A 576,716-nucleotide genomic window follows, 5' to 3' on the forward strand; every position below is an offset into this window, starting at 1 on the left:
GATGATATAGTTAAAGGGACACAATAGTCACCAAAACAACTTTAGCTTTATGAACCATTTAGATCATTTTGATTTTTGTCCATGCAGCCCTATCCACACCTCCCCTGTGTACAGTTCCCTCCCTGACGACACTTTGTTTGGGCTGACAAAAGTTAAGATGATTAGGTATGGAGCTCATGCAATATGGTCCTCTCCAGACAGTGAGTGGTAGAAAATCATAGCACCAAAACTCCCTCCCAAAACACAAAACTCCCCCACAATCCATATATCCCTGCATAGCTCACCCCCTTAGTCACCCACTGTCCAAAGAGAGCACTGATTCTTCGTATGGTGTCCAATCACCATCCAAATAAAAGTTTGAAGTTCAATGTATAGTTCCATGCAACCAGTCTGACGTTCCGCACCTCACCATACTCTTTACCATGGTGATACCACAACTGGTTGGCCCGCATTGTGGGTGATTGGGTAGGCTGTATCTGTTAGGGTAGGGGCAAGACCTCAGGGATTTGAGAATAGTCCTATTTGGGTACTTGTATAGTGTTCTCTGCCAGGGTCCATAGTCTGTGAGAAGGAGGCTGGCATCCAAACCTTACTTAAAATCCCAGAAATGGAGGCATCTATTGCAAAAGTATCAAACATTTAAAATTCTATGCATATTTAAAACTGATATATTTGAAAATTGTTCTGCCAGTACTTTGTCAAAACTAATTTCTAATCTCCTAGGATTTCTATTACATGAGATAAGTAACTGTGGTAATTGAATTGCAATTCTTCTATTGAATTTTGTAGTAAAAGTACTACTCAGTTATCAGAGATGAACTTATCTGTAGTAATAGAATAGATGTTTAATTTCATACAAAGCTGAGCAACCAGTCAGGAAGCAGCGGTGTGGTGCAGGTTGGGAAATATAAGTTCTAAACACAAGAGACAAGTAATAAAGTGGAAAGATATTAGTAAAAATATCTTGAAAACTGATAAACCGCTATATTAAATGCAGAGTGAATTCTGTAAGCTCTGTTGAATAATTTATTTTATCTTAGGTGACAGATTGCTTTAATTTGAAATTGAGCTCTGATTATAGACACTGACTTTCAGCCGATTGTCAGGCACTGACTATCATGTTTTGTCAGTCTGGTATGAAAATTCTCTCTTGGCGCTAAATGAATAGTCAAAGTATTCCAGACTATTCAACAATTACAGTATATGCAGAACATAACTCACATACAAGTCAGGACAGTGACTATTTTATTTCTGTGAACCAACAACACAGGTTATTTCTCTGACACTCTCTACTCCCCTTCACCACAAAAAAAAAAAAATAATACAAATTTTGTTACTGAATATGCTCTCAGCCACATTCTCCAAAATCAGTCCTTGTTGGCGAACTTCCATTTTGTTTGTAATATGGGTGCAAATGAGTAAAATACTAAAATGTCCCTTTGCCAGAGATACTCGCTCACAAATACTAGTGTACTTATGCATCTATAAACATGTCCCCTCCATGTCTTACCAGTTTTATATCAATAAATAATATGAGTTATGTCAAAATATCTTCTCATTCTATCTATATTTTCTTGTTATACCCTTAAAGGTGAGAAATATCCAATGCATGATTTTCTACAATTTTTTTTCATTTTATAGTTAGGATAAGTCATGTTAAATGCATTAAATTAAAATTAACATATTACATATTCTCCATTGAATGTTTATTTACAGCTGCTAATTGCAGTATAACATTTTGTTTAACTAGAATATATGGCTGAGTGTTCACAATCAATTCTAGTCTCCCAAAACTTTCTGCGAGAGAGCTTCCATTAATTTACAAGAGGCATATTTTTCTTGGATCAGTCCTCCAGGTTCGTCTGTATTTGTATATGCACAAGCTGGTGTGTGTTTACTGCTAGCATGTCTTTCTCTTTTGAGAGAAACACGGGGTACATGGAGATAAGTTGCAAGAGTTTCCTTTATAAGAAATAATTACCAGGTAAATTCTTTAACTTTCTCATGTCAGGAACTAAGCTCAGCTATGTATTGGCTGTGATTATGTCATCTGTTAGGAACTGTCTAGTCTCTAATATAATTTTCACCTGTTATAGAGTGGGAAGAGAAGAAAATGAAAAACAAAATATTTTTGCATAATAATAAACCACTTAAGGACCACATAACAGTCTATGCCGATATGCAGTGCAGGGCTTTAATGCCCAATGACAACATAAACTATCATGCATGGGGTTAAATCCCTGCTGGTAACAAGGACCCCTATTTATCTTTCGATTCCTTGGTGTCCCGTCTGTCAGGTGGGGCCACAGTTAGCGGCCCCAAAGTGACAGATGAGCTATGAGCAATGCTCAACATGAGCGCTACTCATATCCCTTTAATTAATACCGCTGAGTGATTTTACTCCGCCACGGTATTTCAAACATTGCCTCCAGCCTGCAGAGTTAATACAAAGGTTACACCAGATATCTTACAATACCAGATGTCCACTCTATCAATTGGGGCCCTAGACTAACAGGAGGGGTATGAGCAGCCCAAAATAAATCTCTGGTGGCTGGCCAGCACTTGCTAGCTAGCCACCACTTTAAATAGTTGTAGCGGAGCTCAGTACTCAATCAGGGCATCTCAACTTGTCTCCCTCATTTTCTTTGCAGAATACCTAGATTGGTTATAGTAGCTCTATCGCACTACCCAAACATTAGTCAAGACTTGATGAAGGGTGAAACATATATGCTTCATTGTAAAAAAACACATTTATCTCTACACAGCCCTTCCTGACACCATCAAGTCTGAGGCTAATATGTTAAGGTTGGGAGCTAACTCAATCTCCCACCCACTGTGTCCTCTGGTTCCTGGCATGTGGTGCTCCTGCTCCCTCTTACTGCATCAGACCCCAATAACCAATATACCCCCGGACTACCCACTCCTCCAGACACCCTTTGCCCATATACCACTCGGTTCAAGGTTTAGCCGACCATGGCTGAGTTTCTATCCAATGAACAGCTCCATGTGGCTGGTGTAATGGAGCTGCAATTTTGAGACCAGATATCTCTGCAAAAATCCTCTTGAGCTTGAACAAAGCGCTGCTTAGTGAATATAGCCCATTGCCCCAGTAACTGGACAACACACAGTTCTGGGAACACAACTGTTATTAAGCCAAACTTGGCCTTTTATGCACAGACCCTGGCATGAGGTTTCCATTGTTTGTACACAGTGCCCGCCAAGGCATCTCTTTGTCCGTGAAATAATTGAATTACTAACCAGTAAACTTATTATCCCCCAACTACAGAGAGTCAAACATAAAATCTGAAACAAAAAAACACCCCAAAACACAGTTAAAACACACAGGAACCCCACATGTCATTCATCCCCGGATAGCTCTTGTCCAAGCGCCCAAGTTGGCCAAATAACACCCGGATCCATAAGGAATAATTTTTTGACCAGTCACACATGTGGGCATAGCCCAAAATAGATCCAGAGCAAAAGTGGTTTTGTCCAGTTAAATATCGGGAATCCCTGTGGTCAAATAAATGGGTGCTCCCCCTGGCTCTTAGGGAGCGATTGTTCCTCATAGTCCATAGTACCTTCCCTCCAATTACCACTCTCCTGGCATGTTGGTAAGTGGGGTAAAACTGTGAAACAAATAGACAAGGGACTGCATGGTCAAATGGCCGAAAATAGTTTCCGGGAGTTCGCGGCTAAGTACCACTGTGAGCGTTGGGAAGAATAAAATTGGCCAGGGAGCATACTTTCAGTAATACATTTGGTAGAAGGAAGGTACCAAACCAGTGGGAACACAGTTTGTATAGGGAAATCAAAGGGAGATACGGGCAACCGAACGGGGATAGGACAAGGTCCGCCACAGCTGGCTTGATCCCTGGTTGTGGCCCATACTATGGCAATTCTGCTACCAGGTGGCATGGCATCTTGGGTGTTCTGCTAGGCTGTTTATGTTAGGTAAGGGGGAGGCCACAGGGTTGTGAAAATAGTCTTTTTAAACCATGTTTAAAGATACTTTGTAACAATAGTTAAAAATAAAATGAATGAATACAGTAAATAAATAAAAGCCTATGGGTTCAATTAATGTGAAGTCTTCATTCTTGTAAGTTGTCTTGTCATCAGTCCCATATAAAGGCCAAATTAAAATCTATGATATCAGATGCAACAAAAAAAAAAGAAATAAAAATGTTTTGCAAAAAAAAAACGTAATGCGATAACATTAATCCTTCTCCTCCCCTTAGGGGCTCACTGTAGGCAGCTCTCATAGCGGGAAAGGCTTTCTAAAACTGTGAACTGCCCCAGTTACCCTGCAATGTGTATAACTGTCCTGACATCCGTTTTGTGTGTTTTCCTTATCTTGATCCTGTGGTTCCTTTGTTGTGTTTGTAGAACTACCTTTAAGAGTACCGCCACGAGCAGGACTCCGTTCCCCTCCCGAACGGGTACAACCATGAAATCCCATTTAGAATTTGGTTTTAGAACGTAAGCACCTAATAGGTGTCAAAACCGCAAACCACAAGGGAAGTGTGGGCACGTGCCTCTCCTGGGTGGCAGCCCGTTTGTTAGATGAACGCCATCCAAGGGGAACATTTGTGGATTCCTTCCCATCTCGGTTGGTTCCCGAACGAGGACCTCCCCGGCACCCATTGGAATGTTCACACCAATCAACTAGAACGCTGGCAACACGCAACATAGCATGAAACCGCAAAGGAAGTATTTAATGAGTGCTTCACCTGGGTGGCCGCCATTCGTACAGGAGACGCCTCGCCCTGCCTGGTTCCACACAGGGACCCCACGAATGGTTACTGTTCATGGCGGTTACCATTCTGGGGGTCCTTGAGATTGGTGGGGACATCCTTTGTGGACAATGGCAGAGGTTGGCGTGCTCTCTGTTACTGGGAGACAAAGAGGCTGGAAGTTTCCCACGCTGCGACCCCCAGGTTCAGAGACTTCTGGGAAGAAGACCCCGGGTAAGGGGAGGGCCCTGGGAGGGGACACTAAGTGGCAGGAACAGGGGACAAAGAGACTGGGGGTCCGGTTACATTATACGACCCCTTGGCGGGGGAGGACCCTGGGAGGGGACATTGTCTTCATTTGTGTTCCACCCCTTGCATGGGCAAAGTATAAAGCCGCGTATGGCCAATGAAGTTGTTGTTGTACCCCCTGGACTGTGTGTTGTCCAGTTACTGGGAGGAAATGGGTCTGTTCATTTATTAATAGCGGAGGTAACCAGCCAGGACCACCCCAAGATCCCATTTAGAATGTTTAGTTAGAACGTTCACATCTTGCTAACAAGGTGTGAAAAACGCAAAACGCAAGGGAAGCCTCAGCGCGTGTCGCCCCTGGGTGTCTACCCATTCGTTAGACAAACGTCTCCCATGGGGAGCATTTGTGGATTGCTTCTCGTCTCTTTTGGTTCCCGAACGAGGCCCTGCCCAGTGACCTTTGGACTGGTCGCACCAATCAATTAGAACGTTGGTAACTTGCAACATAAGTGTGAAACCGCAAGGGAAGTAATTAATAAGTGCTTCCCTGGGTGGCCGCTGTTCATATAGACGAGCAGCGGCCAGGGGGAGCATTCGTGTCCCGAAAGAGGACACTTCCCTTGCCTGATTTTGCCTAGGGACCCTGCAAATGGAGGCTGTTCAGGACGATTACCATTCTCGGGGTCCTTGAGATTGGTGGGGACATTCCACTGGAACAATGGCAATTTGGCGGGCTTTTTGTGGCTTGGAGTCACAGAGGCTGGAAGCTATCCCGTGCTGGGGCTCCCAGGAACAGAGGATCCTGGGAAGAAGACCCTCCAGCCACTGAAAGTGGGAAGCCCTGCATTTGGGTGGCGGGAACTGGGGACAAGGGACAGGAGTGGTGGGAAAAAGGGACAAAGGGAATGGGGTCCAGTTCCGTTATATGACCCCTGGGAGGGGACATTGTCTGGATGAGTGATCCACCCCTTGCATGGGGAAAGAATAATGCCAAGTGTGGCCAATAAAGTTGTTGTTATACCCCTGTAACTGTGTGTCCTCCAGTTCTGTTTTAACTGAGGTAACCAATCGGGTTACCCTTGGTCCGCTATACATGCTGCTTGGAGTGTCCATCTAAATTTGACCTAAATATAATCTACTTTCTCATGGAATATATTCAAACTAAGACAAAATATTTATAAAACAGCTAACTAATGCCAAAAGAAGATTTTACACCATAACCTGCTGGCTTTAAATAACAAGCTAACTAATGATTGGAGAATATTTTACAGCTTAACCACCAAGCTTTAAAATATTTGTCAAGAAACTGCTGGCTATATATTCTTAATTCCTAAATTCACAGGCAATTTATTTGAACACATTTTATATTGGTGTATTATTTATAAACGTTCATAATTTCAGGTATTAAGACCATTATTAAATAATGCATGTTTTTGGTGTGCTCCCATATAATATATCCTATATTTAGGCTGAATAACTCTGCCAAGTATCCCTTCTCTCCTTGTACAGAATAGCCAAAGTGATTATATCTTGTCCCTCTCTCCTGGGACAAAATAGCTATAGTGATTATAGCTTGTACCAAACATCAGCCAAAGCTTGATGAGGGATGAAACAGGTATATCTTTATTGTGTGACAACTGTCTTTGTATAGCACAGTGCCCAACAGGGGTCATAAAAAAAAAAAAACAATATGTTGCATATCTGGGTGCCTTGATGCCTGGGACATAGCTCATGGCTGATCATTTTCATTAATATATACCGTATATACTCGAGTATAAGCCGAGTTTTTCAGCCCATTTTTTGGGCTGAAAAACCCCAACTCGGCTTATACTCGAGTCAAGGTCTGTATTATGGCAATTTGCATTGCCATAATACAGACCGGGGGAGAGGGGGGCTGGCAGAGAGCGTTACTTACCTGTTCTGCAGCTCCTGTCAGCTCTCTCCTCCTCTGCGTGTCCGGTCAGCACCTCGGTCAGCTCCCAGTGTAAATCTCGCGAGAGCCGCGGCTCTCGCGAGACTTACAGTGTGAGCTGATAGAAGGAGCTGCACGGACGGCGCAGAGGAGGAGAGAGCTGACAGGAGCTGCAGAACAGGTAAGTAACGCTCTCTGCCAGCCCCCCTCTCCCCCCCACTGAACTGCCACTGGACCACCAGGGAAGGAGAGCCCCCCTCCCTGCCATGTATCAAGCAGGGAGGGGGGACGAAAAATAAATAAAATAAATAATAATAAAAAAAAATAATAATAAAAAAATAATAATAATAAAAAAACGGGATATAAGGACCACTGTGTGTGGGGGGGGGGGGTATAAGGACCACTATGGGAGGGAGGGGGGGGATAAGGACCACTATGGGAGGGAGGGGGGGGGGATAAGGACCACTATGGGAGGGAGGGGGGGGATAAGGACCACTATGGGAGGGAGGGGGGGGGATAAGGACCACTATGGGAGGGAGGGGGGGTATAAGGACCACTATGGGAGGGAGGGGGGGTATAAGGACCGCTATGGGAGGGAGGGGGGGATAAGGACCACTATGGGAGGGAGGGGGGGGATAAGGACCACTATGGGAGGGAGGGGGGGGATAAGGACCACTATGGGAGGGAGGGGGGGGGGATAAGGACCACTATGGAAGGGAGGGGGGGGATAAGGACCACTATCGGAGGGAGGGGGTGGGATAAGGACCACTATGGGAGGGAGGGGGGGAGAAAAGGAACACTATGGGAGGGAGGGGGGGATAACGACCACTATGGGAGGGAGGGGGGATAAGGACCACTAGGGGAGGAGGAGGGGAGGTCAGGACATATGGGGGGGGGGGGGGCAAATATCCTTGCACCGGCCCTGCACACACTGCATTCATACACTGCATTCATACACACACTGCATTCATACACACACTGCACTCATACACACACACTGCATTCATACACACACACGCTGCACTCATACACTTGCTGCACTCATACACACACACGCTGCACTCATACACACACACGCTGCACTCATACGCACACACTGCATTCTTTATACACACACTGTAAATAAATATTCAATTAATATATTTTTTTTAGGATCTACTGTAATTTTATTTAGAAATTTACCAGTAGCTGCTGCATTTCCCACCCTAGTCTTATACTCGAGTCAATAAGTTTTCCCAGTTTTTTGGGGAAAAATTAGGGGCCTCGGCTTATATTCGGGTCGGCTTATACTCGAGTATATACGGTAGTTATTTATTTTCTACTTAAAGCTCTTTTGGTGTGCACACACTCTTTGTATTTGTGCATACTTTTTACAAAAGTGGATAGGGACTGCCAGGTAATCACTTGCCATATTTCCAGTGAGCTTGCAAACAGGCAACATTTTTCAGTCCTTAGGATCTGCCTTGTGCAAGGCACACTACCTCTAGAAGTCCTGTAGGTAGTCGTCAATGTCCTTATCCACTTCTAGGAACTGCCTCACTGCTTGTTAAGGCAGCTTCATCTTGCTCCTTCCAGCCTCGTGGCCAGACTGCCAGTATTTGAGCTCAGCCATCTGGTACCAATGATCTATTTCTCAAATTGTGATCATGTTGATCATGTTGATCAGCTCTGGTGAGGGTTTAATGCGGTATAACAAGAGCCTCCTCTATAACCTCATTTGAATGGCCAGAACTGCCATTGCTGTTGCAGTCATGTTCTACAAGGTCAGAGATCAGCTCACTTTTTCTTCTTGCTTCAGGCCTTGAGTAGATCCTTCAGTGTATTTCATTTTAGTTGCCAGTAAACCTGCTCCATACACGGCTCAGCACGTTGCTGAAACAGGGGACAAGTATCATCTCCTTCTGGACTGCTGGCTTTAAAACACAAAATTACATTTCCATTTGATGACCTACAATGACCTTACCATCTTCCAGGACCTCAACCATTCTGCATTTCAATTGAGATTCTCACTGAATGAATTAAAGAAAAAGTCCTTGTACTCTGGCATCACATACCAATGGGGTATGCCTTGATCCCTCCTTGTCAATAAATTTGAACATATGCAATTCAAACATACATAAATATTGGTGAAACAATATTCTGCAAACAATGGGGCATACAACAATTTTCTCACTTATTTAATATTTTTAAAAATATTTTAATATTTTGACATTTTATATATATATTTTATATATGTTATATATTTTTTCAAAAATATATTTTAAAAGTGTATCCAATAATATTAAATAATTTGAAAAGCTTATCTAAAAATATGTACTTGAGACCACATATTGGGGATTCAGCCTTCCACTAGCCATATTTCAGAAGTTGATCATGTTACTGCTCCTTACTCCCTGGAAGAAGAAGATGCTACCCTCTCAGGTCTCTGGATTGCCAAGTGGACTGCACATGTTATCTCTCAAGTGTATACTATACATTAGGGATAGGCAAACTTCATCCCTTGAATATGTTTGACTACATCTCCCCTGATGCTATGCCAGCATTATGGCTGTAAGAGGATTATGGGATATGTAGTCCACAACATCTAGAGTGCCAAATGTTGCCTACCCCTGCAGTATCTACTTTTGAGCTTTATGTTTCACTCTACGCTTACATTAGAGTTATATGCTATCATGTTGTTTCTCTACATGTTAACCCTCCACATGTCTCTGTTTAGTAAGCATTATGCATGTAGGCATTATGCATGTAGATAGTCTATTGTTTTTGCCTTCTCTTAATACATGAGACGACCTAGTTTGGGACATTCAGATTTTCTGCATGGATCAGGCTTGAGTAACAACTTTATCTCTGCTCTTAAGCAGCTTCCATGCATTTTCAACATTATTTGCTTTATAGATTTCTCTTTAAGTTTGACATATAGGAGCTCTGGATAGCTTAAGGGTTACTTATTAGTCCTTGACATTAATAAAATTGGTATTTATCTTGCGTTATTGATAAATTGATATTTGATGTACAAATTCCTCATAGTTTATTATTGTACTTTTGCCAACAAACATAAAAAAGGGGAAGAAATTAAAAAGGTATGACACTAGCCAAATATTGCATGCCCTTGGGTACTTCTCAACAGTTTTTCTTTTTTATATCTTTAGTTTTCTTGTGCCGAAAAATGAAAAAAAAAACATGCATACAATGCCACAACAGCGTATATATGCATTTCACTATTATTAGTAGAATGGCATGAGTTAGAGTTGCACATTTTTAAAGTATAAGACAAGCTTATGCATATTACGTCAGTAAATGAGAAAATAGAAGTAGTAGGCATGTCAAGTTAAGTATGCAGACAGGCTAGTAAATCACAAAATCAATACACAATCACAAAAAGGTATGAAATAGGAACATGCTTGGGCTATATAATACACTAAGGGAATTTTAACCATTGAGACTGATGTCACAGCCATATTAGTGCACTCTGATAGATGGGAGTTAAGGTAAGAGAACACTTAAATAGCATATCAAAAGAAAAAGAATCAAAATTGAAAATTAAGGAAATGAGCAATATTTAGACGACATGCCTATTCGCCCCAGAGGGTCACCAATCAGCCAATACCTCAGTTCTGAAAGTACTGAATGCCTGTAGCAAGGTATCTGAAGGCCGCCTTGACACAGGGTCGAAAGATCTCCCTCTCTCACCCCAGGCTGTTAGGCAGACAAGCATCACTATGCCATGGACCTGGTGGCTCTCAAAGTCCAAGGCCTCTTTGAAGGCCCCAGTCATGCTGTGGGCATACTTCTGCTGGTGTCAGCAATGCATTTGGGTCGAGCCCCTGTTGATCTTCAGCCCGGTGGGCCAACAGTGGGATATTCAAATGCATGAACGGGCTGTGGGGTCAAGCTTCTGGCATGCACATGCCTTTCCCAGCAATTTTCTCCATTTCCACTCCTAAGCAGCTGGGCCTCACTTGTTAGGGCGTGGTTCGTCCAGGCTTTCGGGAGTCAGGGACTCAGCTGCCGCTGTGATCCTCTCTGCATGCTGGTAAAGTGAGTGCCACAGTCGCTCAAATGCATGGGCAATGTGATCCTCGCAAGATGCCCCCACTGTGAGGGGAGATATTGCTGCGTGCAGCCTCTTGGTGGCCATTTTAGAGCACGTGCGGAGGGAACTCAGCTTTGTGAGACTTGTCAGATGGCTGTGTACAGACCAGGATATCCCCCACTGGTCCGGGGTGTGGGGGGAAATGGGGCTCCGAGTATTCTACGGCGAGTCGTGCTCACTGGGTCTGAAAGTCGACTGCTTTTTGAGGTTCTGAAAGACAGAGCTCCAGGAAAACACGTCCATGTTGAGTGTCAGGCCCTGCCCCATTGGTTTGTTTTTTTAAGTGTGACATTTAAAGATTTAAAGGAGGACCAGATATTTACAGGCTTGGCAATATAATAGGTACATGTGTGATCAACAGAAGGAAACATAAACTGCTGCCCATAATAAATTATTCTGTTTTTCCTTTATCAAACACACCGGTAAATAGCAACTGGTAGAGTATGATTGAATATTTGTCATTTTCTGGTTATTGATTTCTCTTCTGTACAACTGTTTTATTCCAACATTATAGACCACAGGTGGGAAGACAACATGATGCTATTTATAGGTGTTTTAATTCAATGGTGTGAGTGGAATGACAGCTATATTTACTGGGTGCTTATGCCAGTGTCTGGAATGAGGACAACATACAGAAACGTAGTAAATGAACTCAGATGGTCACAAAGATTATTCCGTTACCTAACTTTATACAGATGGATTAATGACAAAGATGGAATGTCTGCTTTTAAACATTTGCTCACCTTTTATTATGCTCTCACTATCTATTTTCACTGTCTTCAACAAATAATTAGTTTTAGAAATTCAACATACTCTGTCAAACAGACACATAGCTATCTAGTTTCAGTCTGTACAAGTTTGATGAATGTTGGACAATTGAACTATTCTTACTATTTTAAACTCTAGGTATATGTTTTAACATCAGTAGCTTGTCTTTATGATTAACTATGATTGTTAAAAGGTGTAATGGCTATAGATTTGGAGATTCATTTTGGGCTGAACTGTAATTTGACCGAATTCGGACAAATTGAGTGATCAACTGAAACTCCAAATTCTGGAGAAAAAGGCAAGTACATTTTATTTTTATATATTTATCGGTGTGTTCCTCAGATGCACGTATATTTTATTGAATCTGTGAATAAATTATAAACATAAAAATATATTCTGTCCAAACACAAGGCTAAGATATTGGAATATCTAAGGTTTGTGGGTAATATTTTCCTTATCTGACATGGAACAGTTGATAAATTGTGCCAGATGGTGAATTAGGTCAGTCACTTCCTGTTATTTTTGGCTGCCACGTGGAATGACTCATGTATCCAATTTTTTTAAGTCACTGTTTACAAAATACATTCAAATTCAGATACTCATTATATCAGAAACAAACAGATTGCAACACCTTTCTTATGGCCTCTAGTTTCCTCCCACAACATTTTAAAGACTCTCTCCCTGTGTAACGGATCCCCTATACTACAAGTGAGTATAGCCATTGTGATTCTCCCATCTCCCAAGCGAAGCAGTGATTAGAGCTCCTGGCTACCCAAACATCAGCCGAGACTTGATGAAGGGTACAACAAGATCTATTTATTGAAGGCCAGATACACGGGATTTATGCACAGATCCCCACAGGGGGTCTCCATCCACAGTAAGGTAAAACATAAGCCTGCCACGGCATCGCTGTGTCTGGGAGATAATGGTATCTCCCAGATCCAGGATGCTGACACACAAAACCCACACAATACGCATAGTACAATAATGCATTACCCCACATATTCCTGAACAGCTCCTGGTCCCAGCTTGGATCCCTGAAAATTTTAGGGGGATTGGATGTACAGAGTTCGAGAAGTCGTCAAACAAAGTCTGGGCTTGAGGCTCTGTACATACTCGAAAATAGTTCCATAACAATCCACAGAAAGGGTGCAAACACGTAGCAGCCAATCAGTGTTCAGGAAGGGGTAGAGGTTACAAGGTATGCCCTTTACCTCGCGCTGATCAATCCGGGGAAAGGGCACAAACCAGGTTTGCATGCAGCGACCAATCAGAAGCCAGGGAGGGGAGGTGTTTTGCCTGGTCAATCATGAGAAAGGGCACAAAACCAATTTGAATGGTAGCGCTTCTCCCTGGGTCGGCATGGTCTTCCAGGCAGCCACAGGGGCTCTGTGGCTGTGAAGCCACCTACTAGTTCCAGAGTGTCGGATAGGAGTCGTCCCTCTCCCAGGTGGATGTCTCCACGTGGGTAGCACCAGGGAGAGTGCTCTTTGGGGTAGGAAAACAGGTAGCTGGGACACAGGCATTAACTGATGGTGAGAACAAGCGGTATATTATCTTTTGGGGGAACACGGGATGTTACCTGTGTGACACAGTTTATTACATGGCTACATGGGGGACACTGTTTGTTACACCCTGTATCCCAATTGTTGAGGGTTCTTAGGTACAACAATGTTTCCGCGCTAAGCACTCTGTGGAAACGGCACTGACCAAAGTATCCAATGATCTACTCGCTGCAAAATCTCGTGGTCACTACTCTATCCTAATTCTCCTTGACTTGTCTGCGGCTTTTGACACTGTTGATCATCAACAACTTCTTCTCATCCTCCGCAATATCGGTATACAAGATATTGCTCTCTCCTGCTGCTCCTCCTACCTCTGCCAGGGCTCTTTCAGTGGTTCTTTCTTTGCCTCTGCTTTTTCTCCACAACTCCTCTCTGTTGATGTCCCCCAAGGTTCAGTCCTTGGTCCCCTACTGTTCTCCATCTATACTGCCTCCCTTGGTAAACTCATTAGCTCCTTTGGCTTCCTTTATCATTTCTATGCAGATGACACGCAAATCTACCTGTCCTCTCCTGATCTCTCCCCGTCCCTCTTGACTAGTGTCTCTGACTGCCTCTCTGCTGTTTCTAACTGGATGGCTGCCCACTTCCTTAAACTAAACTTGACCAAAACTGAAATTCTGGTCTTTCCTCCCTCAAGTGTTGTTACTCCTGTGTCCAGGCTCGCTGCCTAGGTGTTCTCTTTGACTCCGACCTCTCCTTCAAGCCTCATGTTTAATCTATCGCCAAATCCTGTCATTTCCATCTCAAAAACATTGTGCGCATCTGCCCCTACTTAACGCCAGATGCAACTAAGGTGTTGGTCCATTCCACTGTCCTTTCTCGCCTTGACTACTGTAATCCGCTTCTCAGTGGTCTTACGTGCTCCCAACTTGCGCCGTTACAGTCCATAATGAATGCGGCGGCGAGGCTCATCTTCCTGTCCGCCCGCACCTCCCATGCCTCACCCTTCTGTCAGTCCCTACATTGGCTTCCTATAAAATATAGAGCTCAATTTAAAATTCTGGTTCTTGCTTTCAAATCTCTACATAATGCTGCTCCCACCTATCTATCCTCCCTTATACACAAGTATGTCCCGTCTAGACCCTTGCGATCTGCTGAAGACTTACGTCTATCTTATGTCCGTACTTCCACCTCTGATGCTCGCCTTCAAGATTTCTCGAGGGCTGCACCGTTCCTGTGGAACTTGCTTCCCTCCTCCATTAGATGCTCACCCAGTCTCCACTCCTTCAGAAAATCGTTGAAAACTCACTTCTTCATAAAAGCGTATCAATTAAACCGTTAATAGCTCCCGACTGATTCCTATTCTGCAACTGTCACTAGTCTAATACTATCCTTACCTTTTTGTAACATTTTACCCCACTCCCTCTAGCATGTAAGCTCATTGAGCAGGGCCCTCAACCCCTCTGTTCCTGTGTGTCCAACTTGTCTGGGTATAACTACATGTCTGTTCGTCCAGCCATTGTAAAGTACTGTGGAATTTGACGGCGCTATATAAATCATAATAATAATAATAATAATAATGTACCTGAGACTCGGGATATACAATTGCAAGATATGTGGAACAGGTTCCTTGCCCAAGGATATCATCTTCAAGTACTAGCAGCAGCAAAAACTAAAGTCATAGCATTATGGTCCCTGGAGACCCAAGAGGATGCAACTGAAGTTAACCCCTTAAGGATTGAGCCAAATGTACACATTTTGATCAAAATAAAACATAAACAAAACTTGGAATTTGACTATATGTCTGTTCAACCGTAATTCACCTCTTTCATATTAAGTGCACCCACACGTATTATATATCATTTTATTCAGGAGAAATAGGTCTTTCATTTAACATCAAATATTTAGCTATGCAACATAATTTAACATGAATAAAATATTTTAAAAAAAATTAGAAATAAAGACATTTTATTTTTTTAGTTCTGCATGACATTTTAACTGTGAATGTCATAATACTGTTTGCTTTTACTGCAATAAAATACACATATTTGTATTCAGCGATGTCTCGCATGTAAAACAGTAACCACTATGTACAGGTTTTATGGTGTTTTGGGAGAAGTTACAGGGTCAAATATAGCATGTTACATTTTTCAGTTTTTTCACATTGAAATTCGCCAGATTGGTTACGTTGCCTTTGAGACCGTATGGTAGCCCAGGAATGAGAATGATGGCATCACATTTGAAATAGTAGACAACCCAAGGTATTGCAAATGGGGTATGTCCAGTCTTTTTAGTACCCACAAACACTGGCCAAAGTTAGCGTTAATATTTGTTTGTGTGTGAAAAATGCAAAAAATGAATTTGAACGCCATTTTTGGCCATTGTTTGTGACCAAGTGGCTACTAAAAAAGACTGAACATACCCTATTTGCAATACCTTGGGTTGTCTATGTTACGGACCGTTTCAGCAGACAAGGGGTTAAAATCTGTTTAGGCGATATGCCCCTTTCTGAGAGACAGGCACTGCTACTGCAGAACACCAAACTCCCGAACTGGATACAAAATAGCACTACAAACTGGAACCTCATGAATAACTGCTAGCAGATGAACAGGAAAAGCAGACATCAGCTTAAACTCCTAGCAATCAATCTCTAACAGCATACAGTGAATCCGCCCAAGAACGAGACAAGGCTCCGTGTTGAGGGTCAAGCAGTGGTCTGAGGCTGGCACTCCCAGACTGGTTTTTATTACAGTTGTTGAGAATACAGGACCGCCCACAGGGAGGGACAAAACAACCAATCAATCTGTACAATACACACAGACACTCCCACACAAAATCCTCCCCTCTTCCTGTAATGGGATTACTGAACACAATGGGTAATCTCATTATCACAGGCAGAAGAATACAGTTTTATGAAACATATCACAGGGACCCCAAAACATGCAATAACCTCATATAAAGTATATCCTCAGAACCAGGGGATCTGGGCGAACCACATATCCAAAATTCACCCAGATCCATTCAGTAGTTTGGAAGATACAGTTTAATGCAGATTCCGCAGAACATATACAGATTATATAAAAAATAATTACTGTATAATGTGTCTCCTGTTGTATAGTTTAAAACTACTGCACGATGTCGTTGTGTACCAAATACCGGCGAGATGGCACCGTGTAGAAAAGTCACAACAATGTCTGTGAGTTAAAATGGCCGCCATCCATTGTTCTCACCATGTGCTTCATCCATTGTTCTCACCATGTGCCTCTGATACATGAAATGGTGGCCACCCAGTAACTCCACAGTATGTCCCCAGATGGTTTTTAAAGGGCCAGCAGCAGCACCATGCAAATCCAATATGCCCAAATATTGTACTTGAAGGGCCAAATATCCCAGGGGCCATAGTCAGCAGGTAGGAGGCGGGCAAACAGGCTTCTCCAATGCCCAGTGGTGAGGTCGGTTTCGCCACAGTCTACTTCTGCAAATGGTATGTCATCATGGGGGTAATTATCATTCCTGGGCTACCATACAGTCTCAAAGGCAACGTAACCAATCTGGCGAATTTCAATGTGAAAAAAACTGAAACACAAGCCTTATATTTGACTCTATAACTTTTGAAAACACCATAAAACCTATACATGAGGGGTACTGTTATACTCAGGAGACTTTGCAAAACACAAATATTAGTGTTTCAAAACCGTAAAATGTATAACAACAATTATATGTTCAGTGTAAGTGTCGTTTGTGTGTGAAAAATGCCAAAAACTTCACTTTCACTAATTATATCATCCTTGTAATACATTTTACTGTTTTGAAACACTAATATTTGTGTTCAGTGAAGTCTTATGAGTAAAACAGTACCCCTCATGTACAGGTTTTATGGTGTCTTGGAAAGTTACAGGGTTAAATATAGTACTAGCACATTAAATTCTCTTAACATTCTGCCTGGGTTATCAGACAGATCCCGCAAATTGTAATTAATAAACGTAAGTATATATATATATGTATATATTTATATCATTTTTCAAAAGTATTTTTATTTATATATAGGTATATATATAGTGATATATACATATATATTCATGTATATCAATTTGAAAAGGATAGCACTCTCAGGACTCCAATATAAAATTTAACTTTTAATTATTAAAGTAAAAAAATCAACGTTTCAGTCTGCTATTCACAGACTTTCATCAGGACTAATACATGCAAAGCCAAATACACACATATATGCAGATATGAGAACAAGCTATTAACTTACCCACCACCGGAATAAACTCCTATTCCCTGTCTGCCCGGTCCGAAAAACGCGCGGGTTCCGCCGTCAGTCACGTGTGCGTGCGTGACGTCATCACGTGGCGTCGGCGTCATTACCACGTCACGTGATCGGCCGGAATGCAGCTTGATTGGGAGAATGTTGCTATGCGACCAAATCGTCCATAGCAACTAAAATCACATAAAATAAAAGTAAACACAGCTCAAGGGACATCTATATAATGTATACAATAGGTATAACCCAAAAAGAATATGCCCAATCTAATGCACTATCAAAATGTAATACATATAAAGCCATTGATGGAATATAGAGAAATGCAGAGGCAGAGCAGGCATATAAATCAATCTGACAGAGAAGCAGAACAGGCATATAAGTCAAAACAGAGAGGAACTAGAAACCAAAGAATATAATAGATACTGTACATGAAGACCAGAAAGAGTATGTCATGTGCACAAATTATGGGCATTGCACAGTAGCTAATAATGCCAACTATAAACAATAAAAAATCTATGTGTCTTATAACAAAATATGTTAGAGCACAATGTTAAGAAAAATAGCCACTATCACTACTAGGGATGTATCCCAAGTGATAAGCACAGCAGTCAAATCAGCGAAGTATATGGGTGAGTGCCTGTCCCCCAGGGTGGGCAATAATACCCGTACTTCAAACTCGCCGTTACACAGAATAGACTTGGAGATAAACACAAATAGCTCCTGGTATTGAACACCTCAAAATTGAATGGAACTATTGCGTGAACACACAGAGTATTGTAATTCCAAAAAAGAACTCTATTTTAGGACAGGGATTTCTTTAAGTCCAAATCCACTGATTGCTCTATCATGTCTGCTCAATTTAAGAAAAAGAGTACATTTGACCCCATGCCCAACCAGGCTTCTATTAAGACGTTTCTATGCTCAGTGCACAAAGAATCATCTGACCATCTGAAAGAAAATTCTCCACATCACTCCAATTGCACAAAAAAAGACCGAGCAATGATCAAGTCACTGGCTAGTGACAAGACCATCGTCATTAGACCAGCTGACAAGGGTGGCGGTATTGTTATTCAAAATTATTCTGATTACCGCTCTGAAATTTTGGAACAACTTTCTGATCAATCGACCTATTACAAGCTGCCAAATGACCCTACAGAGCAAGTAATTTGTCTGATTGAAGCTTGCTTACTGCGAGGCTTGCACTCCAATTATATTTCTATGGAACTATTTTCATATTTGCAGTCAACAGCACCTAGAACCCCAGTGTTATATACACTGCCCAAAGTGCACAAGAACAAAGAGATACCTCCTGGACGCCCCATTGTATCTGCAATAGGGGGCGTATTGGAACCATTGGCAAAATGGTTGGACTATCTATTTAAAGAAACCATAGAACATCTCCCTTCGTGCATCAAAGATACTCCGAGCTTTATCAAGCGATTGTCTGAGATGGTGTTACCCTCTGAATCTACAGTCCTAGTGACTTGTGACGTGAAAAGCTTGTATGCAGTAATACCGCACCAAGAAGGGATTGAGGCAATGAGATCTATTTTAGCTACGTCCACATACTACGCTGGTCCTCCAATAGAATTTACGTTGGAACTATTGGACATTGTACTGTCCTAAAACTATTTCAGATTCGAATCTGAGTGGTATAGACAGATTGCAGGAACATCCATGGGTGCTGCAATGGCACCCATGTATGCAAATGGTTACATGTTTAACTTTGAGACCAACTACATCTTGGAACCCTACAAAGACCGGATCCTGCTGTACGTCTGCTATATCGACGACATCTTCATATTAATCAGGGGGGACACAATGGAGGTTGAACAGATGATTGTACAGATCAACTCATGTACGTCCAACATAGAACTCACAGCAGTGGTTGATGCATCTTTCTGGATGTCAGAGTAACACGTATGGACTCCAGCCTAGCTTATACACTATACTCCAAACCCACGGATCGGAACACGCTACTACAGGCAAGCAGCTTCCATCCTACAGCATTAAAAAATTCACTGCCTTACTCACAATTCCTCCGAGTGCTAAGAAACAATTCCAACTTTAACAAAGCTCAAGAACAACTTAAAATCATGTGGAATAAATTTCAGGAGCGTGGATATAGTAACTGTGTGTTACAAAAAGCTCTCAATAGATGCCTTACAACTACTGATATTTCATCATCCACGGCACAGCCCAAGAGATTGGTCTTCCCTACTACATATACTACATCGTCATTAAAATTTAGGGACATCATCCACGACAACTGGAGAATATTAAAGAATGATGTTAATCTACCGGCCATTTTCCAACAACCACCCATGATCTGTTACAAAAGGAATAAAAACCTGAAGGATCTACTAGTAAAGACAGATCCTACACACTGTTACTTGAAGGAGAAAGCGGCACAGAATCTGGGTTGTTACCGTTGCCTTGGATGTGTAACCTGCGGACATATGATCCCAGGTAAAACATTCACCCATCCACACACAGGCACTAGTTATCGTATACAACATCGTCTAACGTGCACAAGTGACTTTGTAGTCTATAAGTTGATGTGTCCTTGTGGGTTAACCTACATCGGAAAGACCGATCTACCCTTGAGAGAAAGAATCCGTAACCATAGATCGAGCATCAGGACGGCATACAGGTATAACAAATCCGAACTACCTGTTGCCAAACACTTCCTTGAATCTGGACACACTCTTATATCCATGAAATTGATGGCTATCGATCATGTTCCCATGCCTAGAAGGGGAGGTGACCGCAAAAAGATGCTCTTGCAGAGAGAGCTGTATTGGATCAGGACATTACAAACTGTCCACCCGAATGGATTGAATGAGAAGTATTCCTTGTCTGCTTTTCTATGATATGCTTACCCTGACACTAGCTGTTGTGGGAGTTTGGTACCCATCCAATGGGTTTAGGCACCATCTCTATGGCTCAGCGTGTTGTGTGGTAGAAGTCACTTGTATGGCCCATTTCATCATATTGTATTATCTGAGGATATTATGGTAACATAGACTCTATGCTTAATATGACTCTTTCCTGCATATTTAGTAGTCCTGTGTAGTTCTAGTACACCGCTATATCGTGTAGGATATTAGTTGGTTACATTGGTGATTGTATTTTCACGGTACATATTTTTCTTTGTTCTCATGTGCACCCATTTACCCTGCGGATGCAGAGTGGGGATAGCGATGCCCACCCTGGGGGATAGGCATACACCCTAACTCTCCTGCAGGTTAGGGTAATTCTCGTTTCTTTGGTAGGTCCGTACATGTACCTGTGTTGTATACAGTATTAATCTTTAGTGGGAGATTGATATCTTCCCTGTCCTAAAATAGAGTTCTTTTTTGGAATTACAATACTCTGTGTGTTCACGCAATAGTTCCATTCAATTTTAGGTGTTCAATACCAGGAGCTATTTGTGTTTATCTCCAAGTCTATTCTGTGTAACGGCGAGTTTGAAGTACGGGTAGTATTGCCCACCCTGGGGGACAGGCACTCACCCATATACTTCGCTGATTTGACTGCTGTGCTTATCACTTGGGATACATCCCTAGTAGTGATAGTGGCTCTTTTTCTTAACATTGTGCTCTAACATATTTTGTTATAAGACACATAGATTTTTTATTGTTTATAGTTGGCATTATTAGCTACTGTGCAATGCCCATAATTTGTGCACATGACATACTCTTTCTGGTCTTCATGTACAGTATCTATTATATTCTTTGGTTTCTAGTTCCTCTCTGTTTTGACTTATATGCCTGTTCTGCTTCTCTGTCAGATTGATTTATATGCCTGCTCTGCCTCTGCATTTCTCTATATTCCATCAATGGCTTTATATGTATTACATTTTGATAGTGCATTAGATTGGGCATATTCTTTTTGGGTTATACCCATTGTATACATTACATAGATGTCCCTTGAGCTGTGTTTACTTTTATTTTATGTGATTTTAGTTGCTATGGACGCTTTGGTCGCATAGCAACATTCTCCCAATCAAGCTGCATTCCGGCCGATCACGTGACGCGGTAATGACGCCGACGCCACGTGATGACGTCACGTACGCACATGTGATTGATGGCGGAACCCGCGCGTTTTTCGGACCGGGCAGACAGGGAGTAGGAGTTTATTCCGGTGGTGGGTAAGTTAATTGCTTGTTCTCATATCTGTATATATGTGTGTATATGGCTTTACATGTATTAGTCCTGATGAAAGTCTGTGAATAGCAGACTGAAACGTCGATTTTTTACTTTAATAATTTAATAATTAAAAGTAAAATTTTATATTGGAGTCCTGAGAGTGCTATCCTTTTCAAATTGATCTACATTTTGCTTGACAAGCAACGGGCAAGTACTTTTTCTATTATATGGAGTGCAAGATTTTTTTCTATTTTTATATTCATGTATATATATATATATATATATATATATTTCATATATACATATTAATATCAAAAAACTGTAAGAATGAAATTACACATAAATAATTTTATTATTTATTTTGTATTACTTTTTATTTTAAATTTTTAACGTATATATATATATTATATTATATATATATAATTATACTTATAAATATATATATTGAATTAATTTCATTCTATGTGTATTTTGATATTAATATATATATATATATATATATATATATATATATATATATATATATATATATATATATATATATATATATATATATATCTATCAATATGTTATGGTGGGGGAAAATTGTGATTGAAAACCCCTTCCACCTGAAGTCTGTAGATAGTTAATACAATGTTAAACAAAAATCTGCACACCAGTCAAGCCATAAGACTTGCTTTTCCCACAGAAATCCCAAATCTGCAGTGATGTTACAACCGCAAAGGATTCTGGGTGGGCATATTACAAAATAGTTTAACAAAGGATCACATTTTTGCTGCATTCCATTTTAAACATGGATTCCTTTTAATCTGTGTTTGCAGTATACAACTGCTTGGAACACAATAAATATTATTGTATATATATATATATATATATATATATATATATAAAAATATTATTATTATTATTATGATATTTATAGAGCGCCGTCAAATTCCGCAGTGCTTAACAATGGGTGGACAAACAGACATGTAGTTGTAACCAGACAAGTTAGACACACAGGAACAGAGGGGTTGAGGGCCCTGCTCAATGAGCTTACATGCTAGAAGGAGTGGGGTAAAATGACACAAAAAGGTAAGGATAGTATTAAACTAGTGACAGTTGCAGAAGAGGAATCAGTTGGGAGCTATTAATTGATACGCTTTTATGAAGAAGTGTGTTTTTAACGATTTTTTGAAGGAGTGGAGACTGGGTTAGCATCGAACGGAGGAGGGAAGCGAGTTCCACAGGAACGATATGTATTAATATTAAAATACACTTGGACAGGGATTTAATTAGGGTGGTACACAATGTATATATTGTGTTCTGATGAGGATATGAGGTTTAACCACAGATAACATAATGTAATATAATGACACACGGGTTTGATATAATTTTTTTTTTTATGTATATTGTTTATATTTTTGTATGGTGCTAAATATGATATATGGTGTGTAATGGTGTCACCATAGAACAATTTAATTATTACGGTCGACTCATCGACGGTGGTGCACAATGTATATATTGTGCTTTCGATGAGGATATGTGGCTTATCCACAGATATTTTGATAAAACAGAATATACCTACACACTGAGATGCTAGGATCTTACAAATCTATATCAATGGATACTGTTCCGCGGTGATGATCATAACATAGTATATCTAATAGCTCTATTATAGAATAACCTGATCTATGGTTATGGCTTAAATTTGGGGAGAAACCATCTAAGGATATCTGGCCTATCCACAGATAACATCATCTAATATAATGACACATGGGTTTGATATACATTTTTTTTTTTCACTATTATTACTATCACTATTCACTATTTTTAAGAAGTGCAAGGTTTTGCCTAACCACTTCCGAGTGGCAGGTGTAAACGGACAATCTAGCACTAGGTGTCCGTACACTATGCCACTCGGATGTATAGCGGCACAAAATAATGGCTGATACGTATTGTGCTTATCTTGTTTGAAATTAATTGAAACAATCGGAATTTTGTCCACTTGGGACACTAGACGAGGTTATTTTTTTTTATTCTCTATCTATTAGAAATAGCATGATCCAATGAGGCTGCCTTTTTTCCTTCTTTTTTTTTTTTTTTTTTCCTTTCCCCTTGCCTCTCGATGGGTTGCCCCTCTTGGTGTAGTGCTACTACACTGTTTCCGTGGATCTCTATTGTAATCCGAAATCTACGGGTTAAAAAAGAGAAAAAAGAACTATGTTCTTTTTAAGTTTGTTTTATGTTGTGTATTGACGCTGAATCTACTACGAATCCATTCGGCGAGACTAGGCGCAATATGTTTGTTGTTGTGTTCTTCTATGGGTGTTCTTTTTTTGTCCTTTTTTTTTAGAGCATACGATATCCTTGATAAAGTTATTTTATTTAATGATACTAAAGCTTTTTTGCCTCCAGATATCGGGGCTTCGAATAGTATAATATATGTGCAATCTCCGATAACTCTAGATGCTTAGGTTTTTATCGCTGAATGTCCAGGGCATGAATACTAATAAAAAAAAGGAGAAGACTATATAATACTCTTAATGAGCATAATGTGCAGGTGGCATTCTTACAAGAAACTCATTGGCTTAAAGATATCAAACAAAGATGGGGAGGGCATAAATACTCTAATATTGTCCACGCCTCACTAAGAGATAACAAAAAAAGAGGTGTTGCAGTTGTGTTTAATTGTAATATAGATTTGGAAATTAAATATACTGAATTAGATCCAAAAGCTAGATCCATAATTATTGTTTGCATTATTGATAAAGTGACTTACACTCTTGTTAATGTCTATCTCCCGAATGTTGATCCTATGACTAAATTTGCGACCATAATGGATCGAGTCGATAAAGTATCCAAGGGACATCTAATTATAGCGGGGGATTTTAACTGCGTATGGGATCCTAAAATGGATAAGACGCATATCTCTAAAAAACTTTGTGATAAAAGAACTATTAAACAGGCTAAAAGACTTTACAATATTTCTAAACAATATAATATCCATGATATATGGAGACTAATACATCCCACTGATAAAGACTATTCTCACCAATCATGTGTGCATGGTACGTATGCACGCATTGATTTTTGTCTCCTTGATGCAAATTCGATATCTTTGTGCAACTCAATTGAAATCAGAGAGAGTCTATGGTCAGACCACAGCCTCATACTAATGGATCTTGGAAATAAATCCCCTATGGCCCGTACTACATGGAGACTAAATGATGCTCTTCTTAATGACGCAAAGAATAAAAAGGAATTAATTCAATTATTAAATAATTTTTGGCTAGAAAATAGTTCCTCTGATACAACATCGGCAAATAATTGGTGTACACACAAAGCCGTTATGCGTGGCTACTTAATTAAATTAGCCCATAAAATGAGGGTCCTCAATGGTAAGACCCTGACCGATTTATACATCGAGTTTTATAATATATCTAAACTTAATAAACAGAAGCCATCTATAGTATTAAAAACCAAGCTAAACACTTTAAAAAAACAGATTAATTTGAAGGTTGAACAAAAAATCTAATTAAATATTCACACACTAAAATTAAATAATTATTATACTGGAAACAGGGCAAATAAAAATTTGACAAAAAGACTGCAAAATCATTACGCAAAAAATAGAGTCGAACAATTGACAGATGGACAAAAGATCTATTCGACACCTTCTGCAATTGGGGAGAGATTTAATCAATTTTATCAGGATCTATACAATCTCAAACTGTCTCCTAATTTAAACGATATTCAAAATTATCTAGCCTGTACCCAGATTCCTAAAGTTACATCGCAAGATCTAATAATTTTAAATAGGACCATTTCGGTGGACGAAGTCAAATTGCAAATAAATAGACTTCCTACTAACAAAACTCCGGGACCAGATGGCTTTACGAATATGTATTATAAACAGATGCAGCCTCTATTAATTAATCCCTTAACAGAAATGTTCAATCAAATAGCCCTAAATAAATCTTTTCCATCCGAACTGTTGCAGGCGAATATTATCCCAATATTGAAACAAAATAAATTAAGTTCTGATCCCGGTAATTATAGACCCATAGCGCTAATCAACACAGATATGAAGCTATATGCGGCAATAATTGCCGACAGAATTAAGAAAATTATTTCGTCACTGATTCACCCTGATCAAATTGGATTTGTCCCAGGCAGGTTAGCGTCCAACAATACCAGGAGAATAATTGACATTATAGATTGGGCCAATAGAAATGAGCTTCCCCTCCTGACCCTGTCATTAGATGCCGAGAAAGCATTTGACAGGGTCGGGTGGGGCTATCTTAGTGAAGCCCTTAAGGCTTTTGGCCTTACGGGCTGGATACACAACGCCATTATGGCTCTCTACTCTTCTCCTTCTGCCAGAACTGTGGGTCCGAACATCACAGCAGGGTGGTTTGCACTCAAAAATGGTACGCGACAGGGATGCCCGCTTTCTCCTCTGTTGTATATCTTGTCTATTGAGCCATTGGCTATTAACATTAGGAACAATGCATTAATACAAGGTGTACAAACCAACTCGTTGAATGCTAAAATATCTCTCTATGCGGATGACGCGTTACTTACGCTGTCAGCTCCTGAGCCGTCTTTAACATTTTTAATGTTTGAGATCGACAGATACTCTGCTATCTCAAATTTCAAGCTAAATATAAATAAATCTACGGCAATGTTTATGAACTTGAATAATGAGATAATAAATAGTTTAGCCCTAAGCTATAAATTTATATGGACCAATTCACAAATAAACTATCTGGGATTAGTTATAACATCTAAAGTGTCAGAAATAATGGAGCGGAATATTGCGATTCTTATGAGAAATATGAACCTCAAACTTAGAAAATGGAGAAATTTAGAAAATTCCTGGCAAGGAAAAATAAACATCATTAATTCGTATATTTTGCCTAAATGGCTATATTTGTTTTCCATGATTCCGCTTGGGGTTCCCAGACCTTGGTTGGCGATGATCCAAACATACTTCAACAATTTTATCTGGAATAACAAAAAACCAGGAATTGCCCAAAAGATCTTAACCAAAAAATTGACAAATGGAGGCCTACATTTCCCTAGTATTCTTTATAGTTATCACGCTAGCATTATTAGGCATATATATTTCCTTCAGGACCCTAAACAGGTCTTGGAACCATGGTACATTATGGAGGCTGAAGTGGCCTATGTGGACAAATTACAATATTTGATGTGGACAGTTACAAGTAACAATTTAATAAATTCGCCTATAAACAATTCAGCGATACTATCCCAAATATTAGAAGAGTGGATACTAATTAAAAAAAAATTAGGCCTAATAAATATGATACCTAAGACATGTGCCCTGGATATATTGCAACTACTTATACAAGACTTTTCGTTAAAGAACTGGGTCAATGCGGATAAATTAAGAATTGCAGAAATTATGCAGGGGGACACTATTCTACCTTTCCAGAATATTATTGATACTTTGCATATCCCACGCAGAGAAATTTTTATTTATCTCCGCATAAAAAACTTTATTCATAAAAATGTGATTAAATCATCTTCCATTTTTGTTAAAAAGTTAGAAGTCATATTTAATTCCCAATCTATTAATAAGATTATGTCTGTTGCCGCATCAATGCTCGAAGCTCTTAAGGAGTCTCCCCATAGCTTGATTAGGACGTGGGAACAAGAACTAGAACTGCAAATTTCTTTGGATGACTGGAACGTCTCTTTGAGCCTGGTGAATAAATATATTCACTGTTTGAACCTGTCTGAATGCCACTTTAAAGTCCTCTATAGATGGTACTATACTCCGGCTAGATTAGCGAGAATGTACCATAATTCTGACCCAACTTGCTGGAGATGTGGTACTCATCCAGGTACTTATATACATATTTGGTGGGCTTGCCCAGCTGTTAAGTATCTATGGTCTTGGGCCTTTAACATTTTCACAACTGTGACGACTAATAGAATTATGGAAAATGCTGCTTCTGCTCTTTTACATCTAAATTTGTCATTTGATTTAAAAAAAGACATTTGTTTTGCTATTCATTGTTTAGTCGCTGTCAAAATTATTATAGCGAGACAATGGAAATCATCTAAGCCGTATAACAAACGTTTATTGATTGATCAGGTCTTGTTCCAAATATCTATGGAACACGAGATGATCAACAATGAGAATTCGAAGAAAAAACAATGGTATGGTGATTGGTTGCAGAAATATAAGATATTATTTTGCCCCTCTAATCGGCTTTCTTAATTACACCACTATTTGAAATTTAGCAGTTGGTATATGGAAAGAGATTAATATAGATAAGAGACGATAGAATACACATAACCGAGTATTGAAATTAATTGATCTTGTGCTCTAGATTTGGTGTGGGGGTTTATTGTTTGTGTTTTTGTTTCCTCTTTGTAATTTTTTTTCTTTTTTTTCTTTTTTTTTTTTTTTCTCTCTGTGTTTGTAGACCATGTTTGTATGTGATATATACTGAGCTACAATTGATCACAAGACAAATCTCGAAGATATATAATTTAATGGAACGATATTGGATTTTGTATTTGTCTGTTAAACAAAATGTGAGACCAGTATATTGTTGTATATGTAAAGGAAAAAAAAGGAAAATTTCTCTAATAAAAATTATATTGAAGAAAAAAAAAAAAAAAAAAAGAAAAAAAAAAAAAAGAAATACACTTGGACAGGGAATGTGTATGTATGTGTAAGTGTGTGTATATATATATATATATATATGAAAAAATATGTAGCTTGGCACTCACCCTGTCTCAATTACGTAGTTTTTGATGCCTTGGTGCTATCCCACGTTAGTAGATATAAATGAAGCAATAAGAGATGCACTCTTAATAAATGATCAATAGGTATTTATTTCCCAAAATCGGTTTACATCATCAGATCGACGTTTCGACCCTACAGGGTCTTCCTCAAGATCAATGTAAACACATAAATATAACAAATATATAATAAAACAAGTAATGTAATGCTTGTAGTGTTATAACATTTGTAGTCTCCAAATTTTGTATAGATTGTTTAACAAAAATCAGTTATTTTCCAACCTCTTCAACCACAATTACCATCCAATCTAGAGAGCATTTATTGGATATAAGCATCCATCTTACAGAATTCTGGGTTCTGCCTCCCTATCGTGGGGGCATTCCTGACTCTGAAACCTCTGGGTATTCTCTTAGCACGGTAGTAATCCGAAATAAATACTCCGTGGAGATCCAAATCAATTTCACGTTTTTTTAATTTTAATAGATCATTGTATAGATCTTGTACAGTGTTTGTATGCAATAATTCTTGTGAGGTTTGTGGCCATAAGATAGCATTAGCTTGCTCATCAGAAATAGACAAAGTTTCAGCAGATTCCAATAATGCCCCTGCTTTGGACAAAAAATCTTCCATTGTATAAAAAAAGAGGAAGTCTTAAGGGTAACTCTGGTTCACTAGTTAGCAGACTTGCAATGAGGGGGTGCTCAAGTAGGTGTAACGAGCACCAATAATATATGTGAAAAAATATGTAGCTTGGCACTCACCCTGTCTCAATTACGTAGTTTTTGATGCCTTGGTGCTATCCCACGTTAGTAGATATAAATGAAGCAATAAGAGATGCACTCTCCGGTCTTAATAAATGATCAATAGGTATTTATTTCCCAAAAACGGTTTACATCATCAGATCGACGTTTCGACCCTACAGGGTCTTCCTCAAGATCAATGTAACCACATAAATATAACAAATATATAATAAAACAAGTAATGTACTCACCAATAGTGACTGAGCTACCTCACCCCCTCCGTGTATACCCAGAAGTGAACTTGCGATCACGTGACCACGTGACATGCCGTGATTCGTGCGTGCTGACGTGCTAGTTAGTTGCTAAGGAACCAGTGAAATAAATGATTACAACGCAAGTGTGTCTAGCCGGAGACATAGGGAGATATATGAATAAGTGTGAACTATGTATAGAGTAGGAATAGCTACTGATATGTCATAAGCTATATAAGTTGATATGTTAGGTGATATTAAGTGATATTTACAAAAGTGAAATAGTGTGTGCAAACACGAAGTAAATTAAAAAAATAAAGAAAGAAAGTGAAAAAAGTGCAGAAAAGTAGTATTAATCTCCTATGAGAAATATGCATCATCCTACCTATAAAATATTAATCATTAAAAATCATATTCAACATATCTAGTAATACAAAGGAAAACTGGCAAAATTCTAACGTTATATATGCAAGGAAGACTGTAAATAACATAGTGATGTACAGCAGTGTTTTAGGACTCTAAAGGTTAATCCACTCTATCAGATTGTAGAGGGAGCTGGAAGACAAGTAAAAGCTATCTACAAGTGTATATGTATTTATATATATAAAGCCCTGAGGGTCTAATAAAGGCTATATCTGGCAATTAAAGTATATAAGTATAAATATATACAAATATACTAAATACAAAATTATAGAATTATAGAATTAACTATGGGCTAGAAAAACATCAGAAATAGGCATACATCCAAGACCAGGGCCATTAAAGATACGGGCTAAATATCCCAAAAATAAGGGATATATTTATATATGAAATACCTATAGCAAAATGCTGACTGCAAAGATATTATTTCACACACACACAAGGATACTCTCTGCATCGATTTGTATATGTGACAGTGTGCATGTATTGCAACTCTATTTTTTTAACTTTTTTGTTAGGGGGCCTCATGTTTGAGTCTCGCCTTAGGCCTCATTAAGTCTAGAGCCGCCTCTGCACCATCGCATTTGCTGGCGTGGGATCGTCGGCAAGCAGGTAAGTCCCCTGGACAGGGGGACGTACTTTGCCGCTCGCCGGCTTTTAGAGCCGGGTCTCCAAGGACGGCATAGCACGCCCGCCATCCTTAAGGAGTTAATTGTACCCAGCATATAAATATTTTTTTACCCTTAACATTCCACACTGGTACGAGGAAGATCAGACAATCCATTCACAAGCAAGAAAGTGGGGTAATGAAAGTGGGACAGAAGGGTCACAACAAACAGAACCCAGTGGAGCGCTAATCTAAATTGCTGAACTCACCCTTGTATAAAGGGGTATACAGGACGAGAAAATATGATTCAGAGCCTGGCAGAGATAGGCTCAGATCATAAGCGCAGGGGTATTTTAAAGCAAATACCAAGCTTCTTCAATAGCTTTGTAGAAATCCTCAAAGAAAGGGAGAGAAAGGGAACAATGGACCAAAGTCCTAGTGTATTATCTTCAACCCACTATGTCAGTAAAACAGGTACAAGTGCTTGCTCACCTTTCAGAGAGCCAATCCAAACTGGGCTCTCAGTGTGATAAGTGATGTGCCTTTAAGAGGGCACTGCTCTTCTTTGTTAAGCAGGAGAATAGATGCAGGACGTAGGCTCATGTAGACAATCTAAAATTTATTTGTAGTTAAACACTTACATAAAATGCAAAATAAAAGTCCCATAAAACAATGGTGTAGAGATGAGTCCTCGTCCGAGACGCGTTTCGCCTTATAAAAAGGCTTTTTCAATCGGTATCCTGCTTGTAAAATCCCGCCGGTTTAAATAGCCCGAAAATCTTTCCCCATTGGTGCTTGTTGCCTTCCGGATCAACCAATGAAGAGAGGGGTGTGTTCGTCATCTGTTGTGAGTGTTCATAATTGCGGAAGTGACGTATCGTACTTGCCGCAACGTCACTTCCGTTTTGTTCGTAGCCACCATTTTCGTTATTGGCAATTAGCATTTACATGCCCAATGTTCAATACACAATGTGGACATAAAGAAAAAGGAAAAAGGGGGGGGGGTCAATGTAATGTATTAGCTTCATGGACATTATGAATAGAAGGAGAAAATCGAAAGAGAGACAGAAAATCTCACTTCCAAATGTACCCAAAACAAAATTATATCATATCATTCCAACAAACAGTATTCTCTGTATGGGGCAACTTTCCCTATTAACCCCATGTATAAGGTACATGGATATATACAGGAGTTGTCATTATCGTTTATTTCCTTAAAGAGATACACATCTAATCATTGATTTTACAAAATCTAGAGATAAACTCAAATTCATGTAGTCTATATATAACAATTTACCACATCAGCCCGATACATGGGGTACATAAGTGTAAAACTTGATCTTTAATAAAGTTGTTGCTTTTAAAGGGGTACATGACCAATTTTTTATATAAAAATGCATAGATAGACTAAATTACAAGCATTTTGTTTGTTCACAGTGGAAGACGTGTGCCAAGGCTGAGAGGAAAAAAGATAAGATTAAATTATAAAAAATGACAAAGTTCAAAATCATAATTAAGACCTCTAGGATGTAGAGTGTCTAGTTGAAAAATCCATTTCATCTCAGCCTTGCCCATTTTTTTCACCAAATCATCGCCTCTCCAATCTGTGACAACTTTCTGAATGCCCATAAATAGCATACCTTTTGGATCACTGTTATGTATATTCTTAAAATGGAGCGATACGCTATGCTTCGCAAATCCATTTTTTACATTTCTAACATGCTCCTGTATCCTCACCTGCAAAGGGCGTATAGTCCGCCCAATATACAGGAGGCCACACGGGCACTTCAGCATGTAAATTACCCTTTTGGTGTGACAAGTAATGACATCCTTTATTTTATAATTCCTATTGGGGTTATTGGGATCAGAAAATTCCCTAATTGTTCTTTTATGATTATTGGTATTCTTACAGGCCCCACAAACTCCGCATCCATAGAAGCCTTTAGACTCGTTGAAGGGGTTCAAAGCTTTAGTTTTAGTCGAATTATTATTGGAAAGGCTATTTCTTAAATTGGATACTCCCCTGTAAATAATTTTAGGCCGTTCTGGTAAGAGGGTATTTAGTGTCTCGTCGTTTTTAAGAATAGGCCAATGTTTATAAATTGCCTTTTTGACTTGTTTACTCTGAACATTAAAATCACAGATAAAGGCCAGTTCCTTATCTGCAGAGGTGGTCGGTTTCACCTTATACTGAAGACGGGTTTCTCTCGCTCTAAGGCTTATCTCATCATGAGCGTTATTGAGTAGTTGGTCATTGTAGCCCTTATCTGAGAAATCCGTCATAACTTTTTTTAGCCTGTTTGTGAAACATGGCAATGTCAGTGCAATTACGTCTTATTCTAAGCAGTTGCGCCTTTGGTGCATTAAGTAGCCAGGGTGAGTAGTGGTAACTGGTGTCATCGATGTAACTATTTACATCGACCTTTTTAAAGAAGGTGCTGGTCTTGATGGTGTTATTCTCAATAAAGATGTTAAGATCGAGAAATTCGACTGAATTTTTACTGCTGTTTCTGGTGAGTTTAATGACCCAATCGTTGTTTTCAATATGTGAGAAAAAAACATCTAGGGATTCACTACTACCCTTCCAAACGAAAAAGATGTCGTCAATATAGCGATGATAGGACACCAGGCCTGCACCCCATCTACTATCGCCAAAGATGAAAATCTGTTCCCAGTATGACATGAACAAATTGGCGTAGCTGGGTGCAAACCTGGTGCCCATCGCCGTGCCACAGACTTGCAGATAGAATGTCTCGTTGAACCAGAAGTAATTATTGTGCAGGATCCAATTTATTCCCTCCAAAATAAAATCAATCTGGGACTGGGGGAAAAGTTCAGATTTTTCAAGAAAGAATTTGGTCGCTTCACATCCTTTGTTGTGTTGTATGATAGTATATAATGAATTAACGTCGGCTGTAACCAGCCAACATTCATCATCCCATACAATATCTTTAAGGACCTGAAGGACATTAATGGTGTCTCTCAGATAGCCTGTACAGTTCTTCACTATGGGCTGTAGGCATTGGTCTATATACTGGGAAAGCCTACTAGATATGGATCCAATCCCTGAGATAATTGGACGCCCTGGGGGCTTGGTGATGTGTTTGTGGATCTTCGGCAAATAATAGAAGACTGGGATCCTGGGATGATGGATACTTAAAAACTCTGCTTCCTTTTTGTTCAAAATGCCCTCTAGCTTGCCTTTGTCTATCAATCTGGTATAGCTGGCCTTAATTTCGCTAGTCGGGTCTTTGTTTAAAATGGTGTACGTTGTGATATCTCCCAGTAGTCTATTGGATTCTTCAATGTAGTCGCTCTTCTCAATAAGGGCGATCCCCCCCCCCCCTTATCAGCTGGTTTAATAACCAATGTGTCGTCATTCTTAAATTTCTTTAAGCTATCTCTCTCTTGAAAGGTGAGATTGTATTCATTTTTACCAATAGGTTTAATGCGTCTAATGTCTTTCATAACCATTTTCTCAAATGTTGCCATCTCGTTAGAGATGCAAAACCTGGGAAAGAAATGGGATTTGTCTTTAAGCTCGGTATGCACAAATTCGTCATTACCCTCACTTATCGTAGATCTTAATGGTGGTTTCTTATGAAAAAATTTCTTCAAACACATTTTTCTCTTAAACCTATTTAGGTCCAGATAGGTACTGAATTTATCTAATGTCCTAGTTGGGGCGAACTTAAGGCCTTTTTCAAGTAGTGACTGCTGTGATTTTGAAAGTACTCTATCTGTGAGGTTGAAAATACAATTTTTAATTATTTTTTGTCTCTTTTCCTCTGTTGTAGAGACATTCCTCCTCTAGTTCCCCTTCTTCTATGGATCTCCTCCTCTTTCCTAATGGGGAACATTTGTATCTTTCCCTCTCCTGAAGTTCCCAAAAATCCTCTTGCCTTGGTGAACGATCTAAATGCGAAAATCTGTTGTATGAAAGGACATTGTCCTCCACTTTTCTCTTAGATCTATTGGAATCTGATTGGTGGTTATCAAAATGTACAGCCTGTTTTTTCCGTCTATACATGTCCCCTACATATGAATGGTAATTTCTTTTGTTGTTAGGAGAGATATAGTCTCTTCTACTGCGACTATGGTTTTCCCTTGGTGGGTGACTTGATCTATTTATTGTTTTTGTTTGAGATTCTTTATAAATAAAGGTGTCTCTATTGGAGTGTCTCCTGGCAGGGGGGCCTTTATAGGTGTTTAGGTGGTAAGTAGTATTTCTGTCCGAAATATTTCTTTTTGGATATCTTGTTTTTTGAAAATCATTTTGATTATATTTGGAATATGTTCTGACTCTATTGTTGGCATAGTCATTTTTGTCTCTCAAATATTTCCTCTTTTTGACTTCAATTACAGTTTTTTCCATTTTGTCTACATTTTTTCTTATATCCTCCGTAATGGAGGTATATTCCTCTGAGGAGGTATTATTAATTAGATAATTCTGTAATTCATTTATCTTATTATCTAATTTTGCCAGATTGTGTCGGCGTCTTTCGATAATTAGATCCATTAGTCCAAAGGTAAAACTCTCTAATTTATTATTCCACTCGGTCATAAAGTCTTCTTCCTCTTGGTCAAAGGAAGGATCCTTTGAAAACCGTAGGCCTCTCGGTGTAATTTTTTCCCTGTTATATTTCTCAAGGGTTGCGATTTCCCACTTATTTTTAATCTCTTTTCCTAATGTTTTCTCTAGCATAAATCTGCACTACACTATATTTGAAGCGCCTATAAAGCACGGTTTATTTGTTATTACTTATCTGTTGTTTATTTACCTCTGTACCTGTGCAGGCTGCTATTTGTAAGATGTCGCTGTTTGAAAATAGAAACAGATGTAGCAAAAACATTGATGCCTTGTTTAATGATGAAGAACTAGACACCTTTAATACTAACCAATAGTGATGTACCGAACTGTCCGCCGGCGAACAGTTCCCCGCGAAATTAGCGTGTTCGCGTTCGCCGCGGCGGGCGGACACATGCGCAGTTCGATCCGCCCCCTATTCGTCATCATTGGGCAAACTTTGACCCTGTGCCTCTCAGTCAGCAGACACATTCCAGCCAATCAGCAGCACTCCCTACCTTCCACACCCTCCAACCTCCCTCCCAGCATCCATTTTCTATTCATTCGGAAGATGCATGCTTAGTGAGAGGAGGGAAAGTTTAGCTGCTGCTGATTTGATAGGGAAATTGATAGCTAGGCTAGGGTATTCAGTGTCCACTACAATCCTGAAGGACTCATCTGATCTCTGCTGTAAGGACAGCACCCCAAAAAGCCATTTTTAGGGCTAGAACATCAGGGCTAGCTGCTTTTTTTTTTTTTTTTCCTGTGTAATGTAATTGCAGGTGCCTGCCTGCCAGCTTCTGTGTGAGGTTCACATTGGATACTGTGCCTACTTGCCCAGTGACACCACTCATATCTGTTTTAACAATAGGTTAAGCTTTACATTTAAAATAAAAAAAAAATTTCACTGTAATAGAAGAGCAGTTGCCTGCCTGCCAGCTTCTGTGTGAGGTTCACATTGGATACTGTGCCCACTTGCCCAGTGCCACCACTCATATCTGTTTTAACAATTGGTTAAGCTCTAGATTTAAAATAAATATTTTTTTTCACTGTAATAGAAGAGCAGTTGCCTGCCTGCCAGCTTCTGTGTGAGGTTCACATTGGATACTGTGCCCACTTGCCCAGTGCCACCACTCATATCTGTTTTAACAATTGGTTAAGCTTTACATTTAAAATAAAAAAATTTTTTTCACTGTAATAGAAGAGCAGTTAGTTGTCTGCAAGCGTCTGTGTTTCAGGCCTACTTCAGCGTGTGCTCTGCAGACCTGTGCCAGCGTGCTTTGACAGTTGCCACTCATATCTGGTGTCTCTTTAGCGTGCTTTTACAAAGAAAAAAGGTTTCCAGTGTAAGCTAATAGCAGACAGTCAGTGTCCTTCAAGCGGCTCTGTCAGGCCTTCCTTCAGCGTGTGCCCTGCACAACCCTGCCAGCGTACTTTGACAGTTGACACTCATATCTGGTGTCTCTATAGCGTGCTTTTACAACCAAAATTTGTTTTTCACTGTTATAGATTGAATAGCAGTTACTTGTCTTCAAGCGGGTGTCTCAGGCCTACAGTGTGTGCTCTGCAGAACTGTTCCAGTGCACATTGCCAATCATATCTGGTGTCTCTATAGCGTGCTTTTAAAACCAAAATTTGTTTTTCACTGTTATAGATTGAATAGCAGTTACTTGTCTTCAAGCGGGTGTCTCAGGCCTACAGTGTGTGCTCTGCAGAACTGTTCCAGTGCACATTGCCAATCATATCTGGTGTCTCTATAGCGTGCTTTTAAAACCCAAATTTGTTTTTCACTGTTATAGATTGAATAGCAGTTACTTGTCTTCAAGCGGGTGTCTCAGGCCTGCAGTGTGTGCTCTGCAGAACTGTTCCAGTGCACATTGCCAATCATATCTGGTGTCTCTATAGCGTGCTTTTAAAACCAAAATTTGTTTTTCACTGTTATAGATTGAATAGCAGTTACTTGTCTTCAAGCGGCTCTGTCAGTCCTTCCTTCAGCGTGTGCTCTGCAGAACTGTTCCAGTGCACATTGCCAATCATATCTGGTCTCACAGTAGCTTGCACGCATAGTACCACTAATCCCCCAAAAAATGACAGGCAGAGGCAGGCCACCCCGCAGGGGCCGTCGTGGTCGTGGTGCTGTGATTCCCTTTTGCCCTAGAATAATGCCCAGTTTTCAGAAGCCACGTACCCTGAACTTGAAAAGTTCTGAGGACTTAGTTGACTGGCTAACACAGGACACCCAATCTTGTACAGCCTCCGCTTGGAACCTTGACGCACCATCCTCCTCCAGCTTAGCTTCAGGCACCTCTCAAGATAGCACTCACCCGCCTGCCGCCACCACCAAAACTAGCACCACAGCCGCTTTACTTGGTATGTCAGAGGAGTTATTCACACACCCGTTTGAAGAAATGAGTGATGCGCAACCATTATTGCTAGAGGATGTAGATAACAGGGATATGTCTCAGGCAGGCAGCATTAAACACATGGAGCTACGGTGTGATGATGATGATGTTGTACCCGCTGCTGCTTCCTTTTCTGAGTTGTCAGATACAAGCGAAGCGGTTGATGATGACGATGCGTCCATGGATGTCACGTGGGTGCCCGCTCGGCAAGAAGAAGAACAGGGTGAAAGTTCAGATGGGGAGACAGAGAGGAGGAGGAGACGAGTTGGAAGCAGGGGGGGGTCGTCGCAAGGAGCTAGTGGCACAGTCAGACAGCATGCATCGGCACCCGGGGTCAGCCCGACAGCACCCCAATCAACGCATGCTGTGTCCACCACCAGAATGCCGTCATTGCAGAGCTCAGCATTGTGGCATTTTTTTTGTGTGTCTGCCTCTGACAACAGCGATGCCATTTGCAACCTGTGCCAAAGGAAACTGAGTCGTGGGAGGTCCAACACCCACCTAGGTACAACTGCTTTGCGTAGGCACATGATCTCACATCACAAACGCCTATGGGATCAACACATGAGTACAAGCAGCACGCCTACTCTAAGCCGCCATCCTCCTCCTGGTCCAGCATCTTCAGCCACGTCAACCACTGCTGTCCTTCTTGCCCCCTCTCAACCATCCGCCACTCCGTCTCCCGCCTTGAGCAGTTCCCGCTCATCTGCCCATAGTCATGTGTCTGTCAAGGACATGTTTGAGCGTACGAAGCCAATGTCACCAAGTCACCCCCTTGTCCAGCGTCTGACAGCTGGCTTGTCCGAACTATTAGCCCGCCAGCTTTTACCATACAATCTGGTTGAGTCTGAGGCGTTCAAAAAATTTGTAGCTATTGGGACACCGCACTGGAAGGTACCCGGCCGGAATTTCTTTTCACAAAAGGCAATCCCCCAACTTGTACTCGATTGTGCAAAAGGAAGTCATGGCATGTCTGGCACACAGTGTTGGGGCAAGGGTCCATCTGACCACTGATACCTGGTCTGCAAAGCATGGTCAGGGCAGGTATATCACCTACACTGCGCATTGGGTAAACCTGCTGACGGCTGACAAGCAAGGAATGCGTGGCATTGCAGAGGAGTTGGTGACACCGCCACGAATTGCAGGCAGTCCTGCTGCCACCTCCTCTACTCCTCCTACTCCATCCTCTTCCATAACCTCCTCGGCTGAGTCCTCTTGTGCCGCTGCTTCTTGCTCCACATCAACGGCACCCCCCCAGCTCCCCAGGTACTATTCCACATCCCGGATACGGCAGTGTCACGCCGTCTTGGGTTTGACTTGCTTGAAAGCAGAGAGTCACACCAGACAAGCACTCCTGTCCGCCCTGAACGCACAGGTGGAAAAGTGGCTGACTCCGCAGCAACTGGATATCGGCAAAGTGGTGTGTAACAACGGAAAAAATTTGATAGCGGCATTGAAGTTGGGCAAGTTGACACATGTGCCGTGCATGGCACATGTGTGTAATCTGATCGTACAACGCTTTGTGCATAAGTACACAGGCTTACAGGACGTCCTGAAGCAGGCCAGGAAGGTGTGTGGCCATTTCAGGCGTTCCTACACGGCCATGGCTCACTTTGCCGATATCCAGCGGCGAAACAACATGCCAGTGAGGCGCTTGATTTGCGACAGCCCTACACGTTGGAATTCAACACTCCTAATGTTCGACCGCCTGCTCCAACAAGAAAAAGCTGTTAATGAATATTTGTATGACCAGGGTGCTAGGACAGCGTCTGGGGAGCTGGGAATTTTTTTGCCACGTTACTGGACGCTCATGCGCAATGCCTGTAGGCTCATGCGTCCTTTTGAGGAGGTGACAAACCTAGTCAGTCGCAGTTGTGTGTGTGCGTGTGTATGGCTGTCTGCCTGTGTGTGTGTGTGTGACAGGGTGAAGATTTCTTGCACATGGGTGTGACAGGGTGAAGATTTCTTGCACAGGGCGCCCAAAGGCCTAAGGCTGGCGCATGGGTCAGTGGCTCTGCACCAGATTTCCCTCCAATTGATCAAAGTTAAAGGATTTCAAGTGGACTGATTACAATTACAGGGCCTCTAAAGAGTCCTGTATTGTTATTTGTCGTCACTACCTTCCCGCGTCGGGAGTGGGTCATTTGCGCCCCTGCTGCCTTCCTTGCATGTGGTAGCTGTTTGTCAGGGATTTGTCAATCCATATCTGCCAAGTGACCCTATGTATGGTAATCAGTCTCTGTGGACAGGGAACAGTCTCTATTCTGCTCTGTGTCAGTGTGTATCAGGGGTTTTGAGGACAGGTGTCAATCCATATCTGCCAAGTGACCCTATGTAGGGGGAACAGTATCTATTCTGCTCTGTGTCAGTGTGTATCAGGGATCATTAGGATAGGTGTCAATCCATATCTGCCAAGTGACCCTATGTAGGGGAACAGTCCCTATTCTGCTCTGTGTCAGTGTGTATCAGGGGTTTTGAGGACAGGTGTCAATCCATATCTGCCAAGTGACCCTATGTAGGGGGAACAGTCCCTATTCTGCTCTGTGTCAGTGTGTATCAGGGGTTTTGAGGACAGGTGTCAATCCATATCTGCCATGTGACCCTATGTAGGGGGAACAGTCTCTATTCTGCTCTGTGTCAGTGTGTATCAGGGGTTTTGAGGACAGGTGTCAATCCATATCTGCCAAGTGACCCTATGTAGGGGGAACAGTCTCTATTCTGCTCTGTGTCAGTGTGTATCAGGGATCATTAGGATAGGTGTCAATCCATATCTGCCAAGTGACCCTATGTAGGGGGAACAGTCCCTATTCTGCTCTGTGTCAGTGTGTTTCAGGGGTTTTGAGGACAGGTGTCAATCCATATCTGCCAAGTGACCCTATGTAGGGGGAACAGTCCCTATTCTGCTCTGTGTCAGTGTGTATCAGGGGTTTTGAGGACAGGTGTCAATCCATATCTGCCAAGTGATCCTATGTAGGGGGAACAGTCCCTATTCTGCTCTGTGTCAGTGTGTATCAGGGGTTTTGAGGACAGGTGTCAATCCATATCTGCCAAGTGACCCTATGTAGGGGGAACAGTCTCTATTCTGCTCTGTGTCAGTGTGTATCAGGGGTTTTGAGGACAGGTGTCAATCCATATCTGCCAAGTGACCCTATGTAGGGGGAACAGTCCCTATTCTGCTCTGTGTCAGTGTGTATCAGGGGTTTTGAGGACAGGTGTCAATCCATATCTGCCAAGTGACCCTATGTAGGGGGAACAGTCCCTATTCTGCTCTGTGTCAGTGTGTATCAGGGGTTTTGAGGACAGGTGTCAATCCATATCTGCCAAGTGACCCTATGTAGGGGGAACAGTCCCTATTCTGCTCTGTGTCAGTGTGTATCAGGGGTTTTGAGGACAGGTGTCAATCCATATCTGCCAAGTGACCCTATGTAGGGGGAACAGTCTCTATTCTGCTCTGTGTCAGTGTGTATCAGGGATCATTAGGATAGGTGTCAATCCATATCTGCCAAGTGACCCTATGTAGGGGGAACAGTCCCTATTCTGCTCTGTATCAGTGTGTATCAGGGGTTTTGAGGACAGGTGTCAATCCATATCTGCCAAGTGACCCTATGTAGGGGGAACAGTCCCTATTCTGCTCTGTGTCAGTGTGTATCAGGGGTTTTGAGGACAGGTGTCAATCCATATCTGCCAAGTGACCCTATGTAGGGGGAACAGTCTCTATTCTGCTCTGTGTCAGTGTGTATCAGGGATCATTAGGATAGGTGTCAATCCATATCTGCCAAGTGACCCTATGTAGGGGGAACAATCCCTATTCTGCTCTGTGTCAGTGTGTATCAGGGGTTTTGAGGACAGGTGTCAATCCATATCTGCCAAGTGACCCTATGTAGGGGGAACAGTCCCTATTCTGCTCTGTGTCAGTGTGTATCAGGGGTTTTGAGGACAGGTGTCAATCCATATCTGCCAAGTGACCCTATGTAGGGGGAACAGTCCCTATTCTGCTCTGTGTCCGTGTGTATCAGGGGTTTTGAGGACAGGTGTCAATCCATATCTGCCAAGTGACCCTATGTAGGGGGAACAGTCTCTATTCTGCTCTGTGTCAGTGTGTATCAGGGGTTTTGAGGACAGGTGTCAATCCATATCTGCCAAGTGACCCTATGTAGGGGGAACAGTCCCTATTCTGCTCTGTGTCAGTGTGTATCAGGGGTTTTGAGGACAGGTGTCAATCCATATCTGCCAAGTGACCCTATGTAGGGGGAACAGTCTCTATTCTGCTCTGTGTCAGTGTGTATCAGGGGTTTTGAGGACAGGTGTCAATCCATATCTGCCAAGTGACCCTATGTAGGGGGAACAGTCCCTATTCTGCTCTGTGTCAGTGTGTATCAGGGGTTTTGAGGACAGGTGTCAATCCATATCTGCCAAGTGACCCTATGTAGGGGGAACAGTCCCTATTCTGCTCTGTGTCAGTGTGTATCAGGGGTTTTGAGGACAGGTGTCAATCCATATCTGCCAAGTGACCCTATGTAGGGGGAACAGTCCCTATTCTGCTCTGTGTCAGTGTGTATCAGGGGTTTTGAGGACAGGTGTCAATCCATATCTGCCAAGTGACCCTATGTAGGGGGAACAGTCTCTATTCTGCTCTGTGTCAGTGTGTATCAGGGATCATTAGGATAGGTGTCAATCCATATCTGCCAAGTGACCCTATGGAGGGGGAACAGTCCCTATTCTGCTCTGTGTCAGTGTGTATCAGGGGTTTTGAGGACAGGTGTCAATCCATATCTGCCAAGTGACCCTATGTAGGGGGAACAGTCCCTATTCTGCTCTGTGTCAGTGTGTATCAGGGGTTTTGAGGACAGGTGTCAATCCATATCTGCCAAGTGACCCTATGTAGGGGGAACAGTCTCTATTCTGCTCTGTGTCAGTGTGTATCAGGGATCATTAGGATAGGTGTCAATCCATATCTGCCAAGTGACCCTATGTAGGGGGAACAATCCCTATTCTGCTCTGTGTCAGTGTGTATCAGGGGTTTTGAGGACAGGTGTCAATCCATATCTGCCAAGTGACCCTATGTAGGGGGAACAGTCCCTATTCTGCTCTGTGTCAGTGTGTATCAGGGGTTTTGAGGACAGGTGTCAATCCATATCTGCCAAGTGACCCTATGTAGGGGGAACAGTCCCTATTCTGCTCTGTGTCCGTGTGTATCAGGGGTTTTGAGGACAGGTGTCAATCCATATCTGCCAAGTGACCCTATGTAGGGGGAACAGTCTCTATTCTGCTCTGTGTCAGTGTGTATCAGGGATCATTAGGATAGGTGTCAATCCATATCTGCCAAGTGACCCTATGTAGGGGGAACAGTCCCTATTCTGCTTTGTGTCAGTGTGTATCAGGGGTTTTGAGGACAGGTGTCAATCCATATCTGCCAAGTGACCCTATGTAGGGGGAACAGTCTCTATTCTGCTCTGTGTCAGTGTGTATCAGGGCTGGGCTTTGAGGACAGGTGTCAATGTTAGGTGATTTCTGCCCTTTATGGATTAAAAGCAGACTCTGCATCAACTGTGCAATTTTCCATGGGAGTTTTGCCATGGATCCCCCTCTGGCATGCCACAGTCCAGGTGTTAGACCCCTTGAAACAACTTTTCCATCACTATTGTGGCCAGAAAGATTCCCTGTTGTTTTTAAAATTCGCCTGCCCATTGAACGGTGAACGCGAACTTCCGCAAATGTTCGCGAACCGAAAATTTCGGGTTCGCGACAACACTAGCGTCCAATTATCTCAGGGATTGGATCCATATCTAGTAGGCTTTCCCAGTATATAGACCAATGCCTACAGCCCATAGTGAAGAACTGTACAGGCTATCTGAGAGACACCATTAATGTCCTTCAGGTCCTTAAAGATATTGTATGGGATGATGAATGTTGGCTGGTTACAGCCGACGTTAATTCATTATATACTGTCATACAACACAACAAAGGATGTGAAGCGACCAAATTCTTTCTTGAAAAATCTGAACTTTTCCCCCAGTCCCAGATTGATTTTATTTTGGAGGGAATAAATTGGATCCTGCACAATAATTACTTCTGGTTCAACGAGACATTCTATCTGCAAGTCTGTGGCACGACGATGGGCACCAGGTTTGCACCCAGCTACGCCAATTTGTTCATGTCATACTGGGAACAGATTTTCATCTTTGGCGATAGTAGATGGGGTGCAGCCCTGGTGTCCTATCATCGCTATATTGACGACATCTTTTTCGTTTGGAAGGGTAGTAGTGAATCCCTAGATGTTTTTTTCTCACATATTGAAAACAACGATTGGGGGATTAAACTCACCAGAAACAGCAGTAAAAATTCAGTCGAATTTCTCGATCTTAACATCTTTATTGAGAATAACACCATCAAGACCAGCACCTTCTTTAAAAAGGTCGATGTAAATAGTTACATCGATGGCACCAGTTGCCACTACTCACCCTGGCTACTTAATGCACCAAAGGCACAACTGCTTAGAATAAGACGTAATTGCACTGACATTGCCATGTTTCACAAACAGGCTAAAAAAAGTTATGACGGATTTCTCAGATAAGGGCTACAATGACCAACTACTCAATAACGCTCATGATGAGATAAGCCTTAGAGAGAGAGAAACCCTTCTTCAGTATAAGGTGAAACCGACCACCTCTGCAGATAAGGAACTGGCCTTTATCTGTGATTTTAATGTTCAGAGTAAACAAGTCAAAAAGGCAATTTATAAACATTGGCCTATTCTTAAAAACGACGAGACACTAAATACCCTCTTACCAGAACGGCCTAAAATTATTTACAGGGGAGTATCCAATTTAAGAAATAGCCTTTCCAATAATAATTCGACTAAAACTAAAGCTTTGAACCCCTTCAACGAGTCTAAAGGCTTCTATGGATGCGGAGTTTGTGGGGCCTGTAAGAATACCAATAATCATAAAAGAACAATTAGGGAATTTTCTGATCCCAATAACCCCAATAGGAATTATAAAATAAAGGATGTCATTACTTGTCACACCAAAAGGGTAATTTACATGCTGAAGTGCCCATGTGGCCTCCTGTATATTGGGCGGACTATACGCCCTTTGCAGGTGAGGATACAGGAGCATGTTAGAAATGTAAAAAATGGATTTGCGAAGCATAGCGTATCGCTCCATTTTAAGAATATACATAACAGTGATCCAAAAGGTATGCTATTTATGGGCATTCAGAAAGTTGTCACAGATTGGAGAGGCGATGATTTGGTGACAAAAATGGGCAAGGCTGAGATGAAATGGATTTTTCAACTAGACACTCTACATCCTAGAGGTCTTAATTATGATTTTGAACTTTGTCATTTTTTATAATTTTATCTTATCTTTTTTCCTCTCAGCCTTGGCACACGTCTTCCACTGTGAACAAACAAAATGCTTGTAATTTAGTCTATCTATGCATTTTTATATAAAAAATTGGTCATGTACCCCTTTAAAAGCAACAACTTTATTAAAGATCAAGTTTTACACTTATGTACCCCATGTATCGGGCTGATGGGGTAAATTGTTATATATAGACTACATGAATTTGAGTTTATCTCTAGATTTTGTAAAATCAATGATTAGATGTGTATCTCTTTAAGGAAATAAACGATAATGACAACTCCTGTATATATCCATGTACCTTATACATGGGGTTAATAGGGAAAGTTGCCCCATACAGAGAATACTGTTTGTTGGAATGATATGATATAATTTTGTTTTGGGTACATTTGGAAGTGAGATTTTCTGTCTCTCTTTCGATTTTCTCCTTCTATTCATAATGTCCATGAAGCTAATACATTACATTGACCCCCCCCCCACTTTTTCCTTTTTCTTTATGTCCACATTGTGTATTGAACATTGGGCATGTAAATGCTAATTGCCAATAACGAAAATGGTGGCTACGAACAAAACGGAAGTGACGTTGCGGCAAGTACGATACGTCACTTCCGCAATTATGAACACTCACAACAGATGACGAACACACCCCTCTCTTCATTGGTTGATCCGGAAGGCAACAAGCACCAATGGGGAAAGATTTTCGGGCTATTTAAACCGGCGGGATTTTACAAGCAGGATACCGATTGAAAAAGCCTTTTTATAAGGCGAAACGCGTCTCGGACGAGGACTCATCTCTACACCATTGTTTTATGGGACTTTTATTTTGCATTTTATGTAAGTGTTTAACTACAAATAAATTTTAGATTGTCTACATGAGCCTACGTCCTGCATCTATTCTCCTGCTTAACAAAGAAGAGCAGTGCCCTCTTAAAGGCACATCACTTATCACACTGAGAGCCCAGTTTGGATTGGCTCTCTGAAAGGTGAGCAAGCACTTGTACCTGTTTTACTGACATAGTGGGTTGAAGATAATACACTAGGACTTTGGTCCATTGTTCCCTTTCTCTCCCTTTCTTTGAGGATTTCTACAAAGCTATTGAAGAAGCTTAGTATTTGCTTTAAAATACCCCTGCGCTTATGATCTGAGCCTATCTCTGCCAGGCTCTGAATCATATTTTCTCGTCCTGTATACCCCTTTATATAAGGGTGAGTTCAGCAATTTAGATTAGCGCTCCACTGGGTTCTGTTTGTTGTGACCCTTCTGTCCCACTTTCATTACCCCACTTTCTTGCATGCTATTGTGTTAAGGTTTGGAGGTACCTACACGTGTGATGTAGAATTATTAAAAATCTTTATTGAACTTGTATTGAATTATTGTACTAACTCCATTTTAACTGCATACTGTGAATCCTCCATTTTGTCCTCCTAACCTGACTTCTTCAATCCTCCATTTTGTCCTCATAACCTAACTTGTTCATTTTAAAACTACATTACATGACAGAATTTCCCAGCACATCTAATACAATAGACAAAGACTGTATTCTCTATAAAGACATGATTAACTCAGGAACTGCTGACTTTACTGACTTTCCCCTAACCTGCAACATAGTATAATTTGAAGGCCACGAGAACACAGTAGTAATGAAATGTTCTATTCATAAGAGACCTTGCACCTGGACATGAGGCCTGATATCACTGACTGTGTAAAATGACGCTCAAGCCCCCCTTTCCACCGAGTAAACCTCATGCTGGGAAAGATGGCGCCTGAGCCTTCTGTCCACACCCTTGCCCAGAACAATACCACCTCCCGGTGGGAGGACACCTAGCTGGTCACTCAAACCCCTGAGCCAATTAATAATATTGGTGGGTGGACACGAAGTTAGTCACATAATGTTTAATCCAATCAATGATGTTTATTAGTTATTATCTGATATTCAATGATGATGTCATTTTGCTTTTAAAAAGATCTGCACAACTGTTTTCCAACCAGATTGTATTAAATTTTCTGAAGTGCTTTTAACCTGAACTCCATGTGTCAGTGTGAGCTTACTTCTGCGTATACGCAATTTAATCATCTCAGATTTGGACAGGAACAGATAGACATTTAAACATATTTGTTTATTTCTAAATTAATCTACATCAATTTGGCGCCCAACGTGGGGCATCGGGCTATGTCTGGCCGGTGAGCCGTCCTAAGGAAGATGCTGTTGGACGGGGGAATCCTGGGGGTAGGAAGGGAGACTGATCACCTCCAAGTACACGGTAGAGACTTCTGCAGAGCCACCGGTATGTTCCAGCCCCTTTGATTGACCCGTCCACGTGTCTGTGACTGCTTCCCGGGAGGACATCAAAGACAGGTAATATCTTGCCCGGTGTCTCGTTACTCATTTGTTTACCTGCATTTTAGTCTATCTGTTGCCTGGGTGTGTTTGAATTGTTTGCCTGTTTCCCCATTTTGAGATAAAGGGGGGGTGGACCTGCAGGGGATTTGCCTGGGGTTCTGTCTTGCTTGTTTTCCCCTTTTTGGGATAAAGGGGGGGTGGACCTGAGGGGATTTGCCTGGGTCTTCAGTGTGTCTGTCTATCTGTTTGTATTTTACCCCTTTTGGGATAAAGGGGGGTGGACCTGTGGATTCGTTCCTGGGGGTCTTCTGTTGCCTGTTTTACCTCTTTTAGGAACCACGGTGCTGTGGTTGTAAGGAAAAAGGGGGGTTGACCTGTGGATGTGTTCCTGGGGGTCTTCTGTTGCCTGTTTACTTCTTTTAGGAGCCTCGTGGCTGTGGCTGTAAGGAAAAAGAAGTTTGTGGAACTGTGGGATCTGTGTAGAATCATAGTTTCCTGTGATCCAATTTTGTGTCACTTTGATAGCCTAGCTAGCTTCACTGTGCGCGTTCGGACTATCCAGCTCTAGTTGAGTTGGGGACGTCCTGACCCGGACCATCCAGCTCTAGTTGAGTTGGGGACGTCCTGACCCGGACCCTTCGGCTCTAGTTGAGCTGAAGGTCCACTGATTATTTAATTGTGGTAGGAGACTTAGCCTTGTGGCAGGGGACTTTGTTTCCTGGGGGAATTCAGGCAGGCATTGCTTGTTTTTCGCATCACGTGGTAGTGAGACTTATAAAGTGGGTTTTATAGGGGCACTACGGGAGTGAGGATAGACGTGGCCACATTCTTGTGGACTGCAGAGTAGAGGGAGGCTGACGGAACTCGGACCGGTGTCAGTTGTTTTTCGTGGCCGCTGGTAGTGAGACTTATGAAAGTCGTTCTCCGAGCGGGGACACTACGAGGTTGAGGGAGGTGACTTTGGAGTAAGCACACGAGTAAAGGAAAGGAATTATTGTTGATTTTATTTGAACTGTAATGCATGCACTGTATTTCAATTGTATTGTTGTCTTGTCTGTTTAATTAGGAGTCTCATGAACTCCTGTGTCTGTCTCTAAGGATTTTTCCTTGCCTTTTCCCTTTTCTATACTTCCTATATTATTATTCTATCCTCTCCTATTTCTATTGTGAGAGAAGTGATTGGTCACACACTTCTCACCTCCAATTAGTGACTAGTCTACGTTTTGGGAAGACGCACTGGGGGGGGACCCACCCCTCTCGAGTGTCAGTCCACCATTGTAGACACTGTTTAAAACCTTTTCCCCCTATATCTGGGACGCCTGTATAGGAGGGGAATGGAACAGGGTTAGAAAAGCCCAATAAGGGCTGGCTAGCGCGTGTGATCTAGTTGAAGATAGAGATTGCTAAAGTGTGTAAAATTGCTGTGCCTTCATGTGGTAGATAACTAACAGAGAAGAAAGCAAGCTTACTGGTACAGAGTAACAATGCTATTCAGCAGGAAGGTAGGGTTGAGGAAGAACTAGATCACAAAGGGTTAAGAATGTATGTATATTATAATAATTGTTTTTGTATTTTGTGTTAGCCATTACCCTGGTAGAGGGTGGGGGTTTTGTATTGAGTTTCACTGAAGAGTATTAAATGTTGTGTTTTTGTGTCTCTTTGCTTGCAATAATTGTAACGTAACTGTCCTTCCAGCGCTGACATGGTTAAAAAAACTTCATGCTGGCTCTCTCCTTGCCTTCTGTGAGACGCGAGGGGGGAGAGGGAGGGGTGACATTCCTGGTTTTTCAGTTCTGCGTTCAGTAAAATTATTCAGAAACTAATAAGATTTAGCAATGGAACAAAGTATTTTCTCCAAGACTGTTGTATAAGATAAGGAGTCAGGGATGTAGCTCAATGTTTATTACGAAGTTTAGGAAAGTGAATCTGATGCAGGAATAGAGAATTATTTGGACGAGTTAAAAATGTAAAGGCAAGTGTGATTTGTTGCATTGCTATGCAATGTGGATAGAGGGAATATGCAAAGTTGTTAAGCTAGATTGTGAAGAGGAAAAGTGATTAATGGCTGTAGGTATATTGTTTGCATTCCGTGAGTTTATTTATTTATTTTATTTATTTATTTATTTTCCGCCCGTGTATTGTGTCATGCTCATCCTATCTTAAAGACATGCTGTCTTCCTTAATTCCCATATATTATGAACAAAAAGGTTACGGTTACTAGAATTATCCTACTATTAGTTTCCCTATATCAGGAAAGTGTCTGTGACAAGTAATGGTTAATATGTAGATAGAATATATATGTCTATCGTTTCACGTATAAGTAACAAGTGTGTTTTAGCTTTGTGTACAAAGATTGATAACATGCTGAAAGAAGGGTTATCTTAAAGAACATTTACTAAAAGAAAGTTCTAATAAACCAAGATTTCTTGAACAAATGAATAAGCCAAGTTTAAAGACTGACTAACATAATTTTTGTTGTAAGCCCAGATATTTTATTATTGCATATGCATAGGAATTGAGACTTTGGGCATTATAGTATATTAATTCTAGATCTGTTACTAGCAGCAAGTGCTTAGCCTTATGCCTATCCCACGCATGCTTAAAACACTTCTACTGAGTTAACCTCTACCACTCCAGTTGGAAGGCTATTCCATGCATCCACTACCCTCTCAGTAATGTAATACTTCCTGATATTATTTTTAAACCTTGGTCCCTCTATTTTTGAGACTATGTCCTCTTGTTATGGTAGTTTTCCTTCTTTTAAATATAGTCTCCACTTTTACTGTGTTGTTTCCCTTTATGTATTTAAAAATGCTTTTATCATATTTCCCCTGTCTCGTCTTTTCACCAAGCTATACCTGTCAAGATCCTTTAACCTTTCCTGGTGAATTTTACCCTGCAATCCATGAACCAGTTTAGTAGCCCTTCTTTGAACTCTCTCTAAGGTATCCATATCCTTCTGAAGATATGGTCTCCAGTACTGTATCCAGTACTCTGCACTTCCCTCTTCCTACTGCTAATACCTCTCCCTATGCAACCAAGCATTCTGCTAGCATTCCCTGCTGCTCTATTACATTGTACATTGTCATTAACAGCCAGAAACTGGAGTACAAGAAGTGTGAATTAATGTATAGCCATTTATAAGCTTAACAAAATCTCCATTATCTTTTCCATTTATTTTGCAGAAGGCAATGTTATTTGTCTATTTTGTATGTTTTAAAAATACATTATCAGTAAAGAGTAGAATAAATTTTATCCCATTTACGAGACATAAAATTGTGATAATGTATATTTGTGATATAAGTAGAAATTACATTTTGAGATGTTAGATATAAATTATTAAATTAAGAACGAGAGTCAGGGATAGCGTCTGTCTCCGCGGGCACAAGACCCCGTGTGGAGAAGTGGTGGGCAAGCCATCATGGGCCACCCATGGGAGTGAAACGTTCGAGGCTTGTGGAGACGAGATGAGCATGTTAGCCTTTTATTATTTTTCTCTAGGGAAAGCTTAGGGCCAGTTAAAAGTTGTTGTACATGGGCTATTTGCAGCCTCCATTGCATTTCTACCTAGTCTTGATTTCTGATGTCTCCTCCATTGCTACATCACCTGTCTGCTCCCTTACCTGCCCACCCCCGCTTATTCCTCCCACCGATCCCTCCCCTTCATCTGCAGTCCCCCACTTTCCCCTACTGCCCCTCCCTCTACTCCACCTTCTCCTCCTCCTTCTTCCTGCTCTTACTCCTCCCTCCTCTTCCTACTCCTCCCTCTACTCCACCTTCTCCTCTCTCCTCCTACTTCTCCTCTTCTCCTCCTCCTACTCCTCCCTCTACTCCACCTTCTCCTCTCTCCTCCTACTTCTCCTCTACTCCTCCTCCTACTCCTCCCTCTACTCCACCTTCTCCTCTCTCCTCCTACTTCTCCTCTACTCCTCCTCCTACTCCTCCCTCTACTCCACTTTCTCCTCCTCCTACTCCTTCTTCCTGCTCTTACTCCTCCTTCTTCTTCTTCCTACTCCTCCCTCTACTCCACTTTCTCCTCCTACTCCTCCCTCTACTCCACCTTCTCCTCTCTCCTCCTACTTCCCCTCTACTCCTCCTCCTACTCCTCCCTCTACTCCACTTTCTCCTTCCACTCCACCTTCTCCTCTCTCCTCCTACTTCTCCTCTATTCCTCCTCCTCCTCCTCCTACTCCTTCCTCTTCTCCTTCTCCTACTCCACCTTCTTCCCTCTCACTCTATCCACTACTCATTCTTCCATCTCCCCACCACCATATCTATATCCCTTATATGCTTCCTCCCTTCTTATTCCTTACCAATTTCCTCCACCCATAGACAACTCTGCCTCTACCTGACGACATTATATTTTTGAAGAGATGTTGCTCTGGCCACTCTTCCGCCACTTCCCAGGGGGGAATACCACACTAACGAAAAATTATTCAGACATGAAAGAATTGTTTTGGGCACTCTCAAGGAAATAGTGCGGCCCTGACCCAGATTCCCATGGAAGTAAGGGAGGTGGCTGTCCCTCATGTTTTTTCTTCACTAAGTCCCCAGAAATCTCATGAAAGGAACTTGACTCATTAGAACAAAACATGAACATTCAATTTACAAATCTCTACAGAGGGGGGTCAGCAAGAGAACAGTGAATAGAAAGACAAAGTAGCTTTACCAGATCCTGACTCCACTCTGTTTGCGGATAAAGAGGAAAGGTACCATACTGGATTTGCTGTTGCTACAGAAGATCAGGTACGTCAAGCACCTTCACTTTCCTCACTCACATCTGCTCAAGACGCTGAATTGACAGCCTTCTCAGTGGCATACAAAATGCCTGAAGGAAGACATGCCAATATCTACACTGACTCAAGACATGCCCTGGGTGCAGCACATTATTTTGGATCAATCTGGAAGATAAGAAGCACCACTCAGCTGACTAAAAGCTGCCAACCAAGCCACAAGTGCACCAAGGGAAGTGGACAGAATGGTGTCCGCTAAAGAAACTTCCATACTCACCATGTAGATCCTACCTACAGATCTCAAGCTTCTGAAAGAATGACAAGCAGCTACTGACCCTGAAGAAATACAAAGCTGGAAAAACAGAAAGGGGCAACCCTTGAAGACGGGCTGTACTCCAACGCTCTTAAGCTCTGTTTACCCAAAAACATGTACTGGGCAGTGAGCCCATGGAACTTTATACCTATCCAAGACCCTCATGAACTCTTTGATCTCTAAAATACCCCTAAGCACCTAGCTAACTCTCAATATCCCTTTCAAGAATCCAGATGACAAAGAGCTACTGGGTCAAATATGCACTAGTTATCATAGACATTTTGTCAGGATGGCCAGAAGCCTAGCCGGTCATCAATGTGACAACCAAGACCATATACCCAATAGTGCATTGTGAAAGTTGCAGAGATCACTCAGTGGATTCATTGTTCCAGATTCAAGACTCTCTCTGCAACATGAGAAGTGACATTTGTTGATTTTGACACACTTTTGACTCTAAAGAAAAAAAATGACTTGTTAAATAAAAAGATACCAGCAAGTAGGTGTTTGATGGCCATAATAATGCCTGACCACCTGCCATCGATGGAAAGCCGAGGACCCCAAAAGGAGACCTCGTGAAGCTGAAGGGATCCAAATGCCAAGATTCCTCAGGATTATTTGCCCATCCTGAGTTTGTGGTGATATTAATATTGACTAAATGATCCGAGTCCACCTACGCTGATGTAGCGTGGGACAGGTTTAATACTACACCCTAGCCAAGGTTATTATGTCAATACACATAATACATGACAAGGTACTCTTGACACACCACATTCATGCTTCAGAACATAAAAAGGAGCACCCCTCTAAAGGGAAAGTTTGATTGATATATATATATATATATATTGATGCCATAGGTGTGCCAAGGGGGGTACCAGATGATTTTGCAGTAAAAGGAAAGTTTGAGTCCATTTTCCCAACCGTCACTGCTAATAATAATAATAATATTTTGATTTGCATTTATTATACCTATTGCAACCAACAACGTTTACCTGTCACCATGACTACTTGTGCCTATATTCCAGATAACACAAGTCCATATGGTAATGTAAGCTTGTCTATTTATGATGTCCCTCTGAAGAACTAAGAAGACTTTAAGAACCGTTACTTCATAGGGTTTCTGTGCCTTGGGTTAACACGTCTTCCTGATACTAACTTAATAAAGTTTTTATCTCTTAGAATATTAACATTTCATAGGGGGGACTGATGTAGAATTATTAAAAATCTTTATTGAACTTGTATTGAATTATTGTACTAACTCCATTTTAACTGCATACTGTGAATCCTCCATTTTGTCCTCCTAACCTGACTTCTTCAATCCTCCATTTTGTCCTCATAACCTAACTTGTTCATTTTAAAACTACATTACATGACAGAATTTCCCAGCACATCTAATACAATAGACAAAGACTGTATTCTCTATAAAGACATGATTAACTCAGGAACTGCTGACTTTACTGACTTTCCCCTAACCTGCAACATAGTATAATTTGAAGGCCACGAGAACACAGTAGTAATGAAATGTTCTATTCATAAGAGACCTTGCACCTGGACATGAGGCCTGATATCACTGACTGTGTAAAATGACGCTCAAGCCCCCCTTTCCACCGAGTAAACCTCATGCTGGGAAAGATGGCGCCTGAGCCTTCTGTCCACACCCTTGCCCAGAACAATACCACCTCCCGGTGGGAGGACACCTAGCTGGTCACTCAAACCCCTGAGCCAATTAATAATATTGGTGGGTGGACACGAAGTTAGTCACATAATGTTTAATCCAATCAATGATGTTTATTAGTTATTATCTGATATTCAATGATGATGTCATTTTGCTTTTAAAAAGATCTGCACAACTGTTTTCCAACCAGATTGTATTAAATTTTCTGAAGTGCTTTTAACCTGAACTCCATGTGTCAGTGTGAGCTTACTTCTGCGTATACGCAATTTAATCATCTCAGATTTGGACAGGAACAGATAGACATTTAAACATATTTGTTTATTTCTAAATTAATCTACATCACGTGTGTGAGCTGCTTAGTGGAATTAGGTTCTTCACTACACTATATTTGAAGCGCCTATAAAGCACGGTTTATTTGTTATTACTAATCCATTCACAAGCATTGGGATATTCTAAGTTCTAATAAAAATTTACCACCTCCTCAAAAATACTCTATTGTGAGTTACAAGAGGGACAAAAATCGTCTGCATCTGTTAGTACAGAGTGATTCAGTTCACTGCTACAAAAAAACATGTAGAACGGCAAAGAAAGGATGTTTCAAATATAGTGGCTGCGTTACATGCAGCCACATGATTAGTGGGTTCACATTTGCACATCCACAGAGTGTTAAACAGATCCCTATACAACAACACATTACATATGACACTAGTCATGTTATTTATATGATCACTTGTCCCTCTGGACTTTGGTACATCGGATAGACCGACCTCACACTTAGAGATTGTATTAGAGGACACCACTTAGATATCATCACTGTATTTCAGGATCAATGCACTGACAAACCTATTGCGAAACATTTTCTGGCTGCTCAACATCGCCTTCCTACACAAAGATATATATGATATAAATATGATATATTATTACAACTTGAGGCCTATTGCATTTACCATTTGGACACATTGGCCTTTAGGGGCTGAATGAAATTATCATTATCATGATCGTGTATATATGCATTGTCACAGTTGATCACAGTTCATGTCATGTCACGTTCATTCTCACACTTATGTTTCACATCTACATTCTTTACTTGCACACACTGATCCCCTTTTACACTGTGGTTGCACTGGGTTCTGCTAATTCTGTTTTTTTATTTTCTCCTCCATGTATGTTGTGCACGAGTGGTGCAGTTATTCTCTTTACTTTTGTTTACCCGTCACTTAGAAGCCACTTACTCAAGCTCGATCACGTCATCACATATGTGTCGTCATGTCACATGGGTCGTCCATGCACTTCCGGGTTTATCTTGGTCTGAGGTCTGTCTTCACAGTATTGGTGAGTTTCTTTACTAATTTTGTATATATTTATGCACTTGTTTTTTATGTGGTGGTCTTGAGAAAGTCTTGGCTCAAAACGTTGATCATAGCACAGCTGAATTGAAGCACAGATGTAATTTTTGCATATCACATTCAACAATTGCATTATTTGGAAGCCATGTGAGTGCATCCTCTGCCTTATTTATATATTTTAAATGTCTGAAATGAAAGTGCTGAGCTTGTTGATAAATATTTGTCATCGGCAACATAAAAAACACCTGCCTAATATACTGTAGGTCCCCCTCCTGCTTCCAAACAGCTTGGATGCATCAAGGCATGGACTCCACTAGACCTCTAAATGTGCCCTGTGGTATATAGCATCAAGGCATTAGTAACAGATTCTTGGAGTCCAGAAAGTTGCAGCACATCCGACAGTTGCTCAATTGGATTTAGATCTGGGAAATTTGGAGGCCAAGGCAACACCTTAAACTCTTTCTCATGCTCCTCAAAGCATTCCTGAACAATTTTTGCAGTGTGACAAGATGTATTATCCTACTGAAATAGGCCTGTTAGGACACTGTATAGTAGATGAAGCCCACAATGCAGAAAAGGGCCTTAAGTACAAAATCAGGTTTGTAGTACAAAATGGTCAAAGAAAGAATAGTCAGAAAAGCCAAAATTCAGATCTGATGGCACATGATCGTAGTTGGGGATCAAGCAAGGGTCAAATACCAAGAATACAACAGAACAGGCACTGAAGGTATGAACTCAACAGGAGCACAGTATAACTTAGCAATGAGTCTAGGAGCAGTGGATTTTAAACAGGGAAAAGAGACATGTCCATTTGCTTTAACTCTGCCTCCTAAATACACCCCATTGATAGTCCTGCTCTCTGTACCTTTAAGAAGGTGTTGCTTCAGAGCACATGCTCCATAGGTCTCGGCTGTTGCTCCGCCCCTCTGTCATGAGGGAGTGGAGAGGGCTGACTCTGATTGACAGTTAAGTGCCTGGGATGCAGCAACGCCTGCCCCTTGAGGATTGTGGCTAGTTGGCAGTGGTGAATGGATAGCTGCATAGTGCAGGTGGACACACTCCAAAGTGGCGCTTCAATGAAGAGAGAGAAAGATGCAGTTTGATACTGTGAGGTAAGAGGAAGAGGAGCGAGGGCCTGACAACACTATAGCCATGACAGGGTTTATGTGGTCTGCAACATTCCCAAAGTAACATCTACATGAATGCCAGGACCCAAGGTTTTTCAGTAGAACATTACCCAGATCATAACACTGCCTCAACTGGCCAGTTTTCTTCCAATAGTGCTTCATGCTGCCATGTCTTCCCCAGGTAGATGATGCACACGCATCCAGGCCATTCCCTTTGATCTTAAAGAAAATGGGATTATTCAGACCAGGCAACCTTCTTCCATTGCTACATTGTCCACTTCTGAAGTTCACAACCCCATTGAAGGCACTCTTAGCGGTAGACTGGGGTTATCATGTGCAGCCCCACACACAGCAAACTGAGATGCACTGTGTGTTCTGCCACCATTATATCATGGCCTGTTAGACATTTTTTCAGCAATTTGAGCTACAGTAGCTTTGCTCTGTAATTGGACCAGACGTGCTAGCATCTTCTCTTCGTGTGTATCAGTGAGCCTTGGGTGCTTATGACCCTGAACCAGTTTAGGACATCCATCTAGCATCTTGCAAATCCTCTTAGGAGAGCATTGAGTTATTGAATTACCGTAGGTACCCTCCTTCACTGAAGTTTGAGGAGGTGAAGAGGGTTCCAGCACTGATGGTCCTTGTCACTGGAGTCGGATAAGTGGAAAAAAGGGGGGGCACAGCAGCATATGGACACTCCAGTTTTGCATTTCTACCACTATTTCTACCACAAGGCTTCATCAGAAAAGTATGGGAGTTTCTGTCACACAACCCTTAAAATCATATTATACAACCGTTGCTAAGGTCTTAATAGTATTTCTGCAATACGGGCCAGAAATAATTTATAATTAGTATTAGCAAAGATTTTCACATTAATCTTGACCAACCATTCTTAATTATTTATCTATCTCATTGCCTAATGTGTGTGATTTCCACTTAATTAATCTTTTTTCCCCCTATGTTTAATACCTACATTAACTGGGTCCAAAATGTTTTGTTCTCCATTTGGTAATTGATATTTAATTTTCTTAAGCAATAGTGAGTTACGTAGGATGTTATACATCTTGTTGTGATGTTTTATGTTACACCAAATGCTCATTTATAAAATGTTTAAAAAGATCTACATCATTCACAAAGTTTAATGAATAGTGGACTACTGTTTAATGCACTTTGTCCAATGGGAGATATGTAATTTGTCTAATAGGAGATCTGTAAGTGTCCATGTAATTTAATCCATGCATTCTGCCAACATAGATACAGATTGTGATTTAATTATGGTCCATTAACACTTCTGCCCTGCACTAAGCTGAAGTCCAACACACCTGTACATTGTGTGACACTGAATTCTTTTCTTGGGGTAAAGTGATGCCCATCCAGGTATTTGTACGTATACTGATAGGCATCGTGAAAGAAATAAAAATTATATTCTGGTACTTGCATTTTTAAAGTTATACATTTGCAGGCACATTAAAGGACCACTATAGTGCCAGGAAAACAACCTTGTTTTCCTGGCACTATAGTGCCCTTAGGGTCCCCCCACCCTCATGGCCCCCCTCCCGCCAGACTGAAGGGGGAGGAAGGGGTTAAAATCTTACCTTTCTCCAGAGCCGGGCTCCCTCGGCACTGGGGACTCTCCTCCTTTGGACGCCATTGGCTGAATGCGCATGCGTGGCAAGAGCCGCGTGCGCATTCAGCCAGTCCATAGGAAAGCATTCTCAATGCTTTCCTATGGACGCTGGCGTCTTCTTACTGTGAAAGTCACAGTGAGAAGCGCGGACGCGCCTCGAGCGGCTGTCAATGAGACAGACACTAGCGGCTGCATTAACCCATATGTAAACATAGCAGTTTCTCTGAAACTGCTATGTTTAAAGCAGGCAGGATTAACCCTAGATGGACCTGGCACCAAGACCACTTCATTAAGCTGAAGTGGTCTGGGTGCCTATAGTGGTCCTTTAACCAGTACAATGTTTAAAATAGGAGGAAAAGGAAAAAAACAACCGTACAATCTTTATATATAGCTAACACCATCACAGAGACCAACAATCTCATGTATGCCACAGAATTAGTGATCCTCCAAAGGATGTGACTACAAGGTCAGGTTTAGAGAGAAACTATTCCTACCATTGATATTAAGACTGGAAGCCAAGAAAAAGTGAGCATTTACGTTAGTAACCTGGATCAACTTCACAAAGGTGGAAAGATCAAGAAAAGATCCATGTTCTTAAGGAAATACAATAGTAAGCCCATACCAGAGGCTCTGGAAACAGCTAAGCAATGGCTTACAGCACTGGCAACCAGACCAAGCAGATACATCAGAGAAGCAGAGTTAAGAGAATAAATGCCTTTTTTACCAAAACAAACATCCAATGTGTATTGGATGTGGCTCACATTACAAAATCCTACCAGAGGTTGGAAAATGCAGGACTGGAAGACAGCACTAATCCTAGAAGCACAGGAACAGGCACTAAGCATAAAGTCAATAGAAGCAGGAGTTCACTACACCAAGTGGGACCTAACTGTGTAGAGAGTACTCCGAGACAATAAAGCACATAGTAGCCAGATGCAAGATGCTAGCAGGAACAGCATGAGAGGAACAATCACGATGTTAAGATAGTGTACTAAAATTTCAGCATAGAATATGGTCTGGGCCTGCATATGTCCAGATGGGAGAAACAATAATGAGTATTTGAGAATGACATCTACAGATCTAGGATCTACAGATCTAGACAGACAAGCAAGTACTGGCTAACAAACCTGTCTTAGTTTTAGACAAAGAATGGAAGACTGCAAGATTGCACTGGTGGTGGATATGGCCAGGGCCGGCACAAGCAGCCGCCTTAGGGCGCCAGAGCAGGGGGGCACGAAAATCCAAATCCCCTGCATCTGGCTGGGGACTCGGATTTTTCAACTCACCTTACTCTTCCTGCAGCCGGTGGATTTGGCTGGCCTTTCCTGATGATGTCAGGAGGAGGGGACGTGACTTTCACTGCTTTTCTCCCAGGACTGCTGGGTAGTCTGGGAGAAGAGAAGAGGAAGTCACGCCTCCTCCTCCTGACATCATCAGGAGAAGCCAGCCAACTTCACTGACTGCAGACTGCAGGCTCCAGATCCTGTCCCACCCCTCCCTGGCCCAAGGTAAGCCTCAGGGAGGGGGGTGAATACACTTTAGTTTTTTATTTGTCCCCCTTCCTCAGCCCTTGCCCCTCTTCCGCAGCCTCTGTCCCTCTTCTGCAGCCTCTGTCCCTCTTCCTCAGCCTCTGTACCTCTTCCTCAGCCCCTGTCCCCCTCCTTAGCCCCTGTCCCCTTACTCAGCCCCTGTCCCTCTTCCCCAGCCCCTGTCCCCCTTACTCAGCCCTGCCCCCCTTTTAACCATGCCCCCTTCCTCAGCCTTGTCCCTTTCCTCAGCCCTGTCCCCTTCCTCAGCCCCTGTTCCCCTACTCAGCCCCTGTCCTCTTACTCAGCCCATGTCCCTCCTCCTCAGCCCCTGTCCCTCCTCCTCAGCCCCTGTCCCTTTTTATCAGCCACTGTACCCTTACACAGCCCCTGTCCCTCTTCCCCAGCCCCTGTCCCTCTTCCCCAGCCCCTGTCCCCCTCCTCAGCCCCTGTCCCTCCTCCTCAGCCCCTGTCCCTTTTTATCACCCACTGTCCCCTTACTCAGCCCCTGTCCCTCTTCCCCAGCCCCTGTCCCTTTTTATCACCCACTGTCCCCTTACTCAGCTCCTGTCCCTCTTCCCCAGCCCCTGTCCCTTTTTATCACCCACTGTCCCCTTACTCAGCCCATGTCCCTCCTCCTCAGCCCCTGTCCCTTTTTATCACCCACTGTCCCCTTCCTCAGCCCCTGTCCCTCTTCCTCAGCCCCTGTTCCTTTTTATCACCCACTGTCCCCTTACTCAGCCCCTGTCCCTCTTCCCCAGCCCCGGTTTCCCTCCTCAGCCCCTGTCCCCCTCCTCAGCCCCTGTCCCTCTTCCTTAGCTCTGCCCCCTTACTCAGCCCTCTCCCCTTACTCATCCCCTGTCCCCCTTCCAATCCATTTGGCTAAGAGCAAATGATTTTCCTGCAATATAAGCAACCTATCCTGAGATATGTTCATGGAAGTGTCATTCATGGTGATATAATTATGTAGGTATATTTTTTGATCCTCAATACCACAGGATTTTTTATTTTTTTTTCGGAAATTATGACCATTTAACCTTCTCTAATAGTTACATCTAGGAAAATGATGTTCCTTTTTTATGATATCACTATTTAAAATATAATAAAAGTATTTGTGAAAATGTGACTCCCTATTGCCTGACTGCATTTGTAATTAGGTATGGGTTGTATGGTGGTATGGGTGAACAATAAGGACACCTTTTGACTATTTTTCCGGTAATAGAATCTATGCCACATTTATTATAGTATTGTTTAGGATAAAGACAGTTAACTCTGTTATGATTTGTTCTTTCACTAGCTAGTAGATGATCACAGCAGATTACATGCACCAGGATGAAATGAAATGTACATCCGTAAGAGCCATAGTCTGATGCATTATTAATTGGTCTACTGACTATCCCATGAGGTTATTATGTGTAATATCTGCTCATAAAGCCTCCCATGTATATTTAGAATGTGAAAACAATAAATGAGTCTTAGGAGATGTAGATGATTAGGGAATACCCAACATGTTCCCTACACTGCACAGTTATGAAGATAAAAGGCTAACTTACCTAATTTGCCTTAGTGATTATTTATCAATGACTGCACATAATTATTCATACCCCCAACACTAAAGGATATCCCTTTGTTTGTTAATGATACAATAAATAACTAGTGGTTTCTGCAGATAAAACTCTGCATTAATAAGTTCCATTGACAATTATAAACACATACATTTGACATAGGGGTTATAACAACATGCTCCAAATGATGTCCCAGGTGTCAAGAGAATAAATAATGAAATATATAGCAATTCTCGTTTTAAGTAATTACATGATGAATTTAACCTATGCAAATAAACTCACACAGCTCTGAGCAGAAACCTGCTTTAGGTTTGTTAAGTGCCAGGAAGCCCCTGTGGGGTTAATTATTTTCCAATGCGTGTTATAGAGCAGTCTTGGGAAAATGAAACTAGACATAGATAACTTCAATGTAATTTCTTTAAATGGACACCTTAAAACTAGAATAAATTAAGCTTCAAATATATACATTAGCAGTCTGTAGTAGTTTGCCTTCTTTAGAGTCCACAGCATAAACAAGTGCACAAAAGGATGAACATAATGTGTATGAGTTTTTTAAACCAATATCACTATGTAACTATATAGTCAAATCATAGGCCGAGGTCAGGGACGTAGAGGGGATCATGAAGACCCTTGAAAATACCGAATAGGCAAGGGTCAAAACTGGTATAGTCATACAAGAGAATACGTGCACTCTGGAGAACCATGACAGTGCACTCTATAGCCTGAAAAATCCAGTTATGTAGGCAATAACTACCAAGCATGGAGCCTGTATCTAAATCACAGGCGATGGTGTTGTGACTTCTCTGGTCATGTTAGGAAAAAGATAAGAGAGAGGCAGAGCAGAAGCTAACAACAGCATCAACATTAGACCAGGAGTATTTACCTCCAAGGATTCTCCAAATGAATTCTTTCTCAAAAACAAAAGGCCTGAAACTTTAGCATTTAGCAAATATAAAATCCATTACACATTCAGGTGTGTTAACAGAAAATACATATTATTCTCATTATCCTCTCTAAATGACCTTGTGCTTGCTACATTTTATTTTGCTTTCGATATAAGTGCTCTGTGTCCTAATGGGTCAATTAAAGCTGATTAGGTTTCTACTTGGGCTTGCGTGTGGATCATCATTTTTTTTCTATTTTTTCTTGTGTAAGTCTTCCATCCTTGACCCACTATTCAGAACCAAACTATGGGTCAAGTCATTAAAACAGCTCTTATCTCTTTGTTAGAGACACATTGTATAGAGGTGTTTGTGTGATGTTGCCTTCATGCTGTGTTTATTCAGCCCATTTTGTGCATCTTGTTACTTGTTGAGATCACCTGAAATATAATCTTCTTCAATCAATTCTTCTTTTGACACTTTTACTTACCAATGATTAAATATTTATACCCCAGCTGCTTTTTCCAGTCTAGGTTTAAAGTCAAGGCTGTGAAGAGGATTAATCACACACTCCCATGTGAATTTATCATCACTGCAGTGTTAGCAGGATAGAGGATATGATTATATGAAAAGTTTAGCCTTGTACAAGATGACAGAAAAAATGCATATTTATCTTGAAGATTGTTTTCGCTGTATCAAACAGTAAATTACCTGTTGTAATGTTTCTCTAAGGTGAAAAACTATTAATTTAATGTGGGGTATTTTATTAAGGGGTATGATCCTTTACTTAGTGTTTGGTGGAAATAAAGGCGGTATATGTAGTCTAGTCATGTACAAAAATTACTTAGGACCGGTTTTGCAGAATCAAATTCCTGTCAATCAATTAGCCAATTGTCAGGCTTACTAATTGATCCAACACATAGAATTGTATCACACCTAGGACTAAAAGGTAACGTCTTACCGGGCCTTAGAAAGGCCGGACTCAACTTACCAAAAAATAGTCAGTATACTTGCTGAGGTCGGGGACACAGAATGGGGCACAACAATCAGGGAAAGCCAAAAGTCAGGGATACCAGAATACAGCCAAGTCAAAACTAAGCCAAAGTCAGAAACCAGAAATAAATGCTCAGAAACACGCTCTCGGACAACCACTAAGGGAAACCATGACAGGGCAATGAGAAGTAAAAATGCATTTAAATAAGACCTTTACAGATCTAATTGGCCGAAATTAGCGGCCTTTGACCCCAGAATGTGCACACTCGTCTCCCGCGTGATGTCACACGCATGCCGACGTCGTCATCAACGTGGACGGGCGTGGGCCTATAATTTGGCGTGGATCCGCAGTGGACGGCGTCTATCAACATGTTGAAGAAGTTAGATACACTGACGCATGGCCGCTGAACGTGGATACCGTAAGGTGAGGATGAATATGTTACACAAATAGATTCTGAATTATTTTACCTTTGTTCTACCTGTAGAGCTAGGATTGATTTAGATATTCTAAATCAATTTGTTTTGGTATTGATTGACAGAAATGTTATTCAGACAAGTATTTTTTTGCACAATTCTGATGTCAGCATGTTTTTTTTTATAATATTTGCATTGAATACAAAATGTTTTTAAAATTTTTGGTAATGATTGTGGCTTTGGTTACATAGCAGGCACGTAACAAGCAACATATCTTCAAGTAGCACTCTTTTGCCAAACTGGACATTGCCAGCTTATGTATGGTTCAAGTAGAGTAAAATCCACAGTTAGTTCTCTAGATATCCAAAATGACTCTAGCATAATAATGTATTATCAGAGAAATGTAGGTTTATTGGTGGAAAACCATGTTCAATGAAGGTCTGAAAAACTGATACTTTTTGTACTTGGTCTTGCAAAACATACCAGCATTTCCCTGAGGAAAACATTGTTTGTAACAGAATATTCCATTATCTTGGTACTTGAAGAGGACTACGGGTTTTGGAAAGGCAGGTATACATAGGCCATTCGGACACCCCCACCCCCATGCTGCAGCTATATCTCTCTGTTTTCCCATAGTTTGTATTATTTTGCATTATTATGTGGCTTGTTCTTCACATCATGCACGCTCTTTATATTTTTATGGTTTTCACCACATGATTATGATTAGGCAGCAAAGCCTAAAAATAAAGTTGAGTATGTTCTTTTTTAACTGTGTGTCCTGTGTCTAATTTGTTCAGAGACTCCCAGTAACAGAGTCTTTGGACTTGTTGGCTGGCTGCATGATCACTGTAGCATGGGACAAAATCAAGAGACCTAGGCCTGAGAGCCTCAAGTGCCATTATAAAGGCAAGAGCTCTTCACAGTGCAGGCAGAGGTGTGGATACCTTTAAATGTATTTTGCTTAGATTGTGGTCTTTACGGCAGCACTACTTCTTATAAATGCATGTTCTGGGTGTGCTCCCAAATCCCATTTTTTCTGAGGTGTAGATCCCTGCCTGGTAGGGAGAGTTGCAGAGAAATAGGCAGAGCAGACAATACCTGCCTGGGAGGAGAGAGCTGCAACCTGGTTGGGTGGAAGAGCTTTGAAGAGACCCCAGTCAAGCTTGGCGACTGGCTATGATGCGTTCCATGGTCCCTGAAGCCGGCTAGGAAGCAGACATGGCAGACGTACTTGGTTGGAGTACGGCAGCTCCATCACTAAGTTGTCCTATGGCTTTTTTGGTTACTGTTTAAAGGTCAGTAGGTGGTGTACTAGAATCTCTGTATGTGATTATTTAAGGGCACAAGTAGCAACATTTAGTATGGATTTAAATTTCTTAGTTGTCACATAGAACTTTATGCAAACTGCATCCTCGATTTAATGTAATTATTTTGAATCGGCATTAGAAATTATTCTATTCGGTTATAAAAAAATATTTAGAAATTATATATCTACAGAAGTCACTACTAAGTCTAAATGAATTTTTGTATATAAATCATTTTAACCCCCTAAGGACCAAACGTCTGGAATAAAAGGGAATCATGACATGTCAGGTATGTCATGTGTCCTTAAGGGGTTAAAAGTTTTTTCTAACAGTTTGGAATAATTTCTAATGATGATTAAAACAAACTAAATCAAGGCCTAAGTTTTACGCTGGGTAAAGATTGATTATGGCAACATCATGCAGGAAGACTTTGTAATATGGGTTGGTGTTCATGGGCCACCCATGTACGTGGAGAATTAGAAACAGAAGGACCAAGGAAACAATTGTATGTTCTAAGGGTTGGCATTAGCACTTGATCTTTCAGTGTTCATTCTCAAGGATGAATTTGTAGGAACTGTAGACATAATAGATAGATAAATAATAGATAGATAATTACATGTGATATAAGAATTGCATATAATGTATTTGTGACAGATCCATCTGTGTAAACTAGTTTTGCTTGTTCATCTGTTTTGCCTCCCTTCGTGGAATTGCCTGTCCGTATGCCCCTGTTCGTTTGTTACAGAATATTCCGAACAAAACTACCGAACGGATGGCCACCCGGGAGAGAAGTGTGCTGCTGGTTAACCTCTTGGCCCCAATTAGAACGTTGTGGTTAACCGCAGACACCTCTTCATTCTAACCATATGCAGGGTGGTCGTCGTTCGTATGCCAACCACGAGGCGGCGGACACTTTAAACACGCACAAGACCAGCGGTGTTCGACGAAAATCTCATGGAACTATAAACGGACACTTTACCTACCGAACACCGGTGAAACTACCGATCGCCCTTCTTTTTCGTCAAGGCATACGAACACCGGGAGTTTGGATAATACGAATGGACTTAACCCAGATAGCCATCCCATGGAGTCAATCATATACCGAAAGACATGTGAAAGACTTTGACTCCATGGCGATTGAACTGTGCGCATTGGATCTGAGCGCTATTCGGTAGTAATATGCACTCAAATCCAGGCTATCTGGGGATACGTTGCACAAATCCAATGTATTCGGTATATGTATAGTTATATATTTTTATGTGTTTTTACTGTATCGTGTAAAATGGTGGTTTGCCTCTATCCCTGGAGATAACTGGATTTCTTCCCAATTATCTCCAGGATAGAGAGGAGGGATTTACTTGTGTAAAGGGGAGTGTTTAAACCTGGGCCACTGTGATTGGCTACTGTACAATATATGTCCCAGTCTTCCATCTGGTCCCCTAGGGGAGTGTCCACCAGGTGGGAGACCTGGTAAATACCGGGCAGGTAGCCCTCATTAACCCCCTAAGGACCAAACTTCTGGAATAAAAGGGAATCATGACATGTCACACATGTCATGTGTCCTTAAGGGGTTAAACAGATTCCTGTTTTACTCTCAAGACGGAGCTTGGTCTCGTGTTTGGGGGGATTGCTACTTGGAAAGATTTATTCCGCCTGTTTTAGCCGTGGAAGGAGTTCGGCTGATTTTGTGTTCGTGGATTTACCGCATTCCCTTGCACTCCGTTCGGGAGTTTGGCGGTCTGCTGTATAGAGCCTGTGTCTCTGGAAAGGGGGAATATCGGCTAAACGGCGGTTTCATCCATTTAAGCTGTGAGTGTCTTAACAGTATTGAACTATTGCCATGCTTAGTTACTGTAGCTGTCAGAACAGAAGAAAAATGCAAGTTCATTTAACATGCACAAGTAATAGTGATTCTGTAATGTGCATCCTGGGCAGATGAACAGTGGAAATAAAAGACTGTAAAAATAAGTACTCTGGCTTATTCTGAGCATGTAGGGCCTAGTAGGGAGCCGTACAGAGATCTGAGATCTATAAAACAAGTCAGATATCCCAGGGTCCATAGTCAGAGATGTGCAAGGTATGCCATCAGAAAGATTTGATTATGTCATTTCGGACTTCAAATATAGCCATATTCCTAGTTTTCACTTACATGTTATATAATTGTGCTTCCCCTTCTAAATCCCAAATCAAGTTTAGCTTTGGGGAGTTGGGGTCAAGGCTGGGTTTTTTCAGAATTGGGGTTACAGTTGCATGTTTGCTGGGTGAGGGAAATGTGCCAGAGGAAAGGGAGAGATTGAAAAGTTTAGTGAGAGGAAGAGCAAGAGAGGGAGACAAAGTGTGGATGAGATACGAAGGAATAGGATCGAGGGAACAGGTGGTGGGGCGGGAGGACCGAAGCAGAGCAGAAACCTCTTCTGCTGTAGCAGGTTTGAATGAGTGTACAATGGTGGAGGGAGTGGGGTTGGGTGATGTATTGGTAGGGGAAGGAGAGAAATTAGCGATCTCTTCTCTGATTGTTGAATGCTTGCTACAGAGACATCAGTGGAACCTTGGGGTGATGGGCAACTTGTTTGGAGTTCTATAACCCTCTGATATGTAGTCATTGAGAAGCTATTAGAAAGAACAGGAAAGGTAAGCAAGGCTTACAATAAAAAAACCAAAACAAAAAAAAAACACCATATTAGAGAAGACGTAGGATTTAAAAAAAGATGTTATGACAAACATTTCAGCATGGGATAAATCAAATGAAATCAAGGTGTTCAGTAATAAAAATATCAAAGATTCACACGTTACCTTGTATTACAAAAGCTATAACAGATGCATACAAGTTCTCACACTTATATCTGGGAAAATGAAATTGGTGTGACTCCTCTTTTACTGTCAGTAATTAAAGAGACACTCCACTGCCCGAATAATATTATTAATAATATATGTAGATGTTGTAAAGAACTCACCCCAAGAGACTACAAACCACTACCTTCCACTTTGTTCACATACCCCCTGGTATGTGTGTATCACCCAGTGCTTCTTTTGTCATGCCCACAGAAAGCACACAGACAGTCAGGGTATGCAGACACAGGCAGCAGGAGCTACCTGTGTTCACCCTGGAACTCCAGCTCGGCCACGTTCAGTGCTTCATTTAGGTCACTTTGCCCCCTGGTTTTCCACTACTTCCCTATGGCCTAGGAAGGAGCTCTTTGGACGCAGGCAGAACCTCATCTGCCGTGAATAACTAGAACTTCCGCTAAATCACTGGTAAATGGACACAAACGCCTGGAATTAATATTCAGCCAGAACTCTCCTAGCAGTCGGCTAAAACTTTAACCTGGTGGTGTTAGGACAATATCCCATGGATCCAAGCCCAATTTTCCCAGAATGGGTGCTTTGATTGGACCTTTCCAGAGATGTATGACACATGGGGGTACAATTCGGTTTTATGTATGTTTTAGGGGGTTTTCTGTATTGCACTCTCTATCTTGGAGATAATTAATTAGGGATGACTCAATTATCTCCCAGATACAGAGGCGTCTGGGCAGACTTACCATTTATTGAATGGAGACTCCATGCTGGGGGTCTGTGTATATAAACCTGTGTGTTTTCCCCTGTTGCTTTACCCTTAATCAAGTCTCAACTGATGTTTGGGTACATGAGGGCTATAATCACTACTTGCCGTGCGGAATCTGGGAGAGAGTTTTGACGGACGTACCACTCCATATATATATATATATATATATATATATATATATATATATATATATATAAACATGCAATTAATTATGCATTTTTTTATTGGGGACATATCTAAAAACATTTTGCAAAAGTTTAAGTTCTCTTGTCTGCTGCCTTTGCAAGCCCTCCCTTCATGGCCAGACTGGGAAAGAAATTTGTCACAGGCAGTTTTTAACCACAGCGGCCCACTGAAAATGGCCAGATAGGGTGTGTTTTGTCATCCCCAATGACATGCACGCCCCATCTCAAAGTGAGCATGTTGTCTGCCCTCTTCTAGGGCAGACAATGCGCAGAGCTCTGCTGAAGAGCTCTAGCATGAGAAAAAAAAGGCCCTTATTTGTTAAGTACAGTGCAAGCAAATTTTATAACATGCGTTGTGTTTGCTTGAAACTTGTCTCAGGGGTTTCCATAAATGCGACAACCACAGGTTAGACAGCAGGGTGACAACAAACAGCGCGCCATCCTCCCCAGCTGGACTTCCTTATAAAGCTTCTCCCTAACCACTTCAGGAAATTCAAAAAACGACTTCAGATTACGACAACATTGCATAGACTCCCTATCCCGAAACGAAACCCTCCAGGAAATTCACGCTCAACAACATCTGTCCTGTTTAGCCATGGCCGTATTGTGGAAATGCTCACCGAGTTTCTGCCCTAGAGAAGTGTGTGGTGCACCATGCAATGCTGCACCACCGGCAGCCCCACTCTTCCCTTTTTTAAAACATTGGTGGAGTCCATGAGCGCCACCGCAGCCAGAGAATCCGTGCTTGTATTTTCAATCGGCTCTCCACTTGCACTGGCCCTCATTAACCTCCCTGGCGGTATTATTATGTCAGGAATTTTGTACCAAAAGCGGTACCATTTTTTTGCATGGAAATTTGGTGTTATTTATTGTAGGCCAGTAATTACTTTCTTAAACCTGACCAAAAGTACTCTCAGATGTGATAAAGTTCAAAAAAATAAAATCATGAATTATAATCTAATAAATAATATACCGGTTCCCATTTTCTGTTCCTGGAAAACTTGCTATGCAGAGTAGCTGATTGCTGCTCGTTGTAGCGATTTGTCTCCGTGACAATCTTTTCAATGACGTCATCTGTGAGAAATAATTTTAGGTATGCCAAAGGATCATTGTGCTCAACGTCTACCTTCATCCCAGGTGATCCAGTAAACGGAAATCTTGGCGGCGGTACCTCATCCATACCGCAATCAATAAGGCACCAAGTGCGCACATCACTGAGCTCGGGTGCAGAATCGTCGCTGTCGCCACTTCTCTTGTCACTGTCAGAGTCGGATGACGAATCTTGCCACGAGTCGCTATCGCAGTCGCTCAATTCTGCGAGGGGCTCTGTGTCGCTGCCGCTGTCACTCATCTGATCCAAACCCGCTTTGGAGATGCTAAAGTGACGCTTTGATGCCATGGTAAAAAATTTATTTTATGGGCAGAAATTACAGCAAAAAGGGCAGGCAGGGCAGTGTAGGATGATCAAATTTCAAATCTGAGGTGATACTGTGTCAAATCTGAGGTGATACAATGTAATCTGACAGGATTTCACTGTATCACCTAACTTTATGTGTGTGTGTCACTTTTATGCTTGAAACATTTGAATTACCCGCCCAGTTCCGCCCCCATGAGCCTCTGCGGCTCACAGAGACGGAACCAGGAAGTCAGATGGAGGCATCCGCCGGGGCTCTCACCGGCAATCACAGCGCGGGGACATCGCTGGATCGCAAGGAGAAGGTAAGGAGACTCCGCTGCCAGCTCTGTTATCTACCCCGAGCGTGACTCGGGGTTACCGCTTCTGGCAGCGAAAATGAACCCCGAGTCACGCTCGGGAATACCGCTAGCCTGGTTAAGGAGGGAGTTCTAAATAAAAAAACATCCAGCTATAAACTATAACCATACAACAAGAAATTCTTATGAAAACAATATTTTGTTTGTCCTCTCCTAGGGATTATTTTGTCTCAAGGCTATCTGACACATGAAGATCAGAACCTGAGTGTTTTTTATTCTTATTAGGGGCTCAGGGCCCAGTTCTCAAAGACATGATAAGAACGTGAGTGTTATGCACTATGGCTCATGATGGAATACTGTAACCTCCTAAAGTTTCCTAATCTAAGTTTAGAACTATAATAAACTGCAGAATATTTTTGTGAGTCTATTAGAAATACCAGGGACTCATTACATGATGTACTGAGTAACAAAAAAGTAATAGCAATTCATTCTGTTTGGAAATTGTAGTAGGAGCAGATATGACTGGACCCTTGGATACCAGACCTGTTCCTGTGTGCCATCTGCCCATCTCCACGTGCACACAAGACCTTTAGGAGTCATTAATTATTCTATTTAAACTGCTACTTGACTAGAAGCACTGTTAACATGGACTAAGCTCTGTAGTGAAGTCAATCCTTATACATTTTATAGACACTATACATAGTTACATGTAGTACAGAGTAATACAAGTTTATTGGAAAAACACAGGACACATACATTTCGTGACACAGAAATCACACAAAAAGCCCTAGAAGGCCTGCATCCTATTGAAGGCGAGCATCAGAGGTGGGAGTACGAACAGAAGATAGACATAAGTCTTCGGCAGAGCGTAGGGGCTTAGACGGGACATACTTGTATATTAGGGAAGGTAGGTGGGAGCAGCATTATGTAGAGATTTGAAAGAACCAGAATTTTAAATTGAGTCCTATATCTCACGGGAAGCCAATGTAGGGACTGACAGAGGGGTGAGGCATTTTTATAATTGAACTGAAAAAAATGCCATTGAAATACATAAATACATTGGTTGTATGGCATGGGGTATTGTATGAACTGGTATATTGCAAACATTTCAATAAAAGTTTCACAATCATTAATGAGCATATATTATTATTATTATCATTGGTATTTATATAGCGCCAACTTATTGCTTTACAATATTAATGTGAAAGGGGGAAATTTAGCAATAATGAGACAATTACAAAATGTTGTAAAAACAGTAAGTAATGACGACCCTGCTAAGATGAGCTTACAATCTAGAGGAGTGGAGTATAAAGACACAATAGGAAGGACAACAAGGAGGCCTGCAAACAACAAGGTGGAAAAGTAGCAGAACTGGAGGTCAGAGTAGAGTGTGACTCTATAGGAGAGAGACATTTTTGTGAAATATAAGTTACTCTGAAATGCCATAAGCATTTCTGAAAAGATGGGTTTTAAGGGACTTGTTAAACAATTTAAGACTAGGGGAGAGTCTGATCAGGGTAGGCAGGCTGTTCCAAAGAAAATGAGCCACCTGTGAAAAGTCCTGCAAGCACGAGTTAGGAGTTAGGGTTGAATAATGGATAGGAGAAGGTTACCGGCAGAGAAGAGAGACCGAGAGGGAGCAAACCTATGAATCAGTGAAGAAATGTAACATGGGCTACAGTTGTTTAGAGCTTTTTAGGTATGGATTAGTATTGATACCTATAGGATACATGAAGTCAGTGTAAGGATCGGCAGAGGAGCAAGGTATGAGAGGAGCGACAAGAGAGTAAGATCAGCCAGGCAGCATTCATTACAGATTGGAGCAGGACACTAAGGCTTTTGGGGAGACCACTTAGGAGAGAATTACAGTAATCCATGCAAGAAATTACCAGAGCATGAACAAGCTCCTTGGCAGCATCCTGCGTAAGAAAGTATCAGTTCCGGGCAATGTTTTTAAGGTTGAATTGACAGGTTTTAGCAATAGTCTGGACATGATGTGCAAAGGTGAGGCCAAGATCAAAGATAACATCAAGACAGAGAGCTTGCAAGGACAGGCTGATGAAGGTACCATCAACTTGCATGGAAAGAGGAGGATCAGTATTATAAGAAGGGAAAATAAGCTCTGTTTTAGAGAGATTTAGAGAGATTTTCAGAAAGCAGAAGGACATGCAGTCAGAGTTTGAAGAAAGGCAAGCGATGACAAATTGTGGGACAGCGTGGAAGAAATCAGGGGAGGAAAGATATATCTGGGTACATTTGCTAGCGGAATCCAAAGGAATTAATGAGTTTGCCAAGAGAGGCAGTATAAAGAGAGAACATAAGGGGACCAAGGACAGAGCCAATGGAGACAGGACAAGGTGAGGAAGTGTCACTGGAAAAGGAGACACGGAATGAACATTGGGAGAGATAGGAGAACCATGAGAGGACAGTGTCACAGAGACCGAGGAATTGAAGAGTTTGGAGGACATGATCAACAGTGTCAAATGTGGCGATAGGTCAAGAAGAATTAGAATGTAGTTGTGGTCTTTGGATTTAGCTATGAGTAGGTCATTTGTAACTTTAGTCAGAGCAGTCTTAGTAGAGTACAGTGGGTGTGACTCAGATTGAAGAGGGTCGAGGAGAGAGTTGGAATTGAGGAAGCAAGCAAAACGTGTAAAGACAAGTCTTTCAAGAAGCATTGAGTAAAACGGAGCAGGGAAAAAGGACTATAGTTGGAAAGGGAAGACGGTTCAAGAGATGATTTTTTTAGGATGGGTATGACATGGGTATGACATGTTTAAGGGGAGTAAGACAACACCAGAAGAAATATAGCAGTTGAAGATAGAGTTAAAGGACGGGATCAAGCAGACAAGTGGTGGGACGAGAGTAGAGGAGAAAATCAGCCACCTTCTATTTACTATCTGGGGAGAAGGCATAATGCAGTGGTAGTCAACCTTTTTCTACCTATCGCCCACTAATGCATCTTTCTTGATGGAAAAATGTCCTTACCGCCCACCAGTTTTCGCGCAAGTGCAGAATATTTTTTAGAAAGGAGGGTGTTTTTTTTTAAAAATAACCCTGTCACTTCCACACTCTCCCCACTGTCACCTGGCACCCCGACTGGGTACCTCCATTTAAGGATGCTCCTAGCGCTTACAGAGGGCTCCAAGTGCTCTGCCAGACACCACAACCACCGTAGCCCCCACGAACCGCCGCAGCTTGGTTGGGGTCTCGCCGTCTCCTACCCACCCTGGACCTACGACAAGGCTCCAGGTTCCAGTGGGTGAACCTCTCCTCCAAGAGAGTGAAGCAGGAACAAGCTCTTAAAAGAGCTTAGTAGTGATTAGCTAAGGGAGTATGCAGAGCATAGCAATCCCTTGTAGTGATATAGCAATTCCCCCAATAAGAGACAGGACTCTAGATTGAGGGTGACGTAGAACTCTGGTTTAATGACACACACTCTGCTTTTATGCAATTCTCCCATGCAAGGGAGACGCCCACAGACAATTATACATTAGCCAATCACACAATGGTTACATCCCACCGATTCCCTCCCCTTAGCCTGAGAGGTAACCCAATTATCCGTACAGTTTAAAACATACTTTTTACCCAACTTTCATAACTCTAAAACTATACATCCAATCTTCATAATTACATATTCAAACCCAGCACACTTTACTTACAAACATATCCAAAATTCAACCAATTCCATCCAGGGGTTAAAGAGTTAGCTGGAAGTCCTTTATGACCGACCGCAAGCACATTTTCCTGCCCAAAACAGTTCCATAGATTTGGGCTGTGCGGTCGGTCAATTTCACTCTGAAAAAATGACTAAGTCCCATTCGAACGTGCATTCGAATCTTCGAACGGGGCTTAGTCTCTGTGGCTGAAAACTCAGTGCAGGAGAAGGTAAGGGTCAGCAGTGTTCGTTGAAATGTGTAGCCGATTTCAGTTCCATGGATTGGGCTACACATACCGCTGACCTTGTTCGAATGAAAAAAGATGGCCACCGCCACGTGTTCGTTTGTCGATTGGCGGCCACTTTGACTACTTCGGCACTTCAGCTGTATCCGAAGTGCCAATTTAAAGTTGCAACACTGCTCCAAAGTAATTAAAGGGCCAGAAACAGCGTTATAAAAATCCATTATGCCCAAATACAGTTCTTAAAGGGTCAGTAACAGTATAATATTAGTCCATAAGCCCCAACTCAGTTCTTTAAAGGGCAATACATCCCAGGGCCATAGTCACAGGGCAGCAGGCTGGCAAACAGGCCCCTCAAAAAAACAGTGGTGAGGTTACTTTCATCACATAATTGTTTAGCAAGGGTTAGTTCTGCACTGTACGAATGCAAGATGAATTTATAACTGAAAAAGTCTGACAAGATATGAGACTTCCTCCAGCAGCATTTAGCTGAACGGGAGCATCTCTGTATGTAGTAGGTTGACTTACTGTGCAACGGTTGGAAGCGTGTATTTTTTTGAGGTGCATATTTGGAGCGGGGCTGTAGCGTCCAGGGCAGGGGTGAGGGTAGCGTTATATGAGGAGATAGACAGAGAGGGACAGGAGAAGGTAGAGATAGATAAGAGTTCAGAACGGACATCAGCTGAGAGTTGCTGGAGGTCAAGAGAATTTAGGTTCTTTCTGAGTTGAGGGGGGTTAGGCTAAGGATGCTGTGAGAGGGGGCTATCAAGAACAAATTATAAGAGGTGGTGATCTGAGAGAGGAAATTGAGTAAAAGAAGACAGGCATATTTTAGCACTTTAGTGCTATAATTAACTAGGCATTATTAATATATTAAAAAGAAGACAGGCATATTTTAGCACTTTAGTGCTATAATTAACTAGGCATTATTAATATATTAAACAAAAAAAAAACTTAACTCATTATTAAACTTTTTAAACAGTTAATATTCAACTCTGAGTGGCTGGGCAATAGAAAGGAAGGCATTTGAAAACAGGAAAGAATAGGACGTTGTTGTTAGATGGGAGTTCATAGATGGCTCTTTTTGTAAGTAGGAGACTTTTCTATTACTGCTATTTTCACAACTTACCATATATACTCGAGTATAAGCCGACCCGAATATAAGCCGAGGCCCCTAATTTTACCCCAAAAAACTGGGAAAACGTATTGACTCGAGTATAAGACTAGGGTGGGAAATGCAGCAGCTACTGGTAAATTTCTAAATAAAATTAGATCCTAAAAAAATTATATTAATTGAATATTTATTTACAGTGTGTGTATATAATGAATGCAGTGTGTGCGTATGAGTGCAGTGTGCGTATGAGTGCAGTGTGCGTATGAGTGCAGTGTGCGTATGAGTGCAGTGCGCGTATGAGTGCAGTGCGCGTATGAGTGCAGTGCGTGTATGAGTGCAGTGCGTGAGTGCAGTGTGTGTGTGTATGAGTGCAGTGTGTGAGTGCAGTGCGTGTATGAATGCAGTGTGTGAGTGCAGTGTGTGTGTATGAGTGCAGTGTGTGTGTGTATGAGTGCAGTGTGTGTGCGTATATATTAATTGAATATTTATTTTCAGTGTGTGTATATAATGAATGCAGTGTGTATGAGTGTGGTGCGTGTATGAGTGCAGTGTGCGTATGAGTGCAGTGTGTGTGTGTGTGTATGAGTGCAGTGTGAGTGCAGTGTGTGTGTGTGAATGCAGTGTGTGTGCGTATATATTAATTGAATATTTATTTCCAGTGTGTGTATATAATGAATGCAGTGTGTGTGTATGAGTGCAGTGTGTATAAGTGCAGTGTGTGTGTGAGTGCAGTGTGTGTATGAATGCAGTGTGTGAATGCAGTGTGTGTGAGTGCAGTGTGTGTGTATATGAATGAAGTGTGAGTGTGTGATGCAGTGTGTGATGCAGTGTGTGTTTGTGTATGTGTTGGTGGGGGTGGGCATTTGATATATTATTAATTATTATTTATTTTTATTTTTTTTATATTATTTTTTTATTATTATTATTATTTATTATTTAATTATTATTAATTTTTTTTTTATTATCTTTTTTTTTCGTCCCCCCTCCCTGCTTGCTAGCTGGCCAGGGAGGGGGGCTCTTTCCCTGGTGGTCCAGTGGCATTGGCAGTTCAGTGGGGGGAGAGGGGGGCTGGCAGAGCTGTACTTACCTTTCCTGCAGCTCCTGTCAGCTCTCTCCTCCTCCGCGCGGTCTGTGCAGCTCCCTCTGTCAGCTCCCAGTGTAAGTCTCGCGAGAGCCGCGGCTCTCGCGAGACTTACAGTGGGAGCTGACCGAGGTGCTGAACGGACGGCGCGGAGGAGGAGAGAGCTGACAGGAGCTGCAGGACAGGTAAGTACAGCTCTGCCAGCCCCTCTCTCCCCCAGTCTGTATTATGGCAATGCAAATTGCCATAATACAGACAGTGACTCGAGTATAAGCCGAGTTGGGGTTTTTCAGCACAAAAAATGTGCTGAAAAACTCGGCTTATACTCGAGTATATACGGTATGTTGAAATTTGCTTATTGTATATATTTGTATACAAAACAGGTTAGTGCTTTCCAGCTAGTATTATATAGTATTATTGTACATTAAAAACACATATATTAGTACTAAGGCATGCATGATCATGCAAAAACAAAGTGAATTCACAATAAATTTAAAATTCTATACCAAAACTGAAAAAAATATTTGGCTTGGAGAATGCATTTTTTATTTCTGACTGGACTGTGCATTAGGCATTTGCCTAGTGTGTCATATTTAAGGAGACAATTTACTGACTTATGGGCTGTTACAGCAATTGAAAAGATCTCACCAACATTCTACATTCTGCTGTATAGGTTGTGTATGTGACGGATCGCCTGGCACCCCACCCGGGTACCTCCGTCTATCGCTGCTTCCTAGTACTTGCGAGTACCATAATCACTTTACTGGAACACCACAACCACTGTAAACCCCACGAACCGCCACAGCTTCCAGCCTTCCACCCACCCTGGACCCAAGACCAGGATCCAGCTTCCAGTGGGTAGACCTCTCCTAGTCCAGAGAGCGTAGCAGGAACAGCTCTTAGAAGAGCTAAGGATTATACTCAGGGGAGTATTGTGATATAGCAATCCCCAGAGTGTATGTAGTTCTCCAATCCCCCCAAACATGAGCCAAGACTTCATGAAGGGTTAAAGCATTCTGTTTAAATGAAGCCACAGCTGGCCTTTTATGCAAGTCCCCAAGCAAGGTGTACGTCCACATGGACCTTGTTGGGGACAGGGACATTAAGCTTACAAACCAATCAGAACAGTAATTAAATGTATGACACTCCCATAACAAGCATACAATCCCTCCCCTCTGCCTGTGAGATATTTGAGTCATATACTGTATTAACACATATGTTACAAAAACATATGTTTCATCCCTGATAGCCCTGATCTGGGTGAACAACATATCCAAAAATCACACAGATCAGTTCAGGGATTCAGGAATTTCCTGGAAGTTTTATTTTTGATCGACCGTGCACACGGTGCCAAGCCTAAAACATTTCCAGAGAATTAGGGCTAACGGTCGGTCTCTCTGTCTGGAGTACAAAAGTACATACTTCACATGAACAGAGCCTTTTAAAGTGCATTGGGCAAGGTATATTGCAGGGCCCATAGTCCTGAGGCAAGAGGATGGCCAGAAGGCCCCTCCAAGAACCAGTGACGAGGTTACTTTCATCACAGTGTATAACAGTGGAGAAGTAACAAATTAGAAGTCTAATTTCCATCATATTGATTATCCTGATGCACACATTTGTTTTTTTAATTTTGTGAATTAATGTTCAGTTATTCAACACGTCAATGCTGGCCTTCATGCACATATTTACACATTTAAAATAAAGAATCATAATGCACCCTACCTTTAATCAGTCACACTACTCTTGCATCAACATCAGCAAACAAATACTGTAGAACCAACTTAATAAAGGACTCATTGGATGAAGAAAATATGTGTCATTTAATGGGTCAAATAAGGGTAGCAGAAATTACATTCAATCAGGGCACATGTCTAGTTCTGATAACTTCAATGTATTGCGTCCATTATTGGTGTCATTAGCTTTTGTAACCTCTAAGAATTTTTTTACTATCTTACTCAACAGTTTTTGGGCATCAACTTTCTGAATGTGACATGTTCAGTCATTATCAATGGTTAATGAGAATGTGTAGATATTCAGTATAGAAAAGAAATAATAATAAAAAAAAAAAAAATAGGTTCTCAGCCTAAGCTAAGGTTGGGGAGATACGAGTATCTATTACAGTAAAAGCAAAATAATTATCTTTCTGAAAAAAAAGATGCACTCACTTGATAATGGCAATAAGAATAAGGTTTGTAATCCAGAACATACATCCTTTCGGATAAGTAAAAGTCCTGGAACATCTGTTGTGAGTTAGGAAATGTAATGTAATGTTTATCAATATGCAATAACACTAACAACAATTTACATAGCAAGTATCCTCGAATTGAAATACCTCATACACAGATGTTAGAATTACTAAATTAAATGATAATTATTTAACTGACCTCTAAAAGTTGAGTCAGCAGCAGCCAAGTTTCCATCCCTGATGTTTGAAAAGATATGGTCATTGCAATTTGGCAACATATCTGTATCTCAATGTAGGTAGACTGGAATTCAAGGCATGAAAATGATACCATTGTCCTTTGTGTAATATGTTTTTTATGATATCATAATTTTATACTCTTTGCATTACCTATTGCAAATTGTGACCAACAACTCTTAAAGGATCACTATAGGGTCAGGAATGTAAACATGTATTCCTGACCCTATAGTGAAAACCCACCATTTAGGTGGCTTGCGCCCCCCCCTCCCCCTTAGCCCCCTCAGAATGGGTTAAAACTCACCTTATTTTCAGCTCTCCACGGGTCCGCTGGCGCTGGTGAAAGCACTGGAATGGCTAAAATCGGCAAGGGGTGGGGCCAATCAGCACCTCCTCATAGAGATGCATTGAATCAATGCAGAGCGTGGGGACGCTGAACGGCAGGGCTGCTTACTGTGCAGCCCTGAGCCTGGAAGCCCCTCCAGTGCCCATCTGTGGAGTGGCCACTTAGGGGTGTCCCTAGGGGCAATGTAAACACTGCCTTTTCTCTGAAAAGGCAGTGTTTACATGGAAATGCCTGTAGTTGTTCTGGTGACTATAGTGTCCCTTTAAGAATTAAGATCAAAGGCCACTTCAAACCTGGATAAAAGAAATTACCAAAGATCCTCCAAATCTGGGTAAAACAGGCATTCAAATTCCTTTAAATATTCATGACTCACATGTTAGGAAAATCATTGATCTAAGTCAGATTTGGAATCATTTGGATGAAGCTAATATTGTAAAACTCTTGTTTCTAGATTTTTCACAACTAAAAAAAAAGTTATGCTTTGAAAGTTCCAGACGATGTTATTTATTCTCTTGTCAATTGCAAACTCTGTAAAAAAAATTGCTTTAGGCTTGGCAGACACTTTTTCATAATAGAATGGTTCATTTTATAGCCAGAGGCCTGTTGTTGAAGATAATTACTTTTAGTTCAGTCAAACATCGCACAAAGATTTCATAAGAAACATCATGAAAGTCAACAAAAGTGTTCTCGCACCAGGACAGTGGCGTACATACCGGGGTCGCGGCTGCGACCGGGCCCGGCCCACCAGGGGGCCCGGCCGCCCTGCGACCCAGGTATGTACTCACTGGGCCAGCCTCTTCTCCTGGGGGGCCCAGGAGCCGGCCACCTCCGGGCCCCCCGAGGCTGGCCCTGCTGTCACCCGGCGGGCAGTCAGGCTGGCGGGCGCGCGAGGGAGCACTCTCCCCTGAGTGCTTCCTCTTCAGCTCCCTCGCGCACCGCACTGAAACCGGAGCCGGAAGATGACGTCATCTTCCGGCTCCGGCATCAGTACGCGGCGCGCGAGGGAGCTGAAGAGGAAGCACTCAGGGGAGAGTGTTCCCTCGCGTGCCCGCCAGCCTGACTGCCCGCGGGGGGACACCACTGGACCCCAGGGAATCCCCTCAGCTCTCCCACAGGTAAGGAGGCTGGGGGGATTAAAAAAAAAAAAAAAACGTGTGTGTGTATGTTAGTGAGTGTGTGTTAGTGTGTGAGTGTGTTAGTGTGAGTGTATGTTAGTGAGTGTATGTTAGTGAGTGTATGTTAGTGAGTGTGTGTTAGTGTGTGAGTGCGTTAGTGTGTGTTTGTGTGTGTGTGTGTGTGTGTGTGTGTGTGTGTGTTAGTGTGTGTTAGTGTGAGTGTGTGTTAGTGAGTGTGTTAGTGTGAGTGTGTGTTAGTGTGTTAGTGTGTTAGTGTGTGAGTGTGTGAGTGTGTTAGTGTATGTTAGTGAGTGTATGTTAGTGAGTGTATGTTAGTGAGTGTATGTTAGTGAGTGTATGTTAGTGTGTGTGTATGTTAGTGTGTGTGTATGTTAGTGTGTGTGTATGTTAGTGTGAGTGTGTGTTAGTGAGTGTGTGTTAGTGAGTGTGTGTTAGTGTGTGAGTGTGTGTTAGTGTTAGTGAGTGTGTGTGTGAGCGTGTGTTAGAGTGTGTGTTAGTGTTAGTATTAGAGTGTGTGTGTGTTAGTATTAGAGTGTGTGTGTGTTAGTGTGTGTGTGTGTGTTAGAGTGTGTGTCTGTGTGCGTCTGTTAGTGAGTGTGTATGTATGTTTGTCACTGAGTGTGTGTCTGTCAGTTAATCTGTGCGTGTGTGTCTTAAGCACTTACCTTTCTCCAGCGCCGGACTCCCTTGGCGCTGGGGATCTCTCCGCCCCGATCCGCCTCTCAGCTCCGAATGCGCATGCGTGGCAAGAGCCACGCGCGCATTCAAACCGCCCATAGGAAAGCATTACTCAATGCTTTCCTATGGACGTTCAGCGTCTTCTCACTGTGATTTTCACAGTGAGAATCGCAGAAAATCCTCTAGCGGCTGTCAATGAGACAGCCTCTAGAGGCTGGATTAACCCTCAGTGAAACATAGCAGTTTCTCTGAAACTGCTATGTTTTCAGCTGCAGGGTTAAAACTAGAGAGACCTGGCACCCAGACCACTTCATTGAGCTGATGTGATCTGGGTGTCTGTAGTGGTCCTTTAAGTGTATGTGTTTATGCATGCACTGGCGTACATAACGTGGTCGCAGGGGTCGCAGCCCTGCGACCAGGTGCCCATCGCCATGTGTTGCGGCCCCAGCCCGCGCAGAGTAAGCGCGCGCGGGGGGGGGGGCCCACGGATCAGTTTTCGCACCGGGGCCCCATGGGTTGTGTGTACGCCACTGCACCAGGATGTACCATGGGGGTCCCAAGTGCAAAATATTTAGCTGGATTCCATATTCCTTCACACATATACATCACTAAATCTAGGAGTATTAGAACTTTGTACATCTCAACTAAAGAAAAACTGAGGCAAATAGAACCTTTCGGATCTTTTTGAACCTTTAGGTTGCTCTAATGCAAAGAATGTATAGAACAAATAAAATGAGTGCTCATTGTGTTGTCACCATGGTAACCAACAATATTATTCTGTTGAATCTATACATTATTGAACAGTAGTTTCCTACCCTAGTAGACCCTACTAGCTTTGCCTAGATATATTTATTTTATTGCAATTAATGAGAGTTATAAGGCAACATTGACTTGCCCTAGACCTGGGATTGTTCATTAAGTGTCATGCTCTTTCAAGGGTTAAAGGGACACTCTACTACCCAAATAAAAATTACTTTTTAGTAGTTATACCTCCAATGAAAACATGGATGAATTTAATGATATATTTAAAACAGCTCGTAAACCTGCATATCTTGTCTGAATCTTTTGTAAGCATTTCCCTTCTATCCATGGGCGTCCGCAGGGGGTGGCAAGGGGTGGCACTTGCCCCCCTCCCTCCCCCCCCCCCCTGGATTTTTCAGTTTGTTCTGCTATTTTTCGTGTGAGATTTAAAATGAACTCCAGTAGGTGGCGCTGTGTATGGAGAGAGACAGGGATAGGAAGCTGCATCTTATCCCTGCTTCTCTCTGCTGATTGAAACCGCAGGGGAGCAACACATGCAGCCAGAGATAGCCTACAGATTAGGTAAGTGAGGGATGAGGGGGCAGCCTACAGATTAGGTAAGTGAGGGATGAGGGGGCAGCCTACAGATTAGGTAAGTGAGGGATGAGGGGGCAGCCTATAGATTAGGGGAGTGAGGCATGGGGGGATAGCTTACAGATTAGGGGAGTGAGGCATGGGGGGGCAGCCTATAGATTAGGGGAGTGAGGCATGGGGGGGCAGCCTATAGATTAGGGGAGTGAGGCATGGGGGCAACCTATAGATTAGGGGAGTGAGGCATGGGGGGCAGCCTATAGATTAGGGGAGTGAGGCATGGGGGAGCAGCCTATAGATTAGGGGAGTGAGGCATGGGGGGCAGTCTATAGATAAGGGGAGTGATGCATGGGGGGGCAGCCCATAGATTAGGGGAGTGGGGCATGGGGGGGAAGCCTAAATGAATTGTCAGCAAGGAGCAGGAAGGTAAAGTAAGAGAAGGAGCAGAAAAGAGAAGAAACAGAAATGAGCAGGGATTAGGGGAGTGAGGTACAGGGGGGGAGGGGGAGAGGTGCAGGCTAGATAAATTGTCAGCAAGGAGCAGGAAGGTAAAGTAAGAGAGCAGAAAGGAGAAGAAACAGAAATGAGCAGGATGGGTCTGCAAGGAGGAGGGGCAGAAAGGAGCAGGACGGGTCTGTAAGGAGCAGGGGCAGCAAGGAGAAGGAAGGGTCTGCAAGGAGCACAAAGGTAAAGGAGCAGAAAGAATCAGAAGGAGCACAAAGGTAAAGTAGGAGAAGGAGCAGAAAGAGAAAGCAAGGAGCACAAAGGTAAAGTAGAAAAAGGAGCAGAAATGGTCTGCAAGGAGCAGAAAGGAATCAGAATGAGAAAGGAGCAGAAGGGTGAGCACAATAAGCAGAAAGTAGCAGAAAGGTAAAGGAGCAGAAGGAGCCACGGATAGAAGACGGTGTCAGAAGAAAAAGAAGACTGTCAAATGAAGGATAAGAAAAGGAGATTGGAGCAGGAAGGACAAGTGAAGTGAACCCACCACTTTATTCTGGACACCACATCATAAGGCGTTGGTACCTGGGCCTGGCAGGGAAACTCTGGACCTTTTCATCTCCTCAGGTAAAAATAAATATCAGTGTTAATGTGTTTACTGAGTGTCAGGAAGCACAGAGGGCCGCTGGGGAGGGGTGTTGCTGATTGGCTAGAGCGGTCAGCTGGCACTCTAAGCCAATCATTAGCTCCCCATTCACAAAAAGTAAAAAAAAATTATGAACCGGGAACTAGCGTTTGGCTTAGAGCGTCAACTGTCCACTCTAGCCAATCAGCGGCACCCATGCCTGACGTCAATCTGCACTTCCTGACACTCCGTTTCAGATGCTGAATACCACTGAGCGACCTGGAGCTGGAGGAAGCCTTTGGGGTTAAACTATTTGAGAGCGGTTTAACCCCTTAAAGGAAAGAGAGCACCCAGGGGCTTCCTGGCATCATAGCATTTTCATTTAGATGAAGTTGTTATGGTGACCATAATGTTCCTTTAATTTGCTTAAAGGAACACTATAGTGTCAGGAATACAAACATGTATTCCTGACACCATAGTTGTGAAAACGCTATTCACCCTGGCTTTATATGATAATGACTATGCTCCTCCCCTTCATGACACTGTCAAAAAGGGGCCAAGCATGGATGTCATTACAATTATGCCCCCCCTGGAAAAATTCCTGTGGACGCCCATGCTTCTAGCCCAAACTTTCTGTGGATATCCAGCTCAATTTTGCAAGGTAGGTGCTCTGAGCAATTGCTGCCTCTTGACTTTAGCTCCACAAAGGAAGTAACAGGTACAATTATCTGATTGACAACCAGAGGGGTGTAACAAGATTAATTCATAAAACTACCGATTTGTAAAATTAAAAAATAGGACACATTCTTCACACATAAAGACCTTAAACAAGCTGAAGTGCTTTAGGGGTCTGGAGTTTATGATGACCAACAGACCCACATCATCTTCAGCTTTCCATTACTGTCAAAGTTTGGACAAATTCTTACTATGTGCAAGTATAGTTTAGGCATTACCAATGTGGCTACAGAGCAGGCATGCTATGGGTACTGGGGAGATTCACAGTTTTCTCCTAAAATAGTTTGTCCAACATACATGAAATAGCACCCAGAGACTCATAGTACCATATCAACTTTAAGGAGATATAGTGGTTCTGATGCTTAGTAAAACAGGGCTTGGAATTCATACCCCTTCTCTGTGCCACCAGATGCCTCCAAGAGCTACTAAATGCATCTAGTAACTCAGCATTACTTTCCTATCAGACTGAACTCCTTCATTGGTATTTGAGCGTCCTCAGCTAGCCACTGGATGACATAATGCATAGCTGTCCTAATCCGATACCCAAATACTAGACAACAGTGAGTTTGGCATTGGAACATCAAAGTATGATACGCTCCTCTCCCTGGAACACACATTGCCGCTGGGGAGTGAGACTGGTTGTCTCCAATTCCTGTAACATACTCTGCCGCTGGGGAGTAAGACCGGTTGTCTCCACTCCCAATAACTCACACTGCCACCGGGGAGGAAGGATGATACACTTCTCTTGCTGGAACATACTCTGCTGCTGGGGAGTGAGACCGGTTGTCTCTTTTCCCAATAACTCACTTGGCCGCTGGGGGCTGAGACCAACTGTCTCCATTCCCAATAACTTGCACTGCCGCTGGGAGGAAGGACGATACGCTTCTCTCTCTGGAACATACTCTGCCGCTGGGGAGTGAGACTGGTTGTCTCTTCTCCCTGCACCACACTGCCACTGGGGAGTGAGACCGGTTGTCTCCACTCCCAATAACTCACACTGCTGCTGGGGAGTGAGACCGGTTGTCCCTTCTCCCTGAAACCCACACTTGTGCTGGGGATGAGGATAACACCCTCCTCTACCTGGGACGCAAACTGCTGCTGGTGTAGGGGTATCCCCCACCATGCCAACTCGCTTGCCAGCTCTGCTTTGTGTTGCAAACTGCTATTTCTAACTGGCCCTTTAAATGATAAATTGCCCTGTTTCCCTGGATTGTGGAGAAGCCTATTTGCCAGCCTCCTCCCGCATGACTATGGCCCTGGGAGATTGGGCCCTTTAAAAACAGTATTCGGCCATACCAGAGTGTATGTCACTCATTCTGGCCCTTTAAATCCTGTGGGGAAGGATTGGTACTTTTTATATGGCACTTCGGATGCAGTCGAAGTGCCGAAGTTGTTGAAGTCGTGGAAGTGGCCGCCATTTGACAAAGGAACACGTGGCGGTGGCCATTTTAATTTAGTCGAACGCGGTCAGCGGTGTATGCTAAAGAATCTATGGAACTAAAATCGGCTACGCAAATACACGAACACCGCTGACCCTTACCGTTGCCTCCACTTCGACGCTTCGGTTAAAGTCGAAGTACGTTCGACAATTCGAACACCCTGTTACAATGGGCTATTTGCATGAACGTTCGTGCATTCGAAGGGGCCGGTTTTCTGCAGGAAATTGACCAACCGCACAGCCCAAATCTATGGAACTGTTTTGGGCAGGAAAATCTGCTTGCAGTCGGTCATAAAGGACTTCCACGTAACTTTTTAAACACTGGAGGGATTTGTATGATTTTTTAGAGTGTTTATATTTAAAGTATGCTGAGTTCAAATATGTGATTGTTATGTAGATTGGATGTATGGTTTTAAAGTTACAGGGTATGTGTAAAAACTGTATTTTTAATGTCTGTGATAATTATGTTAATCCCTTGTGTAACATAATTATATCACAGGCAGAGGGGAGGATTTTGTGTGTAATTGCTGGGAGTGTTTTCGGTAATGTACGTGTATGATTGGTTGTTTTGTAACACCCTGTGGGTGGTCCTATCTAAGCGGATCCTGCATAAAAGAAGGTTCTTTTGGTGCCAATAAATCAGAATGACTTGTCCCTCTAACTTGCAGCCTCGACTCATGCTTGTAGGGAACAGCTATAATCACTTCAGGGATTGCTATGCTCTGCATGCTCCCTTTTAGACATGTGCAATTCGTTTTGGTCCGAATTAAAATTCGGCCGAATTTCAGGTAATTCGGACATTCGGGTGCTTCCGAATGTCCGAATAGTTGAATTGCCGAAGTGCCGAATTGCTAAAGTCCCGAAGTGCCGAAATTACAGAGTTTCCAAAGTGTAGTAGTGCCGAAGTGCTGAAGTTTCGAAGTTGCCGAAGTTCCGAGGTTTCAAAGTGCGGAAGTTCTGAAGTGCCGAAGCACAGTATTGCCTAAGTACGAATATACTTACCCAGTGAAAGAAAAAGAATGTTACACTGTATACAATTTCAAATAAAAAGTATACAAATATAGACAGGATTCAGCTGTAAGCATTTGCAACACTTACAACAATCAAGTAAAATACATTCATATAAAATGTAAGTTACTTGGCCAGTCAGTGTAATGACAGGGATGAATAAGTAGATAACTCCCTAATTCCCACGGTATTAGGGAGCTATCTACTAAAAGGCTGAAAGACCTAAATTGGTCTTTCAGCCAAATTTACTAATACTAAGTAAAGATTACTTAGAATTAGTAAATTATGCCCCTACTCGCCATGCCGCGAGCAGGGGCATGTCTATTAAACAGTGAGCAGTCTGTGGCTGCTCACTGTTAAAAAAAAAAAAAAAGGGTCCCCCCTCCCTGAGCGGGTGGGGGCCCTAAAGTAAAAAAAGGGGGGAGGACCTAAAGATTACTTAGAATTAGTAAATTATGCCCCTACTCACCATGCCACGAGCAGGGGCATGTCTATTAAACAGTGAGCAGTCTGTGGCTGCTCACTGTTAAAAAAAAAAAAAGAAAGGGTCCCCCCTCCCTGAGCGGGTGGGGGCCCTAAAGTAAAAAAAGGGGGGAGGACCTATTGTCCCCCTGAGCGGTGGGTGGGGGCCCTAAATAAAAATTGGGGGAGGAACTAATGTCCTCCCCCCTGGCCCCCACCCATGAACGGTGGGTGGGGGCCCTAAACAAGAATAAGGGGGGTGGACCTAATGTCCTTAGATTATATGGCACCATGTGATGAAGACAAGAGCAGGAACATTGCACATTTCTCACCAGATTAATAATCTTTCACACCCTGTCCATGAAAGGAATAAGCACCACATTGTTGAGTATTCCTTTGTTACTATCGGTCAAGTAAATAACCTTTTGTTTTTGTTTTTTTTCTGCTTCTTTTTCTTCAAAGAGGGGAGCAAATAATTTAAAAAGTACCTAGTTTCTTTATTCCTTTTTCAACTTCCTCCTTAATCTTCACAATGCACAATTCATTAACCTTTATTCTAATTTAGTAAAGATTCATCTTGATTTACGGATAACAATTAGAGCAATGTATTGATAATATGTTAGGAAACATTTATCTTTCAAACGGTTTGCAGTGATCACACACACAGAAATACATTTAGACAACAACAAACAGCAGACCAAGTAATGTTATTTGTATTGTTTTTTCCATGATGTCTATCATACACATAAAAACAACATTAAATCACATGCCATAAAGCCTATTTTGATTTAACAAATGTTTATTTTGAGCTATATTTAAAGTTTATCCATACTAATACACCTTGTGAACGTAACACATTGTGACAGTATATTAATCATCCAAGTGGCATTTTTGGGAGGTTGGAGGTTAAAGGAAAGCATTGATATGAGAAGTTGGTTGAGATTGGTATTCTTTTTAATTATGTATATGCAGTATTCAAAGTGTTAATAGAAAAAAAATTATCTGTTTGAAAAGCAAACATTAGCCTATAAACAGCAAGTTTAATTTAACAAAACAGTTGTGGGTTGTTTTGATGTACAGTATGTGGGATTAAATAAAAGACAACATGTTTACCCATCTGTTTTATTTTACGAAGGTGTGCACCTGGGTAAAAGGCATTATTTACTTGACAAATGTGGAATGTTTTGAAACTAAAAGGTTAACTGTAGAACTCTTATAACGAGTCATATATACTTAATACTTAAGTAGACATTCAGATTAGCATGGAAAACAGACTGCTATTGCTAAAGTGGGGCTCTAAGCAAAACAATTTATGAAGATTACCTCTATCTATCCATGGGTTGATCTTTTGGTTTGAGGGCCACACTACTAGGCTCTATAGTTGCAATTTGTGCTAAGTTAGTAGAAGTACATAAATTATATTTTCTAGATCCAGAATCGGTAATTACTAGGTTATACAGGGTAAGACAGGAGCAACAACACATAGCAGTATAAAAACAAGAACAAAAACTCAGGGGACAGGAGGCCAGTGATGGAACCATAATTGAGGAACAAATGATTGGAAATACAAGTCAGGAGCATCCAAACTGTTAATATCCTGTGTAAAATCAGGAATGTTTTCAAGACATATACATAAAAGAAAATAATGATAAAAGAAAAAGAAAACAAGGAAGCTAGATTTATGTACTTTATATAAGGTTAAGCATTAGAGCATAGGTACCATAACATTTGACAAAAAAAGAAAATTCTTATTTTTTGAGGGTTTTTGAGGGAACCTCATATTTATAGGTTGTAGCCTTACACTTATTCTAGCTTCAAATTGACCATATAGCGCTGATCCAACATCTATCCGTTTGACCACAACATCTGAGAAGATTAACTACAAAGTGCCAAAAGTACGTGTGCTTGCTGGGTAGAATACACATTGATATTGTGTATTAGAAGCAACCAATGCCTCTTCCAGTCCACAGAGGAAAGATGTGAAGCATAAGAATATACATATTAAGGAACAGCGCACACACATTTTTATTTTTTATTTTATAGGGTACCGTATATACTCGAGTATAAGCCGACCCGAATATAAGCCGAGGCCCCTAATTTTACCCCAAAAAAATGGGAAAACGTATTGACTCGAGTATAAGACTAGGGTGGGAAATGCAGCAGCTACTAGTAAATTTCTAAATAAAATTAGATCCTAAAAAAATTATATTTATTGAATATTTATTTACAGTGTGTGTATATAATGAATTCAGTGTGTGTGTATGAGTGCAGTGTGTGTGTATGAAGGCAGTGTGTGTATGAGTGCAGTGTGTGTATGAATGCAGTGTGTGTGTATGAATGCAGTGTGTGTGTATGAATGCAGTGTGTGTGTATGAGTGCAGTGTGTGTATGAATGCAGTGTGTGTGAATGAATGCAGTGTGAGTGATGCAGGGTGTGTTTGTGTATGTGTTGCATAGCCTTGGTGGGGGGTGGCCATTTTTATAAAAAAAAATTAATTTATTATTTTAATAATTTTGTTTGTTATATTATTATTTTTTATTTTATTATTATTTTTTAAATATTATTATTTTATTTTATTATTATTTATATTTTTTTTCGTCCCCCCTCCCTGCTTGATACATGGCAGGGAGGGGGGCTCTCACTCCTTGGTGGTCCAGTGGTGTGCACTGTGTAGGAGCGTTGCCACGGTAACCCCTGACCCCGCGGCTCTCGCGAGACTTACACTGGGACTTGCAGAGGGAGTTGACCGGACCAGCGCAGAGGAGAAGGGAGCTGACAGGAGCTACAGGAGTGGTAAGTAAACGCTTCCTGCCAGCCCCCAACAGCCCCTTGTCTGTATTATGGCAATGTAAGTTGCCATAATACAGACCTTGACTCGAGTAGAAGTCGAGTTGGGGTTTTTCAGCACAAAAAAGCACAAAAAAAAATACTCGAGTAAATACTGTAACTTAAAATCACCTAGCTTAGCAAACAAATATAGGGATTCAATTACACAATATGGCCAAATTGTATTAGGCATACCACTATGTCAGTCTATCTCAATATCTGTGGGCCCTACACTAAGTTTAACACATTAGAACATTTTTTGTGTGTGTGTGCACTCTGTTCCTTAATTGATATTGTATACACTTTGGTCTTTACGGCCGCACCGCTACTGAAAAATGCATGTTCTAGGTGTGCCCCTCTGTTCCCCATTTTTTCTATGAGCCTAAGAATGTGGAATGAAATCTGTATTCCACAAATTGTTCCCACTAGAAGGTTCTCACTCAACTACAAGTTCAAAGGAAAGGATAGAAACGGGAATAAAGGAACATAACACATAACAAAAATACATATTACACAAAGCATACAGTATTTATCATAAATAGAGGCATGTCTATGATAATATATTTTTCTTATGCATCTTATAGTATTCAATTTCTGAACTCCGGTAAACAGCTTTGTTTTCATTTCTTTGTAACAGAAAAGTTAATAAAGCCTTGTAAATACACACGTTGAGTCCTTGTGGTATTGCGAAAGCTTGACTTGGCTGATTCTTATTGTGAATAGTAGGCTAGATTGTCTAATAAGTACTTGAACTAAGATATCTGAATGGGATAACTGACATGGTAACTATAGCATACTTCCCAGCATCGACCTTCCATTTCAGTATTGGAACACTGATTGGCATCACTAAATGAAGGCATAACCACCCGAAGAACTGGCAGAACAGCCTGTTGTTAAATGTACACCAGACTACCTTTCAATCACATAGGCCAGCCCATCGAGAGCAGAGCAAGCAGGGAGCACTGTAGTGCCCTTAGTGTCCTTGGTCTAGCAGGCTCCATGAAGGGCAGATGATGTTACAGTATTCCGACTCTTTGCAAAGCCCTAGTGAATTTAGTCTAGTGCAAGTAAGTATAATAAAGCACTCATAATATGCTTTTTGGAACAGTTCCATGGTGTCCTCGAATGAAGGCCACCAGGGAACAAACCAAGAACAGCGAAACAGCATCTGAAAATCTGGACTGTCCCACAAAACGGGGACAATTTGGAAGCCTGCAACAGATCACACTTCAAAAAGTTGAAAGTAACACATCCAATTCAAAGCAGAGACAATAACGATCAGGTTTCAATCTACACTGAACAAGCGATATATGTGACAGAAACAAGTAATAGATTTCATTGGACTGTCAATTAGGATTGAAAAAGGGACAACTGTGAGGTTACAATAATAGTGGTTTGTTAAAGGTCAAGGATTATCAAGAACTTCAGTGAAAAAAAAAACATTTGCAAGAACTAACAATTGAGAAATAATAATTACAAAAGTTGCATGTACCCCTTAGTGTATTATATTTTCTATGACAAATAGACTTTAGGCCTGGTTACTCTTTCCATGTAGAAAAATGTTAGAAATAGAGCACTTTTAACTGTGTTGCTGGTATCTCTTTGTAGTAAGGGAAAACAAACAGTTAAACGATAAGAAGACACTTGTTTGTTTAGTGATTAAATTTATTGAAATTTCATATAGCATTGTCCATGAATGAGGAAATAGAGAGACTGAATCTCCCATAATAAATTGCTTTGCTTATTTCTTTCTGATACAAACATTCCATCATTGTCTCCTTAGGAAAATATTAGAAGTGGAAATTAAAAATGCATATGAAAATGACAGAGGAGGCTGGAAGACAGTCTTCTAGTAAATTCAATCTTTAAATTCATCGCTAGCTATATGCAGTAGATTATAGGGAAAAAATGGAGCGCATACACAGTATGTACTCACATCATAATAAATCATAGCGTTTTCATACGCAATGTTTGACATAAGCAATATTGCAGATCAGTTCTTCCAGAAACAATTGCTTCCTGTTGTGAAGAGCTGGTAATCTAATTTAAAGTTAAGGAGTATGGAAATATAATGAGGACTTCTCTTTTAATCTTTTGAATGCCAGGATTGAGTCATTTGATGCAAAAGAGATAAATGACTTGGAAAAAAAAAAGATTATCTACATCTATGAAAAATGAACCAAAATCTCCCAGTTTCATTTTTTGCTATGGCCCCACCACCTTAAATCTCATGTGTTGGATTTATACTTATGAATAATTGGACAACTAAATTTTTTATACATAAAAAAGAACACATTCCCCCAGAGCATATACTGCAGAATATAGTTCTTGAGAAAACACTACTACATAATGATGTCTTCCGTTGACTATTTACACTACTTCAACCACAAGCATTAACACTGTAGGTACAGTCCATGCACTCATGATCTTTGTGGAAATCATTCTGTTTCTCAATGTGAGGAACGGAGCCTTCATATGGTATCTTTTCTCATATCTTCAGGATTTCCGCTTGTTTACCCTTAAAGATGAGAAATTCTGTATTGACTGCTATTTTTTTAATGTGAAAAAAGACAAAACAATTCAAACATTATATTATGAACGCTGCGTCTCTTGGTTAGGCTCTTAGTATGCGGAGGACTCGTGCAACAGGATAAACACCTAGGGGACAAGAAATAGTCAATAATGGCACAAAGCCAGAGTATGAGGTGTATATTTAAAATGATAATTCCAAGGAAGGATCAGTCCAAAGCAGAAAGTTAAGTCCAGGCAGGACTGGACAGGTTACGGGTCAGGAAACACAGGAAAAAAAATCAAACACTTGAAATAGTCTGAGAACCACACACTGGAGAGCTCACAAGAGAATTAAGCAATTACTGATTTAAATAGGAAAGTGGGCAGAATTACATAGGTTGCTTCCCATTTATTGCCTTCTTTCACCCATACTAAAGTGTATGCCCCTAGCGTGGTGTAAGCAGTGATAGTAATTTGGGGATGGGCAGGTGGTAATGCTTTTTGACACAAGAATTCAAATCCCTATCTTTGTGTCAACAGAAATACCCCTGATACTATAGGATTGTGACGAACACCCCTTTGCCTGGATGTTCGCCACAGGCTCCTGGAGGAGTGTGGAGGCTAGCCTCCTGCCCACTGACTATGGGCCATGCTAAGAGGCCTATAAAACACCTCTGAGCTTATTGACCCTTGTTAACCTCTCCTGACACTTCAATCAGTGCGGGTTCTAATTTGCGGCTGGGTGGCCGCCGTTCATATGCACAAAAGCATGGGAACTGTGTTGGCGGCCATCTTGTTCGCGAGAATGCAGGCAGCGGTGTTTGGGCATCGATCGCGTGGAACTAAAATCGGACACAAACTCCCGAACACTGCTGAACTCCTGCTTCTTCCCCATACATGTCAGGAGAGAGCCATTCCGTAGGTTTGTTCGTATGAACCATTCAAACAAATGCTACCAACAAGCCAGAGTGTGCATTCTGTGTTTCTTTCGCCTGGAACTCCTGAAGTTAACCGGCAAAAGCACAAAACGCCTTGGAACTGTTTTGGGCATAGGACCATGTGTGCGACTGGTCAGAATTTCCACACGGTGGCATTTCGGCTGTGTTTGTGGGATCTGAGTGCTTTTCGGATATGTTGAGCACTCAGATCCAGGCTATCCGGGAATGTATAAACTGTGGGGGTTCCTATGTGGGAAATATGTATTTTTGTGCGTTTTTCACATTTTGTCATTTTCTGCTGAGTCATGGTGACATTGCATTTTTTGGTTGTATTTATAGGAGTGTCGAGGGAGTGTTTGTTGTGTCTCTGTACTGAATAAAAGTGGACCATTGAGCCTGGATTAAACACATTAGTTTCTACCCGTCATCAAGTCTAGGCTGATGTTTGGGGAATTGGGAGCTATAATCACTGCTTCACTTGGGATTTGGGAGAACTACAGCGGATATACTCAGTCGGAGTATAGGGGATCCATTACAATATATATATATATATATATATATATATATAGAGAGAGAGAGAGAGAGAGAGAGAGAGAGAGAGAAGAGGATGCATCCTTTTTCCAGGTTTGCACTGCTGTACTAAGTTTAGGAGCATGTTAGACCACTGAGAAGCAGATTGCAGTACTCAAGGTGAGATAGGACAGTGGCATGGACCAGCACCTTAGCTGCATCTCGCGTTAATTAGGGGTGGATGCACGCAATGTATTTGAGATGGAAGTGGCAGGATTTGGCGATCGATTGGACATGAGGGGTGAAGGAGCAGTCGGAGTGAAAGAGAACACATAGGCAATGAGCCTGCGTGGTGGGGCTGATGGAAGTGTCACGGCTGTAAAAGTAGCACAAGATATAGCCCTCCTTTCAGCAGGGTTAGAGGTCACGCAGACGTGCGTGTGCAGCCACACAAAAAATGCACACGCACGTTCTGGAGTCAGGTGACCCCTGTCCACCAATGAATGAATAGGAAGGGCTATATAAGCCCATTTCTTTATTTGTTCCTTGCCCCATCGTGGTTTCCACTTCTTTGGTTATAATATTCTGATTATCTGTATTTCTGGGATCCCTGACCCTTTGGCTTTGTCTTCTTCTTTTTGCTCCTGTCTGTGCCCCTGACTTCGGCTTGCTTCTGACTATTCTTTATACATTAAGCCCAACCATTCTAAGGACCGGTAATACGTTTTTCTAGTTGACTTGATTCTGCATGTTGGGCCACAGCCCTCTCCTGACAGGTAGCACCATTAACGTGGAGGGAGACAGAAACAGGAGTAGCAACGCTTGAGGGAGGAAAGATCAGAAGTTCTGTTTTGGACAAGTTGAGCTTAAGAAAGTGGGCAGCCATCCAATTAAAAATAGCAGAGAGACAGTCAGAGACACTAGTCAAGAGGAGCTGGGAGAGATCAGGGGAGGACAGATAGATTTGTGTGTCATCTGCATAGAAGTGATATTGAAAGCCAAAGGAGGTATATATATATATATATATATATATATATATATATATAGGACAAAGTCTATTGCCACTGCAGGAAGTATGTCAATAGAACAATGATGTACCCTTCTAGAAGGAAGTCTTATCACTCCTTTTATCGAAGGCACCATTTAAAGAGTTGATAGACTGATTGCAAAATCACCTCCGAGTTGTGTTTCATATGGGTATCCATAATGGTGTGCAAGGCAATACTGGTGCTTGGGGAACTCAAACAGTGGCATACACAATGTCCAGAATACAAGAAGATGGTAATTGGAATCAATCAGACAATCAGATAATAGGGTAATCCTATGAAAGTCAGGATAGTACTAGTATGACCAGGAACATGGGAGAGGAAACAAGGTCAAAGCTCACAGATTCAGTGTTACCATCCCCAAGGAATACCCATACTGGCAATGCTTCACAAACACTGGACAGGATTATAAAGGACAGCCAACTGGAATTTGAATGTATACAGGTTTTTTTTTTAGTATTGTGAGTAGATAAACATAAAGAAATGGCTAAAAAAGAATATCTATAAATCATCTGCTTTAGCCAAAATTGACCATTACAAATAATTAAATATTCTTGACATGCCAATGTAAAAAAAAAGAGATCTAGATTTAGAGATTTTCGTCTGAATCAGATTCCTTTTATTCCACACGCAAATGAATTACTATATCCGGGATTTACCCGTGGAGTAAAATTAATTGAGTAAGACTCTACAGATAAATCTTGGGCAGATTGAATTGTTTGGGTCTGTAGTAAAATAAATTTGATACCCTTTAATCAATTTTTTGCACAAGGAACATCAACTGTAGGGAAATTATTTTACAGAGTTTCAGATAATTATAGTGTTTATTGATCAGCTAACTTAATTTTTATGCCAGCAAGTATCAATGGCAATGTGATGGAACTATGAGATATATCAGGAGAAGTAGAAGTATATGTTAGATGGTTGGTCAACCTTTGGCACTCCAGATGTTTTGAAGTACATCTCCCTTGATGCTTTGCCAGCAATTATGGGAGATGTAGTCCAAACCATCTGGAGTTCCAAAGGTGGCCCAGCCCTGTAATATATACTTCCACTTCTCTCCTCAGTTGCTTAAGGAGGCTTGTTTGATGAGCCTTGCAGTCTTATTGGGGTTTTCATACAGGTATTGTATGACTTCCTTAACCCCTTAACCCCTTAAGGACCAAACTTCTGGAATAAAAGGGAATCATGACATGTCACACATATCATGTGTCCTTAAGGGGTTAAGGACACATGACATGTGTGACATGTCATGATTACCTTTTATTCCAGAAGTTTGGTCCTTAAGGGGTTAAAGGAATCCCAGCTGCTGTGTAATATTATTATTAGATTATTACTATGTTAATTTACTTCAGGATTATCATGATACCGGAGAAACTGACGGAAGCAAAGCACAGAGAGATGGACACAGGTTTCTTCAGGAAGGAAGAGATTCTTTATTGGATCACCGATCGGGACTCAGAGGGACTAGCGTCACCAAAATACCACAAGTTCTGAGCCCCGGACAATAGTGCAGGCTGCTTATATAGGCACATAACTCCTCCCATATTAAGCTCCACCCGCACATTCTCTTGACCAATCAATACAAATAAGAATTAACTTCCTGCTTGACCGCATGGCTTGTCCAGCACAATGGAGGAGGGGGAATACTACATCCTGTATTCTTGCACATGCTCTGTACACTACTGATCGTATCTTGCCTCGTGCAACCAACTGATCGATACGTCAGCATATGCACGTACACATGCCACGTGGTAATCTCGGCCGACTAAATTTATTTTTTTTCCGAGATTCCACCACATTCCCCCCTTTGATGCCTCTTGATATTTCACAATTACTTGAGGCATCACTTAACCTTAGTTTGCATACACCGCAAGTTACCTTGAACCAGACCAGACTTAACTTATGATGTGAATCTTCAACACTCATCTTCCTGCATTGGTTCTCCCTGATCTAGAGCCTCATATTTATAAATTGCCATTATCTGTGCAGCAGCCTTCCTCTCTGCTATATTTTCTATCAGGCTTTGCACAGACCTAACTACTAAGGGTATAAGACACGGCAGGAGTAGACACAACATTAAAATCAGTAGGACTCCACCTACCACTGCCTTAAGCCCTCCAAACCACTCATACCAGCTACCAAACCAACTACTTGGATTATACCCTTTCCATACCTGAGTAGGCACATGCGCTAGTTTAACCATATGGCTAGTAAGCTCAGCTATTGCTTGCCCTTCGTCATCTATTTGAAGACAGCAATTGCTCAGGTTAAACTTCCCACATACACCTCCCTCTACTGCCAAAAGGTATTCCAAGGCTAATCTATTTTGGTAGACTGCTGTCCTCATCCTGGTATTATGCTTCGCTAGAAGATTGAGCGCTTGTGATGTTTCATTAGTAATAATCTCAACCACCGCCTGTAATCTTATAATACGGTTGAGCATATAAATAGGGGTTCTATAACCAAAGGTACCATCTTCTGCCCACGTGGCTGGCCCATAACAATCTATGATACGCTGGGGAGGCCATTCATCATCTTCCCAGGCGCCTATCTCTATGGGTCCCCTTTTCTTCCTATGATTCACATCATACACTTTAACACCTAAAGTCTCACCTGTTTCAATAGGTAACAAGAAGAAGGATGGTTTGAGCATACCCAACACACATGCCCCTTCCCAGTCCTGTGGCAACTCCGAATAGGCTTTCTTACCACAGATCCAGTACAAATTTGCTGGGGCTCTCCAGGTAGATGTGATGGATAAATCAAACCACACATCCTTTAAATTGGCGTATCTAGCAAACGGGTTAGGTGGTTCTGAGACATTTGAAGCCGACCACCAAGTTGTATTCTTTGTATCATCATCATAAGCTTTTTGCCCTAGACAAGTTAATTCTCCTACAGAAGTATTATACATTATTCCTTTCCTTGCTATGCAAACATAACCTATGATGGAGGTCTTTAATCTCCACTCAGATTTACCTCTAACACTCATATGATAATCGGCTTGTGTAGATATTAATTGGTCAACTGCCTCAGAACCGGACATTACCTCCTTTGCTTCCCAAGGCCATTGGTCTCCCATGTTAGTACCTCCACACACATAGCAGTTGGTAACATTAAGACTACCGGCAATACTTTCAGCTAAATCAATGAACAGGTTTTTAGCATTATGGGGGATCTTATTATCTATGCTCATCTCTTCATAAAAGGAATGGTATACTTGATGAGTTTGGGAGGATACCGTATCAGTCTCTATCCCTATAAACAATACTGTCCCAGGATCTAAACCCGTCCCGTATATTTGAAACCCAAATAAATTGCCATATTTGTCTAAGAACTTATCGGGGTTATTTATAAGTATATGGATGGGATTACATTCCATAGACTTACAATATGGGCTGGTAGGCAACTTAGTCACTATCATGTCTTTGTCTACTGTCTGTCCCCAAGTCGCCCACCCCACACAAGACCAATATGGGCAAAAGTTATAGTCTTTATTTGGGCATCTAGGACTCACATATTTATTTTTACTACTGGGACAAATATATTTATCATTAGACCCATACGTCCTCTCCCATCTAAGATCCCCACATACATTCCACGGCTTTCTACCACTTGATATCGCCTTACACGCATCAAATAGCAGAACACCCGAAGAATGTACGGATTCTAACACCGTCTTATTAATTAGGGTCCCCTGAGGATCTCCATTCCTGAGAGTCAACCAAATTGTACGGGGTTGATACTCTGGACTGAAGCACTTAGGTTCTCCTACTCCTAAATGGCACACACTATAGTCTATATTTAGGTATCTACATCTCGATACATCTCCTTTACACTCGTATTGTGAATGCCAAATTAGGGTTTGGGAAATATGGTTACCTGTTCTTGTAGTCTTAATGCATACCTCACAGCTAGGAGTGTCGGTACCTCTACCTTCCTGAATATAAAAATACACATAAATAAACACTATCATCAATACATCTTTCGCCGTCATCCTCAGTCTTCGTCCGTGCGAAGGCACCTCAGCTTCCAGGATGTAAGGGCTGCAGGGAATGGAGTTCTGCTCGTCTTCACAGGAGTCCCTTCGAGACTTTCCCTGGCTTATAAACTATACGTCGGTGGGCGGACAGGCTTTATTATGGCCTTCTCACTCACGCACCAAATCCCAAAAATAATAAAATTTGTAATCCACAATAATTCCTCGTTACTCCGACTGAGTCGTGCGTTTTAACCGGATCTTGCAGGGATTCTCTGGATCTGCTGTAACTTGCCAAGAATCGACTGCTGCTGGTTTAACCCTGAAGTGATGTATCCACGGAGTCACTTCGGCTACTTTTATTGCTGTAGGGGTAGACAAAAGAACAACATAAGGACCTCTCCACTTGGGCCCTAACGGTACATTATTCCACTCTTTAATCCACACTTGATCTCCTGGATGATAACTATGAACTGGGGGATAAATATTCACAGGTAATCTATCTTGTACCCATTTCTGTACCTCCTCCATAGTCTTACCCAACTCTACAACCTGCTGCCGGGTAATTCCTTCTCCCAACTGACTCAAGTCCCCCCTTAAGTTGCCAAGTACGGGAGGTGGTCGCCCATACATGATTTCAAAAGGAGAGAGACCCATCCTTCTGGTAGGGGTACTGCGGATTCGCAATAAAGCTATGGGTAAGAGAACGTTCCACTTAAGTTGGGTTTCCTGACACATTTTAGCCAACTGATTCTTAATAGTTCTATTCATTCTCTCTACCTTACCAGAACTCTGGGGTCTATATGCTGTATGAAGCCTCCACTTTATACCAAGCATATGAGTCAGTTGTTGTAGGCACTGATGAACAAAAGCTGGACCATTGTCCGATCCTATAGAACAGGGTAGTCCATATCGGGGTATTATTTCTCGTAGCAGGAATCTCACAACTTCTCCTGCTTTCTCTGTACGAGTAGGACATGCTTCTACCCAGCCTGAATAGGTGCACACAATTACCAGCAGGTAACGATGTCCACCCGATTTAGGCATCACTGTAAAGTCAATTTGTAAATCGGACATGGGGAGTCCCCCCATAAACTGGACTCCTGGTGGCTTTACTGGTCCTTGTCTTGCATTATTTTTAGCACACGTTACACATCTTCGTACAATGGCCTGAGTCAAGTTGGACAATCTTGGTATGTAGAAATGTTTTCTGAGAGATTCTTCTGTGGTGTCTCTCCCAGAATGTGTCCCGTTGTGATAATTTTGGACAATTTCTACCGCTAGTGATGCTGGTATGACTATTCTTCCATCTTCTAGCTGATACCACTTGTTCTCCAAATACTTTCCTGGTTCAGTCTTTAACCACTCCTCTTCTTGAGCTGTATAAACTGGAGTCCATTGGGACAGTGGAGTTGGTATAAGAGCAGCTATATGCCCCACATATTCCTGTCTTCCTGATTCAGCAGCACGCTTAGCTGCACTATCTGCCATCCGATTTCCTTTGGTTACATCACCATCTCCTCTCAGATGCGCTCGACAATGTATGATACCGACTTCTTTCGGCTCCCACACTGCTTCCAATAGTTGTAGGATTTCAGCTGCGTACTTGATTTCTTTGCCTTCTGAATTCAGTAGTCCTCTTTCTTTATACAAAGCTCCGTGGGCATGAGTGGTTAAAAACGCATACTTGGAGTCCGTGTAGATGTTCACTCTTAAACCTTCAGCCAATTGTAACGCTCGTGTCAGTGCTATCAATTCTGCCTTTTGTGCTGATGTTCCTTTCGCCAGTGGCCGAGCTTCTATCACCTTGTCTATTGTTGTTACTGCATATCCTGCATAGCGGATCCCTTCTTTCACATAACTACTGCCGTCGGTATAATATTGAACATCGGGGTTCTGGATGGGAAAATCACGAAGATCTGGTCTACTTGAGAATACTTCATCCATTACTTCCAAACAATCATGTTGACTTTCAGTAGGTTGTGGCAAAAGGGTAGCTGGATTTAAGGTGTTTACAGTCTCTAAATGCACTCTTGGGTTTTCACACAACATTGCTTGATACTTGGTCATACGGCTGTTACTAAACCAATGATTTCCTTTGTAATCCAACAACGTCTGTACTGCATGTGGGACTCGTACATAAAGTTCTTGACCCAGAGTGAGTTTATCGGCTTCAGCTACTAGCAGGGCGGCTGCAGCTACGGCTCTTAGACAAGGTGGAAGTCCGCTGGCCACTGCATCCAATTGCTTAGACATGTAGGCAACAGGTCTTTGCCATGATCCCAAGTACTGTGTCAATACTCCCACAGCCATTCTTCTTTGCTCATGTACATACAGGTAGAATGGTCGTGTGTGATCAGGTAGACCTAATGCTGGGGCACTCATCAAAGCCTTCTTCACATCTTCAAATGCCGTTTGCTGTTCTTGGGTCCATAAGAAGGGGTCGTGCTCTGTACCTTTGATAGCTGCGTACAGAGGTTTTGCCAGTATCGCGTAGCTGGGAATCCATATCCTACAGAAGCCTGCTGCCCCCAAGAATTCTCGCACTTGTCTTCTATTCTTGGGTATCGGTATTTGGCACACAGCTTCTTTTCTCTCTGGCCCCATAATCCTTTGACCTTCAGAGATATGGAATCCCAGATATTTGACAGTTGGCAAACACAACTGAGCCTTCTTTCTAGACACCTTGTATCCTGCCTTCCAGAGAATGTGTAGTAGATCGTGCGTTGCTTGCTGACAGATTTCTTTTGTAACTGCTGCTATCAACAAGTCATCTACATACTGTAACAATACACACTCTCCTGGGATGGACTCGAAATCCAGTAGATCTTGACTTAGAGCTGAACCAAATAGGGTAGGTGAATTTTTAAACCCTTGGGGCAGTCTTGTCCAAGTCATTTGGCGTTTTGAGCCCGTTACAGCGTTCTCCCATTGGAAAGCGAAAATACATTGACTTTCTGCAGCAATTCGGAGGCAAAAGAAGGCATCTTTGAGGTCTAAGACTGTAAAGTAAGTAGCCCCGCCTGGAATTAAAGCAAGCAGGTTATATGGATTGGGTACAACTGGATGTATACTAACAACCGCATCATTGACTGCTCTCAAGTCCTGCACAGGTCGATACTCATCTGTACCGGGCTTTTGAACAGGCAGCAATGGGGTGTTCCAGGGGGAAGTACAGAATTTTAGGATACCATACCGTATGAACTTATCCAGATAAGATTGGATGTTCTTCTTAGCCTTCTGCGGGATGTGATATTGTCTTAGGCTCACTGGATAAACCCCAAGTTTTAGTTCAATTTTAATAGGTGGAATATTGCGGGCCAGTCCTGGTGGGTTGTTCTCTGCCCAAACTCCTGGTATGTTGAATAATGACTCATCACTCCTAGGGTTTTGGCTAGTCAACGCTGTATAAAGTCGCCACTCTTCTTCCTTTGGTACGGATAATGTCATAATACCTGAAGGTCCATTAAACTTTAAGGATGTTGTTCCATTTGGTAGGAACGTAATCTGCGCTTGTAATTTTGATAGCATATCACGTCCCAGCAATTGGACTGGACATTCAGGCATATAAAGGAATTGATGTTTTACTACGTGGCCTCCCAATGTACAGAGTCGACTTTTAAGAACCGGTTTTTCAGCACTTCTTCCAGTTGCTCCTATTACAGTAATAGTCCTTCCAGATGGAGGAGCAACTAGATTAGTCACCACTGAATGTTCAGCACCAGTGTCGATCATGAACGCACTCCTTTTTCCCCCTATTGATACATCGACCATAGGCTCCGCTCGACCAAGGGGGATGGAGCCCGGTCGGTATCAATAGTCCTCCATGACCGTGTCAGCCAATCCTACAAAGTCCCTGCCTTCTCTATCGCGGGACCTTTGCGCTGCTGGGATATACCTATCTTCCCTAACACTTCCTCTGTTCCCATTACTCCCTCTATTACCATTACTCCCTCCGGGGCCTCCTCTGCCTCTCGCTCTGCCTCTAAAGTTTCCATAACCTGTCCTAGGTCTGTCTCTCTCACACTGTTCTCTTCGAGGACACTCATTTCTCCAATGCCCTTCTTCCCTACAGTATGCGCACTGATTTCTACTTAGAGGTTCCTCATTCCACTTACTATCGCCTCTATCTGGGCCCCGTCTATCTACGCCTGCGATCGCTACCGCTAGCATGTCTGCCTTTCTACGCATCTTACGCTCTTCCTCTTTCTTACTTTCTGTTTCCCTATTCATGTATACCTTATTCGCTACCTCCATTAGTTGGGTGATGGACATACCTGCAAACCCTTCTAACTTCTGTAGCTTACGCTTAATATCTCCATAAGCTTGGCTGACAAAGGCGGAGTTCACCATTCGGGAATTATCTGCGTCTTCCGGATTAAAGGGGGTATACAAGCGGTATGCCTCCAATAATCGGTCATAAAAGACACTGGGCGCTTCATCACTTTTCTGAATCACCTCAACTGTCTTCGACATATTAATGGCTTTCTTTCCTCCTGCTTTCATGCCAGCAATTATAGCGTCTCTATAGGCTCTGAGTTGAACCATATCAGCCCCATTTACATTCCAATCGGGATCGGTGTTGGGATAATGTGTTGCGGCCCATGCTGATGGATTGGCTTGGTTTAAAGTACGGGCTTTATCCTCTAGTGCTTTAATGGCCGCTTGATTAATTCTTGTCCTTTCCTCATTGTTGAATAAAGTCATTAATAACTGCTGGCAATCAGCCCATGTCGGGTTATGTGTCTGTACTATTGAGGTGAACAGATCAGTCATAGCTTGTGGTTTCTCAGTATACGAGGAATTGTGGGTCTTCCAATTTAAGAGATCGGTTGTCGTGAACGGGACATATACAAAGACTGGGTCAGCATGTGCCATTTGGCCTGCGGCATCTATATAGGCTGACCCAGGATTCAGACGAAGAGGCATCTGATAGTGTTTTAATTGTTGGGCACCGGTCAGTTGTCGGGTCTGTATGGGGCTACGTGGAGGGGCGTCAGTCATAGGTTCCAGTCGGGGAGAAATAGGGTATGGGGATGTGGGAGCTTGGTTTTGGGAAAAGGTTGTAAATAAAACACTTCGAGTCGAGCTAGAAGAAGCTTGACCGGAAGTCTGAAGTGGCGCCAAATCAGGATATTCGGATTTAATGGGGGTTGGTTCTGATTCCGGAAGGGGAGATTTAGTACGAGAGGGGGTGGATTCTGTACTGGAGGAGGAAGCGGAAGTGGATGAGGGTAATGAGGGAAGGGTTGCAGGACTTCCTGCATTTGCGTCACTTCCTCTTAACGGAAAGTAAGGGGGCGGCAAAGGGATCTCGGACTCAGGGGGCGTGTCCAAAATGGGCCTAACACCAGTCCTAGTGGACAAACAAGTCCTAGCTACCATGAGGCGACATTGCTCCTCGTGGCATGTCTGAAGCCATTTTGGCGAGTCATTTACGGCCTGTCTCCAACAATCAATATAAGGAAACTGGCCGTAAAGTTCAGGCCTACCCGATACAGCCACGTGTAAGCGCTGTACCAGAGTTGGATCCAAACTGCCCGTGGCGGCCATGCCGCAACCAAAGTAGGCCACTCCCTTGTACACAAAGTGACCAAACGTACAGGAGACATTTTAACCCCAAAATCACATGTCTTGAATCCCTTTTTAAAATTCTTCACCATACAACCTAAGGGATCCGGAATCGTTGACTGCGACGCGCCCATACTTATCAATGGAACGTCGTTGACAACGAATACTATGCACGCGTACTATTCAACAGTCACACCCGTTTCCTCTGGCAACAGCACCACGTGGTACGGTTACCAAGTGAAACGTATACAATAACACAATATACACTCAGGGAATTCCCGTACACACACAGCTGTTACACCAGTCACTAGATAATCAATATTATGCCCTTTGGCGAAACTATACAGTCACCCACGCTATAATTCTCTATATATGAATTACCCGTCTATAACACACCCCAGTAACATCGTCTTTTACAAATAGCGGTTACAGTACGGTTAGCATAGGTCAAAGCACAAGTTAAGGTCACAATACAATTATTAGTGGTTATGGTGTTAAACATGCAATGGACGACAATGATTAGTACTTATATACAGTGTCAGTAAATATACAGGGTTATGGTACCGTGCACTATAATACAGCAACACACTATTAACACTCTCGCTAGACGGCTGAGCTCGCGCTATCTAACAAGATATACACTTTACTAAACAATCTTTATCACATTTACAATTCCCAACTAAACTATTGGCCAGTACCTTGAATGGACTACCTAAAAACAATCTACATACGTTTTGGTTAGCCACACTGCCCAAGCACCACATATAGCGAGCTAGAGGACCGAATTTACACAGACGCCTCTTAGTCGATTACTATCAAAAATCTAGTGGGTTCCAAATTTACACGCCTTCCCACTTAGCCAAGATAGGTTGAGAGCTAGCGAACCGAATTTACACAGACGCCGCTTAGTCTCCCGGTCCCTCCGACCTAGCGAACAAAATATACACCCTAGAACGCTAGTCTAGATAAGACACCGGTGTCCGGCTAGGGCTATTTACACCAGAGCCCCGCCTGACTAACAAAATCAAACGGTCTGACTAAAGAGCGTTCGATCGAGCGGTGCGCCTTCGCTCCTTCCCTCCTACAGAGGGGGCAGATTCCATACACAAATAACCCCTTATGGGCCTACCGCACAATCGGTATACCCCTAGTGGGTCTGCCGTCTAAAACAGCAGTTGTCTTACCTCCTCGTTCCTGAACCTGAGTTCACACTCATCGACGGGGACACCCCAGCACTTCTCACGTAGAGGCCGATGATCTCCTGGACAACAGACCAGTGGCGCCGAGACGAAGGGAGGTCCACGCAGAGGTTCAGGGGTGCAGCCGTAGAGAACGTGGGCAAAGATAGACCATCTCACGCCTCTGCCTCTCAGCTACCGTTGAACGATGAGCTTCCCGGCCAATGCACCAAATGATACCGGAGAAACTGACGGAAGCAAAGCACAGAGAGATGGACACAGGTTTCTTCAGGAAGGAAGAGATTCTTTATTGGATCACCGATCGGGACTCAGAGGGACTAGCGTCACCAAAATACCACAAGTTCTGAGCCCCGGACAATAGTGCAGGCTCCTTATATAGGCACATAACTCCTCCCATATTAAGCTCCACCCGCACATTCTCTTGACCAATCAATACAAATAAGAATTAACTTCCTGCTTGACCGCATGGCTTGTCCAGCACAATGGAGGAGGGGGAATACTACATCCTGTATTCTTGCACATGCTCCGTACACTACTGATCGTATCTTGCCTCGTGCAACCAACTGATCGATACGTCAGCATATGCACGTACACATGCCACGTGGTAATCTCGGCCTACTAAATTTATTTTTTTTCCGAGATTCCACCACAATCATAACAGAGTAAGGGTTTACTGAATAGCAATTTTCCCTTAAACTTCAGTGGAGGAATTTCTATGTAGTAAGCAAAGTAAACTATTCCAGATTTATAGATCTTTTTCTTCTAAATTACAAGGAAATCAATTGCTATTGTTATGAGACTTGCAATTTCCCATCAGTTCTCGACAAAGCTTCTAATAAACAGTGTCTGCTTATCTGTGTTTCCTTTGAGACTATTTGAGGTATCTATTACTTTCTTAATATAGAAAATGAAAACTTCTGGCTAAACATGTTTTTGTTTTGTTCTTTAATTACTGAAATGGTAGCAAACTGTAGCGGTTATGGTGCTCAGAGTCACCTTTTAATGTCTCCAACGGGACAAAAAATTAAAAGGGAAGCAGAGGTCAAAAATGTGACTGTCTCTGGCCTTTTACTAACAGTTGATGAGTATGCAGTATGGGCCTAACACAGCAGGAATCCTATTTCCGTGATACATTGTGAGGTATTATTAACATGATATTGCTCGGTTAGGTTTATTTATTATTTTGCATACTTGTTAATTTTGAGGGTGCAACCTGACATTTTGTAATAAAAGGGTTAAAAAAAAACTTGCTTACAATAACACCACTGATTTTACTCTCATATTCAAATAATTTATTCGGCAGCCTTGATGCTTAAAAATACTATAAATCAAACCCATTTTCCTGCAGAGTGTATGATGTTTTAATGAACTGCCCCATCTGTTTAGTTCTTTTTTGTACTAGCAAAGATGATTCAAGCAAAGAAAGGGAATAACAAGATTTCTGGGAGATTTTAAAATATCTGACCTTAGATGACAGATTATATGGAGAAACATAACAGGGTTTAGAGATAAACGGTAAGCTACTTGTAACACTGCTAAAGGTTAAGATCAGGGGCGGGCTGGGCCAGGGGGCAGGGAGGCAATTGCCCCCCAGGCCGCCCGAAATTATTTTAGGACCGGCCGCGGCGGGCCGGCCCTTTAAATGCTGCAGCCGCCGAGCGCTCTGTAAAGAGCGCTCAGACGGCTGCAGCTGATTTTCCCTCCCTCACCTCCACTGTAGGTGGCCGAGCTGCACTCCGGTCCGCGGTCCCGGCCGAAGTGATGGGAAGGTGCACACTGAGTGTGCACTTCCTGTCAGTCCGGCCGGGTACAGGAAACAGAAACTCCTGTTCCGCGCGGAACAGGAGTTTCTGTTTCCTGTACCCGGCCGGACTGACAGGAAGGTGCACACTGAGCACCTTCCTATCACTCCGGCCGGGACCGCGGACTGGAGTGCAGCTCGGCCACCTACAGGGGAGGGGGTAAGAAGCAGGGGAGGGGGTAAGAAGAAGGGGAGGGGGTAAGAAGAAGGGGGGGGGGAGGGAGAAGGGGGGGAGGGAGAGTAAAAAGAGGGGAGGGGGAGAGTAAAAAGAGGGGAGGGGGGAGAGTAAAAAGAGGGGGGGAGAGTAAAAGAGGGGAGGGGGGAGAGAAAAAAGAGGGGGGGAGAGTAAGAAGAGGGGAGGGGGGAGAGTAAAAAGAGTGGAGGGGGGGAGTAAAAAGAGGGGAGGGGGAGTAAAAAGAGGGGGGGAGTAAAAAGAGGGGAGGGGGGAGTAAAAAGAGGGGAGGGGTGAGAATAAAAAGAGGGGGGAGAGTAAGAAGAGGGGAGGGGGGAGAGTAAAAAGAGGGGAGGGGGAGTAAAAAGAGGGGGGGAGTAAAAAGAGGGGAGGGGGGAGTAAAAAGAGGGGAGGGGTGAGAATAAAAAGAGGGGGGAGAGTAAGAAGAGGGGAGGGGGGAGAGTAAGAAGAGGGGGGGAGAGTAAGAAGAGGGGGGGGAGAGTAAGAAGAGGGGAGGGGCGGAGAGTAAGAAGAAGGGGAGGGGGGAGGAAGAAGAGGGGAGGGGGGAGGAAGAAGAGGGGGGAGGAAGAAGAGGGAAGAGAGGGAGTAAGAAGAGGGGAGGGGGGATAATAAGAGGGGGAAGTAAGAAGGAGGGGAGATAAGAAAAAGAGGGGGGTAAGAAGAAGAAGGGGGAGTAAGAACAAGAGTGGGGAGTAATTAGAAGAAGGGGGAGGAAGAAGAGGGGGGAGTAAGAAGAAGAGGGGGAGTAAGAAGAAGAGGGGGGAGTAAGAAGAAGAAGGGGGTAAGAAGAAGAAGGGGGTAAGAAGAAGAATGGGGTAAGAAGAAGAAGGAAGGGGTAAGAAGAAGAAGGAGGGGGTAAGAAGAAGAAGAGGGGGTAAGAAGAAGTAGGAGGGTTAAGAAGAAGAAGGGGGTAAGAAGAAGGGGGTAAGAAGAACAACGGGGGGAGTAAGAAGAACACAGGGAGGAGGGGGTAAGAAGAACACAGGGGGGGTGAGAACACACAGAGGGAGGAGTGAGAAGAACACAGGGAGGGTGGAGGGGGGGTGAGAAGAGCACAGGGAGGGTGGGTGAGTGTGAGAAGAGACCGCTAGGGGAGGGTGGGGGAGAGGAGAGACCACTAAGGGGCAGGGGAGAGCTCTAAGGGACAGAAGGGACAGCTCTATAGGACAGGGGGCAAGACAGGGAGCTCTTTAACACTACGCGCGCACACACACACACACACACACACACAATGCATCCCTATACATACACAGAAACACACAATGCACCCCTATACATACACAGAAACACACAATGCATCCCTATACATACACAGAAACAGAACATGCTTCCCTTACACACAGAGAAACAAATGCATCCATTACACACACACACAAATGAACCCTTACACACAAAGACAATGCATCATTTGCACACATACAAAGAAACATACAATGCAAACCCTTACACACACATGCAAACACACACACTGTTTTTCTTACATACACACAGAAACACAATGCATCTCTTACACTCAATGCACACACATACAGACACACACCTTGCATCCCTTATGCATACAAACACAGATTCACACAATGCATCCCCCACACACAACCAGAAACACATAATACATCCCTTATACACAAATACACACTGCTTCCACTACACACAAACACACTGCATCACCTGCACAAACTGGTATCCCTATACACTACATACCATAAGCACACATATTAGATAACACATAACACATCCCCTACACACTCCACTCCCTGTGAGCGAGCTCATGGGTGGGTGGAACATATAAGTGGACTTATGAGTGGGCCTTATGGGCATACCCGCCGTCAGGCCCTGGGGCCCAGACCTTGAGCTGTGTAAGAGGCCCCCCAAAAATGGAGCTGCTTCCAATTCTCCCAGAACGTTGAATTTTGTGACCACAGTTGCAAACAGCCTCCAGAGGTCCTGTTCTACACCAGACCAGTGGAGCCAAACTGCAGCCCATCATCATCCTCATCTAATTGTAAGTAGGCAATCTAGTATATTATTAGTGACACTAATCTATAATTTACCTCACATTAAAGGGACACTATAGCTTAATGAAGTGATTCTGGTGTCTATAGCTGGTCCCTGCAGGCTTTTTAATGTAAACACACACTGTGTGCAGCACTGGCGTTAGTTCATATGGCAGATCATATGGGTGGGGCATTGTGATGTCACATGGGGGGGGGGGGCGGCAAATTTATATTTTGTCTAGGGCGGCAAAAATCCTTGCACCGGCTCTGATCCTGGGCAGGTGCACCAGTCTACTGGTGACCCACAGGAGGGGAGTTCACTAATTGCACTGCACTCTCCTCCTGCCCAGACCCGTCTTGACCGCAGTGCAAGTGCCCTCTGCCCTCTGCCCCTAATTTACAGTGGCTCACACTCACAACAAGCAGTGCCTGGAGCCCTTTGCAGAGACGGAAACAAAGAGGTTCTGCGGCAGCTGGCCGTCCTGCAAGCATTACATTAAACAGCTGTTCCCCATGCAGCCACAGGTGGCGTTGTGCTGGGAGACTGTGATTACTCTTCACTTCCTCCCAGCCTACAGAGCAGCGCATGGGGGAGAGAGGAGGAGGCATGATTTAATCTTGAATAAATCCTCTAAGCAAACCTTTATAAATTTGGGGGGATCAGCTCTGTTTCCACAGTTTATTGGTGTTTACTCTGATGTCTGTATTAATATTGAGGGATGTCTAAGTAGTAACGTTAGTGTGTGTCAGCAAGGCCAGCCGTTGGGGTGGGCAAGCTGTGCGGTCACGCAGAGTGCCATGACAACAGAGGCACCCGGCGGCCAACACAGCTCACAAGTTGGGTACACCAGCATATTTAATTTAAACGATTCGCTGGTGGTCCACTGGTGCGCACCAGCAGTAGGTACAGTCAGATCATATCCTCTCCCTCGTGTTTCCGGCGCTCAGTTAGTGAGTCAGAGCAAAGGCTCAGAGATTCTCAGCCTGTGCTCTGACAACATTGAAAGTCAGAGCCGTGAAGGAGCTACTGATTAGCATAACATCAATATCCGTTATAAAACCAGGAAAAGGTGGGCATGGATGGTGAACTGATTTGGTGGTGCAATGGGCCACTTGACTGGTTTTTCCCCCCAGGCCTAAGGCTGCCAGCCCTCCCCTGGTTAAGATGTAGGGAGAGATTTTACTTGTATGTACGTAGTGGGGAATTACGATACCACATAACATAGATAACCCCAATAAAAAATAAAAAAACAGTAACGACAGACAACTTAGTATGGATGAACAGGCCACAGCATTTATTAAAACATAAATAAATTACTGCATGACATATCCATAACTTTATTTATTAAACTCTTCTTTCTGTTAGAAATAAATAATCATAAATTAACATATATACATATAACAACAAAACGTGCTATGCAGAGACCCAACCGTCCTTGCCAATAAACATCCAGTGGTTCCTAATCACCACTTCCTCTCACCTCCCCCCTCGTCATAAAAAAGCCTTCCAATGCCCGCCATCAGCCGACCTTATCCACGCTCGATGGGCACGATACCTCAGGCAACCTAATGTTTAACCTTTTAAGCAGGGGAGGTTGAGACCTGAAAAACATAAAAACTTAGTCCATCCTTAGACATAACCCCTCAAACTTGATTGGCAAGGACATACCCCCGCCACCAGACCCGCTGCTTTACCCCTAAATCAGCGGGGAACCCCACCAAAACCTCCCATGGCCTGTTCCACAGCTTCTTGAAGGGCGAGATTGAAAAGGTTGAGCCCGACCTCCGTTAGGTGCACCCCGTCCCCCCCAAAAAAATGAGCCACCTCCCGCTTAAATACCCTGTGGCGGACGGGGATCCCCCAAACCCCCAAAACAAACCGGGAAACCCGCCTGTTGAGCTTCCGTCTGCAACCCTCCATCGCACTCTGGCTCCTGGCGCCACGCCAGTAGTTACGGGCAATGACCTCAGACCACACCAGGCGCACCCCGGGGAACAAATTCATAATGCGGGCTAGGTCTCGCCTCACCGCCGAAATCAAGTCCCAAATGGGCACCACGCCCAGGTCATTCCCCCCTAGGTTGATCACCAGGACACTCGGCACCCCCAGCAGATGGGGCAACTGCGCTAACTCGGGTAGGAGCCGGGACCACCTCATACCCCTTGCCCCGAGCCATCGTACCTCTGCTTCGGAAGGCGTGAAACCCAACCTTTCGCCTCCAGGCCGCATCGCCGCACGCTGCCCAGCCCAGTAAACATAGGAGTGCCCGATGATCCAGATCCTGGGGGGAAACAAAACTGCGGAGAGAAATCATGTCAATAAACCGGCCGGACGAACATAGGAAACATAACGTCTCGAGTCCCACCTACCAATCCTTTGAACTACCTGCGCCGGCATGCCAAGCCTAGAGGCCTCGGTAGCCGCCCCAATACGGTACGAATGGCCCCCAAACTCCCTGCTATCCAATCCCACAGCCTCCAGCCCCAAACGAAAAACTCTAATAAACTGGAAATGGGAAAGGAAACTACCATCCCCGTGCACCAGGAGTGGCAACGTGGGGGAAGGGCGCAGAGCACAATATTCCCCAAAGGACCAAACAGGACAGATGCCGGAACCTGGCACGGACCCCAACCGGACCCACTTACCCCTCCCCAAGACATCCGTCTTAGAGCGGCGAATCCTGAACGAGATCCGGTCAGCGGTACATGAAACGTCCCCAAACAGCACCCCCCACTTGCTGCCGGCTGGGGCACACCAGATCCCCAATCCGCATAGCCCCAAAAAATGCCAAGGAAAAGGCTAGGCGAAAGAGCCGAACCTCAAATTCCGAATGGCACACCCTGTGCAACGCCTCACACAAAGTAGTTAGGAGCGTGCCCGAGACAGGACGCCTCGAGTCTCGCGTAGACACCCGCCCCCGCCTCAAACCTTTCAGCGCCGGGCGTATGAGGAACGCTTTGGTAGCGTCGTCCCAAACCCGCAACTTAAACAGGAAGCTGAGTCCCGCTAAGCGCGCCGAAACGGCCGAGGGAGACAACCCCGCAGCCTCCCAATCCCTAAAGAGAAGAACCAAACCCTGCAGGCGAGCGGAGGAGTCCCCGAAACCCCCCTGGGACCTCTCCCACCCGTCCCATTCCCTCCAGACCTTGTTATAGCGGTCCCACGTGGCCGCAGCCACCGACCCACGGACCAGCTCCATTAGTCGGTCAGACCCAAGGATCACATCTCCATCGGACACGGGACACCCACCAATTCGGCCTGCGGAGCCACTGCCCGAAACACGTCCCACTGTGAATGAGAGAGAGCATCGGCCATCACATTACGAACACCCGGGATATGCACCGCCCTACAACATACATTCAGCTCTAGACAGCGCAGAACTAGGCGAACAAATGAACAAATAGGTGAACAAATGGAGGTCCGCGTTAGAGACCTCCGGGGCCTGCCAGTAGGACCTCCCATTATAGGAAGCCAAAAAGGAATCCCAAACGGCTAAGTCAGCCCGCAAGGGCCGGGTAAGCCGGATAAAATGCCGCGGGTGAACGACCCCTGACGTTGCAGCCGCCAGGCGCCGATTAAAGATGCGCCCCATAGGCAGGATTCTACAGGCAAAATTGAACTTCCCCAGCAGAGACTGCAGGCAGCGCAGCTGTATCTTATGCCGCCCCAAGGCCCGGGACACCGCCAGGTGCAGGTCCACCACCTTATCCTGCGGCAGCCGACATTCCCCCGCCATTGAATCAATCTCGATGCCCAGAAAGCTCAGACACGTGACCGGACCCACCGTCTTGTCGTGAGCCAACGGGACTCCGAAGCGCTGAAACACTTCCCCGAGAACCCGCAGCAGGAGGGCACAGATGTGTGATCCCGCTGGACCCACACACAGGAAATCGTTGAGGTAGTGCAGGAGGGAGGAGACCCCAGCTTCCCTCCGTACCACCCATTCTAGAAAAGTGCTAAAGCACTTAAAATAGAAACAGGACAGCTAGCAACCCATAGGGAGGCACATGTCCACAAAAAACTGATCCTCAAAGGCGCACCCCAAAAGATGATGGCACTCCGGATGCACCGGGAGCAGCCGGAAAGCGGATTCCACATCCGCCTTAGCCAGCAACGCCCCCGGGCCCGCCGCCCTAACCATGCAAACTGCCGCATCGAAGGAAGCATAGGAGACCCTACAAAGCTCAGCGGAAATGTCGTCATTCACTGAACCCCCTCGAGGGTACGACAAATGGTGAATCAGACGATACTTCCCGGGATCCTTCTTAGGCACCACACCCAAAGGAGAAACCCGCAGATTAGCCATCGGTGGGGAGGAGAAAGGGCCGGCCATCCGCCCCAATGAGACATCCTTATCCAATTTCTCCCATACCACCTGAGGGAAAGCCTGCACCGATTTGAGGTTGCGTACTGAGAGCAGCGGAGGGCGCTCATAGAACGGGATCCAAAACCCCTGCTCAAACCCCTCCACCATGAGCCGCGCCGCGGCCCGATTCCTATAAAGGTCGAGCCACTGGCGCATCGCGTTTATGAGGACCGGAGTCGTCGCCCTTAGCCCCCATGTCCCCTTTCTCACCCGCTTTTCCCCGCTTGAAACAGCGAGAGGCGGAATGGGCTCCGCCGCAGCCGGAGCACTCGTGCTTAAACCGGCAGGAAGACCCCCATTTACAGTGACTGTCGTTAAATCTCCAACAACAGCCAGACCTTGGACCTGAGGCCGATGAGGAGGAAGGCGCGCCCCCACTGCCCCCCCCCAAGAAAGGATGAAAAGGCGCCTTGTTGAGGGGCTGGCCGAGTCATGATGGAAAGCCAGAGGCCGATATCCATCTGATCCCAGGACAGCGAAGGACGCAATGCCAGCCGCTGTCAAAACTGCTCGTCGTATCTCCACCAACCCAGCCCCCCATAGGTGCGACAAGCGTTCCAGATCGTATCCTGATAACAGAACAGCGCGGAGCACTTGTGGGGAAACTTTTCCCCAACCATGCTGGCTAAAATAGAGAACGCCCGAATCCAGTTCCCAAAGGTCTTGGGAATTTTGCGGAAACTCTACTTCTCCCTATCCTTTTCTGACTCCTTACTGTCCTTGTCAGCCACGGGAGGAGCTTCCTCCAGTGGCAGGAGAGTAAATATCTACACAAATTCCCCTTTGCAAAGTTTCTCCTTCGTTTCCTGCTTCAAGTGCAAGCCCAGAGGGCCAGACCAGCACATGTAAGCCGCACCCCGCGCCACGTCCAGGACCCCCCCTTCGAGACCAGCATCAACCGAGGCGGCGCCCACACCGGCCACCGTGGGTGCTGGGGAACCCAGGGGCACCATACCGCCCCCCATCCCGAGAAGAGGCCCAGGAGGGGGAGAAGCCTAAGCAGTAGGAGGGAGCAGGGCCGGGGACCAAGCCAACCGGAGTTGACTGTCCACCGAAGCGCCCCCACTAACCGTCATCCCACCCTCCCATTGATCAAAAAAAAAACTAAGACCCGAGAGGAACCCTCCCCACCTGGGACTCGCAGCGCCAGAAGCGGAGGGAACAAAGTACTTACCGGTCGCAGACTGGCGATCCAAGCTCGGCGCTGCGCTCACGGAAGGCAAAGAATCAGCATTTCCAGCAGCCGCAGAAGACATCAGCTGTGTTCCAGGTGCCACCTGCTGGATGGATCCATGAACTGCAGCAGTATCCTGTAAATAAAAGCAGCAGAGCAGACGTGAGCCCATGCCCCTGAGGAGATGGCCGAGGTAAGTGACCTGCAGGGGGGGAGGGGGCCCAGACAAGGCAGAGGGGGGGAGGACAATAGAGAGGAGGAAGCCAAAGGGGGAAGAAAGAAGATGGGGAGGGGGGAAAGGAACAGAGGGGGGGAGACAGGAATAGCAGGGCAGACCCACCAGAAAAGGGGGGGAGGGACAGAGGACACTGGAAAGGCGGAAGGGGGACCAGGGGGCCCAGCCAAGGCTAAGCTGGGACCCCTGGAACCAGAAAGAAAGGAGACAGGGGAAGGAGGGGGACAGGGGAGACTGAGCCCTGGGAGCCTTCCTCACTGTCAGAGAGATGGGCAAGGGGACCCCCCTGTCCCCCAACGGCGGTACCACGGTACCCCGCGTGGCCCGCGAGGGCCCACTCACCGCCCTACCCCCCTGCCGGCCGCAGGGGGACCTGGACCGCTGCCGGGCGGCCACCCGCCGCCCGGAGGACTTGATCCGCCACCCACCGCCCCCGGCCCGCGATCCTCCAACGGCGGCCCGGGCGGATGGTGAAGATGGGGGAGGAAGAGTAGGCCGCGCGGCAGCCGCATCAGTAGGCCGCGCGGCCGTTGCAGGCCGCATCCCCGGCCTGGTAGTAGCCGGCCGGGCGGCTGAGGATGGTGCAGGCCGCACGGAGGTGGCAGGCCTCGTGGCTGAAGGCCGTGCCACCCGCACGGCTGCAGTAGGCCGCAGATGCCGGCCTCCAGTAGTAGGTTCTGGCGAGGCCTCGGGCCCGGGCTCCTGCTCCTCAACCGGCCCGAGGAGTGGTGTCAGGAGACAGCCTGGCAGGCGGACGGGAACGCCTGCCAGTGCTGGTGTGGCCCCCAGGGGCAGGGACCGCATGGGGGGCAGAAGGGGAGACCGCAGGGGGTGCTCCAGGGGAGGGTAGGCCACGGGGGGTGCCCACACCGGCAGCCCTACCTCCACTAATGCGTTGAAATTGCTCCCTCAGTTGCTGGCCACCATACAGCGCAGCAGCCGCCCTGAGGGACGACAGGATCGCCTCAATATCCATCACCTCAAGCTGTGTCAATCTGCAGGCCCAGGCAAACAGGAGCTGGAGGACAGGAAGCTGTTTGCTGGCCCGTAACCCAAGTGGCACTCAAGCTGTTTGCTGGCCCGTAACCCAAGTGGCACTGAGGTAAGACCTCCCCTACACTAACTTACATTAAGCCTAACCCCTCCCATGCACACTTCCCAAGTCCCTCCCCTGTATCTATCCCCACACTCCTACATGTGCCCTTGTCCGCTTAGCTGCGCTATCTCCCCAGGGCCTAAACAAAGTGACTTAAATTTAAATAGAATATACGTTATAAACATGTAAACATCAAAGCCAGGTCACTCGTTCAAATAGCTAAAGTAGCAAAAAAGCAAAAAGAATGATATTCACTATATTAGCAGAATTTAAAAGGACGAAGAGGACCAATAGCTCTAGCTAAGTAGAATTAACAAGTGCCCTCCACACACACACACCTTGTAGTTATTATGCCTCTTCCTGTCGGGTCCAATATATATCAGGTAGTTGCTGCAATCACCGCATGGTACAAAATTCACTTATAATCTAGAACTCCAGAAGGGAGTACAAGTTGGCTATGCATATGTCACACCCTGACGTTTTTGTCTAGAGCAGGCTTCCCCAAACTCCGGCCTTCCAGATGTTGCTGAACTACAACTCCCATGATGCTCAGCCTAACTATTTCATTCATAGATTCATGGGAGTTGTAGTTCAGCAACATCTGGAGGGCCGGAGTTTGGGGAAGCCTGGTCTAGAGATACAAAGAAGTCTCCTTTGGAACTGCCTAGCAGCATGGTAACATTCTTACCTTGCACTCCGTTTGAATTAAGCTAATGCTCTTTTGAACATTATTGATTTTTACAACACTCCTTAACCTTTCCTGCTTCCACACACACTGTGACCTCCTACTCATTATTCAAATCCTACATTGTCAATTTCCTCCATTTAATCAAATCTCACAGGACAGATTTGAAGGGGCAGAGAAAATAATAGGCTTGGGTATTCATTTTCAGAAGAATTGTAATTCAGACAAAAATCTGCTCATTTAACCATTTCTCCAAATGCAGAATCTCCGAATGGTACAATGGAAGAGGGAACTAATCATGTAATGAATTAAATTCTTCCATGCACGATTCGTTCATTAGTTGAGTCTTGTAAACTAATTAAATTGGTACTCTTATGTGGAATTACCATATTTAAGTGTACCAAATTGGCGTGCTGTTGTTTTAAGTAGATCGCTCCCTATTTATTATTTTTTTTACAATTGGTAGTTTTTTTTTTTTAAATTTAGATTTTATTGTTTTTGAAAACATGAGGGGGTACAGAAGTAAAAAGGGAATGTTATTGGGGGACACATTGTTTCAACATTGTATTCGATCTTCACATCCATGTAATATTTACAACGGCTGAGGTCATACAGGGTGAAGTATTACAGCATACATCATATATAGCATATATTGAGTCGATTCGCGACCATAGGTTGGTTTAGTGCTGATTACTCTTCTGTATGTGCTGTACAGGGGATCGACCTTAGCTCTGGCCGTGGGTGTGTTTGGTTGAAATAGTCGGTTGAGTATCCTTATGAGCTGTGAAGTTCTCGGTATTTCATTGTGTTGCGTTAGCTTGGGTTCAAGCTGTGTATTGAGGATTGCTAGCACATTCCTGGACTAATGAGTAAGCTGGTGTGTAGGTGGGAACTACCTTAGGGGGGTAGGAACTTGGCGAGGGGATGAGGAGGATGGTAGGTAGTCCAGGGTGGACAAGGGAGGGGTGGTGGGGGGTGAGAGTACTGTCAGAGCATAGAGCAGTAATAGTATATGGGTCGCGTCAGTTAGAGGTGGGGATTGTCTAGTTTGTGGCCATACCGTCTGTTTTAGGGTTTATCCTTGTGTTCCTCCTGTGTCATCTCTCTCTCCTTCCCAGTCCCCCCAATTTAGGTCAAACGTTAGTTTCTTTTGTGGAGAGGTTATAGCCATCCTTTCGTAGACTTTGTATTGGGTGAGTTTAATTTGGAGTTGGGCTAGGGATGGGCATATCTGCGATTTCCAATGCAGCGCTAGTAGGTTTCTTGCTGCCAAGATAGTGAGTGCTGTAATTTGTTTCTGTGCTAGAGTGAGGTGCGGTGGGAGCAGGAGAAGGAGACATGAAGACCTCGATAGTCGGAATGTAGGGATGTGGAGTTGGTCTAGTGTCTGGGAAACGGCAGTCCAGAGCGGTCGGATGCCGACGCACGACCACCACAAATGCTCTAGTGTGCCTACAGAGGCCCCACACCTCCAGCAGGTGTCGGGCGTGTTGGGGTATATGCGGTGCAGTTTCTGCGGTGTCATGTACCAGCGGTAGAGGAGTTTTTTATGGGCCTCAATGTGCGTATAGCACTTTGTCCACTTGGAGAGATTATTGAGTGCGCTTAGCCAGTCGCTTTCTGTCAGCACCGTCCCGCAGTCTGTCTCCCAATGGTGTTTGTGGGGATGCGCTGTGGTGGTTGAGAGTTCCTGCCATGCTTTGTAGCAGATAGCAAGTGATTTGGGTTTTGTGGGTGCTGTCCAGCATCTGTTTAGGAGTAGGTGAGAGGTAAGTCTGTCTGCGTCAGGTGTTGGAGGTGGTGTAGGTGCATGTACCTGCAACGCACTTTTTATTTGTAGGTAAGAAAAAGTAGCCCTACTGGGAAGTGTCCATTGCTCCTGTAGAATCGGGAACGGTATCACTCCCTTGGTATCTAGGAGTTGTGAGATTTTTGTCACTCCCGCCATAGTCCAGTCTCTGAGGGGGATGTCGGGTATTATCATCTTTAACACAGAGAGTGGAGATTTGATGTGTAATGTATCTTTGTGTCCTAAAGTGTCCATAAAAGTGTCCCATATGGAAATGGTAAGCTGTGTGGTCGGGAAAAGGTCAGTGCGTTTGGTCCTAAACTTCCTTGGTGTCCATAAGTAGTCGGTGAGAGATGTGGTTGGGAATTGTGTTCTCTCCATGTCCACCCATTGAAGAGTGCCCGGGGGGGCATGTAGGAGTATACTTGTGGATAGAATCGCTGCCATGTGATATTGCTGCAGATTAGGGAGGCCCACTCCTCCGAGTCGCGGGGCGGTCTGGAGGAGTGCCAGGGATACTCGGGGTCTCTTCCCCTGCCAGATGTAGGTGCCACATAATTTTTGTAAGGCTTTACAGAATTGGGGAGTGATCCCTAAAGGTATCATCCTGAAGATATAGAGTATCCATGGGAGGATCATCATTTTGTAAGAGTTTATCCTGCCTAACCATGAGAGTTTGGTGTGCTTCCATTTATTCATTTCTACTTTGCATAGTGTTAGCAGGGGCTTGTAATTTAGTTGGGAGATGGCAGAGATCGTGGGTGCTATTTTTATTCCTAGATACGTTATAGAATGTTGTTTCCAGTCGAACTGGTAGGAGGTCTGTAATGTGTCTAACAGGGGCTTTGGTATGTTTATTGGTAGGGCTTGAGTTTTGTCTTGGTTTAGACGGTAATAAGAGACATCGCCAAATTCCTTTAGTAGATTTAGCAGGGGCGCGAGAGATCGTTTGGGGTCCGATAGGGCTATAAAGATATCATCAGCAAACAGCGCTAGGCTGTATATTTTGTTGTGGATATTAACTCCTGGTATCTCGGGGTGTGTTCTGATCTTTTGGGCCAGGGGTTCTAAGGCGAGTATGTATAAGAGGGGCGAGAGGGGGCATCCCTGACGGGTGCCATTGGTGATGGAGAAAGTAGTTGAGAGGAACCCTCCATGTGACACCTTTGCTGCCGGGTGATTGTACAGAGCCATTATGCTATTTATAATGGGTATTGGGAAATTGAATCGCTCCAAGACTTTAGCCATGTAAGCCCAGTGTAAGCGATCAAAGGCCTTCTCCGCGTCTAGGGCGAGGAGGAGGCCAGTTGATCTTTTGGACTCCAGTGCGGAGATCATATTTAAGATTTTCCTGGTGTTGTCCGAGCCCTGGCGTCCCCTGACGAACCCAGATTGGTCATTGTGAACTATCTTATGAAGGAGGGGTGCTATTCGATTACTGAGTAGCTTCGCATAGAGCTTGGCGTCTCCATTCAGAAGGGATATAGGCCGAAATTTTTTACAATACGTGGGGGGTTTACCAGGTTTGGGAAGGGTAGAGATATGAGCTAACAGCATTTCCTTCGGGAGTGCGCCTGTTTCAGCGCATTTATTAACTAATTGAAGGAACAGTGGTGCTATAATAGGTGAGAAAGTTTTGTAATATTCGTTGGATAAACCATCAGGACCTGGTGACTTGTGCGCTGGGAGTTGGGAGATTGCGTTTGTTAGTTCATCTAGAGAGAAGGGTTTTGTCAGGGGCGCCAGGTCTTCTTCTGTCAGTTGGGGTAGGTCTAAGTCTTTTAGAAATTCGTCTATTTTGTCTGGGGTTGGTTCAGTCACCTTGGGATCTTGTTTGAGATTATATAGTTTGCCGTAGTAATGGGCGAATTGGTCCACAATGTCTTGGGGGTTCGTCACCTTTTTACCTTTAGAAACATTAAGGAAGGCGATGCTGGAGGCGACATTTCTTTTTTTTAGTTGTGATGCTAGAATTGCACCTGCTTTATTACCGTTCATGAAAAAGTTGTGTTTAAGTTTCCTAAGTTGGTATGTGGTTTTGGCTAGCTCGATGTTGTGTAGTTTGCTTTGGAGAGCGAGAAGTTTTGATTTTGTGTTTGGGTGTGGGTCTCGTTTGTTGGCGTGAGTCAGGGTGCGTATTTCGTCTAATAGGTTGGTATATTCAGCTATTCTTCGTTTTTTAGCATAGCTCGCATGTTTTATGAAACAGCCCCTTATAACCGCTTTGTGGGCTAACCAAATCTGTTCAATAGTGGAATCAGCGGTCATGTTTTCCTTAATATAGTTTTGGAGATCTTCCGTTATCTGGGATGTTATGGACGGGTCTGTTAGAAGGGACTCGTTAAGTCTCCAGGAGCCGGATCCCTTATTAGGAAACGCTTCTTTAACGCTGAGCGTGATGGGAGCGTGGTCTGACCACGTCATTACCCCAATCGTTGCTCCTTCTATCTGGGTCATTGATGTGGCAGGTATAAGGAATCGATCTATCCTAGAATAACTGTTGTGGGCCGCTGTGTAGCATGTGTGGTCTATGTCAGTTGGGTGTAAGATGCGCCATGGGTCTACCATGTGAGCTGATTGTAGCGTGGAGCATACTTTTGTGGTTAGTGTGTTTTTGTGTCTGAGTGTGCTACTCTTGAGTTGGGCAGTAGAAGAAGAGTCCAGTTTACTGTCTAGTAGACAATTCATGTCGCCTCCAATGATCACATCCCCATGTTTGTACATATCAGTTAAGGCTAAAATCATCTGTAAAAACTCATTTTGATTGTCATTAGGGCTGTACATATTGATTAAAGTATACGGTGCATTATTCAACATACATTGTAAAATCAAATATCGACCTTTTTTATCGCTAATTTTCCTGATTAAGGAGAATGCCACATCTTTGCTAATCAATGTAGATACCCTTCTTTTCTTAGCCGAATAACATGTGTGGAAATCATGGGGATACCATCTAGAGTTAAATTTGGGCCGAACCTTCCACTGAAAGTGGGTCTCTTGAAAAAATGCAATCTGGGCCCCGCATTTCTTCGCTTCTTGGAGGGCTAGTCTCCGCTTATTAGGGGAGTTAAGCCCCTTAACATTTAGGGACATGAGCTTAATCCCCATCTGGCCGTCTTGGGGGGTGCTGTATCAAGGGTTTGTTCATCGACATTGTGAGCCTAGGTGGCCTGAGAATCATGAAATCTGGTATAACCATTACTCTGAACTTGCACAGTACTCTCTGAGGGAGGGTAGTGTAGAGGGGAGGGGGAAAACAGGGGGGCAAACTATATACAATATTCCGTAAGTCACCATTTGGTGGCATATGTTGCCTAGAGCAACGGAGAGAGTGGGCTACAAGAGCCGTGGGGGTGTATCACACGAAGTGTGGTACTTGGATCTCTGTATAGAGGAGATCAGTAATAACGTGGGTCGAGCGTAGTGCATCGCTCGCCCGGTGCGGCTAGGCCGTGGCCTACTGTTAAACCCTTAGTAGGTATCGGGGGTAAACTGCAATGGTAACATAAGCATAAACATGTGGAACCTGTATGTTAAGTCCATAGGAGGAAGCGAAGCGACGGTGGGTCTGGGCCTTCAGGTCGGTGATTGGTCCCGGTCCGCGTGTGCTTGGGAGGCCCTGTGAATTCGCGACCAGTCTTTGGAAATCGTTTTTGGTGCTTGGGCCGTTGCTTGCTTTTTCCGCGGGCTGGTAGTCAGTAGGGGCACATTCCATTCTTGAAGCGCCTTTTGGCCCTCCTCTGGGGTCGTGATGGATCTGTCCACACCGTTTCTTTTAATTAGCAATTTTGTGGGGAAGCCCCACTTGTAGAAGATATTTGCATTTCTCAGCGCCTCTGTAATTGGTGCAAAGGTGCGGCGTTTGAGCATGGTTGCTGAGGAGAGATCCGTGAAGAGCCTGATGTCTTTATGTCGTTCTGGCCAGTTGTCCCTGTTTCTTGACGTCTGCATGATTCTGTCTTTGACAGTAAAATGATGCACTCTAGTGATCGTGTCTCTCGCTGTGTTTGGCGGAAGGTGTTTGGGCTTGGGTAGCCTGTGGGTCCTGTCCAGGATTAGATCAAATTCGGACAGGGAAGGGATCAGGGCTTTAAATAAATCCTTGACATACCTAGGTAGATCTTGCTGTGAAATGGTCTCTGGTATGCCCCTTATACGGATATTGTTCCGCCTGCTCCTGTCTTCCTGGTCAGCCACTTTTTCTTCTAGAGATTTTAGTTTGCGCTCCAGGTCTGTATAGGCCTCCGCTATAGAATTATGTGCTTCCACCAGCTCTTCAGTCTTGTCCTCTAGGCGGGTAGTGCGCTCCCCCATGCTGTGTATGTCTGCCCTGATATCCGCTGTCATTTGTTGAATATCAGCTTTAAATGAGGTTTTGAGTTCTTGCATTATGAGCCTGATAGAGGCGTTTGTCGCTGGGCTGCTGAGCTCCGACATACAGTCTCCTGTGTCAGTGCCATGTGCAGGCGAGTGCTGTCTGTCGGCGCCATCTTGGATTTTTGGCTCCGCGGTTTGCGGTCGTTCTAAGTGCGGATTGAGGGTCTTTTGCTTGAATTTTTTAGATGCCATCAGTAGCTGTGGCGTTTACCTGCCGGGATGTCGGTTTTACCGCTCGTTTCGAGGGTTATTTTCGCTGTGGAGGCCGGTTTGATGCCGCTAACCGGGAGAGATAACAAGCACACGGACACCCGTGAAAAAAATATATAATAAAAAACTTAGCTGATAGGTACACTGCTTCCCAGGGTTATCTCCCAGCTGATAACCGTATAACAGAACTGTGTAATTGATGGGCTATTTTGGGTATCTGCTAGTATACCTATAAAGAAGGACAAAACATAGTGCAAATATTGCTACAAAACTATTTAAAACTTTCAGTGGTTAATATGCACTCACATATTCCAGGCAAATTAAGCGTGTTATGGGTGCCTCCCCTTGATGGAAATGGGGGGTTTTTGTCTTTTGATTTTCCCTCCTCCAGTGATAGCCAATATGGGATCCAGGTCAGCCAAAGATTCCAAGGAAACAGCAACCAAAACGGAATACTCCAAAGGCAATTTATTCACTTACAAGGATTTTAAGAGGGTGTACAAAAAATGAAATAAAATAATAAAAACAAATATAGATAAAAGGTATTGGTCCTACGCGTTTCGTCCTTACACAAAACAGGACTTCCTCAGGGACCTCTTTCAACAATTATCCAGTAATAGGTACATCAAGTAAAAACAGCACCCTAACAAGCTAACACATAAAACATCTTATATAGGGCTAATCCCTTAAAGTCATTGGTGGAATAGTGGGTGTCTTCTTATCTTCCAGCTCTAATTCGTCCACTTTTTTTCTCTCAGGTGTGTCCACTTCGCCGAGAATGGAAAAAAGCCGGGTCAGTTAAGGTGTTTTATCACTTCCGCGTACGTCATACGTTGCGCGTGTGTCACGTGGTGAAATACCTCGTCATGTGATCACTATGCGTTCCACACTCGGGAAAAAAAACATGGCCGTGCGTTCCACCATGTAATAACGGACTGGGATATCAATTGAAGCCTGACAGTAATATACAAATGGCTGAAAGGAGAAGACTATTAGAAAAGATACAAGTATTCATTTTAACATAAAAGAATATTGAAAACTATAATAATGAGATGTCCTCCAACATATTTTAATCGATTGATTTGCTAACACACCATAACCATGAATGAAAAAACTCCCCATCCGAGTTAGTCATTCATTATATTCATTTAAGTTTTGCAATAATCAGTACTGATATTTAATACATTAATAAATTTATATAGTGACAATGACAATTTATAAGATATTGGCATAACCAGCTAAACCAATATAGTGACTTTAGATGATTAATCATCTCTCAATTGCAAATCCACAAAAAGTATAAAGTGACATGAATAAATTAAATATTCAAATTACATATCCATATTGCGTAAAATATATAAAAAAAATTATATTTTTTTTTTTTTTTTGTGAAAAGATTGTACATTCAAATAAGGTTCAAATTGAATTAGAGTGTTACACAATACACATTATTATATGTCCTAATTACGGGACCGATGTTTGGTCTTCTATTGACTATCACCTTTCGTTATTATTTATCTGAAAACCTTTTTGAACGCTGTGTATATCCCTCAATTAATTCAAAAAACAGACAATGTCCATATCCACATTTAGTCCCTTTGGGCTTAGGGTACGTAATCTGTGGATCCAGTACGATTCCCTTTGTGCCAAACGTTTTTCTTTGTTACCCCCTCTCCAATGGGGTTGAATTTGTTCTATCCCTATGCAATGCAAACTCTTCAAACAGAAAGAAGGGCAGCTGTTGCAATGAAGCGGGACTGAGTGGGTGTCTAATCTTTTCTTTATATTGTTAATGTGTTCTAAAAATCTAACTTTCAGACATCTCTTTGTGCGGCCCACATATTGACTCCCACATGGGCACTGAAGTAGATACACCACATAGTTTGAACGACAACCAATCTCTGATTTTATGGGATACTGATTCCCTGTCGTGAAACTGCTATAGGATGTAGCCCTGTCCGTATTTACTTGTGAACAAGCTTTGCAGTTTTTACAACCCCTGAAGCCTTTTGTCCCCTTTTTCGTTTTTTTAGAGGCATTTTTGAGGGCATAGCTTGGTGCTAGTAGGTTCTTAAGGTTTTGTTGCTTCCTATAGATGATCTTGGGCCTTTTAGATAAATGTTCCCCCAGAATAGGATCCTCTAGCAGGATCGGCCAATATTTATGTAGACTCCTTTTAATTTTTGGGTGATCTATATTGTATTGCGTAAAAAAGGCTTGTTTAAAATCTTCTCCTTTTTTCTTATTGCTAGGGCCATCGACCAAAAGATCATTTCTACTTTTTTTAGACATACCATAAATTTCCCTCTTTATCTGTTTTTGATTATAGCCTTTTTTGATAAATTTTTCGGCTACATGTTGGGCCTGTGACTGGAAATCCTCAATGTGCGTACAGTTTCTTCTTACCCGGGTCAATTGTCCCTTGGTAATTCCCTTTAACCAAGGTTGATGGTGACAACTACGTTTATGTACGTAGCTGTTCCCATCAGTTGGCTTGAAGAAACATTTTGTTTTAATATCATTCCCTTCACAAAAAAGAGTTAAATCCAAGAAATGTATTTCTCTACGGTCCCAAACTGGAGAAAATTTTAAATTATATTCATTCGCATTTAGATGGTTTACAAATTTCGTGAACTCAGAATTCGACCACCTCCAAATGATAATAATGTCATCGATATATCGCCGCCATAGGACCAGATTCGCCACCCAGTCATGCCCCAGACGCACGCAGAGGTCCTCCCACCTGCGCATGTATATGTTGGCATAACTGGGGGCGAACCTGGTTCCCATGGCGGTTCCTACCAACTGTAAATAAAAGGATTGATCAAAGAAAAAATAATTGTGTTCCAATATAAACTGGATACCCCACAAAATAAAGGATCTGAGACCAAGAGTCATATCTTTATCCTGATATAAGTAGAAGGCAACTGCCTCTAACCCGAGATTATGGCTAATGACCGTATACAACGAGGTCACATCCATCCGGGAGAGCTCTGCCTCTGCACGTCTGCTCACATGCGTGGTCAGGACACGCCCCCCACAATTGGTAGTTTTTATTGTTTTTTGGGGGAAAAATAGCCTCATAACAAAAATTAAAGATAACAGGGATATAGAAAAGAAAAGGGTATGAGTTAAATATGGTACAACATATTCATCTCAGTAGATTTTGTCAGTACAGAAGGTTTTTCAAGGACATTGCATTAGTAACAGTATACAATCACTGTAATACAGAAATTTGCTTTGTAAATTCCCCGTTTTGGGAGATTCAGCCTGCCTGAATCCCTTATGGACACAGAACCCGTGTTGTAAACGATATTTAATTGCTTAGTGGGATTTGGTACCCAGGGGAGATGAGTGGCTATTCATTTAATGTGACCCTACTACATTCATTTTATATTTGCATAAACCTAATATTTTTGGAGTTGGGAACTACACACTAGGTTGAAAACCAGAATGCACTGTGTGGCACTCCTCTAAAAATACTGGGCCCCAATATTTCACGGTTTTGTTTTGTATGGAGGTTGAGAAGTATAGTGGTCATCCTCCATTGCTATATCCGTAAAATATATCCCAGTGTTAGCATCAACAATATTATTTTCACGTTACTGATAAGTATTGTTTGCATTGCTTGTCTCGGTTGCAGCACTACCGGTAAAACAGAAAGGAATCACAAGAAGGTAAAGTGGGAGAAGAAGAAAGGAGAAGAAACAGAAATTAGCAGGAAGGGGCAGCAGGGAGCAGAAAGGAGAAGAAACAGAAATTAGCAGGAAGGGACATCAAAGAGCAGAAAGGGTCAGCAATGCTCTGGAAAGGGCAGAAGGAGCACAAAGATAAAATAGGAGAAGGAGCAGAAAGGAACAGAAATGAGCAAGAAGAGGCAGCAATTAGCAGGAATGGGCAGCAAGAAGCATGCAGGGGCAGGAAGGGGCAGCAAGGGGCAACAAGGAACAGGAAGGGTCTGCAAGGGGCAGCAAGAAGCAGGAAGGGGCAGCAAGGAGCAAGAAGGGTCTGCAAGGAGCAGAAAGGGGCAGGAAGGGACAGAAGGAGCACAAAGGTAAAGTAACAGAAAGAATCAGAAGAAGCACAAAGGTAAAGTAGGAGAAGGAGCAGAAAGGGGAAAGCAAGGAGCTGGAAGGGGAAGAAGGAGCGCAAAGGTAAAGTACGAGAAGGAGCAGTAAGGAATAGAAATTAGCAGGAGGGGTCAGCAAGGAGCAGAAAGCCTCTGCAAGGAGCAGAAAGGGGCAGCAGGAGCAGAAATAGACAGAAGGAGCACAAAGGTAAAGGAGCAGAAAAATCAGAAGAAGCACAAAGGTAAAGTAGGAGAATAAGCTGAATACCACTGAGCAACCTGGAGATCTGGAGATGGAAGAATATTTTGGGGTTAAACCATTTGAGAGCGGTTTAACCCCTTAAAGGAAAAGGAGCTCCCATAGGCCTCCTGGCACCATAGCATTTTCATTTAGATGAAGTTGTTATGATGACCAGAATGTTCCTTTAATTTGATTAAAGGAACACTATATTGTCAGGATTACAAACATGTATTCCTGATACCAAAGTTGTGAAAACGCTATTCACCCTGGCTTCATGTGATAATGACTATGCCCCTCCCGTTCATGACACTGTCAAAAAGGGTCCAAGCATGTATGTCATTACAATTATGCGGTCCCCGTGTAAATAGGTAGTGGTAGGTTGGTGGGGAAAGTTCTTCTCTAGGTGCCATAGTTTGTCAGCTCCACAAATGTACCCTTCCACAGTAGACTTTAATAGCTAAGATTCACCATTTTTGTTACATAGACATCTTATTTATCCCATGTTTTTTTCCCAGAATTGTTTAATTTTATAACTTGTATCATCATGAGTGTCACCCTGTCCTCATATCATTCGTTCATATTTACTGGATTGTGTTATTTGTTGTTTCTACTCTATTGGGGTGGTACTTTCAGTGTTGCCCAGTTACGTGCTAAACTCGCTGGTGCTTCTCTGGTTTAGATATATGGGTAAATAGTTGAAGAGAATATAGCTGTCTGGTGTGTCTGGCAGTTGCTCCCCTGTATATTAGTGATGTCGCAAACATAACATTTTCGGTTTGCGAACGGCGAACATGAACTTCCGCAAATGTTCGCAAACGGGCGAACCGGGCGAACCACCATAGACTTCAATGGGCAGGCGAATTTTTGTGATGGAAAAGTTGTTTCAAGGGGACTAACACCTGGACTGTGGCATGCCGGAGGGGGATCCATGGCAAAACTCCCATGGAAAATTACATAGTTGATGCAGAGTCTGGTTTTAATCCATAAAGGGCATAAATCACCTAACATTCCAAAATTGTTTGGAATAACGTGCTTTAAAACATCAGGTATGATGTTGTATCGATCAGGTAGTGTAAGGGTTATGCCCGCTTCACAGTGACAGACCAAACTCCCCGTTTAACGCACCGCAAACAACCGCAAACAGTCCATAAACATATACATAGGCAAGAAAAGGAAAATAAAAGGACAGAGCGTAAACCGGACCGTAGGATGGCCGGACTAATATGCTAGAGACAGAGACTGGTCAAAGGGAAAGCCGAGGTCAAGGAAGGCAGAAAATACACAATACCGTTTACACAAGCCAAGTCAGGGAAACCAGAATTCAGAATAACCAGGGAAAAGCCAAGATCAGGATACCAGGAAATCAGATTCACAATGATACAGCACTCTCAGGAAACCAGGAACAGGAAACCACGACAGGACAAGGTACTGGGGTGATCTAGGGATTTAAATATCACGCGGCGGGCCGGCAGCCACGACACCCTGTTACGTCCCCCTCATCAGGCCTTTTTTAGACGAATGTATCGCCAATTGTCAGTCCCTGCGGGATCCATCCCTCATTCATCTTAATAAAGGTGAGGTAATCTAGACTTTTTTGACCTAGGCAACTTCTCTTCTCAGTGACAATACCTCCTGCTGCACTGAAGGTCCTTTCTGACAGGACACTTGAAGCGGGGCAGGCCAGAAGTTCTATCGCAAATTGGGATAGCTCAGGCCACAGGTCAAGCCTGCACACCCAGTAGTCAAGGGGTTCATCGCTCCTCAGATATCTGCAGTTAAGGCGAGGTAGTCTGCTGCCTGTCAGTCGAGTCGTTCTCTGAGGGTGGACCCCGAAGGGCTGTGGCGATGCGTAGGACTTTAAAAGCTCTGCATGTCCTCCATCAACAACACGTCTGTAAAGAGTCCTGTCCTTGCTGGCGTGGTCGTGGGAGGAGGAGGATTACTTTCACCTCTTCCCCTGTTAGATTCCCGTTGTGCTGTGACATCACCCTTATACGCTGTGTAAAGCATACTTTTTAATTTATTTTGGAACTGCTGCATCCTTTCCGACTTGCGGTAATTCGGTAACATTTCAGGCACTTTCTGCTTATACCGGGGGTCTAGTAGCGTGGACACCCAGTACAGGTCGTTCTCCTTCAGCCTTTTTATACAAGGGTCCCTCAACAGGCACGACAGCATGGAAGACCCCATTTGCACAAGGCTGGATGCCGAGTTACTCATGTCCCATTCCTCATCCTCAGTGATCTCACTGAAGGTATGTTCTTCCCCCCAGCCACGTACAACACCACGGGTACCAGATAGGTGACAACGAGCACCCTGGGATGCCTGTTGTGGTTGGTCTTCCTCCTCCTCCTCAAAGCCACATTCCTCCTCTGACTCCTCTTCCTCACAATCCTCTTCCAGTGTTGCCGCAGGTCCAGCAAGCGATGCTGATAAGGCTGTTTCTGGTGGTGATGGTGACCACAACTCTTCCTCTTCACGCTCATCTACGGCCTGATCCAGCACTCTTCGCAGGGCACGCTCCAGGAAGAAAACAAATGGTATGATGTCGCTGATGTTGCCTTCGGTGCAACTGACTAGGTTTGTCACCTCCTCAAAAGGACGCATGAGCCTACAGGCATTGCGCATGAGCGTCCAGTAACGTGGCAAAAAAATTCCCAGCTCCGCAGAGGCTGTCCTAGCACCCCGGTCATAAACATACTTGTTAACGGCTTTTTCTTGTTGGAGCAGGCGGTCGAACATTAGGAGTGTTGAATTCCAACGTGTCGTGCTGTCGCAAATCAAGCGCCTCACTGGCATGTTGTTTCGCCGCTGGATATCAGAAAAGTGCGCCATGGCCGTGTAGGAACGCCTGAAGTGGCCACACACCTTCCTGGCCTGCTTCAGGACGTCCTGTAAGCCTGGGTACTTAAGCACAAAGCATTGTACGATCAGATTACACACATGTGCCATGCACGGCACATGTGTCAACTTGCCCAAATTCAATGCCGTCAACAAATTTCTTTCGTTGTCACAAACCACTTTGCCGACTGATGTTCTAGCCCTAAAAAGGGCTTTTTGGGGTGCTGTCCTTACAGCAGAGATCCGATGAGTCCTTCAGGACTGTAGTGGACACTGAATACACTAGCCTAGCTATCAATTTCCCTATCAAATCAGCAGCAGCTACACTGTCCCTCCTCTCACTAAGAATGCAGCTTCACAATGAATGTAAAATGGATGCTGTCCAGGAGGTGGGAGGGTCTGGGAGGGAGGGTCTGCTGCTGATTGACTGGAATGTGTCTGCTGACTGTGAGGTACAGGGTCAAAGTTTACTCAATGATGACGAATAGGGGCGGACCGAACAGCGCATATGTTCGCCGTCCGTGGTGAACGCAAACAAGCGATGTTCGCCAGGAACTATTCGCCAGCGAACAGTTCGGGACATCACTACTCATTACTAGTGACTTTCTCACCCTCAGTCTGTATGTTTAATTCAGAGTTAAGATCACATGAAACGGATGCTGGCCTAGCAATAGTGGTTGCCACTTGCTGTGAAAGGTCCAGCTCACATTATCACATTAGAGGTGGGTAGCTATTTGACATTTGGTCACCCAGGAATGTGAAATGAACTACTTCTACTCACTGGACTGCAAGATGCAAATGTCTCCCATTGTTGATGATGATATTAACATTTCCTTCCTCATGTATCAGAGAAAACAGATTATACAGTGTGGTCACTGCAGTGCAAAAACAATAATCAAAATTACATAATGCAGTATAAAACCTAAGGCTCAATCACCAGGGGCAAGAAAAGGCAAGAAAACTAGAATCTACATAATTCACAAATTTTACGGCAGGACAGGAGGCTTCATATTTGCTTTACCTTCTTTACTGAAACCTCCAGCAGCAAAGAAACAGTTAACAGAACTTTTCAAAACAACCAATCAGAACAAAGCAACAGTAGTATAAAACCCGTAGGCAGGCTCTTCCACCCCCTCTTTCTTTGCTGCTGCCTCCAGGTGAGCACTCACCAACTCAGAGTTGTCTCTGCTCTGGGTTGTTTTTTATCCTACATGCTGCTTGTTTATATAAACAGTCTATTTAATCAGTCTGTTTGCTAGGTTTATTTAGGCAGCTTAATTGCTGGATTTATTTAGGCAGGGTTCTTGCTGAATTTATTTTAACAGTTTGTTTGCTGTGTTTTTCTAGGCAGTCTATTGCTGGGTTTATCTAGGCAGTCTATTGCTGTGTTTATCTTGCAGTCTATTGCTGGGTTTGGCTAGGCAGTTTATTCTGTGTTATTTCCTATACCACTTCATGCTATGTAGCTGCTGTATCACTTGTTAACATCTGTTGCTGTATTTAGGCTATTTTTCTGATATATTCTGGATACTGCTCATTGATTTCTTGTTCTTCTGGGTTACTTTATGCAGTTTTTCTCACTCTGCTGTATGGATAATGGGTGTCCCTGCTTTGATGCTTTGGCTCTGCCTGTAATCTGTTTCCCCTCCCCGGGTTCCCCTGCTGGGCTTTGTCGCCCATACCCTTTCTCCCTTATTCCCCACCTGCTCCCCGCGGCCCCTGGCTGCTTGCTGAGCAGCTTTCTCAACCGTGGCAGTGCTGCGCGATCACCACGCGGTAGGCCGCGCGATCACCACTCGGTAGGCCGCGCGATCACCACGCGGTAGGTCGCGCGATCACCACGCGGTAGGCCGCGCTAGTTTTTTGCACCCGTGGCAGCCATTTTGTTGGAGCCGCAGCGGCCATTTTTTTGGAGCCGCATGGGCTCCGTGCGTTGCGAACAGCCCGGTCTCACCCACTGAGCTGCCCTGCTGCCTGCTGGCCATGTGGCCAGCCTCCCCTCTCCCTACTTACTGTGCCTGTCTCACATGCTGCATATGTAACAGATCCTGGATAGCAGGACCTGTCCCAGGCACTCTCACAGCTCACAACTGCAGCTTACTATGATGTCTGATGCAATGTGACTATGTTCTCTATCTTAGCAGTAGACTTGTCATGCTTTTTTTACTAATTACATGTGAATCTCAGATTTAAAGGGGCATGTTGCTGCTCAAATAAAAATCATTGTTTAAAAAATCATTGTTTAACATGACTATGCCACATGTGATATATGCTAATCAAGTCTTTCTCTTAAGGTTCAGTCATTTCTCATAAAAATTAAATGGCCTGTTTTTCAGCACCTAGCTCCCCTGCCTAGGATTTGCTGCCCTGCCTGCAAGGGACTTACATTTTTCTACTATACATACACTTCAAAAGTGTATCCTAATATAATACCTGAGTGGTCTGTAGATGTGAGTCAGCTTCTAGCTGTATGGACCCTTCTATCCCTCAGAGAGGCTAACCGGCCCCACATACAGCCCTGTTATTACTGGGGGTGACCCCCTCCCCCCCCGTCCATATTTCTGGGGGTCTACCCGCTACTGGACCATAATAATAGATGTCTGACACCATTGTGGGCTGGGTGACCCCCTTCCTCTGGCAACATGGCTACCAATGAGTACCCTGCTGGCTCTACGGTGTCCTGTAGGATTAATGCTGAGGGTGACCCCCTCCTGCTTCCTACACTAATGCAATGTCCTGTTATTATCATACCGAGGGGGAACCCCTCCTACAGTCTGCACTGCTGGACCTGCAGCGTCCAGGTATACCCATAAAAGAGGGTACCCCTCCCACTGATTGAGCTACTGTTCTTACGGTGCCCTGCTATACGCAGATACTGAGGGTGACCCCCTCCTGTTGACTATTCTGCTGGACCTACAGGGTCCCGTTATAACCATAATGAGGGTGACCCCCTCTTGCTGACTGCACTACTTGGTGTACAGACCTCTATGATACCACACTGAGGGTGACCCCCTCTTACCTACAGCTCTGCTGGATCTTCAATGCCCAGTTATGGTTATACGAGGGTGACCCCCTCCTGCTGTCTGCACTGCTAGACCGGCAATGTCTGGTTACTTTATTATACGGCTAACCACTACGGCACTACAGTGTCCGATTATATTCAGACTGAGGGTGACCCCCTCCCCTGCTGGCCTATACCGCATGGTATGCTTGTGCTTGTTGGGTGACCCGCTCTTGCACGCTGGGTGACCCCCAGCTAGCCGCACCAGGTATCACTCCGACAGTGTTACCTCTATGGCAGTTATGCAATCACGACTGAAGGACAAATCTCCCGTACCCAGAAGGTCACTTGGCCTGTCCTCATGCCACCCCGCTGACCTCACTGCCAGAAAACATCGGTACCCTACAGGGGACACTCCACCGGCCATCCTAGACGCTACACCAAGCACCCCTGGTACGTGTTGGCTAACGGATGGATTCATCAAGAGGATCAGTCTTCATGACGGAATCCGGAAAGGACCCTGCAAACACATGATACAGGGTTTGCACTCTATCTGGGACTAACCACTGGATGTCGACGACACGCGGACACAGATGTTTCCTTGGGACAAACGGCGCGTTACAGCTTGGAAAGCGAAAAATACTAAATTCCCTTTGGGAATGGACCGATATGACTTATAGGTATCGCCTAGTTGGTTTCTACCCCTGAGAACCGCAAAACGGCCCTTGTCCGAGCTGGACATCAAACTGATGGATTTGGCATCCAAGTGCTGGGTCTGCTCTCCGCAGTTACCCTCACGTACAAATTGAGCCGACACGTCTCTATTCATAGGGTTCCCCTTAACTAGCCCCAGAGGTCTCTCGGACCGTGCCCGGACTCAGGATCAAGGTTGCAGAACCTTGGACCGTTTCATGAGCAATACGCATGACCAAAAGAGGCGTCCATTCTGACTCATTCCGAAGTTGCCATGCTGGGCGAAGGGTGCGGCGGAGTGGACTCCCGCCCCATCCCCACGCTACATGCTCCCAATGCATATGTCGCCTGTGGACACTTTGAGACAGAGGGCACTCATCCCCTCAGAGAGCTGCTCGGCATGGATGATTGGTTCTCTCCCTCAACTGGACATGAGAGAAACCCACATGGATTTTGCCATCAACATGTCCATATTGAATCTGACTCACTCCCAGTCAACCCAGTTTCTGGTATTTCATAGAATATTTGGTCCAGGCGGTGCTCCGCCTCCCGAGGACCAAGATGTCCGTCTTCAAGGAAAATGCCAGGCATATGCTCTGCAACCCGCGGGTCTCACATTTCGGGGCCCAACCAGGTTGATTGAACAGTTGTTATTCGCCATCGAGGCCATACCTCCAGGATCCGGTACTATCAGCCGCTCCAACATGACGCTTTCTCGGGTCTTCGGCCTGGTACGACCGAATCATGTGACCTTCGGACGAAGATCATCTAAAACTTAATTGATGACTCCGACATAGGGGGACCTGGCCTACCTAGGAGTTTCGAAGCCCAACCAACTTCGGCCTGGACTCTGGAGTCCGAAGGAGGGACCTCTTCACACCAACTGCATGGAACTACCTGCAGGTTTGTTCAACATTTAAAGCTTTCCCAGGGGAAGTAGTACTTCTCGCTACCTTCCGGCGTGGACTTATCACTGGTTGCCCACTTTGGACTGCAGTCGGATCTCACGTAGGATCGCTATCATTGGCTGACCTTGAGAGTTCCTCTGGGACACTTTTGGTTCGGGGTGCTGTCACCTCAACAACTTTGGAAGCCGTTGGGTCTCTTCTGCATTTTCTCTACACCGCTGCTTGGTTTAGGGAATGGGTTTTTCCATTCTCCTTTTATTTCAGTCCTCTATCTCATATTGCTTCTGGTTCTACTATTTGGGCGTTAAAATTGCAAATATGAAGCCTCCAGTCCTGCCATAAAATTAGGGATTATTCTAGCCTCGGTGAGGGAATAATCTAAATTTTATTAAAGACAGGAGGCGAATATTTCCCCCCCCCCCTTTTTTTACGTTCCCTCCCTGGATTTGGGTCTTATAATTAATTGGGGATATTGTTATGTTTTGTGAATGCATTGTTTAACATAATAAAGGTTATTTCTATTCGGTGATGATTGTCTGTGTGCATTTTTATTCATCATGTTTGTGTTGTAATTATGTTTCGTCAATGACTTTTAGTTTAGGTACATACTAGATACTAGGTCTTCATAAGATCTGTAGACTTTGTTTATTCATCAGGTATTATGATGTGCAAGTGATATTGTATGGATATGACATCTTGCCGATTGTTTCTCTGGATGTGTCTGCTACATGGTGGATTTGTTGGTTTCCTTGCTCTCCTGCTCGACCTCATCAAAGAAAGAGGAAGTGGAAGAGCCTGCTTAGGGGTTTTATACTACTGTTGTTTTGTTCTGATTGGTTGTTTTGAAAAGTTCTGTTAACTGTTTCTTTGCTGCTGGAGGTTTCAGTAAAGAAGGTAAAGCAAATATTCGCCTCCTGTCTTTAATAAAATTTAGATTATTCCCTCACCGAGGCTAGAATAATCCCTAATTGGCAGAAAGGGGATCCTTTATGAAACCCACATTTAATGAAGAGCACATCAAACAGGCATTTCGATACTCCTGTCCTTTTTTAAGGTGCCAATGCCTACCCTGGAGGATATTTATACATTGAAAAAGGGTCCGGAGTCCCGAAACATCTGTTTGATGTGCTCTTCATTAAATGTGTGTTTCACAAGTGTGCCCTATCTACTAGATTATGCATGGTTTATCAGTGGGAGTGTGGGTACTCTCCCTGTTGCAGGCACCGGTCTCCCTGCTCCATTGTGGCTCTACCGAATGGTGTAATACAGAGCACAGGATGTAAACAGACTATGTCCTGTGTTGCACAGCATAATTTTCAGCTTAAAGGACAAGAAAACTCTAATTCTACTTTGGAAGCAGCAAGACCGGTGTATACTGCAGTAAAAGCACTATACTTCACTCTACTCCAAAAATTGGCCAAATGCTACTACACCACCAAATATACCCTGACAAATTATAATAAATAAATACACAAAAAGGTAACATTTTCACTCACTAGGGTTAGGTTTCTACTTACCTGCAGCCGAAGGTTGAGTGCACATTTTGAACCCTGCTTGACCTCTTATTCCATTAAGGGATATGTATGGCTTAATGAGAGCTATATTCCTTTGATTCAACTATAATATCCACGTTTGCCTAAATTTGCTTCTTACTAAATTCAGATTTTAGTAAGGAACGCTAAAGGCATCAAAGGAATAACAAATAAGAATTTAGATGCAGCAATACATCAGCAATTACATGTCAAACATTTTTGATGTGATGCATGGAGTTGATTTAAGGGCATTAATTATATACATTACACACAATTAAATCACTTTGTTAAACTGAGTGAGATTTAATTGGATGCCGTATGAAATGCCACTAAAATGGCCTTTTAATGTGAATATCCCATTACTGTGCAGTGAAAGGCTATAGTTAGGTTTAGTAAAGGATAAAATGAAATATAACTTTTTTTTTAAATGAGTTAATGTTTTATATACACTGCCTTCATAACATTTGCTGGAACAGATGGGTCTAAATAGGCTCAGAGAAGATGGGTTTCCATGACAACAAGGCTTAAGCATCATTAAAGACCAGGGGCTGTACTGCCTTCCACCTCCAATGTGTGAGGTGGGGGGTATGGGGTCTGAGTCTGTGGCACAGGTTGGTGTAAAGCCTTGTCGTGCATATCATAAAATGTACAAGATATTTTATGTTTATCCATATTTGGTATTGATAACATTAAACTATTTCTGATTATGCTATATTTGTAATATTTATTTTGTATCAGTTAATTTTGTTAACACATGACATACAGATGTCCATGTCACTTTTTCTTTTTTTCTCCTGCTAAAAATATCTTACATGTGTTTGTTGGTCAAGCATTATGAATGAATAGGAAAAACAAAATGTACACCGTGCACAGAGTGCCTACCCACAGGTTCTACTCTCAACATCTCCAGAGCCATATAATAAAAAAAATAACGGCTCATTCATTCACAATTTTGTTTGTTTCGTAATTCAGCCATATGGCAACTCGAAATTTAAAGAGATCATATTTAGAAAAATGTTGGGGAAAAAAGTGGAGACTAGAAAAATTCTGCAGTGGTAACTATATCATGTCTGAACTTTTAGGAAGTAACAATGACAAAATGAACAACTTAAGTTAATATGAAATATAATATAAAAGAACTAGAGTATGAACTCTGCTCTTGTCTGTAGCATTAATACTTAGGTATATATAGCACCACCGGTCCAGCTCCTTCATTGAAAATTGTCTCTCAAGAACCAAAAGTGATTAAATTATTAAAATGTAAGCTTTTTAAAAAAAATTTAAAAAAACAAATGTGATCACCTCTAATCTCATTTGAATCAAATGTCTTTACCGGTCCTAACTATAAAAAAGTTTTTTTCATAACATCTTCCATATAGATAGTAAGTGCAAAGTGTCATAATTTATGTGTCGTTATTTCTAGTGAAAAAGCAATCTCATTTCTATTAATAGGAATGCCATTAAATGCATTAAGGATGATGTACAAATTTCAATATATAAATATTAAAAAATATTAATTTTCATATAAAGATATTTCATATCAATAAGTTTAGCAAAAAGTATAAAAAGAAAATATCTATGTGAGAGCACCTAACTTGATTTAGCTCTCAAAGTGCGTTTAAGTATTTAAAAGGGTACTTCAGCTGATCACATAGAGTACTAACATAGATGTGACAGAGCTCCCGTACTCCTACTGAGTATCTCCACCAGGTCAGCTTCCGATCTGCTACTGTAGTGCTTCAAACACAGTTGCTGAAGCTTGACTGAGGTCTCTGAGGACGTTTTCCACTAGACCAGGCTGCAGCTCTCTTCTTCCAGGCAGATATCATCCCCCTCCACCTTTACCTCTTCTGTTCCTCTCCCAGGCAGATATTGACACTTCTGCCTATACAGTCTCCAACTTGTGCCTTTACATAGGCATGTGTGGCTCTCAGGCTAGCGCTTTCTTAACTTGTCCTGGGGATCAGGGACCAGTGCAGCCAGCCAACAGGTCCTAAAACATAGTTTCTGGGATCCATGAACAAACTAGGCAGGACACACAGTTCTCAGTGGAACTATCACACAATACTTCACTTACATTCAGGACTAACATCTATCCACATCACATTACATTTATGGTGACACTCTCAATTACATGCACAACCCACCGTCATATGTGTAATACAGGCATGCAATTTAACAACTAACATTAATATACACCCTACACCTATAATGGGAGCAGGGTGACTTAGACATAAACGTCTCTGAAATCACAAGAGGTGTCAGACATACACAAACAAACAGTTCCATAACCGCAAACCCAATCATACATAATCCAAGCCCAATGTGTATCAAATGTGGTAAAAATTGAGGCCAACAATTGCTAAAATAGTTGCCAGAGAGAAGGGCACAGTTTATATGGTCCCAGTGATGGTGACCACTGTCACAATAGACAAATACAAATAATTCTAAACTGGAATAGACACTTAGCTTAGTTTCTTAGTTAATTTGCAATGTTGCAAAGACTTCTTTAACTCCATTAGATTTGCACAAGCTCTTTTTTCATTCACAGAAAGCAAACCTTTTTGTACTGGGCCCTTGCTACTTTGGCACCAGAACAACTGGGGAAGCCCAGGGACTGTCAGAGTCTTAAAAAAAAAAAAACAGTCGGAGGAGCATCTCCTGAATCTCTTTGTGCATTTCCATTCTAACGGCCTCAGGGATACGGTAGGGGGGCTAGGGTGGGCCAACTTAGAGTACCCATGCTCATTAGAGAACACAGCTTGTTTGGTCTCTTGTGGCTGCTGAATTTGGGCCTTCTTACATGATCCTAGCTGTACCTTGTCAAAGGATCCTGCTTTGTCAGCCTCTCCTAGGAAGTCAGGCAGGGGAAGTTTTTCTAAATCATTGGAAGAAGGGGCTCAGATGGCCGCTACATCCTCCTCTCGTTGCCTGTAGGACTTAAGCATCTTCAAATGGAACATGCATTTACCCTTTCATCTGAACTCTTGGGCACTACATAGGTAATCTCACACTTTTGTACAACCTCTTTGTAGGGGCCCTGCCAGACTACCTACAGCTTGTCATAGTGGACCGGTTTAAGTATGAGAACCAGGAGCGCTGGCGACTTTGAGTATCTTGGAGGTTCTCTCTCACAGCCCTGGTCAGATCCTTCAGATGGACTCATTGCTCGAGCATGTATGATATGATAGAGGAGCTCTTTCATGATGCCCACTTCCACTACTCCTGAATCAACAGCCCAATTTAGATCTAACAGGGCAGTGGAATAACAGTGTACTGCCCCCCCCCCCCCAGCCATGCGCAGCTCCACAGATCTCCCAATGTTCTCTGCATCCCAAACCAGATGTTGTTTCACCAGTGTTGGTGTGGCTCCCTTATCTCTTAAACTTGCTGGCGCAATAATGTGCTTATGTATCCAATTCTTCTCCTAGCCTTTATTTCTATGCATGTGTTGGCCCCTAGTGAAATGTTTAGTCTGCACACCACGTAATCCAAATTTGCTGACACCCTAATGTGCTTCTGTCTCAAATCCTTCTCCTATCCCTTATCTATATGTATGTGTTGGCCCCTTGTGGAATATTTAGTCTGTGCACCATATAAGTCTCAACTGTTTCTCATCGTGGTGAGGATCTCCAGCAACTACTCTTTTCATTAAGGGGTAACTTATGTTTGGGATATTAGGAGCTTTGTATGGTCTGGTAAGTGGTTGTATGGGCTTTGTCTGGGGAGCTACATAATCCATTCATTCATAATGCATTCTACATAATTCATTGCCTTCTAGATCTCTGTAAATAGCTATTCCTGTAGCAATACTTTCTCACCTCATACATATCTCTTTATTGGACTCCTGCTCTAATTCTTCAATTTCTGCCAGCAAAGAGGTCACCTAATGTATTTCCTGTTTCACCCAGGCCACTGAGATATCAGAACATGGAGGATTTTATTTGCTCTGGCACAGTTAGTAGAAACCTTAATCACAAGATAACAGTGAAATCCTCCATATCTGCTCTATCCCAGTTAGTCACATTCAAACCATCCACACACCCCATGAATTTTAAATGATAAATTGCATCTTTAATTGTAATGAATGAGGGTCAGGGGCTTAAGTCTATGTGTGAATGGAACACATTACACACATTTCATAGGTTCAAAGTTAACTGCCCATACCAACATCTTCTGACCATATGATAGCTCTTTCATGATGCCCACTTCCACTACTCTTGAATCAGCAGCCCAATTTAGATCTACCAGGGCAGTGGACTAACCGTATACTGCCCCCCAGATAAACTCACAAAAACCATTGAGCTAAAGATTCATACACTCTGCTTATAATTTATTTATTTATAAAATATTTTACCAGGAAAGATACATTGAGATTTCTCTCGTTTTCAAGTATGTCCAAATTAAATTCAAGAAACTTGATTTGTGTGTATCCTGGATCAATTTTTTAACCTCACTTAGCAGCACAATCTCACATGTTTTTCTTGCACGATCCCAGTGTAACTTCCTCTCCCTTTCTTGGATGGTAAGAGCCTCTAATTAAGAAGAAATTCTTTATTTAATTCACTTCCATTCTCACCACCTGTATTCAATCTACTTTTCACCACCACATTTTATTTCTAACTGCTTTGCTTTTGCTTCAAATGATTTTAAACATGATTAGGTCAAAACCTGTTTTCCTGAACTACATGCAGTTCTTTTCCAAGTTAACCGTTTCCTTCTTTTCCAAGTTAACCCTTTCGTTCTGTACAGCATTCATGATAATCTACCTAGTTTTGCTTGCAGCCATTCTCTTACATTTACTATAAATGACGAGGTAAAATCCTGCCGTCAACGTCATTTGAATATATTTTTTTAATATGAAAAAAATATTTGATTTCAAAGAAAAAAAAGTATTTATGTTTGTGAGGGTGAATAATTTGTTTTAACTCTCACAACTAATAAATCGGTATTTAAAAAGGTATTCCAGCGATCACATAGAGTATTAACATGTGAAGGCATGCATATATTGATTTTATAAAATGGTTTAATTAGACAAAGATGGAACAATGTTCCATTGGATTAGACACCGCTTCTTTCGATCTCTTAGCTTTGCTCTTCTCTTCATTCATAGAAATAAAGTCATGTGTTCCTTCCTCTTTTTAAATCGGAGACCTTTCATCCTCTCTGTCCCAGTATGAAGTGTCCTGTTCCATACATATAACTGTCCCTTTTGTTATTCAATAAGCAGAGTGTGGTTCTCAACTGCAGCTTTTGATAAACAAAGAGGGGGTAGAGTGAGTTTCTTCTGCACCTTGTTATCTCTGATAACTGATTATTATAGGCATTAAATATATTTACTACTTGTTAAAATTCACTTTGTACTAGTACCATGCCTTTCCATTTACCTCCGCTACTTGTTATGTTATTCAGTGTTGCTAGTTTCAGAACTATTGATACTCAGTGATGGAGTTTTAATCCATTCTTCAACCTTTTTCACATTTAATCAATCAATTAATTTTGCCCAATGCACCTGTCTAAAATATTTTTTTTATTCATTACAGGGCTTCATCCAAATCACTCATGCTCTTGATCATTAGGTTCTGCCTTGAGTACTGCAAACATTTCTAACATCTTTCTATTTCACACAGATTACCAGGGGCAGATTGAGAGCAGGGGTAATGCTGGATTTTGTGACACAATCATCCGCACAAACTAACATATCCAAATTTACAAATACACTTTAACTGACAAATACTAAAACATATTTAGGCATACAGTGTCTGCAGTGATACTTACACTACAGTTGTGCATACAGATGTGGCTGAATTGTGAATCAGTGATTTGGTGCCTAATACAAACATGTATAACTGACCGTAACGTGTTAAAACCACCATCTTGCCCCAGCCCCCCAAAATATAGCAAAATCTTATTTTTATTCCAGCATGCTGCTGCTGCATATCAGAGACAGAGCCAGCACAAGCCAAACACAGCCCTGGCTAATCAGCATCTCCTCATATAAATGCTTTGAATCAATGTATCTCTATGAGGAAAGATCAGTGACTGCACACAGTGCAGCACTGCCCGATGAAGCACCTCTAGTAGTCAGTGGAGGTATCCCTGGGCTGTAATATAAACACTGCATTTTCTCTGAAAATACAGTGTTACTGCAAAAAGCCTGAAGGGAATGATTCTACTCACCAGAACAAATTCAATAAGCTGTAGCTCTAATGGTGACTCTAGCGTCCCTTTAAAGAAATATGTATCTGTAGATTTGATACCTCCAGAAAGACAACAGAAATGAAAGCTTATGCTTACCTGATTCAACCATTGAGCACATATTACGTTCTTTTTGCAATCTTACTTTCTTATGGAAATTTTCAAAATTGTGATTCATCAGTTTTCTACTCTTTTTGTCACGCTCAAAGAAAATATCACAATGCAAATGATTATAATAACAGAGCTGTCATTGCCTGCTCATGGCAATATAAGTTGAATGCAAAGGGAATAAAGGTGAATTCTGTGTCGTTGTTAATAGATATGTCCTGATCGTTGGTTAGGTCACTAGTAAAGTGGAGTGTGAAGTTTGATTAATCAGAAATATGACCATTGGTAGTGCCATTAGTAATTAAAGCTTACTCAAACAGGACAAGATTCCCGATAGAGTTGAGTGGACACCTTCCAACTGACCACCAATCAGATTGATGGAACCTTTCTTTGTTACTTTGTAAAATACTATATTATCACAAAAATTATATCTGCTTTAAAAAGTATCTGTGGCTGCAATGTATGCTTTTTACCTACAACTGGAGGTCATATTTAATATTTGTGAAAAATTATAATTAACTTTTTTCTTTTACATGTCTTATTTTTCCTTTTTTTTTTTTATTCAACTTATTCTGCTTTAGTTGATTTTCTATATTCCTTTCTTATGCCTTCTGTGACAAAAGAGACTCTGGTGTGTCACATGGCACAAGAGGCAGAACCTCTCCCTTCCAGCTGGTACAAAAAAAAAGATTGCAATACAGACTGTCCTGCTGAGATATCTGCCTGGCCGATTTAAAATAGCTCTCTGTTGTCAGGATGGACATGCACCAAAGGGGAAGGGAACTGCAACAATTAATACAGTTCTATATTGTGTGCTCATTGTTTAAAAACCCTGATTCCATTAAAATAAAGTTATTTGCTGTTGTTTGCACCAAAAAGAAGCTTGTTTTGTCTTTTCCTTGAGGTCTTACAGGTATATTGCTGGTTATTGTCCTCTACAGAGCACATAGTATAGCGATCAGCTATGCAAATTAATACAAGTACCATGGACGATATTAAGCCTGAACTGTTGCGCCTTTAGTAACAGAGACGCCAGGGCAATATCATCACAAAACCCTGTAACTTAATGATTATATTCCCCCACTTTCCTATATTTAATTTTTTTTCTTCATGCTAGTTCTCAATATGTGGTCACAGCCATGTTGTTGTCTTCTGTCCACAATATCTGCTATTTGCCCTTCTTTAGGATTGCTTTTACAGATGTATTGTGGGATCAGCGGATTGTGTTATTATCTACTGAAACACAACCTATTTAAGCTTCATCCACTGTGAAGTTTTTTTTCATCTTGACTGTTATACAAAAGGAAAATTAGTGCCTACATTTACTTGTGCATTTTATGAAAATTAGAGCAATCAGGAAAAAATAAACTCAGAGAGAAAAAAATTCACAGAGAGGGAGTTATACAGAAGCATACTCAATAAAGTTTATTTTTGATGACTGAGCTGTTTTGACAAAACATAACTCATCTTCTGTCTATTGTCACTAACATGCCCTAGCCTAGACCAACAGATAAGAGGGAGATGGCTTCTTGACTATAGAGGACAGCTTTAAATTTAAAGAGCTTTTTGACTACCAACCCATTTATTAAATAGGACTTTAAAAAGAAAAATCACCAAGTTATGGCATGACAGTATGAGTGTTTATAAAATGGAACAAATTGCACTATGTTAATGTTATTTTACTAAGCTCCCATATTTCATTTTGTATTCCATCTTTATGTGTTATATCATTTGAGTGCAACAACTGAAATATTTTTCCTTGGCAACACAACAAGGTTGAACTTCATCCAAAATTCATTATTGACAATATAAATTAAATTCTGGCCAATATTTTGTATAGTGGGATCTGAAGCCAATCACTCTTACATGTTCAGGTGTTACACTGGTGATACAGTAATCTTTGAAGTGAACCTGCCATGTTAGGTTTACTTTGAGTACTAAATGTTCCTTAAGCAATATATATAGACGAGAAAGGATATATATATATATATTATCATAAAGATAAATTATACATTTCATTGCTTATGGAGTTTTTCTTAAAGCAGGTATATATTCTCCAGTTATGTTGTGATTGCCATAACACTGGAATTATGGGCATTATATACCTTCCTCCAAGAGTTATTTTTTGTTTAGTTTTTTAAATATGGTCCCCAAATCCATCACATCAAAACACAGGTTACATAACCAGCACATCAGCATGTGTATATGCATCCAGAGTGGCACCCATCACTCAAGTCCTACATTAGTCTGACAAAGAGCCCAACAAACTCACTAAAGCAATATTATCAGCAGCTGTAACACGTTATCTGGTAGCTGTAAAGGACAGCAGGAGAACCACCTATTTGACCATTCTCTTGCTATTCACCTTTCAACCAATCCTTGGCATAAATATGATACTGACAGCATAGACTGAATTACAAGTGAGGTGTGGGGCAATCTGTTATATATATTTAAAAGACAACTTAGACATATACTAGCAATTCTGTTAGGACAGTACATATTCAGTTTACTGCTCTTTCTTTCATGTGACGAAAACTTGGGTAGACAATGATAGATCATTTCAATAAAAACAGTGGCTGGTGTATTTATTTTTTTTTTTTCGCCTTTATTGTCCTAATGGTGATTTTACTAAGCATTTAAATAGAGATAGAAATGTAAGAGTGGGATAGTAAAAAAAACAAAAAAACATTTAATCTAAAATAATTGACAAATTTACTAGATTTATCTAGAGTCCATCTTTACATGTTCTCATTAATGGATAGTAACATTATTTCTATAACTCAATATACATTCACCTGTATTCCAGTGGTACTCTCGATCTTTAATCCAATATAAATTTATTGACTCTGCATGTTTCTATACTTGATTTCATAAACCGGGTGTGACCTAAAGGTCTTAATCCACTAATCAATGACATTCTTAATTAGAGTGATTACTGAGAATTATGATTATATCCAACAGAGAGGGAATCTATAGATTGGTTATTACCCTGTAAGTAGGCCAAGCCCCGAATAGAGATGATTTGAAGGAAGAAAGTATAATAAGACATATTACTGGCCGTTAGAATGTCCATGCTTAATGGAAAGCCTCATAGAAGATTAATGAAAAAGCAACCAATAAAAGGTCATGATAATCTAGTCAAAGTCAGAAAGCAAAATGTATACAAAAAAGATAATACACTTGTTTAAGGGCTATTGATAAACATTAAAAGGCATTTAAATATTGTTGATGTGGTTGGTATTAGACTTGTGCATTTGTTTTTTTTGCCAAATTGCTATTTGTCTGAATTTAAGCTAATCGTCAGGTCATCCAAATTCCATAACACTGAAGAGCCTTATGGATGTAAAACCAAACAAATGACTCATGCAATGGTCCATCATGTTTATTTTATTCATGATTTGGATTTTCATCCACGGTGCCAAATAAAGAGATGATTAATGGGAAAATAGAAGACTACTGGCTAGGCTATAGATATTAAATACTGATTGTCTTCACAGATCAAGTAGAAAGCAACCAATGGAGGAGTTAAACAAACCCTCTATATTTATATAGTATACATTTTACTTTTCCTCACTTGGTGTGTGAATGAAAATGTGCCTCTTAATGTACTGCAAAATATTTATTATATATATTTAGCAGTACACTAATTGCCCTTTTTTGCGCTACTTTGATTCATTCAAATCTTTTTTTCCCAAACAACGTTATTCAGATGAGATGAACTGCCCCATAGATAACTTTTATCCACTTAATGTTTTTCCAACCAAATTTTTTTCGTTGTGCCCATGTCTGTCTACTACTGCATATAAGCAGCACTTGACACCTGTGCTGTTGAGACGAAACTCCAAAACTCTGGAATAAAAATAAGGGCCTGGTTTTCAGCTCAACCTGCCTAGGTTCTGGCTGTGTGATTGTAAAGAAATGCATTGCTTTGACATGGAATTAAGATGTTTGACAGAACCTGGGATCTCCTAGTTGGAGCACAAAAAAAATGGTATCAGATGTGAACAATTTCTTTACAGGATCTGCCATACTTCAGCTGACTAGAACACCATAGATTGTTGATGGCATCTTGCAGGGCCAGATTAACATAGGGGCTGATGGAGCTGCAGCTCCAGGACCAGGCCCATGGAATAGGCCCATTAAAAAAAAATAATATATATATATATTTTTTTTTTTTTTTTTTTTTTACAACCACTACTCTTAGGTTTGCAACCTGACTGGTATTTTAAGGCACAGCCGATATTTGAGGCTGCCTGGCTGTGATGGTATTGCAGTAATACCGGCAATACAAATGCAAATATTTTTCTGCAGATATTACTCTGCAATACTAGCACTGGCCAGTAGGGTATGGAAAGAGGCAGGGATAGAAAGTTACAGCAATTACACTTTTGGCGCAATTTTTAAATTAACATAGCCCTATTTAAACAACCACTGCCAGGTTACTACTTTTATCCCATTCTGAAGAAGCCACTTATGGTGAAACGCGTTTATGGTTATTAATTCTGTATTTTATTGTGTATTTTAGATCAATAAAAGTTTTTTGGCTACTTTATTGTACCAATCCTCTTTTTATTGCACTCTCTATGCACTTTAAACTTTTTTTACCTATTCCTGGCATTTTAACCTTTCCTGGTTACTTTTACTTCCACTGGCAATTTTAAAGTTCCAGTACTCCAAGAAATCCTAGGTGGGGATCATACCACCAGCGCCTATCCATAGAGCAGTACCTCTGCTCTATCTTTGTGAGTATTATTTATTTCCTCTACTACTCTCTTAACCTATCACAATTGAGAGCACTATTGCTGCTTTTTATTTTTCTATATTGGAGCCTTGGATCACCAGACGGTGCTGACGGACGTATTGCCGCTACAAATCCTATAAGCGGGGATTATACCGCTGTACGCTATCCACACCAGAGCTGGCCATAGCTCCTTCAAATGTGAGTTTTTTTTTACCTCTTCTTATCTGCACACTGAACCACATCAAAATTGAGAGCACTATTGTCGCTTTCTGTCTTTATTTTCCGAGTTCTGGACTACCAGACAGTGCTGACGGAGACCCCCTCCCTACAGATCCCATAAGTGGGGATTATACCGCTGTACGCAATCCACACCAGAGATGGCCATAGCTCTCTTGAATGTGAGTTCTCTACATTTTGTTACCTATCACACCCTGAACTTTCATACTATACCATTAGTCGCCTCTACCTCTCTTGTATTTCCATATATGGAACGGTCTACACTAGACGCATCCACAGAGGAACTCTATCAAGTATCCTAGACCATCTATTGGCACCCTAGCAATACTTTACTGGACTATCTACCCTTATTTGGCGCAGCCCTTCCATATCTTTTTGTATCTCCCTGCCTCTCTACTGACTGATCCACGGGGGAGCAGCTACACAGCACAGAGAGTCCAGACAACAGCTCCCAGCCTGCAGAGACAGACTACAGCTCAGGTAAGTGAAGGATGGGGGGTGTTACGGATATCTTACACTCCAGCTAAGTGTGTCCGTGCAGCATCTCACAAAATCCAAGTAAAGCAGAAGGTGTAGTGAACTATAGCTTTTAATCCCCCAAACATGAGCCAAGACTTCATGAAGGGGTAAAACGAGCTGTTTATTGATGGCCACAGCTCGGCCTTATATGCAGGTCCTCCAGCAAGGGTTACTCCCACAGGGATCTTATGGAGGACTGGAACACAAAATACAGTAACCAATAGACATGTGCAATTCGTTTCGGTCCGAATTAAAATTCGGCCGAATTTCAGGTAATTCGGACATTCGGGTGCTTCGGAATGTCCGAATAGTTGAATTGCTGAAGTGCCGAATTGCCGAAGTCCCGAAGTGCAGAAATTACCGAATTTCCGAAGTGTAGTAGTGCTGAAGTGCCGAATTGCTGAAGTGCGGATTCTGAGGTGTCAAAGTGCCGAAGTTCCGAAGTTCCGAAGTTCCGAAGCACAGTATTGCCTAAGTACGAATATACTTACCCAGTGAAAGAAGAAGAATGTTACACTGTATACAATTTTAAATAAAAGGTATACAAACATTTGCATTTGCAACACTTACAACAATCAAGTAACATACATTCATATAAAATGTAAGTTACTTGGCCAGTCAGTGTAATGACAGGAATGAATAAGTAGATAACTCCCTAATTCCCACGGTATTAGGGAGCTATCTACTAAAAGGCTGAAAGACCTAAATTGGTCTTTCAGCCAAATTTACTAATATTAAGTAAAGATTACTTAGTATTAGTGAATTATGCCCCTACTCACTATATAGTTTATAGTTTAAAAGCCCCCACTCGCACGTCGCGGGTGGGGGCTCAGGAGGGGGGACCTTTACAGTGAGCGGTGGGTGGGGGCCCTAAAGTAAAAAAAGGGGGGAGGACATATTGTCCTAAATAGAAATTGGGGGACCTAATGTCCTCCCCCCTGGCCCCCACCCCTGAGCGGTGGGTGGGGGCCCTAAACAAGAATAAGGGGGGACACCTAATGTCCTCCCCCCTGGCCCCCACCTCTGAGTGGTGGGTGGGGACCCTAAATACAAATTGGGGGGACCTAATGTCCTCCCCCCGGTTCCCACCCCTGAGCGGTGGGTGGGGGCCCTAAACACAAATTGGGGGGGACCTAATGTCCTCCCCCCTGGTCCCCACCCCTGAGCGGTGGGTGGGGGCCCTAAACAAAAATAAGGGGGGGGACCTAATGTCCTCCCCCATGGCCCCCACCCCTGAGTGGTGGGTGGGGGCCCTAAACACAAATTGGGGGGGACCTAATGTCCTCCCCCTGGCCCCCACCCCTGAGCGGTGGGTGGGGGCCCTAAATACAAATTGGGGGGACCTAATGTCCTCCCCCCTGGCCCCCAACCCTGAGCGGTGGGTGGGGGCCCTAAACAAAAATAAGGGGGGGACCTAAAGTTCAGAAGTGCCGAAGTTCCGAAGTGTTCAAGTGGCGAATTGCCAAAGTCCCGAATTGATGAAGTCCCGAATTTCAGAATGCCGAACCAAGCCGAATATTTTCCCAATGCACATGCTTAGTAACCAATCATTTTACAATGCAGTATCAAACACACCCACACAAACAGTGAAATCCCTCCTCTTTATCCTGGAAGCAAACTCAATTATCTCCAGGTAGAGAAAATATTTTCATTCTACACTGTAACAAAAAATACATTAAAATCAATAACTTATATTTTACCGAACGGAACCCACACATTTGTCATATCCCCAGATAGCTTGGGTCTGAATGCTCAATATAGCCGAACAGCCCTCAGATCCCACAAACACAGTCAAATCGACATGGAGCTAAAGAGTCTGTTCATCGACTGCTCGCTAGAAATATGTCCAAAATTAGCTCCATGGATTGAGCTACCTGGGGTCGGTCTCATTCGTGTGTTGAAGGTACCGGATGGCACGGCGTTTGTGTAAATAGAAATGAACAAGGTGGAAGTTAGATAGTCCCAGCGGTGTTCGTGTGAATTTGTGGCCAAAAATAGTTCCACGCGGTCGACGACCAAACACCGCTGGGCGTTCGTCAGTTTAAAATGGCCGCCGCCACATGTTCATTCAAACGAACGGCGACCACCCAGCCATTTGTCAAATAGCTGTGGGGAACCGCAGCTTCTGGTCGGTTAATGAGCTGCACACTCCCATTGCTGGTGGTCTGGCTGTTCGGTAGTTTGTTCGGTTTTTAAGAAAAAAACAAAATAGCGATAACTACACGAACAGCAGTCAAAAGTCTTGGCATTCACAAAACAGGGGATTTGTAACAGGGGAAAGTGACACATGGGGACACTGAGACACTAAGGGACACATGCCTATGTCCACAAGTGTCCCCATGTCTCCCAGTGTCCCCTAGTCTCCCAGTGTCCCCTAGTCTCCCAGTGTCTGTGTTCCCATGTCTCTGTGTCTCTAGTGTCTGTGACCCCATTTCTCCCAGTGTCCCCAAATGTATGTGTCCCCATGTCTGCTAGTGTCCCCATGTCTGTATCCACAAGTGCCCCCATGTCTCCCAGTGTCCCCAAGTGTCTGTGTCCCCAGGTCTCTCAGTGTCCTAATGTCTCGCTGTGTCCCCATGTCTCTCAATGTCCCCTAGTATCCTAGTGACACGGGACACAATGAGACATAGGGACACTGGGAGAAATGGGGACACAGACACTGGAAGACTAGGGGACTGGGCGACATGGGGACACTGACACTTTGGGTATGTTCACCCCATTTGGCAGTTCTGGTGACGTAATTTGCATCAGTGGCCCACCCTTTTACCCCACCAATTGACTTCCTGCTTCACTGGACACTGCTGTTAGGGGGTATGGATTTACTTGAAAGATGAAAGCATAAATTAGAGAGAGTTTAGCATAGAGTATGTGTTTTCTTATAGCTGCATCCAATGAGTTTCCGTCCAACACCAATTCCATCAGATACATGACGCTTAAGAGGTATGACTGTTTTAGTGTTTTTGGTCGATATATTCTGTAATTAGGCCCCATCATAATTGTCAGCACAAGGCCCACTGGGCTCTTAATCTGGCCCTGGCATCTTGACAATGTCAGTGATATACCATTCTAATGCATTTACCTAGCAGCCTTTCCAGATATACAACCTTTTGCTGAGACTCATCGTAGAGTTACCCTTAGTACTTCAGCTGAGCATGACTCTATATGTGTACTGGAGATACCGGTCATAGAGGTAGAATTTTACAGTGACTAATTCTTTCCCTGTATGCCCTGTGTGGGGTTTGCTTTAATACTCCACTGTGCCTGGGGAACAAGGTTTAGACAGTACCAGAAAGGAAAAAAAAAAAATTTGACTTTGCTATTTGGTTTAAGGAACACTCTGCACCATAAAAACTACATTACACTGCAGAGGTTATGGTGTCAGGAATGCCCTTGTTCCCCATTTCATACCTCCAAAGTGTCCGTGTTTAGAAGGTACAGTCCCTATTTTGGGTCCAAATCCCAATGTCCTTCTTTTCTATCTTAATGTCTTTCTTTTTTAGTATCTCCATATTGTTGGTGTGTCTGAGTGTATAACAGAGCTACACAGCAATATTACAGTAATGTGTCTTTAAGCTACAATTTATGTGTTTAGAAATCAGTCTGTGTAAATGATAAACATTGTTCTTGTTTTAAATTACACTATAGTTGCATAAATTATTATTGGTAAGTCACCTACAATTTCTCAGAACAGCTCTGTCCATGGTCACACCTCAACTCACATCCCTAAACTTAAAGGGCACTATCATCACCAAAATAACTACTCCTTAATGTAGTTGTTCTGGTGAGAATAGATAGTCCCTTTAGGCATTTTCATGTAAAACTGCCTATTACATTGCCACCTAGAGACACCTCCAGTGGCCACTCCTCAGATGGCCACTGGTGGTGCTTCCTGGGGTTGTGCTACACAGTGTGCAGCTCTACTGTTCAGCATCTCTACGCTCTTCATGTAGATGCTGAACCTTCCTTAACTACTTAAAGGACCACTCTAGGCACCCAGACCACTTCAGCTTAATGAAGTGGTCTGGGTGCCAGGTCCTTCTAGGGTTAACTAATTTTTTTATAAACATAGCAGTTTCAGAGAAACTGCTATGTTTATCAATTAGTTAAGCCTTCCCCTATTTCCTCTAGTGGCTGTCTCACTGACAGCCGCTAGAGGCGCTTGCGTGATTCTCACTGTGAAAATCACAGTGAGAGCATGCAAGCGTCCATAGGAAAGCATTATGAATGCTTTCCTATGTGACCGGCTGAATGCGCGCGCAGCTCTTGCCGCGCGTGCGCATTCAGCCGACGGGGAGGAACGGAGGCGGAGAGGAGGAGGAGAGCTCCCCGCCCAGCGCTGGAAAAAGGTAAGTTTTTACCCCTTTCCCCTTTCCAGAGCCGGGCGGGAGGGGGTCCCTGAGGGTGGGGGCACCCTCAGGGCACTCTAGTGCCAGGAAAACGAGTATGTTTTCCTGGCACTAGAGTGGTCCTTTAAGGACACATGACATGTGTGACATGTCACGATTCCCTTTTATTCCAGAAGTTTGGTCCTTAAGGGGTTAATAGAGATGCATTGATTCAATGTGTCTCTATGAGGGGACTACTAATTATGCTACATAGTTTTCTCCTGTTATACAGCATATGTAAGTGATTTTTTTCAATGTGTGCTTTAATTTGAGTTGCATATCGACCAGGACACCTGTTTCCTATTAATAATTATAACAGAAATATTTGTTATAATTAGCTAATCAGCAATATGTAACTATATTCAATCTAAATGTCTGATTGGTATGGTGCAGATGGCATTTTTCACCAATGAATTTATGTCTTTATGGTAATAATACCTTAACACAGCGTTCATTAGCAACTCACACACACTTCCACAGTTCCATTAGGAACTCATACACACGCCTGTGATGTAAACAGTAAAAGCATGTCTACTGAAATATAAAAAAATAAATAAAACTGTTTAAAGATATTGATGTTTAAAATAATAACAGTTTGCAATGACAGCAGGGGATGCTTCCCTCCAGCCTGCTGTTTGGCTGCGGAGTTTATTCAAAGCACGTACATGAAGCTTTCGCTCTGTAAATGACAGCTTCAATTATATTGTAATCTACAGCACAGCCCTGGGAAATTATACATGACTTGTAATGCATTGTCACTCCTCTAATAACAAAGGGTTAACCCATGATGGACATTGGAGGCGAAAAACCTACTTGGAATTCATGGATTGACATTGCAGAGTCGTAATAAAAGCATACCAGCTGGAGAAATGCCATTTAGACAAACATCCTTGATTTAGCAATACAGGTGTTGAAAACAAGAGGAAAAAAAAAAACGAAAACGCGGTCTGCATTTTAAAGAAATAAATATATAACTGCAGATCTCTCCTTTCAGAAATAAAGGTCAACTGAAATAATGAAAAATCTGGGCCAAAAGGGGCAAATGGGCAGGATGTTTTGATTGTGGCAAATCTGATCAAATTATTAGTTGTGCCTTTTGTTGCACGTGATGAAATGTCAGTCTGAAACACGTTGTAGGACTTTGAAATATGGCAGAATACGGGATTTGCCACTAGAGCAGCCTGTTGATGTATTGTTCTGTGCTGGATCCTTCCCATTTGGAGGTGCAGAAAGTGACCTGAATCACAAACCATTAAAATGTATTCCTGGCTAATCCGTGGCAGCAACCAGAAGCCCTTAACGGACCAACTATTTAAAGGAGCACTATAGGGTCAGGAACACAACCATGTATTCCTATAGTGTTCCTATAGTGTTAAACCCACCATTAAGGTGGCTTGCCCCCCCCCCCCTCCCTTAGCCTCCTTAAAAGTGAATAAAACTCACCTTATTTCCAGCGCTGCGCGGGTCCACCGGCACTGGCCCCGCCTCCTTGGTGACATCATCACAGTTGCCAATTTTTAACCACTCCAATGCTTTCCCATGGGAAAATCAGACCCACGGGAAAAGCATTAGATTGGTTAAAATCGGCAAGGGGGCAGGGTCAAATTCCATTTTGGCCAATCAGCACCTCCTCATAGAGATGCATTGAATGAATGCATCTCTACGAGGAAAATTCAGCGTCCCCATCAGAGCGTGGAGACGCTGAATGGCAGTGCTGCCTACTGTGCAGCACTGAGCCAGGAAGTACCTACACTGGCCATCTGAGGAGTGGCCACTTGGAGGTGTCCCTAGGGGCAATGTAAACGCTAACTTTTCTCTTAAAAGGCAGTGCTTGCATTAAAATGCAAGGCAATGATTATACTCACCAGAACAACTACATTAAGCTGTAGTATTTCTGGTGACTGTAGTGTCCCTATAATATGAAGGGAAAATGTATTTAAGTGTCCTGCTCCTGTGTACTAAAATACTGCAAAAAAGAACAATCACAATGGAAAACGGTGTAATGATGACTTCTCTCGTTTTACATTTTTGCACCATTTTTTAGTACAGAAGACTTTGAAATACCAGTGAAATGCCTAGCAGAAAGATGTTCTAAGTGCAAATTAGTTAAACAAACATTAACTAAATAATGAATGCTACTCATAAATAAAGTTCCAGAAATAAGAGTCCCAGGAAGGTCTGGGCTGTGCTTGAGAGGCACTTCTGGCTGAACATCAAAAGGATTTGTATTTCTTCAATAAATGGTGATCAGCCTGACCAAAATACATACATATTTCATGGCCAAATTTTGACTAGCAAGCAGTTAATTAATTCTATTAAAAATGCAATGAATTTATGACTAATGACCAAAAAGGAACTTAACATAAATGCCCACCCTACAACACCGACCACCGCCTGCTAGCCTGCCCCAATAATGAGAGTTAACCCCTTAAGGACACATGACGGAAATATTCCGTCATGATTCCCTTTTATTCCTGAAGTTGTGTATATATTGTGAGGCTGGTCCCCACCACTGTCACTCCCACAGACTGACAGTTCTCACTTTAGTAAATAACCCTGCCAGTGTTAGCACTATAAAAAATATGGTAGTGACGAATGGCACACTGTCTGCATTCCTCCAACTGTCTCAATTTTGGGATGCTGTCCCACTGTCCTGCTTTAGATCCTTGGTGTCCTGCATCTGGTGACACCAGGGAATTGGCTCACACTGTGCAGAGGGCAGTAGGACCTTGCAGGGAGTGCTTCGGCAGCGCTCTCTGCGTGTTTCTGATATCTGGGTGCCGGCCAGGTGGCCTGTCAGCTGGTGGACCCACCCCTTTTTTGGACTGCTTTATCTACGTTTTGGTCGAGATTACCCACTTTCAAGGTGGCCCGCCTATAGTAAGTGTAGCAGACCACAGGTAACCCGGCAGGTTACCTACGCTAATTCCCTTCCCGTCAGTCCCTCCCCTTCCCTCCCGTCAGTCGTTCCGGACCCACTTAGCAGACACAGAGACCCATTTACCCCCAGTAACTGGACTTAGTTCTGGAGGAACAACACAATTTTATTTTCCACACTCTGCTTTATACATAACCCCATGCAAGGGGTTTCACACTCTTATGTTGCGAGTGTTTATTTATTATTTATTATTGCCATTTATATAGCGCCAACAGATTCCGTAGCGCTTTACAATATTATGAGAGGGGGAATTTAACTATAAATAGGACAATTACAAATAAACTTACAGGAACAATAGGTTGAAGAGGACCCTGCTCAAACGAGCTTACATTCTATAGGAGGTGGGGTGTAAAACACATTAGGACAGGAATTTACAATCAAATAAGGTGGGCTGCCCTTTAGGAGAGGGCAAGAGACAGGTATGTGAGGTAAGGGTTAGTCTTGGAGGCCATAAGCTTTCCTAAAGAGATGGGTTTTAAGGCACTTCTTAAAAGATGCAAGACTAGGGGAGAGTCTGATGGCGGTAGGCAGGCTATTCCATAGGAAGGGAGCCGCCCGCGAGAAGTCCTGCAAGCGCGAGTTGGCCGTACGAGTGCGGACAATGGACAGGAGGTGGTCAAGGGCAGAACGGAGAGACCGAGAAGGGACATACCTATGGATCTGTGAGGAGATATAAGAGGGGCTAGAGTTGTTCAGTGCTTTATAGGTGTGAGTTAGTACCTTGAATTGACTCCTATAGCATACAGGAAGCCAATGTAAGGACTGGCAGAGGGGTGAGGTGTGAGAGAAACGACTAGAGAGGAAAATCAATCTAGCAGCAGCATTCATTACGGACTGTAAGGGTGCAGTACGGCTATTGGGAAGACCAATCAGGAGAGGGTTACAATAATCCATGCGGGAAATTACTAGAGCATGGACAAGCTCCTTGGTAGTATCTGGTGCAAGAAAGGGGCGGATGCGGGCTATGTTTTTAAGATGGAATCTACAGGATTTGGCAACATGCTGGATGTAAGGCTCAAAGGTGAGACCAGAGTCAAGTATGACGCCAAGACAGCGCGCTTGCAAGGATGGACTGATGTTGGTACCACAAACTTGGAGGGAGAGCGAAAGAGGAGGATCAGTATTAGGAGGAGGAAAGACAAGGAGCTCAGTTTTTGAGAGATTGAGTTTCAGAAAGCGGGAGGACATCCAGTCAGAGATGGAAGAAAGGCAAGCAGTGACACGTTGCAGGACGGCAGGGGAGAGGTCCGGGGAGGAGAAATATAGCTGGGTGTCATCAGCGTACAGGTGGTAGTGAAATCCAAAAGAGGTAATAAGTTTGCCAAGAGAGGCAGTATAAAGAGAAAATAGAAGGGGACCAAGGACGGAGCCTTGGGAAACTCCAACTGAGACAGGGCAAGGGGAGGAGGTATCATTAGAAAAGGAGACACTGAATGAGCGTTGGGAGAGATAAGAGGAAAACCATGAGAGGACAGAGTCACAGAGACCAAGCGATTGAAGAGTTTGAAGAAGGAGAGCATGATCAACGGTGTAAAAGGCCGCTGAGAGGTCAAGAAGAATTAGTATGGAGTAGTGGCCTTTGGATTTAGCTGCGATTAGGTCGTTAGTAACTTTGATAAGGGCAGTCTCTGTAGAGTGGAGAGGGCGGAAGCCAGATTGAAGGGGGTCAAGGAGAGAGTTGGAATTGAGAAAATGAGACACACGGGTAAAGACAAGTCTTTCCAGAAGCTTTGAGGAAAAAGGGAGCAGGGATATGGGACGGTAGTTAGAGGGGGTGGATGGGTCGAGGGATGGTTTTTTTAGTATAGGTACTACAGTGGCATGTTTAAGGTCAGCAGGGACGATGCCAGAAGAGAGCGAGCAGTTGAAGATGTGTGTTAGAGAAGGCACGAGACAAGTGGAGAGAGATCTAATAAGGTGAGATGGGACAGGATCGAGCGGGCAAGTGGTGGGGCGAGAGGAGCAAAGAAGAGCAGCCACCTCTTGGTCAGTAGCTAGGGAGAATGTCTGAAGGGTAGGAAAGGCATGATCTATGTGTGATTGAGAAACAGAAAGGCAAGGAGGGGAGAATTCTTTCCTTAGCTGTTCAATCTTGTCAGTGAAGTAACATGCAAAGTTATCAGCAGTAAGGTTAGTTTTGGGGGTGGCCACAGCAGGGCGAAGAAGAGAATTAAAGGTGTGAAAGAGACGCCTGGGGTTGCGGGAACATGAACTAATGAGAGCGGAAAAATAGGACTGTTTGGCAAGGGCAAGGGCTGCACTGTATGAACACAATATGAATCTATAATGGAGAAAGTCTGATTGTGTACGAGACTTCCTCCAGGAGCGTTCAGCACAACGGGAGCATCTTTGCAGGTAGCGCGTTGATTTAGTATGCCATGGTTGGGGGCGGGTCCTCCTCGAGGTGCTTGTTTGGAGTGGCGCTGCAGTGTTCAAGGCAGATGTAAGAGTAGAGTTATATATGGAGATGGCCTGTGAAGGACAGGAGAGGGAAGGGATGGACAGCAGTTGTGAATCAATGTCAGCTGACAACTGTTGGAGATCAAGAGAATTAAGGTCCCTCCTGAGTTGAGGGGGGTTAGGCTGAGGTTTTTGGGTGAGGGGGTATGTGAGAGCAAATGATAAGAGGTGGTGATCAGAGAGTGGATATGGAGTGTTGCAGATATTAGATACTGTACATGCATAAGTGAAGATTAGGTCAAGGGTATTGCCAGCTACATGGGTGGGAGAATTTGCCCACTGCGATAGCCCGAGGGAGGAAGTAATTGAAAGTAGTTTAGTGGCTGCAGAGGTCAAAGGTGGGTCTATAGGAATATTGAAGTCCCCGAGAATTAGGGATGGAATGTTAGAAGAGAGGAAATAGGGTAGCCAGGCAGCAAAGTGGTCAAGGAAGAGAAGAGGGGAACCAGGGGGACGGTAAATAACAGCAATGTTAGCAGAGAAGGGTTTGAAAAGGCGAATTGAGTGTATTTCAAATGATGGGAAAGAGAGAGAAGGGGGGGTGGGAAGAGGTTTAAAAGAGCAGTGAGGGGAGAGGAGAAACCCAACACCACCACCTTTACATTCAGAGTTTCTTGGGTTGTGGGTAAGTTGGAGACCACCGAAGGACAAAGATGCAGGGGTGGCAGTTAATGTTCTAATTGATTGGTGGGAACATTCCAATGGGGCACCGGGGAGGTCTTTGTTCAGGAATCGAATGTAGGAAGGTAGGAAGCAATTCACGAATGCTCGCCCTCGATGGCGTTCGTCTATATAAAAGGGCGGCCACCCGGGGGTTTGACACTTGCAGTTTTGACACTATGTCAGGGTGCTAACGTTCTAATGGATGTTCTAACAAGCATTATAAATGGGCCATTGGAGTGGTCCCCGTTCGGGAGGTGAATGGATTCCCTTTGTGGAAGCACTCCTGGAAGTTCTTAATACTGGACTCTGGAATTGCTTTGGATAAGCTAGATAACAAAAGATGCCACTCAAGAAATTTTGACAAACTTCTTTTTAATAGTGTAAATGCCATGTCCAGCCACACGAGGCATAAGATCTCTATACGTGACATACACCAACACAATTAACCATTTCAGTTCTGACTTCCGTAATGGAAAGCAGCTCTCTGACATGGTCCATTGTGCTGTTCTCTAGTAGTCACACCAGACAGAGAGAAATGCAATGTGCAATGGAGCACACGGTAAAACATAGTACAGGCCTGTGGACTCCTGCTTCAATCTGGATTTATAATAAGAAATTCAAATACACTATTTATTCATAGATGAAAATGTAATAGCATGTAATTATCACAATACCCACCTAATCTGGTCTGCTTTGCATGTTCACTACTTACATAGTTAATCAGATTGCATAGGTCAAGAGATTCAGATTGTTCAAAAACCTTTATTTGTTCCATACTGGTTGATGCAGGAGAAGAAAAAGAACTATTTGATGTTTCACCTAGAGGGATAAAAAAAATTCTACTAGACTCCAGAGGTAATCAGATTTTTCTCCTGGCCAACATTACGTACATGAACCTAATGATAATAATCCTGCATCTATAAAGACATCTAATACATTTTAACTTAATCCAATTTACATTTTTAATATATGTAATTTTACAAGTGTAAACCACATCTACTCCAGGCTTGGGCTGACTTGCGTAAATCCTCTTTTTGTATGCTTCTTTTTTATATGGAGAAAATATGCGTTATTAAAAATAAACTGGAACATAGTATTAGTAGAAGTAGTAGTATTACCTCAGTAATTTGCTGTGCTATCAAAATCTTGTGAGATCATTCTCATGCACACTAAATGACAATGTGCAGGAAAGCCACATGTGCCTTCATTGACTTCAACAACGACTCATAAGTCATTATAGGCACTGTAGGGAGCAATGGGTAAGTGGGGTGGGGTGAGGGGACGCAAATCATTTTGGCAATGCAGTGTCTTGCAACTCTTGTGGCAAAGTCTCAAAACAGAAGTTTTAAGGTGGATTTCACCAGGGTGGCAATTCAACAATGCCAAGATTGGCTACGGGACAAAGCAAACACCCACCAGCTCACACATAAGTTTAAAAACGGCACATATTCAGAATGACCGGATTTTGGAAATGAAAAAAAAAAAGCGACATCCGCTAGTTTCATGCCCCTCTGTGTCTTTGTGTCCCCTCCCCCAGTCCTTCTGTGTATCTCTTTCTTCCCGCAGCCCCTCTGTGTCTCTATGTCTACCCAGAGCCCCTATGGATGTCTCCCCTCTATCCCATATTGTCCCGTTTGCCCCTTCTATAGCGCATCTGTCTATTGTGCCCCATCCTCAGCCACTCTGTATCCCTTTGTCCCCAAAGCCCCTCTATCTGTCCCACCAGCCCTTCTGTCTTTTACCACCCTGCCCCTCTGTGTCTCTTTGTGCCCCAGCCCCTCTCTCTTTTGTCCCTTCCCCAGCTCCCCTGTGCCTTGTTGTCCCCTCCCAATCCCTCTGTGTATCTTTGTCTCCTTCAGTCCCTCTGTGGATCTCTTTCTCTCCCAGCCCCTTTTATGTCTCTCTCTCTTTCCTTCAAATTCTCTCTGTGCCTGTTTGTGTCTCACCCTAATCCATGTCTGTCTCTTTTGCACTCCCAGCCTCTGTCTATCTCTTTTGCCCCCACAGTTCCTTTCTGTCTCTTCTGCCCCCCAGTCCCTGTCTGTCTCATTTGTCACCCAGCCCCTCTCTTGTCTCTTTTGCCCCCCATGGCCTGTCTGTGTATTTTGCCCTCAAGCTCCTATGTGTATATTTTGCACCCCCCCCCCCAGCCCCTGTATGTCTCTTTTGTCCCCTTTGAGGTCTCTCCCCCCACCGTGCCAGCTCACCTCCCTTATGTAGCGTGGCCGATCCATGAACCACAGTAGAGGAGCTTCTGTAACCTCTACCCAGTCTGACAGGAAGCAGTTTGGCGCTCTCTCTGAACAATTCCTGTGAGACCGGGTAGAGGTTACAGAAGCTCCTCTACTGCAGTTTGCTGCTCGGCCACTCTACATGCTGCGACTGGCAGGAGGGGAGTGCTGTGCTGTGTGCTCCCCTCCTGCCGGTTATACCGATCATATATACCAAGGCAGCCGCCTGTGCTGCTTTTTGGTAGAGCTGGGCCAACTGGGACATTTATGCACCCCAAGAAGGTTTCACAGTACGCTGGGAACAATTGATGAAAACTGGGACTATGCCATTAAACCGGGATGTCTTGTAACTCTGCACATTTGGAAAAATTTCCTGTAACGGACCGTTTCACTTACAAGAGGAAAAAACCCAGTTTAGGCGATATCCCCCTTTCCCATAGACCAGCAGCTACTGCAAGCACCAATCTCCCGGACTGCAAACTGTACAAATCTTCCAACTCCCGAACTGGAAACACACGAACCCTGGAATTAGCCGAACAGGAAAAGCATACAATCCGCTTACACTCCTGGCAGTCAGCATACAATCCAATTCCCCCAAAAACGAGACGACACATCGGTTTGAGGGTCAAGCAGAATCTCAGGTCTGGAACACCCAGCCTGGTTTTTATTACGGTTGTGCACATATAGGACACACCCAGGGGGAGGCATAAAACAACCAATGAAGCAACAGTACAACCCACACATCCCCTCCCCTCAGATAAGCAATTAACATAATTATTACATACAGTAAAAATACAGTTTCCACACATACTCTGTAACCTTAAAACCATACATCACATTCACATAAAAATACATATCCACAATCAATCCATTCAGGGGAACAACATATTAAAAATTGACATGAATCAGACCAGGGGTTCAAAAGTTAGTAAAAGTATATTTTGGGCCCTGGCTGGCAGCATGGCAAAATCTGGCTCAAACAGTAAAAGTAAAACATCCCCACAATGCATCATGGCTTCCTCCCTTCTGCCCTGGAGATAATTGGAGAAGTAATCCAATTATCTCCCAGGTCAAAGACAAAACTCCATTACACATGTGGGGACCTAAATACAGGATATGTTTTAAAATATATAAAGTTACTTTTTATACATTAAACACAGACATGTAACATATCCCCAGATAGCTCAGGTCTGCGTGCACATTATTAGGTGAATGGCACGCAGACCACACAAATACAGTTGAATTGCCATGGAGCCAAAGTCTTTCCCATAGTCTTTCATTATATGAATAGGCTCCACGGCATAGCTATCTGGGGGTATCACTGCTCACACAGGGCAAGTACCGAATGGCCCCACTGTGTTTAAAGGGCCAGAATGAGTGACATGCACTCTGTTAGGGCCGAATACGTTTTGTAAAAGGGCCCAATCTCCCAGGGCCATAGTCCAAAGGCAAGAGGCGGGCAAGCAGCCCCCTCCAAGGACACGTGGCAAGGTCGGTTTCGCCACACTTCTCCCCTTTACCCCCCAGACTAACAGGGTATCTGACCTCCTGCCGGTCAGTGCCCTGGTTAGTCCAGCAACCCACCCACGAAGCACAAACAGCAGTACCTCCCACCCACAATAAATGTTTACTCCACCTGGATAAAGTAGCAGCTTGTCCAGGTTCAGGTTCCTCACCACGGCTGTGCGGGGAGCTGGTAGACTGCCTTGGTGGGTTGCTGAGTGGGCAGAGACCAGCGGTACTCTGCCCTGGTGCCAGCGCTACCACTGAAGTAGCCTGATGGGAGCCTGGTTGTGGGAGGGGGAGAACGACCGTCTCCCCTCTGGGTACACAGCTCTGGGGCTGGGGGACAGGACCGACCGTCCCTACCCCTTGGGCTGTAAGTGCAGAGACTACGGTCCCATCTGCACAGTTGCGGGGCTCAACACCTCTCCTTGGTGGGTTAGGCTGCCGCTGGAGAGAGGGTGTAACAAGCTCCTCTCTCTGGACTGTCAACTGCCGCTAGGGAGAGGGGTTAACAGGCTCCTCTCCCTGACACTCTCTCTGCTGGTGGAGGGGGGGACCAGCTGTCTCCCCTTTCATTATTTTGTCCTGCTGCTGGGGTGTGAGACTGACAGTCTCTGCTCCCTGCAGGACACACTGCCGCTGGGGAGGAAGGACGACACCTTCAGCTCCCTGGGGTACACACTGTCGCTGGGGAGGAAGGATTGCACCCTCAGCTCCCTGGGGTACATACTGCTGCCGGGGAGGAAGGATTGCACCCTCAGCTCCCTGGGGTACACACTGCCGCTGGGGAGGAAGGACGACACCTTCGGCTCCCTGGGTTACACACTGCCGCTGGGGAGGACGGACGACACCATCAGCTCCCTGGGGTACACACTGCCGCTGGGGAGGAAGGACGGCACCTTCAGCTCCCTGGGATACACAGTGCCGCTGGGGAGGAAGGATTGCACCTTCAGCTCCCTGGGGTACACACTGCCGCTGGGGAGGAAGGACGGCACCTTCAGCTCCCTGGGATACACACTGCCGCTGGGGAGGAAGGACGGCACCTTCAGCTCCCTGGGATACACACTGCCGCTGGGGAGGAAGGATTGCACCTTCAGCTCCCTGGGGTACACACTGCCGCTGGGGAGGAAGGACGACACCTTCAGCTCCCTGGGATACACACTGCCGCTGGGGAGGAAGGACGGCACCTTCTGCTCCCTGGGACACACACTGCCGCTGGGGAGGAAGGATTGCACCTTCAGCTCCCTGGGGTACACACTGCCGCTGGGGAGGAAGGACGACACCTTCAGCTCCCTGGGATACACACTGCCGCTGGGGAGGAAGGACAGCACCTTCAGCTCCCCGGGATACACACTGCTGCGGGGGAGGAAGGATTGCACCTTCAGCTCCCTGGGGTACACACTGCCGCTGGGGAGGAAGGACGGCACCTTCTGCTCCCTGGGAAACACACTGCCGCTCGGAGGAAGGACGGCACCTTCAGCTCCCTGGGATACACACTGCCGCTGGGGAGGAAGGATTGCACCTTCAGCTCCCTGCGACACACACTGCCGCTGGGGAGGAAGGACGGCACCTTCAGCTCCCTGAGATACAATCTGCCGCTGGGGAGGAAGGACGGCACCTTTAGCTCCCTGGGACTTACTCTGCCGCTGGGGAGGAAGGACAGCACCTTTAGCTCCCTGGGTTACACACTGCCGCCTCAGGGGAAGACGGCTAACCTCCTCAGATGCAGCCTCTACTCTGCTGCTGTAACACTCTTTCCGCTGAGCATACTCTCCGTCCATCCTTGATTTTCGCTTAGCCATGACCTGGTTCCAGAGCCCCTGGAATATCTCCATGGATACATAACCCCCATACTGGGCCACTCGCTGCCTCACCTCGGCCAGCCCATAATCTTTAGCATCAGAGCCTTCCATACTTGTCTGCTCCAAGTCGCTGGATACCTCTGCTGCCAGGGTTGCTGCACGAGTGCTAATGTTGCCCTCAATTTGTAACTCCAAGGAATTGGTGTTGTCTGTAGCTGTCCTTCTGGCTGTAGGAACGATCCCGCCGCTTGCCACCAATTGTAACGGACCGTTTCACTTACAAGAGGATAAAACCCAGTTTAGGCGATATCCCCCTTTCCCATAGACCAGCAGCTACTGCAAGCACCAATCTCCCGGACTGCAAACTGTACAAATCTTCCAACTCCCGAACTGGAAACACACGAACCCTGGAATCAGCCGAACAGGAAAAGCATACAATCCGCTTACACTCCTGGCAGTCAGCATACAATCCAATTCCCCCCAAAACAAGACGACACATCGGTTTGAGGGTCAAGCAGAATCTCAGGTCTGGAACACCCAGCCTGGTTTTTATTACGGTTGTGCACATATAGGACACACCCAGGGGGAGGCATAAAACAACCAATGAAGCAACAGTACAACCCACACATCCCCTCCCCTCAGATAAGCAATTAACATAATTATTACATACAGTAAAAATACAGTTTCCACACATACTCTGTAACCTTAAAACCATACATCACATTCACATAAAAATACATATCCACAATCAATCCATTCAGGGGAACAACATATTAAAAATTGGCATGAATCAGACCAGGGGTTCAAAAGTTAGTAAAAGTATCTTTTGGGCCCTGGCTGGCAGCATGGCAAAATCTGGCTCAAACAGTAAAAGTAAAACATCCCCACAATGCATCATGGCTTCCTCCCTTCTCCCCTGGAGATAATTGGAGAAGTAATCCAATTATCTCCCAGGTCAAAGACAAAACTCCATTACACATGTGGGGACCTAAATACAGGATATGTTTTAAAATATATAAAGTTACTTTTTATACATTAAACACAGACATGTAACATATCCCCAGATAGCTCAGGTCTGCGTGCACATTATTAGGTGAATGGCACGCAGACCACACAAATACAGTTTAATTGCCATGGAGCCAAAGTCTTTCCCATAGTCTTTCATTATATGAATAGGCTCCACGGCATAGCTATCTGGGGGTATCACTGCTCACACAGGGCAAGTACCGAATGGCCCCATTGTGTTTAAAGGGCCAGAATGAGTGACATGCACTCTGTTAGGGCCAAATACGTTTTGTAAAAGGGCCCAATCTCCCAGGGCCATAGTCCAAAGGCAAGAGGCGGGCAAGCAGCCCCCTCCAAGGACACGTGGCGAGGTCGGTTTCGCCACATTTCCCATTAGCTCCGCCATCCTTAAATAAAGAGGTGAGTGATCAGGATAAGTGTAATGGAACTTGACAGAGTCCAAGTGCCACCTTAAAGTCACACTGTAGGTAACGTAATTGCTTCACCTCATTGAAGTGCTTATGGTGTCTAGAGTCCTCTGGTGCCGTCCTTCCATCCAGCGTTAAACAGTTTTTAATGTTTTAATACTAAATAAAAGCATTCCATCCCCAATGTGCTGCTAGAGCTAATGAGGAAGAATTAGCCTAAGCAGCTATGGGCGCTGTGATTGACTGAAAGTGTCAGCTGACTGGTTCAGCCTATCACAGCACTCAAAGCTGGTATGAATTGGTATGGCATTCACTAGGGGCTATGGGCATACAGGGACCCTTATTCAGTGTAATGATTTACGATTAAATCGAGGGACATACCAGGGAACTCTAGTCACAATAACCAAATCAATTTGATGAAAACGTTACAGCGCCTATAGTATCCCTTTAAGCCCTTTAAACCAAATATATTTTATTGTAGCTGGCTATCTTTTTCACATAGCTTGTAAAACTATTACTGTTCAGCAAGAACATTGAAACATCAGTATAGACACCTGTCACTGTAGTAAACTGTATCACCGTCCAGTATTCCCTTTTTCCCAATAGTAGAATAATCCCAATAATCCACAGGAATAAATATCGCTGGTATCGCCAAATAATCCACACATGAGCCAAAGCTTAATGCTGGAACAAGACTGATTTACTGGAAGCAACAGGCATTCAATTTATACAATAACAGACTCCTCCTCTGGGCAAGGCTAGATAATTGAGTTTCAGCAACATACTAAACTCAATTATTTGCTGGCCAGAAACATTACAATTATTAACATTTTTAGAAAATTACTGCATAACATAAAAATATATAAACCACATCCCTGGGTAGCTAAGGATATTGAGAGTCACATATCTAAATTTCACGAAAATCCGTTTGGGAGTTTCCGAGTCACATCGTGTGGAAGTTTGACCAGCTCGCCATGTGGTGGTATCCGATTTAGAGTTCCATGAAATCAGTAGCAAGAGCCGGTCTCCGTTCGCGCATAATTACACAAAAACTAACATAGGTATGTTGCAGCTTGTTACATGAGAATGCTCACCTTGTTCGGTTGATTAAAACTCCCGAATGCCTGTTTGATACTTTGAATGGAAAAGAGTCAGCCGGGACTTCCATAATGACCAGACGTGCGTGTGATTGCCATGCCGAAAACAGTTCCAGGCAATTCACGGGTAAGTCCCGCTGACTGCATTTGGGAGATTTAAGATGGCCGCCATCCTTTGCTCTCGCCACGTGTTCGTATGCCGAATGGCGGCCACCTAGAAGCACTCAATTAAGTTGCGGTTTTTCGTGTGATTACTCGATGTTCCAAATTCTGATTGCTACCCAGGGTGGTCTCCGTTAGGTAGAACGAATAAATTTCCCAAACACATAGTTAAAACGAAAAGTCCAAAAGTAGTTAAACAGCAGGGAGAGGACATAACCGAATGAACACAGGTGAATACAGGAAAATCCTTTACAACACCTATGTTAAATCATTAATTTTTTGTAAAATAAAAAATTGCTTAGTTATATATATATTAAAAAGTGATGTCAGATATTGTAGCTTAAATAGGCCTAAATTGCATTCTACTGATTTCTACCAATTCAATTCTATCCTCTCCAGTGACAGTGTTTAATTTTGCCTATAGAAACCGCATGTTTTAACATATGCTTCACGAGGAGTATAATTGTTATATAAAGGCAGCCCCCCCTCCACACTTTCCTTGGTTCCTAAAGTATATGTCTTGCTTTCAGTAGACAATTCTCTTTTTTTTTTTTTTTTTTTAATTCTTTATTTTTCTTGTGCAGATGATGACAACAAGCAAGTAGAGCCACAACAGCATCCACAAGCATAGTTATTGCAGTTTACATTGTGGCAGATTAGTCGGCACATTTTTTGTATAAAGTTGACAGGCTAATAGAAACGCTTACATAACATGTTACAATAATTAAGCCTTTAACAAAGCTAGTCACGTTTAAGGAGTGTGTAGAGAAATTTAACATCATTCATTACCGAACGCTTTTGATTGAAAGAGTATTAACATAACGTATTTAACTCAAGAAATGCGTAGCTAGCTTATAAACATATAATGATAGAGTTGAACATTTGCTTGGCTTATAAGGAAGAAGCACAAATTTATGAATAGTGTAGTGCAAGCTGAATAAAGGCTAAGTACGATTAATGTAGTGGGTCACGTTGAGGTCAGCGAGTAAAACATAATGCATATATATTGGTACTTAAGTGTGAGAGAGTTCGCTTAGCTATGCAGGAGTAAACTCTGTGATCGCCCTGGACAAGGGCTTAGTGTGGGTATGCAGTCTGGTGAAGTTATACAATGGGTTCAGGTGAATGGATATGTCACATTTTGTGGTAGTTGTGCACTACGTGCTACTGTTGGCTTGTAGAAGCTCAACAGTGTGAAGCTGTCCGTTAGTTAATCGTTGTGTGCCTAGAGTGGGTTGCGTGTGTGTCCAGCAGGGAAAGATATCAGGTTTAAGATCCGCACGTTATGCCTGATCAGGTAGGGCAAACGGGGAGCCATTAAAGGTGACGTGTTGACTGCCTGTGGATTTAAAGGCACAGGCTTATTTAGGGCATTATCTGTTGCATGCGGGTTAATAGCAGAGGTAACGGCTAATTCAAAGGGCAAAACAGATTTTAAACATTTTAGATGGACTGGGCTAATACATTTTGTGGTTAGATACAGTAGGCTTGTTACTCATTGGGCGTCAGGAGGGAGATTGCCTGGTGAAACAAAGTTTTATCTACAGTCCAGCACGTCTTTAAACTGCCATATGGCAATAAAATAAGATGTTGGGTACACATGTCTGCACAATTAGGACATGCGTGGGAGAAACACGCTGAGTATGTGCACTGGTTAGCTCCACACTTTTAAGTAAGGGACAGGATAATGATAGTGATATACGGGCACAGTGTTTAGATTAACTTGGTAGGGAGCTAAGTAAGATATCATTACACTGTGCAGTGCTGGTCTGTTATTCAGGTGCATGTCTGCTGAACACATGAGGATATTTAGCCTTTACATAGCTGCGAAATATATAGGCATGCAATAGCTCGGGAGCAAAGCAAGAAAATAAAAAATAAAATAAAAAATAAAAAATAAATTTAAAAAAAAAAAAAAAAAAAAAAAAAAAAAGAGAAAAAACAACACTACTATGAATATGAATAAACTGCGCTCAGAAATTCGATGTTGATTGCTAATCTCAAATCATAGATAAATATAGAACCATGTACATCATACAGTGTCCCGGAATTGGGGCCGACATGGGTGTAGTCCGCTTCTGGAGCAAACCCGATACCAGTACAGTCCGTTGGCTGCAGCATGGGCGGTAAGTTGGGTCGTCACGACCATCCACAGAGATCTATTCCCAGAGAGAGAGTCTGTGTCCGGTTGGCTGGAACGAGTCGTGGTCTCTTGGTGGCTGCGTCGGGACCCAGCAATGGGTGGGATAACAATCCGGTAGGTGATCTATTAAGTCCCAGAGATTTTAAGTTGCTTGATAGAGGTTGGTGGTGGGGCCCAGTGTAGTCAGGTGGGGGCAACGTCGGAGAGAAGGTGAAGGCGCCTCAGTTCGGTTTATGTGGTAACTGCGGCGTATGTAACTGGTGTAAGGTTTCGGGGTACAAATGGGGCGCTGCCCGCTGGATTCCAACTGTGGGTCGGTGTGGTGGAGGTTGCGGGGCCCGTCTGGAGGAGTGAGTCCCTTGTGAGGCCCAGGGTCTGTAGTAGTTCCGCTGCGTCTAGCGGGTCATGGATCTTGTGGGTTATCTCCCCGTGCTGTACATGGAGTGAGTTGGGGGTCCGCCAGCGATATGGAATATTTTGCTGCTGAAGCGTAATGGTGAGGGGTCGGAGTGACCTACGCCACGCCAAGGTGCCCCCTGACAGGTCTCCATAGAAAGTCAGCTTCCTATTCTCGAATTGCAGGGGGGTCTTTCCCCGGAGGGCGGTAAGGACCGACGCTCTGTCCGCTCCGTTACGAAAGGTAAGGATGGTGTCCCTTGTGGCTGAGGTAGGGGCTTTGGCTGATTTTGGGACTCTGAATATAGTTATGGGCTCAATAGGTGCAGTAGTACCTGGAGGCAGTATGCTGGTCAGAAGGCGTTTGACCGTGCGCGGAACTTCTGTCTCCGGTAGCTCTTCTGGCAGCCCCCTGACCTTGATATTGAATCGCCTCTTCGCGTCCTCCTGGGCATCTAGGCGCCGTTCCAGCAGCGCATTCTTGCGGTGCAGTTCCCGCAGGTCACTTTGCAGGGTAGCGATGGTGCTCTTGTGTTCCTGAGAGGAGGCCTCTAGCACAGAGATGCGGCCTGTCAGACCTCGCAGTTCGCCCCTTAAGGCCGTGACATCCGTGAGGATATTGCTTTGCAGGTCTGCCAGGAGGGCCTTGAGCACCCCCGTGGTCACCAGGTCGGCATCAGGGTCTTTTCTTACGTTGCTGGAGGGTTGCTTTGGTTTCGGGTCTGAAGGTGGGAGGTATTCCTCCTCTGCTTCCTCAGAATAATCGTCCGAGAGGTCCAAGCAGCCACCGTGGAGCGCCGCCATATTGGCTTCACTCGGGCCACATGCTCTCCTCCACATTTCCCCGATCGTGAGCCCCGGGGTTGTTACATCTGCCGCCTTCTTCTTATGCTTGCGTCCCATTTGGCTTGTGGGGTACTTGCTGACAAGGAGCGGTGGTGATCTTGGCGTTGATTAGGCGAGATTTCTCCGATTTTGTCGCGGAGCTCCAGAGTAGTGCGTCCGATCACCTCGAGTCGCCGACCGGAAGCCGACAATTCTCTTTTTGAAGCAGAAGCTGAAGGTGGAATGAGCAGCTGCAGGTTTTATATGTAGCATTAATTATTTTATTTAACTTTTTTATATACTTAGAGAAGTTCTGTCATTAAATATTATGAGCTATTATCCCTTAAACAGATTTTGCAGTCCTGTGGCTGGGACAGTCAGGGAACTGACTCGAGTGTTAATTTTGGATGTGGGGGCAGAACATTGTCAAAAGTGTTGGAATCAGGGCTCGAGTCCTGCAGGAACGCGTAGGAACGGCGTTCCTGTACTTTTTCCACAGCAGGAACGCCGTTCCCATTACTAGTCCTGCAGGACCCAGGGCTGGCACAAGTTGCTGTCAGAGCAGGGGGGAGGACAAATCCGAATCCCCTGCCTCTGACTGGGGACTCGGATTTCTAAACTCACCTCTCCCCCTGCAGTCAGTGGAGTCGTCCGGCCTCTCCTGATGATGTCAGTAGGAGGGGGCGTGACTTTCTCTGCTCTTCTCACAGGACCGCTGGGGAGCAGAGGAAGCCACGCCCCCTCCTCCTGACATCATCAGGAGAGGCCGGCTTACTCCACTGACTGCAGGCTGCAGGTTCCAGATCCTGTCCCACCCCTCCTGGCCCAAGGTAAGCCTCAGGGAGGGGGGGAAGGCACTTTAGGTTGTTTTTTTTTGTTTTTTTTTATCCCTTTCCTCAGTCCCTGTCCCCCTCCCAGTCCCTGTCCCCCTAGTTAAGGCCCTGTCCCCCCTCCTCAGTCCCTGTCCCCCTATTTAAGGCTCTGTCCCCCTCCTCAGTTCCTGCCCCCCTCCTCAGTCCCTGTCCCCCTATTTAAGGCCCTGTCCCCCCTCCTCAGTCCCTGTCCCCCTATTTAAGGCCCTGTCCCCCCTCCTCAGTTCCTGCCCCCCTCCTCAGTCCCTGTCCCCTATTTAAGGCCCTGTCCCCCCTCCTCAGTCCCTGTCCCCCTATTTAAGGCCCAGTCCCCCCTCCTCAGTTCCTGCCCCCCTCCTTAGTCCCTTTCCCCAGTCCCTGTCCCCCTCCTCAAGCCCTATCCCCTTACTCAGTCCCTGTCCCCCTCCTCAGGCCTGTCCCTTTCCTGAGTCCCTGTCCCCCTATTTAAGGTCCTGTCCCCCCTCCTCAGTCCCTGTCCCCCTATTTAAGGCTCTGTCCCCCTTCCTCAGTCCCTGTCCCCCTATTTGAGGCCCTGTCCCCCCTCCTCAGTCCCTGTCCCCCTATTTGAGGCTCTGTCCCCCCTCCTCAGTCCCTGTCCCCCTATTTAAGGCCCTGTCCCCCCTCCTCAGTCCCTGTCCCCCTATTTGAGGCCCTGTCCCCCCTCCTCAGTCCCTGTCTCCCTCAGTCCTTTTCCCCAGTCCATGCCCCTCTCCTCAAGCCCTATCCCCTTACTCAGTCCCTGTCCCCCTCCTCAGGCCCTGCCCCCATCCTCAGGCCTGTCCCTTTCCTGAGGCCCTGTTCCCCTTCCTCAGTTCCTGCCCCCCTTCCTCAGTTCCTGCCCCCCTCCTCAGGCCCTGTCTCCCTCCTCAGGCTCTGTCTCCCTCCTCAGGCCCTGTCCCCCTTCCTCAGGCCCTGTCCCCCTTCCTCAGGCCCTGTCCCCCTTCCTCAGTCCCTGTCCCTTTCCTCAGGCCCTGTCCCTTTCCTCAGTCCCTGTCCCCCTCCTCAGTCCCTGTCCCCCTCCTCAGTCCCTGTCCCCCTCCTCAGTCCCTGTCCCCCTCCTCAGTCCCTGTCCCCCTCCTCAGTCCCTGTCTCCCTCCTCAGTCCCTGTCTCCCTCCTCAGTCCCTGTCTCCATCCTCAGTCCCTGTCTCCCTCCTCAGTCCCTGTCTCCCTCCTCAGTCCCTGTCCCCCTCCTAAGTCCCTTTCCCGAGTCCCTGTCCTCCTATTTAAGGCCCTGTCCCGTTACTCAGTCCCGGTCTCCCTCCTCAGTCCCTGCCCCCCTCCTCAAGCCCTGTCTCCCTCCTCAGTCCTTGCCCCCCACCTCAGTCCCTGTCCCTTTCCTCAGTCTCTGTCCCCCTCCTCAAGCCCTGTACCCTTACTCAGTCCCTGTCTCCCTCCTCAGTCCCTGTCTTCTTACTCAGGCCCTGTCCCCCTCCTCAGCCCCTGCTCCCTTCATCAGCCCCTGCCCCCCTCCTCAGCCTCTGTCCCCCCTCCTCAGCCCATGGCCCCTTCCTCAGACCATGCCCCCCCCCCTCCTCCTAAGCTCCTGTCCCTCTTCCTCAGCCCTGCCACCTTACTCAGCCCATGGCCCCTTCCTCAACCCATGCCCCCCCCCTCCTCCTAAGCTCCTGTCCCTTTTCCACAGCACTGTCACCTTACTTAGCCCCTGTCCCCCTCCTCAGCCCCTGTCCCCCTCCTCAGCCCCTGTCCACCTTACTCAGCCCCTGTCCACCTTACTCAGCCCAGTGCTCTTACTCAGCCCCTGCATACGAGCATCAGCCCCTGTCCCCCTCCTCAGTCCCTGCCCCTCTTCTTCAACCCTGCCCCTCTTCCTCAGCCCCTGTCCCTCTTCCTCAGCCCCTGTCCCTCTTCCTCAGCCCCTGTCCCTTTCCTCAGCCCCTGTCCCTTTACTCAGCCCCTGTCCCTTTCCTCAGCCCCTGTCCCTTTCCTCAGCCCCTGTCCCTTTCCTCAGCCCCTGTCCCCCTCCTCAGCCCCTCAGTTCCTGTCCCTTTCCTCAGCCCCTCAGTTTCTGTCCCTTTCCTCAGCCCCTATCCCTTACCTCAGCCCATGTCCCCTTCCTCAGCCCAGTGCTCTTACTCAGCCCCTGCATACGAGCATCAGCCCCTGTCCCCCTCCTCAGTCCCTGCCCCTCTTCTTCAACCCTGCCCCTCTTCCTCAGCCCCTGTCCCTCTTCCTCAGCCCCTGTCCCTCTTCCTCAGCCCCTGTCCCTCTTCCTCAGCCCCTGTCCCTTTACTCAGCCCCTGTCCCTTTCCTCAGCCCCTGTCCCTTTCCTCAGCCCCTGTCCCTTTCCTCAGCCCCTGTCCCCCTCCTCAGCCCCTCAGTTCCTGTCCCTTTCCTCAGCCCCTCAGTTTCTGTCCCTTTCCTCAGCCCCTATCCCTTACCTCAGCCCATGTCCCCTTCCTCAGCCCATGCCCCCCACCCCCCCCCCCCCACCCTCCTAAGCTCCTGTCCCTCTTCCTCAGCTCCTGTCCCCCTCCTCAGCCCCGTGCCCTTACTCAGCCCCTGCATACAAGCGTATAATTTTTTGGGGGGGAGGGGGCGGGGAGTGGATCTGGGGTGAGTTCCTGCACTTTTTTACCCAGGACTTGACCCCTGGTTGGAATGTTTCATAAGGAGTTAAGAGATTGGTAGATAGTGGAGCAAGGTTCTATAGGTGTCACAGTTAGCTATAAAATGTTGATAGCAGAACCAAGACATGCCAATGTCAGTGAGTTTGTTAAGTGCAGCAGCCTACAAAAACGCACAGCTCTATCTATCGCTACTACTAGTGTCTTTCCGGAGGTTTGGCTATTTAGGGCAATAAATCCCCCTCTTTGCATATACAAAGTTTGGTAAGATGAAGAAGGATTTTAAGGTTTGAAGAGAATTATTAAAAAAAATATATAATGTTAGATCTCTTTATTACAGTTAATTAAGATCTACAGTTTTTTTTTATTTAAGTTGTTTGATTACTTTGGTTTTGGTAGCAACTGGATGTACAAATGGAGTGCTTTTGAATGATCTAAAATGGGTCATCTCTAGGCTTCTTAGAATGTAACTGTATTCAAACAGTTCATAATTGTGGTTTCTGTTTGAATGTTGGGTAAACAGCTGGGCCAAAAAATCTATTTGTTTTGCTGTTCTTATCTTTCAGTAGTAAATGCTAGTTGCTTGTTAATCTATTAAAGAATTTGATAATGTTATGTTTCTGATAAAAACAGGATAAAACTTACCAGGAAAGGTTAAAGGATCTTAACATGTATAGCTTGGTGGAAAGACGAGACAGGGGGGATATGATAGAAACATTTAAATACATAAAGGGAATCAACACAGTAAAAGAGGGACTATATTTAAAAGAAGAAAAACTACCACAACCAGAGGACATAGTCTAAAATTAGAAGGACAAAGGTTTAAAAATAATATCAGGAAGTATTACTTTACTGAGAGGGTAGTGGATGCATGGAATAGCCTTCCAGCTGAAGTGGTAGAGGTTAACACAGTAAAGGAGTTTAAGCATGCGTGGGATAGGCATAAGGCTATAACTATAACTATAAGATAATGCCAGGGACTAATGAAAGTATTTAGAAAACTGGGCAGACTAGATGGGCCGAATGGTTCTTATCTGCCGTCACATTCTATGTTTCTATGTTTCTATGTTTCTATGATTTAACATATGAATTGAGGCTGTTTATATTCCTGGAATAAAAAATTTAGTTTCTGAAGCTCGCTCTTGATTTCCGTTTGCCAGGTTCAAGAGTCTAGCACTGAAGCGGAAAAGTACAATGTGGTTTTCCCAGAATCCCTTTAGAGGTTATTCTTGGACAAGCTGGTAATATCTTAATTAAGGCTTGAGTTCCAGCAACCTGGCCCAGCTGTGTCTCAGTATGCAATGAGTGATTTCTCATTAATTATGAGATATGTATTTTGTTCAACCAACATTTGATCACTCATGTGGCCCAAATTTGGGCTTTTGTGGTTTATATCTGGTTGCCAAGGTTGCGTAAGCAAGAGTGGAGGACTCTAGAAGTTACTAAAAAGAAGATTAATCTAATGGTGTCTAATCTGATATTTTTATTTAACAGATAAAACATTTTTAAGATGTTGAGGCTTGCGAGTGGTGAGGAAGCCTTGTTTAGTTCAAACTCACTTCATCTTTCTTCAACTGGCATTGGTATTTTCAAACACAAAATTAAGTCCTTTGCTCAACTTCCCACTACTCTTGGGTAGCAATGACTATAGTACACATCAGCCACAATACATAGAATAACCCCCTGCCCCTCAACCCCCCCCCCCCCAAAAAAAAAAGTTACCTGTGCAGTATCCCAAATCTCTATGCACAACTGATTTTTTAGTAAAATTTCAATGGACGTTAAAATGTAAGCTCACCTGCTACGCCAAGGCAAACCTCTCATGAATATATTCAATGTTGGTTTTCAAAAGATGGTTAAAATGGCTGTGGTGTAGTTGGTGGCCAAATTCGGGATTTCTTCTCCCCTTTCATTTCACTGAAGGCTAAGATTGTCTTCTTTATATTTTAGAGATGATTGACTCTGGAATGAATTGTTAGTGCGAAGGTAGTCAGGCTAAATTTATGGCTGACTTGCTGTGAGTTATTCTTTATGCATTTTGCTTAGCTATGTTTTGCTAAGTAATTTAAGTTACTATTGAGTATTTAGGATGAACCCTAATTAAAATTGCACAAAATCCCCTTGGCAAATGTTATTTCTAATGTCATATACTTGTGTCTTGAGACTATATTTTAAAACTCTAGGCATCATAACCTCTTTGGACGTTGCCTGTACTTTTTTGTAAGGATTTAAAAAAAAAAAACAGCATACAAACAAACAAAAACATATTCTTCTCTTAAATAAACTGTTTGTTTTATCTAACATTTGGTTAGTTCTTCACCTGAAAGATCTTTGTATTGACTTTTGTGGTGGATATACTTGATTATACTTGCGTATGGTAATCATATCCCCACTGAGGTGCCTTTTCTTCAACGCAAGCAGAACCGATGTAGAAACAAAACATATTCTCTGTGCTGAATTTTTGCATATCTTATAAGAGGAGCCGTCAATGCCTCAATTTTAGCACATAACCTATTAGCTAACTAAAAGTTTCTGCTACCAGTTGTCCGAATTTTCATTTGACATTTTTTATAGTTTATTTTATTTTAATTAAAATGCTTTGCCGGAGGTATTTACATTTGTTAACTTTTTCATTGCTGTAAACATGGCTCATTTGCACATACAGTAATGCTTTATTGCACATGCTCAGATAAAACATTTCTCTGTTTAATACCCAAGAGTACACAAAGGTAAGTCTGTTTTTTTTTTTTTACTTACCTCCACTGTTAAGTAATAAAGAGCCATACTATCACTGGAACTGGAAGTGACAGTTCCTCTTTGCTGAATTATGCCTAGTTCCTTGTTTCTGTGCACATTTCATATATCTGTATTGGTTCTTACCAAAAATGTATAATAGCAACAGCTGCGACCCCTGAGACCGCGGTGCCTGCCTGCTAAGTAACGGAGGTCCGGCCCATGTGGTATAACCGCCGGGGCCGCATTGAAGGGGCTCATCGGGTGGCCCTGAGATGACATCAGAGCTGGGAGGAAGTGACTGCCCAGCAATCAGAGAGAGACGTGCGGGAGGAAGCAGAGGAGGGAGTCAGGGTGGGTACTCCCATCAGCCTGATCCACCAATGGACCACAGGGAAGTCACCCTCCTGCATCTAAAAGGTAGGAAACAAGATGGTGACTAAAACATTTTGTATATGTATGTGTCTGTATGTATGTGTCTATGTGTGTGTTTGTGTTTGTATGTGTCTGTGTGTCTGCAGGTATATCTGTTTGTCTGCATGTGTGTGTGTGTGTCAGGACGTATGGGAGGGGGTGCATAGACGTATGGAGAGGTGGTGGGGGTAGATGTATGGGGGGCCCCAAGGCAATTTTAGCCCCGGAGTCCAGTGGTTTCTAGTTACTAGTGTGTGCAGAGTGGCTGGCTGTGTGCAGTATAACCTGATTCAGCACAAAAGATCATTAACTGGAGGATCTGATAAAACAGTGGGTCATTATGAGGTGGAGTAAAAGGAGCCTGGGGGACTTTCCGGTATTGAATTAAACTGGTGGTAGGGGGTTATTTATTAAATTAGGGGAGGGTTGTTAGGAAGGGCAGTGTATTGAATTGGAGGAACAAGTGTATTGAATTTGGGGAGAAAGGGAGGGAGGGCAATGCATTGAACTGGGGGAGCAGGGGAGGGAGGGCAATGTACTGAATTGGGGGAGCAGGGGAGGGAGGGCAATGTATTGAATTGGGGGAGCAGGGGAGGGAAGGCAATGTATTGAATTGGGGAAGCATGGGAGGGAGGACAGTGTATTGAATTGGGGAAGCATGGGAGGGAGGGCAATGTATTGAATTGGGGAAGCGGGGGTGGGAGGGCAGTGTATTAAATTGGGGTACCAGGAGAGGGAGAGTAGTGTATTAAATTGGGGAGGAGGGAGGTGTGTTAAATTAGGGGAGGAGGAAAGGACAGTGTATTAAATTGGGGGAGGGGAAGGAGGGCAGTGTATAAAATTGGGGGAGGAGGGGAGTGTATTAAATTAGGGGAGGGGGGAAGAAAGGCAGTGTATTAAATTGTGGAGGAGGGGTTTGTATTAAATTAGGGGAGGGAGAAAGAAGGACAGTGTATTTGTAACGGATCGACAGGCACCCCGACTGGGTACCTCCATTGAAGGATGCTCCTAGCGCTTCTTGAGGGCTCCAAGCACTCTAGCAGACACCACAACCACCGAACCGGAGAAGCATATGAATGCTCTCAAACAAACGAATGCTGTAAAACGCTGAGCAGGAAAAGCATACAATCAGCTTACACTCCTGGCAATCAGCATACAATCCGATTCCCCCAATAACGAGATGACACTTCGTTTTGAGGGTCAAGCAGAACTTAACTATACTGGCACATACAGCCTCTTTTATTCACAATCCACAAACATAGTACTGCCCACAGGGTTTTGAAATACAACCAATCAATCCGTACAATACACACAGACACTCCCACACAAAATCCTCCCCTCTGCCTGTGATATGATTACTGAACACAATGGTTAATATAATTATCACAGGCAGAAAAATACAGTTTTTACAAAATATTAATAACTTCCAAAATATACATGACATTCACATACAACAAACATTTTCAGAATCAGCATGCTTGAAATATACACATACTCAAAGATCAGGGCAATCGGTTCAGGGGTTAAAAAGTTAAGGGAAAGTCTTATTTGACCGACCACAAGCACATTTTCATGCCCAAAACAGTTCCAGAGAATCAGGCTGTGCGGTCGGTCTATTTCCCATGTTAAAGTCAGTTCAAACAGACGAACGACAACCATTCAAATTGTCGAACTGTCGAATGAACTGTCGAACGGCGTTCGAACTGTCGAATGCATTGAAGTCTGGAGAAGGTAAAACTTCAGCTGAATTAAAGATGGCGCTGCCACGTGTTCGTTTGTATGAACTGCAGCCTGGGAGGTAAATTGCCTGCACACTTCCACTTCTCGGTGGTCTGCCTGTGTGGTACTTGGTTCAGTAAGCCCCATTTGAACCAAGTGGGAGAAAGCCAGGAACACAGTATATTAACAGTCTGGGGGACACTGGGGACAAAGTCTTAAAGGAGCATTGTCCCAAATAAGTCTGGGGACACTGGGGACACCGTCTTAAAGGGGCATTGTTCCCAAAAGTCACAGTATGTCCCCAGATGGTTCTTAAAGGGCCAGCAGCAGCATAATAAAATACAATATGCCCGAATACTGTATTTAAAGGGCCAAATCTCCCAGGGGCCATGGTCAGCAGGCAGGAGGCGGGCAAACAGGCTTCTCCAATGCCCAGTGGAGAGATTGGTTTCGCCACAGTATTAAATTGGGGGAGGAGGGGAGTGTATTAAATTAGGGGAGGGAGAAAGAAGGACAGTGTAATTGGGGAGGAGGGGAGGGAGGGCAGTGTATTGAATTTAGGGGAGGAAGAGAGGCAGGGCAGTGTATGAAATTCGGGGAGATGGGGAGTGTATTAAATTGGGGGTAGGGAGTGGGGGAGTGTAAATAATTAGGGGCAAGAAGGGGGAAGAAGGGCAGTGTATTAAATATGGTGTGCTAATTGTCTTTAAACTCATAAATATGTTTTATTTTTTTTGTTTTTATTTGCTCTTTTTAATTTTATCATTTGTTTCCCTCTACAGCCTGAACCCTTATGCCCCCCTACACAACAGCCCCATAAATACATACTAAAGACCCTTATACACACACAGCAGCCCTAATAAACACACTAAAATCCATACACATAAACATTAGATTCATGTTTATGCACTCTACAGCCCCTAGATGCATAAACACCCTCTGGACACACACTACACCACATAAACAATCACATGCATTACACCCTCTAGACTCACAAACGCTCTCTATAGCCCCTAGATTCACACACTAATGCTCATATACAAACACAAACTGCCCTGAAACACAAACTACCCTGTTCACACAAACAACAGACCCTATACATAAAAATACACATTACAGCTCCTGTAACACGCTACAGCCCCAAGATACACCCCCCACACACACACGCACAAGTCTCGATACACATACATGCACACTACACCCTCTAGAAGTACTATAAATACATACACATGCTTTCTCTCTCTCTACAACTGCTAGACAGACACACACACACACACACAATATCTACAGACCCTAGACGCACACACTTTATATCCAGTGGAAACATATATACACTACAGTCCCTAGCCACACATACTACACCAGAGACTCCTTTATACACACGAACACTCACACACACACAAACACCACAAACAGTCACTTCTATGCACACGCCATCTCACAATCAGCCTCCAACCACATACAGGGCCACAGAGAGCCTCCCCACACATGTACAACACCCTTTACTGGCCACACCCCACTTTTGTCCTCTGTTATCCCTCTTGTAGGGACACCAGAGACAAGTCACCAGCAATTGCAGAGATGTGCTGTGTAAAATAAACACAGGGCATTGATGCCAGTGCTCTTCAGCAGGGCTCTGTGCATGAAATGCCCTGGAGGAACAGCAGACTAGCATACTCACTTTGAGGTGGCATGCATGTCATTATTGATTACATGAAACACCCACTTTCTGTCCAAGCCCCCTCCAACTTGGCCGCTCTGCCTTTAAATTCCCGGGCTGATTTTTTTTTCCCAGTCCGGCCCTGTCATTTTTGTGTGCCATTATTTGAGTTATATAGTTTTATTAAGAAGAGTTAAGTGTGTTGCGCATATATTGTAGGAGATACAGACAACATTATATATGTAGGAGGCAGGACGTACTTGAAAACCAGAGTAATCTGAATGTACCTTTCCTGGTTAAATACTTTGTTATTAATTATTATTATTCCTTCCAGGCTACTTCCTGGTTCAGTTAGCTTATTTGTACTGAGCTCAACAAGAGGACATCGTCTTAAATTAGAGGGACAGAGGTTTAAAAATAATATCAGGAAGTATTACTTTACTGAGAAGGTAGTGGATGCATGGAATAGCCTTCCAGCTGAAGTGGTAGAGGTTAACACAGTAAAGGAGTTTAAGCATGCGTGGGATAGGCATAAGGCTATACTAACTATAAGATAAGGCCAGGGACTAATGAAAGTATTTAGAAAATTGGGCAGACTAGATGGGCCGAATGGTTCTTATCTGCAATCATATTCTAGGTTTCTATTAGACATGTGCAATTCGTTTCGGTCCGAATAAAAATTCGGCCGAATTTCAGGTTATTCGGACATTCGGGTGCTCCGAATGTCTGAATAGTTGAATTGGCGAAGTGCCGAATTGCTGAAGTCCTGAAGTGCCAAAATTACCGAAATTCCGAAGTGTAGTAGTGCCGAAGTGCCGAATTTCTGAAGTGCCGAAGTTCCAAAGTTGCCGAAGTTGCAGAAGTTCCGAGGTGTCAAAGTGCGAAGTGCCGAAGTTCCGAAGCACAGTATTGCCTAAGTACGAATATACTTACCCAGTGAAAGAAGAAGAATGTTACACTGTATAAAATTTCAAATAAAAAGTATACAAACATAGCCAGGATTCAGCTGTAAGCATTTGCAACACTTCAATCAAGTAACATACATTCATATAAAATGTAAGTTACTTGGCCAATCAGTGTAATGACAGGAATGAATAAGTAGATAACTCCCTAATTCCCACGGTATTAGGGAGCTATCTACTAAAAGGCTGAAAGACCTGAATTCAGCCAAATTTACTAATACGAAGTAAAGCTTACTTAGTATTAATAAATTATGCCCCTACTCGCTATACCGCGAGTAGGGGCATGTCTATTAAACAGTGAGCAGCCTGTGGCTGCTCACTGTTAAAAAAAACAAAAAAATTAAAAAAGGGTCCCCCCTCCCTGAGCGGGTGGGGGCCCTAATGTAAAAAAAGGGGGGAAGACCTATTGTCCTCCCCACCGGCCCCCACCCCTGAGCGGTGGGTGGGGGCCCTAAATAAAAATTGGGGGGGAACCTAATGTCCTCCCCCCTGGCCCCCACCCCTGAGTGGTGGGTGGTGACCCTAAACAAGAATGGGGGTGACCTAATGTCCTTCCCCCTGACCCCCACCCCTGAGCGGTGGGTGGGGGCCCTAAATACAAATTGGGGGGGACCTAATGTCCTCACCCCTGGCCCCCACCCCTGAGCGGTGGGTGGGGGCCCTAAACAAGAATAAGGGGGGACCTAATGTCCTACCCCTGGCCCCCACCCCTGAACGGTGGGTGGGGGCCCTAAATACAAATTGGGGAGGAGGACCTAATGCCCTGCCCCCTGTCCCCCACCCCTGAGCGGTGGGTGGGGGCCCTAATTACAAATTGGGGGGACACCTAATGTCCTCCCCCCTGGCCCCCACCCCTGAGCGGTGGGTGGGGGCCATAAACAAAAATAAGGGGGGGACCTAATGTCCTCCCCCTTGGCCCCCACCCCTGAGCGGTGGGTGGGGCCCTAAACAAAATTAAGGGGGGGACCTAATGTCCTTCCCCCCTGGCCCCCACCCCTGAGCGGTGGGTGGGGGCCCTAAATACAAATTGGGGGGGGGACCTAATGTCCTCCCACTCCCTGGCCCCCACCCCTGAGCGGCGGGTGGGGGCCCTAAATACATATTTAACCCCCCTCCCCAAGTGACTAGGGGTCCAAAAAACCCTAGTCACCCCCTCCCAAGAAAAAATAAACGCCTACCTACCCCCCTCACCCTAAAAATAATGAGGGGGGACCGTTAACTAAATACTTGTAAAAATAAATAAAAATAAACTTACCATTCAATGTTTTCTTTCTTCTAAAATCTTCTTTTTTCAGCCCCAAAAAAGGGCAAATAAAAATCCATAATAACCAATGTAATTAAAAAAAAAAAAAACAAGCGCAAAAAAAAGAATCCATCTTCACCCGGCGAGGGCTCCGCGCAGACTGAGCTCTGCAGGGCGGGGGAAGGCTTTTAAAGCCTTGCCACGCCCTGCAATTAGGCTCAGAGCACTCTGATTGGTGGGTTTAAGCCATCCAATCAGAATGCTCTGACAGGTAAATGAAGAGACTGACAGGTAAGTCTCTACATTTACCTGTCACAGCACTCTGATTGGTTGGTTTGAAATCCACCAATCAGAGTGCTCTGTGTCATTTTACACAGCGTGGGAAAGTTCTTTGGAATTTTCCCACGCTGTGTAATTTGAATCATAACTCTCTGATTGGTTACTTAATCCACCAATCAGAGAGTTATGAGTGAAATTACACAGCGTGGGAAAATTCCAAAGAACTTTCCCACGCTGTGTAAAATGACACAGAGCACTCTGATTGGTGGATTTCAAACCAACCAATCAGAGTGCAGTGACAGGTAAATGTAGAGACTTACCTGTCAGTCTCTTCATTTACCTGTCAGAGCATTCTGATTGCATGGCTTAAACCCACCAATCAGAGTGCTCTGAGCCTAATTGCAGGGCGGGGCAAGGCTGTATAAGCCTTCCCCGCTCTGCAGAGCTCAGTCTGCGCGGAGCCCTCGCTGGGTGAAGATGGATTTTTTTTTTGCGCTCGTTTTTTTTTTTAATTGTGTCAGTTATTATGGATATTTATTTGCCCTTTTTCGGGGCTGAAAAAAGAAGATTTTAGAAGAAAGAAAACATTGAATGGTAAGTTTATTTTTATTTATTTTTACAGGTATTTAGTTAACAGTCCCCCCTCATTATTTTTAGGGTGAGGGGGGTAGGTAGGAGTTTATTTTTTTTGGGAGGGGGTGACTAGGGGTTTGGGGACCCCTAGTCACCTGGGGGGAAGGGGGGTTAAATTTTCATTTAGGGCCCCCACCCACCGCTCAGGGGTGGGGGCCAGGGAGAGGACATTAGGTCCCCCCCTTATTCTTGTTTAGGGCCCCCACCCACCGTTCAGAGGTAGGGGCCAGGTGGGAGGACAATAGGTCCCCCCATTTGTATTTAGGGCCCCCACCCGCCGCTCAGGGGTGGGGGCCAGGGGGGAGGTCATTAGGTCCCCCCATTTGTATTTAGGGCCCCACCCGCCGCTCAGGTGTGGGGGCCAGGGGGAGGACATTAGGTCCCCCCCCATTTGTATTTAGGGCCCCCACCCATCGCTCAGGGGTGGGGGCCAGGGGGGAGGCCACAGGCTGCTCACTGTTTAATAGACATGTCCCTACTCTCGGTATAGCGAGTAGGGTCATAATTTACTAATACTAAGTAATTTTTACTTAGTATTAGTAAATTTGGCTGAAAGACCAATTTAGGTCTTTCAGCCTTTTGGTAGGTAACTCCCTAATACCGTGGGAATTAGGGAGTTATCTACCAAGCGGCTGCAACAAAAGTCCAGAAATGCCGTAGTTCTGAAGTTGCTGAAGTTCCGAAGTTGCCAAAGTTCAGACTTTGCCGAAGTGCCGAAGTTCCGAAGAGGCGAAGTACCGAAGTGGTCAAGTGCCGAAGTTGCCGAATTGCCAAAGTCCTGAATTGATGAAGTCCCGAATTTCGGAATGCCGATCCGAGCCGAATATTTTCCCCATGCACATGCCTAGTTTCTATGCTTCTCAAGAGGCAACAATTGCCCGGAGCACCTGCCCTGCAAATACTTGTCAGTGAACTACGTTGGGAAAATACATTGGGAAATATCTACTGAACATTGATCTTTATTTATTTTGTATTTGGGTACTAGAGTATTCCTATAAGACTTAAAGCAGAACTTTTAACTTTAAGTTAACTACAAATTGTATTATTTGTTTTTATTTACTACTTAATGACACATTGTAAATCTGGTTGTTGTGCCCCAGTCAAAGCATTCCATGTAACTTAAAGGACCACTCCACAGTCATAAACCACTTTAGCTTGCTGAAGGGCTTTATGTGATTAGACCTTGTCATTGTAATTGAAGGTTATAAAAGTGATAGTTTCTGTTTGAAATTCCCACTTTTATAAATAATTGCAGGAACACCTCTACGACTATCAAACAGACAGCCAGAGAGGTTTTCTTTTGCTTTTGTTAGCTCCATCAAGCTAATGGAAGTGGCAAGCGCACACTACTAAATCATGCCTGCATTATCCCCAAGTAAAAGTGGGCCTATCAGATCATGCTTATTTTAACTCTACGCGGACTCTGCCTGTGGACTCCTTGGATGGCAGACAGAGAGGCCTTGGGTTGACAGCTGAGCACAAGACTGTGTGACTCAACGGGAGAGGCTTCTCAATGAAAAGCCTTTGATTGGTTGTTGATCTGGGGGAAAAGCAGCTTTTGCATCCTGATTGTAAATATATCCACAATAAAAAATTTCAGAAATAAATGCATTCATGTTTTCTTGGAAAAGTGGTATATCTGCTATTGACATAATGACCTTAATGCACGTGTACTTACATTTTTCTGTAGATGCCCCATCTCACATGAGCACACCCAGAACATGATGGGATAATGATGTCATCTTGAACACATACGTGTTGAGGCAAGCATGCATGTTATTAACTTCTGCTTATATACTCGCCCAAGTTAGTGCACTAGAAGCGTGCACTGGGATGATTTATACCCGTAATAGCACTGTGATAGGCTGAATGTGTGACACTCTCAGCCTATCCCAGCCATTGTTGCTCAGACTAATGCCCAAGCAGCACAGAGAGGAGGTGTTGCTGGGCACCCTTGTTTAGCATTAACATAAACATTAACAACGGTTTAATGTTGAATGGAAAACAGTGCAAGGGTACTCCAGAAACTATACCCACTTTAATGAGTTCAAGCAATTATGATGTCTACAGTGTCCCTTTGAGTGGTTCTTAGAACTTAAGATATCCTCATGTCCTTAATGTGCACCTTATATAAAGCAAAAGACATGGTACATTTATATATAGATCTTCCATGCCATGGCTTTAGATGATGGGAGAACATTTTAATATTATAGAACAACTCTTGTCTAGAACAGTAACCGTTCAATATAGCACACATATCCCTTCTTAAGTTATTAATTCTGTCGGAATCCTGTTTTGTTGATTGGCTAAATCATGGATGCAATTATAGAAGGTTCTGATACCTCCGAGACTTTTTACTTAAGTTATTTTTTTATTTTTTTTGTTGAGAGGGAGGAAATTACCATTAATTCTTTCCTTGGGTGCTTTCCTATCATGCACAAATGAATGCACATGAGGTCATTAATAGGAGAGGGGGGAAATAGCAATAATATCATTTAAATACTCCTGTTCACTGCCCAACAATGCACCCCTGTGCCATGATATTAAATCTGTCTACAAATTACTCCAAAAATAACAACCATTTAGCAGCATTAAAAAGATTGTGTTTAATTACCCTAAATCTCTATTTCTGAAGGAGCTGAGAAATGAGTTTCCTGATGTGCTTTACTTACATCATTATGTCTGCATTTAAAGGGACACTCAAAACACCTAAAGCACTTTAGCTTGCTGAATTGCTTAATGTGTGATAAGTGTGTCCTCTTTTTTGATTTGTAAACATTAACCTTGTTGTAAAAATTAACCTTGTTACACCTCTTTGGATGTCAATCAGACAACTGGTCCGGTTACTTCCTGATAGTTTATCTCAGTCAAGCTAAACTCAAGAAGTAGCAATTGCTTAGACTACTTGCCTAGCAGAAACCTCTCATTAAGGTGTATTGGGAAGTCTGTGATTGAATAAACATAGAAATTGTGGGCTGGAGAAGGAGGAGAGGGCTTGCAAAGGCTGCAGGCAGAGAGCAATCCACTTATTATATGTGCATTAGAAGGCTAAGTGTGGTATATCTTGGAAATTCTGAATTAGGAGGAGGAGTGAAGGATGTAACCTGATATAATTCAGAAAAACATGAAATATAGGTTTCCTTATGTCTGTATAAAGTAGAAGGAACTGAGACGTATGTGCTATAATGCCTGTCTAGAAGACAATGGATGACACTGAATAAGTATTACAAAATTATTTTAGATCTAGATCTTTGTTCTTTAAAAAGTAAAACTAATTAATAAAAAAAGAGAAAGACTACTGAAATGGTCAATGTCAAATACTGTCTTTATTTGCCACCAGAAAAAAAGTATATTTGATACCATGCTCACTCAACCACGTGAAAGTCTTTTTGTGTTCTGTGCGTTTCATAGAAATAACTGACATTATCAGACTGTAAAAAGAAGGAAACCCATAAAGAACAAAAGTATGTGGAATGATCATCCTATACAGTCAACATTATTCTCCAGAAGTCTTTATCACATGAAACAGTGTGACATTGTACAGAACTTGATGACCATTATTCCATGTGTATAGGACTCTCTCTCGTGGGTTGTAGTCCAGCATGGATATGTGTGAATACTGATTATGAAATGGGATATCTGTATACTCATAAGTAGACGAATTTGTGTAGTAAGCGAAATAGATTTTGGCTCCCGCCAAATGAGAATTGGTGACGTAAAGGGTCCCACATATCATAAAGGACTCTCCAGCGCTGCGTTTCGGGTAACCGGTGTCCCAGGTCTGAAGGATCTCAAGAGTTATAGGATCTATCTTGCTGACTACAATGTTGCCTGCATTCTGATTGGTTGTGTAGACTGCCCAGAGACCATTTTCATCCACCATGAAGTCAATGTCAGAGAAGCCACCCCAGGAATAAGGAAAGGTGTTGTTGTAGCCGGCGTTGTTAAGGCTTCTCTGCACCGAGACACTTCGTGATCGAAAATGATACTTCACCACAATGTTGCTCTGGTACTTGTTGTAGTAAAGGGACCCATTATATACCACGTGGCCTGTACCAGCCCATGGATGCGGAAGAAGGTGCTGAACAAAATTCTGACCTTTGATGAAATCATTGAGGCTTCGATATTCTAAGACTCTGCGCCCCTTGTAGTAGCCATCCATGTACCACACCTGGAATAAAGGAGAAAAGTTCCTATTAATACCATTTAGTAAATTGCATTGCTCAGTATCCTTCTTTATTCTCCATTGTCTTAATGGAATAAATACCCTTTATGCAGCAGCAAAATACTAAACAAGTCTGAAACAGATATATATATATACGTGCTGTTGACAGTAGTGGGATATGGGTATAGCTCATTATATGGACCTACTTGGATAGTCATAGAACACCAATAACATATTGCAACAAGTGGGAGAATTAAACTGTACAGATATAATTACATTTAAAGAGAAAATATTCTTGACAGCAAAACATTAAAATGGAGAATCCCTTTTTCTCCTTATATTAGGGTTTACTGTTCCCATTCCAGTTTAATTCAGTACTCTAAAAGGGTCTACTAACTATACAATGAACTGACAACTTCCTTTAGGTCAAAATCAGGGATGTATCTATTGCGAGGCAAACAAGGCATTTGCCTTGGGTGGCAATTTCCAGGGGGCGGCAAAAAACGCCTTCCCCAAATGCCCAGGCTAATGCCTTGTTTGCCTTGTTTTATGGGGGCCCAAGATCTGGCCGGCGGTCGACCTTTAGGCCCCCCCGGGGTAGGCAGCCAGTTGTCTCCCAGGCAGTAATGCCAGAAGCCGGAATATGACGGCAGTCCGGCTCCTGGCATCACTCTGTGGCACGCAAGATCAAAGCTCCCTCGCTGCACGTCCGGCCGCCTTCCTGGCCAGCAGCCCCACTAGACCCCCGGTGAAAAATCCACCCAGCTATCTCAAAAGTAGGGAATCTGGGTGGATTTAAATTTAGAAAAAATAATAATAATTGTGAGTGTTGGGGGGAAATGTGTATGTTTGTCAATGAATGTGACTGTGTGTGTGTGTCAGTGAATGTGAGGAAGTGAGTGAGTGTGTGTGTCAGTGAATGTGAGTGAGTGTGTGTCAGTGAATGTGAGTGAGTGTATGTGTGTCAGTGAATTTGAGTGAGTGTACGTCAGTGAATTTGAGTGTGTGTGTGTCTGTCAGTGAGTGTGTGTTTCAGTGAATGTGTGTGTCTGTCTGTCAGTAAGTGTCTGTGAGTGTGTGTGCCCAGTGAATGTGTGTGTGTGAGTGATAGTGTGTGTCTGTCAGTAAGTGTATGCATCTGTCTGTGACTGTTTGCATCTGTCAATGTGTGTTTTTTATTCATCAGCTGGGTTTTATACATTAAAAAGTAAGTGCTTACGTGCAAATACTCTTAGAACAAAAATAGCAAGGGAATACAGATAAGACATAGGAATGAGCGCCATGTATACATAACAAATAAGTTTCTGTTGAGCTTACAAAGACAGGCAAACAAGGAAGAACATGACCTCTGGAGGAAACAAGATGCAGAACCTGATGATGACCAAATGTGGAGGAAAGGTAAAAGACTGTGTTTGCCACGAGTATTGTACCCCATGATGGCCCAGATTGCCCATGGACCTACACATCTATCCAAGATGCACATGAACAGCTTAGTAAACACCCATTGGGTAGCACCCGGATTTACTGTTGTAGCAGCTAAACACACCCAAGCTTGCGTGATTTGTGCTAGAAACAATCCAGGACAGGCTGTCAAAACACCGAGTAAGCACACACCAAGGCCACTTTACCCGTTTCAAAGACTGCAGATAGACTATATTCAACTACCTAAGGTAGGAGGAGTGTATGAATATGTGTTGGTGTGCATTGATCTCTTTTCAGGTTGGCCAGAGGCCTACCCAGTGTCGAAAGCCACAACAAAGATAACAGCGAGTAAGCTTCTGAAGGAACTGGTATGTAGATATGGAGTACCTGAAGTGATTGAAAGTGACAGAGGTAGCCATTTCACTGGGGAAATAATGCAAGAAATTATGAAAGCCTTAGGGATCAGTCAGGCCTTCCACACCCCTTATCACCCCCAGAGTAGTGGGAAAGTAGAAAGGGCAAATGGCACCTTAAAGAACAAGATTGCAAAAGCCATGCAAGACACAGGGAAGCCCTGGACTGAATGCCTTCCCCTAGCACTCTTTTCTATGAGATTCACCCCCAATTCCAGACATGGCCTATCCCCTTTTGAGATCCTGTTTGGATGTGCCCCAAAGACAGGCCTCTATTTTCCCCAAACCCTCCAGATGCAGCATGGTAGTATGACTGCCTATGTTCAGGCCCTACACCAAAGATTAGACAAGGTGCATAAACAAGTCTTTGATTCTATTCCAGATCCAGACTCTGACTCTGCAACTCACAAACTGCAGCCTGGTGATTGGGTGGTGATAAAGAGGCATGTGAGGAAAGGACTTGAACCACGCTTTGACGGTCCATTCCAAGTGCTCTTGACTACGGCTACCTCGGTAAAACTAGAAGGAAAAGCCACGTGGATACACGCCAGTCACTGTAAACAAGTCACTCCGACTGATCCACCAACATGAAGCTGTTCATATCCTTTACCATATTATGCTCTGTTCAGATATGCTACTCTGACTTGAGACCAGAAAATAATAATGCATGGCAGGAAAATATATGGTTGCAGATAGCAAAGGCTTTCAATTTAACCTCCTTTTGCCTCAACCCTCTCCTGAGTACTGAAAACGCCATAGAATCTTGTCTTATAGCTGTCCCCACACCAATCTCACTGTTGAGGAAGTACCTACATACCCATAGACCCCATAAATCTCTACAACTATATTCTTATGCCTTCAAACCACTGGTAGGCATGCCCCCCCTATCCCTGAAGACAATTAATGTGACAGGCGCTGAACTATGTTGGTCTTTTTCATGTAATTGTTCAAGAGACCCTAATACTGAATCCCTGTTTTGCCCCACATGGTGGAAAAATACCACGAATTGTAGAGCCCTGAGCACCACTATGAATTGTACCAAAACTCACCAAGTTATGAGTTACCACTACAATGTCTATCTTCCTAAAGGATGGACTTTCTCCTGTGGAAATATTACTTATGCTTATGTCCCAGGTAACATTACAGGAGGTCCCTGTGCAATTTCTCGACTAACCATGACCATGTTTTCCAAATCTGACCTGATCACTAAAACCACCCAGCTACACAAACTGCTGAGAGACAGGAGAGATGTTAAAAACACCCTTACTTCTGATTGTAACTCTGAAATCACTCTCTTATCCAAAGCCGAATACTCTGCCCTAGCGTACACCTTGGTAGGAGTCCCAGGCTTAGCACTGTATAATACCCGAGTAGTTAATGCTGTAGCCTGTTCCCTTGCAAAAGGTTTAAATGCCACTTCACAGGCCCTAGAAGAGCTACTTATGGACAACCAGGCAAATAAGAAGGCAATCCTTGAGAATAGAGCAGCCATTGACTACTTACTAATGAAACATGACTTAGGATGTGAAGCTATTGAAGGTATGTGCTGTTTTAACCTATCTGACCATGGCACTATGATCCATAAACATATAAAAGATTTACATGACTTAGTACAGGATATCAAACAAGATAACGGCTTCTTTGAGGATTGGGATTGGACATTTGGGCTAGGAACATGGTTGACTTTACTAATTAAGAATTTTTTTTACTTTTTGCTATTAGCTATATTTGTCATTATGGCTATTTTTCTAACCTTTAGATTTTTTTCATGTCTACTAATCTCTCTATGTAAAAGCAAACCTACTGTTGGTCGTACCTTAACTTACATTCCAGCTCCGACTTCGGAAAGGTTTTATGATGTTACCTCGCCTAACAAATGAAAGAACTCTCCTCTGCTGATTCTGGTGGTCGCTCAGTCCAAGGGAACCGTGGTGAAGCAATAAATGAAAGTCCCACAGGCTTTGGCTAGCAGGCCTGGATATACCTTGGACATTTGGGTGACCCTTGGATCAAAAGAGGGAATTGTGATAGAATTTATCTTGATTCCAAGGCTCCAGCTTATAGGTGTCATATAATGATATCCTATATTAAAATTGGCTAACTTGGAATTAGGATTGATTGCTTGATGCTTGAACAACACTTAAGACCATATATGTCTAAGTCCCGGGAGCAGAGAGCCCCCACCCAAGATGTCTCTACTCTAATCTTGTTGTTCTCTCTTACCCAGAAACTTATTTGTTATGTATACATGGCGCTCATTCCTATGTCTTATCTGTATTCCCTTGCTATTTTTGTTCTAAGAGTATTTGCACGTAAGCACTTACTTTTTAATGTATAAAACCCAGCTGATGAATAAAGATAAGACATAGGAATGAGCGCCATGTATACATAACAAATACGTTTCTGGGTAAGAGAGAACAACAAGATTAGAGTAGAGACATCTTGGGTGGGGGCTCTCTGCTCCCGGGACTTAGACATATATGGTCTTAAGTGTTGTTCAAGCATCAAGCAATCAATCCTAATTCCAAGTTAGCCAATTTTAATATAGGATATCATTATATGACACCTATAAGCTTGAGCCTTGGAATCAAGATAAATTCTATCACAGTGCCCGAGATCTGTCAAGCATAGGGCAGCACCATTTCAGAATACACCACTGGTCAAAATAGCAGAATTTATAACGCATCTAGTTATGAGGGTTTGTTTTCAGTTCAGTTATTTAACCTTAGTCTTTATAGCAGTATTGCACTATTTGGAGAGATTCAAATTGAGTCCAAATACGGTAATATTGTTAGATAATCTTTTCAAATATTTTAACATTATACAAAATATTCAAATTTTGTAATTTTGGTATATTGATATATATATTTTAAGTATGATACGTTTTTAACAAATGAATATCTTAAAAATTTTTTTTTTAGAAGTTTACCTAGAAATATGAAATAATTTGGAAAGCTTATCCAACAATATTAAATCAAGGCCTTAGGCTTCAATTTAATATTATTGGTTAGACTTTCCAATGGATTTAATATTTTCGAATAAACTTTTCAATTATTTTTGAACATATTTTAAATACTAAAACATATATCATACATAAAAAATATAGCTATATATAAAAAAAATCAGAACATTAAAATATTTTTCATACTATTAAATAATTTTACGTTTATTCGAAAATAATAAATCAACAATATTACATTGATACCATAGGCCTTGATTTAATAAACTTTTTAAATGATTTAATAATATTAGAAAAATGTTTCAAATGATTTGTCCACAGAAGTCATCATTATCAATCAAATTCTCCAGAAGAGGTTCAACTACATCAGGAATATGGTAATAAATAACCCATAAATTTATACAACAATAAAACATTAGCTTGAAATTTGACGCTATAACAAAACAAAAAAGAGAAATAATAAACAAACAGAATTAAGAAAGCTGGGAAAAATCTGCTTTAAAATGACATACAACCATTTCAAACCAATCAATTCTGTTATATATAGTGTAAAAGTTGGTCAGGAATCGTTAGCAGCGAGTATCAATAAATATATACTTGAATTAGTAAGAGTATTAATACCACTTAAGAATCATTGCTTTGTCATCGAGGATAGATGGCTGTACTGCTAAGAATGAGCAATTCCACAGTCAATATTGCACTTAGCCTTAATGGGATTTCCACCAATATTCAATATCGCTATCATTTACAATGCAGGATTTTGCTGTTTGGGATCAATGGTGTTACACCCGCACTCATGACTGATGACATTCTGCCTCAGAATGAATTGTATTACAAGTGGCAATCAATAGTGTTACCGCTTAGAACTGATAGTGCCATCACTTACAATGGATTGGGTTACTGATGAAAATCAATAGTGTTACACAGGTATTTAGCAGCAAGAGTATTAGCACTCAGATTAAAAGAGGTAATTGTTACACAGCATGCAAGTGATCTAAACACGTAGATTTAATAAGATACAAGGACAAGATCACAGAGCACCAAATATGTGATTATTATGATGTAGTGAGATGCTTGTGGGTTAAAATTGTGCAGAGATGGAAAAAGGGCAGAAGGGAAGCTGGCAGAACTGGGGGCTTTAAAAAAATACAAATAACAAATAAATCTAGAATAAAGATGAATGAAAGAGATACAGATTTTACTCATGTGAGTGTTTGCCTTTATCACTCAAAGGGGTTAAAGTTAATAGGAAAGACTGTTTATTTTATTTTTTTAATTATGTTTGATTATTTCAATATAACTTTGGAGTTTTAGAATGTCTGACCTGACTTTTGCAGAGGTCTTGTTCTGAGATATATTATTTAGGTCAAGGTATCAAGGGTCCTCTTTTAAATCACGTGCACTTTTTATTTAAACCAGCCTGTTAAATTTGTGGACATATTGGGTTAATATTAAAGAGATGATACACTGTTGTAAACAAAAATACATAATTCATTGTGACACTACCCTATTTATAGAGTCAAAGGGATATTCCTGTTACAGAAAACAATGAACATCCCCCAAAAAACACTATTTTCATCATCCTTAATCTTTAACCTACCCAAGCGCCTAGTATGCCAATCACACAGTTGTGATAGCACCCTTGTGAAGACCTGGGAGAGACTCAGAAGTCCAAGCTGGCCACGTGGGACTTCATGTCAGATAGGAACTCAACAATAGCTGACAAAATCTATAATAATGTGATTATTGAACAACATAAGGGCAATCAGGGAACTATTTGGATTAGGGTAGACAGCTTGTTTCTGTTGGTTCCACGTTTTGGGAGGTGGTTTTAAGGGTCTGATTCCAGGGCACTCTGTATGGAAGAGACTAAGTGTGAGGTAGCATGCTTTTAGCCCAGACACAGTGGCACCTTGGTAGGATTAGTTTTTTTGTTGGTAATCACCCCCTTGAAGGTGAATTCACATTCTGGACTGTAACAGATACCCTGTTATTGGCTGGCCCTCAGATTTGTAACTCTGTAACAATTGAAATCGCAACCCTTTCACTCTATTCATACGAATTGCAAAACGAATAACCCTCTTAACTTGTTCGTATAACCGAACAAATTGTCGTACGAGTGACCACCCAGACCAGTCGTGTGCCGCCAATTGACTCATTGACTCTGTGCCAAACCGCAACTTCAATGTTCTAAGTGGTTCACTGGGTTACTGTGATTCATATGCACGAGCACGTAGCGACGCCCATCTTGTTTTGTTGAACGTGTCCACCGGGATTTGGTCGTAGAGTGTCTGGAAATATTTTCTGACACTCGAACTTCCGAACAATGCTGAGACTTCTAGGACCACTAATATTTGTACACATTCATACGAAAGGAGCGGCGTTCGGTAAAAGCAAGGCACGAACGAGGCGGCACACGACCATCAAAATCATGAACACTGATTGGGATGTTTGTTCGGTATTTTAAACATACGAAAAGGGACCGGCTGCACAAGCTGAATGCATGAAACTATTTTGGGCAGGAGCCTCGTGTGCAGCCGAGCAGAAATGGAACTTCCATCTATCTCCCGAACCCCTGAACCAATTTGCATTATTTTTTTATATGTTGGTCTCCTAATTATGCCCGTTCAGAAAATATGGGAATTGGATGTATAATTTTAATGTTTTGAAAAATGTTTAAAAAGTTAATTTGTTCGCTTGGAGATAATTGAGTTGATACAGTAATTAACTCAATTATCTCCCAAGCAGAGGGGAGGAATTTACAGTAATGAATGTGAGTGTTTAACTTTGTGAGTGTAAACTATTGGTTGTTGAATTTATTTTTCGGTGCCCCACAAGGTCCACATGGGTGGTAACCTTTTGGGAAAAGTTCCATTAAAGGCCAGCCTGGCACATTAAACCTTCCGATCTTCTTAACCCTGAATACGGAGCCCCGTCTCGTTATTGTAGGGAAACTGCATCCAGCTAATCACTCGCTCTTGTAAGAGCTCTGCTATTTTCTCTCTCTACACTGGTTCAGCTGATGGGACATCTGGAACACACTACAGCACAGCCTCTTGCTAGGACAAAGGATGTCTCCAACGGCATACACCCCTCTGACACACTGGGTAGCCGTTACATGGACTATATCAATATGTGTGTATTTTCCCAATAAAGAACACTTGGTTTCACCCTTCATAAAGTCTCAGCTAATGTTTAGATGATCTTCTATGATCACTATGGGTATTCTGGGGTACAGCAATAGGAAGCTAGCAGAGATATACAAGCTGAGTACAACTCCAAGAACCACAACAATTTCAGCTTAATGAAGTGGTTTTGGTTCATAGACATTCCCCTGCATTCTAACTACTCAATTCACTCCAATTTATGAGTTAAATCACCACGTTTATGTAGCCCTAGCTACAACCACCCTGCATGTGATCTACACAGCCTCCCTACAAATTTCCTGCAAATAGAGATCTAATGTTGACATTTTCTGTATTGCACAGTGTTTAATTTAGAATGTAATATCTCCTACACTGTTAATAGCCTGCTAAATAGAAAAGGCATTTATTTAAATGGTAGAAAACTGAGCAGTGAAACTGCAGAGCCATGATCTAAACTGCTTCTTTAAAGTAAACACTATAGAGTTGGTAACGTCAGCTAAACATTAGCTGAGACTTTATAAAGGAAAATGTTTGTTTATTGAGAAACACTATAGAGTTGGGAACATAAATGTGCAATCATAACTCTGTACTGCTTTGGTAGCCACCCACCTAAAAAAGGTAGATTACTTATTTTTTCTCCCTTGCATTTCTGGGCTCCATCCTGCCATCCACTTCCTTCACTGATATCGATATCAATGATCTCAGCTAATCGAATGCTTTCTCATAGGAAAGCTTTGCAAGACTATTGCAAGTACAAGGCAAAACACAATGCTGTGCCAATCAGAAGGTCTCTATGAGACCATCTGATTGAAATAGAGTTTTACTCTGTTATTTTGTTGATAGTGCCTCTAGTTGTTGTCTAGAGTCATTTAAAACTTGCAATTAAAACATTGCCACTATGCAGAAAGGCAATGTTGCACATGCAGTGTTAAAACAGGAGGACATGGCACCCAGGCCACTTCATTGAGATAAAATGGTCCGGTTGCCTATAGAGTCCTTTTAAAACCCCTTAAGGACACATGACATGTGTGACATGCCATGATTCCATTTTATTCCAGAAGTTTGGTCCTTAAGGGGTTAAGCTAAATTGTTTAGCTAATTATAAAACTGTTATACAAGTGATTAAAAGTTATGCATTTATTGTTTTTATTATATAAATGTTAAATTAATGGTTCATCTAGCACTGCTGGTGTCCCCACTGTTTTCCAGTTACAGGAGCTGCTTAAGGGTAAGTGGAACCCCATAAATTGACACTAAGCCTCTCAACCTTAGAGCCAAAAGAATAATATATATATATATATATACATATTGTAAAGAAATCATTATGCATGTATATGTATATAGTATTTTACATAATTCAGTGATTTTATTAATTATTAATTAGGGAACCTGAAACTTTCCAAAACTCTACAAAACCTGTACATGGAGTGTACTGTTGTACTCTTCTAGACATTGCTTAACACAAATATTAGGATATTAGGGATTTAGAGCAGTGAATTTATCATGACAATCAGTGAAAGCAAAGTTTTTATGTAAAAAATGCAAAAACCCAAATATGAACACTACATTTGGAAAGGGTTTGTGACTACTAAAAAAGCCTGACATACCCCATTTTGAATACAATGGGTTATGTATTTTGTAAATGATATGCCATGATGGGAGGATCTTCATTCCCAATAAAACCTGTGCGTGGGAGGTACTGTTGTATGCGTAAGACATTACAGAACACAATTATGCAGATTTTATTGGAATAAAAACTAACAGCACTATGACATCCTGCTTAATTTCTCACACTTTTTTTTTAGATTGTATTTATTCATTTTAAATTAAGTTTCATACATAAATATTTTATGTGTAATGAAAGACCTATTTCTCCTGAACAAAATGATATATAACAAGTATGGGTGCACTTATAAAAGAGGTAAACCTTATAATTGTATCTCTATCATTAACTTATGCCTATTGACAAGATACAGAAATTCATATTCTCTCAGTAGACATCTTGAACACATGGTCGAAATCTGCCTGGGCATACTATTGACCAAAGATGTCAAAGTTCTTTCTTTCCATGGACATATTCTGTTCAGACACTCAGACAGATCTCACAGCAGGAGTCAGGTAATATTTCATGAAATCCTTTGTTTTGCTCCTCAAGGACCTTCCTGTCCAGAACAAGGCCTGTTGTTAAAAATATGAGTAGTTTATTTGTGTACGGATAGTAACATAGACTTCAATTAACCCTTACCGTCCCATGTCCCATGTCTTAGGTCTAATTTATACACTATGAGGATCCATTCTCCTCTTCTGATGATAAGCCTCTGACGAATTCTAACCAACATTTAACACTACATTTAGGGTTATTTACTAAATACACTAAATTCTGGTTAGAATTTAAATAGAATTTCACGTGAATTTCAAATTTAAGGCCAGAGTAGCTGAACTGAAATCCTAATTGACTTCGAGATTTTTTCCAGGTCAGCTATTTTGACCTTAAATTTTAAATTCATTTTTAATTCATTTTGAATTCTCACTTTAGTAGTAACCATATTAATTTCTATTAATTTAAATAAAGGACTTGTATCTTAAAAGTAAAATCTTTTATCTTTCTGCTTAAATTAAAATTACTATGAAAAGAATAAACACAAGTGTAATTTGTTTAAAAAAAAAAAAAAAAAAGAGAAAGTGAGAGTATATAAGTGTAATTAGGTAAATGTAAATAACGAGTTCTAGAGCTACAATGCGTACATTTTTAAACCCTAATGTTTCTAACCGTCATTACAAGTAGGATCAGGGGAACTTAATGGCTGTAGAATATTTAATAATTCATTTCTGTATGATACTTCAGAATGTTTCGCGCTACTAAGGCAAGCGCACAGTGTAATTATGTATGTTACAAATTGTTTCTGAGAACGTAATCTGTTCTAAGAGCGTACATGTGGTTTACAACAGCAAAGAACAGAGGAGTCATGACATCAATTGGCATGTAAAATTGTAAGGCTTAACATTGAACTGCATATAAATCAGATCTAGAGTTTGATGTCTGTTGGCTCATGTGAAAATTCCACAGCAGTAGTAGAGAAAACAAAGTGTTTATTTAAAGGGACACTATAGTAACCTGAACAACTTTAGCTTAATGAAGCAGTTTTGGTGTATAGAACATGCCCCTGCAGCCTCACTGCTCAATCCTTTGCCATTTAGGAGTTAAATCCCTTTGTTTATGAACCCTAGTCACACCTCCCTGCATGTGACTTGCACAGCCTTCCATAAAAACTTCCTGTAAAGAGAGCCCTATTTAGGCTTTCTTTATTGCAAGTTCTGTTTAATTAAGATTTTCTTATCCCCTGCTATGTTAATAGCTTGCTAGACCCTGCAAGAGCCTCCTGTATGTGATTAATGTTCAATTTAGAGATTGAGATACAATTATTTAAGGTACCGTATATACTCGAGTATAAGCCGAGTTTTTCAGCCCATTTTTTGGGCTGAAAAACCCCAACTCGGCTTATACTCGAGTCAAGGTCTGTATTATGTCAATTTACATTGCCATAATACAGACTGGGGGAGAGGGGGGCTGGCAGAGCTGTAACTTACCTGTTCTGCAGCTCCTGTCAGCTCTCTCCTCCTCCGCGCCGTCCGTTCAGCACCTCGGTCAGCTCCCAGTGTAAATCTCGCGAGAGCCGCGGCTCTCGCGAGACTTACAGTGTGAGCTGATAGAAGGAGCTGCACGGACGGCGCGGAGGAGGAGAGAGCTGACAGGAGCTGCAGAACAGGTAAGTTACAGCTCTGCCAGCCCCCCACTGAACTGCCACTGGACCACCAGGGAAGGAGAGCCCCCCTCCCTGCCATGTATCAAGCAGGGAGGGGGGACGAAAAATAAATAAAAATATAAATAAAATAAGAAATAATAATAAAAAATAATAATAATAATAAAAAAAATAATAATAAAAAAAGGGGGTATAAGGACCACTGTGGGAAGGGGGCGGGGTATAAGGACCACTATGGGAGGGAGGGGGTGGGATAAGGACCACTATGGGAGGGAGGGGGGGTATAAGGACCGCTATGGGAGGGAGGGGGGGATAAGGACCACAATGGGAGGGAGGGGGGGGATAAGGACCACTATGGAAGGGAGGGGGGATAAGGACCACTATCGGAGGGAGGGGGTGGGATAAGGACCACTATGGGAGGGAGGGGGGGAGAAAAGGAACACTATGGGAGGGAGGGGGGGAGAAAAGGAACACTATGGGAGGGAGGGGGGGATAAGGACCACTATGGGAGGGAGGGAGGGGGGGATAAGGACCACTATGGGAGGGAGGGGGATAAGGACCACTATGGGAGGGAGGGGGGGATAAGGACCACTATGGGAGGGAGGGGGGATAAGGACCACTAGGGGAGGGGAGGGGGAAGTAAGCACCACTAGGGGAGGGGAGGGGGAAGTAAGGACCACTAGGGGAGGGGAGGGTAAGGACCACTAGGGGAGGGGTGAGTCAGGACCACTGGGGGAGGGGGGTGAAGGAACACGGGGGTGGGGAGGTAAGGACCACTGAGGGAGGAGGAGGGGAGGTCAGGACATATGGGGGGGGCAAATATCCTTGCACCGGCCCTGCACACACTGCATTCATACACTGCATTCATACACACACTGCACTCATACACACACACACTGCACTCATACACACACACTGCATTCATACACACACACACTGCACTCATACACACACACACTGCACTCATACACACACACGCTGCACTCATACACACACACGCTGCACTCATACACACACACGCTGCACTCATACACACACACGCTGCACTCATACACACACACGCTGCACTCATACACACGCTGCACTCATACACACACTGCACTCATACACACACTGCACTCATACACACACGCTGCACTCATACACACACACGCTGCACTCATACACACACACGCTGCACTCATACGCACACACTGCATTCATTATACACACACTGTAAATAAATATTCAATTAATATATTTTTTTTAGGATCTAATTTTATTTAGAAATTTACCAGTAGCTGCTGCATTTCCCACCCTAGTCTTATACTCGAGTCAATAAGTTTTCCCAGTTTTTTTGGGAAAAATTAGGGGCCTCGGCTTATATTCGGGTCGGCTTATACTCGAGTATATACGGTAAATTACATCTGTTTGAAAGTGAAACCAGTTTTTTTTCATGCAGGCTCTGTCAATCATAGCCAGAGGAGGTGTGGCTAGGGCTGCATAAACAGAAACAAAGTGATTTAACTCCTAAATGACAGTGAATTGAGCAGTGAAATTGCAGGGAATGATCTATACACTAAAACTGCTTTATTTAGCTAAAGTAATTGAGGTGACTATATTGTTCCTTTAAAACAATAGGGGGTTATATGTAACAATGCAGCAGGAAAGAGGGAAAGGTTACATAGTACAATAGGATTAACGATAGCAGAGGTTATAGGGAGTCATATTCAGGGCTGGACTGGCCCACCGGGATACCAGGAAAGCATGTCTGCTTACAACAAATTCGCTCTTTTGTTTATTTTGAAGCCCTATGAGTGCTTTCTTTCACGTTTGAGTGATAGTTTTTTAGTTTTAAGGCTTTTTTTCCCTGCTTCCATATCTGCACACTATGATGGCGAGATGCATTATGGGGCTGGTATAGAATATTTTTCCAGGGCTGCTTTTCATTCTCAGTCTGGCCCTGGTCATATGAGTTATACAGAGAGTTTATATTGAGTGATAGAAGGATATATGTGGGCATGTTATGAAGAACAAAATAGGTTGTATTGAATAGTATATAGGAGTTTGTGCAAAGAGACAAAGCTGAAGGCTTATTGCCATAATTGTAGTAGAAGCAGAGCTGGCAAGCAGAATTTTTTTTCATTTAGCATTTTGTTTTACACTGTCTTTATGGTATTTAACATCTGTATTTTACCTACTGTCACTCGTTTCAATGCTCTGCATGGACTGTTTTGCAAATTGTGTCAAGAAAATGGTGTGTATCTGATTTCATTGCCAGAACAACTACATGATAACATATAGTTATAGTTAGTGTCTGTACGATTCACCTGTAAAAATTGAAAGATTTTAACTTTTTTTTTTTTTTTTAAGAATTGGGTTGAATAGGTTTAAAAAAAAATCTTGCCTTTTTCATTAATATATGATTTTATTTATAAAATAAGCCTGCTTGGGTTAAAGGGAATGTATGCTGTTAAATTCAAAGTGCCAGAGTCCACGAATAATCCCCCAATCGTCTGAGGGTGGGCCTGGTTAAAGTGTCATGACAGATATTGGTTTGCAGTTTTCTATCTATCTGGTGTGACTCATACCCCTGTTTGGAGAGCACACACTTGCTTTCCAATACATGTTAAAAGTATCCAACACTTTATGGTAGGTAAATAAAACGTATCTGTTCTCTCTCACTATTATCAGATTGCCTGTTCACAGCTCCTGCGATAAATCATTCTGCTTTTTCTCTCCATGATGCTGCTCTCACACAGAGCCTGCCCCTCCTTCCTCCTTCCCCTTAGAGGTATTGCTTTCCCTTAGGCTGAAAGCAAGCATGAGAGACACTCAGATGAGAGTTTCCCTGATAAAAGAACACAGCCTTCTTATCTCTGGCCAATCAGCATGGAATGAATTGACTGAATTTTTAGAGAAATTGAGATATTTGCTAGCAATCCTGCAAGAACAGTGTATGAATGAAAATTGACTCTATCGTTTACAATTAAGTTGTATTTGTCATTACAAGGTATCCCATTAAATAAGTCAACTGCATGGTTTTTAAATTCATCTTTTTCATGTGGTAAACATAAATGTGGAGACTTCCCACACTAAACAGAATGTACAATCTATAATCTCAATTTATTTCTAGCACTCGTCATTCCAGTTTACACTATAAACAGGAAAGGGTTAAGCAGATTTTTCCCACAGAAATCCACAAATGAGGAATAACATGCCAGAAAATATTAAATCTGTCACTATTTCAAAATCTCTGACAAGATCTGCTTCTTTGTATCTTCAATCCAAATCACTTGCAATGACTATAAATGATTAATTGTGCATATCCCATGTTAAATGTCTATCAGTGTATTCTACACACGCTCAGTAATGTTATAAAAAATATTAAATTTTTCTTCCTGGTAAAACATTTCCGATAACAATTTTTTGAGGATTGGCAAATGTCATCTTTCAAACTAAATTTGTCTATTTGAGATTTTTGGTAATTTATTCGTTAATGTTTAGTATTGTCTTCCCCATTTCTTTTCAGTTTCCCCTTTTCATCTATCCTTTTCACTATCCTTTTCACTTATTTATCAATCCACGATTAAAGAACCATAATACCATATATACTAGAGTATAAGCCGAGTTTTTCGGCACATTTTTTGTGCTGAAAAAGCCCCACTCGGCTTATACTCGAGTCAGTGTCTGTATTATGGCAACTTACATTGCCATAATACAGACCAGGACCGCCGGGTTCATTACAAGCCCGGCGGTCCTGTTGGGGGCTGGCAGGAAGCATTTACTTACCTTTACAGTAGCTTCTGTCAGCTCCGTGCAGCTCCCCTGTTCAGCTCACAGTGTAAGCCTCAAGAGATCCGCGGCCGTCAGAGCGTTGCCATGGATTACCGTGGCAACGCTCCACACGGCACGCAGACCACGAGGCTTACACTGTGAGCTGAACAGGGGAGCTGACCGGAGCTGTTGTAAAGGTAAGTAAACGCTTCCTGCCAGCCCCCCCACTGCATAGCCCATCCACTGGACCACCAGGGATTGCTATAGCCCCTTCTCCCTGGTCAAGTATTAAGCAGGGAGGGGGGACAAAAAAATTATAATTTCATTTTATAATATTAAAATAAAAAATAAATAAAATAATATTAAAATAATATAAAATATTATTACAATATTAATATATTAATATTTAATAGGAATTCATATTAAAAAAATGCCCTCCCCCTCACCCAGTTTACACACACTACACAAACACACACACACATTCTGCATTCACACAAACACACACTCTGCATTATATACACACACTCATACAAACACACACTCTGCATTATACACACACACACTGCATTCATACAAACACAAACTCTGCATTATATACACACTCATACAAACACACACTCTGCATTATATACACACACACTGCATTCATACAAACACAAACTCTGCATTATATACACACTCATACAAACACACACTCTGCACTATATACATACACACTGCATTCATACAAACACACACTGCATTATATACACACACCAATTCTGCATTCATTATATACAGACACTACACACAAACACTCTGCATTCATTATATACACACTACACACAAACACTCTGCATTCATTATATACACACACTACACAAACACACACACACACTGCATTAATTATATACACACACTGTAAATAAATATTCAATTAATGTAATTTTATTGGGATCGAATTTCATTTAGAAATTAACCAGTAGCTGCTGCATTTCCCACCCTAGTCTTATACTCGAGTCAATAAGTTTTCCCAGTTTTTTATATTGACTGCATCACATTGGATTATAAAGTATAACACATGTAGATGGATATAATAAGAACCTAGTGTCACACACTACATCACATTCTATAGTGACTCCCTTATTAGTGGGAGTAGATCACCTTCCTTTGATTAGATTAATTGTTGAGAATATCTGATTATATTTCACAATACTTGAGTTTCAACAAGGATAAAGTGATTCTTTCACATTGCAAGAATTTATCACACTGTATGACTATGAACAGTCTATCACATATTTTTCGTTTTGTAACTATTAATTATTAGTTCTATTGATATTGCTTTTCTTTATATGGAGGTAGCAGCTTCCCGTGATGTTTTTTTATCTGATTCAGTTTAAATCCTACCGCCGAGCGAAGGGCTGATGCAGAAATGAATCCGGAAGTAAACGCGCATGCGCCCGACGTCTCCATAGCAATGGAGGACGCGGGGAACCAGGAAGTAAGCTGAGCGCGCGATTAGAAACACGGAAGCATCCTGCACCCGCCCAGACGCTCGACGGATAGGTTGATTGATCTCTAACACATCTGAACCGTGAGTTTACATGATTGCTACTCTTATTTAAACCAGATTGTTTGTATGTGTATCTGTATTCTGTCCTGATGAAAGTTCCCCAGTGGAACTGAAACGTCGACCTCTGGAATAAAGACTAAATTTCTTTTTTTCGTGTAAATCCTGGGAGTGCTGATTTTTTCTTACGAGTCAATAAGTTTTCCCAGTTTTTTGTGGTAAAATTAGGGGCCCTCGGCTTATATTCGGGTTGACTTATACACGAGTATATACGGTAGATCCTGTGCCTGTGATTGCTAAGGGTCTTTGGAATTGACCTCTCAGATATTCGTCAATTGTGATAAGACTGTAAGCAAATTTATTGTTAAAAAATCAGTTATGGCAATTGGATAGCAATGATAGGCTGTATCTCCTACCAGTTCTAACCGCATGATAAATGTATGGAATCAGTAGACAGGCAGTTTTTGGGTGCTGAAAGTGCCCTGTTTGTTTAGCTAGGATACTTAGTCATTAACGTTTCAGGACTAGCTCTCTTTCCTATGTTTAAAATTGTAGATTGTAGGGGGGCGTGGCTAAGGCACGGACGAAGCTGGACGTGTAAGAGACTAGCTCCGTCGGACCGGGTACCTTAACAGCTTGTATCCACAGCATTAGACCGGAAAAAACGGCTGCCTCCACGGCTAAACACCGGCAGACCGCGATGTCGTCCAAACCAGCCAGAAAGCAGAGGCAGAAAGCCGCGAATCTGCAGATCTCGGCCCTCTCATCATCGAGCAAGCTGCTCCAAGATGGCGCCGACGTGGCGCACTCACCAGCATCTGAATCAGAGGCAAGTGATGTCACTTCGGTATCTCGCCTCCAACACATTCCCCAAGTTGAAGGGGACATTAGGATCCTGTTGTCAGACCTCAAACACACTATGAGAGCTGACTTCCAAAAATTAGCTGCTGATATTAAAAGAGATGTGCAGGCTATTGGGGACCGCACGGCCCATTTGGAAAACAAGATGGAGGAGGTCATAGAAGCACATAATTCCCTGGCTGACGCCTACTCCACATTTCAGTCTCAAATCCAACAGTTGGAGACAAAAGTGGTGGATTTAGAAGATAGAGCCCGCAGAAACAACATCCGCCTGCGCGGCATTTCTGAGGAGGTTAAACAACCGGAGTTAAGAGGTTATGTCACCCAACTCTTTCAGGCACTACTACCAGAGGCTTCTGAGCAGGAGTTACAGCTAGATAGAGTACACAGGCTGATGAAGCCCAGGGGCCTGCCAGCGGCAGTGCCCAGAGACATCATCGTAAGGGTGCATTTCTATACGACAAAAGAGAGGCTGATGATGGCGGCGCGAGACGCGCGGAACCTAGGAGAACGCTTCAAGGACATACAGCTATACACCGACTTGTCACCAGCGACGATGGCTAAACGAAGAGCTTTTGGCCCTATCACCAAGGCACTCAGAGAGGCGTCCATACAGTATAAATGGGGCTTCCCGACACGCCTCATCGCACGGAGAAATGGAGTGGAGAGGGTGTTTCTCAACCCAGAAGACGGGAGGAACGGGCTAACACAGTGGAACATTCCTTTGCCGCAACCAGAGTCGGCGGAAAAGAACACCCAAGCCCATCCATCCCGAGTAGCTGGAGACTGGCACAGGATTGACGCAGCTAAGTGAACGGCACACTTATATTGTCACGGCACAGACACTTATATTGTCATTAGTTCTTTCCATCTCTTTTAAATGAGAGGGAAGGTGTTTTGGAGGCCGGATCCCGTAAATGTAAAATGGGATGCAGGTAGAAATCACATAATGGGATGAGACGTTAAACTAAACACACTAAAAAGAAAAAGAAAAAAAAAAAAAAAGGAATAAAAAAAAAAAAAAAAGAATAATAATAACCAAAAACAACAAAAAAAAAAAAAAAAAAAAAAAAAAACAACAAAAAAAAAAAAAAACTATAATAAAAAAAATAAATAAATAAAGGTAAAAATAATAATAATAATAATAAAAAAAAAAATACACGGGAAAATAACCGGGCATGTTTGACATATTCCCATAAGTTAACACGGTTAAAGATATATAAGTATAAATGGACATAGAAGGTAAGCCGAAATATGTAGGGAGCGAGTCAGCGATACATAAGTCAGGTCCTTTCATTATCTCGACTTGGAGACTTCCATCTCTGACTCGGTCTAAGGTTAAATCCATGGATAGGGAAGGTCCCCTATGACATGTTGTATCCAACAGATGGTACCACCCGATACTTCACCCCCCAGTGGCCCAAGCCAGGCCACTCAGACGTATACAGTATACGTCACCAATTCTGATTGCCTACCGTGTGCTTGTCACGTGGTTTTCAGGCAACTGTATATATGTTTGTTCTGTTATTTTGTTCTTCAGTTCTTAAATCTTACTGTTTTTTTCTTTGTCTTGATTGAGGGAATCATAGTACGGACACATAAAGAGGCTTGCACTCAGAGCCCCAGGGAGATGGTAACTGACAGGGGGACTAAGTTAAAGGAGTATGAATTGCCATTCAGCAATACTAGACAGCATATTAGGTTGTATGTAATATAATGGTGCTGACGTTTCTGTCATTGAACACTAAAGGACTCAACTCCCCAAATAAAAGGAGACTGGCACTATTGGAAGCGAAAAGGGCTAAAGCCCAAATTGTATTCTTCCAAGAAACCCATTTCCAGTGGGGTAAAAGACCCAAATTTAATTCCCCTCTATATCCCCTAGACTTTCACTCCTGCTTCTCTAAAAAGAAGCGGGGGGTGTCGATCCTTATCGGGAAAGATGTGGCGTTTGAACTAGTAAAAAAACGCACAGACAAACAGGGAAGATATTTAATTATACAATGTTTGCTGAATAACGCCCCATACACCTTAATTAACGTTTATGGCCCTCATACAGCACAAACCACATTTCTCCTTACTATTTTCAATGCACTGGACGAAGGCAGACTAGGGGATGTAGTAATAGGAGGGGACACGAATTTCATCTTAGATACTCAACTGGATACATCCTCTTCACACACAGTGAAGGCATCTACTGAGATAGGCAGAAAAACAAACTCGGGGCACCTCAATCAACTTCTATTAGAGCAGAATTTTATAGACCCATGGAGGGTGACACATCCGCAAGAAAAGGATTTCACATTTCACTCAGTGGCTCATAACTCGTACTCCCGAATAGACCGATTTTTGATACCTACCTCCTTGATTGGCAACGTTGTCAATACTAGTATAGGCCTGATATCGTGGTCGGACCATGCGCCGATCATTCTCCACCTGAACGAACAATTCCCTGCTAAAGGGAGAGGAACTTGGAGGCTTAACGAAAGCCTGCTCAGTGACCCCCAAGTATTAGAAGACCTCCATAGAGAACTGGAAGTCTATTTTCTGACCAACTCTCAACCAAACACATCCACAGAAAGTTTGTGGTTAGCCCATAAGGCATATATCAGGGGAGTACTAATTAAGCATGCGAGTAGGGCCAAAGCCGTGCGTATAGCCAAGTATATAACCCTCACTAGCCGCCTCACAAAACTGAATACACTCAATAAACAAACACCCTCAAAGACGCATCTTAGAGAGATTACAGACATACGAACGCAACTACAAGAACTGGAAGTGGCTAAAACAAATTTCTTTCTACGAAGACTTAAAGCAAAATTCTATGAGCAGGGAAACAGAGCAGGGAAAGTACTTGCATCTAGACTTAAAAAGCGTAGCCTAGCAACCAAAATAGCTTACGTTCACAATCCCCTGGGTCAGAAAGTTGTAAACCCAGATAAAATAGTACAGGAATTTGCTCAGTTCTACCGCACACTCTATAATCTTAAAGATGATAACCTGACATCCCAACCAACACAAGAACAGATAAATAAATTTCTAGAAACAATCCATTTACCTTCGCTGCCCACTGATAAGATCCCTGACCTGATTAAACCAATCTCAGTTGAGGAAGTTACACAAATGATCACAGACTTACCCAACGCGAAATCACCAGGGCCCGATGGACTCTCCTCCATATACTATAAAACCTTCCAAACTGCTCTTACCCCACATTTAGTGTCTCTGTTTAACCAAGGCTTCACACAAGGTAAATTACCTGGCGAAATGCTACGAGCTCATATAGTTACACTACCTAAACCGGGTAAAAAACCCACAGCATGTGCTAACTTCCGCCCAATATCCCTATTGAATATTGACACCAAACTATATGCAAAAATCCTGGCAACTAGACTCAAACACTTACTCCCCACTCTAATCCACTATAACCAATCTGGCTTTGTCAAAGGCAGGCAGGGCTCAGACAATTCTAGGCTTCTTCTTAACGTCTTGGAGGGTCTCAACACTAACAAACTGGGAGGACTGCTGCTTGCGTTGGATGCGGAAAAAGCCTTCGATAGGCTCAATTGGCTATACATGAAATCGGCACTAGACAAATTTGGCTTTCCTTCCGCATTCATAAAAGCGATTATGGCCTTATACACCTTCCCAGAAGCTAGTGTCACTAACGCGGGATTCATTTCCCCACCCTTCCCAATTTCGAATGGAACGAGACAGGGTTGTCCTTTGTCCCCCCTGCTTTTCATAATATGTCTAGAACCTTTAGCTCAGATCATTAGGCAGAACCCGAACATCCACGGAGTCAATATCGACGAACATCAATACAAACTCTCATTGTTCGCAGATGATATTCTGCTGACACTGACAAGGCCAGAGGTGTCACTCCCAAACCTTATGCCCATCCTACAATCTTTCGGCTCTATCTCCTATTACAAACTTAATACGGCTAAGACACAAGCCTTGCCAATTAACCTCCCTTTGGAGAATGCTGAGGTGTTAAGAAAGACATTCGATTTCGATTGGAGGACGGAGTCGGTAACCTATTTGGGAGTACGAGTTGCCAAATCGATACATACTATATACAAACTAAACCATATTCCTCTCTTGGAAACCATCCGCAAAGACCTGAACTCCTGGAAAGACGTGATGCTCTCATGGGCAGGGAGAGTTAATGCAGTGAAAATGATGGCCCTACCTAAACTACTGTACTTATTTCGTATGTTGCCTGTAACTATTCCACAAAGTTTTTGTAAAAAAGCCCAGTCCATTATTAATAGCTTTATATGGGGGAACAAACGTGCGAGAGTAGCGAGTCACACCTTGTATAGACCGTTCCAGATGGGAGGGATGGGGGTGCCGCAGGTGGCCATGTATCACTTGGCAGCCATACTATCCCAGGCAGTAAATCTCCATGCAGACAAGGGACAACTACTTTGGGTCGACATGGAACGCAAACAATGGCCTAAGGAGACACTCCTAGAGCACATGTGGTCCCCACCAGCTAAAAGGGGGAAGGCGCGCACGCTCCTTTCCACAACAAAACTGACGGTACACATATGGGATAAGTTTCGAGCAATTCAGACTAAGACTCCTAGATTTCACAGATTGGCGCCATTAAACGCCATGTCCACAGTGTTACCATGGCTCTCACTATCCACATGGGCAGAAGCGGGCATCACTAGTGTCTCCCAATTGTTTACTGGTACGGAAATCACTCCCTTTGCTGAGCTCCAACAGAAGTACAGCCTAGCTCCTAGATATGTGTTCCCTTACCTCCAAATTAAAAGCGCACTATTGGAGCATGTAGATAGGACCACAGAGGGCAAGGCTGGGGAATCTACTCAGCAATGCGATCTCCTTATGACATGTTGGAAATACCCCCTTAGGCCTAAATTGCTCTCCAGGTGCTACAAAGCAATATCGAACTTCCCACTGTCCCCAAACCTATCATTTATGTCCCAATGGGAAAAAGAAAGTGGGACAACTCTTCTTCCCCACAAATGGCTAGCACTAGTCAATGCACTGACTGGGTATACCGCGTGCTACTCACACATTGAAGCTCACAGAAAGCTAATGTACCGATGGTATCTGACGCCGGATAAACTTAGCAAAATATACCCAAACACTTCTGACCGATGTTGGAGATGCCGAGCACAAAAAGGCACGACGCTCCACATATGGTGGGGATGCGACCTTATTCGGCCATTGTGGTTGGAGGTTTCTAGGTTGCTTAGCAAAGTAGATATTATTCTCCCGCTGGAGTTTGGGGCCTGCCTATGGTTGGACCTTCCCGCCAGCTGGACGAAGCAGGAGAAAGCATTGGCCGCACAGGTGATACTAGCAGCTAGAGCTCTTATAGCGCTCAATTGGAAATCAACCAATTGCCCCTCTGAAAAGAACCTCATGGACAAAATCCGACTAAATTATGTATATGACATCTCATCGGCGATAACTGCCGACCAAAAACATAAAATATCTCAAAACTGGGAACCTTGGTGTAGCCGCTTTCAGTTCCAGCCTCCATAAAACCTTCAATAGGCCTCAGAGCCAGATCATGCACACACCTGTTACTAACTATAAAAAAAAAAACACACAAAAAAAAAAATAAGAGAACTTTAGGGCAGGGAGCTTCTTATTCCTCCCCCCCCCCCCCATCCTGGTCGATGCCATCGCCTAAGACGACAGCCATAGGAATCCGAATAGCTGCTGGATAGCAAGCAGTTATGGTTCTCCCTCATGTTAGATTTATGTTAGATTGTTTTTTAAATGTATTCTATTTGTTTTTTCCGTTATTATGCTTTAATTTGGGAGGTTCAGGCGGAGCAATGCCTTGACACTTACGTAATACATCACAGAGTGCCACACTTAGGGGGATATATAGGAGGCATTAATCGTGTAGGTGGAGAGCCTCGTCGAGTAGATAGCCGACACTTGAGACTTCTTGACCCCCCTGAATGCCCAACAAGGTTAAGGTATATAGCAGGTACACGTATCACATGACGAACAGACACAAGATAGCCAGAGCATCGCCCCTGCATGCCTATAAAAGGCTGATAGCTACACTGTCTCAATGACGAGTTACACTTGAAGGTGGAAAAGAGGGGTATGGGTAACGCCCGTTCTAAATTGGGACGAGCAGAGACTACACTACGCCCAAACCACTGCGTACATAGATAGGCGGTGATTAATATGAAATATGAATGTCACTGTGTTGTATCTGATCCTTTGTACTGTAACCCTGAATCCCCCACCCTACCCCTTTTTTTTCTGTACCCCCACCCTTTCTATTTTATGATCGAAAACAATAAACTCAATTAATAAAAAAAAAAAAATTGTAGATTGTATTATAAATTGTAAAAATAGCCTTGTGCCAATATATCTGGTATAGATGCTCCACTCAATCTCTTTTGTGGTTACACTGCATATCTAGCCTACCATTAATAAAGGTTACATGTTTTAGCAGTTTTTCAGCCGATCTCTTCATTTGTTTCTTTTAACTTGTTCTTTTACGTTTTTACTCAACCAGTCCATTTTCAGTTTCCCTTGAGTCATATATTTCTCCGTCCCATTCAATTTCCCATCTTGCTGTGTCAAACATTTTGAATTACCAAGGGGTGGAGAAATATAGGTGCAGTGCTCACACATTCCTGATATGGTCTTGCAGAAACTAGGCATCTGTAAAGTTTAGCTAATAGTGGCACAGCCCAGGCGCAATACTAGGTTAAAAAATACATGTGTCTTGATCCCAAAACAAAATTTGATAGCCAACCCCTTCTTTATGATAACTTGAGTATACTTTAAAGTGCAGGAACAGGAAGTGGCAATGCCACCAAGAGTCACAAATTAAGCCTTTGTAATGTTTGTTAGGTCAGAGTTATGTTGGATAAAATACATGACCAAGTATCACTACCTCCTGCACAGACCATAGGAGGTGCTACCCAACCAAATAAGTTTGGGGCTATAGCCCTCCTATGTCCCCTACTTGTGATTCACCCAGCACTGCCTATGAGATTATTATCTTCCGGTAATTTTGGAAATTGGGCCAACATCTGAGGACTAATTAACAAAAGTCATTAAATAACCTTGTCCTTCCTGGCAGCTGTCTGCCAGTAATTAAGGCCCAGTGTATCTTAGCACTATAGTCCTTCATGCTTTACTGATCATACGTTTAAGTCAGCTCTATTCTGACTCCTGGTAAGAGTAATGGTTTCGAAATGTAGCAAAGTACATTTTAAATGCATTCTGGCCCAAGTCCACCAAATGGAATTTTTGGCAAGCACAGTATTCTAAAATTAAAGTGAAGAAACAAATATAAGGTATGTGATAAAAGTAAAAGCACCGAACTGCTTGATGTTTTAACTCACAAACACACAATAAATGGAGAAAGATGGATTCAATTGTAAGAATCTGTGCACTAATCTCTTTTACTTCAGGTTATAGCCTAAGCAACAACACAGCAGGATGTACGTGGTAATGGGCAGGATACATAATGGCCGTGATGCACTTTAAAGACAATAAATGTCATTTGAGGTTTGGAAACTATTGCCTTGTCCTGTCTGTTGAGAATTATATGAGCACATTGAAACTACAGAAGAAATTCAATTCCAGGTGGTTACAGGAGTATCTGAGTAAAAGATACAAAACCTACTCCTCGTGAGAAAGGAATGGACTTGTTTGTAATGCTTGGCCATAGTCTAGATACTTCTGCAATAAAACAAACACCTATACCCATTCATTCAATGCCAAGTAATGAAGCAATGTTTATGAATACTTAAATAGGCATAAATGCAACGTTGATAAGGCACCTACTCTCTGCTCTGAGTGTGGCTTAAAACCGCCCATTCGAGCTGTCAATCAGAGAGCCTGAATGCTCAGTATTTCAAAACACATGACCTGTACTCACTTTAACCGTGACAGTCTATTTAGACTCACTGCTATAGGCATAGAAGTTAAGTGGCAAAATGTATTTTATCTACAGGAAATTTGAATGTATAGATGATATAGATGATCTTTTTTTGATATTTGCACAGCAAGCGCACTTCGTAGGATCACTAGTCTTAATAAACCATTTTCAGGGGTTGTTTAACATTGGGCAACAGTGGTAGGCTGAGAGGTCTGGGTTAGGTCAGCGAAATAGCTAAAATACAGCAGAGGGGCTGGGTTTTATGCCCTAAAGAACCCTGGTTTTAGTTTAACCAATTTAAAATGGTATAACACTACCTAGTAAAATGGCACTTGAAAAATTGTTGCACCATAACCATTGCAAAAAAAAAAACTATAGTGGTTACGATGTTTAACGTGACACTTTAAATATAAATGATTTCTAATGATGGGCTGAACAAAATGTTATGTTTTTCTAATTAATTAGCACATGGCTTTGGGATGCACAAATGTCCTAAATTATCCTGACTGCCAGAGAGTGTCATACTGGTCATTTCAGTTCTCTGAAATAGGATAAAATATTACACCATGAAGCAGAAAAAAAAAGATACAGATAATAAAAAATAATTATTCACCTATAGTGCACTTATTATAGGGGAAGAGGTAGTCTTCTAAAAAAGATATAGAGATATGAAAAATGAATACGGTTTTCTGGTTTGTAAGGCTATCCATACAGTCAATCAAATTCAGCTTTCAGATCTTTCACAGTCTTGAGGTTGACTGAGTTGATTCCACTTTCCACTCCCATTTAAAAAGTTCATTATTTGCAGAACACTAGCTGATCTCGGTTTTGGAAATGTATCTCGAAACACAGATGAAGAACCTTATAAGAGCCTCCTTCACATTGTAGATGAAGTTATAAGACTTCAGAGACTCTTTGTCAATGCATTTAGGCTAACAATGAATTTAATTGAACATTCAAATGAAAGGGTTCAAAACATAAATGCATATGTTGGCTTAATTTCAAAACGATATTATGGAGTAAGATTATAAACCTGTATCATGTTGACTCTTACTTTGCTCTCTACCTTTTACCATTAAAAGCCAGTGAGGCTCCTGAGATGCTTCTCAAGTTGCTTGCACATAAGGTACAGTTGTTACATTGACACTGAAATACTGTGCAATGGTTAACCCCTACAATAAAGTCTAAACCACTTCTCATGCATATAATTGGTGCTTAAGCAGGAGACAGATGTAGTAAGATTTCTACCTGGTTAGATTGTGCACTGATACATTATTCATACATAAACTTTGAACACAGAACGATTCTGCTCATGAACTTTAGTGGACACTATGCCATTTGAGAGTTCCAAAGTTTGCAGAAGAAGGGAAATCAACTATTGGTTGGGATATGTTATAAACCACCTAAAGTTAATATTGATGAGGAACAACAGCTGTTTGAGCAAATTGAGAAAGCTGCAAATCTGGCTAACACATTAATTATTGGAGATTTTAATTACCCGGACATAAATTGGGACAGAGGGACTAGTAGTTCAGCAAAGGGAATTAGGTTTTTGAACGTTTTAAATGACACCTTCATGTCACAACTTGTACAAGCACCAAGTAGAAAGGACGCTTGTCTGGACTTGGTTCTAACAAACGACATTGATCTTTTGACCAACATTCAAGTAGGTGAGCACTTGGGAAATAGTGATCACAATATAGTGTCCTTTGAAATAAACTAAAAAAAAACAGAAAGCACATGGGGTATACTAAAACATATTTTAAAAAGGCCAATTTCTATAGGTTAAGGGCAGCCTCACAATATATTGACTGGCATAAACTCTTTAGTGAAAAGAACACTGAGGATAAATGGAATATCTTCCAACAAATATTAACATTTCTTAGCATGTACCATTGGGTAATAAATATAAAAGAAACAATTTGAAACCAATGTGGTTTAGTGGGGTAGTGAAATAAGAAAAGGACATTCAAAGCCTTTAAATCTGACAAATCAGAGGCATCCTATAAAAGATATAAGGAAACCAAAAATGAAAAAATGATAGCCAAAGAGAGTAAAACCAACCCCAAAACCCCAAAACATTCTTTAAGTACATAAATTCTAAAACAAAACAAAACACTAAAACTGGGATGGGAGGGTTAGTTAATGAAGACCAGGAAAAGGCTAAAATTTGTAATAATTATTCCTCCTCTGTATATGTTAAGAAGGAACCCGTGGCAATAGATGTACAAATGATTGCTGCTCAAATCTTGCAGAAAAATTGTAATTGGCTAACTCAAGACAAGGTGCTGCAGCAACTATTCAAAGTTAATATAAACAAAGCTCCAGGTCCTGACAGTATTTATCCATGAGTACTTAAGGAACTAAGTGTAGAAATAAAAATAGAGTACAAAGAGTTGTCATTAATGGTAATTTTTTAAGCTGGAACGAGGTGGCAAGTGGTGTCCTTCAGGGTTCTGTTCTGGGACCTCTTCTATTCAACATGTTTATAAATGACCTTAAAAAAATGCATTGAAAGTCATGTTTCAGTGTTTGCAAATGACACAAAGCTCTGTAAAGTAATACAATGTGAGCAAGATATTAATTTGCTGCAGAGGGATTTAGACTGGGGGACTGGGCACTCAAATGGCAGATGAAATTTAATATTGAAAAATGCAAAGTTATGCACTTCGGTGTAAAGAATGCACAAGCAACTTATACCCTTAATGGAAGCGAATTAGGGAGAACAACACACAAAAAGGACTTGGGAATTGTTATAGACAACAAACTATGCAACAATGTGCAATGTCAATGATCAGTGGCTAAAGCCAGTAAGGTATTGTCATGCAAGAAAAAGGGCATTAATTCTTAAGATGAGAATATCATTTTTCCTCTTTATAAATCACTGGTAAGACCACATCTTCAATATGCTGTGCAATTTTGGGCACCTGTTCTAGAGAAGCATATTATAGCACTAGAAAAAGTGCAGAGATGGGCTACAAAATTAATAAAAGGTATGGAACATTTCAGGTATGAAGAAAGGTTAACAAATTTAAACTTCTTTAGTTTAGAAAAACGTACGATATGATAATAATTTACAATAATTGTATTTCTTTCCTTCATTATATGTAATTTTAATGTATTTATAATATGCAATGAGACAACAGGTGCAAGCTTTATATACAACTCTCCAAAAAATCTGAAAATGTATGCCCAGTATTCAATAACCACTAACGATAATTGCTTGAAAAAGTATAACAAAGATACTCTAATTAGTAGAATAAATTATCAAATGGATTGTATGCAAACATATAATTTACAGTTAGGCATAAACCATAAAATAGTTAATGAGAAAGGTACACAATGCTAGCTCAGCGTATGTTTTTTTTTTCACTTACACAAACTTATTTGTTTTTTATATATATTTAAACATGTTTTATTCATGTATAATTTACCTCTTCTAGCTCACTATTTTCTCTAAATTAGAAAAGCTCTTAGTTATGATGTGCAGCATCCTATTTGCAAAAATCTGGTATCAGTAGTTTGACCTAACCTTAAAATTATTATGTACGGTATGAAAATCCAGTATAAAGGACATTGGAACAAAATAGCGAACACACAACATTCAGGATATATCTGTATCAAATTCCTTGAAGGATAAATGTATGAAAAAGAAGATGTGATGAACTAAACCTCGTCACGGGTTATTGGGGGGGCTTGCTGGCCAGCGTCTTACCTCTTACCTTACTATGGTCCATGTGTTAGACTTTGGTTCAGGACTATGGAAAGGCTTGTTCGTGCCTTTCCCCTTGTCTGGTTCGATATATAAGATTTACCGAATAGATAATACTTATGCTGGTCGTATGCCAAACCAACTACCGAACAGATGGACCACCTGCAAGTGGAGTGTGTCACTTGTTAACCCTATTGACCTTGTTAAAGGGACACTCCAGGCACCCAGACCACTTCTGCCCATTGGAGTGGTCTGGGTGCCAACTCCCACTACTCTTAACCCTGCAACTGTAATTATTGCAGTTTTTTATAAACTGCAATAATTACATTGCAGGGTTAACTCCACCTCTAGTGGCTGTCTAGTAGACACTAGAGGGACTTCCTTGTCTACAGCACAGAAAACCTGTGCTAGAGCGTCGCTGGATGTCCTCACGCAGTGTGAGGACCTCCAGCGTTGCTCATTTCCCTATAGGAAAGCATTGAAATGCATTTTCAATGCTTTCCTATGGGGAGTGCTAATGCGCATGCACGGCATTGCCGTGCTTGTGCATTAGGTCTCTCCGGCCGGTGGGTGGGATCAGTCTCGCCCACCGGGCGACGCAATCAGAGGGAGGAGCGGCGCGGAGGAAGAAGCAGCGATGTGGGACATCGTCGCTGCCTCTAGTAAGTTACTGAAGGGGTGTTGACCCCTTCAGCAACCAGGGATTGGGGGGTGGGAGGGAAAGGGACCTGCAGTGCCAGGAAAACAGATTGTTTTCCTGCCACTGGAGTTTCCCTTTAACAAGTTCTTACCGCAACATTCTAAATGGTCGGCTGGCAGGCCACCGTTTGTATGGACGAACATGTGGCGGCGGCCATCTTTCACCGCAAACACATACAGCAGTGTTTGGTCGTCGAGTGCATGGGACGATAATCGGACACTGAATGGCGCGAACACCGCTAGGACTTCCTTCTCTTTGTACATTTGGCTGGATTAATTTGAGAAGAGTGGCGTTCGGTGGAAACACACTCCCAAACAAGAGACACAGACTAAGTGTTTATACGTACTGATTGCATTCTTATTTCTGTTGTATTGTGAACTCCCGAGAGACCTCGGAGGAAATCCCGAACCTATCTGGGTGATTTTTGCATATCAGGGCTATCAGGGGATGTAACTTTTGTGGGGTTCCCATGTGCTTTGGGGGTCCTGTGTAGTATTATATGTGTTTTTAGGAATTTTCTTGTACTATGCTAGATAATTGTGTGAGCATGTCTGTGTTTATGGGAGTTGAGTTATTATAGGGAAGGTAATTCATTTATTATATAATAGCTATTGGTGTCTGGCAGGCAATTCAATGATTGAATATTAACCTAATAATGTCCTAGACAACAAGACGCTGGGGTGTGACTTGTATTGTTTTGTTTGATGAGGCCCCGGTTGTGATTACTCCTATATATATATCTGTATTGTGCTCAACAAAGTTCAGTTCTACTTCACCCTTCACTAAGTCTTGGCTAGTGTTTGGGTGAGACTGCTATACATTTATATCACTGTATGCTGATCCAGGATGGAAGAGCTCCAAAAGGACCCCAGTCAAGCTGCAACAAACGGGGCAGAAGTGTTCCAGGTTTTCCCCTGTGTCTGCTAGGAAGCAAGCTTGGCAGAGTTTTCCAGCGAGGGTACAAGGAGCTTCATTACAGATGTATAGATAACAGTTGAACAGATGCCAAAATATTTTCACAACACAAGCCCATTATATAATGAGGAGGCAAACACCACAGAAAACAACAATCCATACTGCCCATAATATCAATGTAATGTCTGTGAACACAACGGTCAGTGTTCAATGGGAATCTCTGAACCTCCAGACATCAATGATAAAAGCAACATTGAGGTTTCATGCTAAAAACTCCTGATCTTGAGCGCGTGGAATAATGGAAAATGAATAAGGGAGACTGAATGCATTCAGCTATCTTTCCTCATACACTCATCATGCAACTGACATTATCATGGCAGAACATAGAAACATAGAATGTGACGGCAGATAAGAACCATTCGGCCCATCTAGTCTGCCCAATTTCTAAATACTTTCATTAGTCCCTGGACTAAGTTAAATGATCTGGTCGCAGATCAATACTCTAACACATTTAATTTGAAAATTAAATTTCTATGTCCAGCTGATGGTTGCAGAAAGTCATTGTCAAAGAATTTACAGGAAGCTCCCAAACCATAAATTTGTCTGAAACTTTAAATTTTCCTTTTAGACTGGACTTGGATCATCAGAACTTGTTAGCATCTCTGTGTAAATCAGTGAATATTCAATGTACAGCTCTCACAGCTTTTCCTCAGATAAGCTTAGGTTTCTAAACTCAGAAGCTAAACCTCCAAGACTCTGAATAATCCTTGGCGTAGAACTCTACTGAATCCTTCAGTCAAATCTCAGAACATCTCTCACTGTAAAACTTGTATTATTTTTTGATACGCAAAGAGCTTTTCCAAGCCTTATAGGTCCTATTTCCACTAGCAGTGAAATAGTCAGGCTACAATAATAAATTCCTGGAGATATAACAGCAGTCATGCTATTTTGACTCAGTCTAAATCCTTTAATTTCATTAGCTCCGCCTGACTTGTTCCACAGGGGATAAAGCAGATTAAGTAAAATCATCTGAGAAGTTCTGATAATATTGTATTTTAACTAGTAAATGGAGTGTAGTTTATATTATGATTTCAATATGAAAAAGGGTTTTATGATTATTAGTCAAGAAGCAACATTTAAAAAGGAGTTCAATGGTCCAGCACATTTCATACAAATATTTAAAAACGGAAAATGTATTGGGTTTGTAAAAAATAAACTTTTTTTTTCAATCGAGTTTCTATTAATTGCAATATTAAATATACATAACACACATTTATTTATCTTGTGCGTTATTTAATAAACTCCTCCTGTCCCTCTTTTTTAACATAATCTCATTCTTTTGTAGGAACTCCGGACTTTGGGTGTGCCAAAATCCATACCAGAGCTCCTCAGCAATAATACTCACAATAATGTCTTTGAACTACAATAAATTTGTTTAGCAATCAGTATGTGTAAATAATATACATTGCTATTGATCTAAATTACATTTTATTTTCACAAATTGTTGTTGGTAAATCACCTAAATTTCTCAGAACAGCGCTGTCCCTGGCCAAACACCCAGCCACAACCCTAAAATTAAAATGTTCTTCTTTGTACAATTGAAATGTTAGGAAGAATGTTAATAAGGGTTTATATCTCAAGCGTCCCTGATTAGGAGGGACAGACCCTATTTTGGGCCCAAATCCCCATGTCCCATTTTTATCCTAATGTCCCTCGTCTCTAGAAGCTCCATATTATTGGTGTGGCTTAGTGTATAACAGAGTAATAATGCTCACAGTAACAGGCCTCCGAACAGTTCCGCTTTTGATTTTAAGATCCTGCCCTATTGCTCTGCATCTGGGGTTGCCAGGTAACTATCCCAGTGCAGCACAGGCCATACTGTACAATTAGCAGGTGTTTTAGAAATGCTCTCTGCATGGTTCTGAAGGCTGGGGGGGGGGGGGGGGGGAGGGCAGCCAGGATGTCTATCAGTGGGAGGGCTCACCCATTTTCTGGACTATCCTGCCCATTATGAAAGTCATTAGTAACAAAAAATAATCAAATCTATTTGGGACTATTTAGGGACTGCTAATATATGTCTTAGGAAAAACATATTGTGCCCTCTTTCTACTGTTGGCTGGAGATGCTGCTGAGAGTTTGAGCATCTAGTCCTGTCAAGATTTTATTTTTCAAAGCGGTTCAATTTTATAGCTATACATAGCTCAAAGAAATTATGGTCTAACTCAATTTCTGAACCCATTGGGTTTGCATTGGGCTTTCAGGTCCTGTACATCCCAAAAGAGAGGCCTAAGTATCATTATGTCTTCTGTTTATGTGTGGCGTTGAGCTAGGCATGGTGTCTTATTGAGTATAGGGGTTCGCTGTCATAATTTCAGCAAGGGTCCACATCTGGATTACCCTTTTAATTTACAAAGTACCTAAGTAAATACATGCAACAAAAACAGAGAATATTAGAATGGACAAGCAAAACCTCAATTGCTTACCCTTCAGTTAGTCCCCACTCATGTCTCAAAAACGTTTTTGCTCACTTGTGCCATTATATATAGATCCATAGAACCTGTACCATTTGCTTATCAGATTGATCCTACCCATAAAGCCAGTCCAGATCTGAAATGATGGAGAGAAACAGCCACCAACAAATGTGAGCCAAAATATTTTTGAGACCTGCGAGAGGAATAACCAGACAGTTCTCAGAGATCTCATATTCTCTGCGTTTGCTGCAATGTATTTACTTAGTCTCATCCTAAGTTAAAAGAGGCAATCCAGATGTTAGCCCTGTGTTCACTGTGCCTACAGGGGTAACAGCTACACCTTACTGACGATGCCCAAAGAAGGCCGAAATGATCGTCTATGATTGGTATCTCTCCTTCAGAAGGTGCTTGCCAGAATTTTGGATCTGGACTACTCTTATAAGTGGGATTAGTCTGATAAGCAAATAAACAGGTTCTATCTGTAATGTCACAAGTGAGTAAAAACCTGAGACCGATCAGGGACTTAATGAAAGGGCAAACTAATGAGGTTTCTCTGAACTTTTGCCCATTAGTTCTTATATTCTCTGTTTTTGACACAAGTTTTAGTTCAATATTATTGAAACTATTGATTGGCGATAAAGGTGTCACATGCAGTATTTTTTTGGGGAACTCTGACAGAAAGATAAGCAGTGTTATATATAGAAAGTATAACACACGGGCTAATTAATTCTTTCCTCCAATTACAAAGTTATTCTGCTCCAGCTACCTAGAATTCAGTGACCCTCGTTGGTCTATAGCTGATGTGGTGAAGGTGGTGATGTGGTAAAGTAAAGCATTGGCTTTGTCGGTGCAGGGTTGCTATGTTTTGGTATTTAATGCTTGAGTCAATGGAAGCTTCAGGTTCCATCTGTTCTGCTGGCTGGCAGGGCTAAGTTAACAGGTTTTTTTTTGTGTCTTTTTATTTTATTTTTTTTGCCTTAAGCCAGTATATGTAGGCGTTGCAGAAAAACATAATGATTAACACACTGAGCAAACAAAAAATTGTCATCTTCAAGTATTTTGGCATCTCTACTCCTGGCAGAATTACTTCTAACACAAGGTATAGCACATCTATTTTTAAATTTTTTGCTACCCGCCGATAAAGAGATCCAAAAGATTAAAATTTTCCACCCTGTCAAACGTCTTTGTATCCTATATTTCCCAATAATACTACATTAAGCTTTTCCTCTTTATGTCCATTGTAGAGTGATTTATGTTCATCCAATGTATCAATCTTGGGCTTCTCTGCATCTTCTCATTGATGTCCCGCCATATAATTGTGTTGGGCTTTTTACATCCTACTGCTCTAACTAAATGATAGGTTTTCCTGTAACAATGATGTCAGATTCATTCCTCAATGGCTGGACATTTTGTACATCAGGTCGTTAACTCTGTCTCATCATTCCATCTGTTAGTCTACTTACCCTGTTATCTGCACTCGGGGCCATAGTATCTGTCATCCACGACCCAAACCTTGAACCCGAGGCACGTATTGTGATTGGATTACTGACGCCTGTGAGTTTTCCACAACCTGTAACAAAAAGGAGACCCACCATGAAATAAAATTTCTCCACAGGAGTTTATTCACAAAACCATGAATTGTGGTGAATTCATCACTGAACTCAAAAAAGTTGATTAAATGGCCAAATAAAGCTGAGATAGGAAAAAAATTTAGGCTGGGGAATTTTTCATCTATCAGCTATTTTTGGCTTAAATTATTACACAATGTATAGTGAGTTATTAATAATAGATTTATATCAGATCATGTATTTGAAGAAAAAAAAAAGACAGCACTTTGTATGGAACCATTCTCTGTGTAAATATAATGGCATTTTTTTATGCTGAAGATATGAATAATTACTATTTTCATTGTGCACCAATAGAACAGGATTTCAATATACATCAAAATGTTATATCTACAGTATATTAAAGGAACACTGTGGCGTTAGGGATACATATTTGTATTCCTAATGCCTCTTATCAATAAGTATTATTATTAAACATATTATTGTGTAAAATATATATATATATATATATATATATATATATAAAAAAAATCCCCATTTTCTCAAGCGCCAAGTCTCCTTGGGAGCTGCAGCAATCTCCTCCTTGGGTTGCGTCATCCTGGAGGCATACCGGTCAATTCAATGCTCTTCATAGAGCTCTGGGAAACGTAGGCGCATGCGCAGCTATGATTCTTCCATAGAGAATCATTGTATTCAATGGGTGACAATGACGGCACAACGCATGCACTCATGACATCACAGAATGTTATGGTATGAGAGTCGGGAGTGAGATTCCTGGCTCTTATACCCACAGGGCTTGGAGGCGTGGCATGAAGCCGCGCTGACAAGACTTCTAATTAGTTCAATATTGGGTGATTGCTTAGGGAAACAGGACTGGAGGCCCCAAAATAGTTTCAATAAATAGCCAAACTGCAAATATAGTTGACTGATTGAGAATCTTTTCAATTCAGCTATTTTAGACTTCAATTTGAAATTCGCCTTGAATTTGCTCTGAATTCTCACATTAGTAAATAACCCTTTTTGAATTCTCACTTTAGCTCTGACAATATGCTATCTAAAAATATCTGAAATACTTCTACAGCTTGTCATTGTTGTTAATAATGATAATAATAATAATAATAATAATAATTAGAATTTTAACTTGATCATTTTATATTGAGTTATTTATTCCAAGTGTAACCAAATAGCAATCTTCCAGCTGCCGTAGAAAAACATGGTCATGGATGTTTTGCCAGGCTGGCAAAGCATTATTGGATTTGAAGTTCAATAACTGCAAGTGCTCGTTGGGTAACCTGGTTTAATACGATTGGGTGTTTTGAGAACCTTTTTCTTTCAGATGTTTAAATCCAGGCATTTAATTGCTAGAGGTGGTTAGATTCCGGCAGCTTGAAACACTTCGGATATGAGAGGGCATGGAAATGCATTCCATATGGTTGTTTGACCCAACGCAGAATGAATTTATTGTATCCCCCCCACTTTCATATGTTTATATTACACCTGTTATGGAAAAATGATAAGAAATCACTGTAGAGTGAATACAAGTTGACCTATGCGTTATGCTAACCAAATGTATGTCAAACATTTGGAGTCATTTTGTAAGCTGTTGCTATACAGGTAAAAAAAATACCAATCTAGGAGTATGTATAAACTATCTTCACTTAATCTATTCATTTATAAACAGCCCTACTGTATTTATAAACACATTCTATCTGCATACCGAACTTTAGTCTTAGAAATACAAAGCTGTGTTCCTAAAACTACAGTGTCACTCTGCCACACCACCCTCCACCGCCATGAAAAGGGTTAAAAACTAGGGGAACTTAATGTGCATTCATGGCAAACTCACACATCAGGCCTTCCCCATAGGAAAGCATTGGAAACCAAAGTAATCTGAATGTACCTTTCCTGGTTAAATACTTTGTTATTATTATTATTATTATTATTAATTGGGCATTTGCAAGAGGCTGGATGTCTTTATGCACAAAGGTAAACTCTGTGAAACTGCAGGAAGTGCCTTAAGTGGCTGTCTGGGAGCCAGTGACCAGATGCAGTTTTAACCCTGCAATGAAAACATTGTAGGGTTAAGGGGAGAGGGACACTCCACCCAGACCATGAGATGAAGTGGTCTGGGAGTCTATAGAGTCCCTACAAAGGAGCATTTTAAGAACTACTGTGGTATGCTGTGGAAGTTATGATGCCAGCAGTACCCTGGTTCCCCTGTCTCCCTTTATAAGTAATCAAAATATTCTAGAATGGTCTGCTTCTTGTCTCTACTACTTACTACAGAGAGCTAGAGCCTCCTGCTTAACCCCTTAAGGACCAAACTTCTGGAATAAAAGGGAATCATGACATATCACACATGTCATGTGTCCTTAAGGGGTTAAAGGACCACTCTAGGCACCCAGACCACTTCAGCTTAATGAAGTGGTCTGGGTGCCAGGTCCTTCTAGGATTAACCCATTTTTTCATAAACATAGCAGTTTCAGAGAAACTGCTATGTTTGTGAATGGGTTAAGCCTTCCCCTATTTCCTCTAGTGGCTGTCTCATTGACAGCCACTAGAGGCGCTTGCGTGATTCTCACTGTGATTTTCACAGTGAGAGCATGCAAGCGTCCATAGGAAAGCATTATGAATGCTTTCCTATGTGACCGGCTGAATGCGCGCGCAGCTCGTGCCGCGTGTGCGCATTCAGCCGACGGGGAGGAGAAGAGGAGGATCGGAGGAGGAGAGCTCTTCGCCCACCGCTGGAAAAAGGTAAGTTTTAAACACTTTCCCCTTTCCAGAGCCCGGTGGGAGTGGGACCCTGAGGGTGGGGGCACGAGTATGTTTTCCTGGCACTAGAGTGATCCTTTAAGAGTTTTCATAAGCTCTCCTGAGTCAGGTTCTGCATGGCTAGTTTAATGATAGAGCTGATCACTTTTGGCTTCCAGCTCTCTCAGAAGCAGTGGAGGTGGGGAGTGCCACCCAGCAAAACCCATTCTAAAATGGTTAGAGTACTTGTACTGGGGGTGGAAGGGCCAGGGCAGCTCTGGCACCAAAACCACTATAGCTAGCTGTTGTGGATATGGTGCTTGGAGTGTTCCTTTAACATCCACAACTTTGATGGGTAATATGTACACTTTAATTGCTGGAGTTCTATGAGGAAGCAAATTTAGATGCTTAAATCTGTCACAATGTGTTCTCCAAACCTATAACAATTTACAAATGTCCTCATGTATTACATATTCCAGATACAATAGTCAATGCTCAAGAACAAAACAGACGTACATTTGTATATGTTTCCATGAACATATTAGTGATGTTTAAGTGGAAAAAGGCAGAAAGTACATTTTTTTCTGCAGGGAAGTCTACATCAATGCTGCTATTTGATGCTTTTAGGCAAACTTCTGCAGACGTCTTGGACAAGGGGAAAATGTGCCTTTGGCATTAAGGTATAATTAATCTATGTCACTCATAGATGTGCTGTCAAGTGTAATGAGACCACATGCACAAAACATTCAAATATTAAAAATACGGCCTGCCTATTCAAATGGCTTTAGATTTATGACTGTTACAAGTTAAATGTAAAAAGAGTAACACATAGTTAAATGCAGGGGACCAGATAAAAAAAATAATATTACTGAACTCTGTTAGGAGATGTTCTCAAAACAATGCACACTACACATTTATGGCACCAGTGTCATGGCGTCTGTCCCCACCATACAGTGACAATGGATACTTGGGGACCATAGAAAATGGAGACTGTAATTGCAGGGAACACTGAGGTTGTTCTTCCCACTAGATGATGATACAGGTAGCAGATACCTGCAGGGCATGGGGACATTCTCTCCCGCCACATGAAGGTCTATCTTTACCACAAGGTGACACAGACTAGTGGGTGTTATGCGACAAAAGTAAATTTGCTCTGGTTAATGATGGATGAGATAAAGTAGAACATGCCAAGAAACAAGAGTATGTCATTCTAATTTATAGTGACAACGTAGAATTTATTCTGTCCCTCCCATGGTCATCAGATAGACAGAAGAGAAGTAAAAGTCACAATAAAAACTGGTGTATAAACCAAATTATCATTGCAGCAATTTTAATAGCTCAATGTCCCAATCATATTTTGAGACTTTCTGTCTACTAATTAACTCTGGCCTCACTGTAGCTGGCTGATTAATTTCCAGCTGGGTAGACCATAAAAAAATAATCTACTTTTAACATATTAATATTTGATGTCTCTCCGAGTTTGAATTGCCTACAGAAAAGGCTTCAGGAGGTATAATTCAAGCTTTTTATTTGAAAGACGGCTTGGTAGAAAGCATAAGAGATGCTTATAGGAGGAGATGGATTTTAATTTATGATAGACACTGAGGGCATGAACTGTAATTTGACAAAAGCTAATCTTGGATAGTAAAAAAAAAAAAAAAAAAAAAAACTACTTCAACAAGGAGTTTGAGAAATAATTAAAGATAACTTAGTAGAGACATTTTCACCTCCAAAAGTTTGGTGTCCCTTTTATTACAAATAAAATGATTACTGGTGAGAACACACAACATGAAAAATACACAAAGTTACCACCCACACTGCACTAGAAAGTAAAAGGTTAAAAGATTGTTATACTAATAAAAATACTAATTTTTATTCAGAACACCATAATGTACTGTAGCTGTTTGTTAATCTTTGCCCCCCTCCCCAGTGGTTAAAAAGTGGATGAGAAAAACATACTTTAGGTAATGAAGAGGTGATGTTAGCACAGCATTGTTCATAACATGACTTGGTCCTGAGCCAAACTTAGTTTCATACATGTTAGCAATTTTTAGGTTATTAAACTGACAATTGTTTAGCACTTTGGAGGCTTGGAACAAATGGGATAGAAATTGGGGTTAATGCCAGTTGAAGCTGCTAGGACTACCCAAAATAAACAAGATGATCATAGGGTAATATAAGATAATTGTGTTTCTTTGTAAAACACTGTTTTAATGACAATATAGTTTGCCTTTGTGTGGATTCTTAATAAATGTGTGATTGTTTTATAGTAGAGAGTAGACTTATGTAACTTATGTTCTGCGCTAAAAAAAAAAAAAATGTCCTACACAAATTCCGGTCGCTTTTTCATCGAAATTCAGCCAATATTTTCAGTTTAATATTTCCATCTGGCAGATTTAAATGCAAAGATCACCATTTTAGTAGATCCCTGATTTGGTACCCTTATGTGGGATTGTGCTATTTTGATATCTTTAAAAATGGCAATCAAACATAAGAATAACAAATTAGGGAGCTATCTACTAAAAGGCTGAAAGATGAATATTAATAAAAGCCTATTTTTTTTTAATTTTGGTCCCCAATTTGGTACCCTTATGTCGGATTTCAAATTATCAATTAGTGAAGAAGCTGTTTTTGGTAGATAGCTCCATATAGTGGTGTCCTATTACCAAACTGAGAAGCTTTCTACTAAATAGGTGAAAGATCAAAATTAGGAAAATATATTTTCTTAATGTTGATTATTCAGTAGCTTAATAGGTAGCCCCCTAAATAAAATTGGTACCATTATGTGGGATTGCCATATTTAAGGGTACCAAATTAAGACGTTGTTTAGTAGACAGCTCGGTAATTTACTAATCTCGTGGGATTGACATAATTAAGGATACCGAACTAGGGAGCTATCTGCTAAACACAACAGCTCCCTAATTTGGTACCCTTAAATGAATGAATCATCCATAAGGGTAACAGTTTAATGAATTTACAAGAATTTACATTTTAAATATAAGGCCAAAATAACCAAAATGAAAAATATCTCCACATCAGCTATAAATTCAGTTCACCTATTTGATTTTTGAAAATTCACTTTGAACTATTAATTCAAAACAATTCTCGCTTTACTAAATAATCCTATATGTAAACCAACCCATACTCTACTAAGAGAATATAGCTGTACACTTGCACTGTTATTTTGTTGTGAGCAGATGGCACGTGAGACTATTCTAATAATATTGAAGTAATTAGGATCTACTCAACACATTGATAAATCTATGGCAAAAACATAGGGCTGGAATCTTCATTTATGCTTTACTCTGCTAAGAGAGTCCATTCCACACAGTCCAGCTGTTTTCAGACTGCCGTCCTAATCTTCTTCAGCAAAAGTCTGACTGATATCAATATTAGCATTTATACAGTGCTAACATATTCCACAGTGTAAAACAATCATAGAAATTAGATACTTGAAGGTGAAGAAGACCCTGCTCAAAGAAGTTTACAATCTATGAGGATTTGAGGTAGGCATATATATATTGTTAGGTGTCTTGTCTAAGGACACTTATTGGTAAGGTGGTCTGACCAGGATTCAAACCTGGGTTTGCCTCCAGATTTTCGTATGTCAAATAGAAGACCCTGCAGCATTAGACGTATGTGAACATTTGTTTGTGTTGCACACTTGAGATATACAGAACTAAATACAACATAAGTGATGGTTATAACTGTTCATTGAAAAGAAATGTTGTTCATAAGTTACACAAAAGCAAGATTCTGAACTTTGCTGATTTTGTCAGGACAGTCCCAATTTTTGGGTTCTGGCTTGCTGTCCAAGTTTTTTTCTCTGGTGTCCCCAGCATCATTGGAAATGCATGCTATATGCTTAGGTCATTAGGACCCTACAGAAAGCACTGAAACAATGCTCCATGCATGGCTGCACTTGGTGTGCTGGCCTACTTGATTGACAGGCAGCCTGGCATGCATTCATGTGCAGACCGGAAATATTTCAAGTCTGATCTGCGATCCTTTTGGTGGAGTGAATCACATCACTAGCCTACCCCCTTTTACCCTCCCAAATTTGAAAGGTAAGAAAATTGAACCAGTATAAGTGAAAAATCTCATATTGCTTCCTACATTTATAGATCAATGAATGTCGGTCATCTTCAGATTAGGCATTTAACCTGAAACTATGCATTTTACTAGCAAAATCTGTAATGCATTTTTTATTAAATATATAATTACTATAATTATTACATTTAATTAAATATGATTAATTTGTACATTCTAGTTGAGTTATTCAGAAGAACATCTATTAAACATGTGACTAATGTTTACCATAATGCTTTAAATGGAGACTTCTGAGACAAATCCCATCTAACACTGTTTATGGGTGGTAAAATATAGGAAGAGCGTAGGATGCATTTTTATTATGAATAGTATTGACATTTTAAATATGTTACTAATGTATCTGTAAAGAAATTAGCATTGCTTAATGAGTAGACAACAGACATACCTAGTTTCTGCATACAAGCATGTAACCTGGCCTCCAAGATCATAACCCGTTGTTGAAGTTCCTCATAGTCATAAGCTCCCATTTCCTCTTGGATCAATAGAAGGACATTGGATAGGTTTCTCACTTCTTCCTTAAGCTGGACAATCATCTTGGTGTCTGATTTGTATTGATCAAGGACTGGGATTAGTGGTAACAGCTGCTTCATTTTATCCTTTAGCTCCTGTGAAGACAACAGTGAGACATGATGAGTCAGAGTACATAACGAGAGTAGTCCTCTGTTATAGAAGCACTACCTCAACTTATATGATCTGCCATCTCTCTAATTTAACACCTGGTTACTCAATACACCAGAAAGCTATGCAACATGATTTATCTTTGATCTCAAATGAAAATATCTGTGCTTGCATTAAATTCAACAATCAACCACATATGAGAGCTAATATGTTATTTCTTTCATGGCCTTAGCTCTATTTATACTTAAACATTTAGGTTTGTGTTGGATATGTTTGTCAGGGAATTGGAAATTAAATTAATCTAGTTGTATTCTGTCACTTAATGCTACTGAGACAGTCTCATATGTTTTTTTTATACCTTTAAATGTTAACAAGTATAAATGGAAACAAAACAAAAACGAGCAAAAAGCAATTGTGTTTCATTTGCCCTCTTGTTATATGTTAGGAAAACAAAACTTTGCTATATAGTAATGGGAAGAAAACAGCTGTTTCCAAACAGCTTGCACATAAGAAGTGAATTTCTTAATTGGTTTTAATAACCTTTTATAACAGTCTAATTCTTGTGAAAATAGAATATTACTGTTAATTGGAAAGGGTGACTGGTCCTCAGATTGAGATCCAGACCTGAACCCTCTACATCAGGGGTGCACAATAGGTAGATCCCCAAATGGTGTAGGACTACACACATCTCATGATGCTTTGCATGTCTTTATAATTCATTTAGAATGGCAAAGCATAATTTTGGGCACCCCTGCTCTACATCATTTATGATAATTATCCCTTCTCCCTTCAACCAGATCTCCATAGAATATAACAGTGAACTTGTCCTTTCACTGCTGCTCAATGAGCAGCATGAGTTTCACTTGAACATCTACTTGAATGTAATAGGTAGCAAGCTCTTTGCCATCTCCACAACAATTAGTAATTTGATGGTCTGACCACCAGTTCTTTCCTTCCTTCCACCCCACAGACATCACTCAATAGAACAATGTGTTAACAAGCACACTTTAGTTACATAAGGGTGCACATATCACCTTTTGGGTCTAAACAACAAATACATACATTTTGTATTCTGTGAATTTTCATTCTTTTCACTTTTTTGAGAGTGCGGTATTGCCTAATTATTTATTTATACAGATATATTAATAGAAACTTCCTCTACTTTCACATGGATGCTCCCATCATTTTTTGTTTGTTGCCAAGCACAAGTAGCCCAATCCCTCATCACTTGATGCTGTGAAAAGACTAGATGGCATACAGAGAGGCGTGTGAGACTCAGGATTGTGTACACTATCAACCAGTAAAAACCAGGGCATCCCAAACACTGTAGCCATTTGTAGGGGCACTGTGTGAGTTCCATCTGTTGGTGGAAGGCCCCTTGTCACAATTATCTGCACTGTGTAAATTATTTGTATACATGTGCATATCATGTTGAGAACAGCCAGAGTGATCTTACTTTATTGTCCATGTTCTCTTGATTCCCATTTTGGTAAGTGATATTTTATTGAATATTGATGTTACATGCCTGTTCCTTTGCACTATTATTTGTTATACCTGCCACTCCAGTGGGTAAAAGGGGAGACCTTAACCCCTTAAGGACCAAACTTCTGGAATAAAAGGGAATCATGACATGTCACACATGTCATGTGTCCTTAACGGGTTAATCTGAAAAATTGCTGCAGAAGTTCCAGATGGGGGGAGAAGAGAAGGGATGAACAATATAATGGAAGGGCTCTGGGTCCAAAATCAGGAACCAGTCACTATCAGGAACCAGTCACTATCAGGAACCAGTCACTATCAGGAACCAGTCACTATCAGGAACCAGTCACTATCACTCCCTGTTTCAGTACATTTTAAACCAAGGCACACTTAAATGAAATAAAAGCTGCTGCTGAACGTAAAAAGGAGGGGTGCCTTGGAATTTCATATAAGTGTGCCTTGGTTTAAAAAGGTTTGGGAACCAATGATCCATCTCAAGCCACATGTGTTACAAAGTTCTACTTCCTAGCTAAAGTTCATCTTTGCCATCCATTGTCTCCTCTACATAATATGATCCTATTTGGCCACCGGTTACTTCACTCCCTGTATTAAATTTAGATTGTCCTGTCTTTTGCACCTCCAGGCATATAATTATCAGACTGTGCTGCATCTGTTTTATTTTGCACAGAGTGTAAGCTCTTTGGGCCATTTTTTCTGTTCTCATCAGGGCTCCTCACCTCTCTCATTTATCTCATAGTGGGACTTCCACATGCATTGTGTGATTTTTTCTCAGCTAGTTTTCTGTTGATGCCATTACACGTCTTACTTATGATGCGTCGAAGCTTTGATTTATTCTGCCACTTTTCCACTCCGGTGCTGTCTTGCACAACTGATTAAATAGAATTTAAATGCCAAAATGAGCCTTGTAATAATGAAAAGACACTCTGGGACGGAAATGTTTTCATTTCACTCCAACTACAAATTCAGGATGCTTGGTGGGACTCAACACATTGTATAAAGAGACAAGCCAATAAAATGATTGTATATGATACTATTAGCTTAACTGCTTGTAATGCGCAGTGTTCTGGATAATAAAAGGAAAATTCGCATTTCCTTGTGTTATGAAGTCAACGGCTTGAGACTTCAGTGTCATCAGTGCAGCTTCTATCAGCACGGTGACAATGATCCCCTTGGTCTCTTATGATGCTCGATTTACAGATGCATAATGAAGTCTCATTCAATGCAATGACCTTCATTTTAATATCACTTAACCTTTCCAACGCACTCTGTGTGATATACACAATGTTTTGCTTATTTTCATTTTCATTCCACTGAAGGGGTTAAATTGTCTGCTACCCCACCACTGCAAAAAATGGATTGATAGAAACAAATATATAAAATATATACTTGGATGGGAAAAGAGAGACACAACTGCGAATAGGGAGCATGGAGCAACACAGAGGCTGTATTAATAATATTATGGGCATATATATAGTACTAACAAATTCCATGGAGTTTTACAATATTATTAAGGAGACTTTCATAACAAATGAGACAAACTGTTACAGATTTGACAGGAACAATAGGCTGAAGAGGACCCTGCTTGAAGGAGCTTACAACCTAGAGGAGGTGGGGTACAAAAACACAATAGGAAGGGTAGCATGGAAAAGTAGAAGTATTGGAAGGTGAGAGTGAAATGGAGAATGAGTACCGTATATACTCGAGTATAAGCCGACCCGAATATAAGCCGAGGCCCCTAATTTTACCCCAAAAAACTGGGAAAACTTATTGACTCGAGTATAAGACTAGGGTGGGAAATGCAGCAGCTACTGGTACATTTCTAAATAAAATTACCGTATATACTCGAGTATAAGCCGACCCGAATATAAGCCGAGGCCCCTAATTTTATCCCAAAAAACTGGGAAAACTTATTGACTCGAGTATAAGACTAGGGTGGGAAATGCAGCAGCTACTGGTAAATTTCTAAATAAAATTAGATCCTAAAAAAATATATATTAATTGAATATTTATTTACAGTGTGTGTATAATGAATGCAGTGTGTGCGTATGTGTGTGTGTATGAGTGCAGCGTGTGTGTGCATGAATGCAGTGTGTGTGTGCATGAATGCAGTGTGTGTGTGCATGAATGCAGTGTGTGAATGCAGTGTGTGCAGGGCCGGTGCAAGGATATTTGCCGCCGTAGGCAAAACATTTTTTGCCGCCCCCTCCCCCCCCCATATGTCCTGACTTCCCCTCCTCCTCCCTCAGTGGTCCTTACCTCCCCACCCCGTGTTCCTTCACTCCCCCCCCCCAGTGGTCCTGACTCACCCCTCCCCTAGTGGTCCTTACCCTCCCCTCCCCTAGTGGTCCTTACTTCCCCCTCCCCTCCCATAGTGGTCCTTATCCCACCCCCTCCCTCTCATAGTGGTCCTTATCCCCCTTCTCCCTCCCATAGTGTTCCTTATCCCCCCCCCATCCCTCCCATAGTGGTCCATATACCCCCCCCCCTCCCTCCCATAATGGTCCTTATACCCCCCCTCCCTCCCATAGTGGTCCTTATCCCACCCCCTCCCATAGTGGTCCTTATACCCCCCCTCCCTCCCATAGTGGTCCTTATACCCCCCTCCCTCCAATAGTGGTCCTTATCCCCCCCCCCTCCCTCCCATAGTGGTCCTTATACCCCCCTCCCTCCCATAGTGGTCCTTATACCCCCCTCCCTCCCATAGTGGTCCTTATACCCCCCCTCCCTCCCATAGTGGTCCTTACCCCCCCCTCCCTCCCATAGTGGTCCTTATACCCCCCCTCCCTCCCATAGCGGTCCTTATACCCCCCTCCCTCCCATAGTGGTCCTTAACCCACCCCCTCCCTCCCATAGTGGTCCTTATACCCCCCCTCCCTCCCATAGCGGTCCTTATACCCCCCTCCCTCCCATAGTGGTCCTTAACCCACCCCCCCCCCTCCCATAGTGGTCCTTATACCCCTTTTTTTTATTATTAATTTTTTTTTATTATTTTATTTATATATTTTTTTCGTCCCCCCTCCCTGCTTGATATATGGCAGGGAGGGGGGCTCTCCTTCCCTGGTGGTCCAGTGGCAGTTCAGTGGGGGGGAGAGGGGGGCTGGCAGAGCTGTAACTTACCTTTCCTGCAGCTCCTGTCAGCTCTCTCCTCCTCCGCGCCGTCCGTTCTGCTCTTCTGTCAGCTCCCAGTGTAAATCTCGCGAGAGCCGCGGCTCTCGCGAGACTTGCACTGGGAGCTGACCGAGGTGCTGAACGGACGGCGCGGAGGAGGAGAGAGCTGACAGGAGCTGCAGGAAAGGTAAGTTACAGCTCTGCCAGCCCCCCTCTCCCCCAGTCTGTATTATGGCAATGCAAATTGCCATAATACAGACTCTGACTCGAGTATAAGCCGAGTTGGGGTTTTTCAGCCCAAAAAATGGGCTGAAAAACTCGGCTTATACTCGAGTATATACGGTAGATCCTAAAAAAATTATATTAACTGAATATTTATTTACAGTGTGTGTATATAATGAATGCAGTGTGTGTATGCAGTGTGTGTGTATGCAGTGTGTGTATGAGTGCAGTGTGTATATAATGAATGGAGTGCAGTGTGTGTGTATGAGTGCAGTGTGTGTATAATGAATTCAGTGCAGTGTGTGTATGAGTGCAGTGTGTGTGTATGAGTGCAGTGTGTGTGTGAGTGCAGTGTGTGTGTGAGTGCAGTGTGTGTGAGTGCAGTGTGTGTGAGTGCAGTGTGTGTGAGTGTAGTGTGTGTGAGTGCAGTGTGTGTGAGTGCAGTGTGTGTGTGTGTGTGTATGAATGCAGTGTGTGTATGAATGCAGTCTGTATATAATGAATGCAGTGCAGTGTGTGTATGAGTGCAGTGTGTATGCAGTGTGTGTATGAGTGCAGTGTGTGTGTGTGTATGAGTGCAGTGTGTGTATGAGTGCGTGTATAATGAATGCAGTGCAGTGTGTGTATATGAGTGCAGTGTGTATATGAGTGCAGTGTGTATGTATGAGTGCAGTGTGTATGAATGCAGTGTGTTTAGAATGAATGCAGTGCAGTGTGTGTATGAATGCAGTGTGTGTATGTGTGAGTGCAGTGTGTGTGTGTGTGTGAGTGCAGAGCATTGGTGGGGGTGGGCATTTTATTAATTAATTATTATTTTAATATTTTTTTTAATGTTATTATTTTTTTAGGTAACTATTTTTTTTCTTTTATTATTAATTGTATTATTTTTTTATGTTATTATTTTAATATTTTTTTTATTATTATTATTTGTTTTATTATTAATATTTTTATTTTTTTCGTCCCCCCTCCCTGCTTGTTAGCTGGCCAGGGAGGGGGGCTCTCACTCCCTGGTGGTCCAGTTGATGGGCTGTAGGAGGGGGCTGTCAGGAAGCTGTTACTTACCTTCACAGCAGCTCCTGTCAGCTCCCTTCTCTCTTCTCCGGTGCGTGCAGCTCCCAGGTCAGCTCCCTCTGCAACTCTTGGTAACCCGTGGCAACGCTCTGACCCCGCAGCTCTCGCGAGAGTTGCAGAGGGAGCTGACCTGGGAGCTGCACGCACCGGAGAAGAGAGAAGGGAGCTGACAGGAGCTGCTGTGAAGGTAAGTAACAGCTTCCTGACAGCCCCCGGTCCTTGTCTGTATTATGGCAATGTAAATTGCCATAATACAGACAACTGACTCGAGTATAAGACGAGTGGGGGTTTTTCAGCACAAAAAATGTGCTGAAAAACTCGTCTTATACTCGAGTATATACGGTAATTAGAATGAATAATGAGAGTAAGTTGATAGAATAATTACAATTACCTTGGAAGGCAATTAGCTATTCTGAAGCCGTGGCTTTTTAGGGACTTCTTAAAGGAATAAAGAGTAGGGCACAGTCTGAGGAGGGTCTAATTTGTTTCATAAGAATGCAGCCACCTACAAAAAGTCCTGAAAGCATGAGTTAGCAGTATGGGTACAAACAGCAGACATGACAAGGTCACCAGCAAAGCAGAGTGGCTGAGAAATGGTGTACCTGTGAATTAGTTTACAAATGTAGCGAGGGGGGGGGGGTAGTGTGGTGTTTGGTTTCTGGAGAGACCAATTAGGAGAGAATTGCAGTAGTCAATGTGAGAAGTTACAAGAGCATGAAGCAGTTCCTGAGTAGCATCTTGTGCAAGAAAGGAGAAATGTTTTTAAGGTGGAATTGGCAGGATTTGGTGAAGGATTGGATATGAGGCGTAAAGGTGAGGCCAGAATCAATGATAACAACAAGACAGCGTGCTTGCAAGGACAGATTGATGTGCATACAAAGAACATACTGGAAGAGTGACAGAGGAGGATTAATAGCATAAGGAGGGACTATAACAATCTCAGTTTTAGACAGTTTTAGAAAGCAGGAGGACATCCAATCAGAGATGGAAGAGAGGTAACCGGAGACTTGTTCTAGAATAGCAGGAGAGATGTCGGGGAAGAAGAATTGGGCAGGGAGAAAATGTAGTTGTTGAGAGCTGAGTCAGTAATGGAATGGCATAGGAAACAGTGGGGGGAATAGTGTGATGTAGCATCCTGCTTGATAGTATAATCAGGTCTGAGTTTCACTTAAGAGTTGATTCAGTTTTGTTTGACCTCTAGGCTTATATTCTATCTTTCAAAGAGAGAGATGAATCAAGTGCCCTCTTTACTCTCAAACTTTGACTCCCTTAGCCCCTCTACTGTACATACAAAGTGGTTAAAAAACTTACATATCCGTTTATAACCTCTAGTTGGTGAAATACATAACAATAGCTTTTTAACTTGCAGTAATCTTCTCAGATGCACAAGACAAAGGAACTTTGCACGTTCACTTTGACATAAAAGCCCACATTTCTCAAAGGGCAATATAGTAGGTAGTCTAAACAAAATCTAAGCATTCTGTTGAACATTCTAAGGGGTTCGAGATAGCACGATTAAACAAAGCTCGAGGGGTATCACTCAAAAAAGGTTAATCTGTGCCCTTTCTCAGCTGAAGGATTAACCAGCTTTACTTATTGAACACTTTCTTAGAATTTTAATTTCCTTTCTCTCTGCCCCAGAAACCCTTTAATTTATACATGAACACGCTGCTCCTTCCTTAACCCTTCTGACATCGAAAATAATGACGGATTAGTTTGCTTTTGATGAAAATGACTTTTTAACAGAAAGACTGAAATAAGAAAATAATGAAACTGACGACAAAATCAATGAGCAACAGAGGCCTCTCAAATAAGAGCACAACGTTCCAAACAGAGCTCAAATAATTTCAGTTTGCTCGATATCCCAAGATGCAAGATAAAATATTTTATTGGTACTGTGGCTCATGTGCTCATACCCAAATAATAAAAGATGTGAGTAGGCATCTCTTCATTTTAGGTTACATTTTGCAGCTCAGATGTGAACTCACTATAGCTCACTGTTTAGTAAATAAATCTCACTCTTGAAAGGGGTCTGCTGCTCAATGAGAAGAGGAGTCAGGTAGTGGAGTGGGAGGATATAAAACAGCTGGGGAACAGCTGGGTGACAGCTGGGCGAGATAGCAGCTGGGAGGAAAGAGGAAAGGTTTAGCTAGTCCTGGTTTTGTGCAAGCTAACAGATTTGCTGTTTGAGTGAAAATGTTGGCAGCATCAGCTCAGGAGTAGCTATACTGGAGGAAGGCAGAGGGAACAGCCCCTTTAGTATGGGTGGGGTTAAGACCGTAAGAAAGTTGTCAGTAAACCTGTTACGCTCACTCTCCAAGCCTACAGGACCTATAATCCCTGACGCAAATCCTGGCAGACACTCTGGAGATATAAGTCGACTTCACAGCTGCAAAGTCCCGCTGGCCACCTGGAATACCATGCCAAGCAAAATGAAAAGGAGCTACCATTCAAACTGGTTTGCGCCCTTTCTTGCGATTGTTAAAGGGCTCAGCTCGCTGATTGGTCAAGCTGGTTCGCACCCTTTCTCCTGATAGGCCGGTGCAAGTTAAAGGGATTAAATTGGAACTCCTCCACTCCCTGAGCGCTGATTGCTCGCCTTGTGGTTTAGGCGCAAAATGTTAATCTACCGGCCTAAACCAAGTGATTCTGTAGAACTTTTTTTGTGTATGTACAGAGTCTCAAGCCCAGACTTTATAGGATGATTTCTCGGGCTTCGCTATTTGCAAGGATCATAGCTGGGACCAGGAGCTATTTGGGGATGTATTATGTGTGGGGTTGTTTTATGTCTTTGCTATGTTTTGGGGTATTTTAATGCATTATGTTTGTTGTGCTTAGTCGTGCTGGGGGAGTGTTATGGGCGTGCTGTGCGAGTGTTCCAGGGTGGGTTTGACTATATCCAGGTTTTGTATAAATTGGCGGTACCTTGTCCCATTAAAACACATTCCTGTTGTACCCTTCATCAAGTCTCGGCTGATGTTTGGGTAGCTAAGAGCTCTGATCACTCTTTCACTTGGGATTTGGGAGACTTACAATGGATATACTCAGCCGGAGTATATGGAATCCGTTACAAAATTATAGACAGGTTGTAGTGGTGGAAGATTCTATTAAGAGAGTAGATAGGGTAATCTGCCGCTCTGATCATCTCAACCGGACATTTTGCTGTTTCCTGGATGCCTGGGTCCTGCATGTTGTGAACAGAGTGGATGGATTATTGGGACAGGCTGGGGATGGCACAGCTGTCATCATCTATATTGGTACCAATGACAAAGTCAGAAGAAAAGGGAAGGCTTTAAAGAATGAGCTTAGGGAAGTAAGAAGAAAAGTGAAGAAAGTATAGTAGAAAGTCAGTGGGAGATTACGGAGATAAATGCATGGTTAAAATCATGGTGTAGGAATAAGGGTTTGGGTTTTTTTAGAGCTACAATATTCATATCCATGATGTATGGCAACTAAACGGAAGAGAGTTTGCTGTGCTGGAGGACAGGATAGCTAGAAGATTAGAGGAGATTTTAAAATGGAGATATGACAGTAAGTAGATGAGCTTTAGCTCCGCACAAGAGGGTTGGCGATGGGGTGGATGGGTAAGGTCAGAACAAAGGAGATATGTAATAGTAATAAAAATTCACAGAAATTAGAAGCGACCCATGATAATATTAAATGTATGCTTACTAATACAAAATAAATAATAACATGGGTGCTCTAGAGGCATTAGCATACACTAAGCAATGTGACAAAATAGGCATAAGAGAAACATGGTGGAATAAGACATATGATTGGGCAGTTAACTTAAATGGTTATACATTATTTAGGAAGGATAGAAAAAACAGGAAAAGAATGTGGACTGTGACAAGGAAAATGTGGAAGCTTTATAAGTAGATATCTTTTTAGGGCAAAAGAACAAAATCAGTTAGTGTTTGGGATATGTTAGAAACCACGTAATGTTATTATTGATGAGGGATAACCGCTGTTAGCTGTAATTGATAAAACCTGCATTTTTGGATAACACAATTATTGGAGATTTCAATTACCTGTACATAAATTGGGATCGAGGGACTTATAGTACAGCAAGGGAAATCAGGTTTTTGAACATGTTAAATGACTCCATCATGTCACAACTGGTACAAGAACCAACTAGAAAGGACGCTTGTCTGGATATTTTGACCAACATTCAATAGGAGGGGCACTTGGGTAATAACAATATGGTGTCTTTTGAAATCAACTTAAAAAAGCAAAAGCACATGGGGTATACTAAAACATATAATTTTATAAAGGCCAATTTCAATAAGATTAAAGGGAACCATTACAACATATTTACTGACATAAATGCGTTATGTCTGTAGGTTCACTGATGCAAGCCTTGGCTGATGACCAAGCTGACTCCCTGCGGTGAAGTAACCAGGACTGCCTGGGTGTTTAACCCCTTAAGGACAGACGACGGATATATTCCGTCATGATTCCCTTTTATTCCAGAAGTTGTGTCATTAAGGGGTTAAGCTAAATGGAAAAACCTAAGCAGGGAGGCAGACAGAGGGGGGCATCAGCTAGATGATGCATGAAACCTATCTAAATTTAGGCTGCTTTATGGTTGTACTCATTGTGCACAATATTACTTCTGGCCAAGCTGCGTGATGACCTTGCTCACCTACACTAATTCCAACTGATCGCCCAGTGGTATTTACCTCCTGCACCACTAGTTCTGTGGTACCTTATAGATTCTCACACCATTTTTATGTTTAAACTAATGGAACTACATTCTAGTTATTTTGTTTTCTTTTACTTTATTTTCTTTCTTTTACTTTATTTTCTGAAAAGTAAAATACCAGCTATACTTCCTCCATTATCAACTTTTCTAAACTAACATCAATTACTCATGTTTAGCCTGTTTATTAGTTGAGAAATGAAATGCTTGTACTTGCTGATGTGGCATAGTAAGCTTGTTTGTCAAACTTGTTCACAACAAAAATAAAGAATAATAATAAAAAAAAACATTTAAAATTGGACAAACTAGAGGAATCCTATATAACATGTAAGGAAGTCGATAACGCATGCAAAAAGACAATTAGAATGGCTAAACTAGATAATTAGACATTAATAGCCAAATAGAGCAAAACTTACCCCAAAACTTTTTAAGTACATTAATTAAAAAAAAAAAAAAAATGAATGTGTAGTTACACTGAAAACAGAGATGGATGTGTTAGTTAATGAAGACCAGAACAAGGCAGAAATGTTAAATAACTATTTTTCCTAGATTTGCAAAGATTGCTGCAAAAAAACTTGCAGAAATATGTTGATTGGATGACTCAAGACAAGGTTCTACAGCAGCTAAAGAACGTTAATGTAAATAAAGCTCCAGGACTTGACGGTATTCACCCATGAGTAATTAAGGAAATAAGTGAGCTTCTGAATTTAATCTTTCAAAATTCTTTCTTTCAGGAATTGGACTGGAGGATTGGAGGGAAACATGTGGTTCCTATGTTCAAAAAAGGTTAAAAATCTTTGCCTGAAAATTATAGACCTGTGAGCTTAACTTATGTGGTTGGAAACGTATTTGAAGGGTTATTAAGGGATAATATGCAAGTATTTATTGGGAAGAATATTGTTATTAGCAATAATCAGCATGGCTTTATGAAACATAGGTCATGTCAAACTAACCTGATTGCATTCTACAAAGAAGTATGTAAAAGTATAGATCAGGTTGTCGCAATGGATGTGATCTGGATTTTGCAAAAGTTGTTTGATTTGATGCCTCACAATTGTTTGATTTGATTTGATGCCTCCAATTGCTTTTGGAAGCACCTTTTTTTCCTTCTTTTGGATCAACAGCAAAAACAAATGTGAGAAAGGTTTAACTTGATGGACACATGTCTCTTTTTAGCTGTGTAACTATGTAACTGTATTTAAAGACATTCTATTATGAACATGTTTGTTTTATAAATAAATATATAAAGAAACACTCCAAGCACCACAACCACTACAGTCCACTGTAGTGGCTATAGTGTCAAACTGAGAATGGTTTGGCAACTTGCTTGTCCTCTGTCATATGCAGGGAGTGGTTGCCTCCTGCAAGGAGCCTCTGTTTAAACTAAAAGAAATTGGTCTAGATGAAAATTCTTGTTTTTGGGTAGAACATTGGCTTAAAGATAGAGTACAGAGAGTTGTCATTAAAAAGAGGGTATATGATATAGCATTATACAAATATATTCAGGGCCAATACAAACCATTGTCTGGAAATCTGTTTGCAAACAGGACTATACATAGGACACAAGGTTACACATTTAGACTGGAAGAAAGGAAATCTAGTCTAAGGCAAAGGATAGGATTTTTTTTACATTAAGAACAACAATTATGTGAAAGAGGTGTTTTATCAGAATTTATACAGATGTTTAAACAGCAATTCGATAGATACTAGCAAAAATATAATATACAGGGATATAATTTTTAGTTAGCGGTGTAAACGCTTCTTAATCCAAGGAGATATCTGATTGCCATTATGTGGTCAAGAACAAATTTTCCTAGTTTGTTGCAAAATTGGAAGCACTTCAGACTTTTTGGAAGCACTTTTTTTCCTTCTTTTGGAAGCACTTTTTTTTTCCTTCTTTTGGATCAACAGCAAAAACAAATGTGAGAAAGGTTGAACTTGATGGGCACATGTCTCTTTTTAGCTGTGTAACTATGTAACTGTATTTAAAGACATTCTATTATGAACATGTTTGCTTTATAAATAAATATATATTTAAAGAAACACTCCAAGCACCACAACCACTAAAGTCCACTGTAGTGGCTATAGTGTCAAACTGAGAATGGTTTGGCAACTTGCTTGTCCTCTGTCATATGCAAGGAGTGATTGCCTCCTGCAAGGAGCCTCTGTTAGCTCTACTGTGTTAAGCCCTGCTGTGTAGGTCCAGTTCATTGGCTGAGAGCATTCGCTGAACACTCTCGGGCAATTAAAACACACTTAGCCTTATGGTCTTAAAATAACTATTCATATGTGATAACGTTTAGGTACACAACCCTGGTTCCATTACCCCAACAATAGTACATAGTACAAAAGATTGGTCAGCACTCCTCCAGTAGTCTGTTAAATCTCCATTTTATTGGGGCAGGTGACAGGTACTGCAAAATTGTGGCCATTGTAATGTCTCATGATTGTTTACTTTTTTAATCTTTAAATTGCATGAGAAATGTGTAGTTGTAAAATCCACACCTAAATATTCTCTAAATATTTTACAGTAACATTACATTTTTGGCATGAAGTGTTCTCATGTTTTTTTAGTTTATTTCTTGAGTGATTTCTGTTGACAATCACAGAGCAATAAGATAGAAGTGTGCCCAGTTTATTTTTGCAAAATAAAAATTTATAGAATTCGACTTTGCAAAAATTAGAAATGAGAAAGGTAAGAAAAGGTCAGCTTAGATATCAACAGAGAAAGTAAATTAGAGCATGAATGTCAGCAAAATAACAAGCCAGTGTGCAAATAACCAGGCTAAAGTAATAGCATCAGCTGGAAAGAGCGATAATACACACAATATTAAATTCATTAAAAAAATTAAAACAATCCTAAGGGCTTTGAAAGTCTATGGTAACATTCATTTTCAAAAGTTACTTGAAAGTAAAATAATCTGATCAATTGCAAAGAAAAATAATATAAAATGTAACCCACTCTAGATCAATCAGCGACCGAGTTTACTATAGACAGTTGTTAAAGATGTTGATCTTTACTATAGTCCAATGTAATGTGTGACATTAGTTTTGAAAAAGCGATAACACACATTAACACAGACATATCTTCACCATCATTTGCTGGGATGCAGGTTTCTAGATAAGGATATTATGGCACTAGAAAAAGTGCAGAGGCGGGCTACAAAATTAATAAAAGGAATGGAACATATCAGCTATGAAGAAAGGTTAACAAATTTAAACCTATTTAGTTTAGAAAAACGTCGCCTGAGAGGGGATATGATAACATTAAACAAATATATTCGGGGCCAATACAAACCATTGTGTGGAAATCTATTCACAAACCGGACTTTACATAGGACACGAGGCCATGCGTTTAGACTGGAAAAAAGAAGATTTTGTCTAAGGCAAAGGAAAGGTTTTTTTACTGTAAGAACAATCAGGACGTTGAATTCTCTGTCTGAAGAAGTGGTTTTATCAGAGTCCATACAGATGTTCAAACAGCTACTAGATGCATACTTGCAAAAACAGAATATTCAAGGATATAATCTTTCAATGTAGGGTAGTGATGTCCCAAACTGTTCGCTGGCGAATAGTTCCCGGCGAACATCGCTTGTTCGCGTTCACCACGGACGGCGAACACATGCGCTGTTCGGTCCGCCCCCTATTCGTCATCATTGAGTAAACTTTGACCCTGTACCTCACAGTCAGCAGACACATTCCAGCCAATCAGCAGCAGACCCTCCCTCCCAGACCCTCCCACCTCCTGGACAGCATCAATTTTACATTCATTGTGAAGCTGCATTCTTAGTGAGAGTAGGGACAGTGTAGCTGCTGCTGATTTGATAGGGAAATTGATAGCTAGGCTAGTGTATTCAGTGTCCACTACTACATCTGATCTCTGCTGTAAGGACAGCACCCCAAAAAGCCCTTTTTAGGGCTAGAACATCAGTCTGTTTTTTTGTGTGTTTTTTTCTGTGTAATGTAATTGCATTTGCCTGCCTGCCAGCCTGTGTGTCAGGCTCACAGCATATACTGTGCCCACTTGCCCAGTGGCACCACTCACTCACTGGTGTCACAATAGCTTGCATTTAAAAAAACAAAAAACGTTTTTGACTGTAATATAATAGCAGTCAGTTTCCTTCACTAGTGTGCGTTTCAGGGTCTGCCCAGTGCCACCACTCACTCACTGGTGTCACAATAGCTTGCATTTAAAAAAAACTAAACTTTTTGGACTGTAATTTAATAGCAGTCAGTTTCCTTCACGAGTGTGCATTTCAGGGCCTGCCCAGTGCCACCACTCACTCATTTCTGGTGTCCCAATAGCTTGCATTTAAAAAAAAACTAAACTTTTTGAACTGTAATGTAATAGCAGTCAGTTTCCTTCACGAGTGTGCGTTTCAGGGCCTGCCTGTGCCAAAAGAAACTGAGTCGTGGGAAGTCCAACACCCACCTAGGTACAACTGCTTTGCGAAGGCACATGATCGCACATCACAAACGCCTATGGGATCAACACATGAGTACAAGCAGCACACAAACTCAAAGCCGCCATCCTCCTCCTGGTCCAGCATCTTCAGCCACATTAACCACTGCTGTCCTCCTTGCCCCCTCTCAACCATGCGCCCCTCCATCTCTCGCCTTGAGCAGTTCCAGCTCATCTGCCCACAGTCAGGTGTCTTTCAAGGACATGTTTGAGCGTAAGAAGCCAATGTCACAAAGTCACCCCCTTGCCCGGCGTCTGACAGCTGGCTTGACTGAACTCTTAGCCCACCAGCTTTTACCATACAAGCTGGTGGAGTCTGAGGTGTTAAAAAAATTTGTAGCTATTGGGACACCGCAGTGGAAGGTACCCGGCCGAAACTTCTTTGCACAAAACGCAACCCCAACCTGTACTCGATTGTGCAAAAGGAAGTAATGGCATGTCTGCCACACAGTGTTGGGGCAAGGGTCCATCTGACCACTGATACCTGGTCTGCAAAGCATGGTCAGGGCAGGTATATCACCTACACTGCGCATTGGGTAAACCTGCTGATGGCTGCCAAGCATGGAATGCGTGGCTCTGCAGAGGAGTTGGTGACACCACCACGACTTGCAGGCAGGCCTGCTGCCACCTCCTCTACTCCTCGTACTCCATCCTCTTCCATAACCTCCTCGGCTGAGTCCTCTTCTGCTGCTGCATCTTGCTCCACATCAACGGCACCCACCCATCTCCCCAGGTACTATTCCACATCCCGGATACGGCAGTGTCACGCCGTCTTGGGGTTGACTTGCCTGAAAGCAGAGAGTCACACCGGACCAGCACTCCTGTCCGCCCTGAATGCACAGGTGGATCAGTGGCTGACTCCGCACCAACTGGAGATCGGCAAAGTGGTTTGTGACAACAGAAGAAATTTGTTGGTGGCATTGCATTTGGGCAAGTTGACACATGTGCCGTGCATGGCACATGTGTGTAATCTGATAGTACACCGCTTTGTGCATAAGTACCCAGGCTTACAGGACGTCCTTAAGCAGGCCAGGAAGGTGTGTGGCCATTTCAGGCGTTCCTACACGGCCATGGCGCACTTTTCCGATATCCAGTGGCGAAACAACATGCCAGTGAGGCACTTGATTTGCGACAGACCGACACGTTGGAATTCAACACTCCTAATGTTCGACCGCCTGCTCCAACAAGAAAAAGCCGTTAACGAGTATTTGTATGACCGGGGTGCTAGGACAGCCTCTGCGGAGCTGGGAATTTTTTTTGCCACGTTACTGGACGCTCATGCGCAATGCCTGTAGGCTCATGCGTCCTTTTGAGGAGGTGACAAACCTAGTCAGTCGCACCGAAGGCACCATCAGCGACATCATACCATTTGTTTTCTTCCTGGAGCGTGCCCTGCGAAGAGTGCTGGATCAGGCCGTAGATGAGCGTGAAGAGGAAGAGTTGTGGTCACCATCACCACCAGAAATAACCTTATCAGCATCGCTTGCTGGACCTGCGGCAACGCTTGAAGAGGATTGTGAGGAAGAGGAGTCAGAGGAGGAATGTGGCTTTGAGGAGGAGGAGGAAGACCAACTACAACAGGCATCCCAGGGTGCTCGTTGTCACCTATCTGGTACCCGTGGTGTTGTACGTGGCTGGGGGGAAGAACATACCTTCAGAGAGATCACTGAGGATGAGGATCAGGACATGAGTAGCTCGGCATCCAACCTTGTGCAAATAGGGTCTTTCATGCTGTCGTGCCTGTTGAGGGACCCTCGTATAAAAAGGCTGAAGGAGAACGACCTGTACTGGGTGTCCACGCTACTAGACCCCCGGTATAAGCAGAAAGTGCCTGAAATGTTACCGAATTACGGCAAGTCGGAAAGGATGCGGCAGTTCCAAAATCAATTAAAAAGTATGCTTTACACAGTGTATAAGGGTGATGTCACAGCACAACGGGAATTTAACAGGGGAAGAGGTGAAAGTAATCCTCCTCCTCCCACGGCCACGCCGGCAAGGACAGGATGCTTTACAAACGTGTTGTTGATGGAGGACATGCAGAGCTTTTTAAGTCCTACGCATCGCCACAGCCCTTCGGGGTCCACCCTCAGAGAACGACTCGACCGACAGGTAGCAGACTACCTCGCCTTAACTGCAGATATCGACACTCTGAGGAGCGATGAACCCCTTGACTACTGGGTGTGCAGGCTTGACCTGTGGCCTGAGCTATCCCAATTTACGACAGAACTTCTGGCCTGCCCCGCTTCAAGTGTCCTGTCAGAATGGACCTTCAGTGCAGCAGGAGGTATTGTCACTGAGAAGAGAAGTCGCCTAGGTCAAAAAAGTCTACATTATTAAGATGAATGAGGGATGGATCCCGAAGGGACTGACAGTGGGCGATACATCCGACTAAAAAAGGCCTGATGAGGGCGACTACTTAACACACTACTCCTATCTGGTGGCACATTAGATTGCACGCGCAGTGCCCCAAATTTGAAGTAGGAGGACCGACCAAGCATCTTTTTCCATCTCCCGCTTCCTAAAATCGATGCCTTATATACACGTCCCCTGATAGGGGACGTAACAGGGATTAAACCGATAAGAATAGTACTACTTAACACACTACTCCTATCTGGTGGCACATTAGATTGCACGCGCAGTGCCCCAAATTCGAAGTAGGAGGACCGACCAAGCATCTTTTTCCATCTCCCGCTTCCTAAAATCGATGCCTTATATACACGTCCCCTGATAGGAGACGTAATAGGGATTAAACTGATAGGAATAGTACTACGTAACAAACCACTCCTATCTGGTGGCACATTAAATTGCACACACAGTGCCCCAAATTTGAAGTAGGAGGACCGACCAAGCATCTTTTTCCATCTCCCGCTTCCTAAAATCGATGCCTTATATACACGTCCCCTGATAGGGGACGTAACAGGGATTAAACTGATAAGAATAGGACTACTTAACACACCACTCCTATCTGGTGGCACATTAGATTGCACGTGCAGTGCCCCAAATTTGAAGTAGGAGGACCGACCAAGCATCTTTTTCCATCTCCCGCTTCCTAAAATCGATGCCTTATATACACGTCACCTGATAGGGGACGTAACAGGGACTAAACTGATAGGAATAGTACTACTTAACACACCACTCCTATCTGGTGGTACATTAGATTGCACGCGCAGTGCCCCAAATTTGAAGTAGGAGGACCGACCAAGCATCTTTTTCCATCTCCCGCTTCCTGGGTGGAGGAAAAGAGACCTTCAATGACATAAGTGAGGACAAGGAACGGGACATGGCTAGCTTGGTATCCAACCTTGTGCAAATGGGGAGTTTGCAGTTGTGCAAATGGACTGTTTGCGGTTGTTTGCGGTGCGTTAAACGGGGAGTTTGGTCTGTCACTGAAGCGGGCGTAACCCTTACACTACCTGATCGATACAACATCATACCTGATGTTTTAAAGCACGTTATTCTAAACAATTTAGGAATGTTAGGTGATTTATGCCCTTTATGGATTAAAACCAGACTCTGTATCAACTATGTAATTTTCCATGGGAGTTTTGCCATGGATCCCGCTCTGGCATGCCACAGTCCAGGTGTTAGTCCCCTTGAAACAACTTTTCCATCACTATTGTGGCCAGAAAGAGTCCCTGTGGGTTTTAAAATTCGCCTGCCCGTTGCAGTCTATAAAATTTTATGTTCGCGACATCACTAATGTAGGGTAATAACTGCTTGATCCAAGGATAAATCTGACTGCCATTCTGGGGTCAAGAAGGATTTTTTTTCCTAGCTTGTTGCAAAATTGTGCTTCAAACTGGGTTTTTTTTGCCTTCGTTTGGATCAACAGCAAAAAACAAATGTGAGGAAGGCTGAACTTGATGGACGCAAGTCTCTTTTCAGCTATCTAACTATGTAACTATGTATCTAGATACTATCAGTAATAGCCTTTTATCTGTTTTAGCCAGCAAAACAGGTAGAGTACAAAGAGACCTTTATGAATAGTAGGAGTCCTTCTTTGTAAAATATAGAAAATACCTACGTTTCTCAGGATTCCGCAGTATTGGAGTTCAGGTCTTTAGCTGTTAGACAACATGCTTTGGATAGCAATCCCTCCTAATAACTATAGGCAGAGATGTTGCCATTTCCTATGTAATTAATAACACATATACACCCAAGTGTTTTTCATGGTACAATCCCATGAGAGGTAAAGAGATAATTTTCTACTGTTTCTTATGTTTTCTTCATGGCCACTTGTAAAAAGAACACTGCCATGGATACAGTGGTGTATTTAGGATTTGTGCTGCTCTAGGCAGGACGGTGCTTGGGCACCCTACCCCACAATTTAAATTTTCCCCACCCATAATTTAATCTCCACTTTCCCACTATCTCTACTTGTCCAATTTCTGGACCAATTACTGCATTGTTATCCATTAAATGTTATGTAAAGGACACGACAGATGTCCTGTTGAAACTGGAGAAATTGAAGATGTGAGTAATTTGACACTAGTCACTTTTGATGTGAAAAGTCTATATAAAGCTATAGAGCATTTTGAAGGGCTAACGGCAGCAAGGGACGGTTTTGAGAGATTGGGTGTACTCTGGGATGTCTCATGTGTCTTTTGAAAATTGGGTTGAGTAATAATTACTTTTTTTTTTCTTGATGATTTTTATTTACAGCTGAGAGGGACTTATATGGGCTCCAATGCGGTGCCCACATACGCCAGCCTCTTTATGACTGATTTGGAGGAGCGTATTATCTTAGTCTATCCTGACTTACTTTTGTATGCCACTACAATGGTGGTGTTTTATTGATGATGTGTTTGTGTTGTGGAGCGGTACATTGAAGTCTCTTGGTTCTTTCTTTGAATTTTTGAATGGTCGCTCCAACACAATCAAAGTTACCATGACATATAGTACTGAACTTGCAGTAGTAATGGGTGTCATAAAGGGAAAATAAAGGGACAATTGCAGATGGACTTGTTTAGGAAATTGACTGACTATAATAGACCGCTACACTTCAGTAACTTCCATTACCAATCAGTAATGAAATCATTGCATATGTGTCAACTCACGAGAGTTTAAAGAATAGTGTCAACAGATAATGTTGAAGTGCATCTTCAGGAAATGGCTAAAAGATTTATTAATTGTGGATATCCAGGTCTCTTGCTAAATCTCAAAAATGAATAGGGCAATGTTATTAAAGCCAAATAAATTAAGAAAACAAAATAAAGAAAAAAGATTGAAATGTGGATGTAGATATCTTTAAGAAATATTAATCTATTCTTAACAAAGGTAATCCGGAAATACATGAATTCTCTCTTCCTTCCTTGGTATCATACATAAAATGTCCATTGTTTATGAATAAATTGGTTAGAGGTGGTCCCCTACCATTAAAAACAATGTTTCTATTGTTCTTAGGTCCAAAGAAAAAAAGGAAATCATCACTGGTTCTCATGCATGTTTTGCAATTTAATGATAAAGGGGAATGTATTTTAACATCCACATAATGGTAAGATCAAGGATTTGATTGGTTGAAATACCACATCTGTGCTATATTTGTTGATATGCCAGTGTGGTTTAATTTATGTAAAGGAAGGTGCACGAAAGATAAAATAGAGATTCCCCAAACATAGAGCTACGATTCGTACGGGCTTGCTTGGCCTTCCTATCCCTGCTCATTTTAATGAAAACAAATAGCATATCCCAATTTTGGGATGCACGAACACGTGGCAGCGGCCATCTTGTTTTGTCGAAAGCGTCCAGCTGTGTTTGGTCGTCGAGTGTATGGAACTATTTTCGGACACTCAATGGCCCGAACACCGCTGAGACTTCCAGTATCAGTTAGGTTTGTTATAAATCATCCGAAAGAGGCGGCATTCGGGTGATTCCCAACTTCCAACCAACCCACGAACAGTTCCTGGAGACATTTCGTTATATTGGAAACCCACAAAAGAGACCGGCTGCACAGCCCAATTCTATGGAACTATTCTGGGCAGGAGCCTCGTGTGCGGTCGGTCAAAAATAACACTTCCATGGAACTTTCGAATCCCTGAACCGATCTGGGTGATTTTTATATATGTTACTCTCCCAGATCAGGGCTATAAGAGGATGTAACAATCATGGGGATACAATGTGTTTTGGGGTACGTTTGGGGTACGTTTGGGGTTCTGTAAAAATATATGTATTTTTCGCCTGGAGATGATTGACTTGATTATCTCCCAGGCAGCGGGGAAGGATTGTGTGTCATGTGTGTGAGTGTTATACAGTATAACCCTGTTGTTATTGGTTTATAATCTTGTTCTGCAGTCCCCAACAAGGTCCATGTGGGAGTGCCCCTTTGCAGGGGGACTGTCATAAAAGGCCAAGTGTGTCACCATTAAAATCGGTCCAGTTTTACCCTCAACATAGAGCCTCACCTTGTGTTTGTAGGGACTTTCTATACAAGCTATAACCACTAGCTCTTCTCAGAGCTTCACAGCTATACCTACTTCCTCACTGCTTGGATTAATGGTTGTGAATACTTCATCGCTCTCTATTCTAGGGGGAAAGGACATCTTTGGCGGCAGAAACCCCTCCACTAGCAGGGTGGCCATTACAGAAGAATACACTTTTAAGAGACATTTATATGTTAATATGATCTAATTTATTTATTTATTTATTTATTTTATTTTCAGATATAAGTGTCTTGTTTAGATTTGCACTTTTGTTATGCTTATTACAATTTATTGAATAATATATATTTGATGTGGTAATATAAGAAGCACTATAAGATAAGAACTTGTGTATGTTGTGCCCTTTAATATCCAACTCAGGAGTTATATATGCACTTTGTGCACGTTTGGTCTATTGTATTGAGATTCTTATTTATAGTTTGCACTTTAGGCTACTAGCACTGTTTTTAAATGCACGTTATAATATAGGCACTTTTCTATGAAATTTCGTATCATGATCACCTTTTCTATGATTGTTTTTGTATTATTCATATTATCAAAGTTTTTTTGTTTACTCACTCTATATGTGGTGTTTTACCTTCCCTGGAGATTAAGTAATGTTTAGGTGATTTTTTTTTTCTATTTTGTTTAACGGCGTTCCTATGACAAAGCATGACAACTGTTTTTGTTTTTTTTTAATTTTTAATTATTTCAAGCAGTTTAGTTGACAGACATCGGTCTCTGCTGGGGGTTCCATGAAGCTGAAGATCTACTTTTTGGTCTCTGGTCTATATTTCCTTTTTAAGAATTATGATTTACGCCACTTTGTTTTTTAGTGGGATCCGATTGTGGTAGTTTCCGCACACTGGTGCCGGTCTCCTGTTTGCTCTCTTTCTGTGTGTAAGTACTTATTTTGCTAATTTTTATATTGCTTATTGAATCATATAAAGTCAATAAAGTCTGCAGTTTGCGATACAGCCCATGTTTGCTTGGATATCTTTCTTTTTGTCTACAATTTATGAGGGATTGGTGGTGGCCCTGGTCAGTGTGGCACCATGGTGTTTATATCCTCTAATTTTGTGATTGGTGAGTGCCGTTCATTTTCTAAAAACATTTATTACTTATTAATCAGATTTCATGGTTGGTCAATTATCCCTTTAAAGAAGAATAGCAAGGAAAGTCCATAATTTCAATGTATATTTGAAAGAATATTTCATCAATTAATTGCCACTGATACCAGCTGACTCTAAGTTAAAAGTTTGCAGAGATTAGAAAAAGCATTAAGCTTAAGCCGTTTCAAAATTTCCTTTTAAACCAAGAAGAAGCATTAAATAGATTTTTCACTCCAAAAAGGAAATTGGATTAATCTTCAATTGACCTTTCATTGACTCTAAATTGCACCCCTGTATTTCATTCTTTGCCAAAAATAGATGCATTCACCTTTGCAGTAATATACAAGTCATCATTTAGAAACTGCCCACTAAGTCCTCACTGTACAAATAATTAACAAGTGTGTCTGTGCTGACAAGCAGGTAGATAAACCGTGAATTTGAAATTGCTTTATAAATATTCATTAAAAGTATTTCTCACTGCATTAAGTGTCTAATTGAATTTTATAACATGACAGGAGGCTTCGTATTTGCTTAAGTCTCTCTTTACTAGAACTCCACAGCACCACAGAAAAACAACCAATCAGAAAAAAGTTAGGTACTATAAATTCCCCTCCCCATGCATCATTTCCACTTTCTTTGCTGCTCCGCAGACAGTACAGGTCAGAGTACCACTGCCTCCTGCTTCTAGTGGGTGGTTTTGGGTTTTATTTTGATTTATTAGGATTTATATTTGGTATCTTTATATATTTACTTATTTTGTTATGCTGTTCTTAGTTAATATTTAGTATCATATGTTTTCTACTTCTATATATTTATATGTTCTATATTTTTTGTGTTTAGTTATATATTTCTGATATATATTTACTTCTTCCTGCTTATGTAGGTTATGTGTATTGTATGTAGATATTTTGATTATGATTGAATTCCTTTTCTGTAGTGGGTTTGAGATGTTTCTTGGGGATTCCTTCCAGTATGCCTTCCACCCCCTCCACTCGCTACCCCACTCTCTTTGTCCCGCCATTCTTCCGCGGGCTACATGCCTTGTATCTGGGTTTCAGGAGACTAACCTCTGGCTGTCTCCTGATTTCCCCGAACCCCTTTGTAATCTACCGGCAACCGAGGTACTCGCGGTCGGACGCGAGTACCCGGCAAACCGCTCCGCTCTCCCACGTGGCCGCCCTGCGCGCCACGTGGCCGCCGCCGCACTCAGCTCCTTCTCAGAGCCGCGAGCAGCCGACCGGGTGGAGGAGAGTGCGCCTGCTCGCGGCCCCTCCTCCATTCCACGGTGGTCGGTTCTCGTTTTTTGTCGCCCTGCTGGCCGGCGGATTGCTTTCAGGTTTGCCTTCGTTTTCTTCAGATATGAATATTAGTTTTATTTCAGTGTATATCTGTGACTGCCATTCCATATTATGACTTGTATTTCTATCTTTTATGTTCTAATAATCCACATATTTTATGTGCATTGTGTGATCATCAATATATAGATCATCCTTTTATCTATTAGATGGCAGATTACATCTAGACTGCTGTGAGTTTTATTGGCTTTATATTCCTAAATTTGCTGTGAATCTTGCTGACAAGTGTGTATCACAGATTACTGTGGGTTTTTGCTGACAGTGTATTTCACAGATTGCTGTGTGTTTTTCTGACAGTGTATATCACAGTTTTAGTTTTACAGTTTGCTGTGTGCTTTACTGACAGTGTATATCACAGATTTAGTTTTACTGCCAGTGTACTTCGAGATTTAGTTTTCCTGACAGTGTATATCACAGACTGCTGTGAGATTTACTGACATGTGAGTATTGCTGACAGTGTATATCTCCGATCACTGAGAGTTTTGCGGACAGTGCATATTGCTGACTGCTGTGCGTTCTCTGTCAGGGTATATCACAGATTTCTGTGAGTTACAGGTTTATATGAACTCAGTTATACAGGCTCTGTACAGGGTGTATACAGTGCCAGTTTGCTCTAGGATTCTAGATTTTTTCTGGTCCAACTATGAGGTCTCAGATGGGACTACTCTCTGTTCATGTCTACGCTGATACTATACAATTTTATCAGGTTCTTGGGGGAATTCATTGAGTTGGCTATGGTTTAGCCCTACTCCTGGAAGAGTCCATGGTTACAATACCCTTCAGGTGGTATGATGATGGTATCTATATAATGCTGAGAAATTTCAAACAGATCTGTGTGAGCATGTGCATACCTATTCACAGTTCAAGGACAGTATCGCTCAGTGTATCTTACATTCATGGACATGATAGTCACTGAAACAACTTCCGCTTATACCCAATACAGATGGAATACCACTATTTGCCTGCTGGGCATTTAGGGACTGCCAGTCCCGGTTCAAGTTACTCACACAGCATTACGCTGTCTAAAAGGGTTGATTGTCTAAGGGTCCTATGTCACAAGATGCCCTGTGGATCTACAATTTTTAGGGACCTCTACCCGAACTCAGAGGTCCCCGTTACTCATTCGATACCCACTGTAAAGCGCTTCGGAATTGGGAGGCGCTATATAAATACATGTTAATAATAATATTATGGTAATACACAACCCATTGATTGGCCTGCTATGTCTGTGCCCCATTGATTAGCCTGCTATGTCTGTGCCCATAAGAACGGCCTGCTATGTCTGTGCCCATAAGAATGGCCTGCTATGTCTGTGCCATTAAGAATGGCCTGCTATGTCTGTGCCCATAGGAATGGCCTGCTATGTCTGTACCCATAAGAACGGCCTGCTATGTCTGTGCCCATAAGAACGGCCTGCTATGTCTGTGCCCATAAGAACAGCCTACTATGTCTGTGCCCATAAGAACGGCCTGCTATGTCTGTGCCCATAAGAACGGCCTGCTATGTCTGTGCCCATTGATTGGCCTGGTATGTCTGTGCCCCATTGAATAGCCTGCTATGTTGGTGCCTACTTGAATGGCCTGCTATGTTGGTGCCTACTTGAATGGCCTGCTATGTCTGTGACTATTTGCTTGGCTAACCTTTCTGTGTCCATTTGTTTGGCCTGCTGGGCCTGTGCCCTACTGGCGGGCCTACGCTATTGGTACCGAACCCCTTTTGGCCTGGGGTAATATCACTGAGGAAAACCCAGTGCCCACCAGTGACATGGAGAAAGGCGGGTGTCCAGACAAACACCATTGCCATAGTGTTCAAGAGGACACCAGTATACGGCCATCTGAATATGGTGGGGAGGGTGAAGGCCCTAAACCTCATGCCTGAAGGGAAAAGTTTCTTATGAAGACCCCGGACATATCCACGGTTTACTCCAAACCGGCGACGGCACATCTCCAAGGAGAACTTTGCACAGGCAAGGACCGGTACTGCTGTTTGCCTTCTATCCGAGATAGAATTGGTGTATTTTCTCTTATCTACGTTAATTGTTGCTTTTTTGTTTTTTTTGTTTGTTCATGACTTCCTTTTCCTTTTCGCTCGGGTCGTTGTGAGGCCTGACTTGACCTCCTCCGACCTCCCGGGCACTCGTGGATTGCAGAGAACGTCTCCAGATTTCCTCAGACTACCAACGGTCTACCTGGACCCCGCGCGCGCACACGGGATCCGGATAGTCGGTTGATTGTTTTCCATCGTTGTTTTCCGAAGATTGCCCTCAGCCTTATGCTGACATTAATAATTGGTGCGCCCTACAGTTTGGTCACCCTGACTCTAGTTTGCACCACGAGAGGCGCCCTCCATCACCTCGATCCGAGTATATTTATTTTCAGGAACAGAGGGCGAACCCTCTTATACAGAACCGGTTACTGATTTGTTATTGGAGGGCGCAGCCCCTCACTCGTCCTCAACCAGATACTGGGCTGGATACAGAGGACAGGTTGGGAGGACCCATTCTCATAGAGAGCACCGATCACGGATGTAGACTCTGCTGTTGGTTACTAACGGGTGCGGCCCGCTCAGGCTAGCAGCCGGACGCTCTCACGGTATGCGATCACAGTTGTAGAGAGCGCGGCTCTCTCATACACTCGACGCTCTACAGTGCCGGCCATTTGTTCATCACACAGGCTTGTACCTGTGCAAGACATTGATGACTACATAGAGGGGCGTCCCTCCTGCATTCAATTAGAGCTGACATCCACGCTACTGACTTCGTTCTAGAGGACTGCCTGGTCATGCAAGAATTACATGTTTAGACTAGATCCCTCTATTCTATCTCCTGTAATGGATCTACTGGATCTGGACCGCTGTAAAACACGCAAGAAATACTCAGAGGTATAACGGGGGGCGTCTCCCGCTTATTTACACACACTCCTGGAGGTGGTACGGCTAACTGATGGCCCTCCGGTATTATGAGAGTGCAGGTTTTTTGGCATGTTCTGCACCATATAATACAGAGATTGCTTTCTGTTTTGGATATCCAGACCATTACGAAAAAATGCGCAGACGTTTTTTCCCATGTCAAGATGTCAGGAGATACGGAGACCTTCATGGAGCAAACGGGCACTGCCTTGCTCGGGTAACAAGATTATGGAAGGCCTATTACCCGGTCTGAAGGTAAAACCGTACGTATGGATCACATGGTAAGACCGGAAACCACGGTTGTCTTGACTTCCCCGGTCATTATGATCTTGGGATAAGATGGACTGCCCCGTCTCCTCGGAGCGCGTACCTGGTGAACATGGTTCGGAGATAGAGGACCCTCGTCTATGCTCTATTTATCCCTCACGAGAGCCGTTTTGTTGGATTCGCGCTAACCTATTTTTCAACTACCGTTGAGGAGACCTACGAGACTTTATGGAGGAACCTGGTGTGCCCCGACTCCTACGCAGACATCTTTCCCTCTTGGACGAGGGCATTTCTGGATGGAAATCTGCGTTCCGGTTTGCTTTTCCCGTTCCTTTGAAGATTTCTGGGATTCACTATTCCCAGAGTAGTCGACCACCGTTTCCTCCACACAAGTTCAGTTCGGAAACCCTGAATGGACGTCCTTTGGAGTCTTTTCTCTACTGCGTCCGAGGATTACACAGTCCATTTGGAATATTGGTATCACTTAGAATACGGCTGGTTTGGCCACACTCTTGCCTGCATTATGAATTTATCCTCGGATGAGACATCTCACCAGGTAGGACAGGAAGGAACGGAAGATCCTCCTCGGTTTTCTATTGTGATTTTGGTGGTGGACTTAGGCGCATTCCTTGTGATTGGAGATATACCTGCAAGGCCACATCGCCGAATGACCCTGGCACGATCGGAGGAGCCGCCTTACGGATCATGAGTTGGGACATGGTGGCAGTTTCTTCTCGCGACCCTAAGTCCGAGATTGACCTTCGATATTATACGACTACAGGAATATGGCTAATAGGTCAGCATGCCAGCTCATGGACCGACTGCTAGGAAACAGGTCGCAACACCACGTACAATGGATTTACCAGCGGATGGTGCTTTTTTACGTATTTGAGATGCTTCGTCGACTGGCATCTTCTTTGATCCGTCTGCTGTCATTTATCATACTTGGAATGTCCAATTAGGATTACTCTGATATTTCCTGGAATAGATACCAGCGACACAAACAGCGTTGGATTGGTGAACTGAGCGTTGAAACAACAAATACGAAGCCTCCTGTCATGTTGTAAAATTGTAGATAATGCTAGCTTTAGTATACCTATAATCTTAATTTTATTAATGACAGGAGGCGAGTATTTCCCACCCATTCTTGTCCCTCCCTTGTTTAATGTTATAGTTTAGATTATCAGGTACGTATGCAACTCTGTTTGTTGTCTCTGCTACCTGTCGCTTGTTCCTTATGTCTGTGTTTTCTCATAAGTAGGGTTGGGATATCTACATATTAAGGTTAATTTTGGTTGCTACATTGGGTACCTACATGTTTATTCAGAGTACATTTCATTGGATAATCAACCTGTTCGATTCTGTTTTTCTCTCGTTTCCGTTTACAGTCCATCATCACTATCTAGTTTGACGGTTACTCTCGGATGGTGGACATCGTTATATTCATCGTATCTAGGACTTCGTTTCTTCCCCATGATGTTCTCTGCCTTTTATTCTGTTTTGTCGCAGCTTGAAAGAGAAAATGATGCATGGGGAGGGGAGTTTTATAGTACCTAACTTTTTTTCTGATTGGTTGTTTTTCTGTGCTGCTGTGGAGTTCTAGTAAAGAGAGACTTAAGCAAATACTCGCCTCCTGTCATTAATAAAATTAAGATTATAGGTACACTAAAGCTAGCATAATCTACAATTTTTAGCACAAAAAAAGACGTCCAAAAGTCACATTAAAAAATCCAGGAAGTTCTAACCATGTTCCAATGTGGGCTTTTCAACAATCAGTTTTGCCAAATATCCTATTTGCTAATGGTATATAATAAAACATATTGGTACTGAAGGCTTTATTAAAAATTACCAGTTCAAGCAAAACTCGCACTTCACTGGAAATTAAATAACATAATTGAATAAAATATTGAAAATCACCTGTGACGTGTTTAACCCCTTAAGTACACGACACGTGTCACATGTCATGATTCCCTTTTATTCCAGAAGTTTGGTCCTTAAGGGGTTAAGGAACAATCCAAGCACCACAATCAATACAGTTTTAGAACGTTTTGACTAGTGGACATTTACACCACTTATGGGAGGCTTCCAGGGTACCAGGGCCAGACTGGGGATACAAAGCAGCCCTGGAAAAAAAATCTATGCCAGACCCATAAGTCATTGCGCCATGTATTGTCACATGTAATATGTAAGGCTATGTCTTGCCACCCCAGATGATTGAGTAATATATAAGCATATATAGAACACAAATATATATTTCTTTTTTGAATATAAAATATTGGTCCTTTCATGCATGTAAAACGTTTAATTATACAGTAAGCATACTCACATGCAGACACAGACAATCTCACTGACACACACAAGCTCATTGATACACAGCCTCATAGACAAACAATCTCACTGATATATATATATATATATGCTCATTGACATAAAAACACAAGCTCACAGATGCACACACATAGGCTCACTGACAGACAATCTCACTGACACACACAGACAAGCTTATTGGTATACACACAAACGTAGTACAGACAAACTCTGACACGCACATGCTTTCTACAGAAAGGCTCACTGTCACACACACGCTCACTACAGAAAAAGCTCACTGACACACACAAGCTCGCTACAGACAAGCTCACTGGCACACAGACACTCACTATAGAAAAGCTCACTGATACACACATGCTTCCTATAGATAAGCTCACTGACACACAAATGCTCACTACAGACAATTTTACTGACACATACATGCTCCATACAGGAACACTCACTGACACACATGCTCCCTAAAGAAGAGTTTGCAATAAATGTGGTCTAGATATTCTGTGGCCACCCTTTACTTTTTCATGCGAACGGGTCATTGGCACAATGCCACACCTACAATGGAACAGATATGATGATATGCTTCTAAAACATATGTTACATATGTAGTGGAGAACCTCAGGCTTTATCAAACTGTTCCAAAACAATCTGACAGAATTTATCAGCGGTATTGAATATTTGTAGAACTATAACCAATGACAGACATACACACACAAGCTCACTCACTAGCAGGCACACACAAACACACACAAGCTCCCTCACTAGCAGGCACACAAGCTCACTCACTAGCAGGCACACACATGCAAGCAAGCTCACTCACTAGCAGGCACACACACACACACACAAGCTCACTCACTAGCAGGCACACAAGCTCACTCACTAGCAGGCACACACATGCAAGCAAGCTCACTCACACACACACACACAGCTTAATGTAGTGGTTATGGTGTCTATAGCCTGTCCCTGAAGGTTTTTCAATGTAAACACTGACTTTTCAGTTTAGTCTATATTTTCTGTATACACAAACAAAGCGCAGTTTCCTAAAATATTTATATCCATCACTGATATAACATATATCGATTTTAGGTGTCTCTAACCTTTGATCAATGTAAATGTAAACAAATATGTTACCTGAGCAGATTGCAAATATATAATTTTTTTGTAAAACAATAAGACAGATTTATCCCTTTCAATTTCATACAGAATGTGTTTCTCTCTGTAAAAATATTGGAAAACAAGGGACTCAATGAAAAACACTTAAGTACTGATATCTATCAACCCATCTATAAATCTATCTTTCTATAATATATCTATCTATATATCTTTTTATAATCTATCTAATTAAATCAGCATGTTGTTTATAAATGTATATGCCAGATAAACTACTTAAGCCTTACTAGTATTTGAATAAAAAGGTTATAAAAAAAACAAGGAATGCAAATAAAGCAAAAAAGCACGAGGTAGCCATCATTGGTTAAAGCACTTTTCTACTAAACAGGAGATCCTGAGTCTGAACCTCAGAGAGGTACCGTCTCCATTTTTTTTTTTTAGAAATAGCTCACTTATATAGCTAGTTTCAAATAATTATAAAAGATTAAGTCCTACCTTTCTGCAAACACTTTATTCGGTCTATCTTTACTGTTGTGTTGATCAGTTTTGAAACAATTTGTCTATCTTTCTTTCTATCTACCTATCAGTCTGCCTACTTGACTTCAGTCCCTAAATAATAAGGATATGAGTAATGGAGAGAAAAAAAATCTAAAAACTAAAAATGTAAATAAATTAAAAAGGTGGGCTGAACCTACAATTGTTTCATCAAGATCCACATTTCCTTATTAAACATTACAATTTACTTTAAACAAACCTTACATATTCCCTATGTTCTAAGATGATGAGTTGGGGATGTGGTAAAATGCATTCATAGTCTGAAATCTCCCCAAGAACATTCATGATCACTTCCTTCCAAGTAAATCTGTCACACCTCCCGTGCAGGAAATAGGGTTTCACATGAACGTAATAACTCAATATTAATATAATGAAGGATAAGCAGTAGATATGAGAAACCAGAACATTCAATTTGAACTTGCAGGAAAATGAAATAAGATAAATATTCTCTAGCTAACATGAGTTAATAACTGCAATGATCCTTTGCAAAAAATATATAGCGATAGTCTCTGTTCTGGGAAAGCAAAGCCTTGAGATCTCTGAGAAATGGAGCAGAAAGCCTACTGCAAACAACACCAAGGCTCTTGAACAGTTATATGAAAATAAATTAAATCACAGTCACAGGACTGATAGGCAGATACTAAATGATCAACAAAGCCTGCCAAGTTTAAAAAATGATTGGTCATTCGGCAAATGGACTTAAAAAACGAGTCTGATTTAATTCACACTTAATGAAATGACAGTAAAAATGTATCCTAATATATGTCTGTTGAATCTAAAGCTTCATTTTTAGTTTTATAGGCTATTCAATAGAACAGAAAATGAATATAATTAGGAAAATCTAAAATCTACTTTCTCTTGACGCCATCCACTTATCCATTTGAATCACTCCAAGTCTATACATTGCTCTTACTCTGCATACTATACACCTGCTAAAGACCTATGCCATGACCTTTTGGAGAGTCTTGAAGGTCAACCTCTTGCCCACAGACGATGGATCTGGTACCAAGAGTCCCTGAAAGGGGCTTGTGATGGTAGAAAATTGAAAAAAAATAAAACTATTCATTTTTACTTGATAACTCTGCAGTGCCCTCTGCTGGCTGATTAGAAGTGTACATTTATATAATGCTGGTATGCAAATTAGGGCAACCAAATACATAGTTAAATGCATATACTGTTGCTTTATTCATGTGAAAATGTTATTAGTATATAACTATTTAAGTATTATGTAGTTCATGTATTACCATGTATATGTTCTATATATTGGTATTTTAAATGTTTGTCACAACATGTTTAAGGAGTGGTCTCCAAAGGGTAGTCCTTGTTCAAAAAAAATAATTAAATAAAAAAAAGAAGTAACAGAGTCTTTGGACCTGTTGGCTGGCTGCATGGTCCCTGTAGCTTAGGCCAAGTACAAATAGTTGGGCCTGATAGCCACAAGTGCCTTTGTAAAGGCAAGTGTTATTCACAGTGTAGGCAGAGGTGTGGATACCTTGCTTATGGGAGGAACTGAATAGACAGAAGAAACTATACCTGCCTGGAAGAAGGAGTTGCAGCTTGGTCTAGAGTGGAAGAGACCCAAGTCAAGCTTTGGCGACTGGGTCTAAAGTACGCAAGGGACCCTGATAGCAGCGAGTAAGCAGACTTGGCTGAGGTATGGCTTGTCTAAAATATTATCCATTAAAGGAACTCTGCTAGGTACTCCTAAAGTTTCTCCTTGCATGCTGTCATTTTAAGTGATCCCTGGTTGGGCTCATGTGCTTACGAAAGCAAATCTCAGACTGCTCTGCCATAATGGCAACTGATGTTTTCCTCATGTGAATGTGCTACAATATTGTGATCTTTAGCCATTTTGCAACCCAGGATCACTTTAATGGTAGCATACAGGGAAATAAAGTTAGGGAACTTGATAGGGTTTATTAAAGCTATTAAAGGATATCCCAGTGGATTGGATGTATAACCCTTGATTTGCTATATATAACGTTTCTAAGGCTGACTGTTTTATAAGAACTCCTTTCCAATACTTATTAGAGGTAGGATGGGTAGGAAACATGTTTTTTTTTTTCTATGAGTGGTAATGGTAATTATTTAGGTTATTGAATGATCTAAGCTCAGCCAAGAATAGCACTTACCTCAACAAACTAGTTATTACTAATATTACTGAATATGCTAATTTGACTCACCCACATCTTATATAAAAAGCCACACTCATACATAAATGGTTCATAGATATAAACAATGACACAAACATACCTAGTTACACTCACACACCTATCCACACAAACATACAGAGATCCATTTTTCCAAAGCTTGCCAGAGTCACACACGTAAGTAGATGCACGTTCAAACAAAATCTCTCACCTGCTGTATTTTACATCTGCTGTCCAAAGGTAGAATGGATTTATTTAGAAATTGTTTTCATTTTTCAAATAATGCCACAATGATTCAGATGAAAATTGGTCATACCCTGCACCAGATAGGCACCTAATTAAGTGGCTATTGATTGTAGAAGCTGTTGGCAGAATTGCTGTCCTCACCAAATTAGGTCTAATAGCACTGATCTACACTCCAGGTTTTCAAACTGCTGATTATCACAGAGATTCTAAGAACATTGATACGTGATTACATCTGTGTGCTCACGAAACCTCTCTTGGAATCTTGGGGTGTGACAGTCAACTTAAGAGTTGTAGCATACTCCACCAACTTCAGTGTTACTCATTTTGTCTGTCTTTAGCACTGCTATGGTTAAAATGATTGAGAATGGCCACTTCTGTTCCCACTTTAAAAAGACATTAGAGATGTTCCGGACATTGAACTTGTGCTGGAAATTGTAATTAAAACATCCATGCTGTTCCACGTTTTATTGCTAATTTTGTCAAATTAAAATAATTTGAACTTTCTTATAAAATTAGTTATTTGTAATTATTTATGGTTCCCACTTTTCACAACGTTCTATAACAAGAATCTGAAACTCCGGTAACACAAATGTTGCTGAACTACAACTCCCATGATTCCCCGGCCATTTATTGCATTCAAAGTCCTCATTGAGGGAACTGTAAGTCATTCATTTCTGGGAGGCCAGAGGCTGAGATCTCTGCTCTATCCAATCACATTATGCATTGTGCTACAGAAATCGGATGTTTAAACTAAACACTAGCTTATTATAGTGGTTATGATGGAAATCCCCTCTTTTATGCCAAACTTTTTTAAAATGATCCTTTTAGACTTGGAAAACAATGGCAGGTTGCAAACGAACCTGGAGAATCTGCAGTATTTTAAATAAAATAAAGTCAGAAAGATTTCCAAGCTACAGCCTACAGCTTTTAGTATTGAGCCTTGTAGTTGGACTTTATGAGATGACACTCCCAGGATATGGGGAGGAAGGTTATAGTTCACATTTATTCAACTCTATAAAAGGTAGTTATAAAGGTTAGCACTGCAAGGACACAGTGATACACAATTTTGTATTGCAGGAATGGATTGTCCTACAGGAGTAAGAACAAAACATACTATACAGCGACTATAATTAGAAGTGAAACTCTGGCCATTGAGCGTCTTCGCACTTTCCACGTAGCAACAAAAATCTGAGATTGTTTCTATAGCAACTGCATATATTACTTTCTATAAACATGCAGTGTACACTTTCTTTAACAAATACAGCTGTATTTATAAAACTTTTAGCACCCCCTCGACTTTGGACTAAATAAAAAACTACATGGGGGTGTCTCGGTATATAGGAGCTATCCAATTTATTTACCAAATCTGAGAAAATATGTACGGTAATAGATACGATCAAACATAACAGAAAATAAACTTAACTAATAGGAATGACCTTTTTTGTTACAGTATACAGACTTTATTTAGATTTATGGCAATAATTCAGTCCTAAAAGGGTTTTTCTCAAGCTTCATAAAAGCCCTTTAGGATTGAAATGTTGCCATGTATCCAAATAAAAATGGTGTATTTGGACTTTACGTGCATTGAATGCTTTTGTATTTTCCTCGTACTTATATGTACTGCAACAGAGCATACTTTATACGTCAATAGGTACATCCATCAAAATGCTCTAAAAATCTATTTAAATAACTAAAAAAAAAAAAAAAATCTGATTTATAAAATCTGCACATACTTTTAGGCTAGAGGAGCAATGACCAATGACAGCTCAGCCACTTTACAGGAGCAGTGATTAATGGCTCGACAGAGGTGTTTTAGGGAAGTGCTCCTCAACCCTCTCCTCAAGGCACACCTAACAGTCCAGGATTTATGGATTATCCAGGTGTATATAAGGTGTTTAGAATTTTTTATTTTTTAAAAAACACCTTAGATACACCTGGGTAATCTCTAAATCCTGGACTGTTAGGTGTGCCTCGAGGAGAGGGTCGGGGAGCACTGCTTTAGGGCAGAGGTGGGCAATCTTTGGCCCTCCAGATGTTATGGACTACATCTCCCTTGATGTTTATGCCCTAAGAGTATTATGGTGATTCAGATTTACTCATAAATGGATTCCTGCCTAAGACTACTTAATGGGTAATCAGACTACGACAATACCGGATTCAAGGAACTTGGTCCTGAGGGTAGAAGTAGCCCATGTGCAGGTCTCTGCCAAAAGTACTGAGCTAGAAAGGAAATAGGATTTCAAGCAATTCTATAGAGATTATATTTTCAACTTTGGGGTATAGTAGTAGGTTGACTATGTTTCTTTAACAGACCATTTCCCTACCTTTGCACAGCTACCCCTACCTTTGCACAGACACCCCTGTGTCACCTCTCACTAACGAAAAAGAGACTCTATATGGTTTGTGGTTGAGCTTAGAAGTAAGTCTTTTTCAACGAAACTACAGGCTTTCTGAACTTGAACTGGTCCTTGTGGTCCTGACCCAACATTCTGTGGCTACCAGTCAGAAATGTTTTTAAATAGTTTGAGATGTTTTAATTTTGTGTTTGGACTTTAATAGTGATGTCCATTGTGTGTGTATATCCACATTCAGGGTTTTACTAGAAGGCTATTTGCCCTGTTACCATAGGATATACTTCCCAAGTGTCCCTGTTTAGGAGGAACAATGCCTATTTTGGAACCAAATTCCTCTGTCCCTCTTGCTTATCATAATGCTCATTGTTATTGTGTATGCATGTATAACAGACCTCCACTACAATAATACTCCTAGTAATGTATATTTAAACTACAATAAATCTGTTTATAAACCAGTCTGTGTGAAAATAATCATTTTCCCCCCTAAATTACATTTTAGTTGCATAAATTATTATTATTAAGTCACCTAAAATTTCTCAGAAAAGGCACCCTGACCACATACCACTCACATACCTAAAATCAAGGTGTCCAACTTTTTCCAACTGATATGTTGAGAGGTATGCCATAGGAGAGGTCTTCCAGACCAGACCATATTAGCTGCCGTGATACTCTATTAGTCTTCCATATTGTGCACAGTCCTTTGCCATTGTTTGTGTTTACCCTCACTAAGACTTGTCTTTTGTTTGGTATAAGGTTGTAAGAGATAGTAATCCTGGTTGTCAGATGGACATGTGATATCACTGATATCACTGAAGAAGCTCAGACAAGTAGCATTGAGGTATCAGGTTTTTGCAGTAACTCTCTGGTAGGCAATGTAGGAAACTTATGATGCCTCTAAATAGTAGAGATACCCAATACTTCTCTAGTTATTAGAAATACATGAGAATTCTAGGCAATTATAAATAGAAGAACTGTCAATAACCACAAAGAAAGATCACTTAGAAGGGATTTTGAAAATAAGCACCAAAAATAATAAATAAATGAGAGACATTTATATCAGTACTTACTGTTGGTGTTTGTTAACTTTTCTATAGAGTGGTTAAATAAAGTATGTGTGCTGTTTTTGTTTTATCTTCACTCATTTTGAGTGCCTTCCATTACCATTATTACTATAGAAATATAATTTAGGTTGCAGGTCATTTTTAACACCACAGCAAAAATATTGCAAAGGTGATAGAATAAGGCATGCAGCAGGCTAGAGGTATAAAATGAAACCCTATGTCATATTGGCTGATTCATAAAATCTTCAGTCAAAAAGTCCATGCACTAAATATTCAGTAAATGTTTAAGGATTTATAGAAATTTGTCTTGTGTGTGCCCTGCTTACTAGGTATCCTGCAGCACATTAAGAATTCTGTCTCTGAGCCGCCAGCTGCTTTCGTACTCTAAATCATGAAATGCCGCCAGAACCAGTCCTGCTAGAGCTGCACAAATTTAATAATCCTGAAAATTGATCAAGTATCTCAGCTGTGGCAAATGCCTTGAGTGGGCTCAGGGACACCGTGAGGTCAGAGAACTTCTGCAAATCCAAGCAAGAGATAATAGATAGATAGATAGATAGATAGATAGATAGATAGACAGACAGACAGACAGATAGATAGATGTGCGGGCACGTGGGTAGACAGATGGACGGACAGTTAAGTTGCTGCGTTTGTTATATCTAAAGCTTGTCTGATTAAAATGAAGCATGTATTTATATTTTCCAACCTGTTACTGGTTTAACCCTTGTTTCACAGTTCAAATACAACTTACATGTTTCATTTTGGTCATAATTTCTTGTATATGTGCCATTGGACTAATACTATAACATAAAAAAAAAACCTAAAGAAGACACAAACACACATATGACTCACAGGCAGTATGTGGCTATATCCTGCCTAAGATCTTACTGCAGAATCCCACCTTTCAATAACAGTAACCTACCGTTCACATATTTCTTCAGACTTCCACCAGTCATCCCACTGGGAGTTGTTATCTAAAATGACTATTGAAGACTGTAATGACTCGTTTTTGAGATATGTCATTCTGCAATATTTTGTCAATTTTCAAAAAAAGAATGATGAAATGATGAAAAGTTTCATAAAAATGTTCATGAAATTTATTTAGGGGCACCTCTATTTTGAATAAAAAAGATCTAAAATATGCATTTTAATTAGGCATCTTTAAATTAATTATCTGTCATAACAAACCTCATCCATGGTAGCCTAGATGCAAAAAGAATTAGACTTTTTCTTGCGCTGATACGTACCTTTGTCATGACTCCCTTATAGTATGGCTTTGTAATGCAGAGCCAATAATGTTATATACCTGTATACAATGCATTACAAGGATCTTGTGGGGTGGGTTTACAAAAAGGCAGAGTAGGCAACTGCCTGCAGACTTCTGTTTACAAGAGGTGCCTAACATTTTCCTTTATAAATATATTTTCATTTAATTTATATACGTTTGTTGCGTTATGGTTGTATTTTTTTGTTACATTTTTTTTTTGTAGAGGAATGGAGTGAGAGATGGCTTCCTGGCTTTCTGATATGTCCTCCAAATCACAAATAAAAATATCTGAGAATGATATACTTACGAGTACTTGGAATGTACCTAAAACCCTGTGCATGCAGTGCCAAGCTATGGAGGAGCCCTCAATAAGGACTATGCCTGTTCAAGCACAAGCCCCAACTCCCATGTGGTTACAATGAGGGTCAATTGATACTTTAACTGAGCTGCTTGTATCATGTGATTTTAAGGAATGCTTGCTGAGATCATGTCGATATGATCATATCACACAATACATGATAGACTAGTAATGTAACTAACCAGCTAGGACTAAAATTCCCTAAGCCATATATAATTACAGAAGATGCCAGATAAAAAGAAAATTTGAGGCAGGAGAAGACAGCATCATTGGATTCTCTGTAAGAGTGAAGAATCTCTGCCTATTTCCTCTTGTAAATGGCGCTTGCTATTAATGCAAATTAACAGGCGAGATAATCTTTCAGATGAACACGGCGTCAACAGACTTTTAAACACATCTATAATTATCACAAGGGGAGCCCTGCACATTTTGTTTACCTGAAAGCTTTTAGCGTTAATGCTTCTCTGACTGTCTGTAGCTCTTAGTTTGGTATCCAGGACTTTCATTAAGGTCTCAGTGTTCCGTACATACTGCAGATCCCTAAATGTACGTAAATCGAGGACTTCCATGGACTGGGAGATGTTCTGGACCTGGAATAAATAAATAAATAAATGTGTTACTACACAGATTTTTTTTTTTTTTAAAAAAGAATTGTCTCCCTTCAAATATTCTACGTTAAAATGATGGGAAAAGCTTTGAAGAGAATCTGTTAACTACATAGTGTTTATTATACTTTGGAACATGAACACAGAGCAGAAAAATATAAGGATGTTTTTAAAGATGGATGGATGTTGGTACTTTCTCTGTGTTAACCCCTTAAGGACACATGACATGTGTGACATGTCATGATTCCCTTTTATTCCAGAAGTTTGGTCCTTAAGGGGTTGGCATGGTATAGTTATACATCTTCATCTTAAGTATCAGTGACAAAAATCATTATGTGTTTGGGCTGGCAAGGATTATTACGTTTTTAGCACAGCTAGTGTACTGCTCTAGTGTACCTGATGTCATCTGTTCACCAAATGCATATGCTTTCAGGAGGAAAAATATTGTGTGTGGATAAAAATATGCATTGGTAGAGTACACAAGTGCATTCTCAATGTAATCACTTACTTGACTTGTACATGGCAGGATTGTTCAGTTCGGCCGAATCATTTTTCCCGAAATTGACATTTACGGCTTGGCCAAATGTTCTTCATGAAAAACTTTTCAAGGAAACATTTGAACAATTGGAACATGAAAATAGGCAAATCAGTAGACTGCAAACTATATGCATATAATACATTTTATGTACATACTTTTGCAGTATATGGGTAGGTGCATTTTCCTGCCATTTGGCTCACAGAACAAGTGAGAAAAAATATGCAATAGAGGAAAAAAAAGGAGGAGCAATGAAACAATCTATTTTTATAAAATGTATAAGTATAGTTGCTTTTTTTTTTACTGCTCCTCCTTTATTCCCACTGCTGGACATTTTGATCTTGATTTGCAAATCTAATCAAAATTTAGTGGCTGTCCCCTAGCCATAAAACACCTTTCTTCCCATCAATCATTCCTCATTTTTTTGGTGCCATGGGTGGAACTTTGATTACTGAATGTTTGGCAATCGCACAAATCATTTGCTTGAGTATATGTCCATATGGTGCTTAGGAGATACAGAATTTAATTGAACAGCCGATAGGACCAAAATCAACCAAATCAAAATTCGACTGAATTTGAATGCACAAGTCTAGTAATCACTGGGATGGCTTGGTTCATTTTCTGTCAACCCTTCTGCTATTTCCTGTGTTCCACATGCTAAGTTCAGTAACCCTGCTAGGCTCCTGTGCCATGCTTCTGGGGGATAATGTGTTTTATTCCTTTGTGATGCAGAGAAGGATTTTGTGGAAAAGGGCAACTTTGTCTGAGTAAACTACTAGAACACAGTGATGGAAATTTGGAAAAGGCCCCAGGGAGAGTGTGCAGCTTAGCGGACAGGGGCACATGTATGAGTGTGGGATGGATAAAGCATGATTGGCTATATGCTACATGTGGGAGTGGGAGATGTGAGGAAGTGGGTGGTGACAGATTAGACTGACCTCAGTGCCACTTAGGAGCTGGGCCAGCAACAAGTTTCCCGCCCACCCTTCCTTTGCTGTTTTGGGCCCAGGGGGTTGTCACAGCGAGGCGGGGTGTGTCCTTGCCAAATAAGGGATGGTTTGGTAGATTAGATGAAAAAGGGGGATAATGGCCGGGTCTCATCCTCCCCCTGTCTCTTATGGTGAACCTGGAGGAGGTACCAGGTTGGACGTGTCCCCACTGGGTTGTAAGTCGACCAGTGGGGAGCATTATGGTTGGGCCCCACCGAGTGGGTGGGGAGCCCTGAAAAGGAAGATGTTTTTATTATGCCGAGGGGGGGAGGTGAGAGCCTTGGGGAAGTTAGATTGGCAAGGACGGTTTCTTTGGTTACTGTATGACTATATGCAAATTGTTTATGTTAATTTATGATAATTATTATTTCGTTATATGTTAAAAGGAGTTATACAGTATTTGGTTGTGTTAATAAATGCTGTGGCCTGTTTTCTCCAAGAAGTTGTCTGTCGTTATTTGAAGGGGTAAGTTATGGTTTTATGGGGGATGAAGGGAATGCTATCCAATGCCCACTACGTACATACATGTATGGGGAAATATTTAGTATTCCCTAATTTCAACACCAAGACCTTGACTCCCAATAATCACAGTTCAAGCACGTTTGTCTAGGGCCACACTATCTATGTTTGGCACCATATAACCCAAATATTTGAGACAGCCTATTGAGAGCCCTGTACATGAGACAGCCCTCTGAATAAAGTATAATATTTATGTTGGATTGGAAACAGAATTAAAAATTCTTCCGTCTGTGTAAACACAGAGGTTGTAATGAAGATTTTGATAGTTTTTAGAAGATCTGCTGAGATCAACAGCTTTACCAATAGGCAAACATGTGTTAGACCAGTCCCCTGTGATTAGTGCTGGAAAAAAGACGTAGGCACAGCAATATGAAAAGTACAAGCCTTAAACTCCTTTCAGTAATCCTCTTCATGTGACATCGGCCAGTTCACACAGAGCACCGTGAGTATATGAAGCCATATCCCCACTATCTTCATCAAAATACCCTGTGTATAAATGGACCAGTGACAGTAGGAATGCATTACTTGGTATTAAAACCCTACAATCTCACCCCACCAGAAACAGAGGAAATAGATTGTAACTGTCCGCTTATTACTTTAAATCCTTGATCAGCACTGACTGCCACAGGCGGAACCTTTCTGCCTTCCTCTTGTTTCCCTGGGGAATGTTTCATCATCAGACCCCCCTCCTTCCTCTAATTTTGGAGGCATAAGGCTGTGTGACTCAGCATTCAGATGCCAAGCAAGCCAGCAGCACCTCGTGGGAAGGCGATTCTTATCGAGTTTTTTCTAAAGTTTAAAGTTGCATTGTCTATAAAAGTATATATGTTCTTAGGCATAAATTGTGTCCATGCTGTAGCCCCATGTAGCTAGAGCGCAGCTAAGCGGAAAAAGGCCTTGACAGGGGTTAGGAGGCGGGCTTAGGAGGAAGTAAGCAAGGGTTGGAATTATGGGTAAGTAGGATTGGCTATTTAAATGAGCAGCCATTTTAGGTGAGTCATTCTAACTTTCTACCTGGTTGAGTTTGTGTTCACCCCTGTGTTTACAGATTCGGCTTGGTGGGATTTTCCTTTTTTGTCTCCTCTGCAGGTACGATGGACGACGTGGAGCGTTTGCTGGAGGGGATCAGGTCAGCGGCGAGGAATCAGGGAGCAGACTGGCTGCGGGCCCAGCTGGGCCCTGCCCTGGCGGAGGCGGCGGAACGGGACGGCGGCAGTGGCAGACCGGTCCGGGCCAGGAGGCCCCCGAGGAGGCTAAGCCCGGGCGTGGGGCCCGGTGAAGACATCCCTGGTGGCAGTGGCGGTTCCGCTGCGGGCGGCAGCAGGCCCGGTAGCCGCGTGGTCGAGGCTCCGCCTCCCCGCGAGCGGCCGGAGCCTCGGATAAGTGCTCGGTGGCGGAAGGATGTCGCGGACGGGGGCGCTGCTGCTTTCGGGACCGAGGTGCCCGGGCGGCCGCCTGGTGGTTCGGGAACCACGGAGGGGAGGTCCAGGAGGGCTTCCCCCCCATCGGAGAGTGATGATGCCGATGAGTCTGGATCCGGGAGACCGCATGGCCGGCCTGGGAGGCAACAGGCAAGTGCAGAGGGCTCCGGACGGGGCCCTCTTGGCGGGAAGGATGCTAGGGGGAGCTCTGCCACAAGGGGGGGCGGGAGTAGGCCAGTAGAGGGCGCCCGGGCCCTAGTCGTAAGGGGGGAGGGTCCTGGGGCCCCTAAGAGAAAGTGTGGTCAAAAAGGGTTAAGTTCCAAGGGCGGTGGGGGTTCCCGGGGTGCGGCCAGGTCAGTGAGCGGGTCCCCCGAGGGGGCGGATGGTAGGTCTGGGTTGGCGGGGTCTGGTAAGCATGGGGGGAAGGGTAAAGGGGCTGTGGCAGTTGGTGCGGGGAAGGAGGTCCCGGAGGTAGATAGGCTGAGAAGTGGGGTAGGCGGGGGATTGGGATCCTCTGTAGTGGGTGGGCGGCGGGGGGGCTGTGGCCTTCGGGGGGGCCCGGGTTCTGGGAGTAGTAGTGGCAGCCCCTCTCCAGTTAGATCTCCGGGGTCCCGGGATACTCGGGGGAGGTCAGGTCGGCACTGCTCCCCCTCGGACAGCTCGGCAGGGGATGGTGTGGCAGCCCCTAGGTATGGTCGGCGGGGGCGGCCTACTGGTAGAGACGGGAGGAGTCGTAGCCCCAGGGGTTCCCAGGTGCCGTGTGGTAGTAGAGCTCAGCGGGAGGCTTCGGTACAGAGCAGGCGCTCCCGGGGTCGTGACGGGAGGGGAAGTGATGCTCGTTACACCCTACCCAGGACTTCTTCTCCTTGTCCTAGGTCTCGGAGCCGTTCCGCCTCCTCGCAGGCAGGACACCGGGTGGGCTCCCCGGTCGGCGAGACAGAGGCGGAAGTTCCTCTTCCTGGACGTCGGGCGATCAGCACTGCAGCCCCCACCATTCAGGTGTCAGGGGGCTTGGCCGGTGAGTCCAGTGGGTCACTACACTCCAGCGCTTTAGTTACAACACTTCAGGCACTACTCCACTCATTGGGGGCGGGGGGTGACACTAGCGGCATTGGTCAGGTGTGGGCTCCAGGAGCTGTGGCTACGGGCTCTCGGGTCGGGAATTCCACAGGGCCTAGTTCGGGCGGGGACATGGTGGTGCCGCAGGAAGTAGGGGAGGCTGGGAGTGAGCGGGCTGAGTTGACAGGGGGTATCCCCGACGCGGCTAGGCAGCACGCGTATGTATCTTTTGCGGGTCCGCTGGGGGTTCACTTGAAACAGGACGTAAAGGATAAGATATGGAAGGGTGAGTTCTGTGAGATTTTCTCCCTCCTCCCATTGGAGGACTTTATTGACCTCAAAGAGGAGGATAAGAAGGATGAGAAAAAGGAAGAGGAGGAAAAGAGGAAGCGGTATCGCAAGATTCCGAAATCCTTTGGTAATTGGTTGAGGGCCTTTTGCGTGCTGGCTAGCGTGCTCGGCGAGAAATCGCCGGGGTTATGCTCATCTCTGTTTTGCTATCTGGATGGCATTTGGGAAGCGTACCATACTTACGGGGGGTTGGCGTGGTGGCGGTATGATTAGCAGTTTAGGCAACGGCTGGCGGCTAATCCAGGTATGCGGTGGAATCAGATGGACCTGCCGCTCTGGATGAAGCTGATGATGGCGCAGAAGGCGCAGCCCTTTCAGAACTCGGCCGGCGCAAGGGGGCAGTCCGCCTCGTCGGCCACCTTACAAAAGGGCTTATGCTGGCTCTATAATGAGGGCCAATGCAAATGGGGGGCCACCTGTCGTTTCAAGCACGAGTGCTCCGGCTGCGGGGGCGCTCATGGGCTCAACCGCTGCTTCAAGAAGGGTAAGTCCGGAGGCGCCAGTGCGGCTGTCGCGGCCGGGGGAGGGGGTGCATCCGCTTCCCCGGGGCTTAACCCCAGTGAGGCTAAGCGCGATGGAGCCATGGCTAAGCCGCTACGGTAACAGGGCGGATGCTGCTGTGCTCCTGGCGGGTTTTGCGACGGGGTTTTTTATTCCGTTTCAGGAGCGGGAGGGGGGATCGGGGAGGCTGCGCAACCTGAAGTCTGTCGCTGACTTCCCGGACGTGGTGAGGGAGAAGCTGGGCAAAGAAGTCGGGCTGGGCCGCATGGCGGGCCCGTTCGCAGTGCCTCCGATGGAGGGCCTGCGGATTTCCCCACTTGGGGTGGTTCCCAAGAAGGAGCCGGGTAAATTTAGACTCATTCACCATCTCTCATACCCGAAAGGGGAGTCGGTGAATGACGATATTAGTAAGGACTTATGCTCGGTGTCGTATGCGTCTTTCGACCGGGCGGTCGAACTGGTCAGGCGGGCCGGGCATGGGGCTCTGATGGCTAAAGTGGACATTGAAGCGGCGTTTCGGCTGCTGCCGGTCCACTCGGACTGTCATCACCTACTAGGGTGTTTCTTCGAAGGGGCCTACTTCGTGGACTTGTGCCTGCCCATGGGTTGTTCCATTTCGTGCTCCTATTTTGAGAAATTTAGCACTTTTCTCGAATGGGTGGTACGGGAGGAGGCGGGGAATCGTTCTATTGTGCATTATTTGGATGATTTTCTGTGTGTAGGGCCGGCTGATTCCTTGGAATGCCTGCGCCTGCTGCGGACGGTTGAGTGGGTGGCGGGCCACTTCGGGGTTCCGCTGGCGGCGGATAAAACGGAAGGCCCGACCACGTGTCTGAGTTTCCTGGGACTGGTGATAGACTCAGGGCTGGGCGAATGTCGGCTGCCCCGGGATAAGCTGGACAGGCTTCGAGGGGCAGTGGCTGCTGTGGCTGGGGCGCGCAAGGTTACCCTGCGGCAGCTGCAGTCTTTGATTGGGCTGCTCAATTTCGCGTGCCGGGTCATACCAATGGGGAGGGTCTTCAGTCGCAGTTTGTCGGCTGCTACCGCGGGGGTTCGGTCCCCGCACCATTTCATCCGGGTGTCGGCGGCCATGAGAGCGGACTTGGGCATCTGGGATGCCTTCTTGCGGGATTTTAATGGGACGGTGTTGTTCCGGCAGGAGGGCCAGTCGTCGGCCGAGCTGGAGCTTTTCACGGATGCATCGGGCAGTGTGGGCTTTGGGGCGTATTTTGGTGGTAGCTGGTGCGCGGAGAGGTGGCCGGACTCTTGGGGATCGAGCCCTCTTATGCGCAACTTGGCTTTCCTTGAGTTGTTCCGTTGGTCGTTGCAATGGCACTGTGGGGCGACGGGCTGCGCGATCGGAAGGTGGTCTTTTTCTCGGACAACATGGCAGTGGTACACGCGGTGAATCGTCAGTCTGCGGCCTCGAAGCCGGTGGTTAGGCTGCTTAGGCGACTTGTGTTGCTGTGTATGTCTCGGAATGTTGTTTTTCGCGTGCGCCATGTTCCAGGCTATTTGAATGAGGTGGCTGATGCTCTGTCTCGTTTTCAGTGGTCCCGATTCTGGCTGGCGGCGCCGGGGGCATCGAAGGAACGTCAGGCTTGCCCGGACGGGATTTGGCAGCTGGGAGCATCCTGCTTGGAGGACTTGTGAAGGCTTCCCTGGCACCGGCCACTTGGGCCTCGTACAGTAAGGTTTGGGGCTTGTGGGAGCGGTCGCTGGACGGGTTGGCCTTGGACGGCGGGGATGCCCTGCGGGATGCTTTCCTGTGGTACACCTGTCAGTTGCTGGCGAAAGGGCCGTCCCCTGCCGTGGTGGACAGGTCCATGGCGGCGATGGCGTTTTGGTTTAGGTGGCATGGGAAGGAGGACTTTACCAAGACCTTCATCATCAGGCAAGCCCTGAAGGGTTATCGCAAGGGACGCAGGTCACCAGATACCAGGCGCCCGGTGTCGGTTAAGCTATTGGGGGATTTGGTGGGTCTATTGCCTGAGGTCTGTTTCGATGGGTTCGAGGCTTCGCTGTTCAAGGTGGCGTTTATTTTGGCCTTTTTTGGGGCATTCCGAATTGGGGAATTGGTGAGTGCTAATAAGTTGGTGCAGGGGGGTCTGCAAGTTTCGGGGGTTCGTGTTTTGGATAGGAAGGTAGTAGTGCACCTTGGCAGATCCAAAACGGACGTCCGCGGCGTGGGCCGGGACGTGACACTGTGGGCCTTGCCGGGCTCGGCTTTGTGCCCGTTGGCTGCTACGGCGGAGTACCTGGCGCGGAGGCCGGCGATAGGGGGTTCCTTGTTGGTACATGCTGACGGATCGTCCCTTTCTCGGTTCCAGTTTACGAAAGTTTTTCGGTTGGGCCTAGGTAAGTTGGGGCTTCGGGCTGAACGATTTGGAACGCACTCGTTCCGTATTGGGGCGGCCACGGAGGCAGCACGGTTGGGATTGGGGGACGAGGTGGTGAAGCGGATAGGGAGGTGGGAATCGGTAAGATTCCGTTCCTATGTCCGGTTGGGTTTGTTGGAATGATGGACTTGGGGTCTATATAAAAAAAAAAAAAAAAAAGATAAAGGATAACTGAATAAATTAAAATGGAACACTTCGATGTTTTGGGCTGGGGTGGGGGTCTCTGTTAGACTTCCCTCACCATTTGTTTTCTCCTCCCCAAGGCGTGTGGCATGGATCGTGGGCCATTCGTTTGTCTTCTGGGCCGAGAGGAGGGCCGCAGCTCGAGTACAAGGCCAGCAGCTGGGTTTTCCGAGAGGCCAGTTGGCAGTTCGTTGGTTTGGGTATCGGGGATTTTGCTGGGGGGATGTTTGTGGTGCACTGTTTAGGATGCTGGCGGCGGGGTTCGCGCCGGACTTGCTGGTCCTACATGTGGGGGGTAATGACCTGGGCCTTACGCCGCAACGCCGGCTGGTGAAGTGGATGAAGCAGGACATTAACAAGTTGAGAGGCCTGCTTCCGGGGGTCATGTTAGTTTGGTCGGAAATTGTCCCGCGGCGCCGGTGGCGGTACGCACGGGATCCGGTGGCTATGGATAGGTGCAGGAAGAAAGTGAACAGCTTGATGGCAAGCTTTGTCCGGAAGGTGGGGGGTGTGGTGGTGAGGCACCTTGAGCTGGAGGAAGGGTTGCCAGGATACTACCGCTCAGATGGTGTTCATCTCTCGGATGTGGGTTTGGACCTGCTCAACTTGGGTTGGCAGGATGGTATACGGATGGCACTGTTTCTTCGGGGTGGCGGAGCTCAGACAGCTTAAGGGGTCAAGGTCTGAGCTTGTGGCGGGACGGGGAGCTGAAGGAGAGGAAATAGGCTCCCCAGGATGAACGTGAGGTGGAATAAACAAATTGTGGTCATCGGTGGTTGAGAGGTTTCGAGTCCTGGAGGTGGCTCAGAACCTGGTGGGGCAGGGGTATCCGGGTATACCCCTGCCGTGGTTAATGGATGGTTGGCACTTTTACAATTGGTGGATTGGAATAATGTTGGTGTATGTTATAAATATGTATATGTGTTATTATATGGGGTCATTGCCTTTTGTATGGTAGCCGAAGGAACAGGATGCGAGGGGGCGGAGTATGGGGGGCAATGACCCATGTTTATCTGTTAATTTATTATCGATATTATTATTATTATTATTATTATTAATATTATTATTATTATTGGTTAATAAAGCTGTGGACAAATTTCCCCATATTCATTAGTGTCTGTGTGTTATTGGGTTAGAATATGGGTTTGGTTTGTCCTGGATTCCGACTGCCCAAAATGGCGACTATACACCTGTCATGTTAGTTAAAGGAACACTATAGTCACCTAAATGACTTTAGCTAAATAAAGCAGTTTTAGTGTATAGATCATTCCCCTGCAATTTCACTGCTCAATTCACTGTCATTTAGGAGTTAAATCACTTTGTTTCTGTTTATGCAGCCCTAGCCACACCTCCCCTGGCTATGATTGACAGAGCCTGCATGAAAAAAAAAAACTGGTTTCACTTTCAAACAGATGTAATTTACCTTAAATAATTGTATCTCAATCTCTAAATTGAACTTTAATCACATACATGAGGCTATTGCATGGTCTAGCAAGCTATTAACATAGCAGGGGATAAGAAAAGCTTAATTAAACAGAACTTGCAATAAAGAAAGCCTAAATAGGGCTCTCTTTACAGGAAGTGTTTATGGACGGCTGTGCAAGTCACATGCAGGGAGGTGTGACTAGGGTTCATAAACAAAGGAATTTAACTCCTAAATGGCAGAGGATTGAGCAGTAAGGCTGCAGGGAAATGATCTATACACCAAAACTGCTTCATTAAGCTAAAGTTGTTCAGGTGACTATAGTGTCCCTTTAACAGATATGCTCTAGATAATCCAAATGTTTGTATATTAAGTATTGTAACCCAAATCCTTCTACATATAGTCATGTTTCCTTAGATGTTTAATGTAATTTAGATATGTGTGCAGACAACTGAGCTCTACCTTGTAACTCCACATTTGTAATTCTGTTGTAACCCCCTTTTGGTGATCTAAACAAATGTATTGTATGTCATTTTACAGTTTTCACGGTGCTTATGGTTCACGGTGCTCGAGGTGTTAAAGAGATTAACGTTGGTGGTGCTCAACCCTCTTGCACATCTTTGATGCAAAAGAATAAAAGTAAGGCACCCGTCAGAAGCTCTCCTCTCGTTATTTACTCAATGCCAAAGAGGCAGCTATACAGATGAAAGAATCAACATGTAAATAAATTATATAAGCTGTTAAAATGAAAAGATAATATTCCAAAATATGTGCGAGGAATGAAAATGTATAAGTAAGATGGAGGAAGTATGCACTTAAGGCTCAAATATGGGAGATGGCAACTAACTGCTAACAAAAATATGGAATTCATAAAATAAAAATAAGAGTAAATGCAGGCCTAAAAAAAATTAAATAATAAATGAGCTGTTCAAGGAGCTCAGAAATCCACATGAGTGCATTGCGTGAGACAGTTCCTGTAGCCCCATGTAGCTAGAGCGCAGCTAAGCGGAAAAAGGCCTTGACAGGGGTTAGGAGGCGGGCTTAGGAGGAAGTAAGCAAGGGTTGGATTATGGGTAAGTAGGATTGGCTATTTAAATGAGCAGCCATTTTAGGTGAGTCATTCTAACTTCCTACCTGGTTGAGTTTGTGTTCACCTCGGTGTGCGCGGACTTTGCTTGGTTGGATTTTCTTTGTCTCCTCTGCAGGACCAATGGACGACGTAGAGCGATTGCTGGAGGGGATCAGGTCGGCAGCACGGCATCAGGGTGTGGACTGGCTACGGGCACAGCTCGGCCCTGCCCTGGCGGAGGCGGCGGATCGGGACGGCGATGGCGGGAGACCGGTCAGGGCCCGGAGGCCCCCGAGGAGGCTAAGCCCGGGCACGGGGCCCGGTGAAGTTGTCCCCGGAAGCAGTGGGGTTCCGGTTGCGACCGGCAGCAGGCCCGGGAGCCGCGTGGTCGAGGCCTTGCCTCCCCGCGTGCGGACGGAGCCTCGGACGAGCACTCGGAGGCAGAAGGATGTCGTGGACGGGGGCGCTGCTGCTGTCGGGTCGGAAGTGGCCGGGCGGCCCCCTGGCGTTGCAAGACCCACGGAGGGGAGGTCTGGGCGGGCTTCCCCCCCATCGGAGAGTACCGAGGACGACGAGGCCGGATCCGGGAGACCGCATGGCCGGCCCGGGAGGCAGCAGGCAAGTGCAGGGGGCTCCGGCCGGGGCCCTCTTGGCGGGAAGGTTGTTAGGGGGAGCTCTGCCATGGAGAGAGGCGGTAGTAGGCCAGTGGGGGGTGCCCAGGCCATAGTCCTAAGGGGGGTGGGTCCCGGGGCCCCTAAGCGAAAACGTAGATCGAAAGGTGTGAGTTCCAGGGGCGGGGGGGGGTCTCGAGAGGCCAGGTCAGAAAGCGGGTCCCCCGTAGGGGCGGTGGGTAGGTCCGGGCTGTCGGGGTCTAGTCAGAAGGGGGGTAAGGGTAAAGGGGCGGTGGGGATAGGCGCAGGAAAAGGGGTTCCGGAGGCGGTCAGTCGGAAGAATGCAGGAGGTCGGGGACCGGGATCCTCGGTAGTGGTCGGGCGGCGGGGGGGCCCGGATTCTGGGAGTGGTAGCGACAGTCCATCACCCGTTAGATCGCAGGGGTCCCGGGAGGCGCGGGGGAGGTCGGTTCGGCACTGCTCCCCCTCGGACAGCTCGGCAGGGGAATGTGCGGCAGCCCCTAGGTATGGTCGGCAGGGGCGGCCTACTAGTAGAGACGGGAGGAGTCGTAGCCCCAGGGGTTCCAGGGTGCCACGTGGTGGTAGAGGTCAGCGGGAGGCTTCGGTACAGAGCAGGCGCTCCCGGGGTCGTGACGGGAGGGGTATTGATGTCCGTTACACCCTACCCAGGACTTCTTCTCCTTGTCCTAGGTCTCGGAGCCGTTCCGCCTCCTCGCAGGCTGGTCACCGGGTGGGCTCCCCGGTCGGCGAGACAGCAGCGGAAGTTCCTCTTCCTGGATGTCGGGCGATCTGCACTGCAGCCCCCACCGTCCCGGTTTCGGGGGGCTTGGCCGGTGAGTCCAGTGGGTCACTACACTCTAACGCTTTAATTACCACACTTCAGGCACTACTCCACTCATTGGGGGCGGGGGGTGACACTAGCGGCATTGGTCAGGTGTGGGCTCCGGGTGTTGTGGCTCCAGGCTCTCGGGTTGGGAACTCCACAGGGCCTAGTTCGGGCGGGGACATGGTGTTGCCGCAGGACGTAGGGGAGATTGGGAGCGAGAGGGCTGAGTTGACAGGGGGCATTCCCGACGCGGCTAGACAGCACGCGTATGTGTCGTTTGCGGGCCCGTTGGGGGTCCATTTGAAGCAGGAAGTGAAGGATAAGATATGGAAGGGGGAGTTTTGTGAGATCTTCTCCCTCCTCCCCTTGGAGGACTTTATAGACCTCAAGGAGGAGGATAAGAAGGACGAGAAGAAGGAGGAGGAGGAGAAGAGGAAGCGGTATCGCAAGATTCCGAAATCCTTTGGGAATTGGCTGAGGGCCTTTTGCGTGCTGGCTAGCGTGCTCGGCGAGAAATCGCCGGGGTTATGCTCCTCGCTGTTTTGTTATTTGGATGGCATTTGGGAAGCGTACCGGACTTACGGAGGGTTGGCGTGGTGGCGGTATGATGAGCAGTTTAGGCAGCGGCTGGCGGCTAACCCGGGTATGCGGTGGGACCAAATGGACCTGCCGCTCTGGATGAAGTTAAGGATGGCGCAAAAGGCGCAGCCCTTTCAGAACTCGGCCGGCGCTAGGGGGCAGTCCGCCTCGTCGGCCGCCTTACCAAAGGGCTTATGTTGGCTCTATAATGAGGGCCAATGCAAATGGGGGACCACCTGTCGCTTCAAGCACGAGTGCTCCGGCTGCGGAGGCGCTCATGGGCTCAACCGCTGCTTCAAGAAAGGGAAGTCCGGTGGCGCCGGTGCTGCGGCCGCGGCCGGGGGAGGGGGAGCATCCGCTTCCCCTGGGCTTAACCCCAGTGAGGCTAAGCGCGATGGAGCCATGGCTAAGCCGCTACGTTAACAGGGCGGATGCCGATGTGCTCCGGGCGGGTTTTGAGAAGGGGTTTTTATTCCGTTTCAGGAGCGGGAGGGGGGATCGGGAAGGCTGCGCAACCTGAAGTCTGTGGCTGACTTCCCGGACGTGGTTAGGGAGAAGCTGGGCAAGGAAGTCGGGCTAGGCCGCATGGCGGGCCCGTTCGCAGTGCCTCCGCTGGAAGGCCTGCGGATTTCCCCACTCGGGGTGGTTCCCAAGAAGGAGCCGGGTAAATTTAGGCTCATTCACCATCTCTCGTACCCGAAAGGAGAGTCGGTGAATGACGGTATTCATAAGGACTTGTGCTCGGTGTCTTATGCGTCTTTCGACCGGGCGGTCGATTTGGTCCGGCGGGCCGGGCGTGGGGCTCTGATGGCGAAGGTGGATATTGAGGCCGCGTTTCGGCTGCTGCCGGTCCACCGGGACTGTCATCACCTGCTGGGGTGTTTCTTCGAAGGGGACTACTTCGTGGACTTGTGCCTGCCCATGGGTTGTTCCATTTCGTGCTCCTATTTTGAGAAATTTAGCACTTTTCTCGAATGGGTGGTACGGGTGGAAGCAGGGAATCGTTTTATTGTACATTATTTAGATGATTTTCTGTGCGTGGGGCCAGCTGATTCCTTGGACTGCCTGCGCCTGCTGCGGACGGTTGAGTGGGTGGCGGGCCACTTCGGGGTTCCGCTGGCGGCGGATAAAACTGAAGGCCCGACCACGTGTCTGAGTTTCCTGGGTCTGGAGATTGACTCCGGGTTGGGTGAATGCCGGCTGCCTCGGGATAAGCTGGACAGGCTTCGAGTGGCGGTGGCTGCTGTAGCGGGGGCGCGCAAGGTTACTCTGCGGCAGCTCCAGTCTTTGATTGGGCTGCTCAATTTTGCGTGTCGGGTAATCCCGATGGGAAGGGTCTTCAGTCGCAGCCTGTCGGCTGCTACTGCGGGGGTTCGGTCTCCGCACCATTTCATCCGGGTGTCGGCGGCCATGAAGGAGGATCTGGGCATTTGGGATGCCTTCTTGCGGGATTTTAATGGGACGGTGTTGTTCAGGCAGGAGGGCCAGTCATCGGCCGAGCTTGAGCTTTTCACGGATGCTTCGGGCAGCGTGGGTTTTGGGGCATACTTTGGTGGCTGCTGGTGTGCGGAGAGGTGGCCGGACTCTTGGGGTTCGAGCCCTCTTATGCGCAACTTGGCTTTCCTTGAGTTATTCCCGTTAGTGGTTGCGATGGCACTATGGGGCGACAGGCTGCGTGTTCGGAAAGTGGTCTTTTTCTCGGATAACATGGCGGTGGTTCACGCGGTGAATCGTCAGTCTGCGGCCTCAAGGCCGGTGGTTAGGCTGCTTAGGCGACTGGTATTGCTGTGTATGTCTCGGAATGTTGTTTTTCGCGCGCGGCATGTTCCCGGTTATTTGAATGAGGTGGCTGATGCTCTGTCTCGTTTTCAGTGGTCCCGATTCTGGCTGGTGGCGCCGGGGGCTTCGAAGGACGGGCAGGCTTGCCCGGACGAGATTTGGCAGCTGGGAACATCCTGCTTGGAGGACTTGTGAAGGCTTCCCTGGCACCGGCCACTTGGGCCTCGTACAGTAAGGTTTGGGGCCTGTGGGAGCGGTCGCTGGACGGGCTGGCCGTGGACAGCGGGGAGGCCCTGCGGGATGCTTTCCTGTGGTACACTTGTCAGTTGCTGGCAAAAGGGGCGTCGCCTGCCATGGTGGACAGGTCCATGGCGGCGATGGCGTTCTGGTTCAGATGGCATGGGAAGGAGGACTTTACTAAGTCCTTCATTATCAGGCAGGCCCTGAAGGGCTAACGCAAGGGACGCAGGTCGCCGGATACCAGGCGCCCGGTGTCGGTTCGACTACTGGGGGATTTGGTGGGTTTGTTGCCCGAAATCTGTTTCGATGGGTTCGAGGCTTCACTGTTCAAGGTGGCGTTTGTTTTGGCGTTTTTTGGGGCATTCCGAATTGGGGAACTGGTGAGCGCTAATAAGAGGGTGCAGGGGGGCCTGCAATTTTCGGGGGTTCGTGTCTTGGATGGGAAGGTGGTGGTGCACCTTGGCAGATCCAAAACGGACGTCCGCGGCGTGGGCCGGGACGTGGCACTGGGGGCCTTGCCGGGCTCGGCTTTGTGCCCGTTGGCTGCTACGGCAGAGTACCTGGCGCGGAGGCCAGTGATGGGGGGTTCCTTGTTGGTGCATGCCGACGGATCCTCCCTCTCTCGGTTTCAGTTCACGAAAGTTTTTCGGTTGGGCTTGGGCAAGTTAGGGCTTCATGCTGAACGATTTGGAACGCACTCGTTCCGTATTGGGGCTGCCACGGAGGCGGCTCGGTTGGGATTGGGGGACGAGGTGGTGAAGCGGATCGGGAGGTGGGAATCAGTAAGATTCCGTTCCTATGTCCGATTGGGTCTGTTGGAATAATGAGTTTGGGGACCGTTTTATGCAAAAAAAAAAAAAAAAAATGTATAACTGTTGGGGATGAGCGACTTGTAACTGGCTGTACTGTAACGGTTCACTGTGTTATTTGGGCTGGGGTGGGGGTCTCTGTCGGACTTCCCTCATCATTTGTTTTTCCCCCCAGGGCGTGAGGCATGGATCGTGGGCCATTCGTTTGTCTTCTGGGCCGAGAGGAGGGCCGCAGCTCGAGCGCAAGGCCAGCAGCTGGGTTTTCCGAGGGGCCAGTTGGCAGTTCGCTGGTTTTGGTATCGGGGTTTCTGCTGGGGGGATGTTTGTGGTAAACTGTTTGGGATGCTGGCGGCGGGATACACGCCAGACTTACTGGTCCTGCATATAGGGGGTAATGACCTGGGCCTTACGCCGCAACGACGGCTGGTGAAGTGGATGAAGCAGGACATCAATAAATTGAGGGGCCTGCTTCCGGGGGTCATGTTGGTGTGGTCGGAGATCGTCCCGAGGCGCCGGTGGCGGCACGCTCGGGATCCGTTAGCTATGGATAGGTGCAGGAAGAAGGTGAATAGCTTGATGGCAAGCTTTGTGCGGAAGGTAGGGGGTGTGGTAGTAAGGCACCTTGAGCTGGAGGAAGGGTTGCCAGGATACTACCGCTCGGATGGTGTTCACCTCTCGGAGGTGGGTTTGGACCTGCTCAACTTGGGTTGGCAGGATGGTATCCGGATGGCTCTGTTTCTTCGGGGTGGCGGAGCTCAGACAGCTTAAGGGGTCAAGGTCTGAGCTTGTGGCGGGACGGGGAGCCGAAGGAGAGGAAATAGGCTCCCCTGGATGAACGTGAGGTGGAATAACAGATTGTGGTCATCGGTGGTTAAGTGGTTTCGAGTCCTGGAGGTGACTCAGAACCTGGTGGGGCAGGGGTATCCGGGTATACCCCTGCCGTGGTTAATGGTTGGTTGGCACTTTGGAATGTTGGTGTATGTTATAAATATGTTATAAATATGTATAGGTGTTATTATATGGGGGTCATTGCCTTTTGTATGGTAGCCGAAGGAACAGGATGCGAGGGGGCGGAGTATGGGGGGCAATGACCCATGTTAAATATGTTAATTTATTATTGTTATTGTTATTATTATTATTATTATTATTATTATTATAATTATTGGTTAATAAAGCTGTGGACAAATTTCCCCATAATACTTAGTGTCCGTGTGTTATTGGGTTAGGTTATGGGGGTGGTTTGTCCTGGATTCCGACTGCCCAAATGGCGACTATACACCTGTCATGTAGCCCCATGTAGCTAGAGCGCAGCTAAGCGGAAAAAGGCCTTGACAGGGGTTAGGAGGCGGGCTTAGGAGGAAGTAAGCAAGGGTTGGATTATGGGTAAGTAGGATTGGCTATTTAAATGAGCAGCCATTTTAGGTGAGTCATTCTAACTTCCTACCTGGTTGAGTTTGTCCCACCCACCCTCCCTTTGTTTGTTATGTGTTTACTTAACCCGTTTCTTTCACAGCGGCGGGACGGGGAGCCGAAGGAGAGGAAATAGGCTCCCCTGGATGAACGTGAGGTGGAATAACAGATTGTGGTCATCGGTGGTTAAGTGGTTTCGAGTACTGGAGGTGACTCAGAACCTGGTGGGGCAGGGGTATCCGGGTATACCCCTGCCGTGGTTAATGGTTGGTTGGCACTTTGGAATGTTGGTGTATGTTATAAATATGTATAGGTGTTATTATATGGGGGTCATTGCCTTTTGTATGGTAGCCGAAGGAACAGGATGCGAGGGGGCGGAGTATGGGGGGCAATGACCCATGTTAAATATGTTAATTTATTATTGTTATTGTTATTATTATTATTATTATTATTATTATTATTATTATAATTATTGGTTAATAAAGCTGTGGACAAATTTCCCCATAATACTTAGTGTCCGTGTGTTATTGGGTTAGGTTATGGGGGTGGTTTGTCCTGGATTCCGACTGCCCAAATGGCGACTATACACCTGTCATGTTACAGTGGTCCATACTGTATGTGTGATGGGAAGTGAACGCATGATGCCTCTTTGAGTGACATATGCTATATAGTCTATATGTGAATGAGGATGTAAGATTGATGCATTCTATATGGCATTTCTAATACTATCATAAACTATCACAGACTTGGTCAAAACAGTAGGTGGAAGATTACCTTGAACAAATGAAACATAAAAAAGAGAAGCAAAAAGGAGAGAGTAATCCCTTGAGGAGAAGGAATCCCTGGATGGAACTCTAGGGAAACAGAGATAGTGTTAATGAAATGAGGTATATCAATTCCCGGACTTAAATAACCCATAGATACAACAGATTGCCAACAGCTGGAAGGACTTGACCTATCAGGTTATTAGAAAAAGGAGGTATATATATAATGTCATAGTGACCTCCCCCTGAAATCAGCTGTGTTCTGAAGCAATATGAAACACCCAGTCTTATTGGTTAAACGCCTTATGACACACGGAGGTGCCGAACACTTGACAACGTAAGACTCCACCCATCTCCTCATATGAGGAGGGGTGAGCATGACCCCTTATGACACACGGAGGTGCCGAACACTTCAGGGATTGATAACGTAAAACTCCCCCCCTACTCTTCACATGAGGAGGGGTGAGCATGTCAATCATAACCCCGGCGTAATGTGATTGGCCACCGGGTGTTGAAACCTCTGTCCTCCAAATTAAACATAAAAAAACATGAATAATTTAAAGGAAGGTATTTACAGAAAGGTGGTGTTAAGACACATAGAAAACAAAATATCTATGTAAACCATTTATTACTGCACTAGCGGTTTCCAGTTCTACGCCTTAACATTCTGCAATTACTTTGCCAAGTCCCACCATTCCACTATTTAGTGACAAACCTCTTATTCTATACAGATAAGTATTTCCGTACAGATGAGTGCATGCAGACAGTAATTTTGTAATTTTGTATTAGCTGATGTTAAGCTTGGTAGCACTGGCTTAATTGTATTGATTTCAAGGCTTTCGGTTTAAATTTGTCTCCATGGGAGTAATGTTTTATAATCTTCTTAAGTAATTGTTTGAATTTTGCCTTCACACTGGGCCATAGTAATGGTGGTATCTTGCAGGAAAGTTTTTTTTTAATTTTTTTATTATTATTATTATTATTATTATTAAATAACCCTATATATTTGCTGATGATTTGCTATATTCATTAGTTCATAAACTGAAAATCTATTATTCAGAAGCCACCCAAATTATGCCAGACTGAATGTTCCTTGAGTTGTCCAATGTCACAGTTCTCCCCGTGTCATCCAGGCATGGCAACCCCCCCCCCCCCCCCCAGTTGGCTCTAAAGGAATTTGAACTCTGGTGTCCTAGGCTTGATATCCTGCCTCTGAGCCAAAGCAGGGTCATATTCTCTTAAGAGTGGTTCTAGGCCTGTCATTCTTTGCCTTGTCTGCAGCACTAGGGGCACTCCTGTCAATCTAAGTCCACCTGAGGCAGATTGCTGACTATCCGGGTATTTAACAATGCCTCTCCCTGAGGACAAAGTCAGTTCATTGATTCTGGTTGATGTATTTGGTTCCTGCTATTTTGTCTCCTGATCATGTATTCTCCAGACTGACCCCGGCTTCTGATCTTGGCACCTCTTCTCGTTTATTCTCACCTCTGACTATGGCTACACCTCGACTATCCTTCAGCTTGTACCCTTGCCTGCACTGTGTATTAGAGCTTTGTTCCTGTCTAAGCCCCCGTGCACAGATTCACAGCATAGGTAGCTTCTTACCTGGTTACCGGGGGCTGTGTTTATCTGCAAGAGTGAGCGTAAATCTCTGCATTTCGGACTCCACCCTAGGTAAGATCCTAACATCCAAGAATTAGAGTCAAAAAGATAAGAACTTGCTTATTTTTTTCCTGCACTAGCTCCATATTAACCGATAAATTATTAAATATGTCCACTAACCGCAATAAAAATAACAAATGGAGTGGGACTATAAGATCCCATAGTAACAAAATGAGTGCAAAGACTAGCTCCCCTTTATTCTCAATGTGTATAAATAATGAGAGGTTAACAGGACACGTACCACTTTAACCCCTTAAGTCCGGCGGACGTATATTTACGTCCTTTTAAAAGCGGCTCTAAATGCCGCAGGACGTAAATATACGCGCGCCGTTTTTTTTTAACTTACCCGGTCGCCGGTGTTCCCACGCCGGCGATCGCGGTTGGGGGGATTCCCAGGGAGCCCCCCGCGGCAGATCTTCCTCCTTCGGTCCCTCCTGGTCATGTGAGAGTGAGGTCCTTGCGAGGACCTCACAATCACATGGCCGGGATAGCTGGCTCAGGCATTGCCAGCAGGGGGACCAACTGTAATGACAGTTAGTCCCCCTGCTGGCTGAAAATCAAATTTAATAATGTTAAAAGTGTAAAAAAATATATTATATATATATGATCTAAGTATATATATACACATATACATACACACACATACACTGTCTAGGTGTATTTTAATATTAATATGTATATAATTATATATATGTATATTAATATCAAATTACACGTAGACTGATACTGATTAAATATATATATATAATTATTGTTATATATATATTTATAAATAATATAAAAAAAAAATATGTAAATACGTAAAAAAATCAAATAAAAAAAATTATTAAAAATAAAATATAAAAAAATATATAGAGGTGTTTTATTTCGTTCTAACTGTATTGTGATATTAATACATATATATATTTATATCAAAATACACGTAGAACGAAATAATATATATATCTATATACATAAATATATACGTATATATCACTATATATATACCTATATATAAATAAAAATATTTAAAAAAAAAAATATATATATATATATATATATACGTATATATACACATATGTATATATATATACATATATTAATTCTACACATATATTTATGTAATAATTTTACATAATTAGGTATCCTAATTAATTACAATTAGCGGGACCTGCCTGACAACCCATGCCGAAAGTATAAGGAATTTAATTCGCTAGCACTATATTTAACCCTATAACTTTCCAAGACACCATAAAACCTGTACATGGGGGGTACTGTTTTACTCGGGAGACTTCGCTGAACACAAATATTAGTGTTTCAAAACAGTAAAATGTATTACAACGATGATATCGCCAGTAAAAGTGACGTTTTTGCATTTTTCACGCACAAACAGCACTTACACGGACGATATTACTGCTGCAATACTTTTTACTGTTTTGAAACACAAATATTTGTGTTCAGCGAAGTCTCCCGAGTACAACAGTACCCCTCATGTACAGGTTTTATGGTGTTTTCAAAAATTACAGCGTCAAATATAAGGCTTGTGTTTCATTTTTTTCACATTAAAATTCGCCAGATTGCTTACGTTGCCTTTATGACCCTATGGTACCCCAAGAATGAAAATTACCCCTATGATGGCATACTATTTGCAATAGTAGACAACCCAAGGTATTGCAAATGGGGTATGTCCAGTCTTTTTTAGTAGCCACTTAGTCACAAACACTGGCCAAAATTGGCGTTTTTTGCATTTTTCACACACAAACAAATACTAACGCTAACTTTGGCCAGTGTTTGTGACCAAATGGCTACTAAAAAAGACTGGACATACCCCATTTGCAATACCTTGGGTCGTCTACTATTGCAAATGGTATGCCATTATGGGTGTAAATTTATTTCCTGGGCTACTATACAGTCTCAAAGGCAACGTAACCAATCTGACGAATTTCAATTTCAAATGTAACACGCTATATTTGACCCTGTAACTTCCCAAAACACCATAAAACCTGTACATAGGGGGTACTGTTTTACACGTGATACTTTGCTGAATACAAATATGTGTATTGCAGTAAAAGCAAACAGTATTATGACATTGACAGTTAAAATGTCATGTAGAACTAAAAAAATAAAAATAAAAATCTTATTTTCTCCCATGTTTTCATATTAAATTATGTTTCATAGCTAAATATTTGATATTAAATGAAAGCCCTGTTTCCCCTGAATAAAATTATATATAATAAGGGGGGGTGCATTTAATATGAAAGAGGTGAATTACGGTTTGACAGACATATAGCGCAAATGCCAGGTTTTGTTTACATTTTGTTTCGTTCACAACTTGTACATTTGGCTGCGGTGTTAAGGGGTTAAGACAACTGTCTCATTTAAATGTTTTTGTTTTGAATTAGACAGCTGTCTCACTCTGCAGACTGAAAAAAACAAGTACATATTTTTGTTCATTTTTACCTCTATCATTTCTCTTATCCTTTTCACACCCCGAGCTGGTGCAAGGATTCCTGTGTTTCTAGGCAAAGATCTATTTTGCCATCCCCTCATGAATGCATTCTAAATTCTACACTACATTGTTTTAGAGTTTTATCCGTTAAACTCTGAGTTACAATCAAGAGACATTTATGGAAGGGGGATGCAACAGGGAGATATTTTAATATAAGCAGACATACTGGTGAGACATTTAGATATAGGAAACAGATCGGGGAAACACTTAGGGAAAGGATAGAGACTGGGAGAAATTTTAGGAGAAATACACAGTGAGCAGGCATTCAGGGAAATAAAGAGACACACTGCCAATATAAACACATTCATCCAGAATATGCATCCATACAGACATACTGCCCAATACATACAATCAACCATGCTCACACAGCCCAATACATACATCCACATACACACTTCCCAATACATGCATCCCCGCACACTGCCTAATACATGCATCCACACACACACTGCCTAATACATCCATCCACACACACACTGCCTAATACATCTGTCCACACACGTGTACTGCCTAATGCATACACTTTACATTGAATGTATCAATTATCGCCGTGATAGATGATGTATTAAATGCATTTGGTGGGATTTCTTTTATAATAATGGTGAGATTTAATTTACGTTACAGCGAGCTTGTCTGTGAGGTTCACTTTAAGTAAAACATGTTTTCAGTATAATATATAATTATATGGCTATATATGATAAATAATATATAGGGATCTATTTACATGGTAACACTAGCACACACAATTTCACTTACATACTCTCACACAATGTCACTCAAACACAAACTCACACTAGTTTACATATAGTGACACTATTTACACACATAAACAAAGCAATTTAACACAAACACACACACACCAATTTACAATCATACACACAAAAAAACAGTCCCCTTATCCTCCAGGTATGCCCTACCGGAGTGCTGTGACTGTGGAATAAGGGGACCAGACAGTAGATAGTGTCCTTTGTTTCCTATGTGGGAAGCAGGAGACACATACACTGTGAGCACAGGCTGCTTCCTACTCCCATTGAAGGATTTCCTTTGTTCACAGGTAGAGGGCAGCCGGGATACCAGGTCACATCTCGGCTTCCCCTGCCTGCAGGAAGCAGTGGATTCTGCTTGGGTGCTGTGGTTACAGTAAACCCCGCTGCCTGAGCAGATTATCGGTGGTGGTGAGAGGAATCCAACAGATGAATGGCTGCCCTGGGGGGGTGGCTGAGCAGCCGCTCATTCAGCAAAACAGCCCATGACAGGAGCATCCCACCAGGAAACTTCTCAGTGGAAGCGATGCAGGCCTCCTACACCCTCCTCCGGCATTGCGCCCCCCGCCGCCAGCGCCTTCTCAATCCCACCTTGCATTTCCACGTTGAAAATATCCAAACCAATCAAGCTTAAATGTACCCCATCGGACCGCATCAGCGTGCTGTTGTCCCCTTCTAACTCCACATGCCGGACTACGATGCCCCCAAGCTGACGAACAAACCTTGACACCGCCACATTCAGCTTGCACCTGCTGCGCTCAAGCCCTTTTGCATAAGGCAACAGCTGCCAGCAGGGCCTAGGGACCACCTCAGACCACACCAAATTTACATCCCGAAACAGTGCCATGCAACGGGCGATATCGTCCATCATGTCGTGCATGAGATCCACTGTCCGGACCCGTCCCAGGTCATTCCCCCCTGCATGAATGACCCATATCACCGAACTGGGAACAAACCTGCTCAGGAAACGGCACTCTGGGTACACCTGGCTCCATGACAACCCCCGAATGCCCCTCCATCGGACCCATACTTGGTCATATGAAAACCACAGGTTGCGGCCATAAGGGCACTCCTCCGCCCACCTCGCTGCCCAATAGATGTAGGAATGCCCTAGTATCCATACGTAACGTGGGCGAGAACCTAAAAGAACAAACTTAAAACTGAACGGGAAGAAACTGTTACTCACCCCGAGATTAAAACCCTATAATAGGTGCGGCCGTACATACAACGGGAACCTCCCCGAACTCCACCGCCCCAATTCCCGCACCGCTGCCGGTGAAAATCCCATCCCACTAGCCTGTGTGGCTGCCCCAATCCGGAAGGAATGGGCCGAGTACCCTTGCGGGCTCCTCCCACTCACCACCAGGGATTCACGCAAGATCTTGCTAAATTGATATTGCGTCATAGGAGACCCATCCTGATGCACAAGCAGAGAACCCCCGCCCACAGGGTGGACCTTCATGAATCTCTGAAACAGGTGCACCGGGCAATAATCCCCCCCGCTGCGTCAATACGTACCCACGCTCCTTCACCTCTTTGATCCGTCTTGGACTTACAGATCCGAATGATCAGCCCCTTGGCCGCCCACCGCAATCCGACACCAACAGCGGTGGCGCCACCCGACGGCTGGCGGCCACCACCTCCCCGACCCGCAACGCCCCAAAAAATCGACCCTGAACAACAACGCCTCATACTCTGAGCTACACACCCACCCCAGCGCCGCCAGGAGCTCCCACAGAAGCTGCACCGAAATAGGCCTCCTCTGATCCGGGACCCTCCTCCGTCGCCACCCACGCAGGGCTCTCTGAATGCTAAATTCCCTGGTAATATCCCTCCAACCCAGAAACCTAAACAAGAAAGACAGGGCCGACAGGGCCTTATCCGCTGCAGCACATGACCGCCCTTCCTCCAACAATTGCGCCAAAAATAGTAAGGTTCCCTCAAAGCGCCCCGAGTCCGACGCCAGGCTACCTTCCCCCGGCACCAACCCAAGCCACTTAGACCACACTGCCCGGTAGGACTTCAACGAGGATGCCGACAACGACTCCGTCACCAACCCCATCAATCTTCGGAACCGAGCTCCCATAAAGACTGCGGGCAAGGCTGCCCCACCTGTTCTGCCTCTGGTGCCGCCTCTCGGAAATGCTGCCACTGGAACCGAGAAAGCACATCAGCCACAATATTCAACACTTCCGGCACATGACATGCCCTAAGTCATGTCTACAAATGCTCGCAGTTTAGGGAATAAGATCCATGAACTTGTGGCAATAATGGCAACTGATAGTGTAGATTTAGTCGCTGTTACTGAGACATGGTATAATGAGAAAAATGACTGGGACATAGCAATACCAGGGTACTCTTTATATAGAAAAGACAGGGAAGGCAAGAAAGGGGGAGGGGTGGCCCTGTATGTAAAGAATAGCATAAAATCTAGCCTAATAAAGGTTAGTGAGGCGAACATAGAGTCAGTTTGGGTTAAGTTAGAATTTGGTAATCACACAGTAACTCGTGTAGGTGTGATTTATAGGCCCCCAGGACAAATTGAAGAGTTAGATAATCTACTAGTTGAAGAAATAGCTAAAATGACAATGAAGGGGGAAGTTATCATCATGGGTGACTTTAATCTTCCTGATGTAAATTGGAAAACAAAAATAGCTACTTGTGCCAGGAGCACACATATTCTAAACTCCCTACTGGGATTGTCTCTAAAACAAGTCGTTGAGGAGCCAACTCGTAAAGAGGCCATACTAGATTTAGTGTTAACAAATGGAGATTTGGTATCAGATATTACTGTAGGTGAAAGTTTAGGATCCAGTGATCATCAGTCAGTGTGGTTTAATATAAGAACAGTGACTGAGTCACACCACACAAAAACAAAAGTTTTAGACTTTAGAAAAATAGACTTTTCCAAAATTAGAATATGTGTAAAGGAGTCATTATCAGACTGGAGCAATTTAAATGGAGTCCAAAAGAAATGGGATTATTTAAAAGTTGCACTACTGAAGGCAACAGAAAATTGCATTAGGCTTGTCAGTAAAAGCAAAAAAATCAAGAAACCACTGTGGTACTCCACAGATGTAGCCAAAATAGTAAAAAACAAAAAGTTAGCATTTAGTAATTATAAAAAAACCCAGAGTGAGGAAGACAGAATGACCTATAAGATTAGGCAGAAAGAGGCTAAGCAAGTTATAAGAGCTTCCAAATCACACACAGAAGAGAAAATAGCACAGTCAGTAAAAAAGGGGGACAAAACCTTTTTTAGATACATAAATGAGAAAAGAAAAGTAAAACAAGGATTAGTTAGATTAAAAACAAAAGAAGGAAGGTATGTAGATGAGGATAAAGGTCTAGCTGACTGCCTCAATGAATATTTTTGTTCGGTATTTACAGATGAAAATGAAGGAAAGGGACCTCAGTTAAGAAAAAGGATAAATGAGTCATTTATTACACGTGAGTTTACAGAGGAAGAGGTTCTATTTCAACTGTCAAAAGTAAAGACAAATAAGTCAATGGGACCTGATGGAATACACCCAAAGCTATTAAAAGAGCTTAGTGGTTTACTAGCAAAACCATTAACAGATTTATTTAACCAATCATTGATAACAGGAGTAGTCCCAGAAGATTGGAAGTTAGCAAATGTTGTGCCCATTCACAAGAAAGGTAATAGGGAGGAGTCAGGCAACTATAGGCCAGTAAGCCTTACTTCAGTAGTGGGGAAAGTGATGGAAACCATGTTAAAGGATAGGATTGTTGAACATCTAAAAACACATGGATTTCAAGATCAGAGACAACATGGGTTTACTTCAGGGAGATCATGCCAAACTAATCTTATTGATTTTTTTGATTGGGTAACTAAAATTATAGATCAGGGTGGTGCAGTAGACATTGCTTACCTCGATTTCAGTAAGGCTTTTGACACTGTTGCACATAGAAGGCTTATCAACAAACTACAATCTTTGAGTTTGGATTCCAATATTGTTGAATGGGTAAGGCAGTGGCTGAGTGACAGGCAACAGAGGGTTGTAGTCAATGGAGTATATTCAAAGCTTGGGCTTGTCACCAGTGGGGTACCTCAGGGATCTGTACTTGGACCCATTCTCTTTAATATTTTTATTAGTGATATTGCAGAAGGTCTTGATGGTAAGGTGTGTCTTTTTGCGGATGATACTAAGATATGTAACAGGGTTGATGTTCCAGGAGGGATAAGCCAAATGGAAAATGATTTAGGTAAACTAAAAAAAATGGTCAGAGTTGTGGCAACTGACATTTAATGTGGATAAGTGCAAGATAATGCATCTTGGACGTAAAAACCCAAGGGCAGAGTACAGAATATTTGTTAGAGTCCTAACCTCAACATCTGAGGAAAGGGATTTAGGGGTGATTATTTCTGATGACTTAAAGGTAGGCAGACAATGTAATAGAGCAGCAGGAAATGCTAGCAGAATGCTTGGTTGTATAGGGAGAGATATTAGCAGTAGAAAGAGGGAAGTGCTCATGCCATTGTACAGAACACTGGTGAGACCTCACTTGGAGTACTGTACACAGTACTGGAGACCCTATCTTCAGAAGGATATTGATACCTTAGAGAGAGTTCAAAGAAGGGCTACTAAACTGGTTCATGGATTGCAGGATAAAACTTACCAGGAAAGGTTAAAGGATCTTAACATGTATAGCATGGAGGAAAGACGAGACAGGGGGGATATGATAGAAACATTTAAATACATAAAGGGAATCAACACAGTAAAGGAGGAGACTATATTTAAAAGAAGAAAAACTACCACAACAAGAGGACATAGTCTTAAATTAGAGGGACAAAGGTTTAAAAATAATATCAGGAAGTATTACTTTACTGAGAGGGTAGTGGATGCATGGAATAGCCTTCCAGCTGAAGTGGTAGAGGTTAACACAGTAAAGGAGTTTAAGCATGCGTGGGATAGGCATAAGGCTATCCTAACTATAAGATAAGGCCAGGGACTAATGAAAGTATTTAGAAAACTGGGCAGACTAGATGGGCTGAATGGTTCTTATCTGCCGTCACATTCTATGTTTCTATGTTTCTATGTTTCTAACCCGCACATTATGCTGCAAACTCAACAGGACCAATCGCCTAAGCAACGCCAGCACCGGCGGCAAAGCCGTTGCCTGATTTATCACATGGATAATGCTCATGTTGTCCGTGTGAAAATCAACCGTTCGGTCCCGCAAATCGTGACCCCATAACTCCATTGCAACTACAATCGGGAAGAGCTCCAGGAAGGTCAGGTTGCGCATGAGATCCTTCCCCTGCCAGCTCTCCGGCCAGGCCTCCACACACCACCGGCCCTGGAAGTATGCCCCGAAGCCGAGGGAGCCGGATGCATCCATGAAGAGTTCCAACACCGAGTTACCAACCGCCGCTCGCAGCCAACACGACCGGCCGTTGTACCTCTCCAGGAAGGAACTCCACACTTGTAAGTCCGCCTTAAGCTTTTTCGTAACCCGTATAAAATACGGCTCCCGAATCCCCACCGTCGCCAAAGAGAGCCGGCGACAAAACGCCCGACATGCGAATGCCAGGTGACCCAGCAGCACCTGCATCTGCCACAAGTGCACTTTGTTCGCCCCTTTGACTAGGTCGACCCAACGAAACAGCACAGAGACCTTGTCATCTGGCAACCGAAAAATCATGTTGGTGGAATCAATTTCCACCCCGAGGAACTACAGCACCTCCGCCGGGCCCTCCGTCTTCTGTTCTGCGACTGCAACGCCAAAATCAGCTGCCACCTCCCGAAAAACACGCAAAAGGTCCCCGCATACCCCTGTCCCCCGTTTCCCTACAAACAAACAAATCATCCAAATAATGTGTCACTGAACCGTAACCCAAAACCTGAATTACCACCCATTCCAGAAACGACGCAAAGGACTCGAAATAGGAGCAAGAAATAGCACACCCCATCGGAAGACACATGTCATAGTAGTAACTACCTCCAAAGTGGCAACCGAGGAGGTGATGACTCTCCGAGTGGACTGGTAACAAGCGGAAGGCCGATTCAATGTCGGACTTCGCTAACCAGGCTTCAACCCCGTCGTCCCTGACCAATCCCAATGCCCTGTCGAACGACGCGTACAGGACGCGGCTGAACTCCTTATCAATGCCGTCGTTAACAGACTCACCTGCTGGATAAGATAAATGATGAATCATGCGGTAAGCCCCCTCCTCCTTTTTGGGGACCAAACCCAACGGCGACACCCGAAGATTCTCAAATGGCGAACGGACAAACGGCCCCGCCATCCTCCCCAAACATACCTCTTTGTCCAGTTTTTCCCGCAACATCCCTTCCCTGAACCGAGCGCAAGTTGTTAGCAAAACGCGGCTCCGCCGAGGGAACAAACAGAATCCAAAACCCTGATGAAAACCCATCCGCCAACAGCAACGCATCCCGCAGCTTAGGATATCGAGCGAGCCACGGCGCCATCCTTTCCCCGCTCACCGGGGGCCAGGCCTTTTGGGGCGGCGTCTGCAGCCCCACCTTTTGGAGGCACCTGTTTCCCCTTTTTGAAACAGCACGCCGCAGGATGCGCTCCTCCACAGTGAGAGCACTCGTGTCAAAAGTGGCAGGAACTATACCACCTGCAATGGCTCTCATTGAAGAGCCAGCAAAACCTCCGCTTAAGTCCAGCTGGTGCCCCTGGCTGGCCGCCGGCTGCGCCCTGAAAGGGCGCCGGCCGGCTGGGGGTCATGAGAAGCAGCCAGAGGCAGGCCGGAAATCACTTCACCCAACGACCCGGAGCCATTCGCCACCAAGTATGCCTGCAGCATATCCACCAGTGCATCCCTGGACACCACCGCCATAGCTGCGTCACTTGAAATGGTGAGTAATTAATTGTAAGGTAAGTAAAAGTGTTTTTTGGGGGGTTTTTTGTGGGAGCACTCTCAGGAGGTGTAGGGAGATGGAAGGAGATTGAAGAAAGCTCCTGATAGAAATCTTCCTTCCTGCTGAGTGGCAAGGGCCCACCCCCAGATTCCCTTATATACCAGTCCCTTCTTGCTACATATGTATCCCCCTTAATACATCCCCCCTTCCTGGGCAGCAGTCATGTATTTCCCTTCCTTAGTCAGTCCAGGGAAACCTTGATTGCCATATTTCTGTAATTAGTGGAATGATCTGAAACTGAGACGGGTGGGTAAAAGAGAGAGGGGGAGGCTGAAGAATCTCCCTTAACTGAAAAGCAGGCAAGTTAAGCAATCTGACCAAGTTTATTGTGAGTTTCTGAATCTTTATTACATACTCTTTAACATTTTCCTTGCTTTATGATGGTTTGTATATTTGCTTGCTGGTTTAAAAACAATTGTCAAGTAATGCATGCCCCTTTAAATACCCTTTAGGGAGCAGTTTACCGTGCAAATAATGAGCAGGGAGTGCATTTTTAGCTAACTACATTGCTCCATTTAACTTTGAAATGGATGTTGCAAAATGCCCAAAATGACTAAATTTATTTAGATATTTTCAATCCGTTTGACATTATCAGCAAAATTTGGCATATTAATTGTCAATTTGTCCTTTAGTAAATAACCCTTATAAAGTGCATTACAGCCATCAGCATGAACAGATTGCTGCTTGGGTACAGTGTTCAATCAGTCACAATCTCACCATGGAAAATGCACATGCTCACATGCCTGATATCCCTAACAGGCTGGGTTCATTCATTTGACATGCTCTAGCAGTGGAGAAAATCAACAATTTAGCAAGATATGAGATTTATTCACTAAACCTGGAATTGAAGAGAACTGACAAGGGAATTGCATTTTCCAAGATGAAATTAATTGATAAATATTTCCAGCCCAGTTATTTTTTATTTATTTTTTTTAAATCCTAGTCCAACTAAAAATCTAAATTTTAAAGGGACACTATAGTCACCTGAACAACTTTAGCTTAATGAAGCAGTTTTGGTGTATAGAACATGCCCCTGCAGCCTCACTGTTCAATCCTCTGCCATTTAGGAGTTAAATCCCTTTGTTTATGAACCCTAGTCACACCTCCCTGCATGTGACTTGCACATCCTTCCATAAACACTTCCTGTAAAGAGAGCCCTATTTAGGCTTTCTTTATTGCAAGTTCTGTTTAATTAAGATTTTCTTATCCCCTGCTATGTTAATAGCTTGCTAGACCCTGCAAGAGCCTCCTGTATGTGATTAAAGTTCAATTTAGAGATTGAGATACAATTATTTAAGGTAAATTACATCTGTTTGAAAGTTAAACCAGTTTTTTTTTTCATGCAGGCTCTGTCAATCATAGCCAGGGGAGGTGTGGCTAGGGCTGCATAAACATTAACAAAGTGATTTAACTCCTAAATGTCAGTGAATTGAGCAGTGAAATTGCAGGGGAATGATCTATACACTAAAACTGCTTTATTTAGTTAAAGTAATTTAGGTGACTATAATGTTCCTTTAAGAAAATACTTGTTTTGGTAAAATAAACTATTCCTAGTCTGGTCTGCCTTAAAAAAAAAAAATGATGCTAAAACTTACCTCTCTTTTTTTCAGGACTGGGGCCAAGCTCTCCCTGCGGAGCAAAATTCCTCCACTGATGGGCAGCAAAGAGGTAGAACAGTGATGTAATTTGCTGTGTTACACCAGGATGCTGTAAATGCTAGTGTTAGATGTCAAATTTGCACAGAATTAATATCAGTCACCCAGAATCATTGTTATAGGCTGGCTAATGATGCCCAATGATGCTACCGCAGGTGGAGTTACACGTCAGGCGGCAGAGGGGTTAATCTCTATATGTACAGCATTTCATAACGAGGTGTATAACTATGCATACAAGGGTATATCTTTTCTTCAAAATTCTAGGATTAACAGGTTATTATTAATAGTGTCTGTAGCAACGTTTACATAGGCATATGCCCTGCATTACTAATGCAAATGCATTGCTTTAATTTTTAAATCTTCTGAACTCCGTACATCATATATTCACAATTTAAATTCCTGCTTTCCTGTTAAGCAGCGGTACTGTAAGCTGATTTAATATCAAAATTCGCTTGGTATTTGACAGAACTATGAGCATCGATGGAGGTTTACAGCGATGAACACTGTGTAAAACCTTAGAAATAGTATAGTTAATTTTTAAAGTAAAAAATATGTTTACTTTGTTGTTTTTGTTATGCTTGAAAAAGGTAGACGTTACAGGATAGACTAACAAAATGGTCTTTGTAGTTACCTAGCAACAAGCATTTTATCCGCATACTGTGCCCAGTGTCCCGTGTAGAGTACTGGAAATGCCAGTGAATGATGTATAAATACCAGTCACAGCAGTTAAAATAAACTGTCTGTGAACCTGCCAGTTTCTGAGTGGTGTGAATCAGACATATTTACCCTAGAGTGTGCCCCTGTTTTCTGCGGGAACAAAACAATTTTTATTTTATAACTATTTTAAAGAAGAGAGGAGAGAGAAAGGAAGAGGAGCAAAGATAGAGGAGAGAGGAGTCACTTCTCTTTTTAGCAACTCTCGCACTTTAAAACAAAATAACAAGGAAATAAATACCATGCAAATTTTAGTTTTAAATTATGTCTTTTGTATTCCAATTTTGAATACAGTTTCCAAACATAAATAAATATAAAATAAAATTCAAGAACTGAAAACAGATCAGTTGTCCTATTTTTGAAGTTTTACTTAACAATTTATACACAAATACCAGTCTTTTTGAACATTCACATTGCCAACCATATTCACAAGTATTGCAAAGGTTTTGCTAATATATATTGCCAAATTCTAATTAATCATTTATCCCTTGAATATATTGCCAAAAACACAACTTTTTAGTTTCTAATCTATATACCCTTATTAATTTTCAGTAGAGCACAGTTTGTTTCACCCTTCTTTTTAAATGACGCCTGGGGCCATATTGATTTTACCATTAACGTTCTAATCCTTCTAAGCGATACTAACAAAATTGTAACCATTCTAGAATAATGGTACAACACAAAATAAAAAATAAAATACGCCAGTAAAAGGGCTATACATATGCACAACACATTTTCTTTATTACACTAAAATGAATATTGAATAGTGTGTGATTTTTTTTTTTTTTTCGATTTTTATAAGAGTAATTTGTTATGTATAATTATATTGGTAATACTTAAACAATCCTCCCATCTTACTCAAATAGAAATATTTTAATTAAGCATTCTAATTAGTGATGTCGCGAACATAAAATTTGCCGTTTGCGAACGCGAACTTCCGCAAATGTTTGCGAACGGGCGAACCGCCATAGACTTCAATAGGCAGGCGAATTTTAAAACACACAGGGACTCTTTCTGACCACAATAGTGATGGAAAAGTTGTTTCAAGGGGATTAACACCTGGACTGTGGCATGCCGGAGGGAGATCCATGGCAAAACTCCCATGGAAAATTACATAGTTGATGCAGAGTCTGGTTTTAATCCATAAAGGGCATAAATCACCTAACATTCCTAAATTGTTTGGAATAACATGCTTTAAAACATCAGGTATAATGTTGTATCGATCAGGTAGTGTAAGGGTTACGCCCGCTTCACAGTGACAGACAAAACTCCCCATTTAACGCACCGCAAACAACCGCAAACAGTCCATTTGCACAACTGCAAACTCCCCATTTGCACAAGGTTGGATACCAAGCTATCCATGTCCCGTTCCTTGTCCTCACTGATGGCATTGAAGGTCTCTTCCTCCACCCAGCCACGTACAACACCAAGGGTCCCCGAAAGGTGACACCAAGCCCCCTGTATTTTTTTTTTAATGTACACTACTGTTACACCAGATATGAGTTGCACTGGTGTGACACTGTGCCCTGGCAGGCCCTGAAACGCACACGTGTGAAGGAAACTGACTGCTATTATATTACAGTCAAAAAAGTGTTTTTTTTTTTTTTTTAAATGCAAGCTACTGTGCCCCCAAAACGTTCGTGTGTGGGGGTGCTGGAATGACGTGGGCCAATGGGGGCTGGAATCAACTTTTGGCTCCCACTGCCCCTTTAAGAGCGAGCTCGTGACTCGAGCCGTGCTCCTAGTGCCAGGCGGGCCACGAGACCGATCACTGCGGTCAGTGCACGCGGCTAAGTCAGAAGAGGAGATCAAGCCGCATGCGGCTCGTGTGGAGGCAGGAGTGATCCAGCCACGCGCGGCTCAAGGTTAGGAGCCAGGTCGGTCCCAGGATAAGGTAAATACAGCCACAACCACTTATCCCAATCACACATCTTTCCTAACGTCTTATCCCATTAAAAGCATATTACCGCGTATTTAATTAAACAGATAGACCCCCTACTTCATCCAGGTTACCGATCGATGGTTCGATATTCTGAGCCCTCTCTGATTTACTGTACACGACTATTCGATATTCCCACAAATTTTATATAGCATTGTATGTTTGTTTGAGACCACCTTAAAAATATTGGATATCGCTAAAAATCATGATCACTATATACTTTCTCTACAAACCTCTAAAACGAACCAAACTACTCATCCATCCACTATACCACTTCATCCCACCTAGAACTAGTGCCCAGTTAAAATACTTGACTCTTACTTACCCACACTCAGTCATGCCACACACATTGCACCACTACTCTCACTGAATCCCTCTGACTACGGCTACATTCATCTTCTACATCAGAACACTACTCCTAAGATTGGGTTGTATCCATGTCTCGGGTCTTTCATTTAGAATAGGGGCAGCTTCGGTCTCCTTCAACACTGACACTCCAGTGCATATTATTAAAAGATTGGGCAGATGGAAATCCTCAGTCTACAACCGATATATTCCTCATCCCGAGAAAGAAATGAGGAAAGCTTTTAAAAGTTTGGCTTTGTAAATTTTATGCAATAAGTGTGTTTTTCTTTAATACCTTTTCACCCTCTTTGCATGAACCCAATTTACATATATTACTAATATGTTTCTGAACATATATATTATGTTATTCACTCACTCACTCACTCTCTGGACCGACCTAAGACATCATGCTGCCTAGGTCCAACGATAAATGACTATGGGGGATAATATATAATAAACACAGGTTACTGGCTATGGGGGGGGGGGAATAATGTATAATAAGCACAGGTTACTGGCTATGGGGAGATAATGTATAATACAGGGAGTGCAGAATTATTAGGCAAGTTGTATTTTTGAGGATTAATTTTATTATTGAACAACAACCATGTTCTCAATGAACCCAAAAAACCCATTAATATCAAAGCTGAATATTTTTGGAAGTAGTTTTTAGTTTGTTTTTAGTTATAGCTATTTTAGGGGGATATCTGTGCGTGCAGGTGACTATTACTGTGCATAATTATTAGGCAACTTAACATAAAACAAATATATACCCATTTCAATTATTTATTTTTACCAGTGAAACCAATATAACATCTCAACATTCACAAATATACATTTCTGACATTCAAAAACATAACAAAAACAAATCAGTGACCAATATAGCCACCTTTCTTTGCAAGGACACTCAAAAGCCTGCCATCCATGGATTCTGTCAGTGTTTTGATCTGTTCACCATCAACATTGCGTGCAGCAGCAACCACAGCCTCCCAGACACTGTTCAGAGAGGTGTACTGTTTTCCCTCCTTGTAAATCTCACATTTGATGATGGACCACAGGTTCTCAATGGGGTTCAGATCAGGTGAACAAGGAGGCCATGTCATTAGATTTTCTTCTTTTATACCCTTTCTTGCCAGCCACGCTGTGGAGTACTTGGACGCGTGTGATGGAGCATTGTCCTGCATGAAAATCATGTTTTTCTTGAAGGATGCAGACTTCTTCCTGTACCACTGCTTGAAGAAGGTGTCTTCCAGAAACTGGGAGTTGAGCTTGACTCCATCCTCAACCCGAAAAGGCCCCACAAGCTCATCTTTGATGATACCAGCCCAAACCAGTACTCCACCTCCACCTTGCTGGCGTCTGAGTCGGACTGGAGCTCTCTGCCCTTTACCAATCCATCCATCTGGCCCATCAAGACTCACTCTCATTTCATCAGTCCATAAAACCTTAGAAAAATCAGTCTTGAGATATTTCTTGGCCCAGTCTTGACGTTTCAGCTTGTGTGTCTTGTTCAGTGGTGGTCGTCTTTCAGCCTTTCTTACCTTGGCCATGTCTCTGAGTATTGCACACCTTGTGCTTTCGGGCACTCCAGTGATGTTGCAGCTCTGAAATATGGCCAAACTGGTGGCAAGTGGCGTCTTGGCAGCTGCACGCTTGACTTTTCTCAGTTCATGGGCAGTTATTTTGCGCTTTGGTTTCTCCACACGCTTCTTGCGACCCTGTTGACTATTTTGAATGAAACGCTTGATTGTTCGATGATCACGCTTCAGAAGCTTTGCAATTTTAAGAGTGCTGCATCCCTCTGCAAGATATCTCACTATTTTTGACTTTTCTGAGCCTGTCAAGTCCTTCTTTTGACCCATTTTGCCAAAGGAAAGGAAGTTGCCTAATAATTATGCACACCTGATATAGGGTGTTGATGTCATTAGACCACACCCCTTCTCATTACAGAGATGCACATCACCTAATATGCTTAATTGGTAGTAGGCTTTCGAGCCTATACAGCTTGGAGTAAGACAACATGCATAAAGAGGATGATGTGGTCAAAATACTCATTTGCCTAATAATTCTGCACACAGTGTAAGCACAGGTTACTGGCTATGGGAGGGATAATGTATAATAAACACAGGTTACTGGCTATGGGGGGATAATGTATAATAAGCACAGTTTACTGGCTATGGGAGGATAATGTATAATAAACACAGGTTACTGGCTATGGGAGGGATAATGTATAATAAACACAGGTTACTGGCTATGGAAGAATAATGTATAATAAGCACAGACAGGTTACTGGCTATGGGGGAGATAATGTATAATAAACACAGGTTACTGGCTATGGGAGGGATAATGTATAATAAACACAGGTTACTGGCTATGGGGCGGGATAATGTATAATAAACACAGGTTACTGGCTATGGGGGGATAATGTATAATAAGCACAGTTTACTGGCTATGGGAGGATAATGTATAATAAACACAGGTTACTGGCTATGGGAGGGATAATGTATAATAAACACAGGTTACTGGCTATGGAAGAATAATGTATAATAAGCACAGGTTACTGGCTATGGGAGAGATAATGTATAATAAACACAGGTTACTGGCTATGGGAGGGATAATGTATAATAAACACAGGTTACTGGCTATGGGAGAGATAATGTATAATAAACACAGGTTACTGGCTATGGGAGGGATAATGTATAATAAACACAGGTTACTGGCTATGGGGCGGGATAATGTATAATAAACACAGGTTACTGGCTATGGGGGATAATGTATAATAAACACAGGTTACTGGCTATGGGGGGATAATGTATAATAACACAGGTTATTGGCTATGGGAGGGATAATGTATAATAAACACAGGTTACTGGCTATGGGGTATAATGTATAATAAGCACAGGTTACTGGCTATGGGAGGGATAATGTGTAATAAACACAGGTTACTGGCTATGGGGGATTAATGTATAATAAACACAGGTTACTGGCTATGGGGGAGATAATGTATAATAAACACAGGTTACTGGCTATGGGAGGATAATGTATAATAAACACAGGTTACTGGCTATGGGGGGGATTAATGTATAATAAACACAGGTTACTGGCTATGGGGGGATAATGTATAATAAACACAGGTTACTGGCTATGGAGGGATAATGTATAATAAACACAGGTTACTGGCTATGGGAGGGATAATGTATAATAAACACAGGTTACTGGCTATGGGAGGGATAATGTATAATAAACACAGGTTACTGGCTATGGGAGGGATAATGTATAATAAGCACAGGTTACTGGCTATGGGAGGGATAATGTATAATAAACACAGGTTACTGGCTATGGGAGGGATAATGTATAATAAGCACAGGTTACTGGCTATGGGAGGGATAATGTATAATAAACACAGGTTACTAGCTATGGGGGAGATAATGTATAATAAACACAGGTTACTGGCTATGGGAGGATAATGTATAATAAACACAGGTTACTGGCTATGGGGGGATTAATGTATAATAAACACAGGTTACTGGCTATGGGGGAGATAATGTATAATAAGCACAGGTTACTGGCTATGGGGGGATACTGTATAATAAACACAGGTTACTGGCTATGGGAGGATAATGTATAATAAACACAGATTACAGGCTATGGGAGGATAATGTATAATAAACACAGGTTACTGGCTATGGGGGATAATGTATAAGAAACACAGGTTACTGGCTATGGAGGATAATGTATAATAACCCCCCCCCCCCCAAAAAAAATGAATGCAGCTTCAGAATTAATCTAAATTGTATGCTGTCTAGGAGGTGGGAGGGTCTGGGAGGAAGGGTCTGCTGCTGATTGGCTGGAATGTGTCTGCTGACTGTGAGGTACAGGGTCAAAGTTTACTCAATGGTGACGAATAGGGGGCGGACCGAACATCGCATATGTTCGCCATCCGTGGCGAACGCAAACAAGCTATGTACGCCAGGAACTATTCGCCAGCGAACCGTTCGGGACATCACTAATTCTAATGCATACAATTTATTTTTATATGATATTAACAGCAACAACAACAATAATAATAATATATTTAACCCATTAGAGGGAGAGGCTATATTTTCATTGTAGTAACACATATACTTTATACTATATACGTTTTTATTTGATATTCTACTTAGATTTACGTAATTCCAAATAAAACTGATAGAATAAGACCAGCATCCAAAATCGATATAGTGCAGACTTAAGAATGAATACTCTATGGTGCCTGGACATCAGAAACACACTTTGTGATGGTGGACTTTTACTGTGTGGAGATAGGGTAAGGGAGCAGCTGTCCATGGTGCTAGAGTTTTGAGTATGGAAAACACAGAATGAGTGATCTATTCTCTACAGCAGGGGTAGGCAACCTTTTAGCAGCACTGTGCCGATATAGGATTGTGATGTCCCGTAGCGTGCCGATCCTATTTTTTTTTTTAAATTGAGGTGTGTATGCTGCCGTATTCTGCTTGTGTTATTTGTACTGTAATTGCTTTGGATCGTTGTATTTGTGCATTATATTGTATATATTATATTGTATATGTTCATTAGTAGTTTGTGGTATCGTGTATGATACATATGAATGTGGGCTGTGTATGGGGGCTGCTTGTGGAATTGTGTGTGGATGCATATGTCACATTGTGTGTTTAGTAATGTGGGGCTGTTTGGGGTATTGCATGTGAGAGGCTGCATGTGGGGTTGTGTGCATGTATGTGGATTGTTAGCGGGTTACGTTTGTGCTGATTGTGTGTATGTTTGTGTGTGGGCTGTTTGTATTATTTGTATGAGGGGAGGGTTATTCTGCATTTCTGTGTAGATCTAGCAGTGTGGGTGGCTTCCCTGTGGTCCAGTGGGGACCAGGCTGGCCAGGTACAGGTCAAGGACAGGAGCTGCAACAGCAGCTACGGGCTGCTTTACTACATGTGGATTCCCATTCACAAGTGCTGGGAGGAAGTGATCTCAGATCACTTCCTCCATGTGCTACAATGCTTAAATTGAGGATTGTCCTTCACAACCTCTTCGTATTAGCAGATATCTGAAGTTTTACTAGGACTCCTGATAAGCCAGAGCCTGTTTGGCTCTAGCAGCCTTGAGTGCCGTGCAAAGACACCTTGAGTGCCGTGCATGGCACTAGTGCCGTAGGTTGCCTACCCCTGCTCTACAGGATTGTCACTAGTAGAAATGTTATTTATATTGAATTTGTGCTTCACTTGTGCCCTGGGGGAGACAGTTGTTTCACTAAAATGAGAATTTAAAGTAAATTTGAAAATTCGGGTTAAAGAACCTAAACTTGAAGCACAGCTGACTTAGATATCCTGTGAATACAGCCATATTCTGATAAACACACTAATGAGAAGTGCATTAATTCTTATGTTTCAAATAAACAAAGCTAGCATTGTGACTTGGAGCTCTTGACATTTTGGTGCTCTATAAACTATTATCTGGGACATAAAATAGGTGAACATAGTTTCATATGGTCTAATTCAGTGACAAAACAACTACACCATGATAAAGAATATTTGCACAGTGAGCGCTTTTAAAAACCAAATGCTACTATAACCCTTGGGTAGTGATGTCCCGAACGGTTCACTGGCGAATAGTTCCTGGCGAACATAGCAAACTTTGACTTCTCACTAGCTTAGAAGTCCTTCTTGTGGGCTCCATACATTTGTTATACCATCATTACAAGCAAATTTCCTTTGGTCATAGTAAAATGTACCACACTCTCAGCCAGCATCTAAGGATTTAGTATGCATTTTTTTAGCATTTAACCATGGATTGCTGTGCATAACATCTCTACTTTAAAGTTTATTTTAATTATTTCTGACAGCCTCACAAAACAGGGCCTTAAGAGATATAAAACTTTATCTTTATTGCACTACTAGAAGAAAATATGTATTTTTCAGAAAAAAAAAAAAACACGTGCAACAATAACAAAATATTATATATTTTTTGTTTAAACCCTCATATTAGGGGTTACATTTAACCCCTTAAGGACACATGACGTGTGTGACACGTCATGATTCCCTTTTATTCCAGAAGTTTGGTCCTTAAGGGGTTAAAGCAGCTCTGTCATTAAAAGATCCTCAGAAGTGACATCCCAGTGTGAAGCAGTCTACGACCGAAGCAGAGGGGATTACCCAAGAAACAGCCTCTTCTTTCTTAAGAACACACTGCTTAATCTATACATATACATCTATACAAAAAAAAAAATTGTGACATAGCCATGTTAATTCTACACACTATCTAGTCATAGCACATATCTAGAGAATCACTTAATTGTCTATGATGTGATGTCAAAGTCAGTCTGAAGTGAAATTGCACAGTAGTTTGTCAATAGTGCAGTAATAACTGCCCTTTCTCCTCTTTCAGCCCTTTGAATAAATTCATCAATCCAAGAATACTCTTGAAATAGGTCAGTAGTTTACTTATCACTGGTTATATGCATGTTTTAGGGACCCTGACAGGACATACACTATAAGGACAAAAGTATAAGGACACACCTTGTGACAGCACTTGCCCTGGGCTTGAAACATTGGGTTCCAGATTTTGTGTTTTAATGTGTCACGGCAGCCCCCTGAGAATGGGGACATGTGGGCATAGGTTTGAGTTTGGGAGAGGGGCCATGAAGGATTTATAGGGGGACCCCTTTTCCAAGTTTAACAGTCCCCTCATATGTCTCAGTTACCCTGTGTTAATTGGGGGCAGACAGACTGATCGGTTGTGAGGGTTCCATACTACAGACAAGGACCAACTTGGAAATACTGTGGAAATGTTGGGTTCCACAGTCAACTTTAAGTGGTATTATTGGAAAGTGGAAGCATTTAGGAACAGCAGCAACTCAGCCTTGAAGCAGAAGACCATGTAAAGTCATACAGCACGGTCACCTGCTTAAAAATTGTCTGCTGATTCCATAGCTGAAGCATTACAAACTTCCACTGGCATTAATATCAGCACAAAAACTGTGCGGTGAGAACTTTGTGGAATAGGTTTCCATTGCTGAGCACCTGCATGCAACCTCACATCACCAAGTATAATGCCATGCATTGGATCGAGTGGTGTAAAGCACGCCACCACTGGACTCTGGAGCTCTCATGTTCTGTGGAGTGATGAATCATGCTTCTCTGTTTGGCATTCTGATGGGTGAGTCTGATTTTGGCGGATGCCAGGACAACTTTACCCACCTGACTGCCTTTTGCCAACTGTAAAGTTTGGTGGATGAGGGATAATGATATGAAGATGTTTTCAAGGGTTTGGGCTAAGTATCTTACTTCCAGTGAAGGTAAATCTTTATTTCTTCTTTAGAATACCAAGACATCTGAACAATGCTATGCTTCCAACTTTGTAGGAACAGTTTGTGGAAGGCCCCAGCACGGTTCATAAAGACATGGTTGGATGAGTTTGGTGTGCAAGAACTTAACTGGCCCGCACAGAGCCCTGACCTCAACCGCATCGAACACCTTGGGATGAACTAGAACAGAGATTGCAAGCTAGGGCTTCTTGTCCTACATTCGTGCCTGACCTCACAAATGCTCTACTGGATGAATGGGCAAAAATTCCCACAGAAACACTCCAAAATCTTATGGAAAGCCTTTCCAGAAGCTACAAAGGGGGGACCCAGTGGCGTAGTAAGGGGGGGAGGAGGCGGTCTGCCACAGATGCCACTGATTAGGGGGGCGCACATTGACAGGGGCAGCATTTTGACTCCTGAGCCCCTCTTCATCATGCACCCTCCAGCAGCAGCATGTATTTTCCCGCCGTGAACCGCAAGAGTGCTGCCACGGGTTGCTATGGCAACACGACACGCAATGCATGCCAAAACATTGCCATGGCAATGCTATCACGGCTCGCGAGAGGAAAGGACATGCTGCTGCTGGAGGGTGCAAGATGACTCCTGGGTCCCTCTTTGCTATAAGCCTGGTATAGCCTCTGGACCACCAGGGAAATGTGTCTCCCCTTCTTGGCCACAGGTAGGAGGCAGGGAGAGGGGATAGTGTGAGTGTAGTGCATGTGGATGCAGTGTGTGTTTGTTGTGTGGGATAAGTACTGGGGAAAGGGGGGTACAGGTTTGGCTTATTTCCCCCTCTCTGCCTCTTGCCTGTGGAGGAAAGGGGGGGAATAAACCCAACTAATTAAAAAAAAAAACTGCACCCCTCTTCCCCCAGTACTTATCCCACACAACAGACACTGCATCCACTAGACAAACACACTGCATCTGCTAAACAAAAAACGCACACTACATGCATTACACAGACACTGCATCCACTACACACAGTGCATCCACTATAAAAACACACACACTGTGTACCTGGCTATCTGCATGTGCATGTGCATCTGTGTGTGTTTTGCATCTGTGTATCTGTATGTATGTCTGTATTTGTTTGTATGTGTGTTTGTATCTGTTTACATCCAAACACACAAACACTGCTCACTGCTAAATACATTAAAAATGTATTGCATTTTTTTTTCTTTTTCTTTACATTTTAAAGTTGGGGAGGGGGGTGGGGGCAGATTTAGGACCTGCCCCGGGTGCCAAATACTCTAGGTACGTCTCTGTCCCTGTTGGTGTAATGGTCAGGTGTCTAAATCTCCTGTCCATATATATATATATATATATATATATATATATATATATATATATATATATATATATAATATTATATACACATTATAAAAAACAATCATAAGGTGCACTCCTTGCTTTGAAGAAAATGTAATTAGGTTTATTGTGCAAATAAATTGTGTTCAAAAGATCAACGTTTCAACCTCTAAAAGGTCTTTCTCAAGAATCTGATCTTGAGAAAGACCTTTTAGAGGTTGAAACGTTGATTCTTTTAAACACCGAATATATAAATAAATACAAGGTGGGCCCATTTTACCAGTAAGAAGAATACACATTAATAAGTAACAAGTAGATTTATCATTTTAATTTGTCGTTTTGTTATATTGCATTACCTCTGAAAGATCGCCCACAATGGGAACAAGAAGAAATTGTGGTAATCCACTGTATTGACCAGTAAAATTGTTATTTGTTGGTTTTAATTGTCCGACAAGCATGAAACCATATAAGCAAACAAGCTTTACCCCTTTTGTAGATGAGTTTTTTTGCTCATACGTTATTTTTCACATAATCACTGATATGCAGATAGTTTGCTTTTTGTACAGTGGAGGGTTTTATCTACTGCCATATAACATAGCTACATATTTATTTATAAAATATTTGACATAAGCTGTCATACTCTTAATAAGATAATGTAACATTTTTTTTTTCAAATGATTAACGTGAATATACCTAGTTCTATTGTTCATGTAGATGTACTTTGTTGCCTTTCTGTTTTCATTGCCTATAGTTAAGCTATATGGAAGTGCACATTGTATGGCTATAGAATAGTTTTTTATATACCTTGTCCCCTTTTTGATACAGTGTTGCGATCATACTGTATATTGTATTTTGCATTAAATTTTTATTTTTATTTTACTTTTTGTTCATTACAGCCACTATATATATATTGTGCAAGGGAGATGTATAGCAATCTTCTCATCCTCTTTATTGAGAAGAAATTGTTATGAACGGTAACTAAATGTCTAAAGTTTTAAATAAACTATAAAAATGTCACATCTAAAATGTTATAGTAAGAAATACAAAATTAGACAGTTTGGTTATGAAACCTCCAAAATTAAATATACACTGAATAAAGTTGTATTGATAATAAAATAAAAAGGCTATTCATATTACAGTTGAATATGCCCCTTAAATGTATTTTCAAACATTTTAATAAAATCTTTGGATATTCTATGTAATAAAAGTTAATTTACCTCTTTCTAGATCAACATGGAAAATGTTGAACTTGCTAGGTCTGCATATTATTTTGCTCAATTAAAAATGTGATCATGAAGACTGAATGAAAATTAAAATTTAAGACGATTATGTTGTTTTGTGTGTTTTTTTTTTTGTTTTGTTTTTTTTGTGTGCAAGAAAAAAGAATATAGTTCAGCATCTACCGTTAATACCCAATTCTAAAAGTGCCCACTGTTTTATATAGGGTGAATAGGGACTTGCACTGTGGAGTTGTGTTGATGTAAACATGTCCCTCCCGGTTGTATCACAAGTGAACAGTTCTCGCTTTTATTTTGCTGTTACTCTTAATATATGCAGCTTCTACTATGGGGTCAGTCTTCTGGGAGTACATTAAGCCCACATTACATAAATTTGTTAGCAAAGCTTAATTAGGGAAATTGCAGATGTCACCCAGGCAATTATAACTGTCTGAAAACATTTCCATTCTCCCATAAGAAACATGCTGAACTGTGTTAACATGCATAACATATAAACACCTGAACACGATGCACTGCTTAATGAGTATCTCTGCATCCTATATTGTCAAATTAACTTTCAGACCTTTTTAAGTCTACTCTTTCCAAACTCAGCTTTTACCTATCTTTACCATCAATATCTTTTAAATGCTCATCCTCAGAATTTTTCCCTTCTCTGTATCCATCAAATGCGTTTTTTAGCATTTAATCTCACCATCAATGTCCTCTGCAAATAAGCAACATATTTGAAAAGAGATTATCTACCAGCTGTGTTAATTTATACATCCTTCTGCATTTATTTGAATAATATAACTTGCATGCCTTAAAGGACGACTGTCTTCCCAAAACTATTTTTTTATATTATAATCCTTTCTTCGAGTTTTGAAAGGAAATAGATTTTTAAAGGGACACTATAGACACCTTAACAACTTAAACCTAATTAGGCAGTTTAGCTGTGATCATGCCCCTGCAGTCTCACTGCTCAATTATCTGCCGTTTAGGAGACAAATCACTTTGTTTACGCAGCCCTAGTCACACTTCCCTGCATATGACTAACACAGCCTCCTAAACACTTCCTGTAGAGAGCCATCTATTGTTTACACTTCCTTTGTTGCAAATTATGTTTAATGTAGAATTTCTTATCTCCTGCTCTGTCAATATCTCGCTAAACACTGCAGGAGTCTCATGTATGTGATTTAACGTTCAATGTGCAGAGCAGGAGATAAAAACTTTTAAAGTAAGCTACATCTGATTAATCATTTTGTTTTCATGCAAGTTATGTCAATCACAGCCAGGGGAGGTGTGACTAAGGTTGCATGAACAGAAACACAACAGACACCTCCTAAATGGCAGTAAATTGAGCAGTGAAACTTTAGAGGCATGATCTATACACCAAAATTGCTTCATTAAGCTAAAGTAGTTTTGATGACTATAGTGTCCCTTTAAAATATACCTTTAGTATACAATAGGATCCTTAAGCCATATACACTCACTCACAGCACAGAAACAGGAGACTATAGAGACTAATTGGTGGTTTCTAAGGACCATGTATGGCTAAAGGATCCTGTTTTATTCTAAAGATAGCGATGAGTTTATATATTTTTTATATATACATACTTCATTGAAAAAAATATCTATTTCCTTTCTAAAATTAATGAAGGGTTATTATATTTAAAAAAATGAATGTTTTGGAGCTTAAACCAATCAATCAGAGCTCTCTGAACCTAATTGCAGGGCGTGGGAAGGCTTTATAAGCCTTTCCCCACACTGCGGAGCCCATTCTGTGCTGTGCCCTCCATGGGTGAAGGAGGATTATTTTTTTAACATCAGGATTTTTTTTTTTGGTTTTTTTTTATTATTTTTACAGTTGCAACGCATATAATGGATTTTTATTTGGCCTTTTTGGTGCTGAAGAAAGAAGACATCAAATGGTAAGTATGAAATTTTATTTTACAGGTTTAGTTTATTGCCCCACCCTCACTATTATTAGGGTGAGGGGGGTAGGTAGGGTATTTTTATTGGGGGTGAGTGACTAGGGGCTTGGGGACCCCTAGTCAATTTATTATTTGTGGTTCCCACCCGCTGGTCATGGGTGGGGACCTGGGGGGACATTAGGTCCCCCCCCCCATTATTTATTTCATTAGGGTCCCCACCTGCCGCTCATGGGTGGGGACCAGCGAGGAAATTAGATCCACTGTTTATATTAATAGCCCCCACTCATGGGGTGCGGGGGGAGCACTATGTCCCTCCCATTTGAGTTGTGTGCCAGGTCCCCCCTTATTTTACTAGTGACTGGGCAGCAATAGCTAGTAGTTTTAAATGACAGCTAGCTGCTTGCTGTTTAGGCGACATACCCCTACTCGAGGCATACGAAAACGAATGCACATGTCTAAAAATTTTAAGGCCACAGTAGCTGAACTGAGAGCATGGCTGACTTGGAGAATGTTTCCAGTTGGTCTTTCTTAACCTTAGTTGTAACCAATTTAACATTGCTGACTATTTATTCTCACTTTGGTAAATAATGGCATAAAAAAAGTTCTTTGGACCTGGGAGTCAGCATAGAGAAAGCATACAGAGGCGACATTAAACATTGTTTCTATTTTTCCTTCAAATTTGCAATGGTTGCCCTTGCTGTGCTATGACAGAGGTAGGCACCTTCAGCACTCCAGATGTTGTGAACTACATCCCCCCTGATGCTTTGCCAACATTATGATTGTAAGGGCCAACATTATGATTGTAAGGGCAATATGGGAGTCCACAATATCTGCAGTGTCAAATGTTGCATGCCCCTCTATTGTGATGTCATTTGCTAAATCTTGAATATAAATTTAAAAGAAAATGACAAATCTCATGAAAAATGTTAACAGAAGTTATACTGTAGGTGGTTTTCAATGTTTTATTGAATGGTATACATTCCTAAAAAAGTATAGCTCCCTTTTATTCAAATAAAGGCTGCTGATAGCTCCTGTATGTTAATTTAGATTTTTGTTTCTTACATTTTTCTAATTGGAGCCGTATTATTTCACAATAAATACTAAATGTCTTTCTGGTCTTATTATTGCATCTCAGTCCTATTACAATGAATATATGCTCTTCACCTAGAGACTATGGGTCAAATGCTAGCATCATAAAGCATATTTGAGCTGGTTTGCAGCAAACTGCATCTTCCGCAGGGACCTGGAAGTGATTGACTGTGTTTCAATCAATCCTGGCCCTCTAAATAATTTTGTGGGATCATTGTAAATCTCTTCTGGAAAATCTCTAACTCTTCATACACAGCACAAAGGCCAGATAGTTAAAGGGTAGATTTCTGTTAGGCGATAGGTACCTTACTTGGGGACAACAACACATAGTGCTCTATCTTCTATTTGTTCTCTTCTAAACTATGAAGATAATGTGTTGCATGCCTTGGTTTAAGTTTATTTCTAATATTTTAGAAGTTCAGTCACTTTCATTTGGCTCAATTTACTCCAATTTGGCTGATAAAATGCCTTGTTCCTGTCACGGTATACTTAAATGACAAAATTGTAATGACAAAGCTGTAGTGACGTAAATGAGTCAGAGCGCTTTTAAATGGATCTCACTATACCAATGAAATTGGTCTGAAAATAGATCTAGATAAAAAAAAAAAAAACCTGTCAAATGTCTGAGCTTTGACAATAAAAAGATGTCACTCAGAAAATTGTAGATTTGTAAAGGTTTAGGATTGGGGTATCATCATAGGGTAAAGGAGGGGAGGGCACGGGAAATGGTTAATTTGGGTAATAAGGGTTACTGTTACATTCTCCCTGGTTTATATCTGGGAATTTGATTGAATAACTTAAGCTATATGGTTGCGTTTGACTGTCTGTGAATAGCTAAAATAGCAAATATATAACTATTCAATGTTTTTTGTAGTTTGCAGTTTCTACCTACATTCTTACTGAAGCATTGGTGTCAGTACACCTTGAGGTTGTGAAAGGGTGGATTACCCATTCTAGCATTTACACCACAATAACAGCCAACTGTGCAAACCAGCCAGCCAGAACTATGCCAAGAGTGCAGAGGAGGTGATCGCTTATGGCAGTAATTCAATAATGGCCTGTAATAGTCTAGCATACTTGGGAGCTTTTATTTGGAACACTAGGGAAAGATATTACATAATTGTACATGGGATCAAATTAAGGACTGTGTGATGGAGCTCCAGTACTCTGACCGAGAACTTCTGCCAAGTCTGCTTCCTTGTAGCTATCAGGGACCCTGGAGCACTTCAGACTCAGTCGTCGAGGCTTGACTGGGATCACTGAGGACCTTTTCCACCCTGGACCAGGCTACTGTGTTTATAGCACTGGACACACTTTTCATCAGCAGATTATATATCTTTCCCCAAACACCAAACAACACTTGGTGAAGGTTTAAACAGCAACTAACTTTAATATACAGAGCACACATATTTATCCCCAATGGCCTCAATTACATACAATAGGGTGACTAGGGCACTATTGTACATGGAAGAGTGGGGCCAGATAATATGAAGGGCTGAGAACCAAATGGGAGACTGGTCTGGCAGTGTCCCTGGGCCAATGGGACAATGCCCTGCTGGGGAAACAATAGGACAGGAAAAAGGGGGAGGAGGAAAGGCACAGGCAATCAATAAATTCAACATAATCTTCACCAATACTGTGCACAGAGTGCCAAAACACATGAGGAATCTGGGGACCCACACATAGTGTATGTCTTCCACCCCCAGTGATGGTGAATACTGTCACAGATTGATTTACTAAATCTTAGACAGCTGGTTTCTTTATCATTAAAAACCTGAATTGGATTAAATATAATTCCTATATGATGCATTGTGTCTGCAATTCTATGAAAATGTCTTACACTAAAATGGAAAATGCAAATCATGCAACCTCTATGAGCCTGTGATAGAATCCTTTATTTTTGTCTTCCTTTTTTGTTCTGTTTTGCTTGCTTGGCAATTAATATTAATTTCTCATAATTATCTTTTATCCTATCTACCGTTTCCTCCTCAGTTCTCTTTTATGTTATTTTCTTTAAAAAGATAATAAAGGGGATGGTTAGATGTGAGATCATTAAATATTTGGTACTGCAATTATTCTGCTGTAAATTAGAAATTAATTATTAAAATATATAAAAAAATAAATGAATAATTTAAAAAATATATATTGAGACAACATGTGTTTAGAACTTTGCATGCACTTGTCAAATATATATTGCTCATGTCCACTTTAACAGCAGTTTTCACCTAACAAATGTTAATTTCAGATTATAATCATAAAACATTAAAACACTTAAAAATATTTTAATTCTGTGACAGTCCACCCTGGTCAGGATGACAACTGGCACAGGACTCCCAGCCGTGTTCCCAACTAAAGGTTATTAAGTGTGTACGAGTTTAGAAAAATACCCCTCTCTCTATTTCATTAGAGATTTTACTAAAATCAGCAGGGTGAATTTTGGCAGGTGAGCATACACTTAAATGGCCATTGGATTGATGCTAGAAATCCTCCAGTTTAGAGTGATTATAGCGATGAGACTTGATGAAAGACAACCTTTATTCAGCATGGAGAAGAATCAGGGAGATGATAAGGCATCCGATTACACCAAAGACTTGAGGGAGTTCCCTGCTCATTAGCCACAGGAAGCCAGTGTCGGTGCCCAGGACTTCCCACCAAATGTACTGGAATCCAACGCAGTATCTGAGAATCGTCTTAGCCTGGTCAAATTTTTCCTAATTGCTCAGGCTAGAGCAATTGTGATGGTCCACCCCCGTCAGGATGACAACTGGCCCAGGACGCCCAGCCAACACTTCCCTAAAAGGACTGTAATCACATACTTGTCACTTCCATGCTGTGCCCTTACCCTGCTGGACATTTAGGAGCTAAATAAGTCAGCAAGCTGCCATCAGGGACTATTAGGAGGCTCATTCAGGCACAGTGTGCCCGACCAGCAGCTACCAAGAAACAACATGGAACTGTTCGGATTGCAAGATGTCGCGATCTGGTGAAACGTCACTTGATTAGTACTCAGTTCCAGGACTATCATATAGGGTGCTACTTGAAAGAGGAATTAGGAAATGATAAGGCATCTGATGACACCAAGGACTTGAGGAAGCTCCCTGCTCTGGAGCCACAGGAAGCCAGCACTTGTGACCAGAGATCTCACCATATGGCCTAGAACCCAGCGCCGGATCAGACAATAGCCCGGTCAAACTTCTCCTAATGTTCACACAGGATACATACCTCCAATGCAGGCACTTTTTAGGCAGTTTGCTCTTCCCCCCAGAGCTTACCGGGGATGTACATTGCTTGGGGATAACCTAGGAGAAATGTATTATTTTGGGTATACTGTTGTAAGGTGCCCTGGTATCTGATATTTAATTAAATGATCTGGTTGTAATTCAGTTATGTCCCAGACACCAAGGCACTGTGGAGGGAATGTATTGTGTGTCTTGATGACCCCTCTGTTGGGGATATGTGTATGTATGTATGTATATAAACTGACCTGTTCCTGAATATAAGTTATTCATGCTTTACCTTTCATCAAGCCTCAGCTGGTGTTTGGGATCAAAATATAATCAGTCTAAACCTCCTGTACCGGGGAAAGGGAATACTTGGAGGAGATACTCAGTCCGAGTATAGGAGCACAGTCTCAATTCTGTGTAGCAAATGCTGTTTAGAGCATAAAATCAATCATCCTGTTTTTCATATCCCAATACTCCGTAAGTTAAACCTCAGAAATCCTATTATACTAAACTTAGCATAAATTAAAGGTCTACACGTAGAGAAAGAGATTTGTTTCCAAAAATACCCTAAGATTTTGACATCATTATTATTATTTTTTTTTATACATATAGTTCAACAAAAATAGTGTTTTTGCTCAGGGTGATATGGAACTAGACTTGTGACTGCAAAACTGTAATAATTTTTTCAGGAATAATGTAGTGGTTGCCTCATATTTAGAATTATCTGCTTCAAAGACTGACCTATTAATTTTCTTTCAAGAAAATATATTTTACAACATTTCCATGCCATTTGACTGGTGTATTGTTGCTCACTTTTTTTTCTACAAGTTTGTCATGGTCGGTTCTACAAGTCTTTCAAATTTGATAGATGAGGACTGGCTGTGTGTCAGAACCTGAATTTGTCAAAGATAGAGTGATTTGGTTAGTGTGATTTTCTCTGTCTAAGCTTTCCTTACAGATAATGGGAGGGGTGAGGTCAAATGGGAAAATTAACCAGCCAAGAAGCCGTATTGATTACTGTGACAATGCCCCCTGGCTTTTAGTAGGGGATAATGCAACAATATTGGTTTCCTAATAAACTTTTCCCTTTGAAGTTTAATAGAATAGCTTGGAGCCAGACATATTGGTGGCAGGAAATATTAGATCTGAATTACTCATAGTCTTCCTGATTTATCCTATCATGAGCCTTCTTAGCCAATTCTATTAGAAATAATTTAAATGTAATAATAATATTAATGTAGACATTTCAGAAGTCATCTCTTACTCTGTAGTTACAAAAGGGTCTACTGTATGTTTTCTGTTGCCTATTTCCATGATGTCAACTTACACAGTTCACTTATTTTTCCTCTTACCTTAACCCCTTCAGGACAGAGTCAATAGTGCACGTTCTGATCAAAACAAAACGTAAACAAAAACTGGAATTTGCGCTATATGTCTGTTCAACCGTAATTCATCGCTGTCACATTAAGTGCACCCACACTTATTATATATAATTTTGTTCCGGAGAAACATGGCTTTAATTTATCATTAACTATTCATATATGAAACATAATTAATTATGAATAAAAATTAAAAAAAAATTAGCTGTGAATGTCATAATACTGTTTTACTGCACAAAAATGCACATATTTGTAATCAGCGATGTCTCACAAGTACAACAGTATCCCCCATTAACAGGTTTTATGGTGTTTTGGAAAGTTACAGGGTCAAATATAGAATGTTCCATTTTCAAATAGAAATTTGCCAGATTGGTAATGTTACCTTTGAGACGGTGTGGTAGCCCAGCAATGAGAATTACCCCCATAATGGCATACCATTTGAAAAAGTAGACAACCAAAGGTATTGAAAGTGGGGTATGTTTAGTCTTTTTTAGTAGCCACTTAGTCACAAACACTGGCCAAAGAAAAAGCAAAAAAACAAATATTTGGCCAGTGTTTGTGACTAGGTGGCTACTAAGAAAGACTGGACATACCCCACTTGCAATACCTTGGGTTGTCTACTTTTGCAAATGGTATGCCATCATGGGGGTAATTCTCATTCCTGGGCTACCATACACTCTCAAAGGCAACATAACAAATTTGGCAAATTTCAATGTCAAAAAAATGAAATGCAAGCCTTATATGTGACTCTCTAACTTTCCAAAACACCATGAAAACTGTACATGGGGGGTACTGTTATTCTCGGGAGACTTCACTAAACACAAATATTAGTGTTTTAAAACAGTAAAACATATTACAACAATAATATAGTCCATAAAAGTGCCATTCGTTTGTAAAAAAAAAATGCAAAACACTTTTACTTAAAATATCATCGTTGTAATACAATTTACCAATTTGAAACACTAATATTTGAGTTCAGCGAAGTCTCCCGAGTAAAACAGTACCCCCCATGTACAGGTTTTATGTTGTCTTGGAGAGTTACAGGGTCAAATAGAGTGCTTGCAAATTAAATTCTCAGCACTTTCTCCCTTGGTTGTCAGGAATGTCAATCAAATTTTAATTAATCAAATCATCTAAGTATGTTAAAAGATTACTTAAATATACACGTAGAATTTTAATATATATGCATTTATAGGTATTTAAATTCTACGTGTATACTAATGTAATCTTTTATGTAATTATATGTATTTATCTATATATATATATTTGCGGTTATTTGCATTTTATATATAGATAGATATATATAGAATGTCATTCTAAGTGTATTTTGTTGCCAATATATATATATATATATATATATTAATAACAAAATACAGTTAGAATGAAATTACATATGTATATATAATTTATATTAAATTTTGTTTCAATATTTTATTTATTAATTTTATTATTTTATTTATTATTGTAATTATACGTATTTGTATACATATGTACTTATATTAGTATTAAAATACACTATGTATGACGTTAAATATATATATTATACATATATATTATATATATATATATATATATATATATATATATATATATATAAATGCATTTAATTTATTTTATAACCTGTCTAATAATTTTTTTTTTTATACTTCCCACCAGCAGGGGGACTGTCTGATATTTTAGACAGCCAGCTATAGGGGGCCATGTGATCGCTCTTTGAGAGCGATCACATGGCCCCTGGGGGCCTGATTTGCCGTGGGAGGGCTGCCTGGGCTGTGAGGCAGTCCTCCCGAAGCGGAGCGCCGGGAAGGTAAGTATCCCGGGTGCTCCAGGGCTCAAAGCCGTTACGGCGTGCCATGCCGTCGCAACGGCTTTAAAGCCCACTTAAAACGTGACGGCATAGCACGTCGTAACGGCGGGAAGGGGTTAAAGGGACACTCCAGACCCTTAAAGCACTTTAGCTTGCTGAAGAGTGTGTTCTATTGGTTTTCATTTTGAAAAAGTGCCAATTTCAATAGAAATGTACACTTTTGTAAATTACACTGTTACAACCCCCTGGCTTTTCAAGTAGACAACAGGTCCTGAAACATCTTGGTTTAATTAGCTTATCTGCACTGAACTCAATAGACAGCAATTGCCCAGAGCACCTGCTTTGCCAATACTTCTCATTGCGAAATCTGTGATTGAACAGTTACATAAAGTCTGAGTGGGGTTAGAACAGGAGGGATTACAAAGGCAGCAGACAAGAGCTAGTTTTTGCAAGCTGTGTTTAGATATAACTCCGATGGAAAAAAAATGCACATTTGGGGTTTACCTACTAAACAGTGATTTGTATTTATTTTGTATTTGGGCAGTGGCATGTCCCTTTAACTGCTACAATGCACCTCACTTTGGAAAGTAAGTCCTTAAAAAAATGTTATTGCTTTGACAACCCAACTTATACAACATAACTGTTTAATATTACATCTTAGCTGTTTAAACACACCTATATTTAACCCCTTAAGGACACATGACATGTGTGACATGTCATGATTCCCTTTTATTCCAGAAGTTTGGTCCTTAATTAAGCAATATACACTTTTACAAAAAGCCCATATAAGCCAACTGTACCACATCTGTGTCCATTCTGTCAGCTAGGCTGCTGCAGGACACCACTACCTACTCAGTTACCAATGGTAACAAGAATACATTATGCAGTCACCCTGACAACATCCTGTACCATATTTGCATGTGCACTGTTACCTTAGATGCTGCCTCACGTCTTGACCTAATCAGTTACCATGGCAATAAACATTTACAGTTGTCTTGACAACTTACCTGCTACACAACATGTATATTTATGTGACCAGAAAGTGTTAAACTATCAACCAAATTGCAAAATTTGGGCTGAACTATACGTGTACCATCAAGACTGTTTAGTGAATAAATATGCCCCTTGTTCATGAGGTTACCAACATAGGTATGTTGATTAAAACAACAGTTGTAGTTTCTTTTTAAGCTGAGGGTTGAATGTTACATTCGGTTTACTCTGATAGATAAAATGAAACTATTATATATATATATATATATATATATATAGTATGTATCTATAGATACAGGACACAAAGACCAATATGTGTTGTCTAACGCTGACCCATAATGACAACATATAAGAACTAGTCAGGTCTGTTCTCCTTCTGTAAACAGCTAAAATTGTGATGAACACAATTTATAATGCTGTGTGGACTATAATTAAAGGGTTACTCCAACCACCTTGGCCACTTCATTGATTTGAAATGGTCATGCTAGGCGAAGTCTGTATATGCAGTGTTTTTGTCTGAAATGTGACTAGTTACACCCCTGGCACTCGTAACTTTGACAGTCTGGAACTCCTTAGATTTTGCATAACTACATTGCCCTTGTTCTTGCTATATTCTAAAGCAAATAAAAATAAACAAAATGTTAATAACACTTGCTATTTTTCTTGATTTACTTCTATGTCCAGATTTTGACTAATACCAGTTTTAATATTGTGTAATGTATCACCAGAACTCAAGCCCATGAACATGATGTTCTGTGGATCCTGATTCCAATATAGAATAAACTTTATTGTATGATCACAAAATCGCTACATTATATACCTGCAACCCTTTAACCGGGACAGAAACATTCACCTCTACTCAATGAATCCTTTTATTTGGCAGTACAACATCAACTACACAGCAATCCAACCAGTCTAAAGCAGGCACTTCAAAGTCGTGCCCCTATTCTTTGGTTATCTTTCACATTCAAAGAATTCTGTGACTAGTAAGCCAAAAAGTTAAAACTGTGCAGTGCCTTGTTTACCTTTTCCATTAACTGCCTTAGCTGTCGACTCCGGGGGTCCCTGGAGCAGGTGGTCTGTGCAGGAGCCACCACTGTGCAGATACATTTGCCGTCTGGGGCTTGTGCCGATGTGTATATCTGCCACCCATCTTCAGGACTGGGAAAGAGCATCTGGAAATTGACAGAAGTTAAATGATTTAGGCAAGGTTTATGAGTTTATCTATGTGCTTAAATTCCAACTAAATACATATTTTTTTTTTATTATTCTATCATGCAAATCCTACAACAGCTATATATAATGTCAATTCACAAAAGAAAAAAATGCACCCTGTGTTTAATTGTGAAGCATGTATTTGTCTTCAATTAGTTATCATCATTATCTAATTGCTGCCCTGTACATATCAAGCATAATTAATTAGTACAGGGAACAGTGCGGTGAATCCATAGTTAGAATTACCTGAATATATTATTGAGTACATTAAACAATTATATTATGAAAATGCACATAATGTAAACATGCTTGTAACGTGCTTTGTTTTAGACAGTTAATCGTTGCCAACAAGCATCAGATTTTGATGGAACCATTAAAATGATCGTCCAACATCAGCCTCTCTTTGGCACACTCAGTCCAGTTCCACAATCTGTTTAGGAACCAATAGTTAATTGTAACAATAAAAGGCCTGTTTTAGCAGATGCTTCTGTTAGGCTGAACATTTACCATATACTACACAGTGCAGTGTGGTTTATATGTTCTAGCAGGATGTCCCGAAACGCTTATAAATAGAAGTAATTACTAAACATTGAAGTTTAACAAATTGAATCCACATAGAATAATTGAGGCTAAAATAGCTGATCCGGAAAAAAAATCTTCAACTCAGCAAATATAGATCTTGACTATTTTAACTTCAGATTTGCAATCCAGATTTTATGGTCTAAATTTAAATTTAGTGAATAATCCAGAAAGTGAGCTTCTTCCAAAAGCGTAGGAGACCTTCCTTTTAAACATTGTTTTTAGCTTTCCTAAGATCCCCTTCCCAGATGCTTTTGCGATATTAGCAAAAGATTGGTCCAACCTTCCTACTTAGTAGGGTGATGTTTAGTATCACAATCCTGTAGTGTTAAGAAGGGTACCCTAGCCACACAATAATTGCCAAATCGTGGTCTAGGATACATTGGGTACAGAAATTAACCAATGGTATCATGTTATCTCAAGTTTATGGAATAGAAATTTTGGGCAATGACATAAAGTTTAGCTTTTATGTACAATTTCTGTTATTTAAGGAGTTTTCTCAAATTTTTTCCGGTCGGTCGGGCGGGCGGCGCTGGTGAGGGAGCACTTGACGTCATATTCCGGCTCCCGGTATTACTCTGCGGCGCGCGAGGGAGCTAAGCAGAGAGCTCACTAATCAGTGCTCCCTCGCCAGCGCCGCCCGCCCGGCAGCCCCAGGGAAAGGGAGGGTCGGGGGCGCGTCTGAGTTCTGGCATGCCTAGGGCAGCACAAAACCAGGATACACCACTGCATATATGTGCCTCACCCCTCTGTCAGTCCCTACATTGTCTTCCAGTAAAATATAGGGCTCAATTTAAAATTTTGTTTTTTGTTTAAAAATCTCTACATAATGCTGCTTCAACCTATCTATGCTCCCTAATACACAAGTATGTTCCATATAAGCCCCTACGCTCTGCCGAAGACCTATGTCTATCTTCTGTTCGTACTCCCACCTCTGATGCTCAACTTCAACACTTCACTAGGGCTGCACCGTTCCTGTGAAAATCCCCCCCCCCCCCTTCTCCGTTAGACGCTCACCTAGTCTCCACTCCTTCAAAAAATCATTAAAAACTCACTTCTTCACGTAAGACTATCAATCACACCCTGATTCCTCTCCTGCAATTGTCATTAAAAAATAAAGTCTTTACTGAGTTCTATTCTACTAATCTACTTTTCTACCCCTATCCTTACCTTTTGTGTCACTATACCCCACTCCCTCTAGCATCTAAACTCATTGAGCAGGGCCCTCAAACCCTCTGTTCCTGTGCATCGAACTCGTCTGGTTACAAAACGTGTTTGTTAGTCCACTCATTGTACGGCGCTGCAGAATTTGTTGGTGCTATATAAATAATCATAATAATAATGTGCCATCAGAACGCTTTTTGAACTGTAGGTAGCTGGTGAGCTGTCCAGGAATATTTACACTGTGAGATTGCATTCTTTGGAGGGGGGTTTGGGGTCCTGATCTCCTGGTGCCCTGTCTGGAGATGACTCAGTAGTGGATTAACTGTTATCAGCCCAGACATGGTGGGGCAGACATTATCCTTCTTGGATTTTAGGGTACTACTAAACTTCTAGACTTCTTGCCCCTTCTCACTGAGCGTAGGCTTCCCACCTGCATCAAGATCTTACTTCCAAATGTTTAGGGTTAAGCTTGGCCGTTCACTTTCCCTGCTCTGTGCTGGACTGTTACTTTGGTATAGCTATGTTAATCTACTATGCCACTAAATTGATGGAGCGTTCAAAGTGTGCAGAGTTCGACAATTATCTCCCATCCAGCAGTGTGAACACAGCATGCTAGTCAAATGCCTGACTTTGTGGCCAATCAGCATAAAATGCTGGCACACATGCAGGGACATCGTGCACCCTGAAGATTTTTGAAAATCAGTATGCTTTCACAACCTTAATTTGGAAGCTGCAATTAATTGTTCTATGGCGCCCAGCTCTGATCAATCCTAGTTAATCAATTCAATTCAGTACTATTTATGCTGCTGGGACACAGTGGACCATAACTATGAAATATGTCAATGTCATTAAGTCACTATAGGCCCCCAGTGGGAGCAGCCGTAACAACCGTTACATATGTCACTGTCATTAGGTCACTATCCCTTAGCGACACTAACTCTTTTATCTGCGGGCTTCCAACATGTTTTTCATTTTTGACAAGGGCAAACAGAAATGGCAGGCAATGCAAGGGTTAAATGGCCTAGTTATATTAAATACAACTCTGGAGCAAGGTCAGACAACCTCTTACAGCTTGTGTACACATCTTAAAGGTGCAATAAATTAAAAAAAATAGAACTTAAAAAATAACTTAATTCTGATGACCTTATTTCCAGCATATTATGTGGCATTTCTTAGATTCATAGTAGACATAAATAAAAACTATATTTAGATTAATGATGCCAGAAAGAAAAAAAATACTCCACTAAGCCAGAGAGAACATGCAGAGACTGTAGATGTATTGTGTATTTCTGGAAACATGTCACCTTTTTATTCCAACAGGCAACACATGAAATGTACTGCCCTGCAAAATATAGAATTCATATGCTGCACATGAGAAATCATCTAATCAGGGCAGTTCCTTTAGGATTCTTCCTTGTCTTATGAATTTATTTCCTATATATGAATTGCATGATTTTAAATTGCTGATCACATTGATATGTATCTGGAAACATTTGTTCACGGTTATTCACGAATGTGAGAATTCAAATTTAATTTCAAATTTAAAGCCAAAATAACTAAATTGGAAAACAAATCTCTAATTCAGCTATGCTTCCAGATTAGCTACTTTGGCCTACAATTTGAAATCCACTTTGAATTCTCACTTTAGTGAATAGATCTGTATGTGGCTGTTGTATTTTTACTCCCATGGAGCTCAGTCAGTCTTTTTCTGAAAATTTAGTTCACCAGCAGTGCTTGCCTACACCTCTCCATACAGCAATTAGAAAAGCAATCCACTGGCCAGATGTTAGGTCTCCCTCTATATCAGTGCTCCTCAACCCTCTCCTCAAGGCACGCCTAACAGTCCAGGATTTATCGATATTCCCGGGTGTGTCTAAGGTGTTTAGAAAAAGAAGAAAAGAAAAAACCTTAGAGTCTAAGGTCTTTTTAGAATGTTTTTGTTTTGTTTTTTAAACACCTTAAACACATCCTGGTAATCCCTAAATCCTGGACTGTTAGGCGTGCCTTGAGGAGAGGGTAGAGGAACACTGCTCTACATGATCACAGGTGGACTAAACAAGGCAGTAAAGTTCACTTATGCAGGGTTAGCTCACCTGGGTTTAAGCAGAAATCCTCAGAATGCATGGTTCTTCATGCAAAGAGTAAAGACCATTAAAAGTCATAAATACTAGCTCATTCACATGTTGACCATAAGCTTGTTTTATATGTCCATGTCCAGAAACTAATATGCTGAGTTATTCATCAAAACCCTGATAATGCCTTGGCATGGGAACATATTCAGTAAATGTAAGGGAAACTAGGAACATAAATTACAGAGATAGTTCAGGAGGTTTACTATCATTTGCAAGTTATCAAATTCTCTTCAAAATGATAAGGCTCAGTTTCAATTTGGAATCCATCCAAAGTGTGGTTTGCCATATAAGTGCCTCAAATAGATCAAGAATTGCTCAGGACTGCATTACTGATCTCTTTTGTGTGTTATATTATTTCTCAGGAAAAATAAATTCCTTTGACCGAGAAAGTGAAAAATATAACTCAAATATGAACCCGAATGGAGTCAGACTCAGAGGAGTGTGATAGAGCACAGCACTCAACATGAGTGTCTCTGTCAAGAGTCTCTTTCAACACTTGAAACCTGGAGTGACTATAGCTGTTCTAGCTGTCTCACCCAAACACTAGCCGAGACTTGGTGATGGGCGAATAAGAGCTGGTTTATTGAGAACAAGGCACACTTTTATAAGCAAGACCCTAACAGGAGGTCCATTGTTAGAACAATGTAAATCCTACCTTGGTGCCTCTCAGGGTCAGATTAAGATCCCATTGGACATTGTGCTGACAATTATGATGGGCCTAATAACGGAATCTTATGACAGAAAACACTAAAACAGTTATACATCCCATGCGTCATGTATCTGGTGGAGGTGGTGCTGGAGGGGTATCAGAAAAATAGCTATCAGAAAACATATACCCTATGAATCACATAACCAGAACCACCCAAATGGACAAAAAGGGGGGGGGGGAGAGGGGGTGTTGTCTGCACAAAGAATTAGATGCTGAGCCTGGCGGGAAAGCACCCTGAGCTTGGCATAAATGCGTCTAATGATGCGCTAGCTCTGCGCTTTCTAAGGACTGTCCCCTAGAACTCACTTGTCCACTCCTCTCGTTACCTTCTTACTAGCAGGCAGAAGCTCCTGTTATACAGTCTGGGACATAGAAATGACATGACACAAATAACCTACACATGTCTTAGATCCCCAGATAGCCTCTCCCCCTTAGCCTTTTTTCCATCAAAAGAGCACTCTTGTAGCACTCACGGTGTTGAATCACCACCCGGTTAAAGTCTTAATGACCACTAGGAGACTTGCGGCTTTCTCTGTGGGGCTAGGTCACCTGGTTGGTTGGAGTGAGGGCACTCTGTGTCTGTTGATGAACAGGAAGAAAACCAGGCAATGAGACTTCAGATCCTAAGTTAGAAATCTGCATAGTAGCAGAACTGCAGTTTTGTCAGAAGGAGCATGTGTAAAAAATGTCATGTTCTGAAAAGTAGTCGAAAATACTAAAAGTTGGGCAGTCACCATGGAAATCAATGGAACAAGCAGACACATGCAATTGGTGACTCTGCCCCTTGTCCATATTTGCACCAGTTTTCAGAGCACAACACTTTCTATATGTAACCCCACTGTTCTCCTATCTCCTCTACATGAGAGGCAGTGGTATGAGAGTAAAAATAGAGTAAGTGAACAGCTGTAACAGGCATCTGGTTTCTTCATCTATGTGTCCCCCATCTCTTGTGTGGTGGATTCCCAAATTCCGACCAGGTGGACCTGCCCAGTGAACCACCTCTAATCCTCACTCATGCGGTGTTGAGGGTTAATAATTGGACATGAATTTCTAATGAACTCCCTAAATATTGCAGATTTCTCCAGCAAAATTCAAGCAAACAAAGACCTCCAACTGTGGAGGCATTTTGGTAAAATATAAATGTTTTTCAATCCCACACAGGAAAATGGCCTTTAAGGCTTAAGGACCATGTACTGGAAAATTCGACAGAAGGAAATATATTGCTTGTAGAGTAAATAATCCCATTTTGCAGAGCAAGAATTTCCATGAGCCAAACCAAATAATAATATCCACATTCACACAGACCTAAGTCTGAACATTTATTGACTTACTAACTTAATCAAAGGTTTCCCTCTGCGCCTGACTATGAACACAGCACAGAGGGGGGAGAGATCAAAGAGAGAGATGTGCTGTCTGAGCTGGTTTCCAAGAACAGGTACAATCTAGCATTATCGACGCTGTGAACTGCCACTACTATTAGTCTAACTCAAAGTCATCCTGAAAAACTATGCTGCTATCCACCTTTAAGAAGATTGCATTGATTGACTTTGTCATGGTGTCAATCAATTCATTTTCTATGCAATTTGGATTAAGAACTAGAGTTAACGGTTATGGAACATACAATGTGTTCGCCCAACGAGTACTCACCCAATGTGAGTTCCCAAAGGACACACACTCTTTCCTCACAGTGACGTCTATAACACATTAATATGGTAAACACTGAAAAACATGAGACTCGTTCAATAGTAAAAATCATCAGAGTCCTGAATGGTCTAGCGGGATATTTTCGGTTTCGCCGATACCAAATCCTAGTGCACTGTCATTTTTTAATTCTTTTACACAAAAATTTGGAGACACTCTTTACTACCATCCATGAAATGCAACTTGTACATATTCTTACTTGAAAGTCTCTAAAAGCACAAGCTGTGATTTACTCTGTTTTTCTGTGAATGCAGGCAGCCGGCTGTAAGAATTGGAGAGATCCATCTTTCAAACAGCCCCGCTCTGCAACACCATGGGGAGAGCGAGCTGCTGAGTACGCAATATTCCCTCTTCCCCATCCATTAGCAGGATTAGAAACAGAGGGAGCTCAGTAAAATCTGAATTTACAAGAATTACAGTGCTAGCCAAATATGGCAAAGTATAATTTTTATGGGTTACTGAGAAGGCTTTTAAATCATTGGTCCTACATAGTATTAGGAAAGAAATGTAACTAATTGGCTGCACACAGAGCAAAACATACCACAATTCTATAACTGTTTCTATTACTCCATATAACCTGTTCTTTCTAACTCCTTCTATCACTCAACATATAACCTCTCCCTTTATCTCCTATTACACCATATAACCTCTGCCTATAACTCCTGTTACACCATATAACCTCTCCCTATATCTCCTATTACACCATATAACCTCTGCCTATAACTTCTATTACACCATATAACCTCTCCCTATAACTCCTATTACACCATATAACCTCTCCCTTTACCTCCTATTACACTATATAACCTCTACCTATATCTCCTATTACACCATATAACCTCTCCCTATATCTCCTATTACACCATATAACCTCTCCCTATATCTCCTATTACACCATATAACCTCTGCCTATATCTCCTATTACACAATATATCCTCTGTCTATAACTCCTATTACACCACATAACCTCTCCCTATATCTCCTATTACACCATATAACCTCTGCCTATAACTCCTATTACACAATATAACCTCTGTCTATAACTCCTATCACACCATATAACCTCTCCCTATATCTCCTATTACACCATATAACCTCTGCCTATAACTCCTATTACACCATATAACCTCTGCCTATAACTCCTATTACACCATATAACCTGTTCCTGTAACTCCTCCTATTACTCCATATAATCTCTCTCTATAACTCCTCCTATCTCTCTATATAACCTATCCCTATAACTCCTCCTATTACTCCATACAACCTCTCCCTATAACTCCTATTACACTATATAACCTCTCCCTATATCTCCTATTACACCATATAACATCTCCCTATAACTCCTATTACACTATATAACCTCTCCCTATAACTCCTATTACACCATATAACTTCTCCCGATATCTCCTATTACAACATATAACCTCTCCCTATAACTCCTATTACACCATATAACCTCTCCCTATATCTCCTATTACACCATATAACCTCTGCCTATAACTCCTATTACACAATATAACCTCTGTCTATAACTCCTATCACACCATATAACCTCTCCCTATATCTCCTATTACACCATATAACCTCTGCCTATAACTCCTATTACACCATATAACCTCTGCCTATAACTCCTATTACACCATATAACCTGTTCCTGTAACTCCTCCTATTACTCCATATAATCTCTCTCTATAACTCCTCCTATCTCTCTATATAACCTATCCCTATAACTCCTCCTATTACTCCATACAACCTCTCCCTATAACTCCTATGTGTTGGAGCTCCTGTAGGGGGACTGAGGATGGCCTCAGACCCAGGGGGGAGTGTTGGTGATCTGGATACTAGTCCTGCTCTAGTCCCAGTCCTGGAGGTGTTGGAAGGCCAAGAAGCCCAAACAAACGAAAGCAGACATTTTAAGGAAAGTTTAATTAGTAAAGCTTTGACGGTTTTGGACAAAAGACTGGGAGATGCTTCTGCTAATTATCAGACTTTATGTGCAATGTATGATGATTTGCACAAGCAGAAGCAAGATTTGGTGAAGAAAGTGGATGAAGTAACCCAGGGATCTGAGAGAAAAGGTTTACTGCAGCAGATTGATCAGATCCAGGAGATCATCAACTCCCTACAAACAGCAATGGATGTAAAATAGGAAAGCATTGAAAAACTGAAAAGTGCAATAAAAGGTGAGGAAAGAAAATTTTATAAAATGCAAAAGTTAAACCCATTAAGAATTAAGAAGGTACCAGCACGACCCCTTAAAGACAAGCAAATAGGGGTAATGATAAAGAAATTAAGTGATAAAATGTGCCCAGTGACTTTACCTGCTCAAACAGGAGAGGCTGCTGCTGAATGTAAACCTGAGAGTTCACCTGGGTGCATTAAACCAGCAGCCCTCAGCATTGCCATACCTGAATGTTCAAATGAAATAACTGTCCATAAGCTGAGATCTAGGAGCATAAAACGTGTTGTGGAAAGACTTATTGAGAAAGAAAGTGATTTGCAAAAACCTCTTGGTGTAAGCATTGCAGGAGATATGACACAAAGCAGGAATTCCACAGCAAAGCAGAATCTACAGAAATCACCAGATAGTCATCTGCAATCTGGAACTGGCTCTAGCAATGCAGTAGGACAAAAACATGGACCGGATTCAGGTACTAAATTGGGAATAGGAACCAGCATACAGAGCAGCTCACAGGTAAATGTACAACAACCTGCAGTAAGCGGGAATTTGTTTTCAAATGTAGCAAGATCAAGGGGAGATGTATCTAAGCAGAAGAATGCAGCGCGCCTGTTGTTCACAGGACCAGAACCTGACATTCCAGACAGAATATTCATTGGTCGCAAACTCTTAATGGAATTCATGGGTTTTTCTGCAAGTGAAATATTTGCATTTATTCACTTTCCTGGATCAAGACAATTTGACATTAGTTTTAAACTGATGCAGAACTTGGATATGTTTTGGGAGATTTTCCATAGGACAAAATCAGATGGTATCTGGAAAAACATAAAAGCTATCCCACTCACAAAACAGGCTACAGTGTCCATCAATCTCCAGTTCCAGACAGAAGTAGTGGCTTTAAATGACATAATGTACTGGATAAAGAGACACTGTACAGTTGTGAGTGACCCACAAAAGATGTATGATGAGATTGGGCTATGGAATGGTGGATGGAAACTGCAAGTTAAACTGTGGCAGATAGGGGGAGTTACTCACCATTTACCACACAGTTTTTTTATTGGTGCGGACAGAGGCATCTGCTATTATCCAGGACAGCCTAGAAGCTGTTATAAATGTGGGTCAATAAGGCATTTGGCCTATTGCTGTGATGAAATAAAGTGCTCTCAATGTAACTGTCTGGGCCATATGAGATCAGAATACAAGCAGGACGTAATATGCAACTTATGTTCTGTACAAGGTCACACCTTTAGAGAGTGCCCAGAAGCACACCATAATAAGATAAACGACTGTGTGCTAGATTTGGAAAGCATCCTTACTGAAGCAATGGAAGAGTCCAATACAACCGAGAAACAAGATACAAATGAGCCACAGAAAGATGACATTACTGAGCCAGAAAACATTTTAAGGAAAGACGTAAAGGAAATACAATCTCCATTAAATGTTGAAAAGGGTCCAGTACCAGAAAAAAACAATGAAAATTTCAGTTGGTGCAAGGAAAGCGCAAGAAGAAATTAAAATATCCAGGTTCTTGTGAGTCACAAAAACCTCCTCAGATGCTTTCATCATTTGAAATAACTGCTGGTCGCTATGCTATCCTGGACGAACCTAGTGAAGATGCCATGGAGTTCAAACAGAGTGAAGGATCTCTCTGGAAAAGGCGATCCACAGAGGAATTGCAGTTGATGTGTGAAGAGGAAGCAACTGCCTCTGTTTCAATAAAACGGTGGGGATTTCAAGGTGACAATATAGGAGCAGTAAAGAAGAAGCGCTGAATCTCCTTGGATTTCATGACTTTACATATGTGCTCGCTTAATGTTAACAGTTTGAGATTAAAAGAGAGAAGAGACTTACTCTATACTTTTCTGAAAGAACAATCATTTGATGTGTGTTTATTACAGGAGACAAGATTAAGAAATAATAGCCAGGTTGTTTGTGCTAAAAGAGAATGGACAATGGGCCCATCCTTTTGGTCATTTGGACTGGAAAGTTATGATGGTGTGGGTATTTTGTTTAAGAACTGTGATTTTAAAATTGATCGGATAGTGGAAATTGTTGCAGGTAGATGCCTTTTGTTAGATTTTACACTTAATGATGTGAGATATCGAATAATTAATATATATGCTCCTCAGATAATAGCAGGTAGGAAGAAAGTGTTTTTAAGTGTAAAACCATATTGTTTCACATCCAAAGTGTTAATTATGGGGGGTGATTTTAACTGTGTGGTAAATGATGAAGATCGAAATAGTAATTATAAAAATGTAAAATATGATGAAAATTTTCTAAAAAATCTGATCAGTCAAGCTGGTCTGATAGATACTTTTAAATATAATTATCCTACACAGCGAGGATTTCCATATCATAAAGGGAGGTGGGCAAGTCGTATAGATAGACTTTATGTAAAAAATCAAACTTCATCTTTTAGATATAATCTAGTCTTGGTAGAATTTTCAGATCATGATATGATTAGTCTGTCCTTAAAGGTAAAGGAAGGAATAACATATGGGAAAGGTATCTGGAAATTAAACTCAACAATACTTGATAATGAAAATGTTAAGCATGAATTCATTACTTTTTATGAAGATCGAAAAACCACGCAGTGCTAATACGACACGATGTCGAGTTGGTGGGAACAAATAAAAAAAGATATTAAAAGTTTTTTTAAATCAAAAGCAAGAAAAGAAGGAAATCGTCAATATATGCAATATCTTGCCCTAAGGCTTAGACTTAGTAGATTATAATCCTTGGTCAATAATGGTGAGACTGTGAATTCAAATAGCATTAATCAAGTTAAGGATAAAATGAAAAAACTCCAATATGACCGTATGATCTCTCTAAAAGCTGAAAATGAATTTGATAGTTGGGATTTCACAGCCCCAGATCCTTTTCAAGCGTGTAAGGATAGAGTATGTAAGAAAGCCATAGCAGGACTGGTAGATCAAGATGGTGAAACACAAACAGAAAGTAAGGACATTTTAAATATTGTCACAAAATACTTTAAGCAATTGTTTGCAAGACAGCCTATTGCAAATGAAAATATTTTAAAATATTTGCAAGATGTTGATAATCCAGTATTAAATTCAGTGGATGTTGAGATCATGGTTAAGCCTATAACAGAGGAAGAAGTTAGAAATAGCATTCAATCCTTAGTTGGGAAGAAAAGTCCAGGATTGGATGGGATAACTGCAGAGTTTTATGAAGTGTTTTTAGATCTTTTGGTAACGGACCTTGTAGTGCTATATAATGAAGTGCTAACTCTGGGACAGTTGCCGTCCTCACAGTATGCCTCAGTCTTGGTACTTTTATTTAAAAGTGGTAATTTAAATGAGCTAAAGAACTGGCGTCCGTTATCATTATTGAATACCGATTACAAAATTCTTGCAAAAGTCATGTTTATAAGGCTTAGTGCGGTGGCTGAAATTTTGGTAAGTCCATGTCAGTTGTGTGCAGTTAAGAATCGTAGCATACAGGATACACTGTTGCTAATAAGAGAGGTGGTAGAATACGCTAAGCAGCAGAGAGAAGGTATTTATTTGGTAGGGCTAGACCAAACCAAAGCATTTGACCGAGTACACCATGAATTTTTATTTCAGACTTTACGGAGATATGGCATTCCTGATACTTTTACTAAATGGTTGAAGATATTATATAAAGAAGCAATATGTTTCCCTTTAAATAATGGTAGTTTGGGAGACCCTTTTCAGGTTGAATCTGGAGTTCGTCAGGGTTGTCCTATAAGTCCTTTGCTTTATGTTTTTAGCATTGACCCTCTATTAAGAAAAATAAAAGGAAACCATAATTTTCAAGGTTTGGAAGTGAAGGTAGAAGGTGTTTCCGAGAGGGTCAAAGTTTGTGCTTATGCAGATGATATTTCTGTTTTTTTTAAATCAGAAGTAGATAACCAATTGTTACAAAGAGAACTTAAAAGTTACTCTCAAATTTCAAATTCTATGGTTAATATGGAGAAAAGTGAAGCATTGTGGCTAGGGGATAATGTAGAAGCTTTTCAAATCCCTTTTAAAAGAAAAGACAAAACAATCAAAGTGTTGGGTATTACATATGGATGTGTAGAAGACATTGCCCAGAGAAACTGGGATGATAAATTAAAAATATTCTCAGATAAAATACACAAATGGAAAAATTGGAAATGGTCTTACCAAAAGAAAATTCAAGCTATCAAACGATTTTTATTACCCATTTTTATTTATACTAGTTTTGTCTTTCCATTACCTGATAATTTGGTGCTTAATATAACCGGTTTGTTGTTCCAGCTAATATGGGGAAATCATTTAAATATTGTTAAACGTAACATTTCATATCTCCATAGGAAAGATGGAGGATTAGGCATGTTGTGTCCTGAACTTTTTTACAATCTCTTGTATATAACCAAGAATTTAAGTTTTTTTAAATCTGGTAGAACAGATTTATGGGGAGTCTTATATAAAAACCAGATTAATCACTTTCTTAGAGTTTGGACAAGAGGTGTAAAGATCAAAAGATTGTCTGGTAAAGTTAAACATTGCTCTCTATATGCTCAGCAATGTATAAAGTTGTTGCTGAGATGGCAAATTTCATATGAAGATATCACTGGGCTAGATAGAAAACAATTATATTGTAGCCCCATGTAGCCAAAGCGCAGCTTAAGCGGAACAGGGCCTTGACAGGGGTTAGGAGGCGGGCCCAGGAGGAACAGACAGGACAGGTGGGTTATGGGATATGTGGGATTGGCTATTTAAGGGAGGAGCCATTTTGTAAGGTTCACTTCTAATTTCCTACCCGGTTCAGTTTGTCCCGCCCACCCTCCCTATAGTTTATGTTTAGATAGGGGTTTCCCGTTTTTTCACAGCGGCGGGATAGGGAGCTGAGAGAGAGGACATAGGCTCCCTATGAGGAACGTGAGGAACATGGAAAAAAGTGGAATTATGGTCAATGGTGGTTTCGAGTCCTGGAGGTGGCTCAGAACCTGGTGGGGCAGGGGTATCCGGGTATACCCCTGCCATGGTTACTTATGGTTGGCACTTGTTCGGTTCAAGTTGGCGAGGATGGAAAATGTCGTTACATATTTGTATTTGTTATGTTGGGGGTCATTGCCCTCTATTAAAAAGAAGGATACGGATGAGAGGGGCGGAAGGTGGGGGCAATGACCCATGTTTATATGTTAATTTATTTAAAGCAATATTATCGTTATATATTATTTAAATTATTTAATAAAGCTGTGGACAAATTTTCCCATATACCAGGTGTCAGTGTGTTATTGGGTTAGGTATGTGGGGGGTTTTTTGTCCAAGGTTCCGCCAGCCCATATGGCGACTATACACCGGTCACATGTTCTGTTAAATAAGTACTATAGTGCCCAGCTAGTTTTAAAAGACTGCCCTAATACCTTAATGACAAAAGCCATTCAGAATGTTTCTAGCACAAGAATACCAGTTAAATTGAGAGATGTTATTTGGCTTAGTTTTCAAGGAAAATTATACGTTCGATCTAATTTGAAATTTAAAAAACTTGAGGAACGAAATTGTCCGAGGGAAGAATGTTCAGGGATGTTAGAAACAATGTCTCATTTTTTGTGTGACTGTCCCTTCAGTTTGAAGCCCATGGAACAGCGCAGTCAGGGGAGTGGGCCTTGACAGAGCCAAGGAGTAGGCAGGGGAGTAACCAGTTAAAGGGGCGTGGTTATTTGTAAATGGGGGTTGGATGATAGGAGTATATTAAGCAGCCATTTTATGAGTAAGGGACATTTTAACTAAACTGACACTTACCTGGTAATTGTCCCTCCCACCCTCCCTGTTGTTTTGGAGTTCCCGTTTGGTCACAGCGGCGGGATAGGGCTTGGGTAATTGGAAGGTAGGAGGAGTATCAAGTGGTTAGGCTGGATTAGACCGGAGTGTTAAATGGTTTGTGGGTTCAAGCTCATCGGTGGCTCCGAACCAGGTGGTGAAGGGGGGTCTCGGTACACCCCTACAGTTAAAAAAGTTATGGATATGGGGCCTCTTTGGTAGGCCATGTGTTATGTGTTATTTGTTATTTATAATGTTATTTATTGTTATTGGTCGGGGTCATTGCCGGGGGTAATTTATGTACGGTGGGGGATGGGGGTAAATTTATATTATGTGGCAATGACCCCAATTTGTTACCTTGTTTATAATAATAAATAAAGCTGTGGACTTTTATATTCCAACAGAAATACGGTGTCTGTAAGTTATTGGGGGTTGGGGTAAACAGCGCACCTGCCGAATAATCGACTGTGCGCATGTCATAGAAATATGGACAGAAATGTCCATACTTCTTAAAATATCCAATTTTAAAGGACAGTCATATGCTGAATTAGTATATGGAGCTTTCAAATGGGCAGATAATATTAACAAATGCACTTTATATGTAATTAATTGTATTGTAATATATCATTTATGGCAAGCGAGGTGTCTCAAATCATCAAAACACATTTTTTTTTTTTTTTAATTCTTTATTTTTGTTGTGCTTGGTATAACAAAAGGCTTGTTCAGCCACAAAAGCAGTCACAAGCAGCGATACATCAAAACAGTGTAAACATAACGTGGCATATGATTATACAGCACAGTTTTAGTTTTATGAGAGAACCTAATAGGCGCCAACGCCTCAACAGTGTATTAAGAATTAGAGAGTTTAAACCTTGGCATGGGTAGGTGCACATCGCTTAGTTTGATTTACGAAAAGGAAAACAATAAAGAAAAAAGAAGAAGAAATTAGGCTTAGTTTAGCTAGTGAGTTTCATGCACAGATTCTAATAGACTTGGGTATCATTAATGTAGTACCAGATGGCGTTGTATGTTATACAGGCTGGGTGTGTGGAGGTACCCGAGGTGTTGGCTAGTTGACGGGTAGCTACCTATGCTTATTCATTTAAAGAGTTTAGGTAAGTTTAACAGCCATACAATGAGATCACCAGGCTATATAGGGTATGTTGACGGTTGGTCCACTTATAATATGTTGGGTATTATGGGTTTAAGCGTGCCGCATTCACTGAGGGAGCGCACTTACGGTATATACTAGGGGTTGCGGGTAACATGCTGTGCCGGCAGCAAAACACAGATCTGATAGTGGAGCAGTCTATGCTGCAAAGGTCGCGTGTATTAAAGGGGGCTAGGTTAGACATGTCTGCAACAGCAGGAGTGGAGTGTAAGGTTGTGGTTGTTTGGTGTTGCGTTTGCAAGAGATGAAACATTCATACGGCTTTAGACTGGTTGGCCTCGTATTGTGTGGGTGTGCTGTATTTGCCTAACAGCGTGGTTTTACCTTTTTAGTGAAGTGGTCTCAGACAGGCTTGTCTATGCGTTTCTATTTGCTGCCCTTTGTAGTGGGCGATTGGTTAGGGTTCACAGTGTTGGTAACTAGCGAGGTAATAGCAAGTACAACGTGATATGTCACTAGAGTTATATCTTAACACAAAAGGAGAGAAAAAAAAAGAAAAAATATATAACATTACAAGTGAGGGTGAATGTTGGCTTGGTATTACATATATTGATGACATGTCGAGCTAGAATGAAAAAGTGAGAGTCCGTAAAGTTCAACTCTGTAGCCTCTATGTTGCTGTTGTTAATGCCAAAGAAGGTGAGAAAAAAAAAGGGGGGGTGGGGGGGCAAATAACTATTTGACTCCACATGTATAGCAGAGCTTCACCAAGGGGTACAAATGATTATTAGATAATGCTCATGGTACTGGTTGCCTCACGGCTGATTCAACTAATAGGTTAATTTTTTCCAATGGTTTAATAGCCCACAAAAGGTTTTAGCCGTGCGATGCAAACATTTTGAGAGGTGGACATGAACTGAAAAATAAAATAATAATAGAACCTTAAAAAAGGAGAACAAATGTAAAGCCCAAGCTCTTTTTCAATGTCACATCCGTCTTAACTTCAGTAGTGGCTTACTGTGATCACAGGCAGGGACAAGTACGGTTTCTGCTAAATGTAGCAGGGGTAAGTCAGGTAGTAACTTGGAGCTCCTACCCCCGGGCCGAAAATAAAATGGTATGCGGCAGGATACTCTGCAGGTAAGTGGCTTGTGGTCTTAAGTTGTGACCGCGGCATAAGAAAATTTAATTAAAAAATGTCCTCCTATTACTCCATATAACCTCTACCTATAACTCCTCCTATGACTCCATATAATCTCTCTCTATAACGCCTCCTTTTACTAAATATAACCACTCCCTATAACTCCTCATTTTACTCCATATAATCTCTCTCCATAACTTCTCCTATTACTCCATATAACCTCTCTCTATAACTCCTCCTATTACTCCATATAACCTCTCCCTATAACTCCTCCTATTACTCCATATAACCTCTACTTATAACTCCTCCTATTACTCCATATAATCTCTCTCTATAACTTATCCTATTACTAAATATAACCTCTCCCTATAACTCCTCCTATAACTCCATATAACCTCCCTATAACTCCTCCTATTACTCCATATAAACTGTTCCTGTAACTCCTCCTATTACTCCATATAACCTCTCCCTATAACTCCTCCTATTACTCCATATAACCTCTACTTATAACTCCTCCTATTACTCCATATAATCTCTCTCTATAACTTATCCTATTACTAAATATAACCTCTCCCTATAACTCCTCCTATAACTCCATATAACCTCCCTATAACTCCTCCTATTACACCATATAACCTGTTCCTGTAACTCCTCCTATTACTCCATATAATCTCTCTCTATAACTCCTTCTATCTCTCTATATAACCTATCCTTATAACTCCTCCTATTACTCCATATAACCTCTCTATAACTCCTCCTATTACTCCATATAAACTCTCTATAACTCCTCCTATTACTCCATATAACCTGTTCCTGTAACTCCTCATATTACTCCATATAATCTCTCTCTCTATAACTCCTCCTATCTCTCTATATAACCTATCCCTATAACTCCTCATATTACTCCATATAACCTCTCCCTATAACTCCTATTACACCATATAACCTCTGCCTATAACTCCTATTACACCATATAACCTGTTCCTGTAACTCCTCCTATTACTCCATATAAACGCTCTCTATAACTCCTCCTATCTCTCTATATAACCTATCCATATAACTCCTCCTATTACTCCATATAACCTCTCTCTATAACTCCTCCTATTACTCCATATAACCTCTCTCTATAACTACTCCTATTACTCCATATAACCTCTACTTATAACGCCATATAACCTCCATATAACCTCTCTCTATAACTCCTCCTATTTCTCCATATAACCTCTCCCTATAACTCATCATATTACTCCATATAACCTATCCCTATAACTCCTCCTATTACTCCATATAACCTCTCTCTATAACTCCTCCTATTACTCCATATAACCTGTTCCTTTAACTCCTCTTATTACTCCATATAACCTCTCTCTATAACTCCTCATATTACTCCATATAACCTATCCCTATAACTCCTCCTATTACTCCATATAACCTCTCTCTATAACTCCTCCTATTACTCCATATAACCTGTTCCTGTAACTCCTCTTATTACTCCATATAACCTCTCTCTATAACTCCTCATATTACTCCATATAGCCTCTAATTTTACTCCATATAACATCTCCCCCCTAATTTCATCTAGTTCCTATTACTGCATTTAGATTTTCCCAAGGCTTTCTAAAATTAGTGTGACTTTTTATAGCTGCCTATCTCGTTAAAATATCTACTATTTTCCCTCTGTCTCGTTTATTTCCCCCAGATATTTCTGTTGTGTTTTGTGTTTGTTCTATCTCCTGGTATTCCATATGATGTTCTATATCTATTCTATATCTGGTCATATTTTTTCTCAGTATCGTTGCCTAAAGCAGTCACTCTTTGTAACAGACTTTCTCATCTTATCTCACCTCATTTTATTACATGCATGTAGGCTTTTTTTCCTAATCAGCACTGATAAATCTTTCTGCCTGGAGCCGTCTCTATTTTTTGTATAATTAGCGGTATGTCTCTTTTTTTGCACTTTTTGCTTTCCTGCATCTTAGGTGCATGTATAGTATTGTAATATGCCTGTATCCTCTCTCTCCCTCATACACCTGACTGTCTCTCCCAGGGGTTCCAGCACGTCCACTATCTTGCCTGACCTTTTCACTGTGTTGGAAAGAGTGAGAATGTTACCATGGAGACTGGAATAGAAGGGCCATCCAAACCTTTAGAAATTGACATCAGTGAGGGCCCTAACACGCTTTGTCAGAATAAAAAGGATTATTAGGGGACAGACATAAAAAGTTACAATAATGTCTTCAGATATTCTTCCTACATTGCTTGTACATAATAGAATGAAATAGCTTTTACATTATTTGGCTGATACAGTAGATTCCATTGAATAATGTGTCCAAATAATTAAATATTTTTATTATATTCTTCAAAAGTGTAGGTCAAAAATGATCTCCAGCCGTTATTAGACTGCAACTCCTATAAGTCTAATCCAGTTACTTATGCTTAGCAATAGTTATTCATTTGTAATGCATTGGCATAAAATTAAAGATTATATTGGACGCCCAGAGCAGCTGGTCTGAGCTCAATGTAAGGTGCAGAAATTGCAGCTATGCTTATTTTCATATTAGGAGAGGTGGACGTTCAGGAAAATACTCATGTAAAATCTGTACACTAGCTAGCAATTTCTCCGTAATTTTTCTATTTGCAGTGTAGGGAGTTTCATTGTGTTCGGTCTCACCGCACATCATCAAAAGATCAGTATCAATCAATCATTTTTTCACATTATTAAATCAACCATTTCTATAGAGGAAAAAACGTTTTGTATTAAAAAAAAAAGTAACTAAATGAATTGCATAGTCGTAACAACCATCGCAGGAGGAAAAGCTGAGCTGAACTTGTTATATCGAGACCTGTAACCCTGACAAGGTGCTGTGATTGGAGCATCTGTTAAGTGAGCTATTTAATGAACAATCGCACTCCAGCCAGAGAAACTTATCTAATTCCTTCATTATTCTGAACAGTGTAAATTATCTCTACCAGATCCATGTAATACTTTGTCACAACCTACTAGTAAAACAAAGAAAGAAAAGAGAACACGCTTAAAGACTGATAACTACGCGGAGGCATGAAAGCCATACCCTGCACGGTGCTACAGACACAGGGGGCACATAGTCATGTTTGGTGTCTGAGGCCCACATACACAAACATTCAAACTGTATATACAGGACTGATTGACCATTATATGCAGCATTATTTTTCAGCAAATTTGGGATGTCACTGCTTCAAAACACAAAAAAAATCCTGTATGCATGTGTAGTGTCCATTCTGTGTATACCAACATTCAGAGCAGCTGAGAATTTTCCTGCCCTAACCCATAATCCCAGCTACATGACCCACACAACCACTTTTTACTGGCACTCCCTTAGACAGCATACTTCTTCCACACATTTTTGAGCAAGCAATATGTTGGACTGTCTCTGCGGAGGTTCTAAAGTTCTAAGAGCCAGCAGAGCACTGAAGTAGTTGTTTTATTTTTGTTATTGTATGTACCAAGTATGAGGTTACATGTTTTTTTATTTGTTTGTTTTTTTAGTTAATCGAGAACGATTTAGGATCTTTGAAAATTAAGAATGGGCCACTACCTACCACAGCAACCTGATGTCACTCTTGCAACTTATATAAATAATATGACCAGCTCTCTATTTATAAAAAAAAAAAAACTATAAAAAGTAAGTTGTTTATATTTTACATTGAATTTACTTTGCTCCTCCCTCAAACCAGTTAGACCATTGTGAGTGATCTCCTCTCTCGTTTCTCCTGTAAAATTATCTGGGGGGTATTGGTCACTATTGTAACAGGAATACATTAGTTAGTGTCCAAGCCTGAGGCTCAGCCTATGTCATGCTTTGCTGTTTGTCACTTCTTTCTGTCCTAGGGGACCTTCACAAAGCACTCACTCGTATTCAGTGATTACTACCCAAAAGGTTAGCACTTTCACATCTGCCCACAGAGATGCAGGGGAAGAACAAATGCACTTTATTTCACTGATCTCTGATTTATTTATTTTTTATAGATAAAAAATGTGTGAGTTTACAAATGGAATTTAAATCACAAACCAATCAGTCTAATGTACACTTTAGAAACAGACCAACGCCAACAAGACAGCTTGAGAACATAAGGACCTATGTTTACATTTGTAGGGGACGTGTAAAACAGGACTGGGAAGAGCACAGCTCCCATGACAGGAGGCAGACACAAAACAAGGAGCCAATATATAAAAGTAGAAGACAGAATATCATCACATGTAATGACATTTACTCAGCCAGTTTATATACAAAGAAATTTCTGCACAGCGTCAGTGAAATTATTATTAATGGGACACTATAGTCGCTAGAACCACTACCGCCCAATGTAGAGGAAGGGCAGTGTTTACATTTCTGCCAAAGAACACCTCTAGTGGCAGCCACTAAGATGGCTACTAGACGTGCTTCCTATCTCAGTGCTGCAGCGGTGTTCAGCATCTCAACGCTCTGTATAGAGGTGCTGAGCGTTCCCCGAAGAGATACATTGATTCAATGGCGCAGCACAGCAATTTGCCACGCATGTGCAATATCCTTTCCTATAGGAAAGCATTGGATTGGCTAAGATCATCAAGACTGATGATCTCATCCATGAAGGCGGAATAAGCCAGGCATGGCGAGATTGTCGTGGTGCGAGAAAAAAGCTAAGTAAAAACACCTTTCCCATGAGATCGGAGGGGGATCAGGATGCCTAAATAGTTAAACACTATTGTGTCAAAAATACATGTTTGTATTCCTGACATTATAGTGTTCCTTTAAGGCTCCTCATTTCTGCTATTGCAAAGGTCCTTCACACCGTTGTTACAGCATAAAACGTAATCCATTAGACAAAGATGTCTAACAGTTCTACAGAGTTATCTATCATCGTGCCTCTCTTGTTATATTATACATAGCTATCTATTACTGCTCCTCCCACATCACACCATAAACTCCTAATAGTCACATATAGTTATCTATCACGGTGCCTTGAACCTTGTATCAAAGACACTATCATTTTCTCTCCCAGTTTATATCATGTGCATCCATCTATCGAGCCTATATATCTATAGCGCACCCGCCTTCTCATTATATCATAACACAACTATCTATCACTCACATAGAGCTATCAATTCTCCGCCCTCATTATATCATACACGGCTATATGTTATATACGTCTCTCTATCAATCACAGCAGTTGAATATCTATCAGTTATGCATCCCTAATTATATCATCTAGATCTGTCACTGTACCTCCCTAATTATAGTATACATGGCTATCAATTCACCTCTTTCACTAAATCATTCAAAGCTACCACTGTGACTCCCCCATTAAACACACAGCTATCTATCAGTGAGTCACTCTCATATAACAAACAGCTATGTATCATATTCAGCTATCGATCACCGAGTCTCATTCATTATACCACATACAACTATCACTAAGGCTTCTATTTATGGCTTACATGGATTAATATCTGTCCTTTCCTTGCTTCACTATTAACACACGAGTGTTCTTTTTAGAATAACATGCGCACAGCTATGTTTCGATTTTCGATACAACACACTGTCTATATAAGATGTCTGTTTCTTTCTTAGTGTAGCACACAGAGCTATTTATCACTATGACACATACCGCTATCTACCTGTTCCTCTCTCCCTATGAGACACATAAGCTGCCTGTTTCTTTCTCAGCTTAATATACATAGCTATCTATCACTGCAACACATACACACAGCTATCTATCAATATGACACACACAGCTATCTGTCTGCTCCTTTCCCCACCAATGACAAATGCTTCCCTCCTAATGAGAGCTGCTGATGAATTCTGTGCCACAGCCCGCGGAAGATTTAACTTCTAATGAGATAACGAGCTCGGAATCACAATGGCTGCTTCGTAGAATGTCTCGTATTCACCCAGCACCTCATCCATCACAGAGAGTATTCCGTATTATTACCAAGAGCAGAATGACTGCCTTAGTATAACGGCCTTATATTTTCTTACCAGTTCTCCATCACTGCTCTTATACATTATGCAATTTATCCATGCATATTGACTTAGTCACCCCAATAAATGCTCATTGGCTACTTGATTACACAAAGTGCCAAACCGTGAACTGTAACTCAATATATAAAGCACAACGACATCAGGTCAACAGGTTTCGTTTATATCTGACCAAACATTATAATGGGAAAGACAGGTGATCTGAGTAACAACTACAATGGTTTGATTGCTAATGCTAAATGTGGTTCTAACATTCCAGAACGGCTGATCTCCTGGGATTTTCACATCTTACAATGTCTAGAGTTTTCTCTGAATGGCATGAAATGAAAATCACCCACTTAGGGCAATTTGTGAAATAAAACTTTTTTTAAGGAAGAATATAAAGATTTAAAAAGTTGTCAGAAAGCCCATACAAACTGTTATATTTTATCTGTTGTTTTGGTTTTGTCATTATAAGTTGAATATTATGAAGCTGCCTTGTTGGAGGCTATTCCTTGTGTTCAATAAAGTATTTGGGGTATTGTTACCTGTACCTTACCTGAAGAATTCCTGCATTAACTAGTCATTCTTCGCTTTATATATTCCTCCATTCTGTAAAACCCTTGTCTAAATCTTTTGTACTTGAAACTCACTCCAGAACCCTTAACCACATCATCTTTCGGCCTCCTATATTTGTCCTCAAATTATATGACTCAAATCAAGTGGGTCATTGTATTTCCAGGCAGAACTTAGCTGTCCATAGAATGTATCTCCTACGTGACCCCATGTGACCCCTCAATATTATTTGCTAGTAGACCTTGAGTACTCTGCGTGCAGGTTTAGAAAATGGGAGTCTGATAGTTTGAGTCTGATAGAATATGAAATCAGACAGCTGCTGGGAATCTTCCACTGACAGATAGGGTCCGTTCCATTGTTCAATACGTGTGCACTAACGGCAGAAACAGGCAACTCTGCTCATTCTAATCAGCCTCATCTCTTCCCAGCAGAAGGGCGGTTCATTGCTTTTAAAAGCTCATTGCTTTATTGCTATATCTCGTTTCTCACTTTCTCCAGCACTTCATTCAATCTGCCTGATATTCATTTTATTCATTCCCGAACACTGCTTTCCTAACACGGGAAGCAAAGTAGATTTGTCATTACCAAAATTTCCAAGGTATACAGTCTTTCTGTAACGTTCATTTAATTTAAAGCACTAGCACAGGATATAAATGAGGTGATATTCTAAGACAAAACTTCAGATTTGAAATAATGTGCATCAAAGTACAGGCTGCTGTCCCAATGGTGTTTATGGCTTTTATTTATTCGTGTATTAATTTAATGAACTTCCTGTTGTAATTGGAAGCAAGGAATAAATGCTTTCCATTTTTTATTTAAATGATTCTAAATCAAGTTCCTATGTTTTAAAGTGGCAGTCTGGAGTTTATATTTAAATATGAAATTGTAGCAAAATTGTGAGTAACAATATCAAGGTTATTCAATAACGAGGTTATTCACTAAAGCCCGAATGACCCTGTACCAAATGACCAAATGACCCTGTACCAAAAACATTCCCTGCTTTACAGGGCATTTTGGACTGTAAAATTAGGACATTGTTCACACTAATCAGCAGTGTCTGGATTTTGCACTGCAGACCCCAAACTAGCCTGAATTGGTCCAGATTTTAGCAAGACCAAATGCCGCCGGACTTTCTGGAAATTAAAAAAAAAAACGAAATAGTTAAAAACCCTTGTCAATGCAAGGATTAATCATGTGGCAGCTGACCAGCGCATGCTAACCAGTTGCCACATTAAAAAGTTAAATAAATAAAAAGTCTATGTGGGATCATGACATGTGCGTAGTCATCTCTTGGCATATCCTATAAATTGTACCTGAATTTACCTCCTTCCCAGAAAGACACGGACACTAAATTAAAGTGGGTAAATGTCACAGCTTTAATAAATTATAAATATATTTAACACAATGGCTCATTGTCAGACCTAACTCTGTACATATCCAATTAGATACATCTAAACCTCCAAAACCACTATACCCACTGACAATGACCCATCACATAATTTAACAGACATAATCAAATGACAGTATTATAATGACATAACACAGCACACACAGCCACAACAGGCAACATAATATAACAGATTTAACATTGTATGGGGTATACCGAGATACCCCTACACCACCAGGTTGAGAGCCACCAACGTGCTCCAACCTACCAAATACCAAATCCAACCAAGTGATATTGGTACCGAACGTCCAAGGTCCCAGCTACCAATCCTACCAACCCCCAATATTTCTCCATCACCCCGCTAAGGCTGGCAGAGAACAGAAGTGACAAACCCACACTAAACCCATAAAAAAGGGAGGGAGGGTGGGACAACCACAAGTAAGTCAGGATTAGCTGAAATGGCCCCTATGCTAAAATGTCCATTATATTATATTATATTCATGTAAGCCCTGCCCCCTACCCATTCCAGACCAATCAAATCCTATCCCCCTGTATGCCTGCCTCCTTGCTATGTCAAGGCCCATTCCCTTAGTTTCACTGCTCTGTGGGCTACAATAAGCCCAAGAATCAGTCATTTTCATAATCTAATGTTTAGTATATAAACCTGTAAAATAGGTCAAAATAGTTGCACTGGAAATATTCTCTAAGCCCTTATGCTTTCATTATGATTACTTTTGCTTTAAAATTGAAATTCACTTTGAATTCTCACTTTAGTAAAAAAAAAAACCTGTATATAGTTCCAGTCATTACTCCATTCTCTTAAGAAAGATTGGTTAAATTAACTCCATTTTCAGTTAATGAACTTTTCTAAAGAGAGTGTGAAAAGAGCTGGAGATAACATGCTCTTGCAGTTGTTCCACTGAGAAGAATATGTGATGCGTGGTTCCTTTAACCCCTTAAGGACCAAACTTCTGGAATAAAAGGGAATCATGACGTGTCACACACGTCATGTGTCCTTAAGGGGTTAAAGGGACACTTTAGGAACTATAACCGTTTCATCTCATAGAATTAGCCATAGTGCCTGTGGTTACACTAAACAAGGGTCCCTGGCTCCCACAGTCAGGCTGCTACTGCAACCATGGTTAAGGCAAAAATTACACACTTCCTTCTGACCACACCAAGTCCTACCAACAACGGGAGCTGTGATAGGCTGAAAGTGGCCAGCTGATCAGCTCTCAATTAGATGAGGTCCCTTTAACGATTTGAGTATTGATCTGGGGACTCTAGCTGAATTCTTTTCAAATGTGTAACCTGTTGGTAATTCACAGTGAAATGTGACATTTTCATATACTTTCAATTCCCAGCAATTCACAGTTTGAAAACCCATGTTGTAGTTACATTTTGTTGAGTCTGAGAAAGAAACCCCATCTTCTCAAGATGCCTCGTAGTCCAAGTAACTATTTTCTGCCTGTATTTGCTACCTTATGACTGACTTATTTTTGCAGATATTCCCCTCCCGACTCTGAACTCTGTTGCCTCGCTAGCCTCATCTAATCATCAATGAAACTCCGTTTTTTTTACCCACAGTTGTTGCCACATTTCTCTTTACCTATAACTGTTCTGTCTTTCTTTCCATTTAAACACAGTCTGAAAACTCACATATACCTAAAATTCAACTATATCCACAAAATACAAAACTTCTCAGTAATCTTTCTATGTTATTTGCCTTTAGCTATTTCTTGCTGTAATGATAACCATACACTGAACAAATCGAAAAGATTGACAGCTCTCTACATACTAATGATGTATAAAAAATAAAGTTTGACAAAGTCAGGAACTCTGATAAATTGAAGATTTTGTATTTTTGGGCTATTTCGGGTTACATTTTATACACTGTTTAGTAAGCAAACATCACAGTTTTATCATGTATCATGTATCATGTATGCCCAGAGGAGCATGTTGACACTTTATCATATTAATAACATATATACTGCATGCAATTGCTGCAGTCATAACTGAAGACTAGAGGAGCCTAGAAAACTGCTCGTGATGCTTTACTTAATACAAAAAATATAACATACCGGTAAATGTTAAGAAAACAACTGAGCCCAAAATATAGAAATGGTTCAAATATAAAATTACATATATGTTTGATATATACTCTTTATTGTCTATTTTAGCCCTATTAGTACAAAAAGCTTTGATTCACAGTAGATATATACAACTGCTTCCAGCACCGTAAGTATGGATTAACCAGTGCAGGACTCCTGGCCCCCTCCTAACCACCTCTAGCCCATTTCACAGCATAATGATTTCAGAAGCCCGGGACAGCCACAAAACGTCCAGCAGGACCAAGTGGAAATTTCATGGAACTCTAAGTCCAGTGCTGCTGCCCAGTGAAACTGATGTCCGTTCCCACTCCCTCAAGTTAACTTCTCAAAGAGCTCTTCAGGGTCCAGCCAACAAGAGCTACCTACGAACCAGGGGGAACCTCCTCTTTCAGGAAGAAGACTGACTATTCTAGTGACCTACACTTTGCTGTGAAAAGCCTGGAACTCCGTGCCAGATCGGAATGTGACCATAGCCTGGTAAAACTTCAGTAGATGATTTGTCAGACTAAGCACATCTGACCTGGGTGCTTTTTGGACACTTTGCTTGGGGGAATAAGACCTATCCTGGGATGTATGATTTATATGTCTATGTTATGTTTCAACATGGTTTTATTATTCGGCCACCCTGGAGTGTGGCGACTTAAATTAACCATCAGTAATTAGTTTATCTCCAGACTCAGAGACGTTAGGGCGGTAACCAATTGTTCTTGTGTGTGACCTCCTGCTGATATTGTCCCTATATCAACTGCTGTTTGTGACAATAAAGCCACTTCTTTTTTCCAGCACTAGATTTGTTGTCTAATGTCTGTGGTGAGCTACAATCCCTAAAGTGTAATTTTCTCCTGGAATAAGAAAATTATAACGGAGGTACTTGAAGCCTGAATACTGAGCTCTGCTACACATGAGCTGGGCTATGCCTTCTTTTATTATTATTATTATTATTATAATTATTATTGTAGCTGCTATTATTGTACAAAGACCCTGGTTCGAACAGCAGCTTTTGATTCTGCTGTGTTTCCACTTTAATCCTCAAGTTTTAGTTAGATTATTTGAAAACAAATATTAATGCATTATCCATAGTGATTGTTCCATACGTTATCTCCTTGAGGTTCACTTTCTGATTCAATAAACCATCAATCTTGAACTATTTTAACCCTGTCCACAGTTCATGTTGGAAGTTCATACCCAAATCTAACACTTGAAAATTAGAAGGTGTGGAAGGTGGAAAAGAGCCCAGGACCACGAAAACATATCAATCAATGTGACTGGAGCAAAGGAAGGCCTAAGAGCACAATGTTTAACTGGTGATCAAAGTTTCTATTCCTTGTTCCTTTTAAAATATACAGTGTCTGACTGATGGTTGTGGGTAAAAGGGAGAAACAATAATGCCTTGTAGTTCCTATTTTGGAATGGAGAAAGACCAAACAAAATAACTGATTAGGTTTGGATCACAATCCTGGAACTGACTGCTGGAAAATTATTATAATTTCTTAGTATTTATAGTAATACATTTGGTAAATTGTATGACACAGAGAGATACGAGAAACATGGTATGCCTTTGAGTATACGATCCTACAGATCAACACAGTGTTAATTATTAGACTTCATTTTCAGAGTTTAACTGCAAAGAAAGCAAAATAAAAAAAGTTCCAATCCAATCCATAACAAAGTACGTTATAAAATTCAATAAAAAAAACGATTCTGATAGATTCCGCTAAGCAGAGTAATTTCGGACCGATCACAGATACCAAACACGTAAAATACATAAACAAAGGAAAAGGCACAACATTTCTATTTTCCAGGAAACTGCAATATCCATATAAAATTTTAGAAACAACAAATGAAGGCCAGCAGATAAATCAATGGTTTATATTAATTGCTAATACTAACCTTTACCTTTGATTTTCTTCATACTATTGAAACACGTGCATCATTGAAAGTTAATTTCGCTCTGTGCCATTTAAATTATCTTTCTAAATAAACCAGGGACAGTGGCTTAGTGATGCAACATTCTTACGTGTGGAGAGACAAAGAGAGGGGGTCTGTATATTTATAGATCCCATCAGAATTCATGACCAGCCTACTCAAAGAAGAGTAATTGGGTTATGTAAAAGTTAGTATTTTTCTGAAAGAAAAATGTCAGTATACAATGTATATTATTATGGGTACAGGTTCAGTATAAATATAGGGCATATGGCTTGATAAGGGCCTTTTGGGTAAGGCCAGCCTCTCACACCACATGTTGACCAGTTCTCTTCCCTCTACCCAAGCATTCTGTGCTGGAATGGAAGCATGTTGCCATGGAAGAAATGGGAGATGAAGCAATTCTCTAGCAGATGGCCTCTTTCCTTTCTAACCAGTTAGACTATTTCCTAGTATCAAGCCACCCAACTCCTTACCAGCTAGTCTCCTCTCTAGAATCCAGCCACCTTTACTTTTAATTGCATTTATCCCTCGTAACAGCCAGATACCAACTAACCTACCTCACTCCTCGCCACCAACCAAGCTCCAAAATATTGTACGAACCATAGTGATTAACCTCATACCACACAATATACATCGCTTTCTGCTGCCTGCATGGTTATGTAAAGTCAATACTAACCCTACCAAAGCAAGACGATGGCTCTTAACAAGAATTGTTTTTACAAACGTATCAGCGACATCTGCTAAAAGAGAGATTTGGTCTTGTCCTCATTTTAGCTGGTTCGTTATGTATGACAAGATAGCAACTCTGTATGTCACAATGAATGATTTAAGTAAAGGATACATTTTTAAAGCAATCTTGGCAGGGTATATTAACTACATTCTCTTCACCCCAATATGTGGTTAAATAATGTCACTTCTGGTTACTGTTACTAGCTGTTTGTGCGTGGTAGGTGATGAAAATGAATGATTTTTGCTTAATAATAGGTTACAGCATCAAACCATACCCTCATTTCCAGCTACCCACAGCATCAACCAGTTAGAAATTGAACCGGTAGCAAAATTATTAAAACACCAATCTTGCAAAATTCAAAATGTGTAGGAGGGTGGTGGGAATCAGATTAAACAAGTGTCATTAAAATGTATTTAATGCATTAACATTTGGTATGTCTGAATACACAGTAACATTGGGTTTGATTGGTTAACCAGGTTGTAACATAAAGTTGGAGCGCAGGATTTACTTTGTTGACTGTTACAAAAAAAATGTACCGTACTTGCCCTGCTGATTCTGGGCAGTTGTAGACAAGTTTACTCATCTAATCCTGAAAGTGCTTGTACGTCGGCTAAGCTGGTGTCAAATTGATGTGGATTTGTTTCTCGTATTTTTTTAATGCCGATGAATGCAGAATTCTGTATGGCAGGACTTGCAAGAGCTGCCCGGCAGTAGGTAAGTTTCATGTGTTCTTGGTGTAAAGTCAATGAAATAATCACAGTAGTTTCTTTGGAATCCTTCCTGTGTTATCTTATTGATATGATAATTGAGCAGATTAATTCCACTAAGTGTCAGACAAAACTTTAAAGGTCAGCCAAGAAAAAAGGCAGAATTTTAACTTGTTTAGGAAAAAATGGTGAAGCAAAGAAATGTATGTATAGAGATCGTTATTGAAATGTCAGTCTTCTTTCGTTCATTGTTGGATATGTGTAGAAGTTAGTGTTTTGCAGCTTTATAACAATTACAGAGCAGCCCTGTATCAAGCCACAGTGGACACTTGGGAGAAATACTTTGAGTGTATGGTGCCAACTATTAGGAACGGCGCGTCCGTAAGGGACAAGGAAGGGAGGGGAAAAGAACACTAAGGGACATGGAGGTGAGATGAACACCAATGGACAGGGAAAAGGACCACTAATGGACAGAAAAGGGAGGGGAGAGGACCATTAAGGGATGGGGAAGGTGGATGACCACTAATTGACATGGAGGGGAGAGAAACACAGGGGGGGCCTGAGTGGGGAGAAAGGCTCAAAGAGGGACATGAGGGCAGAGAAAGACACACAAATGGGCCTTGGGGTGAGAAAGATGCACAGATGGGGCTGGGGATGAAAGTGACACACAGAAGAGAAGAGGAACAAGAGACACAGAGGGGCTGAGGGAGACACTAAGGGACAGGGGTGAAAGAGAAACACAGCTGGAAAAAGTAAAATACACATAGGGACTGGGAGAGAAGGAGACACACAAAGGGTCTGGGGGGAGTAAGACACATAAAGGGGGTTGTAAGAGATACACAAGGGACGTGTACGACACAGTATGGGGAAAAATAGGGTATAAGATATACTAAAGGGGGCAAGACATCTAAAACAGGGGATAATAAACAAAAGGTGGGTTAAGAGGCACACAGGTGAAGGTTTTAATTTGCAGAAAACAGAGCTAAATATAGTACCGTCGGGCTTAGGTATATTAGCTATGCTTCGCTACTGTCAACCTATGATCCAGTATCTCTTTCTTTGTTATATACACTAAATAAAAGCCATTCCGTTTTCTTACATCTGTGAAATGGATAGCACTTTCCTGCACAATCCAGCAACTCTCTCACATTCACGGTAGGCAATCTGAAGATCAGGCCTTTTACCTGCAAGTAATCGGCTCTGTATCTAAGGAGACACAAGGCTCTAGTTTAAGAGCCAAACTATGATATGTTTTTTGTGCTGTATTAGGGTTTGTAAATTCAATTACGTGTGAACGTTAACCTTCCTGGCTTTTGGGGGAAAAAAAAACATTGTGATGGTGAAGGGGTTATGGAAAGGAATTGCTTTGCTACAGCTCCTGTTAGTGAGGAGACAGGGCTTGCAGCCAAAGTTATTTATAGAGCCGGCGTGTGTCGTGCAGGGCAGCGGATAATGCCTTGTGGCTCTTTCTCAGACAGACACTATTGAGCTAGCTGTTAGGTCTTCCCAGAGTACTTAGTTCTCTTGCTAATGATGATAGCCAAAGTTCATGGTTAAGGTGATAGTGAAACCTGACCAGTAAGCCCTATACTAAAAGTCAGATCAGTCAATAAAGTGTGAATTGTTGGAAACACACAGTGGATTTAGAGTGATATGATTTCGGGATCTCTATGGTATGCAGATATCATTAATACATTCTAGAACTCTGTATGTCCGTCACATTTAAGATGATAACTAAACACAAAATATGGGTACCATATTTCTCAAACAAAAGCTGCCTTCTGAAAGAGCAGAGTCATGGCATTTAACGCAAATTAACTCTGCCTACTATTATGGGCTTAAAATTGTCCCCCCAAAAAAAAATTTGTGGATGAGTGTTAAGGGGTTACTCAGTAACTAAAATTATTGTTACCCATTGAGTGAAAGTAATCTAAATTATATAAAACATTAAAAAAAGAAACATTGTCATTTATTCTTAGTGGTGGGACTGTATCTTTGATTATAGGTGGAAACCTAAAAGAGATAGGGACAGGGAGATTAAGGACAAAATAAATAAAACATTTATAATATCAACCATTCCATGTGTTATTGGGTCCAGACAGTGTTTATGGAATGATTTGTCTTTGTGTAGGTGTGGCTAAACATCACTCATCCAACATGAGAACCAAAGAGGTCTTTTAGATCCAGATCTTTAGGGGCTAAGTAAGAGCGTTCTCTGGACAGGACATATGAGAGAATATTAGAAGATATAAAACAAACAAGTGAAATTAGCTAGATAGGAGATACAAGAGTTATTCAATCGGGACAGGAGAGAATATGACATTTCTGGTAAAGAAATCAATATAGGAGATATGAGAAAATTAAAAAAGATAAGTAGGAGGTGGTTTCACAAGAATCACATAAGATAGGTGGAATCAAAGTGATACAATAGAGACAAAATGAGGAAGAAAATGCACACTTAAAGGCATATGTCTACAGTGCTACAAGGTGCTACTCAACAGGCAGGTGCAAAACAGCAAGATGAAAAGCACTGACACTAACCGAAAGACGCAGGGAGCACATCCACCTTTAGTGCTGAACCACTAGATTCCTAGTCACACTAGGGAAAAAGGTAAGAAGCTAGATGGACGCTGGAGACTTTCTACTAGCTAGAATGTACTCTATAGTGTCGGGCCACTTATAATATATTAAAATTGCTGAGGCCTTGCTTGTGGGATGGGAGCCAAGAAAACCAAGCCATTGCCACCTTGATGTCCTGCAAATGTAAGTGTTCCACTCGTATTGTGATATATATATAAAATCATAGGGAAATGGAGGAGCAAGAAAAAGATCCACTAGTCCTCCTCCCAACACACACACAAACGCACATTCTTACTGTGACACAACACAGATCACAACTATAACTGCAAACACAACTTACACACACGCTGGGACTTATGATGAGACTTGTGTAATGCAAAAACATATATTTATTTTCTTATTGCTCCTCCTTTTTCACTCTGCTGGTCATTCATTATTTGATATGTTAATAAAATAAACATTTAGTGGCTGTCCCTTAACCATCAATTGTCTTTTTTATTTTTACTTAAATCATCTTTTTTTTGGTGCCAGTGACAGAACTCCAACTCATAAAAACCTACCTGGTTCTAAAGATGGCCTTGCCATGTCTTGCATCGTGATGTCTGTGGGACAAAGATATAAAGTAGCCCTGCCACCTGTATAATTGGAGCAGCAGCATCTCCTGTTGATGACAGCCGGGCATCTGCTTGAAGCTGCATTTTATGCTACAATGTTCAACATACAGAAATACAGGGCAGGAGTTGGAGGCCAACAATAAAGAGGATTGATATGATATTAAATGTCTATTTGTATCCCCAGTCTGGGCCTGAGCATGAATGTACATTCAAAGACTCAGGAGTTTATTCACTAAATATTCACAACTGAACAGCGGCCAAATATTGTTGGCTTGTCACAGTTAGACTGTTTTAATTACCTAAAGAGCAAATTCAGTTATTGCAACCGGATTTGCTCTATTATACAGCTGCAGTTTGGTTGTTGTTAAATTTAGCAACTCCTAATATAACAAGCGTGATTCGGCACAAATAGTTGAATTACAACAACCGGTTGTCTTCATGCAATTGTTCCAATTCCCCCCGATACAGACCAGGAGAATTGCACCTGAAATGGTTAAACACTTAAACCTGAAATTCCCCTTAAAAATCAAATTTTACATTAGCAGCATTTTCTTGTTGTTGTTGCAGGACAATTTAGTTCTCATGCAGCTGTAGTTTAGCTGGAATCCAATTGCAACTCATTTTGAGCTATGTTAAAAGGAATCTCATTGCAGCAACAAGATCCATTTTAAAATAGTAGGAATGGCTCAATTCGGTTAGCAGTTGGTTCTTGTGAATAAAGGGAGTCACAGAGGAATTCTAATAAATTGATGCTGGAGAATTGAGCTGAAAATGAATTAAATCAAATGAATTAAAAAAAAAAAAAAATTATGCATTGAATGAATAGACCTGTAAGCTTCCCTAATCCTAAATCACCTTAGTGCCACCCCAGTACTCCTCTACCTCAGTTTTGTATTAGGAAAATTCAGTTTTGCTGCAAATCAGCTGGAATTCTGTTAAAATTCTGTTGAGCTTATTTAAAAAAAAAACACACAACAGTGATCCCATTAAGCTTAATTTCATTAGCATTCAGTGTGTTACTGCACGTGTTTATGATTATACAGGTGCTTTATTTTCGAGGTTTCACCATGATGATTACTTTGCACAATCAATAAAGCTCTTCACCGAACCTGGTGGTTATTAGATTATTACACTAACACAGGCTTAGGGTTGGACATAGGGTGTGGTTTTGCAGGAGTGTGTGATTGAAATAAATGTAAACATTCTAAAGTAAACATACTGTGCTGTAAGATCTGATTGAAAATAAAGACATTTCTTTTCATGTAGGTTGTGTGAATAACAACCAGGGGAGGTGTTGCTTGTTCTGCATGAACTGAAACAAAAGTGATATAATTCTTAAATGGCAAAGAATTAAACAATGAGACTCCGGCGGTATAATCTATATACCAAAACTGTTTCTTTAAGCTAACGTTGTTTTGGTTCTTATTGTATCCATTTTAGTTGAAGCTACTTATTGTAGCCCTATAGCGATGTGCCTGTGCACTACAGACATAAAATACAAGGGATGTGATAGAATGATCTGAAATTGTTCGAAGGAGACATGTGGGAATCATATGCAATAGACAGGAGGGGGCATAAGAGTGATATGTTGTTGATATGAGAAGACATGGGACAGTAATAAGAAACAGATTAGAGGAGATGAGGAGACAAGATAGTGATATGAGTTAGGAGGGTACATGAAAGATTGATATTTAGAAAGAAGCGAAGAGATGAAGGCAGATTTAATAAACAAAATGGCAGCGTTAATGGCACATCTTAATAACCAATTAGAAAAAAAGATTCCATTTGATTTATCATTTACAATAAAGGAATGCCCTGGAGCATCCTGGCTTTCAGTGCAGATTAATATTTGTTCGATGATTTTTTTTTTAGTGCTGTATGTCTACACACGAACATGTAAGGCACCTATGGGACAAAGACGTCCGGATCCCATCATTTTATACCTAGGGCTCCTAGAAGAACAGTGGAGGTAAGTTTGCTTTAAATTTACCTTCAAGTCATACTTCATGCTTGTTAACTCTGCTAAAGCATTCACTGGGGTGAAAGGAGAACTCACCAGCAACAGTTCTCCCTAATGGCGCTGAAGATTTATAAATATTTAAATTATATTTCCAAAAAATACCTTGCTTTCGAAAATATGTTTCAATTAACCCTTAGAAAGTCACTCTCATATTTACTAATCACTTTATTTTATTTTTATCCTGGCTAAAAGCAAGATTAGACATGAGCTGGGTTAAATGCTATTTTAAATATAATATACAACACTTTGAGGCAGCTTCTTTTTAGAAAGTCACTCTTGTTTGATTTTGTAATGGTTAATCCATGGAATGGATCGGGTTTTCATCGAAAGATTAACATTTGGTTTAGTTCTTGATTTTTTTGATTTAGTTCATCCTTAGCTTAGACCTAGTTTTCTATGTTTATAGTTTTTTATAGTTACTCTTTATACTTTTCATAGTGTGATTAATAAGATCCAGTCCTTGTAGTACAGCTAATCCTAAAATGAGGCCAAGTTTTCATAGCAGACTTAATTAAGCTATCTAGTTTTTCAGATGGCTGTGCCTTTTTTCTATGTCTCCCCCTCCCCCCTCCTTCTTACAGTTCTGTGGACTTATTTTCCTTTTTTTAATTTAAAGCCATGATTTTGTACATGTTTTATTAATCTTATACTTGCATGCATCTGCTTCATGGATATCCCCTGGATCTACTTAGAGTGCGGTTTTATCATCATACTGTTTGCAAGTCAAGGTTGAGCCTTGACTTGGATCTAGGTTTTGTTGCACGGTTAATAGTGATGTCGCGAACATAAAATGTTCCGTTCGCGAATGGCGAACGCGAACTTCCGCAAATGTTCACGAACGGGCAAACCGCCATAGACTTCAATAGGCAGGCGAATTTTAAAACCCACAGGGACTCTTTCTGGCCACAATAGTGATGGAACAGTTGTTTCAAGGGGACTAACACCTGGACTGTGGCATGCCGGAGGGGGATCCATAGCAAAACTCCCATGGAAAATTACATAGTTGATGCAGAGTCTGGTTTTAATCCATAAAGGGCATAAATCACCTGACATTCCTAAATTGTTTGGAATAACGTGCTTTAAAACATCAGGTATGATGTTGAATCCATCAGGTAGTGTAAGGGTTACGCCCGCTTCACAGTGACAGACCAAACTCCCCGTTTAACGCACCGCAAACAACCGCAAACAGTCCATTTGCACAACCGCAAACTCCCCATTTGCACAAGGTTGGATACCAAGCAAGCCATGTCCCGTTCCTTGTCCTCACTGATGTCATTGAAGGTCTCTTCCTCCACCCAGCCACGTACAACACCAAGGGTCCCCGAAAGGTGACAACAAGCCCCCTGTATTTTTTTTTTAAATGTACACTACTGTTACACCAGATATGAGTTGCACTGGTGTGACACTGTGCCCTGGCAGGCCCTGAAACGCACACGTGTGAAGGAAACTGACTGCCATTAAATTACAGTCAAAAAAGTTTAGTTTTTTTTTTAAATGCAAGCTATTGTGCCCCCAAAACGTTCGTGTGTGGGGGTGCTGGAATGACATGGGCCAATCGGAGCCTGAATCAACTTTTGGCTCCCACTGCCCCTTTAAGAGCGAGCTCGTGACTCGAGCCGTGCTCCTAGTGCCAGGTGGGCCACGTGACCGATCACTGCGGTCAGTGCACGCGGCTAAGTCTGAAGAGGAGATCAAGCCGCATGCGGCTCGTGTGGAGGCAGGAGTGATCCAGCCACGCGCGGCTCAAGCTTAGGAGCCAGGTCGGTCCCAGGATAAGGTAAATACAGCCACAACCACTTATCCCAATCACACATCTTTCCTAACGTCTTATCCCATTAAAAGCATATTACCGCGTATTTAATTAAACAGATAGACCCCCTACTTCATCCAGGTTACCGATCGATGGTTCGATATTCTGAGCCCTCTCTGATTTACTGTACACGACTATTCGATATTCCCACAAATTTTATATAGCATTGTATGTTTGTTTGAGACCACCTTAAAAATATTGGATATCGCTAAAAATCATGATCACTATATACTTTCTCTACAAACCTCTAAAACAAACCAAACTACTCATCCATCCGCTATACCACTTTATTCCACCTAGAACTAGTGCCCAGTTAAAATACCTGACTCTTATTTACCCACACTCAGTCATGCCACACACATTTCACCACTACTCTCACTGAATCCCTCTGACTACGGCTAAATTCATCTTCTACATCAGAACACTACTCCTAAGATTGGGTTGTATCCATGTCTCGGGTCTTTCATTTAGAACAGGGGCAGCTTCGGTCTCCTTCAACACTGACACTCCAGTGCATATTATTAAAAGATTGGGCAGATGGAAATCCTCAGTCTACAACCGATATATTCCTCATCCCGAGAAAGAAATGAGGAAAGCTTTTAAAAGTTTGGCTTTGTAAATTTGATGCAATAAGTGTGTTTTTCTTTAATACCTTTTCACCCTCTTTGCATGAACCCGATTTACATATATTACTAATATGTTTCTGAACATATATATTATATTATTCACTCACTCACTCACTGACTCTCTGGGCCGGCCTAAGACATCATGCTGTCTAGGTCCAACGATAAATGACTATGGGGGATAATGTAGAATAAACACAGGTTACTGGCTATGGGGGGGGGGGATAATGTATAATAAACACAGGTTACTGGCTATGGGAGGATAATGTATAATAAACACAGGTTACTGGCTATGAGAGGATAAAGTATAATAAACACAGGTTACTGGCTATGGGAGGGATAATGTATAATAAACACAGGTTACTGGCTATGGGGGGGATAATGTATAATAAGCACAGGTTACTGGCTATGGGAGGATAATGTATAATAAACACAGGTTATTGGCTATGGGAGGATAATGTATAATAAACACAGGTTACTGGCTATGGGAGGATAATGTATAATAAACACAGGTTACTGGCTATGGGGGATAATGTATAATAAACACAGGTTACTGGCTATGGGGGGATAACGTATAATAAACACAGGTTACTGGCTATGGAGGATAATGTATAATAAACACAAAAAAAAGAATGCAGCTTCAGAATTAATCTAAAATGTATGCTGTCTAGGAGGTGGGAGGTTCTGAGAGGGAGGGTCTGCTGCTGATTGGCTGGAATGTGTCTGCTGACTGTGAGGTACAGGGTCAAAGTTTACTCAATGATGACGAATAGGGGGCGGACCGAACATGGCATATGTTTGCCGTCCATGGCAAACGCGAACAAGCTATGTTCGCCAGGAACTATTCGCCAGTGAACCGTTCGGGACATCACTAACGGTTAATCCTTATTGTTTTTGTAGTATAGTTTATTTGTTCAGCTATACTTTTCGTAGTATGATTAACTTAGCGGGGGTCTAGTTTACACAGTGGAGTTAATATTTAACTTGGGTCTAGTTTGTACAATATGGTCATTGCTTAAGTTGCCTTAGGTATAATCTTTCAAGGACGGTTAGTTCTTTACTCTTTACTCAGATCTAGTTTTTTTATAGTATGTTTAATCCTTAGTTCATGTCTCCTTTTTGTGCATTGTTAATTATAGGCTTAGGTATAGTTTTTGTTGAATGGTTTATCATTATGTCAAGTGTAGTTTCCGTACTATGATTAGGTTTTAGCTAAGGTCTAGATTTCAAAACATAGTTAATCCTTAGTTTTAGTCTAGTCTCCTTAGTATGTTTCATACTTCCCTTATGTCTAACTTTATAGGATGTGTAAGGCTAGGCTTTGGTCTAGTGTTTTTTGTTTATCATATGAATCAAGGTATTATGGGAGAGGTGTAATGCATACTTTAAACATAAGGTGAAAATATATATCCCAATGAGATATAATATAGAGAGGAACAAAGAAGTAGGATAAATTCCCCATTCACCCCAGAGCTTACATTATATATTAGGGTCCAAAAACAGAGCATAAATGTAAAAAAGTTGTGGGCGGAGGCAACCTGTTGTACAGAAGTTACCATTTTATATACTATATATGGGGAAACAGATACACTATAATATAAAAAATATACATTATAATATACATTAAGGCACAGATACAATACTGGGAAAGAAACCAGATGACAGAGGCTGTAAATCATTGCAAAATATATACTCTAATATACTGATTAACATAAAATGCTTGGGATGAACCAGAGGGAGGAGACAAAACCGTCTACAGAGCTTACATTCAATGTATAATGAGGGGACGGGTGCAATCCTTGACTTCTAAAGTAAAGAATAGTGAAAGTCGTGCCCAACAGAGCTTAAACAATGTTTGGAGGAATTAGGCTTTCCTGTGCTGCAGAACATAACTTCAAATACACAATCAAGGGACCAATATAATTCCAGGTAGGGGCAATCAGTGAGTGGTGGCAATTCAGGCTGTTACGTTTACCTTTAGACATGTTATAAAATACAGAGACAGACTGAACGCATGTTAGGATAGACTAATGAACTGCAGAGCTTGCGCTTTACCTTATAAAGAGGCTCACAGATAAAATACGAAGGCAGGGTAAGCCAGAAGGTGAAAGGCAGCTTTCATTGTAGGATACAGGGAGAGGATAAACAGTTAGTAGAAGAAAATCCTTTCCTGCAGAGCTTATAAAGAGAAAGTGTGCAGAAGAAAATGCTCTGCTATTGAGCTTATGAGAAGAAACATTGGGCAGAAGGAATTCCTTCTTGAACAGTATAATTTGTAATATAAAGAACTATGGTAAAATGATGAAGAGTATTCTGCTTTTTAAACCTATCCTTTTAACTCATTTCGTGTCTAGGGTGGTCATCATAACACATTATCGTGCAATATAGACCCTCCTCCCACTCTGTCTCTCAAATTGATACAATAACGGAGGAAATAATAAAATTAATGTATTTAAGCATTGGTGATGGCAATATTGTGGGCTGCTGAGCTTACAGTCTAATATACATCGGTAATATGAGGATTTTATTGTAAGCTTGCTGAACAACCGTTGCTCATTACTATAATCAATCTTTGCATGTAACACTTTATTCCCCACATTCACCTTCCTATAATAAGAACAGCGAGTTGGCACAGTCTAATATGCAGAAATTAAATGGGGTTTAGATGAAAAGACTAAAGAATGTAATCCAATCTACCGTATATAAAGACATGTGCTATAAATGTAATTTCTCTCTCACTCTCGGAACCATTATCCATCTGTAATCCTCATAACTCATCATCTCAATATTCGTGTACGGAGGGCTCATCCCTAAAATGTCTCGGAGTTCCCCTGAGTTTATTGAGAGAAGAAGAGGAAGGGGGAGATGCGAGGGGGGGATTCCTTTTCCTTATATATTTTTTCAACTCACACACACACGCAAAATCTTTCAAAAAATAGAATATATAAAATAAAATATGACATAACTTCAAACTTAGTATATAATAACTACCATCTTGTGTTCTAAATATCACTAAATATAATGTCACTAAATATAATATATGCAGTGAAATACAATGTAGTGCAGCAGAGAAATCATGAATTAAATATTTATTTCTCTCTATCTCACTAATTTAATACAGACTTGCAACGTATCTAATTTGCACAGATATAGTAAAGAACATCAGACAAGACCATAAACAAATCTATATGCACAGAATTCCATATGTAAAATGAAACTGCATTTATAGGAGTTTGAAAAGAGACATTAAAAAAAAAATGTGTTAAACAAAAAAGAAAACTGTCTCAGTATCGTGAACAAATACACACGAACACATAGATTTAAACAAAGATGTAAAGCGAAAGATGGATCTGGTGTTATGTAGCATATATCATTTTATTAACATGTAGTAATCAATCCCATGTATAACAGGTTATAACAGGTGTCCCTAGCTTTGAGAGCTGGTAGCCCTCTTAGCTTCTAGCAAGAGTCTCCCGATACTAATACAAGAAATGTTTTGTTTTTTTTTAACTTTGAAATGGCAGTTTTACACACACAAAAAATAACCCGTCAAATAAAAAGTGGCAGTGTGAACTTACTATTTTCTCGGAAGTACCACCTCTGGTGCCATTGAGACCCACAAGTGATGGCAATGTCTGTGACATCCAGTTGGTGACCATTGCCATAGTGCTGAGCACGGCCCCGATTTTCAGTAAGGGGACCGTCATTGTGCCACCGGGCCACCATGCTCATGAGGTTGGCATCTTGATTGCCACCCACTGTACTGCCCCCTGGTTGGTGTCTCTGTACATATAAATCAGACTCAGATAGGCATGGAGTTTCCCCTTGAGGGGGCTAGCATGGATGCACTGCAGCTCCTGCCTGTGTCAGACCTGGGCACAGAGTAAAAGGAGGATGAGAGAGAGGAAAGGAGAGCGATGCACCCCCTCCTTCTCTCTGCCTCCCTGCTCTCTCTCTCCCTCTCCACCCCTCCCTCTCTCTGTCCCTGCTGGAGAAGCCACAGGACTGTGTGGGTTCAGCCAGACAGACAAACATTATACTATTATCTATCTATCCATCTACCTATCTACCTACCTATCTGTCTATCTCAGTGTCTATTGAGCTACTGGTTAATCTTTATTTTCTATCAGTATTCATATTCTATCATTCTATATTTCTATATCCATTAATGTTTATCTCTCATCCAAGCTTTCTATATGCTTGTCTGTATCTATCTGTGCGTGTAGTCATTTTGTCTGTCTCTGTCTATATCTGCCTCTGTATTTTCCCTATCTGTGTCCATCAATAGCACAGCCATCAATCAAATTATCTGTTCAGCTCCCTTCATCTCTCCGTTACCTGTTTATGCTATTGGTGTTGGTGCTATTATCAATCTATTTTACCCTGCTGGTGCACAATTGAAAACATGTAATGAATCTGTGTGTGTGTGTGTGTGTGTGTGTATGTTTCTCTCTTTTTCAGTGTGTCTATTCCCTTCTCTCTTTGCTTCACTTTCCCATTTTGTTTATTTGTCAATATAAATCCACAAACACAAGTATAAACCCCCCCCCCCCCCCTTTTAATATAGAGCTATTACATAAACCAGAGCAGCACTCAGGAGATGAGGGACCAGGTGGGATGGGGGTGGAGGGCTATGTTTTATCTCATGGTGCTGTGGGGGTATATACGATTGACAATATCCATGATTTTTTTTTTTTAACTGAGTTTTTAATACTTTGCATTCTCAGTTGTTTTACCTCCTCCTAACACCTTTCTTTATTTTTAAATAAGCAGCAAATAAGTAACTCGGTGAGCTGTATCTTTTTACCATTAATTAGAAATATGAACACATTATTTGGTTGAATAACATGCATTTCATATTACTTGTAATTTCCCAAACAAATACTATTACAAACAGATACTATTACAGCTTATTGCTTATTGCTGCGAGACCAGACGGCTTTGTCTAAATAATATCTTTCACATTTGAGATTATTTGAGATATATTTATGAATCCATCATATAAGTGGAGCTATTTTTTATTGATATGCCTCCTTTATTTTTTGTATTTTTATGAATTTAAAAACAATTCTAATAAGGCACAGACAGGGCATTTAATGCAAATATCTGCTAAATATATACTTTCTCTACTATGCCTTCATACGTTGTAAGAATTCCCATCGATATAAGTCCATGACAGTCCTAGCAAGTCAGATTTATGAAGTAATTATTAATAATGTTTCATGTTGAGAATAAACAGAATTAAAAAGAAAAACACAAATGTGACCCAAAAAAAATTCCGTAGTTAGGAAGATGCCCTTTTTGGTTATCAGCCTGCCTATTGTTGGCTTACTTTGTACTTTTCTTGAACACACAATTATTTAATTAGAATCATGTTAGGTAACAAACATGTTATTCATGAATACACAAAGAATTTTAAAAACAAAAATCTACTAAAAAAAGTCTGATAACAGTGCTAAGCTTATCTGATGTGTTATGTAGATTGCTGATTACAAGTACATGAATAATTGATTTATATATTTTGTCAATTACATGTCTGATAGCTTGAGTAATTTCCATTGAGACTAATGTCTATGAGCAAATTGATTTTTGATTTATTCCCCAGAGAGGGGCAGTATGGAGATAAAAACATCAACCAGCTTACTTTCGAGTTCTTATTTCCTAATACTAGCTGAGATGTCTTATTCACAAATCACTCACACAGAATCATGGGATAGGACTGATTTAAATAGTATGCCAAGCTAAACCTTTAAAGCCACAAAACAGAATGTAAATCAAGATTAAAAAGGGAACAATATTTTGAAATTATTACATTTTATGTGTATGTCGGTTTGACCAAAAATCAAACAAGTAATTTTTTTGTACATGCCACAATTATAAAGAAAATGTGAAGAGAAATAATCTAAGCAGAAATGCCTAGGTATATACTTATCATAATGATGCTGTAATTATTTATATATAACGCTATTTTCTTTCTCTAGATATAAAAAACAAAAATATTTGAAAAATATATTTTTTAATATTGTTTGTTTGATTGTTTTTTTTAATTTAATTTATTTAATGTTCAAGTAGATATGACAACCATATGTTGAACCTTTTTAATAAGAAGACTGGCATGGAGGAGATGAAATGTATTTGTAATACATTGATTCCTTGTGGGTAGAATAATGAATTTAAATGCTGTCATATTTTTCAAGTTATTTTTTGAGCCAGTTATTTTTTGAGCCAGCTTGTGAGGCTCTAAATCACGTGAGTTGTTTTGTAGAAAAGAAGGGGGAGGATTTCTCAAGAGTTCTACAAGTGCTATCTACTAGAGTCAAGTGTATTTTTTGGCTCTCGTATATGTGAGTTTCCCCTTCTCAGATGACTTTTTAAACTCATTTTATAACATCATTTGATCTGCACTGCTATTTTTATTTGTGTGTCTCCCAATATTTAGCTATACCTGTTGCATAATAAGCACTCCACCTGTATTCTTTACTGTATGGTTGGACAAATATCTACCATGAGTGTGTAGTCTCTTAAAATCAGCCAATAGTATATAGTATATTATATTATGATACTATGATAATAGGTCCTGTGTCAAACAGTTGATGTCTACAACAGTCTGCCCCCTAGTGGCTGAATACCAATGAATGGACTTGATCATGTTGAAAATGCCAGAATATTACCTTGATTACTAATGTTTTTCTGGCTCTTTGTGCAATGATAAATATATGGAATTAGATTCTAATGTATTGTAATGTATGCATCCATGATTCTGTACTTTATTTTTTTCTGCCATTATCATTAATTGTCTTCATTACCTCTGGCTATCTCCTTCTTAATCATAAAAATCTCAAATACTACCTTTTTCAAAGAAGGTCGTCACCTGCCATCACCTATTACTGATAAGTCAATACCTATGCATCTGGTATGTATAGTTACACATAACAGCTGGATTAACAAGTGGCTAAAATTGATCTGCTTAGAGCATATCATACCGCACTGTTAAAAATGGTACAATTTGAAGTTATTCCTCTAAGAGATAGAATCAGAGGGAGTCAGGTTAGTAGGGTTTAGGGAATGGCGGATTAGGGTTAGGAGTTCCTTCCTTCATGATTGGTTGTTCTATAAATCCCATGAATCTCAGCCAGATGAACTAAAAATGACTTTGCAATAAAACTATGTTATAAATGACACTATAATGACTCTGTATTCCTTCCAATGCAATAATACTATAGTATTACAATCAACATGCTGGTGCTATTTAATAGTAAAAAGTTAATGACACATGTACAGCTGTATGATTTTTGTGAACAAATAAAATGTCTGAATTGGCTACATCTGAATGAGCTAAAGATTTTGAAGTAGGTACCATTTCACAAGAATCAAAAGTTATACAAAAAGCAGAGACTGCGATGTACTTCGTGAATGTGGCCAATGTATGCATATATATGTGTGTACTCGGGTTCTGTTTTATTTCTATGTCATGGAGAAAAAGTTTGATTCGGCCGAATAAATTAATCAGAAAAAAATGTTTGGGCCATTTACGGTTTTGTCCATATGGCTTTTTTGGTTTGGATACATTTCTTCCATGGTATTGTTTTTGATAAACCAAAATGGTGTGAAAATGGGCCAATCATTACATTGCGTAATACTGATATTATGTATACATTTTGTAAGATCTAGTGAGAAAAAAGGAACCAATAGAGGGGAAGCAGTATTAGCAGTAACAAAATATATATGTATATAATTGTAAAATATATAATATATAAATATATTCAGAGATTTATTTATTTTTACTGTGTCGGTCGCTACTCACAGGGTCTTTGAATAAAATCAACATTTAGTGACTGTCCCAATGTATGTATCAGTATATATGCATTATAGTTCTGCAGGATATATATATATATATATATATATATATATAGTGCTACATGTAACTGGTCAGACAGAAAGAGATATATAGACAGATAGATAGATAGATAGATAGTGGTTGTGTGCTGCCATCTAGTGGTCAGACTGTTTATGTGACCATGTTCTCCGTCAATTACAGGTTGATTGTATATAGGTTTGCTGGGAATCTCGTTTATGACAAGCACAGTATATCATAGGTAAGATGTCACATCCAGCTCTGCAGGACATTATTGATTCCATCATAAACAGAATTTAATGACAGTCCAGTGTAATAGCACAAATAGCAATGACTCATGCCTTTTTTACAGCAAAATATTCTCTACTCCTAATTCCCCTGCTGTCTGTCTTTGACCACATCTGCTGGGCTTTTGTCATTCATTTGTCCTTTGTGGCACTATGCTCTCCTGTTACTGTCCCTGGTGTTTTGTTTAAGTTAATGACATATTGGCCTGCCTCTGTATCTCCTTCTTTTATCTCAACTTTGATTCCTCTGTGTCTCAATTCGGGCTCAATTTAATCGCCTTCGACTCAAATCAATAGAAATCAATAGAAAAAGCAGCAGGATTTGTCATTCAGTTGCCTGCGCTTAGTGTTTACACCTTAAGCTACATTTTCCATAACTTGTCCCCCCCCCCCCCCCCCCCCAATCAGCTCTAGTGTCGGTTTGTGCACAAACACCCCAACACATACACTATTGAGAATACATTAAAGGAACATAATAGTGTTAGGAATCCAAATATGTATTTCTAACACTGTAGTGCCCCTGTCACTGTTTAGGGCAGGGTGGGGAATTTTTTTTCTTCCAAAGGCAATTTGGATATTTAAAACCTAATTTGTGGACCAAAATTATCAACCTAAAAATTAGCCTTAAAGCCTTATTAGCAACTTAAACATGTGTGTATATATATATAGTCAGTACAATGTTAAACAAAGATATGCACACCAGTCAAGCCATAAGACGTGCGCCCACCCAAAATCATTTGCAGTTGTAATATCAATGCAATTTGTATCACTGGTGCGCATATCTTTGTTCACTGTATTAACTATCCACTGACTTCAGGTGGAAGGGGTTTGCAATCACAATATTTCCCCACCACAAACTTTTTGGTTTGTACACTCACACAAACATACCTACTTATAAATATGTTTATAAATTACACAAGCTCACTGATACAAAAAACAAGCTTACTGATACACACATAAAATCTTATTTACAATCTCACTGACTCACAAGATCACTGACACACACAGACAAGCTTACTGGTATACACACAAACATAGTACAGACAACTCTCTGACACACACTAATGCTTACTACAGGCAAGCTCACTGACACACATGCTCACTACAAACAAGCTCACTGACACACACACACATGCTCACTACAAACAAGCTCACTGACACACACACATGTTCAGACAAGCTCATTTACTAGCAGGCACATACACACACAAGCTCATTCTCAGTCATGTGTTGCTGAGTAGCCTACCTGGCACTGAATGCTGTGGGAGCAATGGGAGGTAACGCTTCCACTATCACAAGATAATAGCTACAATATTGACCAAGGCACTGAATAATCAGGTACCTGTACTCACGCACTCAAAAAAATCCCATATTCTGCTACTTGCTCACCAAATTTGGGAAGGTATGAGAGCGTACATGGATACATCTATCACTGCCTTCCTTTGTAAATGGAAAAATTCTAATTATGTTTTAAAAATATAAAAAGAAAAATAGAAAGGCATATTTGTTGTGAGGGTAGGGTCCCCAAGTAAATAAGTGCATGAAAGGCAGCTGCCTACTCTGCCTACTATCAAATCCAGCAATGATTACACACATGAAAAGTATAACGCCATTACCTACAATATAATACTAGAGGCATAGGTAACAGAGCTCATACATATTCAGAATATATTTTTTTTTATTTGTGTTAAGTTTTAGTTAAAAGGGCACTATAGGCACCAAGACAACTTCATCTCATTTAAGTGGTCTGGGTGCCATATCCTACTCGGCCGCTGAAGAATGCCTCACTGCGCATGTGCACAAGCCTCCAAATGCTTTACGGTGGGAAAGCAGCTGAGATAATCGATCTGGATCTTGTGTTTTTTCAACCAAGGCTAGAACACATAAAATCACAACCTATTTTTTAATGTAAAGATTTGTCTGAGAACTTCACAACTCATATTTAGAGCTGTAGAATAAATCAGCTGAAATGACTTTTTATAATTTTTGGTTCTTTGTAAAATAGCTGATATCGGGAGATCAGGAATTAATTTTACAATACTTTCGAAAAACTAATACATGTAAATAGAGATGGCTGGCATGAGGAATAAAGGGGGCAAATGCCCTCGGGGGTAAGGCAAAAAGGTTTACTTCTTAAAGGGCAACTGTCATTTTCACACCTCATATATACATGTGTCAATCATGTATATATGTCAATCATAGAGATAAATAAACATAATATGAAAATTTAAGGAGATAGAGCTTAAAAGACATGTAACCCACAGTATAATACCTTGCTGTTCGTAGGGAACATTGGCCAAGAGGAATGAGCTAAAAAGTACCTTGCTGTTCGTAGGGAACATTGGTCAAGAGGAATGATCTAAAAAGAAAAAATGGCCATCTCAATTCAGGCAAAGCAGGCTAAGTAATTATTTTTACAATGTTGCGGTCATTACACTGCATGGAGTTTTGTCTCATTATTTGAAACTCTATGGTCATGTTGGTTTCAAGAAATGATTTTCTGTTCTAGGTCACTCCATTTATTGGCATAATACAGTATAAAGTAGTCATGCTGTATGCTCTTATTGTGAACCGCTGCGGAATAAGCTGGCGCTAAATAAATACCAATAATAATAATAATAATGTGCACTGTGCATGATGGTATCACAGAGCTCCACTGTTGTAATATATATTGTAATGTTTTGTGAATACGAGTATCAATAGAAAGTAATTCAGATTAGTGTCTTGTGTGTATAAGTACATTGCAGAGCATCACAGCTTTTAACAGCAGTAATCTGTTTAAGATATAATATATGTATGCATTAGTTTATGTAAATGCAATACAAAAGGTTTAAAACCTTTTGAACACAACTGTTGGGTATCAGTAGTGTGCAGGGCTCGAGTCCTGCAGGAACGCATGGGAACGGCGTTCCTGCACTTTTTCCAAAGCAGGAACGCCGTTCCCGTTACCAGTCCTGCAGGACCTGCCCTGCTAACTGCACACAGGGACCCATCACACGCAGTGTTCTTCTCCAGCTCTAACTCTCGCGAGACCCACGGCTGTAAGAGCGTTGCCACGGGTTACCATGGCAACGCTCCGCACAGGCGAGTCTCGCGAGAGTTAGAGCTGGAGAAGAACACCGCGTGTGATGGGTCCCTGTGTGCAGCGGCTGCCTCCCTCCACCGGACCACCAGGCGATCTCCCCCCTCCCTGACAAGGTAAGAAGCAGGGAGGGGGGAATAAAGTAAAAAAAACATAAACACATAAAGGTTAAAAAGCAAATGCATCCCCCCCATCATCCAGCACGCACACACACATAATCCAGCACACACACACACATAATCCAGCACACACACACACACATCATCCAGCACACACACACATAATCCAGCACACACACACATAATCCAGCACACACACACACATAATCCAGCACACACACACACATAATCCAGCACACACACATAATCCAGCACACACACACACACACACACATCATCCAGCAAACACACACACTTCATCCAGCACACACACACACACTTCATCCAGCACACACACACACACTTCATCCAGCACACACACACACTTCATTCAGCACACACACACTTCATCCAGCACACACACACACACATCATCCAGTGCACACACACACATCATCCAGCACACAAACACACACACACTTCATCCAGCTCACACACACACACATCATCCAGCACACACACACTTCATTAAACACACACACACACACTTCATCCAGCACACGCACACACAATCATCCAGCACACACACACGCACACACACACTGCATTCATTATACACAATCTGCACTTACTACAAACACACTACATTCATTATACACATTCTGCACTCATTACAAACACACTACATTCACTACACACACTCTGCATTCATTATACACACTCTGCACTCACTACAAACATACTACATTCACTACACACACTCTGCATTCATTATACACACTCTGCACTCACTACAAACACACTAAATTCACTGTACACACTGCACTCACTACACACACTACATTCACTATACACACTATGCATTCATTATACACACTCTGCATTCACTACACACACACTACATACACTGCATTCATTATACACACTGCATTCATTATACACACTCTGCACTCACTACAAACACACTACATTCACTATACACACTCTGCATTCATTATATACACTCTGCATTCATTATACACACACTACATTCACTATACACACTCTGCATTCACTACAAACACACTACATACACTGCATTCATTATACACACTCTGCATTCACTACACACTACATTCACTATACACACTCTGCATTCACTATACACACTCTGCATTCACTACAAACACACTACATACACTGCATTCATTATACACACTCTGCACTCACTACAAACACACTGCATTCATTATACACACTTTGCACTCACTACAAATACACTGCATTCATTATACACACTCTGCACTCACTACAAACACACTACATTTATTATTCACACTGCACTCACTAAAAAAACACTCTACACTCACTACAAACACACTGCATTCATTATACACACTCTGTACTCACTAGAAACACACTGCATTCATTAAACACACTATGCACTCACTACAAACACACTACATTCATTATACACACTCTGCACTCACTACAAACACACTAGATTCATTATACACACTCTGCACTCACTACAAACACACTACATTCATTATACACACTCTGCACTCACTACAAACATACTACATTCACTATACACACTTTGCACTCACTACAAACACACTATATTCACTATACACACTTTGCACTCACTACACACTACATTCATTATACACACTGCATTCACTACACACACTACATTCATTATACACACTCTGCACTCACTACAAACACACTACATTCATTATACACACTCTGCACTCACTACAAACACACTACATTCACTATACACACTTTGCACTCACTACAAACACACTACATTCACTATACACACTTTGAACTCACTACACGCTACATTCATTATACACACTGCATTCACTACACACACTACATTCATTATACACACTCTGCACTCACTACAAACAAACTACATTCATTATACACACTCTGCACTCACTACAAACACACTGCATTCATTATACACACTCTGCACTCACTACAAACACACTACATTCATTATACACACTCTGCACTCACTACAAACACACTACATTCATTATACACACTCTGCACTCACTACAAACACACTACATTCATTATACACACTCTGCACTCACTACAAACACACTACATTCACTATACACACTTTGCACTCACTACACACTATATTCATTATACACACTGCACTCACTACACACACACTACATTCATTATACACATTCTGCACTCACTACAAACACACTACATTTATTATACACACTGCACTCACTACAAACACTTCATTATACACACTCTGCTCTCACCACAAACACACTACATTTATTATACACATTCCGCACTCACTACAAACACACTGCATTCATTATACACACTCTACACTTACTACAAACACACTACATTCATTATACACACTCTACACTTACTACAAACACACTACATTCATTATACACACACTGCACTCACAACAAACACACTACACTCATTATACACACTCTGCACTCACTACAAATACACTAAATTTATTATACACACTGCACTCACTACAAACACACTACATTCATTATACACACTGCACTCACTACAAACACACTACATTCATTATCCATACTCTGCATTCACTACAAACACACTGCATTCATTATACACACCCTGCACTGCACTATATGCATAGGAGTGTAATTTTTTTTTAAGGAGGGGGGGAGGCGGAATCTTGGGTGAGTTCCCACACTTTTTTCCCCAGGGTTGACCCCTGGTAGTGTGATAGAATATACTTTGATTCCAAGGTTCAAGCTTATAGGTGTCATATTAGATATCCTATATTAATATTGGCTAACTTGGACTCAGGAACTGCTTGATGCTTAAAACGACACTTAAGACCATATTTGACTAGTTCCGGGAGCAGATACCCCCTCCTGAACTGTCTCTCCTAAATCAGTCTGTTGTTTCTCTTTCTCTGAACTTATTTGTTATAAATACATGACGTTCATCCCTATGTCTTATCTTTACTCCTTTTACCCTTTCACTCCCTTCCTACTACTGTCCTATGAGTATTTGCACGGAAGCAGTTATTTTTTAATGTATAAAAACACAACTGAAAAATAAACGACAGAGGCTTGTTTTGAATACCAACGCGCGTCTGGTGTCTGAATTCATGCTCCTCCCAGTGCACTAAAAATAATAATATTTTGGGCTTCCTCTGAATATTACAAAGATCAATATTTGGATCTATAACTGTAGGTTATGAATTCACCCCCCAAAATCTTAATCATTACCCTACACACATACACACTGAAAATATTCTTCCTTGGCAATTTGATAAGATTTTGTAATTAGAAAAAGAATGGTATCATAATTAAGATGCTCTTCTTTTGGACTGTAATATACATGCATCTATATATTATACTTGATACTTGAAGATTAAATAAATTGAATACATTTTCAAGTAACTTCATTGTAGTTCTTTTGATTAATCTTTCCACCTATAAAATAGGGGATTACAAATTTCCCCAGAAGGTAAGGCAATAAATGTATCAAAGTTGGGGTTCTTAAGCAAAGGGAGAGGAAGGGGACTTACCAGTCGGCAGGATCAGTTGAGGGCACCTTCCCACCCTGTTTTTGGTATTGTGGCTTGTGTCTTGTTTTGTTTTTTGTGTTGTCACAGCTTGGCGGGTTTTTCCTGGACAGCGCAGCTGAAAGAGGCACTTTGGGGAGACGACAGCCTGCACGGAGCTGATGGCGAGTAGCCGGCTGTTGAGACTCATGGAACACAATTTGGGAGAACTGTCTGTTGGGCAACCACCCAACAGCTGACAGAGTTGGATAGTGTTTTCAAATTGGTTATGTTAAATAAAGCTGTGGCCGATGCTCTTATCCACTATAAAATGTGTCACGTGTGTTATTGGGGGGCAACGGTTGGGGGGGACTGGTATGGGTCAGTAGTCAAGTATCCATAGGGTTTAATTAGCCTCATTCACATCACTCCCAGGCGAAAGATTTAGGGTTGTATGTTTCTCGTTTACGTGAGTAAGATCTGACCTATACCTATATACATCCTAAGAAATTAAGAATATTTTCATTAAATTGGAACTATTTTAAAAGAACACTTTAGTGTGAGAAGCTCTGGATTATCAGAGGATGATCACTGCAGCGCATGCGCCGTAGTTATCAGTTATGATGATCTCAGTTAGTATGGATCAAGCTGCGTAGAGGAGGCTGTTTTGGTGATGGGAAAAAAAAAAAAGGTCAATTTGTTTTATATTATTAATTATATGAGGGGTGCAAAACACCCAAAGAAAGAAATAGCTCAACATTAAAAATGTATTTATTTATGTTGAACATTGGAGTGTTCCTTTGGAATCTAGTGTTCTCTTTTTTTTTTAATTTATACCACTTGAGAGGCTTTTAAGGTATGTAAGATGTGCATGTTAAAGGAGCCCTATACAAATGTGCATTCCTAACGCTATAGTGCCCTGGTGGCTGATTGGGTTCTTGCTTCCACCTATAGTGAGTAATAAAGCTTATTTTACTTACCTTTTCTCCCATGCAGTCCAGGCTCCTTGGCTGAGATCATTGAGATGAATTATTTCAGCCTATTCAAAGCTTTCCCATGTGAAAGCATTGGGAGGTTAGTGCGCATGCACGACAAAACCCCACATTGCACTAAACAGATGGTATCTTTGAGACCATCTAATTGGAAAAGCAGACTTTTATTCTGCTATTTCGGAGGAAGGCATTTGAACCATCAAAACACTGCAGTTCTTCATGGTAAAAAACAGGGGGAACATGGCACCCAGACCTCTTCATTGAGATAAAGTGGCCTGGGTGTCTACATTGTCCCTTTAACCCTTTATGTGCACTCTTGCTTTTATTAAAGGGACACTATAGTCACCACAACAACTACAGCTTAATGTAGTTGTTCTGGTGAGTATAATCATTGCCGTCAGGCATTTTCATGCAAACACTGCCTTTTCAGAGAAAAGGCAGTGTTTACATTGCCCCTAGGGACACCTCCAAGTGGCCATCCCTCAGATGGCCACTGGAGATGCTTCCTGGGGCAGTGCTGCACAGTAGGCAGCACTGCTGTTTAGCGTCTCCACGCTCTGCATGGGGAATTTTACTCATAGAGATGCATTGATTCATGCATCTCTATGAAGAAGTGCTGATTGGCCAAAATGGCCCAGCCCCACCCGCCTCCTTGACGATTTTAGCCTATGGGAAAGCATTGGATTGGCCAAAAATTGGCAATTCTGATGATGTAATCAAAGAGGTGGATCAGGGCGGGGCTAGCACCTGCGGACCCACGCACGCTGGAAATAAGGTGAGTTTTAATTGCTTTTAAAAGTGGTAGAGGGGGGGCAAGCCCCCTAAATGGTGGGTTTAACACTATAGGGTCAGGAATACATGTTTGTGTTCCTGACCCTATAGTGTTCCTTTAAGTTGAGTAACCTGCATGAGTCTCACAAGTCACATTCTCATTAACCTCTTTGGAATTTGAATGGGGAATTTCCTTCCCTGATGCTCATTGTTTCTGGGTAAGCAGCTTGCCAGTGGTCCTCTCTGCAAGATTCTCTTACAAAAGGTATTCACAATGTACTAAAATAAAACTCAACATTTTAATTAGAGCCAGAAACTAAAAATGTATCAAATGATGCACAGATAAAAATAGCTCAGCAATTATGCAGTCCCTAAAAAAAAAAAAAAAAAACATTCTCTGTTTGCCACATAAAAGTCTGAGACTCATCAAACACTAAACAGCAATTAATCACCAGTGATCTAACAGCAACAAAAAGTCAAATGCAATTTAACTACAGAAGCAATTTAAAACAAAATATAGCCTGCTTATGTGTAGATTTTCAGTAGACAACACAAAGGGGGGTTTGTTCATTAATCGAAAATGCATTGAAATTGCTCTACTTGGGAGCAGGAATGCTCAATGAATATTTGTTGATTAGCTTAAAGATTTCTCAAGCTAAATCACCTTTGGTAGAACAACAAGGATGATCTGGGCACTCATGGGTTACTCAATAGGCAGATTTAATGGAATATAGTGTTCCCTTGCAACCATACAGTAACAGGGCCGGACTGGGGATACAAAGCAGCCCTGGAAAAAAAAATCTATGCCAGCCCCGTAAGTCATTGCGCCATATATTGTCGCATGTAATATGTAAGGCTATGTCTTGCCACCCCAGATGGTTGAGTTTATATATATATATATATGTATATATTGCTTTTTCTAATATAAAATATTGGTCATTTCAGAGTAAAACATTTAATTATACAGTAAGCATACTCACATGCAGACACAGACAATCTCACTGACACACACAAGCTCATTGATACACAGCCTCATAGACAAACAATTTCACTAATATACATAAGCTCATTGACATAAAAACACAAGCTCACTCACTAGCAGGCGCGCACACACACACAGCTTAATGTAGTGGTTCTGGTGTCTATAGCCTGTCCCTGCAATCTTTTGAATGTAAACACTGACTTTTCAGAGAAAAGGCAGTGTTTACATTGCTTCCTAGTTACACCTCTAGTGACAGACACTCAGACGGTCACTAGAGGCGCTTCCTGTGTCAGTGTGGATTGGCTGAGATTATCAAGCTTGATGATCTCAGTCATAGAGGCAGAGACCAGCACGACGTTGGAAAAAAAAAAAGTGAGTAAAACACAATTTTTAAAAACACACACAGACACCACGACTGACACACACACACACCATGACAGACACACCATGACACAGACCATGACACAGACAGACACACACACACCATGACAGACACACACTGTAATGCTTACATGTATTTAAATGGAGCACAACTGCAGATCTCTTAGGACTCAGATTGATGACTAGGATACTAGAGGACAGTACAGGAACTGTATCTTTAATTACGGATAATACAGGTACTGTATCTTTAATTACTTCGCTGTTTGTTTAAACGGAGTAAGCAGCTTCTGGCATACATGCAGTATAGCACATTGGAGTTTGCAAGTTCATGGAAACGGAGCAAAATAGAAATGAAGTTGTAGCAGGAGTGATTCGTTTTGGAGTTCGAGGTAAGCAGGCTTGAGAGCAGGCTGTAGCAGGAATGCTTAGCGGACTTGAGAGCAGGCTGTAGCAGGAAGGATTAGCAGGCTTGAGAGCAGGGAATCTCCTATTACAGATATAGCAATTGATTTAGCTTTCAATGGTGAAAGATCAGGTTTCCCGAAGTTCTCCTCCGGGGAGGGAAGTTGTCAAGCAGGATGAGGAAGCCGTGGTCGAGGAGAGGAGAAGGAGGGTCTGTAGATTTCCAGTCCGGTTCAGTTCACAAGTAAAGGTTGAAGAAATCTTTTAGCCGGTTTGATATCGCGGTAACGCGAGGGGGAGCGTGGGGAGACCGCGTCAGAGAAGGGGTTGTGGCTAAGCTCCGTCAACCCGGAAGAGACAAAGAAATACCGGTAGTTAAGGCATGACAGTACCCTCCCTGTAAGGAGCGCCCACAGGGTGCTATCAACATGGTTTAGGCGGATAGCGTTTGTGGAACGCGGTAATTAACCTGTTTGCATGGATCACAGAGGAGTTTTCCCAAGTGTCCTCATCAATTCCGTAACCTTTCCATCTAATGAGGTACTGCAGAGAGCCATGATGGATCCACGAATCCAGAATCTTTTGGATCTCGTATTCCTCTTCACCTTGTACCAAAATAGGATCAGGAGTAGTAAGTGCATCTCTGTGGAAAGGGTCAGGAAGATGAGGTATGAGCAAAGAAACATGGAAGACAGGGTGAAGTTTCAAAGTAGGTGGAAGCTTCAAATTCACAACGTTACGGTTGATAATTGACAATATTCGAAAAGGACCAAGAAAGAGGGAACTCAGCTTCTTTGAAGGACGGTTGGTGGACATGTTTTTTGAGGAGAGCCAGACAAGATCACCAATTTTAAAAGCTGGAGGAGGTTGCCTCTTAGTATCAAAAAACTTCTTTTGATTAGAAGATGCGAGTTCAAGATTTTCATGCAATTTAAGGAACAGGGAAGACATGTAAGAAATTTGATTTGAAACGGTGGGGTTAGATGAAGGAATGGTATGAGTGGGAAACGAAGAGGGATGAAACCCATAATTGGAGAAGAAGGGAGTCATTTTGCTACTGGGATGAACTCAGTTATTGTATGCAAATTCGGCCATAGGCAACCATGTGATCCAATCATCTTGTGGGTGGGAACAATAACATCATAAATATTGCTCTAAGCATTGGTTAACTCTTTCAGTTTGCCCATTGGTTTGGGGATGATAAGCGGAAGATAGTTTATGTTGAATATGAAGAGAAGAACACAATGCGTTCCAGAATTTGGAGGTGAACTGGGTTCCTCGGTCTGATATGATTTCATCAGGAAGTCCATGAAGTTTCACTATATTATCGAGGAATACTTTTGAAAGTTCAGATGATGAGGGTAATTTCTTCAAGGGGATAAAATGGGATATTTTCGTGAAGCGGTCCACTACTACTAAAATGGTGGTATGATGTTGAGAAGGGGGAAGTTCTACCAAGAAGTCCATAGAAATGGATTGCCAAGGCCTATCCGGAATCGGTAGATTCAATAATTGACAAATGGGTGATGATGTTCAGATTTGGATCTTTGGTAGGTTGAACAAGTTTTGACATAGGATTCGATGGTATTGTCCTGGCGAGGCCACCAATAATATCTCTTGGATAATTCTAGGGTCTTTTTTATTCCAGGATGACCAGCCAAAGGAGAATCATGAATTAATTTGAGTACTTTATTTCTGAATGTGGGAGGAATGTAAATCCTGTTATTGAAACAATAGAGACCATTTTTCTTTGATAGCTTGGTTGACTTAGGAAGTTCAAGAGCATCTTCACTTAGACCTTTTATGTCATCTATAAGGGACGTTAGGATTCCAATGACTGTATGAGGAGGAGGTTCAGTTACAGGAGGATCTTCCAATTCAAGATCTTGGTGAATTCTGGAAAGGGCATCCGCCTTTTTGTTCCTGGATCCGGGTCTAAAAACAATTTGAAAATTGAACCGAGAGAAGAAAAGATTCCATCTTACTTGCCTAGCAGAGAGAGTCTTGTTGGAGTCTTATAGGAGCTTGTGTTCCTTCAAGAAGGCTGCTTTTATACTCAGTAATTCTTTTTCTCCTATAGGGTAGTTTTTTTCAGCAGGAGACATTAAACGTGAGAAGAAGGCAACTGGATGAAGAGGATCTTGAGGAGTTTTGTGTTGAGAGAGAACAGCTCCGATGGCTGTCTCTGAAGCATCTGTTTCAAGGACATAGAGACATGTGGGGTTTGGAAGTTGAAGAATAGGAGCAGTTGTAAATCTTCTTTTTAATTCATCGAAGGCTTCTTGAGCCTTTTCATTCCAAGTGAAAGGATGCTTTTTGCTGTTAAGTAGATTAAGTGAATGAGCTACGTCGGAGTAATTTTTAATAAATTTTCTGTAGAAGTTGGCAAACCCCAGAAAACGTTGTAATTCTTTTACGTTAGAAGGAATGGGCCAGTTGAGGATACAGTTGATTTTGGAACTATCCATGCTTATCGAATGAGGTGTAATAACGTATCCTAAAAAGGTTATTTCATTAACGTTGAAAAGACATTTTTCTGGTTTAGCGTATAATTAATGAGTTCTGAGTCTGGATAACACCCATCTCACGTGTTTTTTTGTGTTCTTCAGGAGTGTTAGAATATATAAGAATGTCATCTAAATAAATGATAACACAAACATCTAGAAGATCCCTGAAGATGTAATTTATAAAGTGTTGAAAGGTTGCGGGGGCGTTGCAGAGGCCGAAAGGCATCACAAGATACTCGTAAAGGCCATATCTGGTTCGGAAAGCAGTTTTCCATTCATCGTTAGCCTTGATTCTAATAAGGTTATATGCCCCACGGAGGTCAAGCTTGGTGTAGATGGTAGCTGTTTTTAACTGTTCAATCAATTCATTTATCAGGGGAAGAGGGTAACGATTTTTAACTGTTATTTTGTTTAAAGCTCTGTAATCTATGATGGGACGTATAGTCTGGTCTTTATTTCTCACAAAAAACATACTGGAAGCAGCAGGTGAGCTGGAAGGTCTAATGAACCCCTTACGGAGGTTTTCATCCAAGTATTCCTTGAGGATTTTTAATTCTGATTCGGCGAGAGGATAGATGTGCCCAAAAGGGATGGGGGCACCAGGTATGAGGTCTATGGGACAATCATAGGGACGATGAGGTGGGAGTGTTTCAGCTTCCTTTTTACTGAATACATCTGAGAACTCAGAATAACAGGAAGGTATAATTGGTTCTTCAATAACCTGAAAGATTGGAATATGTTGTAGGCATGTTTCTTTACAATAAGTAGAACTAAAGGTGAGTGAAAAGGGAGACCAAGTAATTTGTGGGTTGTGGTTCCTTAACCAGTTGATCCCTAGTATAACCGGATAAAGAGGTGATGAGATAACATCGAATATAAGATATTCAGTATGAGTATGATTAGTGGTTACTCTTACAGGAATGGTTTCCTTTAGTATAGGGCCCGAGGATATGAGGGAGCCATCAATAACTCTGACAGAAACAGAAGTGCTTTTGCGAACACAAAGAATTTTTTTTTTTGTTACAAAGGATAAATCGATGAACACCCCGTTTGCACCAGAATCAATAATGGCTTCAGTCGTAATTCTTTCTTTGTCCCACTGTAATATGAGAGAAATAGAGGAGAATTGAGTGGTTGATTTGGAGGGAAGTGCACTTAGTATAGAAGTGGTATAAGCATGCTTACCGCCTTTTGGCCGTTTCAATAAGGGGCACTCTGGGATCAAATGATCTTGTGAGGCACAATACATGCAGAGGTTTAGTAGTCATCTTCTGGTTTTCTCTTCTAGAGTGAGAGGACTTCTTATTACCCCTATTTCCATAGGTTCTGTTTGTAATGATGGTTTTTCAGGAGTTTTTGAAGGACTGAATGTTTTTTTCCATAATGAACTCGAGAGAGCTTTTTCGGCCTTTCTTTCTCTAAGTCTTCTGTCAATGCTGATTGATAGTTGAATCAGCGCATTTAATGTAGTAGGGAGTTCAGTTCTAGAAAGTTCATCCTTTACTGCTTCGGATAACCCAGTTCGGAACTGGTTGCGTAGGGTTATGTCATTCCATTGAGTTTCGATTGCCCATCTTTTAAATTCAGCAATGTAGTCTTCGACGGGTCTATGTTTTTGATGTAAGGTTCTAATGGTTAAATCAGCTGTAGATTGTTTGTTGGGATCTTCATAAAGAAGAGACATGGCTTAAAAAAATTCATCCAATGAGTCTAAGATGGGGTCATCATTTTCCAAAAAAGAATGGGCCCAGGCCATAGGTTCACCTCTTAGAAAGGAGATAACTAAACAAACCTTAGATCTTTCAGTGGGATAAGATCTAGGTTTTAAAGCAATCAATAATTTGCAGGAATTAAGAAACTCCCTGTATTTGGATCGATCTCCAGAAAACTTTTCGGGATTACAGACAGCAGGGTCGCTAGCTGAGTGCATAACAGTATGAGGAGTATGTGTTTGTAAGTCTCTTACATAAGTAAGAATCCATTCATTTGTAACCTGTAGGTCTTGCATGCCTTGGGCAAGTGTATCGACTCTTTGATTCAGCATAGTAAATTTAGAATCGAAATCTGCTGGATCCATTACAAAGGCTGGATTATTCTGTAATGCTTACATGTATTTAAATGGAGCACAACTGCAGATCTCTTAGGACTCAGATTGATGACTAGGATACTAGAGGACAGTACAGGAATTGTATCTTTAATTACGGATAATACAGGTACTGTATCTTTAATTACTTCGCTGTTTGTTTAAACGGAGTAAGCAGCTTCTGGCATACATGCAGTATAGCACATTGGAGTTTGCAAGTTCATGGAAACGGAGCAAAATAGAAATGAAGTTGTAGCAGGAGTGATTCGTTTTGGAGTTCGAGGTAAGCAGGCTTGAGAGCAGGCTGTAGCAGGAATGCTTAGCGGACTTGAGAGCAGGCTGTAGCAGGAAGGATTAGCAGGCTTGAGAGCAGGTAATCTCCTATTACGGATATAGCAATTGACTTAGCGTGAAAGATCAGGTTTCCCGAAGTTCTCCTCCGGGGAGGGAAGTTGTCAAGCAGGACGAGGAAGGTCCAGTTACTAGCCGTGGTCGAGGAGAGGAGAAGGAGGGTCTGTAGATTTCCAGTCCGGTTCGGTTTACAAGTAAAGGTTGGAGAAATCTTTTAGCCGGTTTGATATCGCGGTAACGCTGTTCAATAATCCAGCGTCTTGCATCTGGCGCGGTCGCATTATGTAGCGTGGGGAGACCGCGTCAGAGAAGGGGGTGTGGCTAAGCTCCGTCAACCCGGAAGAGACAAAGAAATACCGGTAGTTAAGGCATGACACACACACACCGTGACACAGACAGACACACACACCATGATACAGACACACCGTGACACAGACACACACACACATGACACAGACACCATGACACAGACACACACTCTGACACAGACAGACACACACACACACACCATGACACAGACAGACAGACACACACACACCATGACACAGACAGACACACACACCATAACACAGACAGACAGACACACACACAGCATGACAGACAGACACACACACACCATGACACAGACAGACACACACACACACAGCATGACACAGACAGACACACACACAGCATGACACACACACAGCATGACACAGACACTTGTTGCTACCTGTGTGGGTGGGTGGGCAGACTGATAGGTGTCCTGCGGCCGCATGGAGAGCTTGGATGGCGGCCGCAGGGGAAGCTCTTCTGGCAGCCGCTGGGGGAGCAGGCTGTTCTGTCTCTGCTCCCCCTCCCTCGCGCGCTAGAAATAGACCGGGGCCGAAATATGATGTCATATTCCGGCCCTGGACTCATTAAGCTGCACGTGAGGGAGGGGGAGCAGAGACAGAACAGCCTGCTCCCCCAGCGGCAGCCAGAAGAGCTTCCCCTGCCGCCGCCATCGAAGCTCTCCATGCAGCCGCAGGACACCCACATGTCTCCCCGGCCCCAGGTGCCGACGGCCCACCGGAAAATTTCCCGGTATCCCCGTGGGCCAGTCCGGCCCTGTACAGTAACTCAAATGGGGAGAACCCCATGAATTCCTGCGCCACCTCTTTGTAGGTGAACAGGATGTGAGGAAGGATCCACTCACATTCACTGCAAGCAATGGTGAACGTCCAAAATATCTGCTTCAGAGTGCTGTTAAACCTCTCATAGAGACCATTCATCAAGGGGTGGTAGGGAGACCTCTGTAGGGTCTTGATCCCACAGAGTTATCAGTGCTGGTGGGTGGCTTCGGCGGTGAACGGGGTGGCCTGATCCAATAAAATCTCCTGGGGAAAACCCACCAGGGAAAACACTCACATCAGGGCATCAGATATTGTTTCTGTCTGTATGTTAGTCAGAGCCACTGTCTACGGATACTGGGTAGCATTATCCACAATGGTAAGAAGTAAGAATGTACTTCTTACCAGAGGGACTAGGCTTAGCTAGGGGACCTATAATATATTCTACAGCTACGTCGCCTAGCACGACCTCGGACAGTCAGTCCTTCATGACACCCACGTTTATGGTGCCAGATCCTGCTCCCCAGTCAAGACACACTCTAGCGGGGTACACAGCTACCCTGGCTACTGACATCTACTGACTTGCCAAGTATCTCAGTGTTTTCGACCAGGTATCTCTGGACCAAGGTTAAGGTAGCACCTGTGTCTCGGGGTCCTCTGGCAGTCAAGCCATTTACCAGCACCAGTTACTCAGCTGATTGCACTCAGCCAGTTAGTAAATTCTACACAGACCCGACAGATAAGAAGTCAAACCATTCTAAAATGGCTACTTACATCAGAGCGGGTACATGGGCAATCTTGGCACCATAATCTAATATAATGGTAGAAAGTTGCCCGGTCTGTTGAATCATGTTTTCTTATCAGGTGGATGGATGGGTTTGTGTGCATTGTTTTCCTGTGGAAAATATATCAGCAGGATGCACATGAGAAGAAGGCAGGCTGGTGGAACCAATGTTATGCTGGGAATCCCTGGGTCCTGGCTTTCATGTACCACATTACTTTGCAATGTACCACCTAATAGAGATTATTGCAGATCACGTACACCCCTTCATGACAATGGTGATGGCAGTGGGATAGTACACCCTGCCACACTGCAAAAATTGTTCAGGAATGGTTTGAGGGACATGACAAAGAGTTCAAAGTATTGCCTTTGAGAAGTGGCGAAACTACCGCGATCGCAGCTGCAACCAAGCCCGTCACTCCTGGGGGTCAGCTGCCCTGTGGACCACTGTGACCCGGGTGCCCGTCGGCCATGTGGTGTGGCCCTGGCTCGCGCGGTACAACCCCTGGGGAGGCACGTTCTCGGGCCCATCGGGTGGCCCATGCTGTTAGTGCAAAGTAATGGCAAAGTATTTCCAGGAGGCCCGGTCAGTGCTACGGCCCTGTGATGATGTCAGATGCTAGGAAGAAGTCACAGCCCCATTCACTTCCTCCCAGCAACCACCGAGAGCCGCGCGGGGGGAGGAAGGAGAGGAGGGAGTCAGAGTGGAAATTCCGTCTCCCATCAGCTGGAGCCAGCCACTGGACCCCATGGAAAGTCTCCCTACTTCACCTAAAAGGTAGGGAACAGTGAGTTTGTGAGTTTGTGTATGTGTGTCTTAATGTATGTATGTGTGTGTCTGTATGTGTGTGTGTGTGTCTGTATGTGTGTGTGTCTATTTGTATGTATGTGTCTGTATGTATTTGTGTGTGTGTCTGTTTATGTGTGTCTGTATGTGTGTGTGTGTCTGTATGTGTGTGTGTGTGTGTTTGTGTGTGTGTGTCTGTTTGTTTGCATGTGTAGCTGAATGCCTGCGTGTATGTCAGTGTGTACCCTGTGTATCTATATGTATGTCACAGTTTGCATCTGTATGAGTGTCATTCTGTGTATTTGAATGTTTGTCCTTAAGTGTTTGTGTATCTGTCTGTGTGTCAGTGTGTGGAGTCTGTAGGAGTGTCATTCTGTGTATGAGTGTCATTCTGTGTATCTCAATGTGTGTCACTCCGTGTGTCTGTGTATCTGCATATGTGTCTCTGTGTTTATATGTGTCTGTGTATCTGTGTGTTAGTTTGTGTGTCTGTATGTGTGTGTGTATGTGTGTCTGTGTATCAGCATGTGTGTCTATGTATGTATCTGTATGTGTTATATGGTGTGTATCTGCATGTATGTCAGTGTGTTTGTTTGTTTATCTGCATGTGTGTCAGTATATGCACCTGTGTAAATGTAATCCACCCATGCCATACTTTCCTCCCATCACTCTGCCATATTCACCCTACTACACTCACCTTCTCTCGCACTATCATACTTACCCCCAAATCCTTTCACTCATCCCTGCCATGCTCACCATCCATTGCTTTGCCATATTTACCCTACTACACTCACTATGGGAGAAGCCAGCAGGAATGTACCAGCAATAAAAGCAAGATACAAATGGGTCCATATGCAATACAATCAGTGATGAATATTGCATGGCATTTATTTGATATAGCAGGATGTATGAAAACAGGTTCAGTATGTATGTAGCCTATTACAATTTACATGTTTGCTCTGATTAAAGGAACACTATAGTGTTAGGAATGCAAACATTTTTTTTTTGATTGGGTAACTAAAATTATAGATCAGGGTGGTGCAGTAGACATTGCTTACCTATATTGCAGTAAGGCTTTTGACACTGTTGCACATAGAAGGCTTATCAATAAACTGCAATCTTTAAGTTTGGATTCCAATATTGTTGAATGGGTGAGGCAGTGGCTGAGTGACAGGCAACAGAGGGTTGTAGTCAATGGAGTATTTTCGAAGCTTGGGCTTGTCACCTCAGGGATCTGTACTTGGACCCATTCTCTTTAATATTTTTATTAGTGATATTGCAGAAGGTCTTGATGGTAAGGTGTGTCTTTTTGCTGATGATACTAAGATATGTAACAGGGTTGATGTTCCAGGAGGGATAAGCCAAATGGCTAATGATTTAGGTAAACTAGAAAAATGGTCAGAGTTGTGGCAACTGACATTTAATGTGGATAAGTGCAAGATAATGCATCTTGGATGTAAAAACCCAAGGGCAGAGTACAGAATATTTGATAGAGTCCTAACCTCAACATCTGAGGAAATGGATTTAGGGGTGATTATTTCTGATGACTTAAAGGTAGGCAGACAATGTAATAGAGCAGCAGGAAATGCTAGCAGAATGCTTGGTTGTATAGGGAGAGGTATTAGCAGTAGAAAGAGGGAAGTGCTCATTCCGTTGTACAGAACACTGGTGAGACCTCACTTGGAGTATTGTACGCAGTACTGGAGACCGTATCTTCAGAAGGATATTGATACCTTAGAGAGAGTTCAGAGAAGGGCTACTAAACTGGTTCATGGATTGCAGGATAAAACTTACCAGGAAAGATTAAAGGATCTTAACATGTATAGCTTGGAGGAAAGACGAGACAGGGGGGATATGATAGAAACATTTAAATACATAAAGGGAATCAACACAGTTAAGGAGGGACTATATTTAAAAAAAGAAAAACTACCACAACAAGAGGACATAGTCTTAAATTAGAGGGACAAAGGTTTAAAAATAATATCAGGAAGTATTACTTTACTGAGAGGGTAGTGGATGCATGGAATAGCCTTCCAGCTGAAGTGGTAGAGGTTAACACAGTAAAGGAGTTTAAGCATGCGTGGGATAGGCATTAGGCTATCCTACCTATAAGATAGGGCCAGGGACTAATGAAAGTATTTAGAAAACTGGTCAAACTAGATGGTCCGAATGGTTCTTATCTGCCATCATATTCTATGTTTCTATGTTTCTATGTTTCTATATATTCTTAACACTATAGTGTTCCTCTATCTATCAAGGTGGCCACCTCCCCCCCTCCCCCCCCCCCCCCCCCCTTTGCAGGGGTTTAAAAGTTAATATTCACTTACCTTACATACCGCAGTGCACCGATACGCCTCCCTGGCTGAGATCATCAAGGTTGATGACCTCAGCCAATCCAATGCTTCCCCACAGGAAAGCAACAGGAGGCTAGTACGCATGCACAACAAAACGTAATGCTGTGACAATTACATTTTTTGAATGAGAGTCAATAGAGCTATAACTGAGTCTAACTTGGTTATAGCTACAGAACCAACCAGTTCCAGACAGTCACTAGAGGTGTGTTAATCCTGCAATGAAAATGTTGCTATCCCTGCAAAACAGCAATGTTTTCAGTTGCAGGGTTAAAACAACAGGGGGCATGACACCAAGAACACTTCATGGAGATTAAGTTGTCTGGGTGACTATAGAGTCCCTTTAAGCTATGGTGTAGGTGCAGAATGGCATTAACAAGAACATATTAGCATAGCCCAAGATGTTATTTTAGTACACAAGGAGTTGAACAATAAGCTGTTAGATGAATCTAAGAAAAAGTCTAGACTTTATTACAAGACACAAAGATACAAACTATATATACAAAAGAAAAGAGCCAAACTCATGATAAAAAAACACCATTATTAAAAAGTGAAAAACATTCACTGGTAATTTAAAAAAATCATTTATTTACTACTTAATGTTATAGAAATCAGAATATCCAAACACAGAGAGCATTGAAGCCATAGTTTCAGTCTTCTAGATATTCTGGTTTGTATAATTTCCAGATAATGTAATAAAGAAAGTACCTTTTAAGGCATTTATATATATTGAACTAAATAAAATTAAAAACAAAGAAAGAATACGCATTTTGAGTATTAATTACTGATTTAAATTTTCCAGCGGTATTCACAACATTTGAGTAGTTTTGCTGCACTGTGTAATGCATACTTTACCTGCACTATTTGGTCCAGATTTCGACGTCAATGATAAACTGCATGAGCTAGCACTAAAACGTAGTTTCAGAATGCTTTGAGTTATCAGAAAAGCCTGTTGTTTTGTCAAATTGTTTGTAAATTGTTTGGGGGGTGAAGGGGGAAGGGAGCTAATGGAAATGAACCCAAAGGCCTTACACTATAACTGCTACAACAAGCAGTAATGGTTATGGTGCTAAGAATATCCCTTTAAATAACCTAGCGTGGTATAATGACTTAACTGCGCAGGCTAACATTGGCAAATGATCTCCAATACTGCTTCAATGCACTTTAAATGAAAATTTTCAAAGTTGTCTGATAATGATCAAAGTTGTAATGGAACTGGACTCAGTATGCGCTCCCTTTAATCTGATCGCCAGCATCACTACAAAGGGAACCAGCAGACACTTATTGTAATCTGATCCCAGCTGTTAGAAGTGAAGTGTAACATACTGTATTCTGATATGTGGGAGTAAGACGTGAAATGTAATTCTGTAATCTTTTCAAGCAGTGTTTTCTGCGGGATTAGGTGGAGGATGCTCAAAATATACTCTGATAAATTAAAGGGACACTCTAAGCACCATAACAACTTTAAAAAACTACAAATATCGAAATATTACAATAGCATTGTGGCTTTATGTCATAATGAATCCTGCAGCCATGCTTATCTTCCCCATCTGCTTGTCTCCTTACACCTTTGTCAGTCCCATTGTCAGTCCTGTATTGCATTATTACATTACGTTATTACACAATCTTCCACTCTACACATGTATGCAGACAACACTGTAATCTGCACTAATAAACCCAACCTACCGCAGCTTGAGGCTGTGCTCCAAAAGGTAGAAAAGTGGATAGCGGATAGCAAACTCATCCTAAACACTGACAAAACTGTTACAATGATCTTTGGAACTGTACCTAAATTATGTAAACTACAAAATCAACAACTGTGTATCAGAACAAATTCAAATAGCACACTGACAGCAGTCTGCTCTTTGAAATATCTAGGTATGTTGCGAGACCCCAATCTATCTTCTGGCTTTCACATTGAAAAAAATCTCTTCAAAAATTTACCCAAAACTAAGTGCCCTGTACAGAAACAAATCCTGCCTAAGACCTACAGTAAGGAAACAGATCGTGCAACAAATGCTAATGCCGGTCATTGATTATGGGGATGTAGTATTATGGGTATGCACCCGCACCGCAAACCCACCTTATATAACCGTTATATAATTAATTCTGCCGCTTTGTACTAGAATGCATTTACTTTACCCACCACTGTGACATGTTGAAAGAGCTAAACTGGCTATCGCTAGAATCCCAATGCATTCTTTATCTTTCCAGCCTTGTGCATAAGAGCATTTCTGAGAAACTCCCACCCTACCTGAGTAGAATGCCCTCCCAGCTGTTCCCACCTCGTATAACCTCCGATCCAGTACTAGCACGATATTTAGCATACTGCAATACAAAAATAAAGTGGCTCGACCCTCCTTTTCCTACAGAGTACCGCAATTATGGAAAAATCTCAGGGACACAGACAAATCTTCATTCAATCTAAAATTCTTTAAGCGATCTATGGCAATATACCTCAGCACAGAAAGCAACTGTCATTATCGAATATATTTATTACCTGTTATGTGTTAAATGTATATATGTGTGTGTATATATATATATAGTTTGCATATTGTGTTTTTGTAATATTGAAAAACAAGAGAAATCTCAGTGTATCCATCCCGGTAAAATATTTTATAAATAAATAAATGAAATATATCTAGATTTGATTTATAATCTTGGACATCACCTTAAAAGCTTTTCACCAGCTTTTTCCAGTTGTACATAAAATTACATATTTGTAATTAGCAAGAACAACCATTAGGTCTTTCCAGTTTGTTAACCTTTTTTTGTCTGTATTGTGTCCCCCCTCCTCCCCACCACCTACTCCAATGCTGACCGAGAGAAATTCAGCATAAACTCTCCATTTATATAGAACATACGTTGCATTTACTACTTGATACATTAATAATAATAATAATAATAATTGTATGTAGATTGATATTTTAGGGGCCCATTTTAGTGGAGATAAATGTAAAGCTGTAAACAGCAAAATTAATGAGGACTTGGTTTAATAGCAGTGTACACTTTAAATGTTTCTGTTGGATATACAGTTTACATGACAAAATAGAAACATTGTAAGATGTATGTAAACCGATGCTTCCTTCCAAACATTAGGACGTTCTATGCCGTCTTCCACAGAGTGGGTTTTAATGCCGTTAAGATGGCTTGGAATATTCTGCAGTTTTGGTGTGAGCAGGGTTAAATCCCAGCTCACACTAGGGAGTCCCAGATATCAACATATGAGCAGCATGCAGCGTTGAAAGCCAGAGCTGCATGCGGCTCCTTAGATAGGCATGTAAATGCCAATACAGATGATCCTCACTAAGTGACCGGGCTCCATTCTTACGACTGAGTCATAAAATGAATTGGTCGGTAAGTGAGGATGCACTAGAGAGCATTCGCTAGAGAACAGGTCTGGGTTTGGGGGAATTCCGCCGAACATAGACCAGCTCACTTGTTTAGTGAATCCCCTGAATTTATGTTCAGGTAAAATTCCCCAAACACTGACCAGCTCACTAGAGCAGGGAATCCCGTGAATCTATGTGTGGGGGAAATTCCTTGAACATAAACCAGCTCTTTAACGTGGGGAATCTCTTGAATTCCTGTGCTAGAGAGCTGGTCGTAAGTCCAAGCAGTCGTAGTCGCTAATGAGGACTACCTGTAACTAAAACACGTCTTGAGTAGGGTTAAATCCCTGCTGACGCCAGGAGACCCAAGTATCGATGGATACCTGAGGCTTTCTATATTTGTGGCCTCAGATTGACTGATGAGCTGTATACAGCAGGGAAAGATCCTTTTAAATTCAGAACACTTAACTATGGTGGTTCTGGGCTGCAAGTTGCTAAAGGGAGACCACCAAGTTCTGACTATTTCTTTGCCCCACATCTAAGTCTCAAATAAATGATTAAAATATACATTGTGGAAGCATGCCAACTCGTCATTGTAAATATGCACTGCCTGTTATAAAATGTGGGGTTTATTCACTAAACCTTATGGAAGATTGATAGCTGAATTGAAAAATGTAGACACGAAGCTTGGCTATTTTAGTCTTTAATTTTGCAATCTGTTTTTAATTCATTACAATTTGGTGTTAAGGTGTAGGTTTACTAAGTAAACATTAGATGGCGCCAATGTTCTACAAAACCAATGTTGATCAGTTTTTGTTTTTTTCCGTCCTTTAGAAATCTGTTCATTTTAAATGGGCATGTACGTTTAAACGGTTAGTTAAACTGAGCTATTGTATGTTAAATGTTATTAAAAAGACAATTGTAAAAATCCTATCATTATATAATCATATCATTAGGATTTTGACATGCAGTGAATATATTTGTTGCATAATTTGTCCCTCTAAAACAATGCTGATTTTATTTATTTATTTTTAATAAAATCAACCATTAATATCAACCAAATAAAGAAGGTGCAGTTTATTTTTATTTTTTCTGGACTTGTCTTTTTTGATTTGTTTTATTTTTCTATGTTTTGTGTAAGTAATTAAGCACTGTCACATATCCGAGACTAATCGGCAGACTTGTAATCGTCAGATTTTCCCATTCATATTGGGATTAAGGATTCTGGATAGGTGTGTGCAAATCAGGCTTAAAGTGATTATCTATTCCCTCTGTTTCCATTTTATAGTTCTGCATATATTAGAGGTTGCAATGCTAGAACCCTCACTCGTGTCAGACTGATCATTGGCATAACGTTGATTTCTAGTAAAGAGGATAATGACGCTTGAATTGTATGTGATGCACACACAAGCCTGTTATGTTGAGAAAAGATTACGGAACATCTTCACTGTACAATAATGTCAGCAAAACACAATTACATTGCCCTCTGAAATCAGCTGATCATTTTTTCCCACAACTGTCATCACAAAACTATTTTTAATATAATAATTCATTCAAGTTTTAAAAGGAAATATATATTATTATTTTTTCCGCTGAAATATATGTAAAAAAAAATGAGAATAACTCATTCCTACTATAGTACTGTATATGACAGGTTCCTTCAGCCATAGAGTTGGGTCAGACAGTGTTTAAAAAAAATAAATGACAGCTAGTCTCGATGATCTTCCCTATTTTACTCCCTTCACTGAAGCAGGGAAGACCGTAGAGATTGTCAGTTTTTAAACATTGTCTGACCCAACGTGCATGTATGCATCTGAATCCTCTTGTATACTGAAGGTAGGGATGTTTTGGTTTTTTTCAAATTTTTTGACATATACTTAATTTAAAATTTATATATTTATATTTGTAGTCAGGATCATAAAATGAAAATGGTTATAAAAAAAATAAATAAAAATAACTTTTTAGCATAAAGTATAGACTGCTATGGTGTGCCGAAACCGATGAGCGGCTTTCAGTGAGACAGCCACTAGAGGCTGGATTAACCCTCAGTGAAACTGCTATGTTTTCAACTGCAGGGTTAAAACTAGAGGGACCTGGCACCCAGCTGAAGGGGTCTGGGTGCCTATAGTGGTCCTTTAAATAAAGCTACAGCTATTACAGCTATTAGTGATATATAATACAGTATCACTTCTATTACTTGGGAATACCCTGATGTTATATTGTAGCAAAACAGTATTTCTTCAGCATTAGTGTTATTATGTATACACCTTTACAGCTTGTATAAGTAGTCACAGAGTTTTACTCGCTGTATAGTCTCCACTCACTCCTGCTGTTCATATTATTTTTCTTTTCTATATTTTTCTTTTAGATTTATTTATTAAAAGTTACCTTTTAAGCCTAGAATCTTCTCAGCAAATCATACACAGGTAGAATGGCGTTTTTTTTTTTGTTTGTTTGTTTATTCTCCTTTAAATAAATATCCATTATTTGTTGGAAATATAGCTTGTTCATAATATGATAGATAGATAGATAGATAGACGATACGTACCTTCATGCTCTGTATAAAAATATATATCTGTAGTTCTTGTCCTGGATACAGGAAGTAGAAACTAATATATTGCATTAATTATATAAATTACTTAATGAAACTTATTTATCAGGATTCTCATAATTGTAAGATATTTTACAATATATACTGACCAATATAATGCCCCAATAGTGCCTATAGTGCCCCAATCACTTGTACCCTCCCCACCCCCTTCCACAGAAAAGAAAGGGTTAAAACCCTTCTGTCACTTACCTGAATCCAGTGCTGATGTCCCTTTGTCAAGTCCTGCCTTTGCTCCACCTACCCCGATGTCAGCCAACATTGGGGACCTAATGCACACACGCAGTTGGTGCCACAATCGCATTAAGACAACCCCATAGGAAACCATTGGATCAATACATAGCGTGAGGACATCCAGCATCAGTTAGATGACCAAAAATCACCAAAAGCACCTTTGTGGTTGTCTGGTAGACAGCAGCTAGAGGTGGAGTTAACCCTGCAATGTAATTATTGCAGTTTCTCAATAACTGCAATAATTACCATTGCAAATTTAAACTGACAGGGACAGTGCACCCAGACCACTTCAATGAGCTGAAGAGGTCTTAAAAAGTTTTAAGCATACAAGGCCAGTCTGGGGAGAAAACTCATTGAAAGTTAAAAATAAATAAATATTTATTTAAATAGTTTTTTTTTGTTTTGATGTTTGTTTTTTCAAAATATCCAGGTTAACTTAAAGGGACACTATAGTCACCTGAACAACTTTAGCTTAATGAAGCAGTTTTGGTGTATAGAACATGCCCCTGCAGCCTCACTGCTCAATCCTCTGCCATTTAGGAGTTAAATCCCTTTGGTTATGAACCCTAGTCACACCTCCCTGCATGTGACTTGCACAGCTTTCCATAAACACTTCCTGTAAAGAGAGCCCTATTTAGGCTTTCTTTATTGCAAGTTCTGTTTAATTAAGATTTTCTTGTGCCCTGCTATGTTAATAGCTTGCTAGACCCTGCAAGAGCCTCCTGTATGTTATTAAAGTTCAATTTAGAGATTGAGATACAATTATTTAAGGTAAATTACATCTGTTTGGAAGTGAAACCAGTTTTTTTTTTTTTTTTTTTTCATGCAGGCTCTGTCAATCATAGCCAGGGGAGGTGTGGCTAGGGCTGCATAAACAGAAACAAAGTGATTTAACTCCTAAATGACAGTGAATTGAGCAGTGAAATTGCAGGGGAATGATCTATACACTAAAACTGCTTTATTTAGCTAAAGTAATTTAGGTGACTATAGTGTTCCTTTAACATAACTATACCCTAAAAAAAAGGCAAAATTGTTATTATTTAACCCTTTAAAGATATTTTTTGTAAGATTCCAGTTGTTTGTGGCTGACACTGTTTTAGCACTTTTGCGGTGTATTTCATATTGGCTAGATACCTATAGAGCAGATTATTAGATATAACAAAATGTGAAAAAATTAAACATGCTGATAATAAAAAAATGCTACAACATTTCTACACAACTCGTGTGACTAAAGAAAAATCTATTAACATATATTCACTTATTAGCCCTCGATGTGAAAAAGTCTAATATCTCTAGGATTTTAAGAAAGGAATTGCCTCTTTCACATTTTTAGCACAACCTGATAATTAACTATTGGTTCTGCTAAAATGAATGTAACATTTTTTTTATTACATTATATGTTCTTTTTATTTTGTAGAAGGCTTTCCTTGTCTGTGTTCTGCATATATTGTTTCCTGCAATTATCAACCTCCATTATCTACCCACTGTGCTCTATTTACACCATATGACCACTCTAATAGATCAGTGTTACTCTCTACGTCATCAAGCATTTAGCTGGTGTTTGTGTGGAACTTAGGAAATGAATTCTACGTAACTAGCTCTCCGACAGAAGCTTGCATTACTAGTTGGGGAGTACTGGAAGGGGTCGGTCCTTGCTACTGCTTTCCATTTGGAGAAGGGATGAACTATGTGGTGGAATAAGTCTGTTTCCCAAACCTACAGTCATTCTGTCTGTGTCCATTACAATTCGAATTTACCAGACTACAGATGGGTCTGTATCCACATACATTACAAATCAATTTGAAGAGCAATTAATCAACAAAAGAATACACCACACATCAACTAGAGTTATATAAAACCCCAGGTTCACAAAAACATTTACACAGAATAAATGAATGACTTGTGTCACTGCACTCAATAAGGTCCTATTTGGTCATTTCTTTCTGTCAACTATGACATTTTTCTTTTACATTTGGGTATGACATATCTTCCTTTTCTTATCTGCTGCCTTCCATTTAATTACTTAGCTTGATTGATTGCTACCTGCCCTGACTGTTAATGTCCCAGCCCTGACCTCAGATACCTGAACATTCTTTCTTATTTTACTGATATATTACCTTAGATTTTTCATGACTGTGACAACTGGCTGCCACATGAATTTCCCCCAGAATATAATAAGCAGATTGCAGTCATTTGAAAGCTCAAATGCAAAATTAAATCAAAAAGTCAAGCTATGACTTTAACTGAGCTGGTGGACTTTTTCCAAACAAGCTATTTGGACTTATTTTGATGTATTTATTTTTTAAACTCACTACAATTCCATGTTTAGCAAGCAAACCCTAAATATTGGTCTTTATTTAGACACCTTCACCCCAGCACTAAATATCAACAAAGCTCTACCTCTCAAACTCTAGAATTGGGAAAATGGCGGACATAGCAACACGAGACACCAACTACTCAATCAGTAACAATAGCAACAATTCCTCTTGTGTTCAAAGCAGAAAATAAGGTCATAGTGTCAAAGACTCAGTAGGTTATGTGTTTTGACAGATATGAAAAGAGGTTAATAACCTGCATTGCTGGATGAAGCTTGGTGACATGGATTGAGAGACTTATTCTGACATTACAATTAGCTGACTTGGGGATCTGACAACGATTATGTTTTTCTAACGAAGTTCAGCTATACAACTTGAAAGCTATGCATCAAACGTAGGATTTGCTACATGGGAATTCCAGCTATAGTGGCTACTGAAAGCAAACATTACTGGCTTCTTTATATATTCAATCCCTTCATGTGTTTGAAATAAACTGTACTGTGATGTTATCATTTGCATGAGGGTCATTTTTATTGGTGAAGAAGGTACTTCAGTAGATATTGCGATATGATTATCAGTACAGATGATAAATACTGGGATTATCCCATGTCAAATGTACCACCTATATATACCTATTATTATCTATGAAGTAGAGCTGGGTAACAAATCTCCAACTGAGCCAAGTTGGCATCCTATTAAAATTTAGTATTGCCATTCTAGTACCAGCGTAAAGAGCTCAAAAATGTAATCTAAAATGAGAATGAAGCTTGATGTACTTTGGAACACTGACCGCTACAAGTAGTTGGACAATGGCCATGTGAAAATTTATTTTTGTAATGTTTGTTTTTAATACGACTATAAAAATAATAAGCACAGATTTTTTTTTCTAATTCTCTCCCCGCTTATTAAGGGGGCTGCGCATCCTCTTATACTCTATGATGATGCTAGTTACATAAGAGGCTATATAGCTTTATCCAGCAGATGCAATATTCACAAATAGCACTACTATACACATTTTTCTCATATCAAAATATAATCCAGTGAATGATTATAATCCCCCAAAGCTTTCTGATCAAGCTGCTTATATACCATGAGTCTTCACTGTGAACTGATTAACCCCTGAAGCTATCACACTACAGCAATGCAGCTCTTCAGATCATACTTTAATACTATGGGCTCATTTTACTTGATGCACGGGAGGGGGGTGGGGGCAAAATTATGTGCATAAAGACTTCAAGCTTTATAACCACTGCAAATCACTGAAGTGGTTATGGTGATTGGAGTAACCCTTTAAAATCATAACAACTTCAGGCCGATGGTAGAAAGCTAAGTATCAGTTAATACAACACTAGCTATTTCCGTGTAATAATCTTTACATATAGAGATGCCGAGAGGTCTACCACAAAGCAATGGGTCCAGGGCAGCCATCAGGGGGTGACAACCATGATGGTTGACACAGGCCCGGCAGTCCTGGGGGGCCCGGACTGCTCTGGCAGTCTCGGGCCCCACATTCCCTCTCTGCACACATAGTTAGCGAGAGTTATTGGAGGAAATGAACTGAATGTGAAGATGCAGTGTGCTGGGCCCCCTCTGCGGTAACAGGGAGCCGGGGGGCCCCCCATGCCACCGGACCACCAGGGAATGGAATCTCCCCCCTCCCTGGACACAGGTAAGAAGCAGGGAGGGGGGAATAACATTTAATAAATTTCATGTGAAAATGCCCCTTCCTCCCCCCCACCTAGTTTGCACATTTACACACACACTGCATACACCAATACAACACACACTCTGCATACACTAATACAACACACACACTGCATACACCAACACAACACACACTCTGCATACACCAATACAACACACACACTGCATACACTAATACAACACACACACTGCATACACCAATACAACACACACTCTGCATACACCAATACAACACACACACTGCATACACCAATACCACACACTCTGCATACACCAACACAACACACACTCTGCATACACTAATACAACACACACACTGCATACACCAATACAACACACACTCTGCATACACTAATACAACACACACACACTGCATAGACTAATACAACACACACACTGCATACACCAATACAACACACACTCTGCATACACCAATACAACACACACACTGCATACACCAATACAACACACACTCTGCATACACTAATACAACACACACTGCATACACCAATACAACACACACTGCATACACCAATACCACACACTCTGCATACACCAATACAACACACACTGCATACACCAATACAACACACACTGCATATACTAATACAACACACACTCTGCATCCGCTACACACTAACACACTCTCTGCATTCACTACACATTAACACACACTCTGCATTCACTACACATGTACACACACTCTGCATTCACTACACTCTACCACACTCTGCATTCACTGCACCAACACACACACTACATTCATTACACTGACACACACTCTGCATTCACTACACTAACACACACTGCATTTATTTAACACTAACACACACTCTGCATTCACTACACTATCCACACACTCTGCATTTATTATACTGACACACACTCTGCATTCACTACACTAACATACACTCTGCATTAACAATACACACAGCAACACACAAACATCCTGTATTCACAGTACACACACTACATCCACCACACATTGAAACACTCTGCATTCACTATACAGAGACACTGCGTCTAATACACACACAACATCCACTACAGACACTGCATCCACGAAACACATTGCATCTTGTACACACAAACACTACATCCACTACACAAACACACACTACATCATTGTACACACACTACATCCACTACTCAAACACACGCTACGTTCACTATACACACTGCATCTGCTACACAAGCACACACTTTACTTTCACTGCACAAACAGTATCTAATACACACAAACACTAAATCCATTACACACATTCTAATTCACTTCCACTATACACACCACATTCAGTCCTGCATCATTCTTAGCGGACTAGGTAGGGCGTGGGTGGGCCTGGAGGAGAGGGTGTAAGGAGGGGGGGGGCAGCCCTTGTGCTTTGTCAGGGGCCCCAAAATTTCTGATGGCGGCCCTGAATGGGTCACAGGGAATTACCACGGTCCTTAAGTCCCTAACCCTTCCCAATTTATTATATTTAGATAAGCTTTTCAATAATTGAATATTTTTGGATAAACTTTAAAATAATTTTCTCAAAATGTTAAAATATCAAAATATATATTGTGTGCATATATACAAAAATTCAGTATATAAAAATATTTATTTTTCGAAATACTTAATTAATTAAAAGTGTATCCAAAAGTATTAAATCCTTTGAAAATCACATCCAAATATACTGAATTGAGATCTATATCTGTTAAAATCCCTACTGATTGAAAAAGTAGTATGCAAGATCGCTAATGTTGGCACTTGCATACCTTAGGGTATGATGATGATGAAGTTATGGCACAAGTGCCCCTTCTAATATTTAGAGGCCTCTGGGTTGACACTCAATGTCAGCCTACAGAGTGCTTGACTTCCAAGCATAGACTGTAACTCTAATGCAGGGGTGCCCAAAAAGCATTGTGGAAGCTGTAGTTTTAAAACATCTTGGGATCTACCTTTTGGGTACCCCTGCTCTAATACATATCATCTAGTCCCCCCAAACCTGCAGGATGTGGTACTCTGCTGTGCTCTGTGTGTGCTGTCTTAAAGCGTTATCTATTTTGGTGACAGTTTAATGATATCTTTGTAAATCACAGTGTCATTCTGGTTTCACCATTTTTGCATTTTTTAAGTAAATACATTAATCTAAAAATGCACATATAACATGATGCAGGTATTAAATATGTCGACACAAATTTATCTCACAGCATATTCCTTTATGAACAGAAAATGTATAATAAGCAAAAACAGAAAAGACAACAAAAAATACCTGGTCAAGCTAATTTGGAAGCCATGACCTCTCTTGTCTATTCCTTGTCTTCATGTGCAATATTTTCTCTGGCTTTGACTTGTCTGTACTCGAATATGATTTCATTTGAATCTCATTTTAAAACAGCCCACAAGCTGTAGGTGGTTTTCAATAGTTTATACAGTGGTGTAGATTCCAACGATATGACAGTACCTCTTTAAACACACACTCATCATTTTACCATTTGCTTCTTTGTTGCTTCCATGTAATTTCACAACTCTTTATAACTGTTGTTTTAAATGTGCTGCATAAGAAGGGAGTGGGTAAGAGCAATTGCAAATTTGCAAGAAATTATTTTTAAATATTTTATCGGATTTTTAGACATCTATATAAAAAAAAAATCTCCCTAATCTCCCTAAGGAATGAACTTTTATTCTCCCTAATTAGGATTTGAATGTCAGCTACAGAACCGGTGCATATATTTGACTTGTTTGAAACCATGAGTATATTGTGATATACTATTTTGAATACGAAATATATATCCGTAAAAATACCCAACTGCATATATTTCCATTGAGTGATGAAAAATCGTCTTTTATGACATTTACTTTTGGAGATGTTATTTTATATTGTGGCTTCCTTCTGTAATTCAAGACTGTTTAATATTGGAAATTAGATTTAAACGCCACATGGGAATACTAACAAATGACAGCTATGAGTAAGAATCTATTCATGTCTTCATTTTTTATATTAAATGAGTGTGGGCGCTATTGAAAATTATAGCAATAATATTTTATAGATACCATTTTTTTGTAAGAAGCCCTTGGAAATTTGAGACATATCCATATGCTTTTTTTGTTTACAAATATCTTTTTCTATAGACTGGCTCTATCAAATTAAAAATTAAAAATTGCAGATTACATTTCACTCCTAATATGGTAACTCTCATTCTTTACTGAAGTATAGAGAGAACTGTAATCTATTAGATTGAGTCAAATGTTTAAATCATCCCTGGTGGTACATTGTGGAGGAAGCATCTAGTTTGCGTATCTTCTGAGGATGCATACCTTTAGGCCCACTCTAGGTGACGATGCTATTGTATTTCATGTAGGTGCTCTACTACTCGAGTACAGCATGCCAGATGACAAATTATCAGAGTTTTTGGTGGTAGAACAATGGTTTGTACTTTTAGTGAGAGATTCTGTCAAAGAGCCAATGTTTCATGTAGTCATTAGTTTTTCTGATGTCTATGAACAGGTAGTTAGAGAAGTATTTTCTGAACTTTTCGAACAGCTTCATCCTGGGTTTTTTTCTGCTGTTGAGAATTGAGGGTGTTTACAGGCTACTCGAAATGCACGTATTGTGGAAAACTGCTTGGATCACAGTGAATAATTTGAAGAAAGCCCAGTGTTTATGGGAAGCAATTTGTTTTACTGAATTATCCTAGTTGCAACTGTATTTTATTTTGCTGGAATAATGTGTGTTCTATGTTATTCATTAGATGAAGTGGTTTGGAAGAGGTCACGTGGCATGTAAATGGCTTTGTTGCAGTCTATAGTTAACAAATAAGTGATATTTTGACTGCTTTTAAGGTTCTTGACATTAAATAGATGCTTTATATATTGTATCAGTCACAGTATAGTCAGTGCCTCATGAGCTCTATTTCTCTCAACCAGGCTACAGTTAAATTGTATCTTAATGCATTATGTAGCGAGACACTTAGCAGGCGCCAGCAAGGGATCTCCACCTCTGAATTTCAAAACTCATAGAAAATGAATCTGAAGTCTTCAAGGAATTTTAAGAAGCCTTTATTACAGCCAACAAAAGTGTATTTTCTATACAGCTAGATTGCTCCTTTCACGATGTTCGTAACACTGGGACGACGTTACTAAATTAATGACTGTCCTATAAAAATTGGGACGAGGGGCAATTCTTCAGAAAATGTGTTGTTTGAATGAAGGTTCAGTTCACGTATTGAAAATGAATTACTCTAAAATATAGCACTTATCGGAAGGACAATCTTTGTTTTGATATAGCTTGTCTCAGGAGGATTCTGCTTCCCTGTTAATCTATTTTTGAAAAATACAAAAAAAAAAAAGAAAATATGTTCACTGGTTCTGTCTGTGTTACATTAAGATAGTGGTGGATATGTGATTGTTTAACTGCTATGGACTTCCATTAGAAATGCTCACAGAGCTATTGTCAGGGTACCTGAAGTCTCTACCTCCGAGAGAGGTAGAGACTTAGACGTTCATCCGTCCGGACGCCATGTTTCCTCTGTTCCTCGCGGTCGACCCGGTCACACAAACGCCGGCCGCGAGGGAGTCTCTTCCTTTTGTAGCATGGTGCCCGGAGGCCGACGTCATCACGCCAATCCGGAACGACCTGTCACTCAGTCCGAGACAGACTAATCAGGTTTCGTCGGAGGCGTGTCTATCCTCTCTAGCCAGGGTATTTAAACATACTTCGCCCTGTTGCTCATTGCCCTGTCGTGGTTCTAGCCTGTCTAGTCACACAGTGCTCTGGTGTTTCTCAGTTATCCTTTTGGTTTCGACCCGGCTTGTTTCCTTACTCTGTTTTCCTCCGTTATCCTTGACCCGGCTTGTTCCTCGCTTACCTGTCTTCTCGTTCCCTCGACCTCGGCTTGTCTCTGACCATTCTCTATACTCTCTGTACGTTAGCCCGGCCATTCTAAGGACCGGTATACGTACCCTGTACCTGTTTGTACTTTGCGTGTTGGATCCCTGTCCCGATCCTGACATTACGACAGGGCCAATGGATCCTGCAGGTACAAACAGTCAGGTTGGTTCCTCTGATTCCAGGTTTGACGCCATGGAACACAGAATGGACCAAATGGCCTTAGCACTACAGGCATTGTTGTCTCGTGCTAATAATCCTCCAGAGGAGACGCGTTCTACTCCTATTTCCTCTGTAGGTTCAGGCCTAGAGGTAGCTACTGTAGGTGCCTCTTCCCGTGTGACTCCACCTGTACGTTATGGTGGGTCACCTGAGAAATGTCGTGGTTTTTTAAACCAGATCAGCATTCACTTTGAATTGCAACCTCGCTCCTATCCTACCGATAGGGCAAAGGTTGGGTTTATTATCACCTTACTCATTGAGAAAGCTCTGAGAGGGGCTAACCCATTATGGGAGAACGATAACCCGTTGGTATACAATTATACTGCCTTTGTAGCTGCTTTTAGAAGAACTTTTGACCCCCCTGGTAGAAAGGTCAATGCAGCCAGATTACTGTTGCGCCTGAGACAGGAGAACCGAACATTAGTGGATTATGCACTAGAGTTCAGGTCTCTGGCGTCAGAAGTTAAGTGGAATGAACAGGCTTATATGGATGTATTCTTGAACGGGTTATCAGATGTTATCCTTGACGAAATTGCTACTAGGGAGCTACCAGAGAATTTAGAGGACTTAATTTCGTTCATTTCTCGTATTGATGAACGTATAAGAGAAAGACAGAACACTCGAGAGAGGAACCTAAGACCTGCCTTTAAATTAGCACCCGCATTTCTAAGTCCTGAGTCCAATACCTCACTGATTCCTGAACCTATGCAGATAGGCAATACTCATCTCTCAGAAGAGGAGAGACTGTACAGGAGAAGGGAGGGATTGTGTATGTATTGTGGAGTCAGAGGTCATTTACGCCTGAATTGTCCTGTTCGCTCGGGAAACGCCCGCACCTAAGTTTCTCTAGAGGACAGGCCTTGGGTGTTTCTATTTTGTCCTCTACGCATAATTACAAAAATCACAGGCTTTTACTACCAGTTTCTTTAACATGGAAGAAGGAAGTACTTAAGACCATGGCATTGATAGATTCCGGCGCTGCTGAGAATTTTATCGATCAAGCCTTTGCCACTAAGCACACTATTCCTTCCCAGTTAAGAGAGACCCCCTTGGCCGTTGAGGCCATTGATGGTAGACCACTACTCGAGCCTGTTATTACTCGTGAGACTATATCCATGAGCCTGTCTGTTGGTATCTTACACGAGGAGAGTATATCTCTTATGCTTATTTCGTCCCCTTCCGTTCCCATAGTCCTGGGGTATCCATGGTTAAGGAGACATAACCCTACTATCGATTGGGAGTTAGGGGAGATACTCTCGTGGGGTCAGGGTTGTCAGGAGAGGTGTTTACAGAAGGTATCCCCTTTGGCTGTAATTTACACACCTGACACTACTACCCAGCCTAAAGAGAGACAGATACCTCCTTTGTACATGGACTTAAAGGCAGTGTTCGATAAAAAGAACGCTGATACTCTACCTCCACACAGGTCCTTTGATTGTAAAATTAACCTATTACCTGGTACCATGCCCCCTAGGGGCAATGTATACCCTCTATCCACTAAAGAGAATGCTGTTTTAGAGGAGTATATTCAGGAGAATTTAGACAAGGGATTTATCAGGAGATCCTCATCTCCTGCCGGGGCTGGGTTCTTTTTTGTTAAGAAGAAGGATGGGTCACTCAGACCTTGTATCGATTATCGAGGGTTGAATAAAATAACCATCAGGAATGCCTATCCTATCCCCTTGATTACAGAACTCTTTGATCGGTTAAAGGGCTCTAAGATTTTCACCAAGTTGGACCTCAGAGGGGCGTACAACTTGGTGAGAATTCAGCAAGGCCATGAGTGGAAGACAGCGTTTAATACCCGCTATGGTCATTATGAGTATACGGTCATGCCTTTTGGTCTCTGTAACGCACCTGCAGTTTTCCAAGATTTGATTAACGAAGTTCTTAGGGAATTTCAACATGATTGTGTTATTGTCTACCTGGATGACATACTCATACACTCTAAAGAGATTGAGACCCACCATCGACAAGTCAGACAGGTATTACACAAACTTTTACAACATGGTTTGTACTGTAAACTTGAGAAATGCAGTTTTGACCAGACCCAGATAGACTTTCTTGGATACGTGATTTCTGGGGAGGGCTTTAAGATGGATCCTGACAAACTCCAGTCTATTTTAGATTGGCCATTGCACCCATGTGGTTTTTTTTCTAGGAAACTTTCGGGCCCTGAGAGCAGATATGACATCGGCGACAGAGAACTCTTAGCAGTCATTAAAGCCTTAAAGGAATGGAGACATTTATTAGAGGGAACCTTACACCCTATTACTATCCTGACGGACCACAAGAACTTGTCCTACATTGGGGAGGCTAAGCGCCTGTCCTCTAGGCAGGCTCGTTGGTCCTTATTCCTGACTCACTTCAACTATGTGCTGACTTATAGACCTGGTTCAAAAAATTCTAAAGCCGATGCCTTATCTCGCCAGTATGAACCTTCTACTGTACCTGAGCCGGTTCTTTCCTCTATAGTTCCGAAATGCAATATTGTTGCTAATACGAATCTCAGGATTCATTCTCCGTTACTGGCCGAGATCGTTAAGCTACAACATTTAGCACCTAGACAGACTCCTGTGGGTCGACATTTCGTTCCTCCTGCTCTTCAACTGGAACTATTGCAGTGTTTTCATAACAGCAAGATGGCGGGACATCCGGGTATTCGCAAGACTTTTGCGTTGATCTCTAAGGATTTCTGGTGGCCTGCTTTACGTAGGGATACTAAAGATTTCATCGCTGCATGTGAGGTTTGTACTAAGACCAAACAACCTCATACGCTTCCTTGTGGATTCCTGCACCCCTTAGAAGTTCCAGAGAAGCCGTGGTCCTGCTTGGCCATGGACTTTATTGTCGATCTACCTATCTCTAAAAAACAGACTGTTATCCTCACCGTGGTTGACAGATTCACTAAGATGGCACACTTCATTCCTCTGCCTAAACTTCCATCTTCTCCCGAATTGGCCGAGATATTCGCTAGGGAGATTTTTCGCCTACATGGGATACCCTCTCAAATTGTGTCTGACAGAGGTTCCCAATTTATTTCCCGTTTTTGGAGGTCCTTCTGTTCGCAACTTGGTATCAAATTGAACTTTTCTTCTGCCTATCACCCTCAGTCTAATGGAGCTGCTGAACGTACCAACCAGAAAATTGAACAATATTTGCGATGTTTTGTTTCCGAACACCAGGATGATTGGGTCGGTTTGATCCCTTGGGCAGAGTTTGCACACAACAATCTCGTTTGCGATTCTACTCATTCAAGCCCCTTCTTCATGAATTATGGCTTTCACCCGTCTATTCTTCCTTCGGCTTCTCCTTCCCAGGGGGTGCCGTCGGTTGATGTTCATGTTGCTAATTTGAGGAAGTTGTGGGATCAAACTCGGCAAATCCTTACGCACAATTCTATGCTGGTTAAGAAACATGCTGATAAACGTAGAAGGGCGGCTCCGCTCTTTGTTCCGGGTGATAGGGTATGGTTGAGCACGAGGAACATCCGTTTAAAGGTGCCCTCCATGAAGTTCGCTCCCCGTTATATTGGACCTTACAGGGTGTTGTCTCGTATCAATCCAGTTGCGTATCGTCTAGCTCTTCCTGATACCTTACGCATCCCTAACTCGTTTCATGTGTCGTTGCTGAAACCTCTTATTTGTAACAGGTTCTCCTCCACAATAGCCCCTCCTTGTCCTGTTCAGGTGGAGGGTCAGGAGGAGTATGAGGTTAACTCTATTATTGATTCTCGTATCTCCCGGGGGAAAGTACAATATCTGGTCGATTGGAAGGGATACGGTCCTGAGGAGAGGAGTTGGGTACCTCAGGAGGATGTTCATGCTCCTCGTCTCCGCAGGGCGTATCACTCTCGCTTTCCATCTCGTCCCGGTTCTTTCCGCCCGGTGGGCGTATCTGAGGGGGGGGGTACTGTCAGGGTACCTGAAGTCTCTACCTCCGAGAGAGGTAGAGACTTAGACGTTCATCCGTCCGGACGCCATGTTTCCTCTGTTCCTCGCGGTCGACCCGGTCACACAAACGCCGGCCGCGAGGGAGTCTCTTCCTTTTGTAGCATGGTGCCCGGAGGCCGACGTCATCACGCCAATCCGGAACGACCTGTCACTCAGTCCGAGACAGACTAATCAGGTTTCGTCGGAGGCGTGTCTATCCTCTCTAGCCAGGGTATTTAAACATACTTCGCCCTGTTGCTCATTGCCCTGTCGTGGTTCTAGCCTGTCTAGTCACACAGTGCTCTGGTGTTTCTCAGTTATCCTTTTGGTTTCGACCCGGCTTGTTTCCTTACTCTGTTTTCCTCCGTTATCCTTGACCCGGCTTGTTCCTCGCTTACCTGTCTTCTCGTTCCCTCGACCTCGGCTTGTCTCTGACCATTCTCTATACTCTCTGTACGTTAGCCCGGCCATTCTAAGGACCGGTATACGTACCCTGTACCTGTTTGTACTTTGCGTGTTGGATCCCTGTCCCGATCCTGACAGCTATACAGAGATCATATTGTGATATTGATTCTTTTTATATGATTGATAGGTTTCCAGCATGGAATTCTCCTTCTTGTGAGGTCCTGAGTTGCATTAAAGTATCGACAAATGACCTGGAATAAGATAACGCTTTGCTGGATCTATATCTGATTATTATACAGAAAATTTCTTATACCAATATGAAGTTAAAATCTGCTTTTAAAAAAAATATATATATATTTTTATTTTTTTTAAATAGGTTACCTAACCATGGAGAGGAATAACTAATTTCACTTGAGCTCAATTTATTTCTTTAATATATTTTGAACATGTTAATATATTTTTAAATCAGTTACTATAATAGATATATTAGGATACAAAACCTACCTTGAAGATAGGAGGTCAGATCTTGAGGAACAGAAAAAAAAATGAAATTTAGGGCAGAGCTGGAGAACCAGTCCTTAAAATGGTCGTGCTTAATGAGTAACCTTTAGATAGATTAAAATAATAATCATATTATGCAAGAAAGCAATATAAACTTAGCCAAAATTGGAATCAGAAAACACACGGAATATGCTTTCATGTAAGTAGGAACCATGACAGAGCAATGTTATCCAGACCAAAAAGGTTTACATATGCAGAAAAAATGGTCTCATACATGGCGTCATCAAAAAATGCGTTTGACAGCTAGACACAAAATCAGTTGGGAATATGGCATAAACATTTGCTCTACTGATTTCGTTTCCTTTTAACTTACACAAAATACCACATTGCCAGTAAGGTCAATTCTAAGATCGCAGCTCAATTAATGTTTTATAGTACTGGGATGACATGGGCGCTTTATTAGATTCATTTAGGAATGGTTTAATTCCAGAGTTGGAAAGACGGTGACCATTTGGTCTGACCCTGGTTTCCGCCAATATTCGAGGAAGCCCCAGAGAAGTTGATGACTGGGCGCCACTGATAGACTGAGAGCGTCAGGTTCCCATGCACACAACTGTGTGAGACAGATATGTATTTTGGCTTTCTTTTTTATATTGATTTTCTTTTTTTTCTCCACTCTACAATAGGTATTTGCAAAAATCATACACCTGGCATGATGGTACTAGTGCTGAAAACTTTATTAATTATTATACATGAAGAAGATCTGTACTAAGGGGTAAACGGCGACAGAAAAATAAAAAGCCAGTGACAAATCTTAGAAAATTTTGAAACTAAAGAAAGGAAGATGTGATAAAATGCATTCTGCGGTTCTCTATTAAATAGGCACAGTGAGTTCCTAACTTCAGTCAAATTCTATTTTTCATTTCCAACCAAAGAACATTGCTGGTTATCAATTCCCAGGGGATTAAACCAACTCTGCAAGAGAAAGATGATTAAAGGATGCTGATGGAGGATGCTGTATAAGCCATGGCAGTGCTGTGATGCAGCAAAGTACTTACACCTTGTCTTCAAATAGGCTTTCCGTCAAAAATAAAAAGCATCCACTTACTAACCAAACAGAGCATATCCAGCCAGGCTACTTTTTCAAAACTAGCAGAGACGTGACAGTCACTGCGACGTGCTATACAGCCTTCCAAATATGTGCAACGAATGAGATTAGGATAAAAAAAAAAAAAGTTAAAAAAATCGTCCGCAATTATAACTGTCTTGACTAGAACACTTAAACATGGGTTACTTCCTGCTCTCAACTTGCAGGAGAACTGTCATGGATTTTTTAATTTTTTTTTTTACTTCCGCATTGTAGCAATAACAAAGTTATGGTACTTTGCAAAATTGTAATGTCCATTCTAGCCATTTAGCTGGAAGATCATAGTGGTTTTGTTACTGGATAATTAATCTCTTTGCTCTCTTGTGTTCGCTGACTGTTCGATAGACATCAGTTACTCTGTCTAATTGTTTGGAACACAGGCAGCAGACTGAAATAAACTGCTCACTTATATATTGTTTTCCAGTGATGTCTTCGTGAGAGGCTGCGGAGGAGGAAATACATTTCTACCAACTTTAAAACTAAAGGGTTCTTGCCTTTATTATAAATTTGAAAACATTTCATTATTTTCTCATGATTGTTTCCATTCAAAATCTCCAAAAATGGTGTGGGAAAACTTTGCAGAGTTTAAAACTTTTGTCCATCATCCATTTTAACACAGATCCAGATTTGGAACCTTTTAATAGCTCGACGGCCTATTCTTTTTTTCCAAAATTGGTCCATTAATCAGTTTTAAAAATGTTATATAATTTGCAACAATATTTGTTTTTTTTAAAGTTTTTTATATTCTTCCCAAAGTTTAAGCAGTCTCCATGATACTAGGGAATGGAATACTGCCACAGTAACCAATTTACTGTTGTTGTATATTGCCTGATAAATATGATGAGCTTGTTCTAACCAATGGGACCCACTGAAATAGCACATCCCATCCCATGAGTTACAAACCACCAATTTAGATCTTCTGCAGGACTAGATTTTCTGACAAATTTATATTTTTTGTTTAAAACAACAGTAGCCCACTTTCAAACGTCACAATTTCAGTATTATAATTAGGAGAATAAGGATTAGGGTTGGAAGGATTAAGGGTTAGGAAAATTATGGAACTTAGAGATAGGGTTTGAAGGCTAGGACATTTAGTGTTAAGAAAATTATGTTTAGGAATTGAAGAATTGGGGCTAGAGCGCTATACATTTTTGTTGTTGTTCTTTTATTTTTAAATAATGTGGTTTTGTGGTGATTGTTCGGCATTTTGAGCATTGTTTCAAAAATATGTGGAAAAAAGTGTGCTTGGCACTTCCACAAATATTTCTGTAATGTGTGTTTTACTGATGTAAATAATGCTTCACCAGCGCTAAAACAATAGACATTAACAAAAAAAAATATCAGTACAAAAAATATACACCTAGTGTAAATAGTATAAAATATAAAATACTTAATCTTCCAAGGATGTGTTCATATAAATGCTAAAGCAAAGTACACTATATCAAGAATAATTACAAAAATAACATAGTGTAAACTGCATATTAGAATAAGGTAAAAGGTGAGGGTATCACATAACTCAGAGCCATACCAGGCTCTGTATTAAAGGTCTCAGGGAGCAAATAGAATATATACTCCTGGTAGCTGGATACAGGCCTCGAAGTATGCCCCCCCAAAAAAGGTTTGCCTGTATAAAGCAGTGTATATAATGTTATAGCAAGTCCATAAGGATCAGCTCACCGCTGGCCTCCAACTTGGAGAGTGTTAGAGTGTTTACGGTGGAGGGTTCGGGTTGTCACAGTAGGAGATCATGATTATCCCTCCCTGTGCTATGAATGTAGACATGAAAGACCGCAATCTTCATTGCCGGGTCTCCTTATTCCTGTTCCAATTTACTGGTTGTGTATGAGGTGGGGATACAAATGCCACTATCCAATGCCACTATCCGAGTTACATAAAGCATGGCCGTGCTCATAAAGGTCTTTAATACAATGGGGAAAAAAAGCAATAAATATAAGATGGTATGTTTTTTTAATAAAATCATGTGGTTTCCATGGTAATTGTTCTACATTAATGTCCCAGAAATGCTAATTTCTGGTCTGTGAATCCAATCATGATTAATTAGCTTTGTTTAAGATCTCATAGGAAGTTCTTCAAGAAACTGGAGGGTAATATCCAGTTATTAAACATATCCAAAGAGAGACATGAGCATGGCAGATATACAGCCTTGTTGATCAATTAATAAACATATATGGAAATGTACAGAGGAATTCTGTAGATTACAGATGGAAGAATCTTTCCTACTTTCCCTGTTTTTTTTCCTACTGATGTTAAAGGAACCCTCTGGTCTCCATAATAACATTATTTAAGGGAAGAGGGGGTAGAGGGGCTCCTGACACTATAATAACTTCACTTATATGAAGTTGTTATGGTTCCTAAACTGTTCCTTTAAAACAGCTGCAAGCACAAATAATAAAGTGCTAAGAGCTGACCCTTGATTGGTCTTTGTAGATGCATTTACTTACTCCTACCCTAAAATTATAATCATGCTACCTATTCACGAGATAGAATTTCATTCCTTGGGCAACACTTACCTCTATAACATGTTCTCTCATGGAGCTTAATGCGCTTTGAAAAATATTCCTTACTCTGTCACTATACTTGGGAACAGGTTACTAGTGGCATCAAAACCAGCAAAGCCCCCTCTGTAGTGATTATGATGTAAGAGTACCCTGGCTCTGTTTCCTGATAATTTGGCAAACCATTTTGCTATTTGTTTCCTTCTTACATGGGTCCTGCTGGACACTTAGGGGCCTCTATGTCCAGCTAAATGCATCCAGTTTCTGCAGGAGCCAGATGCCGATCCTGCCAGCCATTCATTGGCTGAGTGCATCAGTTAATGCACTCAGCCAATAAATGCAACTCCATGCATATAAATATACACAGAATTGACATTAGCCAGACCAGAACTCTTGTTCCAGGGTAGCTAATGATGCCACAATGACGCTGCCAGAGGTGGAGTTACATTTCTGGAAGCAGCGGGTTGGACTCCACGTGTATAGCGTTTCATAGCCAAGCACTGCACATGCAGATTCCAGGCACAATGTCCACTACAAATCACTGAAGTGGTCATGGTGATTAAAGTAACCTTTGATGATGCTGTAGGACTTCAAAGTAATACAGTGTAGATGTTTGTTCTAGTTAAGATACCACTGAATCACTTTAACTAAAAATAAAACTGATTCAGGATGGCTTAATGTTGACCATATGGTGGTTTAACTTACTCGAATTTTGTTAATAAATAATATTCATGAAACGCAATCAGACAAACCAAAATGGGCAAATCAGTGAACTACAAAATATTAACATAATATAATAGTATGTATATATTTCGCAGTTCAGTGATAGAATCACAAATCAAGGGAGAAAACGTAACCAGGAAGAGGGGAAAAGAGGAGGAGCACTAAATAAAATCTCTATATAATATACATTTACCGTATATACTCGAGTATAAGCCGAGTTTTTCAGCACATTTTTTTGTGCTGAAAAACCCCAACTCGGCTTATACTCGAGTCACTGTCTGTATTATGGCAATTTACATTGCCATAATACAGACAGGGGGCTGTGCGGGCTGCAGAGAGCGTTTACTTACCTCTCCTGCAGCTCCTGTCAGCTCCCTCCTCCTCCGCGCCGGTCCGTTCAGCACCTCTGTCAGCTCCCAGTGTAAGTCTCGCGAGAGCCGCGGGGTCATAGTGCGGCTCTCGCGAGACTTACAGTGTAAACTGACAGAGGTGCTGAACGGACCGGCGCGGAGGAGGAGGGAGCTGACAGGAGCTGCAGGAGAGGTAAGTATGAGCTCTGCCAGCCCCCCTCCTACACAGTGCCCATCCACTGGTCCACCAGGGAGTGAGAGCCCCCCTCCCTGCCATGTATCAAGCAGGGAGGGGGGACGGAAACAAATAAAAAATATAATAAAATAATAATAATTAAAAAAAAATTATATAACAAAAAAACTATTAATATTAAACTAATCATAAAATAATAAAAATGCCCACCCCCCACCAAGACTCTGCATCACACACACACACTGCACTCATACACCCACACTGCACTCATACACACACACTGCATTCATACACACACACTGCACTCATACACACACACTGCATTCATACACACACACTGCACTCATACACACACACTGTACTCATACACACACACTGCATTCATACACACACACTGCACTCATACACACACACTGCACTCATAAACACACTGCACTCATACACACACTGCACTCATATACACACGCTGCACTCATATACACACACGCTGCACTCATACACACACACTGTACTCATACACACACACTGCATTCATACACACACACTGCATTCATACACACACACTGCACTCATACACACACACTGCACTCATACACACACTGCACTCATACACACACTGCACTCATATACACACACGCTGCACTCATATACACACACGCTGCACTCATACACACACTGCATTCATACACACACTGCATTCATACACACACACTGCATTCATACACACACACACTGCACTCATACACACACACACTGCACTCATACACACACTGCATTCATGCACACACTGCACTCATACACACACACTGCACTCATACACACACTGCACTCATACACACACTGCATTCATTATATACACACACTGTAAATAAATATTCAATTGATATAATTTTTTTAGGATCTAATTTTATTTAGAAATTTACCAGTAGCTGCTGCATTTCCCACCCTAGTCTTATACTCGAGTCAATAAGTTTTCCTAGTTTTTTGTGGTAAAATTAGGGGCCTTGGCTTATATTCGGGTCGGCTTATACTCGAGTATATACGGTATTACATTTTTTTTTTTTTATAGTGCTTACTTTTTTCCCTCTGTTGGTCACTTCTCTTTAACACCCCTCTAATATGTGAATACAATCAACATGTATTAGCTGTCCCCATTAATCCACCTTTTTCCCATCAATCACCTCTTTTTTAGGTGCCGCGGACGGAACTCTGTATCACGAAAAATACAGGCACACTCATTAATTGCAAGATTTGTTTTGATTCACTTGGTTCATGATTCAGCTACACTTTGGCTTGGACTTCGATATCTCATACGTTCACCTGATCAACCCAAATTCAGACAAATTGCAGTTCGGAACAAAACAAATCTAATCTGTTCCATTGAAAGACCCCCACTTAAAGCGATATATATTCACCTAGACAAATCAGTGACACAAAGATTTTCAGAGGGAAGGAACATGCTTGATTATATGCCAACGTGAATTATGTAGAGGTATGGCTAACAAAGGTGTTGTGTCAAGATGACATGCGCGCTGATCTGATGGGTACTTTACCAGCCACACAATCAAGCTGTGCATTGTCAGCGTATTTATATCGGCAGACATTTTGTGCTATGATAGAAATACAAAGTATATATTCTGAAGTCAATTTGAACAGACCAGACTCCATTTTGTTACTTTCAAGCTAACAAAAGAGACACAAAATTTCTATCCTTTCTCTAAAACTGAAGCTGAATGGAATGTATAATATAAACAAACCAAGGGATAAGAGACTGTCTAGGTGCTAATGGAATATAAATAAATTCTAAACCCAGACATAGATGACAGAGAAGATTAAATAATTAAATATTACTTTCTATACCTAACAGATTCCCATTGTATTTTTGAGTTCATCTGTAGTATTACAAGCTGTCATATTAGGAATTACTACAGAAAATGGAGACGCATAGTCTGGATAAAACTGAGAAAGACCCTTTGAAGTGAAAGGATACTTAAAATTATAGCCACCATATAGATAACGTAAATTACGTCAAAAATAGCCACCAGGAAAAGTTAACTCTTTCCTGGATAGGTATGTTTAGTGGGACAAGACTGCCATCTAGAGTCCAAATACTAAAACAGTTACCTGGAAAGAAACCACACCCACACCCACATCTGCTATTGGTTATCACCTAAGGAATTTCCCCTTTAAAAAGTTAAGACAAGGGAAGAGAGGGCATTCAAAGATTGAGGAGAGAGATCCAGGGAGAATCGGACACTCAGAAAATCAAGACACTCCATGCAGAGAAAGAGACCCATGACACTTAGCTACCTGAGAATATCTGATGAGAAAATATCTACTTAACTGGTAAATATACTGGCATTTAATTAATTACAATTAATTAAAATTAATAGCATGATATATGACTGGATAAATCATGATTAGATTTCATATTTAGAAATCTTATTAATGAGAAATACATTATTACACTTTTTACTCTGCAGGTAAAAACGATGATTTTGTATTTATGTGACATATAACATGTTAGCATATCGACATTTATCCAGCTGTATTGATTGGCTCTAAAATAAGATAAAATATCTATTTAGACAAATTAATTAAAATATCAGCTTATGTAACATAGTAAGATTTTCTCTTAATTTGATGGATTCAAGGAAGTGGTTACTGACTTTTTAAATATTATTTTTATTTAAAATTACATAGGAGTAGATCTTAAATCCCTAGAAGAGGTCTAGCCAGCATTGCATGGGTTATTTCTAACTGCCAGCTGAAAGTTTTTATGGCTTTACGTGAAACTTTCTTTGTCTCTGTGAAAGGGTCGTAAATCAATCTTGACATCTAATGCTATAGATTCTATACCATTAGGAGATGTTTGTTTATATTACCATATTGTATTGCATACTCCTGTTATACTGAATTTCCATTGATTATTATCATGCATGTTACTTATATTATTATCATTTGAATATAAAAATAAATATTATCTATTTTTATAACAAATCTGTGACTTAATTATATGGTTTACATTTCACTTATAACGATAACGACTTTGGGATCTGAGAATTAAAAATAGTGGGTAATTCTCTCTGTTTACAAATTATTATCCCATAAATATCCCCACAGCATGTGAAGAGCTCTGGCTGAGGATGATCTGTGCATGCCATGCTTGACATGCTCTTGCCTGCACTCTTGTGTACACAGGGGAGCAGAGCAGTAACGGCAGAACCCATCTTTCACCATCAAGGAAAGCTTGGAAAGTACGGGTTCCAATGGGATTTCTACAAGTATCTAAAGGTGCTGCAGGACTGGGACTACAACTGCATACGGGTCCACTAGGAATTCTCTTTCATGCAGGGTATTTCACTTAAGTGAGAATTCAAAGTGAATTTCAAATTTAAGGCCAAAGTAAACGAACTGGAATCATAGCTGGCATTATATATTATAGCCTTAAATTTAAAATCCACTCTGAATTCCCACTGTAGTGAATGGTTATTCGCTGCTAGTGTATGGCTATAATGAATACGTGTGACAGTTCAATAAAAGCTGTGTGTAATAGTAATCAAACCTTGTATCTTCTGTAGGCACTACAGGAATGGGTTCTAGAATTAAGCGAAGGCTCCACTGGCTCAGCCGTGAAGTGAAGCAGCATTAACACTCTCACTGATGAATCCAGATTGTGTTCATTTGTTTTGTTTTCTATTCCAAGGTTATTTTTATTTTAACAGATGTTTCTTAATGGAGTGTGCAGAGATTTGAAGCATTTGCAACATGTTTGGTTGGTTATTAAAAGGAAAACTAATTGTACATTTTGATTCCGTTTAAATGATTGCTATTTTGTTTCATCAAATTCCAGCGTTTGTAAAAAATATTTAGCACAAGTCATTATTTCACTGTAGATCTGGAGACACTGCTGCATTGAAATAGAACAGCAAACGGAAAATCAGTCAATGCTTTTTCTTATATTGGTATTGCAAATCTTATAACTTGTGCATTCATATTCAAAAAATGCTAAAAGAGGTAGGTTTTCAGTCCTTTAGTCAAAATCCCAAAACACAAAGTAAAGATTTCCACATGACCAAATGGCTCGTCAACCAATTGAATTCAGTCACTTGGCCATTGCAGACATGCCCTCACTTGCGATATGGTGAACAGGGGCATACGAGTGGTATCAAAACTTTAATACCTCCCTCGTGCCCCCCTGTCACCATGCTGTGAGTATGTCTGCTAAACAACTGGCAGCCATTGTCTGTTTGCTGTAATAAAGAACTAGCTTGTATGTTGTTTAAAGAATGAGAGGTGAACAGATTACCGTTCATCACCCATACCTCTGCTGTGGGACTAGTTATTTTAATTTAAAAAAAAAAACAATAGTAATAATATTTACAAAACATTTAAATAAAGTGGGCGGGACATAGTAGCCCCACCATGCCCCCCGCTGTCAGCATTGGGTGGGGGGACTTAAAATTAAATAATGGGAGGCGGACAGAACACTGTCGAACCCCTGCCACCACCTTCGGCCAGCAGGTGGGGGCTATTAATAAAAAACAAATAAAAATGAAAGGTAACATCCTAATGTCCCACCTGCCCCAACTTGCAGTCAGCACATGGGGCTACTTACTAAATGTTTCCACCCTGCCCCATTTCTAGAAGGGATACTGCAAAATATCTATCAATATCTGTGGTTTAATTTTTATTTTTTTTATAAATATACATACGGTTGTAAAGGCATAGCTTGGCATACAATGTAAATCCTCATAGGATCATATGATCTTGATTTTGTAAATTGCGGAATCTTGAGCATACATGCACACATGTTGCATTATTAGGAGCAATGGCCATAATATTACGAAAGCTCATGTGCCCGGCTCATTTTAGGAAGGTGGACCTGGAAGTGCTGTGGAGGTTAATATGTGATATATTTACCTCTGCTGCTCTCCTCACCTCAATAAACATTTCATTAGTGTTTACCGGAGTGAGAAACAGGAACTGTTAACTACTCAAAGGCAAAGTCCCTCTCTAAATAAATGTACCATAGTGAAAGAAAGACTGTATCAATGTAATCAGTAAGTATGGGCAAATTTGTTTATCAGTGATTATTACATGTCAGTAGTTTTCCCCACCTTTGCCTTGATGCCCCAGGGTCAGCACTGCCACTTTACCTGAGCCCAACTATTATTATTTATTGCACAGAGTATCGTTCATACGCAATTGCATCCCAGCACAGGACACAAACATTCAAGTAGTACAACAAACAAGTCATGACACTTATCCATACTATGACATTCTACTCAGTAGTGTAAGTGACCTCATAAAGGCTAAACACAAAACATTGTTGTTTACACACACATATTGCTACAACTAATCAGGCAGGGAGAAGTTGTGGGTCTGGGCAAGAGTCTCTTAGTGGCATTGAAAGGGTGAAAACAATATCAAAGGCTGAGGAGATGATCAGTCCTCTGCATATTCTCTGTGTCTGCCAATGATAAAATAGCCTTTTGACTATGCTGTTAATCAGCCTGTGACAGTCTCTGCTGGGGATTTGCTTCCTCACAAACAGCAGACAATTTTTGCCAAACAATAAAGGATCGCTCACACAGCAAATCATGCACCAAGCGCCCTTGATTTCACCCACTATGTGTGTGTTCCTAGAACAAATCATTAAAAAATGAAGTAAGTCAGGTGCTTCCTGCCGATTGGGTCACTGAGTTCCTTTGTTAAGGCTTAAAGCAAAGTGTGTGTTAATGGACACAAAACGTAAGTAGCTCTGCTACCTTCTGGGGTCTTTGCATATTGCCCTGTGCCCATGGCTCTTGGAGAGGCTTGGAGGCCAGCCTCTTGCCACAGACTATGGGCCCGGTCCCAAGAGCCCCTAAAGAATTAAAAGGGGCTATTGTCACTGTGGGGAGGAGAACGAGTGTCCTGGGTGCTTGCTCTATCTCCAGGCTGGATGAACTCTGGGGATTGCCTGGACCCATCCTGCACACCGAGCGTCTGACCAGGAGGTATCATGAATCTCTACGGAACAGTGCCATGATCCATTGAAAATTGATCTGGTGCGGCTTGGTTCCATAACCTACAAGCACAGAGCTTATTGGAGGGGGTACTTGAGGGAGCTCCTATCCACAAGGCTCCAGGAACTGCTTTTTCGAGACCAGGACAAACTCTGGGTTGGATTTGAGGATGGCAACAACCCAGACAATCTTTAAAGTGTTGTCGCTCTGGATGGGTGCCTTTGATCCAAGAGCTTTTAGGAACATGCATGGCTGAGGTCGAGAACTATCCAAAAATATGTATTGTTTGGGGGTTGCATGATGGAAAGGGGGACTTTTGGGGTTTGGAATCCCTGTCACCTCTATATGGGAAGTAAAGACCGAACATAATTGAATTAACCTGAGGTTAACAGTCCATACTTAGTTGAGCAGGCAAGATAATTGGTTGTATTGTTCAATAAAACAATAGATCACCCCATGCATTGGTAATATACAGGTAATACCCTGTATAAATATGTGTAAATTGTTTGAATAAAGTACACTCTGTCTTCACTCTTCATAAAGTCTCGGCTGATGTGTGGGTGAGCTGCTATAATCACTGAAGTTGTCCAGCTGGAAAGGAGGGAGATTGATGGTGACACTCAGGCTAAGTATCGAGCTCTGTCACATATACTTTGCAAAGACCCCAGATTGTGACTTTGCCGCTTGCAGTGAGGTTGTCTTAGGCTGCAGGGGAAAGTGTGTTCTACTTACCTGAAACTGTCCCTGTTGGACACCACCATCTTCCTCTGCATGATCCTCTTTAGCCACTGATGCTTCATTTGCCAGAAGGCCACATCAGTGCTGTACTCTTGCTCATGTGTGAGAGTACAACTAAGATGTCTATGGAGGATACTGCAAGACCATGGGAACCTCCACTGACAAAGCCTTTTTCCCCTCAGTTGTCATTAATGTTGGCTGAGGGCTTGGCAGCGGTAGTTCTGCCTTTTTCTCAAGCTTAGGAAAACATTTTTTAGGACAAAGCAGGCCCTACTTTGTCTTATATCGTTTGACTGAGTTGGAATTTCAGTGAAAATCTAACAAAGTATATGTGTGTTGGGGGGAGCTGAAAGACCCACTTTAAGTGCAAAGACGTTTCTACACCCACAGTGCATTGTGGGAAATTCTGAGCATTTATGAATCTGCTCTACTCCCTGGGACATTACGGCTTGCAATGGAGCTTAGGGACCTATTTGCCTTTTTCTAACAGAAGCAGCAAATTACAGTCTACCACCAATAATGTCTCTCCCCGTATACATGATCTTGGTAATGTTAAGCAATGCCTGAATGCTTAACTTATATAATTTGCATATATACATATATCTATTTATTAGAGCAAATTGCTTGTGGTTTTTTAATCTTTGTTCTCCTGCCTTCCCTTTGCAGTATAATATTGTATTATGTTGCTTTTTATTTGTTTCCCTGCATTGTTATGTCTGTGTGTATTATTTTTTTTGTATGTCGCCGTGAGTGGAGAGTTTCCAAACCCACGTGTCAAAGCATATTTGACCTTTTTAGCCTTCCTGAAAACATAGCGCGGTTGATGTTGTTTTCGAGGTTTGTGTTATAACAGATTCTGCAGACCTTTTAGCAGGAAGCTTAGTTGACCAGACCCATAAGCCTAAATTGTCATTGTATACGTGGTGTCAGAAGATGGGACATTACAGGACAGGCCTGGATCCCAGTCTAAAAATTTTTCTCTGATTTGGTATAAATACAATATATTTTTTAGATTCAGCTAACATGTGAACGCAGATTACACATACTGATTGCATTGATGTCAAATTGTTTCCACAGTGTACCTTTGATCTAAAATGTGCAGTTCAAAAGACTGTCACGTATAGCCACATGTGGGAACTTAGTGAATGATGAGACTGCCCCAGAAATTTAGGCTTGAAACATTAGTTATTGGGTCCCTGAAGCAATGCTTTAAACTCCTGAAAGTAGTATGACATTTTGCCTTTTTTAAGTTTCTCGCTTAATGGAAAAAAATACTTTTGATTCCTTTATGCAATTACTCTAAAAAGTATATTTGATGCATAGTAAAAGAATATTGCTGGTAATTAAAGGTCTTTTTCTTGTTTATAGCATTGTAAGATTTTAATGTTTTTTCTAAAAAGAGAAAAAAAGTTAAGGAAGTAAAGAAAACTAACCAGCACTTTCTAATGTAAAATACAATCAAGAAGTCACAGTTTTCTAAAACCTCACATCAATATTAATCTAAAAAGTTTGCAATAATTAAATTCTTATTGCAAAATTAGTCATTTAAAGGGACACTGTAAGCATAACAACCATGTTCCCTAATCTCTACAATAATCTGTAATGGGGTTTACACAAAGAACTTGTTTATTCTCACAATGAAGCAATTACAAGGTAGGTAAAGTGTTATTCCATTCTCCAAATAATAATTGGAAAAAGTCCTGTAAGGTAGTCATTGCAGCAGAGTATATAAAACAAAATGGACACTTTAGAAACAAAAAGTTGCATTCCATGTAGCCTCTTCACATTTTCAGCCAATCAGAATAAATAGAATTTTCCAGTTATTGCACATAAACATTTGAGATAAAGATGTGACTGCCCCTGTCCACTTTTAAAAAAAAATCTAAGAACCCTAATCACTACAGCTCATGTTGCTGGAAGCAGGGCCAGATTAAGAGCCCAGTGGGCCTGGTGCTGACAATTATGACAGGGCCTAATTACAGAATCTTATCGACCAAAAATACTAAAACAGTCATACCTCTCAAGTGTCATGTATCTGATGGAGTTGGTGTTGGAGGGAAACTCAAATTATGCAGCTATAAGAAAACACAAACTCTATGCTAATCTCTTTATCTAATTTATGTTTTCATCTTTCAAGTAAATCCATACCCCCTAACAGCAGTGTCCAGTGAAGCAGAAAATCAATGGGCGGGGTAAAAGGGTGGGTCACTGACGCGAATCACGTGACCAGAACTGCCAAAAGGAGTGAACATGCCCAAAAAGGGGGCATGTCTGTCCAAAGAATTGGAAGGCCAACCTTGCATCAGTGTCCCTATGTATCACAATGTCAGTGTCCCCATGTCTCCTAGTGTCCCCATGTCTCAGTGTGTCCAGTGTCACTAGGATACTAGGGGACACAGTGAGACATGGGGACACAGTGAGACATGGAGACACTGAGAGACCCGGGAACACTGAGACACTTGGGGACACTAAGACACTTGGGGCACTGAGGCACTAGGGGACAGATATGGGGACACTGGAAGACATGGAGACACTGGGAGACATGGGGACACTGAGACATTTGGGGACACTGGGAGAAATGGGGTCACATACATTAGGGACATGGCGACACAGACACTGGGAAACATGGGGACACAGACATTTTGGGAAACTAAAACCCTAGGGACACTGAGAGACATGGGAACACAGACACTGGGAGACTAGAGGACACTGGGAGACATGGGGACACTGAGATACTGGCTGGGAGGCATGGGGACACAGACACTTGGGGACACTGGGAGACATGGGGACACTGGGAGACATTTAGGGACACTGGGAGACATGGGGACACTAGGGACACAGAGACATGGGGACACAGACAGTGGGAGGCATGGGTACACTGAGACACTAGGGACACTGGCTGGGAGACATGTGGACACTAGGAAACATGGGGACACAGACATTTGGGGACACTGGGAGAAATGGGGACACAGACACTGGGAGACTAGGGGACACTGGGAGACTAGGGGACACTAGGAGCCATAGGGACACTGAGACACTAGGGACACTGGCTGGGAGACATGGGGACCCTGAGAGACATGGAGACACTGTGCGTGTCCCAATGTGTCTACCTATGTCTCACAGCATCCCCAAGTCTCACAGTGTCCCCTAGTGTCTCAGTGTCCCCATGTGTCCCCTAGTGTCTCAGTGTCCCCATGGCTCCCTTCTGCCTTTCCCCCCATCCTTCACATACTTGAGCTGTAGTCTGTCTATGCAGGCTGGGAGCTGCTGTCTGGACTCTCTGTGCTGTTTAGTTGCTCCCCCGCGGACCAGTGAGTAGAGAGAGGCAGGGAGATGCTGTAACTTCCTATCCCTGCCTCTCTCCATACACAGTGAGCCCTACTGGCCGGTGCTGGTATTGCAGAGTAATATCCGTTTATACTGGGAAAAATATTTGCACTGCAATACCATCACGGCCAGACAGACTCAAATACCGGCTGTGCCTTAAAATACCAGTCAGGTGGCAAACCTAAGAGAAGTGTGTAAAAAAAAAAAAAAAAAAGGTAAAAAAATAATATATATATAAATATATTTTTTAAATGGGTCTATTCCATGGGCCTGGGTCTGAGCCTGGAGCTGCAGCTCCATGAGCCCCTATGTTAATCCAGCCCTGGCTGGAAGTCATTCCCAGTTTTCTGAAAAGCCATTTTGGAGTAGATTAACAAAAAACAAGACTCTCCCGTTCTGGAGCCCAATCTCTTTGTAGCCACTTTAAGAATGTGAAAGGGACACTACTGTATTATCTATCCATAGCTGATTACAAAAACATAAAGAAAAATCAGCACTCTTATTTCTTACTGGTCTTGGTGCATCCAGACCTGGGGCCGACTAACCACACTCCAGTGGTAAAAAAAACAATATAGTCCAGGCACTCAGGATCATCTACGCAGCAGTTTTATTGGAAAATCAAGCAAAGCTTCAAAAAGAGCTCAGTAGAGATCGAAATGTTGTTTGATTTTCCTGTTCCAATAAAACTGCTGCGTAAGTGATCCTGAGTGTCTGGACCATAGCTGTATATGGTGCGGAAGCCATCGTCAAGCAATTTTAAGGGAAAATGCCAAATCCCTGGATTTTAATAGGTGTGAAAATAAAAGGAAATGTAGAAATCCAAACACCTTTCTCCTGCAGCTGGGTTCCTCCTTATTAGCTCATTATTAGAGTTGAGCGGACACCTGGATGTTCGGGTCCGGCAGGTTCGGCCGAACTTTGAAAAAAAGTCCTGGTTCGGGATCAAACTTGACCTCGAATTTGACCCCGAACCCCTTTGAAGTCAATGTAGACCCGAACTTTTGGGCACAAAAATGGCTCTAAACAAGTCCTGGAAAGGGCTAGAGGGCTGCAAAAGGAAGTAAAATGGGCAGGACAAGTGCCCTGCAAACAAATGTGGATAGGGAAATCACTTAAAATACATAAAATACATAAAATAAGCAGCCACTTACTAGATAACTCCCTAATTCCCACGGTATTAGGGAGCTATCTACCAAAAGGCTGAAAGACCTAAATTGGTCTTTCAGACACATTTACTAATACTAAGTAAAGATTACTTAGTATTAGTAAATTCAGCCCCTACTCGCTATACCGTGAGCAGGGGCGTGTCTAGTAAACAGTGAGCAGCCAATGGCTGCTCACTGTAAAAAAACAAACAAAAAAAAACCTATTGCCCCCACCCCTGTGCGACGGGTGGGGGCCCTAAATAAGAATGTGGAGGGGGGATCTACTGTCCTCCCTCCCGGCCCCCATCCCTGAGCGGCGGGTGGGGGACATAAATAAGAATTTGGGGGGGACCTACTGTCATCCCCCCGGCCCCCACCCCTGAGCGGCGGGTGGGGGCCCTAAATAACAATAAGGGGGGGACCTACTGTTCTCCCCCCCCCGGCCCCCACCCCTGAGCGGTGGGTGGTGGCCATAAATAAGAATTTGAGGGGGGACCTACTGTCCTCCCCCTCGGTCCCACCCCTGCACGGCAGGTGGGGGCCCTAAATAACAATGGGGGGACCTACTGTCCTCCCCCCCTGGCCCCCACCCCTGAGCGGTGGGTGGGGGCCCTAAATAACAATAAGGGGGGACCTACTGTCCTCCCCCCTGGCCCCCACCTGAGTGGGGGTGGGGGCCCTAAATACTAATTTACCCCCCCCAGGTGACTAGGGGTCCCCAAACCCCTAGTCACCACCCTCCCCAAAAACAAATTACCCCTAATCTAAATTCTTTCTTCTAAACTCTTATTTTTTCAGCCCCAAAAAAGGCCAAAAAAAATCCAAAATAACTGACGCACTTTAAAAAAAAGAAATAAAATAAAAAATAAAATAAATCCATTTTCACCCATGGAGGGCTCCGTGCAGACTGAGCTCTGCAGGGTGGGGGAAGGCTTATAAAGCCTTGCCCCGCCCTGCAATTAGGCTCAGAGCACTCTGATTGGTGGCTTTAAGCCATCCAATCAGAGTGCTCTGACAGGTAAATGAAGAGACTGACAGGTAAGTCTCTACATTTACCTGTCACAGCACTCTGATTGGTTAGCTTGAAATCCATCCAATCAGAGTGTTGTGTGTCATTTTACACAGAGTGGGAAAGTTCTTTGGAATTTTCCCATGCTGTGTAAAATGACACAGAGCACTCTGATTGGTGAATTAAGTAACCACTCAGAGTGTTATGAGTCAAATGACACAGCATGGGAAAATTCCAAAGAACTGTCAGTCTCTTCTTGCTCAGAGTTGGTATTTAGGTAATAGGTCCCCCCTTTAGTCTAAAAGCCCCCACTCCCGCGTCACGGGTGGGGGCTCTGGAGGGGGAAATGTTTAGTTTTTTTTAAAAACAGTGAGCAGCCATAGGCTGCTCACTATTTAATAGACATGCCCCTACGCGCGGTATAGCGAGTAGGGGCATAATTTAATAATACTAAGTAACCAGCTTATATAGAGGCTGGGTCACATGCTGCACTGGCCAGTCACCGCCATGCCATTAGTAGGCATGGCTGTGATGGCTTATAAGGGCACCAAGTCAAACGCTTGTTGATTGGCTGCCCTGCAGCCTTTCAAAACGCGTCATTAAATCGCCGAACACCGAACTCCAACCCGAACATAGTGATATGTCCGCGTTCGGGTCTGGGGTCCTAAAAACTTAATGTTCGGTACGAACCCGAACTTTACATTCTGGGTTTGCTCAACTCTAATCATTATCAATCATCGTTATCTCTTTCCTTTGCACATGAAAGTCAGACAAAGCATACAGGGAGGCGAGGGAGTGAAACAGTTGGGTTATGTATAAAAAGTGTTTGTGGTCTAAAGTCCTACATTTGGAACAGTCACAATGGAAACCAGTGGAACCTTTGATGACTCTTTCCCTTTTTCATGTTTGCACCACTTTTCAGAACAGACACTTTTTATGCACAACCCCCAATGTTTTTTGCCCTGCTCTGTCTTAGCTGAACTGAATTTCCATGTTTTTCACTACATTTTTCATATATAATTAATTATAAAATATTAATACATGTTATAGGTGATTTTAAATGTTGTATTCAATGGTGTAAAAATCAAAGAAAGTTATAGTTTCCCTTTAAAGTAGTTCTGTAACATCCTGGGGGTCTTGCATAATTTGCCTAGCATGGTGTCAGATGGCTGTGGGATTTAGATGAAGGTAATTTTTACTTACCTAAGCCTTCCCCCGCCCTGCAGAGCTCAGTCTGCGCGGAGCCCTCCACGGGTGAAGATGGATTACTTTTTTTGCGCTCAGGTTTTTGTTTTGTTTTTCAAAGTGTGACAGTTATTATGGATTTTTATTTGGCCTTTTTTGGGGCAGAAAAAAGAAGATTTTAGAAAAAAGAAGACATCAAATGCTAAGTTTTATAGGGCCCCCACCGGCCGCTCATGGGTGGGACCAGGGGGAGGTCAATAGGTCCCCCTCTTCTTGGTATTTAGGGCCCCCACCTGCCGCTCAGGGGTGGGGGCCAGGGGGAGGACAATAGGTCCCCCCCTTATTGGTATTTAGGGCCCCCACCCACCGCGTAGGGGTGGGGGCCAGGTAGAAGGATAATAGGTCCCCCCTTATTCTAATTTAGGGCCTCCACCCACTGCTCAGGGGTGGGGGCCAGAGGGAGGACAATAGGTCCCCCCCTTATTGGTATTTAGGGCCCCCACCCGCCACTCAGGGGTCGGGGCCGGGGGGAGGACAATAGGTCCCCCCTTATTGGTATTTAGGGCCCCCACCCACCGCTCATGAGTGGGGGCCAGGGGGAGGACAATAGGTCCCCCTTATTCTAATGTAGGGCCCCCACCCACTGCTCAGGGGTGGGGACCAGGGGGAGGACAATAGGTCCCCCCTTATTAGTATTTAGGGCCCCCACCTGCCACTCAGGGGTTGGGGCCAGGGGGAGGACAATAGGTCCCCCCCCTTATTGGTATTCAGGGCTCCCACCCACCGCATAGGGGTGGGGGCCAGGAGGGAGGATAATAGGTCTCCCCTTATTCTAATTTAGGGCCCCCACCCACTGCTCAGGGGTGGGGGCCAAGGGGAGGACAATAGGTCCCCCCTTATTGGTATTTAGGGCCCCCACCTGCCACTCAGGGGTGGGGGCCAGGGGGAGGACACTAGGTCCCCCCTTATTGGTATTTAGGGCCCCCACCCACCGTTCATGGGTGGGGGCCGGGGGAGGACAATAGGTGCCCCCTTATTCTAATTTAGGGCCCCCACCCACTGCTCAGGGGTGGGGACCAGGGGGAGGACACTAGGTCCCCCCCTTATTGGTATTTAGGGCCCCCACCCACCGCTTAGGGGTGGGGGCCAGGGGGAGGATAATAGGTCCCCCCTTATTCTAATTTAGGGCACCCACCCACTGCACAGGGTGAAGATGGATTACTTTTTCTGCGCTTAGGTTTTTGTTTTGTTTTTTAAAATGTGACAGTTATTATGGATTTTTATTTGCCCTTTTTTGGGGCTGAAACAAGAAGATTGTAGAAAAAGAAGACATCAAATGGTAAGTTTTATAGGGCCCCGACCCGCCGCTCATGGGTGGAGGACAATAGGTTCCCCCTTATTCTAATTTAGAGCCCCCACCCACTGTTCAGGGGTGGGTGCCAGGGGGGAGGAAAATAGGTCCCCCCTTATTGGTATTTAGGGCCCCCACCCACCGCTCAGGGGTGGGGGCCGGGGGAGGACAATAGGTCCCCCTTATTCTAATTTAGGGCCCCCACCCACTGCTCAGGGGTGGGGGCCAGGGGGAGGACAATAGGTCCCCCCCTTATTGGTATTTAGGGCCCCCATCCACCACTCAGGGGTGGGGGCCGGGGGGAGGCCAATAGGTCCCCCCCTTATTGGTATTTAGGGCCCCCAACCACCGCTCATGAGTGGGGGCCGGGGGAGGACAATAGGTCCCTCCCCTATTGGTATTTAGGGCCCCCACCCACCGTTTAGGGGTGGGGGCCAGGGGGAAGGACAATATGTGTCTCCCCTTATTCTAATTTAGGTCCCCCACCGCCACTCAGGGGTGGGGGCCATGGGGAGGACAATCGGTCCCCCCTTATTCTAATTTAGGGCCTCCACCCGCCGCCAATTTTGGTCTTTCAGCCTTTGTTAGATAACTCCCTAATACCGTGGGAATTAGGGAGTTAGCTACTAAGCGGCTGCAAGAGAAGTCCCGAAATTCCGAAAATGCTGAAATTCCGAAGTGTCGAAGTGCCGAAGTTCCGAAGTGTCAAAGTGCCGAAATTCCGAAGTGCCGAACCGTACTGAAGTGCCGAAGTAACGAAGTCCTGAATTGCCGAAGTACCGAATTTCGGAACGCCGAACTGAGCTGAAAATTTTCCCCATGCACATCCCTAGTTTTGGGTGACACAGTCACGTTAAGTATAATTTATTTTTATCCAAAGTATATTTTAAACCTATTTTTAATAGCGTTATTTTATAATAGGCACAATTCCTCTGTGCTAAAGCGATATTGTTAAATGCTGAGGCAAAAAGGAAGTCTATGACGATAAACTAAATGGGTCTGTTCTTGAGGCTGACGGATTGTGACAGGGTAAAGAGTTAAAGTCTTCGGTTTGGCATACATAAAATTTAGCAGAGCACTTTCAAAGTTTATTAAATTATTAGGTGTTTTCATATAGACATATCCATTAACACAACGGGAAAAGTTGTCTGTAAAGGTCAAGTTTAGTTCATTTATTTGAATTGGTACTGGATATTTTTCATTCAGCTTAATAATTCACAGATGAAAGGGCAATATTAATAATGGAGCAGCCTTGTGCATATTTAGCTTTTTAATATTTATTATTCAAGTCATTTCAAGTCATTACGTTGACTATATATGTTGCTATTTAAATTAACAGTAGGCTAAGAAAAATAAAATGGAATAATTAATTAAAACTAGATTTTGATAATTTTTTATTGTTTCCTGTCTGCTATTTGGCATATCTGAGAGGAAGAAAAAACTCCAGAAATAGTCCAATGTATAAAAAAAGAGACAAAAAAAATATTTTTTCCCCCCCACCATTGTCAGATAGGTAGATTTTTTAGAGACAACTATTATTATAATAATATAATTATTATTATTATTATTATTATTATTCTCTACTTAGTTGCAGTGAAATTAAAGTGACAGATGGATAATTACATTTGGTGCACTACAGAAAAGACAGGAAAAAATATACTAATGAAAAAAGGGCAGAGTAATAGTTTTATATAAAATTAAATAAATAGTGCAGCACAGAAAATCGCCCATTTGTGAAAGAGAATGTTTTTACACATCTTGATGTTAAAGCCTTTAAATAGCATTGACAGCAAAGCTTGCTCAACAACAAACATTTTTTATTATTTATTTTTTGTGTTTCCAAAATTATAGATAATTTATGAAAAATAACTTTAGTAATAGTTGACTTTTTTGTCTTGCTGAGCAGCCACGTTAAAGGACCACTATAGGCACCCAGACCATTTCAGCTTAATGAAGTGGTCTGGGTGCCTGGTCCAGCTAGGATTAACCCTTTTTTCTATAAACATAAACGCTAGAGGCGCTTGTGTGCTTCTCACTGTGAAAATCACATTTATATTAGGGTTAATCCAGCCTCTAGTGGCTGTCTCATTGACAGCCGCTAGAGGCGCTTGTGTGCTTCTCACTGTGAAAATCACAGTGAGAAGATGCCAGCGTCCATAGGAAAGCATTGTCCTCTTGCCGCGCATGCGCATTCAGTCGAAGAGGAGGAGATGAGGCGGAGAGGAGGAGAAGAGCTCCCCGCCCGGCGCTGGAGAAAGAGTTTAACCCCTTCCTCTCCATCCAGCCCGGCGTGATGGGGTCCCTGAGGGTGGGGGCACCCTCAGGGCACTATAGTGTCAGGAAAACGAGTATGTTTTCCTGGCACTATAGTGGTCCTTTAAGTCAAAATATAACCATTATCCTGCCAAATGATGCTTAACCTAACCTGCCTGCTGCTGCAGTTTCACATAGATAAAACACAGCAGCAGGCAAGTTAGGCTGAGCAGCCATTAGTCTTAATTAAGAGTATATAAAGTGAAAAAAAAATCCATATGCATGATTAAAAAAAAAAAAATAATTGTATTATTAGTTGTGATAAACGTAAAAAATGGAGAGTGAAAATTTGATGACCGTTGTCTTTTAAAATGTCATTATGCTGGTGAGGAAGATTAGAGATGTTCCTCAGAGGAGTCCTGGATTAGAGATGCACATGTATTTGGGACGACACTGTCTTTCTACCACGAGGGAGATGGCTGCTAAGTTGTCTTACTCCTACCGATCTTAGATCGATGACTCACTTAAATATCTTTTACCCTTGCCCAGCTTCCCACTTGTACATAGTTGATTCCAACGTAACATGGGACACCCACACACATGCGAGTTCTAACTTAAAAAACAATTCTTAACAATTACATTTAATCTTGATAACATAACATCTTGACTGTATTGAATCAATTTGACTGTATTTAAGCCCTTGTGATAAACGTAAAAAATGGAAAGTGAAAATTGATGACCGTTGTCTTTTAAGATGTCATTATGCTGGTGAGGAAGTCCGGGATTAGAGATGTTCCTCAGAGGAGTAATGGATTAGAGATGCACATGAAATCACATCCTTTTGTAGGTGTAGAGTCTCAAGAGCATTCCCTGTCAACTTATTCCATATCTAGATGTGCTTTCTCCAAACCAAGTAATTTCATGAGAAGGAATTTCGGTGCAAAACTGACAATCATTTTCTACCAATGTTTCAGTGCATGTAGTTCCCTGTTAATATTACAAAAGCTTCTGGTACCAAAGTTGTTTACAGGAATTCCAGTCAAAATGTATTTCCACCCAAAGAATCTACAGTTAAAGAAAACTAAAATACAGTAGCAAAAAAAAATAAAAATAATAAAAAGCCTGATACCCAATACCATACACCATATGTATTGCCACTGTAAACCAAATGCAAGATGTGTCAAGATAGCACCTGACGAGAATGAAATGAAACTTACACTGTGCCAACACTCCCAGTTGGGACGACACTGTCTTTCTACCACGAGGGAGATGGCCGCTTAGTTGTCTTACTCCTACCGATCTTAGATCGATGATTCACTTAAATATCCTTTACCCTTGCCCAGCTACCCACTTGTACATAGTTGATTCCCACGTAACATGGGACACTCACACACATGCAAGTTCAAACTTTAAAAAAAAAAAAATTCTTAACAAATACATTTATGATGACATAATGATAACATAAGACCGTATTCAAGCAATTTGACTGTGTTTAAGCCCTTCACTACCAAAATCATGTATAACATGGTGACCAGATCTAACGTGTTTACAGGGACCCATATAACTTTCTCATATTTATAAAGACGCATGAAAAGGGTTGCCCTGCAGTGTGTATAATTCATATTCTGCATTATTGTCTAGTGCACTAAAGGTTCTTTTACAGTGATCTTCAACTGTCAGGTGCAAACACCCAGCTAGCCCATCAGACCATCATGGAGCCAAGTTATTGCCCCTCCCGTGTCCAAAGGTAAATAGGAAGGAGGGGGAAATTGAATTTTTTTTTTATTGGTGTAATGAGTAGGAAGGCTGGACAAAGAAACACAGCTAGCCATACACAATACACACACACACACACTCTTCACAGACACAGAAACAGACAATGTAAGAAAATCATATAATTGGGGACAGAGATTTGGGAACAGAGGGATGTGGGTCCAAATTACAAACTGTCCCTCCTAGACAGGACCACTTGGACCCAGATCTATTTAAGATTACAATCTGTGTTTAGATACAGCTTGAGAAATTTTCAAAGAAGAATCCTGCATGAAATTTTTTTATTTTTTTTTCAAACAGGTTTTACAGAAGTGTGTTTAGTTTTTATCTCCTGCTCTATAAATTTAACTTTAATCACACACAGGTGGCTCCTGCAAGTTCTAGCAAGCTTTTAACAGAACATGAGATTATAAATTCTAAATTAAACAGATTTTGCAATTAAGGAAGTCTAAACATTAGATATCTCTTTACAGGAAGTGTTCAGGGAGACTGTGTAAAGCAGAGGCAGGGAGATGTGACTGGATCTACATAAACTAAGTGAATTAGCTCCTAAATAGCAGAGAATTGAGTGTTGAGACTACGGGGCCATGATGTATACACCAACACTACTTCATTAAACTAAATTTGCTTTGGTGGTTCAAATATTCCTTTAAATTAGGATAAAACTAAAATACAAATGTAGTTTTTTAGTCATGGTAATAATGAGAGGTTAGCGAATATGAACAGGTTAAAATGTGAGTTTAGTATGTATAACAGACCCATAATCTGTTTTCAGTAGAGCTGTGCTACATATTTTCATTGCTTTGAATGTTAGGGTTGCATAGAATTTAAGGTGGTTAAACACAGGCAAAGCACAGTGCAGTGCTGCCATTTTGTCTCTGATGAAAATGGACAGCAGATAACTGAATGTTCCGCTACGAAGATAAAAAGTGGCTATTATTAATTGTTTATGATGCCCATATTACTGTGATGGGTTGTGGCCTGACATCCTATATTTTACCGTCACATCCCAGTATTTTAATACTCTGCTTATATATCCCCAATATTTAGCAACTATGTATTTGTGAGGTATAAAAAAAAACAAAATTAAATAGACTTCCACGCTACTGTAATGTCAATACTTTGCTACAAGATAAGCCAACTCAAGACCAGCAACATTTTTATACTATGCAGCAATATGAGTTTATACCAGCTTATGAATCCATGCTGACAAACTGTATATTTATATTAAGGAAAGGAGGATGGCTATAGAACTAGAAAGATCCAGTTCTGGAGCCAAGGCAAGGACTAAGTGGGCAACAACTAAAGGGCTTGACCCAACGCAATAAAGTATTAGAAAATAGAGAAAATCCCAAGAATCAAGGTGTTCGGAGAGGAAAGCAAAAATCCATCTAACAGAACACACTCGACTGAGGGTGTGCCCACATATAGGGTATTCACTCCCTTGGTGTACAGAGTAATTGATGTACAGAGTAAGGAAAATAATAAATCTTTAATAGAAAAACGTACAGAGACTAGAAAAATCCATGGGGTATAGGAGTGGGGATTGGTCCATGTGGCTGTACTGACGATGGGTGGGTACAGGACAAATCACTGTGGAGAGTACTGCACCAAAACCCCTAGAGGCTTTTTGCTCATGCTAGCATACGGTAAAAGAGTGTCTACCTAGATGTATATAGCACCAAAACACAGATCAACCCTATAGTGCCAGAGTGTCTGCATAAAATGTAGCCCAACTGTATATTCTGGGGGGATACCCCAGACCCCAGGGTGTCCTTCCCTGGAGTATATGGTAAACCGTGGAGATGCTGACTGCACTGGTGAGATAAATCGAGATCAAAGGCATACAGTGTGGGGGAAAAACAATAAAGTCATAATAGAATTGAAAAAATTCCCCCTGTATGTTAAGATACCCAAGTAGCTCAATTCAACTGAGTAATAGTCAGCCCCAAATTTCAAAAGGTAGTGGATTGCTTATAAAAAAAATAATAAATGCAGACAAAGTAGCTGGGAGGATCTGTTAGTGCTTGTTGGTAGAACGCTAAGGTCCCAAAGTAGTGCTATTAGGGAAAGATACAAAGTTGCAGTAGTATGAAGTTGCTAGTTTATGAGCTTTCCCCAGAGACAAAAGAGCTGCCCCTGTCTCTCAGATAAAGGGAATGTCTCCCATCCGGCCAGGACTCAGATGCCCACTTATTCCCAACCCCTTGTGTTGTGAAAGCAAAATACGAGCTCAGCCTAAGTCTAGGTATTGGTAGCAAAGTGGATGCCTAACTAGGCTGGATATCTTCACGAAATGAAAGTAGAAATCAAAGTTCTATCACAGCCTAAGTCTAGCTTCTAAGTAGCAAAGTAGCAAAGTAGGTACCTAACTAAGCTACGCGTCTTCTCGACGCGCATTTCGGCACTATGTAGACTGCTCTTGAAAAAGGCGCTACATAGCGCCGAAACGCATGTCGAGAAGACGCGTAGCTTAGTTAGGTACCTACTTTGCTACTTTGCTACTTAGAAGCTAGACTTAGGCTGTGATAGAACTTTGATTTCTACTTTCATTTCGTGAAGATATCCAGCCTAGTTAGGCATCCACTTTGCTACCAATACCTAGACTTAGGCTGAGCTCGTATTTTGCTTTCACAACACAATGGGTTGGGAATAAGTGGGCATCTGAGTCCTGGCCGGATGGGAGACATTCCCTTTATCTGAGAGACAGGGGCAGCTCTTTTGTCTCTGGGGAAAGCTCATAAACTAGCAACTTCATACTACTGCAACTTTGTATCTTTCCCTAATAGCACTACTTTGGGACCTTAGCGTTCTACCAACAAGCACTAACAGATCCTCCCAGAAATTTGGGGCTGACTACTACTCAGTTGAATCGAGCTAATTGGGTATCTTTACATACAGGGGGAATTTTTTCAATTCTATTATGACTTTATTGTTTTTCCCCCACACTGTATGCCTTTGATCCCGATTTATCTCACCAGTGCAGTCAGCATCTCCACGGTTTACCATATACTCCAGGGAAGGACACCCTGGGGTCTGGGGTATCCCCCCCAGAATATACAGTTGGGCTACATTTTATGCAGACACTCTGGCACTATAGGGTTGATCTGTGTTTTGGTGCTATATACATCTAGGTAGACACTCTTTTACCGTATGCTAGCATGAGCAAATAGCCTCTAGGGGTTTTGGTGCAGTACTCTCCACAGTGATTTGTCCTGTACCCCCCCCCCCCATCGTCAGTACAGCCACATGGACCAATCCCCACTCCTATACCCCATTGATTTTTTTTAGTCTCTGTACGTTTTTCTATTAAAGATTTATTATTTTCCTTACTCTGTACATCAATTACTCTGTACACCAAGGGAGTGAATACCCTATATGTGGGCACACCCTCAGTCGAGTGTGTTCTGGTAGATGGATTTTTGCTTTCCTCTCCGAACACCTTGATTCTTGGGATTTTCTCTATTTTCTAATACAAACTGTATATTTAGCCTTTAATGTATTTTTTAAGACTATACTAATTTCACATATACAGCTGCCATCAAAAGCATAATTTTAAGCAGTTTCCTTGTGATCGGAGGCTTAAGGCCATACATATAAATAGCCAATCTGTGTGTTTACTTCCTATTAGAAAGTAGTAGCATTTAGAGAACCTGTTTTTTTGTTGGAGGCAAAGCATTTTCAATACAGCGTACATTCACTATAACCAACTGTATATTAAATCAACATAAAGATCTCTCAGGGGCACTTTTCATCAAAAAGATGCCTGAAAATGGCACAAGGACCTATTTTATTTTCAACATAGCTCTCGAAAGAGCGACTTCATCTTGCTAAGACTCAGCAACATCTCTAATGGATTCACATCATTCTAAAGTGGCAATTTACATGTTTAATGTAGGCGCACACAATAATAAAAGGCAGGACTGGTCTTCAATCCACAATATAATCTTATTTAACGCAGAGCCAGTCTTCACTTTGTGAGCAGTACTATGTCTTTGTCTGTGCACACCCACGGACTAGCTGTAAATTAATAAAAGTGAATATCCTGTTTACTAGTTAGGCATTTGTTGACTATGAATTGTTCGCACATAGTAATCCATTTTTTATTTCACATGTACCATCCGTCTTTCTTTAAATCTGTCCTCCAGGCGCCAAGCAACCTTGTAAATGGGTTTTCGTCTATGTACCATTCGGATTTTGGAGTAAAACTGACCCTATATCAATTTCTTAGATTACCCTGTTTATCATTAAACATTATTAAAAGCTGTAAAATCATAAAATACTCAATATAAAAGTTGGTTTTATATCTTGCTAAATTCTTAACAGTTATGTTATTTATTAAATTGCTCCTGTTGATCATCCATCCTTGAAGAGACAATGAACACATTTTGTTTAGATAAATGCTAAATTGAAGCAAATCATGATTTGCTTAATAAATTCTCCTAAATGTCACACAGAGGGCTCTTATATTTCTATTCTAAATTTATGAGTTAGCACAACCTGATCTGCAGGTATGCCAGGCGCATTTGCTGGAACCAGTGGTAGTGACAGCTGCCACTGTCACCTGAATTTAATATTTGAACCCTCCATTCTGTGCCAGCATTGAAAGTCCATATATAAGTTTATTGTCCAGTTTTCATCAAAATAGGTAGAGATCGAATATATATTACTTTTATTATATAAAACATAACATAGTATGCAGAAAGTGCTAAAAAAAACAAAAATTGAAATGTTTATGTTATTCACTATTATATTATTTAATGTTATTTTATGTAATGATCAGGTATTAGGCACATCAATTCACATTAGGAGTATATATACCTTGTTTTATTTCAGGCTATTCACTAACCTGGCTTTATTGGGTATTGAACATAGTCCAAATGTTTTATACTTTTTATACTTGATATGGTGTATAGATATATATTTTGTGTTATATAAAGATATATAAATAAATCAAACATCGGTCCCTCATCATGTCCCTGATCTAAGATAGGTGATTTTAAGTAGCTTTGAAACATTTAAAGTGTTTTTTTTATGTGTGCATGATGTTCTTTAATCTATATTTCGTATATATTTGTGCAGCCACACTACGAAGAAATGCATTTTCCAGAAATGCCCCAATTTGCCTTTTTGTATGTTTACAATCACTCCCTTAGTTCTCTTCCACCTCCCTCCCATATATGCTTTGGAAGCGCTCTCCCTTCCTGACCAGGAACAGTGTCCTTAGGACCGCTATGGCTCCAGCGGGACTTAGACCTGATTTAGTGGAACTCCAGCCCAGCCCTGCTACCAGCATCCACCCGGACAGGTTTATACACTGTTTTCGCCCTGTAAACAGACACTCTTTGGAGGAAAGGTGTAAGAGACATTCCCAATAATTGCTACCCCCTTTTTCAGACCACAAGAATCCCTGTTTAAAGACCGGCACTTAGCCGCAACCAGCCTTAAACTCTACACCAGATCGAGAGGTATTCCATGCCTGGTAAAAACTGCATTCACATTTCCTCCAACTAATCTCTGGAACATGACTTGGGGGAATCAAGATCTGTTCTGGGATATGGGAGTTGAGTTAGGAACTTATATTTACACGTTAAATAGAACTAGCCCAGAAGCGCCACTTCCTGACCAACCACGTGGAACTGTTTTTGGCTTGAACTCTAGCTGCAGTTGGTCAGAACTCTCACTGGGTAATGTTTTCCCTATGAACCAGGTGTCAAAGCATTAATTTCATAGCTTGGGCGCTTGGACACATATCTGGGAATATATGATCTGTGGTTGGTTCTATGTTGTTTACATGTCATTTTGGGAAATATTCCGTGTAAGACTTCACTGTGCCTGGGAGATAATTAAATTAAGTGTTGAAAGTTGCAACCCTCTCCCAGTCTCAGAGATACCAAGGTGTGATCAACTATACTTTGGTTGGAGACCCCATGCTGGTGGTCTGTGTATAAAAGCTTGCATTGCCCCAAATAAAGTTGTTGTTCTCCACAGCATTATGTATCACCTGATGTCTGGGGAATGGGGCTATAAACACCAAAATGCTCTTTTACCAGCTAAGAGGGGATTTCAGTGTAGATATCCAGTTGGGATATTGGAACTCCGCTATATATAGCATTGGAATCTTCCAGCCTATCTGTGTGATCTTTGTCAAAGCCAGTCAAGAACTTTGAGATCTAGACAATTGCAAAGTTATAGTACCTTTCTTGTGTCTTCTTTGAAGAGAATGTGATCTGAGTAAATCACCAACCTCCATCAGGATCAATGTTACTAACACATCGGGTGTTAAATGTATACTTTAACTGCGTAAATGAATAGCTTCTGCAAGCCATAAACTGTTATAGCTGATATAATAAAATATTTGGTATAATATTCCTCTAATGAAATATCCTGGTGTCCACATAACAAACATATTTTATTACAATGGTTAAGTTTTGGTATATATATGTGTGTATGTATCCTATTAAAATACATGTCAGATAAATGGTTACTATGTATAGATGATGGAAATGTGCCCAAACCCTCGTCCTGGACCCCTTGGGTGCAATAAACTGGATCAGCCCCAGTACCAAAGTGACCAAATATCAACTGAAGTATAGAAAGATAATCCAGGCACTCCAAGATGTTCCAAAAAAGTAGGCAATTTTATTGGACCCAAGCACCAAAGAACAATGTTTTGACCCCTTAGGGCCTTTATCAAGCTTGATAAAGGCCCTAAGGGGTCGAAACGTTGTTTTTTGGTGCTTAGGTCCAATAAAATTGCCTACTTTTATGGAACATCTTAGAGTGCCTGGATAAAGGCCCTAAGCTTGATAAAGGCCCTAAGGGGTTGAAACGTTGTTCTTTGGTGCTTGGGTCCAATAAAATTGCCTACTTTTTTGGAACAAGCTTGATAAAGGCCCAAAGGGGTCGAAACGTTGTTCTTTGGTGCTTGGGTCCAATAAAATTGCCTATTTTTTTGGAACATCTTGGAGTGCCTGGATTATCTTTCTATACTTAAGATAAATGGTTACTGTCATATGGCTTACTTGGCTGAAAGCACCTGGTGAATGTAATTTCCTAAAATCCACAGGCATCAAAAAACCTTAATCACATGCTGCCCAAACACTCTGGTATCAGAGGAGGATGCAGTTTAATTAAACATGTTATTGTTATTAGTTGATATCCCAGGTCCTGTTTCCTGGTCCTGTTACTGTTGTTGGTTGCTATGGTTTGCCCTCCCCCTTTTCCTATATAAGTTACTGTCCAATTCCAACAAAATGCACATTATTCTTCACTCCAGCTGCGACTGGGCCCATCACTCCAGGGGGCCCAGCCGCCTGCGGACCCCTTCGACCAGGTGCCCACCGGGTGTAACCGCCAGGGCCGCACATTGAGAGGCCCATCGGGTGGCCTGTGCTGTTAGGGCCACCCGATGGAGTGACGGGCCCAGTTGTCAGATGCTAAGAGGAAGCAATTGCCCCAGTCACTCCTCCCAGCAATTACCGGGAGCCGCACAGGAGGAAGGAGAAGAGGGAGTCAGAGTAGGAACTCTGACTCCCATCAGCCTGCACCACTGGACCTGAGGGAAAGTCACCTTGCTGCACCTAAAAGGTAGGAAACAGGAGGGTGACTTAAACATTTTGCATCTGTGTGTGTTAGTGTATGTGTGTGTCTGTATGTCTGTGTACGTATGTGTGTGTCTTTGTGTGTGTATGTGTGTCTATATGTATGTGTGCATGTATGTGTGTCTCTATGTATGTGTGTGTCTACATGTATGTGTGCCTGTATGTATCTGTGTATGTGTCTGTGTGTGTGTCTGCATGTGTATCTGTTTGTCTACATGTGGGGGGGGGGAGGGTGTATGGGAGGTAGACATTTGGGGGGCCCCAGGGCTTTTGCATCGGGGCCCTGTGGTTTATAATTATGCCTCTAGAAAGAAGCAAAAGAACTATTCATAACTCTCCCAAGTGATTTACTGAGGGTTATGGTAGAAAAGAAGATAGTAGTTGAAATCATGGGGGTTGCTTCACAGAGCCCTTGCAGATAGGAAAAAGGGATGAAAGTTGTAACAGGTTCAGGTCTGGTCCTCAAGCCTGAGTCCAGGCCCCCTGTTCCTTTCACAGTAGCACCTCTTAAGTCATCAGGCAGAATTGGACTGTGATATCATCCTTCAAGAGAAGAAGGGGCCAGTTACTAAACTAACAGCTGTTCTTAAAGCATGGTTGTATCCTTTATGAGTTTCTCTTTCAATGCATCTGTAGCATCAAAGGGTCCTGAAGGATCTAGTAAGATTCCAGCACATCTTTGGGAAAATATACTCAGTTTTTCAAAATATTTGATGACTTTTGAACAAGAAGTTCAAAAGTATTTTATTCCATTGGTGATATGTTTACTAGAATCTATTTTAATTTCTGCTGGTTCTTTGTTGTTTCTTCATTTGTTTTTGTTTTAAAATACATTTTTGACTTTGAGTCTGTCACATGAACAGCAGTTGTAGAGTTTTTGTCTTTTAACTTTCCCAGCACTTGTTTAGGTTACATGTATTTAATGGCTGGATATATCTCTGTTGTTTACGCCTTTGTTCTAATCTTCTGAACATTTATAGCTCTGTGCAAGGACTGGCTAGATCTTTTTTAATGGTGTTTAATACTGCCTCATTTTCTTCACATATTATACTGCATCTATTCATTTTCTTGTTCAAGAGTCATTCTTTCATTCCCGTAACTAGATTCAGGATGTTTTTTTGAGTGTAGTAACTTTCAAAGAAAGCAAAACTTTATGCGTACCAGAGACGTATGTCTAAGGCAATTAAGCAGCTATCTGTGCACGTAAAGAGATAGATGGGAGGGTGCTTTGCTTTCATGGTGCCTTTGCCACGTTCAAAGTATTAAAAAAATACAGTTTTGCTATAAAGCACTCTCAACTCACACATAATAGATAAGTATATTAAAAAAAGAACAAAAACAAAACTCCCAGTACTATGTAAAACCTACAATGGTTTATTATCGTTGCTTAAAAGTAGACTTGCGCATGGTGGGAAAGTTTGGTTTGGCCAAAAAAATTTTTTCCCAAAATGTCCAATGCGGACAACAAAGGGTTGTGTTGGACTAACACAGTTTATAAAGAAATACTGTACATGGTACATCAGGACTGAATGAGTTAAGGGTGTACGTTTTATGGTTTAATATTCAGTTGTCCATCTCATGGTTCTCTGTCCAGGTAATTCAGTTGGTGTGGCTGATCACAAATGCACTTTTCCACACAGAGCCTGGAACATAGCGGTAAAGGTCATGGAGCTTTACTGAGTCTCTATAGATAGCACTGCCGAGCTATGAGGCACCAAACTCAGCTAGTAATATCGCGAGTGCCTGCTAAAGTTTTGTCGTTCTGATTTCTGTTGACCAGAATACTTGTCCTTTACATCATAGATAGGTGATCATATATTGTTTCCATTGGATCCCTTAGATTCTAAAAGATCCTCTCCTTTATGGAGAGCTCCCCTTTTGTTTGTTTGCCCTCCTAATATACACATAGGGTCCTATTTTTATTCAGCTCAGCCCAGACATACTATGACCATGGGATGGATATGTTTGTGCACTCTGATTGGTTCCTAGTGTGTGACTACAGTCTCCCACAAGGTCCATGCACTGTTTTACATGTTTGTCACACCTTTATATAACACTGTGCACTATATAGTACAATACAATACTGTTGTTCAATAAACCAGTATTGTCTTGTCCCTGCACTCAGTCCTGTCTAGTGTTTAGGTACAAGGCAAGAAGACCTATTTTTCACTTTATCCAGTATCTGGTTGATGGTTGGGTGATATCATTGAGAAGCTCAGGCTGCTAGATACTATAAGGTATCCATGATCAGGGAAGAGATCTCTAATCTCTCTACTATCCCTACCAACACTCCCTCAACCCTGTTCCCTCCTCTCTTCTATGCTCATTCCAGCCCAACACTTGTTCCCTAAATCCTATTCTTTCACATCTCACTCATGCTCTGTCTCCTTTACTTGTTCTGCCCCTCACTAAAATATTAAATCTCTCCTTCTCTTCTGGTATATTTCTCTCACCCTTCAGGCATGCAACCATCACCCTGATTCTAAAACAGCCCAACCTAAACCCTAATTCCCCATCCAGATACCACCCTATCTTGCTACTACCATTTGCCTCCAAGATCCTCAAGAGAGTTGTGTACATCACGACAATTCTAAAACAGCCCAACCTTGACCCTAATGCCCCATCCATCTTCTGCCCTCTCTGTCTGATACAATTTGCTTACAAGATCCTCAAGAGAGTTGTGCATGCTAGATTGACCAGCTTGAATACAACTTTCTCTTCGACCCGCTTCAGTCTGGATTTCACTCTTGTCACTCTGTTGATACCTTTCCCCCTCATTTTCCGATCCTACACAACAGGAAGTCCTATTCACATCAAAGAAATGCTATGATATTATTGACCAACTTTTTTATTAGTTCTTTATTAGCTGTTCATTTATACATAGCTATAATATTTATTTATTATCCATTTATGGGTTTAGATTATATGCTCCCTTGCATTCCATTTGCAAGAGGTTCTATCCTTTTGTCTCATTTATATATGCCTATACGCGATATCTTGTTAGGGATTGGGTTTTCTATATAGATCATAGGCTGTTGATCCCATATAGACACATTATATGTGCCTCTATTATTTTTATATATGTTATAATCCACTGATTCTGTACGGATATGTGTCTCTATTATTTGTCCTTCACTGGGAATGTGACTGAATGTATACGATTATATGATCATTCTCCTTCTATTTATTATTTGTATAAGTCGTACATTAATACTAGTTATCAGTAATACTTCTCTCCCTTTCTTTTGCCCTGTATATATACGTCATATATTTATCCATTACGATGGGTCCCTGCATGTGCAGAGTGGTATTGCAAGGACTGCTATTTACTCTCTACGAACATTTCTACTCAAGATACGAGTGCCGTCACTTTATATCAAGGAGGCTTGACCCACACACCACGTCTGAGATAAGAGGCTTGCACCTCATACGTCTTACCTGTTAGTGGTAATTACGTAGAGGTAATGAGCACATCTGATACCTGTTCCCTCATTAAAGAAGACATTTAAACTCGGACCGGCGAACCAGGAATACACATTTATTTTTGTACCCAGCTGAGGAAACTACACGCTGTAGTGAAACGCGTCCTGGGATTTCTATATGGACATTGTTCTTATTTGGACATGGACATTTTATTATATTTTAAGTGTATTAATAAAGACATTTTACCTTTCAACCCTGGTGGCCGGCATCATCTTACATTAAGAGGGAGTGTAGTCCCTAACTACACATCGCATGACTGCAGAGCCATAGGGGCTCTAGGTTTGTAAGTATATTTCTTACTTACCACTTTCATATTTGGATACAAACTGTGCTACCCTATTGTGGTTTTTATTCCAACTCTCTTAGGACCACACACAGATTCCTCTATAGGGGTGGGTCACCGTAACGGACCCGAAGCTATTTACACCAGAGCTAGGTTTATAGCTCTACGTTTGTGAGTGTTCATACGATTACTTTTCAATTATTTATACTGTTAGAAAGGTTTTACACTATGTGGGTATTTCCTTTGTACTGTTTCAGAGTTTGGTTCCATCTGCTCCACTGCACAATATTTATTGAATTTGTATGTAGATTACCATCTAACATTTAGGTAACTACTACTTTGATTGTTATACATATAAGCGCTACACTATATACCCCTTTGTTTATTGTATTTTTTGTGCCTTATGGGAAAGTCACTTCTTTCAGTGTTTAGCGGCTAGTATAAATATTTTTATCTGATATTTATCTCTATACCCTTATTATATTAGTGCTGGTACCTATTCCCACTTTCTTCTATTATACTCTGTTGAAACTAACCTGACCAAAGTATCCATTTATCTAATTTTCTTTTTGACCTTTCTGATGCTTTTGACACTGTTGATTATCAACAACTTCTCTTCATTCTCCATAATCTAAGTCCCCGAGACTGTGCTCTTTCATGGTTTTCCTCCTACCTCTACCAGTGCTTTTTCAGTGTTTCATTTTCTGGCTCTTCCTCTTCAACACCTTTCTGTGTTGACATGCAAATCTATCTGTCCTCTTCTGATATTTCAATGTCCCTCTTGACTCATGTCTCTGACTGCCTGTTTGCTATTTCTAACTAGATGCCTGCTCATTTTCTTACATTTTACCTGTCCAAAACAGAGTTTCTTGTATTTCCTCCCTCAACTGTTGCTAGTCCCATGTCAGTTTCCTTCCAAATCAATGGCATAACCATCATCTCTACTTCATAGGCTCACTGCCTGGGTATTCTCTTTGGCTCCAACCTCTCCTTCACACCTCATGTTCAGTCAATTGCCAGATCCTGCTTCCATCTCAAAAACATAGCTTGCACCAAAAAAACAGATGTGGCTAAGGGACTAGTTCATTCCGCTATCATCCCTCTCCTTGACTACTGCAATCCACTTATCAGTGGTCTTAAAGGGACATGAGCTACAAAATTGATAAAAGGAATGGAACATTTTATTTACGACAAAAGGTTAAAAAATTTAAATCTCTTTAGTTTGGAGAAACGGCGACTCAGAGGGAATATGATAACATATACAAATATATTCGGGGCCAGTACAAACCATTATCTGGAAGTCTATTCATAAACAGGGCTATACATAGGACACGAGGTCACACATTTAGGCTGGAAGAAATGAGATTTCATCTAAGGCAAAGAAAAGTGTCTTTTTTTTACAGTAAGAGCAATAAGGATATGGAATTCTCTGCCTGAAGAGGTGGTTTAATCAGAGTCCATTCAGATGTTTAAACTGCAATTGGATAAATACTTGCAAAAACATAACATACAGGGATATCATTTCTAATTAGTGGGGTAATAGCTGCTTGATCGTAGGAGACATCTGACGGCTATTTTGGGGTCAAGAAGGAATTTTTTCCTAGTTTGTTGAAAAATTGGAAGCGCTTCAGACTAGGTTTTTTGCCTTCTTTTGGATCAACAGCAAAAACATATGTGAGGAAGGCTGAACTTGATGGACGCAAGTTTCTTTTCAGCTATATAACTATGTAACTATAGTCACCAGAACAGCTTAATGTAGTTGTTCTGGTGAGTATAATCATTATATGCAGGCATTTTCATGACCCTAGGGACACCTCCAAGTGGCCACTCCTTTCTGTATACCAATATACACATTTCTCTTCATTTCCTTTACACTATTAGGTGACTTTTTTAATGAACCTCTTTTTCCCCTTTATTATTCACTTCTCACTTGATCTGTGAATAAAATCAATAGTTAGTGGCTGTCTCCTAGCCACCAGCACTCTTTTTAACCATCAATCACCTCTTTTATTTTTGACGCCACAGGCAAAACATCGAAAACCGAATCAAACCAACACGTTTAACCACCTCTCAAATCATTTGGTTGGTTATACGTCGGCGATATCAAATTTGGAAGGCAAAAGGTATCAAACAGAGTAGAGAAAGATACATAGTCTCATATTTTACCACTGAAGAACAAATAAGAAGCTAAGTTGGTACATTTTTGTTTTTTTCTGGGGGGGGAGGGGGTACACTTGTCTATAGTATTTGCTAGTTGAGTGTCTTAAGTGCTGTGTAGTGGGGAATTCTTCAAGACATTTTATTAGTAGATATATAGATGATAACATAGTTGCCTAACAAAAGACAGTCATCTGTATTGTAAAGGACATTTCAGTCCTGTATTGGTTTAGTTGAAGAAGTGTGACTAAATATTTTAGGCTATTTGTTTGTTTCTCAAGGAGTGATTACCCCATGCTATTGGTCTGAATGTCTTTTTTCCTTAAGGATATCTTTATTTTTGGTATGGTAGCTCATCTGGCTTAAATGTCTAATAGAACAAACACAAATATACCCTTGATAGGTTGGGAAAGTCCTACAAGCATTTAAGAATAATCTCTGTTTTTTTAGATAATAAATGGACAGGTTAGAAGGACCAATTTCCTTGTTGCCATTTCTTCATTTAATATAAGGCTGCCCATACTCCGTAATTGAGTTTTTAACCAATACAGTATACATTTTTTATAGACATTTCTAAAATAAAGTCTACGTCTATATTTAATGAAAAAAACTAATCACAGATTTTGTGATTCTGTTGTAGAACGATCAAAAGAAAATAAACATAACTATTAAAAGCGGATGATGGCAAATCCTGAAAATAACAATACTGTACATTCCTGTTGATGCTAATTAAACAATTATGAGAGACTGTGCAGACAAAAATGTTTACCCTTCTTTTATTTAATTAGGCATGCCCCGATGTCTGGTTATAATTTTGTATTCAGGTATAAATTGGCAGGGTTATTTATACCTTTCCAATCTCTTTAAAATCAATCTATGGAGAATATTGATTATAAACAGCAGATGCCTTTGTCCTGTGTGCATGGAACCTGTAAATTTAATGTTTAGACTAAGATTCTACAAACAGGGGCAGCTGAAAATGAAGAAAAAATGCTCTAGGTAAAGGCCTAAGATCAGGCAACAAGGTAATATGAGGAACGATTTCTTCAGCATCTTCAAAACTAATGGATTTTTTCATACGTTTTTATGTAAGGGATCAGGTAGTTCAAAAGAAGAATAAAACATTTAGTCAAATAGTTGAAAAGGAAGGAAATATTCTCTAAGAGAATGTATGAGGGAGAGTTGAATGCAAGGTATAAGAGACATGTCTTCATTTTCTTCCAAATTAAGGTTATAGTACATTTTTAGTCTGATATCAACAGACAGAGAAAGGCCTGAGGGAGAGGTTAGCACGTGTTGAGGGAGGAAATGTCAAATAAATATGCGCTCTATAGAGAATGTTTTGCTTTATAAAATATTTTGTCCGCTGTATGTTTTCCTTGGCAACCTAGTACATATTATATGGTTATTTGTTATCCAGATTTCAAATTATATAGAAAAAAAGCACTGTGTTTTTTGTTTTTTTTATACACTTTCTTTATTAAAAGAAAATAATTTCTAAGTAGAAAACAAAGCATTAGTACATATTACAACATTTTTAATTTTGTAGAAGACACTTCTTTTCAACTTTGTAACACTTACTGGATAAAAAAAATAAAAAATAAAAAGCAATGATTCCGTTAGACTATTGTCAAATCTTACACGTTCGTTACCAAATTGTGTAATTTACCATTGAATAAACGTAAAAATAAACAAAATAATAGAAATATATAATACTGTACCAATAGGAAGGTTATTAAAAAAGCAAGTTCCTTAAATGCTGTAATGTCATCATACTAGTATATTATTATTATTATTGCCATTTATATAGCGCCAACAGATTCCGTAGCGCTTTACAATATTATGAGAGGGGGGATGTAACTATAAATAGGACAATTACAAAAAAATGGACAGGAACGATAGGTTGAAAAGGAACCCTGCTCAAATGAGCTTACAGTCTATTGGACGTATATGATGTATTATGGCTTTAGTGTGTGCTGTAAAGATTTACCCTGGGAAAGTGGAAAGCATTAAAGAAAGGGTGTTAAACAGAAAAGACTATAAGCAATTGTACAGACAAGGAATGAATATAAGGGAGGAGCAAAGGAGTTCTAATTTTTTATCATTTAGATGGAGGTGACATGATCATAACAATGAGACTGAGAAGATCAGTGGGAGCTTATGTCTGCTAGGGATTGCCTGAGTACCAGGTGTCAGCTTCTGGAAGATACTGAAGGCTTTGAAAGACATGTCTGTGTCACCAGACCTTACAGCCCATTCATCTTCCCACGGCTCGCATTGATTTCACAGCACAGCTATAATTACACTGCAAAGTGTACAGAGGTTGGATCAGACTCTGCAGATAATAACAGGCCCCAGCTGACGGGCGAGGAAAATAAGAGTCTAATTGTTCCGCTGAGTGGAGTAGTGTAATACTGATGCTGATTTATTAGAGTCCTGCTTAAATAACACTTCTATATGGGATTAGGAAAGAAATTCAGTATTTCTGTATTATTTTCAGATTTTATGTTACGAGGAAAATTGAGGTGGGCTGTTAAAAAATAATACACATTGCTACACAATTAAAAAAGAAATGCATAATCAAATAATTTCCATTTAAAATGTATAATGGATTCTCGTAAAACCTCCCTAACTCTTTCATTTGGCCAGCAACTGTTCATTGTTCTATGGCGCATCAATCAAACTCAAACTAGTACTGTACATTCAATCAGCTCTGCTCTTCAATATCTCCTCTAGAGCTTATAAAAATGTCATTGTAATTCCTCCTATTGCTCACTATAACCCTTACCTTTAACTCCTCATAATCCCCCATTTAACACCTTAGCACCAACTCTGTTACAAAGGACCTCAAAAGTGACTCAAAAAGACCTTTCCGTGGTCTCTCCTTGCCCTAGCAGGCATGCCGGAGCCGAACGCTCCCAATGCAGAATGTTCACAATCCACCTGGTAGAAGAATATCCCTCTAACAGTTTGGCCTAGAACTGTTCAACAGATCCTCTGCAGCTGGTGACAATTTTAACTGGGTGGCGATCAAACACCATATGAACAATCAGGGCGCTATTTTGAATGGGGTTGGATGGGAGGGTGAGCTGTTTGAGAATATGATAGTTTAAGGGGGAAAAGTGAACAACAGGGTGCTAGGAATCCAAGGTCCGGAATTTTCGTCTTGAATTTGAAATTCATTTAAAATTCTCACTTTGAATAAACCTTTTAATGTTTACTATGAAAATACCATTGTGTATAAATTCCCTGATTAAGAGCAAATAAAATCATATTAATTTTCCACTCCATCCCATCTCTGACTGGTTGTGGGGAGGAGGCAGTGCTTCTGACAGAGAGGCGCTCTCGTAGGTGATATTGAAATTAAAAAGGACATCTGAACATGACGGCTGGGAGTGAACTTCTGTACATTGCAGGTGATTTTGTCAGCACAGAGAATAAATTTGATTTACGTTATTTGAAAGTGTCCTCGACTTGTTTTGTGTGGACAAAAGTGTCAAAAACATAAGCATTTGCAACCCCTACTTTGCTTTAGATTCGCTTAACGCTCTGTTTAATTATTTATTTTAGGGTTACCAGATTTTACTTTGCAGCTCTAAAACAAGCAAAACAAAAACCATACAGACTCAAAATGGTTAAACAGCTTGCAGGAGGAAGTTGCCATGTTTGTCTGAAGTGCACAGTTCAAAAACACCTTGAGAGCATCTAGAATAGGAAAGATGTGGAAAGATTTAAACAATCCTAATCAGGGCACAGCTACAACAGATTCTGTAGCTTAAGCAATATTGTTTGGTAAGCAGTGTGAGCAGGAGCTGAGATGAATGGGCAGTGCAGATACACGGACATGAAGGATGAGTAGGTGCCATAGATCAAGAAGATCAGGAGACCACTGGGCCAAGCTGGGAATGAATAACAGGAGATGCTAAAAACAGGTTGTCAAGGAAGAACACAGAGTGGAGTTCATGCGAGGACTGGAAAAGTTCTGGAGAAGCAGAGGATGGAGTCAAATAGGATAATTGAGACTCAGAACCATCAGGACAAAAAAGAACTTGGGATCAAAATGATCATGTGTAAAAGCTGGCAGCAGGGCCAACAGCAATTTAACACATGGATACAAAGTGGATCTTGAGATGATCAGGGTTTAGCTGGAACTGGAGTTAAGCACCAACAAGGTATAGGAGACTATACGATAAAGGTTGATTGTAGTCTCATAATTAAGTATTGCTGACAGACTGAAGAGGTGTCCAGGAAGGATCGGTAAAAACATAGTTCAAAGAGGACCTTTATGCTGGCAAAAAGCAAAGTACACTCACGTATTAAATGTAGTCAGATAAGCTTTGTATACACTTCCCTTGTAGTCCTAAAAGCATTATTTGTATCCAACAGTCTTAGAAACAGAACACTTTGTTTTCCTCTCCTTACATAGTAGTGTGTACGTACTTTTGTAGTGCCAAAGTCTTTTTATGCTGACAGTACACTTCAGTGTTTCTTATAGAGTACTGAATATTTTTCTGTCAGTTATTTCATGTGCGTGCTTTATATATATAAAAACACAACTTGCTTTTAGGCTAGAAGAAACATTGATAAGATTGTTTTTCTGGTGCCTTAATTGTCCAGGACATCACTATATAAGATGAAAACAATATATTACATAAATTAATAGCCGGAATTTAAAATGTAAATTTTTATTATTACTGAAAATAAAATATTATGGCGATTAAAGTCTTTGTACATTATTTTATAATACAAACATATAAGAGAACAGTTAAGTAATAAACCTCAAAAGAGAACAACCAAAAATAAAATGACAACATTTAAAAAAAATTAAGCTAAAAGTGCTATTTTTCCAAGGTAGATCGATTGGCAGGTATACAATCCATATTTTGTATTTTATTTAGGTCCCCAGGAGGTATTAAAATGTAATTTTACCTACCTTTTCTCCCTTGCAGTGTCTGTCTCCTTGGCTGAGATCATCAAGGTCGATGATCTCAGCCAATCCAATGCTTTCCTACAGCTGCACCAATCAGATTGTCTCTCTGAGACCTTCTGAAAGCAAGTGTAGCGTTTTAATCCTTTTAACTTATTGGAAGTGCCTCTAGAACGGCAGTGTTTTCAACGGCAGGGTTAAAACAGAGAGACCTATAGAGGTACCTATAGTGTCCCTTTCAGCAAAGTTTTACATAGTCCATAGTTATGATATTTTTATGTATAAACATAATTACAAGGTTTTTAATTGATATGTTTATTAACTTAGGTGTGTAAAAGTAAGTGCAAGATAATGCATCTTGTACGTAAAAACCCAAGGGCAGACTATAGAATATTTGATACCCTACTAACCTCAACATCTGAGGAAAGGGATTTAGGAGTAATAATTTCAGATTACTTAAAGGTACACTATAGTCACCTGAACAACTTTAGCTTAATGAAGCAGTTTTGGTGTATAGAACATGCCCCTGCAGCCTCACTGCTCAATCCTCTGCCATTTAGGAGTTAAATCCCTTTGTTTATGAACCCTAGTCACACCTCCCCGCATGTGGCTTGCACAGCCTTCCATAAACACTTCCTGTAAAGAGAGCCCTATTTAGGCTTTCTTAATTGCAAGTTCTGTTTAATTTATATTTTCTTATCCCCTGCTATGTTAATAGCTTGCTAGACCCTGCAAGAGCCTCCTGTATGTGATTAAAGTTCAAATTAGAGATTGAGATACAATTATTTAAGGTAAATTACATCTGTTTGAAAGAGAAACCAGTTTTTTTTTTATGCAGGCTCTGTCAATCATAGCCAGGGGAGGTGTGGCTAGGGCTGCATAAACAGAAACAAAGTGATTTAACTCCTAAATGACAGTGAATTGAGCAGAGAAATTGCAGGGGAATGATCTATACACTAAAACTGCTTTATTTAGCTAAAGTAATTTAGGTGACTATAGTGTTCCTTTAAAGGTAGGCAGACAATGTAATAGAGCAGCAGGAAATGCTAGCAGAATGCTTGGTTGTATAGGGAGAGGTATTAGCAGTAGAAAAAGGAAGTGCTCATGCCATTGTACAGAACACTGGTGAGACCTCACTTGGAGTACAGTACACAGTACTGGAGACCGTATCTTCAGAAGGATATTGATACCTTAGAGAGAGTTCAAAGAAGGGCTACTAAACTGGTTCATGGATTGCAGGATAAAACTTACCAGGAAAGGTTAAAGGATCTTAACATGTATAGCTTGGAGGAAAGACGAGACAGGGGGGATATGATAGAAACATTTAAATACATAAAGGGAATCAACACAGTAAAGGAGGAGACTATATTTAAAAAAAGAAAAACTACCACAACAAGAGGACATAGTCTTAAATTAGAGGGACAAAGGTTTAAAAATAATATCAGGAAGAATTACTTTACTGAGAGGGTAGTGGATGCATGGAATAGCCTTCCAGCTGAAGTGGTAGAGGTTAATACGGTGAGGGAGTTTAGGCATGCGTGGGATAGGCATAAGGCTATCCTAGACTTAAGATAAGGCCAGGGACTAATTAAAAGTATTTCGAAAATTGGGCAGAATAGATGGGCCGAATGGTTATTATCTGCCGTCACATTCTGTGTTTTTTTTGTGTTATTTTGCTAATTTTATAATGAAATGTGAATATGCACTTTTGTGACAATGATTTATTTAGAGCAGCCACCTGTGATAATTAATATGGATTTTTAGTAGTTTTCAAAAAACAAAAAAAAAAAATATGAAATGATTTTGATAGACTTCCAGATAATTTCCCTGGAGTTCTTTGGGATGAACTGACCTAATTTCTTTTTCTTTTCTTTTTTTTTATATTTTTCTTGTAGTTTTAAGTGATTCTCTTCTTGGTGTCAGCAAGGCAGACATAACTGATAAAGAGAGCGCTCAAGGCTGCAACCCAGACGTTTTGATACTCATCAATCTCAGACTGTGCGAGACAGATGTATCCTGGTGCTAAATTAAGATGTAAGGTGCCTGTGATTCACAGTGCCATATCTCTCTGTAAAATAAAATGATTTGAAAATATCAAAATGCTATTTCCATGGGCAGATCATGCTTTCAAATCCTCTGCCGCAAGATATGATACAATACAAACCTTTGCGCGATGTGGTTTGACATTGTGAAAAATGAGTCCATCTATCCAAAGGCAGCCACAGGACTTACAAGTTATATGCAGACCCTCCCATTACACGTATAATGGGTTAAGAAGAGTAAGACAGACATCAGTAATGACAGACATCAGTAATGGGAGAAAGAGAGAATTATCCGTGGAATGTGGCAAAAGCTGTCAAGGAGTGTGATCTCCACATATCTTGGGTAGCGTGGTACATATAAGAGTTTTCATGAAAAAAAATATTGTTTTGGATGATTCTGGATTCTACATATTTCAAAAAGAATGTATTCTGCTGACCTGAGGACAGATTAGGAATAAATACAGACTTTTGGCTGGCCAGGAAGAATGAATAAGTGTTGCAAACCTTCATCTAAAATCTGCATTTGGTCCAATATTACTGAATATGATGATTTCAGACTGAAAATGTTTGTATTTATATCCTACTGGATGCAAACATACATTGGAATCTTTAGTGTCATTAAATATCTTTATGTTCCACATTGTATCTCCCTCGACCATTGTTAGTCAGATAATTAACTCACAATAGATGGCTTCTACATGAGCCAAAAAGAGAACTCACACACAATGGTGAAATTAAGTTGTTGCTGTATGTGAATTGTGTTGCATCAAATAATCATGAGTGTGACGGAACGCCGTCACCGAGTGCCATATCCCCATTTGCCCGCTGTCTATTTTTATGGGGGGAGATGTGATGGGTGGCCTGATTTGTTTGGCGCAGGTTACAAGCTTGAGGCGCCATTTTTTGGACTGTTTTACATGTGCCTGTATATGCAGCTGTGGGTCAACAAAGGGGGGAGGGAGGGGGCAGCAGCTTTGTAAAGTATACATCATAAAATCATACACACATTCTACACAATTGCCTAGCATTATCGTCCCTGCTGCTTAAAGGTTGGGTTAGGGAGCCTGACTACAGGTCTGACATGCCAGAACTCAAAGCTCTCACAGCAAACTTTGATACGTTTATCACCAGTTTTACCACCAACTAGCAAGATGATCATCAAGCATCACACAGTAATTAGTAAGTAATGCTTCTTAAATAGTAATGCTTCTTAAATATAGTAATGCTTCTTAAATATAGGCATCAAAACAAATTTAGCTTAATGAAGCAGATTGGGTATATAGAACATGCCCATGTAGTCTCACTGTTCATATCTCTGTCATTTAGGAGTTAAATAACTTTTGGTTCTGTTTATGATATCCTTGACACACACCCACTGGCTGTAAGTGACACAGCCTGCATGAACATAATGGTTTCATTTTTAATCAGATGTTAATTTACTTTAAATGTTTTTATCTCCTGGTCTGTAATTGAACTTTAATTAAACCCACAGCGCTCTTGTGTGATCTAGAAGGCTATTAACCGATCAGGAGACAAGAAGTTCCAAATTAAACAGAATGTGCAATAAAGAAAGTTTAAAATCAGATCTCTCTTTACAGGAAGTGTTTCGGAAGGCTGTGCCAGTCACACGCATGGAGGTGGGACTGGGGCTGTATAAACAAAATGATTTAACTCCTAAATGGCAGAGAATTAAGACGTTAAAACTGCCAGGGATCTATGCAACAAAATTGCTTTATTAAGATACAATTGTTTTAGTGTTTATAGTGTCCTTTTTATAGGTGTCCTCATTAAGACAAGGAGAACAGAGAGGACGATCCTAGCAGGCATTAAAACTATGGAAAAAGTGAAAATTGTTAGGAATTCAAAGTTAATTCCAAAGTTTAGTCAAAAAATAGCCAAACTGAAAGCACTGCTGATTTGAGGAAGTTTACCAATTTATCTATTTTGGCCTTGAATTGCAAACTCATGCTGTTAACACTTTGAATTCCTAAAAATTCTTACTTTAATAAATAACCATGTGTAGTCACCATAACTGCGAACATAAGATGGACACTTTATGGTTCTTGAATTGTTATGTTTTATGTTTTAGTCACCCTGTACTTATATAGGTTCAGGGTGTGTATAATGTAACTGTTTAGTGTTAAATGTTTTGTGTGCTCTCCTGTCCTGCTGATGTTTGCAATCAACTAGGTAGATTTGACTGTGGAGCCTGTACAGCGCCATCTGTTGGTTGTGATGATCTTGAAACAGCTATATGCACTACATCAGGGGTGTATTTGCCCCGAGGCAAACAAGGCATTTGCCTTGGCGGCACTTTCTGGGGGGCGGCAAAAAAGCCGCCCCCCCAATTGCGCTGGCAAATGCCTTACCAGCCTCTTATCCTGGGCCACCTCAGGGCCCCCAGGCTGGCAGCGGCGGAGCTTTCCGGGTGGGCGTCGAGGGAGCACTAATCCGCAGTGATAACGGAACCGGAATATAACTACGTGGCGCGCGAGGGAGCTGAACAGGAGGATCAGTGCTCCCTCGCCGACTGAAGTCACCGGCCGGCCACCCGCCCTGCAGCCCCACTGGACCCCAGGGAAAGTGTTAATCAACCCCAGCATTCCCAAAGGTAGGAAGGCTGGGGGGATTGAATTTAAAAAAGAATGTGTGTGTGTGTGTGTGTGTGTCTGTTAGTGAGTGTGTGTGTGTGTCTGTTAGTGAGTGTGTCTGTTAGAGAGTGTGTTACTATGTATGTGTCTGTTAGTGTGTATGCATGTCTGTTAGTGAGAGTGTATGCGTGTCTGTTAGTGAATGTGTGTGTCTGCTAGTGACTGTATGTGTCTGTTAGTGAGTGTGTATGTCTGTTAGCTAGTGTTTGTGTGTCTGACACTGGGTGTATATGTGTCTGTCAGTGAGTGTGTATGTGTATTTAGAAGGCGGGGGTGCCTAGGGCAGCACAAAACCAGGATACACTACTGCACTACATGCCTCCTATTCAGGTAGATTTGCATATTATGATTTCTGCAAGCAGGGGAGATATTTCATATTAGTTAATGTCTTCCCCACCCCTTTATAAATATGTTATTGTGTTATTATGAGTTCCTGCATGTTTCCCCATATGATTTGGTTATTTGTATTAAATTGAGCTTGTCACTGTAAGTTTATGGGCTAGGTCCGAGTAAAAATAAAGCTGAGGGTGTTAGGTCCTGTTAGAACTGTGTGTCCTTGTTTATTTGTTCAGGGATTCTAATAACAGAGTTGTCATACCGGTTGGCTGACAAGTAAAAGAGAGCAAGGTCTGAGAGCAAAAAGCGGCTTTCTGAAGGCAGTAGCTAATCACTGAACAGGAAGAGGTGTAGATAGAAGAAAGCTGCAGCCTGGTCAGGTGGAAGGGTTCCTGAGAGACCCCAGTCAAACTTCGACTGGGGACGAAGTATTCCAGGATCCCTAAGAGTGGCTAGAAAGTGGACTGGGTGGAGGTACTCACGGGAGTCCCTGAGTATGGGAGTTTCTGGCATAAACATAGCACTCAACCCCTGTAAGATAGTGGGGAATAAGTCAAAGACCACTCTTAGGTGAAGGCTATTAATGGAATGGAGATTTTTTCATATTAAAGCACAACAATCTTACTTGTTATTAGATGGTCTTATTACTCCCAGCACAGGAGTATCAAGCTATCTTTCCTCCAGTTTTACATGTTTTCCCGCCCACTAAATTTATGCTCAATTGCTTTACTGGATATAAATTCATATTTCTGTGAAAGTATTTCTTATTTTCTTGACACTGTGTTTTTCTAATGGTTGAAAAATCTGAACAGCTTGCAGAGTGACATTAGAAAAACAACATTTCAGAAATCAAGTTGAAATATAACATAGAAAATAAATCTAAATTATAATTCTACAGTTATAATTCCAGCAATTTCAGTACAATCTGCTTTTACTAATACTTTAGGAGGGATGATAATGAAAAATAAGACATGGAGAAGAGAAATGGTATGTTGGAAATGTTGAAAACCAGTATACATTATGATAGTGTCCCAGTTCATAATTACATAATAAAATTATTTTAACTAAAATGTACAAAGCCAATAAAAGTCTCATCAACTGGATATGGTGTGTCCCTTTTCTTCTTCTAATGCCTCTGCATCATGAATATAAAGACATTTTTGTTATTTTCGAATGTGTTATATCTAAGTAACAATTTGGGGGGTTTTAGATTATAACTAAACGTATGTTTTAATCAGTGTGTGATTTATATAACATATAGTGTGTGATTAAACTGCTAATGTACAAGCATTAGATTCCCCATTCTCCATATAGATCCAGTTTTATCCCCCCGTTGTATAGAGCAACTACTTATAGAATAAATGCGGGGGGAGAGGGGGCGTAGTTATCCTCCACTCTCTTCCACTGGACCCAAAAGGTTAAGCACGGTGTGTTTAGAACGGCCATTAATTAATTTATATTACTTGTCTTTCAAGGGAAGTAAGAAATGAAGGAAAAGGGGATAGCAAATTAGGTCTATTTATCTAGCAGTGAGTTGCGGGGAGTTGACATATGACTTGTGAACTTATTATTCTAATGAACGTTTGATTTTTTTGTTCTCAAATTCTTTGTTTGTGTTTTGTTTAGTTTTTTTGTTTTTTTCAATTCTTACACAACAGAGACATAACATACAAACTACAAAGTAACAACATGCATTGTAAAAAAAAACTCACAATAGAACAAATATAACAGCTAGGGTTACACAATAGATTTATTTTCAACTTTGTCCGTGGGAACTATTTGCAATTTTGTAAATATACTATCAGTACAATTCAAAGTGAATTAAAGTGAATTTAAAATTTGAAGCCAAAGTAGCCGAACTCGAAGCATTGCTAAACTAGAGAATGTTTCTGCTTGGGCTATTTTGACCTCAGACTTGAAATTCACTTTGAATTCTCACTTTAGTGAGTAACCAGGTATGTAGACATATATATGAATATATCAAATCCAGAGAGGCATGTACTGGCAGACACATAGAACAACCCTCAGAAAAATAAGAGTAATTAAAGTTCATTTACATTTTAAGCATTAATGACCTTTATGTTTGAATATACAACAAGGAAAATGCACCCACTTCTTTCTGTATAAAAGATCTCTGTATATTGCTGCATTAACAAATCCCGGTCTGTATTTGCTACACCGTACACAAATATTTTAGAATGTACTGTTTCTTATACAGTTTATGCTGCTCTACCCCATAGATGGGTAAAATTCAACCCCAACCTTTAAACCGTCTTCCAATAGAATCATGCCTTAGATGGGCAAGACATGACAAGATTGTACAATGAACGTTCAAATATATGTCAGACTGATATATGAATACTGCAAATCTGGGCAGCGCATATTAATTTTTTTTGACCTGCATGCAAATATTTTCTTCCAAGGGCAATTTAACTCACACAGGTATTTTAATTAGGCTTGATTCTCCACTGACACTTTAAGGCTGTAATCCTGCTTGACAAAACCAGGCATTAGATCTAATTAAGACTAAGCACTAAGTCATACAACCCTTTCTGCATTAGGACACTGCACCAGAGATGCTACAGGATTAATATTTAAAGTTATTCAGATATTCAGATAGATTGACTGCCCATTCAACGGTTAGGGACAAGGCTCAAAGAGATTGTTAGGCAGCGAGAGGGTTGATATTCTGTGTGGCAGGTCAGTTTAGAAGCTGGGACAGCTGGGGAAAACAGTTGTCATTTCCACCTGTTTTACTGGATACAAATCTCTCCTTCATTTGTACGGGCAACGCATGAAAAGTATATAAGCATAGGATTACATAGAGTGCTGTTCAAGGATACCAATAAAAAGTAAAATTATATAAATGAGCTTGATGTATGTATTATTTTATGAGCCTTGCATATTTTATTGATTTATGTACTTACTTATTTATTGTGTAGGTCAATAGAAAAGACTCCGAAAGCTGCATCAACACAACGTTAATGCAAGTGATATGTTTTGACCTTCTAAATATACTGTATTTTGCGCGTGCTCAAATCTTTGTCAGTTATGACAAAAAAAAGTTTTGCAAAATTCTGTGCATTAAGTCTGCCTCCTTGGCCATGCCTTGCTAAGCCTCAATCGCAATAAGTCTGGCTCCTTGGCCATGCCTTGCTTAGCCTCAATCGCAATAATTCTGCCTCCTTGGCCATGCTTTGCTTAGCCTCAATCGCAATAAGTCTGGCTCCTTGGCCATGCCTTGCTAAGCCTCAATCGCAATAAGTCTGCCTCCTTGGCCATGCCTTGCTTAGCCTCCTTCGCAATAAATCTGCTTCCTCTGCCATGCTTTGCTTAGCCTCCTTCGCAATAAGTCTGGCTCCTTGGCCATGCTTTGCTTAGCCTCATTCGCAATAAATCTGCCTCTTCGGCCATGATTTGCTTAGCCTCAACAGCAATAAGTCTGACTCGTTGGCTTTGCCTTGCTAAGCCTCCTTCACATTAAGTCTGCCTCCTTGGCCATGCCTTGCTTAGCCTCCTTTGCAATAAGTCTTGCTCCTTGGCCATGGCCTTCTGCCAGAAAAATGACTTCCTTCTCAGAATATTATTTATTTATAAAATATTTTACCAGGAAGGATACATTGAGATTTCTCTCATTTTCAAATATGTCCTGGGCCCACAAATATTGCATTGTTACACTAGTGTACAATATAATATTAAAAAAAAAAGAATAATAATACAATATATATATATATATATATATACATATACATACACACATATAAATTTAACACCTAATAGGTAATAAATATATTTAACCATGACAGGAGCATTCTGTATTGAGGTATGTTGCCATAAATCTCTTAAAAGATTTTATATTGAATGAAGATTTGACAGTGTCCGTGAGGTTATTCCATAATTGCGGTGCTCTGTAGGAGAGTGAGGATCGAGCCACTTTATTTTTGTATTGCGGTATGCTAAATATTGTGTTGGTACCGGATCGGAGGTTATAGGAGGTGGGAACAGCTGGGGAGATATATGTACACAGCTCACTTACTGACTGCACTGAGTGATCTGGCAGCCAAACTCCATGATTTAAAAGGAAAGGACTCACAGTTGGAAACATAGTAAGTAATATATGACTACCTACTTGTCTGTTGTTTCTCTGACTACCTGCAGTTTGGTTGTGGATTACATAAGTGAGCAGAGAAAAGCTTTCTTATTGATTAAACACTGAACCTCAAGGATTGTTAAATAAACACTCCAAGCACCGTAACCATTACAAAGTGATGTAGAGGTAATGGTGCAGATGTGTCGAGGCACCGTTGCAGAGTAATTTGTCAAACAATTTTAGAATTGGTTTTATTGGTCTTGAATCATCTTGTCTGCTTCCCACCAGTGGGCTTACCCCCACTGGGTAATGTAGCTGTGTGTTGCCATGGATACACGCTGCAATGTTTTGCTACAGTAGAAGTAGAATAAGTTATCCCTCACGGCATCCGGGCGACCATGTACCCTCCTCCATCCCTTGATCTCCCCTGTTAGCCTCGGCCCATGGCCATTGCAGTCCACCAAGCATTTGCCCAGTTTGAGCCTACATGGAACACATACTAGCAGACAATCCTAGAGTTACAAAATGTACAACAACAATATCTTTATAAAGATCTTTTAAATACTCTTTGTCTGTAAATCGGCCATTATACATATTGTCCATTCAGAGCCATAATTCTGCTCCGAACACTTCCGCAGTGTTTGGGGTGCAATGTTTGACCCGATTTGCTCTGTTCTTTACTGCCTTATGAACATAATTAAACAATTTTATTCAATCCACAGCCAAGCTAAAGGCAGTAAAAGACAAACAAAAAAAGCAATAAGTATATCATGTGTACTGTGCCCTCTAATGCAGACTGCTTTGCTTATAGTTGCTCAATTCAATTAGTGCTATCAGTGGATGGGCTGTATATATACACTGATAAAATGTACGGTACTTCTGAAAGTGGGGCATGGCTAGAAAGGCAGGCTTATGAAGCAAAACTCATAAAAATGCCTCTACTTAAAATACTGTATATACGTAACACTGATTAAAAGTTTTACTTAAAATAGTGCATATACGTAAAACTGATTGAAAGTTTTCTTTCCCAATGAGTATATTTGATCTCATTTTATTAAAAAAAACAAAAGAACATGAAATAATTTCACAATAGATAAACACAGAATTTTTTATAGAAAATATTGAATTTACATCTTACAATTCTAACATAGTCACTACCCGTAATTCAATGTTCCATATTTTTTTGCTCTAGATGTTACAAGCTTTCCTTGAATTTTTGATTGCAAACAAACATTCTGCCTGTCTGACTGTGTCACTTGTAAGTTTATTCGGCATTATTAAACAGTATTTCCTTGTTGCCAAACATGCAGCAAAGTATTCAGGATAACATCAAGGGAGTACGCTGTCAGAAAGCCTAGATTTTCTGTATATTGAAAAGGGTTTTTTGAAACTATATTGGTGAACGAAGGAATTCTACAAGTCAATTGCTCTTTGGTGTGTCTATATTATCCTGCACTTTTTCAATGAGTGTCAAAAATAGATTAAAAAAAAATAGATGTTTAGTCATATTTATTTTGTAAACAATATCCCTGAATAGCAGACATACCTTTATAAGAAATGTGCAGAAAAATGCGTACAATGTGTCCTCGTTGTATTTTGTGAGAAAACACTACTATGTGATTGGATGGCAGCTAAAGGGAAACTGTCAAGCCTTACCTGGCCCTCTGCTCCCCTGCCACCATCTCCTTACTGAGGTGGATGTTACACGTCTGAATACTCACCTTTGGTCTGCCCGTGCTCCTCCTTAGGTTTTCTTTGATTTGCCCTGCTTAGGGACACTTCTACAAGAAGGTCAAACCTCCTCCATGACACCAACCTCTGGCCTCATTTCCAGAGTCTCAATGGAATGACATCACGTCACTCCATTCCTATACTCCCTATCAAGCACTAGCAACATCAGGGCCGGTGCAAGGATTTTTGGGTTCACAGGAGAAGACGATTTTGGCACCCCCCACCCACCCAAAAGCATCTTCACCTGTGAACCCCAAAATCCCAGTTTTAGTTTCTTATCCCCTTTTTTAAATGTCTTACCCTCTTTAGTGTAGCTTACACCTCCCTTGTGTATCTCCTTCTCTCCCAGCCCCTTTGTGTTTTTTACTCTTATCAGTTTCTTTGTGTGTTTCTCTTTTACCATCAGCCCGTCTATCTCCCCCCAGCCCCTCTGTGTCTCTTTTTCCTCTTCTCCAGCCCCTCTGTGTCTCTTTCACCCAGCCCCTTTGTATTTCCACACCCAGGCCCTTCTGTGTCACTTTTATCCCCAGCCCCTCTGTGTACACTGTCACCCCCAGGCCCATCTGTGTGACTGTCTCCCCCTTATGTCCCTCTGTGTGTCTTTCCCCCACTCAGGCCCCCCGGTGTGCCACTCTCTCCTCCATGTCCGCTAGTGTTCCTCTTCTCCCCCCTTACCTGTCTTAGTGCCCCACCATTCCCCGTAATGTTCCACTCCCTTCTCTTTTAGTGGTCGCCCCATACCTCAGTGTTCCCTTTTCCTTCCTTCCCCTGTACCTTAGTGCCCCCCCTTAATGTTACTCTCTTGCCCCCTAGTGTTCCTCTCCGTTCCCTCTTTTTTACTGTTCTTTCCCCCTCCCCATAGTGTTCTTTGCCTCATCCCATAGTGTTCTTTCCCCCTCCACATAGTGTTCTTTCCCCCTCCCTTGTAGAGCTCTTTCCCCCTTGCCTGTCCCATAGTGTTCTTCCCCATCCCATAGTGTTCTTCCCCCCGTCCTATAGTGTTCTTTCCCCCCACCCCATAGTGTTCTCCCCCCCTCCCCTGTCCCATAGTGTTCTCCCCCCTCCCCTGTCCCATAGTGTTCTCCGCCCTCCCCTGTCCCATAGAGTTCTTCCACCCCCCTCCCCTGTCTCATAGTTTTATTCCACCCCGGCCCCATAGTGTTCATTACCACCCCCTCCCCTGTCCCATAGTGTTCCTTACCACCCCCTCTCCTGTCAAATAGTGTTCCTTACCATCCCCCCTCCCCTGTCCCATAGTGTTACTTACCACCTCTCCTCTCCTGCGTCCATAGTGTTCTTTCCCCCTCCCCTGTCCCATAGTGTTCTCGCCCCTCCCCTGTCCCATAGTGTTCTTTCACACCCCCCATCCCATAGTGTTCCTTACCACCCCCTCCCCTGTTGCATAGTGTTCTTCCACCCCTCCCCATAGTGTTCTTCCACCCCTGTCCCATAGTGTTCTTTTACCCCCTCCCCTCTCCCATAGTGTTCTTTTCCCCCTTCCCTGTCCCATAGTGTTCCTTACCACCCCCCTCACCTGTCCTATAGTGTTCCTTACCACCCCATCACATAGTGTTCCTTACCACCCCCCCTCCCGTATCACATAGTGTTCCTTACCATCCCCCCTCCCCCATAGTGTTCTTCTCCCCTTCCCCTGTCCTATAGTGTTCTTTTCCCCCCTCCCCTGTCCCATAGTGTTCTTCCCCCCCCCCCTCCCCTATCCCATAGGGTTCTTTTTCTAACCTCCCCTGTCCTATAGTGTTCTTTTTCCCCCTCCCCTGTCCTATAGTGTTCTTTTCACCCCTCCCTTGTCCCATAGTGTTCTTCCCCCCCATCCCCTGTCCTATAGTGTTCTTTTCCCTCTTCCCCTGTCCCATAGTGTTCTTTTCCCCCCTTCCCTGTCCCATAGTGTTCTCCCCCCCCTCCCCTGTCCTATAGGGTTCTTTTTCCATCCTCCCCTGTCCCATAGTGTTCTTTTCCCCCCTCCCCTGTCCCATAGTGTTCTTTCCCCCCCTCCTCTGTCTCTGGATTTGTGTTTTACATTGCAAGGTTAAGAGGACCGAGCCACGGCACCCAGACCATTTTGTGGAGACTTCATTGTGAATATCGCTTGGATAGAGCACCAGGTCACCCTGGAATTGTACCAGCGCTGTAACCCTTCACCTCACCCCCAAAAGAGCATAATCACTGTGACTGTGGGCTTGGTCCCAGAGACCCTTTTTGTCTGCTGAATTTATTTTATTAAGTTATTATTTATTATGTTTTTTTTTACTTTTTTATTGTTGAGTTATTGTTTAAATATAAAACTGAAGGGAAGGTAATAGGGTTATAACAGCTATTGTGCAATGACTGGGTGTCAGGCAGGTAAACCAATTATGGAGACCTAATCTAATTATCTCTTAGACACCAAGAAGTCGGGGAGTGACTTGTATTGTTTTGTTTGATCACCCACTGTTGTGATTATTACTATACATAAGTGTGATGTGGTTCAATAAATTAGTTCTACTCCCAGCATTAAGACTTATCTAATGTATGGGAGGGGTAAGGCTATACCGATACTATAATTAGTGAAGCTACTCTGGAAAGCTATAAACACTGAGGGAAAGGGAACCTCTGGCATTGATACTCTGGTGATCCACCACAATAACGCCACATCTGCACCATAAATACCTGCAGTCTCTGCACCTCTGCACCTTACGTCTAACTATGTATAACCCTGTCTTTTTGGCTTTGTAAGAACATTTACGTGTTTTTAGAAGTTGGAGAACCATGTTGCATTCCCTTGAGTGTATGATCATCTGCTACATTATAGTAATGATCATCTCTAGACGTTTACCTTCTGAAGAAAGTCTGACATCTTCCCTAAATGCCGTAAGCATACTACTTGTATTCTAGTAGAATCATGTTTATAAAGCTCTGTCTCACTGGTACTTAAAACCTGTCATATTGAAATATATAACTCATAACTCCACAGGATCAAGCTTACATAACATATGCTTTAATAAATATCACAGTACCCGACTATCCAAGGGTAGACCTCCATAATTGCAGTTTGCTCAATTCAAATGACTACATTTTGATAATAAATGATATCTCATAATTTGCAATATACTCTTTATCTTGCTAAACACCCAAAATGATCCTGGTATATTTTGATTATCTCCTGTATGACATATTTGGAAGACGTTTTAGAAGTACTAGATCCATCACAGAGTTTATCAAGTTTCAAAAAGACCTTTATTAACTGTATAAATTTTGAATGCACGCAGATGTGCACTAATGTATTTGGCAACTTGGCAGAACTGACGTTTGGCATTCACTTGGAGTTTTTAACTTTTTAAACCTTTTATGTGTCCTTCTAATCCCTGTGTACCTTTTCCTCTTTGTGTATGTCTTAACACTCCCTTTATCTCTTTTTGTGTATTTTTGCCCCCACCCCATTATATGTGTCTGTATCCCACCACACCCCTTGGATATCTCTTTATGCCCCCTAACCTTATATGTCATCATATACCAAATAATAACCCCAATTTTAGTGAGATAACTGTAGGTGGCCGGCTTGCTAACCTACCCAAGCTTTCAGTAAACCTATGTTGGAGTGGCTAGAGAGACAGAGCATTTTGCGATGTCCTATACCTGCCCTGACAAAACATAATACTGCTGCTCAAAGTTTCACTGGTAGCCTTGGCAGAAGAACCTGATGTAATCCATGTGACATTGTGCTGAGAGAATGCACAACATCTATAACCCCAACTATCACCCATGGTTGACTGCACTCCCACTCCCCCCATTTAGTGAGCAACATGTAAGTTACAGAAGACATTGCACAATTCTTACTTTTTTTCCTTGTTGCGTTACTCCCATCACCACACACTTTTTAAAGAATAAAAACATTACTTTTTACTGGAGTGTGCAAAGTTGTCTTTGGGTTTTTGAGACTATATTTTTTAGTTTCCCACAAATCTGAAATAATCTTAAACTATAAGAATGGCAAAATGTAGGTATCATTTCCACCTTTAACATTTGTAGATAGATCAGTATGTGCAGTTCGTAATTCCAGCATAGAATGTTTACGAAGTATATTATTTTTATCCTGCTTTTAATAAGCTATGAGATAATTCTAAAAATAAATATGTAACTGTATAAAACTGAGCACATTTTTTTTTTTTACCAGAAATGCTGTTCTTAATTTACAATAATATATAAAATGGTTCACTTTATATTTAGCTTTTACTGCTATTTTAATTAAAATGTGTTTTGTTAGAAATTGACTTTTAGTGGACTGTAGCAAGCAATTGCCATAACGTTATACTTGCTATCGGAGTTCATGCTATTGAGAAGACTGCAAAGTATATTGGATTGCTAACTGTGTCCCGTTATTAAGTCCTAAAACCCTTAGCCATATACTTGTCTAATTAGCTCTCAATTCATGTTGAATATGCTTAAAGAAAAGTTAACACCTAGCAAATGTTTTAGTCTTTTTAATAGAAGTATTTTTTTGAAAGCCTGTGTCACATATCAAAGAGGTTTCCCAGTGTAGAAGATTGTACCAACTGCTTAGTGAATCTTGTACATCGAGGTATATTCAATAAAAGCAGGACACCTGCACAGGCAACATGAAATTTAGCACTTTATAATTATTCACTAACCAAGACTCACCAAATGAATCCAGTAACTGAAACCATTCTGAATGAATGGCAACTTAATTTAAACCCGAGGTTAACTGGGTTAAGGATGATAGCCCACCGTTTTTTTGTGTGCTATTTCTAAAGAGCTGTAAAGTTAAATTTCCCTTGACGTGAGTGTGGTCAACTTGGAAGACCGACGAGCAATGGTTTTCCATGCATGTGAGACAAGCCAATGACAATACACTGAATATTTTGAATTACTCATTATGAATTACCTTTGTGGAGATAAATTATTATATGGACATATCATGCATATAAGACTTATCATATATATACTTCCTTAAGTATCTATCCATTCTTCTCACAAGCAAACATTCTTCCGGTTAGTGCTTACATTAAAAATTATGAGGACCCTCGACATTGGGTGTAAGTGGAGTATTTTTCAGGGAGGGAAAAGAATGGTCAAACATATTTTTAAGAGGTGAATGTGAATCTGATATTTATGTATCCCCTCATTCATATTTGTTTGCTAGGAGCTAGTGAGAAAATCAACAGTGAGAGCATTTTGGATCTATTTTGGGTGAAGAACCAGTAGATTGGACACCCTATTGTTCAGATAATTTAATTGGAGAAAGGTAGGTAAGGATATCAGCGCATTAAGCAACCCCTAGTCTATTGAAGACTAGTAAAATGAGCACACCCTGGTTGGTAGATTTTTATTGGTGGTGGGTGAGAAGACAATTCGAATAAGCACTCTCTAGTCCATATACATTCTTTGAGGCCTAGTAGGAAGACCATTGGATTGAGTGTCTTCCAGTCTGTAGTTGTTTACTGGGGTGGGTAGTTAGACCAGTGAATTCAGTAACCGCAGTCTATAGACTTTTAATGTAGGGAAAATGTGCAGACAGATGAAAATAGGACTCTCTGCTCAATATACCTCAACTGAGGTTAGTAATAGATTAGATAGGTCCATTGTATACAGTTTCATTATTACCCCATTTTAAAATGTGCTTTATTATCCTCATACTGAAAATTGTATTTACCATCTACCTGCACTACAAATTAGCTCTGACTCACCAACTAATTTCAGTTAATAGTCTGTCTAATTTCATATATATATATATATACACACACAAAATGTTCGATTAGTCACAATTGAACCGAATCAAACAGTTTTGTGTTTTTTTATTATGATAAATATTTGACTCATAATTTTTATTTAGCAAATCCAATTTCACATAGCCTAAGCCTACCAGTTTCCATTCACTTTTAAATGAATCTCCTTGGATTATATCAGCCATGATAGACGGTGCTAAAGTACAGCGTGGGCCAGAAGCACACAGCCAAGAATCCTACCCACAGACATCTGTTCCAGTATATTAGGACTCCTGAGTGGGAGCTTCTGCTCATCTAACTGTTTTAATGTAAAAGAGAGGCAATATTTGAGCAGCAGCCCAGATTGAAAAAATAATGTCTTCTATGTAATACATCTAGATAAGTGATGGTCAACCTTTGCATCACGCTACTATAGATTGCATGATTGGCAAATGTTACATGGCTGGCAAAATGGTCCTGGAATGCAATCATTTAAATTTCACATGTTCATCAGTGTAACTTCTATTAAACCAGTCCAGGCATTTGTTGAGCTCAGACATGCCCGGAAGGCATTAAAGATGTTTCGGAGCACTGGAGAGGTGTATTGTCATTTGTGCATGTTTAATACCTGGCTTGTGAACATGATCAAGGATGGTTCTCAAATTATAGTTCTTCCAAGAGACAGTGTACTGAATAGCAATGGAGCACCACTGTTCCTAATCACATGTCTATGTCTTGGCTGCCTTGTCATGTTACCATGTAACATAATATTTGAGTCAGCGTTCTGTTTCCAGGAACAGAAGAGTCTCTTCGTATTGTAAGGAACTTGCCCCACACTCATGGAGGTGCGATTAATGTGCCCCCTTCGTAGCATTTCCCACTGAACAATGGTATTACTTCTGCCTATGCACCCTGCCATTTTATATCTAAGTCCTAACGCTGAAAACAGAGCAGGGGATAAATAAAAGTATGGCTAGGTCTTCACATTTATATGTATATATTTACCCCATTGAAGCCTGCCTCTGCTCTGAATGGCAGAATATTTCTTTCCTCCTTGTCATTTTACATCAAATGATTCTTTGTTGCGGATTCCAACAGATCAGGGAGTCAAAAATACAAAAACAGTACAGGATGCTTCACACACACATATGGGCAGAAAACAGAGGAAGTGGGACACATCCAGAATGTGCTGCTGCTATAAAGATCAAAATGTATTCAAATTTAACATTAAGTGGCCAGTTCATACTCCAAAATACAGTCTTGCAAGGTTACTTAGAATCACCTATCTTTGCAAATAAATATGGGGATACTCACACCATATGGCCCAACACTGCTTCAATGTACCCCAATATCAGTGGGTCCTTCATTAATGTTAACATGAGAAACAATCTTACTGCATAAACTAATTTAAAAAAGCTCTCCTTAAATACATGTATTCCTGTGATCCATTTTAATGGAGCACCTGGAGTGGGGTGGGGCTACTTAACCCTAAAGGAATCTGTTTAGGACTCCAAACATACACAAAAAAAAATGAATTTGGGGTACACCCGAGACATGCATTTTGATATGTAGAATTTTATGAATAGTGAGCTACTATTTGGCTTAGTGCGACACCTGACCGCTCTGAGCCAATCAGTGGTGCCCCAGCTTCTCGCCACTCTGCACTTCCTAAAACAGCATTGGAGAAACTGGATGCCATTGGGGACAGGGAGATCCAACACTGGAGAGCAACCTTTACGGTTAAACCGCCCCCTTCAGGTAAGAAGATACCAGGGACCTCTGAGCACCATAACAACGTAATTTTGTTAAATTTGTTATGATGCCCGTAGAGCTCCTTTAAATCTTACAAAGTTACTTAAAATCACCTATTCTGCCATATTCCCATAATTAATAATACATCAGATTCACCAATATTGGGATACTTTGAAGCAGTGATCGGCCTAAACAAGAGATGGACATATGGTATGGCAAATAATTGCTAAGCTGTTTAATGTAAAGTGTAATATACAAAGAAAGGTGAACAGCGCTAGCGGTATACACAGATGTATATATATTTACATACGTAATTGGAGATATTCCTCGATGGTATAACTTAAAAGAGAAGAACAGAATGCAATAATAGTGCAATATGTATTGTTGATATAGTGGATGGTAAAAAATTTTTTAAAATTCTCACTCACACTTTTAAGAGCTTTATAAGCTCAATGTCAAGAGCCTGGACGGAATAATCCCCGTCTATGGATTTCTTGGTGTGCAATCTTCTAGATGAACTTTGTAGGTGTGAGGTTTCCGTGGTATATGGAAAGAGAGAGTACAAAAGACCAATGGTACAGATAGTAGGTGTATATGCAGTGCAAACAAAAAGAGAACCTACTTACATAGACTAGAGCAATGGACCTGCTCTAGTTTAAACAGCTTCAGGTGGAACAATCCCCACCTAAGGATGTACAGTCAAGATAAAATTTTAAAAGTCCGTGGTTCTTCCTCACTTAACGCGTTTCGCCTTGGCTTTTTCAAAAGTGCGTATAAAATCTGTGTATACCGCTAGCGCTGTTCACCTTTCTTTGTATATTTGTCTTGTTATGCACAAGGTTGAGGGAACACCTTGTTGGTGAACTGCAGCTTTATTTACAGACAGAGAGCACTTATTTTTGTAATTTTTATCTTAATGTAAAGTGTGCACAAAATGTAAAACTGAAATGAGGCACTCAGAGGATTAAAGATTTGTCTTCAAACGTGTAAAGAGAACAAAATATATGTGTGTGTGTGCACATGCATGTGTTTGGTTGTTGTAAACTATAGAAAATAAACTTTTTGTTAAGCACATAATGTCACAAAACCATAATTGCACAACAGGCAAAATGTATGTGATTGGGGCTAGATAAGTATTGAGATATTTGTAATTAAAATACAACTCCCATCAAACTCAGCCATTTGTCAATTGCAGGTTTCCTTAATAACGACCTGCACTGTTTATGCCCTATACAAATCTATAGTTATGTATAGCACGGATCAATGTATATCAGTAAAACACAGCCACAGAACAGAACATGCTTAAATTAGTTTAACAGTATTTAACATCATTACAGAACTGCTTGCATTTAGAACTATCAGAAAAACAACACCAGACAAATCAACCATGAATTAAATCAATATAATCTAAGCCTTCCAAATCCCGGTTTATAGCAAATTGCAGATTCTAAAAATGACATAATCCGTTCCTAAACATACACAGATAGTCATCATCAATAGATCTAAATTTAAAGGACCAAGCAGGAGAACATATAGTTAGCAAGGGCATGTCTTAGGGTTGTGTGACCTGGGAACCAGGCGGAGGAATTACTGTACCATGTTGATATATCACTGGTGGTGGGACGCTGAGTTGTGGGATGTACAGCCAGGGCCGCCACCAGAAATTTTGGGGCCCCTAACTCAGCTCAGGGTCTGGGCCCCCTGGGGCCCGCCTCCAAATACCGCCCACTGGGTCTGCCTCCAAATACCGCCCACAGGAATACACACACAGACACAAACACACACACTGATAGAAAAGGACACAGATACATACTAACAGACACACATACTGAAACAGACATACACGCATACAGGCATACATACTGACACACACATACTGAGACATACACACAGGCATACATAGTGACAGACAGACACATACTAACATACATACAGACACACATGCATGAGGACATAAAGACACATACATACATACAGACACCGACATACATACCTACACACACACATACACACATACATTCATATATACAGACATACTGACAGACATACAGACAGTGACATCCATACACACATACATTCATAATGGCATAAAGACATACACAGACATACATTCATAATGGCATACAGACATACATACATACATACATTCAGACTGACATACATGCACATATACAGACATACTGACAGACATACATGTATACAGACATCCTTACACACATACACACATCCATACACACATACACACAGACATACGTTCATAATGATATGCAGGCATACATTCATACTGACATACAGACATACATATATACATATATAATGACATACAGACATACATATATACATACATAGACATACATACAGACAGACATACATGCATACAGACATACATACATCCATAGACATACATGGATGCATACAGACATACATACATACAGACATACACATACATACAGACAGACATACATACATAGACATACATGCATGCATACAGTCAGACAGACAGACACACAGACATACATACATACAGACATACAAACAGACATGCATGCATCCAGACAGACATACATACATAGACATACATACATGCATAGACATACATGCATACAGACATACAGACAGACATACATACACATACATACATACAGACATTCAGACATACAGACATACATACATACATATACAGACAGACATACAGACATACATACACATACATACAGACATACAGACATGCATACATACACACACACACACACAGCTCATTTTCAAGCCACCCTCCTGTCTCTTACCTTTTCTTTGCAGGAGTGTGGCTAGGGATGATGGGAGTAGTCGGCTGGCTCTCTCTCTTCACCGGCGCGCGCGCTCCTCCCACGCTGAGTGAGTTGTGAGAAAGTGACCACTTCCTCCCAGCAGCACTTGTGGCTGCGTTTTTTTTTTTTTAAAGTGGCCCGGTCGCGCTATACGACGGCCACAGCGCTGACCGGGCCCCTGAAAATATAGGGCCCATCGGCTGGCCCTAAGTGTGTGGGCCACCCAATGGGCCCCACACGGTGGGCCCCCCAGACGGTGGGCCCGGGCCGCCAGGCCCGTGACAACCATTATGGTTATCACCCCCTGATGGCGGCCCTGTGTACAGCTGGCACATTGTGATAGCCAACTCATCCCAGCTCAAGGTAGAAGCCGTGATTATTAGGTGGCAAACAGGCACAATCAATGTGCTCAGGCTCTTGTTACTTGTGAGTGGGAAAGGTGTGTGCACTGAGCTGTAGCACACATCTCTCGCTTCTCTAGTGTGTGCCTGACAGAGCGCAGAAGTTAGGTATAAATTGCAAGGTACCTTAACTTTGTGCATGTCAGAATTCTGGCACACATTGAGAAGAGTCACTGGACCATCAAGAATTATACAAAGTTGACTCTGGGGGATTGAAAAGGGTAGGAGGATGTACTATTTGGAAGATAAATTATGGGTGATTAAACCTGGTGGTATCTTTCAGAAATAGGGAAGAGAAAGGTGGGGGACTAAAATGAAAAAAGGGTAAAGAAAAAAAGTTTCAATTGGGGTATTTTTGTAATGGGCAGCTTTATGTCATATGTGTCTTTCACAACTATTGATATTAAAATATAGTGATGTTGAATGATGGGCAAATGAAAACTAGGATGCGTCACACATAAGTTTCACATGGGAAACCTGAAGGCCTAAGGCTGACCCTGATGATCAGTGCCTTAAAGGGTCATTGAACTGTTCTGGATGCGGTGTCCCTGTCCCCCTTAGTACTGCAATGTAAATCATTGCAGTTTTAGAGAAACTGCAATGATTAAATTGCAGGTCAATCAGACAGCCACTAGAGGCACTTACTGCTGACTAGGCGTCACCTAACTAATGCTGGATGTTCTCACACTCTGCATAAGGTCATCCAGCGTCAGTAAAATGCTCACAGGAAAGCATTTCAAGCAATGCTTTCTTATGGGGAGGGCCTAATGAGTTTGCAGTGCTCACCGCGCATGCGCTATAGCTCCCCTGACTCCCCTGACATCGGAGGAGCAGAAGTGTCAACCCACCATCGAGGGTCATCGTGTTGGAATCGAGTGAGTTCAAAAAGGGATTTTTAACCCTTACAGTGTCGGGGAACCATGAGGGGGTGGGGTGCCAGAGGAAACTATAGTTTGAGAAATGCAGCTTTTTGTCCCTTACACTATAGAGACCCCTAAATTATCCTAATTGCATTACCCCACCTGTGCACCTGTGTCTTCACATCAGTTGTTCTTTGGGAAAGGCTTGGATATTGATTTTTTAAGAAATAATATCTATAACCATCTGATAGATACACTGTAATATTATAGAGTCTACTGTGTTAATTATCAATATATTGATACTCCATTTCATTACACAACACGTGTTCATTATCAATGTATAGATACTCAGTATCATACATTCCAACATGTTTATTATCAGTGTATAAATTATTATGACCAGTATACAGTGCAGCAAGTTCACTATCAATTTATAAATACTCAAGAACATTGTAAAGTGCAGCTTGTGCATTATCAATGTATTGTTACTGAGTATTATTATACAGTGCCACGTGTTCATTACAAGTGTATACATACCCAGCATTATTATATAGTTATTATATACGGTAGTTATGTGTGTTCATTATCAGTGTATCAATACTCATCATCATTACACAGTGCAGCGTGTTCATTATCAATGTATAGATACTCAGGATTATTATACAGTCTGTTCAGTCATCATCAGTGTATAGATACAAAAAAACAAATCCTGCGCTCAAACTCCCATCACTCCTGGGCGGCAGCAATGACCCTAGTACACATCAGCCCCAATACCCAATTTTCTTTAGTTTTTATCAGTGTATAGGTACTCAGGACCACCATATAGTGCAGAGTGTTCATTATCAAGGTAGAGATACACTGTATCATTATACCATGCTGTATATTCAGTATCAGTGTATAGATACTCAGGACCACCATATAGTGCAGAGTGTTCTTTATCAAGGTATATATACACAATATTATTACACAATGCTCGTTATCAATCTTGAGATACTTTGCATTATTATACAGTGCTCAGTGTTAGTTTTCAGAGAAGGGATAGAAAGATTTATGGTGATACTCAGCACCGGCAGGTATGGCAGCATGTTAATTACATGCTTCATTATGCATGCATAGATTACAAACACACATCTGAAGATCAGGTGGATGTGAGCCTGGTGTCGTGTACATATAACCCGCACACATATGTCATACTCTTATAAAGACATAAGACATGCTCTCTACACAATATAAAAAAAATATACACGTACTGAATTGAGTGGAATACTTTATAACCTAATAACTCTGTACATAAGAACATGAGTAAGAGAGAGATACACATGCACTCTACCCATATATAGGATACAAAGTCTAAGTCTCATTCGCAGTCACAGTGCTAAGTGACCTAGCTATAGGCAGATGGTGGATATATCAGGCTTTAAAACTGGCCATTAAAAAGTCAGTTTGTACTCACACAGTAAACACACAGTACTCAAACAAACACACGCAGATCAACAATTCACACACATCCGTAAAGCACTGACTGTCTCCTGTGTATGGACATCTTTCACATAAGGGATGCTAAACAAATCCACATGCCTTTTCCTTTCGACTCGTTACATACAGTAAATCAATCAATAACACTTGTTTTGAGAGCTGAGATCCATGTGTACACCAAATGGAATACAGCTACGGAATACGTTGGCGTTATATAGTTTATAAAAACAGGCACACATTTTATAACACGTACTCACACAGTATAATGCTATAATCTATTGTGCACCTATAGCTTTGCATCAGTATCAATAGTCATTACACAGTCATACTTAACATTCATGCACTGCTTTGTATATATATATATATATACCGGTATATATATATATATATATATATATATATATATATATATATATATATATATACATTATTATACACAGAATTGAATATGTAAAACATTGTTAGGCAATGTGCAGACACACACCTCCCTGTCCATCCTCTCCCTGGTCAGGCTCTTTTGTCATTGTCAGCAGCCTCTCTCCCCCTCCTCCTCCCACAGGCCAGCATCAGGACCAGTGTGCATAAACAGCCATAGAACATGCAGACAGAGAGCTTGTGCTTACCTGAGCCGGCCTGGCCTGTAACATAAGAAGCAGGAAGATCATGCTGAAAAGGTGCATGCTGAGGGGTACATGGGGGATTTTGGCACCTCTACACAGACCCCCAGGGCTGATCCTACCCTCATCTACTGACTCCCTCCACATCCGCCTCTTTCCTGCTCCCTCCCGCCCTCCTGTCTCCGATTTTTTTGTCTCTTCCTCTCTCCCTCCCTCCCTTTTATTCTATCTCTCCACCCTTTATTCCTCAGTATATTTCTCCCTCCCTGCTTTCCTTTCTTCTGTTTCGTCCTTCTTCTCCCTTTCTCTATGCTCCCCCTTATTCTCTCTCTCCGTCTGTGTCTGTGTTATTTTCTGTGTTATCTTCCTTGATTTCCTTCCTATTCCTCTTCTCCCACTGTCTTTACAAGCTTCCCATCTCTTTATTTTTGTCTTGCTCTGCCTTCCCCCCACCTCCTCCTACTTTCCCTATATTTCTAATTGCTGGCTTTTTTCTTTGTTTTTTCTCGTTTTTTTTCCCTTCCTTTCAGTCCTTTTCTTTCTTCCCTCCTCCCCCAATTCCAGATAGATTTTGATTTGAACTCCCTCTTCTCCTGCACTAGATCTTTATTGTCTATCCTCTCTTTTGCTCGTTACCTTTTGCCCTTTTTGTGTATGTCACATCAGTCTCTCCTAAATATCTTACCCTCTCTCCTTGTAATTTGTATGTCCCATCCCACTATGTTCAAGAGTTACCATTTATCCCATCCTCCAACCCCCCTACATCTATCATTCCTTTTTTTATTTAACTAAATATTTCGTAGGCTTCTTAATTATCCCATCACCTCCATATATCTACTATCTTCACTGAAGGAGAAAACATCTACATTTATCTTTCTTCTCACTCCTTTTACACTTTCCTCTTCTTTAATTCTACCTTCTAGTTGTGATTTGTTTTCTGGTCTGCTGGATCCTTGTGGTTTATACATATTTTGTGTAGAGACAACTTAATTTTAATCTTGCATCACTTTCATTCTTTGTCCTCACACACAGATGATAAACTGTGTACGGGGGGATGGGAGTAAGCTATCAGACAACTACAAATATACGATACAGAGTGTGTTATAAATTATAACTTCCAAAATAGTACTTGTTTCCATGACAACATCTTTCCAAGAGCTAGTGTAGTGCACATTGGCAGTGTGTGAGAGTGAGATTGGCATAGTGACCACCTGCCATGTACTCACAATGTGTAACCCTTTGTACGAAGCTGTGGATCCTGGCACTACTGCAGTCTGCTGAGTTAAATAGACAGTTCTATATATTATGGTATAAAAGAGTTTGTGAAGAACTAACGACTCGCTGTTTTAAATGAAGATTTTTTTTTTTTTATTAAAAAACTCAAACTCTATAGTTAAACTAAGCAACATGTTTAATCACATCCAGAAATAAGCATATTCAATAAGTATGCCTCATTAGCATAACCATCTGGCAACTGTAGTGTAGAAGTACATTTGTTAATTATGTGGCTCAAATGTTGTCCTTCCTACGTATTTATGTATAATAGTTTGGAAGATTTTTGGGAGAACCCAATAGATCTATCTTGAAATAGGATTTGCTGCATCAGGCGTGTCTTTCTCTTGTCATAAAATAACTGTGCTATCAAACTTTAGACTTGTGCAGGACAAAAAAAATAGTTCTTCTAACCCAATTCGGTAGGAAAAATAATGGGATGGAAGAATTTAGTTCATGTAGCTGTTCGACTTGGCTGAATTTTGTTACCGAACAAATTTGGTAAAGCAATTCATGCAGCCAAAACAGCAATACAAATGGTGACTAAGACTGTGTTGACATACAAAAATCGATATAATACTGCATGGCCATATCATGCACCTTTGCAATACCAAATATTTGTTGCTATAGTTAGAATATTATATATCTGGATTAAAAAACAAATAGAAGGTGAGTGAACATATTTTTTTAACGAATGATTGTAATCTTTTTCCCTTGGCTCTCTTTTGTTATGAAAAATGGGGAGCATGAGTCATTTAAAGTTGAAAAAAGGGGATTTTTCCAAAAATGTAAGGAAAAGGTCAGTTGGCAACCAACCACCCACTAACCCCTTGCACCCTGACAAGGACAAAGCTTTCTCACATATCCACTCTGTAGCATCAGTGACTGTCCTTCAGTGTAGGAAAACATAGTGATCCATCAAGACTATCAGCTTATATCAATGGCATCTGCAGAGGTAGCTGGTGTCTCAAGACTCAATCAGGCAGGGCAAAACATAATGAAAGACATATTTAAAAAAGGGTGAGCTGTAGCAGGAGAATTTTAATTTGACATTTTTTATTCACTGCAAGATGGTAAAATCCTTTTACAAATTTAGAAACATTTTTGAAGGGAGAGTGGCTAATTAAATCTCAGCTAGCAAATGATGATGCATCAAGTAAAGAGCAAGGTAACCCAACTTGGTTAGATTAAACTTGAGAAAGACTATTTGGTCCATCAGTAGTGGGTACATTTGTAAGCATAGAAGATTCAAAATGTTCCCTGCAATAGAAAACACTAGCTCACTTTGGACAGTGGTCAGTGGACATGGCAATAGCTGCTGCCTAACCAGACACAGGCCAAGCACTCTTCTTCTCACCCCAGTAGTCTTGGGGTTAGGCTTCTGGTGCTGCTGGTGGGAGTCAGAAACAATGACATTGTGGTGGGTTCAAGGCACACATCTTCCTCAACAAGTTTGCCTCTGTTTTTCTGCAAATTACAGACCATGTTAATAAGTTTGTCCCTCCAGTATGTCAGGCTGTTGGATCGGTGTGCCACCTTTCTTTTAATTCTAGTATCACACAGGAAAGGTAGCATCAGTTCAGGGCAATTAACTACTCATTCAATCAGACAAGCACTAAATAGATATTTCAGCTTCCTGTCCACTGCTACTACATCCCTGTGGAGTGTGCTGCCAGGAACTAATTCCTTGTTTCTCAGGAAGGCATCCATCTTCTTTATGAGGTGGGTGAACAAGAGGATGACTTGTCCCAAACTGGCATTACTTTGGCTCTAATTTCCTGCCATGCCCCTGAATAGATTAAGAGCTGACACTAGCTGTCCTATTATTGTCCAATACTCATGTCCCAGTGGGGAGTCAATGTCAGTGGATTTTGGGAAAGATACACTATGGATTGCCCTCTGCTGTTACAAAATTCTCTTCAGCATGGAATAGAAGTGGAGATCCACTGTATGCTGACATCTGGTCAGGTGTGCGAGAAGCCCTTGTTTCTCATGCTACAATGGAAATGGCCAGCAATCCTCCTGCAATGCTCAATTTGGCTGTGCTTGCTCTCCCAGCCAACTTGACACCATTGTCTGCTTTCCTGCAATATATTTGCTGAAGTTTCTTTTCTTCCTCAGCAGGTGAGACTTGCTGTTTTGGCATGGTCCTGGAAATTCAATAAAATGTTGAAGAGTGGGCTGGCAGACACATCCCTGGAATGATGTAAATTGGGAGTCTATCTATCTTTGTTATCTAGTGGTACTAGGTTCAACACCCCCAGTAGAAGTAGTGGAAGAGATACAGATGGTGGTAATTGGTCGTGCAGAACAGAAACAGCACCAATTGACCTGCTGTCTAACCTGGGACTTTCTCTTTCTGCTCCTTCCCCAAGTTACACAGACTTGTGGTGTCTTTGCAGAGGCTGGTTCATACCAGCACTAGTGAGATGGACCTTCGCTCTCCCCCATTCACTTCCTTGTGCAATTTACACTTCTGTGTGCCTGTTAAAGTAATACCAAACTTTGCTTTGGCTCAAAATATTAGCCTTTTTTTTATTTGCCTTGTGGCTGATGAAGATGTGGATGAACTTGCATTGGTGGCAGTGGAAGCTGCACTAGCCTTTACACTAGCACTCAGATGACTAATGATAATGGGAATAATATTCTCACAAGATGAGCTACTTCTGTCACTGGTGGGAGATAATGCTTCAACTGTTTCCATTTAATTGGACAAATTCATTACAGATAGAGATTCTTAGACAAAATGGCCATACACAGTAGGTGCAGAAAACACATTAAATATATAAAAATGCATACAAACACACACCAAACCAGATACTTTTGATTGACCCAGATTACCCTGAGGAAGTCTGTGCAGCAGCGGATGAAACAAGTAGGGTTTATAACATTTATTTATTTGTTTTTGTATCCCATTATCGGATCCTTTCATCAATTTTGGACATTTGGAGTATATTTCCAGATTGAGGACCCTGCAATAAGCTGTTTCTGATGGACCATGTGGACCTTTGTGAGTGCAATATTATTAAAAGTTTGAATATACATAATACTGTTTAATGTCTATTATTTTATTCCTTTATATTTGGTACTAAAAATACTAGGATTGGGAGCACAGAAGATTCCAGCTACAGTGATTTATGTTCTGCCTGCCAATCATTTACCTTTGTGAATGCAATAATGTTAACCTCTACCACTTCAGCTGGAAGGCTATTCCATGCATCCTCTCAGTAAAGTAATACTTCCTGATATTATTTTTAAACCTTTGCCCCTCTTGTTGTGGTAGTTTTTCTTCTTTTAAATATGGTCTCCTCCTTTACTGTGTTGATTCCCTTTATGTATTTCAATGTTTCTATCATATCCCCCTTGTCTCGTCTTTCCTCCAAGCTATACATGTTAACCCCTTCAGGACGGAGTCAATAGTGCACGTTCTGATCAAAACAAAACGTAAACAAAAACTGGAATTTGCGCTATGTGTCTGTTCACCCGTAGTTCCCCTCTTTCAAATTATATGCACCCACACTTATTATATATCATTTTGTTCAGGAGAAACAGGGCTTTAATCTATCATTAACTATTCATATATGGAACATCATTTATTATGAATAAAAGTAAAAAAAATGTGAGAAAATAAGATTTTTTTTTAAATTTGCATTTCCGTCTGACATTTTAACTGTGAATGTCATAATACTGTTAGGTTTTACTGCAAAAAAAATGCACATATTTGTAATCAGCGATGTCTCACGAGTACAACAGTACCCCCCATTAACAGGTTTTATGTTGTTTTGGAAAGTTACAGGGTCAAATATAGAACATTACATTTTCAAATTGAAATTTGCCAGATTGGTAATGTTACCTTTGAGACGGTGTGGTAGCCCAGGAATGAGAATTACCCCCATAATGGCATACCATTTGAAAAAGTAGACAAGCCAAGGTATTGAAAGTGGGGTATGTTTAGTCTTTTTTAGTAGCCACTTAGTCACAAACACTGGCCAAAGTTAGCGTTCATATTTGTTTTTGTGTGAAAAAAGCAAAAAACGAATATTTGGCCAGTGTTTGTGACTAAGTGGCTACTAAGAAAGACTGGACATACCCCACTTGCAATACCTTGGGTTGTCTACTTTTGCAAATGGTATGCCATCATGGGGGTAATTCTCATTCCTGGGCTGCCATACGCTCTCAAAGGCAACATAACCAATCTGGCAAATTTCAATGTGAAAAAAATGAAATGCAAGCCTTATATGTGACTCTCTAACGTTCCAAAACACCATAAAACCTGTACATGGGGGGTACTGTTATTCTCGGGAGACTTCACTAAACACAAATATTAGTGTTTTAAAACAGTAAAACATATTACAACAATAATATAGACCATAAAAGTGCAGTTCGCTTGTAAAAAATGCAAAAAACGTCACTTTTACTTAAAATATCATCGTTGTAATACAATTTACCAGTTTGAAACACGAATATTTGAGTTCAGCGAAGTCTCCCGAGTAAAACAGTACCCCCTATGTACAGGTTTTATGGTGTCTTGGAGAGTTACAGGGTCAAATATAGTGCTTGCGAATTAAATTCTCTGCACTTTCTCCCTGTGTTGTCAGGCATGTCAATCAAATTTTAATTAATCAAATCACATAATTACGTTAAAAGATTATTTAAATATACACGTAGAATTTTAATATATATGCATTTAAAGGTATTTAAATTCTACGTGTATACTAATGTAATCTTTTATGTAATTATATGTATTTATCTATATATATATATTTGCGGTTATTTGTATTTTATATATAGATAGATATATATAGAATGTCATTCTAAGTGTATTTTGTTACCGATATATATATATATTAATAACAAAATACAGTTAGAATGAAATTACATATGCATATATAATTTATATTAAATTTTGTTTCAATATTTTATTTATTTTATTATTTTATTTATTTATTATTTTAATTATACGTATTTATATAATATATATATATGTACATCTATTATATATATAATGTATATACATATTATATATATGTAACGTCATTCTAAGTGTATTTTAATATTAATATATATACTTATATTAATATTAAATTACACTTTGTATGACGTTACACATATATAATATGTATATATATTATATATATAATATATATACATATTATATATATATATATAAAATTATATTTATTTTATTTTTACACATGTCTAATTTATTTTTTTTACACCTCCTACCAGCAGGGGGACTGTCTGATATTTCAAACAGTCCCCCTGCTGGCAGATCCATAGCCAGCTATAGGGGGCCATATTTGCCGGAAGGGGGCTGCCTGGGCTGTCAGGCAGTCCCCCAGAAGAGGATCGCGGCGGAGGTAAGTAAATCATACCTCCTGGGGCTGCAAGCCGTTACGGCGTACCATGCCGTCGCAACGGCTTTAAAGCCCATTTAATGCGTGACGGCATGGTACGTCGTAACAGCGGGAAGGGGTTAACCTTTCCTGGTAAGTTTTATCCTGCAATACATGAACCAGTTTAGTAGCCCTAAAATATGGACATTTTGAGTCCTGTAATTAGAAAAATAGAACATGACAGCAGATGAGAACCATTCGGCCCATCTAGTCTGCCCAATTTTCTAAACACTTTCACTAGTCCCTGGCCTTATCCCTATCCCATGCATGCTTAACCCCTTAAGGACACATGACATGTGTGACATGTCATGATTCCCTTTTATTCCAGAAGTTTGGTCCTTACAGGGTTAAACTCCTTTAACCCCTGCTCAAGTTTAATTACCAAATATACACCCCAGATGGGAGTGGAACCCTTAATCTCTGGCTTAGAAGGCCAGTGCCTTATCTGTTAGGCCACTGGGGCTTGATTATACTATTTGTGATAGTTTTTATTGTAGATTATTTGGATTACAGGTGCAGAAAACAGTTGTCTGCTACCTAATCCCAGGGCCGTCTTTAACGCGGGGCAAACGGGGCAGCTGCCCAGGCCCAGTTGCTCCTGGGGGGCCCAGAGCAGCAGCTCTGTGGGCCCCGCGATTTGCGCAGCCCCTATGGACCGTGCGGTGCGGCTCCCGCACACTGAGGAGGGTCCCCGGGTGGCCCATGCACTAAGGGCCACCCGGGGAGCATGTGTCAGCAGGGGCCCGGTCGGGCGCTGTGGCGCTTAAACAGTGCGACCAGGCCCCTTCCTGTTCTGCAGCCGGCTGGGAGGAAGTGACGTCACTTCCTCCCACCGGAGATAATAGCCGCGCAGGAGTAGGAAGGCAGGGAGGAGGGGAGTTCCAGAGGAGAACTCCCATCTGCCTCAGCCTGCCACTGCACCAGGGAAACCACCCTCCAGGAAAAGGTGAGAACCTGGAGGGTGGCTAAATGTATGTCAGTAGGTCTGTGTGTGTGTGCATGTCTGTGTGTGTCAGTATGTGTGTGTGTGTGTGTGTCAGTATATTTGTGTGTGTATGTCAGTATGTGTGTGTGTGTATGTCAGTATGTCTGTGTGTGTGTGTCAGTATGTCTGTGTACGTGTGTGTCAGTAGGTCTGTGTGTGTGTGCATGTCTGTGTGTGTCAGTATGTCTGTGTGTGTGTGTCAGTATGTCTGTGTGCCAGTATGTCTGTGTGAGTGTCAGTATGTGTGTGTCAGTAGGCCTGTGTGTCAGTATGTCTGTCAGTGTATGTGTCTGTGTGTATGTACGTCTGTTTGTGTGTCAGTATGTCTGCCAGGATATATTTGTGTGTCAGTGTATGTGTGTGTCAGTATGTATCTGTGAATGTTTTAATGTCTGTCTGTGTGTATGCCAGTATGCCTGTGTGTCAGTGTGTATGTCAGTATGCCTGTGTGTGTGTGTCAATGTGTCTGTCAGTGTATGTGTCTGCGTGTGTCAGTATATCTGTCAGCGTATGTGTTTGTGTGTGTGTCAGTATATCTGTTAGTGTATATGTCTGTGTATGTATGTCTGTGTGTGTGTCAGTATGTCTGCCAGTATATATTTGTGTGTCAGTGACTGTGTGTGTCAGTATGTATCTGTGAGTGTTTTAATGTCTGTCTGTGTGTGTGTGTGTATGTGCCAGTACGTCTGTCAGTGTTATTGCGGGTTGGGCGTAATTGGGGGGTGAGGCGGTGGGAGGGGGAGGGGCAGGGCCCAGGGGGCCCAAGAAAATGCATTGCCCAGGGTCCTAATCATATTATAGACGGCCCTGCCTAATCCTAATCACTATAGAATCTCCTCTTGCAATTCCTCTTTATTATAGTCAGCTTCCTCCTGGGACAGTCTTAAACAAATGTCTGAAGTGTTGGAGGAAAGAGCAACATCATTATCACTAGGTTCCTCATCATAACCAAGACCAGACATTGGAAACACTACTTGGGTACTGTGTTCTACCTTTTCAACAAAGAGTGTTAGTGATGGCACCAACAGTCTTTGCAGAGCTCTCCCTTAGTTGATTCACATGGGGCAGTCCAAAAGGGTATCACCCAAATGATTCCCTTTCCCCCAGTGTTTAGAGCTTTCCAGAGTAGCTTCAGTAACTATAGCTGTATAAGTATAGCCTTTTCTCCCCATACATTAGATGAGTCCTAATGCTGGGAGAAGAACTATTTTATTGTCACAACATGTCACCTTTTATACCTAGAGCAGTGGCATACACACACTCCATGGGGCCCCGGTGCGAAACTGATCCATGCCCCCCCTACCGTGAACCTCTCCCCCCTGACTGTGGCCCCTCCCCCCCGACACATACATACAGACACAAACACATACACACACCCCCGACAGACACATACATACACACATGCAGACACATACATACAGAGACACACACGCAGACACATACATACAGAGACACACACAGACACATACAGAGACAGACACACACATACATACACACATACAGAGACACAGACACACATACATACACAGACATACAGATACACACATACAGAAACAGACACACACACAGAGACAAAGACACACAATCATACACACATACAGAGACACAGACACAAACATACATACACAGACATACATACAGATACACACACACACACACACACACACATACAGAGACAAAGACACAGACATACATGCACACAGAGACACAGACACACACATACATACACACACGTACATATGGATACACACACAGACACATACATACACACAGATACAGACACAGACATACACACATACAGAGACACAGACATACATACACACATACAGAGACACAGACACAGACATACATACACATATACAGAGACACAGACATACATACACAAATACAGAGACACAGACATACATACACACATACAGAGACACAGACATACACACACACACACAGAGACACAGACATACATACACACATACAGAGACACAGACACAGACATACATACACACATACAGAGACACAGACATACATACACACATACAGAGACACAGACATACACACACACATACAGAGACACAGACATACATACACACATACAGAGACACAGACACAGACATACATACACACATACAGAGACACAGACATACATACACACATACACAGACACAGACATACATACACACATACAGAGACACAGACATACACACATACATACAGAGACACAGACATACATACACACATACAGAGACACAGACATACATACACACATACAGAGACACAGACATACATACACACATACACATACACAGACACACATACACACATACAGAGACACATGTGTGGGTCCAGTGGTGGCCCAGCCTGATGGGAGTCAGAGTTCCCACTCTGACTCCCTCATCCTTTCTGTTTCCTCCCGCGCGGGCTCTCAGTATGCTGGGAGGAGTGACGTGCGGTCACTTCCTCCCAGCAGGGGGCCCGGTTGAGCACTTAAAGCGCTCAGCGCAGACCAGGCCCCCTTAAAATCCATGTCCATCGGGTGGCCCTGACAGCATGGGCCACCCGATGGACCCCTTGACATGCGGCCCCGGCGGTTTGCAAAGCGTGCCGGGCCCCTGCGACCGCGGTACGTACGCCACTGACCTGGAGTCTCAATAGCAGGCCATCAATGAGAACTTAGAATCGCGACCTCCCCGGCACCTTGGTGACTGTACCTGAGCAGATAATTCAATTAGCAACCAGACAAATTGGCACCGGGACAACAAAACACAACATAACTTGGGTTTCCGCACCTACATCCCCACACAACCGGTGTCCCCAGGAAGCTTGTGTATGAGCACCCAGTCTGTCCAAAAAGCACCCGTATCAGATATGCCTAGCCAATTTTAGATGGAAGTCAAAGTTTTAGTGGGCCGCGGCTAGCCTCTGATAAGGGGCAGAGTTCCATGGCACTGGGTGGAAAGTCCCAGTCACCCAAAACACTAGCGCTTTCCGTAATCCTTGATAGGTCCTTAAAGTTCAGGGTACCTTTGGATGCCTCACTACCACTATCTCCCCTCCAAAAAGAGCTCTGGTAGGTTGTGTTTTGAAAAGAGCGCTCTGTTTAAAGTATTAGCAGAACTACGATCTGAGACAGAGTTCCAGGGCGATCAGGGGTTGCTCCTGGTCACGTACGCCTTGCCTCTGAAGCCTATCTGTGGATGTATGCTAATTCTAAGAACCGCTAGGAAGGGCGCTTAATGGCAACATTATGGGAGAAATTAATAGTGATTAGGGCTCTTTTGGGGGTGAGGTAGAGGGCTATAATTTGGGTACAACTCCAGGGTGACCGGTTGGTCAGTCACAGAATACAAGAAATCGAGGGTAACACAGGCAACTGAAACAAGTCCACTGGTTTCACCAATCCATTTCTCCAAGCACCATAAGACACATAAGCTGTAATGCCTGAACTAGCTGTGGTAGACAGATTTATGGTGCCAATGGAAGCCGCATCAGAAGTTATTGCAGCTGAAAAGAAAAATTCAACTGCTACTGGGTGGTGATTTAGACATAACAGACCTGCTGCTAATCCCACTATCCTGAGGCTAAATATTACTAATAGTGGTGGTGGAAGTAGTGGAGGAGGAAGTGTTTTCCTTAGTAGCTGCAGTCAAAGTGTCTGAATCAATCATACTTAGAAGTATAGATTATTTTACTGTGCCTCTTTTTTTCCATTGTTTGTCAATTGGTAAACAATTATTGGCTGACCTCTAACCATCAGTCGTCATTTTTTTTTTTTTTTTGCTACCTCTTGATAGTACAAAAGATATAGTTTACATGATGGGTCTGACCTCTTGTTCATCATGACATGGCATGAGCTGCTTATTTGCTCCTACCAAAAAAAAACCTCTTCTTTGTTTCAGCCCCTTTTTTTTGGTACCAGGAATGGCACTCCGAATAAAGAACTGAGTCTTGTTTGGTCCGAAATGATTCTCCAAGTCTATAAATCATTTTTCAATTCTGAGTAAGCGATCATTAGTTTAATTTCTATTTTGGCATAAATTTAGTGAATGAAAATAATACTAACAAAAAAATTACAATAGATGAAATAAAAAAAAGTTAGATGAGCACCTTTATAAAACAGAGAAATGTGGAATTATACACATTTTTTTTATACATATATAATTATTTAATCAACATTATGTTTAGAAAAAGCCTTAATTATGCGTAGATAAAGAGCTTACAAAAAGTATAATATATAATTAGACATACTGGTACAAAAGAATAGAGAAACATGCCCTTGGGCTTATACACTTTTGAACATGAGATAATTCATGAGTTCACAATCTGAAAATAATGAGACAAAGGGTAGATGGGGAGAATTTAAATTTGGTGGCTGAAGAATGTTATGGTGTGAAAGAAATATTAGGAACAGTTTAGCACTCTGTAAGAAATAGGTAGAGATGATTTTGGAGATGTGTAAAATCAAGAACTAGATGCAGGGCCATCTTTAACAAGGGGCAAAAGGGGTAGCTGCCCCGGGCCAAGTTATTCCTGGGGGGGGGCCATGCCCCTTAAACCTGCAACAATATAATCAGGTACCCGTGGTCCTTTAAAATTACCCCAGACCGGACCCTTTTCACTTTGATCTCCCGGCCTGCTGGGAGGAAGTGAGTTCAGGACAGGTCACTTCCTCCCAGCTAAAAGAGTGTCACGGGGGTGGGAGAAGGCACCACATGCAGAGGAGGAGAGGAACTGAGGCAGCCTCGTACCTCAGACTCCCATCAGCCTAGGACAGCCAGCTCCCACTGGACCCTATGGAAACCACCCTTCTGCATGAAAAGTAAGTAAACAGGAGGGTGAGTTTGTGTGTGTGTGTGTGTGTGTGTGTAGATGTCAGGCACCTGTGTGTCTATGTTTGTGTACCTATATGTCTGTGTATGTGTACTTGCGAGTCAATGTGTACCTGTGTGTCTGTGTGTGTATACTTGTGTGTCAGACTGTATGTGCACCTGTGTGTCTGTGTTTGTGTACCTGTATGTCTGTGTATGTGTACTTGTGAGTCAATGTGTACCTGTGTGTCTGTATATGTATATTTGTGTGTCAGAGTGTATGTGTACTTTTATATCAATGTTAACCTATGTGTCAGAGTGTATATGTACCTGTGTGCATGTGTACCTGTTTGTATATGTGTACTTGTGTGTCTGTGTACTTGTGTGTTAATGTGTATCTGTGTGTATGTGTACTTGTGTATCAGAGTGTATGTGTACCTGTGTGTCTGTTTGTGTACTTTTGTATCAATGTGTACCTGTGTGTTATATTGTATATTTACCTGTGTATATGTGTACTTGTGTGTCAATGTGTACTTGTGCCTCTGTGCATGTGTACTTGTGTGTTAATGTGTACCTGTGTGTATGTGTAATTGTATATCTGTGTTTGAGCACCTGTGTGTCTGTGTATGTGTACCTGTGTGTCAGAGTGTTTGTGTACCTGTGTGTTTACACTCACTCTGTCACACTTAACCTTGTCTCATTCACCCCTCTGGCCCTGCCGCACTCACATTTAACCCTTTACCCACCCTCTCAGAGTCACCCCCTAAAGAAAGTCATCATACACACAGTCATGAAATATAGCTGCACCATAAACACAATGCACAAAGGCCACAGGCAGCCCCCCATGCACATAACACATTGCAAACAGTTATCCTACACACATATGGCCCCGGACACAAACATACACATAGTCACAGAGACGTACATTTGAACACAAGGATACTCACTGTCAGACTCACTCTCAGACACACTGACTGTGATAATTATTAATGGGCAAACTTACTGTGATATTTATTAACGGCCAAACTTGAAGTGATGTTTATTAATTGGAAAACTGACTGTGCTGATGAATCTGGAAGCCGACTGGTTCCCAAGATACTGGAGAAACTCCAGCGATTTATTCTGCACTGTACCATATTCTCTCTTCTGGTTCACCTCCACAGTCCGTTTTTAGTGGGTATTTTCACTTCCCAAATAAATTGCCAGGTTCTGACCTACTTCATCTTGCTTTTGGACCTGAATTGCGTTGCAGTGGATGCCTTCCTCCAAGATTGGCTACGGACGGAGCCTGCGGCTCTCCTCCATTCGCGATGATTGCGAGGGTGGTTCACCTGCTGCACTTTCAAATAATCTTCATTACACTGGTGACTCCGCTCTGGTCGCGCAAATAATGGTTCTGGCTTTGTCTCATGCGCGATATTTGGACCTCCCCATGAGTCTAATTAGACCTCCCATTGTGATGTATCTATTGTTCTTATATTCTTACAGAACTGGAGTGAGAATAAACAACTTTCTGTGAAACTTACTCTCTTGTAATGCTTAGTGTCCTTTTAATGAGTTTGTACATTTGTGCCTCTGACATTAATACCCTTTCTTTCACCTCCATTGGCATTTTCTTCTCAGTTTCACATCAAACGAAGTTGCTCACTTCCACATGGACCTCTTCTTTACGGTCCTCCCATATGGGACAACTACTGGTTTCGTTTGTTAAACCACCCAACCCCATATCGATCTACACTCGCATGCTGGGTACTTTGGCTGGAGTGGGACCTACTCCATACGAGGTGCAGAAGTATTTTCCCAAAGGCACTTCCCTCTTGTAGCCCCATGTAGCTAGAGCGCAGCTAAGCGGAAAAAGGCCTTGACAGGGGTTAGGAGGCGGGCTTAGGAGGAAGTAAGCAAGGGTTGGATTATGGGTAAGTAGGATTGGCTATTTAAATGAGCAGCCATTTTAGGTGAGTCATTCTAACTTTCTACCTGGTTGAGTTTGTGTTCACCTCGGTGTGCGCGGACTTTGCTTGGTTGGATTTTCTTTGTCTCCTCTGCAGGGCCAATGGACGACGTGGAGCGTTTGCTGGAGGGGATCAGGTCGGCAGCACGGCATCAGGGTGTGGACTGGCTACGGGCACAGCTCGGCCCTGCCCTGGCGGAGGCGGCGGATCGGGACGGTGATGGCGGGAGACCGGTCAGGGCCCGGAGGCCCCCGAGGAGGCTAAGCCCGGGCACGGGGCCCGGTGAAGTTGTCCCCGGAAGCAGTGGGGTTTCGGTTGCGACCGGCAGCAGGCCCGGGAGCCGCGTGGTCGAGGCCTTGCCTCCCCGCGTGCGGACGGAGCCTCGGACGAGCACTCGGCGGCAGAAGGATGTCGCGGACGGGGGCGCTGCTGCTTTCGGGTCGGAAGTGGCCGGGCGACCCCCTGGTGTTGCAGGACCCACGGAGGGGAGGTCTGGGCGGGCTTCCCCCCCATCGGAGAGTAACGAGGATGACGAGGCTGGATCCGGGAGACCGCATGGCCGGCCTGGGAGGCAACAGGCAAGTGCAGGGGGCTCCGGCCGGGGCCCTCTTGGCGGGAGGGTCGTTAGGGGGAGCTCTGCCACGGAGAGAGGCGGGAGTAGGCCAGTGGGGGGTGCCCAGGCCATAGTCCTAAGGGGGGAGGGTCCTGGGGCCCCTAAGCGTAAACGTGGATCGAAAGGTGTGAGTTCCAGGGGCGGGGGGGGGTCCCGGGATGTGGCCAGGTCAGAGAGTGGGTCCCCCCGTAGGGGTGGTGGGTAGGTCTGGGCTGTCGGGGTCTAGTCAGCAGGGGGGTAAGGGTAAAGGGGCGGTGGTAGTAGGCGCGGAAAAAAGGGTTCCGGAGGCAGTCAGTCGGAGGAATAAGGGAGGTCGGGGACCGGGATCCTCGGTAGTGGTCGGGCGGCGGGGGGGCCCGGATTCTGGGAGTAGTAGCGACAGTCCATCGCCCGTTAGATCGCAGGGGTCCCGGGAGGCGCGGGGGAGGTCAGGTCGGCACTGCTCCCCCTCGGACAGCTCGGCAGGGGAATGTGCGGCAGCCCCTAGGTATGGTCGGCAGGGGCGGCCTACTAGTAGAGACGGGAGGAGTCGTAGCCCCAGGGGTTCCAGGGTGCCACGTGGTGGTAGAGGTCAGCGGGAGGCTTCGGTACAGAGCAGGCGCTCCCGGGGTCGTGACGAGAGGGGTATTGATGTCCGTTACACCCTACCCAGGACTTCTTCTCCTTGTCCTAGATCTCGGAGCCGTTCCGCCTCCTCGCAGGCTGGTCACCGGGTGGGCTCCCCGGTCGGCGAGACAGCAGCGGAAGTTCCTCTTCCTGGATGTCGGGCGATCTGCACTGCAGCCCCCACCGTCCCGGTGTCGGGGGGCTTGGCCGGTGAGTCCAGTGGGTCAATACACTCTAGCGCTTTAATTACCACACTTCAGGCACTACTCCACTCATTGGGGGCGGGGGGTGACACTAGCGGCATTGGTCAGGTGTGGGCACCGGGTGCTGTGGCTACAGGCTCTCGGGTTGGGAACTCCACAGGGCCTAGTTCGGGCGGGGACATGGTGGTGCCGCAGGACATAGGGGAGACTGGGAGCGAGCGGGCTGAGTTGACCGGGGGTATTCCCGACGCGGCTAGACAGCACGCGTATGTGTCGTTTGCGGGCCCGTTGGGGGTTCATTTGAAGCAGGACGTGAAGGATAAGATATGGAAAGGGGAATTCTGTGAGATCTTCTCCCTCCTCCCATTGGAGGACTTTATAGACCTCAAGGAGGAGGATAAGAAGGACGAGAAGAAGGAGGAGGAGGAGAAGAGGAAGCGGTATCGCAAGATTCCGAAATCCTTTGGGAATTGGCTGAGGGCCTTTTGTGTGCTGGCTAGCGTGCTCGGCGAGAAATCGCCGGGGTTATGCTCCTCTCTGTTTTGTTATTTGGATGGCATTTGGGAAGCGTACCGGACTTACGGGGGGTTGGCGTGGTGGCGGTATGACGAGCAGTTTAGGCAGCGGCTGGCGGCTAACCCGGGTATGCGGTGGGACCAAATGGACCTCCCGCTCTGGATGAAGTTAATGATGGCGCAAAAGGCGCAGCCCTTTCAGAACTCGGCCGGCGCTAGGGGGCAGTCCGCCTCGTCGGCCGCCTTACCGAAGGGCTTATGTTGGCTCTATAATGAGGGCCAATGCAAATGGGGGACCACCTGTCGCTTCAAGCACGAGTGCTCCGGCTGTGGAGGCGCTCATGGGCTCAACCGCTGCTTCAAGAAGGGGAAGTCCGGTGGCGCCGGTGCTGCTGTCGCGGCCGGGGGAGGGGGTGCATCCGCTTCCCCTGGGCTTAACCCCAGTGAGGCTAAGCGCGATGGAGCCATGGCTAAGCCGCTACGATAACAGGGCGGATGCCGCTGTGCTCCTGGCGGGTTTTGCGAAGGGGTTTTTCATTCCGTTTCAGGAGCGGGAGGGGGGATCGGGGAGGCTGCGCAACCTGAAGTCTGTGGATGACTTCCCGGACGTGGTTAGGGAGAAGCTGGGCAAGGAAGTCGGGCTGGGCCGCATGGCGGGCCCGTTCGCAGTGCCTCCGTTGGAAGGCCTGCGGATTTCTCCACTTGGGGTGGTTCCCAAGAAGGAGCCGGGTAAATTTAGACTCATTCACCATCTCTCGTACCCGAAAGGGGAGTCGGTGAATGACGGTATTCATAAGGACTTGTGCTCGGTGTCTTATGCATCTTTCGACCGGGCGGTCGATCTGGTCCGGCGGGCCGGGCGTGGGGCTCTGATGGCGAAGGTGGACATTGAGGCCGCGTTTCGGCTGCTGCCGGTCCACCGGGACTGTCATCACCTTCTGGGGTGTTTCTTCGAAGGGGACTAGTTCGTGGACTTGTGCCTGCCCATGGGTTGTTCCATTTCGTGCTCCTATTTTGAGAAATTTAGCACTTTTCTCGAATGGGTGGTACGGGTGGAAGCGGGGAATCGTTTTATTGTGCATTATCTGGACGATTTTCTGTGCGTGGGGCCGGCTGATTCCTTGGATTGCCTGCGCCTGCTGCGGACGGTTGAGTGGGTGGCGGGCCACTTCGGGGTTCCGCTGGCGGCGGATAAAACTGAAGGCCCGACCACGTGTCTGAGTTTCCTGGGTCTGGTGATTGACTCTGGGTTGGGCGAATGTCGGCTGCCACGAGATAAGCTGGACAGGCTTCGAGGGGCGGTGGCTGCTGTGGCGGGGGCGCGCAAGGTTACTCTGCGGCAGCTCCAGTCTTTGATTGGGCTGCTCAATTTTGCGTGTCGGGTCATTCCGATGGGACGGGTCTTCAGTCGCAGCCTGTCGGCCGCTACTGCGGGGGTTCGGTCCCCGCACCATTTCATCCGGGTGTCGGCGGCCATGAAGGCGGACTTGGGCATTTGGGATGCCTTCTTGCGGGATTTTAATGGGACGGTGTTGTTCAGGCAGGAGGGCCAGTCGTCGGCCGAGCTTGAGCTTTTCACGGATGCATCGGGCAGCGTGGGTTTTGGGGCATATTTTGGTGGCTGCTGGTGTGCGGAGAGGTGGCCGGACTCTTGGGGTTCGAGCCCTCTTATGCGCAACTTGGCTTTCCTTGAGTTGTTCCCGTTAGTGGTTGCGATGGCACTATGGGGCGACAGGCTGTGTGATCGGAAGGTGGTCTTTTTCTCGGATAACATGGCGGTGGTTCACGCGGTGAATCGTCAGTCTGCGGCCTCAAGGCCGGTGGTTAGGCTGCTTAGGCGACTGGTATTGCTGTGTATGTCTCGGAATGTTGTTTTTCGCGCGCGGCATGTTCCCGGTTATTTGAATGAGGTGGCTGATGCTCTGTCTCGTTTTCAGTGGTCCCGATTCTGGCTGGTGGCGCCGGGGGCTTCGAAGGATGGGCAGGCTTGCCCGGACGAGATTTGGCAGCTGGGAACATCCTGCTTGGAGGACTTGTGAAGGCTTCCCTGGCGCCGGCCACTTGGGCCTCGTACAGTAAGGTTTGGGGCTTGTGGGAGCGGTCGCTGGACGGGCTGGCCATGGGCAGCGGGGAGGCCCTGCGGGATGCTTTCCTGTGGTACACCTGTCAGTTGCTGGCAAAAGGGGCGTCGCCTGCCATGGTGGACAGGTCCATGGCGGCGATGGCGTTTTGGTTCAGATGGCATGGGAAGGAGGACTTTACTAAGACCTTCATTATCAGGCAGGCCCTGAAGGGCTATCGCAAGGGACGCAGGTCGCCGGATACCAGGCGCCCGGTGTCGGTTCGACTACTGGGGAATTTGGTGGGTTTGTTGCCTGAAATCTGTTTCGATGGGTTTGAGGCTTCGCTGTTCAAGGTGGCGTTTATTTTGGCGTTTTTTGGGGCATTCCGAATTGGGGAACTGGTGAGCGCTAATAAGAGGGTGCAAGGGGGCCTGCAATTTTCGGGTGTTCGTGTCTTGGATGGGAAGGTGGTGGTACACCTCGGCAGATCCAAAACGGACGTCCGCGGCGTGGGCCGGGACGTGGCACTGGGGGCCTTGCCGGGCTCGGCGTTGTGCCCGTTGGCTGCTACGGCAGAGTACCTGGCGCGGAGGCCAGCGATGGGGGGTTCCTTGTTGGTGCATGCCGACGGATCCTCCCTCTCTCGGTTTCAGTTCACGAAAGTTTTTCGGTTGGGCTTGGGCAAGTTAGGGCTTCGTGCTGAACGATTTGGAACGCACTCGTTCCGTATTGGGGCTGCCACGGAGGCGGCTCGGTTGGGATTGGGGGACGAGGTGGTGAAGCGGATCGGGAGGTGGGAATCGGTAAGATTCCGTTCCTATGTCCGATTGGGTCTGTTGGAGTAATGAGATTGGGGACCGTTTTTTGCAAAAAAAATAAAAAATATTTTGGGAATAAGAGACTGGTAACGGGCTGTACTGAAATGGTTCACTGTGTTATTTTAGCTGGGGTGGGGGTCTCTGTCGGACTTCCCTCATCATTTGTTTTTTCCCCCCAGGGCGTGAGGCATGGATCGTGGGCCATTCGTTTGTCTTCTGGGCCGAGAGGAGGGCCGCAGCTCGAGCGCAAGGCCAGCAGCTGGGTTTTCCGAGAGGCCAGTTGGCAGTCCGCTGGTTTGGGTATCGGGGTTTCTGCTGGGGGGATGTTTGTGGTAAACTGTTTGGGATGCTGGCGGCGGGATACACGCCAGACTTACTGGTCCTACATATTGGGGGTAATGACCTGGGCCTTACGCCGCAACGCCGGCTGGTGAGGTGGATGAAGCAGGACATCAATAAGTTGAGGGGCCTGCTTCCGGGGGTCATGTTGGTTTGGTCGGAGATTTTCCCGAGGCGCCGGTGGCGGCACGCTCGGGATCCGTTAGCTATGGATAGGTGCAGGAAGAAAGTGAATAGCTTGATGGCAAGCTTTGTGCGGAAGGTAGGGGGTGTGGTGGTAAGGCACCTTGAGCTGGAGGAAGGGTTGCCAGGATACTACCGCTCGGATGGTGTTCACCTCTCGGAGGTGGGTTTGGACCTGCTCAACTTGGGTTGGCAGGATGGTATCCGGATGGCTCTGTTTCTTCGGGGTGGCGGAGCTCAGACAGCTTAAGGGGTCAAGGTCTGAGCTTGTGGCGGGACGGGGAGCCGAAGGAGAGGAAATAGGCTCCCCTGGATGAACGTGAGGTGGAATAAACAGATTGTGGTCATCGGTGGTTGAGAGGTTTCGAGTCCTGGAGGTGACTCAGAACCTGGTGGGGCAGGGGTATCCGGGTATACCCCTGCCGTGGTTAATGGATGGTTGGCACTTTGGAATGTTGGTGTATGTTATAAATATGTTATAAATATGTATAGGTGTTATTATATGGGGGTCATTGCCTTTTGTATGGTAGCCGAAGGAACAGGATGCGAGGGGGCGGAGTATGGGGGGCAATGACCCATGTTTAATATGTTAATTTATTATTGTTATTATTATTATTATTATTATTATTATTATTATTATAATTATTGGTTAATAAAGCTGTGGACAAATTTCCCCATAATACTTAGTGTCCGTGTGTTATTGGGTTAGGTTATGGGGGTGGTTTGTCCTGGATTCCGACTGCCCAAATGGCGACTATACACCTGTCATGGATATCCTACACACCGTGGATTTGTCTAGAGAGGAGACCTTTTGTGTGTTTTATTTCCATCCAGCTCCTCGTGACATGTTTTTACCTTTATAAAGTGTTAAAACTGCAAACATGAAGCCACCTGTCATGTAATACAATTGTAGATTATTCTGGCTTGGTGATGAAATAATATTATCTTTAATAATGACAGGTGGCAAATATTTCCCACTCTTCCTTTATTTCTATCCCACCCTTTTGTCTATTTTTCTTGACCAATCTTTATTTCTCTGCTTATTTCCATTTTGTATGTACTCTGCATTTATGAAGTTCATGTGTGACCATATAGTCCTACTTCAGTTGCCCCAAACTTCTCAGTGGGCTAATGCATCATCAGTAAAATCTGTTCATCCCTTAGTGATTGCAGGTTGAATTCTCTGCGGTGTTGACTCAGCCCTACATCCTTAGATAAAATGAGTACCATTAAATTGGGTAACAGTAACACACCCTGGATGTTGGGCAAAATAACAACCCTAGTACATACTTGGAAACCAGAGAATATCTGAATGTACCTTTTCTGGTTAAATACTTGATTATTATTTCCAGGTTCTCTGACGTATTTTTTCTTTTCTTCATAGTGTGAAGCTGTTTTGCATCATTGGATGTCAAATCTTCATGCCCAGTATTCTACCGTTTCTTCAGTCATGTTCTGGACTGTTTGCTTTTTTTTTTGCATAATAAAGGAATGGTTTGGGAACATGAGTACTGTAAGCGTGAGCAACAATGAGTATCACATGTGACATTGCAAAGATGATGCACTTTTTAATCAGGTAAAATTAACGTATGAGCAAAATTAAGTGGCAACATTTAGTGAACCGATATAGACCTATTCACACATATGTAGTCAAAAAAACCAGGTAACTTTATATGCTAAAACGTGAGGGCTAGGAATGTGTCGCTTAAAGTAAGCACGATGTCAGGTAAAAATGCTTATAGATAGACAGAGTGTAGCGGTGAAACACGCAACCTCCACAGCAGTTAAGTTAGAATGAGGTTAGGTGTGAAAGCTTAGCACTTTGAAAGATACCCTGATCTATGCCCAATGTGAGTAGGTACTAAAAACAACATATAACAAATCAAAACAGGTTTCACTTATAAGATGTCGCTTGAGAGCCGCTGAGGCAACCAACCCCCGATTGAGAGCCAGTCTGGGAGCCCACCTCAAAGAAGTACTTTGTGAGCTTAGTCCAGCATGAGCAACAATCTACCAACAGTGCAGTCAATGTAGGTGTTTGACATCGCAGGTCCAAGGTGTACCCTCTAAACCCCAGGCCTGCTGCAGAGCCTGTACTCCTGCACCACTAACTCAGGAACTCTGTGAGGGAAAGTTATCCCAATCTGGGAAAATGCAGGATTGATGAAGTGTCATTGTGTATAACTCGGGCATTTCTGCTTGTGTGACTGGAGCATTGAGGTCAAACCCTGTTTTGCTCTATGCCCAGGTAGGCACATAGGTAGCATGACAGATGGTAACTTGGCTGTTAAGTCGCCTATGAAGGATCACTCTGGCTTCACCCTACGGCACTTCCTTTCCTCTGTCACCACAGTAACAGCTGGTGCTGCCCGGTCCATCCATGCCTCCAAGGCAGCCCAAAAGCGATTAAATATGGCATTCAGTTGATCCATAGTGCTATGGCAGTGGTTCATAGGGCCTGTATGGTGTGCTGCCATGTCTTGTGGCGTCGGGGCACTGGCGCCCGCCATCTTGTGTGTCAGAATGTGCCTCGTGTTAGACTGCTGCAAGGTCAGCATCCACTCGATGTAGGACTTTGGTATGCGTCCCAGCAGGGACTGAAATGACCCCCCCCCCCGCAGTCCAGTGGAGGGGGGGGCAGGGTGACAGAAAGATCCTGCGAGGACCAAGACTTTTGTGGGCTTGGTGAGCGGCCGCCTCTACCACTCTACGTTTGTGCTAAGCCACACTGTATCCTCTGTGGAGAGTAGTGGCTTACTTTACAAGTAGAGTAGGGGCATTCGGGAGTGCCCCTCACACCCGAATGCACCGGTCACCACTCGATAGCGGTAAGTTTCTGTTGGGCATCAGATGTGAGCGAGGGGAGCCAATAAGACCAGCTGTTTCAAGAGCTGAGAGAGGAGCTCTCCCAAAATGCGACCTGCAGCCATGAAGCTCAGGTCCCGCCCCCACTGGACTGGACTTTTATGCTTTAATTCTTTACTTCTTCTGGATCTCTTTGTATTAAGAAATAGTAAGTGTCTTTATCTGTTCTGGTTAAACTGTTAATATCTGTTTTGCTGCTATTGGAGGTGCAGTAAAGAAAGAATGCAAATATTTGCCACCTGGCATTATTATTTGGTTCATCACCAAACTTAGAATAATCTACAATTTTTTTTTTATGTATTTGTAATACCAGACAGATTTCTATATGTCTATATTGACTTGATGATTTGTCAAACCTAAATACTAATACAATTCTGCCCTAGTCTTGATACATGTCAAAAAGATTTTAAAAATACAAAAATGAGAAGCCAATCAAGGTGAGGTAGAGTAAACGCTGGCAAACACGTTCCCTGCACTAGAAGACACAGAGTTGGTTTAGAGGAAAGAAGAGATAACCATTTCCTATTGCCATGTTTTTAAATGGTGGCTGAAATGACTGGAGAAACATTATTCTGACACCCTGATTGGGAGAACAAATCCAGCCCATTCAGAACAGATCTCTGACAGGTGTCCAGCAGAACCTTTTGACTTATCAGGACTAAATAAAGACTACTGGTTTTCAGAGAAGCCGCTGATGGGAATCTGTCTCCAACAGAGTTCTACTGAGAACTCTGTGAACTCCATACCCCCTTGTTCGTCTTCTGAATGACTGGTATGTGGTCCCCGAACACCGAACTCCTCTGGCTGTTAACCACAAATTAACAGCTTGACACCTTCGCTTGAGTGCTTTCCCTGTGTGGCTGCCATTTGTATAACCAAATGCACGTGATCCAGTCCATGGTGTCTTCACGAACCCGGGCAGAGTTCGTACCACTGCCTATTCAACTTCCCCACCATCTAGACGAACGACGTTCGGGAGATATGATCTACCGAACAAGGGGAGCATTCGCTCCATATCAGCCAGGGGGAGTGTTGGTCGGTTTTCGCACAGGCACCCCCGAAAGCCAACCGGCCGTCATGCTCAATTCTCTGGAACTGTTGTTCAAACTTTGTTCTAACATAACTTTTGTTCTACCAAACCAATCTGAGCGGTTTTTGGATATGTTGTGCGCTCAGGTCGGGGCTATTAGGGAATATTATTTTTGTAGGGTTCCTGTACTGTTTTCATGTATTTTTGGGATATGTTAAAATTATATATAAGTATTTGTATTTGAGAGACAATAGAGTTATCCTAATTAGAGTTCAATTATCTCTCAAACACAAAGGTTCTTGGAAAAGAAACCCTTATGTTTTTTACTTGGAAACCCCATGCTAGGGGCAATGCATAAAAGCTGGCAAAATAAAGCTAGTTGTACTCCCAGAACTGTGTGTCGTCCAGTTGCTTGGGAGGAGGTGGGCTATTTATTTGGCATTTTCTTGTTCCTGATTCTACTCTTGGTGATTCAGCAGGGGAAAATCCCTGTCAGGACTAGGCCTCTGCTACATTGATAAATTGTATTAATAGTCGTGATGTTGACTAGTGCAAACAGAGTGGACAAAGAACAAAAAAAGGTGATTGGGTATCTGGAAGAGAATTCATAAAAGATCAAAAATGATATGTGTTCTTAAGAAATAAGAAATTTCTTAATCTCTTGAAAAGGTTAGAAAAACATATACATTTGATCCTTCTTTGATTAATGTAATTTTATTTCTTATGACAGGTCTGCTTTAACGTGAAATAAAAAATGTAATTGAATTTTACATTGATCATTAGAGCATAAAAAATTGCATATGTGTTGTGTTTTTTTACTCCTCTTAAGATGTGTTTAAGGTTTTTAATAATAGATTTCAACCAAGGTGAAAATTGCTGAAAAATTAATATCTGTAGAGGTGACCTTTATATTATTATAAAATGTAGAAGAAGAATCATTCAGAAAATTAGATCTGACTTTACCTTTTTGAAAATGGCCTAATTTAATGTGAAAAATGTTATTTTGTAAAGCCCATGCTCCTTGGTTCATTTTTTGAAAAAATATTATCATACTTGATATTTGCAAACTGGAAATGATTCACATATAGTATGTATTTACTCATAGAAAAAAATGCTTAAAATGGTGTTAAGCTAATAAACAGAAGGTGTTGCACTTCTATTTTAGTGAGAGTTAGTGGGTGTCTGTTAGTGTGCGTGGTTGTCTGTTAGTGAGTGTGTTACTATTTGTGTGTCTGTTAGTGTGTGTTTGTGTGTATGTTAGTGAGTGTGTTAGTTTGTGTGTGTGTCTGTTAGTGAGTGCGTTAGTATGTGTTTCTGTTAGTGATTGTGTATGAATGTCTGTTAGTGATAGTGTAGGCGTGTCTGTTAGTGAGGGTGTGTCTGTTAGTGACTGTATATGTCTGTTAGTGAGTGTGTATGTGTGTCTGTTAGTGTGTGTGTGTGTGTGTCTGTCAGTGAGTGTGTATGTCTGTTAGCTAGTTTATGTATGTCTGTCTGTGAATGTGTGTGTCTGACACTGAGTGTATATGTGCCTGTCAGTGTGTGTGTGTATGTGTATTTAGAAGGTGGGGTGGGGGGGGAGGTGGGCTGCCTGAGTGTTGTCATGCCTAGGGCAGCACAAAACCAGGATACACCACTGCATATGAGTGGGGCATTGTGATGTCACGTGGTGGGCAGGACATATGGAGGGTGGGGGGAGGGCGGCAAATGTTTCTTTGCCTAGGGTGGAAAAAATCCTTGCACCAGCCCTAAATCTTATCACAGTTAAATCCATATTATTTATTCTAGACCTGTCTGCTGCCCTTGACACTGTTGATCAAACTTTCCTTTCCAAACTCTTTACACCCTTGGCCTTTGTGACACTGTCCTTTCATGGTTCACATCCTAATCTATGGTTCTCATGTGTCTCCATTTCTGGTTACACGTCCTCCCCTTTTCCTGGCTCAGATGGAGTTTCCTGAGGAGGCTCTGTCTTTGTTCCCTTCTGTTTTCTCTTTATACTGCCTTTCTTGGCAATTATTTTGGATTCAATCCCCCCTGTATGCCAATGACACCCAGATATAGGTCTCATTCACGGATCTCTCTATCACCGGTCCTAGAACATGTAACCAAATGCCTCTCTTTCGACTCTGATTGGTTGTACTCACGCTTTCAAAATTCAATCTTTCTAAAACTGATCTTCCCTCATATTAACATTAATCCTCCATTGTCACCATGACTGAAAGTTGATAATATGTGCATCAGCTCATCTCTGCAAGCTCGCTGCCTTGGTGTTATCTTTGATTCTGGTTTCCCCTTTACTCCTCACATCCAGTCTATCGCCACTAGATTTGTGCCCTGAAGGAATTAAATATCTGTCAATCTGTGCATTAACTATCCAATTTGTTTGCAAATCTATTAGAAAGGGATTTGTGCACATGTTTAGTCACCAAATCATGCCAGTTCCACTTTAAAACATTGCCCGCATCTGCTCCTTTCCTATGCATGATGCTACCAAAGTGCTTGCTCATGCTCTTGTAATTTCTTGCATTGATTAGTTAGTTTAATGAGCTTAATCCTCATCTCCTAATAGATATTTCAAGAAACCATACTGTGTCTCTACAGTGAAACGGACACGATAGGCACCTAGACCACTTCAACTCATTGAAGTGGTCTGGATGCAGTCTCCCATGTCCCTTAGCCCTGCAATTGTTTAATAAACTGCAATAATTGCCTTTGAGGGATAACTCCACCTCTAGTGTCTCCCTACCAGACAGCCACTAGAGGGACTTCTGGGTCATTAGGAGCCTTTTGGTAGCCTAATTGATGCTGGACGTCCTTACGCTATGCATGTAGAACCCGATAGGAAAGCAGTATAATATGCTTTTTTATGGGGGAAATACTAATTTGAGCATGGCCACTGCCAGAGGTGAAGCTCGAACCAGAGCCAATGGACATTGGTGCTGGACTCAGGTAAGTGACAGAAGGGGTTTTTAACCCCTTCTGCACCATAGTGGGGAGCATGGGAGAGGCACTATATGTCACGATTCCGGGAACCCAACACGCTAACAGACACACACACATACAGAAAAGGTGCCGTACCGGACCTTAGAGTGGCCGGGCTAAGCACACACAGAATAGTCAGGAGACAAGCCGAGTCAGGGGAACCAGAAAACAGGATAACGATAAACAAGCCGAGGTCAAAGGGTAGGAGAAAGTCACAAAGTCAGATTAACAAGCCAGAGAGTACGTAACCAGAAATCACAAGTTCAGAATCAATACTATACAGCAAAGACCACAACAGGGCAGGGAGGAACAGGAAAGGTGAGTATAAATACCCTAGGTTAAATTCTGATTGGATAACTTCCAATCAGAATTAACAATCACACGTGGGAGATATCTAAGCCTCCCACTGTGATTGTGGTACTGTTGCTTTAACGCCGGGTCACTCACGTGACCCCGGCGTTTGCATAAATCAACGACCATCCAGCGTGCAGCGTTATACATGCTGCCGCTGGGAGGCGTGACGGATGCGAGCGGCGGAGAGGAGACGCCGCTCGCCAACAGGTAGGAGGAGGGGAGACCGCGGGCGGCGATGGACTGAGGGTGAGTGCTGCGAGCTGCGAGCAGCCTCCCCTACTAGCCGCCCGCGGACCCCTGACACTATAAGTAGCTATAGTGCCAGAAAAACAACTTTGTTTACCTGGCACAATAGTTTCCCTTTAATAATAAATGCTGTTGCCAGGGTAATTTTTCTTACAGATGTTCTCATCTGTCAATCATTACATTGGCTTCCTGTACCCTACAGGATTTAAATCAAAATATTAACTCTTACCTACAAAGCTCACAACAACTCTACCCCTATCCCACACATTTCCTCACTAATTAGTAGATACAACCCTTCTCGGCCACTTTTGTTGACAATCTTCGCCTGTCCACTGCTCATACCCATAGTGCGAACTTGTGTTTACAGGACTTCTCTTGGGCAGATCCATTCTCACGGAACAGCCTGTCTCCCCCCCATTAAACTCTTTCCAACTCTTCAATCCTTTAAGAAGCCCCTTACAATCCACCTCTTCAAAATAGCCTATGGCCTCCCAGGGTAACCGTGATTCCTCAAAGCCATATCCTATTTCTCAACTTAATTAGTGGATCCTTCCTCTACTTCAGTCTCACCTTTCAAGTAGAGTACTTTACCACCCTGCCACTTGGTTACTTTCCCCTAAGCTGTCATACCTGTTGTCTTTCTATAGTAAATTAATTAAGAGCATGGGCTGACTCTCTCATCCAACTAATTTCACCCAAACAGTGACAAATTTGACATATCTAATGTGAAACTAAAAACTTCCACCTGCTTAAGCTATATGCAAGAAAGGCCGAGCCGACAAGTGCCCTAAGACCTAGGTAAGTAGAAAATCATTCAAAAATTATTTAATGCTTACCCAAAGGATGTCATGTGGTTATAGTGCTTAGACTGTTCCTTTAGCAAGACAGCATTCTTAAAGGGTTTTTTCAATGAAAACAGTGTTTTAATAAAAATATACGGTTATAGTAACTATAGTAACTATAGCTGGCTTTGTTCCCCCTGTAAAATAAAAAAGTAAAAACCTATTTTAGATTCCACACTGAGGTCAAGTTCTACCAGCAGCCAGGTCACCCTTCAGTGGCATCGCTTCCCTTCACTGCCAAGGACAGGCTGAGGTGGGAATTTGGTAACCACGGGGGGTCTGTGCTGCCATTGGTCATTTGTCGCCAGCATGCTATGAGTGCTTGTCTTTGCGATCACTGATCAGTGTTTGTGAATTTGAATTTAAGCACGTTTTTGTATAGATTATGTGTATTTATTTATTAATAAAATATTTTACCAGGAAGGATACATTGAGATTTCTCTCATTTTCAAGTATGAACTGGGCCCACAAATACTGCATGAAGGGATATATTTGCATGGACTGTTGCTATTGGAAAGCAGTGATGTACTTGTATGTAGTGTTTTTTAAACTGCAGGTGTGCTTTTGTTTGTAGTGTTGGTATTTGTATGTAAATTCATTGTTTTAATACAAGGGTATGTTTGTATGTAATGTGTGCTTGATTGCAGTGGTGTGTTTGCTTGCTTACACATAGAAATCTCCATCAAACGTATAGACAAAAATACATTACTAGTTGTCCTCCAATAAGAAGGCATTCTTTTTACAGAGGACATCAATTAGAGAGGCAAAGGTTTAAAAATAATATCAGGAAGTATTACTTTACTGAGAGGGTAGTGGATGCATGGAATAGCCTTCCAGCTGAAGTGGTAGAGGTTAACACAGTGTGGGGGTTTAAGCATGCGTGGGATAGGCATAAGGCTATCCTAGTTATACGATAAGGCCAGGGACCTAATGAGAGTATTTAGAAAATTGGGCAGACTAGATGGTCCGAATGGTTCTTATCTGCTGCCACATTCTATGTTTCTATTCCCTCACTGTTGTATTGCTGTAAGAATGATAAATTCCTTCCCAGAGGTTGTCCTCTACTTTCCCTACAAAAAGCACGCATACCGCTGCTCTTTCCCAGGTATGGCAGAAGGATGGCAGAAACTTGTTTAATATAAATAAACTATGTCACTCTTGATAAATCTATCTTTCAATCCAGTAGGCACTGGAACATGTAGCACAAAATAAAATAACACCTCTATCGTTATAAAGCACACAGTAAATTTGGTGTATTCACGCAGTCTGCTGCCAAAGGATAGTCAATCCCAAAATAATTCGCTGCAAACTTCAAAAGGATGGACCATCAGACACTTATGAAAATAAATGCAATGTTATTCACCGATTGGGCTCTTTAAACTAGAATTCAAATGCTCCAGCATCTCACACAATGCCAGTGATGATCTCCAGATCCCCACAGTCTATGCTTTTTGTAAAAACGTTACTTTACTTAAAAAGGTAAACACTAAAATGTGTGTTCCTCCAAGCCCCAGTGACTGGATTACTGAATGCTTGCAATGAGTGGGCAGCAGAAAGAGAGATATCCAATGATAACTAGGAGTTGTGGGAACTCTACTGGGAAGCCGCGTTATTAAAGAAAAAAGACGGGCGTCCATAAATTGAAATGACATTAAATTTGATACCAGGAGAGCCAATCAAAAAACGTGTTAGTCACACAATGGACAATCAAACAACATAATTTGAGAACAATAGAGGACATCTGAGGGATATATGTGATTGGTTGTTGCGTGTTTACTCTTTAAATAAAAATGTGCATAAACACCCTGAGTTTTCCAAATGAAGCTTTCCAGTCCATTAAGTGTGTGACTGATGGCTGCAGGTTCCTAAGAGAAGAGCAACACTACTCTTGAGAAACTCTACATTGACTCCTGATACTACAATTGTGGCTGGTGCTTTCAACTACTGAGGGTTCTTCAGACAGAGAAGGCTCTGGATTCCAAGCCACGGACCAACCACCCTAAAGGTTACAGTAACAGGCACATACGTGAAGTTTTAATACATATTTTGTACACTACCTGCAATTTGTGCACTGGCTATTGTGGCATAAGAGACTGAGCCCAACATTGTGAAAGAACTTGGATGTACAGGCCTGAGCCAATTGTCATGTACATGATTTATAGTTGTGTGTTATTTGTCCATAGAAACAAGACTAAACAAGAACTATCACCTCAGAGTAAATAGCATGTTTCATGGCCACAAAATGTAGCTTTTAGATTCGCTATTTCTTTTTTAACTCTAGCATAGCCTAACATCTGATGCAATACTGATTTCTTCTGACCTGTATGTGGCTTGTAAGGGAATTAGGGGAATATGAATCTCACTGTACTTGACCCATCATGTGTAATTGATGCAAGTAGGGAATTCAATATTGTTTAATGGCATGAGGAGAAATATTAAAGAGAAATCAGTTGTAGTCTATGTGTGCGCAAATGGAAATATGTCGTAATCCAAAGGCAATTCTGTCTGCATGGAGGGAGAGCATACTATAATGACCCACTGAGACCATGTTGACATTATAGTATATCAAGGATGTGAGTGAGTAACACCTCTACTGACTATTGAAATTCCAGTTCAAGTCACTACCTCTGATTAAACAGACAAATACGTGGACACAGTGCAGGTGGGCATCAAGCAATTAAGGCCCTTTCAATTCTTGTTCCACCGTGGATCCCAGATAAATGAAGAAAGGAGTCTCAATGTTGTAGATCAGGGGTAGGCAACCTTCGACATTCCAGATGTTGTGTACTACAACCAGGGCCGGTGCTAGGATTTTTAGTTACACAGGCGAAGATGCATTTTGGCGCCCCCAACCCTCATTAAAAAAAAAAAAATGCATCTTCACCTGTGTGTCTTTCCTCCCAAGCCACAGGCACACAGGCATCATTTTTCAGTCACACAGTCAAAGTCATACAGGTACACTGTCATACAAAGACAGAAATAATCATACAGAGACATACAGACACATACAGTCAGAGACATACAAGCAGAGATATACATGCATACAGAGACATGCAGGCATATAAAGACATACATGCATACAGAGGCATACCGTCATACAGACACATACATACAGACAGGCATACAGAAACATACATACAAAGACATTCAGGCACATACATACAGACATACAGGCATAAAGAAACATACATACAGAGACATACAGGCATGCAGACACATACATACATACAGAGGCATACCGTCATACAGATACATACAGAGGCATACCGTCATACAGACACATACATACATACAGAAACATGCATACAAAGACATACAGGCATACAGAGACACACACATACGTACATACAGAGACATAAAGGCATACAGTTACATACATGCATACAGAGACATATATACAGACATTCAGAGACAAACATACATCCAGTTACATACATGCATACAGAGACATACAGAAACATACGTACAAGACATACAGACACATACATACATACAGAGGCATACCGTCATACAGATACATACATACAGACAGGCTTACAGAAAAATACATACTCACACACACACACAAACTCACAGACACATACTCGAACACACACACACTGACAGACACACATACACACACACACTCCCTGACAGACACACACACACACACACTGACAGACACACACACACACTCACTGACAGACACACACACACTCACACACTCACTGACAGACACACACACACTCACTCACACACACACACTGACAGACACTGACATAAACACTCACACTCACATGCACACACACATACACACACAGTAATTAATTATCTAAATTAAATTTAAATTTCCCACCCAGCCTCCCTACCTGGAGTGCTGGCGTGGGTCTTTCATTGGTGGTCCAGTGGGGCTGCTGGGAGGCGTGCGGCTGACTGGATTAGGAGGCGGCGAGGGAGCTCTCTGATCTCTCTGACCGGCTCCCTCGCAGGCTGTTTTCTGATGCCGCGGGAGCCGGAATATGACGTCATATTCCGGCTCCCGCGGCATCAGCAAAAGGCGCGCGAGGAAGCCGGTCAGAGAGATCAGAGAGCTCCCTCGCCGCCTCCTAATGAACTTCAGCGCCGCTCCAGGGATCCAGGAGGTGACCAGGCAGGAGGGAGCACTTCCCTCCTGCCGGTCACTGGAATTTTGCGCCCCCAGAGCCGGTGCGCCCTAAGGCGGCCGCCTGTGCCGCCTTATGGACGCGCCGGTCCTGACTACAACTCCTATGATGCTTTGCCAGCAATATGGTTCTACAAGCATTATGGGAGCTGTAGTCCAAAACATTTGGAAAGAGTTCTTTTGGAACCTAAGCCTAGTCCGTTCAGTGATTCCTGTGGGAGTGATGAAGGCTGCCTTCCCCTGTCCTAGATGTTAAAAGGAAAGGAAGCTAAAAACAGGAACATGATATCAAGAATCAATAGTTTGACTGACCTGCATGCAAAAAATCCTGATGAGATGCCCACATACAGACTTTCATGGTTTTCCCGAATTACACTGAGATCCTCATTTTAAAAGCTGGAAAATAAATCATATGCCTCATTCATTCATTTAAAAGAGTGTACAATCTCTTTAATATAAGAACTCTTTATCAATGTAGAACTAAACCAATAAGACAATAAGATAAGCTAACACAATGTTAGCAATTCAAAATCTAAATCTCAACTTGGAAAAAAAAACAATGACATTCTGTAACATTCAAATAGTGCATATTTATCTATACATAATGACAAAGCCATCATTAAAATCAGGTTTATCAGTACCAGGCTGTGGAATTGATCAAAGCAGGATAGGTAGAGAAGAAAATAGGTCATTAAACCCTTGGCAGATAAGGGGGAAAAGAATAGCAGAAATCGGATAGAAGCAACCTAAAACATGAAAATCATATACACGGGAACCTACATCTTCCCTTTGAAACCAGCATACTGATTGCTCTAGTTTAACAGCCTTGAATACTTTGCTTCTTCAGTCTGATCTTATAGACCATCAAATTGTCTTGTAAACAATTTTTTACAGGGAAAAGGAGGAGCCGAGGTTCTAGCGAAATCAACAAGTTACTGATTGGCCATAACATACATTTAGCAATAATGATATATAATAAAAAAAAATAACATTATTTGTGAATTTAAATAACCATATTACTTCCCTGTTTTTAGAAAAATAAATGCTAAGCAAAATGTGTGTTTGAGAAATACAATGTATGTCAACCTTTTGTAGTTAGGTCTTTTTTTTAAAGTCCGCTGTTCAGAGACGCCTATAAAATAAAATTATGTAGATTGTCATACTTTTTATTTTTTATTTAATCATTCATATCTGTGTAGAAATTCTGTTAATAAATTCAGGTGGAAAGACAGCTAGATAATAATTTGATTAACTAGATTTTATTAACTTCCAGACAACAGGCCACTTTACAGCCATAACCCTCAAAACATATTATTTTTATACATATTATTTATTATACATCCCCAGACAGGGCTAGCTCCCATGAGTAAAATGTCCAACAAGCGCTTGGATCTGAGATATACAGCCTGAGTAATCCTCGAGTAAAGTTTTAGCAAGATGTGGCTAACCATCTGTCACATCCTGCTCTGTTCTGTGGAGATGCCTGGCCTTGGCTTCTGGTATCCAGTACTCTTTTTACAATTCTTGTTTAGTTGTTCTTGTTTTTTTGATTTTCTATTCTATGTCTGGTTTTCTTCATGCTGGGTTTCTGAGTTCATTCTTTTATTCCGTCCCTGGATTTCCCAGTCTCTTGGATTCATTTAAATGTTTGTTTTATGTTGCCACACCTGTTTGTTTTCCATCATTCTTTTTTGGTTCAGTGTCCTGCAGGCAGCTGCTCAAGGCTTCTGCCCTTTCTTACAGGTAAGGGCTATATATGTCTTCTTTGGTTGTTTTAGCTTGCATTAGGCAGAGTAGGACCTGCCAGATATGGGGTACATTGGCGTTGTTGGCAGGCTTATGCAATGTATGATCATATAATGTGACTAAATCCTCATGATTTTCATATATAGTGCTTAGTTATTTCTCCTCTTGTTTTGCCTATCTTATCTTGTCTTGTTTTAGTTTGTATACCCAGTCCATGTACAGTCCTGTCCAGTCATGCCCATGTTATGTTCATGTTTCCCTCATGCCTGGTGTACATGTTCTGGGTTTAGCTTTCTATCCTTCTCTGGTTCTGGGTTCTATTAGTACTGTCTTGTTTTCATGTTTGGTGACTATCTCTAGTCTTGCCTTGTTTCTGTACTGGATACATTCTTGCTGCAGAGCCTCCCTATTCAGCTCTGGGAGGTCTGCTTAATTCTAGTTCCTGGGATCCGCATAAGCTGATTCAGGGTTCTGGTTGTGGCTGCACAAACGCTGGTGCTCAACACCAGGGGGCGTGTGGTTACCCTGCACCAGACCCTGCTAATCCACCTCCACACTGTGACTCCTACTCATATCATCAGGCATACTGGGTCCTGGTCCGCGCACCACCGCCCGGACAGTGTCTCTCCACCTCCTCTACCTTCACTCCAATTAACACTCTCCTGCATGCCTTTGGGTAGGAGTGGTGTACGTTGGAAAATGTACTGGGTATCTACCAAATCTGTAGCCAAGTAGGAGTTCCAGATGGTCGGTATTGGATCTCCCGCTGGTGTAATTATGGCTATCCCAGTTGAGATAAATGACCCCATGGGTGGCAAATAAAGCATTCTGCTGCATAGAGGGTAGTAACACAGAAAGGTGGAGGCAGGTGTGTGCTAAAGCCCTTTTGGGGGAGAGTTTCTTGAGTCCTGCACCAGGTTACACATTGAGAAAAGGACAATTTTTTTAATAAAACCTGCATGATTTCAGGTGATGCACCCAGGGATGTATTTACCACAAGGCAAACAAGGAATTCGCCTAGGGCGGCACTTTCAGGGGTGGGCGCTTAAAATAAATGCCACCCCAAGCTCCCAGACAAATGCCTAGTTTGCCTCGTGTTCTGGGGCTGTCCACCTTATTGTGAGTGAGTGAGTGTAGCTGTCATTGTGTGTCTGTGAGTGAGGGAAAGTGTGTGTGTCTTTCAGTGAGAATGGGTGTGTGTCAGTGTGTGTATGTAATTTTATGTGTATCTGAGAGTGTGTGCCTGTCAGTGAGTGGGTGTGTCAGTGTGTTTCTGTCAGTGAAAGTGTGTGTTGGTTAAACAGTGTGTGCTTATGACTGTATGCGTGTGCCAATGACGGTATCTGTCAGTGAGTGTATATCAGTGCATGTATCAATGAGGGCATGTGTCTGTCAGTCAAAAAAGTGGCCTTGACACGAATTGGGGGGGCAAATTTAGATTTTGGGGGTGCCCGAATTTAGTTGTGTCTAGGGCAGCACAAATCCAAAATACACCACTGGATGCACCTATGATTTGCTGGAGGAATTTCTGTCACTTTTGCCTAGGTGTATTGTTTTACATTTCTCACCAAAATAAACATTTGGAAAGAGTTATTTTGGAACCTAAGCCTAGTCCGTTCAGTGAATTCTGTGGGAAAGTTAAGGGTCTGTTTTCCAAAGGTAATTTCTCCCTAAGACCGTGTGAACCTGCTACATATGTGTAAAACATAACCCTGCCGCAGGGAGAAGTCAGTCGAATATAGAAATATATCAGAAAAACCTAGATCATTCTACCAGTATTGCTTGTGATATGAAAATATATACAAATAATTTTGCAATGCACATAACTGCAACAGTTAGGTAGCCTTTAACAAATAGATTGAGTTGCACATTAAAGTGCATGTAACAGTCAGGTTACAGTATTTACAGAAATAATACATAGGTGCTCACTATGTACTAAAAACAAAGGAAAAGTGAGGCTGCAGTATATCTTGGTAATTCCCAACCTTGAAAAAAGGAAGATAGATAAAACAAGCAATAGATAAACTTCAACTATACATACTACACCATTGGATATTCCCATTCTTGGCTTCACATATTGCACTCTCTGGACAAGTACCACCACCACTCCTGAACATATATCCTGAGATAGTGTCACATCCTGCTCTGCGGAGATGTCTGGCCTTGGCTTCTGGTATCCAGTACTCTTGTTACAATTCTTGTTTAGTTTTTCTTGGTTTTTCTATTCTATGTCTGGTTTTCTTTATGCTGTTTTTTTCTGGGTTAATTTCTGTAATCCATCCCTGGGATTCCCAGTCTCCAGGTTTCCTTTAAATGTTTGTTTTATTTGCCACACCTGTTTTCCATCATTCCTTTTGTTTCAGTGGTCCCTGCAGGCAGCTGCTCATGACGTCTGCCCTTTCTTGCAGGTAAGTGCTATATATGTCTTCTTTGGTTGTTTTAGCATACATTAGGCAGTGTAGGACCTGCCAGATATGGAGTACATTGGCGTTGTTGGCAGGCTTATGCAATGTATGATCATATAGTGTGACTAAATCCCCATGATTTCCATATATAGTGCTTAGTTATTTCTCAATAAAGCAAAAAGAACCAAAAAGTTCTATGTCCCAGTAAAGCGTCCGCACACACCGCCCCCTGTATGTGGAGAACAGAGGGGAAAGTGGTAGCGGGCGCTGCCCCGGAACAAATGTACCGAGATGAGACTCCAGATATCTCAAAGGGGCTTAACCCCTGGTAAACAACAGAAAAACAACAATTAAGTATGCAAAAAAGTCTCAGTGTAAGAGTGAGACTGTATGCACATTCTGGAAAATCTATACAGCGTGGTAAAGTCAAAAATCCAGGGTTGACTGTCCAAACAATCTGGTAAAGATACTCTTATCAAATAAAGTATATACAAACAATCTTGTAGTCTGGTAAAATTACTATTATCAAACAAAGTATATACAAAAAATCCTGCAATCCCTTGCCAAGATAGGGTGCTGGTGGAGATAATAATGCTTGATCTGTATCCTCACTTGACCCTATTCAAAAAAGCTTTATTGTGGTCTGCTCAGGGGTATAGATAACAGAGTAGCAGAATCTCCATCTACTAGACACCCCAGAAAAAGTCAATGTTAGTGTAAATAAATGCTCCAAAATTGAGCCATTTCCTTATCAGAGAGAGCGACAGAGATTTACACGGAAAATAAAGCGTCAGTCATAAGCAGACTGGCAGTAGTAATTAATGAAGCCTCTCTCCCTGTAAAACTAACTAGACAGGCAAGGGAAAGAAAATAAGAAGTAAAGTGGATAAATCAAATAGTGATCATGGTGTTACAGACACCAGTGCCCAGTGCAAAAAAACGAGTGGGTGCCCGACGTACGTTTCGGTGCTTAGGAGATGCACCTTCGTCAGGGGCTAAACTAAGACTGATATGGAGTCTCTTAAATACCCAAGTGCCAGAATTAATGCATACCTTGTGGCCAATTACGTGAGGGGGTGTGTGTGCACAGCTGAGTGATATCGCTTCGTGGATGGGCTCGGCAAATCCCGCCCCCCATCCCCATGGTGATCGTATATACAACCGGTCCCGATCACGTGACCATCTATGCCGTACGTCACGTGACAGACGTCACGTGACGTCAACCCCACCTGACACGTCCGTCATGTGGTGTGTATCCGGCCAGCCTATGTGGGCAGGGTTAACACAACATCCCCACTTGTGTCCGCCCATCGAAAAGTGGGCGGACCCAAAAAGTCCGTGTAGAACCAAGATAGTTAGCGATCCCAAATGGGCAAAATTGCCCAATATATAGACATGTGTCGATTCTACATATGTCAATGCCTAACCCGAGGTGGACACATGTAATATCGATGTGGTGTACTGTATAGAGTGTCCGATCTCTAAGGTATGCCCAGGGTGAAATGTGTAACAGTTGTTCATAATGTGATGGAAGCACATAAAGGTATATGAAAACCTGTGGCAGGGTCTACATGGACATCGGGTACTATGTGTGGGAGTATCCATAATAGTAGTATCTCCAGCCCATATGTAACCATTGCTATTAATGTAACCCATGTACTCCAAATAGATGATTCCTTAATAAGGGTATACCCTGGGACATTAATGAGAGGCATTGGAAGGTGTGATCGGCCAGATACAGGCACAAGACATTATCCCTAGGTACCGATGTGATAAGTATAGTAGAGATAGTGCATCCATCTTAATTATACACAGTGGCCTTCAAGGTAAGCTACTCATTCTGTGACAGTCATGTCCAAAATGTCAAAGAAGATAACAAAATAATGGTAAAAATGATTATTATACTTAAATTATACTAATAATATGTACATGTAATATAACAAAACACACGCTCTATTTACAAATTTACAAGTATACGACAAGCCAGTCTCAATGTCTATCCCAACTCCTATATACCTTTAGCGTACACAGGTTGGGGACACATGATTATAGCTCTACAGTCTCAGAATTCTGAGATGAAAGGTGTATATGAGAAACCCTCATTTAGACCAGAGGGAGACAGGGTTTTCAGTTTATAAATCCAGAAGCTCTCTCTTTGGAGAAGCTTCTTGTCCAGATCCCCACCTCTTGGTCCCAGTGTAACCCTCTCAATGCCACTAAATCTAATTCCCTCAGATGACCCATCATGATACAGTTTCAGATGTTTTGAAACTGGGGTGTCAATTTGTCTTCTGGGGTTAACTGAGTTGACGTGTTCCCGTATTCTGAGTTTGAAGGGGCGAAAGGTTTTTCCCACATATAGTTTTTTACATGAGCAAGAGAGTAGATATATAAGGCCCTTGGACTGACAGTTGAAAAAGTTTTTTACTTTAAATTCCTGTGTACCAAGGGAATCTGAAAATGTTTTGGAGGGTCTGCGAATAAAACGGCACACCTTGCATCTCCCGCATTGGTATGTCCCTACCACTGGGGAATTTAGCCATGATGTTTTTTGCGGTGCGCTTTTTAAGTGACTGGGGACCAACATATCCTTAATGTTGCGTCCCCTTCTTGCTGTCACCGAGGCCTTAGATGTAATAACCTTATGTATATGTGGATCCTGATGTAAGAGAGGCCAGAACCTATCCAAGACTTGCATAATTTGGTGCCAGCCGGCATCGAAGTTCCCTATGCATCTTATAGTTTACTGTGCTGTCCCTAGGTTGTGTTCACCCAATAGATCCTGACGGTCCGACAGAAGAGCCCGTTTATATGCCTTCTTCAGGCATCTGTTCGGGTATCCCTTCTGTTTAAATTGGTACTGTAATGTCTTGGCTTTTATTTTAAAATCTTCAAGGGTAGAGCAATTGCGTCTAAGGCGCAAGTACTGGCCAGTTGGAATCCCTTTCTTAAGTGAGGGGGGGTGGTGGCTAGTCCAATTCAGTAAGTTATTAGTTGCCGTTGGCTTACGGAACAGGGTGGAGGTAAGGAGACCTTTGTCTGTAAGTGAGATGGTGAGATCTAGAAAGTTAATTTTATTACCACCAATTTCACTTGTCAGTTTAAGATTAATGTTATTGGAATTTAATATGTGGACGAATTCCAAAAACAACTCAGAGGTATCTGTCCATATGATCAGTATATCATCGATATATCTTTTCCAAATGTTGATGTGTTTAGTGTATTTAACCATATGTTCAGTGAATACCATTGTGGTCTCCCACCATCCCAGGTGAAGGTTGGCATACGATGGGGCCAGTGGTGTATCCTGGTTTTGTGCTGCCCTAGGCAGGACAAAACTCAGGCGCCCCCCCCCCCCGCGCGCGCGTCACCCCCACCCAACCCTTCCCCCCCCCGCCCCCCCGTCCCGCCTTCTAAATACACACACAAATTCACTGACAGATACGCATACACTAGCTAACAGACACACACACACACTCACTAGCAGACACACACACACTCACTAGCAGACACACACACTCACTGTCAGACACACACACTCTCTGATATATAATATAATATATAATATAATATATATATAATATATATAATATAATATATATATAATATAATATATATATATAATATAATATATTATAATATAATATAATACATATATAATATAATAAAATATATATATAATATAATATATATAATATAATATAATATATATATATAATATAATATATATATAATATAATATATATATAATATATAATATAATATATATATATATATATATATATAATATAATATATATATATATATATACATAATATAATATATATAATATAATATATATATAATATATATATAATATAATATATATATATATAATATAATATAATATATTATATATATATATATATAATATAATATATAAATAATATATATATATAATAATATATATAAATAATAATATATATAATATAATAATATATAATTAATTTAACCTACCCCCCCAGCCTCCTTACCTTTGGGAATGCTGGGGGGGGGTTTCTTTACCTCCCTGGGGTCTAGTGGGGCTGCCGGTCGGGCTGCTGGGCTGGTTGCCGGTCGGGCTGCTGGGCGGCGCTGGTCGGGCTGCTGGGCGGCGCTGGGCGGGCGGCTGGCGTGGGAGCACTTCCTCTGAGCTGTCTGCTCAGCTCCCTCGCGCCGCCCGCAGAGTGAGGCTGGGAGCCGGAATATGACGTCATCTTCCGGCTCCCAGCCTCACTCTGCGGCGCGCGAGGGAGCTGAGCAGACAGCTCAGAGGAAGAGCTCCCTCGCCAGCCGCCCGCCCGCCCAGCAGCCCGACCGGCCGCCCGCCCAGCAACCGGCCCGACCGGCAGCCCAGTTAGCCGCAAGGCTAACAAGGCATTTGCCCTGGGCATTTGGGGGCGGCATTTTTTTCCGCCCCCTGGAAAATGCCGCCCAAGGCAAATGCCTTGTTTGCCTCGCGGCTAATACGCCCCTGGATGGGGCACAAGCCGTCCCCATCGCCGTGCCCCTCAACTGGTGGTAGAATTTGCCCTGAAAGATGAAATGGTTATGCGTTAGAATAAACTGCATCAAGTCCCGGACAAATTTGTTGTGTTGAAGTGAGACTACTGGTTTATCATCCAGAAGCGCTTTCATATGTTTTAAACCAACCTCATGTGGAATAGAGCTATACAAGCTCTCCACATCGAGGCTACATAGGATAGCATCACCACTGGTTTTTATTCCTTCAATGATTTTTAATGCGTGCTTCGTATCTTTTAGATATGAAGGAAGTTGAAGTACCAATTGTCTCACAATCTGATCCACATATAAGCTAATATTTTGGGTCAGATTCCCTCTGCCAGAGACTATGGGTCTCCCATTTAGCACCGGTTGCTGTTTATGAACTTTTGGGAGTGCATAGAATGTGGCAGTGACTGGATTTTTAACTAACATGAACTGATATTCATCCTTTGATATTAAGGAACTGGACAATGCCGAATCGAGAATTGTCTTTAATTCAGCCAGGTATTTTTTGGTGGGATCACCCTTTAGGACTTCATACGTGTTACTGTCTCCAATTAGTCTCTGTACCATCGATACATAGTCGGGTTTATTTAGGATAACTGTATTCCCTCCTTTATCCGAGGGCTTAAATATTACATTGTCCAGATCTTTTAGTTATTTAAGGGACATACTTTCTTGAGATGAGATGTTGCTATTGGGCTAGATTGGTAAGTCTTTTGGATTGATTTTGTCAATTTCGTTGCATGTCAGCTCCACGAATAGGTCTATGTATTTGAAATCCACTAAGTGTGGGGTGAACATACTTTTCTTTTTTAATTGTGTGAAAGGGGGGGATCTATTGTCAGGTTCGTCATTAGAAATCAACAGATCCACTAGAGTATCCAGTGCACCCATGTCAGAAAGCTGTAAACCAAGGTCTTTAGCCCTTTTTTCATCTTTCATCCGATGAAATTTATGCAAGGCCAGTTTTCTGGCAAAGAGGTGTATGTCCTTTGTCCAACTAAACTTGTCGAAGCTAGAAACTGGGACAAAGGACATACCCCGCTGTAGTACCTGTATCTCTGTTTTAGTCGGGATGTAGGAGGATAGGTTAATAATCTGATTTTTAACAGAGGTCTTATCTAGTATCTTTTTCTTCTGAATTGTTGTGGTGGTCTGCCTCTGTATCTTGTCCGAGGAGCTAGGCTTTCCTCCATGTTGGGCTGTCCTAAAAAAGAAACCAACCTTTTAAGTATACTTTTGGAGTTTCTTTCTAATGGGACAGACGTACTAGCTTTGGAGGAATCTGAATCTGAACCACTCGTCTCATATTCTGATGTAGAAATGGGTTCAGAAAAACTCCTTCTAGGGTTTCTGTTCTTCCTATATACATTGCCACTCTTGAAATCATTATTATCTCTGATAAATTTGGAGTGTTTCCTGATCTTAATGTTTTGTTGGAATCTATCCAAATTATTCTTTAGTTTCGTCTCTAATGACTCAAAATTAGGTTCATCTTTGAAAGCAGCAATCCTATCTATCTGCTCATCCACTTCTTTATTAACCCTTTCCAACCTTTTAGTTTCAAATTTACAAAGTATTTCCATAAACCTTTTGGAGCATATGCCTGCAGCTTCCTCCCATTCTTTTGTGAATTCTTCCTCCTCAATGTGTGATGCTGGTATGTTTTGTACCCTTAAGCCCCTCGGGATTAAATCTTTTTTCAAATAATTGTCTAGGGATGCAATTTCCCACCCTGTTTTGATCTGTTGTTGGAACAGGTTGGTCAGACGATTAAATGATGAAATGATGTTATCATTGTCTATAATATTTGTGAGGTCCTGATCTGAAAAAACTTTGTCCGTGTCTCTACACCAGACATCTCTTTTAGATTTGTCAAACAAAAAACTGGCCATCGTATACAGGAACGGTACTGTGGTATTGAAACCAAGTTAATAACAAAATAAAGCAAAAAGAACCAAAAAGTTCTATGTCCCAGTAAAGCGTCCGCACACACCGCCCCCTGTATGTGGAGAACAGAGGGGAAAGTGGTAGCGGGTTAGGCATTGACATATGTAGAATCGACACATGTCTATATATTGGGCAATTTTGCCCATTTGGGATCGCTAACTATCTTGGTTCTACACGGACTTTTTGGGTCCGCCCACTTTTCGATGGGCGGACACAAGTGGGGATGTTGTGTTAACCCTGCCCACATAGGCTGGCCGGATACACACCACATGACGGACGTGTCAGGTGGGGTTGACGTCACGTGACGTCTGTCACGTGACGTACGGCATAGATGGTCACGTGATCGGGACCGGTTGTATATACGATCACCATGGGGATGGGGGGCGGGATTTGCCGAGCCCATCCACGAAGCGATATCACTCAGCTGTGCACACACACACCCTCACGTAATTGGCCACAAGGTATGCATTAATTCTGGCACTTGGGTATTTAAGAGACTCCATATCAGTCTTAGTTTAGCCCCTGACGAAGGTGCATCTCCTAAGCACCGAAACGTACGTCGGGCACCCACTCGTTTTTTTGCACTGGGCACTGGTGTCTGTAACACCATGATCACTATTTGATTTATCCACTTTACTTCTTATTTTCTTTCCCTTGCCTGTCTAGTTAGTTTTACAGGGAGAGAGGCTTCATTAATTACTACTGCCAGTCTGCTTATGACTGACGCTTTATTTTCCGTGTAAATCTCTGTCGCTCTCTCTGATAAGGAAATGGCTCAATTTTGGAGCATTTATTTACACTAACATTGACTTTTTCTGGGGTGTCTAGTAGATGGAGATTCTGCTACTCTGTTATCTATACCCCTGAGCAGACCACAATAAAGCTTTTTTGAATAGGGTCAAGTGAGGATACAGATCAAGCATTATTATCTCCACCAGCACCCTATCTTGGCAAGGGATTGCAGGATTTTTTGTATATACTTTGTTTGATAATAGTAATTTTACCAGACTACAAGATTGTTTGTATATACTTTATTTGATAAGAGTATCTTTACCAGATTGTTTGGACAGTCAACCCTGGATTTTTGACTTTACCACGCTGTATAGATTTTCCAGAATGTGCATACAGTCTCACTCTTACACTGAGACTTTTTTGCATACTTAATTGTTGTTTTTCCTTAGTTATTTCTCCTCTTGTTTTGCCTATGTTATCTTGTCTTGTTTTAGTTTGTATACCCAGTCGTGTCCAGTCATGCCCATGTTATGTTCATGTTTTCCTCATGTCTGGTGTACATGTTCTGGGTTTAGCTTACTATCCTTCTCTGGTTCTGGGTTCTATTAGTTCTGTCTTGTTTTCATGTTTGGTGCCTATCTCTAGTCTTGCCTTGTTTCTAGTACTGGATACAATCTTGCTGCAGAGCCTCCCTATTCAGCTCCTGGGAGGTCTGCTTAATTCTTGCTCCTAGTTCCTGAGATCCGTATAAGCTGAATCAGGGTTCTGGTATGTGGCTGCACAAACGCTGGTGCAGGAACACTGGGGGGCGTGCGGTTACACTGCACCAGACCCTGCTAATCCACCTCCACACTGTGACTCCTACTCTGATCATCAGGCATACTGGGTCCCGGTCCACGCACCGCCACCCGGATTGTGTCTGGGTCCCGGGCACCGGACTGCCACCCGTGACAGATAGGGATTGTACCGTCCATGCTAAATACTTTTTTAAATATGTATGTATATACTACTTATATGTGATTGCACCTCAAGGTTTATATTCTCCTAGGTGCAGTTTATTTATTGCTTGTATTATCTAGGTTACAGTATTCAATAGACTTGGAAATTCAGATAATTTTTCAACCGATTTAGTGTCATTTGAGTCTCAGAATTGTGACTTCTCCCAACCGAAAAATACAAAAATTCCAGCCATATCCGTTTAGAAGAACCAAATATTTATTTTTGTGCCCAAGCCACTGCCAATCAACACCAACTTGGAATCACTAATGTACAGTATGAAAGTTGTTTCTTCATTTTAGGGCTAGATCTGACATTTTTAATCAAACCTAAATTTTTAATTGTACTGAATAATTTTTTACTGAAAGTCTTTAAAACATACATTTAAAAAATGAGAACCAGATTATTTTGTAAGAATCAAAACATTTTGCTTTGAACAAGTCTAGTACACAGTCTTCTATGGGACCAATATCTCTGGACAGGAGCCTTACTAACAAGCCCATTTAGAAGTCGCATAATCTTTTCACAGCATGTGTGAGATATGAGGGAGTTAGGTAGATCTTTCTGATAAAAGTAAAAATAAAGGCAGCAGGCATCTGTCACAAGTGGTTTGTAGGCTGAATGGATAAACAGGACTTCAGCCTGTATAACAGTGTAAATTTGCTGTTCCTTAAAATAACTCAATACACAGTCATTAATGTCTAAACCGCTTGCAAAAAAAAGTGAGTACACCCCTAAGTGGAAATGTCCAAATTGGGCCCAATTAGCCATTTCCCCTCTCTGGTGTCATGTGACTTGTTAGTGTTACAAGGTCTCAGGTGTGAATGGGGAGCAGGTGTGTTAAATTTGGTGTTATCACTCTCACACTCTCTAATACTGGTCACTGGAAGTTAAACATGGCACCTCATCTCAAAGAACTCTCTGAGGATTTGAAAAAAAAAATTGTTGCTCTACATAAAGATGGCCAAGGCTATAAGAAGATAGCCAAGACCCTGAAACTGAGCTGCAGCATGGTGGGAAAGACCATACAGCAGTTTCATGGTACAGGTGTCACTCAGAACAGGCCTCGCCATGGTCGACCAAAGAAGTTGAGTGCACATGCTCAGCATCATATCCAGAGGTTGTCTTTGGGAAATAGACATGAGTGCTGCCAGCATTGCTGCAGAGGATGAATGGGTGGGGGGTCAGCCTGTCAGTGCTCAGACCATACACCGCACACTGCATCAAATTGGTCTGCATTGCTGTTGTCCCAGAAGGAAACCTCTCCTAAAGATGGAGCTCAAGAAAGCCCGCAAACAGTGTGCTGAAGACAAGCAGATTAAGGACATGGATTACTGGAACCATGTCCTAGGGTCCGATGAGAGCAAGATAAACATATTTGGTTCAGATAGTGTCAAGCGTGTGTGGCGGCAACCAGGTGAGGAGTACAAAGACAAGTGTGTCTTACCTACAGTCAAGCATGGTGGTGGGAGTGTCAAGGTCTGGCTACAGTTCATTGAGGAAACCATAAATGCCAACATGTATTGTGACATACTGAAGCAATTGGACTGAAGCAATTGCAAATATCATTTCAAAGTTCCATACAGGGATCCCCTGGACTGTAAGGAAGGGGAGGCATGACTGCTGCCACACAGTAAGGGGTGTGGACTGATGGGATACAATTGTGGCAATATGGGGGACAGTATAAGTATGTATGCTAGGGGAGGGTACTCACCATTCCTGAAAGAAGGCTGGAACAGGTTTTTCCCTTCCCTCCCTCCCTCCCTGTAGGATGATTATGTATGTGGTTCTGTGTTTTGCGGTGTTTGTTGTTTCTCTTTTCTTTTTGTCACAGCTATGGCGGAGGTCCTGGCCAGCGCAAGTAATGCAAGACAAGGCTTTGGGGAGTCGCAGCTGCCAGGGCTGATGGCAGAAGGCAGACTGTACGGACTCTTGGAATTATCCGGTATATCTGTCTGTTGGGTAGTCACCCCAACAGCCGACAGGTGGTGATAAAGCTGGCTGAGTTGATATGTTGGTATAATAAAGCTGTGGCCGTTGCCCTTATCCAATACTCAGGTGTCTTGTCGTTATTGGGGGGGCAACGGGTATGTAAGTGGTCTGCAGTCATGAGCATTTGATGTTCTAAGACCAACCATGAGGATGAAGAATTATAGAATGAAAACAAATGTGCAATGTTTGCAACAGGTTATGCAGGTGACAAAAAGACTGGATACAGAATCCTGACTAGCTTTGCTAAGACTTTCTTTCTGTCTTTATGTCTGTGTAAATTATATAGAGAGATGTGCTAGCTCATAGTTCTACTTCATTCCATGTAATTCTTTATAGTTCAGTGAAAAATAAAGCTTGTTTTTGTTTGTTTCATTGTTCACATATTTCCATTAAAAGCTGACAAATGAAAAATATAAACAGCTAAACCTATTCAAAGTAATATATATTTACATAAAATGCACATATGCCTTCATGTACATATAAATATGGCCATTTTAATGAGTGCACTGTAATTCTCAAGCTTACTCTATAACAAGACTCTTGATTGATTTTCAAGGTCTTTGGAATTTTCTATAAATCTTTTCTTAAGATGTAGGGTTTTTTCCTCCCCATAATAATCCAGGATCACTGGCATTAACAGGAATTGACAGCAGGCTGATCTAGCTCTTATTTGCATTGTAAATAATGTAGGGAAGACGATGAGAATATCAGATCAGAATCAAGGTAATTTTCATAAGGAATATGAAAGCTTCTGCCCTTGAAATTGAAACACGGGCACCGAAAGTACTCTATTATCACGTTCTTCACGACTGCCAAATAATGTGTCACTTTTATCAAAATGTGCTTTAGTTTATCATCAGAAACAAAAATCCTGTAATACTGGGATTGTATTCAGATCAGGTCCATTTTCTGTTTGTTCAGCAGATATTCCCAAAATGTAGTATTCCTTAATGGCATCCATAAAGAGCAGACTACATTTTATACAGAGAGGAAAAATTTGCAAAAGTGTAAAGAAAAATAATAATTTGGGTTGTGCGTACACATGCGACGCTACAGCAGGTAATGACAACTAGAAATGTCAATGCAGTAAAACATATAGTATATAATGAAAAATAAAATATGATATTTCTAATACTAAGACAGACATTTACAAACATGGAGTTAAAAAGGTAACAATAAACTTTTTGTTTGACAATTACCTTTTTGTTTGACGATGGTCTCTAAACATTATGGAATCTATCAGACAGTCTAGTGATTGTGGTGCAAAGAAATCATGAGGCCATCCTGTGTAATTTTGGCAAACCATTCTGGAATTGTCCAACAGAAATTGAGTCTCTATCTGGAAACCAAGAGCAAGTCCCCTCTGTGGCCGTCTCGATAATGCAGATACACTTTACCACATAGCCAATATTAATCCTATCCTCCATGAAAGTAGAAGAAGTAGAATAACCAGTCCCCTCAATGCTCTCAACCAATCATCACTAGTGATGTCGCGAACACAACATTTTCGGTTCGCGGACGGCGAACGCAAACTTCCGCAAACGTTCGCGAACCGGCGAACCGGGCGAACCGCCATAGACTTCAATGGGACGGCGAATTTTAAAACCCATAGGGACTCTTTCTGGCCACAATAGTGATGGAAAAGTTGTTTCAAGGGGACTAACACCTGGACTGTGGCATGCCGGAGGGGGATCCATGGCAAAACTCCCATGGAAAATTACATAGTTGATGCAGAGTCTGGTTTTAATCCATAAAGGGCATAAATCACCTAACATTCCTAAATCACAATGGATATGGATTGACACCTGACATATGACATATTGACAACTTGACATATGGATTGACACCTGTCCTCAGAGACCCTGATACACACTGACACAGAGCAGAATAGGGACTGTTCCCCCTACATAGGGTCACTTGGCAAATATGGATTGACACCTGTCCTCAGGGACCCTGATACACACTGACACAGAGCAGAATAGGGACTGTTCCCCCTACATAGGGTCACTTGGCAGATATGGATTGACACCTGTCCTCAGGGACCCTGATACACACTGACACAGAGCAGAATAGGGACTGTTCCCCCTACATAGGGTCACTTGGCAGATATGGATTGACACCTGTCCTCAGGGACCCTGATACACACTGACATCGAGCAGAATAGGGACTGTTCCCCCTACATAGGGTCACTTGGCAGATATGGATTGACACCTGTCCTCAGGGACCCTGATACAAACTGACACAGAGCAGAATAGGGAACTGTCCCTCCTACATAGGGTCACTTGGCAGATATGGATTGACACCTGTCCTCAGGGACCCTGATACACACTGACACAGAGCAGAATAGGGACTGTTCCTCCTACATAGGGTCACTTGGCAGATATGGATTGACACCTGTCCTTAGAGACCCTGATACACACTGACACAGAGCAGAATAGGGAATATTCACTAAATGCCAAACATTGTTATACAGGGGAATATTCAGTAAATAAGGATAAGGGGGGGGCACCTACTGTCCTCCTCCCCAGCCCCCACCCCTGCGCGGTGGGTGGGGACCATAAATCACAATGGGGGGGAACTACTGTCCTCCCGCCCGTCCCCACCCGTGAGCGGTGGATGGGGGCCATAAAAATAATGAGGGGGGGACCTATTGTATGATGTTGTATCGATCAGGTAGTGTAAGGGTTACGCCCGCTTCACAGTGACAGACCAAACTCCCTGTTTAACACACCGCAAACAACCGCAAACAGTCCATTTGCACAACCGCAAACTCCCCATTTGCACAAGGTTGGATACCAAACTAGCCATGTCCGTTCCTTGTCCTCACTGATGTCATTGAAGGTCTCTTCCTCCACCCAGCCACGTACAACACCAAGGGTCCCTGAAAGTATGCTAATAAACTGAAAAAATAAAAATTCTCCCAAGAAGGAGATCTAAAACTGGCATAGGAGAAGGTTAGACAACTATAATAAAGTGATACCTACAAATCCTAGTGAGCATAGGTGTATAATAGAGGGAAAAAGGGAAAGCAGAGTAATGCTTCCCAATACCGTGGTTAGTACCCTTTGTTAAAGTAAATTGAGTAATGGACAATAGTCTTTATTGTATCATTTATAAATGACAAAGGGATACTATACTCATTCCCCTATAGTGGCTAATTGTGTAATAATGGTAATACTATTACCTATTATATAATATTGCCAGGGGCAAGGAAATTCCCTCTAAATAGATGGGTATAGGCAGAGAGTATGGAGACCGGAGTGATAAAGTGTCAATAAGGTGATATAAAGTTAAATGTATCACAGACACAGAGCCACCCTTTCTCTTAGCTAGTTTCCAGAAATGCTGGCTAGGTAGAAGGGCTATAAAGACTCAGAGAGGTCTAAGAAGAATCCTCTAAACTAGCCCTAATCTCCTTAAACACCTTCAAGGGTGTTCTAAGCTAAAGCTCAATCTAAACGTTTAGATGACTGCCTGATTTCCCATCACAGATGCTGGCTAGGAATAACACTGTGCAAGACAAAGAGTGGGTCTAAGTGCCCATAGTGCAGTAAAGTGTCCCTAGTGAAGTGAAAAAGAGAATTACGAGCTGGCGCCCAAGAGAATAACGAGCTGGCACCCTATCAGGGGACGTGTATATGGCATCGATTTTAGGAACCGGGAGATGGAAAAAGATGCTTGGTCGGTCCTCCTACTTCAAATTTGGGGCACTGCGCGTGCAATCTAATGTGCCACTACATAGGAGTGGTGTGTTAAGTAGTACTATTCCTATCAGTTTAAGCCCTGTTAAGTGCCTTTTTTTTGGTTTGGCTTTTGAAGCCACAGTGCAGCACCAGAGGCCTGAAAAATTAGGCATGTACACATACCTGAAAAATTAGGTATTATTGCAGCCGCATTCAGAGCTAAAATACAGCAGCGTGTGGACCATTTTTAGCCCAAGGCAGCTCATCTCATCAGGCCTTTTTTAGTCAAATGTATCGCCCACTGTCAGTCCCATTCGGGATCCATCCCTCATTCATCTTAATAAAGGTGAGGTAATCAAGACTTTTTTGACATAGGCGACTTCTCTTCTCAGTGACAATACCTATAGTTCTATCGCAAATTGGGATAGCTCAGGCCACAGGTCAAGCCTGCACACCCAGTAGTCAAGGGGTTCATCGCTCCTCAGAGTGTCGATATCTGCAGTTAAGGCGAGGTAGTCTGCTACCTGTCGGTCGAGTCGTTCTCTGAGGGTGGATCCCGAAGGGCTGTGGCGATGCATAGGACTTAAAACGCTCCGTATGTCCTCCATCAACAACACATTTTTCAAGCGTCCTGTCCTTGCCGGCGTGGTCGTGGGAGGAGGAGGATGACTTTCACCTCTTCCCCTGTTAGATTCCCGTTGTGCTGTGACATCACCCTTATACGCTGTGTAAAGCATACTTTTTAATTTATTTTGCAAATGCTGCATCCTTTCCTACTTGTTGTAATTTGGTAACATTTCAGCCACTTTCTGCTTATAACGGGGATCTAGTAGCGTGGACACCCAGTACAGGTCGTTCTCCTTCAGCCTTTTTATACGAGGGTCCCTCAACAGGCATGACAGCATGAAAGACCCCATTTGCACAAGTTTGGATGCCGAGCTACTCATTTCCCGTTCCTCCTCCTCAGTGATCTCAATGAAGGTATGTTCTTCCCCCCAGCCACGTACAACACCACGGGTACCAGATAGGTGACAACGAGCACCCTGGGATGCCTGTTGTGGTTGGTCTTCCTCCTCCTCCTCAAAGCCACATTCCTCCTCTGACTCCTCTTCCTCACAATCCTCTTCCAGCGTTGCTGCAGGTCCAGCAAGCGATGCTGATAAGGCTGTTTCTGGTGGTGATGGTGACCACAACTCTTCCTCTTCCTCTTCATGCTCATCTACGGCCTGATCCAGCACTCTTCGCAGGAAGCGCTCCAGGAAGAAAACAAATGGTATGATGTCGCTGATGGTGCCTTCGGTGAGACTGACTAGGTTTGTCACCTCCTCAAAAGGACGCATGAGCCTACAGGCATTGCCCATGAGCGTCCAGTAACGTGGCAAAAAAATTCCCAGCTCCCCAGAGGCTGTCCTAGCACCCCGGTCATACAAATATTCATTAACGGCTTTTTCTTGTTGGAGCAGGCAGTCGAACATAAGGAGTGTTGAATTCCAATGTGTCGGGCTGTCGCAAATCAAGCGCCTCACTGGCATGTTGTTTCACCGCTGGATATCTGCAAAGTGCGCCATGGCCGTGTAGGAAAGCCTGAAATGGCCACACACCTTCCTGGTCTGCTTCAGGACGTCCTGTAAGCCTGTGTACTTATGCACAAAGTGTTGTACGATCAGATTACACACATGTGCCATGCACGGCACATGTGTCAACTTGCCCAACTTCAATGCCGCCAAAAAATTTGTTCCGTTGTCACAAACCACTTTGCCAATATCCAGTTGCTGCGGAGTCAGCCACTTTTCCACCTGTGCGTTCAGGGCGGACAGGAGTGCTTGTCCGGTGTGACTCTCTGCTTTCAAGCAAGTCAAACCCGAGACGGCGTGACACTGCCATATCTGGGATGTGGAATAGTACCTGGGGAGCTGGGGGGGTGCCGTTGATGTGGAGCAAGCCGCAGAAGAGGACTCAGCCGAGGAGGAAGAGGATGGAGTAGGAGGAGTAGAGGAGGTGGCAGCAGGCCTGCCTGCAAGTCGTGGCGGTGTCACCAACTCCTCTGCAGAGACGTCAGCAGGTTTACCCAATGCGCAGTGTAGGTGATATACCTGCCCTGACCATGCTTTGTAGACCAGGTATCAGTGGTCAGATGGACCCTTGCCCCAACACTGTGTGCCAGACATGCCATTACTTCCTTTTGCACAATCGAGTACAGGTTGGGGATTGCCTTTTGTGCAAAGAAATTTCGTCCGGGTACCGTCCAGTGCGGTATCCCAATAGCCACAAATTTTTTGAACGCCTCAGACTCCACCAGCTTGTATGGTAAAAGCTGGCGGGCTAATAGTTCAGACAAGCCAGCTGTCAGACGCTGGGCAAGGGGGTGACTCTCTGACATTGGCTTCTTACGCTCAAACAGGTCCTTGACAGACACCTGACTGTGGGCAGATGAGCGGGAACTGCTCAAGGCAAGAGACGGAGTGGCGGATGGTTGAGAGGGGGCAAGGAGGACAGCAGTGGTTGACGTGGCTGAAGATGCTGGACCAGGAGGAGGATGGCAGCTTTGAGTTTGTGTGCTGCTTGTACTCATGTGTTGATCCCATAGGCGTTTGTGATGTGCGATCATGTGCCTACGCAAAGCAGTTGTACCTAGGTGGGTGTTGGACTTCCCACGACTCCGTTTCTTTTGGCACAGGTTTCAAATGGCATCGCTGTTGTCAGAGGCAGACACACAAAAGAAATGCCACACTGCTGAGCTCTGCAATGACGGCATTCTGGTGGTGGACACAGCATGCGTTGATTGGCGTGCTGTCGGGCTGACCCTGGGTGCCGATGCATGCTGTCTGACTGTGCCACTAGCTCCCTCCTCCTCTCTGTCTCCCCATCTGAACTTTCGCCCTGTTTTTCTTCTTGCCGAGCGGGCACCCACGTGACATCCATGGACGCATCGTCATCATCATCAACCGCTTCACTTGTATCTGACAACTCGGCAAAGGAAGCAGCAGCGGGTACAACATCATCATCATCATCATCACACCGTACGTCCATGTGTTTAATGCTGCCTGACTGAGACATATCCCTGTTATCTACATCCTCTGGCAATAATGGTTGCGCATCACTCATTTCTTCAAACGGATGTGTAAATAACTCCTCTGACAGATAAAGTGAAGCGGCTGTGGTGCTAGTGTTGGTGGTGGCGGCAGGCGGGTGAGAGGTGCCTGAAACTAAGCTGGAGGAGGATGGTGCGTCAAGGTTCCGAGCGGAAGCTGTAGAAGATTGGGTGTCCTGTGTTAGCCAGTCAACTATGTCCTCAGAACTTTTCAAGTTCAGGGTACGTGGCCTCTGAAAATTGGGCATTATTCTAGGGCAAAAGGGAATCACAGCACCACGACCACGACGGCCCCTGCGGGGTGGCCTGCCTTTGCCTGTCATTTTTTTGGGGATTAGTGGTACTATGCGTGCAAGCTACTGTGAGACTGGATATGAGTGGCAATGTGCACTGGCAGAGTTTGGCAGAGTACACGCTGTAGGCCTGACACCCGCTTGAAGACAAGTAACTGCTATTCAATCTATAACAGTGAAAAAAAATGTGGGTTTTAAATGCACGCAATAGTGACACCAGATATGAGTGGCAATGTGCACTTGCAGAGGTTGGCAGAGTACACGCTGTAGGCCTGACACACCCGCTTGAAGACAACTAACTGCTATTCAATCTATAACAGGGAAAAAAGTTTTTTGGTTTTAAATGCACGCTATTGTGACACCAGATATGAGTGGCAAAGTACACTGGCAGAGGTTGGCAGAGTACACGCTGAAGGCCTGACACCCGCTTGAAGGACACTGACTGCTATTAGCTTACAGTGAAAAACTTTTTTTCTTTTTAAAGGCACGCTATTGTGACACCAGATATGAGTGGCAAAGTACACTGGCAGAGGCTGGCAGAGTACACGCTGAAGGCCTGACACCCGCTTGAAGGACACTGACTGCTATTAGCTTACAGTGAAAAACGTTTTTTCTTTTTAAAGGCACGCTATTGTGACACCAGATATGAGTGGCAAAGTGGACTGGCAGAAGTTGGCAGAGTACACGCTGAAGGCCTGACACCCAGACACTTGCAGACAACTAACTGCTATTCAATCCATTACAGTGAGAACATTTTTTTTTGTTTTTAAATGCAAGCTATTGTGACACCAGATATGAGTGGTGGCACTGGGCACGTGGGCACAGTATCACTGTGAGCCTGACACAGAAGCTGTCAGGCAGGCAGGCAGGCAGGCAGGCAACTGCAATTACATTACACAGAGAAAAAAAAAACCTGATGTTCTAGCCCTAAAAAGGGCTTTTTGGGGTGCTGTCCTTACAGCAGAGATCAGATGAGTCCTTCAGGACTGTAGTGGACACTGAATACCCTAGCCTAGCTATCCATTTCCCTATCAAATGAGCAGCAGCTACACTTTCCCTCCTCTATCTAAAAATGCAGCTACAGAATTAATCTAAAATGGATGCTGTACAGGAGGTGGGAGGGTCTGGAAGGGAGGTTCTGCTGCTAATTTGCTGGAATGTGTCTGCTGACTGTGAGGCACAGGGTCAAAGTTTACTCAATGATGACGAATAGGGGGCGGATTGAACCACGCATGTGTTCGCCCGCCGTGGCGAAACGCGAACACGCTAAGTTCGCCAGGAACTATTCGCCAGCGAACAGTTCGGTACATCACTAATCATCACCTTCCAGGTTGAGAAGAAGAAGGTTGAGAAGAACATTTACTGGTAATACAGAAATGTACATTCTCCATCATAAATGGGTTTGTAGAGGGGACGGTTTGGTAGAAATTCACACCTCTTTGTCCATCTGGGTTCTTACATCTTAGTTCTCTGGCAATTGTTGGTATAAGTTCTGTCCAGTGTCCATTGCAAAAAGCACTCAGGGAAAAGGAGAAGAAGAAAAAAACGTTTCTCCTCTTCATTTGCAATAGGTGGCCTGGATTACGATGCCGTTTGCTATGTCTTTAATGAAAATTTTAAGGAAAACAGAACATCACATGATAAAAAAAACTAACACAAGTTATATGTATTTTTCTATGTTGAAAATTCTGGTAAATTCCATGATACTCTCTCTAATGAGGTGGGGGAAAAAACATAGTAGACACCATAGTAACTTAAGCTGAACAAAGTTGTTATGGTGAAAGGATATCCTGGGTGCCATCATACCTGAAAAGGCTAAAACATTTTTTTAAGTATTCAAACTGGTGCCTAATCGCTCTGCCTTTAAACCTCCTCTCATGGCTTCAATCAGAAAGCCTCACCCAAGGTATTCCTGACAGGCTGAGAGCATCAGCTGACAATCTCAGCCTACTAGCTGAACCTGGTCCGAGGCTTCCTGATTGAAGCCTCAAAAATTGAGCTAATGTTCAGAAGCAGAGTGATCAGGCATAGGTTTAAAGACTTTGTGGTTAACAAATTAACCCTTTCAGGCAAATCAGCTCCTGGGACCTCCTCACACCATAACTTAGTTCCAATACTTCTAGTGTGAGGTATCGAAAGAGTTTTCTAGTGCTTGCCTAAAAAACAGATTTGCCAAGATATGTCTCATAGTTTAGCACCTGGTTGTTGCCCATCTCAACTAAAGTGGATCTTTAATCTGCAAATGTGATGGGTGAACTATATTGAGATAAAAAACAAAACAAATAAAACAGGAGGTGTCTATTAATTATAGGCCCATCATTCTGAAGATCACTCAAATAATATTTTCCTCATCCTTTTAACTATTGGCATTTATGCATTGTGAAATTAAGTAATGAGAACCTCCATGTACAGGATTCCTGATGCTTAGTGAATGGAAACAGCATTTCTATATTTTAAATTTTTTTAACCTCTATTATTTATTTAACCTCTGTTTCATATTACATAATCTGAGTTGCAAGCATTGTGTGCAGCGTGTAAATACAGATACCTTTTTTGTAATGGATTCCTCTGCTCCTGGGTCTCATGGAAGGGCTTAGAGGCCAGCCTCATTCCTACAGATTATGGACCATGAGTCATGGTTCCTGGAGCCTCAGAAGAGGATTCTGGGTCATGGTCCATGACCCAGAATCCTCTCCTGAGGCTCCAGGAACCATCCTCGCTAGACCAGGACTTCCCAGCCACACAGATGGAACTCAGAGCGGGATCACAGAATGGCCACAACCCAGTCAAACTTTAAAGTATTACAACTTGAACTAGGTGCTTCCGATCCAGGAGTTACTTGAACTCTGCATAGCTGGAACTGGGGGTTATATAGCGATATACAATTTTGTGAGATTACACCTTGGGAAGAGGGATGTTTGTAGTTCGGAATCCCTGGCACTCATGTCTGTGAAGGCATGACTGTACTTAATTTAAGTAGATGAACAGTTAATGAATCAGTGTTTCGTAACCCAAACTTGCAGGCGCTGGTGACGGATTGTTCTATTGTTCTGTTGATCACCCCCTACTGTTGTTCCTGCTATAAACATGTTACACCAATAATCAGGGCCGGTGCTAGGATTTTTGACTACACAGGCGAAGATGCATTTTGACGCCCCACCCCACGCCTCCCCCAAAAAATAAACAATGCATCTTCACCTCTGTGTGTCGTAGCCCCCTTTTGAATTTCTTACCCCCATTCGTTTTGCATATCCAACCTCTTCAATGTCTTACCCCTTTGGCCCCTTTGTGCCCTTTAGTGTGTCTCCCGCCAGCCCCTTTCTGTCTCTTTCTTCCCCCCAGCCCCTATCTATCTCTCTTTTTCTCCCACATAGACATGGATACAGGCAAAAATACATACATGCACAAATACACAAACATACAGACACACAACCATACAAGCACACAGACATAATTATTCAGGCACACAGTCACAAATATATACAGACACACAGTCATAAAAGGCACACAATCAAACAAACACAGTCATACAATCTACACATACAGGTACATTGTCGTGCAAACACAGACATACATTCATACAGACACAGGCACACACAGAAATACAGACACAGACATAAAGAAACAGAGAGGCATATAGAGACATACATACACAATGATACAGACAGACATACACACACACACTGACAGACAGACATATACACACACAGTGGCGTACACATGACCTATGGGGCCCCGGTGCGAGAATTGATCCGTGGGCCCCCCCCCGCACGCTTACTCTGCGCAGGCCGGGGCCGGGGCCGCAACAAATGGCGGCGGGCACCTGGTCGCAGGGGTTGCAGGGTTGCGACCCCTGCGACCGCGGTATGTACACCAGTGCATGCAGATGCACACAGACTTAAAGGACCACTACAGACACCCAGATCACATCAGCTCAATGAAGTGGTCTGGGTGTCAGGTCCCTCTAGTTTTAACACGGCAGCTAAAAGCATAGCAGTTTCAGAGAAACTGCTATGTTTCACTGAGGGTTAATCCAGCCTCTAGCGGCTGTCTCACTGACAGCCGCTAGAGGAGCTTCCGCGATTCTGAGACACTGAACGTCCATAGAAAAGCATTCAGTAATGCTTTCCTATGGGCGGTTTGAATGCGTGCACAGCTCTTGCCGTGCATGCGCATTCGGAGCTGAGTGGCGGAGGGATCCCCAGCGCCAAGGGAGTCCGGCGCTGGAGAAAGATAAGTGCTGAAGACACACACACACTCTCACGAACAGACGCATACACACTAGCTAACAGACACACACATTTACTAACAGAGACACACTCAGCGATGATACCGGAGAAACTGACGGAAGCCAAGCACAGAGAGATGGACACAGGTTTCTTCAGGAAGGAAGAGATTCTTTATTGGATCACCGATCGGGACTCAGAGGGACTAGCGTCACCAAAATACAGCAAAGTCTGAGTACTGAATACATAGAGTACATTCCTTATATAGCACTGTAGCTCCTCCCACAATTAACTACACCCACACATACCCTTAACCTATTTAATAAATAGAGTCTAAACTCATCCATCCGGTCTAACCACGTGGCTCATCTGATACAAAGGAGAGGGACGCGTAATTCCAGTTCTTACATTCCTGCACCTGGTCAGTACAGTGATAACAGTATCTTAGCTACGTGTAATTAACTAACTGATACTACAAACACATATACATACATATGCCTTGTGGCAATCTTAGCCTGCTAAACTTGTATTTTACTGGAATTACATCACATTCCCCCCTTTGATGCCTCTGATATTTCACAATTACTTGAGGCATCACTTAACCTTGGTTTGCATATACCTCAGGTTACCATGAACCAGACCAGACTTATCTTATGATGTGAATCTTTTAACACTCATCTTCCTGCATTGGTTCTCCTTGATCTAGAGCCTTATACTTATATATCGCCATTATCTGTGCAGCAGCCTTCCTCTCTGCTATACTTCCTATCAGGCTTTGCACAGACCTAACTACTAAGGGTATAAGACACGGTAGGAGTAGACACAACAGTAAAATCAGTAGGACTCCACCTACCACTGCCTTAAGCCTTCCAAACCACTCATACCAGCTACCAAACCAACTACTTGGATTGTACCCTTTCCATACCTGAGTAGGCACATGCACTAGTTTAACCATATGGCTAGTAAGCTCAGCTATTGCTTGCCCTTCGTCATCTATTTGAAGACAGCAATTGCTCAGGTTAAACTTCCCACATACACCTCCCTCTACTGCCAAAAGGTAATCCAAGGCTAATCTATTTTGGTACACTGCTGTCCTCATCCTGGTATTATGCTTCGCTAGAAGATTGAGTGCTTGTGAGGTCTCATTAGTAATAATCTCAACCACCGCCTGTAATCTTATAATACGGTTGAGCATATAAATTGGGGTTCTATAACCAAAGGTACCATCTTCTGCCCACGTGGCTGGCCCATAATAATCTATGATACGCTGGGGAGGCCATTCATTATCTTCCCAGGTGCCTATCTCTAAGGGTCCCCTTTTCTTCCTATGATTCACATCATACACTTTAACACCTAAAGTCTCACCTGTTTCAATCGGTAACAAGAAGAAGGATGGTTTGAGCATACCCAACACACATGCCCCTTCCCAGTCCTGTGGCAACTCCGAATAGGCTTTCTTACCACAGATCCAGTACAAATTTGCTGGGGCTCTCCAGGTAGATGTGATGGATAAATCAAACCACACATCCTTTAAACTGGCATATCTAGCAAACGGGTTAGATGGTTCTGAGACATTTGAAGCCGACCACCAAGTTGTATTTTTAGTATCATCATCATAAGCTTTTTGCCCTAGACAAGTTAATTCTCCTACAGAAGTATTATACATTATTCCTTTCCTTGCTATGCAAACATAACCTATGATGGAGGTCTTTAATCTCCACTCAGATTTACCTCTAACACTCAAATGATAATCGGCTTGTGTAGATATTAGTTGGTCAACTGCCTCAGAACCGGACATTACCTCCTTTGCTTCCCAAGGCCATTGGTCTCCCATGTTAGTACCTCCACACACATAGCAGTTGGTAACATTAAGACTACCGGCAATACTTTCAGCTAGGTCAATGAACAGGTTTTTAGCGTTATGGGGGATCTTATTATCTATACTCATCTCTTCATAAAAGGAATGGTATACTTGATGAGTCTGGGAGGATACCGTATCAGTCTCTATTCCTATAAACAATAATGTCCCAGGATCTAAACCCGTCCCGTATATCTGAAACCCAAATAAATTTCCATACTTATCTAGGAACTTGTCGGGGTTATTAATAAGTATATGGACTGGGTTGCATTCCATAGACTTACAATAAGGGCTAGTCGGCAACTTAGTCACTATCATGTCTTTATCTACTGTCTGTCCCCAAGTCGCCCACCCCACACAAGACCAATATGGACAAAAGTTATAGTCTTTATTTGGGCATCTAGGACTCACATATTTATTTTTACTACTGGGACAAATATATTTATCATTAGACCCATACGTCCTCTCCCATCTAAGATCCCCACATACATTCCACGGTTTTCTACCACTTGATATCGCCTTACATGCATCAAATAGCAGAACACCCGAAGAATATACGGATTCTAACACCGTCTTATTAATTAGGGTCCCCTGAGGATCTCCGTTCCTGAGAGTCAACCAAATTGTACGAGGTTGATACTCTGGACTGAAGCACTTAGGTTCTCCTACTCCTAAATGGCACACACTATAGTCTATATTTAGGTATCTACATCTTGATACCTCTCCTTTACATTCGTATTGTGAATGCCAAATTAGGGTTTGGGAAATATGGTTACCTGTTCTCGTAGTCTTAATGCATACCTCACAGCTAGGATAGTCGGTACCTCTACCTTCCTGAATATAAAAACACATATAAATAAACACAATCAAAAGCACATCTTTCGCCGTCATCCTCAGTCTTCGTCCGTGCGATGGAACCTCAGCTTCCAGGATGTGAGGGCTGCAGGGAATGGAGTTCTGCTCGTCTTCACAGGTGTCCCTTCGAGACTTTCCTGGCTTATACACTATGTGTTGGTAAGCGGACAGGCTTTATTATGGCCTTCTCACTCACACCTGTAACAATAAAATTTGTAATCCACAATAATTCCTCGTTACTCCGACTGAGTAGTGCGTTTCAACCGGATCTTGCAGGGATTCTCTGGATCTGCTGTAATTTGCCAAGAATCGACTGCTGCTGGTTTAACCCTGGAGTGATGTATCCACGGAGTTACTTCGGCTACTTTTATCGCTGTAGGGGTAGACAAAAGAACAACATAAGGACCTCTCCACTTGGGCCCTAACGGTACATTATTCCACTCTTTAATCCACACTTGGTCTCCTGGATGATAACTATGAACAGGGGGATAAATATTCACAGGTAATCTATCTTGTACCCATTTCTGTACCTCCTCCATAGTCTTACCCAACTCTACAACCTGCTGCCGGGTAATTCCTTCTCCCAACTGACTCAAGTCCCCCCTTAAGTTACCAAGTACGGGAGGTGGTCGCCCATACATGATTTCAAAAGGAGAGAGGCCCATCCTTCTGGTAGGGGTACTGCGGATTCGCAATAAAGCTATGGGTAAGAGAACGTTCCACTTAAGTTGGGTTTCCTGACACATTTTAGCCAACTGGTTCTTTATAGTTCTATTCATTCTCTCTACCTTACCAGAACTCTGGGGTCTATATGCAGTATGAAGCCTCCACTTTATACCAAGCATATGAGTCAGTTGTTGTAGGCACTGATGAACAAAAGCTGGACCATTGTCCGATCCTATAGAACAGGGTAGTCCATATCGGGGTATTATTTCTCGTAGCAGGAATCTTACAACTTCTCCTGCTTTCTCTGTACGAGTAGGACATGCTTCTACCCAGCCTGAATAGGTGCACACAATTACCAACAGGTAACGATGTCCACCCGATTTAGGCATTACTGTAAAGTCTATTTGTAGATCGGACATGGGGAGTCCCCCCATAAACTGGACTCCTGGTGGCTTTACTGGTCCTTGTCTTGCATTATTCTTAGCACACGTTACACATCTGCGTACAATGGCCTGAGTCAAGTTGGACAATCTTGGTATGTAGAAATGTTTCCTGAGAGATTCTTCAGTACTGTCTCTCCCAGAATGTGTCCCGTTGTGATAATTTTGGACAATTTCTACCGCTAGTGATGCTGGTATGACTATTCTTCCATCTTCTAGCTGATACCACTTGTTCTCCAAATACTTTCCCGGTTCAGTCTTTAACCACTCCTCTTCTTGAGCTGTATAAACTGGAGTCCATTGGGACAGTGGAGTTGGTATAAGAGCAGCTATATGCCCCACATACTCCTGTCTTCCTGATTCAGCAGCACGCTTAGCTGCACTATCTGCCATCCGATTTCCCTTGGTTACATCACCATCTCCTCTCAGATGCGCTCGACAATGTATGATACCGACTTCTTTCGGCTCCCACACTGCTTCCAATAGTTGTAGGATTTCAGCTGCGTACTTGATTTCTTTGCCTTCTGAATTCAGTAGTCCTCTTTCTTTATACAAAGCTCCGTGGGCATGAGTGGTTAAAAACGCATACTTAGAGTCCGTATAGATATTTACTCTAAAACCTTCAGCCAATTGTAACGCTCGTGTTAGTGCTATTAATTCTGCCTTTTGTGCTGATGTTCCTTTCGCCAGTGGCCGAGCTTCTATCACCTTGTCTATTGTTGTCACTGCATATCCTGCATAGCGGATCCCTTCTTTCACATAACTACTGCCGTCGGTGTAATATTGAACATCGGGGTTCTGGATGGGAAAATCACGAAGATCTGGTCTACTTGAAAATACTTCATCCATTACTTCCAAACAATCATGTTGACTTTCAGTAGGTTGCGGCAAAAGGGTAGCTGGATTTAAGGTGTTTACAGTCTCTAAATGCACTCTTGGGTTTTCACACAACATTGCTTGATACTTGGTCATACGGCTGTTACTAAACCAATGATTTCCTTTGTAATCCAACAACGTCTGTACTGCATGTGGGACTCGTACATAAAGTTCTTGACCCAGAGTGAGTTTATCGGCTTCAGCTACTAGCAGGGCGGCTGCAGCTACGGCTCTTAGACAAGGTGGAAGTCCGCTGGCCACTGCATCCAGTTGCTTAGACATGTAGGCAACAGGTCTTTGCCATGATCCCAAGTACTGTGTCAATACTCCCACAGCCATTCTTCTTTGCTCGTGTACATATAAGTAGAATGGTCGTGTGTGATCAGGTAGACCTAATGCTGGGGCACTCATCAAAGCCTTCTTCACATCTTCAAATGCCGTTTGCTGTTCTTGGGTCCATAAGAAGGGGTCGTGCTCTGTACCTTTGATGGCTGCGTACAGAGGTTTTGCCAGTATCGCATAGCTGGGAATCCATATCCTACAGAAGCCTGCTGCCCCCAAGAATTCTCGCACTTGTCTTCTATTCTTGGGTATTGGTATTTGGCAGACAGCTTCTTTTCTCTCTGGCCCCATAATCCTTTGACCTTCAGAGATATGGAATCCCAGATACTTGACAGTTGGCAAACACAACTGAGCCTTCTTCCTGGACACCTTGTATCCTGCCTTCCAGAGAATATGTAGTAGATCGTGCGTTGCTTGCTGACATTTTTCTTTTGTAACTGCTGCTATCAACAAGTCATCTACATATTGTAACAATACACATTCTCCTGGGATAGACTCGAAATCCAGTAGATCTTGACTTAGAGCTGAACCAAATAGGGTAGGTGAATTTTTAAACCCTTGGGGCAGTCTTGTCCAAGTCATTTGGCGTTTTGAGCCCGTTACAGCGTTCTCCCATTGGAAAGCGAAAATACATTGGCTTTCTGCGGCAATTCGGAGGCAAAAGAAGGCATCTTTGAGATCTAAGACTGTGAAGTAAGTAGCCCCGCCCGGAATTAAAGCAAGCAGGTTATATGGATTGGGTACAACTGGATGTATGCTAACAACCGCATCATTGACTGCTCTTAAGTCCTGTACAGGTCGATACTCATCTGTACCGGGCTTTTGAACAGGCAGCAATGGGGTGTTCCAGGGGGAAGTACAGAATTTTAGGATACCATACCGTATGAACTTATCCAGATAGGATTGGATGTTCTTCTTAGCCTTCTGCGGAATGTGATATTGTCTTAGGCTCACTGGATAAACCCCATGTTTCAGTTCAATTTTTATTGGTGGAATATTGCGGGCCAGTCCTGGTGGGTTGTTCTCTGCCCAAACTCCTGGTATGTTAAACAATGTCTCATCACTCCTAGGGTTTTGGCTAGTCAACACTGTATAAAGTCGCCACTCTTCTTCCTTTGGTACGGATAAAGTCATAATACCTGAAGGTCCATTAAACTTTAAGGATGTTGTTCCATTTGGTAGGAACGTAATCTGCGCTTGTAATTTTGATAGCATATCACGTCCCAGCAATTGGACTGGACATTCAGGCATATAAAGGAATTGGTGTTTTACTACGTGGCCTCCCAATGTACAGAGTCGACTTTTAAGAACCGGTTTTTCAGCACTTCTTCCAGTTGCTCCTATCACAGTAATAGTCCTTCCAGATGGAGGAGCAACTAGATTAGTCACCACTGAATGTTCAGCACCAGTGTCGATCATGAACGCACTCCTTTTCCCCCCTATTGATACATCGACCATAGGCTCCGCTCGACCAAGGGGGATGGAGCCCGGTCGGTATCAATAGTCCTCCATGACAGTGTCAGCCAATCCTACAAAGTCCCTACCTTCTCTATCGCGGGACCTTTGCGCTGCTGGAATATACCTGTCTTCCCTAACACTTCCTCTGTTCCCATTACTCCCTCTATAACCATTACTCCCTCCGGGGCCTCCTCTACCTCTCGCTCTACCTCTAAAGTTTCCGTAGCCTGCCCTGGGCTGGTCTCTCTCGTACTGCTCTCTTTGCGGACATTCGTTCCTCCAATGCCCTTCTTCCTTGCAATACGCGCATTGATCCCTACTCAAAGGCTCCCTACTCCATCTATTATTGCCTCTATCTGGGTCCCGTTTATCTACGCCTGCGATCGCTACCGCTAGCATATCAGCCTTTTTACGCATCTTGCGCTCTTCCTCTTTCTTACTTTCTGTATCCCTGTTCATATAGACCTTATTTGCTACCTCCATTAGTTGGGTGATGGACATACCTGCAAACCCTTCTAACTTTTGTAGCTTGCGCTTAATATCTCCGTATGCTTGGCTGACAAAGGCGGAGTTAACCATTCGGGAATTGTCTGCGTCTTCCGGATTAAAGGGGGTATACAAGCGGTATGCCTCCAATAATCGGTCATAAAAGACACTGGGCGCTTCATCGCTTTTCTGGATCACCTCAACTGTCTTCGACATGTTAATGGCTTTCTTTCCTCCGGCTTTCATGCCAGCAATTATAGCGTCTCTATAGGCTCTGAGTTGAACCATATCAGCACCATTTACGTTCCAATCGGGATCGGTGTTGGGATAGTGTGTCGCGGCCCATGCTGCTGGATTGGCTTGGTTCAAAGCACGGGCTCTATCCTCTAATGCTTTAATGGCTGCTTGATTTATTCTTGTCCTTTCCTCATTGTTAAATAAAGTCATTAGTAACTGCTGGCAATCAGCCCATGTCGGATTATGCGTCTGTACTATTGAGGTGAACAGATCAGTCATAGCTTGTGGTTTCTCAGTATACGAGGAATTATGGGTCTTCCAGTTTAAAAGATCGGTTGTGGTAAATGGGACATATACGAAGACTGGGTCAGCGTGTGCCATTTGACCTGCGGCATCGATATAAGCTGACCCGGGATTCAGACGAAGAGGCATCTGATAGTGCTTTAATTGTTGGGCACCAGTCAACTGTCGGGTTTGGATGGGGCTACGTAGAGAGGCGTCAGTCATGGGTTCCGGTCGGGGAGAGATAGGGTATGGGGATGTGGGAGGTCGGTTTTGGGAAAAGGTCGTAAATAAAACACTTCGAGCCGAGCTAGATGAAGCTTGACCGGAAGTCTGAAGTGGCGCCAAATCAGGATATTCGTTTCTAATGGGGGTGGATTCTGGTTCCGGAAGGGGAGATTTAGTACGAGGGGGGGTGGATCCTGTACTGGAGGAGGAAGCGGAAGTGGATGAGGGTAATGAGGGGAGGGGTGCAGGACTTCCTGCGTTTGCGTCACTTCTTCTTAACGGAAAGTAAGGGGGCGGCAAAGGGATCTCGGACTCAGGGGGCGTGTCCAAAATGGGCCTAACACCAGTCCTAGTGGACGAGCAAGTCCTAGCTACCATGAGGCGACACTGCTCCTCGTGGCATGTCTGGAGCCATTTTGGCGAGTCATTTACGGCCTGTCTCCAACAGTCAATATAAGGAAACTGGCCGTAAAGTTCAGGCCTACCCGATACAGCCACGTGTAAGCGCTGTACCAGAGTTAGATCCAAACTGCCACGTGGCGGCCATGCCGCAACCAAAGTAGGCCACTCCCTAGTACACAAAGTGACCAAACGTACAGGAGACATCTTTACCCCAAAATCACAAACTTTGAATCCCTTTTTAAAATTCTTAACCATACATCCTAAGGGATCCGGAATCGTTGACTGCGACGCACCCATACTTAACAATGGAACGTCGTCGACAACGAATACTATACACGCGTACTATTCAACAGTCACACCCGTTTCCTCTGGCAACAGCACCACGTGGTACGGTTACCAAGTGAAACGTACACAATAACAATAAACACTCAGGGAATTCCCGTACACACACAGCTGTTACACCAGTCACTATATAATCAATATTATGCCCTTTGGCGTAACTATACAGTCACCCACGCTATAATTCTCTATATACGAATTACCCGTCTATAACACACCCCAGTAACATCGTCTTTTACAAATAGCGGTTACAGTACGGTTAGCATAGGTCAAAGCACAAGTTAAGGTCACAATACAATTATTAGTGGTTATGGTGTTAAACATGCAATGGACGACAATGATTAGTACTTATTATATAATGTCAGTAAATATACAGGGTTATGGTACCGTGCACTATAATACAGCAACACACTATTAACACTCTCGCTAGACGGCTGAGCTCGCGCTATCTAACAAGATATACACTTTACTAAAACAATCGTTAACACATTTACAATTCCCAACTAAACTATTGGCCAGTACCTTGAATGGACTACCTAAAACTATATACACCCGTTTTGGTTAGCCACACTGCCCAATCACCACATATATAGCGAGCTAGAGAACCGAATTTACACAGGCGCCTCTTAGTCGCACTATCAAAAGTCTAGTGGGTTCCAAATTTACACGCCTTCCCACTTAGCCCAGATAGGATGAGAACTAGCGAACCGAATTTACACAGGCGCCGCTTAGTCTCCCGGTCCCTCCGACCTAGCGAACGTAATATACACCCTAGAACGCTAGTCTAGACAAGACACCGGTGTCCGGCTAGGGCTATTTACACCAGGACCCCGCCTGACTAACCAAATCAAACGGTCTGACTAAAGAGCGTTCGATCGAGCGGTGCGCCTTCGCTCCTTCCCTCCGACAGAGGGGGCAGATACACAGATTCAAAACCCCTTTGGGCCTACCGCACAATCGGTATACCCCTAGTGGGTCCTGCCGTCTAAAACAGCAGTTGTCTTACCTCCTCGTTCCTGAACCTGAGTTCACACTCATCGACGGGGACACCCCAGCACTTCTCACGTAGAGGCCGATGATCTCCTGGACAACAGACCAGTGGCGCCGAGACGAAGGGAGGTCCACGCAGAAGTTCAGGGGTGCAGCCGTAGAGAACGTGGGCAAAGATAGACCGTCTCACGCCTCTGCCTCTCAGCTACCGTTGAACGATGAGCTTCCCGGCCAATGCACCAAATGATACCGGAGAAACTGACGGAAGCCAAGCACAGAGAGATGGACACAGGTTTCTTCAGGAAGGAAGAGATTCTTTATTGGATCACCGATCGGGACTCAGAGGGACTAGCGTCACCAAAATACAGCAAAGTCTGAGTACTGAATACATAGAGTACATTCCTTATATAGCACTGTAGCTCCTCCCACAATTAACTACACCCACACATACCCTTAACCTATTTAATAAATAGAGTCTAAACTCATCCATCCGGTCTAACCACGTGGCTCATCTGATACAAAGGAGAGGGACGCGTAATTCCAGTTCTTACATTCCTGCACCTGGTCAGTACAGTGATAACAGTATCTTAGCTACGTGTAATTAACTAACTGATACTACAAACACATATACATACATATGCCTTGTGGCAATCTTAGCCTGCTAAACTTGTATTTTACTGGAATTACATCACAGCGACAGACATACATACACACTCACTTACAAAACATACACTCTCACTGACAAACACACACTCACTAACAGACATCAAACAGACTCACTAACACAAACACACACAGTAACACTAACACACACACAGTAACACTAACACACACACACTAACACTCAGAGTAACACTAACACCCAGAGTAACACTAACACACACACACTAACACACAGTAACACACACACTAACACTCACAGTAACACACACACTAACACTCACAGTAACACACACAGTAACACTAACACACACACTAACACGCACAGTAACACTAACACACACACACACTAACACTCACAGTAACACTAACACTCACAGTCACAGTAACACTAACACACACAGTAACACTAACACACACACACACACACACACTAACACTCAGGGTAACACTAACACACTAACACTCACAGTCACAGTAACACTAACACACACAGTAACACTAACACACTAACGCACACAGTAACACTAACACACACACACTAACACTTTTTTAAAAAAATTTAATCCCCCCAGCCTCCTTACCTTTTGGAGTGCTGAGGGGATTCCCTGGGGTCCAGTGGTGCTGCTGGGCTCCTGGGGGGGGGGGGGGGGCGGTCACCCGGCAGGCAGTCACGCTGGCCGGTGCGCGAGGGAGCACTCTCCCCTGAGTGCTTCCTCTTCAGCTCCCTCGCGCGCCGCGTACTGATACCGGCGCCGGAAGATGACGTCATCTTCCGGCGCCGGTATCATTGCGGTGCGCGAGGGAGCTGAAGAGGAAGCACTCAGGGGAGAGTGCTCCCTCGCGCACCGGCCAGCGTGACTGCCTGCCGGGTGTAAGCAGGGCCAGCCTCGGGGGGCCCGGAGGTGGCCGGCTCCTGGGCCCCCCAGGAGAAGAGGCTGGCCCAGTGCGTACATACCGGGTCGCAGAGGCGGCCGGGCCCCCTGGTGGGCCGGGCCCGGTCGCAGCTGCGACCCCTGCGACCCTGGTATGTACGCCACTGTACACACACACACACTGACAGACAGACATATACACACACACACTGAGACATATACACACAACCACACTGACAGACAGATATACACACACACTGACAGACATATACACACAAACACTGACAGACATACACACACACTGACAGACAGACAAACACTGACAGACAGACACACACACACAGACACACACACACACACACACACACTGACAGACAGACATACACACACACACTGACAGACAGACACACATACTGACAGACAGACAGACATACACACACTGACAGACAGGTTCAGGAGGGTGGCTTACCTGGGATCCAAAGTGCTGCCTGAGGTAGTTGGGAGTTGGAGGAGCTGGTCCTGCCCAGCCCCCCTCCTCTCTGCCACCTCTCTGCTCTCTTCTTGGGAGGACTTCCTCCCATGCTGACGTGAGGGGGCCGGCGGTAGCTCCGCCCCTGCTGGGCGCCAGCCGCGCTGTGTGCTACAGAGGGAGCCGTGATATGACGTGTTCATATCCCCGCCCCCTCCACACAGTCTGCGGCACTGCCGGCTTGCGCTCGGCCACTCTACAAGAAGTGACCGGCAGGAGAGGGGAGCTGTGCGCTTCCCTCCTGCCGGTCACCTGGACTTTTGCGCCCCCGGGCCGGTGCGCCCTAAGGCGGCCGCCTGAGCCGCCTTATGGACGCGCTGGCCCTGGGTGAAGCTCTCAGTGATGCACACTGTATAACCAATTGTGCATCAGAGGGGTTGTAGGAGACACACTAAAGGGCACAAAGGGGCCAAAGGGGTAAGACATTGAAGAGGTTGGATATGCAAAACGAATGGGGGTAAGAAATTCAAAAGGTGGCTACGAGACACAGAGGTGAAGATGCATTGTTTATTTTTTGGGGGGAGGCGTGGGGTGGGGCATCAAAATGCATCTTCGCCTGTGTAGTCAAAAATCCTAGTACCGGCCCTGGCTTCACCTGCACATCCAGCAAGGAAGTTCCTGTGTGAGAGGTTACTAGTGGGTAGATGGGAAGTGATCTCTTCCTTTTTCTGTCCGGTCTCACATAGACATTGGAGGAGCTGGGACAGCACTGAGATTTACATCCTCCATAACTGCTCCTACAACAAATAAAAGAGTATTATGTGGTCAGGAATACAAACGTGTATTCCTGACCCTATAGTATTAAAAACACATATTAGGACTTGGGTCCCCCCTCACAACCTTTAAGTAGTGTAAAAACTCACCTTAGTTCCTGAGTCGCACAGGTCTGCTAGCGTTGGCCTTGCCCCTACCTTACCTCCGTGACTGAGATCATCAGTATTGACAATCTCAGCCAATCCAATGCTTTCCCTCTGGTGATCTCGATACAAAGAGGCGGGGTGGAGTGGGGCGGGAGCTAGAGCTAAACTCCAGGCTGGCAAATCAGCATTTCTACATAGAGATGCATTGAATCAATGCATCTCCAAGGGGAAAGTTTAGTGTCTACATGCAGAGCGTGGAGAAGCGGAACGCTAGTGCTGCCGTTGTGCAGCACTGACCCATGAAGCACCACTAGTGGCCATCTGAGTGACTGCCACTGGAGGTGTCCCTAGCCAACAATGTAAACACTGCATTTTCTCTAAAAAGGCAGTATTTACAGCATTAAAGCCTGCAAGACATACTATAGACACCAGAAAAACTGCATTAACTGCATTAAGCTGTAGTAATTCAGGTGACTATAGTGTCCCTTTAACGCTGACTAGACTAGTGAGGACATTGGCCAACAATCCTAATACTTATCTCTACCTACCAGCCTATTTAACCCCTTAAGGATCAAACTTCTGGAATAAAAGGGAATAATGACATGTCACACATGCTGAAATCAAGCGCCCCTAGTGGACAGGCGTCTGTAGGCAGGTGCCCACTCTTCCTAATGGGAAATTCGGTCCTGCCCCTGTGACTAGACAGGATATTACCCTTTTTAAAAATGCATTTACAAGTAAATAACTTGTATTAAGCGCAAACATTTATTGCTTCATTCATTTTAGAATTAAATATCCATCTACTAAAATTGAATGTCACTTGATTTACTTAATTACAGAAATCAAATTACCTTACAGTAAAAATCACAAGGGCAAAGGGGAGAGAGAATATTTTGGCAATGCATAAAGATCTTGAGCAGAACAGTATCAGAAAATAAACACAGGCATGTATCACAGTTGGTTGCAATTAGCGGAAACTGTTTCAGTAAAAAAAAAAAAAAAAATAAGAATAATAAATAAATAAGAATCCCAGGGTACAGACAGAAAGTAGCATATGCAAATGATACCATTATTTTTCTCGTTAGCTGGGCCGGTGCTAGCAATTAAAGAAATTAGGTAGAATTAAACGGGGCTCAATCATTTCTGTGTTAATTGTATCCAGTGAAACTAATTTGATTTTGCTGAAATTCGTTCTTAAAATTGATTCCCGCCTCCACCCATATTAAAGGCAAACGTTTGATTAAAGATGCACAGCCAAAGCACATTCAATACACAAATCTGCTTAAAAATACTGGGGATCTCGACTACCGCTAATAGAATGTGTTGCATGACTTCTAACCGAAGCTGTATAGTTTTAATTCTACTTTATATCATGCCTCTGGGGATGACAAGGAAAGTAAATGATAAATGCTAATCAAATTTATGCAGTTTTGGCAATCCTGTATCCAACCCTATGTGCAGAGTGTCCAGAACTGTAAATGTAAAGCAGATGTAGCTTTAAGTTTGATTGGAAAATGCATCTCCATGCACAATGCCAAGAGCAAGGGGATCTATACAATTGCTCGCCATATCCCATGTCCAGGTTTAAAACAGCTCCTGGCAGATGAAGTTGTCAGGAGCTGATGAGATATGGTGTGACGGAACTCCCGTACTCCAACTGAATACCTCCACCAGGATAGCTTCCTAGCTGCTATCAGGGACCCTGGAGCGCTTCTGCAGACCTCTTCCGGTCATGGTTTAGTTGATGGAGCCTAGGATGCAGTAACAAACTGAGAATGTCCGAAGTGAGGTACAGGTAAGGATGAGTCAGAAGCAAGGTCAACAAGGCAATAGTTCAGATCAGAGGAGCAGTGGAGGTAGTGCTGGGCACGGCGAGAGTCTGACAATGCCACTGGACCAGACTGCAGCCTCTTCTCTTCCTTTACCAGGCAGGTATTGACACCTCTCCACATATTGTCTTCAACTTCTGCTTTTATATATGCACTTTTGGCTCTTATTCCTTGGATGAGTCAAGAAAAAGCTTGGCCTAAGGGACCAGTGCAGAGAACCAATAGGTCCAAAAGCCCTGTTAGTAGGAGGCTTGAACAAATCAAACGGGACACCCAGTTTCCAATTAACTAACACAAAACTCTTTATTTTTCACTCAGGACTAGTCTCTATTTATATTACATTAAACTTATGGCAACACACTCAATCCAATACATCTAACCAAGTCGTATGGGGAATTATATAGGCACTCATAATAACACAATAACATATTTATAAAGCAGATGGGAAAATAATGACGGTGATGGAACTCCTGTACTCTGACAGACTAACTCCACCCAATTCACTTCCTAGTACTTTGAGCGCATCAACCCCAGTCTGTGAGGCTTGACTGAGGTCACTCTGGAGCTTTTACACCCGACCCGGCTGCAACTCTCCTTCCAGGCAGTTATCATCCCCTCTGTCTATTCCTCTGCAGTTTTCCTTCCAGGCAGATATTTACCTCTGACAGAGAAAATGGAGAATAGAGTCAGCGCTAATGTATCATAAGAAGAAGAGGCATCAATCCCAAGCAAGGACTCCCTAACATGTCCTTGAAATTAATGGAGAGATAGCAAACAAACAAAAGGATGGGACTGCGCCAGTAAACAAAGTAAATCAATAAAAGTCCTAGCTAGGGTGATGGTAGTTAGAACAGAGTCCATGAAAAGTGGAACTTGGGTCCTATGCTGGTCTCTGGAGTTGTAAGGTCCCGCTCCTCACAATGTTCAAATATATAGGACAGGGCGATAAGAGATGAAAGGAATGATGGTGCGGGACGTTCCAAGAGGTGTCAAATATAAAGGAAGAAGTCTTACTCACATTTAGTGGAGCTTAATCCAGCTCTGGTGTGTATAGCTTGCAGCGGTATAATCCCCGTTTATAGGATATGCAGTGACTATCCTCTTCGGTGCAGTGACAGAGAGCCAAGGGGGAGATAAAAATGGAAACAATAATGGTGCAGTATGTTCCACAGTGGGTAAAAGATGATAAAATATAGTAAAAACACTCACATTTGGTAGAGCTTATACTAGCTCTAGTGTGGTAGGCATACAGCAGTACAATCCCCGCCTCTGGGATATATGATGAGTGTTCTTAAAGATGGTATCAGGAGCTCGGAGGGAAGATAATAAAACAGCAATAGTGCTCTCAATAAAATATTACTGGTATATAAAATATAATAAAATATACTCACAGTATATAGAGCAGGCTAACTGCTCTATGACAATAGCATAGGTGGTATGATCCCCACCTAGGATTCTTTGGAGTATTGAAGAAAAGTAAAAAGCCAGGTAGTAGAAAACATTGATAAAGTCTATGTGGTGAATCGCGTTTGGATATTGTACTGTTTTTTAAATATTATTAATAAATAGATTTTGGTCCTTTTTACTCTCTTGTACCATCATCTTTTATTTAATTTTTTTTTTTTTACTACTACCTTGCTTTTTACTTTTCTTCAATACTCTTTGTTTACAGTTCCATCCTTTTGTTTGTTTGCTATCTCTAGATATTCACCTCTGCCTGCAATGTGATAGCTCTTGTCTTTATTAAGGCACTTGCGGCTCTCAGGACGGGCTCTCTTTGATTTGCCCGAGGGCTAAACTCTGTTACTGGGTGTGACAGAGTTCCTTGTACCCTGGCTGGGTACCTCTGCAAAACTTGATTCCTAGCAAGAAAACCTGGAACACTTCTGCCCCAGTCGCCACAGCTTGACTGGGGTCATTCTAGCTGTATAGCAGTCTCACCCAAACACTAGCCAAGACTTAGTGAAGGGTTAATAATAATTGACTTTATTAAACACACCACAGGTGTATATATAGGAGTAATCACAACAAAGGGTCATCAAACAAAACCATACAAGTCACTTCATGGCATCTTGGAGCACCATAGCTATGATATAATAAACAAATTACCTTTTATACACACAGACACGCTAACACAATTATCTTTCATAGTAAAAGAAAACCCCTAAAAACACATTTAATACTATACAGCAACCCCACACATGTGGTATCCCAGGATCGCTGCTGTCTGAGTGCCTCTTTTGGGGACAGTGTAATGAGTTTCTTCACACACACCCTTATAACAGGCACAGGGTACCTATAACGGACACAGGGGTGATAAAACACAAGAGCAATCTGAGGACCTACATAAAGTTTCCCCTTAGCCCCCTGTGATGGTGACTACTGTTACATGTCTTCCCCCCCAACGGAAGACTAACCAGGTTCCAGAACTCCAGTTAGTCTGTGCCTGAGTTAGTCTGGCAACCCATCTCAAAACATCCCGCTACTCTGGTACATTCCATTGTCTTGTTGGGAGGGAGTCTGATAACTCCTGCTCCTGGTAACACAAGCTGCCGCTGGGGAGGGAGGCTGACACTTTCCAATCCTGGTAACAGCAATTGCCGCTGAAGAGGAAGGTCGACAGTCTCCCCTCACATATTACAAACTGCAGTTGGGGAGGGGGACTGACCATCTCTACTCCCAGTAGAACAGATTGCCGCTGGGGAGGGAGGTTGATGCTTTCCTCTCCCTGTATAACAAACTGCTGCTAGGGAGGGGGAGTGACCACCTTTGCTGCCGTAGTTCCAACTGCCGCTGGGGAGGGTGGTCAATGCTCTCTTTTCCCTGTATAACAAACTGCCACTGGGGAGAGGGACTGGCCATCTCCACTCCCAGTAGAACAGACTGCAGCAGGGGAGGGAGGTCGATGCTCTCCCTCTATAACAAACTGCCACTGGGAAGGGGGACTGACCATCTCCATTCCTGGTAACTCAGACTGCCACTGGGGAGGGAGGTCGATACTCTCTTCTCCCTGTATAACAAACTGCCACTGGAGAGGGAGACTGACTGTCTCCGCTCCCAGTAGAACCAACTACCACTGGGGAGTGAGGTTGAGACTTTCCTCTCCCTGTATGACAACCTGCCACTGGGGGACTGACCGTCTTCGCTCTTGCTAGCTCCGACTGCTGCTGGGGAGGAAGGTAGATGCTTTCCTCTCCTTGTATAACAAACTGCCTCTTGGGAAAGGAACTGACTCTCTCCGCTCCCGGTAGAACTAACTGCAACTGGGGAGGGAGGTTGTTACTCTCCTCTTCCTGTATAACAATTTGCCGCTGGGGAGGGAGACTGACTGTCTTCACTTCCGGTAGTTGCAACTGCCACTGAGGAGGGAGGTCAAGGCTCTACTCTCCCTGTATAACAACTTGCCGCTGGGGAGGGGGACTGAGCATCTCCATTCTTGGTAACTCTTCACTCCCCATTTAACAAACTGCCACTGGGGAGGGTGGCCGAAACTCTCTGCTCCCAGTAACACAACCTGCCATTGAGGAGGAATACCAACACTCTTCCTTCCCTTGGTTGTAAAGTCCAGCAAATCATCAGTTTTAAGTCGAACGGTTGTCGGTAATCTTGCTCCAGCTCCCACTCCCTGTTAGCCAGGTGGGTCAGGTCTGATTCTAGCTTCAGAGAACTCCAGCATCTCTCCCCTGTACTCATGGATATCCGAGAACCGAGACCCCTCAGGACTGCCAAAGTCATCATCCTCTGAAAGGCCTTCAACAACAGGCCAGGGACATTGTAGTCCTCACCCTTTGGCATATCATCCTCAGCCATTAAACAGTATCGCTGGATTGCGTACCACCATAACCCCAGATACGCCTCATCCAGTAGCTCGAGTTACATCACCCACTCCTACATGGGCTGCTCTCCCAGGAGCAGCATCCACTGAGCCACTTGTTCCTGCCAGCACTGCTCCATACTTGGGAGACTCTCTCCATCAAACCTGGACTTCCTCCAGGGACTCGTACAAGTGTTCTTTCCAGATTACATCCCTCCAGTCCAGATCACTCTCCTCCAAGGCAGGGCCATAATCCTGAGCCAGAGCTTCTTGAAGCCCCTGCTAGAACTCCTCCTCATATGGGGACGCTGCCTGGGGGTTAGCTCACTCTATCTCAGCGAATTCCTGGAGGTATGTAGGGATCCCAGAAGATTAAACAGGGCTCAATCATTTCTGTGCTAATTGTATCAAGTGAAACTAATTTGATTTTGCTGAAATTCGTTCTTAAAAGTGATTCCCACCTCCACCCATATTAAAGGCAAACGTTTGATTAAAGATGCACAGCCAAAGCACATTTAATACACAAATCTGCTTTAAAATCCTGGGGATCTCGACTACCGTTAATAGAATGTGTTGCATGAGTTCTAACCGAAGCTGTATAGTTTTAATTCTTTCCTCCCTCAAGTGTTGCTACTCCTGTGTCTCTCTCCCTCCAAGTCAACGGTGATAACATCAGCTCCACCCCGCAGGCTCGCTGCCTAGGTGTTCTCTTTGTCTCCGACCTCTCCTTCACACCTCATGTTAAGTCTATTGCCAAATCCTGCCGCTTCCATCTCAAAAACATTGCGTGCATCCGACCCTACTTAATGCCAGATGCGACTAAGGTGCTGGTCCATTCAGTCCATAATGAATGCGGCGGCGAGGCTCATCTTCCTGTCTGCCCGCACCGCCCACGCCTCACCCTTCTGTCAGTCCCTACATTGACTTCCTGTAAGATATAGGGCTCAATTTCAAATTCTTGTTCTTGCTTTCAAATCTCTACATAATGCTGCTCCCACCTATCTATCCTCCCTAATACACAAGTATGTCCTGTCTAGGCCCTTATGCTCTACTGCAGACTTACTTCTATCTTCTGTCCGTACTCCCACCTCTGATGCTCGCCTTCAAAACTTCTCTAGGGCTGCACCGTTCCTGTGGAACTCACTTCCCTCCTCTGTTAGATGCTCACCTAGTCTCCACTCCTTCAAAAAATCATTAAAAACCTGCTTCTTCATAAAAGCGTATCAATTAAACTGTAAATAGCTCCCGACTGATTCCTCTCTTGCAACTGTCATTAGTCTAATACTATCCTTACCTTTTGTGTCACTTTACCCCACTCCCTCTAGCATGTAAGCTCATTGAGCAGGGCCCTCAACCCCTCTGTTCCTGTGTGTCCAACTTGTCTGGTTACAACTACATGTTTGTTCGTCCACCCACTGTAAAGCGCTGCGGAATTTGTTGGCGCTATATAAATAATAACATAATAACATAAACTTGAGTCATCATGAAGTGTCTTTCTTATGCTCCAGATTATGGAAACTATTGTCACATATAGCATCAGCAAGCATAACAGTGCCAAAGAGGCAGCATATTATATAAGCTTATCTCCCTAACTTCTCCAGTATTGAGGCTTTCTCCTGTTCCAGGCAAATAAGTACTGGTAATCCCTAATGCATCATGTCTATGGTGAGGGCCTTATTGTTGGAGATCCTACGACCTGTGATGTCATAGGTCTGGTCAGGATCAACAACTCGCCAAAGATTGTATGCTGTAATCTTTGTCAGAATGTTGTAGTCCACGTTAAGAAGAAAGATTGACCACCACATATTGGTCTTACTGTGTCTGAAGGACATGATGGCAAAGGGTAGCCTCCTTAGGAGCGTTGGGTTGTAGGGAGCATCTAGAATTGCTTGATATCCAGATGGTCCACTATTTAATTAATAATTTCCCCTAAGTGCTAATTATAGAAAACAGTAAAACTATTAGTTGACATCTAATGTTGCATCTTATTAGTATCCATTACCCTCAGATTGCAAGTGCACACTAGTAAATTTTAAGATGCTTCATCATTTGGGGGCAGGACAGGCAAGCTTTTTAGAATCCATAGTTTTTACAGCTATGCTCACTGCATACTGGAAAAGGAAAAGAAGGTCAACAAAGCAAACATCAATAACATTAAAACAATACTTGTGCTAGCCTACTGATTAGTATCTGATCATCTAACTAGTATCTATCGAGTGTCTAATTTATAGCTAAAATGCTCTTTTCTATTAAGTGGCAGCATTTTCATTAATTTTGAGCATTGAATATATAGTTGTTTTTACCATGAGTATGCAGTTTTCATTAATTTAAATACCGAGCATGTTCTATAGACAGCATTCAGCTCTCTATTTGGGTTTCGGTACCATCTCCTCCGTACTCGGAACAGGGGACAAGGCCTGCCATTGTTACTTAGCTAAAGAGCTTGGGACCCTTTAAAAGTAATACCTTTAGGAACACTCCCAACAGGGTGGAGAAAGACTTAGCGGCCATTCACCGGGCTCCACGCCAGTTAACTCTTATCTCCACCTCCTTGAGAATAGGGTGGAGAAAGCTGAAAATCTATTTAATCGTTCTCCTCTGATTAGTAGGGGAGTCTTTGTTTTTTATTAAAAACGGGAGGAGGCCTGTGAAGATTTTTAGATTTTTTTTTTAAATTGTTACTTGCTTTATTATGCCATTTTTATACATATTAGTAAATGTCATGTATTTTTTTATTATTTACTAGTGAAACTCATTTTTTGTTTCAGATCATTCAACTTGCATATCTTTAATAAAAAGTAGATGTAATAAAAAAATGTAAATTAAATTGCCAAATAATGAGCTTGTTTAGTTTTGTGAGAAATCTGTTGACATTTTGGTAATGTAGATTTCCAAAAAGGCCAGCAGAATATTAACAGCCAACAGTACTGTCCGAAGGTTCTGGTGAGAAGTGTTTTTCTAAGAAATCCAGCATCCGAATAGATGTGATAAGTGTCAATTAATGTACTGGATGTTTTTATTTGAAATGCAAATGAAAATAAGGCCAATGATGTTTCCATGCAGTGCTTGTGGTGAATAGCTTAAGGTCATCTGGGATTGTTTTGAGTTCTAATAAATCAGGCACGAAATTATGAATCGAACTAACAGCCATCCTGAACATGCTTCCATTGCTGATATTCTGTGTAACGTTCATTATTTGATCTACATTGTGGATGCTTCAACTCCTGAGGCTCATGAGCTGAGATAATAGCATATGTTATATCATTTTCAAAAAGTCTTTGTCTGCTTTATCAAAGGCTACGCAGACTAATTGGACAAGATAGATGAGCTATTCTGTGACCAACAAGTGGCCTGGCAATTTGCTCCTTTCTTAAAGCAATAAAAAAAAAAAAAAAAAAACAGAGAAATATTGTAATCAATATATATTTTATAAAGCAAATGAAGGATGCAATATTCAGAGGCAAAGAAAAGACAAAAAAATGTGTTCATATTTTTATGTTTCATATTTTTACTATCACATTCATCTTTCATCTGGTTTAGCAGTTGTAAAAACAATGTTTATTAGTACATTTGCTATTGAGAATGACTTTTGCTGGCTGAATCGTTTCCAGTTATGATGCAATAAATTGTTATATTTATGAAATAGACTTTTCAAAAAACAGTTGTTGGTGCAAAGCTCGAATGGAACCTTGACTCTTTATACCGCTTACAAAATTGAAACAAAATATCTACAATGTTCTAGACTGAGCAAGGCTAGGCAAACTTTGGCACTGCTGATGTTTTGGACAACATCTCCCCTGGTGCTTTGGCAGCATTATGGCTGTAAGAGCATTATGGGAGATGTAGTCCACAACACATAGAGTGCTGAAGTTTGCCTGTCCCTGGTCTAGACCATTGAGTGCCTTGCTTTCGCAATCATTACTATGATTTCAGTCCAGTTGTGAGAAAACTGAATAATATATATGCCGTGCACTTTATCAGCATTCACCCCCGGGAGCATTTTTTACATTTATAGTGTTACAGTATGGAATCAATGTGGATTTTATGGGTATTTTAATACTGGTATTTTGTTTAGTTTTTTTTTACAAAACATACTCCTTTTGCAAAATCGTTTTTACTCACTATCTGATGACAAAATTGTTGAAACACTTGAGAATGAAACATGTATATTGCAATGTTAAAACAGAAACATGGTTAATGACTAAACAATGGAATTTTGGTAACAGACCTTCAAAGTTAAGGCGAAAATATACAGATTGTAAAAATGCCCGACTTTTGTATGTTTCCAGATTGGCCTAAAATATAAATTCCCTAATCAGTTGTTGACAATTTCCAATCTGGTAGACAAGTATGAAAGCAATGTTCAAGAGATAACTGATGAAGAAAAATACCTCCATATAACAACTTATCAGTCATCTTACCAGTTTCAATTCCATTGGACTTTTATGGAATTAAGTTTTAGAGACATAATTTAATGCTTGTCCAGTTTTCAGAGGTGTTTCTTATTCTTCTCTTGGAGAAGAAAGAATGAGTAACCAACTAGCCACAGTCCTGATTTAATGCCATTCTTATGAATTATATGTGACGGACCGCCTGGCATCCCGACTGGGTGCCTCCATCAATTGCTGCTTCCTAGTAATCCTTGAGTACCATAAGCACCGCACTGGACACCATAACCATTGTAAACCCCCAAAACCAACGCAGCTTGGTTGGGGTCTCGCTGTCCACTCCCCCTGGATGTAAGAGTAGACTACAGTAAAAACATACACACTCTTACATTGGCTCTCAGGTCCAGGACACTCCCATACAAAATAGGTCAATCCCTCCCCTGTGCCTGGGAGATAATTGAGTCAGCACTGTATTAAACTCAATTATCTCCAGGCACAGAAAACATAAATTTTTAAAAAGCCTCAAAAATACATTTAAACACACAAAATCCCCACAAATGTTACATCGCCTGATAGCCCCGATCTGGGAGACCAAAATATCCAAAAATTACCCAGATCGGTTCAAGGATTCAGGAATTTCCCGGAAGTCATAATTTAACCGACCGCACGCATGGCCCCATGCTCAAAACAGTTCCAGAGAATCAGGGCTTGCGGTCGGTCCAGTTTGGTAGTTTAAAAACCGAACAAACTACCAAACATAGTCAATGTTCTTACCCTGGAGCTTGTTTACCTTGTTCGTGAGAACGTTTCCACCGAACAGTGCCCTTCTAAGTTGTGTAGAACCAAACACAGGTGTTCCTGGAAGTCCAGCAGTGTTCGGGAGTTTCAGTATCCGAAAACAGTTCCAAAAACTCGACGACCAAACACCGCTGCCTACGTTCGCGGGAACAAGATGGCCGCCACCTCGTGGTTGTTCATGCGAACAGCGGCCACGCAGACGAACACATAGAACACTGCGGTGTAAAGTGTTATAAACTGTCAATTAGGCTTAACAAGCTCCAGGGTGGTCTCTGGTTTGTGCGGCTGAACCGAACCATATAATCCCAATTGCACAAACAGATCCCTTTTTAAAGTATTTTTAGCCAGGTCTATTGCAGGGGGCCATGGTCCTGAGGCAAGAGGCTGGAAAGCAGGCCCCTCCAAGAACCCCTGACGAGGTTCAGTTCATCACATTATTCTATGACTGTGTAGCGGACTCAAGATTACTGTTGTCAGGCTTGAGGCTCAGACCTATTTCATGCAGCGTTGAAAATATAGCAAAGTCTTTCCTTTTTTGCATTGCCGAACTAGAAGTGCAAAAGATCTTCGAGAGAGAGAGAGCTTCAGCAGAAGTTCCTCCAATTCTTCCTCAAATATTAGCCAGACATTTGATAAAGTGGGGAACAATACTGTACAGCTTTATTGAGGCACACACAGGGTTTTTCTACATGCCTTTGTTTGTACAGTGAACTCAAGTCAACCTATAACAGTAATGGCCTGGGATGGCAAACAATCACTCTAAGAAGTGTAATTAAATTACAGCCAGTGGGAATAGAGCACCAGGTTTACAAGAAACTGTAGGAACAGACAATGGCCAGGGCAGTGGACCACATGGGAGACTTAAGGGAGTGGCAGGGCAGCCAATTTGAACTAGTCTTGAAGCTGACATCTGGAACAAGGGGACAATACCCTACTAGAAAAACAACAAGCAGGGATGGGGGAGGAAGTGAATAGAACAGAATGGACAATATATTTTACGTAAGCCCAATTACAGAAAATAGAAAGTCCCAATAATTTGGATTGGGATGGTTAGCCTTTGTATCCACTTAGTCCAGTTTAAGCCATAACAGAGTGTCCATAGTCTCTACGATGGTGGCGGATCTCAAAGCTCCTCTGCAGGCCATATTGTCTCTGTTAGATTAAATGGGAGAACAGTTTCATAGGGCAGCTAATCAAAGGTGGGGAAGGATCTGTCACAGACAGCCAGGCAGATTGAATGTTCAAATTCTTGGTAATAATGACCACAATAATAGATATCATGTTTTTGTTTTTTTTATTCTAATACTCACTGAGCAAAACTGGCTTTGTTTGTTTTATTCTGGTTTTCTCTTTTGTGATTCAGTTTAGATTGGTATGTTTTTATAGAAACCTATCAGGATTATAATAAAAAAATATATATATACCACCTTTAAACACCCAATCTGTATAGCAAAATAATTTTTTTATTTTTTTCAGTGACACTATTGTAAGCAGGATATCTATTTTAGAATGTTGTAGTTAGTGTAAAGATATTTTTAATGTTAGTAGGAAAGTGGCACTTATTGATTTTTTAACAGTATCACATTTAGTATCCAAGGCAACTGCACGTCTAAATCCTTCTAAATCCTTAAAATACTGAATATCTAACCATACCTATCATGTTTGTAAGGAAGTAGAAGGAAGATATTCTCATGAATAAGAGGTTGACTGTATTTTCCTAATGGAAAATGAAACAAAGACCAGTGATAGTAGCTGAAAATAATCACATTGATTAATAAAATCACAATATAATCATCTGAAATAGGCTTGTAGAGCACTATATGAAATTAAATATTATTAACACTAAAATTTGAGTTGATAATTTCTAAATGAATTCAGTTAAAACATACATTGTGAACTCTTTATGACTTAATGCAGATTCAGACTTCAGAATTGTGTTTAAAATATGTACCTATCCACAGTCAATGTAACCAGAATGGAGCCAAGAGCCATGGTTGCACCTGTACAGATATTATTCCTTCTGATGTAATGCTGTTTCTAATTATACAGCATATGTTGAGTTTTGCTGTAACTTTCCGTAGCCCTTTTTGGTGTAGTTTTCCAGGGCTTTACTAAAAAGAAAAACCCTCTAAGGGAGGAAGGGAATGGAATGATGCCTGAATATAATTTGTGGTTAACTTCAAATCCTACATTGGATCATGAAGATACAACTTAGTTATAGCTTTGTCAGTATCAGATGCTCAGATGCCAGGTTACAGATTTTCTTTGATCGAGAGGTTGCAGTGAGAGCCAAAGCCTGACTGCCCCTTAGAACATTAAAGGACCACTATAGTGTCAGGAAAACCAACTTGTTTTCCTGGCAATATATAATCCTTAGGTCCTCTCACCCTCAGGGCCCCCTCCCGCTGGGCTTATCCAACCACTTACCTTTATCCAATGCCAGGCTCCCTCTGCGCTGGTGACCTCTCCTCCCCCTCCGACGTCAGCTCCCGAGTTAAGCCAAATGCGCATGCGCGGCCAGAGCTGCGCGCGCATTAAAAACTCTCAATGTTTTGCTATGGACGTTCTGCGTGCTCAATGCGATTTTCGCATTGATTGTCGGGGAAGCGCCTCTAGCGGCTGTCAGGAAGACAGCCACTAGAGGCTGGATTAACCCTCCAATGTAAACATAGCAGTTTCTCTGGACTTCTTAGAAACATAAATTAAAAGTGAAAGGCAAAATCTGCAGAAAAAGAATAAAATTATAACACTATAAAACGTTTAGCAGAAAGCCAACTCAGCATGAACCACAGCTTCTGGATCAGCCCCATATACAGTTCAACCAATTCCCAATCACAAAGTTAGGCCCTGTTAAACCTTAGATAGTCCCTGGGGGTCTCATGGATCCACATGGGGATGCAGTGCTGTTTTTTGCCACTAACCAGCCACCAGGCATAAGGTGAGCATTAGAACAGTACATTCTGAGCCATACACTCTGCTACTTTCTGTAGCAGAGCTCCAATACCTGGACTAGGTATCTCTGCCGAATATCCTCAAAGAGTGAAAAAGCGCACTTTAGTGAATTGTTCTATTCCACCCAGCAACTAGCCGACACATAGTTCTGGGAGTACAACTGTTTTTTATTGGTCCGAATGCAGCCTTTTATGCACAGATCCTCAGCATGGGATCTCCATTAATTCTTACATAGTACCCACCCAGGCACCTCTGTGTCTGGAAGATAATTGAGTTTCCGGTCACTAAACTAATTATCTCCCAGATACAGAGGTCACAACATAAAATACCCCAAAAACACATAAAATACAAGCAGAAGCCCCAACATGTTATATATCCCCGGATAGCTCTGGTCCGAGCACCCAAGTTGGAAAAACAGCACCCAGATACATTGAGTGTAGCCAAAACGCCACTGGGGTAAAGTTTGGACCAGCCACTAACAAAGTACCAATCAGAAAATAGTTGCAGGTAAAATGTCTCTGCGGTCGGTCATTTGTCAGGGGCTCTTGCAGGCAAACATAAATGGGCTCCCCCTGGCTTTTAGAGAGTGTTTGTTACACTTAGTCTATAGAACCATCCCTGCAAATAGCACTTTTGGGAAGGCAGGTCGGGAAGTGGGACATAACAGTGGGCCAAGGTGACCAGGAACTACGAGGCGAAGTGACCGTGTTAGAGTTCCATATGGTTTGCGGCCAAGTGCCGCTGGGGACCTTTTAGTAGTTTGTGGACGAATGATTGCAGGGAGAGAGCGCTTTCGGAAATAACATTCAGGAGAAGGGAAGGCACTGAGCCAGGTCTAATGATAGCTCCTTTGGGGAAAAGGTCTGAGGAACATAGGAAAGGGTCCGCCACATTTTCATAGAGTGAAAGTGGTGCAGGGGAATAACCACCCCAAATGCTTTACCAGAGAAGGCCAGCGATGTGGGTTCCAGGATCGTTGGCAAGTTATATATTGCTAGTATAAGCCTGGATGATGTTGCTACAGATTATGTTGCTGGAGAGTGCTTGCTTACTAGATGCCTGCTGGGACTCCAACTTTAGCCAAAAAATGTTGCATATTTCATCAAAGGCATCTAGAGTATCCTTTGGATATTCAGCATGTAATGCCCACCATGTGGCCTCTGCCATGCCACATCTATTTGCCATTTTTGCGAGACACAGATCGTGTGCCATGTGTCCCCAGGGGTCCGTTTACACAAGTGCCAATAAGTGGAGATGACCTTCTCTGGTCAAAAGAGGGAACGGAGTAAGTTCGCTACTGAAGATTCCCAAGGAATATAAGGTGGAGATCATCAGCCTCTCTCACATGTGTACCTTCAGGAGGGCCGCAATGCTTCTCATCTTAAAACTCTCAAATGTTCTTAATGTCAGTGTAGTAAGTGTATAATGCCAAGTATGTTGCTAAAAGGCTGCCAAGGACATAGTGTCTGGAATCAGCCTCAGAACAATAAGAATAGTCAAATATATTGAACTTTTGCACAGAACTCAAGCAAAAGGTGTCCTTCCTGTATGGCAGTCAGGTCCTGTCCCCCTACTAATCATTATTAATAATTAGCAATATCTTATTAACCAAGTGAGAGACAAATTATTGTTAGTTATGAATATTCAATAATATTAAGTGTGTGAAGGACTGCCTCTCTTTCAGAATTGCTATTTTATTCTCCCAATTGATCACCGATTTTCTTGTAAGCCAATAAATATTTTTTTTAATTCAAGTGTGGATTTAGTGACTTTGTGTTTCAGCTAGAGATCCCTAAAACAGAGACAAAATTAAGAAAAAAAAGATGAAAAAGATCACTTACCAGGTCATAGTGTTTGCATGTGATATTGCGATGCCAGAGTTTTCAACCATTATCCTGTTAATATCAAGGGATTATTTTTTTTATACTTTGAGTTATCTGATCGAAAATCAATAAATTAATAAATCAGCTAATATGTGCAATATAGATGATTTGATGTGTTTCTGTACAGAAGTTCAAAATCTCTGTCTTCAGTAATGCAGGTCTCCAACTTCCTTGTACTAAATCACTGGAGGTCCTCATGCTGCGTGATTTTTATATCTTATAATGTTTTACTTGGCTACCTCGATTGTGTTCCTACAGAAAACCAAATGAATTTGTGTGTCATTTTTCACATATTGCAGTGGAACTGTTAAGTACACGCTAAAACCTACAATAACCACTGAAGTGATTATGGATAAGACGTAATATGTAGTGATGCCAGCATGGATATACTATACAGAAATCAGCAGCGTAATCGAAAATAGTCTGGAAGCTGAGACTCCCGCAGCCTCCAATGAATCCTGAGACAGCCTGTCAGCCTCTTCCTCATCTATTTCTACGATCTGGGCCCTTCTACGTGAGGGGATCACCTGAGGTGACAGAACCGGGGGATGAGAAGGAGTCCCGGATGCGGGAGTCGCCATTGGGTCATAATCTTGGGATAGGTAATCACCGGGAAGCACCGGCATCAAGGGTGCTGAATGGCTGGGGGCCGCCATATTGGAGGCGGGGAAGGAAGTTGCATTGGGGTTAAGGGAAGAAGCGGCGGCCATATATTGGATGTGGGCACATCCGGGGCAGACTGTGCCGGACTGGGCATGACCGGAACCTGGGGAGTGGCTTGGGGAAAGGGGTATGGATAATTTGGATAGGGCATGGACATGGGGTATGGGAAGGGGTATGGCCAAGCCATCTGAGCGGGGGCTGGGGCGGAACCTGGAGAGGGCAGGAGAGCTGGGTAGGGATTAGGGAAGGGGGTGGGAACCTGGGCCGTGATAGGGGCGGGCAAGGGAGAGGACGGAGAGGGATCAGGAGAGGCGGGTGTAGAAGGAGGAGCCGGAGTGAGTTCAGCAAGATTGACGGTAGCAAGGGAGGAGGGATTAGCAAACTGGGCAGATGCAGATGGGAGGGTAGGATTATCAACGGAGAGAGAGCGTAGGGAAGGAATGGCAGATGAAATGTTAGGATTAGACACAGAAGGTGGTACGGGGATGGATGAGGATGATGGGAGTGTTAAGGATGGAGAAGGGGAAAAGAAAGATCCATCAGAATTCAGGACCGGGCAAACGGGGGAGGTGACGGGATGGGTGTTGGGAGGATTGGGAGTGGGGAACATAGTCAGCTGGCAATCACCCATTGCTGACTGAACCTTGGGGATAGACATCCCCTGGGCGCCATTTTGGGGCGCTGGCTGAGGGAATGCCCCAGCAACACAGTTATTATGATACACAAACAATTTCACACCCTTGTGAATTATTTCCTCCTCAACCCAACCTTCTTGCTGAATAGCCTTCGCTACTCTGTACCATGCTTCAGCAGTCTTTAATAAATCATTATTTGCAAGCTTGCCTTTCTTCTCTGTCAGTAACCTACGCCAGCTTTCTGGCTGCAATCTACCACATGACGGCACAGCAATTTTACATACTTTAGCAAGCTTTTCAACACCTTTAACCATCTCCTCACCCTCTCTGTCTTCAACTAAATCACATGCTAGCCAGCCCTTACTGGGCTTACTCAATTCCTGTCCCATATTCCACCCCCCCCCCCCCCCCCTACACCAGCGTCCTAGATATAGGGAAAGAAAAGGAAATTTGAACAAGAACGTCTACAATGCTCGACTGCCACTCGAGAAAGGTGGGTCCCTCTCAAGTGCGTCTTCCCAAAACTTAGACTAGTCACTGAATCCGCCTACCCGGGGTGGTAGACACGGATTGGAGCGAGGTGAGAAGTGTGTGACCAATCACTTCTCTATCAAGAGGAATGGGAGTGGATAGTGTAATAGTACAGGAAGTGTAGAAAAGGTAAAAAGGTAAGGAAAAATCCTTAGAGACAGACACAGGAGTTTGAATGACTCCTAATTAAACAAACAAGACAACAATACAGTTGAAATACAGTGCATGCATCACAGTTCAAATAAAATCAACAGTAATTCCCCTTTCCTTTACTCGTGTGACCGAAGTCACCTCCCTCAATCTCGTAGTGTCCCCGCTCGGAGAACGACTTCCTCAAGTCTCACTACCAGCGGCCAAGGATAACAGCTAACACCGGTCCGAAATCCATATGCCTCCCTCGTTACAGCAGTCCACTAATAGTGGCCACCTCTATCCTCACCCTTGTAAACCCCTATGAAACCCACTCATAAGTCCCACTACTCCATGGTGATGAAGACAGCAATGCCTGCCCGAATTCACGCACCACAAATAACACCGGAATGACTCCAACTCAGCGCTCAAAGCTGGAGGGTACCACTTCTCTGCAAGCAGAGCTACGTGCACAATGAAGCTAGCTAGGCTATCAAAGTGACACCAGAAGGATCACAGGAAACCATGAGTCTACACAGTATCCACAGTTCCAACACACCTCTTTTTCCATACAGCCACAGCCACGAGGCTCCTAAAAGAAGTAAACAGGCAAAGAAGACCCCCAGGAAAACTTCCACAGGTCAACCCCCCTTTTTCCCTACAGCCACAGCCACGTGGCTCCTAAAAGGAGTAAACAGGCAACAGGACTCCAGGCAAATCCCCCGGGTCCACCCCCCCTTTATCCCAAAAGGGGCAACAGACAGACACAGGACCCCCAGGCAAACTACCACGGGTCCACCCCCCCCCCCCCTTATCCCAAAGGGGAGACAAATAAACACTCAGCCCGGGCACTCAAACTAGACCATGCCAATACAGACACACCCAGGCAACAGATAGACTAAATGCAGGTAAACAAATGAGTAACGAGACCCCGGGCAAGATATTACCTGTCTTTGATGTCCTCCCGGGAAGCAGTCACAGACACGTGGACGGGTCAATCAAAGGGCCCGGAACATACCGGTGGCTCTGCAGAAGTCTCTACCGTGTACCTGGAGGTGATCAATCTCCTTTCCTTCCCCCCGGATTCCTCCGTCCAACTGCGTCTTCCTTAGGACGGCTCACCGGCCAGACATAGCCCGGGGCCCCACGTTGGGCGCCAAAGTTGTTATGGTACTTTTTAGCAGTAAACCAAAATGTTTAAATGTCTATCTGTTCCTGTCCTAATTAAAGAAAATTGAATTGCGTATATACGCTGAAGTAATTCAGTCTGACACACGGAGTTCAGGTTAAAATAACTTCGAGGAAATTTATTGGCAAGTGAAGCAAGAGCGGGCTCGCAGGCCCTTTTAAGAGGCATTTTACGTCATCATTGATTATCAAGATATTAGTAAATACACATCATTAATTGGATTAATTGTTAAGTGTCTGGATTAGTGTCCACCTATCAATATAATTAATTGGCTCAAAAACTAAGTGGTTAGCTACGTGTCCACCCACCGAGAGGTGGTATTGTTTTGGACACGGGTGGGGACAAGGGGCTCAAGCGCCATCTTCCCTAGCATGAGGTTTACTCGGTGGAAAGGGGGGCTTGAGCGTCATTTTACACAGTCAGTGATGTCAGGTCTTGTGGTCAGGTGCAAGGTCTCTTATGAATAGAACATTTCATTACTACAGTGTTCTCATGGCCTTCAAATTATACTATGTTGCGAGTTAGGGGAAATTCAGCAGTTTCTGAGTTAGTCATGTCTTTATAGAAAATACAGTCTTTGTCCATTGTGTTAGATGTGCTGGGAAATTCTGTCATGTAATGTAGTTTTTAAAATGGAGAAGTCAGGTTATGAGGACAAAATGGAGGATTTGTCACAGTATGAGGTTAAAATGGAGTTAGTGCAATAATTCAATACAAGTTCAACAAAGATTTTTAATAATTCTACATCAGAACTGTTAAGTACACGCTAAAACCTACAATAACCACTGAAGTGATTATGGATAAGACGTAATATGTAGTGATGCCAGCATGGATATACTATACAGAAATCAGCAGCGTAATCAAAAATAGTCTGGAAGCTGAAGCTTGGGATCTGCTCCAATTGGACAACCTCCAGATTCTGTCTTGCAGATGCTGGTGGTGGATTGTTTAGTTCATCCTGGGTCAGAATCGTCTCTGTGCAAATGTCCCATTGTTATTTTTGTGTTCAAGAAATAATTTTTTTACAGTAATATTTCATCACATTGACTGCCCTTTTAGATATTAAGCCAGAACATATAGCTCATATATCTTTCACTAAATTACAAGAGAAGATAATAATTACTAAATGTGTCGCTTATACCTAGGAAATGTCATGGTTTTCCCTGCTTGCTCTGGCATTCAAAGCTAAATTCGGAGTTAATGCCTTAAATGCTGAATAAGGTATCCATTTCTGAGCACTGAGGTTTAAGAGATCTTGAAACGGTCTTACCAGGCTGTATCTAGTTCTCATCTTTATCTTACTGATAGCTACAAATGATTATCTGAGCATCAGAGAAGGAGGAGGATAACAGTGATCATCAGATTTGTGACCCTAAATATGATGGGGAACTTCGGGCAATGCATATTGATAGGGCACTTGGGGAACACCCCACCAGTTTAGATGTGGAAATGTATTATTAGTTGTAGTTTAAGAAAACTAATGTTTTTATTTTTTCGGATGAAGGGGTAAACTACAAGTATGGGAATAAAGGAAAAATCTAACCCTGATGTCCTAAACCAGGGGTAGGCAACCTACGGCACTAGTGCCATGCACAGCACTCGAGGTGTCTTTGCACGGCACTCAAGGCTGCTAGAGCCAAACAGGCTCTGGCCTATCAGGAGTCTCAGTAAAACTTCAAATATCTGCTAATATGAAAAGATGGTGAAGGACAATCCTCAATTTAAGCAATGCAGCACATTGAGGAAATGATCTCGGATCACTTCCTCCAAGCACTTGTGAATGGGAATCCACAACGTAGTAGAGCAGCCTGCAGCTGCTGTTGCAGCTCCTGTCTTTGACCTGTACCAGGCCAGCCTGGTCCCCACTGGAACCCAGGGAAGCCAACCATACTGCTAGATATACACAGATATTGTGGATCAAACCAAGTGTTTATCTGAGTATCTGCTCCTTTCCAAATTGTTAAAATAAATGCGTGCACGCTCTGAAGTAAATTACACTGAGACACAGGTATCAGGTTAATGAAAAACTTCGGAATGTTTACTCAGGGGGTGGCAAGCCCCTTATAAAGGCAAAAATACATCATATGCAAAAATGTAGATAACAGAGAGAATGCATCTTTAATTGGTTATGTGTTAAGTGTCTTATCTAATGCACATCCTATGAGGCGTGATGTCACCATCATCCCGGGATTTTCCTCCGGATGTAGGCGCCATCTTGTTACACGAGGTAGTTAGTCGGTGGGAGGGGGTGCTCTAGCAGCTATTTCGAGTAGATATTCAATACAGGTATACACAGTAAATAGACATTTTACTATCACTAATTTACATTCATAACACAGAATAACCCTCCCCTTATACAAATAATATGAACAGCCCACACACAAACATACACACAATCTGCACAAACGTAACCCGCTAACAATCCACATACATGCACACAACCCCACATGCAGCCTCTCACATGCAATACCCCAAACAGCCCACACACACTACCAAACACACAATGTGACATATCCATCCAGACACAATTCCACAAGCAGCCCTCATACACAGCCCACATTCATATGTATCATACACAATACCATAAACTACCGTATATACTCGAGTATAAGCCGAGTTTTTCCATCACATTTTTTGTGCTGAAAAACCCCAACTCGACTTATACTCAAGTCAATGTCTGTATTATGGCAATTTACATTGCCATAATACAGACAATGGGGCTGTGGGGGCTGGCAGGAAGCTCTTACCTCTCCTGCAGCTCCTGTCAGCTCCCTCCTCCTCCGCGCTGGTCCGTTCAGCACCTCTGTCAGCTCCCAGTGTAAGTCTTGCGAGAGCCGCGGGGTCATAGTGCAGCCCGAGACTTACACTGGGACTTGCAGAGGGAGCTGACTGGACCGGCGCGGAGGAGAAGGGAGCTGACAGGAGCTGCGGGAGAAGTAAGCGCTCTCTGCCAGCCCCCCTCCACTGAACTGCCAATGCCACTGGACCACCAGGGACTGAGAGCCCCCCTCCCTGCCATGTATCAAGCAGAAAGGGGGGAAGAAAAAATTAATAAAAATATAAATAATAATAATAATAAAATAATAATATAACAAAAAAATAATAATAATTAAAATAATAATAATACAAATGCCCAAAATTCAACCAAATAACAAAAATTGTGTTGATAGACACTAGTTTTGACAATACAGTGAAACACAGCTGATACTAAACAATTCTGTAACCTTCTTATAAAGAAACGTGTTTTTCCATAAACAAATTTCATTTTGTTGTTTCTTTTATGTTTACATTCAATTACTGTAAGTATATTTTGGACTATATATATATATATATATATATTGCACTTTAAATATTTTGCACTAGTTTCACTTAAGGTGAGAAACATACAGAGAACAATACAACAAGAAATGGCTATCCAAAGAAGGCTAGAAATGTGATTACAGCTAGTAATAACAACAGTAGTAACAGGTAAGTCCAACATTTCTGGCTGACAAGAGGTATGGGCAGGTCTTGGCTGGCAATTTGTGGTCAATGGGCAAGTGCAAATAAATTGTTTTGCTCACAAAGTGTAAAAAAATTCTGCTTCTTCTGTGTCTTTTTTCCAGTTGTTTGATATATAGAAGGCGTATGCCTGAAGTTGTGGGAGGTATTTTAAGCCTATTTAAACCCAGCAAACCCCTTACTTACCTGTCCTCGACGATTTCGGAAATTCCTCTTCCGGGTAGCGCAGACCTCTGACGTCATTTCCGCCTCGACACGAGTACACGTTCGTCAGCGTTCAGCATGTTCCAATCGTGAGTACTTTTCGGCAAACGCAAACTTCTTGGACGAAGCCACCAGACGTGATGGCAGATATTTCAATAGGACCAATCTATTCTTAGAAACTAGGCTCGCAGAATCAAATCATACCATGTGTATAATTTCAGTTTGTTGCCGTGTCAGATCCGCCCTGTCGACAGGATGCTCATGTGGCTTAAAGACTTAGCAATTTGCCTCATCTATAGAATCTTTCACCTGACAGTCAAGTAATTTGTAGCTAAAGTAGGTAATCAAGTTCATATTTTCTTTAACCAAAGTAAAGCCTATGATTATATGGAGACTTCCACTTAGACAGAGTCTGGTAGTGAATGGTAGGTGTCAATGTTTGTTGAAGCATTCAAGTAGTTTCACGTTGTAAGCTAAATTACTGATTCACGGAGCTTTGTCTAGTCAATTAAAGTCACAGGTCTGGGTGCTATTGGGCAATACATTTGCAAATATCCCTAAGCACGCAACCTTCTTCTGACTCATTAGAAATTATCAACGTCAGCTTTTGTCTGCTTGAGCCATACGTATCATTTTCGTACATTCCGTCTCGGACTGCTTTCTTATGGATTTCGGCTTTTTACTGAAGCCCAGTCTATCCAATGCTAGTGTCAACTACAGCCATTGCATAATTAATCTTGTTTCATGGGTATGAACTTTAAGTTTTTAAGGTTTTGTGCTTAAAAAAAAAAAAAAAAAAAAAAAACTCGTAATAGCACAGGTCTCTTTTCCAGGCTGCAAGTGGTGAATGCTCTGCCACCTGACGGCTAATTGGTGTGAGAGCTACTTCACTGTGGCGCTCATACACATAGGTTTGCACCAAAATATAAATCCCGGGGATGATACCCCGCTCCCCCTGCCCAAAGGTGACATCATGTATTTTGCATGACGGTTGCATTTTATATAAAGTTTAAAAGATTTTGAAACCTTATTCAATGGAACGGGAGACAGAATGAGACCGAGAAAGCTGACATTGATTTACCAGTGTGGACAACAGAGTCCCATAAATACAGACATTTCTTCACGCACATGTCACCTGGAATACCCAAACTGTGCTCGGTAGTTTATTTGGCTAATGCAAACAATTGTTCACTATGAAATCCACATGCCTGAGCATATTTGACAGCTTTTGCATCAGGAAGGTTCCCTATTATAGGAGAGCTCAACAGTCATTTGTCACTGTCGTAACTTAACATGTTACACTGGATAACAAATAAACATTCTTCCTCTGAAACCAGCTTGATCATTGCATCCACTCTGCTACATGACTGTTTAGTGTTAGTCAGTCTATTTCGTTTTTTGTCAGACTTAAGGAAATAAATGGTCATTGACATACCTTGCTACAGTACGTAGGGTTCCCGTCTCAGTCTGGTTAGTAAGATTCCTTTCTAAGAAGGACGTGGATATAGATATTTCAGGCTAGCTCTCATTCATTACCGCTGCTCAAGTACCTGGTTTTATGCATTACATGATGGGTACAACAAGCACTCGTACATGGTTATTCGTCAGGTACACTTTTCATTATTTCTTGAAGCTTCATTAACCAGTTAATGTTCAGTCTATTTCATGGTATGCTTGTTTACGATATTTCCGTCCAAAATAAATAAAACGGCTAGTATATAGGTATACTGCATAATGAATACCCAATGGCTACATGGCTAGGGATTTCACTCGATACGTGTATCCGTTCCCCTCTCTCTCTCATTATGACAAGGTTCGCTTCATCCGTAAGTACTGCATTTTTATGTTAGTTGTGCGTTTCCTCTACCTAAGCTGCATTACAGACACATCATGTCATTACTATTCGCGTAAAAAAAAAAAAAAAAAAAACTCGTATTACATAACAAGGCCACGATACGGCACCACGAGCCCCGAGGGCCATACATACAATCATACACACATTCTAGTTCATACGTCCTGACCATCTGGACCCCGACATGCTCACAGGGCACTCCAGTTTCGGTCAAGCGGTGCGATCCTAACTCATTACCACCCACATTTCGTTCCATGGTATGTCCTCTTTCACTAACTGACCTTCCCTCTTAGTTAGCGACAGCTGGCTGTCAGGTACCTAGGTGTCCACTAGTTATTATTCCCCCTGGCTTCTTTGCCATAGGTTAGTGGTCCCGCGAGGCCAACACCCATCCTCATGCTTGGAGGTACTACGCCCCTCGGGCCAATTCATAGCTAGCCGCCTCGCATCGTGGCATAGAGAGGGCCTCATCTGTCACTCCCATTCTATCTTATGTTTAACTTTCACCGAGAGGCCGACACCCCGCCACAACGTTCAGTGGCCACGCTACCCCCTCGCGCCAACGCATAGATAGAGCCTCTCAAGCCGCTTGGCAAATAGCAGGGCCTCACCTGTCACCAACCTAGAGTAATCGTTTCGCCGCATTGCGGCACTAGCTAGTCAGCCAGCACACACACACACACTCACACTCGCTCTCCTAGTAAGCTGGGGGAGGGGCGGCATACTACAGACCCATCACGCATAATCACTATGTTTTATATCCAATAACCAAATCAGGTATCCTAGCGCTTTATTTCCCGCTTTAGTTTCGATTGTGGATTAAATACTCTCACAGTTCAAACAGTATGGCAGAACTATCATACAAGGCTAATCCTAAGCTTACGATACGTCATCACTTACGGGCTGAGGGTCTGCTAGATACTTAGATATTGCAGTACAAGATACCCAAACGTATATATTACCCCGACTTGTCTCTCGCTGGCGATCCTATCATACCACGTGCCCAGGTCAAGCTAGTAGAAACCGAGGCCGGCGGTTCATCCAACATTTTGTTTCAGGCATTTGTCTTACATATATTCAGTTAAAAACGTATGTTGGGTCTCACGTTACCTTTTACGTTTCGTGTTGTGCAGGTCAGGCCTTGTATTGGACCATCGTCAGCTCCGCAAGACACTTGCGTACATACAGCGACTACTTCCAGATTCATGTATTACAGATATACTATTTATTACATTGCAACCCATTGAGGGACGTTTTGTACGTTGAGTTCTAAATTACCACATGTTGACTCATACTATCACTTATTATCACGTCAACGTCAGATATACAAGCGATGCAGGATAAGCATTAGCAATTTATCCAAGTCCGGGTAAACAGAATTCCCACTGGTTTCATATCTGACATCGAGGCATCACTCTGCCTTCATTACGACCAAACGAATACCATTCAAATCCTTAAACAACTAATAGGGACTTGTCTGCACGCTTGAAATTCACAGGGTCCTCCATGCGCATTCGATTCATTCATCGCGCATTTAACGTTGCACTCGTTTCACTTTATTTAAGTTCAAGAAGTCCATCAGGACTTACTTTCGGTCATGCTACATATTTCGGTTTAAGAAGTATCACCATAAGCATCATATCATACAAACATTTACGATCCCAAGCCTACCAAGCTACTATTATAGGGTACTTACTATTCAAACACATATCATCTTTAAATTCAAACTACAATCAAAGCTCCTTTCAGGTTCCTCTCTTGTGCCCACATTTCCCTACGGTGACTCACGGCTTGCGTTCTATTATTCGGTTCGCATCACAACAGTTAGTTTAATTCAGTGCCTGTTACAGTCCTTTTTTGCTGTGGTTCGTTGCAGTTAATCACAAGTGTAGGGTTAACGCCCATCCACTAGAGATTAACACCCTGCTGCGCATAGTTAGTACAAGTCCACATGGCCCAAATCATAGGTAGGGCCTCTCTCAAACACAGGGCTAATGGCACAACCTCAATTCTTATGGGATAGTCCTTATCTTCGCCTATTAGTTCCCGTTGGCTAGCAGCTCTACCACACGAGATATTAAATGGGCATATGAGTTTGCATAATTAAAACATATTACGTTTCCTCCCTCCTCACAGCATGCTACAAGAAATGGCTCCAGGTAACGTACTATCTTTATTTAACACTAACCCTGTCATCTCGAGTCTCCTGCAGTACCCCCTGCCTTAGCCACTTCCGGAGTCCTGAAGTCGGACCTTGCTTAAACGTAACGGTTAAGCTAAAAGAACACGCAGTCCAGAAATCCTCTACAGGTCTAAGAAGGTCTAATTCAAGCCTTAAGTATGAGTTTCCGCAGGTAAGTTTTGTCTACTAATACTAAGCAAACGTACTCTACCGCTTGCAATATGGGTAAGTATTGTATATGGTTCAAGATAATATGTGCGTTCCAATGTAAATGGTTGCTTGTACAATTTTTTGCCACATCTCTCAAACTATTCATGCTATACATTCGCTCATTGTTAATTAGTCTTGGCCTCAATCCAATTCCTTCTCGGGACATTCATTCCGTATTGGGGCCGCCACTGCAGCCTCAAGTTGTCAAGTTCCAACTCATGTTATGGACGGGATGGGACTCTGGAAATCCTCGGCAAGGCAACCGGTACATTCCAAATCCAGAGAAGGAAATCAGGCTCGCTTTCTATAATATGTCTAAATGATGTTGTTATGGTAAATAAATGTTACATACTTTTTGGCCCTCTTTTGCAGGCCTAACCTCGCGTCGGTTTCGGCACACCTCAACCGACTCTTATTTATAAAAACTATACACACTTTAATGTGCGCCCCTTCCATAATCCCGTACACAAATAGAAGGCGTATGCCTGAAGTTGTGGGAGGGATTTTAAGCCTATTTAAACCCAGCAAACCCCTTACTTACCTGTCCTCGACGATTTCGGAAATTCCCTCCCACCACACCCTCTTTATATATCATTATATCTGGGTGGGCCCTCTTTTGCAGGCCTAACCTCGCGTCGGTTTCGGCACACCTCAACCGACTCTTATTTATAAAAACTATACACACTTTAATGTGCGCCCCTTCCATAATCCCGTACATAAATATATATATATATATATATATATATATATATATATATATACGTCTTTTGTATATATAGTCTTGTGTCAAAGGCTCACCAGTCACCACATTAATATACGTCTATATTAATGAAAAGTACCAATACGCAAAATGACTTACGGTTTCTTCAGGTTTCTTCTTAGAGTTCTTCTTAGAGTTACGGATACATAAAATAAACAACAAAGGATGTTACATGATCATTGATGTTCAACAGCAGATGGTAATTGTTGGACTGAAGGGATAGTTACATTGTTACATAGCTGTACAGCAAGAAGAGCAGAGAGAGAGAGAGAGAGAGACCTCATGTCCCTTTGTTCAGTTACTATATAGATGTGCCCATACTGATGTCAGACTATAACTCTGGCCATATAAGGACAAGACCCCCAATCCACATTCCAGAGTTCTCATACAAGAATAAAAGAAAACCTTGTGACTTATTGATACCATCTGTTACTTATGTCAATCCAGACATCCATACATAATCAATAGAAACATAGAATCACAATCATAGGTATCCTTGGACTGTGCATTGTGCTTACTGGTCACTGGTTTCAAAAATTGTTGGGTGTCCATAGGTGTGTGCCAACCTCACCAGCCTATAGGTTTGCGTCTGTGAATGCATGCAATACATGTTTAACTACTTCCACATTACCCTCAAATTTTTTTTTCTCTTTTCTTTTTTCTTAGTTTTGTCTCATCTCTTTATGCCTTAGGCCTTCATTTAATTTTGTCGGATAAGCTTTACAAATTAATTAATATTGTTGGATAAACTTTTCAAATAATATTTCCCAACATATTAAAATATCAAAAGATATATCATATATAAAAAAATAACAATATATCAAAAAAATTTTACATATTACACAAATTAAACATTTTTCACAATATTATCATTTTAAAAGTTTATAAAAAAATAAATCATTGGGAAAGCTTACCCAACATTATTAAATAGAGGCCTTAATGTATTCAGTGGTTTCATCTTATTATTCTTTATCTATGTTTGTTTCAAATATTTTTCGGCTCTAACTTTAACTATTTGTTGAAATAATTTGTGTTTTTTGTAGCCAATAATTTGTGGTCATGTAGCCAAATGTGATTATTGTACACCCTGGTGGACTAATGAGATATTACAACTAAATACTTCTGACGTGCCGTATTGTGACTATTTTCTTTTAATGATACAGCCATTGTATCCTGCGTATTATACTCTTTGATTCAATAACAATAGAATTTTTTTTTTTTAAATCTCATATCTGTGTGGAACGTCATTCCAACAGGGTGGATGTGATATTTGGGCTTGACAGATGGAGGTCAGATTAGTATCTTAAAGGGACTCTATAGTCACCATATAAAAGCAAGAAAGACAGGTCCCCCAGCCTTCCTTCTTGCTTTTATATGAACTTTCATTC

At 42.1% G+C, this 576,716-nt stretch overlaps 1 protein-coding gene across 2 annotated transcripts; it reads right to left on the minus strand.

Moving 5' to 3' along the window:
• Nucleotides 1-186,846: 186,846 nt before the first annotated feature.
• Nucleotides 186,847-477,734, minus strand: OLFM2 (olfactomedin 2). Of its 2 annotated transcripts, none has more exons than XM_063449181.1 (6): nt 477,581-477,734; nt 324,724-324,873; nt 269,305-269,457; nt 230,090-230,309; nt 222,742-222,848; nt 186,847-187,716 (listed from the first exon to the last, which is right to left on the minus strand). In XM_063449181.1, exons 1-6 carry the CDS (start codon nt 477,719-477,721, stop codon nt 187,042-187,044), a joined length of 1,446 nt encoding a protein of 481 aa, XP_063305251.1. In that variant the 5' UTR covers nt 477,722-477,734; the 3' UTR covers nt 186,847-187,041. The 2 variants fall into 2 exon arrangements, with proteins under 2 accessions (XP_063305251.1, XP_063305252.1); XM_063449182.1 differs by lacking the exon at nt 477,581-477,734 and adding an exon at nt 366,044-366,341.
• Between the last annotated feature and the right edge of the window lie 98,982 nt (nt 477,735-576,716).

This window comes from Pelobates fuscus, chromosome 3, assembly GCF_036172605.1.
Source record: "Pelobates fuscus isolate aPelFus1 chromosome 3, aPelFus1.pri, whole genome shotgun sequence".
NCBI classification, from domain to species: domain Eukaryota; kingdom Metazoa; phylum Chordata; class Amphibia; order Anura; family Pelobatidae; genus Pelobates; species Pelobates fuscus.

Excerpts from the sequence above, each read along its gene's own strand:
- OLFM2 (XM_063449181.1), bottom strand. The coding sequence starts at position 477,721 with ATGTGGAGGGAGTCAGTAGATGAGGGTAGGATCAGCCCTGGGGGTCTG. Across the intron at positions 222,849-230,089 it reads TGCTTGTATGCAGAAACTAG|GTTGTGGAAAACTCACAGGC; the intron begins GTATGTCTGTTG and ends TTTTTGTTACAG. Across the intron at positions 187,717-222,741 it reads CCCCGAGTGCAGATAACAGG|GTGTGGTACATGGATGGCTA; the intron begins GTAAGTAGACTA and ends CCTTTATTCCAG.